Consider the following 532176-nt stretch of genomic DNA (forward strand, 5'->3'; position numbering starts at 1 on the left):
GGGGGAGAGATTGAGACCAGTGCAGGGTGAGAGATTGAGCCCAGTGCAGGGCGTGTGATTGAGACCAGTGCAGGGGGAGAGATTGAGCCCACTGTGGGGGGAGAGATTGAGACCAGTGCATGGGGAGAGATTGAGCACAGTGTGGGGGAGAGAGATTGAGCCCAGTGTGGGGGGAGCGATTGAGTCCATTTTGTGGAGAGATTGAGCACAGTGTGTGGGGAGAGAGATTGAGCCCAGTGTGGGGGAGAGAGATTGAGCCCAGTGTGGGGGGAGAGACTGAGTCCAGTGTCGGGGGAGGGAGAGATTGAGCCCTGTGTGGGTTGTGTGATTGAGACCAGTGCAGGGGGAGAGATTGAGCCCAGTGTGGGGGGAGAGATTGAGCCCAGTGCGTGGGGGAGAGATTGAGCCCAGTGTGGGGGGAGAGATTGAGTCCAGTGCAGGGGGAGAGATTGAGCCCAGTGCAGGGCGTGTGATTGAGACCAGTGCAGGGGGAGAGATTGAGACCAGTGCAGGGGGAGAGATTGAGCCCAGTGAAGGTCGTGTGATTGAGACCAGTGCAGGGGGAGAGATTGAGCCCACTGTGGGGGGAGAGATTGAGACCAGTGCATGGGGAGAGATTGAGCACAGTGTGGGGGAGAGAGATTGAGCCCAGTGTGGGGGGAGAGATTGAGACCAGTGCATGGGGAGAGATTAAGCCCAGTGTGGGGGGAGAGATTGAGACCAGTGCATGGGGAGAGATTGAGCACAGTGTGGGGGAGAGAGATTGAGCCCAGTGCAGGGGAAGAGATTGAGCCCAGTGCAGGGTGTGTGATTGAGACCAGTGCAGGGGGAGAGATTGAGCCCAATGTGGGGGGAGAGATTGAGCCCGTGCATTGGGAGAGATTGAGTCCATTTTGTGGAGAGATTGAGCACAGTGTGTGGGGGAGAGAGATTGAGCCCAGTGTGGGGTGAGAGACTGAGTCCAGTGTGGGGGGAGGAAGAGATTGAGCCCTGTGTGGGGGATAGAGATTGAGCCCAGTGCAGGGGGGAGAGGTTGAGCCCAGTGCATGGGGAGAGATTGAGCCCAGTGTGGGGGAGAGAGATTGAGCCCAGTGCACGGGGAGAGATTGAGCACAGTGTGGGGGAGAGAGATTGAGCCCAGTGCACGGGGAGAGATTGAGCCCAGTTTGGGGGAGAGATTGAGCTCAGAGCGTGGGGAGAGATTGAGCCCAGTGTGGGGAAATAGATTGAGTCCAGTGTCGGGAGAGAGACTGAGACCAGTGTGGGGAGAGAGATTGAGCCTAGTGCATGGGGAGAGATTGAGCCCAATGCAAGGGGAGAGATTGAGTCCAGTGTCGGGGGAGAGATTGAGCCCAGTACGGGGAGAGAGATTGAGCCTAGTGTGGGGAAAGAGATTGAGTCCAGTGTCGGGGGAGAGATTGCACCCAGTGTGGGGAAGAGATTGTGCCCAGTGTGGGGGAGAGATTGTGCCCAGTGTGGGGGAAAGATTGAGCCAAGTGCAGGGGGAGATATTGAGCCCAGTGTTGGGGGAGTGATTGAGACAATTTGAGGGAGCGATTGACCCCAGTGTGGGGGGAGAGATTGAGATCAGTGTCAGGGGAGAGATTGAGTACAGTTTGGACAGATATTGAGCCCAGTGTGGGGAGAGATTGAGCCCAGTGTGAGGGAGAGATTGTGCCCAATGTGGAGGAGAGATTGAGCACAGTGCAGGGGGACAGATTAAGCCCAGTGTTGGGGGGAGAGATTAAACCCAGTGTGGGGAGAGTTTGAGACCAGTGTAGGGGAGAGGTTGAGCCCAGCGTAGGGGGGTGAGATTGAGCCCAGTGTGGGGAGAGATTGAGCCCAGTGCAGGGGGAGAGATCAAGCCCAGTGTGGGGGGAGAGATTGAGCCCAGTGTGGGGGGTGAGATAGAGATTGAGCACAGTGCGGTGGGGGGGAGAGATTGACCCCAGTGTGGGGGGAGTGATTGATACCAGTGTCAGGGGAGAGATGGAGTCCAGTTTGGAGACACATTGAACCCAGTGTGGGGAGAGATTAAGCCCAATGTAGGGGGAGAGATTGAGCCCAGTGTTGGGGGAGAGATTGAGCCCAGTGCAGGGGGAGAGATTGAGCCCAGTGTTGGGGGAGAGATTGAGCCCAATGCAGGGGGTGAGATTGAGCCCAGTGCGGGGAGAGAGATTGAGCCTAGTGTGGGGAAAGAGATTGAGTCCAGTGTCGGGGGAGAGATTGCACCCAGTGTGGGGAAGAGATTGTGCCCAGTGTGGGGGAGAGATTGTGCCCAGTGTGGGGGAAAGATTGAGCCAAGTGCAGGGGGAGATATTGAGCCCAGTGTTGGGGGAGAGATTGAGCCAATTTGAGGGAGCGATTGACCCCAGTGTGGGGGGAGAGATTGAGATTAGTGTCAGGGGAGAGATTGAGTACAGTTTGGACAGATATTGAGCCCAGTGTGGGGAGAGATTGAGCCCAGTGTGAGGGAGAGATTGTGCCCAGTGTGGAGGAGAGATTGAGCCCAGTGTGGAGGAGAGATTGTGCCCAGTGTGGAGGAGAGATTGAGCACAGTGCAGGGGGACAGATTAAGCCCAGTGTTGGGGGGAGAGATTAAACCCAGTGTGGGGAGAGTTTGAGACCAGTGTAGGGGAGAGGTTGAGCCCAGCGTAGGGAGGTGAGATTGAGCCCAGTGTGGGGAGAGATTGAGCCCAGTGTGGGGGGTGAGATAGAGATTGAGCACAGTGCGGTGGGGGGGGGAGAGATTGACCCCAGTGTGGGGGGACTGATTGATACCAGTGTCAGGGGAGAGATGGAGTCCAGTTTGGAGACACATTGAACCCAGTGTGGGGAGAGATTAAGCCCAATGTAGGGGGAGAGATTGAGCCCAGTGTTGGGGGAGAGATTGAGCCCAGTGCAGGGGGAGAGATTGAGCCCAGTGTTGGGGGAGAGATTGAGCCCAGTGTGGGGGGAGAGATTCTGTCCAGTGTGGGAAAAGATTGAGCCCAGTGTTGGGTAGAGATTGTGCCCAGTGTGGGGGGAGATATTAAGCCCAGTGTGGGGGCGCAAATGAGCCCAGTGTGGGGAGAGAGATTTGATCCCAATGTCGGGGAGAGAGATTGAGCACAGTGTTGGGGGAAAGATTTAGCGTAGCGCAGGGGGAGAGATTGAGCCTAGTGTGGGGGTCAGATTGAGCCCAGTGTTGGGGGAGAGATTGAGTCCAGTGCAGGGGGAGAGATGGAGTCCAGTGTGGAGAGAGAATGAGCCCAGTGTGGGGGGAGAGATTCAGTCCAGTGTGGGAAGAGATTGAGTCCAGTGTGGGGTAGAGATTGTGCCCAGTGTGGGGGAGAGAATGAGCCCAGCGTCAGGGGAGAGATTGAGTCAAGTGCACGGGGAGAAATTGAGCCCAGTGCAGGGGGAATGATTGAGACCAGTGCTCGGGGAAAGATTGAGTCCAGTGCATGGGGACAGATTGTGCCCAGTGCACGGCGAGAGATTGAGCCCAGTGCAGGGGGGAGAGATTGAGCCAGTGCATGGGGAGAGATTGAGTCCATTTTGTGGAGAGATTGAGCACAGTGTGTGGGGAGAGAGATTGAGCCCAGTGTGGGGGGAGAGACTGAGTCCAGTGTGGGGGGAGGGAGAGATTGAGCCCTGTGTGGGATGTGATTGAGACCAGTGCAGGGGGAGAGATTGAGCCCAGTGTGGGGGGAGCGATTGAGCCCAGTGCACGGGGAGAGATTGAACCCAGTTTGGGGGATAGATTGAGCTCAGTGTGTGGGGGAGAGATTGAGCCCAGTGTGGGGATAGAGATTGAGTCCAGTGTCGGGGGAGAGATTGAGACCAGTGTGGGGAGAGAGATTGAGCCCAGTGCATGGGGAGAGATTGAGCCCAGTGCAGGGGGAGAGAATGAGTCCAGTGTCGGGGGAGAGATTAAACCCAGTGTGGGGGGGAGATTGTGCCCAGTGTGGAGGAGAGATTGAGCACAGTGCAGGGGGACAGATTAAGCCCAGTGTTGGGGGGAGAGATTAAACCCACTGTGGGGAGAGTTTGAGACCAGTGTAGGGGAGAGGTTGAGCCCAGCGTAGGGGGGTGAGATTGAGCCTGGTGTGAGGGAGAGATTGAGCCCAGTGTGGGGGAAAGATTGAGCCAAGTGCAGGGGGAGATATTGAGCCCAGCGTTGGGGGAGAGATTGAGCCAATTTGAGGGAGCGATTGACCCCAGTGTGGGGGGAGAGATTGAGATCAGTGTCAGGGGAGAGATTGAGTACAGTTTGGACCGATAGAACATAGAACATAGAACAGAGGAGAATACAGCGCAGTACAGGCCCTTCGGCCCTCGATGTTGCGCCGATCAAAGCCCACCTAACCTACACTAACCCACTATCCTCCATATACCTATCCAATGCCCGCTTAAATACCCATAAAGAGGGAGAGTCCACTACTGCTACTGGCAGGGCATTCCATGAACTTACGACTCGCTGAGTGAAGAACCTACCCCTAACATCAGTCCTATATCTACCCCCCCTTAATTTAAAGCTATGCCCCCTTGTAATAGCTGACTCCATACGTGGAAAAAGGTTCTCACTGTCAACCCTATCTAACCCCCTAATCATCTTGTACACCTCTATCAAGTCACCCCTAAACCTTCTTTTCTCCAATGAAAACAACCCCAAGTGCCTCAGCCTTTCCTCATAGGATCTTCCTACCATACCAGGCAACATCCTGGTAAACTTCCTCTGCACCCGTTCCAGTGCCTCCACATCCTTCCTATAGTATGGCGACCAAAACTGCACACAATATTCCAGATGCGGCCGCACCAGAGTCTTATACAACTGCAGCATGACCTCAGGACTCCGGAACTCAATTCCTCTACCAATAAAAGCCAGTACGCCATATGCCTTCTTCACTGCACTATTTACCTGGGTGGCAACTTTCAGAGATCTGTGTACATGGACACCAAGATCCCGCTGCTCTTCCACACTACCAAGTATCCGACCATTAGCCCAGTACCCCATCTTTTTATTACTCTTACCAAAGTGAATCACCTCACACTTAGCTACATTGAACTCCATTTGCCACCTTTCTGCCCAGCTCTGCAGCTTCTCTATATCCCGTTGTAACCTGCTATATCCTTCCTCACTGTCTACAACTCCTCCGACTTTTGTATCATCCGCAAACTTGCTCACCCAACCTTCTAACCCTTCCTTCAGGTCATTTATAAAAATGACAAACAGCAATGGTCCCAAAACAGATCCTTGCGGAACACCGCTAGTGACGGCACTCCAGGATGAACCTTTGCCATCAACTACTACCCTCTGTCTTCTTCCAGCCAGCCAATTCCTAATCCAAACCTCCAACTCACCCTCAATGCCATATCTCTGTATTTTCTGCAGTAGCCTACCATGGGGGACCTTATCAAAAGCCTTACTAAAATCCATATATACCACATCTACCACTTTCCCCTCATCTACCTCCTTAGTCACCTTCTCAAAGAATTCAATAAGGTTTGTGAGGCACGACCTGCCCTTCACAAAAACATGCTGACTATCCTTGATCACATTATTCTTATCCAGATGTGCATAAATCCTATCCCTTACAATTCTCTCTAAGATATTGAGCACAGTGTGGGGAGAGATTGAGCCCAGTGTGAGGGAGAGATTGTGCCCAGTGTGGAGGAGAGATTGAGCACAGTGCAGGGGGACAGATTAAGCCCAGTGTTGGGGAGAGTTTGAGACCAGTGTAGGGGAGAGGTTGACCCCAGCGTAGGGGGGTGAGATTGAGCCCGGTGTGAGGGAGAGATTGAGTAAGTGCAGGGGGAGAGATTGTGTCCAGTGTGGGGGGGGGGGGGGGGGGGGGAGAGATTGATACAAGTGTTGGGGGAGAGACTGAGTTCAGTTTGGAGAGAGATTGAGCCCAGTGTGGGGAGAGATTGAGCCCAGTGCAGGGGGAGAGATCAAGCCCAGTGTGGGGGGAGAGATTGACCCCAGTGTGGGGGGAGTGATTGATACCAGTGTCAGGGGAGAGATGGAGTCCAGTTTGGAGACACATTGAACCCAGTGTGGGGAGTGATTAAGCCCAATGTAGGGGGAGAGATTGAGCCCAGTGTTGGGGGAGAGATTGAGCCCAGTGCAGGGGGAGAGATTGAGCCCAGTGTTGGGGGAGAGATTGAGCCCAGTGCAGGGGGTGAGATTGAGCCCAGCGTGGGGGAGAGATTGAGCCCAGTGTGGGGGGAGAGATTGAGTCAAGTGTACGCAGAGCAATTGAGTCCAGTGCAAGGGGAATGATTGAGCCCAGTGCACGGCGAGAGATTGAGCCCAGTGCAGGGGGGAGAGATTGAGCCAGTGCATGGGGAGAGATTGAGTCCATTTTGTGGAGAGATTGAGCACAGTGTGGGGGAGAGAGATTGAGCCCAGTGTGGGGGAGAGAGATTGAGCCCGGTGTGGGGGGAGGGACTGAGTCCAGGGTGGGGGGAGGGAGAGATTGAGCCCTGTGTGGGGTGTGTGATTGAGACCAGTGCAGGGGGAGAGATTGAGCCCAGTGTGAGGAGAGATTGAGCCCAGTGCACGGGGAGAGATTGAGCCCAGTTTGGGGAAAGAGATTGAGTCCAGTGTCGTTGGAGAGACTGAGACCAGTGTGGGGAGAGAGATTGAGCCTAGTGCATGGGGAGAGATTGAGCCCAGTGCAAGGGAAGAGATTGAGTCCAGTGTCGGGGGAGAGATTGAGCCCAGTGCGGGGAGAGAGATTGAGCCTAGTGTGGGGAAAGAGATTGAGTCCAGGGTGGGGGGAGAGATTGCACCCAGTGTGGGGAAGAGATTGCGCCCAGTGTGGGGGAGAGATTGTGCCCAGTGTGGGGGAAAGATTGAGCCAAGTGCAGGGGGAGATATTGAGCCCAGTGTTGGGGGAGAGATTGAGCCAATTTGAGGGAGCGATTGACCCCAGTGTGGGGGGACAAATTGAGATCAGTGTCAGGGGAGAGATTGAGTACAGTTTGGACAGATATTGAGCCCAGTTTGGGGAGAGATTGAGCCCAGTGTGAGGGAGAGATTGTGCCCAGTGTGGAGGAGAGAATGAGCACAGTGCAGGGGGACAGAATAAGCACAGTGTTGGGGGGAGAGATTAAACCCAGTGTGGGGAGAGTTTGAGACCAGTGTAGGGGAGAGGTTGAGCCCAGCGTAGGGGGGTGAGATTGAGCCCAGTGTGGGGAGAGATTGAGCCCAGTGCAGGGGGAGAGATCAAGCCCAGTGTGGGGGGAGAGATTGAGCCCAGTGTGGGGGGTGAGATAGAGATTGAGCACAGTACGGTGGGGGGGTGAGATTGACCCCAGTGTGGGGGGAGTGATTGATACCAGTGTCAGGGGAGAGATGGAGTCCAGTTTGGAGACACATTGAACCCAGTGTGGGGAGAGATTAAGCCCAATGTAGGGGGAGAGATTGAGCCCAGTGCAGGGGGAGAGATTGAGCCCAGTGTTGGGGGAGAGATTGAGCCCAATGCAGGGGGTGAGATTGAGCCCAGTGCGGGGAGAGAGATTGAGCCTAGTGTGGGGAAAGAGATTGAGTCCAGTGTCGGGGGAGAGATTTCACCCAGTGTGGGGAAGAGATTGTGCCCAGTGTGGGGGAGAGATTGTGCCCAGTGTGGGGGAAAGATTGAGCCAAGTGCAGGGGGAGATATTGAGCCCAGTGTTGGGGGAGAGATTGAGTCCAGTGCGGGGAGAGAATGAGCCCAGTGTGGGGGGAGAGATTCTGTCCAGTGTGGGAAAAGATTGAGCTTAGTGTTGGGTAGAGATTGTGCCCAGTGTGGGGGGAGATATTAAGCCCAGTGTGGGGGCGCAAATGAGCCCAGTGTGGGGAGAGAGATTTGATCCCAATGTCGGGGAGAGAGATTGAGCACAGTGTTGGGGGAAAGATTTAGCGTAGCGCAGGGGGAGAGATTGAGCCTAGTGTGGGGGTCAGATTGAGCCCAGTGTTGGGGGAGGGATAGAGTCCAGTGCAGGGGGAGAGATTGAGTCCAGTGTGGAGAGAGAATGAGCCCAGTGTGGGGGGAGAGATTCAGTCCAGTATGGGAAGAGATTGAGCCCAGTGTGGGGTAGAGATTGTGCCCAGTGTGGGGGGAGATATTAAGCCCAGTGTGGGGGTGCAATTGAGCCCAGTGTGGGGAGAGCAATTGAGCACAGTGTTGGGGGAAAGATTTAGCGTAGCACAGGGGGAGAGATTGAGACCAGTGTGGGGGGAGAGATTGAGTCAAGTGCACGCAGAGAAATTGAGCCCAGTGCAGGGGGAATAATTGAGACCAGTGCTAGGGGAGAGATTGAGTCCAGTGTAGGGGAGAGATTGAGCCCAGTGTGCGGGGAGAGAATGAGTCAAGTGCACGGGGAGAAATTGAGCCCAGTGCAAGGGGAATGATTGAGACCAGTGCTCGGGGTAAGATTGAGTCCAGTGCATGGGGACAGATTGTGCCCAGTGCACGGCGAGAGATTGAGCCCAGTGCAGGGGGGAGAGATTGAGCCAGTGCATGGGGAGAGATTGAGCCAGTGCATGGGGAGAGATTGAGTCCATTTTGTGGAGAGATTGAGCACAGTGTGTGGGGAGAGAGATTGAGCCCAGTGTGGGGGAGAGAGATTGAGCCCAGTGTGGGGGGAGAGACTGAGTCCAGTGTGAGGGGAGGGAGAGATTGAGCCCTGTGTGGGGTGTGTGATTGAGACCAGTGCAGGGGGAGAGATTGAGCCCAGTGTGGGGGGAGCGATTGAGCCCAGTGCACGGGGAGAGATTGAGCCCAGTTTGGGGGAGAGATTGAGCTCAGTGTGTAGGGGAGAGATTGAGCCCAGTGTGGGGATAGAGATTGAGTCCAGTGTCGGGGGAGAGAGATTGAGCCCAGTGTGTGGGAGAGAGATTGAGCCCAGTGTGGGGGGATAGATTGAGACCAGTGCATGGGGAGAGATTGAGCCCAGTGCAGGGTGTGTGATTGAGCCCAGTGCAGGGGGAGAGATTGAGCCCAGTGTGGGGGGAGAGATTGAGACCAGTGCATGGGGAGAGATTGAGCACAGTGTGGGGGAGAGAGATTGAGCCCAGTGTGGGGAGAGAGATTGAGCCTAGTGTGGGGGAGAGATTGTGCCCAGTGTGGAGGAGAGATTGAGCACAGTGCAGGGGGACCGATTAAGCCCAGTGTTGGGGGGAGCGATTGAGCCCAGTGCTGGGGGAGAGATTGAGTCCAGTGTCGGGGGAGATATTGAGTCCAGTGTCGGGGGAGACATTGAGCCCAGTGTGGGGAAAGAGATTGAGCCCAGTGTGGGGAAAGAGATTGAGCCAAGTGCAGGGGGAGATATTGATCCCAGTGTTGGGGGAGAGATTGAGCCCAGTGTAAGGGAGCGATTGACCCCAGTGTGCGGGGAGAGATTGAGATCAGTGTCAGGGGAGAGATTGAGTACAGTTTGCACAGATATTGAGACCAGTGTGGAGAGAGATTGAGCACAGTGCAGGGGCACAGATTAAGCCCAGTGTTGGGGGGAGAGATTAAACCCAGTGTGGGGAGAGTTTGAGACCAGTGTAGGGGAGAGGTTGAGCCCAGCGTAGGGGGGTGAGATTGAGCCCGGTGTGAGGAAGAGATTGAGCCGAGTGCAGGGGGAGAGATTGAGTCCAGTGTGGGGAGAGATTAAGCCCAATGTGTGGAGAGATTGAGCCCAGTGTGGGGGAAATGATTGAGATCAGTGCTGGGGAGAGATTGAGCCCAGTGTTGGGGGCGAGATTGAGCCCAGTGTGGGGAGAGATTGAGCCCAGTGCTGGGGGAGAGATTGAGTCCAGTGTGGGGGCGAGATTGAGCCCAGTGTGGGGAGAGATTGAGCCCAGTGTGGGGGGAATGATTGAGATCAGTGCTGGGGAGAGATTGAGCCCAGTGTTGGGGGCGAGATTGAGCCCAGTGTGGGGAGAGATTGAGCCCAGTGCTGGGGGAGAGATTGAGTCCAGTGTGGGGGCGAGATTGAGCCCAGTGTGGGGAGAGATTGAGCTCAGTGCTGGGGGAGAGATTGAATCCAGTGTGGGGAGAGATTAAGCCCAATGTGGGGAGAGATTGAGCCCAGTGTGGGGGGAATGATTGAGATCAGTGCTGGGGAGAGATTGAGCCCAGTGTTGGGGGCGAGATTGAGCCCAGTGTGGGGAGAGATTGAGCCCAGTGCTGGGGGAGAGATTGAGTCCAGTGTGGGGGCGAGATTGAGCCCAGTGTGGGGAGAGATTGAGCCCAGTGCAGGGTGACAGATTGAGTCCAGTGTGGAGAGAGAATGATCCCAGTGTGGGGGGAGATATTGAGCCCAGTGTGGGGGGAGAGATTGAGTCCAGTGCACGGGGAGAGATTGAGCCCAGTGCAGGGGGAGAGATTGAGCCCAGTGTGGGGGGAGAGATTGAGACCAGTGCACGGGGATAGATTGAGCCCAGTGCACAGCGAGAGATTGAGCCCAGTGCAGGGGGGAGAGATTGAGCCAGTGCATGGGGAGAGATTGAGTCCATTTTGTGGAGAGATTGAGCACAGTGTGTGGGGAGAGAGATTGGGCCCAGTGTGGGGGGGAGAGATTGAGACCAGTGCACAGGGAGAGATTGAGGACAGTGTGGGGGAGAGAGATTGAGCCCAGTGCAGGGGGAGAGATTGAGCCCAGTGCAGGGGGAGAGATTGAGACCAGTGCATGGGGAGAGATTGAGCACAGTGTGGGGGAGAGAGATTGAGCCCAGTGCTCGGGGAGAGATTGAGTCCAGTTTGGGAGAGAGATTGAGCCCAGTGTGTGGGGGAGAGATTGAGTCCAATGTCGGGGGAGAGATTGAGACCAGTGTGGGGAGAGAGATTGAGCCCAGTGCATGGGGAGAGAATGAGTCCAGTGTGGGGAGAGATTAAGCCCAATGTGTGGAGAGATTGAGCCCAGTGTGGGGGGAATGATTGAGATCAGTGCTGGGGGAGAGATTGAGTCCAGTGTTGGGGGCGAGATTGAGCCCAGTGTGGGGAGAGATTGAGCCCAGTGCTGGGGGAGAGATTGAGTCCAGTGTGGGGGCGAGATTGAGCCCAGTGTGGGGAGAGATTGAGCCCAGTGCAGGGTGACAGATTGAGTCCAGTGTGGAGAGAGAATGATCCCAGTGTGGGGGGAGATATTGAGCCCAGTGTGAGGGGAGAGATTGAGTCCAGTGCACGGGGAGAGATTGAGCCCAGTGCAGGGTGTGTGATTGAGCCCAGTGCAGGGGGAGAGATTGAGTCCAGTGTGGGGGGAGAGATTGAGACCAGTGCACGGGGAGAGATTGAGCCCAGTGTGGGGAGAGATTGAGCCCAGTGCTGGGGGAGAGATTGAGTCCAGTGTGGGGGCGAGATTGAGTCCAGTGTGGGGAGAGATTGAGCCCAGTGCTGGGGGAGAGATTGAGTCCAGTGTGGGGGCGAGATTGAGCCCAGTGTGGGGAGAGATTGAGCCCAGTGCAGGGTGACAGATTGAGTCCAGTGTGGAGAGAGAATGATCCCAGTGTGGGGGGAGATATTGAGCCCAGTGTGAGGGGAGAGATTGAGTCCAGTGCACGGGGAGAGATTGAGCCCAGTGCAGGGTGTGTGATTGAGCCCAGTGCAGGGGGAGAGATTGAGCCCAGTGTGGGGCGAGAGATTGAGTCCAGTGCACGCAGAGAAATTGAGCCCAGTGCAGGGGGAATGATTGAGACCAGTGCTCGGGGAAAGATTGAGTCCAGTGCATGGGGACAGATTGTGCCCAGTGCACGGCGAGAGATTGACCCCAGTGCAGGGGGGAGAGATTGAGCCCAGTGCAGGGGGGAGAGATTGTGCCCAGTGTGGGGGGAGAGATTGAGCCCATTGCAGGGGGGAGAGATTGAGACCAGTGCAGGGGAGAGATTGCGCCCAGTGTGGGGGGAGAGATTGAGCCCATTGCAGGGGGGAGAGATTGAGCCCATTTTGTGGTGAGATTGAGCACAGTGTGTGGGGAGAGAGATTGAGCCCAGTGCAGCGGGGAGAGATTGAGACCAGTGCAGGGGAGAGATTGAGCCCAGTGTGGGAGGAGAGATTGAGCCCATTGCAGGGGGAGAGATTGAATCCATTTTGTGGAGAGATTGAGCACAGTGTGTGGGGAGAGAGATTGATCCCAGTGTGGGGGGAGAGATTGAGCCCAGTGTGGGGGGAGAGATTGAGACCAGTGCACGGGGAGAGATTGAGCCCAGTGCAGGGCGTGTGATTGAGCCCAGTGCAGGAGGGGAGATTGAGCCCAGTGTGGGGGGAGAGATTGAGACCAGTGCATGGGGAGATATTGAGCCCAGTGCAGGGGGAGAGATTGAGCCCAATTTGGGGGAGAGATTGAGCCCAGTGTTGGAAAGAGATTGAGTCTAGTGCAGGGGGAGATATTGAGTCCAGTGTCGGGGGAGAGATTGAGCCCAGTGTGGGGAGAGAGATTGAGCCTAGTGTGGGGGAGAGATTGTGCCCAATGCAGGGGGACAGATTAAGCCCAGTGTTGGGGGGAGAGATTAAACCCAGTGTGGGGGAGAGATTGAGCCCAGTGTGGGGAAAGAGATTGAGCCAAGTGCAGGGGGAGATATTGAGCCCAGCGTTGGGGGAGAGATTGAGCCCAGTGTGAGGGAGCGATTGACCCCAGTGTGGGGGGAGTTATTGACCCCAGTGCATGGGGAGAGATTGAGTACAGTTTGCACAGATATTGAGCCCAGTGTGGAGAGAGATTGAGCACAGTGCAGGAGGACAGATTAAGCCCAGTGTTGGGGGGAGAGATTAAACCCAGTGTGAGGAGAGTTTGAGACCAGTGTAGGGGAGAGGTTGAGCCCAGCGTAGGGGGGTGAGATTGAGCACGGTGTGAGGAAGAGATTGAGCCGAGTGCAGGGGGAGAGATTGAGTCCAGTGTGGGGGGGGGGAGAGATTGATACAAGTGTTGGGGGAGAGACTGAGTTCAGTTTGCAGAGAGATTGAGCCCAGTGTGGGGACAGATTAAGCCCAATGTGGGGAGAGATTGAGTCCAGTGTTGGGGGCGAGATTGAGCCCAGTGTGGGGAGAGACTGAGCCCAGTGCTGGGGGATAGATTGAGTCCAGTGTGGAGAGAGAATGAGCCCAGTGTGGGGGCGAGATTGAGCCCAGTGCAGGGTGACAGATTGAGCCCAGTGTAGGGGGAGAGATTGAGCCCAGTGTGGGGGGAGAGATTGAGTCCAGTGCACGGGGAGAGATTGAGTCCAGTGCAGGGTGTGTGATTGAGCCCAGTGCAGGGGGAGAGATTGAGCCCAGTGTGGGGGGAGAGATTGGGACCAGTGCACGGGGAGAGATTGAGCCCAATGCAGGGTGTGTGATTGAGCCCAGTGCAGGGGGAGAGATTGAGCACAGTGTGGGGGGAGACATTGAGACCAGTGCATGGGGAGAGATTGAACACAGTGTGGGGGAGAGAGATTGAGCCCAGTGCAGGGGGAGAGATTGAGCCCAGTTTGGGGGAGAGATTGAGCCCAGTGTGGGTAAAGAGATTGAGTCCAGTGTCGGGGGAGAGATTGAGCCCAGTGTGGGGAGAGAGATTGAGCACAGTGTAGGGGAGGGATTGTGCCCAGTGTGGAGGAGAGATTGAGCACAGTGCAGGGGTACAGATTAAGCCCAGTGTTGGGGGGAGAGATTAAACCCAGTGTGGGGGAGAGATTGAGCCCAGTGTGGGGAAAGAGATTGAGCCCAATGTGGGGGAGAGATTGAGCTAAGTGCATGGGGAGAGATTGCGCCCAGTGTGGGGAAGAGATTGTGCCCAGTGTGAGGAAAGATATTGCGCCCAGTGTGGGGAAGAGATTGTGCCCAGTGTGGGGGAGAGATTGTTCCCAGTGTGGGGAAAGAGATTGAGCCCAGTGTCGGGGGAGAGATTGCGCCCAGTGCAGGGGGAGATATTGAGCCCAGTGTTGGGGGAGAGATTGAGCCCAGTGTAGGGAAGAGATTGAGACCAGTGTGGGGAGAGAGATTGAGCCCAGTGCATGGGGAGAGATTGAGCCCAGTGCATGGGGAGAGAATGAGTCCAGTGTCGGGGGAGCGATTGCACCCAGTGTAGGGAAGAGATTTTGCCCAGTGTGGGGGAGAGATTGAGCCAAGTGCAGGGGGAGATATTGAGCCCAGTGTTGGGGAGAGATTGAGCCCAGTGTGAGGGAGCGATTGACCCCAGTGTGGGGGGAGAGATTGAGATAAGTGTCAGGGAGAGATTGAGTACAGTTTGCACAGATATTGAGACCAGTGTGGAGAGAGATTGAGCACAGTGCAGGAAGACAGATTAAGCCCAGTGTTGGGGGGAGAGATTAAACCCAGTGTGGGGAGAGTTTGAGACCAGTGTAGGGGAGAGGTTGAGCCCAGCGTAGGCGGGTGAGATTGAGCCCAGTGTGAGGAAGAGATTGAGCCGAGTGCAGGGGGAGAGATTGAGTCCAGTGTGGGGAGAGATTAAGCCCAATGTGTGGAGAGATTGAGCCCAGTGTGGGGGGAATGATTGAGATCAGTGCTGGGGGAGAGATTGAGTCCAGTGTTGGGAGCGAGATTGAGCCCAGTGTGGGGAGAGATTGAGCCCAGTGCTGGGGGAGAGATTGAGTCCAGTGTGGGGGCGAGATTGAGCCCAGTGTGGGGAGAGATTGAGCCCAGTGCAGGGTGACAGATTGAGTCCAGTGTGGAGAGAGAATGATCCCAGTGTGGGGGGAGATATTGAGCCCAGTGTGAGGGGAGAGATTGAGTCCAGTGCACGGGGAGAGATTGAGCCCAGTGCAGGGTGTGTGATTGAGCCCAGTGCAGGGGGAGAGATTGAGCACAGTGTGGGGGGAGACATTGAGACCAGTGCATGGGGAGAGATTGAACACAGTGTGGGGGAGAGAGATTGAGCCCAGTGCAGGGGGAGAGATTGAGCCCAGTTTGGGGGAGAGATTGAGCCCAGTGTGGGTAAAGAGATTGAGTCCAGTGTCGGGGGAGAGATTGAGCCCAGTGTGGGGAGAGAGATTGAGCACAGTGCAGGGGAGGGATTGTGCCCAGTGTGGAGGAGAGATTGAGCACAGTGCAGGGGTACAGATTAAGCCCAGTGTTGGGGGGAGAGATTAAACCCAGTGTGGGGGAGAGATTGAGCCCAGTGTGGGGAAAGAGATTGAGCCCAATGTGGGGGAGAGATTGAGCTAAGTGCATGGGGAGAGATTGCGCCCAGTGTGGGGAAGAGATTGTGCCCAGTGTGAGGAAAGATATTGCGCCCAGTGTGGGGAAGAGATTGTGCCCAGTGTGGGGGAGAGATTGTTCCCAGTGTGGGGAAAGAGATTGAGCCCAGTGTCGGGGGAGAGATTGCGCCCAGTGCAGGGGGAGATATTGAGCCCAGTGTTGGGGGAGAGATTGAGCCCAGTGTAGGGAAGAGATTGAGACCAGTGTGGGGAGAGAGATTGAGCCCAGTGCATGGGGAGAGATTGAGCCCAGTGCATGGGGAGAGAATGAGTCCAGTGTCGGGGGAGCGATTGCACCCAGTGTAGGGAAGAGATTTTGCCCAGTGTGGGGGAGAGATTGAGCCAAGTGCAGGGGGAGATATTGAGCCCAGTGTTGGGGAGAGATTGAGCCCAGTGTGAGGGAGCGATTGACCCCAGTGTGGGGGGAGAGATTGAGATAAGTGTCAGGGAGAGATTGAGTACAGTTTGCACAGATATTGAGACCAGTGTGGAGAGAGATTGAGCACAGTGCAGGAAGACAGATTAAGCCCAGTGTTGGGGGGAGAGATTAAACCCAGTGTGGGGAGAGTTTGAGACCAGTGTAGGGGAGAGGTTGAGCCCAGCGTAGGCGGGTGAGATTGAGCCCAGTGTGAGGAAGAGATTGAGCCGAGTGCAGGGGGAGAGATTGAGTCCAGTGTGGGGAGAGATTAAGCCCAATGTGTGGAGAGATTGAGCCCAGTGTGGGGGGAATGATTGAGATCAGTGCTGGGGGAGAGATTGAGTCCAGTGTTGGGAGCGAGATTGAGCCCAGTGTGGGGAGAGATTGAGCCCAGTGCTGGGGGAGAGATTGAGTCCAGTGTGGGGGCGAGATTGAGCCCAGTGTGGGGAGAGATTGAGCCCAGTGCAGGGTGACAGATTGAGTCCAGTGTGGAGAGAGAATGATCCCAGTGTGGGGGGAGATATTGAGCCCAGTGTGAGGGGAGAGATTGAGTCCAGTGCACGGGGAGAGATTGAGCCCAGTGCAGGGTGTGTGATTGAGCCCAGTGCAGGGGGAGAGATTGAGTCCAGTGTGGGGGGAGAGATTGAGACCAGTGCACGGGGAGAGATTGAGCCCAGTGTGGGGAGAGATTGAGCCCAGTGCTGGGGGAGAGATTGAGTCCAGTGTGGGGGCGAGATTGAGTCCAGTGTGTGGAGAGATTGAGCCCAGTGCTGGGGGAGAGATTGAGTCCAGTGTGGGGGCGAGATTGAGCCCAGTGTGGGGAGAGATTGAGCCCAGTGCAGGGTGACAGATTGAGTCCAGTGTGGAGAGAGAATGATCCCAGTGTGGGGGGAGATATTGAGCCCAGTGTGAGGGGAGAGATTGAGTCCAGTGCACGGGGAGAGATTGAGCCCAGTGCAGGATGTGTGATTGAGCCCAGTGCAGGGGGAGAGATTGAGCCCAGTGTGGGGCGAGAGATTGAGTCCAGTGCACGCAGAGAAATTGAGCCCAGTGCAGGGGGAATGATTGAGACCAGTGCTCGGGGAAAGATTGAGTCCAGTGCATGGGGACAGATTGTGCCCAGTGCACGGCGAGAGATTGACCCCAGTGCAGGGGGGAGAGATTGAGCCCAGTGCAGGGGGGAGAGATTGTGCCCAGTGTGGGGGGAGAGATTGAGCCCATTGCAGGGGGGAGAGATTGAGACCAGTGCAGGGGAGAGATTGCGCCCAGTGTGGGGGGAGAGATTGAGCCCATTGCAGGGGGGAGAGATTGAGCCCATTTTGTGGTGAGATTGAGCACAGTGTGTGGGGAGAGAGATTGAGCCCAGTGCAGCAGGGAGAGATTGAGACCAGTGCAGGGGAGAGATTGAGCCCAGTGTGGGAGGAGAGATTGAGCCCATTGCAGGGGGAGAGATTGAATCCATTTTGTGGAGAGATTGAGCACAGTGTGTGGGGAGAGAGATTGATCCCAGTGTGGGGGGAGAGATTGAGCCCAGTGTGGGGGGAGAGATTGAGACCAGTGCACGGGGAGAGATTGAGCCCAGTGCAGGGCGTGTGATTGAGCCCAGTGCAGGAGGGGAGATTGAGCCCAGTGTGGGGGGAGAGATTGAGACCAGTGCATGGGGAGATATTGAGCCCAGTGCAGGGGGAGAGATTGAGCCCAATTTGGGGGAGAGATTGAGCCCAGTGTTGGAAAGAGATTGAGTCTAGTGTCGGGGGAGAGATTGAGACCAGTGTGGGGAGAGAGGTGAGCCCAGTGCATGGGGAGAGATTGAGCCCAGTGCAGGGGGAGATATTGAGTCCAGTGTCGGGGGAGAGATTGAGCCCAGTGTGGGGAGAGAGATTGAGCCTAGTGTGGGGGAGAGATTGTGCCCAATGCAGGGGGACAGATTAAGCCCAGTGTTGGGGGGAGAGATTAAACCCAGTGTGGGGGAGAGATTGAGCCCAGTGTGGGGAAAGAGATTGAGCCAAGTGCAGGGGGAGATATTGAGCCCAGCGTTGGGGGAGAGATTGAGCCCAGTGTGAGGGAGCGATTGACCCCAGTGTGGGGGGAGTTATTGACCCCAGTGCATGGGGAGAGATTGAGTACAGTTTGCACAGATATTGAGCCCAGTGTGGAGAGAGATTGAGCACAGTGCAGGGGGACAGATTAAGCCCAGTGTTGGGGGGAGAGATTAAACCCAGTGTGAGGAGAGTTTGAGACCAGTGTAGGGGAGAGGTTGAGCCCAGCGTAGGGGGGTGAGATTGAGCACGGTGTGAGGAAGAGATTGAGCCGAGTGCAGGGGGAGAGATTGAGTCCAGTGTGGGGGGGGGGAGAGATTGATACAAGTGTTGGGGGAGAGACTGAGTTCAGTTTGCAGAGAGATTGAGCCCAGAGTGGGGACAGATTAAGCCCAATGTGGGGAGAGATTGAGCCCAGTGTGGGGGGAATAATTGAGATCAGTGTGGAGAGAGAATGAGCCCAGTGCTGGGGGAGAGATTGAGTCCAGTGTTGGGGGCGAGATTGAGCCCAGTGTGGGGAGAGACTGAGCCCAGTGCTGGGGGATAGATTGAGTCCAGTGTGGAGAGAGAATGAGCCCAGTGTGGGGGCGAGATTGAGCCCAGTGCAGGGTGACAGATTGAGCCCAGTGTAGGGGGAGAGATTGAGCCCAGTGTGGGGGGAGAGATTGAGTCCAGTGCAGGGTGTGTGATTGAGCCCAGTGCAGGGGGAGAGATTGAGCCCAGTGTGGGGGGAGTGATTGGGACCAGTGCACGGGGAGAGATTGAGCCCAATGCAGGGTGTGTGATTGAGCCCAGTGCAGGGGGAGAGATTGAGCACAGTGTGGGGGGAGACATTGAGACCAGTGCATGGGGAGAGATTGAACACAGTGTGGGGGAGAGAGATTGAGCCCAGTGCAGGGGGAGAGATTGAGCCCAGTTTGGGGGAGAGATTGAGCCCAGTGTGGGTAAAGAGATTGAGTCCAGTGTCGGGGGAGAGATTGAGCCCAGTGTGGGGAGAGAGATTGAGCACAGTGCAGGGGAGGGATTGTGCCCAGTGTGGAGGAGAGATTGAGCACAGTGCAGGGGTACAGATTAAGCCCAGTGTTGGGGGGAGAGATTAAACCCAGTGTGGGGGAGAGATTGAGCCCAGTGTGGGGAAAGAGATTGAGCCCAATGTGGGGGAGAGATTGAGCTAAGTGCATGGGGAGAGATTGCGCCCAGTGTGGGGAAGAGATTGTGCCCAGTGTGAGGAAAGATATTGCGCCCAGTGTGGGGAAGAGATTGTGCCCAGTGTGGGGGAGAGATTGTTCCCAGTGTGGGGAAAGAGATTGAGCCCAGTGTCGGGGGAGAGATTGCGCCCAGCGCAGGGGGAGATATTGAGCCCAGTGTTGGGGGAGAGATTGAGCCCAGTGTAGGGAAGAGATTGAGTCCAGTGTCGGGGGAGAGATTGCACCCAGTGTGGGGAAGAGATTTTGCCCAGTGTGGGGGAGAGATTGAGCCAAGTGCAGGGGGAGATATTGAGCCCAGTGTTGGGGGGAGAGATTGAGCCCAGTGTGAGGGAGCGATTGACCCCAGTGTGGGGGGAGAGATTGAGATCAGTGTCAGGGGAGAGATTGAGTACAGTTTGGACAGATATTGAGCCCAGTGTGGGGAGAGATTGAGCCCAGTGTGGGGAAGAGATTGAGTCCAGTGTCGGGGGAGAGATTGCACCCAGTGTAGGGAAGAGATTTTGCCCAGTGTGGGGGAGAGATTGAGCCAAGTGCAGGGGGAGATATTGAGCCCAGTGTTGGGGCAGAGATTGAGCCCAGTGTGAGGGAGCGATTTACCCCAGTGTGGGTGGAGAGATTGAGATCAGTGTCAGGGGAGAGATTGAGTACAGTTTGGACAGATATTGAGCCCAGTGTGGGGAGAGATTGAGCCCAGTGTGGGGAAGAGATTGAGTCCAGTGTCGGGGGAGAGATTGCACCCAGTGTAGGGAAGAGATTTTGCCCAGTGTGGGGGAGAGATTGATCCCAGTGTTGGGGGAGATATTGATCCCAGTGTTGGGGGAGAGATTGAGCCCAGTGTGAGGGAGCGATTGACCCCAGTGTGGGTGGAGAGATTGAGATAAGTGTCAGGGGAGAGATTGAGTACAGTTTGGACAGTTATTGAGCCCAGTGCATGGGGAGAGATTGAGCCCAGTCTGTGGGAGAGATTGTGCCCAGTGTGGAGGAGAGATTGAGCACAGTGCAGGGGGACAGATTAAGCCCAGTGTTGGGGGGAGAGATTAAACCCAGTGTGGGGAGAGTTTGAGACCAGTTTAGGGGAGAGGTTGAGCCCAGCGTAGGGGGGTGAGATTGAGCCCAGTGTGGGGAGAGATTGAGCCGAGTGCAGGGGGAGTGATTGAGTCCAGTGTGGGGGGGGGAGAGATTGATACAAGTGTTGGGGGAGAGACTGAGTTCAGTTTGGAGAGAGATTGAGCCCAGAGTGGGGAGAGATTAAGCCAAGTGCGGGGGAGGGATTGAGCCCAGTGTGGAGGAGAGAGATTGACCCCAGTGGTGGGGGGAGAGATTGAGTCCAGTGTGGGGGGAGGGAGAGATTGAGCCCTGTGTGGGGTGTGTGATTGAGTCCAGTGCAGGGGCAGAGATTAAGCCCAGTGTGGGGAGAGATTGAGTCCAGTGCAGGGGGTGAGATTGAGCCCAGTATGGGGAGAGATTGAGTCCAGTGCTGGGGGAGAGATTGAATCCAGTGTGGGGGCGAGATTGAGCCCAGTGTGGGGAGAGATTGAGCCCAGTGTGGGGGCAATGATTGAGACCAGTGCTGGGGGAGAGATTGAGCCCAGTGTGGGGAGAGATTGAGCCCAGTGTGGGGAGAGATTGAGCCCAGTGTGGGGGGAATGATTGAGATCAGTGCTGGGGGAGAGATTGAGTCCAGTGTAGGGGGAGAGATTGAGCCCAGTGTGGGGAGAGATTGAACCCAGTGTGGGGAGACAGATTGAGTCCAGTGTGGGGAGAGATTGAGTCCAGTGCAGGGGGTGAGATTGAGCCCAGTGTGAGGGAGAGATTGAGCCCAGTGTGGGGGGAATGATTGAGACCAGTGCTGGGGGAGAGAATGAATCCAGTGTGGGGGAGAGATTGAGCCCAGTGTGGGGAGAGATTGAGACCAGTGTGTGGAATGATTGAGACCAGTGTTGGGGGTGAGATTAAGCCCAGTGTCGGGGGAGAGATTGAGCCCAGTGTCGGGGGAGAGATTGAGCCTAGTGTGGGGAGAGATTGAACCTGGTATGAGGGAGAGATTGAGCCGAGTGCAGGGGGAGAGATTGAGTCCAGTGTGGGGGAGAGATTGACCCCAGTGTGGGGGGAGAGATTGATACAAGTGTTGGGGGAGAGATTGAGTTCAGTTTGGAGAGAGATTGAGCCCAGTGTGGGGAGAGATTAAGCCCAGTGTGGGGAGAGATTGAGTCCAGTGTGGGGAGAGATTGAGCCCAGTGTGGGGGGAGAGATTGAGTCCAGTGTGGGGAGAGATTGAGCCCAGTGTGGGGGGAGAGATTGAGTCCAGTGTGGGGAGAGATTGAGCCCAGTGTGGGGGGAGAGATTCAGTCCAGTGTGGGGAGAGATTTAGCCCAGTGTGCGGAGAGCGATTGAGCCCAGTGTGGGGAGCGATTGAACCCAGTGTGGGGAGAGAGATTAAGTCCAGTGTGGGGAGAGATTGAACCCAGTGTGGGGAGAGATTGAACCCAGTGTGGGGAGAGAGATTCAGTCCAGTGTGGGGAGAGATTGAACCCGGTGTGGGGAGAGAGATTCAGTCCAGTGAGGGGAGAGATTGAGCCCAGTGTGAGGGGAGAGATTCAGTCCAGTGTGGGGAGAGATTGAGCCCAGTGTGGGGAGAGATTGAACCCAGTGTAGGGGGAGAGACTGAGCCCATTGTGGGGTAGAGATTGTGCCCAGTGTCGGGGGAGATATTGAGCCCAGTGTGGGGGAAGCGATTGAGCCCAGTGCAGGGGGTGAGATGAGCCCAGCATCGGGGGAGAGATTGAGCCCAGTGTGGGGCGAGAGATTGAGCCCAGTGCAGGGGGAGAGATTAAGCCCAGTGCAGGGGGGAGAGATTGATTCCAGTGCACGGGGAGAGATTGAGCCCAGTGTGGGGGGAATGATTGAGTCCAGTGTGGGGGCAGAGATTGAGCCCAGTGTGGGATGATAGACTGAGCCCAGTGCAGGGGGAGAGATTGAGCCCAGTGTCGGGGGAGAGATTGAGTCCAGTGTGGGGGCAAGATTGAGCCCAGTGTGGGGGGAGAGGTTGGGCCCAGTGTGGGGGAGAGAATGAGCCCAGTGCACGGGGTGAGATTGAGCCCAGTATTGGGGGGAGAGATTGAGCGCAATGTGGGCGGTGCGATTGAGCCCAGCGTCGGGGGTGAGATTGAGCCCAGTGCACGGGGAGAGATTGAGCCCAGTGCAGGAGGAATCATTGAGCCCAGTGTGGGGAAGAGATTTTGCCCAGTGTGGGGGAGAGATTGAGCCAAGTGCAGGGGGAGATATTGAGCCCAGTGTTGGGGGGAGAGATTGAGCCCAGTGTGAGGGAGCGATTGACCCCAGTGTAGGGGGAGAGATTGAGATCAGTGTCAGGGGAGAGATTGAGTACAGTTTGGACAGATATTGAGCCCAGTGTGGGGAGAGATTGAGCCCAGTGTGGGGAAGAGATTGAGTCCAGTGTCGGGGGAGAGATTGCACCCAGTGTAGGGAAAAGATTTTGCCCAGTGTGGGAGAGAGATTGAGCCAAGTGCAGGGGGAGATATTGAGCCCAGTGTTGGGGCAGAGATTGAGCCCAGTGTGAGGGAGCGATTGACCCCAGTGTGGGGGGAGAGATTGAGATCAGTGTCAGGGGAGAGATTGAGTACAGTTTGGACAGATATTGAGCCCAGTGTGGGGAGAGATTGAGCCCAGTGTGGGGAAGAGATTGAGTCCAGTGTCGGGGGAGAGATTGCACCCAGTGTAGGGAAGAGATTTTGCCCAGTGTGGGGGAGAGATTGATCCCAGTGTTGGGGGAGATATTGATCCCAGTGTTGGGGGAGAGATTGAGCCCAGTGTGAGGGAGCGATTGACCCCAGTGTGGGGGGAGAGATTGAGATCAGTGTCAGGGGAGAGATTGAGTACAGTTTGGACAGATATTGAGCCCAGTGCATGGGGAGAGATTGAGCCCAGTCTGAGGGAGAGATTGTGCCCAGTGTGGAGGAGAGATTGAGCACAGTGCAGGGGGACAGATTAAGCCCAGTGTTGGGGGGAGAGATTAAACCCAGTGTGGGGAGAGTTTGAGACCAGTTTAGGGGAGAGGTTGAGCCCAGCGTAGGGGGGTGAGATTGAGCCCAGTGTGGGGAGAGATTGAGCCGAGTGCAGGGGGAGTGATTGAGTCCAGTGTGGGGGGGGGAGAGATTGATACAAGTGTTGGGGGAGAGACTGAGTTCAGTTTGGAGAGAGATTGAGCCCAGAGTGGGGAGAGATTAAGCCAAGTGCGGGGGAGGGATTGAGCCCAGTGTGGAGGAGAGAGATTGACCCCAGTGGGGGGTGGGAGAGATTGAGTCCAGTGTGGGGGGAGGGAGAGATTGAGCCCTGTGTGGGGTGTGTGATTGAGTCCAGTGCAGGGGCAGAGATTAAGCCCAGTGTGGGGAGAGATTGAGTCCAGTGCAGGGGGTGAGATTGAGCCCAGTATGGGGAGAGATTGAGTCCAGTGCTGGGGGAGAGATTGAATCCAGTGTGGGGGCGAGATTGAGCCCAGTGTGGGGAGAGATTGAGCCCAGTGTGGGGGCAATGATTGAGACCAGTGCTGGGGGAGAGATTGAGCCCAGTGTGGGGAGAGATTGAGCCCAGTGTGGGGAGAGATTGAGCCCAGTGTGGGGGGAATGATTGAGATCAGTGCTGGGGGAGAGATTGAGTCCAGTGTGGAGAGAGATTGAGCCCAGTCTGGGGGGAGAGATTGAGCCCAGTGCAGGGTGTGTGATTGAGCCCAGTGCAGGGGGAGATATTAAGCCCAGTGTTGGGGGCAAAATTAAGCCCAGAGTGTGGGGTAGAGATTGAGCCCAGTGTGGGGAAAGAGATTGAGTCCAGTGTGAGGGGAGAGATTGAGCCCAGTGTGGGGGAGAGAGATTGAGTCCAGTGTCGGGGGAGAGATTGAGCCCAGTGTGGGGGAGAGAGATTGAGTCCAGTGCATGGGGAGATATTGAGCCCAGTTTGGGGGAGATATCGAGCCCAGTTTGGGGGAGAGATTGAGCCCAGTGTGGGGGTAGAGATTGAGCCCAGTGCACGGGGAGAGATTGAGCCCAGTGTGGGGGAGAGAGATTGAGCCCAGTGCACGGGGAGAGATTGAGTCCAGTGTGGGGAGAGATTGAGCCCAGTGTGTGGGGTAGAGATTGAGCCCAGTGCACGGGGAGAGATTGAGCCCAGTGCGGGGAGAGATTGAGCCCAGTGCACGGGGAGAGATTGAGCCCAGTTTGGGGGAGAGATTGAGCTCAGTGTGTGGGGTAGAGATTGAGCCCAGTGTGGGGAAAGAGATTGAGTCCAGTGTCGGGGGAGAGATTGAGCCCAGTGTGGGGAAGAGATTGTGCCCAGTGTGGGGGAGAGATTGAGCCAAGTGCAGGGGGAGATATTGAGCCCAGTGTTGGGGGAGAGATTGAGCCCAGTGTGAGGGAGCTATTGACCCCAGTGTGGGGGGAGAGATTGAGATCAGTGTCGGGGAGAGACTGAGTACAGTTTGGACAGATATTGAGCCCAGTGTGGGGAGAGATTGAGCCCAGTGTGAGGGAGAGATTATGCCCAGTGTGGAGGAGAGATTGAGCATAGTGCAGGGGGACAGATTAAGCCCAGTGTTGGGGGGAGAGATTAAACCCAGTGTGGGGAGAGTTTGAGACCAGTATAGGGGAGAGGTTGAGCCCAGCGTAGGGGGGTGAGATTGAGCACGGGGTTCGGGAGAGATTGAACCGTGTGCAGGGGGAGAGATTGAGTCCAGTGTGGGGGGGGGTGGGGGGGGGGGGAAGAGAGATTGATACAAGTGTTGGGGGAGAGACTGAGTTCAGTTTGGAGAGAGATTGAGCCCAGTGTGGGGAGAGATTGAGTCCAGTGCAGGGGGAGAGATTGAGCCCAGTGTGGGGGGAGCGATTCAGTCCAGTGTAGGGGGAGAGATTGAGCCCAGTGTGGGGAGAGATTGAACCCAGTGTGGGGAGACAGATTGAGTCCAGTGTGGGGAGAGATTGAGTCCAGTGCAGGGGGTGAGATTGAGCCCAGTGTGAGGGAGAGATTGAGCCCAGTGTGGGGGGAATGATTGAGACCAGTGCTGGGGGAGAGAATGAATCCAGTGTGGGGGAGAGATTGAGCCCAGTGTGGGGAGAGATTGAGACCAGTGTGTGGAATGATTGAGACCAGTGTTGGGGGTGAGATTAAGCCCAGTGTCGGGGGAGAGATTGAGCCCAGTGTCGGGGGAGAGATTGAGCCTAGTGTGGGGAGAGATTGAACCTGGTATGAGGGAGAGATTGAGCCGAGTGCAGGGGGAGAGATTGAGTCCAGTGTGGGGGAGAGATTGACCCCAGTGTGGGGGGAGAGATTGATACAAGTGTTGGGGGAGAGATTGAGTTCAGTTTGGAGAGAGATTGAGCCCAGTGTGGGGAGAGATTAAGCCCAGTGTGGGGAGAGATTGAGTCCAGTGTGGGGAGAGATTGAGCCCAGTGTGGGGGGAGAGATTGAGTCCAGTGTGGGGAGAGATTGAGCCCAGTGTGGGGGAGAGATTGAGTCCAGTGTGGGGAGAGATTGAGCCCAGTGTGGGGGGAGAGATTGAGTCCAGTGTGGGGAGAGATTTAGCCCAGTGTGCGGAGAGCGATTGAGCCCAGTGTGGGGAGCGATTGAACCCAGTGTGGGGAGAGAGTTTAAGTCCAGTGTGGGGAGAGATTGAACCCAGTGTGGGGAGAGATTGAACCCAGTGTGGGGAGAGAGATTCAGTCCAGTGTGGGGAGAGATTGAACCCGGTGTGGGGTGAGAGATTCAGTCCAGTGAGGGGAGAGATTGAGCCCAGTGTGAGGGGAGAGATTCAGTCCAGTGTGGGGAGAGATTGAGCCCAGTGTGGGGAGAGATTGAACCCAGTGTAGGGGGAGAGACTGAGCCCATTGTGGGGTAGAGATTGTGCCCAGTGTCGGGGGAGATATTGAGCCCAGTGTGGGGGAAGCGATTGAGCCCAGTGCAGGGGGTGAGATGAGCCCAGCATCGGGGGAGAGATTGAGCCCAGTGTGGGGCGAGAGATTGAGCCCAGTGCAGGGGGAGAGATTAAGCCCAGTGCAGGGGGGAGAGATTGATTCCAGTGCACGGGGAGAGATTGAGCCCAGTGTGGGGGGAATGATTGAGTCCAGTGTGGGGGCAGAGATTGAGCCCAGTGTGGGATGATAGACTGAGCCCAGTGCAGGGGGAGAGATTGAGCCCAGTGTCGGGGGAGAGATTGAGTCCAGTGTGGGGGCAAGATTGAGCCCAGTGTGGGGGGAGAGGTTGGGCCCAGTGTGGGGGAGAGAATGAGCCCAGTGCACGGGGTGAGATTGAGCCCAGTATTGGGGGGAGAGATTGAGCCCAATGTGGGCGGTGCGATTGAGCCCAGCGTCGGGGGTGAGATTGAGCCCAGTGCACGGGGAGAGATTGAGCCCAGTGCAGGAGGAATCATTGAGACCAGTGTGGGGGAGAGATTGATCCCAGTGTTGGGGGAGAGATTGAGCCCAGTGTGGGGAAGAGATTTTGCCCAGTGTGGGGGAGAGATTGAGCCAAGTGCAGGGGGAGATATTGAGCCCAGTGTTGGGGGGAGAGATTGAGCCCAGTGTGAGGGAGCGATTGACCCCAGTGTAGGGGGAGAGATTGAGATCAGTGTCAGGGGAGAGATTGAGTACAGTTTGGACAGATATTGAGCCCAGTGTGGGGAGAGATTGAGCCCAGTGTGGGGAAGAGATTGAGTCCAGTGTCGGGGGAGAGATTGCACCCAGTGTAGGGAAAAGATTTTGCCCAGTGTGGGAGAGAGATTGAGCCAAGTGCAGGGGGAGATATTGAGCCCAGTGTTGGGGCAGAGATTGAGCCCAGTGTGAGGGAGCGATTGACCCCAGTGTGGGGGGAGAGATTGAGATCAGTGTCAGGGGAGAGATTGAGTACAGTTTGGACAGATATTGAGCCCAGTGTGGGGAGAGATTGAGCCCAGTGTGGGGAAGAGATTGAGTCCAGTGTCGGGGGAGAGATTGCACCCAGTGTAGGGAAGAGATTTTGCCCAGTGTGGGGGAGAGATTGATCCCAGTGTTGGGGGAGATATTGATCCCAGTGTTGGGGGAGAGATTGAGCCCAGTGTGAGGGAGCGATTGACCCCAGTGTGGGGGGAGAGATTGAGATCAGTGTCAGGGGAGAGATTGAGTACAGTTTGGACAGATATTGAGCCCAGTGCATGGGGAGAGATTGAGCCCAGTCTGAGGGAGAGATTGTGCCCAGTGTGGAGGAGAGATTGAGCACAGTGCAGGGGGACAGATTAAGCCCAGTGTTGGGGGGAGAGATTAAACCCAGTGTGGGGAGAGTTTGAGACCAGTTTAGGGGAGAGGTTGAGCCCAGCGTAGGGGGGTGAGATTGAGCCCAGTGTGGGGAGAGATTGAGCCGAGTGCAGGGGGAGTGATTGAGTCCAGTGTGGGGGGGGGGGAGAGATTGATACAAGTGTTGGGGGAGAGACTGAGTTCAGTTTGGAGAGAGATTGAGCCCAGAGTGGGGAGAGATTGAGCCCAGTGTGGGGAGAGATTGAACCCAGTGTAGGGGGAGAGACTGAGCCCATTGTGGGGTAGAGATTGTGCCCAGTGTCGGGGGAGATATTGAGCCCAGTGTGGGGGAAGCGATTGAGCCCAGTGCAGGGGGTGAGATGAGCCCAGCATCGGGGGAGAGATTGAGCCCAGTGTGGGGCGAGAGATTGAGCCCAGTGCAGGGGGAGAGATTAAGCCCAGTGCAGGGGGGAGAGATTGATTCCAGTGCACGGGGAGAGATTGAGCCCAGTGTGGGGGGAATGATTGAGTCCAGTGTGGGGGCAGAGATTGAGCCCAGTGTGGGATGATAGACTGAGCCCAGTGCAGGGGGAGAGATTGAGCCCAGTGTCGGGGGAGAGATTGAGTCCAGTGTGGGGGCAAGATTGAGCCCAGTGTGGGGGGAGAGGTTGGGCCCAGTGTGGGGGAGAGAATGAGCCCAGAGCACGGGGTGAGATTGAGCCCAGTATTGGGGGGAGAGATTGAGCGCAATGTGGGCGGTGCGATTGAGCCCAGCGTCGGGGGTGAGATTGAGCCCAGTGCACGGGGAGAGATTGAGCCCAGTGCAGGAGGAATCATTGAGACCAGTGTGGGGGAGAGATTGATCCCAGTGTTGGGGGAGAGATTGAGCCCAGTGTGGGGAAGAGATTTTGCCCAGTGTGGGGGAGAGATTGAGCCAAGTGCAGGGGGAGATATTGAGCCCAGTGTTGGGGGGAGAGATTGAGCCCAGTGTGAGGGAGCGATTGACTCCAGTGTAGGGGGAGAGATTGAGATCAGTGTCAGGGGAGAGATTGAGTACAGTTTGGACAGATATTGAGCCCAGTGTGGGGAGAGATTGAGCCCAGTGTGGGGAAGAGATTGAGTCCAGTGTCGGGGGAGAGATTGCACCCAGTGTAGGGAAAAGATTTTGCCCAGTGTGGGAGAGAGATTGAGCCAAGTGCAGGGGGAGATATTGAGCCCAGTGTTGGGGCAGAGATTGAGCCCAGTGTGAGGGAGCGATTGACCCCAGTGTTGGGGGAGAGATTGAGATCAGTGTCAGGGGAGAGATTGAGTACAGTTTGGACAGATATTGAGCCCAGTGTGGGGAGAGATTGAGCCCAGTGTGGGGAAGAGATTGAGTCCAGTGTCGGGGGAGAGATTGCACCCAGTGTAGGGAAGAGATTTTGCCCAGTGTGGGGGAGAGATTGATCCCAGTGTTGGGGGAGATATTGATCCCAGTGTTGGGGGAGAGATTGAGCCCAGTGTGAGGGAGCGATTGACCCCAGTGTGGGGGGAGAGATTGAGATCAGTGTCAGGGGAGAGATTGAGTACAGTTTGGACAGATATTGAGCCCAGTGCATGGGGAGAGATTGAGCCCAGTCTGAGGGAGAGATTGTGCCCAGTGTGGAGGAGAGATTGAGCACAGTGCAGGGGGACAGATTAAGCCCAGTGTTGGGGGGAGAGATTAAACCCAGTGTGGGGAGAGTTTGAGACCAGTTTAGGGGAGAGGTTGAGCCCAGCGTAGGGGGGTGAGATTGAGCCCAGTGTGGGGAGAGATTGAGCCGAGTGCAGGGGGAGTGATTGAGTCCAGTGTGGGGGGGGGAGAGATTGATACAAGTGTTGGGGGAGAGACTGAGTTCAGTTTGGAGAGAGATTGAGCCCAGAGTGGGGAGAGATTAAGCCAAGTGCGGGGGAGGGATTGAGCCCAGTGTGGAGGAGAGAGATTGACCCCAGTGGGGGGTGGGAGAGATTGAGTCCAGTGTGGGGGGAGGGAGAGATTGAGCCCTGTGTGGGGTGTGTGATTGAGTCCAGTGCAGGGGCAGAGATTAAGCCCAGTGTGGGGAGAGATTGAGTCCAGTGCAGGGGGTGAGATTGAGCCCAGTATGGGGAGAGATTGAGTCCAGTGCTGGGGGAGAGATTGAATCCAGTGTGGGGGCGAGATTGAGCCCAGTGTGGGGAGAGATTGAGCCCAGTGTGGGGGCAATGATTGAGACCAGTGCTGGGGGAGAGATTGAGCCCAGTGTGGGGAGAGATTGAGCCCAGTGTGGGGAGAGATTGAGCCCAGTGTGGGGGGAATGATTGAGATCAGTGCTGGGGGAGAGATTGAGTCCAGTGTGGAGAGAGATTGAGCCCAGTCTGGGGGGAGAGATTGAGCCCAGTGCAGGGTGTGTGATTGAGCCCAGTGCAGGGGGAGATATTAAGCCCAGTGTTGGGGGCAAAATTAAGCCCAGTGTGTGGGGTAGAGATTGAGCCCAGTGTGGGGAAAGAGATTGAGTCCAGTGTCAGGGGAGAGATTGAGCCCAGTGTGAGGGGAGAGATTCAGTCCAGTGTGGGGAGAGATTGAGCCCAGTGTGGGGAGAGATTGAACCCAGTGTAGGGGGAGAGACTGAGCCCATTGTGGGGTAGAGATTGTGCCCAGTGTCGGGGGAGATATTGAGCCCAGTGTGGGGGAAGCGATTGAGCCCAGTGTGGGGAGAGATTGAGACCAGTGTGTGGAATGATTGAGACCAGTGTTGGGGGTGAGATTAAGCCCAGTGTCGGGGGAGAGATTGAGCCCAGTGTCGGGGGAGAGATTGAGCCTAGTGTGGGGAGAGATTGAACCTGGTATGAGGGAGAGATTGAGCCGAGTGCAGGGGGAAAGATTGAGTCCAGTGTGGGGGAGAGATTGACCCCAGTGTGGGGGGAGAGATTGATACAAGTGTTGGGGGAGAGATTGAGTTCAGTTTGGAGAGAGATTGAGCCCAGTGTGGGGAGAGATTAAGCCCAGTGTGGGGAGAGATTGAGTCCAGTGTGGGGAGAGATTGAGCCCAGTGTGGGGGGAGAGATTGAGTCCAGTGTGGGGAGAGATTGAGCCCAGTGTGGGGGGAGAGATTGAGTCCAGTGTGGGGAGAGATTGAGCCCAGTGTGGGGGGAGAGATTCAGTCCAGTGTGGGGAGAGATTTAGCCCAGTGTGCGGAGAGCGATTGAGCCCAGTGTGGGGAGCGATTGAACCCAGTGTGGGGAGAGAGATTAAGTCCAGTGTGGGGAGAGATTGAACCCAGTGTGGGGAGAGATTGAACCCGGTGTGGGGAGAGAGATTCAGTCCAGTGTGGGGAGAGATTGAGCCCAGTGTGAGGGGAGAGATTCAGTCCAGTGTGGGGAGAGATTGAGCCCAGTGTGGGGAGAGATTGAACCCAGTGTAGGGGGAGAGACTGAGCCCATTGTGGGGTAGAGATTGTGCCCAGTGTCGGGGGAGATATTGAGCCCAGTGTGGGGGAAGCGATTGAGCCCAGTGCAGGGGGTGAGATGAGCCCAGCATCGGGGGAGAGATTGAGCCCAGTGTGGGGCGAGAGATTGAGCCCAGTGCAGGGGGAGAGATTAAGCCCAGTGCAGGGGGGAGAGATTGATTCCAGTGCACGGGGAGAGATTGAGCCCAGTGTGGGGGGAATGATTGAGTCCAGTGTGGGGGCAGAGATTGAGCCCAGTGTGGGATGATAGACTGAGCCCAGTGCAGGGGGAGAGATTGAGCCCAGTGTCGGGGGAGAGATTGAGTCCAGTGTGGGGGCAAGATTGAGCCCAGTGTGGGGGGAGAGGTTGGGCCCAGTGTGGGGGAGAGAATGAGCCCAGTGCACGGGGTGAGATTGAGCCCAGTATTGGGGGGAGAGATTGAGCCCAATGTGGGCGGTGCGATTGAGCCCAGCGTCGGGGGTAAGATTGAGCCCAGTGCACGGGGAGAGATTGAGCCCAGTGCAGGAGGAATCATTGAGACCAGTGTGGGGGAGAGATTGAGCTTAGTGTGTGGGGGAGAGAATGAGCCCAGAGTGGGGGGAGAGATTGAGCCCAGTGTGGGGGGAGAGATTGAGCCCAGTGTGGGGGGAGAGATTGAGCACAGTGCAGGGGGTGAGATTGAGCCCAGTGCAGGGGGAGAGATGGAGTCCAGTGCACGGGGAGAAATTGAGCCCAGTGCAGGAGGAATGATTGAGACAAGTGCTGGGGGAGAGATTGAGTCCAGTGTGGGGAGAGAGATTAAGCCCAGTGTGGGGAGAGAGATTAAGCCCAGTGTTGGGGGGAGAGATTGAGCCCAGTGTTGGGGGGAGAGATTGAGCCCAGTGTGTGGAGAGAGATTAAGCCCAGTGTGGGGAGAGAGATTAAGCCCAGTGTTGGGGGGAGAGATTGAGCCCAGTGTTGGGGGGAGAGATTGAGCCCAGTGCGGGGGGAGAGATTGAGCACAGTGCAGGGGGTGAGATTGAGCCCAGTGCGGGGGGTGAGATTGAGGCCTGTGTGGGGAGAGATTGAGCCCAGTGTGGGGAGAGATTGAGCCCAGAGCAGGAGGAATGACCCCGGTGCAGGGGGAGCGATTGAGTCCAGTGCACGGGGAGAGTTTGATCCGAGTGAGGAGGGAGAGATTGAGCCCAGTGCAGGGGGAGAGATTGAGCCCAGTGTGGGGAGAGATTGAGCCCAGTGCATGGGGAGAGATTGAGCCCAGTGTGGGGAGAGATTGAGCCCAGTGCATGGGGAATGATTGAGCACAGTGTGGGGGGCGAGATTAAGGCCAGTGTGGGGAGAGATTGAGCCCAGTGCATGGGGAATGATTGAGCACAGTGTGGGGGGAGAGATTGAGGCCAGTGCACGGGGAGAGATTGAACCCAGTGCTGGGGGAAAGATTGAGTCCAGTGCACCTGGAGAAATTGAGCCGAGTGCAGGGGGAGAGATTGAACCCAGTGTGTGGGGAGAGATTGACCCCAATGTGGGGGGAAGAGATTGAGTCTAGTGCAAGGGGAGAGATTGAGCCCAGTGTAGGGGGAGAGATTGCGTCCTCTGTGGGGCAAGATTGAGCACAGTGCAGGGAATGTGTTTGAGTCCAGTGTGGGGGGAGATTAGATTAGATTACTTACAGTGTGGAAACAGGCCCTTCGGCCCAACAAGTCCACACCACCCCGACGAAGCGCAACCCACCCATACCCCTACATTTACCTCTTACCTAACACTACGGGCAATTTAGCATGGCCAATTCACCTGACCTGCACATCTTTGGACTGTGGGAGGAAACCGGAGCACCTGGAGGAAACCCACGCAGACACGGGGAGAACGTGCAAACTCCACACAGTTAGTCGCCTGAGGCGGGAATTGAACCCGGATCTCTGGCACTGTGAGGCAGCAGTACTAACCACTGTGCCACCGTGCCGCCCAGTGTTGGGGGGAGAGATTGAGCCAATGTGGGGGGTGAGATTGAGCCCCGTGTAGGGGGAGAGATTGAGCCCAGTGTTGGGGGGAGAGATTGAGCCCTGTATTGGGGGGAGAGATTGAGCCCAGTGTGGGGGGAGAGATTGAGCCAATGTGGGGGGTGAGACTGAGCCCAGTGTAGGGGGAGAGATTGAGCCAAGTGTGGGGGGAGAGATTAAGCCCAGCGTCGGGGGAGAGATTGAGCACAGTGCAGGGGGAGAGATTGATTCCAGTGCATGGGAAGAGATTGTGCCCAGTGTTGGGGGAGAGATTGAGTCCAGTGCACGGGGAGAAATTGAGCCCAGTGTTGGGGGAGAGATTGAGTCCTGTGTGGGGTGAGATTGAGCACAGGGGAAATTGAGCCCAGAGCAGGAGGAATGCCCTTGGTGCAGGGGGAGCGATTGAGTCCAGTGCACGGGGAGAGTTTGATCTGAGTGAGGAGGGAGAGATTGAGCGCAGTGCATGGGGACAGATTGAGTCCAGTACAGGGGAGAGATTGAGCCAAGTGCAGGGGGAGAGATTGAGCCCAGTGTAGGAGGAGAGATTGAGTCCTGTGTGGGGTGAGATTGAGCACAGTGTGGGGAAGAGATTTTGCCCAGTGTGGGGGAGAGATTGAGCCAAGTGCAGGGGGAGATATTGAGCCCAGTGTTGGGGGGAGAGATTGAGCCCAGTGTGAGGGAGCGATTGACCCCAGTGTGGGGGGAGAGATTGAGATCAGTGTCAGGGGAGAGATTGAGTACAGTTTGGACAGATATTGAGCCCAGTGTGGGGAGAGATTGAGCCCAGTGTGGGGAAGAGATTGAGTCCAGTGTCGGGGGAGAGATTGCACCCAGTGTAGGGAAAAGATTTTGCCCAGTGTGGGAGAGAGATTGAGCCAAGTGCAGGGGGAGATATTGAGCCCAGTGTTGGGGCAGAGATTGAGCCCAGTGTGGGGGGAATGATTGAGACCAATGCTGGGGGAGAGAATGAATCCAGTGTGGGGGAGAGATTGAGCCCAGTGTGGGGAGAGATTGAGACCAGTGTGTGGAATGATTGAGACCAGTGTTGGGGGTGAGATTAAGCCCAGTGTCGGGGGAGAGATTGAGCCCAGTGTCGGGGGAGAGATTGAGCCTAGTGTGGGGAGAGATTGAACCTGGTATGAGGGAGAGATTGAGCCGAGTGCAGGGGGAGAGATTGAGTCCAGTGTGGGGGAGAGATTGACCCCAGTGTGGGGGGAGAGATTGATACAAGTGTTGGGGGAGAGATTGAGTTCAGTTTGGAGAGAGATTGAGCCCAGTGTGGGGAGAGATTAAGCCCAGTGTGGGGAGAGATTGAGTCCAGTGTGGGGAGAGATTGAGCCCAGTGTGGGGGGAGAGATTGAGTCCAGTGTGGGGAGAGATTGAGCCCAGTGTGGGGGGAGAGATTGAGTCCAGTGTGGGGAGAGATTGAGCCCAGTGTGGGGGGAGAGATTCAGTCCAGTGTGGGGAGAGATTTAGCCCAGTGTGCGGAGAGCGATTGAGCCCAGTGTGGGGAGCGATTGAACCCAGTGTGGGGAGAGAGATTAAGTCCAGTGTGGGGAGAGATTGAACCCAGTGTGGGGAGAGATTGAACCCGGTGTGGGGAGAGAGATTCAGTCCAGTGAGGGGAGAGATTGAGCCCAGTGTGAGGGGAGAGATTCAGTCCAGTGTGGGGAGAGATTGAGCCCAGTGTGGGGAGAGATTGAACCCAGTGTAGGGGGAGAGACTGAGCCCATTGTGGGGTAGAGATTGTGCCCAGTGTCGGGGGAGATATTGAGCCCAGTGTGGGGGAAGCGATTGAGCCCAGTGCAGGGGGTGAGATGAGCCCAGCATCGGGGGAGAGATTGAGCCCAGTGTGGGGCGAGAGATTGAGCCCAGTGCAGGGGGAGAGATTAAGCCCAGTGCAGGGGGGAGAGATTGATTCCAGTGCACGGGGAGAGATTGAGCCCAGTGTGGGGGGAATGATTGAGTCCAGTGTGGGGGCAGAGATTGAGCCCAGTGTGGGATGATAGACTGAGCCCAGTGCAGGGGGAGAGATTGAGCCCAGTGTCGGGGGAGAGATTGAGTCCAGTGTGGGGGCAAGATTGAGCCCAGTGTGGGGGGAGAGGTTGGGCCCAGTGTGGGGGAGAGAATGAGCCCAGTGCACGGGGTGAGATTGAGCCCAGTATTGGGGGGAGAGATTGAGCCCAATGTGGGCGGTGCGATTGAGCCCAGCGTCGGGGGTAAGATTGAGCCCAGTGCACGGGGAGAGATTGAGCCCAGTGCAGGAGGAATCATTGAGACCAGTGTGGGGGAGAGATTGAGCTTAGTGTGTGGGGGAGAGAATGAGCCCAGAGTGGGGGGAGAGATTGAGCCCAGTGTGGGGGGAGAGATTGAGCCCAGTGTGGGGGCAGAGATTGAGCCCAGTGTGGGGGGAGAGATTGAGCACAGTGCAGGGGGTGAGATTGAGCCCAGTGCAGGGGGAGAGATGGAGTCCAGTGCACGGGGAGAAATTGAGCCCAGTGCAGGAGGAATGATTGAGACAAGTGCTGGGGGAGAGATTGAGTCCAGTGTGGGGAGAGAGATTAAGCCCAGTGTGGGGAGAGAGATTAAGCCCAGTGTTGGGGGGAGAGATTGAGCCCAGTGTTGGGGGGAGAGATTGAGCCCAGTGTGGGGAGAGAGATTAAGCCCAGTGTGGGGAGAGAGATTAAGCCCAGTGTTGGGGGGAGAGATTGAGCCCAGTGTTGGGGGGAGAGATTGAGCCCAGTGCGGGGGGAGAGATTGAGCACAGTGCAGGGGGTGAGATTGAGCCCAGTGCAGGGGGAGAGATTGAGACCAGTGTTGGGGGGAGAGATTGAGCCCAATGCGGGGGGAGAGATTAAGCCCAATGTGGGGGGTGAGATTGAGCCCAGTGTGGGGGGAGAGATTGAGCCCAGTGTGGGGGGAGAGATTGAGCACAGTGCAGGGGGTGAGATTGAGCCCAGTGCAGGGGGAGAGATGGAGTCCAGTGCACGGGGAGAAATTGAGCCCAGTGCAGGAGGAATGATTGAGACAAGTGCTGGGGGAGAGATTGAGTCCAGTGTGGGAGGAGAGATTGAGCCCAGTGTTGGGGGGAGAGATTGAGACCAGTGTTGGGGGGAGAGATTGAGCCCAGTGCGGGGGGAGAGATTGAGCCCAATGTGGGGGGTGAGATTGAGCCCTGTGTGGGGGGAGAGATTGAGCCCAGTGCGGGGGGAGAGATTGAGCCCTGTGCGGGGGGAGAGATTGAGCCCAGTGCGGGGGGTGAGATTGAGGCCTGTGTGGGGAGAGATTGAGCCCAGTGTGGGGAGAGATTGAGCCCAGAGCAGGAGGAATGACCCCGGTGCAGGGGGAGCGATTGAGTCCAGTGCACGGGGAGAGTTTGATCCGAGTGAGGAGGGAGAGATTGAGCCCAGTGCAGGGGGAGAGATTGAGCCCAGTGTGGGGAGAGATTGAGCCCAGTGCATGGGGAGAGATTGAGCCCAGTGTGGGGAGAGATTGAGCCCAGTGTGGGGAGAGATTGAGCCCAGAGCAGGAGGAATGACCCCGGTGCAGGGGGAGCGATTGAGTCCAGTGCACGGGGAGAGTTTGATCCGAGTGAGGATGGAGAGATTGAGCCCAGTGCAGGGGGAGAGATTGAGCCCAGTGCATGGGGAGAGATTGAGCCCAGTGTGGGGAGAGATTGAGCCCAGTGCATGGGGAATGATTGAGCACAGTGTGGGGGGCGAGATTGAGGCCAGTGTGGGGAGAGATTGAGCCCAGTGCATGGGGAATGATTGAGCACAGTGTGGGGGGAGAGATTGAGGCCAGTGCACGGGGAGAGATTGAACCCAGTGCTGGGGGAAAGATTGAGTCCAGTGCACCTGGAGAAATTGAGCCGAGTGCAGGGGGAGAGATTGAACCCAGTGTGTGGGGAGAGATTGACCCCAATGTGGGGGGAAGAGATTGAGTCTAGTGCAAGGGGAGAGATTGAGCCCTCTGTGGGGCAAGATTGAGCACAGTGCAGGGAATGTGTTTGAGTCCAGTGTGGGGGGAGATTAGATTAGATTACTTACAGTGTGGAAACAGGCCCTTCGGCCCAACAAGTCCACACCACCCTGACGAAGCGCAACCCATCCATACCCCTACATTTACCTCTTACCTAACACTACGGGCAATTTAGCATGGCCAATTCACCTGACCTGCACATCTTTGGACTGTGGGAGGAAACCGGAGCACCTGGAGGAAACCCACGCAGACACGGGGAGAACGTGCAAACTCCACACAGTTAGTCGCCTGAGGCGGGAATTGAACCCGGATCTCTGGCACTGTGAGGCAGCAGTACTAACCACTGTGCCACCGTGCCGCCCAGTGTTGGGGGGAGAGATTGAGCCAATGTGGGGGGTGAGATTGAGCCCCGTGTAGGGGGAGAGATTGAGCCCAGTGTTGGGGGGAGAGATTGAGCCCAGTATTGGGGGGAGAGATTGAGCCCAGTGTGGGGGGAGAGATTGAGCCAATGTGGGGGGAGAGATTAAGCCCAGCGTCGGGGGAGAGATTGAGCACAGTGCAGGGGGAGAGATTGAGCACAGTGCAGGGGGCGAGATTGATTCCAGTGCATGGGGAGAGATTGTGCCCAGTGTTGGGGGAGAGATTGAGTCCAGTGCACGGGGAGAAATTGAGCCCAGTGTTGGGGGAGAGATTGAGTCCTGTGTGGGGTGAGATTGAGCACAGGGGAAATTGAGCCCAGAGCAGGAGGAATGCCCTTGGTGCAGGGGGAGCGATTGAGTCCAGTGCACGGGGAGAGTTTGATCTGAGTGAGGAGGGAGAGATTGAGCCCAGTGCATGGGGACAGATTGAGTCCAGTACAGGGGAGAGATTGAACCAAGTGCAGGGGGAGAGATTGAGCCCAGTGTAGGAGGAGAGATTGAGTCCTGTGTGGGGTGAGATTGAGCACAGTGTGGGGAAGAGATTTTGCCCAGTGTGGGGGAGAGATTGAGCCAAGTGCAGGGGGAGATATTGAGCCCAGTGTTGGGGGGAGAGATTGAGCCCAGTGTGAGGGAGCGATTGACCCCAGTGTGGGGGGAGAGATTGAGATCAGTGTCAGGGGAGAGATTGAGTACAGTTTGGACAGATATTGAGCCCAGTGTGGGGAGAGATTGAGCCCAGTGTGGGGAAGAGATTGAGTCCAGTGTCGGGGGAGAGATTGCACCCAGTGTAGGGAAAAGATTTTGCCCAGTGTGGGAGAGAGATTGAGCCAAGTGCAGGGGGAGATATTGAGCCCAGTGTTGGGGCAGAGATTGAGCCCAGTGTGAGGGAGCGATTGACCCCAGTGTGGGGGGAGAGATTGAGATCAGTGTCAGGGGAGAGATTGAGTACAGTTTGGACAGATATTGAGCCCAGTGTGGGGAGAGATTGAGCCCAGTGTGGGGAAGAGATTGAGTCCAGTGTCGGGGGAGAGATTGCACCCAGTGTAGGGAAGAGATTTTGCCCAGTGTGGGGGAGAGATTGATCCCAGTGTCAGGGGAGAGATTGCACCCAGTGTAGGGAAAAGATTTTGCCCAGTGTGGGGGAGAGATTGAGCCAAGTGCAGGGGGAGATATTGAGCCCAGTGTTGGGGCAGAGATTGAGCCCAGTGTGAGGGAGCGATTGACCCCAGTGTGGGGGGAGAGATTGCACCCAGTGTAGGGAAGAGATTTTGCCCAGTGTGGGGGAGAGATTGATCCCAGTGTGGGGAAGAGATTGAGTCCAGTGTCGGGGGAGAGATTGCACCCAGTGTAGGGAAGAGATTTTGCCCAGTGTGGGGGAGAGATTGATCCCAGTGTTGGGGGAGATATTGATCCCAGTGTTGGGGGATAGATTGAGCCCAGTGTGAGGGAGCGATTGACCCCAGTGTGGGGGGAGAGATTGAGATCAGTGTCAGGGGAGAGATTGAGTACAGTTTGGACAGATATTGAGCCCAGTGCATGGGGAGAGATTGAGCCCAGTCTGAGGGAGAGATTGTGCCCAGTGTGGAGGAGAGATTGAGCACAGTGCAGGGGGACAGATTAAGCCCAGTGTTGGGGGGAGAGATTAAACCCAGTGTGGGGAGAGTTTGAGACCAGTTTAGGGGAGAGGTTGAGCCCAGCGTAGGGGGGTGAGATTGAGCCCAGTGTGGGGAGAGAATGAGCCGAGTGCAGGGGGAGTGATTGAGTCCAGTGTGGGGGGGGGGAGAGATTGATACAAGTGTTGGGGGAGAGACTGAGTTCAGTTTGGAGAGAGATTGAGCCCAGAGTGGGGAGAGATTAAGCCAAGTGTGGGGGAGGGATTGAGCCCAGTGTGGAGGAGAGAGATTGACCCCAGTGGGGGGGGAGAGATTGAGTCCAGTGTGGGGGGAGGGAGAGACTGAGCCCTGTGTGGGGTGTGTGATTGAGTCCAGTGCAGGGGCAGAGATTAAGCCCAGTGTGGGGAGAGATTGAGTCCAGTGCAGGGGGTGAGATTGAGCCCAGTATGGGGGGAGCGATTCAGTCCAGTGTAGGGGGAGAGATTGAGCCCAGTGTGGGGAGAGATTGAACCCAGTGTGGGGAGACAGATTGAGTCCAGTGTGGGGAGAGATTGAGTCCAGTGTAGGGGGAGAGATTGAGCCCAGTGTGAGGGAGAGATTGAGCCCAGTGTGGGGGGAATGATTGAGACCAGTGCTGGGGGAGAGAATGAATCCAGTGTGGGGGAGAGATTGAGCCCAGTGTGGGGAGAGATTGAGACCAGTGTGTGGAATGATTGAGACCAGTGTTGGGGGTGAGATTAAGCCCAGTGTCGGGGGAGAGATTGAGCCCAGTGTCGGGGGAGAGATTGAGCCTAGTGTGGGGAGAGATTGAACCTGGTATGAGGGAGAGATTGAGCCGAGTGCAGGGGGAGAGATTGAGTCCAGTGTGGGGGAGAGATTGACCCCAGTGTGGGGGGAGAGATTGATACAAGTGTTGGGGGAGAGATTGAGTTCAGTTTGGAGAGAGATTGAGCCCAGTGTGGGGAGAGATTGAGCCCAGTGTCGGGGGAGAGATTGATACAAGTGTTGGGGGAGAGATTGAGTTCAGTTTGGAGAGAGATTGAGCCCAGTGTGGGGAGAGATTAAGCCCAGTGTGGGGAGAGATTGAGTCCAGTGTGGGGAGAGATTGAGCCCAGTGTGGGGGGAGAGATTGAGTCCAGTGTGGGGAGAGATTGAGCCCAGTGTGGGGGGAGAGATTGAGTCCAGTGTGGGGAGAGATTGAGCCCAGTGTGGGGGGAGAGATTCAGTCCAGTGTGGGGAGAGATTGAACCCAGTGTGCGGAGAGCGATTGAGCCCAGTGTGGGGAGCGATTGAACCCAGTGTGGGGAGAGAGATTGAACCCAGTGTGGGGAGAGATTGAACCCAGTGTGGGGAGAGATTGAACCCAGTGTGGGGAGAGAGATTCAGTCCAGTGAGGGGAGAGATTGAGCCCAGTGTGAGGGGAGAGATTCAGTCCAGTGTGGGGAGAGATTGAGCCCAGTGTGGGGAGAGATTGAACCCAGTGTAGGGGGAGAGACTGAGCCCATTGTGGGTAGAGATTGTGCCCAGTGTCGGGGGAGATATTGAGCCCAGTGTGGGGGAAGCGATTGAGCCCAGTGCAGGGGGTGAGATGAGCCCAGCATCGGGGGAGAGATTGAGCCCAGTGTGGGGCGAGAGATTGAGCCCAGTGCAGGGGGAGAGATTAAGCCCAGTGCAGGGGGGAGAGATTGATTCCAGTGCACGGGGAGAGATTGAGCCCAGTGTGGGGGGAATGATTGAGTCCAGTGTGGGGGCAGAGATTGAGCCCAGTGTGGGATGATAGACTGAGCCCAGTGCAGGGGGAGAGATTGAGCCCAGTGTCGGGGGAGAGATTGAGTCCAGTGTGGGGGCAAGATTGAGCCCAGTGTGGGGCGAGAGGTTGGGCCCAGTGTGGGGGAGAGAATGAGCCCAGTGCACGGGGTGAGATTGAGCCCAGTATTGGGGGGAGAGATTGAGCCCAATGTGGGCGGTGCTATTGAGCCCAGCGTCGGGGGTGAGATTGAGCCCAGTGCACGGGGAGAGATTGAGCCCAGTGCAGGAGGAATCATTGAGACCAGTGTGGGGGAGAGATTGAGCTTAGTGTGTGGGGGAGAGAATGAGCCCAGAGTGGGGGGAGAGATTGAGCCCAGTGTGGGGGGAGAGATTGAGCCCAGTGAGGGGGGAGAGATTGAGCCCAGTGTGGGGGGAGAGATTGAGCACAGTGCAGGGGGTGAGATTGAGCCCAGTGCAGGGGGAGAGATGGAGTCCAGTGCACGGGGAGAAATTGAGCCCAGTGCGGGAGGAATGATTGAGACAAGTGCTGGGGGAGAGATTGAGTCCAGTGTGGGGAGAGAGATTAAGCCCAGTGTGGGGAGAGAGATTAAGCCCAGTGTTGGGGGGAGAGATTGAGCCCAGTGTTGGGGGGAGAGATTGAGCCCAGTGTGGGGAGAGAGATTAAGCCCAGTGTGGGGAGAGAGATTAAGCCCAGTGTTGGGGGGAGAGATTGAGCCCAGTGTTGGGGGGAGAGATTGAGCCCAGTGCGGGGGGAGAGATTGAGCACAGTGCAGGGGGTGAGATTAAGCCCAGTGCAGGGGGAGAGATTGAGACCAGTGTTGGGGGGAGAGATTGAGCCCAGTGCGGGGGGAGAGATTGAGCCCAATGTGGGGGGTGAGATTGAGCCCAGTGTGGGGGGAGAGATTGAGCCCAGTGTGGGGGGAGAGATTGAGCACAGTGCAGGGGGTGAGATTGAGCCCAGTGCAGGGGGAGAGATGGAGTCCAGTGCACGGGGAGAAATTGAGCCCAGTGCAGGAGGAATGATTGAGACAAGTGCTGGGGGAGAGATTGAGTCCAGTGTGGGAGGAGAGATTGAGCCCAGTGTTGGGGGGAGAGATTGAGACCAGTGTTGGGGGGAGAGATTGAGCCCAATGTGGGGGGTGAGATTGAGCCCTGTGTGGGGGGAGAGATTGAGCCCAGTGCGGGGGGAGAGATTGAGCCCTGTTGGGGGGAGAGATTGAGCCCAGTGCGGGGGGTGAGATTGAGGCCTGTGTGGGGAGAGATTGAGCCCAGTGTGGGGAGAGATTGAGCCCAGAGCAGGAGGAATGACCCCGGTGCAGGTGGAGCGATTGAGTCCAGTGCACGGGGAGAGTTTGATCCGAGTGAGGAGGGAGAGATTGAGCCCAGTGCAGGGGGAGAGATTGAGCCCAGTGCATGGGGAATGATTGAGCACAGTGTGGGGGGCGAGATTGAGGCCAGTGTGGGGAGAGATTGAGCCCAGTGCATGGGGAATGATTGAGCACAGTGTGGGGGGAGAGATTGAGGCCAGTGCACGGGGAGAGATTGAACCCAGTGCTGGGGGAAAGATTGAGTCCAGTGCACCTGGAGAAATTGAGCCGAGTGCAGGGGGAGAGATTGAACCCAGTGTGTGGGGAGAGATTGACCCCAATGTGGGGGGAAGAGATTGAGTCTAGTGCAAGGGGTGAGATTGAGCCCAGTGTAGGGGGAGAGATTGCGTCCTCTGTGGGGCAAGATTGAGCACAGTGCAGGGAATGTACTGTGTGGGGGGAGATTAGATTAGATTACTTACAGTGTGGAAACAGGCCCTTCGGCCCAACAAGTCCACACCACCCCGACGAATCGCAACCCACCCATACCCCTACATTTACCTCTTACCTAACACTACGGCCAATTTAGCATGGCCAATTCACCTGACCTGCACATCTTTGGACTTTGGGAGGAAACCGGAGCACCCGGAGGAAACCCACGCAGACACGGGGAGAACGTGCAAACTCCACACAGTTAGTCGCCTGAGGCGGGAATTGAACCCGGATCTCTGGCACTGTGAGGCAGCAGTACTAACCACTGTGCCACCGTGCCGCCCAGTGTTGGGGGGAGAGATTGAGCCAATGTGGGGGGTGAGATTGAACCCCGTGTAGGGGGAGAGATTGAGCCCAGTGTTGGGGGGAGAGATTGAGCCCAGTATTGGGGGGAGAGATTGAGCCCAGTGTGGGGGGAGAGATTGAGCCAATGTGGGGGGTGAGACTGAGCCCAGTGTAGGGGGAGAGTTTGAGCCCAGTGTGGGGGGAGAGATTAAGCCCAGTGTCGGGGGAGAGATTGAGTCCAGTGCACGGGGAGAAATTGAGCCCAGTGTTGGGGGAGAGATTGAGTCCTGTGTGGGGTGAGATTGAGCACAGGGGAAATTGAGCCCAGAGCAGGAGGAATGCCCTTGGTGCAGGGGGAGCGATTGAGTCCAGTGCACGGGGAGAGTTTGATCTGAGTGAGGAGGGAGAGATTGAGCCCAGTGCATGGGGACAGATTGAGTCCAGTACAGGGGAGAGATTGAGCCAAGTGCAGGGGGAGAGATTGAGCCCAGTGTAGGAGGAGAGATTGAGTCCTGTGTGGGGTGAGATTGAGCACAGTGCAGGGAATGTGATTGAGACCAGTGCAGGGGGAGAGATTGAGTCCAGTGTTGGGGGGAGAGATTGAGCCCAGTGCGGGGGGAGAGATTGAGCCCAATGTGGGGGGTGAGATTGAGCCCAGTGTGGGGGGAGAGATTGAGCCCAGTGTGGGGGGAGAGATTGAGCACAGTGCAGGGGGTGAGATTGAGCCCAGTGCAGGGGGAGAGATGGAGTCCAGTGCACGGGGAGAAATTGAGCCCAGTGCAGGAGGAATGATTGAGACAAGTGCTGGGGGAGAGATTGAGTCCAGTGTGGGAGGAGAGATTGAGCCCAGTGTTGGGGGGAGAGATTGAGACCAGTGTTGGGGGGAGAGATTGAGCCCAATGTGGGGGGTGAGATTGAGCCCTGTGTGGGGGGAGAGATTGAGCCCAGTGCGGGGGGAGAGATTGAGCCCTGTTGGGGGGAGAGATTGAGCCCAGTGCGGGGGGTGAGATTGAGGCCTGTGTGGGGAGAGATTGAGCCCAGTGTGGGGAGAGATTGAGCCCAGAGCAGGAGGAATGACCCCGGTGCAGGTGGAGCGATTGAGTCCAGTGCACGGGGAGAGTTTGATCCGAGTGAGGAGGGAGAGATTGAGCCCAGTGCAGGGGGAGAGATTGAGCCCAGTGCATGGGGAATGATTGAGCACAGTGTGGGGGGCGAGATTGAGGCCAGTGTGGGGAGAGATTGAGCCCAGTGCATGGGGAATGATTGAGCACAGTGTGGGGGGAGAGATTGAGGCCAGTGCACGGGGAGAGATTGAACCCAGTGCTGGGGGAAAGATTGAGTCCAGTGCACCTGGAGAAATTGAGCCGAGTGCAGGGGGAGAGATTGAACCCAGTGTGTGGGGAGAGATTGACCCCAATGTGGGGGGAAGAGATTGAGTCTAGTGCAAGGGGTGAGATTGAGCCCAGTGTAGGGGGAGAGATTGCGTCCTCTGTGGGGCAAGATTGAGCACAGTGCAGGGAATGTACTGTGTGGGGGGAGATTAGATTAGATTACTTACAGTGTGGAAACAGGCCCTTCGGCCCAACAAGTCCACACCACCCCGACGAATCGCAACCCACCCATACCCCTACATTTACCTCTTACCTAACACTACGGCCAATTTAGCATGGCCAATTCACCTGACCTGCACATCTTTGGACTTTGGGAGGAAACCGGAGCACCCGGAGGAAACCCACGCAGACACGGGGAGAACGTGCAAACTCCACACAGTTAGTCGCCTGAGGCGGGAATTGAACCCGGATCTCTGGCACTGTGAGGCAGCAGTACTAACCACTGTGCCACCGTGCCGCCCAGTGTTGGGGGGAGAGATTGAGCCAATGTGGGGGGTGAGATTGAACCCCGTGTAGGGGGAGAGATTGAGCCCAGTGTTGGGGGGAGAGATTGAGCCCAGTATTGGGGGGAGAGATTGAGCCCAGTGTGGGGGGAGAGATTGAGCCAATGTGGGGGGTGAGACTGAGCCCAGTGTAGGGGGAGAGTTTGAGCCCAGTGTGGGGGGAGAGATTAAGCCCAGTGTCGGGGGAGAGATTGAGTCCAGTGCACGGGGAGAAATTGAGCCCAGTGTTGGGGGAGAGATTGAGTCCTGTGTGGGGTGAGATTGAGCACAGGGGAAATTGAGCCCAGAGCAGGAGGAATGCCCTTGGTGCAGGGGGAGCGATTGAGTCCAGTGCACGGGGAGAGTTTGATCTGAGTGAGGAGGGAGAGATTGAGCCCAGTGCATGGGGACAGATTGAGTCCAGTACAGGGGAGAGATTGAGCCAAGTGCAGGGGGAGAGATTGAGCCCAGTGTAGGAGGAGAGATTGAGTCCTGTGTGGGGTGAGATTGAGCACAGTGCAGGGAATGTGATTGAGACCAGTGCAGGGGGAGAGATTGAGTCCAGTGTCAGGGTAGAGAGTGAGCCAGTGCACGGGGAGAGATTGAACCCAGTGCTGGGGGAGAGATTGAGACCAGTGCTGTATGAGAGATTGAGTCCAGTGTGGGGAGAGAGATTGTGCCCAGTGTGGGGGGCGAGATTGAGCCCAGTGCACGTGGAGAGATTGAGCCCAGTGTGAGGGAGAGATTGAGCCCAGTGTGGGGGAGAGATTGATCCCAGTGTGGGGGAGAGATTGAGCCCAGTGTGGGGGAGAGATTGATCCCAGTGTGGGGGAGAGATTGATCCCAGTGTGGGGGAGAGATTGAGCCCAGTACACGGGGAGTGATTGAGCCCAATGTTGGGGAAAGATTGAGTCCTTTGTGGGGGGAGATTGAGCCCAGTGTGTGGGGAGAGATTGAGCCCAGTGTGTGGGGAGAGATTGAGCTCAGTGTGTGGGGAGAGATTTAGCCCAGTGTGGAGAGAGAGGTTGAGCCCAGTGCACGGGGAGGGATTGAGCCCAAGGTCGGGGGAGATACTGAGCCCAGTGTGGGGTCGCAATTGAGCCCAGTGTGGGGAGAGAGATTGAGCCCAGTGTGGGGGGAGAGATTGAGCCCAGTGTGGGGGGAGAGATTGAGCCCAGTGTCGGGGAGAGATTGAGCACAGTGTTGGGGGAGAATTTGGGCCCAGTGTTGGGAGGAGAAATTGAGCCCAGTGTCGGGGGGAGATTGAGCCCAGTGCGGGGAGATAGAGTCTAGTGTGGGGAGAGATCGAGACCATTTTGAGGGAATGATTCAACCCAGTGCAGGGAGGAGAGATCGAGCCCAGTTTGTACGGAGAGATCGAGCCCAGTGAGGAGGGAGAGATTGAGCCCAGTGTGGGGCGAGATGGAGCCCAGTGTGGGGGAAGAGATTGGCCCCAGTGTGGTGGGAGCGATTGAGCCCAGTGTGTGGGGAGAGATTGAGCCAAGTGTGGAGGGCGAGAATGAGCCCAGTGCATGGGGAGAGATTGACCCCAGTTCAGTGGGAGAGATTGAGTCCCGTGCACAGGGAGAGATTGGATCCCAGTGTGGGGGAGAGATTGAGCCCAGCAGGAGGGATTGAGCCCAGTGTGGGGGAGAGATTGAATCCAGTGTGGGGAGAGAAATTGAGCCCAGTGCACGGGTAGAGGTTGAGCCCAGTTCACTGGGAGAGATTGACCCCGGTCCAGGGGGAGAGATTGAGCCCAGTGTGGGGTGAGATATTGAGCCCAGTGTGTGGGGGAGAGAATGAACCCAGTGCACGGGGAGAGATTGACCCCGGTACATGGGGAGAGATTGATCCCAGTGAGGAGGGAGAGATTGAGCCCAGTGTGGGGGTAGAGTTTGAGCCCAGTATGGGGCTCAGATTGCGCCCAGTGCAGGGAGTGAGATTGAGCCCTGTGTGGGGGAGATAGATTGAGCCCAGTGTTTGGGGGGGAGATTGTGCCCAGTGTGTGAGGAGAGATTGAGACCAGTGAGTGGTGGAAGATTGAGCCCAGTGTGTGGGGAGAGAATGATCCCATATTGGGGTAGAGATTGAGCCCAGTGTGGGTGGAGAGATTGAGGTAAAAACAATGACTGCAGATGCTGGAAACCAGATTCTGGATTAGTGGTGCTGGAAGAGCACAGCAGTTCAGGCAGCATCCAAGGAGCAGGTAGAGAGATTGAGCCCCAGTGTTGGGGGAGAGATTGAGCGCCGTGTGAGGGGAGAGATTAAGTCCAGTGTTGGGGGAGAGATTGAGCGCCGTGTGTGGGGAGAGAATGATCCCAGTGTGTGGGGAGAGATTGAGCGCAGTGTGTGGGGAGAGATTGAGCCCAGTGTTTGGGGAGAGATTGAGCCCAGTTTGGGGAGGAAGATTGAGCCCAGTGTTGGGGGAGAGATTGAACCCAGTGTGGGTAGAGAGATTGAGCGCAGTGTGGGGGAGAGATTGAGCCCAGTGCTGGGGGAGGGATTGAGTCCTGTTTGAGGAGATTGATTGAGCCCAGGCTGGGGGAAGAGATTGAGCCCTGTGTGGAGAGAGATTGCAACCAGTGTGGGGAGAGATTGAGCCCAGGGTGAGGGAGAGAATGAACCCAGTGTTGGGGGTGAGATTGAGCCCAGCGTCGGGGAAGAGATTTAGCCCAGTGTATGGGGAGAGATTGAGCCCAGTGCAGAGGTAATGATTGTGACCAGTGCAGAGGGAGAGATTGAGTCCCGTGTGGGGGTGCAATTGAGCCCAGTGTGGGGAGAAAGATTGAGCCCAGTGTCGGGGAAAGAGATTAAGCCCAGTGTTGGGGGAGAGATTGAGCCCAGTTCAGGGGTGAGATTGAGCCCAGTCTGGGGGAGAGATTGAGCCCTGTGTCTGGGAGTGAGATTGAGCTCAGTGTGGGGGGTGAGATTGAGCCCAGTCTGGGGGAGAGTTTGAGCCCAGTATGGGGGTCAGATAGCGCCCAGTGCAGGGGGTAAGATTGAGCCCTGTGTGGGGGAGATAGATTGAGCCCAGTGTGGGGAGAGAGATTGAGCCCAGTGTGGGGGGTGAGATTGATCCCAGTGTGGGAGGAGTGATTGAGCCCCAGTGTTGGGGGAGAGATTGAGCCCAGTGTTGGGGGAGAGATTGAGCCTAGTGTTGGGGGAGAGATTGAGTCCAGTGTGGGGGGTGAGATTGCGCCCAGTGCAGGGGGTGAGATTGAGCCAATGTGGGGGAGAGATTGAGCGCAGTGCAGGGGGAGTGATTGAGCCCAGCACACTTGGAGAGATTGAGCCTAGTGCAGGGGTAATGATTGTGACCAGTGCAGAGGGAGGGATTGAGACCAGTGTGGGGGAGAGATTGAGCCATGTGCAGAGGAGAGAGATTGAGCCCAGTGTGGGGGAGAGATTAAGCCCAGTGTTTGGGGAGAGATTAAGCCCAGTGTGGGAGGAGAGATTGAGCACAGTGAGTGGTGAGAGATTGAACCCAGTGTGTGGGGAGAGAATGATCCCATTTTGGGGTAGAGATTGAGCCCAGTGTGGGTGGAGAGATTGAGACCAGTGTGAGGGAGGGATTGAGCCCAGTGGGTGGGGAGAGATTGAGCCCAGTGTGCGGGGAGAGATTGAGCCCAGTGTTGGGGGAGAGATGGAGTCCAGTGTGTGGGGAGAGGTTGAACGCAGTGTTGGGGGAGAGATGGAGTCCAGTGTGTGGGGAGAGATTGAGCCCAGTGTGGGGGGGGAGATTGAGCCCAGTGTTGGGGGAGAGATTGAGCCCAATGCAGAGGGTGAGATTGAGCCCAGTGCGGGGAGAGAGATTGAGCCTAGTGTGGGGAAAGAGATTGAGTCCAGTGTCGGGGGAGAGATTGAGCCCAATGTGGGGGAGGGATTGACCCAGTGTGTGGGGAGAGATTGAGTCCGGTGTGGGTGGTGAGATTGAGCCCAGTGTGAGAGAGAGATTGAGCCTGTGCACGGGGAGACATTGAGCCCAGTACAGGGGGAGCGATTGAGCCCAGTGCACGGGAAGAGATTGGGCCCAGTGTGGGTCGAGATGGAGCCCAGTGAGGGGAAGAGATTGGCCCCAGTGTGGTGGGAACGATAGAGCCCAGTGTGGGAGCTGAGATTGAGCCCAGTGTGTAGGGAGAGATTGAGCCCAGTGTTGGGGGAGAGATTGAGCCCAGTGTGGGGGGAGAGATTGAGTGCAGTGTGGGGGCTGAGATTGAGCCCAGTGTGTGGGGAGAGATTGAGCCCAGTGTTGGAGGAGAGATTGAGCCCAGTGTCGGGGGAGAGATTGAGCCCAGTGCACAGGAAAAGATTGAACCCAGTGTGATGGGAGTCATTGAGCCCAGTGCAGGGGGGAGAGATTGAGCCCAGTGGGGGTTGAAATTGAGCCCAGCGTCGGGGGAGAGATTGAATGCAGTGCTGGGGGAGAGATTCAGTCCAGTGTGGAGAGAGATTGAGCCCAGTGTTGGGAGGAGAGATTGAGCCCAGTGTGGGAGAGAGATTGAGCCCAGTGCACAGGAAGAGATTGAACCCAGTGTGATGGGAGTCATTGAGCCCAGTGCAGGGGGAGAGATTGAGCCCAGTGTGTGGGGAGAGATTGAGCCCAGTGTTGGGGGAGAGATTGAGCCCAGTGTGGGGGTAGAGATTGAGTGCAGTGTGGGGGCTGAGATTGAGCCCAGTGTGTGGGGAGAGATTGAGCCCAGTGTTGGGGGAGAGATTGAGCCCAGTGCACAGGAAGAGATTGAACCCAGTGTGATGGGAGTCATTGAGCCCAGTGCAGGGGGGAGAGATTGAGCCCAGTGGGGGTTGAAATTGAGCCCAGCGTCGGGGGAGAGATTGAGCCCAGAGCACAGGAAGAGATTGAACCCAGTGTGATGGGAGTCATTGAGTCCAGTGCAGGGGGAGAGATTGAGCCCAGTGGGGGGGAGAGATTGAGCCCAGCGTGGGGGAGAGATTGAGCCGAGTGTGGGGGAGAGATTGAGCCCAGTGTAGGGGGAGAAATTGAGCCCAGTGCACGGGGAGTGATTGAACCCAATGTTGGGGAAAGATTGAATCCTTTGTGGAGGGAGATTGAGCCGAGTGTGTGGGGAGAGAGATTGAGCCCAGTGTGGGAGGGAGAGATTGAGTCCAGTGTGTGGGGAGAGATTGAGCCCTGTGTCGGGGAGAGAGATTGAACCAAATGTGGGGAGAGATTGGACCCAGTGTGGGGGAGAGGTTGAGTGCAGTGTGGGGGGAGAGAATGATCCCATTTTGGGGTAGAGATTGAGCCCAGTGTGGGTGGATAGATTGAGCCCCAGTGTGAGGGGAGAGATTGAGCCCAGTGTTGGAGGAGAGATTGAGCCCAGCGTTGGGGGAGAGATTGAGCCCTGTGCACGGGAAGAGATTAACCCAGTGTGATGGGAGTCATTGAGCCCAGTGCAGGGGGGAGAGATTGAGCCCAGTGGGGGTTGAAATTGAGCCCAGCGTCGGGGGAGAGATTGAGTCCAGTGCAGGGGGAGAGATTCAGTCCAGCGTCGGGGGTGAGATGGAGCCCAGTGCAGGGGGAGAGATTGAGCCCTTTTTGGGGAGAGATTGAGCCCAGTGTGGGGGGAGAGATTGAGTCTAGTGTGGGGGGAGAGATTGTGCCCAGTGTGGGGAGAGATTGTGCCCAGTGTGGGGAGAGATTGTGCCCAGTGTGGGGAGAGGGATTGAGCCCAGTGTGGGAGGAGAGATTGAGCCCTGTGTGGGGGTAGAGATTGAGTCTAGTGTGGAGAGAGATTGAGCCCAGTTTGAGGGAATGATTGAATCCATTTCAGGGGGGAGAGATCAAGCCCAGTTTGGACGGAGAGATTGAGCCCAGTGCACGGGGGGAGAGTGAGCCCAGTGTGGGGGGAGAGATTGAGCCCAGCGTGGGGGGAGAGATTGGCCCCAGTGTGGTGGGAGTGATTGAGCCCAGTGTGTGGGACGAGAGATTGAGCCCAGTGTGGGGTGAGATTAAGATTAGTGCGGGGGGGGGGGACACAGATTGAGCCCAGTGTGGGGGTGAGTTTGCTCCCATTGTGGGGGAGAGATTGAGTCCATTGCAGGGGGAGACATTGAGCCCAATTTTGGGTGAGAAAGGTCGAGCTCAGTGCCAGAGAGAGAGAGAGAGAGAGAGAGAGAGAGAGATTAAGCCTGAGAGGGGCAGGGAAGTTTCCCTTTGAGGGGGAAGCCCAGCTCGGAGCGAATGCAGGCCCATGGGTGAAGAAGGGCTGTAATTTGGAACTTTGAACTTTATTTTTCACTTACTACTTTGTACTGTGAAGAACTGTAATGTTGATCTTTTAACTTATTTCTTTGCTTTTTTGACTTGTATCTAAGATTTCTTTCACTACCCCTGCATACCTGCACTTGAGTACATGTGACAATAAAACCTACTTCTAATCCTTCTAAGGCCCGGGACACTGTCTACTTTATTAACAGCTCACTCTCCCTTCTCGCCACCCTCAGTGATCTGAGCACATAGACACCCAGGTTCCTCTGGTCTTGCACCCACTTTACAATTGTACCCCTATATTGTATTTCAATGTTCTCCTGAACAAAATACGTCACTGCCTTGAACCTCAGCTGCCCCCTATCTGCCCACCCCACTGACTTGTCAATGTTGTCAGGAGGATTCTGCACTGGCCGCCTCACAGTTTACAATGCTTACTGATGTTTCTCAGTCTGCACTGTTAATATGTCATTCTCCACCATCATCCTGAACATTGTCACACAATTATCATTGGCCCCTAAATTTTCCCCCCCCCACTGACAATTAATGCCTTTGGCTCATGTCATTCCCAAGATCCAACAGTGCACCCTTTCATGTGGGACTGGACACATACTGTTGAAGGAAGTTCTCCTCAATAAAATCCGGGATTACTTGCACCTTACCAAATCAGTATTCCCATCGACGTTTGGGTCAGTGAATTCTCCCTTCATAACTGCTGCATAATTTTGGCACCTCTCTATAATTTCCCTTCAAATTTGTTCCTCTTCATCTTTTCCATCAATTGATAGTCTCTAGATTATACCTAGCAAAGTAATTGTGACCTTTTGGTTCCCTGCCTCTGGCTAAATTAGGCAAAAGTGCGGACTGCAGATGCTGGAAACCAGAGTTTAGATCAGAGTGGTGCTGGAAAAGCGCAGCAGGTCAGGCAGCATCCGAGGAGCAGGAAAATCGACGTTTCGGGCAAGGGTTTTTGCCTTATTCAAAACTCCGTTCCTTCCATTTCTATTTTATTTGAACGCCTTGTGGTCAGGAATATTTAACATCACAGTCTTGCCATTCTTTAATTACACCTAAAAAGGTAATATTGTGACACCCCACTGGGGTAGAACGCTGGAAATCAAGCCCAACCGATCTCAGGAGCATCACTAAAGCTAAAAGATTTTTGAAACGTATGCAGAATTTATTTAGACCCAGGTTTCTGTACTTAACATGAATGTCTGTTCATTTACTGCAGAGGCACAGCTCCTGAGCTGCTGGAGATCTGATCACTTCGCTTTGACTTGTTCACAGCTCCAAGGTGTTTAGCAACCTGAAAACCAATCACATCGCTGTTAGCAGGTACAAGAGCTTCATCATTAATAACTGGTCACTAGTCCACAGACCAAACAGCAAGTTGTTACCAGTCAAAGCTCCATCTATATGCAGCTTCCAACCATTGCTGCCACCAGTAGCTGTGTAAACACTACTCACAATGAGTGACAGGTTCCTTGCTTTCAAAACATGCTGCCATCCTCCAACAACCTTTCGTTCCTTCTCCCATTTCTGTCCACAATTAAAGTAGGGCAAAATCAAAGGACTTTTGTTTTTACAGTGATGAGCAGTCTTCTTGAACAACTTCAGTCACTTGGGTGGAGGGACTCCCACAGTTCTGTTAGGGAGGGAGTTCCGGGATTTTGACCCAGAGGCACTGAAGGAACAGTGATATGTTTCCAAATCAGGATGGCGAGTGGCTTGGAGAGGAACTTTCCATTTGTGGTGGTGTTTCTATGCATCCACTGCCTTGTCCTTCAAGGTGGAAGTGGTCCTGCTAGGTTTAGAAGGTGCAGGTCAGAGGCGACTGTGTGAATTGATGTATGTGTCAATGTTGAAAGGAATAAATGTTGAAGATGGTGTACCAGTCTGTGATGTTTTGCCCTGGTTGTTGTCAAGCTTCTTGAGTGTTGTTGGAGCAGCAGTCATCCATGCAAGTGGAGAGCATTCAATCATACTCCTGACTTGTACCTTGTGGACTGGCTTCGAGGAATGAAGATTTGAGTTACTTGGCTCCTAGTATCTGGCCTATACGGCAAGTCCAGTTCAAGTATTAGTTGCCGCTTATCTGTCCAAGCCTGAATATCCTTCAGGTCTTGCTGCATTTGAACATGGATTGCTTCAGTATTTGAGGAATTGCGAGTGATGCTGAACATTGTGCAATCATTTGCATGCCCACTTCTCGTGGATGGAAGGTCATTGATAAAGCAGCTGAAGATAGTTGGGCCTAGGACACTACTCTGAAGGGCTCCTGCTGTTCCACCCCAAATGACCGTGTTCCTGGGTGAGCTCAAACCACCAATCTTTCCGTTAACAGCCGAACACATTAACTGGTTGTACCACAGAGACTACTCACACGGGAAGATGCATTCACTAACCTTAACTGCTCATGAGGTCACACTTTCACACTTTCGCTTATTCTTTCACGAACATGGCTCATCGTCAAGTGTGTAGAGCCGCTTGAAAACCAGACCAGGTAAGGACAGCAGATTTCTTACCCTTGAGGCCATAAGTGAACCAAATGGGCTATTTTTAATGACACTCAATATAATGCTGATTATCCCTCAGGCTAGCTTTCAATTCCAGATTTTATTAATTGAATTTGAGTTACATTTAAAATTCCCCTCCAGGCCACTCACCATCCTGATATGGAAATATATCACTGTTCCTTCAGTGTATCTGGGTCAAAATCCTGGAACTGACCCAATTCCCCAGAGCGTTACGCTTAAGACTGGATTGAAAATTTTGTACAATCAAGGGATATGGGGATTGTTCAGGATCATCCAGATGAAACTCTTCATAAGTGACAGGGCATCATATCAATGCAAAAGGCCAGGCTAAAGCAACAGTGATGATCTTCAGCCAGAAATGCAGAGTTAATGATCCATTTCAACCCTCTGCAGAGACAATGTCCAACAATGTTAAGCATCATTTCTGACTCCTCAGATGCTAAAAAGCTCCATGTTCAAATGGAATGAGATCTGGGTGATATCCAGGTTTGGGCTGTTAAGATGATCATCTCACAGTGGCTCAGTGGTCAGCACTGCTGCCTCACAGCACCAGGGTCGCAGGTTCGATTGCAGCCTCGGGCGACCGTCTGTGTGGAGTTTGCACATTCTCCCCGTGTCTGAGTTGGGGGGTGCTCCGGTTTCCTCCCACAATCCAAAGATGTGCAGGTTAGGTGAATTGGCCAGGCTAAATTTCCCGTAGTGTTAGGTACATTAGTCAGAGGGAAATGGGTCTGGGTGGGTTACTCTTCGGAGGGTCGGTGTGGACTGGTTGGGCTGACGGGCCTGTTTCCACACTGTAGGGAATCTAATCTAATCTAATCTCCAATAAGAGGGAATCTAACAGCTGTCCTTTGACATTCAATGTCAGCACCTTGAGGCTTATGTTTGACCAGAAACCAAACTGGACTAGCCATGTAAGTACTATGACTACAAGACAAGTCAGAGGCTAGGAATCCTGTAGCAAGCAACTCACATCCTGACTCTTCAAATCCTGCCTGCCATTTACAAATCACGAGTCAGGAGTGTGAGGACATACTCCCCACCTGCAGTGCTAACAGCATTCAAGAAGCTTGACGCCATCTAGCAGCCAGCACCACACCCACAAACATCCACTCCCTCCACCACCAACAACCAGTAGCAGCAGTGTGTACTATTTACAAGATGCATGTGTACTATTTACAAGATGCATGGCAGAAATACATCAAGATTATTCATCTGGTAGGACAAGGGCAGCAGATACATGGGAACCTGTAGGTCCCTCTCCAAGACATTCACCAAGCTGCCTTGGAAGTAAATCATCGTTCCTTTAGTGGGTCAAATTCCTGGAACTTCCTCCCTATGGGCTTTTTGGTCTATCTATACCACATGGACAGCAGTGGTTCAAGAAAACGACTCACTGACACCTTCTCAATTGTGACCAAGGATGGGCAACAGATACTGGTTCACCCAGAGATGCCTACATCCAGTGGAAATGTTTAAACAAGCTCAAAATCAGCCATGATCATATGGAATGCCAGAATAGGCCCAAGGCAACAAGTTGATCCAATCTGAGTCCAATTTGTCATATACCGAGGATATAGTGAGCATAAGTATACCAGAAGCCACCAATAGAGGGAGATGACAACAATTTAATTAGACTCTAACAGCAGGGAGACATCTCGTCAGAAAACAGGCAGACAGGGAGCTGGACACAAGACAGAGAACATAGAACATAGAACATAGAAGAATACAGCGCAGTACAGGCCCTTTGGCCCTCGATGTTGCTCCGATCCAAGCCCACCTAACCTACACTAGCCCACTATCCTCCATATGCCTATCCAATACCTGTTTAAATGTCCATAAAGAGGGAGAGTCCACCACTGCTACTGGCAGGGCATTCCATGAACTCACGACTCGCTGAGTAAAGAATCTACCCCTAACATCTGTCCTATACCAACCTCCCCTTAATTTAAAGCTATGCCCCCTCGTAATAGCTGACTCCATTCATGGAAAAAGGTTCTCACGGTCATCTTGTACACCTCTATCAAGTCACCCCTAAACCTTCTTTTCTCCAATGAAAACAGCCCCAAGTGCCTCAAGCCTTTCCTCATACGATCTTCCTACCATACCAGGCAACATCCTGGTAAACCTCCTCTGTACCCGTTCCAGTGCCTCCACATCCTTCCTATAGTGTGGTGACCAAAACTGCACACAATACTCCAGATGCGGCCGCACCAGAGTCTTATACAACTGCAACATGACCTCAGGACTCCGGAACTCAATTCCTCTACCAATAAAAGCCAGTGCACCATATGCCTTCTTCACAGCACTATTTACCTGGGTGGCAACTTTCAGAGATCTGTGTACATGGACACCAAGATCCCTCTGCTCATCCACACTACCAAGTATCCGACCATTAGCCCAGTACCCCATCTTTTTGTTACTCTTACCAAAGTGAATCACCTCACACTTAGCTACATTGAACTCTATTTGCCACCTTTCTGCCCAGCTCTGCAGCTTATCTATATCCTGCTGTAACCTGACACATCCTTCCTCACTGTCAACAACTCCACCGACTTTCGTATCATCAGCAAACTTGCTCACCCAACCTTCTAGCCCCTCCTCCAGGTCATTTATAAAAATGACAAACAGCAATGGTCCCAAAACAGATCCTTGCTGAACACCGCTAGTAACTGCACTCCAAGATGAACCTTTACCATCAACTACTACCCTCTGTCTTCTTCCAGCCAGCCAATTCCTAATCCAAACCTCCAACTCACCCTCAATGCCATACCTCCGTATTTTTTGCAGTAGCCTACCATGGGGAACATAGAACATAGAACATAGAACATAGAAGAATACAGCGCAGTACAGGCCCTTCAGCCCTCGATGTTGCGCCGATCAAAGCCCACCTAACCTACACTAACCCACTATCCTCCATATACCTATCCAATGCCCGCTTAAATACCCATAAAGAGGGAGAGTCCACTACTGCTACTGGCAGGGCATTCCATGAACTTACGACTCGCTGAGTGAAGAACCTACCCCTAACATCAGTCCTATATCTACCCCCCCTTAATTTAAAGCTATGCCCCCTTGTAATAGCTGACTCCATACGTGGAAAAAGGTTCTCACTGTCAACCCTATCTAACCCCCTAATCATCTTGTACACCTCTATCAAATCACCCCTAAACCTTCTTTTCTCCAATGAAAACAACCCCAAGTGCCTCAGCCTTTCCTCATAGGATTTTCCTACCATACCAGGCAACATCCTGGTAAACTTCCTCTGCACTCGTTCCAGTGCCTCCACATCCTTCCTATAGTATGGCGACCAAAACTGCACACAATATTCCAGATGCGGCCGCACCAGAGTCTTATACAACTGCAGCATGACCTCAGGACTCCGGAACTCAATTCCTCTACCAATAAAAGCCAGTACGCCATATGCCTTCTTCACTGCACTATTTACCTGGGTGGCAACTTTCAGAGATCTGTGTACATGGACACCAAGATCCCTCTGCTCTTCCACACTACCAAGTAGTCTACCATTAGCACAGTAATCCATCTTTTTATTACTCTTACCAAAGTGAATCACTTCACACTTAGCTACATTGAACTCCATTTGCCACCTTTCTGCCCAGCTCTGCAGCTTCTCTATATCCCGCTGTAACCTGCCATATCCTTCCTCACTGTCTACAACTCCTCCGACTTTCGTATCATCCGCAAACTTGCTCACCCAACCTTCTAACCCTTCCTCCAGGTCATTTATAAAAATGACAAACAGCAATGGTCCCAAAACAGATCCTTGCGGAACACCGCTAGTGACGGCACTCCAAGATGAACCTTTGCCATCAACTACTACCCTCTGTCTTCTTCCAGAGAGCCAATTCCTAATCCAAACCTCCAACTCACCCTCAATGCCATATCTCTGTATTTTCTGCAGTAGCCTACCATGGGGGACCTTATCAAATGCCTTACTAAAATCCATATACACCACATCTACCGCTTTCCCCTCATCCACCTCCTTAGTCACTCTCTCGAAGAATTCAATAAGGTTTGTGAGGCACGATCTGCCCTTCACAAAACCATGCTGACTATCCCTGATCACATTATTCCTATCCAGATGTTCATAAATCCTATCCCTTACAATTCTCTCTAAGACTTTGCCCACAACAGAAGTGAGACTCACCGGCCTATAGTTACTAGGGTTATCCCTACTCCCCTTCTTGAACAAGGGAACCACATTTGCTAGCCTCCAGTCTTCTGGCACTATTCCTGTGGACAATGAGGACATAAAATTAAGGCCAATGGCTCTGCAATCTCCTCCCTTGCTTCCCAGAGAATCCTAGGATAAATGCCATCAGGCCCAGGGGACATCTATTTTCACCCTTTTCCAGAATTTCCAACACGTCTTCCCTACATACCTCAAAGCCTTCCATTCTAATTAATTGTGACTCAGTATTCACATCGGCAACAATGTCCTGTTCCTGAGTGAATACTGACGAAAAGTATTCATTCAGTATCTCCCCAATCTCTTCAGCCTCCACACGCAACTTCCCACTACTATCCTTGACTGGACCTATTCCTACCCTAGTCATTCTTTTATTCCTGACATACCTATAGAAAGCCTTAGGGTTTTCCCTAATCCTACCAACTAAGGACTTTTCATGTCCCCTCCTTGCTGCTCTTAGCTCTCTTTTCAGAACCTTCCTGGCTACCTTATAACTCTCAATTGCCCCAATTGAACCTTCACGCCTCATCTTTACATAGGCCATCCTCGTCCATTTAACAAGGGATTCCAACTCCTTATTAAACCATGGCTCCCTCACACGACCCTTTCCTTCCTGCCTGACAGGTACACACTTATCAAGGACACTCAATAGTTGCTCCTTGAACAAGCTCCACATATCAATTGTGCCCTTCCCTTGAAGCCTATTTTTCCAATCCACGCATCCTAAGTCATGCCTCACCGCATCATAATTTCCCTGCCCCCAGCTATAACTCTTGCCCTGCAGTGCACACTTATCCCTCTCCATCACTAGAATAAAAGTCACTGAATTGTGGGCACTGTCCCCAAAGTGCTCATCTGCCTCCAAGTCTAACACCTGGCCTGGTTCATTACCTAGAACCAAATCCAGTATGGCCTCACCTCTTGTTGGCCTGTCTACATATTGTGTCAGGAAACCCTCCTGCACACATTGGACAAACACCGACCCATCTAACAAACTTGAGCTATAGCTTTCCCAGTCAATATCTGGAAAGTTAAAGCCCCCATAACAACCACCCTATTACTTTCACTCTTCTCCTGAATCATCCTCGCAATCCTTTCTTCTACATCTCTAGGACTATTAGGAGGCCTGTAGAAAACTCCTAACAGGGTGACCTCACCTTTCCTATTTCTAACCTCAGCCCAAACTACCTCAGATGGTGAGTCTTCATCCATCGTCCTTTCCACAGCTGTAATACTATCTTTGACAAGCAATGCCACACCTCCCCCTCTTTTACCCCCACCTCTGACCTACTAAAACATTTAAACCCTGGAACCTGCAACAGCCAATCCTGTCCCTGTTCTACCTATGTCTCCGTAATAGCCACAACATCGAAATCCCAGGTACCAACCCACGCTGCAAGTTCACCTACCTTATTTCGTATACTTCTTGCATTGAAGTATTCACACTTCAAGCCACCTTCCTGTTTACAGGCACCCTCCTTCGAGATTGATGCCATGTTCCTAACCTCCCTACACTCCAGGTCCTGCACCCTAAAGCTACAGTCTAGGTTCCCATGCCCCTGCAGAGTTAGTTTAAACCCCCCCCAAGAGCACTAGCAAACCTCCCCCCAAGGATACTGGTGCCCCTCAGGTTCAGGTGTGGACCATCCTGTTTATAGAGGTCCCACCTTCCCCAGAAAGAACCCCAGTTATCCAAACACCGGAATCTCTCCCTCCTGCATCATCCCTGTAGCCATGCATTTAACTGCCTGCTTTTATAGGAAAATAAAACCTACCCAGGTAAGCTTACGCTACACCTGCTTCCGGGTCCCGGCTGCCCCTCTGGTCTTCGTCACTTCCCCCTTCTGCTCCCGCACTTTCTGTGAAGAGAAAATAAACACACAGCTTCCCACTACCGGTAAGTAATTTTAAAACAAACTGTCTTACCTTAGCTGTGATAAGCTCTGAATGGTCCTCCCACGGAAATCTTTGTTGCTTTAGGGGTGGTGCTGGCCTCGTGGTATTAAAACTGGACTATGAATCCACAGACCCAAGTAATGCCCGAGCAGCCTGAGTTCAAATCTTACCACGTCAGGTGGTGAAATTTGAATTCAATATCAAGTCTGGAATTAAGAGTCTAATGACGCCGGTGAATAGTTTGTTGGGAAAATCCATCTGGTTCACTAATGCCCTTCAGGGAAGGAAACTGCCTGCATGTGACTCCAGACCAGTGGCAATGTGGTTGACTCTTAATTACCCTTTGGGTAATAAATGCTGGCCTAGCCAGTGATGCCTCATCCTGTGAATAAAGTAAAATAAAAGATTCAAGAACTGACATCAAATGGGACAATAGTATTTAAATTGGAAAGTGCTGTGGAAAATTCAAGAAGATATTAATAAAATGTAGAGAATGGGTGCAGTGTATACTGCAAATAAGTTTTAAGATAGGTGTTTATAAAATCATGAAGAGCAAACGTCTTTTTCCCAGGATATGGGAGTCCAAAGCTAGAGGGCATAGATTTAAGGTGAGGGGGGGAAAAGATTTGCAAAGGAACTAAGGGGCAATCTTTTCACGGAGAGGGTGGTGTGTGTATGGAATGAGCTGCCAGAGGAAGTGGTGGAGGCTGGTATAATTACAACATTTAAAATGCATCTGGATGGGTATATGAATAGGAAGGGTTTAGAGGGGTAGAGCATAGAACATAGATCAGTACAACACAGTACAGGCCATTCAACCCTCGATGTTGTGCTGGCCTTTTATCCTACTCTAAGATCCGACTAACCTACATAGGAGGCTGAATAAGCTCGGACTTTTCTCTCTGGAGAGAAGGAGGAAGAGAGGAGACCTGATCGAGGTATCCAAGATAATGAGTGGAATAGATAGAGTCAATAGCCAGAGACTTTTCCCCAGGGCAGGATTGACTGGTACGAGGGGTTACAGTTTTAAGATATTAGGAGAAAGGCATAGAGGAGACATCAGAGGTAGGTTCTTTACTTAGAGAGTTGTGAATGCGTGGAATGCGTTGCCAGCGGTGGTGGCGGCAGCAGAGACATAATGGACATTTAGGCACCTACTGGACATGCACATGGAGAGCAGTGAGTTGAGGGGCGCTTAGGTAAAGTTATTTTATTTTATGTTAGGATTACCCCTCGGCACAACATCGTAGGCCAAAGGGTCTGTTCTGTGCTGTACTTTTCTATGTTCTATGTTTTATATTCTACATTGTATTATCCTCCATGTGCCTATCCAAGAGTCAGTTTAATGTCCCTAATGTATCTGATTCTCTTACCACTGCTGGCAGTGCATTCCATGCACCCACCACTCTCTGAGTAAAGAACCTATCTCTGACACCTTCCTCCAATCACCTTAAGATTATGCCCCCTCATGACAGACATTTCCACCCTGGGAAAACATCTCTGGCTATCCACTCGCTCAGCCTCTCAATATCTTGTACTATCAAGTCACCTCTCACCTTTCTTTCCTCAAATGAAAAAAGCCTTAGATCCCTCAACCTTTCTTATAAGACCTGCCCTCCAGTCCAGGCAACATCCTGGTAAATCTCCTCTGCACCCTCTATAAAGCTTCCCTATCCTTCCTATAATGAGGCGACCAGAACTGAACACAATATTCCAAGTGTGGTCTAACCAGGGCTTTAAGGAGCTGGAGCATAAGCTCTTAAAACTCAATTCTCTTGCTAATGAAAGCCAACCCACCATGCGCCTTCTTAACAACTGTATTAACTTGGGTGGCAACTTTGCAGGACTTATGGACATGGACCCCAAGATCCATCTATTCCTCCATACCATCAAGAATCCTGCCTTTAACCCTGCATTCTGCATTGAGATTCGACCTCCCAAGATGAATCACCTCATAATTTTCCAGGTTGAACTCCATCTGCCACTTCTTAGCCCAGTTCTGCATCCTGTCAATGTCCCACTGTAACCTACAACAGCCCTCCACACGATCCACCACTCAACCAACCCTTGTAGCATAGCAACTTACTAACCCATCCTTCCACTTCCTTGTCAAAGTAATTTTTAAAAATCACAACAACAGAGTTCCCAGAACAGATCCTTGTGGAACACCACTGGTCACCGAGCTCCAGGCTGAAAACACTTTCCATCTACCACCACCCTCTGTCTTCTATGGGCCAGCCAATTTTGTATCCAGGCAGTCAGATTTTCCTGTATCCCAAGCCTCCTTACTTTCTGAATGAGACTACGATGGGGAACTTTATCAAATGCCTTACTAAGATCCATATAAACCACATCCACATTTCTGTTGTGCATTTCCCTGTGAACATCTGTTCTCAATTTAGGTGCCCCAGTTCTTGCCTAATAGCATTGCAATGCCCCCTCCCCCAATTAAATACTTTCCCATACTGTCTGTTCCTGTCCCTCTCCATGGCTATAGTAAAGGTCAGGGAAGTTGTGATCACTATCACCGAAATGCTCTCCCCAAGAGATCTGACACCTGGCATGGTTCGTTGCCAAGCACCAAATCCAATATGGCCTCCCTTCTAGTTGGCCTATCTACATATTGCATCTGGAATCCTTTCTGCACACACCTGACAAAAACTGCCCCATCCAAAGAATAGAACTAAGTAGGATGCAATCAATATTAGGGAAATTAAAGTGACCTATGACGACAACCCTGTTACTTCTGCACCTTTCCAAAATTCCTCTCTGCTCTTCTGTGACCCTGTTATTCATCCATTTCCCTACGTATGTCACTGGTACTGATGTGCACCATGACTTCTGGCTGCTGACCCTCCCCTTTAAGAATCCTGAAGACTCAGTCCGAGACATCCCTGACCCTGGCACCAGGGAAGCAACATGCCATCTCGGAGTGATGTTCGTGACCAATGAATCTCCTGTCTGTTCCTCTAACCATTGAATCTCCTATCACAATTGCTCTTCTATTCTCCCCTCTTCCCTTTTGAGCTACAGAGACAGGCTCAGTGCCAGAAGCCTGGCCACTGTGGCTTTCCCCTGGTAGATCCCCTCCTCTCCAAAAGTCTCCAAAACATTATGCTTATTATTGAGGGGCACGGCCGTAGGGAATTGTCTGCCAATTCCCTTTCCCTTTTCTGAAAATTACCCAACTATCTTTATCCTGTAACCTAGGTGTGGCTGCCTTCCTATAACTCCTCTCTATCACCCTCTCGGCCTCCCGAATAATCCGAAGTTCATCCAGCTCCAGCTCCAGTTCCCTAATGTGGTCTGTGAGGAGCTGGAGTTGGGTGCACTTCTCCCAGCTGAAGTCAGCAGGGACACTAATGGTGCTCCTTACCTCCCACACCCTGCAAGAGGAGCATACAACTGCCCCAGCCTCCGTCCCCTCTGTTTGAAATTGCCAAGAGAGATTAAATAAATGAAGAAAAGACAAAAATAGCCTTCCCTTACCAACCCTCCACAACCTTTTTTTTATTAGACATAACACATGCAGTGTCTCGGGTTCAGCCACAGCCTGAATATATCAGTTCATGTGGCCAGCAATCCCTGAGTCCACCTCCAATCCTATTGACCCTTTGATTCACCTCGTCATGAGGTGAGTAATAAAGAGGAACAATTACCTTCCAGGCAGCCCCCTGTCCTCACTCTCACCACTCCCACTGCTGATGCAAATGGAGGCCATTGGTTCCACAAGGTAAGTAAGAGAGAACAAAACCAAAGAGCAAAGAACATTCCAGCACAGAAACAGGCCCTTCGGCCCTCCAAGCCTACACTGATCCAGATCCTCGATCTCTGGGAAAAAGCTTCTTGCTATCCACTCATGATTTTGTAGATCACAATCAGGGCTCCCCCTCAACCTCTGTCTTTCCGATGAAAACAATCCTATTCTACTCAACCTCTCCTCATAACTAGCACCCTCCATACCAGGCAACATCCTGGTGAACCTCCTCTGCATCCTCTCCAAAGCATCCACATCCTTTTGGTAATGTGGTGACTAGAACTGTACGCAGCATTCCAAATGTGGCCGAACCAAACTCTTATACACGTGTCACATGACCTGCCAACTCTTGTACTCAATACCCCGTCCAATGAAGGAAAGCATGCCATATGCCTTCTTGACCACTCTACTGACCTGCGTTGCCACCTTCAGGGAACAATGGACCCGAACACCCAGATCTCTGTACATCAATGTTCCCCAGGACCTTTTCATTTACTGTGTAATTCACTCTAGAATTGGATCTTCCAAAATGCATCACCTCACACTTGCCCAGATTGAACTCCATCTGCCATTTCACCACCCAACTCCCCAATCTACCTATATTCTGCTGTATTCTCTGATGGTCCCTTCACCAATTGCTACTCCACCATAGAATCATAGAGTCATAGAGATATACAGCATGGAAACAGACCTTTCGGTCCAACTTGTCCATGCTGATCCTTATGTAATCTAGTCCTATTTGTCAGCAGATGACCCATATCCCTTTAAACCCTTCCTATTCATGTACCCATCCAGATGCCTTTAAAATGCTGTAATTGTACCAGCCTCCACCTCTTCCTCTGAAAACCCATTCCATCCATGCACAACATCTGTGTGAAAAGGTTACACTTTAGGCCCCTTTTATATCTTCCCCTTCTCAAACCTATGATCTCTAGTTTTATACTCCCCTATCCTGGGAAAAGCCCCTGGCTATTAATTTTATCCATAGCCCTTATGATTTTATAAACATCTATAAGGTCACCCGCCAGCGTCTGACGTTCCAGGGAAAATAGCCCCAGCCTACATCCTGGGATATTTAGTTGCCGATCATGCTCTTCCCTCAACCAAGTCTCAGTAATAGCAATAACATCCTCCATCTCCTCCATGCCAAGGTGTCAGCGATAGTCCTCAGTGACGGTAATATGACAGTGTTCTTTGAGGTCAGGACTGGGATCAAGAAGGGATGTATCATTGCCCCATCATTTTGCCCATCTTCATTACCATCAGTAATGTGGATATTGTCTCCAGAATGGATGGAAAACTTTATAACATCAACTGATTAAAATCCAAGAATAAAACCAACACTGACCTTGCTTGTGGAACTTCGGTACGCGGTGACAATATCATCTATGGTTGCTTGGAAAAGAATCTTCAAGCCTCGCTTAATAGTTTTGCGGAATCATATTGAAGAATCAGTCTCAGCTTCAACCTCAAGAAGACCCAAATCCTTTCCCAACCCATCCCCAGTCAAGTACTGGTCCATCTCTCCATTGAGTCAAAAGGTAAATCCCCCCCAAACGTGGAAGATCTCCTCTACCTGGTAGCTACATCTCATCTAAGGCTGACATTTATGGGGAGATTCAACATCTCATCCAATCTGTGAGCTACCACCTTCCGTGTCTAAAGTTGAAAGTTTTCAATGATTGTGACATTCCTGCTGTTGCCAAGATCCTTGTGGATAAGGCAGTCAGCTTTCCTACTCTTCTATATCGCTCTGAAATTTGGACTACATGTCGACACCATCTCAAGACTCTGGAGAAGTGCCATCAATACTGTTTGAGATAGATTCTCTGCTGGGAGAACAGACATATTAACATCAGTGTCCTTGAAGGAGTCAATAGCACCAGCATCCAAGGTTATGCTCAACCAAAACCAACTCCACTGTGCTTCGGATGTCTGACTTTTGACTGCATAGTAAATCTTCTTCGGCCAACTCAAGGAACACACTTGACTAATAGGAGGACAATGGAAGCATTTCAAAACCTCCCTGAAGCCTTCCCTCAAGGAATTCAACATAAATGTATGGGAGACCCTCGGTCAGAAGAAATCATCTTGGCGGAAACCCCTGTATTAAGGGACACAAATCTTTGAGAACACCTGAAAAGGAACTGGAGAAAATTGCATGCATTTTCCCTCGGCTAAGGACCATTTCCACGTACAGAAACACCTGCCAAATGTATGGTCAGAGACATGGCTCTAGGATAGAGATGATCGGCTGCTCAAGAGCCCCCAGAACCCTTGACCCCAGTGACACAGAGTTTCTGAGTGGACAATCGAACTCATTCGTGAGTGATTGCTGCTGACAATGATTTCCTCCCTGAAAATGATCGCCTCCCGATGCCTCCTGCCCCACCTTTTTACAGCCCTCCTCCCGCGATCCATCCAGTCCCAACCATCGATGCCTCCCTGAACCTTCCCCGGCTCCACATTTCCCGATGGTGGGCTGAGGTTGTCAGCCAAGCCTACAACGAGCCATCCATCTTGTAAATGGCAGCCCTGTGGCCGGCAAATGGAGACTGAGAAACCAAAAACGGCCAAACTCTTCCCACACCCTTTGCTCTCTTCATGTAGAAAAAAATAATCCCACAAAACATTTCTCAGAACTTTCCTGTGCCATAGAAGCATAGAGTCATACAGCACGGAAGCAGACTTTTCGGTCCACCCAGTCCATGCTGACCGTTATCCCAATCTAAACTAGTCCCACCTGCCTGCTTTTGGCTCATATCCCTCCAAATCCTTCCTATCCATGTATCTATCCAAATGTTGTAATTGTACCTGCATTCACCACTTCCTCAGGAAGTTCTTCCCATATACGAGTTACCCTCTCTGTAAACATTTGGCTTCTTATGTCTTTTTAAAATCTCTCTCCCCTCACATTAAATGTGTGCTCCCAGTCTTGAAATCTCCTATTCTCTGGAAAATACAACTGCCAATAACTCTCTCTATACCTCTCATTATTTTATAAACCTCTATCAGGTCACCTCTCAACCTCCTATGCTCCTGTGAAAAAAGTCACAGCCTTTCTTTAGAACTCAAACCTTCCATTCCCAACAACGTCCTGGTAAATCTTTTCTGATCCCTCTCCAGCTTGATAATTTCTTTCCCATAACTGGGTGACCAGGAGTAGACACAGTACTCCGGAAGAGGCCTCACCAATGTCCTGTAAAACCCCAACATGATTCCCACCTCCTATACTCAAAGGACTGAGCAATGAAGACAAGTGTGCCAAACACCTTTTTAACCACCTTGTCCATATATGACGCAAACTTCAAAGAATTATGTTTTGTCAACCCCTAGGTACCTCTGTTCTACAACACTACCCAAGGCCCTACCATTAACTGTATAAACTCTACCCTTGTTTGTTGGACCGAAGTGCAATATTCTGCATTTCTCCAGATTGAATTCCATCTGCCATTTTTCAGTCCATTGACCCATTTGACCCTTTGTAAACTTAGAAAAGCTTCCTCGCTGTCTGCTATGCCACACATTTTGGTGTCGTCCACATACTTACTAACCATCCCTTGTAAGCTCTCATCCCAAATCATTTGTATAAATGACAAAAAAAAGAGGAAGGAATTAGGCAATTGGTCCATCGAATCTATTTGAAATCTGAGTTACATTTACTGCATCGTTACAGCTTTTGGGAGAGAATGTTCTGGTCACAATGTGATCTTGGGCAATGTCCTCTTAGGCAATATTTTTGAACTCTGTTAACTTATCAAACATGTTTCATAATATTTGCTTTGATTTCAGCTGAGTGTACAATGCTGGTTTCACTGTCAGTTCATCCATTCCAAAACTTTCAACATTAAAAGCAAACTTTCGCCTGAACTTTCCTAAAATCAGCACAGGGATTCAAAATGAAAGTCCCTTGTTTTGACAGTATTGATGAATTTTCTGGGCAAATTTGTTGTTCTCTTGCCTAATTCAGATTTCCTGAAAATTGGTTGCACAGTACCGGAACCATAGACGCTCGGAATGGGTTTTTAATCAGAGGATATCAAAATCATGTGCTTAGCAGGGCGAAACAGAAATGAAGAGAACAGAAATTTACTTGAAGGAATGATGCATGTGTTGTCACACAAAGCAAATTTCCAAATTATAACATGTGAAACATCATTCAAATTCTTAGAAATCAAGGTTAGCCTGAAGGACAGGAGTTGGCAGTGTGTTGGGAGAATGTCAAAAGGCCAATAAATCTGAAGACCAAGGCTAAATCTCTGGGGAGCTAGGTTCAAGTCCCAGTGTGGCAGCTGGTGGAATTTAAATTCCACTGATAAAATTCGGAGTTTAGTTTATCCCTAAGGACATTATCGGTCTACCTACAGGACATGGACAAGAACTCAGCAATCCCTTCTCAAGGGGCAAGAGTGAGGACGGCAGATGCTGAAAACCAGAGTTTAGATCAGAGTGGGGCTGGAAAAAGCACAGCAGGTCAGGCAGCATCTGAGGAGCAGGAAAATCGGCATTTCGGGCAAAAGCCCATCATCAGGAATGTAGGCAGGGAGCCTGCAGAGTGGAGAGATAAATGAGAAGGGGGGGGGGGGGGGGACTGGGGAGAAGGTGGCAAAGAGTACAATAGGTGAATGGGGGTGTGGATGGAGGTGATAGGTCAGAGGGGAGGGTTGGATAAGGTAGCGAAGAGTAAAATAAGTGAATGGTGGTGGGGATGGAGGCGATAGGTCAGAGGGGAGGGTGGGGGAAGGTAGCAAAGAGTACAGTAGGTGAATGGGGGTGGGGGTGGAGGTGATATGGCAGAGGGGAGGGTGGGGGAAGGTAGCGAAGAGTAAAATAAGTGAATGGGGGTGGGGATGGAGGTGATAGGTCAGAGGGGAGGGTGGGGGAAGGTAGCAAAGAGGACAGTAGGTGAATGGGGGTGGGGATGGAGGTGGTAAGTCAGAGGAGACTTTCATTTTGAATCCCTGTGCAGATTTCAGGATAGTTCAGACAAAAGTTTGCTTTTAATGTTGCTTCTCCCCAGTCCCCCCCCTCTCATTTATCTCTCCACCCTGCAGGCTCCCTGCCTCCATTCCTGATGAAGGGCTTTTACCCAAAACGTCGATTTTCCTGCTCCTCAGATGCTGCCTGACCTGTTGTGCTTTTCCAGCACCACTCTAATCTAATCCCTTCTGGAGTACAATTGGGGGAGGGCAATAAATGCTGGATGAGCTATTGATGCCCATGTTCTGTGGTTAAGCTTATTAAAATAAAACTATAGAACAGTGTCACTGATTTAGTCGGAGCCAATACCCCTGAATTGTCTTGAAATTAAAGGTGAACCTTCCTATCATTAAGGTGGCCAACCCAGTGGTAACATCAGAGTCATGGAGCCATAGAGCATGGATACAGACCTTTCGGTCCATCTCACCCATGCTGATCAAGTTTCCCAAACTAAACACGTTCCATTTGTCTCCATTTGGCCCATCTCTCTGATGTCCAAAACTATTCTTGGGGCTCTTTGAAAACATCAAGGAGAAAGTGAGGACTGCAGATGCTGGAGATCAGAGCTGAAAATGTGTTCCTGAAGAAGGGCTCATGCCCGAAACGTCGATTCTCCCGTTCCTCGGATGCTGCCCGACCTGCTGTGCTTTTCCAGCAACACATTTTCAGCTCTTTGAAAACACTTCCTTTCCTTGTTCGATGTGAAACAGCAAGTTTAAGGATCAAGAGTGGGTCAGGTGATGTCTGCTCCCGTTCTGATTGGCAGAGAAGGCACAAAGCACAACCATGGACAAGTCAGGTGACTGGTTTAGTGACCGAGGTAGGACATCGCCCTTCGGGATTGAGAGGCATAACCTTTGGTCCTCCCCTGGATGCTTACCACGATCGAGGACCACAATTCCACTCTTCAGGTCCAAGCCCCTCCAGGTCTTATATTCAAAACCTGTCACCTATTGCGAGGATTCTCAGTCGCAAATACTTATCCACTCATTGCCTTCTCTTTTTAAGGCAGAGGATCATTGCAAGGGGTAATGTTTTATTAATTTGCAATATGGTGGTGGTATGATGGCTCAGTGGTTAGCACTGCTGCCTCACAGCGTCAGGGACCCAGGTTCAATTCCAGCTTCGGGAGACTCTCTGTGTGGAGTTTGCACATTCTCCTCATGTCTGCGTGGGTTTCCTTCGGGTGCTCCAATTTCCTCTCACAGTCCAAAGATGTGCAGGTTCGGTGAATTGCCATGCTGAATTGTCTATGGTGTTCGGGGATATGTAGATTAGGTGCATTCATCAGGGGTAAATATGGGGTTGGAGAATGGGTCTCGGTGGGTTACTCTACAGAGGGTTGGTGTGGACTTGTTGGGCTGAAGGGCCTGTTTCCATACTGTAGGGAATCTGATTCTGATTGATTACAGTGTTGAAGGTACACAGGGGATGGGCATTGTTACTGGAATGACAAGACAATGGATTTTTTTTTGTGGCCCAGTGGTTGTGCCCCTCTGACCTAGGAGGCCCTGGTTCAAGTCCCAACTTTTCCAGAGTTGTGTCATAACATCTCTAAACAAGTTGATAAGAAAACAGGAAGGCTGAGTGTGTGCTTCATGGTCCTGATCTTTGGATATCTGGTGCAGAGGAATGGGGCAAGTTGAATGGCATCCTCATGTGTCTGCTCCTGATAGAGGCCCAGGCAGCGTGCAGTGAACGGTTGTTACGGTGGCTCAGTGGTTAGCACTGCTGCCTCACAGCGCTAGAGACCCAGGTTCAATTCCAGCCTTGGGTGACTGTGTGGAGTTTGTGTATTCTCCCCGTGCCTACGTGGGCTTCCTCCGGGTGCTCCGGTTTCCTCCTACAGTCCAAAGATGTGCAGGTCCACTGGATTGGGCTTGATGAATTGCCCATAGTGTTAGGTGCATTAGTCAGAGGGAAATGGGTTTGGGTGGGCTACTCTTTGAAGGTAATTTGTAAATCTAATTTACAAAGGGGGACATAGTTGCTGATGACCACACTTCCATAGCTGCATTGGTGCCCTGATATCCTTGGAGCAGTAGCAATGTAGTGTAGCTTCAGGTTTTTAGAGAGAGGTGGGCACCACAGGGGATTAGATTAGATTAGATTTCATTACAGTGTGGAAACAGGCCCTTCGGCCCAACAAGCCCACACCGACCCGCTGAAGCGTAACCCACCCATACCCCTTACCTAACACTACGGGCAATTTAGCATGGCCAATTCACCTGACCTGCACATTTTTGGATTGTGGGAGGAAACCGGAGCACCCGGAGGAAACCCACGCAGACACGGGGAGAACGTGCAAACTCCACACAGTCAGTCGCCTGAGTCGGGAATTGAACCCAGGTCTCTGGCGCTGTGAGGCAGCAGTGCTAACCACTGTGCCACCGTGCCGCCCACAGATGTGATGCTTTATTTTCCCCTCTGACTCTATTTTCAATTTAGCGGTCTCCCTACCTCGCCCTCACTTTTTAGTGATAATACATTGCCCCTGTTGGCTTTTGCAGATAACTTGATCAAATGGGAACACAAGTGGTTAGTAGTGGTGGATGACGGGGTCTCTATGGCTCAGTGGTAGTGTCTCAACCTCTAGATGAGGAGGCCTGGGTTCAAGGTGTGTAGGATGATTTCTGGTGAAATAAAAACCCTAAACAATCTCAGGTATTGGGAGCGTAATTAACTGACATATAAGAGGAACTAAGGGCCCTTGTGGCATATTGGTAAGATCCCTCTCTCTGGGCCAGCTGACCTGACTTCAAGACCCACCTTCTCTCGAACTGGTTTTGAAGGAGGTGAGAGGAAACTGATTGAAACTTACAGAATACTGACAGGCCTGGCTAGAGTGGATGTAAAGAAGATGTTTCCACCATTCAAGGAGACGAGGATGCAAGGGCACAGCCTCAGATTGAGGGGACCAACTTTTAGAACTGAGTCATAGAGTCATAGAGAGGTGCAGCATGGAAACTGACCCTTCGGTCCAATCCATCCATGCTGACCAGATATCCCAACCTAATCTAGTCCCATTTGCCAGCATTTGGCCCATATCCCTCTAAACTCTTCCTATAATATACCCACCAGATGCCTTTTAAATGGTGTAATTGTACCAGCCTCCACCACTTTCTCTGGCAGCTCATTCCATACCCGTACCACCCTCTGTGTGAAAAAGTTGCCCCTTAGGTCTCTTTTATATCTTTCCCCTCTCACCCTAAACCTATGCCCTCTAGTTCTGGACTCCGCCACCCCAGGGAAAATACCTTGTCCATTTGCCCTATCCGTGCCCCTCATGGATAGGATACAGAGGATGGGGAAGGAAACTGCAGGGAATGTGGACACACTTAAAATGTGGAGCTTATTCAAGGAACAGCTACTGCAAGCCCTTGCTATGTATAAACCTATCAGGTAGTGAGGCAATTGTCGAGTGAGGGAGCCATGGTTTGCTAAAGAAGTTGAAGCTCTGGTCAAGAGGAAGAAGGCGGCTTATGTGAGGATGAGGCATGAAGGCTCAGTTAGGGGGCTTGAGAGTTATAAGTTAGCCAGAAAAGTCTAAAGAAAGGGCTATGAAGAGCCAGGAGGAGACATATGAAGTTGTTGGCTGATAGGATCAAAGAAAATCCTGAGGCCTTCTATATGTATATCAGGAATAAAAGATTGACAAGAATAAGATTAGGGCCAATCAAAGATAGTAGTGGGAAGTTGTGCATGGAATCTGAGGACATAGGGGAATCACTTAATGAATACTTTTCATCGGTATTCACATTGGAAAAGGGCAATGTTAGTGAGAATACGGAGATACAGGCTATAAGGTTAGATAGGATTGAGGTTGACAAAGAGGAGGTTTTAGCAATTTTTGAAGATCTGGAAATAGATAAGATCCCTTGGCTGGATGGGATTTATCCTCGGATTCTCTGGGAAGCTAGGGAGGAGATTGGCTTTGATCCTTATGTTATCATTGTTGCCAGAAGACTGGGGGATAGTATATATTGTTCTCTTGTTTAAGAATGGGAGTCGGGACAACTCGACAAATTTATAGGCCAGTGAACCTTGCTTAAATTGTGAGTAAGGTATTGGTAAACGTAATAAGAGATAGGATTTATAATTTTGTCCAGTTGCAGCATGACATCATGGCTCTGGAACTCAATCCCTCTACCAATAAAATCTAATATGCTGTAATGCCTTCTTAATAGCACTATCCACCTGGGTGACAACTTTCAGGGATCTATGTACATGGACACCAAGATCCCTCTGCATATCCACAGTACCAAGAATCTTTCCATTGATCCATATTCTGCCTTCCTGTTATTCTTCCCAAAGTGCATAACCTCACATTTATCTGCACTGAACTCCATTTTCCACCTCCCAGCCCAATTCTGCAGATAATCCAAGTCCCCCTGCAACCTGTAACATTCTTCCACACTGTCCACCACTCCACTGACTTTAGTGTCATCTGCAAACTTACTAACCCATCCACCTATGCCTGCGTCCAAGTCATTTATAAAAATGACAAACAACAGTGGTCCCAAAACAGATCCTTGTGTCACACCACGAGTAACCAGACTCCAGGCTGAATATTGTCCATCAACCACCTCTCGCTGCCTTCTTTCAGAAAGCCAGGTTCTAATCCAAACTTTGAAATCACCCTCAATCCCATCCCTCGGCATTTTCTCCATCAACCTACCATGTGGAACCTTATCAAAGGCTTTAACTGAAGTCCATGTACACCACGTCAACTGCCCTACCCTCATCTAAATGCTTGGTCACCTTCTCAAAAATCAAAATAAAGGTTGTGAGTCATGACCTGCCCTTGAGGAAACCATGTTGTCTATCTGCAATCAAATTGTTGCTGGTTGAATGACTATAAATCCTATATCTTATAATACTTTCCAAAACGTTTCCTACAACAGACATAACATTGACCGTCAGTGTTAGTGCCTTGGTACAGTTCAGTGTGACTGTCAGTGTTGGTGCCCTGGTACAGTCCAGTGTGACTGTCAGTGTTGGTGCCTTGATCCAGTTCAGTGTGACTGTAAGTGTTGGTGTCTTGGTACAGTTCTGTGTTACAGTCAGTGTTGGTGTCATGATACAGTAAAGTGTGGCTGTCAGCGTTGGTGACTTGGTACAGTTCAGTGTGACTGTCAGTGTTGGTGCCTTGGTACAGTTCAGTGTGACTGTGACTGTTGGCCAGTTGGCATAGTTCAGTGTAACTGTCAGTGTTGGTGTCTTGATATAATTCAGTGTGACTGTCAGTGTTGGTGCCTTGACACAGTTCAGTGTGACTGTGACTGTTGGCCACTTGGTATAGTTCAGTGTGACTGTCAGTGTTGGTGTCTTGATACAGTTCAGTGTGACTGTCAGTGTTGGTGTCTTGGTACAGTTCAGTGTGACTGTCAGTGTTGGTGTCTTGATACAGTTCAGTGTGACTGTCAGTATTGGTGTCTTGGTACAGTTCAGTGTAACTGTGACTGTTGGCCACTTGGTATAGTTCAGTGTGACTGTCAGTGTTGGCGTCTTGATTCAGTTCAGTGTGACTGTCAGTGTTGGTGCATTGACACAGTTCAGTGTGACTGTCAGTGTTGGTGCATTGACACAGTTCAGTGTGACTGTCAATGTTGGTGCATTGACACAGTTCAGTGTGACGGTCAGTGTTGGTGCCTTGGTACAATTCAGATTGACTGTAAGTGTTGGTGCCTTGGTACAGTTCAGTGTGGTTATCAGTGTTGGCCATTAGGTACAGCTCAGTGTGACTGTCAGTGTTGGTGTCTGGATATGGTTCAGTGTGTCTGTCAGTGTTGGTGTCTTGGTACATTTCAGTATGGCTGTCAGTGTTGGTGTCTGGATATAGTTCAGTGTGACTGTCAGTGTTGGAGCCTTGACACAGTTCAGTGTGACTGTGTCTGTTGGACACTTGGTATAGTTCAGTGAGACTGTCAGTGTGGATGCCTTGGAACAGTTTAGTGTGACTGTGACTGTTGGCCACTTGGTATAGTTCAGTGTGACTGTCAGTGTTGGTGCCTTGATCCAGTTCAGTGTGACTGTCAGTGTGGATGCCTTGGAACAGTTTAGTGTGACTGTGACTGTTGGCCACTTGGTATAGTTCAGTGTGACTGTCAGTGTTGGTGCCTTGGTACAGTTCAGTGTGACTGTATGTGTTGGTGTCTTGGTTTAGTTCTGTGTTACAGTCAGTGTTGGTGTCATGATACAGTAAAGTGTGGCTGTCAGTGTTGGTGCATTGACACAGTTCAGTGTGACTGTCAGTGTTGGTGCCTTGGTACAATTCAGATTGACTGTAAGTGTTGGTGTTTTGGTACAGTTCAGTGTGACTGTCAGTGTTGGTGCCTTGGTACAATTCAGATTGACTGTAAGTGTTGGTGTTTTGGTACAGTTCAGTGTGACTGTCAGTGTTGGTGCCTTGGTACAATTCAGATTGACTGTAAGTGTTGGTGTTTTGGTACAGTTCAGTGTGATTATCAGTGTTGGCCATTAGGTACAGCTCAGTGTGACTGTCAGTGTTGGTGTCTGGATATGGTTCAGTGTGTCTGTCAGTGTTGGAGCCTTGACACAGTTCAGTGTGACTGTGTCTGTTGGACACTTGGTATAGTTCAGTGTGACTGTCAGTGTTGGTGCCTTGATCCAGTTCAGTGTGACTGTCAGTGTTGGTGCCTTGGTACAGTTCAGTGTGACTGTATGTGTTGGTGTCTTGGTTTAGTTCTGTGTTGCAGTTAGTGTTGGTGTCATGATACAGTAAAGTGTGGCTGTCAGTGTTGGTGCATTGACACAGTTCAGTGTGACTGCCAGTGTTGGTGCCTTGGTACAATTCAGATTGACTGTAAGTGTTGGTGTTTTGGTACAGTTCAGTGTGATTATCAGTGTTGGCCATTAGGTACAGCTCAGTGTGACTGTCAGTGTTGGTGTCTGGATATGGTTCAGTGTGTCTGTCAGTGTTGGTGTCTTGGTACATTTCAGTATGACTGTCAATGTTGGTGTCTGCATATAGTTCAGTGTGACTGTCAGTGTTGGTGTCTTGGTACAGTTCAATGTGACTGTCAGTGTTAGTGTCTTGGTATAGTTCAGTGTGACTGTCAGTGTCGATGCCTTGACACAGTTCAGTGTGACTGTGACTGTTGGCCACTTGGTATAGTTCAGTGTGACTGTGACTGTTGGCCACTTGGTACAGTTCAGTGTGACTGCCAGTGTTGGTGTCTTGGTACAGTTCAGTGTGACTGTCAGTGTTGGTGTCTTGGTACAGTTCAGTGTGACTGTCAGTGTTGGTGCCTTGACACAGTTCAGTATGACTGTTGGCCACTTGGTACAGTTCAGTGTGACTGTCAGTGTTGGTTCATGACACAGTTCAGTGTGACTGTCTGTGTTAGTGTCTTGGTACAGTTCAGTTTGACTGTCAGTGTTGGTGTCTTAATAATGTTCAGTGTGACTGTCTGTGTTAGTGTCTTGGTACAGTTCAGTTTGACTGTCAGTGTTGGTGCATTGACACAGTTCAGTGTGACTGTGTCTGTTGGCCACTTGTTATAGTTCAGTGTGACTGTCAGTGTGGATGCCTTGACACAGTTTAGTGTGACTGTGACTGTTGGCCACTTGGTACAGTTCAGTGTGACTTTATGTGTTGGTGTCTTGGTTTAGTTCTGTGTTACAGTCAGTGTTGGTGTCATGATACAGTAAAGTGTGGCTGTCAGTGTTGGTGCATTGACACAGTTCAGTGTGACTGTCAGTGTTGGTGCCTTGGTATAATTCAGATTGACTGTAAGTGTTGGTGTTTTGGTACAGTTCAGTGTGATTATCAGTGTTGGCTATTAGGTACAGCTCAGTGTGACTGTCAGTGTTGGTGTCCGGATATGGTTCAGTGTGTCTGTCAGTGTTGGTGTCTTGGTACATTTCAGTATGACTGTCAATGTTGGTGTCTGGATATAGTTCAGTGTGACTGTCAATGTTGGTGTCTGGATATAGTTCAGTGTGACTGTCAGTGTTGGTGTCTTGGTACAGTTCAGTGTGACTGTCAGTGTTGGTGTCTTGGTATAGTTCAGTGTGACTGTCAGTGTGGATGCCTTGACACAGTTTAGTGTGACTGTGACTTTTGGCCACTTGGTACAGTTCAGTGTGACTGTCAGTGTTGGTTCATGACACAGTTCAGTTTGACTGTCAGTGTTGGTGTCTTAATACAGTTCAGTTTGACTGTTAGTGTTGGTGCCTTGGTATAGTTCAGTGTGACTGTCAGTGTTGGTGTCTTGGTACAGTCCAGTGTGACTGTCAGTGTTGGTGTCTTGAAGCAGTTCAGTGTCACTGTCAGTGTTGGTGTCTTGGTAAATTTTAGTGTGACTGTCAGTGTTGGTGTATTGGTACAGTTCAGTGTGACTGTGACTGTTGGCCAGTTCGTATTGTTCAGTGTGACTGTCAGTGTTGGCGTCTTGATACAGTTCAGTGTGACTGTCAGTGTTGGTGCCTTGGTACAGTTCAGTGTGACTGTCAGTGTTGGTGTCTTGGTACTGTTCAGTGTGACTGTCAGTGTTGGCCATTTGGTACAGTTTAGTGTGACTGTCAGTGTTGGTGTCTGGATATTGTTCAATGTGTCTGTGACCGTTGGCCACTTGGTACAGTTCAGTGTGACTGTCAGTGTTGGTGTTTTGATATAGTTCAGTGTGACTGTCAGTGTTGGTGCCTCGGTATAGTTCAGTGTGACTGTCAGTGTTGGTGCCTTGGTACAGTTCAGTGTGACTGTCAGTGTTGGTGTTTTGATATAGTTCAGTGTGACTGTCAGTGTTGGTGTTTTGATATAGTTCAGTGTGACTGTCAGTGTTGGTGCCTCGGTATAGTTCAGTGTGACTGTCAGTGTTGGTGCCTTGGTACAGTTCAGTGTGACTGTCAGTGTTGGTGTTTTGATATAGTTCAGTGTGACTGTCAGTGTTGGTGCCTCGGTATAGTTCAGTGTGACTGTCAGTGTTGGTGCCTTGGTACAGTTCAGTGTGACTGTCAGTGTTGGTGTTTTGATATAGTTCAGTGTGACTGACAGTGTTGGTGCCTTGGTACAGTTCAGTGTGACTGTCAGTGTTGGCCATTTGGTACAGTTTAGTGTGACTGTCAGTGTTGGTGTCTGGATATTGTTCAATGTGTCTGTGACCGTTGGCCATTTGGTACAGTTCAGTGTGACTGTCAGTGTTGGTGTTTTGATATAGTTCAGTGTGACTGTCAGTGTTGGTGCCTCGGTATAGTTCAGTGTGACTGTCAGTGTTGGTGCCTTGGTACAGTTCAGTGTGACTGTCAGTGTTGGTGTCTTGGTACAGTTCAGTGTGACTGTCAGTGTTGGTGTCTTGGTACTGTTCAGTGTGACTGTCAGTGTTGGCCATTTGGTACAGTTCAGTGTGACTGTCAGTGTTGGTGTCTGGATATTGTTCAACGTGACTGTGACTGTTGGCCAGTTGGTACAGTTCAGTGTGACTGTCAGTGTTGGTGCTTTGATATAGTTCAGTGTGACTGTCAGTGTTGGTGTTTTGATATAGTTCAGTGTGACTGTCAGTGTTGGTGCTTTGATATAGTTCAGTGTGACTGTCAGTGTTGGTGTTTTGATATAGTTCAGTGTGACTGTCAGTGTTGGTGCCTTGGTACAGTTCAGTGTGACTGTCAGTGTTGGTGCCTTGGTACAGTTCAGTGTGACTGTCAGTGTTGGTGCCTTGGTACAGTTCAGTGTGACTGTCAGTGTTGGTGCTTTGATATAGTTCAGTGTGACTGTCAGTGTTGGTGCCTTGGTACAGTTCAGTGTGACTGTCAGTGTTGGTGTTTTGATATAGTTCAGTGTGACTGTCAGTGTTGGTGCTTTGATATAGTTCAGTGTGACTGTCAGTGTTGGTGTTTTGATATAGTTCAGTGTGACTGTCAGTGTTGGTGCCTTGGTACAGTTCAGTGTGACTGTCAGTGTTGGTGCCTTGGTACAGTTCAGTGTGACTGTCAGTGTTGGTGCCTTGGTACAGTTCAGTGTGACTGTCAGTGTTGGTGTTTTGATATAGTTCAGTGTGACTGTCAGTGTTGGTGCCTCGGTATAGTTCAGTGTGACTGTCAGTGTTGGTGCCTTGGTACAGTTCAGTGTGACTGTCAGTGTTGGTGTTTTGATATAGTTCAGTGTGACTGACAGTGTTGGTGCCTTGGTACAGTTCAGTGTGACTGTCAGTGTTGGCCATTTGGTACAGTTTAGTGTGACTGTCAGTGTTGGTGTCTGGATATTGTTCAATGTGTCTGTGACCGTTGGCCATTTGGTACAGTTCAGTGTGACTGTCAGTGTTGGTGTTTTGATATAGTTCAGTGTGACTGTCAGTGTTGGTGCCTCGGTATAGTTCAGTGTGACTGTCAGTGTTGGTGCCTTGGTACAGTTCAGTGTGACTGTCAGTGTTGGTGTCTTGGTACAGTTCAGTGTGACTGTCAGTGTTGGCCATTTGGTACAGTTCAGTGTGACTGTCAGTGTTGGTGTCTGGATATTGTTCAACGTGACTGTGACTGTTGGCCAGTTGGTACAGTTCAGTGTGACTGTCAGTGTTGGTGCTTTGATATAGTTCAGTGTGACTGTCAGTGTTGGTGTTTTGATATAGTTCAGTGTGACTGTCAGTGTTGGTGTTTTGATATAGTTCAGTGTGACTGTCAGTGTTGGTGCCTCGGTATAGTTCAGTGTGACTGTCAGTGTTGGTGCCTTGGTACAGTTCAGTGTGATTATCAGTGTTGGCCATTAGGTACAGCTCAGTGTGACTGTCAGTGTTGGTGTCTGGATATGGTTCAGTGTGTCTGTCAGTGTTGGAGCCTTGACACAGTTCAGTGTGACTGTGTCTGTTGGACACTTGGTATAGTTCAGTGTGACTGTCAGTGTTGGTGCTTTGATCCAGTTCAGTGTGACTGTCAGTGTTGGTGCCTTGGCACAGTTCAGTGTGACTGTATGTGTTGGTGTCTTGGTTTAGTTCTGTGTTGCAGTTAGTGTTGGTGTCATGATACAGTAAAGTGTGGCTGTCAGTGTTGGTGCATTGACACAGTTCAGTGTGACTGCCAGTGTTGGTGCCTTGGTACAATTCAGATTGACTGTAAGTGTTGGTGTTTTGGTACAGTTCAGTGTGATTATCAGTGTTGGCCATTAGGTACAGCTCAGTGTGACTGTCAGTGTTGGTGTCTGGATATGGTTCAGTGTGTCTGTCAGTGTTGGTGTCTTGGTACATTTCAGTATGACTGTCAATGTTGGTGTCTGCATATAGTTCAGTGTGACTGTCAGTGTTGGTGTCTTGGTACAGTTCAATGTGACTGTCAGTGTTAGTGTCTTGGTATAGTTCAGTGTGACTGTCAGTGTCGATGCCTTGACACAGTTCAGTGTGACTGTGACTGTTGGCCACTTGGTATAGTTCAGTGTGACTGTGACTGTTGGCCACTTGGTACAGTTCAGTGTGACTGCCAGTGTTGGTGTCTTGGTACAGTTCAGTGTGACTGTCAGTGTTGGTGTCTTGGTACAGTTCAGTGTGACTGTCAGTGTTGGTGCCTTGACACAGTTCAGTATGACTGTTGGCCACTTGGTACAGTTCAGTGTGACTGTCAGTGTTGGTTCATGACACAGTTCAGTGTGACTGTCTGTGTTAGTGTCTTGGTACAGTTCAGTTTGACTGTCAGTGTTGGTGTCTTAATAATGTTCAGTGTGACTGTCTGTGTTAGTGTCTTGGTACAGTTCAGTTTGACTGTCAGTGTTGGTGCATTGACACAGTTCAGTGTGACTGTGTCTGTTGGCCACTTGTTATAGTTCAGTGTGACTGTCAGTGTGGATGCCTTGACACAGTTTAGTGTGACTGTGACTGTTGGCCACTTGGTACAGTTCAGTGTGACTTTATGTGTTGGTGTCTTGGTTTAGTTCTGTGTTACAGTCAGTGTTGGTGTCATGATACAGTAAAGTGTGGCTGTCAGTGTTGGTGCATTGACACAGTTCAGTGTGACTGTCAGTGTTGGTGCCTTGGTATAATTCAGATTGACTGTAAGTGTTGGTGTTTTGGTACAGTTCAGTGTGATTATCAGTGTTGGCTATTAGGTACAGCTCAGTGTGACTGTCAGTGTTGGTGTCCGGATATGGTTCAGTGTGTCTGTCAGTGTTGGTGTCTTGGTACATTTCAGTATGACTGTCAATGTTGGTGTCTGGATATAGTTTAGTGTGACTGTCAGTGTTGGTTCATGACACAGTTCAGTTTGACTGTCAGTGTTGGTGTCTTAATACAGTTCAGTTTGACTGTTAGTGTTGGTGCCTTGGTATAGTTCAGTGTGACTGTCAGTGTTGGTGTCTTGGTACAGTCCAGTGTGACTGTCAGTGTTGGTGTCTTGAAGCAGTTCAGTGTCACTGTCAGTGTTGGTGTCTTGGTAAATTTTAGTGTGACTGTCAGTGTTGGTGTATTGGTACAGTTCAGTGTGACTGTGACTGTTGGCCAGTTCGTATTGTTCAGTGTGACTGTCAGTGTTGGCGTCTTGATACAGTTCAGTGTGACTGTCAGTGTTGGTGCCTTGGTACAGTTCAGTGTGACTGTCAGTGTTGGTGTCTTGGTACTGTTCAGTGTGACTGTCAGTGTTGGCCATTTGGTACAGTTTAGTGTGACTGTCAGTGTTGGTGTCTGGATATTGTTCAATGTGTCTGTGACCGTTGGCCACTTGGTACAGTTCAGTGTGACTGTCAGTGTTGGTGTTTTGATATAGTTCAGTGTGATGTCAGTGTTGGTGTTTTGATATAGTTCAGTGTGACTGTCAGTGTTGGTGTTTTGATATAGTTCAGTGTGACTGTCAGTGTTGGTGCCTCGGTATAGTTCAGTGTGACTGTCAGTGTTGGTGCCTTGGTACAGTTCAGTGTGACTGTCAGTGTTGGTGTTTTGATATAGTTCAGTGTGACTGACAGTGTTGGTGCCTTGGTACAGTTCAGTGTGACTGTCAGTGTTGGCCATTTGGTACAGTTTAGTGTGACTGTCAGTGTTGGTGTCTGGATATTGTTCAATGTGTCTGTGACCGTTGGCCATTTGGTACAGTTCAGTGTGACTGTCAGTGTTGGTGTTTTGATATAGTTCAGTGTGACTGTCAGTGTTGGTGCCTCGGTATAGTTCAGTGTGACTGTCAGTGTTGGTGCCTTGGTACAGTTCAGTGTGACTGTCAGTGTTGGTGTCTTGGTACAGTTCAGTGTGACTGTCAGTGTTGGTGTCTTGGTACTGTTCAGTGTGACTGTCAGTGTTGGCCATTTGGTACAGTTCAGTGTGACTGTCAGTGTTGGTGTCTGGATATTGTTCAACGTGACTGTGACTGTTGGCCAGTTGGTACAGTTCAGTGTGACTGTCAGTGTTGGTGCTTTGATATAGTTCAGTGTGACTGTCAGTGTTGGTGTTTTGATATAGTTCAGTGTGACTGTCAGTGTTGGTGTTTTGATATAGTTCAGTGTGACTGTCAGTGTTGGTGCCTTGGTACAGTTCAGTGTGACTGTCAGTGTTGGTGCCTTGGTACAGTTCAGTGTGACTGTCAGTGTTGGTGCCTTGGTACAGTTCAGTGTGACTGTCAGTGTTGGTGTTTTGATATAGTTCAGTGTGACTGTCACTGTTGGTGCCTCGGTATAGTTCAGTGTGACTGTCAGTGTTGGTGCCTTGGTACAGTTCAGTGTGACTGTCAGTGTTGGTGTTTTGATATAGTTCAGTGTGACTGACAGTGTTGGTGCCTTGGTACAGTTCAGTGTGACTGTCAGTGTTGGCCATTTGGTACAGTTTAGTGTGACTGTCAGTGTTGGTGTCTGGATATTGTTCAATGTGTCTGTGACCGTTGGCCATTTGGTACAGTTCAGTGTGACTGTCAGTGTTGGTGTTTTGATATAGTTCAGTGTGACTGTCAGTGTTGGTGCCTCGGTATAGTTCAGTGTGACTGTCAGTGTTGGTGCCTTGGTACAGTTCAGTGTGACTGTCAGTGTTGGTGTCTTGGTACAGTTCAGTGTGACTGTCAGTGTTGGTGTCTTGGTACTGTTCAGTGTGACTGTCAGTGTTGGTGTCTGGATATTGTTCAACGTGACTGTGACTGTTGGCCAGTTGGTACAGTTCAGTGTGACTGTCAGTGTTGGTGCTTTGATATAGTTCAGTGTGACTGTCAGTGTTGGTGTTTTGATATAGTTCAGTGTGACTGTCAGTGTTGGTGTTTTGATATAGTTCAGTGTGACTGTCAGTGTTGGTGCCTTGGTACAGTTCAGTGTGACTGTCAGTGTTGGTGCCTTGATACAGTTCAGTGTGACTGTCAGTGTTGGTGCCTTGGTACAGTTCAGTGTGACTGTCAGTGTTGGTGTTTTGATATAGTTCAGTGTGACTGTCAGTGTTGGCGTCTTGATATATTTCAGTGTGTCTGTCAGTGTTGGTGTCTTGGTACAGTTCAGTGTGACTCTCATAGTCACTGACTTGTTATGTTTAATATTAGTATCAGTGTTTTTTGCCTGTACACGTTTGCGTGGCTGACCGTGTTGGTGATTTGTTGCGGTTCAGTGTGACAGTGCTGTTCGTTTTCTCTGTCAATTGTCTCCACGTGGCTATGTTCTGTGTGTCCATCTTCATCCAAGTGGACTGCTCACACTGTATTACTCATTGCAATGCACATGACTGTACACTTACTTGAATTGTCATTTACACCATTTGATCATTAACGATGTAATCTTTTTATTTTTAATAATACATATTAATGCAACATTGCATAATTGCAGCCTGTAGTCTTCTGGGTGAAATCATTGTCAGTAGAAACATAGGGGAGCAGGTGTCAGGCATCTTGCCCACTGTACCTCCTGCACCATTCAATATGGCAGGGTCTGATCCTCTGTCACTGCCACTCTCCCACTCTCACCCCATCCTCTTAATATCACCAGTTTTCAGAAATTCAACTGTTTCTATCTCGAATATATTCCGTGACTTGGACTCCACAGTCTCCTGTGGGAGAGAAATCCACATAACCACCACCCTTTGAATTAAAATTTATCTGCCCGTCAGCCCAGAATGACACAGCCGATGTCCTGAGAGTGAGATTCTGTGTGCTGGACTCCATCCCACCCCCAACCCCAACCAGGGCAACTATCATCCCACATTCAGTCTGTCCAACTAGAATAGGTCACATTTGAATGAGATCTCCTCTCAATCCTCTAAACCCCAGTGAAGACCGGTCCATCGACCCAACCAGGACCCCATTTTTTCACAGACCATTGAAAGTATACCTTAGGCATTACATGTGATGGTTAGAGGCAGTTGTGACATTCTGTGAGTAAGTTCAAACTTCTTTGTAATCTCAAAAGGTAGTTAGCAGAACTCACTGCTCTCTCTGGAGAAAGCCACTCGCAGTGCTTTTACAGTGAGTGTGATCCTACTACCAAGTTGCTGTTGGCTTTCGAAGATTCATAGTGTTGATGTTGTCAAGTGGGCTGAGCAGCCAATTAGATCAAAGAATTCTCACAGACTGCAAAGCAGGAAATAACACAATCAGATTGTCGTTCACTTTTTAATTGCCAGCCAGAGAACGAAATAAGAATTGGGATTATGCGTGTACAAACGTGAAACAAAAATTATGTTTTGTTACTTTAAAAATCATGGTAGAGTTATCACAGAATGGTGGGAATGAGAATTCACACTTATAAAATTAATACTTCCGGGTTAGCGAGCTGGTTAGTAAGAAATTAATACTTTGTACATTATAAAATCTCAAGTTGCCCCCCCCTACCCATCTAGCAAGGGGCATGATAGTTAAAATGTTGTTTCTACAAGGTGAGAACAGCGTGCCAAGATCCAAAGGTTTTGTAATTTCAGCCAAAATGAGAAGACTGCAGCAGCCACTCCATGGAGATAAAAAAGATATCCCTGATAGCAACCCCCTGATTGCACAGGGGGCGACTGACCATCAGAGATTGTTGTTACTTTCAAACAATATTCACGATGATGACTGCTAAGATTTCGGTCCAAGGTGGATAAGCTAGTCTGAGGACAACTGAGATTTTGTGGAGTTGGTGCAACCTGAATTTGGTTCTGCAGGATCCATTAAAGCATGATCATTATTTCAGCAATGATGGGTTAGTGGTTGGGAGCACTGGCATGTCCTGGCGGGGGCAAGCCTGAGCGCAGAGCTTCTGGCTTATGGGTAGGGGCATTATCACTGACCTCTAGGGTGTTCTCCCTGTTTTGATTAGTAGATACATGTCTAATAATCAGTTTGAGCCAACTGAGGTATCTTGACACCTTTGTATAGATGCCATATTTCCCCTGCTGGGCGCATCCTTCTCCCCAGCTGACAATGCCAGTCAAGAACCAGGTGTTCTTGTGTTCTGTGACGTGGGGCCCACCACTGTCCCCTTGGCAAGCATCTTTGCTCTTGTTCTTGTAGCCAGCGCAGAACATGTTCGGAGACACCTGGTGCCTGCTAGACTCGACGCATTCTGTCCGATCAATATATGGCACCATGATGCGCTGGAGCTTGTCAGCTGACATCCCATGGTAAACAACGTGGCCCCAGCCACTGACCAAGGCGTTCGCTGAGTTCATCAGCACCTTGTTTGCAAAGTCTTTCTGGGGCAGGCAGATCGGCACAACGTTCTGGTTGAACTGCATAGGTTCCTTCAATTGCAGGACCGCAATATCGTTGTCGTAATTTCTGCGCTGGAAATGCGGGTGAGCAATGACTGCCTCAACCTCAAGCCGCTGTTCTGTGTGCTCGTCTTCCCTGACATTAAATTCGCCTGGGGAGGTTAACAAGAGATACCTGTCAACTGGTCAGTGCCTCAGTGTTGTGCAAATGTCCGGTGTTATTCATTCAACTGTTAAATGTGCAGCAAGTTACTGACAAGCAATGAAATGAAAGAGACTCCTGAACTCCATGTTACTCGTTGTTGCCTTGATTCTCTTTCACTGTTTAAAAACCTGTTTTCATCTCAGTCTTGAGTCGACATAATGACCCAGCTTCAACAAGCCTCTGTGGTGAAGAATTCCACAGGTTTGCTACTCTCTGAGAGAAGAAATTTTTCCTCATCTCTATTTTCAATGTTCTGAGATTATATTCTCTGGTCCTAGACTCTCCCACAAGGGGAAACAACTTTTCCGCATCTACCCTGCCATTTTCCTAAAGAGACTTATATGGGCGGCGCAGTGGCTCAGTGGTTAGCACTGCTGCCTCACAGCCCCAGGGAACCAGGTTCAATTCCTGCCTTGGGCAACTATCTGTGTGGAGTTTGCACATTCTCTCCGTGTGTGCATGGGTTTCTTCTCACAGTCACAAAGATGTGCAGGTTAGGTGAATTGGCCATGACTAAATTGCCTACAGTGTTAGGTGAAGGGGTAAATGTAAGGGAATGGGTCTGGGTGGGTTGCTCTTCGGAGGGTCGGTGTGGACTTGTTGGGCCGAAGGGCCTGTTTCCACACTGTAAGCAATCTAATCTAAAGGTTGCCTCCCATTCTTGTAAGCTCCCATGAGTATAGGCCTAAACTCTCATAACAGAGGACCCTCCATGCCTGGTATCAGTACAATGAACCATTTCTGGACTCCCACCAATGCCAGTATATGCTTACTTTTAATATAATGATTTGACCTTATGTGTTTCATGGAGGCAAAGCAGTCAACACAGCTTTGTGAGGGGCAGGTCATGCCTCACAAACCTTATCGAGTTCTCTGAGGATGTGACTAGAAAAGTTGATGAGGGTCGAGCTGTGGATGTGGTGTATATGGACTTCAGCAAGGCATTTGATAAGGTTCCCCATGGTAGGCTCATTCAGAAGGTCAGGAGGAATGGGATACAGGGGAACATAGCTGTCTGGATACAGAACTGGCTGGCCAACAGAAGGCAGCGAGTGGTAGTAGAAGGAAAATATTCTGCCTGGAAGTCTGTGGTGAGTGGTGTTCCACAGGGCTTTGTCCTTGGGCCTCTACTGTTTGTAATTTTTATGAATGACTTGGATGAGGGGATTGAAGGATGGGTCAGCAAGTTTGCAGACGACACAATGGTTGGAGGTGTCGTTGACAGTATAGAGGGCTGTTGTAGGCTGCAGCGGGATATTGACAGGATGCAGAGATGGGCTGAGAGGTGGCAGATGGAGTTCAACCTGGATAAATGTGAGGTGATGCAACTTGGAAGGTCGAATTTGAAAGCTGAGTACAGGATTAAGGATAGAATTCTTGGCAGTGTGGAGGAACAGAGGGATCTTGGTGTGCAGGTACATAGATCCCTTAAAATGGCCACCCACGTGGACAGGGTTGTTAAGAAAACATATGGTGTTTTGGCTTTCATTAACAGGGGTATTGAGTTTAAGAGTCATGAGATCTTGTTGCAGCTCTATAAAACCTTGGTTAGACTGCACTTGGAATACTACGTCCAGTTCTGGTCGTCCTATTATAGGAAAGATGTGGATGCTTTGGAGAGGGTTCAGAGGAGGTTTACCAGGATGCTGCCTGGACTGGAGGGCTTATCTTATGAAGAGAGGTTGACTGAGCTCGGACTTTTTTCATTGGAGAAAAGGAGGAGGAGAGGGGACCTAATTGAGATATACAAGATAATGAGAGGCATAGATAGAGTCGATAGCCAGAGACTATTTCCCAGGGCAGAAAGGACTAACACGAGGGGTCAGAGTTTTAAGCTGGTTGGAGGAAAGTATAGAGGGGATGTCAGAGACGGGTTATTTACACAGAGAGTTGTGAGAGCATGGAATGCGTTGCCAGCAGCAGTGGTGGAAGCAAGGTCACTGGGGACATTTAAGAGACTACTGGACATGCATATGGTCACAGTATTTTGAGGGTACATTAATGAGGATCAGTGGTCGGCACAAAATCGTGGGCTGAAGGGCCTGTTCTGTGCTGTACTGTTCTATGTTCTATGTTCTAAAATTACAAGTGATCTGAAGGGGACATCAGAGCAGATGACCAAAAAAACTTAGCCAAAAGTAATATATTTAGTGGAGAATCTTAAAGGAGGGAGAGGTGGAGAGATTCAGTGAGGAAGATCCAGAGCAGAGGACTGACATGTTAAGGGCACTGCCTCTAAAAGCTATGATGAAAAATGCAGAAATAGAAAATAACTTCAATATTCAAGGTTTGTAGCATTGACGGGCATTGGTGAGAATGAAGGGGATTGGAGTGAAACCATAGACAGATTTCAACAGGTTGAATCCTTAAAAAGAGCTGTTAATCCAATCTGGGGTTAATGGCCCACGCAATCTGCTCCCACAAGGAGGTTAAACAGTTCATCAACTTCACCAACACGTTCCACCTCAACCTTAAGTGCACTTGGACCACCTCGGACACCTCTCTCCCCTTCCTGGACCTCTCCATCTCCATCAACAGTGACCGACTCAACACTGACACCTTCTACAAACCCACCAACTCCCACAGCTACCTGGACTACACCTCTTCACACCCTGCCTCCTGTAAAAAGGCTATCCCTTATTCCCAATTCCTCCGCCTCCTCCACATCTGCTTCCAGGAGGACGAAGTCCACCATAAAACATCTCAGATGGCCTCCTTCTTCAAAGACTGCAATTTCCCCTGCCACGTGGTTGATGATGCCCTCCAGAACATCTCTTCCACTTCCCACACCTCTGTCCTCAATCCCCACACCTCCAACTGCAACAAGAACAGAACCCCTCACCTCCACCCCACCAACATCCACATATAACGCATCATCCTCTGCCACTTCCACCACCTCCAAACGGGCCCCACCACCAAGGATATATTCCCCCCCACACCCCTATCAGCGTTCCGGAGAGACTATTCCTTCTGTGACTCCCTTGTCAGGTCTTCCCCTCCCCTCCCCCACCAACAAACCACCCTCCCGTCCTGGCACCTTTCCCTGCCACCGCAGAAATTGCAAAACCTACGCCCACACCTCCTCCCTCACCTCCATCCAAGGACCCAAAGGAGCCTTCCACATCCATCAAAGTTTCACCTGCACTTCCACCCATGTCATTTACTGTATCCGTTACTCCCGATGCGGTCTCCTCTACATTGGGGAGATAGGATGCCTACTTGCAGAGCGCTTCAGAGAACATCTCCGGGACACCCGCAACTCCACCAATTCCGCCAAGGACATGCAGGTCCTGGGTCTCCTCCATCGCCACCCCGTCACCACCCGACGCCTGGAGGAAGAATACCTCATCTTCTACCTCGGGACCCTCCAACCACACAGCATCAATGTGGATTTCACCGGTTTCCTCATTTCCCCTCCCTCCACCTTATCCCACTTCCAACCTTCCAGGTCAGCACCATCCTCATGACCTATCCCACCCGTCCATCTTCCTTCCCATCTATCCGCTCCACTCTCCTCTCCAACTTATCACCATTACCCCCACCTCCATTCACCTATCCCACCCTCAGCTACCTTCCCCCCTACACCTCCCATTTATCTCACCACATCCACCCCCCCCCATCCCTCCCCCACATACAACCCCGACCTCACAAGCCTCATTCCTGATGAAGGGCTTTTGGCCGAAACATCGATCCCCCTGCTTCTTGGATGCTGCCTGACCTGCTGTGCTTTTCCAGCACCACACTCTTGACTCCAATCTCCAGCATTTTGCTGTCCTCACTTTCACATAGCCCTTTATTACTGATCATGTGCTCAACAGCTTTTTACTGACCTGTCTGAGTACTGTTTATTAGAGGTTATTACTGACCTTGTGAGTAGCAGTTGTTTTGAAGTTTATTACTGACCTGTGTGAGTAGAAGTTACTGTACAATGCGGATAGCAGCTGAAAATGTGTTGCTGGAAAAGCGCAGCAGGTCAGGCAGCATCCAAGGCGCAGGAGAATCGACGTTTCGGACATGAACCGAAGAAGGCTTCCTGAAGAAGGGCTCATGCCCGGAACGTCGATTCTCCTGCTCCTTGGATGCTGCCTGACCTGCTGCGCTTTTCCAGCAACACATTTTCAGCTCTGATCTCCAGCATCTGCAGTCCTCACTTTCTCCAATGCGGATAGCAGTTTATTACAGCTTATTACTGACTTGTGTGGTCAGCGGATTATTATAGTTTATTTATGAATGTGCGATCAGCTGTTTATTATAGTCCATGACTGACCAGTGAGGGTAGCAGTTATTGTACAGTTTATTACAGATCTGTGTGGTTAGCAGTTTATTATAGTTATAACTGACCTGTCTGGGTAGCAGTTTGTTTCCGATCTGAGTGGGCAGCAGTTATTGTACTGTTTATTACTGACCTGCGTGGATAGCAGTCATTGTACTGTTCATTACTGATCTGAGTGGGTAGCAGATATTGTAATGTTTATTACTGACCTGCGTGAGTAGCAGTTATAGTACTGTTTATTACTGACCTGTGTGGGTCACAGATATTGTACTGTTTATTACTGACCTGAGTGGGTAGCAGTTTATTACTGTTCTGTCTGGGTAGCAGGTATTGTACTGTTTATTACTGACCTAAGTGAGTAGCAATTTATTACAGTTTATTACTGTTCTGTCTGGGTAGCAGGTATTGTAATGTTTATTACTGACCTGTGTGGGTCACAGATATTGTACTGTTTATTACTGACCTGTATGGGTAGCAGTTTATTACTGACCTGCGTGGGTAGCTGTTGTTGTACTGTTTAGACCATAAGACCATAAGACATAGGAGTGGAAGTAAGGCCATTCGGCCCATCGAGTCCACTCTGCCAATCAATCATGGCTGCTGGGCACTTCAACTCCACTTACCTGCATTCTCCCCGTAGCCCTTATTCCCCGAGACAACAAGAATCTATCAATCTCGGCCTTGAAGACATTAGCGTCCCGGCCTCCACTGCACTCTGCGGCAATGAATTCTACAGGCCCACCACTCTCTGGCTGAAGAAATGTCTCTGCATTTCTGTTCTGAATTTACCTCCTCTAATTCTAAGGCTGTGCCAACAGGTCCTAGTCTCCTCACCTAACGGAAACAATTTCTTAACGTCCACCCTTTCCAAGCCATGTATTATCTTGTACGTCTCTATTAAGTCTCCCCTTAATCTTCTAAACTCCAATGAATACAATCCCAGGATCCTCAGCCGTTCCTCATATGTTAGACCAACCATTCCAGGGATCATCCGTGTGAATCTCCGCTGGACACGCTCCAGTGCCAGTATGTCCTTCCTGAGGTGTGGGGACCAAAACTGGACACAGTACTCCAAATGGGGCCTAACCAGAGCTTTATAAACTCTCAGTAGCACAACGGTGCTTTTATATTCCAACCCTCTTGAGATAATTGACAACATTGCATTCGCTTTCTTAATCACAGACTCAACCTGCATATTGACCTTTAGAGAATCTTCGACTAGCACTCCCAGATCCCTTTGTACTTCGGCTTTACGAATTTTCTCACCGTTTAGAAAGTAGTGTATGCTTTTATTCTTTTTGCCAAAGTGCAAGACCTCGCATTTGTTCACGTTGAATTTCATCAGCCATTTCCTGGACCACACTCCCAAACTGTCTAGATCCTTCTGCAGCCTCCCCACTTCCTCAGTACTACCTGCCTGTCCACCTAACTTCGTATCATCTGCAAACTTCGCTAGAATGCCCCCAGTCCCTTCATCCAGATCATTAATATATAATGTGAACAGCTGTGGCCCCAACACTGAACCCTGCGGGACACCGCTCGTCACCGGCTGCCATTCTGAAAAAGAACCTTTTATCCCAACTCTCTGCCTTCTGTCAGACAGCCAATCCTCAATCCATCCCAGTAGCTCACCTCGAACACCATGGGCCCTCACCTTGCTCAGCAGCCTCCCGTGTGGCACCTTGTCAAAGGCCTTTTGGAAGTCTAGATAGACCACATTCACTGGGTTTCCCTGGTCTAACCTACTTGTCACCTCTTCAAAGAATGCCAACAGGTTTGTCAGGCATGACCTCCCCTTAGTAAATCCATGTTGACTTGTTCTAATCAGACTCTGCTCTTCTAAGAATTTAGAAATCTCATCCTTAATGATGGATTCTAGAATTTTACCAACAACCGAGGTTAGGCTAATTGGCCTATAATTTTCCATCGTTTGTCTTGATCCTTTCTTGAACAATGGGGTTACAACCGCAATCTTCCAATCATCCGGGACTTTCCGTGACTCCAGTGACTCTTGAAAGATCTCAACCAATGCCTCTGCTATTTCCTCTGCCACTGCTCTCAGAACTCTAGGGTGTATCCCATCGGGGCCAGGAGATTTATCAATTTTAAGACTTTTTAGCTTTTCTAGCACTATTTCTTTTGTAATGACAACCATACTCAACTCAGCCCCCTGACTCCCTTTAATTGTTGGGATATTACTCCTGTCTTCCACTGTGAAAACTGACGCAAAGTACTTGTTAAGTTCTCCTGCTATTTCCTTATCTCCCATCACTAGGCTTCCTGCATCAGTTTGAAGTGGCCCAATGTCTACTTTTGCCTGTCGTTTGTTTCTAATGTATTGAAAGAAACTTTTACTATCATTTCTAATATTACTGGCTAGCCTACCTTCATATTTGATCCTCTCCTTCCTTATTACTCTCTTTGTTATCCTCTGTTTGTTTTTGTTGCCTTCCTAATCTTCTGATTTCCCACTGCTCTTGGCCACTTTATAGGATCTCTCTTTTTCTTTAATACATTTCCTGACTTCCTTTGTCAGCCATGGCTGTCTAATCCCTCCCCAGATAATCTTTCTTTTCTTGGCGATGAATCTCTGTACAGTGTCCTTAATTATACCCACAAACCCTTGCCATTTTTGCTCTACTGTCTTCCCCGCAAGCCTCTGCTTCCAGTCTATTTTTGTCAGTTCCTCTCTCATGCTCTCATAAATACCTTTATTTAACTGTAACACCATTACATCCGATTTTGCCTTCTCTCTTTCAAACTCCAGACTGAACTCTACCATATTATGATCGCTGCTTCCTAAGGGTTCCCTTACTTTAAGATCTTTTATAAAGTCTGGTTCATTGCAAAGCACTAGGTCCAGAAGAGCCAGCTCCCTTGTGGGGTCCATGACAAGCTGTTCCAAAAAGCCATCCTGTAAACATTCCATGAATTCCCTTTCTTTGGATCCACTGGCAACATTATTTACCCAGTCCACCTGCATATTGAAGTCTCCCATAATCACCATGACCTTGCCTTTCTGACATGCCTTCTCTATTTCCCGGTACATGTTGCATCCCTGGTCCTGACCACTGTTCGGAGGTCTGTACATAACTCCAATTATGGTTTTTTTGCCTTTGTGGTTCCTCAATTCCACCCACACAGACTCCAGATCATCTGACGCTATGTCATTCAGTGCCATAGATTTAATATTGTTCTTAACTAACAAGGCAACCCCACCCCCTCTGCTGACCTCCCTGTCTTTTCGATAAGTTGAAAATCCTTGGAGGTTTAACTGCCAGTCCTGACCCCCCTGTAACCAAGTCTCTGTGATGCCTACCACATCATAATCATTCACTATGATCTGTGCCATTAGTTCATCTGCTTTGTTATGAATGCTATGAGCATTCAGGTAAAGTGCCTTAACTTTCTTATCATTAGAGATATTGGAAGTCATATGATGTCCTAAGTTATCCTTGCTTTTTTCTGCATTCTCAGTCTGCCTCAATTTTAAATCCGCCTGGACACATGCTATCCTGCTGCTTGTCTTTCCATTTAACGCCATACTCCCTGTTGCTTTCACTTTCCCTTCCCCCCAACTCAGAAGTTTAAAGTCCTACTGACCACCCTATTTATCCTCTTCGCTAGAACATTGGTACCTGATCGGTTCAGGTGGAGACCGTCCCAACGGTACAGATCCCCCCCAGTTCCAAAACTGATGCCAATGCCCCATGAAGTGGAATCCCTCTTTCCCACACCAATCCCTTAGCCACGTGTTTACTTGCCTAATTTTCTTGTCCCCATGCCAATTGGCACGTGGCTCGGGCAGTAATCCAGAGATTATGACCCTTGAGGACCTGTGCTTCAATTTCCTTCCTAGTGCTTTGTAATGCCCAAACAGGTCCTCCACCCTAGTCTTGCCTATGTGTTAGTACCAACGTGGACCACAACAACTGGATCCTCCCCCTCCCGCTCCAATATCCTTTCAAGCCGGTCGGAGATGTCCCGCACCCTGGCACCGGGCAGGCAACACACCATGCGAGACTCCCAATCTGGCTTGCAAAGGATACTATCTGTCCCCCTAATTATAGAATCTCCCATAACCACTACTTGTCTTTTTGCTCCCCCCTCTTGAATGGCCTTCTGCACCATGGTGTCTTGGTCAGCTGGCTCATCCTGTCCAGAGCCCTTTTCCTCATCCGAACAGGGAGCAAGAATCTCGTACCTGTTGGACAAGGTCAAGGGCTGAGGCTCCTGCACTCCTGAACTCAGGTTCCCCCTATCTGCCTCACTTACAGTCACACACTGATGAGCCTGATCACTAGCTGAATGTGAATTGCTTAATCTCCCAGGTGTGACTGCCTCCTGAAACAAAACGTCCAGGTAACTCTCCCCCTCCCGGATGTGCCGCAGTGTTTGAAGCTCAGAGTCCAGATCATCAACTCTGATCCGGAGTTCTTCCAGCAACCAACACTTGCTGCAGATGTGGTCACTGCCATTCACAATGGGATCAGCCAGCTCCCACATCATACAGCTACAGCACATCAACTGCCCAGCCATCTCCGCTTAGTTAATTAATTACTTAGTTACTTTATACAAGTTTGAGTTAGAATACTTTCTGATACCTCTCGGCTACAGTCTTTCCCTAAAGAACTAATATATATACACACACAAAAACAAAGTAAATTTCTAACCAGTCAAAAAAAAATTTACTTTGTTTTTGTTTATTACTGACCTGTCTGGGGACCGGTTTATTACAGGGCATTACTGACCTGTGTGGGGAGCAGCTATTGCACTGTTTATTACTGACCTGTGTGGGAAGCAGTTTATTAGTGACCTGCAAGGGTAGCAGTTATTGTACTGTTTATTACTGACCTGCCTGGATGGCAATTATTGTAGTGTTTATTACGGACCTGTGTGGGTAGCAGTTATTGTGCTGTTTATTGCTGACCTGAGTGGGGAGAGGTTATTGTGCTGTTTATTACTGACCTGTGTAGGTAGCAGTTATTGTGCTGTTTATTACTGACCTGTGTGGGGAGCAGTTATTGTACTGTTTATTTCTGACCTGAGTGGGTAGCAGTTTATTACTGATCTGCGTGGGTAGCAGTTATTGCACTGTTTAGTACTGTCGTTCGTGGGTAGCAGTTATTGTATTGCTTATTACTGACCTGAGTGGGTAGCAGTTTTTGCACTGTTTATTACTGACCTGAGTGGATAGTAGTTATTGCACTGTTTATTACTGACCTGTGTGGGTACTAGTTATTGTACTGTTTATTACTGATCTGAGTGGGTAGCAGTTATTGTACTGTTTATTACTGATCTGAGCGGGTAGCAGTTATTAGACTGTTTATTACTGACCTGAGTGGGTAGCAGTTATTGTACCTGTTTATCACTGAACTGTCTGAGTAGAAGTTTGTTACTGACCTGCGTGGGGAGCAGTTATAGTACATGATTATTACTGACCTGCGTGTGTAGCAGTTATTGTGCTGTTTATTACTGATCTGAGTGGGTAACAGTGTTTGTATTGTTCATTACTGACCTGCGTGGGTAGCAGTTATTGTACTGTTTATTACTGACCTGAGTGGGAAGCAGTTATTGTACTGTTTATTACTGACCTGTGTGGGTAGCAGTTATTGTACTGTTTATTACTGACCTGCGTAGGTAGAAGCTATTGTACTGTTTATTACTGACCTGTGTGGGGAGCAGTTATTGTACTGTTTATTACTGATCTGAGTGGGTAGCTGTTATTGTACTTTTTATTACTGACCTGCGTGGGTAGCACTTATTGTACAGTTTATTACTGACCTGAGTGGGTAGCAGTTATTGTACCTGCTTATTACTGAACTGTCTGGGTAGCAGTTTGTTACTGACCTGCATGGGAAGCAGTTATGATACAGTTTATTACTGATCTGCCTGCATAGCAGTCTTTGTATTGTTCATTGCTGACCAGCATGGGTAGCAGTTATTGTACTGTTTAATACTGACATGTGTGGGTAGCAGTTATTGTACTGTTTATTAGTGACCTGAGTGGGTAGCAGTTATTGTACTGTTTATTACTGACCTGCGTGGGTAGAAGTTATTGTTCTGTTTCAAACTGACCTTCGTAGGTAGCTGTTTATTACTGAACTGCGGGGTAGCAGTTATTGTATTGTTTATTACTGACCTGTGTGGGTAGCAGTTATTGTACTGCCTATTACTGACCTGTGTGGGTAGCAGTTATTGTAATGTTTATTACTGATCTGAGTGTGTAGCAGTTTATTACTGACTTGCTTGGGTAGCAGTTAATGTACTGTTTATTACTGACCTTACTGGTTAGCAGTTTATTACAGACGTGTGTGGGTTGCACATATTGTACTGTTTATTACTGACCTGAGTGGGTAGCAGTTATTGTATTGTTTATTCCTGATCTGAGTGGGGAACTGTTATTGTACAGTTTATTACTGACCGGAGTGGGTAGCAGTTATTGGACTGTTTATTACTGACCTGCATGGGTAGCAGTTTATTACTGACCTGTGTGGGTGGCAGTCATTGTACTGTTTATTACTGACCTGCGTGGGTAGCAGTTATTGCACTACTTAGTACTATCGTTCGTGGGTAACAGTTTTTGCACTGTTTATTACTGATCTGAGTGGGTAGTAGTTATTGTATTGTTTAACACTAATCTGAGTGGATAGCTGTTATTGCACTGTTTATTACTGACCTGTGTGGGTAGCAGTTATTGTACTGTTTATTACTGACCTGAGTGGGTGGCAGTTATTGTACTGTTTATTACTGACCTGAGTGGGTAGCAGTTATTGTACCTGCTTATTACTGAACTGTCTGGGTAGCAGTTTGTCACTGACCTGCATGGGAAGCAATTATGGTACAGTTTATTACTGATCTGCCTGGGTAGCAGTCTTTGTATTGTTCATTGCTGACCAGCGTGGGTAGCAGTTATTGTACTGTTTAATACTGACCTGTGTGGGTAGCAGTTATTGCACTGTTTAATACTGACCTGTGTGGGTAGCAGTTATTGTACTGTTTATTAGTGACCTGAGTGGATAGCAGTTATTGTACTGTTTATTACTGACCTGCGTGGGTAGAAGTTATTGTTCTGTTTCAAACTGACCTTCGTGGGTAGCTGTTTATTACTGACCTGCGGGGTAGCAGTTATTGTATTGTTTATTACTGACCTGTGTGGGTAGCAGTTATTGTACTGCCTATTACTGACCTGTGTGGGTAGCAGTTATTGTAATGTTTATTACTGATCTGAGTGTGTAGCAGTTTATTACTGACTTGCTTGGGTAGCAGTTAATGTACTGTTTATTACTGACCTTACTGGTTAGCAGTTTATTACAGACCTGTGTGGGTTGCACTTATTGTACTGTTTATTACTGACCTGAGTGGGTAGCAGTTATTGTATTGTTTATTACTGATCTGATTGGGTAGCAGTTATTGTACTGTTTATTACTGACATGCGTGGGCAGCAGTTATTGTACTGTTTATTCCTGACCTGTGTGGGTCACAGTTATTGTATTGTTTATTACTGATCTGAGTGGGTAGCAGTTATTGTACTATTTAGTACTGACCTGTGTGGGTAGCAGTTTTTGCACTGTTTATTACTGACCAGAGTGGATAGTAGTTATTGCACTGTTTATTACTGACCTGTGTGGGTAGTAGTTATTGTACTGTTTATTCCTGACCTGTGTGGGTTGCAGTTATTGTATTGTTTATTACTGATCTGAGTGGGTAGCAGTTATTGTACTATTTATTACTGAGCTGGGAGGGTAGAAGTTTATTATAGTTTATTTTTGACGTGCGTGGGTAGCAGTTATTGTGCTGTTTATTACTGACCTGTGTGAGTAGCAGTTTATTACTAACCTCTGTAGGGAGCAGTTAGTGTACTGCTTATCAGTAATCTGAATGGGTAGCAGTTTATTATAGATTATTTTTGATGTGCGTGGGTAGCAGCTATTGCACTGTTTATTACTGACCTGTGTGGGTAGCAGTGTATTACTGATCTGTCTGGGTAGCAGTTATTGTACTGTTTATTACTGACATGAGTGAGCAGCAATTTATTATAGTTTATTACTGACCTGTGTGGGTGGCAATTATTGTATTGTTTATTACTGACTTGAGTGGGTAGCAGTTTATTACAGTTTATTTTTGACGTGCGTGGGTAGCAGTTATTGCACTGTTTATTACTGATCTGCGTGGGTAGCAGTTTATTACTAACCTGTGTGGGTAGCAGTTATTGTACTGCTTATTACTGACCTGAGTGGGTGGCAGTTTATTACACCTTATTTTTGACGTGTGTGGGTAGCAGTTATTGCACTGTTTATTAATGACCTTACTGGGTAGCAGGTTATTACTGACCTGAGTAGGTAGCAGTTATTGTACTGTTTACTACTGACCTGCGTGGGTAGCAGTTATTGTGCTGTTTATTATTGACCTGTGTGGGTAGCAGTTATTGTACCGTTTATGACTGACCTGTGTGGGTAGCAGTTATTGTACTGTTTATTACTGACCTGTGTGGGTAGCAGTTATTGCACTGTTTAGTACTGTCGTTTGTGGATAGCAGTTATTGTATTGTTTATTACTGACCTGAGTGGGTAGCAGTTTTTGCACTGTTTATTACTGATCTGCATGTGTAGTAGTTATTGTACTGTCCATTCATGACCTGAGTGGGTAGCTGTTATTGTACTGTTTATTCCTGACCCATGTGGGTAGCAGTTATTGTACTGTTTATTACTGCTCTGAGTTGCTAGCAGTTATTGTACTGTTTATTACTGACCTGTGAGGGTAGCAGTTACTGTACTGCTTACCACTGATCTGATTGGGTAGCACTGATTGTACTGTTTATTACTGACCTCTGTGGTTAGCAGTTATTGTCCTGTTTATTACTGATTTGAGTGGGTAGCAGTTATTGTACTGTTTATTTCTGATCTGAGTGGGTAGCAGTGTTTAGACTGTTTATTACTGACCTGAGTGGGTAGCAGTTCTTGCATCTGTTCATCACTGAACTATCTGAGTAGCAATTTGTTACTGACCTGCGTGGGGAGCAGTTATAGTACATGTTTATTACTGACCTGCGTGCGTAGCAGTTATTGTGCTGTTTATTACTGATCTGAGTGGGTAAAAGTGTTTGTATTGTTCATTACTGACCTGCGCGGGTAGCAGTTATTGTACTGTTTATTACTGACCTGCGTGGGTAGCAGACTTTGTGCTGTTTATTACTGACCTGTGTGGGTAGCAGTTATTGTACTGTTTATTACTGACCTGCGTGGGTAGCAGACTTTGTGCTGTTTATTACTGACCTGAGTGGGTAGCAGTTCTTGTACTGTTTATTACTGACCTGCGTAGGTAGAAGCTATTGTACTGTTTATTACTGACCTGTGTGGGGAGCAGTTATTGTACTGTTTATTACTGATCTGAGTGGGTAGCTGTTATTGTACTTTTTATTACTGACCTGCGTGGGTAGCTCTTATTGTACTGTTTATTACTGACCTGAGTGGGTGGCAGTTATTGTACTGTTTATTACTGGCCTGATTGGTTATCACTTATTGTACTGTTTATTACTGACCTGAGTGGGTAGCAGTTATTGTACCTGCTTATTACTGAACTGTCTGGGAAGCAGTTTGTTACTGACCTGCATGGGAAGCAGTTATGGTACAGTTTATTACTGATCTGCCTGCATAGCAGTCTTTGTATTGTTCATTGCTGTCCAGCGTGGGTAGCAGTTATTGTACTGTTTAATACTGACCTGTGTGGGTAGCAGTTATTGTACTGTTTATTACTGACCTGCGTGGGTAGAAGTTATTGTTCTGTTTCAAACTGACCTTCGTAGGTAGCTGTTTATTACTGACCTGCGGGGTAGCAGTTATTGTATTGTTTATTACTGACCTGTGTGGGTAGCAGTTATTGTACTGCCTATTACTGACCTGTGTGGGTAGCAGTTATTGTAATGTTTATTACTGATCTGAGTGTGTAGCAGTTTATTACTGACTTGCTTGGGTAGCAGTTAATGTACTGTTTATTACTGACCTTACTGGTTAGCAGTTTATTACAGACCTGTGTGGGTTGCACTTATTGTACTGTTTATTACTGACCTGAGTGGGTAACAGTTATTGTATTGTTTATTACTGATCTGAGTGGGGAGCAGTTATTGGACTGTTTATTACTGACCTGCGTGGGTAGCAGTTTATTACTGACCTGTGTGGGTGGCAGTCATTGTACTGTTTAATTCTGACCTGCATGGGTAGCAGTTATTGCACTATTTAGTATGTGTCGTTCGTGGGTAACAGTTTTTGCACTGTTTATTACTGATCTGAGTGGGTAGTAGTTACTGTATTGTTTAACACTAATCTGAGTGGATAGCTGTTATTGCACTGTTTATTACTGACCTGTGTGGGTAGCAGTTATTGTACTGTTTATTCCTGCTCTATGTTGCGAGCAGTTATTGTACAGTTTATTACTGATCTGAGTGGGTATCTGTTATTGTACTGTTTATTACTGACCTGCGTGGTTAGCACTTATTGTACTGTTTATTACTGACCTGAGTGGGTGGCAGTTATTGTACTGTTTATTACTGACCTGCATAGGTAGAAGTTATTGTACTGTTTATTACTGACCTGTCTGGGGAGCAGTTATTGTACTGTTTATTACTGACCGGAGTGGGTAGCAGTTATTGTACCTGCTTATTACTGAACTGGCTGGGTAGCAGTTTGTTACTGACCTGCATGGGAAGCAGTTATGGTACAGTTTATTACTGATCTGCCTGCATAGCAGTCTTTGTATTGTTCATTGCGGACCAGCATGGGTAGCAGTTATTGTACTGTTTAATACTGACCTGTGTGGGTAGCAGTTATTGTACTGTTTATTAGTGACCTGAGTGGGTAGAAGTTATTGTTCTGTTTCAAACTGAACTTTGTGGGTAGCTGTTTATTACTGACGTGCGGGGTAGCAATTATTGTATTGTTTATTACTGACCTGTGTGGGTAGCAGTTATTGTACTGCCTATTACTGACCTGTGTGTGTAGCAGTTATTGTAATGTTTATTACTGATCTGAGTGTGTAGCAGTTTATTACTGACTTGCTTGGGTAGCAGTTAATGTACTGTTTATTACTGACCTTACTGGTTAGCAGTTTATTACAGACCTGTGTGGGTTTCACTTATTGTACTGTTTATTACTGACCTGAGTGGGTAGCAGTTATTGTCTTGTTTCTTACTGATCTGAGTGGGTAGCAGTTATTGTACTGTTTATTACTGACCGGAGTGGAAAGCAGTTATTGGACTGTTTATTACTGACCTGCGTGGGTAGCAGTTTATTACTGACCTGTGTGGGTGGCAGTCATTGTACTGTTTAATACTGACCTGCGTGGGTAGCAGTTATTGCACTATTTAGTACTGTCGTTCGTGGGTAACAGTTTTTGCACTGTTTATTACTGATCTGAGTGGGTATTAGTTATTGTATTGTTTAACACTAATCTGAGTGGATAGCTGTTATTGCACTGTTTATTACTGACCTGTGTGGTTAGCAGTTATTGTACTGTTTATTCCTGCTCTATGTTGCGAGCAGTTATTGTACAGTTTATTACTGATCTGAGTGGGTATATGTTATTGTACTGTTTATTACTGACCTGCATGGGTAGCACTTATTGTACTGTTTATTACTGACCTGAGTGGGTGGCAGTTATTGTACTGTTTATTACTGACCTGCATAGGTAGAAGTTATTGTACTGTTTATTACTGACCTGTCTGGGGAGCAGTTTTTGCACTGTTTATTACTGACCAGAGTGGATAGTAGTTATTGCACTGCTTATTACTGACCTGTGTGGGTAGTAGTTATTGTACTGTTTATTCCTGACCTGTGTGGGTCGCAGTTATTGTATTGTTTATTACTGATATGAGTGGGTAGCAGTTATTGTACTATTCATTACTGAGCTGGGTGGGTAGCAGTTTATTCCAGTTTATTTTTGACGTGCATGGCTAGCAGTTATTGCACTGTTTATTACTGACCTGCGTGGGTAGCAGTTTATTACTAACCGGTGTGGGTAGCAGTTATTGTACTGCTTATTACTGACCTGAGTGGGTAGCGGTTTATTACAGTTTATTTTTGATGTGCGTGGGCAGCAGTTATTGCACTGTTTATTACTGATCTTACTGGGTAGCAGGTTATTACTGACCTGAGTAGGTAGCAGTTATTGTACTGTTTACTACTGACCTGTGTGGGTAGCAGTTATTGTACTGTGTATTACTGACCTGCGTGGGTAGCAGATATTGCACTGTTTAGTACTGTCGTTCGTGGTTAGCAGTTATTGTATTCTTTATTACTGACCTGAGTGGGTAGCAGTTTTTGCACTGTTTATTACTGAACTGAGTGGGTAGCTGTTATTGTACTGTTTATTACTGACCTGTGTGGGTAGCAGTTATTGTACTGTTTATTACTGACCTGCGTGGGTCGCAGTTATTGTGCTGTTTATTACTGACCTGTGTGGGTAGCAGTTATTAGACTGTTTATTTCTGACCTGAGTGGGTAGCAGTTATTGTACCTGTTTATCACTGAACTGTCTGAGTAGCAGTTTGTTACTGACCTGCGAGGGGAGCAGTTATAGTACATTTTTATTACTGACCTGCGTGCGTAGCAGTTATTGTGCTGTTTATTACTGATCTGCGTGTGTAGCAGACTTTGTGCTGTTTATTACTGACCTGAGTGGGACGCAGTTATTGTACTGTTTATTTCTGACCTGCGTAGGTAGAAGCTATTGTACTGTTTATTACTGACCTGTGTGGTGAGCAGTTATTGTGCTGTTTATTACTGACCGGAGTGGGTAGCAGTTATTGGACTGTTTATTACTGACCTGCATGGGTAGCAGTTTATTACTGACCTGTGTGGGTAGCAGTCATTGTACTGTTTATTTCTGACCTGAGTGGGAAGCAGTTATTGTACTGTTTATTTCTGACCTGAGTGGGCAGCTGTCATTGTACTGTTTATTACTGACCTGAGTGGGAAGAAGTTATTGTACTGTTTATTTCTGATATGAGTGGGTAGCAGTTATTGTACTGTTTATTACTGACCTGCGTAGGTAGAAGCTATTGTACTATTTAGTACTGTCGTTCGTGGGTAACAGTTTTTGCACTGTTTATTACTGATCTGAGTGGGTAGTAGTTATTGTATTGTTTAACACCGATCTGAGTGGGTAGCTGTTATCGCACTGTTTATTACTGACCTGTGTGGTTAGCAGTTATTGTACTGTTTATTCCTGCTCTATGTTGCTAGCAGTTATTGTACTGTTTATTACTGATCTGAGTGGGTAGCTGTTATTGTACTGTTTATTACTGACCTGCGTGGGTAGCACCTATTGTACTGTTTATTACTGACCTGAGTGGGTGGCAGTTATTGTACTGTTTATTACTGACCTGAGTGGGTAGCAGTTATTGTACCTGCTTATTACTGAACTGTCTGGGTAGCGGTTTGTTACTGACCTGCATGCGAAGAAGTTATGATACAGTTTATTACTGATCTGCCTGGGTAGCAGTCTTTGTATTGTTCATTGCTGACCAGCATGGGTAGCAGTTATTGTACAGTTTAATACTGACCTGTGTGGGTAGCAGTTATTGTACTGTTTATTAGTGACCTGACGGGGTAGCAGTTATTGTACTGTTTATTACTGACCTGAGTGGGTGGCAGGTATTGTACTGTTTATTACTGACCTGAGTGGGTAGCAGTTATTGTACCTGCTTATTACTGAACTGTCTGGGTAGCGGTTTGTTACTGACCTGCATGCGAAGCAGTTATGGTACAGTTTATTACTGATCTGCCTGGGTAGCAGTCTTTGTATTGTTCATTGCTGACCAGCATGGGTAGCAGTTATTGTACAGTTTAATACTGACCTGTGTGGGTAGCAGTTATTGTACTGTTTATTAGTGACCTGAGTGGGTAGCAGTTATTGTACTGTTTATTACTGACCTGCATGGGTAGAAGTTATTGTTTTGTTTCAAACTGAACTTCGTGGGTAGCTGTTTAGTACTGACCTGCGGGGTAGCAGTTATTGTATTGTTTATTACTGACCTGTGTGGGTAGCAGTTATTGTACTGCCTATTACTGACCTGTGTGGGTAGCAGTTATTGTAATGTTTATTACTGATCTGAGTGTGTAGCAGTTTATTACTGACTTGCTTGGGTAGCAGATAATGTACTGTTTATTACTGACCTTACTGGTTAGCAGTTTATTACAGACCTGTGTGGGTAGCAATTTATTACTAACCTGTGTCTGTAGCAGTTATTGTACTGCTTATTACTGACCTGAGTGGGTAGCAGTTTATTACAGTTTATTTTTGACGTGTGTGGGTAGCAGTTATTGCACTGTTTATTACTGACCTTACTGGGTAGCAGGTTATTACTGACCTGAGTAGGTAACAGTTATTGTACTGTTCACTACTGACCTGCGTGGGTAGCAGTTATTGTGCTGTTTATTACTGACCTGTGTGGGTAGCAGTTATTAGACTGTTTATTTCTGACCTGAGTGGGTAGCAGTTATTGTACCTGTTTATCACTGAACTGTCTGAGTAGCAGTTTGTTACTGACCTGCGAGGGGAGCAGTTATAGTACATTTTTATTACTGACCTGCGTGCGTAGCAGTTATTGTGCTGTTTATTACTGATCTGCGTGGGTAGCAGACTTTGTGCTGTTTATTACTGACCTGAGTGGGAAGCAGTTATTGTACTGTTTATTTCTGACCTGCGTAGGTAGAAGCTATTGTACTGTTTATTACTGACCTGTGTGGGGAGCAGTTATTGTGCTGTTTATTACTGACCGGAGTGGGTAGCAGTTATTGGACTGTTTATTACTGACCTGCATGGGTAGCAGTTTATTACTGACCTGTGTGGGTAGCAGTCATTGTACTGTTTATTTCTGACCTGAGTGGGAAGCAGTTATTGTACTGTTTATTTCTGACCTGAGTGGGCAGCTGTCATTGTCCTGTTTATTACTGACCTGCGTAGGTAGAAGCTATTGTACTATTTAGTACTGTCGCTCGTGGGTAACAGTTTTTGCACTGTTTATTCCTGATCTGAGTGGGTAGTAGTTATTGTATTGTTTAACACTGATCTGAGTGGGTAGCTGTTATTGCACTGTTTATTACTGACCTGTGTGGTTAGCAGTTATTGTACTGTTTATTCCTGCTCTATGTTGCTAGCAGTTATTGTACTGTTTATTACTGATCTGAGTGGGTAGCTGTTATTGTATTGTTTCTTACTGACCTGCGTGGGTAGCAGTTCTTGTACTGTTTATTACTGACCTGAGTGGGTGGCAGTTATTGTACTTTTTATTCCTGCTCTATGTTGCTAGCAGTTATTGTACTGTTTATTACTGATCTGAGTGGGTAGCTGTTATTGTACTGTTTATTACTGACCTGCGTGGGTAGCACCTATTGTACTGTTTATTACTGACCTGAGTGGGTGGCAGTTATTGTACTGTTTATTACTGACCTGAGTGGGTGGCAGTTATTGTACTGTTTATTACTGACCTGAGTGGCTAGTAGTTATTGTATTGTTTAAAACTGATCTGAGTGGGTAGCTGTTATTGCACTGTTTATTACTGACCTGTGTGGTTAGCAGTTATTGTACTGTTTATTCCTGCTCTATGTTGCTAGCAGTTATTGTACTGTTTATTACTGATCTGAGTGGGTAGCTGTTATTGTACTGTTTATTACTGACCTGCGTGGGTAGCACCTATTGTACTGTTTATTACTGACCTGAGTGGGTGGCAGTTATTGTACTGTTTATTACTGACCTGAGTGGGTGGCAGTTATTGTACTGTTTATTACTGACCTGAGTGGGTAGCAGTTATTGTACCTGCTTATTACTGAACTGTCTGGGTAGCGGTTATTACTGACCTGGGTGGGTGGCAGTTATTGTACTGTTTTTTACTGACCTGAGTGGGTAGCAGTTATTGTACCTGCTTATTACTGAACTGTCTGGGTAGCGGTTTGTTACTGACCTGCATGCGAAGCAGTTATGGTACAGTTTATTACTGATCTGCCTGGGTAGCAGTCTTTGTATTGTTCATTGCTGACCAGCATGGGTAGCAGTTATTGTATTGTTTAACACTGATCTGAGTGGGTAGCTGTTATTGCACTGTTTATTACTGACCTGCGTGCGTTGCAGTTTATTACTAACTGGTGTGGGAAGAAGTTATTGTACTGCTTATTACTGACCTGAGTGGGTAGCAGTTTATTACAGTTTATTTTTGACTTGCGTGGGTAGCAGTTATTGCACTGTTTATTACAGACCTGCGTAGGTAGCAATTTATTACTAACCTGAGTAGGTAGCAGTTATTGTACTGTTTACTGCTGACCTGCGTGGGGAGCAGTTATTGTACGGTTTATTACTGACCTGTGTGGGTAGCAGTTTATTACAGTTTATTTTTGACGTGCGTGGGTAGCAGTTATTGCACTGTTTATTACTGACCTTACTGGGTAGCAGGTTATTACTGACCTGAGTAGGTAGCAGTTATTGTACTGTTTACTACTGACCTGCGTGGGTAGCAGTTATTGTGCTGTTTATTACTGACCTGTGTGGGTAGCAGTTATTAGACTGTTTATTTCTGATCTGAGTGGGTAGCAGTTATTGTACCTGTTTATCACTGAACTGTCTGAGTAGCAGTTTGTTACTGACCTGCGAGGGGAGCAGTTATAGTACATTTTTATTACTGACCTGCGTGCGTAGCAGTTATTGTGCTGTTTATTACTGATCTGCGTGGGTAGCAGACTTTGTGCTGTTTATTACTGACCTGAGTGGGAAGCAGTTATTGTACTGTTTATTTCTGACCTGCGTAGGTAGAAGCTATTGTACTGTTTATTACTGACCTGTGTGGGGAGCAGTTATTGTGCTGTTTATTACTGACCGGAGTGGGTAGCAGTTATTGGACTGTTTATTACTGACCTGCATGGGTAGCAGTTTATTACTGACCTGTGTGGGTAGCAGTCATTGTACTGTTTATTTCTGACCTGAGTGGGAAGCAGTTATTGTACTGTTTATTTCTGACCTGAGTGGGCAGCTGTCATTGTCCTGTTTATTACTGACCTGCGTAGGTAGAAGCTATTGTACTATTTAGTACTGTCGCTCGTGGGTAACAGTTTTTGCACTGTTTATTCCTGATCTGAGTGGGTAGTAGTTATTGTATTGTTTAACACTGATCTGAGTGGGTAGCTGTTATTGCACTGTTTATTACTGACCTGTGTGGTTAGCAGTTATTGTACTGTTTATTCCTGCTCTATGTTGCTAGCAGTTATTGTACTGTTTATTACTGATCTGAGTGGGTAGCTGTTATTGTACGGTTTATTACTGACCTGTGTGGGTAGCAGTTATTAGACTGTTTATTTCTGACCTGAGTGGGTAGCAGTTATTGTACCTGTTTATCACTGAACTGTCTGAGTAGCAGTTTGTTACTGACCTGCGAGGGGAGCAGTTATAGTACATGTTTATTACTGACCTGCGAGCATAGCAGTTATTGTGCTGTTTATTACTGATCTGCGTGGGTAGCAGACTTTGTGCTGTTTATTACTGACCTGAGTGGGAAGCAGTTAATTTACTGTTTATTTCTGACCTGCGTGGGTAGCAGTTATTGTACTGTTTATTACTGACCTGCGTGGGAAGCAGACATTGTGCTGTTTATTACTGACCTGAGTGGGAAGCAGTTATTGTACTGTTTATTTCTGACCTGAGTGGGTAGCAGTTATTGTACTGTTTATTACTGACCGGCGTAGGTAGAAGCTATTGTACTTTTTATTACTGACCTGTGTGGGGAGGAGTTATTGTAATGTTCATTACTGTCCTGCGGGGTAGCAGACTTTGTGCTGTTTATTCCTGACCTGTGTGGGTAGCAGTCATTGTACTGTTTATTACTGACCTGCGTGGGTAGCAGTTATTGCACCTGTTTATTACTGATCTGCCTGGGTAGCAGACTTTGTGCTGTTCATTACTGACCTGAGTGGGAAGCAGTTAATGTACTGTTTATTACTGATCTGCGTAGGTAGAAGCTATTGTACTGTTTATTACTGCCCTGTGTGGGGAGCAGTTATTGTACTGTTTATTACTGACCGGAGTGGATAGCAGTTATTGGACTGTTTATTACTGACCTGCATGGGTAGCAGTTTATTGCTGACCTGAGTGGGTAGCAGTTATTGTACCTGCTTATTACTGAACTGTCTGGGTAGCAGTTTGTTACTGACCTGCACGGGAAGCAGTTATGGTACAGTTTATTACTGATCTGCCTGCATAGCAGTCTTTGTATTGTTCATTGCTGACCAGCATGGGTAGCAGTTATTGTACAGTTTAATACTGACCTGTGTGGGTAGCAGTTATTGTATTGTTTATTACTGATCTGAGTGGGTAGCAGTTATTGTACTGTTTATTCCTGACCGGTGTGGGTCGCAGTTATTGTATTGTTTATTACTGACTTGAGTGGGTAGCAGTTATTGTACTGTTTATTACTGATCTGAGTGGGTAGCAGTTATTGTACTGTTTATTACTGACCTGTGTGGGTCGCAGTTATTGTATTGTTTATTACTGATCTGAGTGGGTAGCAGTTATTGTACTACTCATTACTGAGCTGGGTGGGTAGCAGTTTATTATAGTTTATTTTTGACGTGCGTGGGTAGCAGTGGGTTGCAGGGGACATACGAAGATAGGTGGAGTTGTGGACAGTGAGGAGGGCTGTTGTCGGCTGCAGAGGGACTTAGATATGATGCAGAGCTGGGCTGAGGAGTGGCAGATGGAGTTCAACCCTGCCAAGTGTGAGGTTGTCCATTTTGGAAGAACAAATAAGAATGCGGAATACAGGGTTAATGGTAGGGTTGTTAGTCAGGTGGAGGAACAGAGGGATCTTGGGGTCTATGTACATAGATCTTTGAAGGTTGCCACTCAGGTGGATAGAGTTTGTAAGAAGGCCTATGGAGTATTATCGTTCATTAGCAGAGGGATTGAATTCAAGAGTCGTGAAGTGATGTTGCAGCTGTACAGGACTTTGGTTAGGCCACAGTTGGAGTACTGTGTGCAGTTCTGGTCGCCTCACTTTAGGAAAGATGTGGAAGCTTTGGAGAGGGTGCAGAGAAGATTTACCAGGATGTTGCCTGGAATGGAGAGTAGGTCGTACGAGGATAGGTTGAGAGTTCTCGGCCTTTTCTCGTTGGAACGGCGAAGGATGAGGGGTGACTTGATAGAGGTTTATAAGATGATCAGAGGAATAGATAGAGTAGACAGTCAGAAACTTTTTCCCCGGGTACAACAGAGTGTTACAAGGGGACATAAATTTAAGGTGAAGGGTGGAAGGTATAGGGGAGATGTCAGGGGTGGGTTCTTTACCCAGAGAGTGGTGGGGGCATGGAATGCGCTGCCCGTGGGAGTGGTAGAGTCAGAATCATTGGCGACCTTTAAGCGGCATTTGGATAGGTACATGGATGGGTGCTTAAGCTAGGATAGAAGTTCGGCACAACATTGTGGGCCGAAGGGCCTGTTCTGTGCTGTATTGTTCTATGTTCTATGTTTATTACTGACCTGTGTGGGTAGCTGTTATTGTACTGTTTATTACTGACCTGTGTGGGTAGCAGTTATTGCACTGTTTAGTACTGTCGTTCGTGGGTAGCAGTTATTGTATTGTTTATTACTGACCTGAGTGGGTAGCAGTTTTTGCACTGATTATTACTAACTTGAGTGGATAGTAGTTATTGCATTGTTTATTACTGACCTGTGTGGGTAGTAGTTATTGTACTGTTTATTACTGAACTGAGTGGGTAGCTGTTATTGTACTGTTTATTATGACCTGCGTGGTTAGCAGACTTTGTGCTGTTTATTACTGACTTGAGTGGGAAGCAGTTATTGTACTGTTTATTACTGACCTGAGTGGGTAGCAGTTCTTGTACTGTTTCTTACTGACCTGCATAGGTAGAAGTTATTGTACTGTTTATTACTGACCTGTGTGTGGAGCAGTTATTGTACTGTTTATTACTGACCTGATTGGGTAGCAGTTATTGTACTGTTTATTCCTGACCTGTATGGGTAGCAGTTTATTACTGACCTGTGTGGGTAGCAGTCATTGTACTGTTTATTACTGACCTGCGTGGGTAGCAGTTATTGCACTATTTAGTACTGTCGTTTGTGGGTAACAGTTTTTGCACTGTTTATTACTGATCTGAGTGGGTAGCAGTTATTGTATTGTTTAACACTGATCTGAGTGGGTAGCTGTTATTGCACTGTTTATTACTGACCTGCGTGGGTTGCAGTTTATTACTAACTGGTGTGGGTAGAAGTTATTGTACTGCTTATTACCGACCTGAGTGGGTAGCAGTTTATTACAGTTTATTTTTGACTTGCGTGGGTAGCAGTTATTGCACTGTTTATTACAGACCTGCGTGGGTAGCAATTTATTACTAACCTGTGTGGGTAGCAGTTATTGTACTGCTTATTACTGACCCAAGTGGGTAGCAGTTTATTACAGTTTATTTTTGACGTGCGTGGGTAGCAGTTATTGCACTGTTTATTACTGACCTTACTGGGTAGCAGGTTATTACTGACCTGAGTAGGTAGCAGTTATTGTACTGTTTACTGCTGACCTGCGTGGGTAGCAGTTATTGTACGGTTTATTACTGACCTGTGTGGGTAGCAGTTTATTACAGTTTATTTTTGACGTGCGTGGGTAGCAGGTATTGCACTGTTTATTACTGACCTTACTGGGTAGCAGGTTATTACTGACCTGAGTAGGTAACAGTTATTGTACTGTTTACTACTGACCTGCGTGGGTAGCAGTTATTGTACGGTTTATTACTGACCTGTGTGGGTAGCAGTTATTAGACTGTTTATTTCTGACCTGAGTGGGTAGCAGTTATTGTACCTGTTTATCACTGAACTGTCTGAGTAGCAGTTTGTTACTGACCTGCGAGGGGAGCAGTTATAGTACATGTTTATTACTGACCTGCGAGCATAGCAGTTATTGTGCTGTTTATTACTGATCTGCGTGGGTAGCAGACTTTGTGCTGTTTATTACTGACCTGAGTGGGAAGCAGTTAATTTACTGTTTATTTCTGACCTGCGTGGGTCGCAGTTATTGTACTGTTTATTACTGACCTGCGTGGGAAGCAGACATTGTGCTGTTTATTACTGACCTGAGTGGGAAGCAGTTATTGTACTGTTTATTTCTGACCTGAGTGGGTAGCAGTTATTGTACTGTTTATTACTGACCGGCGTAGGTAGAAGCTATTGTACTTTTTATTACTGACCTGTGTGGGGAGGAGTTATTGTAATGTTCATTACTGTCCTGCGGGGTAGCAGACTTTGTGCTGTTTATTCCTGACCTGTGTGGGTAGCAGTCATTGTACTGTTTATTACTGACCTGCGTGGGTAGCAGTTATTGCACCTGTTTATTACTGATCTGCCTGGGTAGCAGACTTTGTGCTGTTCATTACTGACCTGAGTGGGAAGCAGTTAATGTACTGTTTATTACTGATCTGCGTAGGTAGAAGCTATTGTACTGTTTATTACTGCCCTGTGTGGGGAGCAGTTATTGTACTGTTTATTACTGACCGGAGTGGATAGCAGTTATTGGACTGTTTATTACTGACCTGCATGGGTAGCAGTTTATTGCTGACCTGAGTGGGTAGCAGTTATTGTACCTGCTTATTACTGAACTGTCTGGGTAGCAGTTTGTTACTGACCTGCACGGGAAGCAGTTATGGTACAGTTTATTACTGATCTGCCTGCATAGCAGTCTTTGTATTGTTCATTGCTGACCAGCATGGGTAGCAGTTATTGTACAGTTTAATACTGACCTGTGTGGGTAGCAGTTATTGTACTGTTTATTAGTGACCTGAGTGGGTAGCAGTTATTGTACTGTTTATTACTGACCTGCGTGGGTAGAAGTTATTGTTCTGTTTCAAACTGACCTTCGTGGGTAGCTGTTTATTACTGAGATGCGGGGTAGCAGTTATTGTATTGTTTATTACTGACCTGTGTGGGTAGCAGTTATTGTAATGTTTATTACTGATCTGAGTGTGTAGCAGTTTATTACTGACTTGCTTGGGTAGCAGTTAATGTACTGTTTATTACTGACCTTACTGGTTAGCAGTTTATTACAGACCTGTGTGGGTTGCACTTATTGTACTGTTTATTACTGACCTGAGTTGGTAGCAGTTATTGTATTGTTTATTCCTGACCTGTGTGGGTCGCAGTTATTGTATTGTTTATTACTGATCTGAGTGGGTAGCAGTTATTGTACTATTTATTACTGAGCTGGGTGGGTAGCAGTTTATTATAGTATATTTTTGACGTGCGTGGGTAGCAGTTATTGTGCTGTTTATTACTGACCTGTGTCGGTAGCAGTTTATTACTAACCTGTGTAGGGAGCAGTTAGTGTACTGCTTGTCAGTAATCTGAATGGGTAGCAGTTTATTATAGATTATTTTTGACGTGCGTGGGTAGCAGCTATTGCACTGTTTATTACTGACCTGTGTGGGTAGCAGTGTATAACTGATCTGTCTGGGTAGCAGTTATTGTACTGTTTATTACTGACATGAGTGAGCAGCAATTTATTACAGTTTATTACTGACCTGCGTGGGTAGCAATTTTTGTATTGTTTATTACTGACCTGAGTGGTTAGCAGTTTATTACACATTATTTTTGATGTGTGTGGGTAGCAGTTATTGCACTGTTTATTACTAACCGGTGTGGGTAGCAGTTATTGTACTGCTTATTACTGACCTGAGTGGGTAGCGGTTTATTACAGTTTATTTTTGATGTGCGTGGGTAGCAGTTATTGCACTGTTTATTACTGACCTGCGTGGGTAGCAATTTATTACTAACCTGTGTGGGTAGCAGTTATTGTACTGCTTATTACTGACCTGAGTGGGTAGCAGTTTATTACAGTTTATTTTTGACGTGCATGGGTAGCAGTTATTGCACTGTTTATTACTGACCTTATTGGGTAGCAGGTTATTACTGACCTGAGTAGGTAGCAGTTATTGTACTGTTTACTACTGACCTGCGTGGGTAGGAGTTATTGTACCGTTTATTACTGACCTGTGTGGGTAGCAGTTATTGTACTGTTTATTACTGACCTGCGTGGTTAGTAGATTTTCTGCTGTTTATTACTGGCTTGAGTGGGAAGCAGTTATTGTACTGTTTATTACTGACCAGTCTGGGTAGCAGTTCTTGTACTGTTTATTACTGACCGGAGTGGGTAGCAGTTTATTACTGACCTGTGTGGGTAGCAGTCATTGTACTGTGTATTACTGACCTGCGTGGGTAGCAGTTATTGCACTATTTAGTACTGTCGTTCGTGGGTAACAGTTTTTGCACTGTTTATTACTGATCTGAGTGGGTAGTAGTTATTGTATTGTTTAACACTGATCTGAGTGGGTAGCTGTTATTGCACTGTTTATTACTGACCTGTGTGGGTCGCAGTTATTGTACTGTTTATTCCTGCTCTATGTTGCTAGCAGTTATTGTACTGTTTATTCCTGATCTGAGTGGGAAGCAGTTATTGTACTGTTTATTACTGACCTGAGTGGGTAGCAGTTCTTGGACTGTTTATTACTGACCTGCATATGTAGAAGTTATTGTACTGTTTATTACTGACCTGTCTGGGGAGCAGTTATTGTACTGTTTATTACTGACCTGCGTGGGTAGCAGTTATTGCACTATTTAGTACTGTCGTTCGTGGGTAACAGTTTTTGCATTGTTTATTACTGATCTGAGTGGGTAGTAGATATTGTATTGGTTAACACTGATCTGAGTGGGTAGCTGTTATTGCACTGTTTATTACTGATCTGACTGGGTAGCTGTTATTGTACTGTTTATTACTGACCTGCACGGGTAGCACTTATTGTACTGTTTATTACTGACCTGAGTGGGTGGCAGTTATTGTACCGTTTATGACTGACCTGAGTGGGTAGCAGTTATTGTACCTGCTTATTACTGAACTGTCTGGGTAGCAGTTTGTTACTGACCTGCATGCGAAGCAGTTATGATACAGTTTATTACAGATCTGCCTGGGTAGCAGTCTTTGTATTGTTCATTGCTGACCAGCGTGGGTAGCAGTTATTGTACTGTTTAATACTGACCTGTGTGGGTAGCAGTTATTGTACTGTTTATTAGTGACCTGAGTGGGTAGCAGTTATTGTACTGTTTATTACTGACCTGCGTAGGTAGAAGCTATTGTACTTTTTATTACTGACCTGTGTGGGGAGCAGTTATTGTAATGTTCATTACTTGTCCTGCGGGGTAGCAGACTTTGTGCTGTTTATTCCTGACCTGAGTGGGAAGCAGTTAATGTACTGTTTATTACTGACCGGAGTGGGTAGCAGTTCTTGGACTGTTTATTACTGACCTGCATGGGTAGCAGTTTATTACTGACCTGTGTGGGTAGCAGTCATTGTACTGTTTATTACTGACCTGCGTGGGTAGCAGTTATTGCACCTGTTTATTACTGATCTGCCTGGGTAGCCGACTTTGTGCTGTTCATTACTGACCTGAGTGGGAAGCTGTTAATGTACTGTTTATTACTGATCTGCGTAGGTAGATGCTATTGTACTGTTTATTACTGCCCTGTGTGGGGAGCAGTTATTGTACTGTTTATTACTGACCGGAGTGGGTAGCAGTTATTGGACTGTTTATTACTGACCTGCATGGGTAGCAGTTTATTGCTGACCTGAGTGGGTAGCAGTTATTGTACCTGCTTATTACTGAACTGTCTGGGTAGCAGTTTGTTACTGACCTGCACGGGAAGCAGTTATGGTACAGTTTATTACTGATCTGCCTGCATAGCAGTCTTTGTATTGTTCATTGCTGACCAGCATGGGTAGCAGTTATTGTACAGTTTAATACTGACCTGTGTGGGTAGCAGTTATTGTACTGTTTATTAGTGACCTGAGTGGGTAGAAGTTATTGTTCTGTTTCAAACTGACCTTCGTGGGTAGCTGTTTATTACTGAGATGCGCGGTAGCAGTTATTGTATTGTTTATTACTGACCTGTGTGGGTAGCTGTTATTGTACTGCCTATTACTGACCTGTGTGTGTAGCAGTTATTGTAATGTTTATTACTGATCTGAGTGTGTAGCAGTTTATTACTGACTTGCTTGGGTAGCAGTTAATGTACTGTTTATTACTGACCTTACTGGTTAGCAGTTTATTACAGACCTGTGTGGGTTGCACTTATTGTACTGTTTATTACTGACCTGAGTGGGTAGCAGTTATTGTATTGTTTATTACTGATCTGAGTGGGTCGCAGTTATTGTACTGTTTCTTACTGAGATGCGTGGGCAGCAGTTATTGTACTGTTTATTCCTGACCTGTGTGGGTCGCAGTTATTGTATTGTTTATTACTGATCTGAGTGGGTAGCAGTTATTGTACTATTTATTACTGAGCTGGGTGGGTAGCAGTTTATTATAGTATATTTTTGACGTGCGTGGGTAGCAGTTATTGTGCTGTTTATTACTGACCTGTGTCGGTAGCAGTTTATTACTAACCTGTGTAGGGAGCAGTTAGTGTACTGCTTGTCAGTAATCTGAATGGGTAGCAGTTTATTATAGATTATTTTTGACGTGCGTGGGTAGCAGCTATTGCACTGTTTATTACTGACCTGTGTGGGTAGCAGTGTATAACTGATCTGTCTGGGTAGCAGTTATTGTACTGTTTATTACTGACATGAGTGAGCAGCAATTTATTACAGTTTATTACTGACCTGCGTGGGTAGCAATTTTTGTATTGTTTATTACTGACCTGAGTGGTTAGCAGTTTATTACACATTATTTTTGATGTGTGTGGGTAGCAGTTATTGCACTGTTTATTACTGACCTGTGTGGGTAGCAGTTTATTACTAACCGGTGTGGGTAGCAGTTATTGTACTGCTTATTACTGACCTGAGTGGGTAGCGGTTTATTACAGTTTATTTTTGATGTGCGTGGGTAGCAGTTATTGCACTGTTTATTACTGACCTGCGTGGGTAGCAATTTATTACTAACCTGTGTGGGTAGCAGTTATTGTACTGCTTATTTCTGACCTGAGTGGGTAGCAGTTTATTACAGTTTATTTTTGACGTGCGTGGGTAGCAGTTATTGCACTGTTTATTACTGACCTTATTGGGTAGCAGGTTATTACTGACCTGAGTAGGTAGCAGTTATTGTACTGTTTACTACTGACCTGCGTGGGTAGGAGTTATTGTACCGTTTATTACTGACCTGTGTGGGTAGCAGTTATTGTACTGTTTATTACTGACCTGCGTGGTTAGTAGATTTTCTGCTGTTTATTACTGACTTGAGTGGGAAGCAGTTATTGTACTGTTTATTACTGACCTGTGTGGGTAGCAGTCATTGTACTGTGTATTACTGACCTGCGTGGGTAGCAGTTATTGCACTATTTAGTACTGTCGTTCGTGGGTAACAGTTTTTGCACTGTTTATTACTGATCTGAGTGGGTAGTAGTTATTGTATTGTTTAACACTGATCTGAGTGGGTAGCTGTTATTGCACTGTTTATTACTGACCTGTGTGGGTCGCAGTTATTGTACTGTTTATTCCTGCTCTATGTTGCTAGCAGTTATTGTACTGTTTATTCCTGATCTGAGTGGGAAGCAGTTATTGTACTGTTTATTACTGACCTGAGTGGGTAGCAGTTCTTGTACTGTTTATTACTGACCTGCATATGTAGAAGTTATTGTACTGTTTATTACTGACCTGTCTGGGGAGCAGTTATTGTACTGTTTATTACTGACCTGCGTGGGTAGCAGTTATTGCACTATTTAGTACTGTCGTTCGTGGGTAACAGTTTTTGCATTGTTTATTACTGATCTGAGTGGGTAGTAGATATTGTATTGGTTAACACTGATCTGAGTGGGTAGCTGTTATTGTACTGTTTATTACTGACCTGCACGGGTAGCACTTATTGTACTGTTTATTACTGACCTGAGTGGGTGGCAGTTATTGTACCGTTTATGACTGACCTGAGTGGGTAGCAGTTATTGTACCTGCTTATTACTGAACTGTCTGGGTAGCAGTTTGTTACTGACCTGCATGCGAAGCAGTTATGATACAGTTTATTACAGATCTGCCTGGGTAGCAGTCTTTGTATTGTTCATTGCTGACCAGCGTGGGTAGCAGTTATTGTACTGTTTAATACTGGCCTGTGTGGGTAGCAGTTATTGTACTGTTTATTAGTGACCTGAGTGGGTAGCAGTTATTGTACTGTTTATTACTGACCTGCGTGGGGAGCAGTTATTGTACTGTTTATTACTGACCTGTGTGGTTAGCAGTTATTGTACAGTTTATTACTGATCTGAGTGGGTAGCTGTTATTGTACTGTTTCTTGCTGACCTGCGTAGGTAGAAGTTATTATACTGTTTATTACTGACCGGAGTGGGTAGCAGTTATTGGACTGTTTATTACTGACCTGCACAGGTAGCAGTTTATTTCTGACCTGCATGGGTAGCAGGTATTGCACTATTTAGTACTGTCGTTCGTGGGTAACTCTTTATTACTGATCTGAGTGGGTAGTAGTTATTGTACTGTTTTTTCCTGCTCTAAGTTGCTAGCAGTTATTGTTCTGTTTATTACTGCTCTGAGTTGCTAGCAGTTATTGTACTGTTTATTACTGACCTGTGTGGGTGCCAGTTATTGTACAGTTTATTACTGGTCTGAGTGGGTAGCAGACTTTTTGCTGTTTATTACTGATCTGAGTGGGTAGCTGTTATTGTACTGTTTATTTCTGATCTGAGTGGGTAGCAGTTATTGTACTGTTTATTACTGACCTCAGTGGGAAGCAGTTATTGTACTGTTTATTACTGACCTGTGTGGTTAGCAGTTATTGTGCTGTTTATTACTGATCTGAGTGGGTAGCAGTTATTGTCCTGTTTATTTCTGATCTGAGTGGGTCGCAGTTATTGTACCTGTTTATCACTGAACTGTCTGAGTAGCAGTTTGTTACTGACCTGTGAGGGTAGCAGTTATTGTACTGTTTATTACTGACCTCAGTGGGAAGCAGTTATTGTGCTGTTTATTACTGACCTGTGTGGTTAGCAGTTATTGTACAGTTTATTACTGGTCTGAGTGGGTAGCAGTTATTGTACTGTTTATTTCTGATCTGAGTGGGTAGCAGTTATTGTACCTGTTTATCACTGAACTGTCTGAGTAGCAGTTTGTTACTGATCTGTGAGGGTAGCAGTTATTGTACTGTTTATTACTGACCTCAGTGGGAAGCAGTTATTGTGCTGTTTATTACTGACCTGTGTGGTTAGCAGTTATTGTACAGTTTATTACTGGTCTGAGTGGGTAGCAGTTATTGTACTGTTTATTTCTGATCTGAGTGGGTAGCAGTTATTAGACTGTTAATAACTGACCTGAGTGGGTAGCAGTTATTGTACCTGTTTATCACTGAACTGTCTGAGTAGCAGTTTGTTACTGACCTGTGTGGGTAGCAATTATTGTACTGTTTAATACTGACTTGTGTGGGTAGCAGTTATTGCACTGTTTAGTACTGTCGTTCGTGGGTAGCAGTTATTGTATTGTTTATTACTGAACTGAGTGGGTAGCAGTTTTTGCACTGTTTATTACTGACCTGAGTGGATAGTAGTTATTGCACTGTTTACTACTGACCTGTGTGGGTAGTAGTTATTGTACTGTTTATTACTGAGCTGTGTGGGTAGCAGTTATTGTTCTGTTTATTACTGCTCTGAGTTGCTAGCAGTTATTGTACTGTTTATTACTGACCTGTGTGGTTAGCAGTTATTGTGCTGTTTATTACTGATCTGAGTGGGTAGCAGTCATTGTACTGTTTATTACTGACCTGTGTGGTTAGCAGTTATTGTACAGTTTATTACTGATCTGAGTGGGTAGCAGTTATTGTACTGTTTATTTCTGATCTGAGTGGGTGACAGTTATTATACTGTTTCTTGCTGACCTGCGTAGGTAGAAGTTATTATACTGTTTATTACTGACCGGAGTGGGTAGCAGTTATTGGACTGTTTATTACTGACCTGCACAGGTAGCAGTTTATTTCTGACCTGCATGGGTAGCAGGTATTGCACTATTTAGTACTGTCGTTCGTGGGTAACTGTTTATTACTGATCTGAGTGGGTAGTAGTTATTGTACTGTTTTTTCCTGCTCTAAGTTGCTAGCAGTTATTGTACTGTTTATTACTGATCTGAGAGGGTAGCTGTTATTATACTGTTTATTACTGACCTGCGTGGGTAGCACTTTTTGTACTCTTCATTACTGTCCTGTGTGGGTGGCAGTTATTGTACTGTTTATTCCTACTCTATGTTGCTAGCAGTTATTGTACTTTTTATTACTGATCTGAGTGGGTAGCTGTTATTGTACTGTTTATTACTGACCTGCGTGGGTAGCACTTATTGTACTGTTTATTACTGACCTGAGTGGGTGGCAGTTATTGTACCTGCTTATTACTGAACTGTCTGGGTAGCAGTTTGTTACTGACCTGCATGGGAAGCAGTTATGGTACAGTTTATTAATGATCTGCCTAGGTAGCAGTCTTTGTATTGTTCATTACTGACTAGCATGGGTAGCAGTTATTGTACTGTTTAATACTGACCTGTGTGGGTAGCAGTTATTGTACTGTTTATTAGTGACCTGAGTGGGTAGCAGTTATTGTACTGTTTATTACTGACCTGCGTGGGTAGAAGTTATTGTTCTGTTTCAAACTGACCTTCGTGGGTAGCTGTTTATTACTGACCTGCGGGGTAGCAGTTATTGTATTGTTTATTACTGACCTGTGTGGGTAGCAGTTATTGTACTGCCTATTACTGACCTGTGTGGGTAGCAGTTATTGTAATGTTTATTACTGATCTGAGTGTGTAGCAGTTTATTACTGACTTGCTTGGGTAGCAGTTAATGTACTGTTTATTACTGACCTTACTGGTTAGCAGTTTATTACAGACCTGTGTGGGTTGCACTTATTGTACTGTTTATTACTGACCTGAGTGGGTAGCAGTTATTGTATTGTTTATTACTGATCTGAGTGGGTAGCAGTTATTGTACTGTTTCTTACTGAGATGCGTTGGCAGCAGTTATTATACTGTTTATTCCTGACCTGTGTAGGTCGCAGTTATTGTATTGTTTATTACTGATCTGAGTGGGTAGCAGTTATTGTACTATTTATTACTGAGCTGGGTGGGTAGCAGTTTATTATAGTTTATTTTTGACGTGCGTGGGTAGCAGTTATCGTGCTGTTTATTACTGACCTGTGTGGGTAGCAGTTTATTCCTGGACTGTCTGGGTATCAGTTATTGTACTGTTTATTACTGACCTGAGAGGGTAGCAGTTTATTACTAACCTGTGTAGGGAGCAGTTAGTGTACTGCTTATCAGTAATCTGAATTGGTAGCAGTTTATTATAGATTATTTTTGATGTGCGTGGGTAGTAGCTATTGCACTGTTTATTACTGACCTGTGTGGGTAGCAGTGTATTACTGATCTGTCTGGGTAGCAGTTATTGTACTGTTTATTACTGACATGAGTGAGCAGCAATTTATTACAGTTTATTACTGACCTGCGTGGGTAGCAATTATTGTATTGTTTATTACTGACCTGAGTGATTAGCAGTTTATTACACTTTATTTTTGATGTGCGTGGGTAGCAGTGATTGCACTGTTTATTACTGACCTGCGTGGGTAGCAGTTTATTATTAACCGGTGTGGGTAGCAGTTATTGTACTGCTTATTACTGACCTGAGTGGGTAGCGGTTTATTACAGTTTATTTTTGATGTGCGTGGGTAGCAGGTATTGCACTGTTTATTACTGACCTGCGTGGGTAGCAACTTATTACTAAACTGTGTGGGTAGCAGTTATTGTACTGCTTATTAATGACCTGAGTGGGTAGCAGTTTATTACAGTTTATTTTTGACGTGCGTGGGTAGCAGTTATTGCACTGTTTATTACTGACCTTTCTGGGTAGCAGGTTATTACTGACCTGAGTCGGTAGCAGTTATTGTACTGTTTACTACTGACCTGCGTGGGTAGCAGTTATTGTATCGTTTACTACTGACCTGTGTGGTTAGCAGTTATTGTACTGTTTAATACTGACCTGTGTGGGTAGCAGTTATTGCACTGTTTAGTACTGTCGTTCGTGGGTAGCAGTTATTGTATTGTTTATTACTGAACTGAGTGGGTAGCAGTTTTTGCACTGTTTATCACTGACCTGAGTGGATAGTAGTTATTGCACTGTTTATTACTGACCTGTGTGGGTAGTAGTTATTGTATTGTTTATTACAGAACTGAGTGGGTAGCTGTTATTGTACTGTTTATTACTGACCTGAGTGGGTGGCAGTTATTGTACTGTTTATTACTGACCTGTGTGGTTAGCAGTTATTGTACCTGTTTAATACTGACCTGTGTGGGTAGCAGTTATTGCACTGTTTAGTACTGTCGTTCGTGGGTAGCAGTTATTGTATTGTTTATTACTGAACTGAGTGGGTAGCAGTTTTTGCACTGTTTATTACTGACCTGAGTGGATAGTAGTTATTACACTGTTTATTACTGACCTGTGTGGGTAGTAGTTATTGTACTGTTTATTACTGAACTGAGTGGGTAGCTGTTATTGTACTGTTTATTACTGACCTGTGTGGGTAGCAGTTATTGTTCTGTTTATTACTGCTCTGAGTTGCTAGCAGTTATTGTACTGTTTATTACTGACCTGTGTGGTTAGCAGTTATTGTACTGTTTATTTCTGATCTGAGTGGGTAGCAGTTATTGTACCTGTTTATCACTGAACTGTCTGAGTAGCAGTTTGTTACTGACCTGTGAGGGTAGCAGTTATTGTATTGTTTATTACTGATCTCAGTGGGAAGCAGTTATTGTACTGTTTATTACTGACCTGAGTGGGTGGCAGTTATTGTACTGTTTATTACTGACCGGAGTGGGTAGCAGTTAGTGGACTGTTTATTACTGACCTGCATGGGTAGCAGTTTATTACTGACCTGTGTGGGTAGCAGTCATTGTACTCTTTATTACTGACCTGCGTGGGTAGCAGTTATTGCACTATTTAGTACTGTCGTTCGTGGGTAACAGTTCTTGCACGGTTTATTACTGATCTGAGTGGGTAGCTGTTATTGTGCTGTTTATTACTGACCTGCGTGGGTAGCACTTATTGTACTGTTTATTACTGATCTGAGTGAGTAGCTGTTATTGTGCTGTTTATTACTGACCTGAGTGGGTAGCACTTATTGTACTGTTTATTACTGACCTGAGTGGGTAGCACTTATTGTACTGTTTATTACTGACCTGAGTGGGTGGCAGTTATTGTACCTGCTTATTACTGAACTGTCTGGGTTGCAGTTTGTTACTGACCTGCATGGGAAGCAGTTATGGTACAGTTTATTACTGAAGTGCCTGCATAGCAGTCTTTGTATTGTTCATTGCTGACCAGCATGGGTAGCAGTTATTGTACTGTTTAATACTGACCTGTGTGGGTAGCAGTTATTGTACTGTTTATTAGTGACCTGAGTGGGTAGCAGTTATTGGAGTGTTTATTACTGACCTGCGTGGGTAGAAGTTATTGTTCTGTTTCAAACTGACCTTCTTGGGTAGCTGTTTATTACTGACCTGCGGGGTAGCAGTTATTGTATTGTTTATTACTGACCTGTGTGGGTAGCAGTTATTGTAATGTTTATTACTGATCTGAGTGTGTAGCAGTTATTATACTGCTTATTACTGACATGTGTGGGCTGCAATCATTGTACTGTTTAGTACTGACCTGAGTGGGTAGCAGTTATTGTATTGTTTATTTCTGATCTGAGTGGGTAGCAGTTATTGTACTGTTTATTGCTGACATGTGTGGGCAGCAGTTATTGTACTGTTTATTCCTAACCTGTGTGTGTCGCAGTTATTGTATTGTGTATTTCTGATCTGAGTGGGTAGCAGTTATTGTACTGTTTATTTCTGACCTGTGTGGGTAGCAGTTGTTCTACTGTTTATTACTGACCTGAGTGGGTAGCAGTTTATTCCTGACCCGTGTGGGTCGCAGTTATTGTATTGTTTATTACTGATCTGAGTGGGTAGCAGTTTATTACACTTTATTTTAGACGTGCGTCGGTAGCAATTATTGTCCTGTTTATTCCTGATCTGTGTGGGTAGCAGTGTATTACTGACCTGTCTGGGTAGCAGTTATTGTACTGTTTATTACTGACATGAGTGAGCAGCAATTTATTACAGTTTATTACTGACCTGTGTGGGTAGCAGTTTTTGCACTGTTTATTACTGACCTGCGTGGGTAGCAGTTTATTACTAACCGGTGTGGGTAGAAGTTATTGTACTGCTTATTACTGACCTGAGTGGGTAGCAGTTTATTACAGTTTATTTTTGACGTGCGTGGGTAGCAGTTAATGTGCTGTTTATTACTGACCTGTGTGGGTAGCAGTGTATTACTGATCTGTCTGGGTAGCTGTTTATTACTGACCTGCGGGGTAGCAGTTATTGTATTGTTTATTACTGACCTGTGTGGGTAGCAGTTATTGTAATGTTTATTACTGATCTGAGTGTGTAGCAGCCTATTACTGACCTGCTTTGGTAGCAGTTAATGTACTGTTTATTACTGACCATACTGGTTAGCAGTTTATTATAGACCTGTGTGGGTTGCACTTATTGTCCTGTTTATTACTGATCTGAGTGGGTAGCAGTTATTGTACTGTTTATTACTGACCTGAGTGGTTTGCAGACTTTGTGCTGTTTGTTCCTGACCTCAGTGGGAAACAGTTATTGTACTGTTTATTACTGACCTGCGTGGGTGGCAGTTATTGCACTATTTTGTACTGTCATTCGTGGGTAACTGTTTTTGCACTGTTTATTACTGATCTGAGTGGGTAGTAGTTTTTTTACTGTTTAATTCTGCTCTATGTTGCTAGCAGTTATTGTACTGTTTATTACTGATCTGAGTGGGTAGCTGTTATTGTACTGTTTATTACTGAACTTACTGGTTAGCAGTTTATTACAGACCTGTTTGGGTTGCACTTATTGTACTGTTTATTACAGTCCTGAGTGGGTAGAAGTTATTGTTCTGTTTCAAACTGACCTTCGTGGGTAGCTGTTTATTACTGACCTGCGGATAGCAGTTATTGTATTGTTTATTACTGACCTGTGTGGGTAGCAGTTATTGTATTGCCTATTACTGACCTTTGTGGGTAGCAGTTATTGTAATGTTTATTACTGATCTGAGTGTGTAGCAGTTTATTACTAACCTGCTTGGGTAGCAGTTAATGTACTGTTTATTACTGACCTGAGTGGGTAGCAGTTATTGTACTATGTATTACTGAGCTGGGTGGGTAGCAGTTTCTTATCGTTTATTTTTGACTTGCGTGGGTAGCAGTTATTGTCCTGTTTATTACTGACCTGTGTGGGTAGCAGATTATTCCTAAACTGTCTGGGTAGCAGTTATTGTACTGTTTATTACTGACCCGTGTGGGTTGCAGTTTATTCCCGGACTGTCTGGGTAGCAGTTATTGTACTGTTTATTACTGACCTGAGAGGGTAGCAGTTTATTACTAACCTGTGTAGGGAGCAGTTGGTGTACTGCTTATCAGTTATCTGAATGGGTAGCAGTTTATTATAGATTATTTTTGACGTGCGTGGGTAGCAGTTAATGTGCTGTTTATTACTGACCTGTGTGGGTAGCAGTGTATTACTGATCTGTCTGAGTAGCAGTTATTGTACTGTTTATTACTGACATGAGTGAGCAGCAATTTATTACAGTTTATTACTGACCTGCGTGGGTAGCAGTTATTGCACTGTTTATTACTGACCTGCATGTGTAGCAGTTAATACTAACCTGTGTGGGTAGCCGTTATTCTACTGCTTATTACTGACCTGAGTGGGTAGCAGTGTATTACAGTTTATTTTTGACGTGCGTGGTTAGCAGTTATTGCACTGTGTATTACTGACCTTACTGGGTAGCAGGTTATTACTGACCTGAGTAGTTAGCAGTTATTGTACTGTTTACGACTGACCTTTGTGGATAGCAGTTATTGTACTGTTTAATACTGACCTGAGTGTGTAGCAGTTATTGTACAGTTTATTACTGACTTGCCTGGGCAGCAGTTATTGTACTGTTTATTACTGACATGAGTGAGCAGCAATTTATTACAGTTTATTACTGACCTGCGTGGGTAGCAGTTATTGCACTGTTTATTACTGACCTGCATGGGTAGCAGTTAATACTAACCTGTGTGGGTAGCAGTTATTCTACTGCTTATTACTGACCTGAGTGGGTAGCAGTGTATTACAGTTTATTTTTGACGTGCGTGATTAGCAGTTATTGCACTGTGTAGTACTGACCTTACTGGGTAGCAGGTTATTACTGACCTGAGTAGTTAGCAGTTATTGTACTGTTTATTAGTGACCTGAGTAGGTAGCAGTTATTATACTGCTTATTACTGACATGTGTGGGCTGCAATCATTGTACTGTTTAGTACTGACCTGAGTGGGTAGCAGTTATTGTATTGTTTATTTCTGATCTGAGTGGGTAGCAGTTATTGTACTGTTTATTTCTGACCTGTGTGGGTAGCAGTTATTGTACTGTTTATTGCTGACATGCGTGGGCAGCAGTTATTGTACTGTTTATTCCTGACCTGTGTGGGTCGCAGTTATTGTATTGTTTATTACTGATCTGAGTGGGTAGCAGTTATTATACTGCTTATTACTGACATGTGTGGGCTGCAATCATTGTACTGTTTAGTACTGACCTGAGTGGGTAGCAGTTATTGTATTGTTTATTTCTGATCTGAGTGGGTAGCAGTTATTGTACTGTTTATTTCTGACCTGTGTGGGTAGCAGTTATTGTACTGTTTATTGCTGACATGCGTGGGTAGCAGTTGTTGTACTGTTTATTACTGACCTGAGTGGGTAGCAGTTTATTCCTGACCCGTGTGGGTCGCAGTTATTGTATTGTTTATTACTGATCTGAGTGGGTAGCAGTTTATTACACTTTATTTTAGACGTGCGTCGGTAGCAATTATTGTCCTGTTTATTCCTGATCTGTGTGGGTAGCAGTGTATTACTGACCTGTCTGGGTAGCAGTTATTGTACTGTTTATTACTGACATGAGTGAGCAGCAATTTATTACAGTTTATTACTGACCTGTGTGGGTAGCAGTTTTTGCACTGTTTATTACTGACCTGCGTGGGTAGCAGTTTATTACTAACCGGTGTGGGTAGAAGTTATTGTACTGCTTATTACTGACCTGAGTGGGTAGCAATTTATTACAGTTTATTACAGACCTGCGTGGGTAGCAGTTTATTACTAACCTGTGTGGGTAGCAGTTATTGTACTGCTTATTACTGACCTGAGTGGGTAGCAGTTTATTACTGACCTGAGTAGGTAGCAGTTATTGTACTGTTTACTACTGACCTGCGTGGGTACCGGTTATTATGCTGTTTGTTACTGACCTTACTGGGTAGCAGGTTATTACTGACCTGAGTAGTTAGCAGTTATTGTACTGTTTACTACTGACCTGCGTGGGTAGCAGTTATTGTGCTGTTTATTACTGACCTGTGTGGGTAGCAGTTATTGCACTGTTTATTACTGACCTGTGTGGGTAGCAGTTATTGCACTGTTTAGTACTGACCTGAGTGGATAGTCGTTATTGCACTGTTCATTATTGACCTGTGTGGGTAGTAGTTATTGTACTGTTTATTACTGAACTGAGTGGGTAGCTGTTATTGTACTGTTTATTACTGAGCTGTGTGGGTAGCAGTTATTGTACTGTTTATTACTGCTCTGAGTTGCTAGCAGTTATTGTACTGTTTATTACTGACCTGTGTGGTTAGCAGTTATTAGACTGTTTATTACTGCTCTGAGTTGCTAGCAGTTATTGTACTGTTTATTACTGACCTGTGAGGGTAGCAGTTATTGTACTGTTTATTTCTGATCTGAGTGGGTAGCAGTTATTGTACTGTTTATTACTGACCTGTGTGGTTAGCAGTTATTGTACTGTTTATTACTGCTCTGAGTTGCTAGCAGTTATTGTACTGTTTATTACTGATCTGAGTGGGTAGCAGTTATTGTACTGTTTATTACTGATCTGAGTGGGTAGCAGTTATTGTACTGTTTATTTCTGATCTGAGTGGGTAGCAGTTATTGTACTGTTTATTACTGACCTGTGCGGTTAGCAGTTATTGTGCTGTTTATTACTGCTCTGAGTTGCTAGCAGTTATTGTCCTGGTTATTACTGACCTGCGTGGGTAGCAGTTATTGTACTGTTCTTGCTGACCTGCGTGGTTAGCAGTTATTGTGCTTTGTATTACTGACCTGTGTGGGGAGCAGTAATGGTACTGTTTATTACTGACCTGCGTGGGTACCAGTTTATTTCTGATCTGTCTGGGTCGCAGTTATTTTGCTGTTTACTACTGACCTGTGTGGGTAGCAGTTATTGTGATTTTTATTACTGACCTGAGTGGGTAGCAGTTATTGTACTGTTTATTACTAACCTGAGTTTGTACCGGTTTGTTACGGACCTGTGTGGGTAGCTGTCAATGTACCTGTTTATTACTGACCTGCGTGGGTAGCAATTATTGTGCTGTTTATTACTGACCTCAGTGGGTAGCAGTTTATTACTGACCTGTGTGGGTAGCAGTTATTGTACTGTTTATTACTGGCATGTGTGGGTAGCAGTTATTGTACTGTTTATTACTGTCCTGCGTGGGTAGCAGTTATTGTGCTGTTTATTACTGACCTATGTGGGGAGCAATCATTGTACTGTTTATTACTGACCTGAGTGGGTAGCAGTTATTGTACTGTTTATTGTAGACCTGAGTGAGCAGCAAATTATTACAGTTTATTACTGACGTGCATGGGTAGCAGTCATTGTACCATTTATTACTGATCTGTGATGGTCGCAGTTTATTACTGATCTGCGTGGGTAGCAGTTATTTTGTTGGTTAATACTGACCTGAGTGGGTAGCAGTTATTGTAGTTTTCATTTCTGACTTGAGTGGGTTGCAGTTATTGTACTGATTATTACTGACCTGAGTAGGTAGCAGTTATTGTACTGTTTATTGCTGACCTGCGTGGATAGCAGTTATTGTGCTGTTTATTACTGGCATGTGTGGGTAGCAGTTATTGTACTGTTTATTACTGACCTGTGTGGGTAACAGTTATTGTGCTGTTTATTACAGACCTGAGTGGGTAGCAGTTATTGTGATGTTTATTACTGACCTGAGTGGGTAGCAGTTATTGTACTGTTTATTACTAACCTGAGTCATTGTACTTTTTATAACTGACCTGAGTGTGTAGCAGTGTATTATGGACCTGTGTGGGTAGCGGTTAATGTACCTGTTTATTACTGACCTGCGTGGGTAGCAGTTATTGTGCTGTTTATTACTGACCTCACTGGGTAGCAGTTTATTACTGACCTGCGTGGGTCGCAGTTATTGTACTGTTTATTACTGACCTGCGTGGGTAGCAGTTATTGTGCTGTTTATTACTGACCTGTGTGGCGAGCAATCATTGTACTGTTTATTACTGACCTGAGTGGGTAGCAGTTATTGTACTGTTTATTACTGACCTGCGTGGGTAGCAGTTATTGTGCTGTTTATTACTGACCTGTGTGGCGAGCAATCATTGTGCTGTTTATTACTGACCTGAGTGGGTAGCAGTTATTGTACTGTTCATTATAGACCTGAGTGAGCTGCAATTTATTACAGTTTGTTACTGACGTGCGTGGGTAGCAGTTATTGTACCATTTATTACTGATCTGTGATGGTCGCAGTTTAATATTGACCTGCGTGGGTAGCAGTTATTTTGCTGGTTATTACTGACCTGAGTGGGTAGCAGTTATTGTACTGTTATTACTGACCTGAGTGGGTTGCAGTTATTGTGCTGTTTATTACTGACCTGAGTGGGTAGCAGTTATTGTACTGATTATTACAGACCTGAGTGAGTAGTAGTCATTGTACTGTTTATTACTGACCGTTCAAGTTGCAATTATTGTGCTGTGTATTACTGACCTTACTGGGTAGCAGTTTATTACTGACCTGCGTGGGTAACAGTTATTGTGCTGTTTATTACAGACCTGAGTGGGTAGCAGTTAATGTACTGCTTATTACTGAACTGAGTGGGTAGCAGTTATTGTGATGTTTATTACTGACCTGAGTGGGTAGCAGTTATTGTACTGTTTATTACTAACCTGAGTCATTGTACTTTTTATAACTGACCTGAGTGTGTAGCAGTGTATTATGGACCTGTGTGGATAGCTGTTAATGTACCTGTTTATTACTGACCTGCGCGGGTAGCAGTTATTGTGCTTTTTATTACTGACCTCACTGGGTAGCAGTTTATTACTGACCTGCGTGGGTAGCAGTTATTGTACTGTTTATTACTGGCATGTGTGTGTAGCAGTTATTGTACTGTTTATTACTGACCTGCGTGGGTAGCAGTTATTGTGCTGTTTATTACTGACCTGTGTGGCGAGCAATCATTGTACTGTTTATTACTGACCTGTGTGGGTAGCAGTTATTGTACTGTTTATTACTGACCTGCGTGGGTAGCAGTTATTGTGCTGTTTATTACTGACCTGTGTGGCGAGCAATCATTGTGCTGTTTATTACTGACCTGAGTGGGTAGCAGTTATTGTACTGTTTATTATCGACCTGAGTGAGCAGCAATTTATTACAGTTTGTTACTGACGTGCGTGGGTAGCAGTTATTGTACCATTTATTACTGATCTGTGATGGTCGCAGTTTAATATTGACCTGCGTGGGTAGCAGTTATTTTGCTGGTTATTACTGACCTGAGTGGGTAGCAGTTATTGTCCTGTTTATTACTGACCTGAGTGGGTAGCAGTTATTGTACTGATTATTACAGACCTGAGTGGGTAGTAGTTATTTTACTGTTTATTACTGACCTGCACGGATAGCAGTTATTGTGCTGTTTAATACTTGACCTGTGTGGGTAGCAGTTATTGTACTGTTTATTACTGACCTGAGTGAGTAGCAGTCATTGTACTGTTTATTACTGACCGTTCAAGGTTGCAATTATTGTGGTGTGTATTACTGACCTTACTGGGTAGCAGTTTATTACTGACCTGCGTGGGTAGCAGTTATTGCACTGTTTATTACTGACTTGTGTGTGTTTAGCAGTTTATTTCTGACCTGTCTGGGTCGCAGTTGTTGTATTGTTTAGTACTGACTTGTGTGGTTAGCAGTTATTGTACTATTTATTACTGACCTGCGTGGGCAGCAGTTATTGTAATCTTTATTACTGACCTGTGTGGGTAGCAGTGTATTAGTGACCTGCGTTGGTTGCATTTATTGTACGGTTTATTACTGATCTGTGTGGGTAACAGTTTATTCCTGATCTTTGTGCGTAGCAGTTATTGAACTGCTTATTACTGACCTGTGTGGGTAGCAGATTTGTACTGTTTATTCCTGACCTTCGTCGGAAGCAGTAATTGTACTGCTTATTACTTACCTGTGTGGGTACCAGTTATTGTACTGTTTAATACTGACCTGAGTGGGTAGCAGTTATTATACTGTTTATTACTGACCGGAGTGGGTAGCAGTTTATTACTGACCTGTGTGCGTAGCAGTTATTGTACTGTGTATTACTGACCTGAGTGGGTAGCAGTTTATTACTGACCTGCGCGGGTAGCAGTTTATTATTGACCTGCATGGGTAGCAGTTATTGTATGGTTTAGTACTGACCTGTGTGGGTAGCAGTTATTGTACTGTTTATTACTAATCTGCGTGGGTAGCAGTTATTATACTGTTTATTACTGACCTGAGTGGGTAGCAGTTTATTACTGACCTGTGTGGGTAGTAGTTATTGTACGATTTATTACTGACCTGAGTGCGTTGCAGTTTATTACAGTTTATTTTTGACGTGCGTGGGTAGCCGTTATTGCACTGTTTATTACTGACCTGTGTGGGTAGCAGTTATTGTACTGTTTAATACTGACCTGAGTGTGTAGCAGTTATTGTACAGTTTATTACTGACTTGCCTGGGCAGCAGTTATTGTACTGTTTATTACTGACCTGTCTGCATAGCAGTTTATTACTGACATGCATGGATAGCAGTTATTGTACTGTTTATTACTGACCTGAGTGGGTAGCAGTTTATTACTGACCTTTGTGGGTAGCAGTTGTTGTACGATTTATTACTGACCTGAGTGCGTCGCCGTTTCTTACAGTTTATTTTTGACGTGCATGGGTAGCCGTTATTGCACTGTTTATTACTGACATGTGTGGGTAGCAGTTTATTGCTGACCTGTCTGGGTAGCAGATATTGTACTGTTTATTACTGACCTGAGTGAGTAGCAGTTATTGTACTGTTTATTACTGACCTGTGACAGTACCAGTTTATTACTGACCTTCATGGGAAGCAGTTATTGTACTGTGTATTACTGACCTGTGTGGGTAGCAATATATAACTGATCTGAGTGTGTAGCAGTTATTATACTGTTTATTACTGACCTGTCTGGGTAGCAGTTATTGTGCTGTTTATTATTGATCACAGTGGGTAGCAGTCATTGTATTGTTTATTACTGACCTATCTGGGTAGCAGTTATTGTACTGTTTATTACTGTCCTTACCGGTTAGCGGTTTTTTACGGACCTTTGTGGGTAGCAGTTATTGTGCTGTTTATTACTGATCTGTGTGGGTAGCAGTTATTGTACGGTTTAGTACTGACCTGAGTGGGTTGCAGTTATTGTACTGTTTATTACTGACCTGAGTGGGTAGCAGTCATTGTACTGTTTATTACTGACCTGTGTGGGTAGCAGTTATTGTACAGTTTAGTACTGACCTGAGTGGGTTGCAGTTATTGTACTGATTAGTACTGACCTGTGAGGGGAGCAATCATTGTACTGTTTATTACTGACCTGAGTGGGTAGCAGTAATTGTACTGTTTAGTGTAGCAATTTATTACAGTTTATTACTGATGTGTGTGGATAGCACTTATTGTACCATTTATTACTGACCTGTGATGGTCGCAGTTTATTACTGACCTGTGTGGGTAGCTGTTATTTTGCTGGTTATTACTGACCCGAGTGGGTAGCAGTTATTGTACTGTTTATTACTGACCTGAGTGGGTTGCAGTTATTGTACTGTTTATTACTGACCTGCATGGGTAGCAGTTATCGTGCTGTTTATTACTGACCTGTGTGGGTAGCAGTTATTGTACTGTTTATTACTGACCTGCGTGGGTAACATTTATTGTGCTGTTCATTACTGACCATTCTAGGTAGCAGTTATTGTACTGTTTATTACTCACCTGTCTGGGTAGCAGTATTTTACTGACAGCTGTGGGTAGCAGTTGTTGTACTGTTTATTACTGACCTGAGTGGGTAGCAGAGTATTCCTGACCTGTGTGGGTCGCAGTTATTGTATTGTTTATTACTGATCTGAGTGGGTAGCAGTTATTGTACTGTTTATTACTGAGCTGAGTGGGTAGCAGTGTATTACAGTTTATTTTTGACTTGCGTGGGTAGCAGTTATTGAACTGTTTATTACTGACCTGTGTGGGTAGCAGTGTATTACTGACCTGTCTGGGTAGCAGTTATTTTGCTGGTTATTACTGACCTGAGTGGATAGCAGTTATTGTACTGTTTATTACTGACCTGCGTGGGGAGCAGTTATTGTGCTGTTTATTACTGGCCTGAGAGTGTAGCAGTTTATTACTGACCTGTGTGGGTAGCAGTTATTGTATTGCTTAATACTGACCTGAGTAGTTAGCAGTTTATTACAGTTTATGTTTGACATGCGTGGGTAGTTTTTATTGCACTGTTTATTACTGACCTGCGTGGGTAGCAGTTTATTACTAACCTGTGTGGGTAGCAGGTATTGTACTGCTTATTACTGACCTGAGTGGGTAGCAGTTTATTACAGTTTATTTTTGACGTACCTGGGTAGCAGTTATTGCACTGTTTATTACTGACGTTACTGGGTAGCAAGTTATTACTCACCTGAGTAGGTAGCAGTTATTGTACTCCTTATTACTGACCTGTGTGGGTAGCAGTTATTGTACTGTTTATTACTGACCTGCGTGGTTAGCAGTTATTGTGCAGTGCCTTAGTGACCTGTGTGGGGAGCAGTTATGGTACTGTTTATTACTGACCTGAGTGGGTAGCAGTTTATTACTGAACTGTCTGGGTCGCAGTTATTTTGCTGTTTACTACATGACCTGTGTGGGTAGCAGTTATTGTGCTGTTTCTTACTGACCTGTGTGGGTAGCAGTTATTGTACTGTTTATTACTAACCTGAGTCATTGTACTTTTTATCACTGGCCTGAGAGTGTAGCAGTTTATTACTGACCTGTGTGGGTAGCAGTTATTGTATTGCTTAATACTGACCTGAGTAGTTAGCAGTTTATTACAGTTTATGTTTGACATGCGTGGGTAGTTTTTATTGCACTGTTTATTACTGACCTGCGTGGGTAGCAGTTTATTACTAACCTGTGTGGGTAGCCCGTATTGTACTGCTTATTACTGACCTGAGTGGGTAGCAGTTTATTACGGTTTATTTTTGACGTACGTGGGTAGCAGTTATTGCACTGTTTATTACTGACGTTACTGGGTAGCAAGTTATTACTCACCTGAGTAGGTAGCAGTTATTGTACTCCTTATTACTGACCTGTGTGGGTAGCAGTTATTGTACTGTTTATTACTGACCTGCGTGGTTAGCAGTTATTGTGCAGTGCATTAGTGACCTGTGTGGGGAGCAGTTATGGTACTGTTTATTACTGACCTGAGTGGGTAGCAGTTTATTACTGAACTGTCTGGGTCGCAGTTATTTTGCTGTTTACTACATGACCTGTGTGGGTAGCAGTTATTGTGCTGTTTCTTACTGACCTGTGTGGGTAGCAGTTATTGTACTGTTTATTACTAACCTGAGTCATTGTACTTTTTATTACTGACCTGAGTGTGTAGCAGTTTATTACGGACCTGTGTGGGTAGCTGTTAAAGCGTGTTTGTTACTGACCTGCGTGCGTAGCAGTTATTGTGCTGTTTATTACTGACCTCACTGGGTAGCAGTTTATTACTGACCTGCGTGGGTAGCAGTTATTGTGCTGTTTATTACTGGCATGTGTGGGTAGCAGTTATTGTACTGTTTATTACTGACCTGCGTGGGTAGCAGTTATTGTGCTGTTTATTACTGGCATGTGTGGGTAGCAGTTATTGTACTGTTTATTACTGACCTGCGTGGGTAGCAGTTATTGTGCTGTTTATTACGGGCCTGTGTGGGTAGCTGTTAATGTACCTGTTTATTACTGACCTGCGTGGGTAGCAGTTATTGTGCTGTTTATTACTGACCTCACTGGGTAGCAGTTTATTAATTCCTGCGTGGGTAGCAGTTATTGTACTGTTTATTACTGACCTGCGTGGGTAGCAGTTATCGTGCTGTTTATTACTGGCATGTGTGGGTAGCAGTTATTGTACAGTTTATTACTGACCTGCGTGGGTAGCAGTTATTGTGCTGTTTATTACTGGCATGTGTGGGTAGCAGTTATTGTACTGTTTATTACTGACCTGAGTGGGTAGCAGTTATTGTACTGTTTATTATAGACCTGAGAGAGCAGCAATTTATTACAGTTTATTACTGACGTGCGTTGGTAGCATTTATTGTACCATTTATTACTGATCTGTGTTGGTCGCAGTTTATTATTGACCTGTGTGGGTAACAGTTATTGTGCTGTTTATTACTGACCTGAGTGGGTAGCAGTTATTGTACTGTTTATTACTGACCTGAGTGGGTAGCAGTTATTGTACTGTTTATTACTGACCTGCACCGGTAGCAGTTATTGTACTGTTTATTACTGACCTGAGTGAGTAGCAGTCATTGTACTGTTTATTACTAACCGTTCAAAGTTGCAATTATTGTGCTGTGTATTACTGACCTTACTGGGTAGCAGTTTATTACTGACCTGCGTGGGTAGCAGTTATTGCACTGTTTATTACTGACCTGTGTGTGGTTAGCAGTTTATTTCTGACCTGTCTGTGTCGCAGTTATTGTAATGTTTAGTACTGACTTGTGTGGTTAGCAGTTATTGTACTATTTATTACTGGCTTGCGTGGGCAGCAGTTATTGTACTTTTTATTACTGGCCCGTGTGTGTAGCAGTTTATTAGTGACCTGCGTGGGTAGCAGTTTTTGTACGGTTTATCACTGATATGTGTGGCTAACATTTATTCCTGATCTGTGTGTGTAGCAGTTATTGTACTGTTTAATACTGACCTGAGTGGGTAGCAGTGTATTACTGACCTGTGTGGGTAGCAGTTTAGTACTGACCTGTGTGGGAAGCAGTTTATTATTGACCTGCATGGGTAGCAGTTATTGTACGGTTTAGTACTGACCTGTGTGGGTAGCAGTTATTGTACTGTTTATTACTAATCTGCGTGGGTAGCAGTTATTGTACTGTTTATTACTAATCTGCGTGGGTAGCAGTTATTGTACTGTTTATTACTGACCTGAGTGAGTAGGAGTTTATTACTTACCTTTGTGGGTAGCAATTATTGTACGATTTATTACTGACCTGAGTGCGTCGCAGTTTCTTACAGTTTATTTTTGACGTGCGTGGGTAGCAGTTTATTGCTGACCTGTCTGGGTAGCAGATATTGTACTGTTTATTACTGACCTGAGTGAGTAGCAGTTATTGTACTGTTTATTACTGACATGTGACAGTAGCAGTTTATTACTGACCTTCATGGGAAGCAGTTATTGTACTGTGTATTACTGACCTGTGTGGGAAGCAATTTATTACTGATCTGAGTGGGTAGCAGTTATTATACTGTTCATTACTGACCTGTCTGGGTAGCAGTTATTGTGCTGTTTATTATTGTTCAGAGTTGGTAGCAGTCATTGTACTGTTTATTACTGACCTATCTGGGTAGCAGTTATTGTACTGTTTATTACTGTCCTTACCGGTTATGGGTTTATTACGGACCTTTGTGGGTAGCAGTTATTGTGCTGTTTATTACTGACCTGAGTGGGTAGCAGTCATTGTACTGTTTATTACTGACCTGAGTGTGTAGCAGTTTATTACGGACCTGTGTTGGTAGCTGTTAATGTACCTGCTTATTACTGACCTACGTGGGTAGCAGTTATTGTGCTGTTTATTACTGACCTCACTGGATATCAGTTTATTACTGACCTGCGTGCGTAGCAGTTATTGTACTGTTTATTACTGACCTGAGTTGGTAGCAGTTATTGCACTGTTTATTACTGACCTGTGTGTGTAGCAGTTTATTTCTGACCTGTGTGGGTGGCAGTTATTGTATTTTTTATTACTGATCTGAGTGGGTAGCAGTTATTGTACTGTTTATTACTGAGCTGAGTGGGTCGCAGTTTATTACAGTTTATTTTTGACGTGCGTGGGTAGCAGTTATTGCACTGTTTATTACTGACCTGAGTGGGTAGCAGTTTTTGCACTGCTTATTACTGACCTGAGTGGATAGTAGTTATTGCACTGTTTATTACTGACCTGTGTGGGTAGTAGTTATTGTACTGTTTATTCCTGACCTGCATGGGTAGCAGTTATTGTGCTGTTTATTACTGACCTGTGTGGGTAGCAGTTATTGTACTGTTTATTACTGACCTGCGTGGTTAGCAGTTATTGTGCTGTGTATTAGTGACCTGTGTGGAGAGCAGTTATGGTACTGTTTATTACTGACCTGAGTGGGTAGCAGTTATTGTGCTGTTTATTACTGGCATGTGTGGGTAGCAGTTATTGTACTGTTTATTACTGACCTACGTGGGTAACAGTTATTGTGCTGTTTATTACAGACCTGAGTGGGTAACAGTTAATGTACTGCTTATTACTGAACTGAGTGGGTAGCAGTTATTGTGATGTTTATTACTGACCTGAGTGGGTAGCAGTTATTGTACTGTTTATTACTAACCTGAGTCATTGTACTTTTTATAACTGACCTGAGTGTGTAGCAGTGTATTATGGACCTGTGTGGGTAGCGGTTAATGTACCTGTTTATTACTGACCTGCGTGGGTAGCAGTTATTGTGCTGTTTATTACTGACCTCACTGGGTAGCAGTTTATTACTGACCTGCGTGGGTCGCAGTTATTGTACTGTTTATTACTGACCTGCGTGGGTAGCAGTTATTGTGCTGTTTATTACTGACCTGTGTGGCGAGCAATCATTGTACTGTTTATTACTGACCTGAGTGGGTAGCAGTTATTGTACTGTTTATTACTGACCTGCGTGGGTAGCAGTTATTGTGCTGTTTATTACTGACCTGTGTGGCGAGCAATCATTGTGCTGTTTATTACTGACCTGAGTGGGTAGCAGTTATTGTACTGTTTATTATAGACCTGAGTGAGCAGCAATTTATTACAGTTTGTTACTGACGTGCGTGGGTAGCAGTTATTGTACCATTTATTACTGATCTGTGATGGTCGCAGTTTAATATTGACCTGCGTGGGTAGCAGTTATTTTGCTGGTTATTACTGACCTGAGTGGGTAGCAGTTATTGTACTGTTATTACTGACCTGAGTGGGTTGCAGTTATTGTGCTGTTTATTACTGACCTGAGTGGGTAGCAGTTATTGTACTGATTATTACAGACCTGAGTGAGTAGTAGTCATTGTACTGTTTATTACTGACCGTTCAAGTTGCAATTATTGTGCTGTGTATTACTGACCTTACTGGGTAGCAGTTTATTACTGACCTGCGTGGGTAACAGTTATTGTGCTGTTTATTACAGACCTGAGTGGGTAGCAGTTAATGTACTGCTTATTACTGAACTGAGTGGGTAGCAGTTATTGTGATGTTTATTACTGACCTGAGTGGGTAGCAGTTATTGTACTGTTTATTACAAACCTGAGTCATTGTACTTTTTATAACTGACCTGAGTGTGTAGCAGTGTATTATGGACCTGTGTGGATAGCTGTTAATGTACCTGTTTATTACTGACCTGCGCGGGTAGCAGTTATTGTGCTGTTTATTACTGACCTCACTGGGTAGCAGTTTATTACTGACCTGCGTGGGTAGCAGTTATTGTACTGTTTATTACTGGCATGTGTGTGTAGCAGTTATTGTACTGTTTATTACTGACCTGTGTGGGTAGCAGTTATTGTGCTGTTTATTACTGACCTGTGTGGCGAGCAATCATTGTACTGTTTATTACTGACCTGAGTGGGTAGCAGTTATTGTACTGTTTATTAGTGACCTGCGTGGGTAGCAGTTATTGTGCTGTTTATTACTGACCTGTGTGGCGAGCAATCATTGTGCTGTTTATTACTGACCTGAGTGGGTAGCAGTTATTGTACTGTTTATTATAGACCTGAGTGAGCAGCAATTTATTACAGTTTGTTACTGACGTGCGTGGGTAGCAGTTATTGTACCATTTATTACTGATCTGTGATGGTCGCAGTTTAATATTGACCTGCGTGGGTAGCAGTTATTTTACTGGTTATTACTGACCTGAGTGGGTAGCAGTTATTGTACTGTTTATTACTGACCTGAGTGGGTAGCAGTTATTGTGCTGTTTAATACTTGACCTGTGTGGGTAGCAGTTATTGTACTGTTTATTACTGACCTGAGTGAGTAGCAGTCATTGTACTGTTTATTACTGACCGTTCAAGGTTGCAATTATTGTGGTGTGTATTACTGACCTTACTGGGTAGCAGTTTGTTACTGACCTGCGTGGGTAGCAGTTATTGCACTGTTTATTACTGACCTGTGTGTGTTTTGCAGTTTATTTCTGACCTGTCTGGGTCGCAGTTGTTGTATTGTTTAGTACTGACTTGTGTGGTTAGCAGTTATTGTACTATTTATTACTGACCTGCGTGGGCAGCAGTTATTGTAATCTTTATTACTGACCTGTGTGGGTAGCAGTGTATTAGTGACCTGCGTTGGTTGCATTTATTGTACGGTTTATTACTGATCTGTGTGGGTAACAGTTTATTCCTGATCTTTGTGCGTAGCAGTTATTGAACTGCTTATTACTGACCTGTGTGGGTAGCAGATTTGTACTGTTTATTCCTGACCTTCGTCGGAAGCAGTAATTGTACTGCTTATTACTTACCTGTGTGGGTACCAGTTATTGTACTGTTTAATACTGACCTGAGTGGGTAGCAGTTATTATACTGTTTATTACTGACCGGAGTGGGTAGCAGTTTATTACTGACCTGTGTGCGTAGCAGTTATTGTACTGTGTATTACTGACCTGAGTGGGTAGCAGTTTATTACTGATCTGTGTGGGAAGCAGTTTATTATTGACCTGCATGGGTAGCAGTTATTGTATGGTTTAGTACTGACCTGTGTGGGTAGCAGTTATTGTACTGTTTATTACTAATCTGCGTGGGTAGCAGTTATTATACTGTTTATTACTGACCTGAGTGGGTAGCAGTTTATTACTGACCTGTGTGGGTAGTAGTTATTGTACGATTTATTACTGACCTGAGTGCGTTGCAGTTTATTACAGTTTATTTTTGACGTGCGTGTGTAGCCGTTATTGCACTGTTTATTACTGACCTGTGTGGGTAGCAGTTATTGTACTGTTTAATACTGACCTGAGTGTGTAGCAGTTATTGTACAGTTTATTACTGACTTGCCTGGGCAGCAGTTATTGTACTGTTTATTACTGACCTGTCTGCATAGCAGTTTATTACTGACATGCATGGATAGCAGTTATTGTACTGTTTATTACTGACCTGAGTGGGTAGCAGTTTATTACTGACCTTTGTGGGTAGCAGTTGTTGTACGATTTATTACTGACCTGAGTGCGTCGCCGTTTCTTACAGTTTATTTTTGACGTGCGTGGGTAGCCGTTATTGCACTGTTTATTACTGACATGTGTGGGTAGCAGTTTATTGCTGACCTGTCTGGGTAGCAGATATTGTACTGTTTATTACTGACCTGAGTGAGTAGCAGTTATTGTACTGTTTATTACTGACCTGTGACAGTACCAGTTTATTACTGACCTTCATGGGAAGCAGTTATTGTACTGTGTATTACTGACCTGTGTGGGTAGCAATATATAACTGATCTGAGTGTGTAGCAGTTATTATACTGTTTATTACTGACCTGTCTGGGTAGCAGTTATTGTGCTGTTTATTATTGATCACAGTTGGTAGCAGTCATTGTATTGTTTATTACTGACCTATCTGGGTAGCAGTTATTGTACTGTTTATTACTGTCCTTACCGGTTAGCGGTTTTTTACGGACCTTTGTGGGTAGCAGTTATTGTGCTGTTTATTACTGATCTGTGTGGGTAGCAGTTATTGTACGGTTTAGTACTGACCTGAGTGGGTTGCAGTTATTGTACTGTTTATTACTGACCTGAGTGGGTAGCAGTCATTGTACTGTTTATTACTGACCTGTGTGGGTAGCAGTTATTGTACAGTTTAGTACTGACCTGAGTGGGTAGCAGTCATTGTACTGTTTATTACTGACCTGAGTGTGTAGCAGTTTATTACGGACCTGTGTGGGTAGCTGTTAATGTACCTGCTTATTACTGACCTGCGTGGGTAGCAGTTATTGTGCTGTTTATTACTGACCTCACTGGATATCAGTTTATTACTGACCTGCGTGCGTAGCAGTTATTGTACTGTTTATTACTGACCTGAGTTGGTAGCAGTTATTGCACTGTTTATTACTGACCTGTGTGTGTAGCAGTTTATTTCTGACCTGTGTGGGTGGCAGTTATTGTATTTTTTATTACTGATCTGAGTGGGTAGCAGTTATTGTACTGTTTATTACTGAGCTGAGTGGGTCGCAGTTTATTACACTTTATTTTTGACGTGCGTGGGTAGCAGTTATTGCACTGTTTATTACTGACCTTACTGGGTAGCAGGTTATTACTGACCTGAGTAGGTAGCAGTTATTGTACTGTTTATTACTGACCTGCATGGGTAGCAGTTATTGTGCTGTTTATTACTGACCTGTGTGGAGAGCAGTTATTGTACTGTTTATTACTGACCTGCGTGGTTAGCAGTTATTGTGCTGTGTATTAGTGACCTGTGTGGAGAGCAGTTATGGTACTGTTTATTACTGACCTGAGTGGGTAGCAGTTTATTATTGATCTATCTGGGTCGCAGTTATTTTGCTGTTTACTACTTGACCTGTGTGGGTAGCAGTTATTGCACTGTTTATTACTGACCTGTGTGTGTAGCAGTTATTGTGCTGTTTATTACTGAACTGAGTAGGTAGCAGCTATTGTACTGTTTATTACTGACCTGAGTGGGGAGCAGTTATTGTGCTGCTTATTACTGAACTGTGTGAGTAGCAGTTATTGTACTGTTTATTACTAACCTGAGTCATTGTACTTTTTATTACTGACCTGAGTGTGTAGCCGTTTATTACGGACCTGTGTGGGTAGCTGTTAACGTACTTGTTTATTACTGACCTGCGTGGGTAGTAGTTATTGTGGTCTTTATTACTGGCATGTGTGGGTAGCAGTTATTGTACTGTTTATTACTGACCTGCGTGGGTAGCAGTTATTGTGCTGTTTATTACGGACCTGTGTGGGTAGCTGTTAATGTACCTGTTTATTACTGACCTGCGTGGGAAGCAGTTATTGTGCTGTTTATTACTGACCTCACTGGGTAGCAGTTTATTACTGACCTGCGTGGGTAGCAGTTATTGTACTGTTTATTACTGACCTGCGTGGGTAGCAGTTAGTGTGCTGTTTATTACTGGCATGTGTGGGTAGCAGTTATTGTGCTGTTTATTACTGACCTCACTGGGTAGCAGTTATTGTACTGATTATTACTGACCTGAGTGGGTAGCAGTTATTGTACTGTTTATTACTGATCTGCATGGGTAGCAGTTATTGTGCTGTTTATTACTGACCTGTGTGGGTAGCAGTTATTGTACTGTTTATTACTGACCTGCGCGGGTAACAGTTATTGTGCTGTTTATTACTGACCTGAGTGGGTAGCAGTTAGTGTACTGTTTATTACTGACCTGCGTGGGTAGCAGTTATTGTACTGTTTATTACTAACCTGCATGGGTAGCAGTTATTGTGCTGTTTATTACTGACCTGTGTGGGTAGCAGTTATTGTACTGTTTATTACTGACCTGCGCGGGTAACAGTTATTGTGCTGTTTATTACTGACCTGAGTGGGTAGCAGTAAGTGTACTGTTTATTACTGACCTGTGTGGGTAGCAGTTATTGTACTGTTTATTACTGACCTGCGCGGGTAACAGTTATTGTGCTGTTTATTACTGACCTGAGTGGGTAGCAGATATTCTGCTGTTTATTACTGACCTGCGTGGGTAGCAGTCATTGCACTGTTTATTACTGACCTGTGTGTGTGTCGCAGTTAATTTCTGACCTGTCTGGGTCGCAGTTATTGTACTGTTTAGTACTGACTTGTGTGGTTAGTAGTTATTGTACTATTTATTACTGACCTGCGTGGGCAGCAGTTATTGTAATTTTTAATCCTGACCTGTGTGGGTTGCAGTTTATTAGTGACCAGCTTGGGTAGCAGTTATTGTACGGTTTATTACTGATCTGTGTGGGTAACAGTTTATTCCTGTTCTTTGTGCGTAGCAGTTATTGAACTGCTTATTACTGACCTGTGTGGGTAGCAGATTGGTACTGTTTATTCCTGACCTTCGTCGGAAGCAGTAATTGTACTGCTTATTACTGACCTGTGTGGGTAGCAGTTATTAAACTGTTTATTACTGACCTGTGTGGGAAGCAGTTTATTATTGACCTGCATGGGTAGCAGTTATTGTACGGTTTAGTACTGACCTGTGTGGGTAGCAGTTATTGTACTGTTTATTACTAATCAGCATGGGTAGCAGTTATTGTACTGTTTCGTACTGACCTGTCTGCGTAGCAATTTATTACTGACATGCATGGATAGTAGTTATTGTGCTGTTTATTACTGTCCTTACTGGTTAGCGGTTTATTACGGACCTTTGTGGGTAGCAGTTGTTGTGCTGTTTATTATTGACCTGAGTGTGTAGCAGTTTATTACAGACCTGTGTGGGCAGCTGTTAATGTACCTGTTCATTACTGACCTGCGTTGCTAACAGTTATTTTGCTGTTTATTATTGAACTGCGTTGGTAGCAGTTATTGTACGGTTTATTACTGACCTGAGTGGGTAGCAGTTATTGCACTGTTTATTACTGACCTGTGTGTGTATCAGTTTATTTCTGACCTGTCTGCGTCGCAGTTATTGTACTGTTTAGTACTGACTTGTGTGGGTAGCAGTTATTGTACTGTTTATTACTGACATGCGTGGGCAGCAGTTATTGTACTGTTTATTACTGACCGTTCTAGGTAGCAATTATTGTACTGTGTATTACTGACCTTACTGGTTTGCAGTTTATTACTGACCTGCGTGGGTAGCAGTTATTGTGCTGTTTATTACTGACATGTGTGGGTAGCAGTTATTTTACTGTTTATTACTGACCTGAGTGTGTAGCAGTTTATTACAGACGTGTGTGGGTATCTGCTAATGCACCTGTTTATTACTGACCTGCGTGGGTAGCAGTTATTGTGCTGTTTATTACTGACCTGTGTGGGTAGCAGTTATTGTACTGTTTATTAGTGACCTGTGTGGGTAGCAGTTATTGTGCTGTTTTTAACTGACCTGTGCGGGGAGCAATCATTGTACTGTTTATTACTGACCTGAGTGGGTAGCAGTTATTGTACTGTTTTTTATAGACCTGAGTGAGCAGCAATTTATTACAGTTTATTAATGACGTGCGTCTGTAGCAGTTATTATACCATTTATTACTGACCTGTGATGGTCGCAGTTTATTACTGACCTGCGTGGATAGCAGTTATTTTGCAGCTTATTACTGATCTGAATGGGTAGCAGTTATTGTACTGTTTATTACTGACCTGAGTGGGTTGCAGTTATTGTACAGTTTATTACTTACCTGCGTGGGTAGCCGATATTGTACTGTTTATTACTGACCTGTGTGGGTAGCAGTTATTGTACTGTTTATTACTGACCTGCGTGGGTAACAGTTATTTTGCTGTTTGTTACTGACCTGAGTGGGTAGCAGATATTCTGCTGTTTATTACTGACCTGTGTGGGTAGCAGTTATTGTACTGTTTATTACTGACCTGCGTGGGTAACAGTTATTTTGCTGTTTATTACTGACCTGCGCGGGTAGGAGTTATTGTGCTGTTTATTAGTGACATGTGTGGGTAGCAGTTATTGCACTGTTTATTCCTGACCTGCGTGGGTAACAGTTATTGTGCTGTTTATTACTGACCTGAGTGGGTAGCAGTTATTGTACTGTTTATTACTGACATGAGTGAGTAGCAGTCATTGTACTGTTTATTACTGACCGTTCTAGGTAGCAATTATTGTACTGTATATTACTGACCTTACTGGTTAGCAGTTTATTACTGACCTGCGTGGGTAGCAGTTATTGTGCTGTTTATTACTGACATGTGTGGGTAGCAGTTATTTTACTGTTTATTACTGACCTGAGTGTGTAGCAGTTTATTACCGACGTGTGTGGGTAGCTGTTAATGTACCTGTTTATTACTGACCTGCGTGGGTAGCAGTTATTGTGCTGTTTATTACTGACCTCACTGGGTAGCAGTTTATTACTAACCTGCGTGGGTAGCAGTTATTGTACCATTTATTACTGACCTGTGATGGTCGCCGTTTATTACTGATCTGCGTGGGTAGCAGTTTTTTTGCTGGTTATTACTGACCTGAGTGGGTAGCAGTTATTGTACTGTTTATTACTGACCTGCGCGGGTAGCAGTTATTGTGCTGTTTATTACTGACCTGCGTGGGTAGCAGTTATTGTACTGTTTATTATAGACCTTAGTGAGCAGCAATTTATTACAGTTTATTACTGAGGTGCGTGGGTAGCAGTTATTGTACCATTTATTACTGACCTGTGATGGTCACAGTTTATTACTGACCTGCGTGGGTAGCAGTTTTCTTGCTGGTTATTACTGACCTGAGTGGGTAGCAGATATTCTGCTCTTTAATACTGACCTGTGTGGGTAGCAGTTATTGTACTGTTTATTACTGACCTGCATGGGTAACAGTTATTTTGCTGTTTATTACTGACCTGAGTGGGTAGCAGATATTCTGCTGTTTATTACTGACCTGTGTGGGTAGCAGTTATTGTACTGTTTAATACTGACCTGAGTGTGTAGCAGTTATTGTACAGTTTATTACTGACTTGCCTGGGCAGCAATTATTGTACTGTTTATTACTGACCTGAGTGGGTAGCAGTTTATTACTGACCTTTGTGGGTAGCAGTTGTTGTACGATTTATTACTGACCTGAGTGCGTCGCCGTTTCTTACAGTTTATTTTTGACGTGCGTGGGTAGCCGTTATTGCACTGTTTATTACTGACATGTGTGGGTAGCAGTTTATTGCTGACCTGTCTGGGTAGCAGATATTGTACTGTTTATTACTGACCTGAGTGAGTAGCAGTTATTGTACTGTTTATTACTGACCTGTGACAGTACCAGTTTATTACTGACCTTCATGGGAAGCAGTTATTGTACTGTGTATTACTGACCTGTGTGGGTAGCAATATATAACTGATCTGAGTGTGTAGCAGTTATTATACTGTTTATTACTGACCTGTCTGGGTAGCAGTTATTGTGCTGTTTATTATTGATCACAGTTGGTAGCAGTCATTGTATTGTTTATTACTGACCTATCTGGGTAGCAGTTATTGTACTGTTTATTACTGTCCTTACCGGTTAGCGGTTTTTTACGGACCTTTGTGGGTAGCAGTTATTGTGCTGTTTATTACTGATCTGTGTGGGTAGCAGTTATTGTACGGTTTAGTACTGACCTGAGTGGGTTGCAGTTATTGTACTGTTTATTACTGACCTGAGTGGGTAGCAGTCATTGTACTGTTTATTACTGACCTGTGTGGGTAGCAGTTATTGTACAGTTTAGTACTGACCTGAGTGGGTAGCAGTCATTGTACTGTTTATTACTGACCTGAGTGTGTAGCAGTTTATTACGGACCTGTGTGGGTAGCTGTTAATGTACCTGCTTATTACTGACCTGCGTGGGTAGCAGTTATTGTGCTGTTTATTACTGACCTCACTGGATATCAGTTTATTACTGACCTGCGTGCGTAGCAGTTATTGTACTGTTTATTACTGACCTGAGTTGGTAGCAGTTATTGCACTGTTTATTACTGACCTGTGTGTGTAGCAGTTTATTTCTGACCTGTGTGGGTGGCAGTTATTGTATTTTTTATTACTGATCTGAGTGGGTAGCAGTTATTGTACTGTTTATTACTGAGCTGAGTGGGTCGCAGTTTATTACACTTTATTTTTGACGTGCGTGGGTAGCAGTTATTGCACTGTTTATTACTGACCTTACTGGGTAGCAGGTTATTACTGACCTGAGTAGGTAGCAGTTATTGTACTGTTTATTACTGACCTGCATGGGTAGCAGTTATTGTGCTGTTTATTACTGACCTGTGTGGAGAGCAGTTATTGTACTGTTTATTACTGACCTGCGTGGTTAGCAGTTATTGTGCTGTGTATTAGTGACCTGTGTGGAGAGCAGTTATGGTACTGTTTATTACTGACCTGAGTGGGTAGCAGTTTATTATTGATCTATCTGGGTCGCAGTTATTTTGCTGTTTACTACTTGACCTGTGTGGGTAGCAGTTATTGCACTGTTTATTACTGACCTGTGTGTGTAGCAGTTATTGTGCTGTTTATTACTGAACTGAGTAGGTAGCAGCTATTGTACTGTTTATTACTGACCTGAGTGGGGAGCAGTTATTGTGCTGCTTATTACTGAACTGTGTGAGTAGCAGTTATTGTACTGTTTATTACTAACCTGAGTCATTGTACTTTTTATTACTGACCTGAGTGTGTAGCCGTTTATTACGGACCTGTGTGGGTAGCTGTTAACGTACTTGTTTATTACTGACCTGCGTGGGTAGTAGTTATTGTGGTCTTTATTACTGGCATGTGTGGGTAGCAGTTATTGTACTGTTTATTACTGACCTGCGTGGGTAGCAGTTATTGTGCTGTTTATTACGGACCTGTGTGGGTAGCTGTTAATGTACCTGTTTATTACTGACCTGCGTGGGAAGCAGTTATTGTGCTGTTTATTACTGACCTCACTGGGTAGCAGTTTATTACTGACCTGCGTGGGTAGCAGTTATTGTACTGTTTATTACTGACCTGCGTGGGTAGCAGTTAGTGTGCAGTTTATTACTGGCATGTGTGGGTAGCAGTTATTGTACTGATTATTACTGACTTGAGTGGGTAGCAGTTATTGTACTGTTTATTACTGATCTGCATGGGTAGCAGTTATTGTGCTGTTTATTACTGACCTGTGTGGGTAGCAGTTATTGTACTGTTTATTACTGACCTGCGCGGGTAACAGTTATTGTGCTGTTTATTACTGACCTGAGTGGGTAGCAGTTAGTGTACTGTTTATTACTGACCTGCGTGGGTAGCAGTTATTGTACTGTTTATTACTAACCTGCATGGGTAGCAGTTATTGTGCTGTTTATTACTGACCTGTGTGGGTAGCAGTTATTGTACTGTTTATTACTGACCTGCGCGGGTAACAGTTATTGTGCTGTTTATTACTGACCTGAGTGGGTAGCAGTAAGTGTACTGTTTATTACTGACCTGTGTGGGTAGCAGTTATTGTACTGTTTATTACTGACCTGCGCGGGTAACAGTTATTGTGCTGTTTATTACTGACCTGAGTGGGTAGCAGATATTCTGCTGTTTATTACTGACCTGCGTGGGTAGCAGTCATTGCACTGTTTATTACTGACCTGTGTGTGTGTCGCAGTTAATTTCTGACCTGTCTGGGTCGCAGTTATTGTACTGTTTAGTACTGACTTGTGTGGTTAGTAGTTATTGTACTATTTATTACTGACCTGCGTGGGCAGCAGTTATTGTAATTTTTAATCCTGACCTGTGTGGGTTGCAGTTTATTAGTGACCAGCTTGGTTAGCAGTTATTGTACGGTTTATTACTGATCTGTGTGGGTAACAGTTCATTCCTGTTCTTTGTGCGTAGCAGTTATTGAACTGCTTATTACTGACCTGTGTGGGTAGCAGATTGGTACTGTTTATTCCTGACCTTCGTCGGAAGCAGTAATTGTACTGCTTATTACTGACCTGTGTGGGTAGCAGTTATTAAACTGTTTATTACTGACCTGTGTGGGAAGCAGTTTATTATTGACCTGCATGGGTAGCAGTTATTGTACGGTTTAGTACTGACCTGTGTGGGTAGCAGTTATTGTACTGTTTATTACTAATCAGCATGGGTAGCAGTTATTGTACTGTTTCGTACTGACCTGTCTGCGTAGCAATTTATTACTGACATGCATGGATAGTAGTTATTGTGCTGTTTATTACTGTCCTTACTGGTTAGCGGTTTATTACGGACCTTTGTGGGTAGCAGTTGTTGTGCTGTTTATTACTGACCTGAGTGTGTAGCAGTTTATTACAGACCTGTGTGGGCAGCTGTTAATGTACCTGTTCATTACTGACCTGCGTTGCTAACAGTTATTTTGCTGTTTATTAATGAACTGCGTTGGTAGCAGTTATTGTACTGTTTATTACTGACCTGAGTGGGTAGCAGTTATTGCACTGTTTATTACTGACCTGTGTGTGTATCAGTTTATTTCTGACCTGTCTGCGTCGCAGTTATTGTACTGTTTAGTACTGACTTGTGTGGGTAGCAGTTATTGTACTGTTTATTACTGACATGCGTGGGCAGCAGTTATTGTACTGTTTATTACTGACCGTTCTAGGTAGCAATTATTGTACTGTGTATTACTGACCTTACTGGTTTGCAGTTTATTACTGACCTGCGTGGGTAGCAGTTATTGTGCTGTTTATTACTGACATGTGTGGGTAGCAGTTATTTTACTGTTTATTACTGACCTGAGTGTGTAGCAGTTTATTACAGACCTGTGTGGGCAGCTGTTAATGTACCTGTTCATTACTGACCTGCGTTGCTAACAGTTATTTTGCTGTTTATTAATGAACTGCGTTGGTAGCAGTTATTGTACTGTTTATTACTGACCTGAGTGGGTAGCAGTTATTGCACTGTTTATTACTGACCTGTGTGTGTATCAGTTTATTTCTGACCTGTCTGGGTCGCAGTTATTGTACTGTTTAGTACTGACTTGTGTGGGTAGCAGTTATTGTACTGTTTATTACTGACATGCGTGGGCAGCAGTTATTGTACTGTTTTTTTACTGACCGTTCTAGGTAGCAATTATTGTACTGTGTATTACTGACCTTACTGGTTTGCAGTTTATTACTGACCTGCGTGGGTAGCAGTTATTGTGCTGTTTATTACTGACATGTGTGGGTAGCAGTTATTTTACTGTTTATTACTGACCTGAGTGTGTAGCAGTTTATTACAGACGTGTGTGGGTAGCTGTTAATGTACCTGTTTATTACTAACCTGCATGGGTAGCAGTTATTGTGCTGTTTATTACTGACCTCACTGGGTAGCAGTTTATTACTAACCTGCGTGGGTAGCAGTTATTGTGCTGTTTATTACTGACCTGTGTGGCGAGCAATCATTGTACTGTTTATTACTGACCTGAGTGGGTAGCAGTTATTGTACTGTTTATTACTGACCTGCGTGGGTAGCAGTTATTGTACTGTTTATTACTGACCTGAGTGAGCAGCAGTCATTGTACTGTTTATTACTGGCCGTTCTAGGTAGCAATTATTGTACTGTGTATTACTGACCTTACTGGTTAGCAGTTTATTACTGACCTGCGTGGGTAGCAGTTATTGTGCTGTTTATTACTGACATGTGTGGGTAGCAGTTATTTTACTGTTTATTACTGACCTGAGTGTGTAGCAGTTTATTACAGACATGTGTGGGTAGCTGTTTATGTACCTGTTTATTACTGACCTGCGTGGGTAGCAGTTATTGTGCTGTTTATTACTGACCTCACTGGGTAGCAGTTTATTACTAACCTGCGTGGGTAGCAGTTATTGTACCATTTATTACTGACCTGTGATGGTCGCAGTTTATTACTGATCTGCGTGGGTAGCAGTTTTTGGTGGTTATTACTGACCTAAGTGAGTAGCAGTCATTGTACTGTTTATTACTGACCATTCTAGGTAGCAATTATTGTACTGTGTATTACTGACCTTACTGGTTAGCAGTTTATTACTGACCTGCGTGGGTAGCAGTCATTGCACTGTTTAGTACTGACCTGCGTGGGTCGCAGATATTGTACTGTTTATTACTGACCTGCGCGGGTCGCAGTTATTGTGCTGTTTATTACTGACATGTGTGGGTAGCAGTCATTGCACTGTTTAGTACTGACCTGCGTGGGTAGCAGTTATTTTACTGTTTATTACTGACCTGAGTGTGTAGCAGTTTATTACAGACGTGTGTGGGTATCTGCTAATGCACCTGTTTATTACTGACCTGCGTGGGTAGCAGTTATTGTGCTGTTTATTACTGACCTGTGTGGGTAGCAGTTATTGTACTGTTTATTAGTGACCTGTGTGGGTAGCAGTTATTGTGCTGTTTTTAACTGACCTGTGCGGGGAGCAATCATTGTACTGTTTATTACTGACCTGAGTGGGTAGCAGTTATTGTACTGTTTTTTATAGACCTGAGTGAGCAGTAATTTATTGCAGTTTATTACTGACGTGCGTCTGTAGCAGTTATTATACCATTTATTACTGACCTGTGATGGTCGCAGTTTATTACTGACCTGCGTGGATAGCAGTTATTTTGCTGCTTATTACTGATCTGAATGGGTAGCAGTTATTGTACTGTTTATTACTGACCTGAGTGGGTTGCAGTTATTGTACTGTTTATTACTTACCTGCGTGGGTAGCCGATATTGTACTGTTTATTACTGACCTGTGTGGGTAGCAGTTATTGTAATGTTTATTACTGACCTGCGTGGGTAACAGTTATTTTGCTGTTTATTACTGACCGGAGTGGGTAGCAGATATTCTGCTGTTTATTACTGACCTGTGTGGGTAGCAGTTATTGTACTGTTTATTACTGACCTGCGTGGGTAACAGTTATTTTGCTGTTTATTACTGACCTGCGCGGGTAGGAGTTATTGTGCTGTTTATTAGTGACATGTGTGGGTAGCAGTTATTGTACTGTTTATTACTGACCTGAGTGAGTAGCAGTCATTGTACTGTTTATTACTGACCGTTCTAGGTAGCAATTATTGTACTGTATATTACTGACCTTACTGGTTAGCAGTTTATTACTGACCTGCGTGGGTAGCAGTTATTGTGCTGTTTATTACTGACATGTGTGGGTAGCAGTTATTTTACTGTTTATTACTGACCTGAGTGGGTAGCAGTTTATTACAGACGTGTGTGGGTAGCTGTTAATGTACCTGTTTATTACTGACCTGCGTGGGTAGCAGTTATTGTGCTGTTTATTACTGACCTCACTGGGTAGCAGTTTATTACTAACCTGCGTGGGTAGCAGTTATTGTACCATTTATTACTGACCTGTGATGGTCGCCGTTTATTACTGATCTGCGTGGGTAGCAGTTTTTTTGCTGGTTATTACTGACCTGAGTGGGTAGCAGTTATTGTACTGTTTATTACTGACCTGCGCGGGTAGCAGTTATTGTGCTGTTTATTACTGACCTGCGTGGGTAGCAGTTATTGTACTGTTTATTACTGACCTGCGTGGGTAGCAGTTATTGTACTGTTTATTACTAACCTGCATGGGTAGCAGTTATTGTGCTGTTTATTACTGACCTGTGTGGGTAGCAGTTATTGTACTGTTTATTACTGACCTGCGCGGGTAACAGTTATTGTGCTGTTTATTACTGACCTGAGTGGGTAGCAGTAAGTGTACTGTTTATTACTGACCTGTGTGTGTAGCAGTTATTGTACTGTTTATTACTGACCTGCGCGGGTAACAGTTATTGTGCTGTTTATTACTGACCTGAGTGGGTAGCAGATATTCTGCTGTTTATTACTGACCTGCGTGTGTAGCAGTCATTGCACTGTTTATTACTGACCTGTGTGTGTGTCGCAGTTAATTTCTGACCTGTCTGGGTCGCAGTTATTGTACTGTTTAGTACTGACTTGTGTGGTTAGTAGTTATTGTACTATTTATTACTGACCTGCATGGGCAGCAGTTATTGTAATTTTTAATCCTGACCTGTGTGGGTTGCAGTTTATTAGTGACCAGCTTGGGTAGCAGTTATTGTACGGTTTATTACTGATCTGTGTGGGTAACAGTTTATTCCTGTTCTTTGTGCGTAGCAGTTATTGAACTGCTTATTACTGACCTGTGTGGGTAGCAGATTGGTACTGTTTATTCCTGACCTTCGTCGGAAGCAGTAATTGTACTGCTTATTACTGACCTGTGTGGGTAGCAGTTATTAAACTGTTTATTACTGACCTGTGTGGGAAGCAGTTTATTATTGACCTGCATGGGTAGCAGTTATTGTACGGTTTAGTACTGACCTGTGTGGGTAGCAGTTATTGTACTGTTTATTACTAATCAGCATGGGTAGCAGTTATTGTACTGTTTCGTACTGACCTGTCTGCGTAGCAATTTATTACTGACATGCATGGATAGTAGTTATTGTGCTGTTTATTACTGTCCTTACTGGTTAGCGGTTTATTACGGACCTTTGTGGGTAGCAGTTGTTGTGCTGTTTATTACTGACCTGAGTGTGTAGCAGTTTATTACAGACCTGTGTGGGCAGCTGTTAATGTACCTGTTCATTACTGACCTGCGTTGCTAACAGTTATTTTGCTGTTTATTAATGAACTGCGTTGGTAGCAGTTATTGTACTGTTTATTACTGACCTGAGTGGGTAGCAGTTATTGCACTGTTTATTACTGACCTGTGTGTGTATCAGTTTATTTCTGACCTGTCTGCGTCGCAGTTATTGTACTGTTTAGTACTGACTTGTGTGGGTAGCAGTTATTGTACTGTTTATTACTGACATGCGTGGGCAGCAGTTATTGTACTGTTTATTACTGACCGTTCTAGGTAGCAATTATTGTACTGTGTATTACTGACCTTACTGGTTTGCAGTTTATTACTGACCTGCGTGGGTAGCAGTTATTGTGCTGTTTATTACTGACATGTGTGGGTAGCAGTTATTTTACTGTTTATTACTGACCTGAGTGTGTAGCAGTTTATTACAGACCTGTGTGGGCAGCTGTTAATGTACCTGTTCATTACTGACCTGCGTTGCTAACAGTTATTTTGCTGTTTATTAATGAACTGCGTTGGTAGCAGTTATTGTACTGTTTATTACTGACCTGAGTGGGTAGCAGTTATTGCACTGTTTATTACTGACCTGTGTGTGTATCAGTTTATTTCTGACCTGTCTGGGTCGCAGTTATTGTACTGTTTAGTACTGACTTGTGTGGGTAGCAGTTATTGTACTGTTTATTACTGACATGCGTGGGCAGCAGTTATTGTACTGTTTATTACTGACCGTTCTAGGTAGCAATTATTGTACTGTGTATTACTGACCTTACTGGTTTGCAGTTTATTACTGACCTGCGTGGGTAGCAGTTATTGTGCTGTTTATTACTGACATGTGTGGGTAGCAGTTATTTTACTGTTTATTACTGACCTGAGTGTGTAGCAGTTTATTACAGACGTGTGTGGGTAGCTGTTAATGTACCTGTTTATTACTAACCTGCATGGGTAGCAGTTATTGTGCTGTTTATTACTGACCTCACTGGGTAGCAGTTTATTACTAACCTACGTGGGTAGCAGTTATTGTGCTGTTTATTACTGACCTGTGTGGCGAGCAATCATTGTACTGTTTATTACTGACCTGAGTGGGTAGCAGTTATTGTACTGTTTATTACTGACCTGCGTGGGTAGCAGTTATTGTACTGTTTATTACTGACCTGAGTGAGTAGCAGTCATTGTACTGTTTATTACTGGCCGTTCTAGGTAGCAATTATTGTACTGTGTATTACTGACCTTACTGGTTAGCAGTTTATTACTGACCTGCGTGGGTAGCAGTTATTGTGCTGTTTATTACTGACATGTGTGGGTAGCAGTTATTTTACTGTTTATTACTGACCTGAGTGGGTAGCAGTTTATTACAGACGTGTGTGGGTAGCTGTTAATGTACCTGTTTATTACTAACCTGCATGGGTAGCAGTTATTGTGCTGTTTATTACTGACCTCACTGGGTAGCAGTTTATTACTAACCTGCGTGGGTAGCAGTTATTGTGCTGTTTATTACTGACCTGTGTGGCGAGCAATCATTGTACTGTTTATTACTGACCTGAGTGGGTAGCAGTTATTGTACTGTTTATTACTGACCTGCGTGGGTAGCAGTTATTGTACTGTTTATTACTGACCTGAGTGAGTAGCAGTCATTGTACTGTTTATTACTGGCCGTTCTAGGTAGCAATTATTGTACTGTGTATTACTGACCTTACTGGTTAGCAGTTTATTACTGACCTGCGTGGGTAGCAGTTATTGTGCTGTTTATTACTGACATGTGTGGGTAGCAGTTATTTTACTGTTTATTACTGACCTGAGTGTGTAGCAGTTTATTACAGACATGTGTGGGTAGCTGTTTATGTACCTGTTTATTACTGACCTGCGTGGGTAGCAGTTATTGTGCTGTTTATTACTGACCTCACTGGGTAGCAGTTTATTACTAACCTGCGTGGGTAGCAGTTATTGTACCATTTATTACTGACCTGTGATGGTCGCAGTTTATTACTGATCTGCGTGGGTAGCAGTTTTTGGTGGTTATTACTGACCTAAGTGAGTAGCAGTCATTGTACTGTTTATTACTGACCATTCTAGGTAGCAATTATTGTACTGTGTATTACTGATCTTACTGGTTAGCAGTTTATTACTGACCTGCGTGGGTAGCAGTCATTGCACTGTTTAGTACTGACCTGCGTGGGTCGCAGATATTGTACTGTTTATTACTGACCTGCGCGGGTCGCAGTTATTGTGCTGTTTATTACTGACATGTGTGGGTAGCAGTCATTGCACTGTTTAGTACTGACCTGCGTGGGTAGCAGTTATTTTACTGTTTATTACTGACCTGAGTGTGTAGCAGTTTATAACAGACGTGTGTGGGTAGCTGTTAATGTACCTGTTTATTACTGACCTGCGTGGGTAGCAGTTATTGTGCTGTTTATTACTGACCTCACTGGGTAGCAGTTTATTACTAACCTGCGTGGGTAGCAGTTATTGTACAGTTTATTACTGACTTGCGTGGGTAGCAGTTATTGTGCTGTTTATTACTGACCTGTGTGGGGAGCAGTTATTGTACTGTTTATTAGTGACCTGCGTGGGTAGCAGTTATTGTGCTGTTTTTAACTGACCTGTGCGGGGAGCAATCATTGTACTGTTTATTACTGACCTGAGTGGGTAGCAGTTATTGTACTGTTTTTTATAGACCTGAGTGAGCAGCAATTTATTACAGTTTATTACTGACGTGCGTCTGTAGCAGTTATTATACCATTTATTTCTGACCTGTGATGGTCGCAGTTTATTACTGACCTGCGTGGATAGCAGTTATTTTGCTGCTTATTACTGATCTGAATGGGTAGCAGTTATTGTACTGTTTATTACTTACCTGCGTGGGTAGGTGTTATTGTGCTGTTTATTACTGACATGTGTGGGTCGCAGTTATTGCACTGTTTATTACTGACCTGCGTGGGTAACAGTTATTGTGCTGTTTATTACTGGCCTGAGTGGGTAGCAGTTATTGTACTGTTTATTACTGACCTTAGTGAGTAGCCGTCATTGTACTGTTTATTACTGACCGTTCTAGGTAGCAATTATTGTACTGTGTATTACTGACCTTACTGGGTAGCAGTTTATTACTGACCTGCGTGGGTAGCAGTCATTGCACTGTTTAGTACTGACCTGCGTGGGTAGCAGATATTGTACTGTTTATTACTGACCAGCGCGGGTCGCAGTTATTGTGCTGTTTATTACTGACATGTGTGGGTAGCAGTTATTTTACTGTTTATTACTGACCTGAGTGGGTAGCAGTTTATTACAGACGTGTGTGGGTAGCTGTTAATGTACCTTTTTATTACTGACCTGCGTGGGTAGCAGTTATTGTGCTGTTTATTACTGACCTCACTGGGTAGCAGTTTATTACTAACCTGCGTGGGTAGCAGTTATTGTACGGTTTATTACTGACTTGCGTGGGTAGCATTTATTGTGCGGTTTATTAGTGACCTGCGTGGGTAGCCGTTATTGTGCTGTTTTTAACTGACCTGTGTGGGGAGCAATCATTGTACTGTTTATTACTGACCTGAGTGGGTAGCAGTTATCGTACTGTTTATTATAGACCTGAGTGAGCAGCAATTTAATCCAGTTTATTACTGACGTGCGTGGGTAGCATTTATTGTACCATTTATTACTGATCTGTGATGGTCGCAGTTTTTTATTGACCTGCGTGGGTAGCAGTTATTTTGCTGGTTATTACTGACCTGAGTGGGTAGCAGTTATTGTACTGTTTATTACTGACCTGAGTGGGTTGCAGTTATTGTACTGATTATTACTGACCTGAGTGGGTAGCAGTTATTGTACTGTTTATTACTGACCTGCATGGGTAGCAGTTATTGTGCTGTTTATTACTGACCTGTGTGGGTAGCAGTTATTGTACTGTTTATTACTGACCTGCGCGGGTAACAGGTATTGTGCTGTTTATTACTGACCTGAGTGGGTAGCAGTCATTGTACTGTTTATTACTGACCTGAGTGTGTAGCAGTTTATTACGGACCTGTGTGGGTAGCTGTTAATGTACCTGCTTATTACTGACCTGCGTGGGTAGCAGTTATTGTGCTGTTTATTACTGACCTCACTGGATATCAGTTTATTACTGACCTGCGTGCGTAGCAGTTATTGTACTGTTTATTACTGACCTGAGTTGGTAGCAGTTATTGCACTGTTTATTACTGACCTGTGTGTGTAGCAGTTTATTTCTGACCTGTGTGGGTGGCAGTTATTGTATTTTTTATTACTGATCTGAGTGGGTAGCAGTTATTGTACTGTTTATTACTGAGCTGAGTGGGTCGCAGTTTATTACACTTTATTTTTGACGTGCGTGGGTAGCAGTTATTGCACTGTTTATTACTGACCTTACTGGGTAGCAGGTTATTACTGACCTGAGTAGGTAGCAGTTATTGTACTGTTTATTACTGACCTGCATGGGTAGCAGTTATTGTGCTGTTTATTACTGACCTGTGTGGAGAGCAGTTATTGTACTGTTTATTACTGACCTGCGTGGTTAGCAGTTATTGTGCTGTGTATTAGTGACCTGTGTGGAGAGCAGTTATGGTACTGTTTATTACTGACCTGAGTGGGTAGCAGTTTATTATTGATCTATCTGGGTCGCAGTTATTTTGCTGTTTACTACTTGACCTGTGTGGGTAGCAGTTATTGCACTGTTTATTACTGACCTGTGTGTGTAGCAGTTATTGTGCTGTTTATTACTGAACTGAGTAGGTAGCAGCTATTGTACTGTTTATTACTGACCTGAGTGGGGAGCAGTTATTGTGCTGCTTATTACTGAACTGTGTGAGTAGCAGTTATTGTACTGTTTATTACTAACCTGAGTCATTGTACTTTTTATTACTGACCTGAGTGTGTAGCCGTTTATTACGGACCTGTGTGGGTAGCTGTTAACGTACTTGTTTATTACTGACCTGCGTGGGTAGTAGTTATTGTGGTCTTTATTACTGGCATGTGTGGGTAGCAGTTATTGTACTGTTTATTACTGACCTGCGTGGGTAGCAGTTATTGTGCTGTTTATTACGGACCTGTGTGGGTAGCTGTTAATGTACCTGTTTATTACTGACCTGCGTGGGAAGCAGTTATTGTGCTGTTTATTACTGACCTCACTGGGTAGCAGTTTATTACTGACCTGCGTGGGTAGCAGTTATTGTACTGTTTATTACTGACCTGCGTGGGTAGCAGTTAGTGTGCAGTTTATTACTGGCATGTGTGGGTAGCAGTTATTGTACTGATTATTACTGACTTGAGTGGGTAGCAGTTATTGTACTGTTTATTACTGATCTGCATGGGTAGCAGTTATTGTGCTGTTTATTACTGACCTGTGTGGGTAGCAGTTATTGTACTGTTTATTACTGACCTGCGCGGGTAACAGTTATTGTGCTGTTTATTACTGACCTGAGTGGGTAGCAGTTAGTGTACTGTTTATTACTGACCTGCGTGGGTAGCAGTTATTGTACTGTTTATTACTAACCTGCATGGGTAGCAGTTATTGTGCTGTTTATTACTGACCTGTGTGGGTAGCAGTTATTGTACTGTTTATTACTGACCTGCGCGGGTAACAGTTATTGTGCTGTTTATTACTGACCTGAGTGGGTAGCAGTAAGTGTACTGTTTATTACTGACCTGTGTGGGTAGCAGTTATTGTACTGTTTATTACTGACCTGCGCGGGTAACAGTTATTGTGCTGTTTATTACTGACCTGAGTGGGTAGCAGATATTCTGCTGTTTATTACTGACCTGCGTGGGTAGCAGTCATTGCACTGTTTATTACTGACCTGTGTGTGTGTCGCAGTTAATTTCTGACCTGTCTGGGTCGCAGTTATTGTACTGTTTAGTACTGACTTGTGTGGTTAGTAGTTATTGTACTATTTATTACTGACCTGCGTGGGCAGCAGTTATTGTAATTTTTAATCCTGACCTGTGTGGGTTGCAGTTTATTAGTGACCAGCTTGGTTAGCAGTTATTGTACGGTTTATTACTGATCTGTGTGGGTAACAGTTTATTCCTGTTCTTTGTGCGTAGCAGTTATTGAACTGCTTATTACTGACCTGTGTGGGTAGCAGATTGGTACTGTTTATTCCTGACCTTCGTCGGAAGCAGTAATTGTACTGCTTATTACTGACCTGTGTGGGTAGCAGTTATTAAACTGTTTATTACTGACCTGTGTGGGAAGCAGTTTATTATTGACCTGCATGGGTAGCAGTTATTGTACGGTTTAGTACTGACCTGTGTGGGTAGCAGTTATTGTACTGTTTATTACTAATCAGCATGGGTAGCAGTTATTGTACTGTTTCGTACTGACCTGTCTGCGTAGCAATTTATTACTGACATGCATGGATAGTAGTTATTGTGCTGTTTATTACTGTCCTTACTGGTTAGCGGTTTATTACGGACCTTTGTGGGTAGCAGTTGTTGTGCTGTTTATTACTGACCTGAGTGTGTAGCAGTTTATTACAGACCTGTGTGGGCAGCTGTTAATGTACCTGTTCATTACTGACCTGCGTTGCTAACAGTTATTTTGCTGTTTATTAATGAACTGCGTTGGTAGCAGTTATTGTACTGTTTATTACTGACCTGAGTGGGTAGCAGTTATTGCACTGTTTATTACTGACCTGTGTGTGTATCAGTTTATTTCTGACCTGTCTGCGTCGCAGTTATTGTACTGTTTAGTACTGACTTGTGTGGGTAGCAGTTATTGTACTGTTTATTACTGACATGCGTGGGCAGCAGTTATTGTACTGTTTATTACTGACCGTTCTAGGTAGCAATTATTGTACTGTGTATTACTGACCTTACTGGTTTGCAGTTTATTACTGACCTGCGTGGGTAGCAGTTATTGTGCTGTTTATTACTGACATGTGTGGGTAGCAGTTATTTTACTGTTTATTACTGACCTGAGTGTGTAGCAGTTTATTACAGACCTGTGTGGGCAGCTGTTAATGTACCTGTTCATTACTGACCTGCGTTGCTAACAGTTATTTTGCTGTTTATTAATGAACTGCGTTGGTAGCAGTTATTGTACTGTTTATTACTGACCTGAGTGGGTAGCAGTTATTGCACTGTTTATTACTGACCTGTGTGTGTATCAGTTTATTTCTGACCTGTCTGGGTCGCAGTTATTGTACTGTTTAGTACTGACTTGTGTGGGTAGCAGTTATTGTACTGTTTATTACTGACATGCGTGGGCAGCAGTTATTGTACTGTTTTTTTACTGACCGTTCTAGGTAGCAATTATTGTACTGTGTATTACTGACCTTACTGGTTTGCAGTTTATTACTGACCTGCGTGGGTAGCAGTTATTGTGCTGTTTATTACTGACATGTGTGGGTAGCAGTTATTTTACTGTTTATTACTGACCTGAGTGTGTAGCAGTTTATTACAGACGTGTGTGGGTAGCTGTTAATGTACCTGTTTATTACTAACCTGCATGGGTAGCAGTTATTGTGCTGTTTATTACTGACCTCACTGGGTAGCAGTTTATTACTAACCTGCGTGGGTAGCAGTTATTGTGCTGTTTATTACTGACCTGTGTGGCGAGCAATCATTGTACTGTTTATTACTGACCTGAGTGGGTAGCAGTTATTGTACTGTTTATTACTGACCTGCGTGGGTAGCAGTTATTGTACTGTTTATTACTGACCTGAGTGAGCAGCAGTCATTGTACTGTTTATTACTGGCCGTTCTAGGTAGCAATTATTGTACTGTGTATTACTGACCTTACTGGTTAGCAGTTTATTACTGACCTGCGTGGGTAGCAGTTATTGTGCTGTTTATTACTGACATGTGTGGGTAGCAGTTATTTTACTGTTTATTACTGACCTGAGTGTGTAGCAGTTTATTACAGACATGTGTGGGTAGCTGTTTATGTACCTGTTTATTACTGACCTGCGTGGGTAGCAGTTATTGTGCTGTTTATTACTGACCTCACTGGGTAGCAGTTTATTACTAACCTGCGTGGGTAGCAGTTATTGTACCATTTATTACTGACCTGTGATGGTCGCAGTTTATTACTGATCTGCGTGGGTAGCGGTTTTTGGTGGTTATTACTGACCTAAGTGAGTAGCAGTCATTGTACTGTTTATTACTGACCATTCTAGGTAGCAATTATTGTACTGTGTATTACTGACCTTACTGGTTAGCAGTTTATTACTGACCTGCGTGGGTAGCAGTCATTGCACTGTTTAGTACTGACCTGCGTGGGTCGCAGATATTGTACTGTTTATTACTGACCTGCGCGGGTCGCAGTTATTGTGCTGTTTATTACTGACATGTGTGGGTAGCAGTCATTGCACTGTTTAGTACTGACCTGCGTGGGTAGCAGTTATTTTACTGTTTATTACTGACCTGAGTGTGTAGCAGTTTATTACAGACGTGTGTGGGTATCTGCTAATGCACCTGTTTATTACTGACCTGCGTGGGTAGCAGTTATTGTGCTGTTTATTACTGACCTGTGTGGGTAGCAGTTATTGTACTGTTTATTAGTGACCTGTGTGGGTAGCAGTTATTGTGCTGTTTTTAACTGACCTGTGCGGGGAGCAATCATTGTACTGTTTATTACTGACCTGAGTGGGTAGCAGTTATTGTACTGTTTTTTATAGACCTGAGTGAGCAGTAATTTATTGCAGTTTATTACTGACGTGCGTCTGTAGCAGTTATTATACCATTTATTACTGACCTGTGATGGTCGCAGTTTATTACTGACCTGCGTGGATAGCAGTTATTTTGCTGCTTATTACTGATCTGAATGGGTAGCAGTTATTGTACTGTTTATTACTGACCTGAGTGGGTTGCAGTTATTGTACTGTTTATTACTTACCTGCGTGGGTAGCCGATATTGTACTGTTTATTACTGACCTGTGTGGGTAGCAGTTATTGTAATGTTTATTACTGACCTGCGTGGGTAACAGTTATTTTGCTGTTTATTACTGACCGGAGTGGGTAGCAGATATTCTGCTGTTTATTACTGACCTGTGTGGGTAGCAGTTATTGTACTGTTTATTACTGACCTGCGTGGGTAACAGTTATTTTGCTGTTTATTACTGACCTGCGCGGGTAGGAGTTATTGTGCTGTTTATTAGTGACATGTGTGGGTAGCAGTTATTGTACTGTTTATTACTGACCTGAGTGAGTAGCAGTCATTGTACTGTTTATTACTGACCGTTCTAGGTAGCAATTATTGTACTGTATATTACTGACCTTACTGGTTAGCAGTTTATTACTGACCTGCGTGGGTAGCAGTTATTGTGCTGTTTATTACTGACATGTGTGGGTAGCAGTTATTTTACTGTTTATTACTGACCTGAGTGGGTAGCAGTTTATTACAGACGTGTGTGGGTAGCTGTTAATGTACCTGTTTATTACTGACCTGCGTGGGTAGCAGTTATTGTGCTGTTTATTACTGACCTCACTGGGTAGCAGTTTATTACTAACCTGCGTGGGTAGCAGTTATTGTACCATTTATTACTGACCTGTGATGGTCGCCGTTTATTACTGATCTGCGTGGGTAGCAGTTTTTTTGCTGGTTATTACTGACCTGAGTGGGTAGCAGTTATTGTACTGTTTATTACTGACCTGCGCGGGTAGCAGTTATTGTGCTGTTTATTACTGACCTGCGTGGGTAGCAGTTATTGTACTGTTTATTACTGACCTGCGTGGGTAGCAGTTATTGTACTGTTTATTACTAACCTGCATGGGTAGCAGTTATTGTGCTGTTTATTACTGACCTGTGTGGGTAGCAGTTATTGTACTGTTTATTACTGACCTGCGCGGGTAACAGTTATTGTGCTGTTTATTACTGACCTGAGTGGGTAGCAGTAAGTGTACTGTTTATTACTGACCTGTGTGTGTAGCAGTTATTGTACTGTTTATTACTGACCTGCGCGGGTAACAGTTATTGTGCTGTTTATTACTGACCTGAGTGGGTAGCAGATATTCTGCTGTTTATTACTGACCTGCGTGTGTAGCAGTCATTGCACTGTTTATTACTGACCTGTGTGTGTGTCGCAGTTAATTTCTGACCTGTCTGGGTCGCAGTTATTGTACTGTTTAGTACTGACTTGTGTGGTTAGTAGTTATTGTACTATTTATTACTGACCTGCATGGGCAGCAGTTATTGTAATTTTTAATCCTGACCTGTGTGGGTTGCAGTTTATTAGTGACCAGCTTGGGTAGCAGTTATTGTACGGTTTATTACTGATCTGTGTGGGTAACAGTTTATTCCTGTTCTTTGTGCGTAGCAGTTATTGAACTGCTTATTACTGACCTGTGTGGGTAGCAGATTGGTACTGTTTATTCCTGACCTTCGTCGGAAGCAGTAATTGTACTGCTTATTACTGACCTGTGTGGGTAGCAGTTATTAAACTGTTTATTACTGACCTGTGTGGGAAGCAGTTTATTATTGACCTGCATGGGTAGCAGTTATTGTACGGTTTAGTACTGACCTGTGTGGGTAGCAGTTATTGTACTGTTTATTACTAATCAGCATGGGTAGCAGTTATTGTACTGTTTCGTACTGACCTGTCTGCGTAGCAATTTATTACTGACATGCATGGATAGTAGTTATTGTGCTGTTTATTACTGTCCTTACTGGTTAGCGGTTTATTACGGACCTTTGTGGGTAGCAGTTGTTGTGCTGTTTATTACTGACCTGAGTGTGTAGCAGTTTATTACAGACCTGTGTGGGCAGCTGTTAATGTACCTGTTCATTACTGACCTGCGTTGCTAACAGTTATTTTGCTGTTTATTAATGAACTGCGTTGGTAGCAGTTATTGTCCTGTTTATTACTGACCTGAGTGGGTAGCAGTTATTGCACTGTTTATTACTGACCTGTGTGTGTATCAGTTTATTTCTGACCTGTCTGCGTCGCAGTTATTGTACTGTTTAGTACTGACTTGTGTGGGTAGCAGTTATTGTACTGTTTATTACTGACATGCGTGGGCAGCAGTTATTGTACTGTTTATTACTGACCGTTCTAGGTAGCAATTATTGTACTGTGTATTACTGACCTTACTGGTTTGCAGTTTATTACTGACCTGCGTGGGTAGCAGTTATTGTGCTGTTTATTACTGACATGTGTGGGTAGCAGTTATTTTACTGTTTATTACTGACCTGAGTGTGTAGCAGTTTATTACAGACCTGTGTGGGCAGCTGTTAATGTACCTGTTCATTACTGACCTGCGTTGCTAACAGTTATTTTGCTGTTTATTAATGAACTGCGTTGGTAGCAGTTATTGTACTGTTTATTACTGACCTGAGTGGGTAGCAGTTATTGCACTGTTTATTACTGACCTGTGTGTGTATCAGTTTATTTCTGACCTGTCTGGGTCGCAGTTATTGTACTGTTTAGTACTGACTTGTGTGGGTAGCAGTTATTGTACTGTTTATTACTGACATGCGTGGGCAGCAGTTATTGTACTGCTTATTACTGACCGTTCTAGGTAGCAATTATTGTACTGTGTATTACTGACCTTACTGGTTTGCAGTTTATTACTGACCTGCGTGGGTAGCAGTTATTGTGCTGTTTATTACTGACATGTGTGGGTAGCAGTTATTTTACTGTTTATTACTGACCTGAGTGTGTAGCAGTTTATTACAGACGTGTGTGGGTAGCTGTTAATGTACCTGTTTATTACTAACCTGCATGGGTAGCAGTTATTGTGCTGTTTATTACTGACCTCACTGGGTAGCAGTTTATTACTAACCTACGTGGGTAGCAGTTATTGTGCTGTTTATTACTGACCTGTGTGGCGAGCAATCATTGTACTGTTTATTACTGACCTGAGTGGGTAGCAGTTATTGTACTGTTTATTACTGACCTGCGTGGGTAGCAGTTATTGTACTGTTTATTACTGACCTGAGTGAGTAGCAGTCATTGTACTGTTTATTACTGGCCGTTCTAGGTAGCAATTATTGTACTGTGTATTACTGACCTTACTGGTTAGCAGTTTATTACTGACCTGCGTGGGTAGCAGTTATTGTGCTGTTTATTACTGACATGTGTGGGTAGCAGTTATTTTACTGTTTATTACTGACCTGAGTGTGTAGCAGTTTATTACAGACGTGTGTGGGTAGCTGTTAATGTACCTGTTTATTACTAACCTGCATGGGTAGCAGTTATTGTGCTGTTTATTACTGACCTCACTGGGTAGCAGTTTATTACTAACCTGCGTGGGTAGCAGTTATTGTGCTGTTTATTACTGACCTGCGTGGCGAGCAATCATTGTACTGTTTATTACTGACCTGAGTGGGTAGCAGTTATTGTACTGTTTATTACTGACCTGCGTGGGTAGCAGTTATTGTACTGTTTATTACTGACCTGAGTGAGTAGCAGTCATTGTACTGTTTATTACTGGCCGTTCTAGGTAGCAATTATTGTACTGTGTATTACTGACCTTACTGGTTAGCAGTTTATTACTGACCTGCGTGGGTAGCAGTTATTGTGCTGTTTATTACTGACATGTGTGGGTAGCAGTTATTTTACTGTTTATTACTGACCTGAGTGTGTAGCAGTTTATTACAGACATGTGTGGGTAGCTGTTTATGTACCTGTTTATTACTGACCTGCGTGGGTAGCAGTTATTGTGCTGTTTATTACTGACCTCACTGGGTAGCAGTTTATTACTAACCTGCGTGGGTAGCAGTTATTGTACCATTTATTACTGACCTGTGATGGTCGCAGTTTATTACTGATCTGCGTGGGTAGCAGTTTTTGGTGGTTATTACTGACCTAAGTGAGTAGCAGTCATTGTACTGTTTATTACTGACCATTCTAGGTAGCAATTATTGTACTGTGTATTACTGACCTTACTGGTTAGCAGTTTATTACTGACCTGCGTGGGTAGCAGTCATTGCACTGTTTAGTACTGACCTGCGTGGGTCGCAGATATTGTACTGTTTATTACTGACCTGCGCGGGTCGCAGTTATTGTGCTGTTTATTACTGACATGTGTGGGTAGCAGTCATTGCACTGTTTAGTACTGACCTGCGTGGGTAGCAGTTATTTTACTGTTTATTACTGACCTGAGTGTGTAGCAGTTTATAACAGACGTGTGTGGGTAGCTGTTAATGTACCTGTTTATTACTGACCTGCGTGGGTAGCAGTTATTGTGCTGTTTATTACTGACCTCACTGGGTAGCAGTTTATTACTAACCTGCGTGGGTAGCAGTTATTGTACAGTTTATTACTGACTTGCGTGGGTAGCAGTTATTGTGCTGTTTATTACTGACCTGTGTGGGGAGCAGTTATTGTACTGTTTATTAGTGACCTGCGTGGGTAGCAGTTATTGTGCTGTTTTTAACTGACCTGTGCGGGGAGCAATCATTGTACTGTTTATTACTGACCTGAGTGGGTAGCAGTTATTGTACTGTTTTTTATAGACCTGAGTGAGCAGCAATTTATTACAGTTTATTACTGACGTGCGTCTGTAGCAGTTATTATACCATTTATTTCTGACCTGTGATGGTCGCAGTTTATTACTGACCTGCGTGGATAGCAGTTATTTTGCTGCTTATTACTGATCTGAATGGGTAGCAGTTATTGTACTGTTTATTACTTACCTGCGTGGGTAGGTGTTATTGTGCTGTTTATTACTGACATGTGTGGGTCGCAGTTATTGCACTGTTTATTACTGACCTGCGTGGGTAACAGTTATTGTGCTGTTTATTACTGGCCTGAGTGGGTAGCAGTTATTGTAATGTTTATTACTGACCTTAGTGAGTAGCCGTCATTGTACTGTTTATTACTGACCGTTCTAGGTAGCAATTATTGTACTGTGTATTACTGACCTTACTGGGTAGCAGTTTATTACTGACCTGCGTGGGTAGCAGTCATTGCACTGTTTAGTACTGACCTGCGTGGGTAGCAGATATTGTACTGTTTATTACTGACCAGCGCGGGTCGCAGTTATTGTGCTGTTTATTACTGACATGTGTGGGTAGCAGTTATTTTACTGTTTATTACTGACCTGAGTGGGTAGCAGTTTATTACAGACGTGTGTGGGTAGCTGTTAATGTACCTTTTTATTACTGACCTGCGTGGGTAGCAGTTATTGTGCTGTTTATTACTGACCTCACTGGGTAGCAGTTTATTACTAACCTGCGTGGGTAGCAGTTATTGTACGGTTTATTACTGACTTGCGTGGGTAGCATTTATTGTGCGGTTTATTAGTGACCTGCGTGGGTAGCCGTTATTGTACTGTTTTTAACTGACCTGTGTGGGGAGCAATCATTGTACTGTTTATTACTGACCTGAGTGGGTAGCAGTTATCGTACTGTTTATTATAGACCTGAGTGAGCAGCAATTTAATCCAGTTTATTACTGACGTGCGTGGGTAGCATTTATTGTACCATTTATTACTGATCTGTGATGGTCGCAGTTTTTTATTGACCTGCGTGGGTAGCAGTTATTTTGCTGGTTATTACTGACCTGAGTGGGTAGCAGTTATTGTACTGTTTATTACTGACCTGAGTGGGTTGCAGTTATTGTACTGATTATTACTGACCTTAGTGAGTAGCCGTCATTGTACTGTTTATTACTGACCGTTCTAGGTAGCAATTATTGTACTGTGTATTACTGACCTTACTGGGTAGCAGTTTATTACTGACCTGCGTGGGTAGCAGTCATTGCACTGTTTAGTACTGACCTGCGTGGGTAGCAGATATTGTACTGTTTATTACTGACCTGCGCGGGTCGCAGTTATTGTGCTGTTTATTACTGACATGTGTGGGTAGCAGTTATTTTACTGTTTATTACTGACCTGAGTGGGTAGCAGTTTATTACAGACGTGTGTGGGTAGCTGTTAATGTACCTTTTTATTACTGACCTGCGTGGGTAGCAGTTATTGTGCTGTTTATTACTGACCTCACTGGGTAGCAGTTTATTACTAACCTGCGTGGGTAGCAGTTATTGTACGGTTTATTACTGACTTGCGTGGGTAGCATTTATTGTGCGGTTTATTAGTGACCTGCGTGGGTAGCCGTTATTGTGCTGTTTTTAACTGACCTGTGTGGGGAGCAATCATTGTACTGTTTATTACTGACCTGAGTGGGTAGCAGTTATCGTACTGTTTATTATAGACCTGAGTGAGCAGCAATTTAATCCAGTTTATTACTGACGTGCGTGGGTAGCATTTATTGTACCATTTATTACTGATCTGTGATGGTCGCAGTTTTTTATTGACCTGCGTGGGTAGCAGTTATTTTGCTGGTTATTACTGACCTGAGTGGGTAGCAGTTATTGTACTGTTTATTACTGACCTGAGTGGGTTGCAGTTATTGTACTGATTATTACTGACCTGAGTGGGTAGCAGTTATTGTACTGTTTATTACTGACCTGCATGGGTAGCAGTTATTGTGCTGTTTATTACTGACCTGTGTGGGTAGCAGTTATTGTACTGTTTATTACTGACCTGCGCGGGTAACAGTTATTGTGCTGTTTATTACTGACCTGAGTGGGTAGCAGTTAGTGTACTGTTTATTACTGACCTGCGTGGGTAGCAGTTATTTTGCTGCTTTTTCCTGATCTGAATGGGTAGCAGTTATTGTACTGTTTATTACTGACCTGAGTGGGTTGCAGTTATTGTACTGTTTATTACTTACCTGCGTGGGTAGCCGATATTGTACTGTTTATTACTGACCTGTGTGGGTAGCAGTTATTGTACTGTTTATTACTGACCTGCGTGGGTAACAGTTATTTTGCTGTTTATTACTGACCTGTGTGGGTAGCAGTTATTGTACTGTTTATTACTGACCTGCGTGGGTAACAGTTATTTTGCTGTTTATTACTGACCTGCGCGGGTAGGAGTTATTGTGCTGTTTATTACTGACATGTGTGGGTAGCAGTTATTGCACTGTGTATTACTGACCTGCGTGGGTAACAGTTATTGTGCTGTTTATTACTGACCTGAGTGGGTAGCAGTTATTGTACTGTTTATTACTGACCTGAGTGAGTAGCAGTCATTGTACTGTCTATTACTGACCGTTCTAGGTAGCAATTATTGTACTGTGTATTACTGACCTTACTGGTTAGCAGTTTATTACTGACCTGCGTGGGGATCAGTTATTGTGCTGTTTATTACTGACATGTGTGGGTAGCAGTTATTTTACTGTTTATTACTGACCTGAGTGTGTAGCAGTTTATTACAGACGTGTGTGGGTAGCTGTTAATGTACCTGTTTATTACTGACCTGCGTGGGAACCAGTTATTGTGCTGTTTATTACTGACCTCACTGGGTATCAGTTTATTACTGACCTGCGTGGGTAGCAGTTATTGTACTGTTTATTACTGACATGCGTGGGTAGCAGTTAGTGTGCTGTTTATTACTGGCATGTGTGGGTAGCAGTTATTGTACTGTTTATTACTGACTTGAGTGGGTAGCAGTGATTGTACTGTTTATTATAGACCTGAGTGAGCAGCAATTTAATCCAGTTTATTACTGACGTGCGTGGGTAGCATTTATTGTACCATTTATTACTGATCTGTGATGGTCGCAGTTTTTTATTGACCTGCGTGGGTAGCAGTTATTTTGCTGGTTATTACTGACCTGAGTGGGTAGCAGTTATTGTACTGTTTATTACTGACCTGTGTGCATAGCAGTTATTGTACTGTGTATTACTGACCTCAGTGGGTAGCAGTTTATTACTAACCTGTCTGGGTAGCAGTTTATTACTGACCTGTGTGGGAAGCAGTTTATTATTGACCTGCATGGGTAGCAGTTATTGTACGGTTTAGTACTGACCTGTGTGGGTAGCAGTTATTGTACTGTTTATTACTAATCAGCATGGGAAGCAGTTATTGTACTGTTTCGTACTGACCTGTCTGCGTAGCAGTTTATTACTGACATGCATGGATAGCAGTTATTGTGCTGTTTATTACTGTCCTTACTGGTTAGCGGTTTATTACGGACCTTTGTGGGTAGCAGTTATTGTACTGTTTATTACTGACCTGAGTGTGTAGCAGTTTATTACAGACCTGTGTGGGCAGCTGTTAATGTACCTGTTCATTACTGACCTGCGTGGGTAACAGTTATTTTGCTGTTTATTAATGAACTGCATTGGTAGCAGTTATTGTACTGTTTATTACTGACCTGAGTGGGTAGCAGTTATTGCACTGTTTATTACTGACCTGTGTGTGTATCAGTTTATTTCTGACCTGTCTGGGTCGCAGTTATTGTACTGTTTAGTACTGACTTGTGTGGGTAGCAGTTATTGTACTGTTTATTACTGACATGCGTGGGCACCAGTTATTGTACTGTTTATTACTGACCTGAGTGGGTAGCAGTTATTGTACTGTTTATTACTGACCTGTGACTGTAGCAGTTTATTACTGACCTGCAAGGGAAGCAGTTATAGTACTGTTTAGTATTGACCTGTGTGGGTAGCAGTTATTGCACTGTTATTTTGCTGGTTATTACTGACCTGCTTGGGTAGCAGTTATTGTACTGTTTAGTACTGACCTGTCTGGGTAGCAATTTATTACTCACCTGCGTGGGGAGCAGTTATTGTACTGTGTAATACTGACCTGTCTGGGTACCTGTTTATTACAGTGCATTACTGACCTGTGTGGGTCGCAGCTATTGCACTGTTCATTACTGATCTGAGTGGGTAGCAGTTATTGTACTGTTTATTACTGACCTGTCTGTGTAGCAGTTATCGTATTGTTTATTACTGTCCTTACTGGTTCGCGGTTTATTACGGACCTTTGTGGGTAACAGTTATTGTGCTGTTTATTATGGATCTGAGTGTTTAGCAGTTATTTTACTGTTTATTACTGACCTGAGTGTGTAGCAGTTTATTACAGACGTGTGTGGGTAGCTGTTAATGTACCTGTTTATTACTGACCTGCGTGGGTAGCAGTTATTGTGCTGTTTATTACTGACCTTACTGGGTAGCAGTTTATTACTGACCTGCGTGGGTAGCAGTCATTGCACTGTTTAGTACTGACCTGTGTGGGTAGCAGATATTGTACTGTTTATTACTGACCTGCGCGGGTCGCAGTTATTGTGCTGTTTATTACTGACATGTGTGGGTAGCAGTTATTTTACTGTTTATTACTGACCTGAGTGGGTAGCAGTTTATTACAGACGTGTGTGGGTAGCTGTTAATGTACCTGTTTATTACTGACCTGCGTGGGTAGCAGTTATTGTGCTGTTTATTACTGACCTCACTGGGTAGCAGTTTATTACTAACCTGCGTGGGTAGCAGTTATTGTACGGTTTATTACTGACTTGCGTGGGTAGCATTTATTGTGCGGTTTATTAGTGACCTGCGTGGGTAGCAGTTATTGTGCTGTTTTTAACTGACCTGTGTGGGGAGCAATCATTGTACTGTTTATTACTGACCTGAGTGGGTAGCAGTTATTGTACTGTTTATTATAGACCTGAGTGAGCAGCAATTTAATCCAGTTTATTACTGACGTGCGTGGGTAGCATTTATTGTACCATTTATTACTGATCTGTGATGGTCGCAGTTTTTTATTGACCTGCGTGGGTAGCAGTTATTTTGCTGGTTATTACTGACCTGAGTGGGTAGCAGTTATTGTACTGTTTATTACTGACCTGAGTGGGTTGCAGTTATTGTACTGATTATTACTGACCTGAGTGGGTAGCAGTTATTGTACTGTTTATTACTGACCTGCATGGGTAGCAGTTATTGTGCTGTTTATTACTGACCTGTGTGGGTAGCAGTTATTGTACTGTTTATTACTGACCTGCGCGGGTAACAGTTATTGTGCTGTTTATTACTGACCTGAGTGGGTAGCAGTTAGTGTACTGTTTATTACTGACCTGCGTGGGTAGCAGTTATTTTGCTGCTTTTTCCTGATCTGAATGGGTAGCAGTTATTGTACTGTTTATTACTGACCTGAGTGGGTTGCAGTTATTGTACTGATTATTACTGACCTGTGTGAGTAGCAGTTATTGTACTGTTTATTACTGACCTGCGTGGGTAACAGTTATTTTGCTGTTTATTACTGACCTGAGTGGGTAGCAGATATTCTGCTGTTTATTACTGACCTGTGTGGGTAGCAGTTATTGTACTGTTTATTACTGACCTGCGTGGGTAACAGTTATTTTGCTGTTTATTACTGACCTGCGTGGGTAGGAGTTATTGTGCTGTTTATTACTGACATGTGTGGGTAGCAGTTATTGCACTGTGTATTACTGACCTGCGTGGGTAACAGTTATTGTGCTGTTTATTACTGACCTGAGTGGGTAGCAGTTATTGTACTGTTTATTACTGACCTGAGTGAGTAGCAGTCATTGTACTGTTTATTACTGACCGTTCTAGGTAGCAATTATTGTACTGTGTATTACTGACCTTACTGGTTAGCAGTTTATTACTGACCTGCGTGGGGATCAGTTATTGTGCTGTTTATTACTGACATGTGTGGGTAGCAGTTATTTTACTGTTTATTACTGACCTGAGTGTGTAGCAGTTTATTACAGACGTGTGTGGGTAGCTGTTAATGTACCTGTTTATTACTGACCTGCGTGGGAACCAGTTATTGTGCTGTTTATTACTGACCTCACTGGGTATCAGTTTATTACTGACTTGCGTGGGTAGCATTTATTGTGCGGTTTATTAGTGACCTGCGTGGGTAGCAGTTATCGTACTGTTTATTATAGACCTGAGTGAGCAGCAATTTAATCCAGTTTATTACTGACGTGCGTGGGTAGCATTTATTGTACCATTTATTACTGATCTGTGATGGCCGCAGTTTTTTATTGACCTGCGTGGGTAGCAGTTATTTTGCTGGTTATTACTGACCTGAGTGGGTAGCAGTTATTGTACTGTTTATTACTGACCTGAGTGGGTTGCAGTTATTGTACTGATTATTACTGACCTGAGTGGGTAGCAGTTATTGTACTGTTTATTACTGACCTGCATGGGTAGCAGTTATTGTGCTGTTTATTACTGACCTGTGTGGGTAGCAGTTATTGTACTGTTTATTACTGACCTGCGCGGGTAACAGTTATTGTGCTGTTTATTACTGACCTGAGTGGGTAGCAGTTAGTGTACTGTTTATTACTGACCTGCGTGGGTAGCAGTTATTTTGCTGCTTTTTCCTGATCTGAATGGGTAGCAGTTATTGTACTGTTTATTACTGACCTGAGTGGGTTGCAGTTATTGTACTGTTTATTACTTACCTGCGTGGGTAGCCGATATTGTACTGTTTATTACTGACCTGTGTGGGTAGCAGTTATTGTACTGTTTATTACTGACCTGCGTGGGTAACAGTTATTTTGCTGTTTATTACTGACCTGAGTGGGTAGCAGATATTCTGCTGTTTATTACTGACCTGTGTGGGTAGCAGTTATTGTACTGTTTATTACTGACCTGCGTGGGTAACAGTTATTTTGCTGTTTATTACTGACCTGCGCGGGTAGGAGTTATTGTGCTGTTTATTACTGACATGTGTGGGTAGCAGTTATTGCACTGTGTATTACTGACCTGCGTGGGTAACAGTTATTGTGCTGTTTATTACTGACCTGAGTGGGTAGCAGTTATTGTACTGTTTATTACTGACCTGAGTGAGTAGCAGTCATTGTACTGTCTATTACTGACCGTTCTAGGTAGCAATTATTGTACTGTGTATTACTGACCTTACTGGTTAGCAGTTTATTACTGACCTGCGTGGGGATCAGTTATTGTGCTGTTTATTACTGACATGTGTGGGTAGCAGTTATTTTACTGTTTATTACTGACCTGAGTGTGTAGCAGTTTATTACAGACGTGTGTGGGTAGCTGTTAATGTACCTGTTTATTACTGACCTGCGTGGGAACCAGTTATTGTGCTGTTTATTACTGACCTCACTGGGTATCAGTTTATTACTGACCTGCGTGGGTAGCAGTTATTGTACTGTTTATTACTGACATGCGTGGGTAGCAGTTAGTGTGCTGTTTATTACTGGCATGTGTGGGTAGCAGTTATTGTACTGTTTATTACTGACTTGAGTGGGTAGCAGTGATTGTACTGTTTATTATAGACCTGAGTGAGCAGCAATTTAATCCAGTTTATTACTGACGTGCGTGGGTAGCATTTATTGTACCATTTATTACTGATCTGTGATGGTCGCAGTTTTTTATTGACCTGCGTGGGTAGCAGTTATTTTGCTGGTTATTACTGACCTGAGTGGGTAGCAGTTATTGTACTGTTTATTACTGACCTGTGTGCATAGCAGTTATTGTACTGTGTATTACTGACCTCAGTGGGTAGCAGTTTATTACTAACCTGTCTGGGTAGCAGTTTATTACTGACCTGTGTGGGAAGCAGTTTATTATTGACCTGCATGGGTCGCAGTTATTGTACGGTTTAGTACTGACCTGTGTGGGTAGCAGTTATTGTACTGTTTATTACTAATCAGCATGGGAAGCAGTTATTGTACTGTTTCGTACTGACCTGTCTGCGTAGCAGTTTATTACTGACATGCATGGATAGCAGTTATTGTGCTGTTTATTACTGTCCTTACTGGTTAGCGGTTTATTACGGACCTTTGTGGGTAGCAGTTATTGTACTGTTTATTACTGACCTGAGTGTGTAGCAGTTTATTACAGACCTGTGTGGGCAGCTGTTAATGTACCTGTTCATTACTGACCTGCGTGGGTAACAGTTATTTTGCTGTTTATTAATGAACTGCATTGGTAGCAGTTATTGTACTGTTTATTACTGACCTGAGTGGGTAGCAGTTATTGCACTGTTTATTACTGACCTGTGTGTGTATCAGTTTATTTCTGACCTGTCTGGGTCGCAGTTATTGTACTGTTTAGTACTGACTTGTGTGGGTAGCAGTTATTGTACTGTTTATTACTGACATGCGTGGGCACCAGTTATTGTACTGTTTATTACTGACCTGAGTGGGTAGCAGTTATTGTACTGTTTATTACTGACCTGTGACTGTAGCAGTTTATTACTGACCTGCAAGGGAAGCAGTTATAGTACTGTTTAGTATTGACCTGTGTGGGTAGCAGTTATTGCACTGTTATTTTGCTGGTTATTACTGACCTGCTTGGGTAGCAGTTATTGTACTGTTTAGTACTGACCTGTCTGGGTAGCAATTTATTACTCACCTGCGTGGGGAGCAGTTATTGTACTGTGTAATACTGACCTGTCTGGGTACCTGTTTATTACAGTGCATTACTGACCTGTGTGGGTCGCAGCTATTGCACTGTTCATTACTGATCTGAGTGGGTAGCAGTTATTGTACTGTTTATTACTGACCTGTCTGTGTAGCAGTTATCGTATTGTTTATTACTGTCCTTACTGGTTCGCGGTTTATTACGGACCTTTGTGGGTAACAGTTATTGTGCTGTTTATTATGGATCTGAGTGTTTAGCAGTTATTTTACTGTTTATTACTGACCTGAGTGTGTAGCAGTTTATTACAGACGTGTGTGGGTAGCTGTTAATGTACCTGTTTATTACTGACCTGCGTGGGTAGCAGTTATTGTGCTGTTTATTACTGACCTTACTGGGTAGCAGTTTATTACTGACCTGCGTGGGTAGCAGTCATTGCACTGTTTAGTACTGACCTGTGTGGGTAGCAGATATTGTACTGTTTATTACTGACCTGCGCGGGTCGCAGTTATTGTGCTGTTTATTACTGACATGTGTGGGTAGCAGTTATTTTACTGTTTATTACTGACCTGAGTGGGTAGCAGTTTATTACAGACGTGTGTGGGTAGCTGTTAATGTACCTGTTTATTACTGACCTGCGTGGGTAGCAGTTATTGTGCTGTTTATTACTGACCTCACTGGGTAGCAGTTTATTACTAACCTGCGTGGGTAGCAGTTATTGTACGGTTTATTACTGACTTGCGTGGGTAGCATTTATTGTGCGGTTTATTAGTGACCTGCGTGGGTAGCAGTTATTGTGCTGTTTTTAACTGACCTGTGTGGGGAGCAATCATTGTACTGTTTATTACTGACCTGAGTGGGTAGCAGTTATTGTACTGTTTATTATAGACCTGAGTGAGCAGCAATTTAATCCAGTTTATTACTGACGTGCGTGGGTAGCATTTATTGTACCATTTATTACTGATCTGTGATGGTCGCAGTTTTTTATTGACCTGCGTGGGTAGCAGTTATTTTGCTGGTTATTACTGACCTGAGTGGGTAGCAGTTATTGTACTGTTTATTACTGACCTGAGTGGGTTGCAGTTATTGTACTGATTATTACTGACCTGAGTGGGTAGCAGTTATTGTACTGTTTATTACTGACCTGCATGGGTAGCAGTTATTGTGCTGTTTATTACTGACCTGTGTGGGTAGCAGTTATTGTACTGTTTATTACTGACCTGCGCGGGTAACAGTTATTGTGCTGTTTATTACTGACCTGAGTGGGTAGCAGTTAGTGTACTGTTTATTACTGACCTGCGTGGGTAGCAGTTATTTTGCTGCTTTTTCCTGATCTGAATGGGTAGCAGTTATTGTACTGTTTATTACTGACCTGAGTGGGTTGCAGTTATTGTACTGTTTATTACTTACCTGCGTGGGTAGCCGATATTGTACTGTTTATTACTGACCTGTGTGAGTAGCAGTTATTGTACTGTTTATTACTGACCTGCGTGGGTAACAGTTATTTTGCTGTTTATTACTGACCTGAGTGGGTAGCAGATATTCTGCTGTTTATTACTGACCTGTGTGGGTAGCAGTTATTGTACTGTTTATTACTGACCTGCGTGGGTAACAGTTATTTTGCTGTTTATTACTGACCTGCGTGGGTAGGAGTTATTGTGCTGTTTATTACTGACATGTGTGGGTAGCAGTTATTGCACTGTGTATTACTGACCTGCGTGGGTAACAGTTATTGTGCTGTTTATTACTGACCTGAGTGGGTAGCAGTTATTGTACTGTTTATTACTGACCTGAGTGAGTAGCAGTCATTGTACTGTTTATTACTGACCGTTCTAGGTAGCAATTATTGTACTGTGTATTACTGACCTTACTGGTTAGCAGTTTATTACTGACCTGCGTGGGGATCAGTTATTGTGCTGTTTATTACTGACATGTGTGGGTAGCAGTTATTTTACTGTTTATTACTGACCTGAGTGTGTAGCAGTTTATTACAGACGTGTGTGGGTAGCTGTTAATGTACCTGTTTATTACTGACCTGCGTGGGAACCAGTTATTGTGCTGTTTATTACTGACCTCACTGGGTATCAGTTTATTACTGACTTGCGTGGGTAGCATTTATTGTGCGGTTTATTAGTGACCTGCGTGGGTAGCAGTTATTGTGCTGTTTTTAACTGACCTGTGTGGGGAGCAATCATTGTACTGTTTATTACTGACCTGAGTGGGTAGCAGTTATTGTACTGTTTATTATAGACCTGAGTGAGCAGCAATTTAATCCAGTTTATTACTGACGTGCGTGGGTAGCATTTATTGTACCATTTATTACTGATCTGTGATGGTCGCAGTTTTTTATTGACCTGCGTGGGTAGCAGTTATTTTGCTGGTTATTACTGACCTGAGTGGGTAGCAGTTATTGTACTGATTATTACTGACCTGAGTGGGTAGCAGTTATTGTACTGTTTATTACTGACCTGCATGGGTAGCAGTTATTGTGCTGTTTATTACTGACCTGTGTGGGTAGCAGTTATTTTACTGTTTATTACTGACCTGAGTGTGTAGCAGTTTATTACAGACGTGTGTGGGTAGCTGTTAATGTACCTGTTTATTACTGACCTGCGTGGGTAGCAGTTATTGTGCTGTTTATTACTGACCTCACTGGGTAGCAGTTTATTACTAACCTGCGTGGGTAGCAGTTATTGTACCATTTATTACTGACCTGTGATGGTCGCAGTTTATTACTGATCTGCATGGGTAGCAGTTTTTTTGCTGGTTATTACTGACCAAAGTGAGTAGCAGTCATTGTACTGTTTATTACTGACCATTCTAGTTAGCAATTATTGTACTGCGTATTACTGACCTTACTGGTTTGCAGTTTATTGCTGACCTGCGTGGGTAGCAGTCATTGCACTGTTTAGTACTGACCTGCGTGGGTCGCAGATATTGTACTGTTTATTACTGAACTGCACGGGTCGCAGTTATTGTGCTGTTTATTACTGATATGTGTGGGTAGCAGTCATTGCACTGTTTAGTACTGACCTGCGTGGGTAGCAGTTATTGTACTGTTTATTACTGACCTGCATGGGTAACAGTTATTTTGCTGTTTATTACTGACCTGCGCGGGTAGCAGTTATTGTACTGTTTATTACTGACCTGCGTGGGTAACAGTTATTTTGCTGTTTATTACTGACCTGAGTGGGTAGCAGTTCTTGTACTATTTATTACTGATCTGTGTGGGTAGCAGTTATTTTGCTGTTAATTACTGACCTGTGTGGGTAGCAGTTATTGTACTGTTTATTACTGACCTGCGTGGGTAACAGTTATTTTGCTGTTTATTACTGACCTGAGTGGGTAGCAGTTTTTGTACTATTTATTACTGACCTGTGTGGGTAGCAGTTATTGTACTGTTTATTACTAATCTGCGTGGGCAGCAGTTATTGTACTGTTTCGTACTGACCTGTCTGCGTAGCAGTTTATTCCTGACATGTGTGGGTAGCAATTATTGTACTTTTTATTAGTGACCTGAGTGGGTAGCAGTTTATTAATGAACTGCGTGGGTAGCAGTTATTGCACTGTTTATTACTGACCTGTGTGTGTATCAGTTTATTTCTGACCTGTCTGGGTCGCAGTTATTGTACTGTTTAGTACTGACTTGTGTGGGTAGCAGTTATTGTACTGTTTATTACTGACATGCGTGGGCAGCAGTTATTGTACTGTTTATTACTGACCTGTGACTGTAGCAGTTTATTACTGACCTGCAAGGGAAGCAGTTATAGTACTGTTTAGTATTGACCTGTGTGGGTAGCAGTTATTGCACTGTTATTTTGCTGGTTATTACTGACCTGCTTGGGTAGCAGTTATTGTACTGTTTAGTACTGACCTGTCTGGGTAGCAATTTATAACTGACCTGCGTGGGGAGCAGTTATTGTACTGTGTAATACTGACCTGTCTGGGTACCTGTTTATTACAGTGCATTACTGACCTGTGTGGGTAGCAGCTATTGCACTGTTCATTACTGATCTGAGTGGGTAGCAGCTATTGCACTGCTTATTGCTGATCTAAGTGGGTAGCAGTCATTGTACTGTTTATTACTGACCTGTCTGTGTAGCAGTTATTGTATTGTTTATTACTGTCCTTACTGGTTCGCGGTTTATTACGGACCTTTGTGGGTAACAGTTATTGTGCTGCTTATTACGGATCTGAGTGTTTAGCAGTTATTTTACTGTTTATTACTGACCTGAGTGTGTAGCAGTTTATAACAGACGTGTGTGGGTAGCTGTTAATGTACCTGTTTATTACTGACCTGCGTGGGTAGCAGTTATTGTGCTGTTTATTACTGACCTCACTGGGGAGCAGTTTATTACTAACCTGCGTGGGTAGCAGTTATTGTACAGTTTATTACTGACTTGCGAGGGTAGCAGTTATTGTGCTGTTTATTACTGACCTGTGTGGGTAGCAGTTATTGTACTGTTTATTAGTGACCTGCGTGGGTAGCAGTTATTGTGGTGTTTTTAACTGACCTGTGTGGGGAGCAATCATTGTACTGTTTATTACTGGCTTGAGTGGGTAGCAGTTATTGTACTGTTTATTATAGACCTGAGTGAGCAGCAATTTATTACAGTTTATTACTGACATGCGTCTGTAGCAGGTATTGTACCATTTTTTACTGACCTATGATGGTCGCAGTTTATTACTGACCTGCGTGGCTAGCAGTTATTTTGCTGCTTATTACTGATCTGAATGGGTAGCAGTTATTGTACTGTTTATTACTGACCTGCGTGGGTAGCTGATATTGTACTGTGTATTACTGACCTGCGCGGGTAGGTGTTATTGTGCTGTTTATTACTGACATGTGTGGGTCGCAGTTATTGCACTGTTTATTACTGACCTGCGTGGGTAACAGTTATTGTGCTGTTTATTACTGACCTGAGTGGGTCGCAGTTATTGTACTGTTTATTACTGACCTGAGTGAGTAGCCGTCATTGTACTGTTTATTACTGACCGTTCTAGGTAGCAATTATTGTACTGTGTATTACTGACCTTACTGGGTAGCAGTTTATTACTGACCTGCGTGGGTAGCAGTCATTGCACTGTTTAGTACTGACCTGCGTGGGTAGCAGATATTGTACTGTTTATTACTGACCTGCGCGGGTCGCAGTTATTGTGCTGTTTATTACTGACATGTGTGGGTAGCAGTTATTTTACTGTTTATTACTGACCTGAGTGGGTAGCAGTTTATTACAGACGTGTGTGGGTAGCTGTTAATGTACCTGTTTATTACTGACCTGCGTGGGTAGCAGTTATTGTGCTGTTTATTACTGACCTCACTGGGTAGCAGTTTATTACTAACCTGCGTGGGTAGCAGTTATTGTACGGTTTATTACTGACTTGCGTGGGTAGCATTTATTGTGCGGTTTATTAGTGACCTGCGTGGGTAGCAGTTATTGTGCTGTTTTAACTGACCTGTGTGGGGAGCAATCATTGTACTGTTTATTACTGACCTGAGTGGGTAGCAGTTATTGTACTGTTTATAATAGACCTGAGTGAGCAGCAATTTATTACAGTTTATTACTGACGTGCATCTGTAGCAGTTATTGTACCATTTATTACTGACCTGTGATGGTCGCAGTTTATTACTGACCTGCGTGGGTAGCAGTTATTTTGCTGCTTATTACTGATCTGAATGGGTAGCAGTTATTGTACCATTTATTACTGATCTGTGACGGGAGCAGTTTATTACTGACCTGCAAGAGAAGCAGTTATTGTACATTTTAGTATTGACCTGTGTGGGTAGCAGTTATTGCACTGTTTATTACTGATCTGCGTGGGTAGCAGTTATTGTACTGTTTAGTGCTGACCTGTCTGGGTAGCAATTTATTACTGACCTGCATGGGGAGCAGTTATTATACTGTTTAGTACTGACCTGTCTGGGTAGCAATTTATTACTGACCTGCGTGGGGAGCAGTTATTATAATGTGTATTACTGACCTGTCTGGGTACCAGTTTATTACATTGCATTACTGACCTGTGTGGGTAGCAGCCACTGCACTGTTTATTACAGATCTGAGTGGGTAGCAGCTATTGCACTGTTTATTGCTGATCTGAGTGGGTAGCAGTCATTGTACTGTTTATTACTGACCTGTCTGGGTAGCAGTTATTGTATTGTTTATTACTGACCTGTGTGGGGAGCAATCATTGTACTGTTTATTACTGACCTGAGTGGGTAGCAGTTATTGTACTGTTTATGATTGACCTGAGTGAGCAGCAATTTATTACAGTTTATTATTGATGTGCGTGGGTATCAGTTATTGTACCATTTATTACTGACCTGTGATGGTCGCAGTTTATTACTGACCTGCGTGTGTACCAGTTATTTTGCTGGTTATTACTGACCTGAGTGGGTAGCAGTTATTGTACTGTTTATTACTGACCTGAGTGGGTTGCAGTTATTGTACTGTTTATTACTGACCTGAGTGGGTAGAAGTTATTGTACTGATTATTACTGACCTGAGTGGGTAGCAGTTATTGTACTGTTTATTACTGACCTGCACGGGTAACAGTTATTGTGCTGTTTATTACTGACCTGAGTGGGTTGCAGTTATTGTACTGTTTATTACTGACCTGTGTGTGTAGCAGTTTATTACAGACCTGTGTGGGTAGCTGTTAATGTACCTGTTTATTACTGACCTGCGTGGGTAGCAGTTATTGAGCTGTTTATTACTGACCTCACTGGGTAGCAGTTTATTTCTGACCGGCATGGGTAGCAGTTATTGTACGGTTTAGTACTGACCTGAGTGGGTTGCAGTTATTGTACTGATTATTACTGACCTGCATGGGTAGCAGATAATGTGCTGTTTATTACTGAGCTGAGTGGGTAGCAGTTATTGTACTGATTATTACTGACCTGTGTGGGGAGCAATCATTGTACTGTTTATTATAGACCTGAGTGAGCAGCAATTTATTACAGTTTATTACTGACGTGCGTGGGTAGCAGTTATTGTACCATTTATTACTGACCTGTGATGGACGCAGTTTATTACTGACCTGCATGGGTAGCAGTTATTTTGCTGGTTATTACTGGCCTGAGTGGGTAGCAGTTATTGTACTGTTTATTACTGACCTGAGTGGATTGCAATCATTGTACTGTTTAATATTGACCTGAGTGGGTAGCAGTTATTGTACTGTTTATTATATACCTGAGTGAGCAGCAATTTATTACAGTTTTGTTACGGACGTGCATGGGTAGCAGTTATTGTACCATTGATTACTGACCTGTGATGGTGCAGTTTGTTACTGACCTACGTAGGTAGCAGTAATTTTGATAGTTATTACTGACCTGAGTGGGTAGCAGTTATTGTACTGTTTATTACTGACCTGAGTGGGTTGCAGTTGTTGTACTGTTTATTACTGACATGAGTGGGTAGCAGTTATTGTACTGTTTATTATAGACCTGAGTGAGCAGCAATTTATTACAGTTTATTACTGACCTGCGTGGGTAGCAGTTATTTTGCTGGTTATTACTGACCTGAGTGGGTAGCAGATATTGTGCTGTTTATTACTGACCTAAGTGGGTAGCAGTTATTGTACTGCTTATTACTGACCTGAGTGGGTAGCAGTTATTGTACTGTTTATTATAGACCCGAGTGAGCAGCAATTTATTACAGTTTATTACTGACCTGCGTGGGTAGCAGTTATTTTGCTGGTTATTACTGACCTGAGTGGGTAGCAGATATTGTGCTGTTTATTACTGACCTAAGTGGGTAGCAGTTATTGTCCTGCTTATTACTGACCTGAGTGGGTAGCAGTTATTGTACTGTTTATTATAGACCCGAGTGAGCAGCAATTTATTACAGTTTATTACTGACCTGCGTGGGTAGCAGTTATTTTGCTGGTTATTACTGACCTGAGTGGGTAGCAGATATTGTGCTGTTTATTACTGACCTAAGCGGGTAGCAGTTATTGTACTAATTATTACTGACCTGAGTGGGAAGCAGTTATTGTACTGTTTATTACTGACCTGAGTGGGTAGCAGTTATTGCACTGTTTATTCCTGACCTGTGTGTGTAGCAGTTTATTTCTGACCTGTCTGGGTCGCAGTTATTGTCCTGTTTAGTACTGACTTGTGTGGTTAGCAGTTATTGTACTGTTTATTAGTGACATGCGTGGGCAGCAGTTATTGTACTATTAATTACTGACCTGAGTGAGTAGCCGTCATTGTACTGTTTATTACTGACCGTTCTAGGTAGCAATTATTGTACTGTGTATTACTGACCTTACTGGGTAGCAGTTTATTACTGACCTGCGTGGGTAGCAGTCATTGCACTGTTTAGTACTGACCTGCGTGGGTAGCAGATATTGTACTGTTTATTACTGACCTGCGCGGGTCGCAGTTATTGTGCTGTTTATTACTGACATGTGTGGGTAGCAGTTATTTTACTGTTTATTACTGACCTGAGTGGGTAGCAGTTTATTACAGACGTGTGTGGGTAGCTGTTAATGTACCTGTTTATTACTGACCTGCGTGGGTAGCAGTTATTGTGCTGTTTATTACTGACCTCACTGGGTAGCAGTTTATTACTAACCTGCGTGGGTAGCAGTTATTGTACGGTTTATTACTGACTTGCGTGGGTAGCATTTATTGTGCGGTTTATTAGTGACCTGCGTGGGTAGCAGTTATTGTGCTGTTTTAACTGACCTGTGTGGGGAGCAATCATTGTACTGTTTATTACTGACCTGAGTGGGTAGCAGTTATTGTACTGTTTATAATAGACCTGAGTGAGCAGCAATTTATTACAGTTTATTACTGACGTGCATCTGTAGCAGTTATTGTACCATTTATTACTGACCTGTGATGGTCGCAGTTTATTACTGACCTGCGTGGGTAGCAGTTATTTTGCTGCTTATTACTGATCTGAATGGGTAGCAGTTATTGTACCATTTATTACTGATCTGTGACGGTAGCAGTTTATTACTGACCTGCAAGAGAAGCAGTTATTGTACATTTTAGTATTGACCTGTGTGGGTAGCAGTTATTGCACTGTTTATTACTGATCTGCGTGGGTAGCAGTTATTGTACTGTTTAGTGCTGACCTGTCTGGGTAGCAATTTATTACTGACCTGCATGGGGAGCAGTTATTATACTGTTTAGTACTGACCTGTCTGGGTAGCAATTTATTACTGACCTGCGTGGGGAGCAGTTATTATAATGTGTATTACTGACCTGTCTGGGTACCAGTTTATTACATTGCATTACTGACCTGTGTGGGTAGCAGCCACTGCACTGTTTATTACAGATCTGAGTGGGTAGCAGCTATTGCACTGTTTATTGCTGATCTGAGTGGGTAGCAGTCATTGTACTGTTTATTACTGACCTGTCTGGGTAGCAGTTATTGTATTGTTTATTACTGACCTGTGTGGGGAGCAATCATTGTACTGTTTATTACTGACCTGAGTGGGTAGCAGTTATTGTACTGTTTATGATTGACCTGAGTGAGCAGCAATTTATTACAGTTTATTATTGATGTGCGTGGGTATCAGTTATTGTACCATTTATTACTGACCTGTGATGGTCGCAGTTTATTACTGACCTGCGTGTGTACCAGTTATTTTGCTGGTTATTACTGACCTGAGTGGGTAGCAGTTATTGTACTGTTTATTACTGACCTGAGTGGGTTGCAGTTATTGTACTGTTTATTACTGACCTGAGTGGGTAGAAGTTATTGTACTGATTATTACTGACCTGAGTGGGTAGCAGTTATTGTACTGTTTATTACTGACCTGCACGGGTAACAGTTATTGTGCTGTTTATTACTGACCTGAGTGGGTTGCAGTTATTGTACTGTTTATTACTGACCTGTGTGTGTAGCAGTTTATTACAGACCTGTGTGGGTAGCTGTTAATGTACCTGTTTATTACTGACCTGCGTGGGTAGCAGTTATTGAGCTGTTTATTACTGACCTCACTGGGTAGCAGTTTATTTCTGACCGGCATGGGTAGCAGTTATTGTACGGTTTAGTACTGACCTGAGTGGGTTGCAGTTATTGTACTGATTATTACTGACCTGCATGGGTAGCAGATAATGTGCTGTTTATTACTGAGCTGAGTGGGTAGCAGTTATTGTACTGATTATTACTGACCTGTGTGGGGAGCAATCATTGTACTGTTTATTATAGACCTGAGTGAGCAGCAATTTATTACAGTTTATTACTGACGTGCGTGGGTAGCAGTTATTGTACCATTTATTACTGACCTGTGATGGACGCAGTTTATTACTGACCTGCATGGGTAGCAGTTATTTTGCTGGTTATTACTGGCCTGAGTGGGTAGCAGTTATTGTACTGTTTATTACTGACCTGAGTGGATTGCAATCATTGTACTGTTTAATATTGACCTGAGTGGGTAGCAGTTATTGTACTGTTTATTATATACCTGAGTGAGCAGCAATTTATTACAGTTTTGTTACGGACGTGCATGGGTAGCAGTTATTGTACCATTGATTACTGACCTGTGATGGTGCAGTTTGTTACTGACCTACGTAGGTAGCAGTAATTTTGATAGTTATTACTGACCTGAGTGGGTAGCAGTTATTGTACTGTTTATTACTGACCTGAGTGGGTTGCAGTTGTTGTACTGTTTATTACTGACATGAGTGGGTAGCAGTTATTGTACTGTTTATTATAGACCCGAGTGAGCAGCAATTTATTACAGTTTATTACTGACCTGCGTGGGTAGCAGTTATTTTGCTGGTTATTACTGACCTGAGTGGGTAGCAGATATTGTGCTGTTTATTACTGACCTAAGTGGGTAGCAGTTATTGTACTGCTTATTACTGACCTGAGTGGGTAGCAGTTATTGTACTGTTTATTATAGACCCGAGTGAGCAGCAATTTATTACAGTTTATTACTGACCTGCGTGGGTAGCAGTTATTTTGCTGGTTATTACTGACCTGAGTGGGTAGCAGATATTGTGCTGTTTATTACTGACCTAAGTGGGTAGCAGTTATTGTACTGCTTATTACTGACCTGAGTGGGTAGCAGTTATTGTACTGTTTATTATAGACCCGAGTGAGCAGCAATTTATTACAGTTTATTACTGACCTGCGTGGGTAGCAGTTATTTTGCTGGTTATTACTGACCTGAGTGGGTAGCAGATATTGTGCTGTTTATTACTGACCTAAGCGGGTAGCAGTTATTGTACTAATTATTACTGACCTGAGTGGGAAGCAGTTATTGTACTGTTTATTACTGACCTGAGTGGGTAGCAGTTATTGCACTGTTTATTCCTGACCTGTGTGTGTAGCAGTTTATTTCTGACCTGTCTGGGTCGCAGTTATTGTCCTGTTTAGTACTGACTTGTGTGGTTAGCAGTTATTGTACTGTTTATTAGTGACATGCGTGGGCAGCAGTTATTGTACTATTAATTACTGACCTGAGTGAGTAGCCGTCATTGTACTGTTTATTACTGACCGTTCTAGGTAGCAATTATTGTACTGTGTATTACTGACCTTACTGGGTAGCAGTTTATTACTGACCTGCGTGGGTAGCAGTCATTGCACTGTTTAGTACTGACCTGCGTGGGTAGCAGATATTGTACTGTTTATTACTGACCTGCGCGGGTCACAGTTATTGTGCTGTTTATTACTGACCTGTGTGGGTAGCAGTTATTGTACTATTTAGTACTGACCTATCTGGGTAGCAATTTATTACTGATCTGCGCGGGTAGCAGTTATTGTACTGTGTATTACTGACTTGTCTGGGTACCAGTTTATTACAGTGCATTACTGACCTGTGTGGGTAGCAGATATTGTGCTGTTTATTACTGACCTAAGCGGGTAGCAGTTATTGTACTAATTATTACTGACCTGAGTGGGAAGCAGTTATTTTGCTGGTTATTACTGACCTGAGTGGGTAGCAGATATTGTGCTGTTTATTACTGACCTAAGCGGGTAGCAGTTATTGTACTAATTATTACTGACCTGAGTGGGAAGCAGTTATTGTACTGTTTATTACTGACCTGAGTGGGTAGCAGTTATTGCACTGTTTATTCCTGACCTGTGTGTGTAGCAGTTTATTTCTGACCTGTCTGGGTCGCAGTTATTGTCCAGTTTAGTACTGACTTGTGTGGTTAGCAGTTATTGTACTGTTTATTAGTGACATGCGTGGGCAGCAGTTATTGTACTATTAATTACTGACCTGAGTGGGTAGCAGTTATTGTACTGTTTATTACTGACCTGTGACGGTAGCAGTTTATTACTGATCTGCAAGGGAAGCAGTTATTGTACTGTTTTGTACTGACCTGTGTGGGCAGCAGTTATTGCACTGTTTATTACTGATCTGCCTGGGTAGCAGTTATTGTACTGTTTAGTACTGACCTGTCTGGGTAGCAATTTATTACTGACCTGAGTGGGGAGCAGTTATTGTACTGTGTATTACTGACCTGTCTGGGTACCAGTTTATTACATTGCATTACAGACCTGTGTGGGTAGCAGCTATTGCACTGTTCATTACTGATCTGAGTGGGTAGCAGCTATTGCACTGTTTATTGCTGATCTGAGTGGGTAGCAGTCATTGTACTGTTTATTACTGACCTGTCTGTGTAGCAGTTATTGTATTGTTTATTACTGTCCTTACTGGTTCGCGGTTTGTTACGGACCTTTGTGGGTAGCATTTATTGTGCTGTTTATTACGGATCTGAGTGTTTAGCAGTTATTTTACTGTTTATTACTAACCTGAGGGAGTAGCACTCATTGTACTATTTATTACTGACCTGAGTGTGTAGCAGTTTATTACAAACCTGTGTGGGTAGCTGTTAATTTACATGTTTATTACTGACCTGCGTGGGTAACAGTTATTGTGCTGTTTATTACTGACCTCACTGGGTAGCAGTTTAATACTGACCTGTGTGGGCAGCAGTTATTGTGCAGTTTATTACTGACCTGCATGGGTAGCAGTTATTGTGCTGTTTATTACTGACCTGTGTGGGTAGCAGTTATTGTACTGTTTATTAGTGACCTGTGTGGGTAGCAGTTATTGTGCTGTTTATTAGTGACCTGTGTGGGTAGCAGTTATTGTGCTGTTTTTAACTGACCTGTGTGGGGAGCAATCATTGTACTGTTTATTACTGACCTGAATGGGTAGCAGTTAGTGTACTGTTTATTATAGACCTGAGTGAGCAGCAATTTATTACAGTTTATTACTGACGTACGTGGGTAGCAGTTATTTTGCTGCTTATTACTGACCTGAGTGGGTAGCAGTTATTGTACTGTTTATTACTTACCTGAGTGGGTTGCAGTTATTGTACTGTTTATTACTGACCTACGTGGGTAGCAGATATTGTACTGTTTATTACTGTCCTGCGCGGGTAGCAGTTATTGTTCTGTTTATTACTGACCTGTGTGGGTAGCAGTTATTGTACTGTTTATAACTGACCTGCGTGGGTAACAGTTATTGTGCTGTTTATTACTGACCTGAGTGGGTAGCAGTTATTGTACTGTTTATTACTGACCTGAGTGAGTAGCAGTCATTGTACTGTTTATTACTGACCGTTCTAGGTAGCAATTATTGTACTGTGTATTACTGACCTTACTGGTTAGCAGTTTATTACTGACCTGCGTGGGTAGCAGTTATTGTGCTGTTTAGGACTGACTTATGTGGTTAGCAGTTATTGTACTGTTTATTACTGACCTGCGTGGGCAGCAGTCATTGTACTTTTTATTACTGACCTTACTGGTTAGCAGTTTATTACTGACCTGCGTGGGTAGCAGTTATTGTACGGTTCATTACTGATCTGTGTGAGTAACAGTTTATTCCTGATCTTTGTGCGTAGCAGTTATTGTACTGCTTATTACTGACCTGTGTGGATAGCAGTTATTGTACTGTTTAATACTGACCTGAGTGGGTAGCAGTTTATTGCTGATCTGTCTGGGTAGCAGATATTGTACTGTTTATTACTGACCTGAGTGAGTAGCAGTTATTGTACTGTTCATTACTGACCTGTGACAGTAGCAGTTTATTACTGACCTGCACAGGAAGTAGTTATTGTACTGTGTATTACTGACCTGTGTGGGTAGCTATTTATTACTGATCTGAGTGGGTAGCAGTTATTATACTGTTTATTACTAACCTCTGTGGGTAGCAGATATTGTAAAGTTTATTACTGACCTGAGTGGGTAGCAGTTATTGTACTGTTTATTACTGACATGCGTGGGCAGCAGTTATTGTACTGTTTATTACTGACATGCGTGGGCAGCAGTTATTGCACTGTTTATTACTGACCTGTGTGGGTAGCAGTTATTGTACTATTTAGTACTGACCTATCTGGGTAGCAATTTATTACTGATCTGCGCGGGTAGCAGTTATTGTACTGTGTATTACTGACTTGTCTGGGTACCAGTTTATTACAGTGCATTACTGACCTGTGTGGGTAGCAACTATTGCACTGTATATTACTGATCTGAGTGGGTAGCAGCTATTGTACTGTTTATTACTGTCCTTACTGGTTAGCGGTTTATTACGGACATTTGTGGGTAGCAGTTATTGTGCTGTTTATTACTGACCTGAGTGGGTAGCAGTCATTGTACTGTTTATTACTGACCTGAGTGTGTAGCAGTTTATTACGGACCTGTGTGGGTAGCTGTTCTTGTACCTGTTTATTACTGACCTGCGTGGGTAGCAGTTATTGTACTGTTTATTACTGACCTGTGTGGGTAGCAGTTATTGCACTGTTTATTACTGACCTGTGTGGGTAGCAGTTATTGTACTGTTTAATACTGACATGCCTGGGCAGCAGTTATTGTACTTTTATTACTGACCTGTCTGCGTAGCAGTTTATTACTAACATGCATGGATAGCAGTTATTGTACTGTTTATTACTGACCTGTGTGCGTAGCAGGTATTGTACGATTTATTACTGACCTGTGTGCGTCGCAGTTTATTACAGTTTATTTTTGACGTGCGTGGGTAGCCGTTATTGCACTGTTTATTACTGACTTGTGTGGGTAGCCGTTATTGCACTGTTTATTACTGACCTGCATGGGTAGCAGTTATTGTACGTTTTAGTACTGATCTGTGTGGGTAGCAGTTATTGTACTGTTTCGTGCTGACCTGTCTGCGTAGCCGTTTATTACTGACATGCATGGATAGCAGTTATTGTACAGTTTATTACTGACCTGAGTGGGTAGCAGTTTATTACTGACCTATGTGGGTAGCAGTTATTGTATGATTTATTTCTGACCTGAGTGCGTCGCAGTTTATTACAGTTTATTTTTGACGTGCGTGGGTAGCCGTTATTGCACTGTTTATTACTGACCTGTGTGGGTAGCAGTTTATTGCTGACCTGTCTGGGTAGCAGTTATTGTACTGTGTATTACGGACCTGTGTGGGTAGCAAGTTATAACTGACCTGAGTGGGTAGCAGTTATTATCCTGTTTATTACTGACCTGTCTGGGTAGCAGTCATTGTGCGGTTTATTACTGATCTGAGTTGGTAGCAGTTATTGTACTGTTTATTACTGACATGCGTGGGCAGCATTTACTGTTTCTTACTGACCTGAGTGGGTAGCAGTTATTGTACTGTTTATTACTAACCTGTGACGGTAGCAGTTTATTACTGACCTGCATGGGAAGCAGTTATTGTACTGTGTATTACTGCCCTGTGAGTGTAGCAGTTTATTTGTGACCTGCATGGGAAGCAGTTATTGTACTGTTTAGTATTGACCTGTGTGGGTAGCAGTTCTTGCACAGTTTATTACTGATCTGCGCGGGTAGCAGTTATTGTGCTGTTTATTACTGACCTGTGTGGGGAGCAGTTATTGTACTGTTTATTACTGACCTGAGTGGGTAGCAATTATTGTACTGTTTATTACTGACCTTACTGGGTAGCAGTTTATTACTGACCTGCGTGGGTAGCAGTTATTGTACTGTTTAGTACTGACCTGAGTGGTTAGCAGTTATTGTACTGTTTTTTACTGACCTGTGTGGGTAGCAGTTTATTTCTGATTTTTCTGTGCCGCAGTTATTGTACTGTTTAGTCCTGACTTGTGTGGGTAGCAGTTATTGTACTAGTTAATACTGACATGCGCAGACTGCAGTTATTGTACTGTTTAATACTGACCTGAATGGGTAGCATTTATTGTACAGTTTATTACTGACTTGCCTGGGCAGCAGTTATTTTACTGTTTACTACTGACCTGTCTGCGTAGCAGTTTATTACTGACATGCATGGGTAGCAGTTATTATACTGTGTATTACGGACCTGTGTGGGTAGCAATTTATTACTGACCTGAGTGGGTAGCAGTTATTATCCTGTTTATTACTGACCTGTGTGGGTAGCAGTTATTGTACTGTTCATTACTGACCTATCTGGGCAGCATTTATTGTACTGTTTCTTACTGACCTGTGTGGGTAGCAGTTCTTGCGCTGTTTTTACTGACCTGTGTGGGGAGCAGTTATTGTACTGTTTATTACTGACCTGCGTGGGTAACAGTTATTGTGCTGTTTATTACTGACCTGAATGGGTAGCAGTTATTCTGCTGTTTATTACTGACCTGAGTGGGTAGCAGTTATTGTACTGTTTATTACTGACCTGCGTGTGTAGCAGTTTATTTCTGATTTTTATGCGTCGCAGTTATTGTACCGTTTAGTCCTGACTTGTGTGGGTAGCAGTTATTGCACGAGTTAATACTGACCTGCGCGGACAGCAGTTATTGTACTGTTTATTACTGATCTGAATGGGTAGCATTTATTGTACAGTTTATTACTGACTTTCCAGGGCAGCAGTTATTGTACTGTTTGTTACTGACCTGTCTGCGTAGCAGTTTATTACTGACATGCATGGGTAGCAGTTATTGTACTGTGTATTACGGACCTCTGTGGGTAGCAATTTATTACTGACCTGAGTGGATAGCTGTTATTATCCTGTTTATTACTGACCTGTGTGGGTATCAGTTATTGTAAAGTTTATAACTGATCTGAGTTAGTAGCAGTCATTATGCTGTTTATTACTGACCTGTCTGGGTAGCAGTTATTGTGCTGTTTCTTACTGATCTGAGTTGGTAGCAGTCATTGTACTGTTTATTACTGACCTGCACGGGTAGCAGTTATTGTACTGTTTATTACTGACCTGTCTGGGTAGCAGTTTTTACTGACATGCATGGGTAGCAGTTATTGTACTTATTATTACTGACCTGAGTGGGTAGCAGCTATTATCCCGTTTATTGCTGATCTGCGTGGGTAGCAGTTATTGTGCAATTTATTCCTGACCTGTATGGGGAGCAGTTATTGTACTGTTTATTACTGACCTGAGTGGGTAGCAGTTTATTACTGACCTGTGTGGGTAGCAGTCATTGTACTGTTCATTACTGACCTGAATAGGTAGCATTTATTGCACTGTTTATTACTAACCGGTGTGGTTAGCAGATTATTACTGATCTGTCTGGGTCGCAGCTATTGTACTGTTTATTACTGATGTGTGACGGTAGCAATTTATTACTGACCTGAGTGTGTAGCAGTCATTGAACTGTTTATTACTGTAGCAGTTATTTATAACTGTAGCAGTTATTATACTCTTTATTACTGACCTGCACAGGTAGCAGTTATTGTACTGCTTATTACTGACCTGAGCGGGTACCAGTTATTGTAATGTTTATTACTGACCTGAGTGTGTAGCAGCTTATTACTGACCTGCATGGGTAGCAGTTAATGTGCTGTTTATTACTGACCTTACTGGTTAGCAGTTTATTACGGACCTGTGTGGGTTGCAGTTATTGTACTGTTTAATTCTGATCTGAGTGGGTAGCAGTTATTGTGCTGTTTATTACTGACTTGTGTGGGTAGCAGTTACTGTACTGTTTATTAATGACTTGCGTGGGCAGCAGTTATTGTACTGTTTATTACTGACCTGTCTGGGTAGCAGTTTATTACTGACATGCATGGGTAGCAGTCATTGTACTGTTTATTACTGACCTGAGTGGGTAGCAGTTTATTACAGTTTATTTTTGACATGCGTGGGTAGCAGTTATTGCACTGTTTATTACTGACCTGAGTGAGTAGCAATTTATTACAGTTTATTAATGACGTGCGTGTGTAGCGGTAATTGTACTGTTTATTACTGACCTGTGACAGTAGCCATTTATTACTGACCTGCATGGGAAGGAGTTATTGTACTGTTTATTACTGACCTGTGTGGGCAGCCGTTATTGTACTGTTTATTACTGATCTGCGTGGGTAGCAGTTATTGTACTGTTTCGTACTGACCTGTTTGGGTAGCAATTTATTACTGACCTTCGTGGATAGCAGTTATTGTACTGTTTAGTATTGACCTGTCTGGGTACAAGTTTATTACAGTGCATTACTCACCTGTGTGGGTAGCAGCTATTGCACTGTTTATTACTGTCCTGCCTGGGTAGCAATTATTGTACTGTTTATTACTGACCTGTGTGGGTAGCAGTTATTGTTCTGTTTATTACTGACCTGTGTGGGTAGCAGTTATTGTACTGTTTATTACTGATCTGCGTGGGTAGCAGTTATTGTGCTGTTTATTACTGACCTGTGTGGGTAGCAGTTATTGTACTGTTTATTACTGACCTGAGTGGGTAGCAGTTATTGTACTGTTTTTTACTGACCTGCGTGGGTAGCAGTCATTGTACTGTTTAGGAATGATCGGTCTCGGTCGCAATTATTGTACTGTGTATTACTGACCTTACTGGGTAGCAGTTTATTACTGACCTGTCTGGGTAGCTGTTATTGTACTGTGTATTACTGACCTGTGTGGGTAGCAGTTCTTGTATTTTTATTACTAACCTGCATGGGCAGTAGTTATTGTACTGTTTATTACTGACCTGTGTCGGTGGCAGTTTATTAGTGACCTGCATGGGTAGCAGTTATTGTACTGTTTATTACTGACCTGCCTGGGTAGCATTTATTGCACTGTTTATTACTGACCGGTGTGGGTAACAGTTTATAACTGATCTGTCTTGGTAGCAGTTATTGTACTGTTTATTACTAACCTGCCTGGGTAGCAGTTATTGCACTGTTTATTACTGACCGGTGTGGGTAACAGTTTATAACTGATCTGTGTGGGTAGCAGTTATTGTACTGTTTATTACTGTCATGCCTGGGTAGCAGTTATTGTACTGTTTATTACTAACCTGTGTGGGTAGCATTTATTGTACTGTTTATTACTGACCTGCGTGTGTACCAGTTATTGCACTGTTTATTACTGACCTGTGTGGGTAGCAGTTATTGTACAGTTTATTACTGACCTGTCTGGGTAGCGGTTTATTACTGACATGCATGGTTAGCAGTTATTGCACTGTTCATTACTGACCTGAGTGGGTGGCAGTTTATTACTGACCTGTGTGGGTAGCAGTTATTGTACTGTTTATTACTGACCTGTGTGGGTAGCAGTTATTCTACTAGTTATTAATGACCTTACTGGGTAGCAATTTATTACAATTGATGACTGATCTGTGCGGGTAGCTGTTATTGTATTGTTTAGTACTGACCTGTTGTGGTAGCAGTTTATTTCAGTTTATTTTTGACGTGCGTGGGTAGCAGTTATTGCACTGTTTATTACTGACCTGTTGTGGTAGCAGTTTATTACTGACTTGTCTGGGTAACAGTTATTGTACTGTTTATTACTGACCTGAGTGAGTAGCAATTTATTACAGTTTATTACATTTCGGAATGGCAGGCAGTGACCAGTGGGGTACCGCAGGGATCCGTGCTGGGACCGCAGCTTTTTACAATATATGTAAATGATATAGAAGATGGTATCAGCAATAACATTAGCAAATTTGCTGATGACACAAAGCTAGGTGGTAGGGTGAAATGTGATGAGGATGTTAGGGGATTACAGGGTGACCTGGACAAGTTAGGTGAGTGGGCAGATGCATGGCAGATGCAGTTTAATGTGGATAAATGTCTGGTTATCCACTTTGGTGGCAAGAACAGGAAGGCAGATTACAACCTCAATGGCATCAAATTAGGTAAAGGGGCTGTTCAGAGAGATCTGGGTGTTCTTGTCCACCAGTCAATGAAGGCAAGCATGCAGGTACAGCAGGGCGTGAAGAAGGCTAATAGCATGCTGGCCTTCATAACAAGAGGGATTGAGTATAGAAGCAAAGAGGTGCTTCTGCAGCTGTACAGGGCCCAGGTGAGACCACACCTGGAGTACTGTGTACAGTTCTGGTCTCCAAATTTGAGGAAAGACATTCTGGCTATTGAGAGAGTGCAGCGTAGATTCACGAGGTCAATTCCTGGAATGGCAGGATTGCCTTACACGGAAAGACTGAAGCGACTGGGCTTGTATACCCTTGAGTTTAGAAGACTGAGAGGGGATCTGATTGAAACGTATAGGATTATGAAAGGACTGGACACTCTGGCAGGAGGGAACATATTTCCGTTGATGGGGGAATGCCGAACCAGAGGACACAACTTAAAAATACGGGGTAGACCATTTAGGACAGAGATGAGGAGAAACTACTTCACCCAGAGAGTGGTGGCTGTGTGGAATGCTCTGCCCCAGAGGGCAGTGGAGGCCCAGTCTCTGGATTCATTTAAGAAAGAATTGGATAGAGCTCTTAAAGATAGTGGAGTCAAGGGGTATGGAGATAAGGCTGGAACAGGATACTGATTGGGAATGATCAGCCATGATCATATTGAATGGCGGTGCAGGCTCTAAGGGCTGAATGGCCTACTCCTGCATCTATTGTTTATTGTCTATTGTCTATTGTCTATTGTCTACTGATGTGTGTGGGTAGCAGTTATTGTACTGTTTATTACTGACCTGTGTGGGTAGCAGTTATTGTACTCTTTATTACTGACCTGAGTTTTTAGCAGGTATTGTAATGTTTATTACTAATCTGTATGGGTAGCAGTTTATTGCTGACATGCGTGGGTAGCAGTTTTTGCACTGTTTATTACTGACCTGAGTGGGTAATAGTTTATTATAGTTTTTTACTGACTGTGTGAGTAGCAGTTATTGTACTGTTTAGTACTGACGTGTGTGAGTAGCAGTTATTGTACTAGTTATTAATGACCTGTGTGGGTAGCAGTTATTGTACTGTTTATTACTGACCTGTGTGGGTAGCAGTTATTGTACTCTTTATTACTGACCTGAGTTTTTAGCAGGTATTGTAATGTTTATTACTAATCTATATGGGTAGCAGTTTATTGCTGACATGCGTGGGTAGCAGTTTTTGCACTGTTTATTACTGACCTGAGTGGGTAATAGTTTATTATAGTTTTTTACTGACTGTGTGAGTAGCAGTTATTGTACTGTTTAGTACTGACGTGTGTGAGTAGCAGTTATTGTACTAGTTATTAATGACCTGTGTGGGTAGCAGTTATTGTACTGTTTGTTACTGACCTGTGTGGGTAGCAGATTTGTACTGTTTATTACTGACCTTTGTGGGAAGCAGTTATTGTACTGTTTATTACTTACCTGAGTGTGTAGCAGTTTATTACAGTTTATTTTTGACGTGCGGGGGTAGCAGTTATTGTACTGTTTATAACTGACCTGAGTGGGTAGCAGTATATTAAAGTTTATTTTTGACGTGCGTGGGTAGCAGTCATTGTACTGTTTATTACTGAACTGCATGTGTAGCAGTTATTGTACTGTGAATTACTGACCTGTGTGGGTAGCAGTTATTGTACTATTTATTACTGAACTGCGTGGGCAGTAGTTATTGTACTGTTTATTACTGACCTCTGTGGGTAGCAGTCATTGTACTGTTTATTACTGACCTGCGTCTGTACCAGTTATTGTACTGTTTATTACTAATCTGTGTGGGTAGCAGTTATTGTCCTGTTTATTACTGACCTGTGTGGGTAACTGTTTATTACTGATCTGTGTGCGTAGCAGTTATTGTACTGTTTTTTATTGATCTGTGTGGGAGCAGATTTGTACTGTTTATTACTGACCTTTGTGGGAAGCAGTTATTGTAATGTTTATTACTGACCTGTGTGGGTTACAGTTTATTGCTGAACCGTGTAGGTAGCATTTATGGTACTGTTTATTGCTAACCTGCAAGGGTAGCAGTTATTGTACTGTTTATTACTGACCTGAGTGGGTAGCAGTTTGTTGCTAACTGGTGTGGAGAGCGGTTATCGTACTGTTTATTACTGACCAGTGTGGGTAACAGTTTATTACTGATCTGTGTGTGTATCAGTTATTGTGCTGTTTATTGTTGACCTGTGTGAGTAGCAGATTTGTACTGTTTATTACTGACCTTCATGGGAAGCAGTTATTGTACTGTTTTTTACTGACCAGAGTGGGTATCAGTTATTGTACGGTTGATTACTGACCTGAGTGTGCAGTTGTTTATTAAAGTTTATTACTAACCCTGCATGTGTAGCGGTTATTGTACTGATTATTACTGACATGCGTCGGTAGTAGTCATTGTAATGTTTATTACGGACCTGTGTGGGTAGCAGTTTATTACTGACCTGTGTGGGTAACAGTTTTTGCACTGTTTATTACTGACCTGAGTGGGTAATAGTTTATTATAGTTTTTTACTGAACTAAGTGGTTAGCAGTTATTGTACTGTTTAATACTGACTTGCATGTGTAGCAGTTATTGTACTGTTTATTACTGACCTGAGTGGGTAGCAGGTTATTACAGTATATTTTTGATGTGCGTGGGTAGCAGTTATTGCACAGTTTATTACTGACCTGTTGTGGTAGCAGTTTATTACTGACTTGTCTGGGTAACAGTTATTGTACTGTTTATTACTGACCTGAGTGAGTAGCAATTTATTACAGTTTATTACTGATGTGTGTGGGTAGCAGTTATTGTACTGTTTATTACTGACATGAGTGAGTAGCAATTTAATACAGTTTATTACTGATGTGTGTGGGTAGCAGTTATTGTACTGTTTATTACTGACCTGAGTGAGTAGCAATTTATTACAGTTTATGACTGACGTGTTTGGGTAGCAGTTATTGTACTGTTTATTACTGACCTGTGTGGGTAGCAGGTATTGTACTGTTTATAACTGACCTGAGTGAGTAGTAATTTATTGTACTGTTTAATACTGACCTGAGTGAGTAGTAATTTATTGTACTGTTTAATACTGACCTGAGTGAGTAGCAATTTATTAGAGTTTATTACAGATTGGTCTAGGTAGCAATTATTGTACTGTTTATTACTGACCTTACTGGGTAGCAGTTTATTACTGACCTGCGTGAGTAGCAAATATTGTACAGTTTATTACTGACCTGAGTGGGTAGCAGTTTATTACAGTTTATTTTTGACTTGCGTGGGTAGCAGTTATTGTACTGTTTATTACTGACCTGTGTGGGTAGCAGTTATTGTACTACTTATTAATGGCCTTACTGGGTAGCAGTTTGTTAAAATTGATTACTGACTTGAGTGGGTAGCAGTTATTGTACTATTTATTACTGACCTGAGTTGGTAGCAGTTTATTACACTTTATTTTTGATGTGCGTGGGTCGCAGTTATTGCACTGTTTATTACTGACCTGAGTGAGTAGCAATTTATTACAGTTTATTACTGACGTGTGTGGTTAGCAGTTATTGTACTGTGTATTACTGACCTGTGTGGGGAGCAGTTATTGTACTCTTTATTACTGACCTGAGTGGGTAGCAGTTATTGTACTGTTTATTACTGACATGAGTTTGTAGCAGTTATTGTATTGTTTATTACTGACCTGTGTGTATACCAGTCATTGTACTGTTTATTACTGACCTGTGTGGGTAGCAGTTATTGTACTGTTTTTTACTGTCCTGTGTGGGTAGCAGATTTGTACTGTTGATTACTGACCTTCGTGGGAAGCAGTTATTGTAATATTTATGACTGACCTGTGTGGGTTACAGTTTATTGCTGATACGTGTGGTAGCATTTATGGTACTGTTTATTACTGACCTGCATGGGTAGCAGTTATTGTACTGTTTATTACTGACCTGAGTGGGTAGCAGGTTATTACAGTATATTTTTGACGTGTGTGGGTAGCAGTTATTGTACTGTTTATTACTGACCTGAGTGGGTAGCAGTTTATTACTCCTGCATCTATTGTCTATTGTCTATTGTCTATTGTCTATTGTCTATTACAGTTTATTTTTGACACACGTGGGTAGCAGTTATTGTACTGTTTATTACTGACCTGTGACGGTAGCAGTTTATTACTGAACTGCATGTGTAGCAGTTATTGTACTGTGTATTACTGACCTGTGTAGGTAGCAGTAATTGTATTATTTATTAATGACCTGCGTGGACAGTAGTTATTGTACTGTTTATTACTGACCTGTGTAGGTAGCAGTCATTGTACTGTTTATTACTGACCTGCGTGTGTACCAGTTATTGTACTTTGTATTACTGACCTGTGTGGGTAGCAGTTATTGTCCTGTTTATTACTGACCTGTGTGGGTAACAGTTTATTACTGATCTGTGTGCGTAGCAGTTATTGTAATGTTTTCTATTGATCTGTGTGGGTTGCAGATTTGTACTGTTTATTACTGATCTTTGTGGAAAGCAGTTATTGTAATATTTATTACTGACCTGAGTGGGTTACAGTTTATTGCTGACCCGTGTGGGTAGCATTTATGGTACTCTTTATTACTGACCTGCGTGTGTACCAGTTATCGTACTGTTTATTACTGACCTGTGTGGGTAGCAGTCATTGTACGGTATATTACTGACCTGCGTGTGTACCAGTTATTGTACTGTTTATTACTGACTGTGTGGGTAACAGTTTATTACTGATCTGTGTGCGTAGCAGTTATTGTGCTGTTTTCTATTGACCTGTGTGGGTAGCAGATTTGTACTGTTTATTACTGACCTTCGTGGGAAGCAGTTATTGTACTGTTTTTTCCTGACCTGAGTGGGTAGCAGCTTATTGCTAACCGGTGTGGGGAGCGGTTATCGTACTGTTTATTACTGACCAGCGTGGGTAACAGTTTAATACTGATCTGTGTGCTTAACAGTTATTGTACTATTTATTACTGACCTGTGTGGGTAGCAGATTTGTACTGTTTATTACTGACCTGAGTGGATAGCAGCTTATTACAGTTTATTTTTTAACATGCTGGGTAGCAGTTATTGTACTGTTTATTACTGACCTGAGTGGGTAGCAGTTTATTACAGTTTATTTTTGACGTGCGTGGGTAGCAATTATTGTACTGTTTATTACTGACCTGCGTGTGTACCAGTTATTGTACTCTTTATTACTGACCTGTGTGAGGAGCAGTTATTGTCCTGTTTATTACTGACCTGTGTGGGTAACAATTTATTACTGATCTGTGTGCGTAGCAGTTATTGTACTGTTTTCTATTGACCTGTGTGGGTAGCAGATTTGCACTGTTTATTACTGACTTTGTGGGAAGCAGTTATTGTAATGTTTATTACTGCCCTGTGTGGGTAGCAGTTATTGTCCTGTTTATTAATGACCTGCGTGTGTACCTGTTATTGTACTGTTTATTACTGACCTGTGTGGGTAGCAGTTATTGTCCTGTTTATTACTGACCTGTGTGGGTAACAGTTTATTACTGATCGTGTGCGTAGCAGTTATTGTTCTGTTTTCTATTGACCTGTGTGGGTAGCATATTTGTACTGTTTATTACTGACCTTCGTGAGAAGCAGTTATTGTAATGTTTATTACTGACCTGTGTGGGTTACAGTTTATTGCTGATCCGTGTGAGTAGCATTTATGGTACTGTTTATTACTGACCTGCGTGTGTACCAGATATTGTACTGTTTATTACTGACCTGCGTGTGTACCGGTTATTGTACTGTTTATTACTGACCTGTGTGGGTAGCAGTCATTGTACTGTTTATTATTAACCTGCGTGTGTACCAGTTAATGTACTGTTTATTACTGACCTGTGTGGGTAGCAGTTATTGTACTGTTTATTACTGACCTGTGTGGGTAACAGTTTATTACTGATCTGTGTGCGTAGCAGTTATTGTACTGGTTTCTGTTGACCTGTGTGGGTAGCAGATATGTACTGTTTATTACTAACCTTCGTGGGAAGCAGTTATTGTACTGTTTATTCCTGACCTGAGTGGGTAGCAGTTTCTTGCTAACCAGTGTGGGGAGCAGTTATCATACTCTTTATTACTGACCAGTGTGGGTAACAGTTTATTACTGATCTGTGTGCGTAACAGTTATTGTACTGTTTATTACTGCCCTGTGTGGGTAGCAGATTTGTACTCTTTATTACTGACCTTCGTGGGAAGCAGTTATTGTACTGTTTATTCCTGACCTGAGTGGGTAGCAGTTTCTTGCTAACCGGTGTGGGGAGCGGTTATCATACTCTTTATTACTGACCAGTGTGGGTAACAGTTTATTACTGATCTGTGTGCGTAACAGTTATTGTACTGTTTATTACTGCCCTGTGTGGGTAGCAGATTTGTACTCTTTATTACTGACCTTCGTGGGAAGCAGTTATTGTACTGTTTATTACTGACCGGTATGGGTAGCAGTTTATTACTGACCTGTCTGGGTAGCAGTTATTGTACTGTTTATTACTGACCTGAGTGAGTAGCAAATTATTAGTTTATTACTGACATGTGTGGGTAGCAGTTATTGTACTGTTTATTACTGACCTGTCTGGGTAGCAGTTATTGTACTGTTTATTACTGACCTGAATGAGTAACAATTTATTACAGTTTATTACTGACGTGTGTGGGTAGCAGTTATTGTACTGTTTATTACTGACCTGTGTGGGCAGTAGTTATTGTACTGTTTATTACTGACCTGTGTGAGGACCAGTTATTGTACTGTTTATTACTGTCATTCATGGGTAGCAGTTATTGTACTGTTTATTACTGACCTGAGTGAGTAGCAATTTATTACAGTTTACATTTGACGTGCGTGGGTAGTAGTTATTTTACTGTTTATTACTGACCTGCATGGGCAGTAGTTATTGTACTGTTTATTACTGACCTGTGATGGTAGCAGTTTATTACTGAACTGCATGTGTAGCAGTTATTGTACTGTGTATTACTGACCTGTGTGGGTAGCAGTTATTGTACTATTTAATACTGACCTGCGTGGGCAGTAGTTATTGCACTGTTTATTACTGACCTGTGTGGGTAGCAGTTTATTAGTGACCTGCATGGGTAGCAGTTATTGTACTGTTTATTACTGACCTGCCTGGGTAGGAGTTATTTTAACTTTTATTACTGACCTGTGTGGGTAACAGTTTATTACTGATCTTTGTGGGTAGCAGTCATTGTACTGTTTATTACTCACATGCCTGGGTCGCAGTCATTGTACTGTTTATTACTCACATGCCTGGGTCGCAGTTATTGTACTGTTTATTACTGACCTGAGTGGGTTGCAGTTTATTACTGATGTTGGCACAGTGGGCTGCACTGCTGCCTCAAAGCGCCAGAGACCCGGGTTCAATTTCCCCCTCAATTCTCGAGCAACTGTCTGTGTGGAGTTTGCACATTCTCCCCGTGTCTGCGTGGGTTTCCTCCGGGTGCTCCGGTTTCCTCCCACAGTCCAAAGATGTGCAGGTCAGGTGAAGTGGCCATGCTAAATTGCCCGTAGTGTTAGGTAAGGGGTAGATGTAGGGGTATGGGTGGGTTGCGCTTCGGCGGGGCGGTGTGGACTTGTTGGGCCGAAGGGCCTGTTTCCACACTATATGTAATCGAATTTAATTACTGACCTGTGTGGGTAGCAGGCATTTCACTGTTTATTACTTACCTGTGTGGGTAGCAGTTATTGTACTGTTTATTACTGACCTGAGTGGGTAGCAGTTTATTACTGACCTGTGTGGGTAGCAGTTATTGTACTGTTTATTGCTGACCGGATTGAGTAGCAGATTATTACTGACCTGCGTGGGTAGCAGTTATTGTACTGTACATTACTGACCTGCGTGGGTAGCAGTTTATTACAGTTTATTACTGAATGAGTGGGTAGCAGTTATTTTAAAGTTTATTACTGATCTGAGTGGGTAGCAGTCATTGTACTGTTTATTACTGACGTGCGTGGGTAGCAGTTATTGTAATATTATTACTGACCTGAGTGGGTAGCAGCTTATTACTGACCTGCATGGGTAGCAGTTTTTGCACTGTTTATTACTGACCTGACTGGGTAGCAGTTTATTACAGTTTATTACTGAATGAGTGGGTAGCAGTTATTGTAAAGTTTATTACTGATTTGAGTTGGTTGCAGTTATTGTAATGTTTATTACTGACCTGAATGGGTAGCAGTTTATTACTGACCTGCGTGGGTAGCAGTTACTGGTCTGTTTACTTCTGACCTGAGTGGGTAGCAGTTTATTGCTAACCGGTGTGGGTAGCAGTTATTGGACTGTTTATTACTGACCTGTGTGGGTAACAGTTTATTACTGATCTGTGTGCGTAGCATTTATTGAACTGTTTAGTACTGACCTGTGTGGGTAGCAGTTATTGTACTGTTTATTACTGACCTGAGTGGGTTGCAGTTATTTTACAGTTTATTACTATCCTGCATGATAGCAGTTATTGTCTTCTTTATTACTGACCTGAGTGGGTAGCAGTTATTGTACTCTTTATTACCGACCAGAGTGGGTAGCAGTTTATTACTGACCTGTTTGGGTAGCAGTTTATTAGTGACCTGCATCCGTAGCAGTTATTGTACTGTTTATTACTGACCTGTGTGTGTTGCAGTTATTGTATTGTTTATTACTGACCTGTGTGGGTAGTAGGAATTTTACTGTTTTTTACTGACTTGAGTGGGTAGCAGTTACTCTACAGTTTATTACTGACCTGAGTGGGTAACAGTTTATTACTGACCTGTGTGGGTAGCAGTTATTGTACTGAGTATTACTGACCGGTCTGGGTAGCAGTTTATTACTGACCTGCGCGGGTAACAGTTATTGCACTGTTTAGTACTGTCATTTGTGGGTGGCAGTTATTGTACTGTTTATTACTGACCTTACTGGGTAGCAGTTTATTTCTGACCTGCGTGAGTAGCAGTTATTGTACTGTTTATTACTGACCTGAGTGCGTTGCAGTTTATTACAGTTTATTTTTGACGTGCCTGGGTAGCAGATATTGTACTGTGTATTACTGACCTGTGTGGGTAGCATTTATTGTACTATTTATTACTGACCTGCGTGGGGACCAGTTATTGTACTGTTTATTACTGTCATTCATGGGTAGCAGTTATTGTACTGTTTATTACTGACCTGAGTGGGTAGCAGTTTATTACAGTTTACATTTGACGTGCGTGGGTAGCAGTTATTTTACTGTTTATTACTGACCTGCCTTGGTAAGGGGTAGATGTAGGGGTATGGGTGGGTTGCGCTTCGGCGGGGCGGTGTGGACTTGTTGGGCCGAAGGGCCTGTTTCCACACTGTAAGTAATCGAATTTAATTACTGATCTGTGTGGGAAGCAGTGGTTGTACTGTTTATTACTGACCTGTGTGGGTAGCAGTTATTGTAATATTATTACTGACCTGAGTGGGTAGCAGTTTATTACTGACCTGCATGTGTAGCAGTTTTTGCACTTTCATTTACTGACCTGACTGGGTAGCAGTTTATTACAGTTTATTACTTAATGAGTGGGTAGCAGTTATTGTAAAGTTTATTACTGATTTGAGTTGGTTGAAGTTATTGTAATGTTTATTACTGACCTGAATGGGTAGCAGTTTATTACTGACCTGCGTGGGTAGCAGTTATTGTACTGTTTATTACTGACCTGTGTGGGTAACAGTTTATTACTGATCTGTGTGCGTAGCAGTTATTGAACTGTTTAGTACTGACCTGTGTGGGTAGCAGATTTGTACCGTTTATCACTGACTTGTGTGGGTCGCAGTTATTGTACTGTTTATTACTGACCTGAGTGCGTTGCAGTTATTTTATGGTTTATTACTAACCTGCGTGATAGCAGTTATTGTCTTCTTTATTACTGACCTGAGTGGGTAGCAGTTATTGTACTCTTTATTACTGACCAGAGTGGGTAGCAGTTTATTACTGACCTGTGTGGGTAGCAGTTTATTAGTGACCTGCATGGGTAGCAGTTATCGTACTGTTTATTACTGACCTGTGTGTGTTGCAGTTATTGTATTGTTTATTACTGACCTGGTGGGTAGTAGGAATTTTACTGTTTTTTACTGACCTGAGTGGGTAGCAGTTACTCTACAGTTTATTACTGACCTGAGTGGGTAACAGTTTATTACTGACCTGTGTGGGTAGCAGTTATTGTACTGATTATTACTGACCGGTCTGGGTAGCAGTTTATTACTGACCTGCGCGGGTAACAGTTATTGCACTGTTTAGTACTGTCATTTGTGGGTGGCAGTTATTGTACTGTTTATTACTGACCTTACTGGGTAGCAGTTTATTTCTGACCTGCGTGAGTAGCAGTTATTGTACTGTTTATTACTGACCTGAGTGCGTTGCAGTTTATTACAGTTTATTTTTGACGTGCCTGGGTAGCAGATATTGTACTGTGTATTACTGACCTGTGTGGGTAGCATTTATTGTACTATTTATTACTGACCTGCGTGGGCAGTAGTTATTGTACTGTTTATTACTGACCTGTGTGGGGACCAGTTATTGTACTGTTTATTACTGTCATTCATGGGTAGCAGTTATTGTACTGTTTATTACTGACCTGCGTGGGTAGCAGTTATTGTACTGTTTATTACTGTCCTTACCGGTTAGCGGTTTATTACGGACCTTTGTGGGTAGCAGTTATTGTGCTGTTTATTACTGACCTGAGTGGGTAGCAGTCATTGTACTGTTTATTACTGACCTGAGTGGGTAGCAGTTTATTACAGTTTACATTTGACGTGCGTGGGTAGCAGTTATTTTACTGTTTATTACTGACCTGCATGGGCTGTAGTTATTGTACTGTTTATTACTGACCTGCCTAGGTAAGGGGTAGATGTAGGGGTATGGGTGGGTTGCACTTCGGCGGGGCGGTGTGGACCTGTTGGGCCGAAGGGCCTGTTTCCCCACTATAAGCAATCGAATTTACTTACTGATCTGTGTGGGTAGCAGTGATTGTACTGTTTATTACTGACCTGTGTGGGTAACAGTTATTGTACTGTTTATTACTGACCTGTGTGGGTAGCAGTTATTGTACTGTTTATTACTGACTTGCATGGGTAACAGTTATTGTAATATTATTACTGACCTGAGTGGGTAGCAGTTTATTACTGACCTGCATGGGTAGCAGTTTTTGCACTGTTATTTACTGACCTGACTGGGTAGCAGTTTATTACAGTTTATTACTGAATTAGTGGGTAGCAGTTATTGTAAAGTTTATTACTGATTTGAGTGGGTAGCAGTTATTACTGACATGCATGGGTAGCAGTTATTGTACTGTTTATTACTGACGTGAGTGGGTAGCAGTTTATTACTGATCTGTGTGGCTAGCAGTTATTGTACAGTTATTGTACACGCAGGATCAGTTAATTCCTAAAAGGAAGAAAGATCCCAGGAGGAGACATTGGCGGCCGTGGCTGACGAGGGAAGTAAAGAAACATATAAAGTTAAAAGAGAAAAAGTATAACTTAGCGAAGATAAGTGGGAAAACGGAGGACTGGGAAGCTTTTAAAGAACAACAGAGGAATAGTAAGAAGGAAATACGCAGAGAAAAAATGAGGTACGAAGATAAACTGGCCAAGAATATAAAGGAGGATAGTAAAAGCTTTTTTAGGTATGTCCAAGGCAAAAAAATGGTTAGGACAAAAATTGGGCCCTTGAAGACAGAAACAGGGGAATATATTAGTGGGAACAAAGAAATGGCAGAGGAATTAAATGGGTACTTCAGATCTGTGTTCACTGGGGAAGACGCAAGCAATCTCCCTGAGGTAACAGTGGCTGAAGGACCTGAACTTAAGGGAATTTCTATTTGCCAGGATTTGGTGTTGGAGAGACTGTTAGGTCTGAAGGTTGATAAGTCTCCGGGACCTGATGGCCTGCATCCCAGGGTACTGAAGGAGGTGGCTCGGGAAATCGTGGATGCGCTGGTGATTATTTTCCAGAGTTCAATAGAATCGGGGTCGGTTCCTGAGGATTGGAGGGCGGCTAATGTTGTGCCACTTTTTAAGAAGGGTGGGCAGGAGAAAGCAGGAAATTACAGACCAGTTAGTCTGACCTCAGTGGTGGGAAAGATGCTGGAGTCTATTATAAAGGATGAAATTGCGGCACATCTGGATAATAGTATCAGGATAGGACAGAGTCAGCATGGATTTATGAAGGGGAAATCATGCTTGACTAATCTTCTTGAATTTTTTGAGGATGTAACTCGGAAGATGGACGAGGGAGATCCAGTGGATGTAGTGTACCTGGACTTTCAGAAAGCTTTTGATAAAGTCCCACACAAGAGGTTAGTGAGTAAAATTAGGGCGCACGGTATTGGGGGCAAAGTACTAGATTGGATAGAGAATTGGTTGGCTAATAGGAAACAAAGGGTAGTTATTAACGGCTCCATTTCGGAATGGCAGGCAGTGACCAGTGGGGTACCACAGGAATCTGTGCTGGGACCGCAGCTTTTTACAATATATGTAAATGATATAGAAGATGGTATCAGCAATAACATTAGCAAATTTGCTGATGATACAAAGCTGGGTGGTAGGGTGAAATGTGATGAGGATGTTAGGAGATTACAGGGTGACCTGGACAAGTTAGGTGAGTGGGCAGATGCATGGCAGATTCAGTTTAATGTGGATAAATGTCTGGTTATCCACTTTGGTGGCAAGAACAGGAAGGCAGATTACTACCTCAATGGGATCAAATTAGGTAAAGGGGCTGTTCAGAGAGATCTGGGTGTTCTTGTCCACCAGTCAATGAATGCAAGCATGCAGGTACAGCAGGTCGTGAAGAAGGTTAATAGCATGCTGGCCTTCATAACAAGAGGAATTGAGTATAGAAGCAAAGAGGTGCTTCTGCAGCTGTACAGGGCCCAGGTGAGACCACACCTGGAGTACTGTGTACAGTTCTGGTCTCCAAATTTGAGGAAAGACATTCTGGCTATTGAGGGAGTGCAGCGTAGGTTCACGAGGTCAATTCCTGAAATGGCGGGATTACCTTACGCTGAAAGACTGAAGCGACTGGGCTTGTATACCCTTGAGTTTAGAAGACTGAGAGGGGATCTGATTGAAACGTATAGGATTATGAAAGGACTGGACACTCTGGCAGGAGGGAACATATTTCCGTTGATGGGGGAGTGCCGAACCAGAGGACACAACTTAAAAATACGGGGTAGACCATTTAGGACAGAGATGAGGAGAAACTACTTCACCCAGAGAGTGGTGGCTGTGTGGAATGCTCTGCCCCAGAGGGCAGTGGAGGCCCAGTCTCTGGATTCATTTAAGAAAGAATTGGATAGAGCTCTTAAAGATAGCGGAGTCAAGGGTTATGGAGATAAGGCTGGAACAGGATACTGATTGGGAATGATCAGCCATGATCATATTGAATGGCGGTGCAGGCTCTAAGGGCTGAATGGCCTACTCCTGCATCTATTGTCTATTGTCTATTGTCTATTGTTTATTACTGACCTGTGTGGGTAGCAGTTTATTACTGACATGTGTGGGTAGTAGTTATTTTACTGTTTATTACTGACCTGTGTGGGTTGCAATTATTGAACTGCTTTTTACTGACCTGAGTGGGTATCAGTTATTGTACTGTTTATTACTGACATGAGTGTGCAGCTGTTTATTACAGTTTATTACTAACCTGCATGGGTAGTTGTTATTGTACTGTTTATTACTGACATGTTTGGGTAGCTGTTATTTTACTGTTTATTACTGACCTGAGTGGGTTGGAATTATTGTCCTGTTTTTTACTGACCTGAGTGGGTTTCAGTTATTGTACAGTTTATTACTGGCCTGAGTGTGCAGCTGTTTATTACAGTTTATTATAAACCTGCATGTGTAGCAGGTATTGTACTGTTTATTACCGACGTGCGTTGGTAGCAGTTATTGTACTGTTTATTGTTGACCTGTGTGGGTAGCAGTTCATTGCTAACGTGTGTGGGTAGCAGTTATTGTACTGTTTATTACTGACCTGAGTGGGTAATAGTTTATTATAGTTTTTTTACTGACCAGAGTGGGTAGCAGTTATTGCACTGTTTAGTACTGTCGTTCGTGTGTAGCAGTTATTGTACTGTTTATTACTGACCTGAGTGGGTAGCAGTTTATTACTGACCTGTATGTGTAGCAGATTTGTACTGTTTATTCCTGTTCTGAGTTGGTAGCAGTCGTTGTACAGTTCATTACTGACCTGGGTGGATAGCAGTTATTGCACTGTTTAGTACTGTCGTTCATGGGAAGCAGTGATTGTACTGTTTATTACTGACCTTCATGGGAAGCGGTTATTTGACTGTTTATTACTGATCTGAGTGGGTAGCAGTTATTGTACTGTTTATTACTGACCTGAGTGTGTAGCAGTGATTGTACTCTTTATTACTGATCTGAGTGGGCAGAAGTTATTGTACTGTTTATTACTGACCTGAGTGGTTAGCAGTTATTGTACTATTTATTACTGACCTGAGTTTGCAGTTGTTTATTACAGATTATTACTGACCTGTGTGGGTCGCAGTTATGGTACTGTTTATTACTGACCTGTGTGGGTAGCAGTTATGATACTGTTTATAACTGACCGGTGTGGGTCGCAGATATTGCACTGTGTATTACTGCTCTCAGTGGGTAGCAGTTATTGTACTGTTTATTACTGACCTGAGTGGGAAGCAGTTATTGTACTGTTTATTACTGACCTGCGTGGGTTGCAGTTTTTGCACTGTTTATTACTGACCTGAGTGGGTAATAGTTTATTATAGTTTTTTACTGACCAGAGTGGGTAGCAGTTATTGTACTGTTTATTACTGATCTGAGTGGGTAACAGTTATTTTACTGTTTAGTACTGACCTGTGTGGGTAGCAGTTTTGTACTGTTTATTGTTTATTCAGAATTCCTGAAGAAGGGCTTATGCCCGAAACATCGATTCTCCTGTTCCTTGGATGCTGCCTGACCTGCTGCGCTTTTCCAGCAACACATTTTCAGCTCTGATCTTCAGCATCTGCAGTCCTCACTTTCTCCTTGTACTGTTTATTACTGACCTGTCTGGGTAGCAGTAATTGTACTATTTAATACTGACCTGAGTGGGTAGCAGTTATTGTACTGTTTATTACTGACCTGAGTGGGTGGCAATTCATTACTGACCTGCGTGGGTAGCAATTATTGTAAAGTTTATTACTGATGTGTGTGGGTAGCAGTCATTATGCTGTTTATTACTGACCTGTATGGATAGCAGTTATTGTACTGTTTATTACTGACCTTACTGGTTCGCGGTTTATTACGGACCTGTGTGTGTTGCAGTTTTTGTACTATTTATTACTGACCAGAGTGGGTAGCAGTTATTGTACAGTTTATTACTGATCTGCGTGGGTAGCAGTTATTGTAATGTTTATTACTGACCTGAGTGGGTACCAGTGATTGTACTGTTTATTACTGATCTGAGTGGGTACCAGTTATTGTACTGTTTATTACTGACCTGAGTTTGTAGTTGTTTATTACAGTTTATTACTGACCTGTGTGGTTACCAGTTATGGTACTGTTTATTACTGACCTGTGTGGGTAGCACTTATGGTACTGTTTATTACTGACCGGTGTGGGTTGCAGATATTGTACTGTGTATTACTGCTCTCAGTGGGTGGCAGTTATTGTACTGTTTATTACTGACCTGAGTGGGTAGCAGTGAATGTACTGTTTATTACTGACCTGAGTGTGCAGCTATTTATTACAGTTTATTGCTGACCTGCGTGGGTAGCAGTCATTGTACTGTCTATTACTAACCTGCATGGGTAGTTGTTATTGTACTGTTTATTACTGACGTGCATCGGTAGAAGTTCATTGCTAACCTGTGTGTGTGTAATAGTTTATGACAGTTTATTACTGATCTGAGTGGGCAGCATTTTAGTACTGACCTGCATAGGTAGCATTTATTGTCCTGTTTATTCCTGTTCTGAGTTGGTAGCACTCATTGTAGGTTCATTACTGACCTGGGTGGATAGCAGTTATTGCACTGTTTATTACTGACCTGTCTGGGTAGCAGGTTATTACTGACCTGCATGGATAGCAGTTATTGCACTGTTTAGTACTGTCGTTCGTGGGTAGCAGTTATTGTACTGTTTATTACTAACCTGCGTGGGTAGCAGTTCATTGCTAACCTGTGTGGGTAATAGTTTATTACAGTTTATTCCTGATCTGAGTGGGCAGCAGTTTATTACTGTCCTGCATGGGTAGCAGTTATTGTACTGTTTATTCCTGTTCTGAGTTGGTAGCAGTCATTGTAGGTTCATTACTGACCTGGGTGGATAGCAGTTATTCCACTGTTTATTACTGACCTGTCTGGGTAGCAGGTTATTACTGACCTGCGTGGATAGCATTTATTTCACTGTTTTGTACTGTCGTTCGTGGGTAGCACTTATTGTACAGTTTATTACTGACCTGTCTGGGTAGCAGTTATTGTACAGTTTATTACTGACCTGTATGGGTAGCAGTCATTGTACTGTTTATTACTAACCTGCATGGGTAGTTGTTATTGTACTGTTTATTACTGATGTGCGTCGGTAGCAGTTATTGTACAGTTTATTACTCACCCGCGTGGGTAGCAGTTCATTGCTAACCTGTGTGGGTAATAGTTTATTACAGTTTATTACTGACCTGAGTGGGTAGCAGTCATTGTAATGTTTATTACTGACCAGTGTGGGTAGCAGTTTGTTACTCACCTCAGTGGGTAATAGTTTATTACTGACCTGAGTGGGTTCCAGTTATTGTACTGTGTACTACTGATCTAAGTGGGTAGCAGTTATTGTACTGTTTATTACTGACCTGAGTGGGTAGCAGTTATTGTACTGTTTATTACTGACCTGAGTTTGCAACTGTTTCTCACAGTTTATTACTCTCCTGTGTGGGTAGAAGTTATGGTACTGTTTATTACTGCTCAGAGTGAGTAGCAGTGAATGTACTGTATATTACTGACTTTCGTGGGAAGCAGTTATTGTTCTGTTTATTGCTGACATGTGTGGGTAGTAGTTATTGTACTATTTATTACTGACCTGAGTTTGCAGCTGTTTATTACAGTTTATTACTCTCCTTTGTGGGTAGCAGTTACGGTACTGTTTATTACTGACCGGTGTGGGTCGCAGATATTGTACTGTTTATTACTGCTCTGAGTGGATAGCAGTGAATGTACTGTTTATTATTGACTTTCGTGTGAAGCAGTTATTGTGCTGTTTATTACTGACATGTGTGGGTAGCAGTCAATGTACTGTTTATTACTAACCTGTGTGGGTTGCAATTATTGAACTGATTTTTACTAACCTGAGTGGGTATGAGTTATTATACTGTTTAGTACTGACCTGAGTGTGCAGCTGTTTATTACAGTTTATTGCTGACCTGCGTGGGTAGCAGTCATTGTACTGTTTATTACTAACCTGCATGGGTCGTTGTTATTGTACTGTTTATTACTGACGTGCATCGGTAGCATTTATTGTACTGTTTATTACTAACCTGCGTGGGTAGCAGTTCATTGCTAACCTGTGTGGGTAATAGTTTATGACAGTTTAGTACTGATCTGAGTGGGCAGCAGTTTATTACTGACCTGCATGGGTAGCAGTTATTGTCCTGTTTATTCCTGTTCTGAGAGGGTAGCATTCATTGTAGGTTCATTACTGACCTGGGTGGATAGCAGTTATTGCACTGTTTATTACTGACCTGTCTGGGTAGCAGGTTATTACTGACCTGTGTGGATAGCAGTTATTGCACTGTTTGGTACTTTCGTTCGTGGGCAGCAGTTATTGTACTGTTTATTACTAACCTGCGTGGGTAGCAGTTCATTGCTAACCTGTGTGGGTAATAGTTTATTACAGTTTATTACTGATCTAAGTGGGCAGCAGTTTATTACTGTCCTGCATGGGTAGCAGTTATTGTACTGTTTATTCCTGTTCTGAGTTGGTAGCAGTCATTGTAGGTTCATTACTGACCTGGGTGGATAGCAGTTATTCCACTGTTTATTACTGACCTGTCTAGGTAGCAGGTTATTACTGACCTGCGTGGATAGCAGTTATTTCACTGTTTAGTACTGTCGTTTGTGGGTAGCAGTTATTGTACAGTTTATTACTGACCTGTCTGGGTAGCAGTTATTGTACAGTTTATTACTGACCTGCGTGGGTAGCAGTCATTGTACTGTTTATTACTAACCTGCATGGGTAGTTGTTATTGTACTGTTTATTACTGACGTGCGTCGGTAGCAGTTATTGTACAGTTTATTACTAACCCGCGTGGGTAGCAGTTCATTGCTAACCTGTGTGGGTAATAGTTTATTACAGTTTATTACTGACCTGAGTGGGTAGCAGTCATTGTAATGTTTATTATTGACCAGTGTGGGTAGCAGTTTATTACTCACCTGAGTGGGTAATAGTTTATTACAGTTTATTACTGACCTGAGTGGGTTCCAGTTATTGTACTGTGTACTACTGATCTAAGTAGGTAGCAGTTATTGTACTGTTTATTACTGACCTGAGTGGGTAGCAGTGATTGTACTGTTTATTACTGTTCTGAGTGGGTAGCAGTTATTGTACTGTTTATTACTGACTGGTGTGGGTCGCAGATATTGTACTGTTTATTACTGCTCTGAGTGAGTAGCAGTGAATGTACTGTTTATTACTGACTTTCGTGGGAAGCAGTTATTGTTCTGTTTATTACTGACATGTGTGAGTAGCAGTTATTGTACTATTTATTACTGACCTGAGTTTGCGGCTGTTTATTACAGTTTATTACTCTCCTGTGTGGGTAGCAGTTATGGAACTGTTTATTACTGACCTGTATGGGTAGCAGTTATGGTACTGTTTATTACTGACCGGTGTGGGTCGCAGATATTGTACTGTTTATTACTGCTCTGAGTGGGTAGCAGTCAATGTACTGTTTATTACTGACTTTCGTGGGAAGCAGTTATTGTTCTGTTTATTACTGACATGTGTGGGTAGCAGTTATTGTACTGTTTATTACTGACCTGTGTGGGTTGCATTTATTGAACTGTTTTTTTACTGACCTGAGTGGGTATCAGTTATTATACTGTTTATTACTGACCTGAGTGTGCAGCTGTTTTCTACAGTTTATTACTAACCTGCATGGGTAGCTGGTATTGTACTGTTTATTACTAACCTGCGTGGGTAGCAGTTCATTGCTAACCTGTGTGGGTAATAGCTTATGACAGTTTATTACTGATCTGAGTGGGCAGCAGTTTATTACTGACCTGCATGGATAGCAGTTATTGTACTGTTTATTCCTGTTCTGAGAGGGTAGCACTCATTGTAGGTTCATTACTGACCTGGGTGGATAGCAGTTATTGCACTGTTTATTACTGACCTGTCTGGGTAGCAGGTTATTACTGACCTGCGTGGATAGCAGTTATTTCACTGTTTAGTACCGTCGTTCGTGGGTAGCAGTTATTGTACTGTTTATTACTGACCTGCGTGGGTAGCAGTTTTTGCACTGTTTATTACTGACCTGAGTGGGTAATAGTTTATTATAGTTTTTTACTGCCCTGAGTGGGTAGCAGTTATTGTACAGTTTAGTATAGACCTGTGTGAGTAGCAGTTTTGTACTGTTTATTACTGAAAATGTATTGTTGGAAAAGCGCAGCAGGTCAGGCAGCATCCAAGGAACAGGAGAATCGATGTTTTGGGCATAAGCCCTTCTTCAAGAATCCTGAAGAAGGGCTCATGCCCGAAACATCGATTCTCCTGTTCCTTGGATGCTGCCTGACCTGCTGCGCTTTTCCAGCAACACATTTTCAGCTCTGATCTCCAGCATCTGCAGTCCTCACTTTCTCCTTGTACTGTTTATTACTGACCTGTCTGGGTAGCAGTTATTGTACTCTTTATTACTGACCTGAGTGGGTAGTAGTTTATTACAGTTTATTACTGACCTGAGTAGGTAGCAGTTAATGTACAGTTCATTACTGACCTGCGTGGGTAGCAGTTATTGTAAAGTTTATTACTGATGTGTGTGGGTAGCAGTCATGATACTGTTTATTACTGACCTGTCTGGGTCGCAGTTATTGTACTGTTTATTACTGACCTTACTGGTTAGCGGTTTATTACGGTCCTGTGTGTGTTACAGTTTTTGTACTGTTTATTACTGATCTGCGTGGGTAGCAGTTATTGTACTGTTTTTTTCTGACCTGTGTTGGTTACAGTTTATTGCTGATCCATGTGGGTAGCATTTACAGTACTGTTTATTGCTAACCTGCATGGGTAGCAGTTATTGTACTGTTTACTACTGCCCTGAGTATTTAGCATTTTATTACTGACCTGTGTGCGTGGCAGATTTGTACAGTTTATTACTGACCTTCAAGGGAAGCAGTTATTGTACTATTTATTACTGACATGTGTGGGTAGCAGTTATTGTACTGTTTATTACTGACCTGAGTGGGTAGCAGTGAATGTACTGTTTATTACTGACCTAAGTGGGTAGCAGTTATTGTACTGTTTATTACTGACCTGAGTGGGTAGCAGTGATTGTACTGTTTATTACTGCTCTGAATGGGTAGCAGTTATTGTACTGTTTATTACTGACTAGAGTTTGCAGCTGTTTATTACAGTTTATTACTCTCCTGTGTGGGTAGCAGTTATGGTACTGTTTATTACTGACCTGTATGGGTAGCAGTTATGGTACTGTTTATTACTGACTGGTGTGGGTCGCAGATATTGTGCTGTTTATTACTGATCTGAGCAGTGAATGTACTGTTTATTACTGACCTGTGTGGGTCGCAGATATTGTACTGTTTATTACTGCTCTGAGTGGGTAGCAGTCAATGTACTGTTTATTACTGACTTTCGTGGGAAGCAGTTATTGTTCTATTTATTACTGACATGTGTGGGTACCAGTTATTGTACTGTTTATTACTAACCTGTATGGGTAGCAGTTATGGTACTGTTTATTACTGACCGGTGTGGGTCGCAGATAGTGTACTGTTTATTACAGCTCTGAGTGGGTAACAGTCAATGTACTGTTTATTACTGACCTGAGTGGCTATCAGTTATTATACTGTTTATTACTGACCTGAGTGTGCAGCTGTTTATTACAGTTTATTACTGATCTGCGTGGGTAGTTGTTATTGTACTGTTTATTACTGACGTGCATCGGTAGCAGTTGTAGTACTGTTTATTACTAACCTGCTTGGGTAGCAGTTCATTGCTAACCTGTGTGGGTAATAGTTTATTGCAGTTTATTACTAACCTGAGTGGGTAGCAGTTATTGTAATGTTTATTACTGACCAGTGTGGGTAGCAGTGTATTACTGACCTTAGTGGGTAGCAGTTTTTGCACAGTTTATTACTGACCTGAGTGGTAATTGTTTATTATAGTTTTTCACAGCTCTGAGTGGGTAGCAGTTATTGTACTGTTTATTGCTGAAAATGTGTTGCTGGAAAAGTGCAGCAGGTCAGGCAGCATCCAAGGAACAGGAGAATCGATGTTTCGGGCATAAGCCCATCTTCAGGAATCCTGAAGAAGGGCTTATGCCCAAAACTTCGATTCTCCTGTTCCTTGGATGCTGCCTGACCTGCTGCACTTTTCCAACAACACATTTTCAGCTCTGATCTTCAGCATCTGCAGTCCTCAATTTCTCCTTGTACTGTTTATTACTGACCTGTCTGGGTAGCAGTTATTGTACTCTTTATTACTGACCAGAGTGGGTAGTAGTTTATTACTGACCAGTGTGGGTAGTAGTTTATTAGTGACCTGCATGGGTAGCAGTTATTGTACTGTTTATTACTGACCTGTGTGGGTTGCAGTTATTGTACTGTTTATTACTGACCTGTGTGGGTAGCAGGTATTTTACTGTTTTTTCTGAGCTGAGTGGGTAGCAGTTATTGCACTGTTTATTACTGACCTGAGTGGGTAGCAGTGTATTACTGACCTGTGTGGATAGCAGTTATTGTACTGATTATTACTGACCGGTCTGGGTATCAGTTTATTACTGACCTGCGTGGGTAGCAGTTATTGTACTGTTTATTACTGACCTGAGTGTGCAGCTGTTTATTACCGTTTATTACTGACCTGCGTGGGTAGCGGTCATTGTACTGTTTATTACTAACCTGCATGGGTAGTTGTTATTGTACTGTTTATTACTGACGTGCATCCGTAGCAGTTATAGTACTGTTTATTACTAACCTGCTTGGGTAGTAGTTCATTGATAACCTGTGTGGGTAATAGTTTATTGCAGTCTATTACTGACCTGAGTGGTAATAGTTTATTGTAGTTTTTCTCTGCTGTGAGTGGATAGCAGTTATTGTACTGTTTATTACTGATCTGAGTGGGTAGCAGTTATTGTACTGTTTATTACTGACCTGTGTGGGTAACAGTTATTGTACTGTTTATTGCTGATCTGAGTGGGTAGCAGTTTTGTACTGTTTATTGCTGAAAATGTGTTGCTGGAAAAACGCAGCAGGTCAGGCAGCATCCAAGGAACAGGAGAATCGATGTTTTGGGCATAAGGATCCCTCTGTTCTTCAGTTATTACTGACCTGCGTGGATAGCAGTTATTGCACTGTTTAGTACTGTCGTTCGTGGGTAGCAGTTATTGCACTGTTTATTACTGACCTGCGTGGGTAGCTGTTATTTAACTGTTCATTACTAACCTGAGTGGGTATCAGTTATTGCATTGTTTATAACTGACCTGTGTGTGTACCAGTTATTGTACTATTTATTACTGACCTGAGTGAGTAGCAGTTATTGTACTGTTTATTACTGACCTGTGACGTTAGCAGTTTATTACTGAACTGCATGTGTAGCAGTTATTGTACTGTGTATTACTAACCTGTGTGGGTAGCAGTTATTGGACTATTTATTACTGACCTGAGTGGGTAGCAGTTATTGTACTGTTTATTACTGACCTACCTGAGTAGCAGTTATTGTACTGTTTATTACTGACATGTGTGGGTAACAGTTTATTACTGATCTGAGTGGGTAGCAGTTATTGTACTGTTTATTACTGACATGCCTGGTAGCAGTTATTGTACTGTATATTACTGACCTGCGTGGGTAGCAGTCATTGTACAGTTTATTCCTGACCTGCGTATGTACTAGTTATTGTACTTTTTATTACTGACCTGTGTGGGTTGCAGTTATTGTACTGTTTATTACTGACCTGTCTGGGTAGCAGTTTATTACTGACATGCATGGGTAGCAGTTATTGTACTGTGTATTACTGACCTGAGTGGGTAGCAGTTTCTTACTGACCTGTGTGGGTAGCAGGTATTGTACTGTGTATTACTGACCTGTGTGGGCAGCAGTTATTGTACTATTTATTACTGACATGAGTGAGTAGCAATTTATTACAGTTTATTGTTGACCTGCGTGGGTAGCAGTTATTGTACTGTTTATTACTGACCTGTGTGGGTAGCAGTTATTGTACTGTTTATTACTGACATGAGTGAGTAGCAATTTATTAGTTTATTGTTGACCTGCGTGGGTAGCAGTTATTGTACTGTTTATTACTGACCTGTCGGGGTAGCAGGTATTTTACTGTTTTTTACTGACCTGAGTGGGTAGCAGTTATCGTACTGTTTGTTACTGAACTGAGTGGGTAGCAGTGTATTACTGACCTGTGTGGGTAGCAGTTATTGTACTGATTATTACTGACCGGTCTGGGTATCAGTTTATTACTGACCTGCGTGGGTAGCAGTTATTGCACTGTTTAGTACTGTCGTTCGTGGGTCGCAGTTAATGTAATGTTTATTACTGACCTGAGTGGGTAGCTGTTTATTTCTGACCTGCATGGTTAGCAGTTTTTGCACAGTTTATTACTGACCTAAGTGGGTAGTAGTTTATTACAGTTTATTACTGACCTGAGTGGGTAACATTTAATGTTCTGTTTGCTAATGACCTGAGTGGGTGACAGTTTATTACAGTTTATTACAGTGGGTCGCAGTTAGTGTAAAGTTAGTGTAAAGTTTATTACTGATGTGCGTGGGTAGCAGTCATTATACAGTTTATTACTGACCTGTCTGGGTAGCAGTTATTGTACTGTTTATTACTGACCTCTGTGGGTAGCAGTTATTGTACTGTTTATTACTGACCTTACTGGTCAGTGGTTTATTACAGACCTGTGTGTGTTGCAGTTTTTGTACTGTTTATTTCTGACCTGAGTGGGTAGTAGTTTATTACAGTTTATTACTGACCTGAGTGGGTAACATTTAATGTTCTGTTTGTTAATGACCTGAGTGGGTGGCAGTTTATTGCAGTTTATTACTGACCTGAGTGGGTTGCAGTTATTGTAAAGTTTATTGCTGATGTGCGTGGGTAGCAGTCATTATACTGTTTATTACTGACCTGTCTGGGTAGCAGTTATTGTACTGTTTATTACTGACCTCTGTGGGTAGCAGTTATTGTACTGTTTATTACTGCCATGCATGGGTAGCAGTTATTGTACTGTTTATTACTGACCTGAGTGGGTAGTAGTTTATTACAGTTTATTACTGACCTGCGTGGGCAGCAGTTATTGTAATGTTTATTACTGACCTGAGTGGGTAGCAGTTTATTACAGTTTATTTTTGATGTGCGTGGATAGCAGTTATTTTACTGTTTATTACTGACCAATGACGGTAGCAGTTTATTACTGAACTGCATGTGTAGCAGTTATTGTACTATGTATTATTGAACAGTGTGGGTAGCAGTTATTGTACTATTTATTACTGACCTGCATGGGCAGGAGTTATTGTACTATTATTACTGACCGCCTGGGTAGCAGTTATTGTACTGTTTATTACTGATTTGCGTGGGTAGCAGTCATGGTACTGTTTATGACAGACCTGCGTATGTACGAGTTATTGTACTGTTTATTACTGACCTGTGTGGGTAGCAGTTATTGTACTGTTTATTACTGACCTGAGTGCATCGCAGTTTATTACTGACCTGTGTGGGTCGCAGTTATTGTACTAGTTATTAATGACCTTACTGGGTAGCAGTTTATTACAATTGATTACTGACCTGAGTGGGTAGAAGTCATTGTACTGTTTATTACTGACCTGAATGGGTAGCAGTTTATTTTTGATGTGCGTGGGTAGCAGTTATTGCACTGTTTATTACAGACCTGTGGGGGTAGCAGTTTATTACTAACCTGTGTGGGTGGCAGTTATTGTACTGTTTATTACTGATCTGTGTGGGGAGCAGTTATTGTACTGTTTATTACTGACCTGAGTGGGTAGCTGTTTTTCTACTGTTTATTACTAACCTGAGTGGGTAACAGTTATTGTATTGTTTATTACTGACCTGTGTGTGTACCAGTTATTCTACTATTTATTACTGACCTGTGTGGGTAGCAGTTATTGTATTATTTATTACTGACCTGAATGGGTAGCAGTTATTGTACTGTTTATTACTGACCTGTGTGGCTAGCAGTTATTGTACTGTTTATTACTGACCTGTGTGGCTAGCAGTTATTGTACTATTTATTACTGACCTGCGTATGTACTAGTTATTGTACTTTTTATTACTGACCTGTCTGGGTAGCAGTTTATTACTGACATGCATGGGTAGCAGTTACTGTACTGTGTATTACTGACCTCAGTGGGTAGCAGTTATTATACTGTTTATTACTGACATGCCTGGGTAGCAGTTTATTACAATTGATTACTGTCCTGAGTGGGTAGCAGTTATTGTACTGTTTATTACTGACCTGAGTGGGTAGCAGTTTATTACAGTTTGTTTTTGATGTGCGTGGGTAGCAGTTATTGCACTTTTTATTGCTGACCTGTGTGGGCAGCAGTTATTGTACTATTTATTACTGACATGAGTGAGTAGCAATTTATTACAGTTTATTGCTGACCTGCGTGGGTAGCAGTTATTGTACTGTTTATTGCTGACCTCTCTGGGTAGCAGTTATTGTACTGTTTATTACTGACCTGAGTGAGTAGCAATATATTACAGTTTTTTACTGACATGTGTGGGTAGCAGTTATTGTACTGTTTATTACTGACCTGAGTGGGGACCAGTTAGTGTACTGTTTATTACTGACCTGAGTGGGTAGCAGTTATTGTACTGTTTATTACTGACCTATGTGGGTAGCAGTCTTGGAATGTTTATTACAGATTGGTCTAGGTTTCAATTATTGTACTGTTTATTACTGACCTTACTGGGTCACAGTTTATTACTGACCTGCGTGGGCAGCAGTTATTGTAATGTTTATTACTGACCTGAGTGGGTAGCAGTTTATTACAGTTTATTTTTGACGTGCATGGGTAGCAGTTATTGTACTGTGTATTACTGACCTGTGTGGGCAGCACTTATTGTACTATTTATTACTGACCTGTGTGGGCGGTAGTTATTTTACTGTTTATTACTGACCTGTGCGGATAGCAGTTTATTAGTGACCTGCATGGGTTGCAGTTATTGTACTGTTTATGACTGACCTGTGACCGTAGCAGTTTATTACTGAACTGCATGTGTAGCAGTTGTTGTACTGTGTATTACTGACCTGTGTGGGTAGCAGTTATTGTACTATTTATTACTGACCTGCGTGGGCAGTAGTTATTGTACCTTTTATTACTGACCTGTGTGGGTAACAGTTTATTACTGATCTGTGTGGGTAGCAGTCATTGTACTGTTTATTACTGACCTGCGTGTGTACCAGTAATTGTACTGTTTATTACTGACCTGTGTGTGTAGCAGTTATTGTACTGTTTATTACTGACCTGAGTGGGTAGCAGTTTATTACTGACCTGTGTGGGTAGCAGTTATTGTACTGATTATTACTGACATGCGTGGGTAGCAGTTTATTACAGTTTATTACTGAATGAGTGGGTAGCAGTTATTTTAAAGTTTATTACTGATCTGAGTGGGTAGCAGCCATTGTACTGACCTGTGTGGGGAGCAGTTATTGTGCTGTTTATTACTGACCTGAGTGGGTAGCTGTTATTTTGCTGTTTATTACTGACCTGTGTGTGTAGCAGTCATTGTACTGTTTATTACAGATCGGTCTAGGTACCAATTATTATACTGTTTATTACTGACCTTACTGGGTAGCAGTCTATTACTGACCTGCGTGAGTAGACGTTATTGTGCTGTTTATTACTCACCTGTGTGGGGAGCAGTTATTGTGCTGTTTATTACTGACCTGAGTGGGTAGATGTTATTGTACTGTTTATTACTGACCTGTGTGGGTAGCAGTCATTGTACTGTTTATTACAGATCGGTCTAGGTACCAATTATTATACTGTTTATTACTGACCTTACTGGGTAGCAGTTTATTACTGACCTGCGTGAGTAGAAGTTATTGCACTGTTTATTACTGACCTGTGTGGGTAGCAGTCATTGTACTGTTTATTACAGATCGGTCTAGGTACCAATTATTATACTGTTTATTACTGACCTTACAGGGTAACAGTTTATTACTGACCTGCGTGAGTAGAAGTTATTGTACTGTTTATTACTGACCTGTGTGGGTAGCAGTCATTGTACTATTTATTACAGATCGATCTAGGTACCAATTATTATACTGTTTATTACTGACCTTACAGGGTAACAGTTTATTACTGACCTGTGTGGGTAGCAGTTATTATACTGATTATTACTGACATGCGTGGGTAGCAGTTTATTACAGTTTATTACTGAATGAGTGGGTAGCAGTTATTTTAAAGTTTATTACTGATCTGAGTGGGTAGCAGCCATTGTACTGACCTGTGTGGGGAGCAGATATTGTGCTGTTTATTACTGACCTGAGTGGGTAGCTGTTATTGTACTGTTTATTACTGACCTGTGTGTGTAGCAGTCATTGTACTGTTTATTACAGATCGGTCTAGGTACCAATTATTATACTGTTTATTACTGACCTTACTGGGTAGCAGTCTATTACTGACCTGCTTGAGTAGACGTTATTGTGCTGTTTATTACTGACCTGTGTGGGGAGCAGTTATTGTGCTGTTTATTACTGACCTGAGTGGGTAGATATTATTGTACTGTTTATTACTGACCTGTGTGGGTAGCAGTCATTGTACTGTTTATTACAGATCGGTCTTGGTACCAATTATTATACTGTTTATTACTGACCTTACTGGGTAGCAGTTTATTACTGACCTGCGTGAGTAGAAGTTATTGTACTGTTTATTACTGACCTGAGTGGGTAGCAGTTTATTACAGTTTTTTTTTCTTGTGCATGGGTAGCAGTTATTGCACTGTTTATTACTGACCTGTGTGGATAGCAGTTTATTAGTGACCTGCATGGGTTGCAGTTATTGTACTGTTTATGACTGACCTGTGACCGTAGCAGTTTATTACTGAACTGCGTGAGTAGACGTTATTGTGCTGTTTATTACTGACCTGTGTGGGGAGCAGTTATTGTGCTGTTTATTACTGACCTGAGTGGGTCGATGTTATTGTACTGTTTATTACTGACCTGTGTGGGTAGCAGTCATTGTACTGTTTATTACAGATCGGTCTAGGTACCAATTATTATACTGTTTATTACTGACCTTACTGGGTAGCAGTTTATTACTGACCTGCGTGAGTAGAAGTTATTGCACTGTTTATTACTGACCTGTGTGGGTAGCAGTCATTGTACTGTTTATTACAGATCGGTCTAGGTACCAATTATTATACTGTTTATTACTGACCTTACAGGGTAACAGTTTATTACTGACCTGCGTGAGTAGAAGTTATTGTACTGTTTATTACTGACCTGTGTGGGTATCAGTCATTGTACTATTTATTACAGATCGGTCTAGGTACCAATTATTATACTGTTTATTACTGACCTTACAGGGTAACAGTTTATTACTGACCTGTGTGGGTAGCAGTTATTATACTGATTATTACTGACATGCGTGGGTAGCAGTTTATTACAGTTTATTACTGAATGAGTGGGTAGCAGTTATTTTAAAGTTTATTACTGATCTGAGTGGGTAGCAGCCATTGTACTGACCTGTGTGGGGAGCAGTTATTGTGCTGTTTATTACTGACCTGAGTGGGTAGCTGTTATTGTACTGTTTATTACTGACCTGTGTGTGTAGCAGTCATTGTACTGTTTATTACAGATCGGTCTAGGTACCAATTATTATACTGTTTATTACTGACCTTACTGGGTAGCAGTCTATTACTGACCTGCTTGAGTAGACGTTATTGTGCTGTTTATTACTGACCTGTGTGGGGAGCAGTTATTGTGCTGTTTATTACTGACCTGAGTGGGTAGATATTATTGTACTGTTTATTACTGACCTGTGTGGGTAGCAGTCATTGTACTGTTTATTACAGATCGGTCTTGGTACCAATTATTATACTGTTTATTACTGACCTTACTGGGTAGCAGTTTATTACTGACCTGCGTGAGTAGAAGTTATTGTACTGTTTATTACTGACCTGAGTGGGTAGCAGTTTATTACAGTTTATTTTTCTTGTGCATGGGTAGCAGTTATTGCACTGTTTATTACTGACCTGTGTGGGTAGCAGTTTATTACTGACCTGTCTGTGTAGCAGTTTTTGTACTGTTTATTACTGACCTCAGTGAGTAGCAATTTATTACAGTTTATTATTGACGTGTGTGGGTAGCAGTTATTGTACTCTTTATTACTGACCTGTCTGGGCAGCAGTGTATTACTGACATGCATGGGTAGCAGTTATTGTACTGTTTATTACTGACCTGAGTGGTTAGCAGTTATTGTACCAGTTATTGATGACCTTACTGGGTAGCAGTTTATTACAATTGATTACTGACCTGTGTGAGTAGCAGTTATTGCACTGTTTATTACTGACCTGTGTGGGTCGCAGTTTATTACAGTTTATTGCTGACATTTGTGGGTAGCAGTTATTGTACTGTTTATTACTGACCTGTGTGGGGAGCAGTTATTGTACTCTTTATTACTCACCTGAGTGGGTAGCAGTTATTGTACTGTTTATTACTGACCTGTGTGGGTAGCAGTTTATTACTGACCTGTCTGGGTGGCAGTTATTGAACTGTTTAGTACTGACCTGTGTGGGTCGCCGTTTATTACAGTTTATTGCTGACGTTTGTGGGTAGCAGTTATTGTACTATTTATTACTGACCTGTGTGGGGAGCAGTTATTGTACTCTTTATTACTGACCTGAGTGGGTAGCAGTTATTGTCCTGTTTATTACTGACCTGTGTGGGTAGCAGTCACTGTACTGTTTGTTACAGATTGGTCTCGGTATCAATTATTGTACTGTTTATTACTGACCTTACTGGGTAGCAGTTTATTACTGACCTCCGTGAGAAGCAGTTATTGTACTGTTTAATACTGACCTGAGTGGGTAGCAGTTATTGTACTATTTAGTACTGATTTGAGTGGGGAGCAGTTATTGTGCTGTTTATTACTGACCTGAGTGGGTCGCAGTTATTGTACTATTTAGTACTGATTTGAGTGGGTCGCAGTTATTGTACTGTTTATTACTGATCTGTGTGGGTAGCAGTTATTGCACTGTTTATTACTGATGTGAGTGGGTAGCAGTTATTGTACTGTTTATTACTGATCTGAGTGTGTCACAGTTTTGTACTGTTTATTACTGACCTGCGTGGGTAGCAGTTATTGCACTGTTTATTACTGACCTGTCTGGGTAGCAGGTTATCACTGACCTGCGTGGATAGCAGTAATTGCACTGTTTAGTACTGTCGTTCGTGGGTAACAGTTGTTGTACTGTTTATTACTGACCTGCGTGGGTAGCAGTTTTTGCACTGTTTATTACTGACCTGAGTGGGTAATAGTTTATTATAGTTTTTCCTGACCTGAGTGGGTAGCAGTTATTGCACTGTTTATTACTGATCTGAGTGGGTAGCAGTTATTGTACTGTTTAGGAATCCTGAAGAAGGGCTTATGCCCGAAACATAGATTCTCCTGTTCCTTGGATGCTGCCTGACCTGCTGCGCTTTTCCAGCAACACATTTTCAGCTCTGATCTTCAGCATCTGCAGTTCTCACTTTCTCCTTGTACTGTTTATTACTGACCTGTGTGGGGAGCAGTTATTGTACTCTTTATTACTGACCTGCGTGGGTAGTAGTTATTGTTCTGTTTATTACTGACCTGTGTGGGTAGCAGTTATTGCACTGTTTATTACTGACCTGTCTGGGGAGCAGTTATTGTACTGTTTATTATTGTCCTGAGTGGGTAGCAGTTATTGCACTCTTTATGACTGACCTGTGTGTGTAGCAGTTTATTACTGACGTGCGTGTATAGTAGTTATTGCACTGTATATTACTGTCATTCATGGGTAGCTGTTATTGGACTGTTTATTACTGAACTGAGTGGGTAGCAGTTATTGTAATGTTTATTACTGACCTGTGTGGGTAGCAGTTTATTGCTGATCCGTGTGGGTAGCAGTTACGGTACTGTTTATTACTCATCTGAGTGGGTAGCAGTTATTGTATGGTTTATTACTGACCGGCGTCGCTAGCAGTTATTCTACTGTTTATTACTGACCTGAGAGGGTAGCAGTTTATTACACTTTATTACTAATCTGAGTGGGTAGCAGTTATTTCACTGTTTATTACTGTCCTGCATGGGTAGCTGTTATTGAACTGTTTATTACTGACCTGTCTGGGTAGCAGTTTATTGCTAACCAGTGTGTGTAAGAGTTATTGTACTGTTTATTACTGAACTGTGTGGGTAACAGTTTATTCCTGCTCTGTGTGGGTAGCAGTTATTGTACTGTTTATTCCCTTCCATCGTGGGTAGCAGTTATTTTACTGTTTTTTACTGACCTGTGTGGGTAGCAGTTATTTTACTGTTTATTACTGACCTGAGTGGGTAGCAGTTATTTTACTGTTTATTACTGCCCTGTGTGGGGAGCATTAGTGTACATTTTATGACTGATCTGAGTTGGTAGCAGTTATTGTACAGTTTATTACTGACCTGTGTGGGTAGCAGTTATTGTACTGTTTTTTACTGACCTGAGTGGGTAGCAGTTATTGTACTGTTTATTACTGACCTGAGTGTACAGCTGTTTATTACAGTTCATTACTAATCTGCATGGGTAGCTGTTATTGTACTGTTTATTACTGACCTGCGTCGGTATCAGTTATTGTACTGTTTCTTGCTGACCTGCATTGGTAGCAGTTCATTGCTAACCTGTGTGGGTAGCAGTTATTGTAATGTTTATTACTGACCTGTGTGGGTAGCAGTTTTTGCACTGTTTATTTCTGACCTGAGTGGGGAATAGTTTATTATAGTTTTTTTACTGACCTGAGTGGGCAGCAATTATTGTACTGGATTAGTGGTGCTGGAAGAGCACAGCAGTTCAGGCAGCATCCAACGAGCAGCGAAATCAACATTTCGGGCAAAAGCCCTTCATTTACCAGCAATTATTGTACTGTTTAGTACTGACCGGTGTGGGTAGCAGTTATTGTACTGTTTATCACTGATCTGAGTGGGTAGCAGTTATTGTACTGTTTATTACTGACCTGTGTGGGTAACAGTTATTGTACTGTTTATTGCTGATCTGAGTGGGTAGCAGTTTTGTACTGTTTATTGCTGAAAATGTGTTGCTGGAAAAGCGCAGCAGGTCAGGCAGCATTCAAGGAACAGGAGAATCGATGTTTTGGGCATAAGCCCTTCTTCAGGATTCCTTGGATGCTGCCTGACCTGCTGCACTTTTCCAGCAACACATTTTCAGCTCTGATCCTCAGCATCTGCAGTCCTCACTTTCTCCTTGTACTGTTTATTACTGACCTGTGTGGGGAGCAGTTATTGCACTGTTTATTACTGAACTGCGTGGGTAGCAGTTATTGTTCTGCTTGTTACTGACCTGTGTGGGTAGCAGCTATTGTACTGTTTTTCCTGACCTGTGTGCGTAGCAGTTTATGACTGACCTGTGTGGGCCACAGTTATTGTACTGTTTATTACTGATAAGAGTGTGCAGCAGTTTATTATTGACCTGCATGGGTGGCAGTTATTGTACTGTTTATTCCTGTTCTGAGTGTATAGCAGTCATTGTACTGTTCATTACGGAGCTGTGTGGATAGCAGTTATTGCACTGTTTATTACTGACCTGTCTGGGTAGCAGTTTCTTACTGACCTGCGTGGATAGCAGTTATTGCACAGTTTAGTACTGTCTTTTGTGGGTAGCAGTTATTGTACTGTTTATTACTGACCTGAGTAGGTAGCAGTTTATTCCAGTTTATTACTGACCTGAGTGGGTAGCAGATTTTGTACTATTTAGTACTGATTTGAGTGGGGAGCAATTATTGTACGGTTTATTACTGACCTGAGTGGGTAGCAGTTATTATACTGTTTATTACTGACGTGCGTGGGAAGCAGATATTGCACTGTTTATTACTGACCTGAGTGGGTAGCAGTTATTGCACTGTTTATCATTGTCATTCATGGGTAGCAGTTATTGTACTGTTTATTACTGACCTGTGTGCTTAGCAGTTATTGCACTGTTTATTACTGATCTGAGTGGGTAGCAGTTATTGTACTGTTTATTACTGATTTGAGTGGGTAGCAGTTATTGCGCTGTTCATTACTGATCTGAGTGGGTAGCAGTTTTGTACTGTTTATTGCTGAAAATGTGTTGCTGGAAAAGCGCAGCAGACTCTTTCTGATTTGAGTGGGTAGCAGTTATTATACTGTTTATTACTGACGTGTGTGGGTAGCAGTTATTGCACTGTTTATTACTGTCATTTGTGGGTAGCAGATATTGTAATGTCTATTACTGACCTGAGTGTATAGCAGTTTATTACTGACCTGTGTGGGTAGCAGTTATTGTACTGTTTATTACTGACCTGTGTGGGTAGCAGTTTATTAGTGACCTGCATGGGTAGCAGTTATTGTACTGTTTATTACTGACCTAAATGGGTTGCAGTTATTGTACTGCTTATTACAGACCTGAGTGTGTAGCAATTTATTACTGACCTGCTTGGGTAGCAGTTAATGTATCTGTTTATTACTGACCTTACTGGTTCACAATTTATTACGGATCTGTGTGGGTTGCAGTTATTGTACTGTTTATTACTGACCTGAGAGAGTAGCAGTTATTGTCCTGTTTATTACTGACCTGTGTGGGTAGCAGTTATTGTACTGTATATTACTGATCTGAGTGGGTAGCAGTTATTGTACTGTTTATTACTGACCTGTATGGTAGCAATTATTTTACTGTTTATTACTGATCTGAGTGGGTAACAGTAATTGTCCTGTTTATTACTGACCTGACAGGGTACCTGTTATTGTACTATTTATTACTGACCTGTGTGGGTAGCAGTTATTGTCCTGTATATTACTGATCTGTGTGGGTAGAAGTTATTGTACTGTTTATTACTGACATGTGTTGTTTAGCAGTTATTGCACTGTTTATTACTGTCACTCGTGGGTAGCAGTTATTGTACTGTTTATTACGGACTTGTGTGGGTAGCAGTTATGTTACTGTTTATTACTGATCTGTGGGGGTAGCAGTTTATTCCAGTTTATTACTGACCTGATTGGGTAGCAGTTATTGTACTATTTAGTACTGATTTGAGTGGGGAGCAATTATTGTACTGTTGATTACTCACCTGTGTGGGTAGCAGTTATTGTACTGTTTATTACTGAGCTGTGTGGGTAGAAGTTATTGCACTGTTTATTACTGTCATTCGTGGGCAGCAGTTTTTGTACTGTTTATTACTGACCTGAGTGGGTAGCAGTTTATTCCAGTTTATTACTGACCTGAGTGGGTAGCAGTTATTGTACTATTTAGTACTGATTTGAGTGGGGAGCAATTATTGTACTGTTGATTACTCACCTGTGTGGGTAGCAGTTATTGTACTGTTTATTACTGAGCTGTGTGGGTAGACGTTATTGCACTGTTTATTACTGTCATTCGTGGGCAGCAGTTTTTGTACTGTTTATTACTGACCTGAGTGGGTAGCAGTTTATTCCAGTTTATTACTGATCTGAGTGGGTAGGAGTAATTGTCCTGTTTATTACTGACCTGAGAGGGTACCTGTTATTGTACTGTTTATTACTGACCTGAGTGGGTAGCAGTATATTACAATTTATTACTGACATGAGTGGGTCGCAGTTTATTGCAGTTTATTTCTGACCGGAGTGGGTAGCAGTTATTTTACTGTTTATTACTGCCCTTTATGGGGAGCATTAGTGTACTTTTTATGACTGATCTGAGTGGGTAGCAGTTATTGTACTGTTTATTACTGACCTGCGTGGGTAGCAGTTATTGTACTGTTTATTACTGATCTGAGTGGGTAGCAGTTGTTGTACTGTTTATTACTGATCTGAGTGGGTAGCAGTTATTGTACTGTTTATTACTGACCTGTGTGGGTAGCAGTTATTTTACTGTTTATTACGGACCTGTGTGGGTCGCAGATTTGTACTGTTTATTACTGACCTTCGTGGGAAGCAGTTATTGTACTGTTGATTACTGACATGTGTGGGTAGCAGTTTTGTACTGTTGATTACTGATCTGAGTGGGTCGCAATTATTGTACTGTTTTTTACTGACCTGAGAGGGTAACAGTTATTTTACTGTTTATTACTGACCTGAGTGTGCAGCTGTTTATTATAGTTTATTACTAACCTGCATGGGTAGCTGTTATTGTACTGTTGATTACTGACGTGCGTCGGTAGCAGTTAATGTACTGCTTATTACTTTCCTGAGTCGGTCGCAATTATTGTACTGTTTTTTACTGACCTGAGTGAGTTTCAGTTATTGTACTGTTTATTACTGACCTGAGTGTGCAGCTGTTTATTACAGTTTATTACTAACCTGCATGGGTAGCTGTTATTGTACTGCTTATGACTGACATGCGTCGGTAGCAATTATTGCACTGTTTATTGCTGACCTGCGTGGGTAGCAGTTCATTGCTAACCTGTGTGGGTAGCAGTTATTGTAATGTTTATTACTGACCTGCGTGGGTAGCAGTTTTTGCACAGTTTATTACTGACCTGAGTGGGTATTAGTTTATTATAGCTATTTACTGACCTGTCTGGGTAGCAGGTTATTACTGACCTGCGTGGATAGCAGTTATTGCACTGTTTAGTACTGTCGTTCGTGGGTAGCATATATTGTACTGTTTATTACTGACCTGAGTGGGTAGCAGTTTATTTCAGTTTACTACTGACCTGAGTGGGTAGCAGTTTTTGTACTATTTAGTACTGATTTGAGTGGAGAGCAGTTATTGTACAGTTTATTTCTGTCCTGAGTGGGTAGCAGTTTATTATAATTGATTTCTTACCTGAATGAGTAGCAGTTATTGCACTGTTTATTACTGACGTGCATGGGTAGCAGTTATTGCACTGTTTATTACTGATCTGAGTGGGTAGCAGTTATTGCACTGTTTATTACTGACGTGCGTGGGTAGCAGTTATTGCACTGTTTATTACTGATCTGAGTGGGTAGCAGTTGTTGTACTGTTTATTACTGATCTGAGTGGGTAGCAGTTATTGTACTGTTTATTACTGACCTGTGTGGATAGCAGTTATTTTACTGTTTATTACTGATCTGAGTGGGTAGCAGTAATTGTCCTGTTTATTACTGACCTGAGAGGGTACCTGTTATTGTACTGTTTATTACTGACCCGTGTGGGTAGCAGTTATTGTCCTGTATATTCATGTTCTGAGTGGGTAGAAGTTATTGTACTGTTTATTACTGACATGTGTTGTTTAGCAGTTATTGCACTGTTTATTACTGTCGCCCGTGGGTAGCAGTTACTGTACTGTTTATTACGGACTTGTGTGTGTAGCAGTTATTTTACTGTTTATTGCTGAGCTGAGTGGGTAGCAGGTATTGTCCTGTTTATTACTGACCTGAGAGGGTAGCCGTTATTGTATTGTTTATTACTCACCTGTGTGGGTAGCAGTTATTGTAGTGTTTATTACTGATCTGTGTGGGTAGCAGTTGATTCCAGTTTATTACTGACCTGAGTGGGTAGCAGTTATTGTACTATTTAGTACTGATTTGAGTGGGGAGCAATTATTGTACTGTTGATTACTCACCTGTGTGGGTAGCAGTTATTGTACTGTTTATTACTGAGTTGTGTGGGTAGAAGTTATTGTACTGTTTATTACTGAAATGTGTTGTTTAGCAGTTATTGCACTGTTTATTACTGTCGTTCGTGGGCAGCAGTTTTTGTACTGTTTATTACTGACCTGAGTGGGTAGCAGTTTATTCCAGTTTATTACTGACCTAAGTGGGTAGCAGTTATTTTACTATTTAGTACTGATTTGAATGGGGAGCAATTATTGTCCTGTTTATTACTGACCTGAGTGGGTAGCAGTATATTACAATTTATTACTGACCTGAGTGGGTCGCAGTTTATTGCAGTTTATTTCTGACCTGAGTGGGTAGCGGTTATTGTAAAGTTTATTACTGATGTGAGTGGGTAGCAGTTATTGTAGTTTATTACTGATCTGAGTGGGTAGCAGTGATTGTACTGTTTATTACTGTTCTGAGTGGGTAGCAATTATTGCACTGTTTATTACTGACCTGTGTGGGTAGCAGTTATTGTACTATTTATTACTAACCTTTGTGGGTAGCAGTTATTGTACTGTTTATTACTGATCTGAATGGGAAGCAGTTATTGTACTCTTTATTACTGACCTGTTTGGGCAGCAGTTATTGTACTGTTTATTACTGACCTGTCTGGGTAGCAGTTTATTACTGACATGCTTGGGTAGCAGTTATTCTGCTGTTTATTACTGACCTGTCTGGGTACCAGTTTATTACAGTGCGTTACTGACCTGTGTGGGTAGCTGTTTATTAGTGACCTGCATGGGTAGCAGTTATTGTACTGTGTATGACTAACCTTTGTGGGTAGCAGTTATTGTACTTTTTATTACTGACCTTACTGGTTAGCGGTTTATTACGGACCTATGTGGGTTGTAGTTATTGTACTGTTTATTACTGATCTGAGTGGGAAGCAGTTATTGTACTATTTAATACTGACATGCGTAGGTAGCACTTATTGTACTGTTTATTACTGACCTGTGTGGGTAGCAAATATTGTACTGTTTATTGATGACCTGCGTAGGTAGCAGTTATTGTGCTTTTTATTACTGGCCTGCGTGGGTTACAGTTTATTGCGGATCCGTGTGGGTAGCATTTACGGTACTGTTTATTGCTAACCTGCATGGGTAGTAATTATTGTACCGTTTATTACTGACCTGTGTGGGTTGCAGATTTGTACTGTTTATTACTGACCTTCATGGGAAGCAGTTATTGTACTGTTGATTACTGACATGTGTGGGTAGCAGTTTTGTACTGTTGATTACTGATCTGAGTGGGTCGCAATTATTGTACTGTTTTTTACTGACCTGAGAGGGTAACAGTTATTTTACTGTTTATTACTGACCTGAGTGTGCAGCTGTTTATTACAGTTTATTACTAACCTGCATGGGTAGCTGTTATTGTACTGTTTATTACTGACATGCGTAGGTAGCAGTTTATTCCAGTTTACTACTGACCTGAGTGGGTAGCAGTTATTGTACTATTTAGTACTGATTTGAGTGGAGAGCAGTTATTGTACAGTTTATTACTGACCTGAGTGGGTAGCAGTTTATTACAATTGATTTCTTACCTGAATGAGTAGCAGTTATTGCACTGTTTATTACTGACGTGCGTGGGTAGCAGTTATTGCACTGTTTATTACTGATCTGAGTGGGTAGCAGTTATTGCACTGTTTATTACTGACGTGCGTGGGTAGCAGTTATTGCACTGTTTATTACTGATCTGAGTGGGTAGCAGTTATTGCACTGTTTATTACTGTCATTCATGTGTAGCAGTTATTGTACTGTTTATTACTGACCTGAGTGGGTAGCAGTTGTTATAATGTTTATTACTGACCTGAGTGGGTAGCAGTTATTGCACTGTTTATTACTGATCTGAGTGGGTAGCAGTTATTGCACTGTTTATTACTGACCTGAGTGGGTAGCAGTTGTTGTAATGTTTATTACTGACCTGATTAGGTAGCAGTTTATTACACTTTATTACTGACCTGAGTGGGTAGCAGTTATTTCTCTGTTTATTACTTTCCTGCATGGGTAGCAGTTATTGGACTGTTTATTACTGACCTGAGTGGGTCACAATTATTGTACTGTTTATTACTGACCTGTCTGGGTAGCAGTTTATTGCTAACCAGTGTGTGTAGCAGTTATTGTAATGTTTATTACTGAGCTGTGTGGGTAACAGTTTATGACTGATCTGTGTGGGTAGCTGTTATTGTACCGTTTAATACTGACCTCCGTGGGTAGCAGTTATTGTACTGCTTATTACTGACCTGTGTGAGTAGCAGTTATTGTACTGCGTATTACTGAACTGCATGGGTAACAGTTATTGTACTGTTCATTACTGACCTGTGTGGATAGCAGTTATTGTACTGTTTCTAATTGACCTGTCTGGGTAGCAGTGTGTTACTGACCTTCGTGGGTATAAGTTATTGTACTGTGTATTACTGATCTGAGTGGGTTGCAATCATTGTACTGCCTATTACCGATCTGCGAGGGTAGCAGTTATTGTACTGTTTATTACTGACCTGCGTGGGTAGCAGTTATTGCACTGTTTAGTACGGATGTTCCTGGTAATCAGTTATTGCAACATTTATTACTGACCTGCATGGGTAGCAGTTTTTGCACTGTTTATTACTGACCTGAGAAGGTAGCTGTTTATTACAGTTCATTACTGACCTGAGTGTGTCGCAGTTATTGCTAAGTTTATTACTGATCTGAGTGGGGAGCAGTCATTGTGCTGTACATTACTGACATAGAACATAGAACAATACAGCACAGAACAGGCCCTTCGGCCCACGATGTTGTGCCGAACTTCTATCCTAGATTAAGCACCCATCCATGTACCTATCCAAATGCCGCTTAAAGGTCGCCAATGAATCTGACTCTACCACTCCCACGGGCAGCGCATTCCATGCCCCCACCACTCTCTGGGTGAAGAACCCACCCCTGACATCTCCCCTATACCTTCCACCCTTCACCTTAAATTTATGTCCCCTTGTAACACTCTGTTGTACCCGTGGAAAAAGTTTCTGACTGTCTACTCTATCTATTCCTCTGATCATCTTATAAACCTCTATCAAGTCACCCCTCATCCTTCGCCGTTCCAACGAGAAAAGGCCGAGAACTCTCAACCTATCCTCGTATGACCTACTCTCCATTCCAGGCAACATCCTGGTAAATCTTCTCTGCACCCTCTCCAAAGCTTCCACATCTTTCCTAAAGTGAGGCGACCAGAACTGCACACAGTACTCCAAATGTGGCCTAACCAAAGTCCTGTACAGCTGCAACATCACCTCACGACTCTTGAATTCAATCCCTCTGCTAATGAACTGACCTGACTGGGTAGCAATCATTTTACTGTTTATTACTGATCTGAGTGGGTAGCACTTATTGTACTGTTTATTACTGACCTGTGTGGGTAGCAAATATTGTACTGTTTATTAATGACCTGCGTAGGTAGCAGTCATTGTACTTTTTATTACTGACCTGCGTGGGTTACAGTTTATTGCGGATCCGTGTGGGTAGCATTTACGGTACTGTTTATTGCTAACCTGCATGGGTAGTAATTATTGTACCATTTATTACTGACCTGTGTGGGTCGCAGATTTGTACTGTTTATTACTGACCTTCGTGGGAAGCAGTTATTGTACTGTTGATTACTGACATGTGTGGGTAGCAGTTTTGTACTGTTGATTACTGATCTGAGTGGGTCGCAATTATTGTACTGTTTTTTACTGACCTGAGAGGGTAACAGTTACTTTACTGTTTATTACTGACCTGAGTGTGCAGCTGTTTATTATAGTTTATTACTAACCTGCATGGGTAGCTGTTATTGTACTGTTGATTACTGACGTACGACGGTAGCAGTTAATGTACTGCTTATTACTGACCTGAGTGGGTCGCAATTATTGTACTGTTTTTTACTGACCTGAGTGAGTTTCAGTTATTGTACTGTTTATTACTGACCTGAGTGTGCAGCTGTTTATTACAGTTTATTACTAACCTGCATGGGTAGCTGTTATTGTACTGTTTATTACTGACATGCGTCGGTAGCAGTTATTGCACTGTTTATTGCTGACCTGCGTGGGTAGCAGTTCATTGCTAACTTGTGTGGGTAGCAGTTATTGTAATGTTTATTACTGACCTGTGTGGGTAGCAGTTTATTACTGACCTGCGTGAGTAGCAGTTTTTGCACAGTTTATTACTGACCTGAGTAGGTATTAGTTTATTATAGCTATTTACTGACCTGACTGGGTAGCAGGTTATTACTGACCCGCGTGGATAGCAGTTATTGCACTGTTTAGTACTGTCGTTCATGGGTAGCAGTTATTGCACTGTTTATTACTGACCTGAGTGGGTAGCAGTTTATTCCAGTTTACTACTGACCTGAGTGGGTCGCAGTTTTTGTACTATTTAGTACTAATTTGAGTGGGGAGCAGTTATTGTACAGTTTATTACTGACCTGAGTGGGTAGCAGTTTATTACAATTGACTTCTTACCTGAATGAGTAGCAGTTATTGACATGTTTATTACTGACGTGCGTTGGCAGCAGTTATTGCACTGTTTATTACTGATCTGAGTGGGTTGCAGTTATTGCACTGTTAATTACTGATCTGAGTGGGTAGCAGTTATTGCACTGTTTATTACTTACCTGAGTGGGTAGCAGTTGTTGTAATGTTTATTACTGACCTGAGTGGGTAGCAGTTATTTCTCTGTTTATTACTTTCCTGCATGGGTAGCAGTTATTGGACTGTTTATTACTGACCTGAGTGGGTCACAATTATTGTACTGTTTATTACTGACCTGTCTGGGTAGCAGTTTATTGCTAACCAGTGTGTGTAGCAGTTATTGTACTGTTTATTACTGAGCTGTGTGGGTAACAGTTTATGACTGATCTGTGTGGGTAGCAGTTATTGTACCGTTTAATACTGACCTCCGTGGGTAGCAGTTATTGTACTGCTTATTACTGACCTGTGTGGGTAGCAGTTATTGTACTGCGTATTACTGAACTGCATGGGTAACAGTTATTGTACTGTTCATTACTGACCTGTGTGAGTAGCAGTTATTGTACTGTTTCTAATTGACCTGTCTGGGTAGCAGTGTGTTACTGACCTTCGTGGGTATAAGTTATTGTACTGTGTATTACTGATCTGAGTGGGTTGCAATCATTGTACTGTTTATTACCGATCTGCGTGAGTAGCAGTTATTGCACTGTTTAGTACTGATGTTCCTGGTAATCAGTTATTGCAACGTTTATTACTGACCTGCGTGGGTAGCAGTTTTTGCACTGTTTATTACTGACCTGAGAAGGTAGCTGTTTATTACAGTTCATTACTGACCTGATTGTGTCGCAGTTATTGCTAAGTTTATTACTGATCTGAGTGGGGAGCAGTCATTGTGCTGTACATTACTGACCTGTCTGGGTCGCAGTTATTGTATTGTTTATTACTGACCTTCGTGGGTACCAGTTGTTGTACTGTTTATTACTGACCTGCGTGGGTAGCAGTCATTGTGCTGTTTATTACTGACCTGCATGGGTAGCTGTAATTGTACTCTTTATTACTGACCTTCGTGGGTAGCAGTTATTGTGCTGCTTATTACTGACCTGTGTGGATAGCAGTTATTGTACAGTTTATTACTGACCTTTGTGGGTAGCAGTTTTTTACTGTCCTGCGTGTGTACAAGTTATTATACTGTTTTTACTGACCTGTGAGGGTAGCAGTATTTGTACAGTTCATTACTCCCATCTGGATGGCAGTTTATTGCAGTTTATTACTTACCTGAGTGAGTAGCAGTTGTTGTACTGTTTATTACTGACATTTTTGGGTAGCAGTCATTGTACTGTTTATTACTGACCTGTGTGGGTTGCTGTTATTGTCGTGTTTGTTCCTGACCTGTGCCGGTTGCTGTTATTGTACTGTTTATTACTGAGTTGAGTGGGTAGCAGTTATTGTACTGTTCATTACTGACCTGTGTGGGTAGTAGTCATTGTACTGTTTATTACTGACCTGTATGGGTAGCATTTATTGTACTGTTTATTACTGACCTGTATGGGTAGCAGTTATTGTATTGTTTACTACTGACCTGTGTGGGTTGCTGTTATTGTCTTGTTTATTACTGACCTGTGCCGGTTGCTGTTATTGTACTGTTTATTACTGAGTTGTGTGGGTAGCAGTTATTGTACTGTTCATTACTGACCTGTGTGGGTAGCAGATATTGTACTGTTTATTACTGACCTGTGTGGGTAGTAGTCATTGTACTGTTTATTACTGGCCTGTATGGGTAGCATTTATTGTACTGTTTATTACTGCTCTGATTTGGTAGCTGTTTATGTACTCTTTAGTCCTGATCTGAGTGGGTCGCAGTTATTGTCCTGTTTATTACTGATCTGAGTGGGTTGCAGTTATTGTACTGTTTATTACTGACCTTCGTGAATAGCAGTTATTGTACTGTTTATTAGTGACCTGCGTGGGTAGCAGTTATTGTCCTGTTTATACGAACCTTTGTGGGTAGCAGTTAGTGTACTGTTTATTACTGACCAGTCTGTGTATCAGTTTATTACTGACTTATGTGGGCAGCAGTTATTGTACTGTTTATGACTAACATGTGTGGGAAGCAGTTATTGTACTGTTTATTGCTGACCTGACTGGGTAGCAGTTATTGTACTGTTTATTACTGACCTCTGTGGGTAGTAGATGTTGTACTGTTTATTACTGACCTATGTGAGTTGTTGTTATTGTTTTATTTATTACTGACCTGTGTGGGTAGCAGTCAATGTACTGTTTAGTACTGATCTGTATGGGTAGCATTTATTGTACTGTTTATTACTGACATGTGTGGGTCGCAGTTATTGTACTGTTTGTTACTGACCTGCGTAGGTAGCAGTTATTGTCCTGTTTATTTCGGACCTGCCTGGGTAGCAGTTATTGTACTGTTTATTACTGACCAGCTTGGGTCGCAGTTATTCTACTGTTTATTACTTTCACTCGTGGGTAGTAGTCATTGTACTGTTTATTACTGACCTATGAGGATTGCAGTTATTGTACTGTTTATTACTGACCTGTGTGGGTAGCAGTCACTGTACTGTTTCTTACTGACCTTTGTGGGTAGCACTTATTGTACTGTTTATTACTGACTTGTGTTGGTAGCAGTTATTATACTGTTTATTACTGACTTGTGTGGGTAGCTGTCATTGTACTTTTTATTACTGACCTGTGTGGGTAGCAGTTATCATACTGTTTATTACTTACCTGTGTGTGTAGCAGTTATTGTACTGTTTATTACTGACATGTGTGGGTCGCAGTTAGTCTACTGTTTATTACTGACCTGCGTGGGTAGCAGTTTTTGTACTGTTTATTACTGACACTCGTGGGTACCAGTCATTGTACTGTTTATTACTGACCTGCATGGGTCACAGTTATTCTACTCTTTATTACTTACCTGTGTGGGTAGCAGTTATTGTACTGTTTATTACTGACCTGCGTGGCTAGCGGTTATTGTACAGTTTATTACTGACCTGTGTGGGTAGCAGTCAATGTACTGTTTATTACTGACACTCTTGGTAGCTGTTATTGTACTGTTTATTACTGACTTGTGTGGGTAGCAGTTATTGTACTGTCTATTTCTGATCTGAGTTGGTAGCAGTCATTGTACTGTTTATTACTAATCTGTCTGGGTAGCAGTTTATTACTGACCTGCGTGAGTAGCAGTTATTGTACTGTTTATTACTGACCTGTATGGGTAGCAGTTATTGTATTGTGTACTACTGACCTGTGTGGGTTGCTGTTATTGTCCTGTTTATTACTGACCTGTGCCGGTTGCTTTTATTGTACTGTTTATTACTGAGTTGTGTGGGTAGCAGTTATTGTACTGTTTATTACTGACCTGTGTGAGTAGTAGTCATTGTACTGTTTATTACTGACCTGTGTGGGTAGTAGTCATTGTACTGTCTATTACTGACCTGTATGGGTAGCATTTATTGTACTGTTTATTACTGCTCTGATTTGGTAGCTGTTTATGTACTCTTTATTCCTGATCTGAGTGGGTCGCAGTTATTGTCCTGTTTATTACTGATCTGAGTGGGTAGCAGTTATTGTCCTGTTTATTGCTGACCTTTGTGGGTTGCAGTTATTGTTCTGTTTATTACTGACCTTTGTGGGTTGCAGTTATTGTTCTGTTTATTACTGACCTGTGTGGGTAGCAGTTTATTACTGACCTGCAGGAATAGCAGTTATTGTACAGTTTATTACTGACCTGTCAGGATAGCAGGTTATAACTGACTTGTGTGGGCAGCAGTTATTGTACATTTTATTACTGACCTGCGTTTGTAGCAGTCATTGTACTGTTTATTACTGACCTGCGTGGGTAGCTGTTATTGTACTGATTAATACTGACCTGTGTGGGTCGCAGTTATTGTACTGTTTATTACTGGTCTTTGTGGGTAGCAGCGTTTTACTGTCCTGCATGGGTAGCTGTTATAGTACTGTTTATTCCTGACCTGTGTGTGTAGCAGTTATTGTACTGTTTATTACTGACCTGCGTGGGTAGCAGTTATTGTTCTGTTTATTACTGACCTGCGTGGGTAGCAGTTATTGTTCTGTTTATTACTGACACTCGTGGGTAACAGTCACTGTACTGTTTATTACTGACCTGCATGGGTCTCAGTTATTCTACTGTTTATTACTGACTTGCGTGGGTAGCAATTATTCTACTGTTTATTACTGACCTGTGTGGGTAGCAGTCATTATACTGTTTATTACTGACCTGTGTTGGTTGCAGTTATTGTACTGTCTATTACTGACCCTGTATCGGTAGCAGTTATTGTACTGTTTATTACTGACTTGTGTAGGTAGCAGTTATTGTACTGTTTATTACTGACCTGCGCGGGTAGCATTCATTGTACCATTTATTAATAACCTGTGTGTGTAGCAGTTATTGTTCTGTTTAATACTGACCTGTGTGGGTCGCACTTATTGTACTGTTTATTACTGTCACTCGTGGGTAGCCGTTATTGTGCTGTTTATTACTGACCTGTGTGGGTTGCAGTTATTGTACTGTCTATTACTGATCTGAGTTGGTAGCAGTCATTGTACTGTTTATTACTAACCTGTCTGGGTAGAAGTTTATTACTGGCGTGCGTGCGTAGCAGTTATTGTACTGTTTATTACTGACCTGTCTGGGTTGCTGTTATTGTACTGTTTATTACTGAGTTGTGTGGGTAGCAGTTATTGTACTGTTCATTACTGCCCTGTGTGGGTAGCAGATATTGTACTATTTATTACTGACCTGTGTGGGTAGCAGTTATTGTTCTGTTTAATACTGACCTGTGTGGGTCGCACTTATTGTACTGTTTATTACTGACACTCGTGGGTAGCCGTTATTGTGCTGTTTATTACTGACCTGTGTGGGTTGCAGTTATTGTACTGTCTATTACTGATCTGAGTTGGTAGCAGTCATTGTACTGTTTATTACTAACCTGTCTGGGTAGAAGTTTATTACTGGCGTGCGTGCGTAGCAGTTATTGTACTGTTTATTACTGACCTGACTGGGTTGCTGTTATTGTACTGTTTATTACTGAGTTGTGTGGGTAGCAGTTATTGTACTGTTCATTACTGACCTGTGTGGGTAGCAGATATTGTACTATTTATTACTGACCTGTGTGGGTAGCAGTTATTGTACTGTTTATTACTGACCTTCGTGGGTAGCAGTTAGTGTACTGTTTATTACTGACCTTCGTGGGTAGTAGTCATTGTACTGTTTATACGGGGCTTGGGAGTAGCAGTTATTGTACTGTTTATTACTTTCCTGCATGGGTAGCAGTTATTGTACTGTTTATTACTGACCTGTGTGGGTAGCAGTTATTGCATTGTTTATTACTGACCTTCGTGGGTAGTAGTCATTGTACTGTTTATACGGGGCTTGGGAGTAGCAGTTATTGTACTGTTTATTACTTTCCTGCGTGGGTAGCAGTTATTGTACTGTTTATTACTGACCTGTGTGGGTAGCAGTTATTGTACTGTTTATTACTGACCTGAGTGGGTAGCAGTTATTGTACTGTTTATTACTGACCTGTGTGGGTAGCAGTTATTGTACTGTTTATTACTGACCTGTGTGGGTAACAGTTATTGCAGTCTTCATTACTGCAGTATGGAGTGCAGTTTCTTAACGTGTGTGTTGCAGTTATTGTACTGTTTATTACTGTCCAGCGTGCGTAGCAGTTATTGTACTGTTTATTACTGACCTGTCTGGGTTGCTGTTATTGTACTGTTTATTACTGAGTTGTGTGGGTAGCAGTTATTGTACTGTTCATTACTGACCTTTGTGGGTAGCAGATATTGTACTATTTATTACTGACCTGTGTGGGTAGCAGTTATTGTACTGTTTATTACTGACCTTTGTGGGTAGCAGTTAGTGTACTGTTTATTACTGACCTTCGTGGGTAGTAGTCATTGTACTGTTTATACGGGGCTTGGGAGTAGCAGTTATTGTACTGTTTATTACTTTCCTGCATGGGTAGCAGTTATTGTACTGTTTATTACTGACCTGTGTGGGTAGCAGTTATTGCATTGTTTATTACTGACCTTCGTGGGTAGTAGTCATTGTGCTGTTTATACGGGGCTTGGGAGTAGCAGTTATTGTACTGTTTATTACTTTCCTGCGTGGGTAGCAGTTATTGTACTGTTTATTACTGACCTGTGTGGGTAGCAGTTATTGTACTGTTTATTACTGACCTGAGTGGGTAGCAGTTATTGTACTGTTTATTACTGACCTGTGTGGGTAGCAGTTATTGTCCTGTTTATTACTGACCTGTGTGGGTAACAGTTATTGCAGTCTTCATTACTGCAGTATGGAGTGCAGTTTCTTAACGTGTGTGTTGCAGTTATTGTACTGTTTATTACTGTCCAGCGTGGGTAGCAGTCATTGTGCTGTTTATTGCTGACCTGCATGGGTAGCTGTTATTATACTGTTTATTACAGCCCTGTGAGGGTAGCAGTTATTGTACAGTTCATTACTACTGTCTGGGTTGCAGTTTATTGCAGTTTATTACTGACACGAGTGAGTATCAGTTATTGTACTGTTTATTACTGACCTGCTTGGGTAGCAGTTTATTAGTGACCTGAGTGGGTAGCAGTTATTGTACTGTTAACTACTGACCTGTGTGGGTTGCAGTTATTGTACTGTTCATTACTGCTGTATGGAGTGCAGTTTATTACTGTGTGGGTTGCAGTTATTGTACTGTTTATTACTGAACTGTGTGGGCAGTAGTCATTGTACTGTTTATTACTCACCTGCATGGGTAGCAGTTATTGCACAGTTTATTACTGACCTTGGTGGGTAGTAGTCATTGTATTGTTTATTACTGACCTGTGTGGGTTGCAGTTATTGTACTGTTTATTACTGACCGGTGTGGGAAGTAGTCATTGCACGGTTTATTACTGACCTGTGTGAGTAGCAGTTTATTACAGATCTGAGTGGCAAGCAGTCATTGTACTGTTTATTACTGACCTTCGTGGGTAGTAGTCATTGTACTGTTTATACGGGGCTTGGGAGTAGCAGTTATTGTACTGTTTATTACTTTCCTGCATGGGTAGCAGTTATTGTACTGTTTATTACTGACCTGTGTGGGTAGCAGTTATTGCATTGTTTATTACTGACCTTCATGGGTAGTAGTCATTGTACTGTTTATACGGGGCTTGGGAGTAGCAGTTATTGTACTGTTTATTACTTTCCTGCGTGGGTAGCAGTTATTGTACTGTTTATTACTGACCTGTGTGGGTAGCAGTTATTGTACTGTTTATTACTGACCTGAGTGGGTAGCAGTTATTGTACTGTTTATTACTGACCTGTGTGGGTAGCAGTTATTGTACTGTTTATTACTGACCTGTGTGGGTAACAGTTATTGCAGTCTTCATTACTGCAGTATGGAGTGCAGTTTCTTAACGTGTGTGTTGCAGTTATTGTACTGTTTATTACTGTCCAGCGTGCGTAGCAGTTATTGTACTGTTTATTACTGACCTGTCTGGGTTGCTGTTATTGTACTGTTTATTACTGAGTTGTGTGGGTAGCAGTTATTGTACTGTTCATTACTGACCTGTGTGGGTAGCAGATATTGTACTATTTATTACTGACCTGTGTGGGTAGCAGTTATTGTACTGTTTATTACTGACCTTCGTGGGTAGCAGTTAGTGTACTGTTTATTACTGACCTTCGTGGGTAGTAGTCATTGTACTGTTTATACGGGGCTTGGGAGTAGCAGTTATTGTACTGTTTATTACTTTCCTGCATGGGTAGCAGTTATTGTACTGTTTATTACTGACCTGTGTGGGTAGCAGTTATTGCATTGTTTATTACTGACCTTCGTGGGTAGTAGTCATTGTACTGTTTATACGGGGCTTGGGAGTAGCAGTTATTGTACTGTTTATTACTTTCCTGCGTGGGTAGCAGTTATTGTACTGTTTATTACTGACCTGTGTGGGTAGCAGTTATTGTACTGTTTATTACTGACCTGAGTGGGTAGCAGTTATTGTACTGTTTATTACTGACCTGTGTGGGTAGCAGTTATTGTCCTGTTTATTACTGACCTGTGTGGGTAACAGTTATTGCAGTCTTCATTACTGCAGTATGGAGTGCAGTTTCTTAACGTGTGTGTTGCAGTTATTGTACTGTTTATTACTGTCCAGCGTGGGTAGCAGTCATTGTGCTGTTTATTGCTGACCTGCATGGGTAGCTGTTATTATACTGTTTATTACAGCCCTGTGAGGGTAGCAGTTATTGTACAGTTCATTACTACTGTCTGGGTTGCAGTTTATTGCAGTTTATTACTGACACGAGTGAGTATCAGTTATTGTACTGTTTATTACTGACCTGCTTGGGTAGCAGTTTATTAGTGACCTGAGTGGGTAGCAGTTATTGTACTGTTTATTACAGACCTGCTTGGGTAGCAGTTATTGTACTGTTAACTACTGACCTGTGTGGGTTGCAGTTATTGTACTGTTCATTACTGCTGTATGGAGTGCAGTTTATTACTGTGTGGGTTGCAGTTATTGTACTGTTTATTACTGAACTGTGTGGGCAGTAGTCATTGTACTGTTTATTACTCACCTGCATGGGTAGCAGTTATTGCACAGTTTATTACTGACCTTGGTGGGTAGTAGTCATTGTATTGTTTATTACTGACCTGTGTGGGTTGCAGTTATTGTATTGTTTATTACTGACCGGTGTGGGAAGTAGTCATTGCACGGTTTATTACTGACCTGTGTGAGTAGCAGTTTATTACAGATCTGAGTGGCAAGCAGTCATTGTACTGTTTATTACTGAACTGTGTGGGTAGCAGTTATTGTACTGTTTATTACTGACCTGCGTGTGTAGCAGCTATTGTACTGTTTATTACTGACCCATGTGTGTAGCAGTCATTGTCCTGTTTATTACTGACCTGCGTGGGTCGCAGTTATTGTACTGTCTATTACTGACCTGTGTGTGTAGCAGTCATTGTACTGTTTATTACTGACCTGTGTGGGTAGCAGTTATTGTACTGTTTATTACTGACCTGCGTGTGTAGCAGCTATTGTACTGTTTATTACTGACCCATGTGTGTAGCAGTCATTGTCCTGTTTATTACTGACCTGCGTGGGTCGCAGTTATTGTACTGTCTATTACTGACCTGTGTGTGTAGCAGTCATTGTACTGTTTATTACTGACCTGTGTGGGTAGCAGTTATTGTACTGTTTATTACTGACCTGCGTGTGTAGCAGCTATTGTACTGTTTATTACTGACCCATGTGTGTAGCAGTCATTGTCCTGTTTATTACTGACCTGCGTGGGTCGCAGTTATTGTACTGTCTATTACTGAACTGTCTGGGTAGCAGTTATTGTACAAGTCATTACTCCTGTCTGGGTAGCAGTTTATTGCAGTTTATTACTGACCTGAGTGTGACGCAGTTATTGTACTGTTTATTACTGACCTGCGTGGGTAGCAGCTATTGTTCTGTTTATTACTGACCTGTGTGGGTAGCAGTTATTGTACTCTTCATTACTGCTGTATGGAGTGCAGTTTATTACTGACCTGTGTGGGTTGCAGTTACTGTACTGTTTATTACTGACTTGTCTGGGCAGCAATTTATTGCAGTTTATTACTGATCTGTGTGAGTAACAGTTTATTACTGACCTGTGTGGGTAGCAATTATTGTACTGTTTATTAATGACCTGTGTGGGTAGCAGTTAATTAGAGTTTATTTCTGACCTGTGTGGGTAGCAGTTTATTGCAATTTATCACTGACCTGTGTGGTTAGTCATTTTGTACAGTATATTGACTTGTGTGACCAGTTTATTATAGTTTATTACTGATCCATGTGGGCAGTAGTTTATTATTAATCTGTGTGGTCAGCCATTTACTATAGTTTATCACTGACCAGTGTGGGCAGCTGCTTATTACAGTGCATATCTGATCTATGTGGTTAGCAGATTATTACAGTTTATTGTTGGTCTGTGAGGGCAACAGTTCATTTCAGTTTATTCCTAAATGGTTGCCAGTTTAGTGCTGTACTGTGTGTCCTACCAGGCAACATCCTAGTAAATCTTGTATGAACTCTTTCCAAAGTTTCCACATCCTTCCTATAATGCAGTGTCCAGAACTGAATGTAAATCTCCAGATGCGGCCTTACCAGTGTCTTTTGCAGATGCAGCATGACATCGTAGTTCCAAAACTCATTCCCTCCAGTAACAAAAGCTAACACACTGTATGCTTTCTTAACAACCCTATCAACCTGGGTGGCAACATTCAGGGATCTATGCACATGGACATTGAGATCTCTCTGTTCATCACTCTGCATTCCAGTTGCTCCTTCCAAAGTGAATCACCTCACACTTTTCTGCATTAAATTCCATTTGCCACTACTCAGCCCAGCACTACAGTTTATCTAAGTCTCTCTCTAACCTATAACATCCTTCATCATTATCCACAACTCTACTGACCTCAGTCTCATCTGTAAATTTACTAACCCATCCTTCTACACCCTCATTTAGTCATTTATATAAATGGCAAACCAACAGTGGACCCCAAAACAGATCCTTGCAGTACCCCACTGGTAACTGAACTCCAGAATGAATATTTCCCATCAACCACCACTCTGTATTCTTTCAGATAGCCTATTTCTGACCCAAATTGCTAAATGCCATGTCTCCGTATTTTGTGCAATAGCCTACCATGGGGAACCTTATGTTACTGAAATCCATATACACCACATCAACCACTTTACCCTCATTCTCCTGTTTGGTTATGTTCTCAAAGAACTCAATAAGGTTTGTGAGGCACAACCTACCCTCACAAAACCATGTTGACTATCCCTAACCAACTGATTTCTTTCCAGATGATTATAAATCTTATCTCTTATAACCCTCTCCAATACTTTACCCACAACTGAAGTAAGTCTCACTGGTCTATAATTTCCAGAGTTGTCTCTACTCCCCTTCTTGAACAAGGGGACAACATTTGCTATCCTCCAGTCTTCTGGTACTATTCCTGTAGACAATGATGACATAAAGATCAAAGCCAAAGGCTCAGCAATCTCCTCGCTGGCTTCTGAGACAATCTGAGGATAAATCCCAGCCGGCCCAGGGGACTTATCTATCCAGAATTGCTAACACCTCCTCCCTCTGCACTTCAATCCCATCCAGTCTAGTAGCCTGTATCTCAGTATTCTCCTTGACCACATTGTCTTTTTCAAGTGTGAATACTGACAAAAAGTATTCATTTTGCAATTCCCCTATCACCTCTGACTCCACGCACAACGTCCCACTACTGTCCTTGATTGGCCCTAATCTTATTGCGATCTTTCTTTTATTCCTGATATACCAATAGAAAGCTTTAGGGTTTTCTTTGATCCTATCTGGCATTGACTTTCATATCCCCTCTTGGCTCTTCTTAGCTCTCTCTTTAGGTCTTTCCTGGCTAACTTGTAACTCTCAAGTGCCCTAACTGAACCTTCATGTCTCATCCGAACATAAATCTTCTTCTTCCTCTTGACAAGAGATTCAACTTCTTTAGTAAACCACGGCTCCCTCGCTCGACCACTTCCTCCCTGCCTGAGAGAGACATACTTATCAAGGACATGCAGTAACTGTTCCTTGAATAAGCTCCACATTTCAATTGTGCCCATCCCCCGCAGTTTCCTTCCCCATCCTCTGCAACCTAAATCTTGCCTGATCACATTATAATTACCTTTCCCCCAGTTAAAATCTTGCCCTGTGGTATATACCTATCCCTTTCCATCACTAAAGCAAACATAACTGAATTGTGGTCACTATCACCAACGTGCTCACCTGCCTCCAAATCTAACACCTGACCAGGTTCATTCTCCAGTACCGAATCCAATATGGCATCTCCCCTTGTTGGCCTGTCTACACTCTGTGTCAGGAAACCTTCCTGCACACATTGGACAAAAACTGACCCATCTAAAGTACTTGAACTATAGAATTCCCAGTCAATATTGGGGAAGCTAAAGTCCCCCATAACAACTACCCTGCCACTCTCATCCAGAATCAACTTTGCTATCCTTTCCTCTACATCTCTGGAACTATACGGAAGCCTATGGAAAATTCCCAACAGGGTGCCCTCTCCTTTCCTGTTTCTAATCTTAGCTGATACTACCACAGTAGACAAGTCCTCAGACGTCCTTTCTGCCACCATAATACCTCCTCGACTAACAATACCACACCTCCCGCTCTTTTATCATCTTCTCTGTTCTTACTGAAACATCTAAATCCTAGAACCTGCAACAACCATTCCTGTCCCTGCTATATCCATGTCTCCAAAATGGCCACAACATCGAAATCCCAGGTACCAACCCATGCTACAAGTTCACCCGCCTTATTCTGGATACTCCTGGCATTGTAGTAGACAGACTTCAAACTAAATTCTTGCTTGCCAGTGCCCTCTTGCAACCTTGAAACCTTATTTCTGACCTCACTACTCTCAACCTCCCATATACTTGAACTATAATTTCAGTTCCCATCTCTCTGCTGAATTTGTTTAAACCCACCTGGAGAGCATTAGCAAATTTCCCCTCCAGGAAATTGGCACCCCTCTGGTGAAGGTGAAGACCATCCTGTTTGTACCGCAGAAAGAGCCCCATTTATCCAGGAAACCAAATCCTCCCTCCTGTACCATCCCTGTAGCCATGTGTTGAACTCCTCTCTCTCTCTATTCCTCACCTCACTAGCATGTGGCACAGGTAACAAACCAGAGACAACAACTCTGTTTGTTCTAGCTCCAAGCATCCACCCGAGCTCCCTGAATGTCTGCCTTAAATCCCCATCTCTCTTCCTACCTATGACATTGGTGCCTACATGGATCAAGACTTGGGGCTGCTACCCTCCACCTCAAGGATCCTAAAAACATGATCAGAGACAGCATGAACCCTGGCACCTGGGAGGTAACGCACCAACCGTGAGTCTCTCTCATTCCCACAGAACCTCCTCTCTGTCCTCCTAACTATGGAGTCCACAATGACGAATGCTCTGCTTCTCAATGCACTTCTCTTATGAGCAACAGAGACAGACTCTGTACCAGAGACCTGTGCCCCCTTGCTTAACCTGGTAAGATCCCCCACCAACAGTATCCAAAACGGTATACTTGTTGTTGAGGGGAACGGCCACAAGGGATCCCTGTACTGCCTGCAAGTTCCCTTTCCGTCCCCTGACTGTAACCCATCTGCCTTCTTCTTGTACCTGAGGTGTGACTACCTCCCTATAACTCATCTCAATAACCCCCTGCGCCTCCTGAATGATCCAAAGTTCATCCAGCTCTAGCTCCAGTTCCTTAACACGGTTTCCGAGGAGCTGGAGTTGGGTGCACTTCCCACAGATGCAGTTAGCAGGGACACTAGTGGTGACCCTTACCTCTTTCTGGATTAGTGGTGTTGGAAGAGCACAGCAGTTCAGGCAGCAGCCAAGGAGCTTCGAAATCGACATTTCGGGCAAAAGCCCTTCATCAGGAATAAAGGCAGTGAGCCTGAAGCGTGGAGAGATAAGCTAGAGGAGGGTGGGGGTGGGGAGAGAGTAGCATAGAGTACAATGGGTGAGTGGGGGAGGAGATGAAGGTGATAGGTCAAGGAGGAGAGGGTGGAGTGGATAGGTGGAAAAGGAGATAGGCAGGTAGGACAAGTCCGGACAAGTCATGGGGACAGTCCTGAGCTGGAAGTTTGGAACTAGGGTGAGGTGGGGGAAGGGGAAATGAGGAAACTGTTGAAGTCCATATTGATGCCCTGGGGTTGAAGTGTTCCAAGGCGGAAGATGAGGCGTTCTTCCTCCAGGTGTCTGGTGGTGAGGGAGCAGCAGTGAAGGAGGCCCTCCATGTCCTCGGCAGAGTGGGAGGGGGAGTTGAAATGTTGGGCCACGGGTCGGTGTGGTTGATTGGTGCGGGTGTCCCGGAGATGTTCCCTAAAGCGCTCTGCTAGGAGGCGCCCAGTCTCCCCAGTGTAAAGGAGACCGCATCGGGAGCAACAGATACAATAAATAATATGAGTGGATGTGCAGGTAAAACTTTGATGGATGTGGAAGGCTCCATTAGGGCCTTGGGTGGAGGTGAGGGAGGAGGTGTGGGCGCAGGTTTTACAGTTCCTGCGGTGGCAGGGGAAAGTGCCAGGATGGGAGGGTGGGTTGTAGGGGGGCGTGGACCTGACCAGGTAGTCACGGAGGGAATGGTCTTTGTGGAAGGCGGAAAGGGGTGGGGAGGGAAATATATTCCTGGTGGTGGGGTCTGTTTGGAGGTGGCGGAAATGTCGGCAGATGATTTGGTTTATGCGAAGGTTGGTAGGGTGGAAGGTGAGCACCAGGGGCGTTCTGTCCTTGTTACGGTTGGAGGGGTGGGGTCTGATGGCGGAGGTGCAGGATGTAGACGAGATGCGTTGGAGGGTATCTTTAACCACGTGGGAAGGGAAATTGCGGTCTCTAAAGAAGGAGGCCATCTGGTGTGTCCTATGGTGGAACTGGTCCTCCTGGGAGCAGATATGGCGGAGGAGGAGGAATTGGGAATACGGGATGGCATTTTTGCAAGAGGCAGGGTGGGAAGAGGTGTAATCCAGGTAGCTGTGGGAGTCGGTGGGTTTGTAAAAAATGTCGGTGTCAAGTCTGCCCTCCAATGCATCTCGTCTACATCCTGCACCTCCGCCCTCAGACCACACCCCTCTAACCGTAACAAGGACAGAACGCCCCTGGTGCTCACCTTCCACCCTACCAACCTTCGCATAAACCAAATCATCCGCCGACATTTCCGCCACCTCCAAACAGACCCCACCACTAGGAATATATTTCCCTCCCCACCCCTTTCCGCCTTCCACAAAGACCATTCCCTCCGTGACTACCTGGTCAGGTCCACGCCCACCTACAACCCACCCTCCCATCCTGGCACTTTCCCCTGCCACCGCAGGAACTGTAAAACCTGCGTCCACACCTCCTCCCTCACCTCCACCCAAGGCCCTAAAGGAGTCTTCCACATCCATCAAAGTTTTACCTGCACATCCACTAATATCATTTATTGTATCTGTTGTTCCCAATGCAGTCTCCTGTACATTGGGGAGACTGGATGTCTCCTAGCAGAGCGCTTTAGGGAACATCTCCGGGACACTCGCACCAATCAACCACACCGCCCCATGGCCCAACATTTCATCTCCCCCTCCCACTCTGCCAAGGACATGGAGGTCCTGGGCCTCCTTCACTGCCGCTCCCTCACCACCAGACACCTGGAGGAAGAACGCCTCATCTTCCGCCTCAGAACACTTCAACCCCAGGGCATCAATGTGGACTTCAACAGCTTCCTCATTTCCCCTTTCCCCACCTCATCCTAGTTCCAAACTTCCAGCTCAGCACTGTCCCCATGACTTGTCCGGACTTGTCCTACCTGCCTATCTCCTTTTCCACCTATCCACTCCACCCTCTCCTCCCTGGCCTATCACCTTCATCCCCTACCCCACTCACCCATTGTACTCTATGCTACTCTCTCCCCACCCCCACCCTCCTCTAGCTTATCTCTCCATGCTTCAGGCTCACTGCCTTTATTCCTGATGAAGAGCTTTTGCCCGAAACATTGAGTTCGCTGCTCCGTGGATGCTGCCTGAACTGCTGTGCTCTTCCACACCACTAATCCAGAATCTGGTTCCCAGCATCTGCAGTCATTGTTTTTACCTCATTGATTGTGACCCTTACCTCCGACATTCTGCAGAAAGGAACATTCAACTGCCTGAACGTCTAAACTCCTAACAAGACGACTGAAAAACTAAAAAGCAACTAGTCATCTTCCCAATCCGGCACACAGAATCTTTTCTTTTTGGCTAGAGGAGGAGGATGGGTGGGAGATACTACCCGAGGAGTGTTTCAGGTAAAGCAACCACCCCAATATAAAGCCTCACTTACCCAGCAGTCCCATGTCCACTCCTGCTCAGTCTGTTCCACTTATACATGAGGTAAACCTTTATATCTTATAAAATTTACCTTCCCATCAGGTGACTGGTCGTTGCTGTCGCTCCTCCCACTCCAACTTCCGCTGATAAAAAGTGAAGAATGCTGATCCCTTTAAGTAAGCTTTTGTATCTTTTAAAATTTACCGTCTCGACTGAAACTTTAACAATGCTCCGATAATTCCAGAACTGTACACAATACTCTAATTGGGACCAACAATTTATACAATTCCAGCACAACATCACTGTGCTTGAACTCTTCAACTTTATGCCTGAGTTAATTAAGGCACATATGATAATGATAAATAACAATATGCTTTTTTAACCACTTCATCCAACTGATACCTTAGGAGACCACTAGATGTGTACACCAAGATCTCTCTGTTCCTTTGTGTTCCCCAGAGTCCTACCATTCATTATGCATCCTCTTGCCATGTTTTGAACTGCCCAAGTGCATCGCCACCCATTTAACCCGATCGAATTCCATTTGCCGCTGATCAGTCCATCGGTCCAGTGTCTATATTTTCTTGTAATTTAAGGTTATCGTCTTCACTATTTACCACCCCATTGATTTTATAATGGCAAACTTACTGACTAACATTCCTACATTCAAGTGTAAATCATTTATGTAAACCACAAACAACTAGAGCCCCAACACTGACCCCTGTGGGACCCCATTGCACACAGAACTGTAGTTGGAGAAACTCCCCTCAGCCATCACCCTCTGATTCCTGTCACTCAGCCAATTGCAGATCCAATTTGCCAAATATTCCTTGGACTCCTTATCTCTGCTGTCACTCTCCCATATATGACCTTACCAAGAGCTTTGCTGAAGTCCAAGTGTTGTCCTCAGCTACACATCTGGCCACCACGTTGAAACATTCAACGGAGGTGGTCCGATATGACCTCCCCTTAACAAAGCCATGCTGATTGTTCTTGATTAATCACTGCCTCTCTGAACGTAGATTAAGTCTGGCCCTCAGAACTGCCCCAATAGCCTCTTGATTAATCTCTGCCTCTCTGAACGTAGATTACGTCTGGCCCTCAGAACTGCCCCAATAGCTTCTCCATCACTAAAGTTAGACAGACTAAAGTTAGCCTGTTCCCTGGTTTATCCCTTGCTACCATACTGAATAGTATAACATGAGCATTGCCACTTCAGGTGAAATATACCCTACTGGAGGCAAAATGTGAATGAATTCTCGGACAGAAGAATACATAGTCTAAATATTTTGCAAACCACAGACTCTTAGATTGGAGAATTACTTCACTGTTTCTTGGTAAAATTGAGTTTATTTAAATTGGAAATCAAAGAGGAAGTTTAGGAAAGGATAGTTACCAACAACAGCAGTGATGGTTGCTGTTTCGTTCAGACAATGAGCTGCCGTCACCACCAAAGTCTCAGTCAGAATTGTACCTCCACAAAACCCTTTGCCATTTTCATCGACTAAAAGAACCTGTTGGATAATTCAATAGAGCTTCAGGATAATCATTAATTGGTCCCATCAAACATTTAAAGTAAAAACCATTAAACTGAACACAGGCAGCTTAAAAAAGTGTCAAGACCCTGAAACCGAATCAGGGAGTTCTACAAACAATGTGTTCTGCAATTGGAACCACATGGACTTGCAGATAGCCACCACTGGCATTGCTCATGGATAGAGAACTTATTGTGTCCCAAAGGATTGTGCGGACGAAAGAAAAACACCAGCCAGCCAATCCTCTGTGGCAGTGCTCAATGTCAGAAATTAGTCTCCTTCACATGATATTACTCAGGGATATAATCCGTCTGAATCTGACAGCATTGCTTGTGGACAGTAAAATTCGATAATCCCTGGTGTTGGTATTCAATAGCAAACTATTGGGAGGGAAGGCTGTGATGGGACTGGGTGTATTAAGGTACAGAGCTGAAAACGTGTTGCTGGAAAAGCGCAGCAGGTCAGGCAGCATCCAAGGAGCAGGAGAATCGACCTTTCGGGCATGAGCCCTTCTTCAGGAATCTTCCTGATGAAGGGCTCATGCCCGAAACGTCGATTCTCCTGCTCCTTGGATGCTGCCTGACCTGCTGCGCTTTTCCAGCAACACATTTTCAGCTCTGATCCTCCAGCATCTGCAGTCCTCACTTTCTCCTCGAAGTGTATTAAGGTACAGGCAGGATAACTAACACTTGAACCAAATGCGATCCGGGCAATGACTATAATGCTTTCTGTACTATGTTAATATCTAAGCAAACGAATTCTTTGATATTTCTGCCACCTCTCTGTAGTGTGCTTTTTAAAGATTTGGGCGCGGGCTATGGACTTCACTGGCTGGGCCAGCATTAATTACCCAGACCTAGTTGCCCATTCAGAAGGTGGAGGTGAGCTGCCTTCTTGAACTGCTACAGTCCACTTGCTCTGGGTTGAATCACAGTGCTGAAAGGCTGGGGGGAGTTCTACGATTTTGACCCAGCAATAGTGAAGGAACAGTGACATATTTCCAAGTCAGGATGGTGAGTGGCTTAGAGGGAAACTGGCAGGCAGTGGTCTTCTGCCTTCTTCCTTCTAGACAGAAGTGGTCATGTTTGGAAGGTGGTGTCTGAGGATCTTTACACCCTAAATATTACACCTTTGTCCAGAAAAGGTTGTCAAGATAATTCTAGCAACTACAGCCCATTTAGGCCAACGTTCAGTGTGGGAAGCATATTAAAATAATAATGTGGGATAAAATTAATAATTAAATGGACAACTGTGGGAAAACTGATGTGTGCACGGAGGGAAAATCATATTGAACTAACTTGCTGGAGCTTTTTGAATGAGGTAACAGAGAAGGTTCATGAGGGCAATGCGATTGATATGATGCACATGGATAAAGTAGATAGAACATAGAACAGTACAGCACAGTACAGGCCCTTCAGCCCTCAATGTTGTGCTGACGTTTTATCCTACTCGAGGATCAACCTAACTTACATACCCTTCATTGTACTATCTTCCTTGTGCCTATCCAAGAGTTGCTTAAATGTCCCTAATGTCTCTGCCTCTGCTACCACTGCTGGCAGTGCATTCCACACACCCACCACTCTCTGCGTAAGGAACCTACCTCTGACATCTCCTAACCCTTCCTCCAATCACCTTAAAATTATACCCCCTCATGATAGCCATTTCTGCCCTGGGGAAATGTCTCTGGCTATCTACTCTATCTGTTCCTCTCATCATCTTGTACACATCTATCAAGTCACCTCTTACCCTTCTTCGCTCCAATGAGAAAATTCTTAGCTCCCTCAACATTTCTTCATAAGACATGCCCTCCGGTCCAGGCAGCATCCTGGTAAATCTCCTCTGCACCCTCTCTAAAGCTTCCACATCCTTCTGATATTGAGGTGACCAGAACTGAACACAATATTCCAAGTGTGGTATAACCAGGGCTCTATAGGACTGCAGCATAATGTCCTGGCTCTTAAACTCAATCCCCCTGCTAATGAAAGCCAACACCCCATACACCTTCTTAACAACCCTATCAACTTGGGTGGCAACTTTTGAGGGATCATGGATGTGGACCCCAAGATCCCTCCATACCTCCACACTGCCAAGAATCCTGCCTTTAACCCTGTATTCTGCATTCAAATTTGACCTTCCAAAATTAATCACTTCACACTTTTCCAGGATGAACTTCATCTGCCACTTCTCAGCCCAGCTCTGTACCCTGTCAACGTCCCATTGCAACCTACAACAACCCTCCACGCTATTCACCATTCCACCAACCATTGTGTCATCGGCAAACTTACTAACCCACCCTTCCACTTCCTCATCCAAGTCATTTATTAAAATCACAAACAGCAGAGGTCCCAGAATTGATCCCAATGGAACACCACTGGTCACCGACCTCCAGGTTGAATACTTTCCATCTACCACCATCCTCTGTCATCTATGGGCCAGTCAATTCTGTATCCAGACAGCCAAATTTCCCTGTATCCCATACCTCCTTACTTTTTGAATGAGCCTACCATGGGGAGCATAAGCAAATGCCTTGCTAAAATCCATGTAGCTGCATGCACTGTTCTACCTTCATCAATGTGTTTTTTCACATCCTCAAAGAATTTAATAAGGTTTGTGAGGCATGACCTGTTCCCTCAAAGCCATGCTGACTATCTCGAATCAAACTATGATTTTCCAAGTAATCGTACATCCTGCCTCTCAGAATCCTCTCTAATACTTTGCCCACCACAGACGTAAGACTGAATGGTTTATAATTCCCAGGATTATCCCAATTCCCTTTCTTGAACAAGGGAATAATATTTGCCACCATCCAATCATCTGGTACCACTTCAGTGGACAGTGAGGGTGCAAAGATCATTGCCAAAGTTGCAGCAATCTCTTCCCTTGCTTCTTGTATAAGTCTTTGATATATCCCATCTGGCCCAGGGCATTTATCCATCTTTATGATTTTCAAACTTTTCAGCACATCCTCCTTTTGAACATCAACCTGGTCGAGAATATCAGACTGTTTCACGCTGTGCTCACAAACATCAAGGTCCCTCTCAATAGTGAATACTGAAACTAAGTATGCATTAAAGACCTCCCCTACTTCCTCTGACTCCATGCACAAGTTACCCCACTATCTCTGATTGGCCCTACCCTCACTCTGGTTATCATCTTGTTCCTCACGTACGTGTAGAATGCCTTATGGTTTTCCTTAATCCTACCTGCCCAGGCTTTTTCATGCCTCCTTCTAGCTCTCCTAAGTCCATTCTTCAGTTCCTTCCTGGCTACATGTAATCCTCTGGAGCCCTTTTGATCCTTGCTTCCTCAACCTTAAGTAAGCCTTCTCCTTCCTCTTAACTTGGTGTTCCACACCCCTTGTCACCCAAGGTTCCTTCACCCTACCATCCCTTCCTTGCCTCAGTTGGACAAACCTACCCAGCACTCACAGCAAGTGCTTCCTAACAACCTCCACATTTCTGTTCCGCATTTCCCTGAGAACATCTGTGCCCAATTTAGGTGCCTCAGTTCCTGCTTAATAACATTGTATGCCCCCTCCCCCAATTAAATATTTTCCCATACTGTCTGCTCCTATCCCTCTCCATGACTATAGTAAAGGTCAGGGAGTTGTGATCACTATCACTGAAATGGTGTCCCATCGAGAGATCTGACACCTGACCTGGTTCGCTGCCAAGCACCAAATCCAATATGGCCTCCCTCTAGTGGGCCTATCTGCACATTGAGTCAGGACATGCCTGACAAAATCTGCTCCATTCAATCTATTTGCACTGAGGAGGTTCCAATCAATATTAGGGAAATTGAAGTCACCTGTGACAACAACCCTGTTACCTCTGCACCTTTCCAAAGTCTGCCTCCCAATCTGCTTCTCTGTGCACTGCTGCTATTGGGGGGCCTGTAGAAAACTCCCAATAAAGTGACTGCTCGTTTCCTGTTTCTGACTTCCACCAATACTGACTCTGTAGATAAACCCTCCTCGATAATCTCCCTTTATACAGCTGTGATACCATCCCTGATTAGCAATGCCACTCCCCCACCTCTTTTACTCTCCCCATCCCGATTCTTTTTGAAGCATCTGAACGCTGGCACATCCCACCACCATTCCTGCCCCTATGATATCCAAGTCTCCGTAATGGCCACAACAGTGTAGCTCCAAGTACTGATCCGTGCTCTGAGTTTGTCACCCTTATTCCTGACACTACTTGCATTACAATAGACACACTCATGTGTTAAAATAGATATTAGCCTTTTGCACAAAGTTATAACTCATTTAATAATTGTTCAGTAGAAATTGGAGATAAAATTAGCCGAGTGACAAGAAACCCAGAGTGATAGTGACTGTGTTTTAGTACAGAGTAAGATTTTTAATGGATTTCTCCAGAGATCAACGATGGCAGCTTTGCTTTTCTATATATTAAACAACGTAGAACTTAGTGTATGGGACATAATTTCTAAGTTTGAATATGATACAATACTTGGAAGAATTGTGAACTGTGAGGCGCATAGTGTAAAATTTCAAGAGGATATAGACAGTCAGATGGAATAGGAGAAAATGAGGACTGCAGATGCTGGAGAGTCAGAGTCAAAAGGTGTGGCACTGAAAAAGCACAGCAGGTCAGGCAGCATCTGAAGAGCAGGAGAGTCGATGTTTCAGGCATACGTCCTTCATCAGGAATGAGGTGGGGGAAGAGGGCTGAGAGATAAAATGGGGTTGGGTGGGGCTGGGGGAAAGGTAGTTGAGAAGGCAATAGGTGGGTGCGGGTGGGGGTGATTGTGATAGGCCGGTTGGGAGGGTAGAGCAGATAGGTAGGAAGGAAGATAGGAGGGTGGGACAGGTCAAGAGGGCGGTGACAAGTTGGATGAGGTGGGGCCTAGGAAGATTTGGCAACTGGTGAAATTGGAGGGTCCCGTGGCAGAGATGAGGCATTCTTCCTCCAGGTGGTGGGTGGCTTTGATTTGACGGTGGAGGAGGCCTAGGACTTGCGTGTCCTTTGTGGAGTGGGGGAGTTGAAGTGGTTGGCAACATGGCGGTGGGGTTGTTTAGTACGTGTATCACAGAAATGTTGCCTGAACTGCTCCGTAAATTAGCATTCTGTCTCCCTCATGTAGAGGAGACCACATCAATAACAATGGACACTACAGATGGGTGACTGGGTGCGCAGGGCAATCTCTCCTAGATTTAAAATGATCCTTTTGGATTTTAGTGGGAGGTGAGGTGGTAAGTGTGGGCGCAGGTTTTACACCTTGTGCAGCAGCAAGGGAAGGTGTTGGGTGGGTTAGTGGGAGGCATTGAGCTAATGAGGGAGTCACGGAGGGAATGGTCTCTGCGGAATATAAATGGGGTGTGGAGGGAAATATATCTCTGCTAGTGGGGTCTGATTGTAGGTGGTGGAGGATAATGCACTGCATCCAGATATTCATGGGGTGGAAGGTAAGGACCAGGCAGTTTCTATCCTTGTTGCGGTTGGCGGCGTGGGGTTGAAGGGCAGAGGTGTGGGAAGTGGAGGAGATGCGCTGGAGGGCATTGTTGATCATGTGGGAAGGGAAATTGTGGTCCTTGAAATTGGAGGCCATCTGGGATGTCCTGGAGTGGAATTACTCCTTCTGGGAACAGAAATGGCAGAGGTGAGGAATTGGGTCACGTTTTTACAGGAGGGGGAATGGGAGGAGGTGTAGTTCAGGTAGTTGTGGGAGTTGGTGGGTTTGTAATAGATGTCCGTAACTGAGTCAGTCGCCAGAAATGGAGAGGTCCAGGAAGGGAGGGAGATTTTGAAGATGGTCCATGGTGAACTTGAGGTCAGGGTGGAAGGTGTTGGTGAATTTTATGAACTATTCAACCTCCTGATGGGAGTATGAGGTGGCACCGTACAGTCATCAATGTAGCGGAGGAAAAGGTGGGGATAGTGCTGGTGTAACTGCGAAAGAGAGACTGTTCCACGTACCTGACAAAGAGGCCGACTTAGCTGGGGCCCATGTAGGTGCCCATGTCCACCCCCTCTGGTCCGAAAGAAATGGGAGGATTCGAAGGAGAAGTTGTTGAAAGTGAAGACCCGTTCTGCCAATCGAATGAGTGTGTCGGTGGAGGGGGACTGATCGGGTTGGCGGGAGAGGAAGGAATGGAGGGCTTTTAGGCGTTGGCCATGGGGGATGGATGTTTACAGGGACTGGATGTTTGGATGAGGTGTTGGGGTCTGGGAACTTGGCAGTGACGGAGGAGGTGGAGGGTGTGGGTGGTGTCTGGAACGTACGTAGGGAGTTCATAAACCGAGAGGGACAGGACGGAGTCACGATATGCGATGGGTTCGGTGGGGCAGAGGGCAGACAGAGACAATCAGTCAACTGGGGCAGTCAGGTTTGTGGGTTTTGGGTTAGAGGTAGAACTGGGCGATGCAGAGTTGGGGAACTATGAGGTTGGGGGCTGTGGGTGGGAGGTCCGCTGAGGTGATGAGGTGTGGTGATGAGGCTGATGGAATAGGCTGACAAGTGGCAAATACAATTTCATGTAGAGAAGGTAGAAATGATAGGATACAATACAAAAGAAAGATACACTTCTGAAGAGAGTGCAAGAGCAGAGGGAGCTGGGGTATACCTGCATCGATCATTCAAGATGACAGGATAGGTTGAGGTAGCAGTTAACAAAGCATATATTGTTCAAGGCTTTGTTAATAGGGCACGAACAAGGAGATTATGATGAACTTGTACGAAACACCAAGTTGACCACTGGTGGAATATTGCGTACAGTTATGGGCACTGCACTTCAGTGAAGATGTGAAGACATTAGAGAGGGAGCACAAGAGAAGCTCATGAGAATGATTCCAGGGATGAGGAATTTCAAATAGGAAGAGAGATTGGAGAAGTTGGTGCTGTTTTTCTCGGGAAAGAGAGGGCTGCAAGGATATTTGACCGAGGTGCTCTGAATACTGAGGGGTCTAGGCAGAATAGATAGGGAATAGAGCATCAGTGAAATGATTGAGAATGGAAAGGGGCACAGAAGCCATATTGGCACCAATGACATAGATAGGAGGAGGGCTGAGGATGTTAGGCAGGCTTTCAGGGAGCTAGGTTGGAAGCTCAGAGTTAGAACGAACAGAGTTGTTGTCTCTGGTTTGTTACCTGTGCCACGTGATAGAGAGTCGAGGAATAGGGAGAGAGAACAGTTAAATGCGTGGCTACAGGGATGGTGCAGGAGGGAGGGATTCCGGTATTTGGATAACTGGGGTTCTTTCTGGGGAAGGTGGGACCTCTATAAACAGGATGGTCCACACCTGAACCTGAGGGGCACCAGTATCCTTGGGGGGAGGTTTGCTAGTGCTCTTGGGGGGGTTTAAACTAACTCTGCAGGGGCATGGGAACCTAGACTCTTGCTTTAGGGTGCAGGACCTGGAGTGTAGGGAGGTTAGGAACATGGCATCAATCTCAAAGGAAATGTAAACAGGAATGTGGCTTGAAGTGTGAATACTTCAATGCAAGAAGTATACGAAATAAGGTAGGTGAACTTGCAGCGTGGGTTGGTACCTGGGACTTCGATGTTGTAGCTATTACGGAGACATGGGTAGAGCAGGAACAGGATTGGCTGTAGTAGGTTCCAGGGTTTAAATGTTTTAGTAGGGTCAGAAGTGGGGGTAAAAGAGGGGGAGGTGTGGCATTGCTTGTCAAAGATAGCATTACAGCAGTGGAAAGGACGATGGATGAAGACTCGCCATCTGAGGTAGTTTGGGCTAAGGTTAGGAATAGGAAAGGTGAGATCACCCTGTTAGGAGTCTTTTACAGGCCTCCTAATAGTCCTAGAGACGTAGAAGAAAGGATTGCGAGGATGATTCAGGAGAAGAGTGAAAGTAATAGAGTGGTTGTTATGGGGGCCTTTAACTTTCCTGATATTGATTGGGAAAGCTATAGCTCAAGTTCGTTAGATGGGTCGGTGTTTGTCCAATGTGTGCAGGAGGGTTTCCTGACACAATATGTAGACAGGCCAACAAGAGGTGAGGCCATACTGGATTTGGTTCTGGGTAACGAACCAGGCCAGGTGTTAAACTTGGAGGTAGGTGAGCACTTCGGGGGCAGTGACCACAACTCGGTGACTTTTACTCTAGTGATGGAGAGGGATAAGTGTGCACTGCAGGGCAAGAGTTATAGCTGGGGGCAGGGAAATTATGATGCGGTGAGGCATGACTTAGGATGCGTGGATTGGAAAATTAGGCTTCAAGGGAAGGACGCAATTGATATGTGGAGCTTGTTCAAGGAGCAACTATTGAGTGTCCTTGATAAGTGTGTACCTGTCAGGCAGGGAGGAAAGGGTCGTGTGAGGGAGCCATGGTTTAATAAGGAATTGGAATCCCTTGTTAAAGGGAAGAGAGCGGCCTATGTAAAGATGAGGCGTGAAGGTTCAATTGGGGCGATTGAGAGTTATAAGGTAGCCAGGAAGGATCTAAAGAGAGAGCTAAGAGCAGCAAGGAGGGGACATGAAAGGTCCTTAGTTGGTAGGATTAGGGAAAACCCAAAGGCTTTCTATAGGTATGTCAGGAATAAAAGAATGACTAGGGTAGGAATAGGTCCAGTCAAGGATAGTAGTGGGAAGTTGCGTGTGGAGGCTGAAGAGATTGGGGAGACACTGAATGAATACTTTTCGTCAGTATTCACTCAGGAACAGGACATTGTTGCCGATGTGAATACTGAGTCACAATTAAGTAGAATGGATGGCTTTGAGGTATGTAGGGACGAGGTGTTGGAAATTCTGGAAAGGGTGAAAATAGATAAGTCCCCTGGGCCTGATGGCATTTATCCTAGGATTCTCTGGGAAGCAAGGGAGGAGATTGCAGAGCCATTGGCCTTGATTTTTATGTCCTCGTTGTCTACAGGAATAGTGCCAGAAGACTGGAGGCCAGCAAATGTGGTTCCCTTGTTCAAGAAGGGGAGTAGGGATAACCCTAGTAACTATAGGCCGGTGAGTCTCACTTCTGTTGTGGGCAAAGTCTTAGAGAGAATTGTAAGGGATAGGATTTATGAACATCTGGATAGGAATAATGTGATCAAGGATAGTCAGCATGGTTTTGTGAAGGGCAGGTTGTGCCTCACAAACCTTATTGAATTTTTCGAGAAGGTGACTAAGGAGGTGGACGAGGGGAAAGCGGTAGATGTGGTGTATATGGATTTTAGTAAGGCGTTTGATAAGGTTCGCCATGGTGGGCTACTGCAAAAAATACGGAGGTATGGCATTGAGGGTGAGTTGGAGGTTTGGATTAGGAATTGGCTGGCTGGAAGAAGACAGAGGGTAGTAGTTGATGGTAAAGGTTCATCTTGGAGTGCCGTTACTAGCAGTGTTCCGCAAGGATCTGTTTTGGGACCATTGCTGTTTGTCATTTTTATAAATGACCTGGAGGAGGGGTTAGAAGGTTGGGTGAGCAAGTTTGCGGATGATACAAAAGTCGGAGGAGTTGTTGACAGTGAGGAAGGATGTGGCAGGTTACAGCTGGATATAGACAAGCTGCAGAGCTGGGCAGAAAGGTGGCAAATGGAGTTCAATGTAGGTAAGTGTGAAGTGATTCACTTTGGTAAGAGTAATAAAAAGATGGGGTACTGGGCTAATGGTTGGATACTTGGTAGTGTGGATGAGCAGAGGGATCTTGGTGTCCATGTACACAGATCTTTGAAAGTTGCCACCCAGGTAAATAGTGCGGTGAGAAGGCATATGGCGTACTGGCTTTTATTGGTAGAGGAATTGAGTTCCGGAGTCCTGAGGTCATGTTGCAGTTGGATAAGACTCTGGTGCGGCCACATCTAGAGTATTGTGTGCAGTTTTGGTCGCCATACTATGGGAAGGATGTGGAGGCACTGGAACGGGTGCAGAGGAGGTTTACCAGGATGTTGTCTGGTATGGTAGGAAGATCATATGAGGAAAGGCTGAGGCACTTGGGGTTGTTTTCATTGGAGAAAAGAAGGTTTAGGGGTGACTTGATAGAGGTGTACAAGATGATTAGGGGTTTAGATAGGGTTGACCGTGAGAACCTTTTTCCACGTATGGAGTCAGCTATTACGAGGGGGCATAGCTTTAAATTAAGGGGTGGTAGGTATAGGACAGATGTTAGGGGTAGATTCTTTACTCAGCGAGTCGTGAGTTCATGGAATGCCCTGCCAGTAGCAGTGGTGGACTCTCCCTCTTTATGGGCATTTAAGCGGGCATTGGATAGGCATATGGAGGATAGTGGGCTAGTGTAGGTTAGGTAGGCGCAACATCGAGGGCCAAAGGGCCTGTACTGTGCTGTATTCTTCTATGTTCTATGTTCTATGTTCTAAGCAAGGGAATTGGGCTAAAGAAGTAAAAGTGATACGAGGAAAAACTTTCCACACAATGAGTGGAGTGTGTTGCAAAAGAGGGCGGAGAACTAGATACAACCAAGTTATTCAGAAAGGGAAAATGTACAGGACGACAGGGTCAAGGTTAGAGAGATGCTCATTTAGAAAGCGATAAAAGCTGTGCCAACTTTTGAGTTGTTATAACTTTGTGATTCTATCCAGGACATTACAAACCAGCCAGTTTAACATCAGAGGTAGGAAAATAATGGAATCATTGCTCATGGAGCAAATTGAAAAACATCTTGAAACAAGAAAAATAATGAGTCGTGGAATAGTTAGCTTCAATTTCAGAAATGAGGAATGTTGCTCGAACAGCCATGGAATTTTTGAGGAAGTAAACAGAGAGTAGACAATGACAATGTCATTTATCTGGATTTTCAAAAGGTCTTTTTACACAGTGCCTCATAGTAGACCAAGTCAGAGAATGGAGCAGAGTAGATTGGCAGCTGGCTTCAAGACAGAAAACAGCGTCCGAGTAAAGGTAAGTTATTCAGAATCACAGACAGTTGGATGAGAGGTTCCATGAGGATCAGTAATGAGGCCACTGCTGCTTACAACTTCCATTAACAAGATAACAGTTTCTAAATTTGTTGGTGACACCAAATGGAGTCTTGTTGGATGGGAAATAAGCGATACTGAGGAGCATTCTACAGAACATTACTAAACTTACGCCATGGTCAAATGGTCCAAGGGAGTGTTGCTGAACAAAGAGACCTTGGGGTGCAGGTTCATAGCTCCTTGAAAGTGAAGTCGCAGGTAGATAGGATAGTGAAGAAGACGTTTGGTATGCTTTCCTTTATTGGTCAGAGTATTCAGTACAGGAATTGGGAGGTCATGTTGTGGCTGTACAGGACATTGGTTTGGCCACTTTTAGAATATTGCATGCAATTCTGGTCTCCTTCCTATCGGAAAGATGTTGTGAAGCTTGAAAAGGTTCAGATAAAGATTCACAAGGATGTTGCCAGGGTTGGAGGATTTGAGCTATAGGGAGAGGTTGAATAGGCTGGAGCTGTTTTCCCTGGAGTGTCGGAGACTGAGGGGTGACCTTATAGAGCTTTATAAAGTCATGAGGGGCATGGATAGGATAAATAGACAAAGTCTTTTCCCTGGGGTTGGGGAGCCCAGAACTAGAGGGAATAGGTTTAGGGTGAGAGGGGAAGGATATAAAAGAGACCTGAGGGGCAACTATTTCATTCGGAGGATGGTGCATGTTTGGAATGAGCTGCGAGATGAACTATTGGAGGCTGGTACAATTGCAACATTTAAAGTCTGGATGGGTATATGAATAGGAAGGGGTTTGGAGAGATATGGGCCAGGTGCTGGCAGATGACACTAGATTGGGTTGGGATATCTGGTCGGCATGGACGGGTTGGACCGAAGGGTCTGTTTCCATGCTGTACATCTCTATGACTAAATGAAGATTATCACACATAAATACTGAGGAAATACATTTTGTATGAGGAATTGATAGATCACTTGTTACTTGGAAGGTGTAAGGTAAGGTAGAGGAGTAGAAGAAACCTGGATAGAAAATGCATGACTCACTTAAGATTGTCCATGGGCTAAAAAAAAAGCCTTTAAGGAACAAACCAGGTCAACCGAATTGAGAAGTGAGGAAGTTATGCTAAATCTATACTGAACCCTGGTTTGACCACATTTAAATGTCCAGTCCTCATCACCATCTTATCAGAAGGATAGAGAGGCACTGGAGAGGGTGCAAAGAGGATTTAGAAGGATGATCCTGGAAACATATATAGTTGTGTATAAGAAATGTATGAACAAACTGGGTCTTTTCTCTCCAAAAGGGAAAACTTGGGAGTGACCTAATTGAGGTCTTTAAAATTCAGAAAGCCTTTGGCAGAATTAATGCAGAGGGAATGCTTTCTCTAATGAACTAACTGTTTTCCACACAAAATAGTTACCAATAAATCCAATCAGGAATTCCAGGCATTTCTTTGATCAGGGCCTGGTGAGATTACACTCTGACAGGCAGTGAATGGAGCTGATGCATTGAAGAGGCATCGAGACTGACATATGAGGGTCAAGGGAATTACAATGATCGATTCAGATGTGGAAAGATGAGGGCAGGCTCAACTGGAGCACAAACAATGGGAAGGGATGGTTTGGTTGAATGATTCTGTGTAATCTTAATGTGATTTTGTACATTCCTGGAGGAAGCGAGGACGGCAGATGCTGGAGAGTCAGAATTAAAAAGTGTGGCGCTGGAAAAACACAGCAGGTCAGGCAGCATCCAAGGAGCAGGAGAGTCAATGTTTCGGGCAGAAACCCTTCATCAGGAAAGGTGGGGGAAGGGGGCTGAGAGCTAAATAGGGGGGGGGGGGTGGGGTGGAGAAAGGTAGGTGGGATGGATGGCAATAGGTGGATGCAGGTGATGGTGATGGGTCGGTTGGGAGGGTGGAGCTAGTAGGTGGGAAGGAAGATGGACAGATAGGTCAGGTCAAGAGGACAGTGCCAAGTTGGAGGGTTGGATCTGGGATGAGATAGAGGGGATGTGAGGTTTTGAAACCGGTGAAGTCAATGTTGATATATAATCCTGGTTCAGCAATGGAATTGAACACAATACACATGGCATAACTTATGGGCAGGGGTTAGGTTAGCTCAGTGGGTTGTACAGCTGATTTGCACTGTGGAGTGATGCCAATAGTGGTGGTTCAATTCCAGTACCAGTTGCAGTTACAATGAAGGTCCCACTTTCTCAACCCTCAGGTTAAACCACCACTAGTCATCTCTCTTTGCCTCATGAGGGAGTGGGACACTGACTAGTTTACCTTTTCTGCTTGTGAACAACCAAACTCGCTGAATGCCGTTGTTCAGGACGGAAAATGAGCTTTTTCTCTTCACATATTTTTTACCTTCCATCTGTAAGTCAATGGTCTCTTCCATGGCGGTCATCTTTGTTGTACACTGCTTGGTAGGGATCAGGAGCCATATTTGTTATAGAGAAAGACAGTGGACTCAGAACAGTTTTACTCAGATAGCTGGGCTTTTCATTTCTGCTCACAGCCATCAGCGACTACCTCCCAGGTGTCAGTGCACCTGGCCTCCATCTTCCTGTCTCACACAGAAATCTAGGAAGTTGTAACCCAGTGACTGACAGTGTAAAGGAACCCAGGTGAAGAATGGCCATTTGTGAAAGTAAGTTCTGTTCTGCACTTACGATGCACTTTCTACGAGCATTGGAAAAAGCACCCTTAATGGGGATTGGATGCGAAGCAGTTTGGATGGGGACCTAATGTGAAAATGAGACTGAGCCAGGTGGAAGGAGCATATTTCTATGTTGGAGAATTGTTGGAAAGCCAACCTGAATGGGTCAAATGATAACGTAATGAGAAACGTACTGGAGCACTAACGTCTATGAAGCTTGAAGGTTAAAATGAAGGCATTACCTGCCATGGGCATTGTCCCAAGGGACATTCTTGTCCACCCACAATCCTTACAATTTGGTCAGCGGGGTTATCGTTGTGGGATGGCTCAGTAGGTTGGTCACTGGTGCTGTTTGATACAGTGCTGTCTGTCGGCGCAGTGCTGTTAACTAACACAGAGTCACCATCGAAATCTGATCTTCGGACTCTGTTCTTTATGACGGTCCCACAAGGATAAGGAACTGTTAAGAAGAAATAAACACAGTGTATACATGTGTCTGAAAGTTGCTTCAACCACTAGTGATTTGAATGGCTTTCTTTTTTGCAAAGGAAGCCAATAGCTCAGAAGCAATCCCTGTCCTTCTGCTGGGCAATCAGATCACCATATTCCCAAACATACAATCAATGACATACTGTCAATACAGCAATAATCACCAAATGGTGATTGTGCCATTGGGTAGTAGACATTGTATTATCCTATGATTCAGTCAAAGAAACAGTCCATTTGGCCCATCCAGGCTAGAATGGGCCATTGAGTCCCATGCCCCTGCTTTTTTTCCCATAGTCCTGCATTGCTTGTTGCATTGGTTCAATCCCCTTTGGAAACTTGGTGTTGAATTTGATTGTGCAGCTGTTTTCAGACTTGGCATTCCATTGACTCTGCTATTTGAGGACCATGGGCCTTGCTGTTGAGGCCAATATTTATTGCCCATCCCTAATAGCCCTATAACTTGATGAATGGGGAAAACCTTCTGAATACCTCCTGAGTTTTTCTCTTATCTGTGTCTTCTGGTTACTAACTCTCCACACCCCACACCGCTCCCCCAATGTTACCACTTTCTCTCAATCAACTCCATGGGATTTTGAACGCCTCTATTCAATTTTCCCTTCTCTGTACTACAATCCAACATTCTCTGCTGACTTCGATTTGGGGCAGCACAGTGGCTCAGTGGTTAGCACTGCTGCCTCACAGAACCAGGGACCCGAGTTCGATTCCAGCTGTGAGCGACTGTGCAGAGTTTGCACATTCTCCCCGTGTCTGTGTGGGTTTCCTCCCTCAATCCAAAAATGTGCAGGTTAGGTGAATTGGCCATGGGAAATTGCCTGTAGTGTTCAGAGATGTGTAGGCGAGGTGCATTAGTCAGTGGTAAATGTAGGATAATGGGGGAGGGAATGGGTCTGGGCGGGATATTTTTCGGAGGGTCGGTGTGGACTTGTTGGGCCAAAGGGCCTGTTTCCATACTGTAGGGATTCTAATTGTATTTCTATTGGGTTTCTATTTCTAAACTGAATTCCCCTTTTGAATCTGGACAAGAGTTGATATAAATGTGGTTTCACATACCAGATCCCTAAAGATGACAGCATAAAGCTGTTAAGAAAGCATTCATGATTCTTGGTATTATAAATAAAGGCACGGGTTGGATTTTCCCAACTGGTGAAAGCTTTTCTGGAAGTTCAGGAACAATGATGTTGGTGGAAAATTGGACCAAGATGTCTCGGGTTGCTTTCCCAACATTTGCTGCCTTCAGAGTATGTTTCTGGTGACAGAACAGATCTCGGGAGGGGCAAATCAATTCTTGAGTTGTGGTTCTTAGTGTTAAACAGCATGAACCTAATAGCATTGAATATATGAGTAGGGCCATCTTATTGCGGCTATACAAGACATTGGTAAGACCACATTTGAAGTACTGCATGAAGTGATGGTTGCCCTACTATAGAAAAGATATCGTTATCCGAGAAAGAGTGCATTAAAAAACTTACTTGGATGCGACCTGGACTGGACGGTTTGATTTATAAGGAGAGGCTGGACAAACTGAGACTTCTTTCCCTGGAGCATAGGAGACTGAGGGATGACCTCACAGAGGTCTATAAACTCTGTGGATAAGATAGATACCCAAAGGCATTTCCCCATGGTAGGGGGGGGGTCTAAAACTAGAGGGTATAGGTTTGAGGTGACAGGGGAGAGATACAAAAGGCTCCAGAGGGGCATTGTTTCTACACAGAGGGTGGTGAGTGTCTGGAATGAGCTGTCAGAGGTAGTAGTAGAAGTGAGTACAATTTTGTCATCTAAGGAACAAGTGGACAAGGACAAGGATGGAATAATTATGGAGAAATATAGACCAAATACTGTCAAATGGGACTAACTGAATAGTGAAACCTGGGCCAAAGTGACTGTTTCCATGCTGTAAATCTCAATTATTCAATAGTCATGTAATCTTAAATTGGGCCTGATGCCTGAGATGAAACAACTATGTTTTCGACATCGTGCATTTACAGTTTAAGTAGATTGATCCCATCTTCTGCCTGTGTGTGGGCATTATTCCCTACATGGTATTAACATCTGGGCTAATGCCAATAAGAAGGACAGGTGATAGAGAGTCCACTCAGAATATCCTATATGTAAATATTATTGTGCACTGTAATGCAATCTTACAGAAGGTGCACAGAGCCCCCACAGCAGGCTGATATGGGAGGCAACCTTGCTCTGGGAGGTTAGAATGCCATAACATGGTTTTGCACATCTGTGTAGGAAGAGCCAGGAACAGCACACCCTCTGCTATATGCATCCACCTGGAGGTGCCTTGCCCTGAAGACTGATCTCCTAATAGTGCTTTGTATGCAACGTTCACCATTAGGTGCTGGCCTCTATCTTATGTCTGCCCCCTTGCTTTCTCCACACAGTAATCTTGAGCTGCTGGAATCCATGTGCTGTAGGTAGCCCCACAATGCTGTTCAGGAGGGAGTTTTGGGATTTTGACCCAGCGACAGTGAAGGAACAGTGAAAATACATACCCTGGGACAGCGCTGTGGTTCAACAGTTAGCATTGTTGCCTCACAGCACCAGAGAGCTGGATTCAATTCCACTCTTGGGCAACCATCTGTGTGGAGCTTGCGTATTTGTCTCTTGGCTACATAAGTTTCCTCCGGGTGCTCTAGTATCCTCCAAAGATATGCAGGGAGGGGCTGAATGGTCTGCTTCCACACTGTAGGGATTCTATAAATATTATCTCCATTCCTGATGAAGGGCTTTTGCCTGAAACGTCAATTTTCCTGCATCTCAGATGCTGCTGACCTGCTGTGCTGTTCCAGCACCACACTAACCTAGACTCTTTGATCATGACTGAGGGAAGGGATAATTAAGTTGTTTACGGTCAGTACACATCACAACCAAGTAAGATGGTGAGAGGACTAAAGTGTGTCGAACTGAACAAGAGTGCGTTGCTCATGCTGTTTTGTTAATAGAGGAAACCCACACAGATAGTCACCCAAGTCTGGAATCGAACTTGGGTCCCTGGTGCTGTGAGGCAGCAGTGCTAACCACTGAAACTTAGGAGAACACACCTCACGCAACGTTACATTTTTACCTTGCGGAATACAGGATTTCTTGTTTGCATGAAGTACAAAGTCATTGGCGCAGGAGCACCTGGCTTGTTCCCTTTGGACCTTACAGAAATGCTGGCAACCTCCATTGTCTAGGTTACAGAGCTGTGGAACATCTGAAAGTAGCAAGAAGGAGACATGAAGCACACATACAAAGCTGTGGGGGAGCATAAGAGAGCTCATTAATCCAATAAAGGTACAAATCACACAACACCAGGTTATAGTCCAATAGTACAAGCTGTTCCTTCATCAGGTAGCTAGGCAACCCTCCAAAAGCTTGTACTTCCAAATAAACCAATTAGACTCTAGCCTGGTGTTGTGTGATTTTTAACTTTGTCCACCCCAGTCCAACACCAGGTCCTCCACATCATAATCCAATAAAGATCAGACCCCTCAACCTCCATTATCCTCTGAGCTCTCAATTGACAGCCTGCCAGATCACCTTAATCCATCCATTCCTGCTCTGCTCATTGGTAATGGATATAACATTCTGAGTGAGCAAGCCAGAAATCCAGTTTATCATCCTGGGTCACGGACAAAAACAGAAATCACTAGAGAATCTCAGCAGGTCTGGCAGCATCCGTGAAGAGACAAACAGAGTTAAAAACCCAATGTGTGTTCTTCAAAACGTTCTGAAGTAGGTGAAACGTTCAGCCCCTTTTCCTCTTGCAGACAGTCATCCAGCTCCTGGCACTGTGAGGCAGTAGTGCTAACCACTGAGCCACCTTGCCATCGATTGTCGTAAAGCCCCAATCTGGTTCACTAATGCCCTTCAGGGAGGTAAATCTGCCATCTTTATCCTATCTGGCCTACATGGGATTTCAGACCTAATGCAATACGGTTGACTCTTAACTGCTCTCCTAATTTGTTGAGCAAGCCACTCTGTTCTAGGGCAGTTAGGGATGGGTGACAAAATACCAGTGATGCCTTTATCACATGGAAGAATAAAGAAAACTAAACCCAGCCTGTTAAAATGGCAGACCTATCCTGATACCTTGATATACAAAGATAGACCCTGCTTGTTAGATAGACCTTGGACTCCTGCTTTTTGTGCAGTACAGGCAATCAAAATTCAGAAGGTGACTTCCATGATGGTTTTCTAGTCCATGGGTAACCCAGAGTGGTTTGAAGAGCTCAGTTAGTTGGTTTCCATTGGCCAGGCAGAGTTAAAAGTGTGAGACCTTCACCTCTAGGCCAAACCTATCAAGTAATTTAGATTAGATTCCCTACAGTAGGGAAACAGGCCCTTCAGCCCAACAAGTCCACATTGACACTCCAAAGAGTAACCCACCCAGATCCATTTCCCTACTCTGTATTTACCCCAACTAATGCAACCAACACTGGACAATTTGGTATAGCCAATCCACCTGATCAAGGTCCAGGAGAAGCTGACAACCTAACATTTAAACAGTGTTTTACATGAGGTTAGGAATGACGTCTTCCTTCCCACGCAGGCTTTTCCCCTCTCACCTACATACCTCCAGTGTCCAGTCCCTGACTGCACTCTTGTCCAGGGAGTGCCACCCTGTACCATTGACCTCACATGAACATGTCACTCTGCTGGTTGTAGCCAGTAAATGCCCCTCTCTGGGATCTTACCAATCTCGCAGTTGCTGCCATGGTAACCCTTTGGACATTGGCAATCATACCGGTTAACGTTATCACGACAGATGCCCCCATTCCTGCAAGGGTTGGACTCACACTGATCGCCGTCTGCGAAAGGGGAAGAGAATGGCATCCATCGTAAAACTCTTGTCATTCCCTTCCCCCCCCCCCCCCCCCCCCCACATTCCCCCCAATCCCCAATTCCAACCCTTCCCCCACCCATTTCTGAGATTCTCTCCAGGTCCAGTGTACTTAAAATCATTCTCCAATAAAACAGCATGGAGGAACTTCAAATATTCAATGCTACAAATAGTAAAGACATTTTCTGCAGAACAGTGGGCCGAGTGTTTGCAGCTAGTGGCCTCAAAATTGCATCAAGATTGTCGTCTCAATGTTAATTCTGTTTCTCTTAGTGAATGGAATGGCCTTAAGGAGTGTAGTGCAACAGAGGGAGCTTAGAGTTCAGGTGCACGGTTCTCTAAAAGTGGAGTCACGGGTAGACAGGGCAGTGAAGGAGGCTTTTGGCCCAATGGCCTTCATCAGTCAGGGCACTGAGTATGGAAGGTGGGAAGTTATGTTGCCATTGTATAGGACGCTGGTGAGGCCGCACTTGGATTACCGTGTTCACTTTTGGTTTCCTTGCTATAGGAAGGATGTTATTGAACCAGAAAGAGAGCAGAAGAAGTTTACAAGGAAGCTGCCAGGACTCAAGATTCTGAGCTAAGGGAGTTGGAGACAGAGGGGGCTCTTGTAGAAGCGTATAAGATTACGAGAGGTACGGATACGGTTAATGCACTCGGTCTTTTTCCCAGGGTTGGGGAATCGAGGAATTGGGGAGAGGTTAGAGGGGAAAGAGTAAAAGGGAACCTGAGGGGCAACTTTTTTATACAGAGGGTGGTACACATATGGAAGGAGCTGCCAGCGGAAGTGATTGAGGCAGGTACATTAACAACATTTAAAAGGCATTAGGACAAATACAAGGATAGGAATGGATTAGAAGGATATGGGCCAAGTGCAGGGAAATGGGGTTAGGGTGGATGGACATTTTGGTCGGCATGGACCAGTTTGGGCCAAAGGGCCTTTTTCCGTGCTGTAGGACTCTATGACTCTATAACAAATGCTACCAGTTGTGCTGAGTTGCTCCACAGTACTTGCTGTGTGTGTTTCAGATCTCCAGACCCTGTGGCTTCTGTTTTTGTGCTGAGTAGAACAATTGCTGATTCCACGGGTCATTGATGTGTGAGTCTGTGGCCCTGTCTAATCTCACATCCAGCCAAGAGGGGCCTATTGGAAAGTGGCGGATGCAGAGCTACATTGTTTGCTGCTCAGTGGGTCGAAAATTGTAGGCATTGCAGTGACACCGGGTCGAACAACCTGCTCCCAACAAGGCCCACTGGTGAAACAGGAATTCTCAGAGTGTCCTGCAAATCCCTTTGAAAATACAGCCTGTCGTGTCCACAGTGCAGACACATTGACTGAAGATGTTCTGCGGTCAGAGAGATAGTGGAGAGAAAGAGAAAGAGTTACAGAGAAAGGGAAACGGAATAGAGGGAAGCAGAAAGATCGTGTATGGAGAGAGAAAGAGGGAGTGGAGAGAAGGAGAAAGAGAGAGGGAGACAGAGTCTACTTTGCAGAAGACGAAATGCTGGAGGTCATGGAAATCAGAAAAGTGGATAAATCCCCGGCACCTGATAAGTGTATCCCAGGAGGTGGTGGGAAGTTAGGGAAGAAATTACGGGGCCCCTTGCAGAAGTATTTGTATCTTATATAACCATGGGTGAGGGGCTGGAGAACTAAACAGTGGCTAACGTTGTGCCTATATATAAGAAAGGAAGTAAAGAGAAGCCTGGGAACTGTAGACCTGTGAGTCTGAATTCAGTGTTGGGTAGGTTAGAGGGGATTCTGAAAGATAGAGAAAACATGCATTTGGAGAAGCAAGGACTAATAAACAAAAGTCAGCATGGTTTTGTGCAAGGGAAATCATGTCTCACACCTTGAGTGAGTTTTCGGAGGACGTAACCAAAGAGACTGATGACAGTAGAATGTTGTCTACATGGACTTTAGTAAAGCCTTTGATGAGGTTCTGCACCGTAGACTAATTAATAAAGCCCAACCACATGGGATTCAGGGTAAGCTTGCCAATTGAACACAAAATTGGCTTAACAGCAGGAGACAGAGAATGGTGATGGAGGGTTTTTTTTCAGACTGGAGGCCTGTGACCAGCAGTATTCCACAGGGTTCAGTACTGGATCCACTTTAGTTTATATAAAACATTTATATAAATGATTTAGATGAGAATATAGAAAGCACCGTGAGTATATTTGTAGATGACACCAAAATTAATGGCAAAGTGGACAGTGAAGAAGGCTATCGAAGATTGCGCCGAGGTCTTGATCAATTGGCTGAGAAGTGGTAGGTGGAGTTTAGAATGTATAGAATCCCTACAGTGTGGAAATAGGCCCTTTGGCCTAATAGGTCCACACTGACCCTCTGAAGAATATCCCACCCATTCTCCACTACTCTATCTTTATCCTTGACTAATGCACCAAACCGACACATCCCTGAACACTATGGGCAATTTGGCGTGGCCAATTCCCATAATCTGCACATCTTTGGATTGTGGGAGGAAACCAGAGCACCCGGAGGAAACCCACACAGACATGGGAGAAGGTGAAAACTCCACACAGACAGTTGTCCAAGTCTGGAATTGAACCTGGGTCCCTGGCGCTGTAAAGCTGCAGTGCTAACCTCTGAGCCACCATGCCGCCCCTAATTTAGATAAATGCAAGATTTTGCATTTTGGTGAAAAGAACAAGGGCTGGACTTGTACAATTAATGGTAAGGCCTTGGGTAGTGTTTTTGAACAGGGGTTCAGGTCCACAATACTTGGTTGGTTAAGAGGGCATTTAGTATTTAGCCTTCATTGGTCAGACCTAGGAGTTGGGATGTTATGTTGAGGTTGTACAGGACATTGATGAGACCTCTTCAGCGTGCAGTTCTGGTCACAAAGCTAAAGGAAGGATACTATTAAATCAGAGAAGGTTAAGATAAAACCTACCAGATGTAGTCGGGATTGGAAGGTTAGGTTATAAAGATAGACAGGATAGGCTGGGATGTTTTTCATTGGAGGGTAGGAGGTTGAGGGGTGGCCTTACAGCGATGTATAAAATCATGAGGGGTAGAGATAAGGGGCATTTTCCAGAAGGTGGTGATTTCAAAACTAAGGGGCATATTTTTAATATGAGAGGAAAAAGATTTAAAAAGGGATGCGCACGGTTTTTATATAGAGAGTGGTCCATGTGGAATGAACTGCCAGAAGAAGTGGTGGATGGATACTGTTACAACATTTAAAAGACTTTGTACACATATGTGTATAGGAAAGGTTTGGAGGGATATGTGCCAAACACAGGCGGGAGGGACTAGTTTGGTTTGGGAACATGGTCTGCATGGACTGGTTGGACCAAAGGGTCTGTGTCCATGCTGTATGACTCTATGACTCTTCTGGTGGAGAGAAAGAAAGAGAGTGAGTGAACAGAAAGAGGGAGAAATTGGAAAGGAGCAGAGAGAGACAAATAAGAGTGGAGAGAGGTTGAGAGGGATCCCAGAGAGTAGAAGAGGCTTGAGCATGATATTACAAAAGGCCTTTCTGTACTTACATCATCTCTGATACTTCAATGATTGAGGGCTCCTCAGTCCTAGATCTGATGCCTTTTCTTAAGAGCCAATCCTGCAGTCCCATCACCATGTTGGAAAGTTTGGAGATCACAGCACTGTGATTGCTAACCTTTCCCCATACTCCCTTACTCTGATAGGTAGTTCCCTCACTGCACAGGTTCACTCAGACCATTCCTCTTGGGGCTAAACAATAACTCAAACTGAGGGATTCGACCTGAAGAAATATATGATTAAGTTATTACTCACCTACATACTTATTCCAATATTCATCCTGAAACAAGAAGATGAAAGCATGTCAGTATATACACTGTTATAGAATATTGAGTAAAGACAGAGAGGGACATTGTAAGCAGAGTCAGATAGGCAGCTCACTGCCATTATTGTCACAAACTAATGTCCCACCAGTATTGTCCTTCCTGAGGACTGCACAGTTTAATTCACGTGAGCTGGAGGACAATCCATTAGTTAAACATTGCAAAGAAAAAAGACATGTAGTCTGGCAGTGATCAGGACTGAATGGCAAGCAAACCAGCCTTTAGGAAGGGAGCAGCGGTTTCTGCAGCGTGGGACAAGGGTTTTGATTGGTGGGGTGTTGCAACAGGAACTATTAACTGCTAACATTGAAACCGTCCAGCCGGCTCTCGTCCGAACACTCACCATGGAGTTACAGCAGAGATTATTTGTCTCCATGACCCCTGCCTCATTGAAGAGCAACAGAAAATTTCCATAAACTGTACCTTTTCAAAGTACAGGGCCGTATGTGTGAAGATATGCAGCTTCCAGCATGTGCAAATGAATCCCACTGTGACGCTAACTGATAATCTTCAGTTGGTTCCCAACATAACTCTTGAATTAGGTGCGAGGGTTCAGGATTATTTGGTAAATGCTGTCCACCCCTAATATTGAAATCTTGTTTTTAGGGGAAAGGTAAAACCACAAGTAGTCAGTGAGATTAGATGACGTTAATAGTAGCATTGAGATTAGATTCCCTACAGTATGGAAACAGGCCGTTCAGCTCAACAAGTCCACACCGACCCTCCGAAGAGTAACCCACCCAGCCCCATTTCCCTCTGACTAATGCACCTAACACTATCTTAGTACAGCCAATTCGCCGTAACTGTGGGATGAAACTAGAGCACCCAGAGGAAACCCATGTAGACACAGGGAGAAACTACACACTCCACATAGGCAGTCACCTGAGGCTGGAATTGAACCTGGGATCCTGGTGCTATGAGGCAGCAGCACTCACCACTGAGCCACTGTGCCACCCAAGATGCTGGGATTGGACATTGGATGTGAAGAGTAAGAAAGCAGTAAAGCCATGGAGCTGGTGAATGTACACAAGAATATTGACGCTAGCACCAAAGGATCACATAAAGGTACATTCTGTAAAGGTAGGTGAGGGATTGGAGATAGTTGGAAAATGATCGATAAGGAAAGGCTGGGAATTTTTTCACTGTGGTGTAGGAGGTTGAGAGTGACCTTATAGAGGTTTTGAAAATCATGAGGGACATAGATAAGATGAATAGAAAGCGTGTTTTGCCTAGGGTGGCGGCTTTTAAGGCTGGCAAGCATATTTTTAAGGTGAGAGGCCTACGATTTAAATAGACACAAGGGCCAATGTTTTTACACAGAGAGTGCTTTGTGTGTGGCATGATCTTCCAGAAGAAATGGTGGATGTGAGAACAATTACAAAGTTCAAAAGACTTTTGGCTAAGTACATGAGTAAGAAATGTTTGGAGGGATATGGGCTAAGCGCAGGCAGGTGGGAGTAATTTAGTTTGGGATTATTTTCGACATGGACTGGTTGGTCCAAAAGGTCTGTTTCTGTGCTGTATGACTCTATGACTCATGAATTTTGAGGTTGGTGGTCAATGGGAAAGACTAGTCAGAAGTGGGAGTGGGATGGGAGTGAGCAGTGAGATCCATGGTTAGTAGAAGAGAAATTGACCTGGAATGGATTGGTGTGAAACAGGGGGGAGATTTTTAAGAGCTGGGCGATAAATTCTCCTTTATCAGCTCTCTGCCTGAAGGCAGGGTCACCCTTAAATGAGCGGCAATCATCACCATGGTTGGAGCAAAGAGGCTGGACCTGAATACATCCCAACCCAAGGGATTGGAACCCTGAGCTATCAACACCAATCTGATCCACATTGACCTACCATGGAATACAAGTCATTGTGGCAATGTTTACCTGCAAGTTACAGCTGGGAGCCATGGTAACTGATGACAGTCTCTCAATTACCCAAGTGACCACGAATCTCTCCTACTCTCACTGCCGTGTGTTGGGAGGATTTACTCAAAGGGCCTCTTCTGTACTGTATAAATGTGTGTTTTCCCCACCTTCCAACCAACCATCCCTCTGATCATATTGTTGATTCTCAACCTGTTTGCCACATTACACTTCCCTTGGCCCTCAGGGATAGGAATCAAACCCAGAGCTTCAGGCTCACAGTCACCTACCGCTCCTGAAGACCTCCTTATGGGAGATGCAACACGGGCAGGTGTTTCTCTGTGAAGGATGCATGTTTGAGGAAGTTGCAGTTTGCACCCTTGTCTGGTGTAACCTATTAGTTCAGGGCACCAAGGACATTATGTGGCATAGTTTCACCCTCACCATACACCCCTTGTCAAAAACTACAGCTGTGATGCTTCCCAGCGGTTGCACTCCCAATAAAATACCCTCTTTGCTAAATGTGGAGGTGCTGGTGTTGGACTGGGGTGGACAAAGTTAAAAATCACATAACACCAGGTTATAGCCCAACAGGTTTAATTGGAAGCACTAGCTTTCGGAGCGCTGCTCCTTCATCAGGTAGTTGTCATCAGGCACCCAATAAAGGAGCAGTGCTCTGAAAGCTAGTGCTTCCAAATAAACCTGTTGGACTATAACCTGGTGTTGCCTGATTTTTAACTCTTTGCTAAAGCCGGCGGTGCCCTAGGATGAAATGAAATGAATTTCCAGGCAGGATTGCAATTGACCTGGTCATGTACCAGACACACAGAGGCAGACTCTCTGATGGGAGTATCTCTGATGGAGGAATGGACCTGGAACTGGTGGGAGTTGAGGGAGTGGTAGGAGATCCGAGAGGTTCAATGATATGTCGTGGGGAAGGGTGGTTGGAAGGTGGGGAAAACATACAATTATAGAGTACACAAGAGACCCGTTAGCCCTTGAGTATGTACTGACTAAACCGCACTAGGCCCCGCTCTCCACACTATACCCAGAACCTTGAATGCTCTGACACTTCAAATGCTCATCCAAGTACTTTTTAAAAGGTCATGAGGTGTCCTGCCGCAAGGCAGTGCTTTCCAGAATCCTGCCACCCAATGGGTAAATAAAACTTTTCCTCAAATTCCCTCTAAACCTTGCTACAATTCTACAAGGCCTTGGTAAGACCATACCTAGAGTATTGCATGCAGTTTTGGTCTCCTTACCTGAGAGAGGATGTTCTGGTGATAGAGGGTGTGCAACAAAGATTAATCAAATTGACTCCTGGGATGGCAGGACTGACATATGAATGAAGATTGGATTCATTGAAATTTAGAAGAATGAAAGAGGATTTCATAAAAATCTAAAAAGTTCCAACTGTAACTGGACAGGGTACATACAGGACAGATGTTCCCGATGACCAGGGAGTCCAGAGCCAGGAGTCACAATTTAAGGACACAGAAGAGACCATTGAGGACTGGGATGAGGAGAATTGTCTTCACCTAGACTGTGATAAGCTTGTGGAATTTTCTTCCACAGTAACCAGTTGAAGCGAAAACATTGAATATTTTCAAGAAGGAGTTAGATATAGTTCTTAGGGCCAAAGGGATCAAAGTATATAGGGAGTAACAGGGAACAGGATATGGAGTTGTTAGATCAGCCACGATCATATTGAATCACAGAGCAGGCTTGAGGGGCTGAATGGCCTACTCCAGTTCCTTTATTTCATGTTTCCATGGTTGTCACCACTTCCACCATCTTTGAAGGCAGTGAGTTCTAAGTCATTTCCACTTGCCATGTTGAAAAGCTTCTTCCTCACATCCCCCTGCATCTCTTACTCAAATAATCTTTTAAAAATATATTGTTTGTGGGATGTTAGAGTCACTGCTAAGGACAGCATTTGTTCACCCATCCCAAATTGCCCAGAGGGCAGTCTGGAGTCACATTTAATTCACACTGATCATACGGTAATAATTAACTTTTTAACTTTGTTTTTTTATTTCTTTCTACTTTGTTATTAAGTTTTTGTACCTAGATACTTGTACCTAAAATGGCAGTGTGTGTGGCAACATTGAAGACTTTTCATTGTACTCATGTATTTTTATACTTGAGTGCATACATCAGCAAAGTCTAAATGTAAAAGAAATATAAACAAAATGGCAGAGTTCCTTCCCTAAAGGACATTAGTGAGCCAGATTTTTTTTACTGTTAGTGCTGACATGGTCACTATTAGGGCAGCTTTTAATTCCTAATTTGGATTGAATTCAAATGTCATTATGCCATGACGAGATTCGAATGCTGTCCAGAATGTAAACCTGGTGTTCTGAATTACGAGTCCAGTGATGTTAACCACTATATCACCACATCTCCTTACCCTGGGAAGGTGATGATTGGCTTTTTGCCAAATGTTGTTTTTGATGTAACTGCATTGATTGCTTAGGTCTCCACACTCAGGACAAATCCAGCCAGGGTTCACTGAGAGGCCACCGCACTGACGTGGGGCTACAGGAGTCACAAGTAGGCCAGGCTGTTGGGGGACTTCAGGTCTCCATTCCCTCAAGCTCCCAGCCCATTGGATTTCCATAAGAATCTGACAGTTTGGTTGTCAATCCACTGGAGCCAGATTTTTATTTCCTATTGGACTTCCATTTGGCAAACTCGCCTAGAATTTCAGGACTCCACATTGCTGATCCTGTGTCACAGCGGCACCCTATCCTATTTACCAGAAAAAGCATAGCATGCATGAGAACTGAGAGCTATGCAGGAAATGCCTCAGCGTGCTCATGGTATGAATGAGATTAACACAGAGATATCTTTATTTGGAGTCTCTCTGGTGATCGTATGGAGTACCAACAATGATGTTCTTGGCATATACCAACATAAAAGGAATTGACTGGAAATTTGAATGACTGGATTGGCTAATACACCTCAAATCAGTGAGTTCAGGGAAAGGAAGAGAAATGTATGAATTAGGAGCAAGAGTAGGCCATTTGGCCCATCCAGCCTGTTCCACCTTTCAATGTAATCGTGGCTGATCCTCAATCACAAAGCTATAGCCTTTCTCTCTTCTCATACCCTTGACACCTTTAGCTCCTAGAAATCCATCTCTTTCATAAACCCATTCAGTGACTTGTTCTCCATCTCTCATGATAGAGAAATCAGCAGGTTTCGACTGAAGAGATATTTCCTCATCACTAGGGTGTTGTCCTGCTCAGACATGGAACAGCTAAGAGCAGCAATCAAAGATGGAAGCCAGAGATAATGTTGCTTACAGTTCGCCGGTCATCTTCAAAGATTTCTCTCACTTCTTCTTTCGAGCACCTTTCTTCAATGCATTCCCTCTCCACGTTACCTTCTTTAATTTCCTCCAGAAAACTGTTTGCTCGCCTCTGTCGTGCTAGGAGGTTATTGGCCTTTTCATGAGTCACAAACACTGGGAAGAAGCAAAGTGATAAACAAAGCAATTAGCAGCTGCCTTTCCACTCAGTTTGTCGGGAAGTTACAGGGTAGGCTTGTCGTGAGGGGGAGGGGGAGGTCAATGGGAAAGACATAACTGCACCTATCCCAGACACCTCTGGCAGGGTGGCTCAGTGGGTAGCACTGCTGCCTCACAGTGGCAAGGACCCGGGTTCAATACCAGCCTGTGGAGTAAGTGGCGTTTGCACATACTCCCTGTGTCTGCGGGTTCTTCGGGGTTCCTCCCACAATCCAAAGATGTGCAGGTCAGATAGACTGACCATGTTAAATTGCCCATAGTGCTCAGGGATGTGTAGGTTAGGTGCATTAGTCAGGGATAATTGTAGGGGAATGAGTCTGGGCGGGTTACTCTTCGGAGGGTTGGTGTGGACTTGTTGGTCTGAAGAGTCTGATTCCACAATGTAGGGATTCTGTGATATCTTTAGAATAAGGGCCTATCCCTGACTTCCATAGAATCAGGATTTATCCATGTCACCTATAGAATCGGGGCCTGTTCGTGACACCTATCTCTGAAACCTAAATAATCAGGACCAATTGCTAAAACCTACAGAATCAGGATTAGATTAGATTCCTTACAGTGTGGAAAAAGGCCCTTCAGCCCAACCAGTCCACACCGCCCCTCCACTCTCCTCTGACTAATGCACCTAACAATTATGGACAATTTAGCATGGCCAATTCACCTGCCCCGCACATCTTTGGAATGCCAATGCTGAAAACGTCAATTCTCCTGCTCCTCTGACTCTGCCTGACCAGCTGTGCTTTTCCAGCACCACATTTTTGATCTCCAACATCTGCAATCCTCACTTTCTTCTATATAATTTTGAGCCTGTTTCTCATCTTTTGAATGAGTGACGTATCCCTAATCTATAGAATCGCCAGCCTCTCCTCAACCTATAAACTCATCATCATTGAGACTGTGTAGTGCTAGAAAAGCACAGCAGGTCAGGCAGCATCCGAGGAGCAGGAAAATCGACATTTCGAGCAGGAGCCCTTCATCAGGATGAAGCTGGGAGCTTCTGAGGTGGAGAGATAAATGGGGGGGGTGGGGGGAGGAGCGGGGATAAGGTAGCTGAGAGTGCAATAGGTGGATGTAGGTGGGGATGAAGGTGATAGGTCAGAGGGGAGGGTGGAGCAGATAGGTGGGAAGGGTGATAGGCAGGTAGGACAAGTCATGGGGGCAGTGTTGAGCTGGAAGGTTGGAACTGGGGTAAGATGGGGGAAGGGGAAATGAGGAAACTGGTGAAATCCACATTGATGCCCTGGGGTTGAAGTGTTCCGAGGTGGAAGATGAGGCGTTCTTCCTCCAGGCGTCTGGTGGTGAGGGAGCAATGGTGGAGGAGGCCCAGGACCTCCATGTCCTCGGCAGAGTGGAAGAGGGAGTTGAAATGTTGGGCCACAGGGTGGTGGGGTTGATTGGTGAGGGTGTCCCTGGGATGTTCCCTAAAGCACTCTGCGAGAAGGCGTCCAGTCTCCCTAATATAGAGGAGACCGCATCGGGAGCAACAGATACAACCGGTGGCAGGGGAAGGTGCCAGGAGGGGAGTGTGGGTTGTTAGGGGACGTGAACCTGACAAGGTAGTTGCGGAGGGAATGGTCTTTGCAGAAAGTGGATAGGGGTGGGGAGGGAAATATACCCCTGGTGTTGGGGTCCATTTGTAGGTGGTGGAAATGTCAGCGGATGATGCGGTTGATGCGGAGTTTGGTGGGGTGGAAGTTGAGGACCAAGAGGGTGTTCTGTCCTTGTTGCAGTTGGTGTGGTGGGGTTCGAGAGCAGAGGTGCAGGACATGGATGAGATGCGTTGGAGGGCATCTTCAACCTGGGAAGGGAAATTTCGGTCTTTAAAGAAGGAAGCCATCTAGTGTGTTTTGTGGTGGAACTGGTCCTCCTGGGAGTGATGTAGTAAAAGCAGAGGAATTGGGAATATGGGATGGCATTTTTGTAGGAGGCAGGGTGGGAGGAGGTGTAATCCAGGTAGCTGTGGGAGTTGATGGCCTTGTGAAAAATGTCAGTGTTGAGTCAGTCATCGTTGATGGAGATGGAGAGGTCTAGGAAGGGGAGGGAGGTGTCAGAGATGGTCCAGGTGAATTTAAGATCGGGGTGGAATGTGTTGGTGAAGTTGATGAACTGTTCGACCTCCTCGTGGGAGCACGAGGTGGCGCCAATGCAGTCATCAATGTAGCGGAGGAAGAGGTGGGGAGTGGTGCCGGTGTAACTATGGAAGATGGACTGTTCTACGTAGCCGACAAAGAGACAGGCATAGCTGGGGCCCAAGAGGGTGCCCATGGCTACCTCTTTGGTCTGGAGGAAGTGGGAGGATTCAAAGAAGAAATTGTTAAGGGTGAGGACCAGTTCAGCCAAATGAATAAGAGTGTCGGTGGAAGGGTACTGTTGGGGACGTCGGGAGAGGAACAAACGGAGGACTTGGAGGTCCCAGTATAAAATCATCAGCTCATCCCAACCTATATTTGACTTATAGGATCATTGACCTATTCCTGACCTATAGAGTTATAGAATACTTTATAGGTTTGCTCTATAGAATCCTTCTCCTATGTCTGCAATGTAGAAACATCAGAAGGCAATGAGGCTATAAGATATAGGAGCAGATATTAGACTGTTCAGCCTATTGAGGTCCGCTCCGGCATTCAATCATGGCTGATAAGTTTCTCAACCCCATTCTCCTGCTTTCTCCCCGTAACCCTTGATCCCCTTGACAATCAAGAACTTATCTATCTCAGTCTGAAATATACTCAATGATCCGACCTCCACAGCCTTCTGTAGCAATGAATTCCATAGATTCCCCATTCTCTGGCTGAAGAAGTTCCTCCTTATTTCCATTCTAACTGGTCTTCCCTTTACTCTAAGGCTGTGTCCTCAGGTCCCTCTTACCAATGGAAACATCTTCCCAACATCCACTGTTCAGGCTGTTCAATCTTGTGAAAGTTTCAATTAGATTCCCCCCTTATAAACTCCAATGCATGTAGATCTCAAACGTTCCACATATGTTAAGCCTTTCATTCCTGGGATCATTCTTGTGAACCCCCTCCAAGGCCAGCACATCCTTCCTGAAGTGTGAGGCCCCAAATTGTCCACAATTTTCCAAATCTGGTACATCCCTGCTTTCATATTCTAGTCATTTCAAAATAAGTGTCAACATGGTTTTTTGCCTTCCCAACTATCAACTCAACCTGAAAATTTACCTTAAGAGAATTCTGGAATAGGACTCCCAAGTCCCTTTGTAATTTGGATTTCTGATTTTTTTCCCCATTTAGATAATAGTCTACGTCTCTATTCTTCCTACTAAAGTGAATGACCTCACACTTTCCCACATCGTACTCCATCTGCCACTTCTTTGTCCAATCTCCTAACCTCTCCAAATCCTTCTGCAGCCCTCCTGCTGCTTCACCTACCTTTGTATCATCTGCTAACCTAGCCAGAATGCCCTCAGTTCCTTCACCTCAATTGTTAATGTATAAAGTGAAAGGTTGTGGTCCCAACACTGAGCCTTGCGGAACACCACTTGTCACCAGCTGCCATCCTGAGAAGGACCCTTTTATCCCCACTCTCTGCTTCCTGCCAGGCAGCCAGGCTTCTATCCATGCTAGTACCTTGTCTCTGACACCATGGGCCCTTATCATACTCAGCAGCCTCTTCTGCGGCACCTTGTCAAAGGCCTTTTGGAAGCCTAGGTAGATAACATCCATTGGCTCTCCTTGGTCTAACCTGCTTGCTACCTCCACAAAGAATTCTAATGGATTTGTCAGGCAATGATCTCACCTTGATGAAGCCATGCTGACTTTGCCCTATTTTACTGCACACTTCCAAATATTCAGAAATTTCATCCTTCACAATGAACTCCAAAATTTTATTAAGGAGCAAGATCAGGCTAACTGGCCTATAATTTCTTGTCCTTTGCTTTACTTTGATTAGGAATAGCCAACATGGCTTTCTGCATGGGAGACCACGCCTCACAAATTTGTTAGAGTTCTTTGATGAATTGACCAGGAAGGTTGACAGGGACAGGGTGGTAGATGTAGTCGATATGGATTTCAGTAAGGCCTTTGATAAGGTTCCACATGGTAGGCTGCTCTGGAAGGTTAGATCACATGGAATTCAGGATGAGCTGGCAAATTGGATAAATTGATGGTGGGAAGCAGAGGGTAATAGTGGAAAGATGTTTGTTGGACTGGAGTCCTGTGACTAGTGGCGTGTCTCAGGGATCGATGCTGGGCTCGTTGCTGTTTGTTCTCAATATCAATGATTCAGATGAGAACATACACAAGACATGATTAGTAAATTTGAAGATGACACCAAAAATAGGCAATATAGTGGACAGTGAGGAAGGTTATCATAAATTGCAGCAGGACCTTGATCAGCTGGGGAAGTAGGCTAAGAAATGGCAAATGGAGTTTAATGTAAGTAAGTGTGAGGTCTTGCGTTTTGCAAAGTCAAATCAAGGTAGGAGTTTCATGGTGAATGGTAGGACCTTAAGGAGTGCAGTGGAACAGAGGAAACTTGGACAGCAGAGAGACAGACCATTTGGCACAAGACCTTATAGAGGTTTACAAAATCATGAGGGGCATGGATAGGATAAATAGACAAAGTCTTTTCCCTTGGGGTGGGCCAGTCCAGAACTAGAAGGCATAGGTTTAGGGTGAGAGGGGAAAGATATAAAAGAGACCTCAGAGGCAACTTTTTCTCTCAGAGGGTGGTCTGTGTATGGAATGAGTTGTCAGAGGAAGTGGTGGAGGCTGGTACAATTGCAACATTTAATAGGCATTTGGATGGGTATATGAATAGAAAGGGTTTGGAAGGATATGGGCCGGGTGCTGGCAGGTGGGACTAGATTGGGTTGGGATATCTGGTCGGCATGGACGGGTTGGACCGAAGGGTCTGTTTCCATGCTGTACATCTCTATGACTCTATGGTCCATGTCGACCAAACTGTCCATCCACACTAACCCCATTTCCCTGCACTTGGCCCATATCCCTCTAATCCTTTCCTATCCGTGTATATGTCCAAATGCCTTTGAATGTTGTTAATGTACCCGCCTCAACCACTTCCGCTGCCAGCTCATTCCGTATGTGTACCACCCTCTGTGTACGCACATTGCCCCTCAAATTCCCTTTTATTCTTTCCCTGCTAACCCTAAACTGATGCCCTCTAGTCTTCGATTCCCCAACCCTGCAAAAAAGACTAAGTTCATTCACCCTATCCATGTCTTTCATGACCTTATACACCTCTATAATGTACACTCCCCCACCCCCAGTGTCCTACGCTCGAAAGAAAAAGTCCTAGCTTGTCTAAACTCTCCCGATAACTCAAACCCGTTGCGTCCAGGGAACCTCCTTGTACATTTTCTCTACACTCTTTCCAGTTTAATAACATCCTTCCTATAGCAAGGTGACCAAAACTGAACACAATACTCCGATGTCCTATATAACTGCAACATAACTTCCCAACTTCTATACTCAATGCCCTGACTGATGAAGGCCAGTGTACCAAAAGCCTTCTTCCCTGCCCTGTCGACCTGTGACTCCACTTTCAGAGAACCATGCACTTCAACTCCCAGGTCCCTCTGTTCCACTGCACTCCTTAAGGCCCTACCATTCACCATGAAATTCCTACCTTAATTTGACTTTCCAAAATGCAAGACCTCACACCTATCTATATTAAACTCCATTTGTCATTTCTCAGCCCACTTCCCCAGCTGATCAATGTCCTGCTGCAATTTCTGAGAACCTTCCTCACTGTCCCCAAGACCACCTATTTAATGTCATCAGCAAACTTACTAAACATGGCTTGCACATTCTCATCCAAATAATTGATATTGATAACAAACAACAATTGGCCCAGCAACGATCACTGAGACACTCCACTGATCACAGGCCTCCAGTCTGACAAGCATCCTTCCACTATTACCCTCTGCCTCCCACCATCAAGCCAATTGTGTATCCATTTTGCCAGCTCCCCCTGTATTCCATGTGATTTAACCTTCCAGAACAGCCAATCATGTGGAACCTTATCAAAAGCCTTACTGAAATCCATATACACTACATCTACCACCCTGCCCTCATCAAACTTCCTGGTCATTTCAACAAAGAGCTGTAACAAATTTCTGAGGCATGATCTCCCATGCACAAAGCCATGCTGACTACTCCTAATCAAACCTTGTCTTTCCAAATGCATACACATCTTATCCCTCACAATCCTCTCGAGCAACTTAACCAGCACAGATATTAAGCTTCCTGTTCTACAGTTCCCAGGCTTTTTTTGCAGCCCTTCTTGAATAAGGGCACAACTTCTGGCACCTCTTCCATGGCTAATGATGATGCAAAAATATCAACCAGGGCCCCCACAATTTCTTCTGTCGCCTCTTCCAGTGTTTTTGGATATACCTGGCCAGGACTGGGAGATTTATCCACCTTCATACTTTCAAATACATCCAAAATCTCCTATACTGTGATATGGACTGTCCCCAAAATATCGCCATTAACTTCCCCAAGTTCCCAAGTGTTCATATCTTTCTCCATGGTGTAGACAGAGGAGAAATATTCATTGAGAACCTCGCCCATCCCCTGTGGTTCTATGCATACATGTTCGCTTGGTCCTTGAGGGGCCCTATTCTCTCTCTCTAGTTATTCTTTTTCCTTTGATATACTCAAAGTACATCTTTGGATTCACTCTAATCTTCTCAGCCAAGGGTATCTCATGCCCCCTTCTCACCTTCCTGATTTCCTCCTTCAGTAAACTCCTGAATTCCCTTATACCTCCAGGGATTCCCTTGATCCCAGCTGCCTGTACCTGAGCCATGCCCCCTCCTTTTCTCTGGTCACAGCCTCAATATCCCATCATTCAGGGTTCCCTATTCCTGCCAACCTCACCCTTCACCCTCACAGGAACATATAGACCTTGAACTCTAGCTATCTCACTTTTATAGGCCTCCCACTTGCCAGAGCTCCCTTTGCCTGCAAACCAACTACTCCAACCAAGCCATGCAAGCTCCTGTCCAATTCCACCAAATTCCACCCTGGCCCAGTTTAGAACTTGAAGCTGTGGACCAATTTTGTCCCTCTCCAGAGCCATTTGAAAATTAATCGAACTATGGTTGCTGATCCCAAAGTGCATCGCCCTGTGTCACCTCTGTCACCTGTCCTGCCCTAATTCCCAAGAGATCGAGTTTTGTTCCTCGGCGAAGGTGAGGACTGCAGATGCTGGAGATCAGAATAGGAAAAGCACAGCAGGTCAGGTAGCATCCAAGGAGCAGGAAAATCAATGTTTCGGGCAATAGCCCTTCATCAGGAAGTTTTGTCCCTTCCCATTTAGGGCCCTCTACATACTGCTTGAGGAAACGTTCCTGAACGCACTTAACAAATTCCACCCCATCTCAGCCCTTACTGTTCTGGCAGTCCCAGTCTATGTTTGGAAAATGAAAATCCCCCACTATGACAACCATAGTGCTCCTGCAAGTTTCCTCAGTCTCCCTGCATGTTTGTTCCTCCAATTCCCATTGACCATTTGGGGGCCTATAGTACAACCCCAATAACATCACCACCCCCTTCTTATTTCTCAGCTCCACCCACAAAGCCTCACTGGATGATTGTTCAATTATTTAATCTCTGACTACTGCTGCGATATTCACCCTAATCAAAAATGCAACTCCCCCTCCTCCCCTTACACTACCTCTGTTCCACCTAAAGCACCTGCACTCTGGTACATTATGCTGTGAGTCCCGTCCCTCCCTTAGCCATGTTTCTGTAATGGCTATAAAATCACAGTCCCATGTACCTATCCACGCCCTGAGTTCATCAGTCTTACCTGTCAGTCCTCTTGCACCGAAATAGAAGGAATTTAATCCAACAGGCATTCATTAGTCCCTGTTGTGTTCCAGCCTGACCTGCTTCTTCAACTTACTATTTCTGATTACTGTATCTCCTTCCAAGCTCACACTTGCCTCCCCATATTGAGGATCCCACATCCCCCCTGCCAATCTAGTTTAAACCCTCCCTTGCAGCACTAGCAAACCTGACTGCCAAGATATTGGTCCCCCTCCAGTCCAGGTGCAACCCGTCCCTCTTGAACGGGTCACCTCTGCCCCAGAAAAAGATTCCAACGATCTATAAATCTGAATCCCTGCCCCTTGCACCAACTCTTGAACCATGCATGATTCTGCCATATCTTCCTGTGCTTACCCTCACTCACACGTGGCACTGGCAGTAATCCAGAGATTATCACCAACGAGGACCTGGTTTTTAATTTGTTTCCTAGTTCTCTATGAACACTGTGCAAGACCTCCTCCCCATTTCTACCTATGTCATTTGTACCAAAGTGCACAATGACTTCTGACTCTTTGCCCGCCCCCTTGAGAACATTCTGCAGCCACTCTGAGACATCCTGGACCCTGGCACCCAAGAGGCAACACACCATCCTGGATTCCCCTTTGCAGCCACAGAATCTCCTGTTCCATAACTACAGTCTCCTGTCACTGAGGTCCTGTTTACCTTTGCCCTTTCCCGCTGTGCCCCAGAGTCAGCTGTAGCGCCACTGAGCTGACTACTGCTGCTTTCCCCGAATGGTCATTCCCCCCACCAACTGTATCCAAAATGGTATACATGGGGAATGGCCACAGGGGATTCCTGCACTCTCTGCCTACTCCCTTTACCTTTCCTGGTGGTCATCCAGGCTACTCTCTGCCTGCACCTTAGGTGTGACCACCTCACTAGGACACTTACCTATGAAGTGCTCAGTATCTCAGATGGTCTTGGATGAATTGGTACACACAGCCCCTGAACATGATGAAAGGACTGGGGGACACAGAGTGCTTATAAAAATGGACTGCGATCAATAACCGCGACTGAAACGAGCTAATGATTGCAACTCTGGTGTTCAACAGCTGGGATCAGAGAGACCAGCATGTCCCAAGCACAGACTTTGGACAGAACCAAACCCTGGGAGACAGTTGGTGGGTGCATCCCTGAATACTTTGGTTTCAAAGATTAACCATCACACCATCTGGCTGAGATGGGAGGCCGGGGAATGACTCTCCCTCGAGGTCATAAACTTTGAATCTTTCCACCGTCGGTGGGGAGAGCTTGCAAAATTGAGAATCTTCATCCGCGTACTGGTCGACAGAGAGACGGTACCTGGAGCTTGAGCGGCTGTGGGGTGAAGCAACAGGAAAAGGGATGTAGCCCAGAGCAGTCTTGCCATGCTTCGCTGGTTGCCTGCTGACTCCTCCTGCGTCTGAGTTTCAGTGAACAACCCGAGTGAACCAAGGCTCAAAGATCAATAACTAGGGCTGCAAACATAAACCGCTCGATACCCCATCGACCCTTGATCTCTGGCATCTGGAGTGACTCGCAATCAGCAGGTCGTAGCTCCCTAGCTCCATTCAAAGTGCGAGCACAGGGACTATACAACACTCACGGCTCAAACAAAACCCCCTTCTCCAACTCCCACCAACAATAGGACGCCGCTCACTGTTTCAGGGCTGAGGATATTTCTATCGTTTTTTTTTAAACCGGTGGAACCCAATATCCCTACATAGCACCCACCTCTTTAGGGGGTGTCAATGGACCAGTGGTACTATCATAACAAGTGGAAATCATTAGTGAAATGAGAGGAAGGATTGTTCACACTACAATCAAGCTGCTTTACTCAGCAATAACCTGCTCACTGACACCCAGTTTGGGTTCCGCCAGGGCCACTCATGTCCTGATGTCATTTCAGCTCGGGTTCAAACATTGACAAAACAGCTGAATTCCTGAGGTGAGGTGAGAGTGACAGCCCTTGACCTTGAAGGCCACACTTGGCAACAAGAAGCCCGAGCAAAACTGGAATCAGTGGAATCAGGCAACAAACTCTCCATTGGTTGGAGTGATACTTGACATACAGGTAGATGGTGGGAGACAGTGACGTCTGCAGATGCTGGAGATCAGAGTTGAGAGTGTGTTGCTGGAAAAGCACAGCAGGTCAGGCAGCATCCGAGGAGCAGGAAAATCGACGTTTCGGGCCGGAGCCCTTCATCAGGAATGAGCGCATTCCTGATGAAGGGCTCCGGCCTGAAACGTCGATTCTCCTGCTCCTCGGATGCTGCCTGACCTGCTGTGCTTTTCCAACAACACGCTCTCAGTATAGGTAGATGGTTGTGGTCATTGGAGACCAGTCATCTCAGCTCCAGGACATCTCTGAGAGAGTTCCTCAGGGTAGTGTCCTGGGCCCAATCACCATCAGCTGCAACATCTTGGGTGTTACCATATCAACACAGTGGCTACAAGAGCAGCTCAAAGGCTAGGAATCCTGCAGCAAGTAACTTGTCTCTCAATTCCCCAAAGTCTATCCACCATCTACAAGGCACAAGTCAGGAGTTTGATGGAATACTCCCCATTTGCCTGGATGAGTGCAGCTCCTACAACATTCAAGAAACTTGACACCATCCAAGGCAAAGCAGCCCATTTCATTGGCACCATATCCACAAAAGTTCACTTCCTTCACCACCAATGCTCCGTAGCAGCAGTGTGTCTCTACAAGGTGCACTGCAGAAATTCACCACAGATCCTCAGGCAACACCTTATAAACCCACAGCCACTTCAATTCGAAGGATAAGGGCAGCAGATACATGGGAGCGCTACCACCTCCAAGTCAATCACTATCCTGACATGGAAATACATTGTCATTCCTTCACAATGTCACTGGGTCAAAATCCTGAAATTCCCCCCCTAAAAGGATGATTACACCAGTGTTATCTAAACCTCTCCCCAAATGTGGCCCTGTCTCAAGTTGACCCCAGCTGAAAACTGTCATCACCCCTTGGTGAGCAGTGGTGGGGAACAGAAGGGAAGACCTATCAGAGCAGGGAGTACAGGTTGACTGTTTGATCATTACTGCCTCCAAGCTCACGATCCTGCTTGGAAATGTAAGGAGACAGCTCCCCACCTCTTTCTCCAGGGCAGTTAGAGATGGACAATAAGTAAACAAAAACAGATTCAGTATCTTTATTGTGGGAAGAGGTTCTAAAACCATTCATCCAAGAATGTGAGTGTCACTGGCTAGGCCAGCATTTATTGCCAATCCCTAATTGCCTAGAGGGTAGCTAAGAGTCAACTGCATTGATGTGAGTCTAGAGTCATATTGAGGCCAAACTAGGTAAGGGTGGCAGTTTCCTTCCTTAAAGGGCATTAGTGACCTAGATGGGTTTTTCCTGACAATGCTTTCATCATTATACTCTTCCAGATTATTACTGAATGCAAATTCCACCATTTGCTTTAGCAGGATTTGAACCCAGGTCTCCAGAATATTACCTGGGTCTCATGATTGTGCACTGGGAGCTCTTGGTGCTGAGTTGTAACGAGGATCTGCCTGGAACCACAGGAGCTGGGTCTGAGAGCAAAGCGAGTCTGATGTCTTTCCCTGGGGACATACTTTTGGTTACATGCAGATCTAAAGGGTATACCTAGCCTCAATCATAAGAGGAGTTTTGTTGGGATTGGTTCATTCAATGGGTATTCCGTTGCTTAGTTGGCTGTATGGCTGATTTGCAATGCAGAGAGATGTCAACAGCATGGGTTTAATTCCTATTACCACTGTGATTAGCATTAAGGACTCTCCTTCTCAACCTCTCCCCTCACCTAAGGCATGGAGTGAGCCTCACGTTAAACCAACAACAGTAGCCTCTCTCTAATGAGAGAACAGCCTCATAGTCTGTTAAGATCATGGTGACTTGATTGAATGGGTGCTGAGGTGGCACCGACAGCACTATGGCTTTGGTTGGTGACCATCAATCTCTTGGATTAAGGACCCCCTTACCTCCTTCACCAACCTCACACCATGTGTTCCCTCACCCTGTCACAACTTCCTGCACCAGTCCACTCGCTCCCTTGTCCCCACTTCATTCCTCAGCCCCTCACCCACCTCACACCCCCGGTTCCTTCACCACTATCATGTGAAAGGCCACATCACCAACTGGCATCCAGGGAAGTTGGAATCATCAACCCCAGATCGATTCAGGATTCAACAATTTGGGACTTAGATCAAAGGGATAAGCAAACCTGGAAAACAATGAAGCAGGAGAAAGTGAGGACTGCAGATGCTGGAGATCAGAGCTGAGAATGTGTTGCTGGAAAAGCTGCCTGACCTGCTGTGCTTTTCCATCAACACATTCTCAGCAAACAATGAAGCAGCCCAGGTAGTGGAGAAACCAAGTTGGGGGGAGGGGGGGATGTGGGTGATATGGATTGGGTGGGGGATTCCAATCTGACAGCATTAAATGCAGGATCGTTTTCACTGACACAGTTGTAGGCCGACATGGAGAGTGATGGGAGAGGGTGTCACCTACAACACAGCTCGCACTGATGTTAAACATGGGATCTTAGGTCATTTGGTCCTTCAAGACTGCTCCACCATTCAATAAAATCGTGACCAATCTGCTTGTGGTCTCACCGTTCATGTCTGTCTCCTATAATCCTCCACTTCCACGTTACCAAATATCCATCTATGTCAGCCAAAACATTCGGTCGCAGCTGCTTCCTGTTATAATCAGGGTGGTTATTTTCAAATCAACGTTGTGATGTTTTTACACTACTCTGGAGCACTGGGAATTGAGTTCAGACCTCCTGACCCAGAGGTACATCCTACCACTGCACCAAATAATCTCTCTAGTAAATTGCAATTGAAATTGGACCTTCAGATCTTCAGAGTAATGCTGTCCCAATTGAGCTATGCACAGTTCTCTCTGTACTTATGGCAACTAACAACAGCTAAATGGCCACATTCAAGCCGACTTCTTCATTCCCTATAGAATAGTAGAGTCATCCTAAATTAATCCAGTCCCATTTGCCAGCACTTGGTCCATATTCCTCTGAACCCTTCCTATTCATATACCCACCCAGGTGCCTTTTACATATTGTAATTGTACCAGCCTCCACCATATCCTCTGGCAGCTCATTCCATACATGTACCACCCTCTGCATGAAACAGTTGCCCCTTAGATCCCATTTAAATCTTTCCCCTCTCACCCTAAACCTATGCCCTCTACTTCTGGACTCCCCTGTTCAAATTTCACAGTCTGACCCCGTGAGATTCAAACCAATGTCCCCAGAACCTTTTCCTGTAGTTATCAATTGCGAATCCAATGACATTACCAGAACACATTGCCTCCCCTTGGTAATCAGGGGAGTGTCCTAGGCCATATCAGCCACTGTATGAATGACCTACACTCCAACATAAGGTCAGAAATAGGGATGTTCACTGATGACTGGACAATGTTCAGCACCATTTGCAACTCCTCAGGCACTGAAGCAGTCCATATTCAAATGGACAATATCTGGACAAGTGGCAAGTTACATTTGTGTCACACAAGTGCCAGCATTTGACCATCTGCAACAAGCAAGAACCTTGACATTGCCATTACTGAATCCCCCTTTATCACCATCCCAGGGGTTAACATTGATTGGAAACTGAACTGGACTCACCATATAAACACAGTGGCTAAAAGAACAGGTCAGATGCAAGGAATACTGCATCAATTAACTCATCCCCTGACTCCCAAAGTCCGGCAAAAAGGCACAAGTCAGGAGTGTGATGGAACACTCCCCACTTGCCTGGATGGGTGCAGCTCCAACAACATTCAACAAGCTTGACACCATCCAGGTCGAAACAGCCCATTTCATTGGCGCCACGTCCACAAACATCCACTCCCTCTGGCACCAAAACTTCAGTAGCAGCAGTGTGTACTATCTTCAAGATGCACTGCAGAAATTCACTAAGGATCCTCAGACAGCACCTTCCAAATCCACAACCACCTCCATCTAGAAGGTCAAGGGCAGCAGATACGAGGGAACACCACCCCCTGCAACTTCCCCTACAGCCACACACTGACTTGGAAAAACATCACTGTTCCCTCAGTGTTGCTGGGTCAAATCCTGGAATGCCCGAGTGAGTTGCATTGTGAGTCCACCTACAACACGTGGACTGCAGCGGTTCAAGAAGGCAGCTCACCACCATCTTCGCAAGGGGCAACTAGGCATGGGCAGTAAATGCTGGCTCAGACAGTGATTTTTAAGGAGAAAGAAGAGAATTCTGGACAGCATTAAAGAAAACAAGTTCCCCTCATCTCTACCCCTAAGTTCTTGTTCCGAAGTTTGTAAATCAGTTTCTCTATCTTTTAGTCCCAGCACTGTGACTGTGAGGCGCCTCCTGGAGGACAAGTGCTCCACTCTGCCCTGGGCCCCAGGAGCTGCCTGCTCCTGGCAAATTGCACCTGGGGATGCCCTTGACCTGCTGACCCCTGAACCCCTGACCTCTGCAAAACCAACAATTAGTCAACAAGAGCAGAGGAAACAGTAAACAGATGTAAAGGTCAGTGATCGGTTGTGATAAGCACAGAGAGCCTGCACTCATCGATGTGCAGGGAGCTGACAGGCGACTTGAGCTACACCCACATCAAATGGTGCCAAATCAACTCAAAGGACTTCCTTTCAATCCTCCAGTCAATGGCACAGGCCCCGTGAGGGACAACAACCATTTATTCAAGGGAATCTCACTCTTTTGGCACACACATAGCCTAGTTGAGGAAACAGTATGACACTATGTAATTTAATACAGGTTAAGACTAAAGACAACGATATGTATTTAATGATTTAGGGTCATGGAGTCATGGAATACGCAGCACGGAAACAGACCCTATGGTCCAAGTCGTCAATGCCGGCCAAATCTCTGAATTAATCACGTCTCATTTGCCAGATTTGATCCATATGCCTCGAAACTCTTCACCCGTGATGAGGAGGTACTGGTGTTGGACTCGGATGGACCAAGGGCAAAATCACAGAACACCAGGTTATAGACCAAATAGTTTACAAGTTACCTGATGAAGGAGCAGCGCTCTGAAAGCTTGTACTTCCAAATAAACCCGTTGGACTATAACCCAGTGTTGTGTGGTTTTTAACTTTATTCATAAATCCATCCAGTTGCCTCTTAAAAGTCAGAAATGTACTCACCTCCACCACCTCCCCCGGCAGCTCATTCCATACGCACACTGCTCTCTGCATAAACAGTTGCCCCTTAGATCGGTTTTATATTTTTCTCCTCTCACCCTAAACCTATGCCCTCTAGTTTTTGACACCCGACCCCAGGGAAATGACTTTGGCTATTTACCCTATCCATTCCCTTCATGATTTTATCAACCTCTTGTAAAATGTAAAAGACATACTGAATAGGAAGGGTTTGGAGGGATATGGGCTGGGTGCTGGTGGGTGGGACTAGATTGGGTTGGGATATCTGGTTGGCATGGGCAGGTTGGACCGAAGGGTCTGTTTCTGTGCTATCTTCCATGTTCTTTTCCACAGTAAAAACTGACGCAAAATACTCGTTTAGCATCTCCCCTGTCTCCTGCGACTACACACAAAGGCGCCTTGCTGTTCTTTGAGGCGCATTGCTGCTATTCTCTTCCTAATTAACCTTTTGTCCTTAATGTAATTGTAAAAACCCTTTGGATTCTCCTTAACCCTATTTGCCAAAGATATGTCATGTCCCCTTTTTGCCCTCCTGATTTCCCTCTTAAGTATAGTCCTACTTTCTTTATACTCTTCTAAAGATTCACTCGATCTATCCTGTCTATACCTTACATATGCTTCTTTCTTTTTCTTAACCAAACCCTCAATTTCTGTAGTTATCCAGCATTCCCTATACCTACCAGCCTTCCCTTTCACCCTGACAGGAATATACATTTTCTGTATTCTCGTTATCTCATTTCTGAAGGCTTCCCATTTTCCAGCCGTCCCTTTACCTGCGAATATCTGCTCCCAAGTTTGAAAATTCTTGTCTCATACCATCAAAATTGGCCTTTCTCCAATTTAGAACTTCAACATTTAGATCTGGTCTATCCTTTTCCATCACTATTTTAAAATGAATAGAGTTATGGTCGCTGGCCCCAAAGTGCTCCCCCACTGACACCTCAGTCACCTGCCCTGCCTTATTTCCCAAGAGTAGGTCAAGTTTTGCACCTTCTCTAGTCGATACATCCACGTACTGAATCAGAAAATTGTCTTGTACACACTTAACAAATTCCTCTCCATCTAAACCTTTAACACTATGGCAGTCCCAGTCTATGTCTGGAAGCATAACTGAAAGCTAGTGTGCTTTCAATTAAACCTGTTGGACTATAACCTGGTGTTGTGTGATTTTTAACTTTGTACACCCCAGTCCAACACCGGCATCTCCAAATCATACTATAGCCACCTTATTGTTCTTACAGATAACTGAGGTCTCCTTACAAATTTGTTTCTCAATTTTCCTCTGACTATTGGGGGGTCTATCATACAATCCCAATAAGGTGATCATCCCTTTCTTTTTTCTCAGTTCAACCCACATAACTTCACTGGGTGTATTTCCGGGAATATCCTCCCTCAGCACAGCTGTAATGCTATCCCTTATCAAAAATGCCACTCCCCCTCGTTTCTTGCCTCCCTTTCTATCCTTCCTGTAGCATTTGTATCCTGGAACATTAAGCTGCCAATCCTGCCCATCCCTGAGCCATGTTTCTGTAATTGCTATGATATCCCAGTCCCATGTTCTTAACCATGCCCTGAGTTCATCTGCCTTCCCTGTTAGGCCCCTTGCATTGAAATAAATGCAGTTTAATTTATCAGTACTACCTTGTTCTCTGCTTTGTCCCTACCTGCCCTGACTGTTTGACTCACCTTTGTTCTCAACTTTACCAGTAGAATGTAGGAAAATAGATGGTGACATGTTGAAAAATGTCTATATTATAGAGAAGGAATTCCTGGATGTTTTGAAATGCAAAAAGATGGATAAATCCCTAGGTGTACACTAGAACTCTGTGGGAAGCTAGGGAAGTGATTGCTGGGCCTCTTGCTGAGATATTTATTTCATTGATAGTCACAGGTGAGGTGCTGGAAAACTGGAGGTTGGCAAACATGGTGCCACTGTTTAAGAAGGGCAGTAAAGACAAGCCAGGGAACTATAGACCAGTAAGCCTGACCTCGGCGGTGGGCAAGTTGTTGGAGGGAATCCTGAGGGTCAAGATGTACATGTATTTGGAAAGGCAAGGACTGATTAGGGATAGTCAACGTGGCTTTGTGTGTGAGAAATCAAGTCTAGCAAACTTGATTGAGTTTTTTGAAGAAGTAACAAAGGGGGTTAATGAGGGCAGAGTGGTAAACGTGATTCATATGGACTTCAGAATGACATTTGACAAGGTTCCGCATGGGAGACTGGTGAGCAAGGTTAGACCTCATGGAATACAGGGAGAACTAGCCATTTGGATACAGAACTGGCTCAAAGATAGAAGACAGAGAGTGGTGCTGGAGGGTTGTTTTTCAGACTGAAGGCCTGTGACCAGTGGAGTGCCACAAGGATCAGTGCTGGGCCCTCTACTTTTTGTCATTTATATAAATGATTTGGATGTGAGCATAAGAGGTACAGTTAGTAAGTTTGCAGATGACACCAAAATTGGAGGTACGGTGGACAGTGAAGAGGGTTACCTCAGATTACAACAGGATCTTAATCAGATAGGCCAATGGGCTGAGGAGTGGCAGATGGAGTTTAATTTAGGTAAATGCGAGATGCTGCATTTTGGGAAAGCAAATCTTAGCAGGACTTATACACTTAATAGTAAGGTCCTAGGGAGTGTTGCTGAACAAAGAGATCTTGGAGTGCAGGTTCATAGCTCCTTGAAAGTGGAATCACAGGTAGATAGGATAGTGAAGAAGGCATTTGATATGCTTTCCTTTATTGGTCAGAGTATTGAGTACAGGAGTTGGGAGGTTATGTTGCAGCTGTACAGGACATTGATTAGGCCACTGTTGGAATATTGCGTGTAATTCTGGTCTCCTTTCTATCGGAAAGATGTTGTGAAACTTGAAAGGGTTTTCAGAAAAGATTTACAAGGATGGTGCCAGGGTTGGAGGATTTGAACTATAGGGAGAGGCTGAACAGGCTGGGGCTGTTTTCCCTGGAGCGTCGGAGGTTGAGGGGTGACCTTATAGAGGTTTGCAAAATTATGAGGGACATGGATAGGATAAATAGACAAAGTCTCTTCCCTGGGGTCGGGGAGTCCAGAACTAGAGGGCATAGGTTTAGGGTGAGGGGGGGAAGATATAAAAGAGACCTAAGGGGCAACCTTTTCACACAGAGGGTAGTACGTGTGTGGAATGAGCTGCCAGAGGAAGTGGCGGAGGCTGGTACAATTACAACATTTAAGAGGCATTTGGATGGGTGTATGAATAGGAAGGGTTTAGAGGGATATGGGCCGGGTGCTGGCAAGTGGGACTAGATTGGGTTAGGATATCTAGTCGGCATGGACGAGTTGGACCAATGGGTCTGTACGTCGCTATGACTCTATAATTTGCCCGTCACTGAGGTCAGGCTCACTGGTCTATAGTTCACTGGCTTTTCCTTACCACCTTTCATAAATAGTGGCACCATATTGGCCAACCTCTGGTCGTCCAGCACCTCACCTGCGACTATCGATAATATAAATATTTTAGCAAGGGACCCAGCAATCAATTCCCCAACAGAGTTCTAGGATACACCTGACCAGGTCCTAGGGATTTATCCACCTTTATGCCCCTCCTCTATAATATGGACACTTTTCAAGGTGTCCCTATGTATTTTCCCATGTTCTCTATCTTCAATGTCCCTCTCCACAATAAGCACTAATGCAAAATATTTGTTTAGTATCTTCCCCATCTCCTGCTGTTCCACACATAAGTGGTCTTGCTGATCTTTCAAAGACCCTATTTTCTCACTAGTTAACCTTCACTCCTTAATGTATATGTAGAATCCCTTTGGATTTGCCTTAATCCTACTTGCCAAAGCTATCTCATGTCCTCTTCTTGCATTCCTGAATTCCTTCATAAGTATACTCCTATAGCCTTTATGGGGATCAGTTTAGCTCAGTTGGCTGGATTGCTGGTTTACAGGCCAGTGCGATACTAACTGTGTGGGTTCAATGCCTCTCACTGGTTTGTGGTTCCCACGAAAGACTCTCCTTCTCAACTTCTTCCCTCACCTGAGGTCCAGTTGCCTTCAAGTTAGATCGCCACCAGTTACTTCTCTATAATGTGAGAGGAACCCCTGTGGTCTGGCAAGATTATGGCAACACAACAAGTGCTTTTATACTCTTCGAAGGATTCCCTTGATCTCTGCTGTCTAAACCTCATAGAGTCATAGAGATGTACAGCATGGAAACAGACCCTTTGGTCCAACCCATCCACGTCGACCAGATATCCCAACCCAATCTAGTCCCACCTGCCAGCATCTGTCCCATATCCCTCCAAACCCTACCTATTCATATACCCATCCAAATGCCTCTTAAATGTTGCAATTGCACCAGCCTCTACCACTTCCTCTGGCAGCTCATTCCATACACGTACCACCCTCTGTGTGAAAAAGTTGCCCCTTAGGTCTCTTTTATATCTTTCCCCTCTCACCCTAAACCTATGCCCTCTAGTTCTGGACTTCCCGATATCAGGGAAAAGACTTTGTCTATTTATCCTATCCATGCCTCTCACAATTTTACAAACCTCTATAAGGTCACCCCTCAACCTCTGACGCTCCAGGGAAAACAGCCCCAGCCTGTTCAGCCTCTCCCTGTTCAGACCCTCCAAACCTGGTAACATCCTTGTAAATCTTTGCTGAACCCTTTCAAATTTCACAACATCTTTCCGGTAGGAAGGAGACCAGAAATGCACGCAATATTCCAACAGTGGCCTAACCTATGTCCTGTACAGCCGCAACATGACCTCCCAACTCCTGTACTCAATACTCTGACCAATAAAGGATAGCGTACCAAATGCCTTCTTCATTATCCTATCAACCGATATACTCCTTATTATTTTTAACCAAAACCTCAATTTCTCCAGTCACCCGGCATTCCCTACACCGATCAATCTTGCCCTTCACCCCAACATGAACATACTATCTCTGGACTCTCGTTATCTCATTTTTGAAGGCTTCCCATTTTCGAGCCATCTTTTTGCCTGTGAACATCTGCCCCCAATCAACTTTTGAAAGCTCTTGCCTAATACAGTCAAAAGTTGACCTTCCTCCAATTTAGAATTTTAACTTTTAGATATGGTCCATCCTTTTCATTGCTATTTTAAGCTGATAGAATTATGGTCACCAAGCTTTAGTATCGTTTTTATATGAGTGAAAGATTAACCCCTAAACTCGACCATCTAACATGAGTTGATCTTATCCACATATCTCTCTGCATGTGTTTGTAACATTCCGATGGTCAGATTTCAGACTTTCCTGTATTTTTCTCCCTACTCTCCTTAACTCCGCCCTCAGTGTGTATTTCGGCCCGAGAGGAACAGCTCTGTGACATCATCGTATCATCCAGAGTCCTACAGACATCAAGCAACCTCCACTGCATTGTCATGTGCCTGAAAGGATGTGGGGCTAAGGGATGGAGGGATGTACAAGATAGAATTTGCTGTTCTCTTCAGAAGGTTACGCGTTCAGGACTGACGCTGAAACCACTGTGTATATGAATAGATAATATTTCTGACATTTCTGCAGTTTTAGAAACTGGTTGCCTATCCCTAGATACCTTTGAACTATGTGGCTTACTCAGCCATTTCAGAGTGCAGTTAAGAGTCAACTGCTTCGGGTCTGGAGTTACATATAGGCTAGATCAGGTAAGGACAGTTCAGATTCCCTCATGGACATTAGTGAACCACGTGGGGTTTGACAACAATTGATGATTAGTTTCCGATTCCAAATTAACTCATAAAATTTAAACGCATGCCATGGTAGGATTTAAACCCATGTTCCTCAGAGTGTTAGACTTGGGTCTTTGGATTGTCGAGAGGGTAGTGCTGGAAAGATACAGCAAGTTAGGCGGCCTCCAAGGAGCAGGAGAATTGACATTTTGGGCATAAGGACTTATGCCTGAAACGTCGATTTTCCTGCTCCTCAGATGCTGCCTGACCTGCTGTGCTTTTCCAGCACCACTCGACTCTGATCCCCAGCGTCTGCAGTCCTCACTTTCTCCTCTTTGGGTGGTTAGCCGTAAACGTACCACCATGCTACCATCTTCCTGCCACTCAGCCATTGCTACAGGTAACAGCAGCCTGTCAAGTCAGGACTAAGATTTGAAAACATCTTTCCACAAGGATCACCAGCAATCCCAGATTGTCCAGTGTGAAGTGAGCAGAGAGGATCTTCAGGCCTTAATTAGGAGTGAAAGAAAATGCAGGTGGACTTGGGGAGAGAGTAGGGAAGAAAGTCTAAGCGTTGATTGGCTGAAAGACCAATGATATCTGTATGAGCCCTGTCGTGATTGTAGGCAGGCCTCAAGCAGATCAAGGGAGCAAGTCTTTGCACAGGAGGTCATGGCTCGGAAAGTCAAGGGCAATCCCTGGACTGCTATCAATCAACCATTTGGGGCAGTCCTGCTCAGGACTCCCACATAAAGGGAGTGGTACCAAATACTGGGCAGTCAACCACCCGCCATGCCTTGTTCTGCCTACCAGTGTGCTGGTTTGCCCCGGAATGAGAGAGAGGCAAGCATTGCTGGAGGTGAAAGTGGGTTACTATTAGTGTAGTTGGGGAGGTATCCCAGCTGAGTGAGTAGGCAGTGTAGAGAGCACGCATGGCCAGCAGTGCTGGAAAGGTGAACAGCAAGTGAAGGTGATGTCAGGTAACAGTGAGACTGGTAGAGCATGAGCCTTGAATGGGAGATAGGTACAGTAACAGCGTGAGTGTGAGGTAGCAGATAGAAGATGGTGGCACTGACACTGGGGGAGTGGGGGAGATTATTGACCATCTGCCTATAGTGACAGACGGACAAACTGCTCCAACCCAGTGGACATGCTTGGGGCAGGCTGACATGGTCTGGCCTGCAATGCCGGTCTTGAGGGATGTGCAAGTCCTGCCTGTGTATCAGACCTTCCAGCTTTCTGCCCACACAGCAGGGCACTTTGCAACCCTCTGTCTGCCATGTCCATGGGCAGATGTCACGAACCGTACAGAGCAGCAGCTCCATGTTGACACAGCATGCCCGGGTACAGAAACGACTTCTAAAGATGGCACCAGGGACTGCCGTCAATTAGCAGTTAATGTCAACTCACTCTGGGTATGGCAAAATGAGGTGGTAGTCAGATATGAGTCTCACTGCGAGGGCTCACAATGGCACTAATGCACATGTTTGGTGAGATACTGTGAGAAAATCCACTCAACCTTGCGGTGAAAATCTTTCCATAGAACTTTCTGTGGAATCCAAAGCCTTTGAGGTTATTTCAGACAGAGATAGCTAGGTTCTTGATTGGTGAGAGGGTCAAAGTTACAGGGAGAAAGCAGGAGAATGGGGTTGAGAAACATGTTAGCCATGATTGAATGGCAGCGCAGATCGATGGGCTGAATGGCCTCATTCTGCTCCTGTACCTTATGGTCTTATGGTTATAGAGTAACACTGAGCCAAAACGCTGTAAGACCGAGCCCAATAGATACATATTACCCTAGACCTGGGCAGGTACAATCCCTAGTATGAAAACACAAGTCAACAGTTTGGGCTAACAGCTTTTTGTAAGTTTTTGATCTGTATCAATATCTGGCAGAGAACAGTCATTTCATAGAGTCATATAGCGTGGAAGTAGACCATTTGGACCATCACATCCATGAAGAACTTCCCAGCCAGATCCACCCAGCCCACCTCATCTCTGTCACCCTGCATTTCCCATGACCAACCCACATCCTTGCACATCCCTGGACAATTTAAGATGGCCAATCCCCCTAACCTGGACTGTGGGAGGAAACTGGAGCAGACATGTGGAGAACATGCAAACTCCACACAGGGGCAGTCATCTGTGGGTGGAATCGAACCTGGATCCCTGGAGCTTTGAGACAGCAATGCTCACCACTGAGCCACCATCTGCAGGAGAACCACCTGACCATCACTAAGGAGACATATTGAAACAAAACCGGGTGATAGGCACACCTGCAGGACTAAGGACTGCTGCACTGAACCAGATTGCTAAAACCTGTAGTACTCTAGCAGCAGAACAGGGAAGTCTTCATTCACTCCTCCCCTTATGCAGCAACCTCCAACTATTCAACTCCAGGAGCCATCACACCTGCCAAATTTGACTTCCATGCTGGGGGAGAAAGATCACATGGGAAAAGATTAGGAAGCATCAGCATGAATTTCTAAAGGGAAAATTAAATTGCTGGAGATTTTTGGAAGAGGTAGAGAATAGATGACAGATAATAGGTGCAGGATTAGGCCATTCGGCCCTTCGAGCCAGCACAACCATTCATTATGATCATGGCTGATCATCCACAATCAGTATCCTGTTCCTGCCTTATCCCCATAACCCTTGATTCCACTATCTTTAAGAGCTCTATCCAACTCTTTCTTGAAAGTATACAAAGACTTGGCCTCCACTGCCTTCTGGGGCAGAGCACTCCATACACCCACCACTCTCTGGGTGAAGAAGTTTCTCCTCAACTCTGTTCTAAGTGGCCTACCCCTTATTTTTAAACTGCGGCCTCTGGTTCGGGACTCACCCATCAGCGGAAACATGCTTCCTGCCTCCAGAGTGTCCAATCCTTTAATAATCTTATACGTCTCAATCAGGAACTCTCTCAGCCTTCTAAACTCAAGCGTATACAAGCCCAGTCACTCCAATCTTTCAATATATGATAGTCCTGCCATTCTGGAAATTGACCTCTTGAAATTACACTGCACTCCCTCAATAGCCAGAATGTCCTTCCTCAAATTTGGAGACCAAAACTGCACACAATACTCCAGATGTGAGGGTCTCATCAGGGCCCTGTACAGCTGCAGAAGGACCTCTATGCTTCTATACTCAATTCCTCTTGTTATGAAGGCCAGCATGCTATTAGCATTCTTCACTGCCTGCTGTACCTACATGCTTGCCTTCATTGACTGGTGTACAACAACACCTAGATCTCATTGTACTGCCCCTTTACCTAACTTCACTCCATTTAGCTAGTAAACTGCCTTCCTGTTCTTGCCACCAAAGTGGATAACCACACATTTATCCACATTAAACTGCATCCGTCCACTCATCTAGCCTGTCCAGGTCACCTTGTATTCTCCTAACATCCTCATCACATTTCACCCTGCCACCCAGCTTTATGTCATCAGCAAATTTGCTAATATTACTTTTAATGCCTTCATCTATATCATTAATATATATTGTAAACAGCTGCAATCCCAGCACTGAACTCCACTTGTACCCCACTATGGTACCCCACTGGTCACCGCCTGCTATTCCGAAAGCGACCCCTTTATCAATACTCTTTGCTTCCTGAGTGTCAGCCAATTTTCAATCCAAGTCAGGAACAGAAAGACTCGATGAGGGCAATACTGTTGATGAGGTATGCATTGGCTTTCTGAGGGTCTTCAATGTAGTGCCACACAACAGATTTGTGAGGAAAATTAATGGGCCATGGTATAAATGGGTCAGTAGCAACATCAACACAAAACCTGCTGAGTAACATGAGACAGAGAGGAATAATCAATGGATAGTTTTCAGGTTGGAGGAAGGCTTGTAATGGCATTCTCCAGGGATCAGCATTAGGACTTTTGCTTTTCCCGATATATATTGATGGACTTTGGCATTCCAGGGACAATTTCAAAGTTTATGGATCACACTAAATTAGGAAGCATTGTAAGCAGTGAGGAAGGCCATGTGGACATTGACAGGCTAGTGGAATGGGAAGATTGGTGGCAGATGAGACTCAATGTGGTGAAGTGTTGCATTTTGTTTGGAAGAACATTGAAAGAAAATAAAAAATAGAGGAGTACAATTCTAAAGGGGGTGTAAGAGCAGAGAGACCTGGGTGTCTATGTGCGCAGATCATCGAAAGTGGCAGAAGAGCTGTTAATAAAGCACGACGTGGAGGTGCTGGCGTTGGACTGGGGTGGACAAAGTTAAAAATCGCATAACACCAGGTAATAGTCCAACAGGTTTATTTGGAAGCACTAGCTTTCAGAGCACTGCTCCTTCATGAGGAAGCTTATGCTGCTGCTCCAAAGATATCAGATGAAGGAGCAGCTCTCCAAAAGCTAGTACTTCCAAGTAAACCTGTTGGTTCATAAAGCACACAGTGTCCTCGGCTTTATTAACAGGGGCGTCGAGTACAGAAGCAAGGAGGTGATGTTGAACCTGTACAAAACGCTTGTTAGATCCCAGCTGGAGTATAATATACATTTCTGGGTTCCCCATTACAGGAAAGGTGTGAATGCTTTGGACAGAGAATGGAAATGATTTACAAGAATGGTTCCAGAGATGAGGATAGATTGAAAAAGATGGGGCTGTTCCCCTAGGAGAGAAGAAAGGTTAGGAGGAGATTTAATAGAGGTTTTCAAATCCATAAATGGGCTGGATAGAGCAGGCAGGTGGAAAAGCAGTGCCTGTTTTAAAAGCGATACTGAGAGCGGCATGGATTTAAAGCAAGGCTGCTGTGGGAAGACTCTTTTTTCACTGCGAGTATGGAATACACTGACTAGAAATCTGGTGGAGGCAAGCTTGATTGAAGCAATCAAGGGGAGCATTAGAAGGATATTTGGATAGAAATGGAGTGTAGGGCGCTGAAAAATATTGGCACGAGGTAATAGAACCAAGCATGATGGGAAAAATGGCCTCCCTCTGTGCAGGAAGAGTATGGAGCGGGGTATGGCTGTGATCTTCTCAAACCGTTTCCTTCAAGTGACCTATTGTGAGAGAAACCGAACTTTCCCCAGTTTTTTGGGAAGGCTATAATCCCTCGATGTGCTTCCCATTTCAAATCACCATTTGTGTATATTTTCCATTTCAGCAGGAATTTCGAATTGAAATCTGTGAAGAGTAGCGTGGAAAATCTGCACGATTCATCAGGGCTTCAATCAGAAGTTAGTGGGGCCAGAGAATTGCAACAGTTTGTGATTTTAATTTTCATCAGTGAAACATTACAATCCCTGTCACATTTGTCTCAAAATCTGCAGAAGATAGTTTATGAAGTGGTTACCATTCATCTCATCGATGCAGTCCGGTTCTCCAGCACAGGGGGACTTGTTGTTGGTCTGCCCTGATTTATATACTGCCGGATCCATTCAATGAATTTGTAGACTTTTGTGTAAACTCCATATTTCCCCTTGCTGGCGCACCCTTTTTCTCCCCAGCTTACGATCCCAGTTAAAAACCAGCTGCCCTTGTATTGTGCGGCCAACGGCCCCCCGCTATCCCCTCGACACGAGTCCATCTTTGCGTCCCTGTATCCTGCGCAGAACATGTTCTGAGTGATTTCTCTCTCGGTCGTCAGGCGGCACTCAGAGGTCCGGACAAGCGGGATCCGGAGTTTCTGAAGTGTCTGCGCAATGATCCCTGCATCGAATAGCCTTCCCCAGCCGGTCACTGTGGGGAACCGGATTTGGTTTAACTCCCGTAAAACAAAATCCCGTTCCGCCAAACAGATGGGGACTGCAAAATCGTTCAGTTCAACCGGAGCACTGAGTTCGAGCAGTGCAATGTCACTATCGACGGTTTCTGCGTTGTAATTCTCATGTAGGATCATCCGGGATATGTTCCTCACTTGTTCAGTGCCTTCTTCAATCTCGAGCATATGTTCACCTTCAGACAGAGAAAAATTGTTTTATTTCACCTCCCTGTTTCCATTACAACTTGCAGAAATGGAACATAACCCTCAAAAGACATAGTCATAGAGGAATAGAGTTATACAGCACAGAAATAGACCCTACAACCAGTCCATGCCAGACATAATCCCAAACTAAACTAGTCCCATCTGCCTGCACTAACATTTCTTAACCATGTACTTATCCAAATGTCTTTTAAATGCCGCAAGTGTATCCATCACTTCCTCTGGAAATTCATCCCACACATGACCCTCCCTGTGTTAAAACGTTGCCCTCCTCCTTGTCCTTCGTAAATATTTCTCCTCTCACCATAGAGATGTGCCCTCCACTTCAACCCGTCGCCGACCAAACTTCACATGCATCCCCATTTAACTGCGGTCGTATTTAAGAAAACCCAAGCAGTTTTCCGAGACTTTTATTCAGGAAAGGAAATGTGGAAGTGAAACAAAAAAAAAAATTGCTGGAGAGACTCAGCAGCTCCGGCAGCATCTACAGAGAGGGAAACAGAGTTGATGTTTCGAGTCCCAGCGTTTCGAGTCTTCAGAACAAACGTCTGAACTCATCGGTTCGACAGAACAGTCAGGGGCAGAATCCACTTGAGTGTCATTTCATCTGGACCAATCTAACCACATTCCAAAAGCATCACCCTGAACCACTCTGATCCCAAATGAAGTATTCGAAAACCACTCTCTTCCTGAATTCACCATCTCAAATCACTCATGCTGAGAATGCTATCCCACTCTCATCCCTGACACACCTGGACACTTTGAACATCCATCTTGAATATTCCATCCCAAAACATTCTGATCAAAAGCACATCATCCCAAACCACTTTCATCCTAAATACACCATTCCAAACCAACCTTATCCTGAATATACAATTCATACATACTAAATACTCACCCCAAAAACAGTCTGATCCCAAAATGCACCATCCCGAACTCCTGTGATCCAAAGCATACCATTCCTAATCACTCTGATTCCAAATCATTCCAAGTCGTACTCCATCCCAAACTATTTTGTTCCTAAATACACCATTCTGAACCTCTCTCATCCCAAATACTGAACCACTCTGATTTTGACTATACCATTCCGAACCATTCTGATTCAACATACACCATCCCAAACCACTTTCATCTCAAACACGCCATCCCAAATCACTCTGATTATGAATGAATCATCCTAATTTATCTGATCCAAAATTCCACCACCCAAAACCACTCTGCTACACCAACACGAACCATTCTCATCCCTAATACGCAATCCTGAAACATTTTGATCCCAATAACAAGGTCCCGAACCACTCTGATCTGAAGTGCACCCTCAGTAACCAACTGAAACCTGATAGGAGAATTCCAGACGAAACAAGCTCCACTTGAACAATGTACCTGCGATGACTTGAAACCCTTCCCGTTTTTTATTTTGCAGACAGTGAGCTGCAGTGACAACCCATTGGGGATTGAGCAACACGCCACCACAGAGTACCTCCTCGTAGTACATCAGCAGCATCTGTTCATAAAATAGAGAGCAGAGTCAAGAGAATCCTTCATTAACTAAGAGGCAAAAGCAGAAAGAAACTAACAAGCTAATAGTAACAGTGTAGTTGAGAGTGAGAGCGAGAGTAACAGGGTAGTTGTTATGGGGATGTTTAACTTTCCAAATATTGGCTGAAATGTTAAAGTTTAAGTACTTTAGGTGAGTCAGTTTTTGTCCAATGTGTGCAGGAGGGTTTCCTGACACAGTATGTAGACAGGCAACAACAGGCAAGACCACATTAGATTTGGTATTGGGTAATGAATCCAGCCAGGTACCCAGATTTGGAGATAGGTGAGCATTTGGTGATAGTGATCACAATTCGGTTATGTTTACTTTAGTGATGGAAAGGGATAGGTATATAATGCAGGGCAAGATTTTAACTGGGGGAAAGGTAATTATAAAGTGATCAGGCAAGATTTAGGTTGCAGAGGATGGGGAAGGAAACTGCGGGGGATGGGCACAATTGAAATGTGGAGCTTATTCAAGGAACAGTTACTGCATGTCTTTGATAAGTATGTACCTGTCAGGCAGGGAGGAAGTGGTCGAGCGAGGGAGCCGTGGTTTACTAAAGATGCTGAATCTCTTGTCAAGAGGAAGAAGGTGGCTTATGTTAGGATGAGATATGAAGCTCAGTTAGGGGGATTGAGAGTTACAAGTTAGCCAGGAAAGACCTAAAGAGAGAGCTAAGAAGAGTCAGGAGGGGACATGAAAAATCATTGGCAGATAGGATCAAGGTAAACCCTAAAGCTTTCTATAGGTATATAAGGGATAAAAGAATGACTGGAGTAAGATTAGGGCCAATCAAAAATAGTTGTGGCATGGTGTGTGTGGAGTCAGAGGAGATAAGAAGTGCTAAATGAATATTTTTTGTCAGCATTCGCACTGGAAAAAGACAATGTGGTCAAGGAGAATACTGAGAAACAGGTTACTAGATAAGACAGGACTGAGGTTCACAAGGAGGAGGTGTTAGCAATTCTGGAAAGTGTGAAAATAGATACGCCCCCTGGGCCGGCTGGGATTTATCCTCGGATTCTCTGGGAAGCCAGGGAGGAGATTGCAGAGCCTTCCGCTTTGATCTTTATAGAACATAGAACATAGAACAATACAGCACAGAACAGACCCTTCGGCCCACGATGTTGTGCCGCACTTCTATCCTAGATTAAGCACCCATCCATGTACCTATCCAAATGCCACTTAAAGGTCGCCAATGAATCTGACTCTACCACTCCCTCGGGCAGCGCATTCCATGCCCCCACCACTCTCTGGGTAAAGAACCCACCCCTGACATCTCCCCTATACCTTCCACCCTTCACCTTAAATTTATGTCCCCTTGTAACACTCTGTTGTACCCGGGGAAAAAGTTTCTGACTGTCTACTCTATCTATTCCTCTAATCATCTTATAAACCTCTATCAAGTCACCCCTCATCCTTCGCCGTTCCAACGAGAAAAGGCCGAGAACTCTCAACCTATCCTCGTACGACCTACTCTCCATTCAAGGCAACATCCTGGTAAATCTTCTCTGCACCCTCTCCAAAGCTTCCACATCTTTCCTAAAGTGAGGCGACCAGAACTGCACACAGTACTCCAAATGTGGCCTAACCAAAGTCCTGTACAGCTGCAACATCACCTCACGACTCTTGAATTCAATCCCTCTGCTAATGAACGATAATACTCCATAGGCCTTCTTACAAACTCTATCCACCTGAGTAGCAACCTTCAAAGATCTATGTACATAGACCCCAAGATCCCTCTGTTCCTCCACCTGACCAAGAACCCTACCATTAACCCTGTATTCCGCATTCTTATTTGTTCTTCCAAAATGGACAACCTCACACTTGGCAGGGTTGAACTCCATCTGCCACTCCTCAGCCCAGCTCTGCATCATATCTAAGTCCCTCTGCAGCCGACAACAGCCCTCCTCACTGTCCACAACTCCACCTATCTTTGTATCATCTGCAAATTTACTGACCCACCCTTCGACTCCCTCCTCTAAGTCATTAATAAAAATTACAAACAGCAGAGGACCCAGAACTGATCCCTGCGGAACTCCACTTGTAACTGGACTCCATGCTGAATATTTACCATCTACCACCACTCTCTGACTTCGACCGGTTAGCCAGTTTTCTATCCAATTGGCCAAATTTCCCTCTATCCCATGCCTCCTGACTTTCCGCATAAGCCTACCATGGGGAACCTTATCAAATGCCTTACTAAAATCCATGTACACTACATCCACTGCTCTACCCTCATCCACATGCTTGGTCACCTCCTCGAAGAATTCAATAAGACTTGTAAGGCAAGACCTACCCTTCACAAATCCGTGCTGGCTGTCCCTAATCAAGCAGTGTCTTTCCAGATACTCGTAAACCCTATCCCTCAGTACCCTTTCCATTACTTTGCCTACCACAGAAGTAAGACTAACTGGCCTGTAATTCCCGGGGTTATCCCTATTCCCTTTTTTGAACAGGGGCACAACATTCGCTACTCTCCAGTCCCCTGGTACCACCCCAGTTGCCAGTGAAGACGAGAAGATCATTGCCAACGGTACTGCAATTTCCTCTCTTGCTTCCCACATAATCCTAGGATATATCCCGTCAGGCCCGGGGGACTTGTCTATCCTCAAGTTGTTCAAAATGTCCAACACATCTTCCTTCCTAACAGGTATCTCTCCCAGCTTATCAGTCCGTTTCACACTCTCCTCTTCAACAATACGGTCCCTCTCGTTCGTAAATACTGAAGAGAAGTACTTGTTCAAGACCTCTCCTATCTCTTCCGACTCAATACACAGTCTCCCACCACTGTCCTTGATCGGACCTACCCTCGTTCTCGTCATTCTCAGGTTTCTCACATACGCATAGAATGCCTTGGGGTTATCCTTGATCCTATCCGCCAAGGATTTTTCATGCCCTCTCTTAGCTCTCCTAATCCCTTTCTTCAGGTCCCTTCTGGCTATCCTGTATCCCTCCACTGCTCTGTCTGAACCTTGTTTCCTCAACCTTATGTAAGCCTCCTTCTTCCTCTTTACTAGACATTCAACCTCCCTCGTCAACCAAGGCTCCCTCACACGACCATTTCTTTCCTGCCTGATCGGTACATACATATCAAGGACACGTCGTATCTGCTCCTTGAAAAAGTCCCACATTTCCACCACATCCTTCCCTGACAGCCTATGCTCCCAACGTATGCTCCTCAAATCCTGTCTTACAGCATCGTAATTTCCCTTCCCCCAATTGTAAAAACTTCCTTGTTGTGCGCACCTATCTCTCTCCATAACCAAGGTGAAAGTCACAGAATTGTGGTCGCCATCACCAAAATGTTCACCCACTAACAAGCCCACCACTTGTCCCGGTTCGTTACCGAGTACCAAATCCAATATGGCCTCCCCTCTGGTTGGACAATCTACATACTGCGTTAGAAAAGCTTCCTGGACACACTGCACAAACACCGCCCCATCCAATCTACTTGATCTAAAGAGCTTCCAATCAATATTTGGGAAGTTGAAGTCGCCCATGACTACGACCCTGTGGCTTCTGCACCTTTCCAAAATCTGTTTCCCAATCTGTTTCTCCACATCTCTGCTGCTATTGGGGGGCCTATAATAAACACCCAACAAGGTGACTGCACCTTTCCTATTTCTGACTTCAGCCCATACTACCTCCAGAGGCAGATCCCCCTCAAACTTCCTTTCTGCAGCCGTTATACCATTTCTAATTAGCAATGCCACCCCCCCTCCTTTTTTACCACCCTCCCTAATCTTACTGAAACATCTGTAACCAGGAACCTCCAACAGCCATTCCTGTCCCTCATCTATCCATGTTTCCGTGATGGCCACAACATCGTAGTCCCAGGTACCGATCCACGCCTTAAGTTCACCCACCTTATTTTTGATACTCCTTGCATTGAAGTATACGCACTTGAGCCCATCTCTGTGTCCGCAAGTAGTCCCTGTCAGTGCTACCTTCTCCACAGCCTCCCTACAGTCTTGGACATCCTGACACACAGCTAGCTTACTTGCTGGACTACAAGCCCGGATCCCATCCCCCTGCCAAATTAGTTTAAACCCCCCCGAAGAGAGCTAGCAAACCTACCCCCCAGGATATTGGTGCCCTTTATGTCGTCATTGTCTACAGGAATAGTACCAGAAGACTGGAGGATAGCAAATGTTGTCCCCCTGTTCAAGGAGGGGAGTAGAGACAGCCCTGGTAATTATAGACCAGTGAGCCTTACTTCAGTTGTAGGTAAAGTGTTGGAAAAGGTTATACGAGATAGGATTTAGAATCATCTGGAACAGAATAATTTGATTAGGGATAGTCAATACAGTTTTGTGAAGGGTAGGTTGTGCCTCACAAATCTTATTGGATTCTTTGAGAAGGTGACCAAATAAGTGGATGAGGGTAAAGTGATTGATGTGGTGTATATAGACTTCAGTTTGATAAAGTTCCCTAGGGTAGGTTATTGCACAAAATACAGAAGCATGGGATTGAAGGTGATTTAGTGATTTGGGTCAGAAATTGACTAGCTGAAAGAAGACAGAGGGTGGTGGTTGGTGGGAAATGATCATCCTGGAGTTCAGTTACTAGTGGGATACCACAGGGATCTGTTTTGGGTCCACTGCTGTTTGTCATTTTTGTAAATGACCTGGATGAGGCGGCACGGTGGCACAGTGGCACAGTGGTTAGCACTGCTGCCTCACAGCGCCAGAGATCTGGGTTCAATTCCCGCTTCAGGCGACTCTCTGTGTGGAGTTTGCACGTTCTCCCCGTGTCTGCGTGGGTTTCCTCCGGGTGCTCCGGTTTCCTCCCACACTCCAAAGATGTGCAGGTCAGGTGAACTGGCCATGCTAAATTGCCCGTAGTGTTAGGTAAGGGGTAGATGTAGGGGTATGGGTGGGTTGCGCTTCGACGGGTGCGGTGTGGACTTGTTGGGCCGAAGGGCCTGTTTGCACACTGTAAGTAATCTAATCTAATCTACTCTAAAGAAGGATGGGTTAGTACATTTACGATGACTCTAAGGTTAGTAGAGTTGTGGATAGTGCCGAAAGCTGTTGCAGGTTACAGAGGGACATAGCTAAGCTGCAGAATTGGGCTGAGAGGGGGCAAATGGAGTTTAATGTGGAAAAGTGTGAGGTGATTCACTTTGGAAGGAGCAACAGGAATAAAGAGTACTGGGCTAATGGGAAGATTCTTGGCAATGCAAATGAGTTGGGAGTTCTCGGTGTCCAGGTACATAGATCCCTGAAAGTTGTCACCTAGGATGATAGGATTGTTAAGAAGGCATTATATTAGTAGAGGGATGGTGTTTTGGAGCCATGAGGTCATGCTGCAGCTGTACAAAACTCTGGTGCAGCCACACTTGGAGTATTGCATACAGTTCTGGTCACCACATTATAGGAAGGATGTGGAAGTTTTGGAGAGGGTTCAGAGGGGATTTACTAGGATGTTGCCTGGTATGGAGGGAAATTCTTACAAGAAAAGGCCGAGGGACTTGAGGCTGTTTTTGTTAGAGAGAAGAAGGTTGAGAGGTGACTTAATTAAGACATATACGATAAGCGGACAGTTGGATAGGGTGGATAGTGAGAGCCTTTTTCCTAGGATAGTGATGGTCAGCACGAGGGAACGTAGCTTCAAATTGAGGGGTGATAGATACAGGACAGTTGTCAGAGGTAGTTTCTTTACTCAGAGCGTAGTAGCTGCATGGAATGCACTGCCTGCAACAGTAGTAGACTCGCCAACTTTAAGAGCATTTAAATGGTCATTGGATAGGTATAAAAATGGAATAGTGAAGGATTGATAAGCTTCAGATTGGTTCCACAGGTCGGTGCAACATTGAGGGCCGACAGGTCTGTGCTGTGCTGTTATGTTCCATGTTCCATGTTCTCTGTTAATGTGCTGTTTCATTTGCAATGGTGAATGTCCATTGTATTCTGATGGTTAAATGAGTGGTGGTAGAGGGAAGCATTCCATAAATGCCTTTTGAAAATCCACGCTCCTAATGCCTACTGTTACCTCTTTATCCACCATGAATGTTAAGATGTCCAAACACTAAGGGATAGTTAAACAGGATTTTCCTTTCACAAAGCCATGTGGGATATGCCTGATCACGTTGTGATTTTCTGATTTTCTCCAGCTCAAACCTCCAAAACAGGTTCTCTATTCCAAACTCTCTCTCCACCCAGCCTCAGGATGGAAGGGCTTTTGCCCGAGACGTCGGTTTTCCTGCTGCTTGGATGCTGCCTGTCCTGCTGTGCTTTTCCAGCACCACTCTAATCTCGAATCTTTTTTCCCTCCAGGCAGACTGTGAAAATCAAGAAAATTCCAGTCTTGGCTGAGTCCCATCAGGGAGAATGTGCTAGGAAAGAGGGAATTTTCATTGCGTGATGGGCTTGGGGGAGCATAGAAGATATTGTTTGCGCCAGGGAAGAATCCAGAGGCATCCATTGCCCTGGGCACTGAGGCAGATTGATGAAAAGTCCCACCTTGGTGCTGTTGGACCTTGTTCCAGTGAGAATAGCCCTCCTACACTCACCCCTCATCATCCCAAATAAACCCCCATTGCCCCTCATGCCTCTTCACCCACCCTCCATGTTTCCCATGCCAAAAGGTTGGCACCTTCACTCAGATTCTCGTCCATGCCCATCTGCTAATCATACACTTCATAAGAGCAATGGACCTTATAGTGATGGTGGAATGTGTCAAAGAAGTTTTAAACATGCTATACATTGGACACATGGTGATTGAAAAAAAACTTTTCTGTTGCAATAAATATGTCAATTACTAACCCCCCAAAGTTACAGTGGGTTGAAACTGCAGTCACTGAAAGAACTGCAGATGCTGGAAATCTCTTATGTAAATAGACATTGTGAGCTTGATAACTAAAACAGAAATTGCTGGAAAAGCTCAGCGTAGAATCCCCACAGTGTGGAAACAGGCCATTTGGCCCATCAAGTCCACACCGATCCTCCAAAGAGCATCCCACTTTATCCCTGCAACCCTTCAGTTCCTATGGTTAATCCACCTAGCCTACACACTATGGGCAATTTAGCATGGCCAATCCACCTCACCTGCACTTCTCTGGATGCTATAGGCAATTCAGCATTGCCAATGCACCCAACCTGCACATCTTTGGACTACGAGAAGAAACTCGAGCACCAAGAGGAAAACCATACAAATATGAGGAGAATGTGCAAACTCCAAACAGCCTGTGGGTGGATTCAGACTCAGGCCTTTGGCACTGTGAGGCAGCAGTGCTAACCATTGATCCACTGTAAGGGAGACAGTGCAGACATATATGTGTTTTTGGCAATCTATTCAGAGATGCCATTCTGCACCTTTCGAGAAGGAATGACTTGAACCTGGTTCTCCTGTTGAGATAGGGACACTTATCACTGCACCACCTATGTTTCAGGTCCACTGGCCTCAGAGCACACCAGGGTCACTGGACCCGAAACATTAACTCTGATTTCTCCTCACAGATGTTGCCAGTTTTCTTTCAGCAATTTCTGTTTTTGTTTCTGATTTCCAGCATCTGCAGTTCTTTCAGGTTTTTCTCAGTCGCAATGATCGCCCCCAGCTCACGCTGTCAATCAAGCAGCAATTCGGGCGTTTGACAAGAATCAGGTTTTCTGGGCTCTCAGATTCTGGTTTCTGTGATCATGGATCATGATCATAGAGTCACAGAGATGTACAACACAGAAACAGACCCTTCAGTTCAACTCGTTCATGCCAACCAGATATCCTAATCCAGTCTAGTCTCATTTGCCAGCATTTGGCCCATTTCCCTCTCAACTCTTTCTATTCAAATACTCATCCAGATGCCTTTTAAATGTTGCAATTGTACCAGTCACCATCACTTTCTTTGGCAGTTCATTCCATACACACACCACCCTCTGCAATAAACTGTTGTCCCTTAGATTCCTTTTATATCTTTCCCCTCTCACCTTCAACCGATGCCCTCCAGTTCTGGGCTCCGCTACCCTGGGGAAAAGACCTTGACTATTCACCCAATCCATTTCCCTCTATAGATTTTATAAACCTCTGTAAGGTCACCCCAATGTTCCAGGGAAAACAGCCCCAGCCTATTCAACCTTTCCCTATAGCTCAAACCCTCCAGCCCTGGCAATGTTCTTGTAAATCTTTTCTGAACCCTTTTGAGTTTCTCATCGTCTTTCCGATAGCATTGAGACCAGAACTGAATGCAATGTTCCATAAATGGCCGAACCAATGTCCTGTACAGCCCAATTTCCACACTTAATATTTTCTGTTGTATCATTTTGGTCTGGAATCACGATACACTTTGCAGCACTCATTCTTGCATACCTGCCATGGATATTCTCCTTTCAAAGCATCTGAGCCACCCACAATTCTCCCTAACCCTGCAAAGTCGCCGGATGGGCTCGGGCGCTTCATCAGAACTGGCACTTTTCCACACGGATAGGGCACTTTTAAAAGGAAAGAAATCGGTTAGTTTTCGCTCAGATTAACTTTCCGTCAATGTCCTTCCACAAACTTGTTGACTGTCTTCAGTGAGCTCCCAGCTATTCCCTGAAATGGTGTTGACCTGACAGAGGTTTCGAATGCCAGTGTCGAGTCATCTATCTTCACAAAGTGGGGCTGAAGAAAAAACTGAACAAGATCCAGAATTAACTTTCGATTTATCAGGCATGGAGAGAGAGGATATAACTCATAGAATAGTTCTCTGAGGGATCTGATAACATAAAGTTGCAGAGATCCTGTTATCACTGAAATACAGAATTCCTATTGTGGGTGAGTTTCAGGATGTCTGTTATTAGGGCACTACAGGATCCCTTTTGTCGAGAAATTATAAGATTCCTATTGTCACTGAGATACAGGTTACTGTTGACAGTGAGATACAAGATTCTTGTTGTGAATGAAATACAGGAATCTTGCTGTCACTGAGATACAGGATTCCTGTTGTCAGTGAGTTACAGAACTCCCCCATGCCCAAGTGCAGAATTCCCGTTATCACTGAACCACTCATACACACGGAAACAGACTCTTTGGTCCAACTCACCCATGCTGACCAGATATCCCAACATGACTTATTCTAATTTGCTACCACTTATCCCTCTAACCCCTTCCTATTCATGTACCCAAGCAGATGCCTTTTAAATGTTATAATTGTACCCACTTTGAGAAAGTACAGGATTCCTATTGTCCCTGAGACACAGAATTCCTTTTGTCACTGAGGTACAGCATTCCTATTGGAGATAGGTTATGGGATTTCTGTTATCAGTGACTTATGGGTTCCTGCAATCAGTGAGTTACAGGTCTCCTATTATTGGTGATTCTCAGGAACCAGACTGGGTCTTTGCAGAGTAGGGAGAGGAACATCCCTCAACGATACTCAATTATACCTCTCCAAAAACCCAGGGTCTGACTCCTCCTGTCTGCCGCATCGAACCCGACCCTACTGCTGGACCAAATGTCCCTTCCCTCTTCCCCAGACCATGCCCCTGCTGGCCCTGACCTGACTGCTGAAGCCCCCTCCCACAACTCCACCGCTGGATCCAAACATCCTTTCCTGGTCCATGCTGCTGTAAGTCCATTCCGAGTTCCAATATCACTCCTGAAACCCCCAGATCTGAGTCTCCCACCCACCCCCACCCCACTCTTGCCACTTTGCACACAAGCACTCTCCCCAGCTGGGACCCTCCTTCACGGTACCTCCTTCCCAGTTGGCACCATCTCCCACCAGCCCACTGTGTATTTGGCACTCTCCTCATCCAACACCCTGTTTACTTTGTACTGCCCCTGCTTCCTATCTGGTATCCTGCTCAATGCTACACAAGTCCTATCAGAACAGAAGAGCGACTCCATACTTCACAGAGTCATAGAATTATAGAGACGTACAGCACGGAAACAGACTCTTCGACGACTTATCCATGCCAGTCAAATATCCTAAACTAATCTAGTCCTCATTTGCCAGCACCTGGCCCATATCTCTCTAAACCCTTCCTATTCATATCCCCATCTAGATGCCACTTCCTCTGGCTGCTCATTCCATACACGTACCACCCTCTGCGTGAAAAGTTGCCCCTTAGGTGTCTTTTATATCTTTCCCCTCTCACCCTAAAATGACGCCCTCTAGTTCTGGACTCACCAACCTCAGGGAAAAAGTGGAATCTCCTCTCAAAAATGCAGAGTTCATTTTGTTTGTGAAAGAGAAGTGTAGGAGTGTCCATCTACATGGGATTAGCATTCCCTGGAACATTTTGTTACCAGTGAATGACACTGATAGAATGTACTACAGTGTGGAAGGAGGCCAGTCAGCCCATTGTGTCCACACCAATCCCCTGAAGAACATCCCACCCAATCTCTGGGACCCTGCATTTCCCATGGCTAACCCACCTGGTGTGTATATCCCAGAACACTATGGGCAACTGAGCATGGCCAATCTACCTAACCTGCATATCTTTGGACTGTGGGAAAACCTGGAGTACTCAGAGGAAGCCCACGCAGACACTGGGAGAATGTGCAAACTCTACACAGTTGGTCACCCAAGGCTGGAATTGAACCCAGGTCCCTAGTACTGTGAGCCACTGTGCTGCCCCACTTTTTAATTGGGCCTAGGGTGGCACGGTGGCTCAGTGGTGAGCACTGCTGCCTTACAGCACCAGGGTCCAGGTTCAATTCCAGCCTCGGGTGACTGTCTATGTGGAGTTTGCACATTCTCCCCGTGTCTGCGTGGGTTTCCTCCGGGTGCTCTGGTTTCCTCCCACAGTCCAAAGATGTGAAGGTCAGGTGAATTGGCCATGCTAAATTGCCCATAATGTTAGGTGCATTAGTCAGAGGGAAACGGGTCTGGGTGGGTTACTCTTCAGAGGGTCAGTGTGGACTGGTTGGGCCAAAGGGCCTGTTTCCACACTGCAGGTAATCTAATCTAATGATTTGTTGGAGACAGTCTCAAGTGCTGGATGCTTAGTTATCTATAACCATTTCTTTCACCGTAGAGTTGGCCGGCTGTTAAGGAAAGTAAACAAGGACAAACCTTCAGGAATACAGGACAATCCATCTTCTCCAAGTCTGTAGCCCTCTGTACAGCTGCATTGACGAGATGAATTGACCACATTTGTGCAGAACTGTTCGCAGTTTCCATTCTCAAAATGGCACTCAATTCTGGTGGTTTTCTCTAAAAGCAAGTGAGTTTAATCATTACTCAATAAATATATACACTAAAAGAATGACAACTGTGGATTTCTGAAGGGAAGTTGTGTTTAATTGACATTTTGTAATTTCTTTGAAGAGATAACAGGAAGGCTCGATGGGGATGACACTGTTGATGTGGTGTACGCGGACTTACAGAAGGTGTTTGATACAATGTCACACACAGACCTGTGAGGAAAGTTTCTGGGCCATGGCATAAAAGGTTCAGTAAATGTGGATACAAAACTGGCTGAGTGACAAGAGACAGAGAGTAAGAGTCAGTTGTTATGGACCCGGCCAGACCACCCGCGCCCCCTCCAAATATTTTAAGAAGGTCGCCCAGACCCTAGTTTTACTTTTATTAAAGGCGGAAGTAGTGTGGACATTCCACAAGCGATGCAGCCAGTCAAACCACTCACTTTAAGCAAAGCAGAATTTATTTAAACACTACACTTGAAACACCAGCTAAAGAAAACAGAATTTAGAATATGGGAGAAAGTGAGGACTGCAGATGCTGGAGATCAGAGTCAAAACGTGAAGTGCTGGAAAAGCACAGGTAACCAGGCAGCACCAGAGGAGCAGGAGAGTTGGCTTATGCTCGAAACGTCGAGTTTCCTGCTCCTCGGTTGCTGCCAGCCTGGCTGCACTTTTCCAACACCACAGAATTTAGAATATCTTAACTATTTGAAAACCTAACTGACTCAAAATTTGCAACTTAATGAAACTGTGTCAATTCTCACAACATCCCATTAACACACCCCTTGGCAAAAGGTAAATTGAAACACAGTTTCTTCCAGGCAGGAGAGGTTACAGAGAGAAAGTTCAGGCAAGAAACTTCTGTTGAAGCATGGAACCTCTTTTTATTGCAGATGCTTCTCTTGGTCTTCAGCAGTTTTCGACTATCTGTTAAAACTAAACCTAACTAGAAAAAAACCTGAACTAGGAGAACTGACCATTCCCCTTTCATTGTACAACTTTAAAAAAAAATTGTAAAGCCCTCCTCTGATTGTTGACTTTGGCAGTTTCTGTCAGCCATTTTGGCACCACTGCCTTTACAACCCCTCTTGAAAAAAACACAAGGACAATGTAATCTTGTGAAAAGGGTGGCACCATCATCATCCAATGGACGAAGGTTTATACTGGCATTCCCCAGGGGCCAGTATTGGGTCTTCTGTTTTTCATGATATACATTAATGATCTTGGACTTGGTGTGCAGGGGACAATTTCAAGGATGTTACCAGGGTTGGAGGATTTGAGCTATAGGCAGAGGCTGAATAGACAGGGGTTACTTTCCCTAGAGCGTTGAAGACTGAGGAGCTTTATGAAATCATGAGGGGCATGGATAGGGTAAATAGACAAGGTCTTTTCCCTGGTTTGGGAGAGTCCAGAACATGAGGGCATAGGTTTAGGATGAAAAGGGAATGATATAAAAGGGACCGAAGGGGCAATCTTTTCACGCAGAAGGTGGTGCGTGTGTGGAATGGGCTGCCAGAGGAAGTGATGGAGGCTGGTACAATTACAGCATTAAAAGATATCTGGATGGATATATGACTAGGAAGAGTTTGGAGGGATATGGGCCAAGTTCTGGCAAATGGGACTGGATTAGGTTAGGATATCTAGTTGACGTGGCTGAGTTCGACCAAAGGGTCTGTTTCTGTGCTGCACATTCTCTACACATCTCTGACTTTAATTTTTTTCCTTAAAAAATGTACTCAAGTATCCATACCTGCTTCCAAAGTCAATACACCGCAGGTAACGGAAACCATGGAAAATAATTCTGTGGAAATGGGGGTTGCCCTGTAAATGTGATAATAAAGCTAATTCAATGCTTGTGGTTTGCTCCACCCAATGGAATTCAAAATGGTCGGCAGGCCTTTCCCACTTCTTGATGGGGACGTTGCATTTGTTGAGGAGTTGCCTGCAGCATCTTTGTTGCATTTACTCTGCCGTCTCAGTGATCATTGCAGAGCTCGGAAGAGAGCATTTTTTTTAGGGAGCAGGGGACGATGTGACCTGCACTATTCCAGCTGCTCATGTCTGACCAGTGCCTCAATACTGGCCTAGCCTGGGAGAGAACACTCACATCAGTCCATCTGCCTTGTCAGTGAATTTGTGGGATTTTGCAAAGGCTGGTGATAACTCCCTTGAGATTTCATAGATTTGTAGGATGCCTGTAGTGCGGAAGCAGGCCATTTGACTCACTGAGTTCACAACAACCCTCTGAAGAGCATCCCTCTTAGCCCCACTTCCCTAGCCTATCCCTGGATTTTCCCATGGTTAATCTACCTAGCCTACACATCCCTGGACACTATATGGGCAAATTTCCATGGCCAATCCACCTATCTGTGGACTGTGGGAGGGAACCGGAGCAGCCTGTGGAAACCCACGCAGACATGGGGAGAATGTGCAAACTCAACACTGACAATCGTCCAAGGGTGGAATCGAACCCGGATCCCTGCTGCTGTGATGCAGCAGTGCTAACCACTGAGCCACCGTGCTGCCTCCAAAGCTGCCCAGTGGCAAGGGCAAGCTGGTAGGGAGTTCCTTGTTTTCTGGTTAGTCTGAGCCCCATTCTCTCGTAAGCCTCCGGAAAGTGCATCGATGATGGTCTGTAGCTGGACCCTTGGATGTTCATACAAAGAGGCAGCACTATGTACTGCAGCTCAATGATCGAGTTTGGGGTGGTCTTGGTACTGGCCTGAAGATGTTGAAGGTTGGAGAATTTCACACTCCTGCTGTTTATTAGCTCCATTCCAGCTGAGACCGCCACGGAGATGGGGTGGAGTGCAGCAGCAAGGAAGATGGAGAAAGCTGGCGGTGAGGTAACGCAGTCTGCCTTTACCCTGGTTTGCTCGTCTTGGGTCCGCGATGGGTCCACTGCTGAGAGTCGCAGCTTGCATGCGATAGTGAAGCAGGCGGAGTATAGGATTTCTGTGGGAAGCTGAGTTTGAGGAGGATATTTCACAATATCCAGAGAATGTGAAGAGATGATGTTTAGATTACCCTTGTTGGAGATGGTCATAGCCTGGTATTTGTCTGGTGCTAATGATACTTGCCACTTGCCAACCCAAACCTGAATATCATCCCCTTTCACCACATAATCCCATTATACCACTGGCAATCAAAGTCTGGTCAATCTCTACCGTAAATATACTGAAAGACTGAGTTTCGAAACAACGAATTCCAAAGAGTTTGAATAAACACTGCCTCCTCCTCTTGGTTTCTAAGTGACATCTCCCTAATTTTTAAATTGCACCTCTGGTTCTACACTCCCCAATCGGGGAAATATCTTTCCTGCATCTACTCTGCCTATTTCTTGGAGGCTTCAATGAATTCACCTCTTATTTTTCAAAACTTGAAAGAATACAGGCCCAGTTCACCCAATCTGTCTTCATAGGGCAGTCTTGCCATTCAAGGAACAGCCTTCATTGCACTCCCTCTATGGCAATAGTCTCTTTCCTGATATAAGGAGATGCAAAGCAGCACACAATATACTCTAGGAGTGGTATGCAGTAACTGATTTGAAAGCATCCAATATACAGGGATATGTTCCAGAGTTTATAGGATTCCCAATACACTGATTATCTCGATAAACATTTCATTCAAATCTCTATGGTGTGGATTGTTCAGGTCTCAGCGAATTAACTTATAGTGCACGGATGCAATGAATCATTCCAGAAGGAGGCCATTCTTCCCATTGTGCCTATTCTGGTTCCCTTACCTAGTACCAATCTCCTGTATTTTTGCCTGCAATCCATGGCTATCCAACTTCCCTCTTGATTGTTTGCTTTTGTACTCTATTCGATGCCTTGGAGATGGAAGGATTGATGGGAGAACTAGGGGCTAATGAATGGATAAATAAAGGGAAGGTGTGTGGATAGAGTTTGGGATATCCATCCATCCATCCGCAGAGAGCAACCTGATGGATGAATGAAGGAGAAGAAAAAACAAAGATAGACTGATGGATTCAGGATGAATGCAGAGGTGTGAAAAGTGATGAAAGATCAGATGCCATGACTTTATGAAAAGTTGACGAGAAAGAAAGAGAAAAGTACCAATGGAGGAATGGAAAGATCAATGTATGGTTGATAGATGGCAGAATATATGGATTTGTCTCTCATTTCTTAACTTTTAAAGCCATCTGACCAGGGGTCCTCCTCATCTTGAGATGTTGAGCTCCAGTGGAGGGACAGGTCGTGATGAGGAAGCTGGAGGCTACAGAAGGACATGAGCTGAAAAGTGTGGCACCAGAAAAGCACAGCAGGTCAGGCAGTATCCGAAAAGCAGCAGAGTCAATGTTTTGGCATTAAGCCATTCATCATTGTCTCCTCGTTACAGAAGGATATGGACAGGCTAGGAGAATGACAAGGAATGGCAGGTCAAATACAATGTGGGAAAGTGTGACGTTATGCACTTTGGTGGGAAGAGTTGGTGCATAGACTATTTTCTAAATGGTGAAAGGTTTTGGAAAACTGAAGCACAGAGGGACTTAGGAGTCTTAGATCAGGATTCCGTTAAGGTTAACATGCTGGTTCAGTTGCCAATTAGGGAGGCAAATGTAATGCTAGCATTCATTTCAAGAGGACTAGAGGTATACTGTTGAGTATGTGTATTTGCTGTGTCAGGCTATAGTCAGATCACATTTGCAATATTAAAATACCTAAGGAAGATGTACTGGTCTTGGAAGGGAGTCTGAAGAGGTTTACAAGAATGATCCCAGGGATGAAAGGTTTGTCATATGAGGAGTGGTTAAGGACTCTGGATGTGTACTCAATGGAGTTTAGAAGGATGAGGGGGGATCTAATTGAAAATTACAGAATACTGAGAGGCCTGGACAGAGTGGATGTGGTGACATTTTTTCCACTAGTAGGAGAGACTCGTCTCCCACGGCATGAATTTGGAATGAAGAGATGATCCTTTAGAACTGAGATGAGGAGGAACTTCTTCAGACAGAGGGTGGAATCTGTGGAACTCATTGTTGCACAGGGCTGTGGAGGCCAAGTCATTGAGTGTATTTAAGACAGAGATAGATAGTTCTTGATTAGAAAGGGGATTAAGGGTTATGGGGAGAAGGCTGGAGAACAGGGTTGAGAAACATATCAGCCATGATCGAATGGTGCAGTAGGGCCTAATGGGCCAAATGGCCTAATTCTGCTTCTGTACCAAATAATCTTATGGACACAGTTCATACTGGAGGAAGAACGAGGTGAATTTGATTTGATGGAGTGTTATAGACAATCATTGGAAGCTTATGAAGGAAAGAAACAACTCGGACTTCTATTCAGAATTGAACTTCAAGAACACATTCCTGCTGAACTGTATCAGTGACTACCATGTCGACTCTTACCTATTTCACAGTTCCAGCCTTCAAACTTCTTCGGGCACCTGCACAGGTAACGTTGAAACAAATCCTGACAGGTTCCACCATTTTGGCAGGGATTTGACACGCACTGATTCTCGTCTGTGTGTGAAAAATGTTCAGGCAAATAACCAAATTATCAATTCATCAAAATGCTCGACTATGAGTTGAAAGTGAGAGTGAAAGCGTACTTGTTCCTATTTTCCTTCAACTATTTCTCTGCTCTGTGGTAACCCAAATCAGTCTCCAATGAGGTTACCTGGGGCTTCTGTCTGCTCTAGTATTTTCCATTAAGGTCCTGTTTTCTCTTTTATTCCTGTTGCTTTACTTACATGTTCTGCTTCTACTCCAATCAGTTTTTCTATCTTGGACCTGATTGGTTACTGTTGACAGTTGCCCAGTTCTGTGCCCGAGAGTGCTCTGACCTCCCTCACAACGGCCTGCACTGTTCTGCCCACCTTCTGTCTCTGTCCTTGCCTCAAAGGGGGTGAATCAGTTCCTTCCCCTTCTCACCGCACTCCTGCTGATACCTACTCTCAGCAATTTGCACTGTGGCATATCCCCATGTTTCCCTCCTGTTCCACAATGACTCTCCAGTTTTTATCGATGCAACATAGAAATCATCTATGTGGGTACGTCACAGGAAACTGTTCTGCCCCAAGACTGCAGGGGAAACAGAGTTGTAAACTCAGCCCATTCCATCACGTGCAACAGCTTTCCTTCCATTGACTCAGTCTACACTTCCCATTACCTCGGGAAAGCAGCCAACATAATCAAAGACCCCTCCCACCCCAGTTATACTCTCTTCCACCCTCTTCCATCAGGCAGAAGACACAAAAGTTTGAAAACACGTACCAACAGATTTAAGAACAGCTTCTTCCCTTATGAATGGCTCTCTTGAATGTGAGAGTTGATCTTTCTCTGCACCTTCTCTGTAGCTGTGACACTATGTTCTGTATTCTATACTAGTGCCCTGCTGCACACATTTAAGGTACAATTTGTCTGGCTAGTATGCAAAACAATATTTTTCACTGTATCTCAGTTCATGTGACAATAATAAATCAAATCAGATGGGAATGGAGCTTTCAGTGCATGCTGGCAATTTGTCTCCATGGGTGTTGTTCCCCATCTCAGCCAGCAGCCGCTAACTTACTAAAGACCTGTAAGGCACAGTCGCTTCATAGGACACCGATCATAAAAGTGAGGCAAGGCAGAACTATCTGTTTATCAATCTGAGAGAAGGACTGGAGACGTACCACTGTAGATCTTCCAGAATTCATTCTGGAAAAAGAAGGAAAAAAGAATGAAATCATTTCATGAATCAGTTTGAAACAGTGTCATATGGAGCACAAATATGATGAACAGTAGAGACTATAAGTGTCCCGATAGTAAAGATGTAGTCAGAGATGTCACATTAGTGGAGAATAGTGAACACTGTTTATGGACCAGACCAAGCTCCCTCAAAATATATTCAGAAGATAGCCTAACCTTTTCTTATTTTAAAGGTGTTGCATTCCAGATGCAATTTGATTGATCAAACTACTCGGTGTTAAACAAAATGCTCGTTTTTTTTTACAGTACCGTTAAAATACAGGCAAAATAAAAAGAAAAGAACATTGGCTTAACTGTAATTCCATTGAAATTAGACTTTAGGAAATACTCAAATTCCTTGCCGGTAAACGATGCCCCCCTATCTGTGAGCAACACTTCCGGGAGCCCACGTTTTCCAAAGACGTCCCCATGTTTGATGAATGAACTCTATGCACATCCGGCCACTTTGAATGGGCATCCACAATGACTAAAAGTGCTGAGACCAAGGAATTAGCATCGTTGATGTGTAACTTAATCCAAGGTTTACCCTGCCATTCTCACAAACGCGGGTGGTACATTTTGTCCATGTTGGCACTCTGGGCACTGTAAGTGGGCTTTCCAGGGTATGCACTCTTCTGGATACCGGCCTCTGAGTTCTCTTACTGAATGTGGGACTAGTGGGACTCTTTTGCTGTCTCAAGTCTGCGTACTGGCAGCAACTACGTTTACTTGATGGGATCCTGGAAAATATTTTAACTGTTTGAGCAAGATTTGGCTTTGTTTTTGGGTTTTGATATGGGCTGACCTAGAATCTCCCTGTTCAGGATATGTCCCTGCGTGACACTGCAATTGTAGCTAATGCAGCTATGTCTGCATTCACTCCTGGCCACCAGGAGTGTCTTGCCAACATCTTCAATTTGGAAACCCATGGATGACCCTGATGGAGGTCAGCCAGTATCTAGTGGTGACCTTTGCTTGGGACAATCACTTTTGCTCTCCGTAATAAAATGCTGTCCTCTCTTGTGATCTGGTCTCTCCGGGTATGGAAAGGTTTCCAGTCTGGTTGCAAATGCCCATTTGTTTCCCCCGTCACCACCAGCTATTTTAGTTTTGTCAGGTCTGGATCTTTCTGCATCCAAAGCCTGATATTGTCAGCTGTGACTGGAAGGGAGTCCAGAAAATTTGAAACCATTGTGGACTCTTTCAGTGGTGGTGCCACGGGTGGCTCAATACACCCGCATTTGCTACTTTACCTCCCAGATGTTGTTCCAAATTGTCACTATGTGTACAAAGTAGTAGAGCACACAGCTTAATTTGACCTGAAGCTACGGGTGACACTGCCTTGTCCTCTTTATGTAGACCTAGCAAAATTTATGGTCCATTATTATTATAAAGTTACATCTGCCAAAGTTTTAGTGGAAATTCCTGACTCTTCTGCTCCTTGGATGCTGCCTGACCTGCTGTGCTTTTCCACTCTCGACTCTCATCTCCAGTCCTCACTTTCTCCCATTTGTCTAGATGATGCACTGAGTGGAATCCCACTGAGCCCAGTTGGGATTCAGTTGTTAAGGTGCTTTTGTATGGGCCTATCACTGATCCCACATACCAACCGGTCTATCAGCATCTCATTAAACCAAAGTCAGGTCCCTCTGTTAGTTGTCTGAACCCAGTCAAAAATCCCAATTCAGTTTCCCCTGGTTCTTGCATTGCTGAGTTAAACTGATAGCCTCTCAGAATTGGAGGAGGTTTGGGGTTATAATATTCCATAAGTAAATCTGTCAACTCTTGAAAGGTTTTGGTATCTAGTGCCTCAGGGAAGGTTTGGCTCCTAATAACCGAAAAAGCTGCGGGTCCACACACTGTCAGGACAATTACTTGTTGCATTTCATCTGCCCCAATGTCATTTGCCCCAAAACATTAAGCTTTCTTTCCACATACAGGGCCTAGTCTTCGGAAGGGTCGACACGTCAAGCTTCCCAAATAACAACAAGATGCCAGATATGCTTACCCCAATGCAAAGATGATTGTTGTGAGCGAACGTCTTCAGGAGCATGTATTTCTCTCGTCTGAAATAACTCCACAGTAGCCAGTACCCTGTCACCAAGTCACCCTTTATTGACATGTGGTGAGTCCTGATCCAGCTCCCACAGAGCCAGCTGTCAAAGTGATGCTCCTGTTTATATCTGTCAGCCAGGACTCCCTGATTGGACAGATTAACAGCCCAATGAGGGAATTCATAATCTATGAGGTCCACCTGGCTGCCATCTGGAGTATCATCAGCCTGTTCCATTTTTCAGCAGATGATGAAAAATCTACCCTCCCCTACCATATCTACCCTAGGCCGACATTTATCTAGATCACATATTAATAACAGGGAAGACCACTAAAGAGTGGTTAGAAGATTTGGACATAGTTGTTAGACAGTTCTCCAAGGCGTGAGAAATGTGGGTAGCCACTCAAAGTGGTTGGACATGCATAGAGTGAATGTGTCAAACACGGGGCTCTCGATCAAAAACCTGCGAGCATCCTCCACAATACACAGGCTCCCAGAAGTGTTGGTCACAGAGAATGGGCCATCATTTACCAACAGGGAATAAAAGCACTCTCTAAAGCTGAAAGGCATTCTGCTTATAAGGTCAGCTCCAAACCATCCATCATCCAATGATCTGGTGGAAATAACGATCCAAACTTTGAAGGTTGCCATAAAGATGCAGCCCACAGCTTCACTCGATACCAAATTGTCCCAGTTCCTGTTTAATTATCAGACCATGCATTGTGCAACTGCAGGGATAGCTCTAGCAGAGTTGTTAATGGGAAGAAGACTCTACACCAGGCTAAACCTGATCTTCCTGGACAAAGGGTGGAGGGGAGTGTGAAATGGCAACAGGAACACCAAAGACTCCTCTCAGTGAAAGAGACAGTTTACTTTAGGGACAAAGTTTGGTGCTGAAACCATGGAAATAGCCATGCATGGGTGAGAGGCCTGGTTGGCAGGAGGTCAGGGCCCATGATGTACAGCATTCAGGTAGGCCTGATGGTTGTGGACCACATGAAAACTGCAAACCCAAAAACAGGGCAAGAGCAAAACATGCTCAGACTCTCTGACCAGCCAGAAATGGTGTTGGAACCCAGGGGTTCTCCCCCACCATCTAACATCGTACCAACTTTGGAGTCTGAGATGGACTCTGTGTATGTCACAGCCTCAACACCTTTACTGCCTGAAGAAGAGGATGACTTTCTTCTGAGATGCTTTAGATGGAAGAGGTGAACTACGGTGTGGTACACGCTGCCCATATCCGATTCTAAGTTGGAGGAACCGGACCCGGTGCGAAAGTGCCCCAGGACAGGCTACAAGATAAAGAACGGGCCTACATCCAGGGACTTAGAGGGAGAGCAACGTACCGATTAGAACAGGGTCAGCCAGGGGGATTCCATAAAATAGGAGTTCCTGGGTCTAATCAGGGAGCCCTGGCTTATCAGAGATAAACAGGAGTGTCAGAGGTTCTATTCACTCTGAGAGCTGGCTCTGAGGGAGCTGGATCAATGTCAAGGACTCTCCCTGTGTAAATAAAGAGTGACATGGTGACAGGATACCAGCCTCTGTGGAGTTAGTTCAGTTATAGATAAATTAAAACAGACTACTGATGGGATTGCTACAGAGAACTAAATGCAGATTACAGATTTTCCTATAAAAATGGAATAAGGTGCATATTACCGTCTGAGTTGTTCGACTGTTATAGTACAATAAGGTGTAATTTGTAGACTCGACAATTAAAGTGGATTAAGATGTAGATTACAGGCTGGAATTATAGTGTGGCTGGAGTTAGAATACAGATTAGGAATAAATGGAGTTACAAAATGAATTTTTAAAGTGGACTAAAGACAGATTATAGATTGGACTGTTACAGTAGAATAATTACTGACTGGATTGTTTAACTGGATTTGGTTAAGTAACAGGCTGGAGTGTTCAAGTGAAATACACACAATTGACAGACTGGATTGTTAATAGTGGAATTTTGACATTTTATAGATTGCTAGAGTGATATAAAATATGGGTTACAGACTGGACAGTTAGCACAAAGTAAGGATAGATTGCAAACTGGACTGTTACAATGAAATATAGACAGTTTATTGACTCGAATGTTTGTGTAATAGACTGCAATAGTGGAATAAATTACAGATTACTGACTAGACGACAGTGTTATCTGGGACCCAATCACAGATTGACTTCTCTGGAATAACCAGAGGAAGTGGTCAGATCCAGTGGAACAACAATGAGATTTTATAGGAGAAGAATTGAGACATACTGTTCGTTCACCATCTTCAAACACCTCCCTCAGTTCTTCATATGAGCAGACCTCCTCATGACACTCCCGTTCAATGGAGCCCCTTTTCAGCTCTTCCAGTCCTGCATTCGCCCGTCTCTCTCTGTGCAGCACGCCATTGGCTTCAGACCCCTGCAGGAAAACTGCATGAGACAGATTCAAGTGATACATTGGCAGAAAATCAAATTGAAAAGCGCGGGTGTGTTGCACTGGAGCACTTTGAGCACTGCAGCAAAAACAGTATTGGTCATCATGTTGTGTGGCACGGTCACCGTGTTAAATGGGACAGACTTCAAACAGATCTAGCAACTCAAGACTGGGCATCCATGAGGCGCTGTGGACCACCAACACTGACAGAATTGAACTCCAGCACAATCTGCAACCTCATCGCCTGGCATACCCCCTTCTCCTGCCTGGGAAACAGCTCTGATTCAATGAACAGTACAGGAGAGCATGCCAGAAGCAGCACAAGGCAAAACTGAAAATGACGTGTCAGCCTGGTTAAGCCACCAACCAGGGCTACTTGCGTGCCAACAGGAGAAGCGGTAAGTGATAGACAAGTCTAAACAATTCCATAATCAACAGATGAGATCTGAGCTCTGCAGTCTTCCTATGTCCAGTCATGAATGGATGATTAAACAGCTCATTGGAGAAGAAGACTCCACAAATATCCCCATCCTCAATGGTGGAAGAGCCCAGAACACCAGTGCAAAAGGTAAGACTGAGGCATTCACAACAGGATGTTATATAGGACAACAGTGAGGCCGCTTTTGGAGTATTGTGTCCATTTCTGATCGGCCTGCTCTAAGAAGGATATTACTAAATTGGAAAGGATGATTTACAAGGATGTTCCTGGGACTGGATGGTTCGAGTAATAGGAAGAGGCTGGGAAGCTGAGACTCTTTTCCTTTGGAGCGTAGGAGGCTAAGGGCTGGCCTTATGGAGCTTTATAAGATCATGAGGGGCACAGATAAGGTAAATAGCAAAGTTCTTTTCCCCAGGATGGGTAATTCAAAACTGGGGGACATATGTTTAAGGTGAGAGGAGAAAGATTTAAAAGGGACCTGAGGGGCAACTTTTTCCCCCAGAGGGTGGTTCATATGTGGAATGAACTGCCAGAGGAAGTGGGAGATGCAGATTTGGTTACAACATTTAACGACATTTGGACAGGTGTATGGATAGGAAAGGTTTCAAGGGATATGGACTAAACACAGGCAAATGGGGCTAGTTCAGTTAGGGAAACCTGGCATGGACGAGTTGGACTGAAGGGACTGTTTCCATTCTGTAATCCTCTATGATTCCATAAGGGCTGAGTGGATTATCCATCTCGGCCTCCTCCAGTGGTCTCAGCGTCACAGATACCAGTCTTCAGCCAATTCAATTCACTCTACCTGGTATTAAGAAAAGGCTGAAAGCACTGAGTATTGCAAAGGATGTAGGGTTAAAGACTTGTGGTCCTAAATAGCTGATCCCTTCACTAAGCTGTTCCAAATGCAGGGGCAGAGTAGATTACACAGATCGAGAGGAGAGAGGTCATGGAGGGATTTGAAAATTGGGGAGAATTTTCACATCAAGATGCGACTGGACCAAGAGCCAGTGTCAACCAGTGATCATACAGAAGACATGGGAACAGTACTTCCTGTGAATTCAGACATGGGAAGAACTTTAGGTGTCCTTTCCACCTCCACCTTGTCAAGACCTTGTCAGAATCTCATCAACTTCAGTCATCAGGGGGCAAACACTCTGCTGGTTAGACTCATGCCTGGCACAAAGAAAGATGGTTGTGGTTGTGGAGGTTCAGGCATCTCAGCTCCAGGGCATCTCTGCAGGAGTCCCTCAGGGTAGTGTCCTAGGCCCAACAATCTTCAGCTGCTTCATCAATGACCTTCCCTCTGTCATAAGGTCAGAAGTGGGGATTTTCGCCAATGATTACACAATGTTCAACACCATTCACGACTCCTCAGATATTGAAGCAGTCCGTGCTCAAATGCAACAAGATCTGGAGAATATCCAGGCTTGAGCCAACAAGTGGCAAGTAACATTCACACCACACAAATGCCGGACAATGACCATCACCAATAAGAGACACTCGAACCACTGCCCCTTGACATTCAACAGTATTACCATCACTGAATCTCCCCACTGTCAACATCCTTGGGATTACCATTGACCAGAAACTCAACTGGACTCCCCACATAAACACGGTGGCTACAACAGCAGGTTAGAGATTAGAGGTAATGCGGTCAGTAACTCACCTCCTGACACTCTAAAGTCTATGAGGCACAAGTCTGGAGTGTAATGGAGTCCCCACTTGCCTGACTGGGTGCAGCTCCATCATTCAAGAAGCTTGACATCATCCAGAATACCATCTGCTTGATTGACACCGCATCTACAAACATTCAATCCCTCCACCACTGGCACTTGGTAGCAGCAGTGTGTACAACCTACAAGGTGCCCTGCAGAAATTCATTAAAGATCCTTAGACAGCACCTTCCAAACCCACAACAACTTCCATCGAGAAGGACAAGGGCAGCAGGTACTTGGGAACACCACCACCTGCAAGTTTCCCCTCTAAGTCACTCACCACCCGGACTTGGAAGTATACTGCAGTTGCTTTACAGTCGTTACATCAAAATCCTGGAATTCCCTCCCTCCTGGCATTGTGGGTCAACCCACTGCAAGTGGACTGCAGCGGTTCAAGAAGGCAGCTCACCACCACCTTCTCAAGGGCAAATAGGGATGGGCTATCAATGCTGGTCAGCCAATGATGCCCGAGTCCCACAAATGAATTTTTAAAAATCATGCTGAGTTCCTCTGATTTCCAGTGAAAACATGCACAGCCTGTCCACAGGAAAGCCAGTCATTCCAGGTACCAATTGAGAAGGTAACAAAAGTCACCATCCTCCCACTTTGTCATTAGAGAGAGAGAGAGATGGCTGGTGGTATTTTAACGTGATGGTCGTAGTTGAGAAGGTAGGACCTTCATGTTGACCTCAGCCAGTTTGAGATTTGAACCCAGCCTGTGGTGTCGTTTTGCACCAACCCCAAACCAAATGACCACCATCGTTCTGGAAGATATCCTCTGAACTTTCAATTTACACTCATCCTCAAAGAAAGAAAACTGCACACAGTACATGAGATGTGATCTCACCAAGATACTGTAAAAACAAAGAAATAATATCCTTGCCCTTATGTTAAATGCCTCTCACACTGAGGTGAACACAGTAAGTATGCAATGAACACAGAACCAATCTGTCCATCTCTGTAGTTAATGCTTCTGTTTTGTTAATTCAGCCTTCAAAAGCTGAATACTCACTCATACCTTCACTGTTGAATTACTAAATATTGGATATGTAATTGGCTGATTGGATTGAGACACATTTGCTTTCTGAATTTCTAAAGGGGTGCCGAAGACCATCAGCAGGTGTGAATTCCCCAGCAGGGTTCCTTTCAAAGGCTTGGTTTTAAAATGGTACCGAATACCAGGCAACACGCACCTCTAATCGAGCTGGCCTGCCCAGATTTAACCATGCACCTGACCTCTCAGCTGGACCACCTACGAACAGCCAAGTTTCTGGTACTTAAGATTGGCTCTAATGCAATGAGGGGTACGTCGGCTTCCAAGAGACCAATTGTGTTAGGGGATTCTGTAGTCAGAGGTACAGACAGACGTTTCTGTGGCCAGCAGAGGACAAGCAGAATGGTGTGTTCTTTCCCTGGTGCCAGGATCAAGGATGTCTCAGAGAGGGTGCAGAATGTTCTCACAGGGGAGAGGGGCTAGCAGGAGGTCATTGTCCACATTGGAACCAATGACATAGGAAGGGAAAAGGTTGAGATTTTGAAGGGAGATTACAGACAGTTAGGCAGAAATTTAAAAAGGAGGTCCTCAAGAGTAGTAATATCTGGATTACTCACATGCTACGAGCCAGTAAGGGCAGGAATAGAAGGATAGAGCAGATGAATGCATGGCTGAGGAGCTGGTGTATGGGAGAAGGATTCACATTTTTGGAGCATTGGAATCTCTTTTGGGGTAGAAGTCACCAGTACAAGAAGGTTGGATTGCACCTAAATTGGAAGGGGACTAATATACTGGCAGGGAAATTTGCTAGAACTGCTTGGGAGGATTTAAACTAGTAAGATGGGGGTGTGGGACCCAGGGAGATAGTGAGGAAAGAGATCGATCTGAGATGGGTACAGCTGAGAACAGAAATGAGTCAAAGAGTCAGGGCAGGCAGGGACAAGGTAGGACTAATAAATTAAACTGCATTTATTTCAATGCAAGGGGCCTAACAGGGAAGGCAGATGAACTCAGGCATGGTTTGGAACATGGGACTGGGATATCATAGCAATTATGGAAACATGGCTCAGGGATGGGCAGGATTGGCAGCTTAATGTTCCAGGATACAAATGCTACAGGAAGGATAGAAACAGAGGCAAGAGAGGGGAGGGAGTGGCATTTTTGATAAGGGATAGCATTACAGCTGTGCTGAGGGAGGATATTCCCAGAAGTACATCCAGGGAAGTTATTTGGGTGGAACTGAGAAATAAGAAAGGAATGATCACCTTATTGGGATTGTATTATAGACCCCCCAATAGCCAGAGGGAAATTGAGAAACAAACTTGTAAGGAGATCTCAGCTATCTGTAAGAATAATAGGGTAGTCTTGGTCAGGGATTTTAACTTTCCAAACATCGACTTGGATGCCATAGTGTTAAGGGTTTAGTTGGAAAGGAATTTCTTAAGTGTGTACAAGACAATTTTCTGATTCAGTATGTGAATGCATCTACTAGAGAAGGTGCAAAACCTGACCTACTCTTGGGAAATAAGACAGGGCAGGTGACTGAGGTGTCAGTGGGGGAGCACTTTGGGGCCAGTGACCATAATTCTATTCATTGTAAATTCGTGATGGAAAAGGATAGACCAGATCTAAAAGTTGAAGTTCTAAAGAAGAAAGGCCAATTTTGATGGTATTAGGCAAGAACTTTCAAAAGCTGATTGGGGACAGATATTCGCAGGTAAAGGGATGGCTGGAAAATGGGAGGCCTTCAGGAATGAGATAACAAGAATCCAGAGAAAGTATATTCCTGTCAGGGTGAAAGGGAAGGCTGGTAGGGAAAGGGAATGCAGGATGACCTAAGAAATTGAGGGTTTGGTTAAGAAAAAGAAGGAAGCATATATAAGGTATAGACAGGATAGATCAAGTGAATCCTTAGAGTATAAAGAAAGTAGGAGTGTACTTAAGAGGGAAATCAGGAGGGCAAAACGGGGATATGAGATAGCTTTGGCAAATAGAATTAAGGAGAATCCAAAGGGGTTTTACAAATATATTAAGGACAAAAGGGTAACTAAGGAGAGAATAGGGCCCCTCAAAGATCAGCAAGGCGGCCTTTGTGTGGAGCCACTGAAAATGGGGGAGATACTAAATGAATATTTTGCATCAGTATTTACTGTGGAAAAGGATATGGAAGATATAGACTGTAGGGAAATAGATGGTGACATCTTGCAAAATGTCCAGATTACACAGGAGGAAGTGCTGGATGTCTTGAATCGGTTAAAAGTGGATAAATCCCCAGGACCTGATCAGGTGTACCCGAGAACTCTGTGGGAAGCTAGAGAAGTGATTGCTGAGCCTCTTGCTGAGATATTTGTATCATCGATAGTCATAGGTGAGTGCCGGAAGCCTGGAGATTGGCAAACGTGGTGCCACTGTTTAAGAAGGGCAATAAAGACAAGCCAGGGAACTATAGACTGGTGAGCCTGACCTCGGTGGTGGGCAAGTTGTTGGAGGGAATCCTGAGGGACAGGATGTACATGTATTTGGAAAGGCAAGGACTGATTCGGGATAGTCAACATGGCTTTGTGTGTGGGAAATCATGTCTCACAAACTTGATTGAGTTTTTTGAAGAAGTAACAAAGAAGATTGATGACGGCAGAGTAGATGTGATCTATATGGACTTCAGTAAGGCGTTCAACAAGGTCCCCTATGGGAGATTGATTAGCAAGATTAGATCTCATGGAATACAGGGAGAACTAGCCATATGGATACAGAACTGGCTCAAAGATAGAAGACAGAGGATGGTGGTGGAGGGTTGTTTTTCAGACTGGAGGCCTGTGACCAATGGAGTGCCACAAGGATCGGTGCTGGGTCCTCTACTTTTTGTCATTTACATAACTTATTTGGATGCGAGCAGAAGAGGTACAGTTAGTAAGTTTGCAGATGACACCAAAATTGGAGATGTACTGAACAGCGAAGAGGGTTACTTCAGATTACAACAGGATCTAGACCAGATGGGCCAATGGGCTGAGAAGTGGCAGATGGAGTTTAATTCAGATAAATGCGAGGTGCTGCATTTTGGGAAGGCAAATCTGAGCAGGACTTTTACACTTAGTGGTAAGGTCCTCTGGAGTGTTGCTGAACAAAGAGATCTTGGAGTGCAGGTTCATAGCTCCTTGAAAGTGGAATCACAGGTAGATAGGATAGTGAAGAAGGCATTTGATATGCTTTCCTTTATTGGTCAGAGTATTGAGTACAGGAGTTGGGAGGTCATGTTATGGCTGTACAGGACATTGGTTAGGCCACTGTTGGAATATTGCGAGCAATTCTGGTCTCCATCCTATCGGAAAGATGTCGTGAAACTTGAAAGGGTTCAGAAAAGATCTACAAGGATGTTGCAAGATTTGGAAGATCTGAGCTACAGGGAGAGGCTGAACAGGCTGGGGTTGTTTTCCATGGCGTGTCGGAGGCTGAGGGGTGACCTTATAGAGGTTTGCAAAATTATGAGGGGCATGGATAGGATAAATAGACAAAGTCTTTTCCCTGGGGTCGGGAGTCCAGAACGAGAGGGCATAGGTTTAGGGTGAGAGGGGAAAGATATAAAAGAAAGCTAAGGGGAAACATTTTCACGCAGAGGGTGGTATGTGTATGGAATGAGCTGCCAGAGGATGTGGTGGAGGCTGGTACAATTGCAACATTTAAGAGGCATTTGGATGGGTATATGAATAGGAAGGGTTTGGAGGGATATGGGCCGGGTGCTGTCAGGTGGGACTGGATTGTCTTGGGGTATCTGGTCAGCATGGACGGTTTAGACCGAAGGGTCTGTTTCCATGCTGTACATCTCTATGACTCTATGACCTTGGTGAGGCTTGACTGCATCCTGCATAATAGATGGTGCTCAGAACTGCAAACAATTGTCCAATGTTTGTTTCATATGGTTTACATTTAGGCTTGCCCTCTGGAATTGGAAGGATCGTTATTCTTGGCTTGTGTCTTCATCAGGTTATCATTGAAGGCTAGAATCATAAAATCCCTACAGTGGCCCAACAAGTTCACACTGACCCTCTGAAGAGTGACCCACCCAGCCCCATTCCCCTACCCTACTACTCTACATTTATCCCTGACTAATGCACATAACCTACATAACCATGAACACTATGGGCAATTTAACATGGCCAATCCACCCTAACCTGCACATTTCCATACTGTAGGTAATCTAATCTAATCTAAAACATCTTTGGACTGTAGGAGGAAAGTGGAGCAAACCTCCACAGCCATGGGGAGAATGTACAAACTCCACACAGACAGTCAACCGAGGCTGGAATCAAACCCAGGTCCCTGGCGCTGTGAGACAGCAGTGCTAACCACTGAGCCACTGTGCCACTCTCAACAAAATTTCCCAGTTACTGCAGTGGGATTTGAACTCCTGTGTCTAGATCCGGTTTGTTTGTATAAAGCCATGGGAGTGTATCTTTCAGACAGTTGGCAATGGTTAGAAGTGTTCTGCAAACTTCCAACAAGCTGAAACACAAGCTGTCATAACAGCGGGTACTTTCAGTTGATGACTAACCTGATTTACAGAGAGTGGGCAGTTATTTCAATGGACAAATTAGTCCATGTACTTCAAGTGTTTTTGTGGGCTTTTGGATTGAACAGTTACCAGTTAAGTGCTTTTCAGCTCTGTGTGTGGGCCAAGAAAAATGCAAGAAGTTATCTCCACTACTTCCATCTTCACAGATTAAAGCAACTCCCAATCAACTATGGTGACCTTCCCAACGACTCACAACCTCTTCAGTTTCCCAATGCATAAATTCTTCAAACACGTCAAGGTCCCCCCCGATTTGTGATTTTGCCCACACCTTGATGATCTTTTCTGTGTTGCAGGCCCCTCACTCCCTAGTTGCGACCTTGCAGACATTTTCACAATTATGCAGTTAATAGCTCGTGCCTAAAATGCGAGCTAATGGCCAGATTGAGTCTCTCCAGTATCTTGGAGGACATGCAATGCCTGAAGAATATTTCACGTTGCTAAGTAGGTTCCTGGAATGGTCTGATTTAGGTGCAGTGGTGGGTTTCGACTGCAGTTAATTCTGGAGCACGAGTCTTCAGTGCTGCAGCCAGAGTGTAGGTTTTGTTGCATCCAGTTCTGTTTCACATGGAATGGCTTCTGTATTGAAAACTCCACACCAACATTCAAGTAATCCCTGTGGTATAGTTTTCCCTTCCTTGAAGTCTATTCTCCCCATTTTGTTATTGGAATTATTATTAACTGCCTGAAATTTATGTCCCCCAACTCTTCCTTCATCCACAGTCTTAGAGTCATAGTACAGAAGACCATTCGATCCATCAAGCTTGTGTCAGCATTTTGACATCTCTGCATCCCTATTGCTTCTCCACAGACCTATATATTTTTTACCCAATCTTCTTTTGGAAGCTAATATTGAACCTGCAACTGCCATTTTAAACAGCACCAACATGCCAGATGATGAGAGCATGTTGTGTATCTTTTATTTGCTTATACTGTTTCTTGTTTCCCGCTATTTGCCGACACTTCTGTCAGTGGTAATGATTTCCCTATGTGCACTCTGTCAAAGGGTCCTGGGGAGTGCTGCTGAATAAAGAGACCTTGGAGTGCAGGTTCATAGCTCCTGGGAAGTGAAGTCGCAAGTAGATAAGATAGTGAAGAAGGCATTTGGTATGCTAGCCTTTATTGGTCAGTGCATTGAGTATAGGAGGTCATGTCGTGGCTGTTCAGGACATTAGTTTGGCCACTTTTAAAATACTGCATTCAATTCTGGTCTCCCTGCTAGAGGAAAGATGTTGTTAAACTTGAAAGGGTTCAGAAAAGATTTACAAGGATGTTGCCATAGCTGGAGGGTGTGAGCTATAGGGAGAGGCCGAATGGGTTGGGGCTGTTTTTCCTGAAGTGTCAGAGGCTGAGGCATGACCTTACTGAAGTTTATAAAATCATGAGGGGCATGGACAGGGTGAATAGCTGGAGAGACATGTAAGATAACCTGGGAACTGGTGAGATCCACCCCGAGCAGATGCCTGGTCAACACCAACAGCCTGCAGAATTTAATAAGATCAAGTTCATCTTTCTTGGAGCTTGAAGGGTCCTTTATTCAAGCAGCAGAGAATCCACACCATCGTATCAGGATCCTTGGTTTAATTAACAGAAAAAAACAGATTATTTAAAAGAAAAGAAATTCGGTCTCATTTTTAGGTAGCAATAGGAAGGGTGCGAATACTGCAGAGAAGGTACAGAGGATATTAGATTGAATGGTTCTGACAACGGAGGACCTCAGTTATATGGAGCTCGGAGGTAGGGAGAAGATTTGATAGAATTGTTAAAAAAAATCATGAAACTATTTATAGAGGCATAGAATCAAAGAGCTGTATAGCATGGAAACTGACCTTTTGGGCCAACTTGTCCATGCTGACCGGATATCCTAAATTATCTAGTCCTATTTGTCAGCAGACGGCCCATATCCCTTTAAACCCTTTCCTTTCATGTACCCATCCAGATGCCTTTAAAATGCTGTAATTGTACCAGCCTCCACCTCTTCCTCTGAAAACCCATCCCATCCATGCACAGCCCTCTGTGTGAAAAGGTTACACCTTAGGTCCCTTTTATATCTTTCCCTTCTCAAACCTATGATCTCTAGACTCCCCCACCCCAGGGAAAAGACCTTGTCTATTTACCCTATCCATGCCCCTCATGATTTTATAAACCTCTATAAGGTCATCCCCCTACCTCTGACGCTCCGGGGGAAAACAGCCCCAGCCTGTTCAGCCTCTCCCAGCTCAAACGCTCCAACCCTGGCAATATCCTTGTAAATCTTTTCTGAACCCTTTCAAGTTTAACAACGTCTTTCCAATAGCAGGGAGACCAGAACTGAATGTAATATTACAAAGGTGGCTGAACCAATGTCCTGTACAACTGCAACATGACCTCCCAACCCCAAAACTCAGGGCAATGATCAATAAAGGCAAGTGTACCAAACGTCCTCTTCACTATCCCCTCTACGCGCAACTCCACTTTCAAGGAATTATAACCCTTATTCCCTTAGTTCAGCAACATTACCATTAAGTGTATAAGTCCTGTCCTGGTTTGCCCTTCCAAAATTTAGCACCTCACATTTATCTAGATCAAACTCCATTTGCCACTCCTCAGCCCATCGGCCCATCTGATCAAGGTTCTGTTGTACTCTGAAATAACCTTCTTCGCTGTCCACTATGCCACAATTTTGATGTCAACTGCTAACTTACTTACTATACCTCCTATATTCACATCCAGATCATTTATTTAAATGGCAAAAAGCAGTGGACCCATCACTGATATTTACGGCATACCACTGGTCCCAGGCCTCAAGTCTCACCACCACTCTCTGTCTCCTACCTTCAAACCAATTTTGCATCCGTGTGGCTAGTTCTCCTCATATTTCATGTGATCTAACCTTACTAACCAGTCTACCATGAGGAAACTTGTCGAATGCCTTACTGAGGTCCATGTAGATCACATCCACTACTCTGCCCTCATCAATCCTCTTCATTGCTTCTTCAAAAAACTCAATCAAGTTGTTGAGACACAGTTTCCCATGCGCAAAGCCATGTTCACTGTCCCAAATGAGTCCTTGCATTTCCAAATACATGTAAATCCAATCCCTCAGACGTGAAACAACATTTAGTTGCTGTTGCAATGTAGAAGGGAGGTGAGTAAGGGGAAGAATCCATGTCAGAAGGACTCTGAAGGGACTGCCTGGGGAATTAAATTTTCTGCTGGGTAATTCTTTGCCATCTAGGACCCTCTGAAATTCTTCTTATAAATTAAAATAATTCAGAAGGCTCTGATCAAATTAGATAAATAACTACTCAGGAAAAGTTAGATTTGTTAAACATACCATCTAACTCCTGAAGAAGTGTTCAGCGATCCCTCCCACCATGTTCGTAAGGTATGGTTTCTGTCTATACCTCATGCAGACCCTGAGCTAACAAGCCGCTCTCTATCTCTGTATGCCCTCGATCCAACATGAACACCCAGTTTTCCCCTTGCTCACTTCTGACACACTGCTCCACTCCAGGCCTCATCTGCACCCATCCACCTCCCCCACCCCCCCAACACCTGCTGTACCCCACGCACAGAACTCTAGCACTCCACCCCCTGACCCTCTACCCACTTGTCACCCAATGGACACCACATGGCAATGGAGTAGGTTGTCCACTGTGTCCATTTCTTTTCCTTTCTCTCTCCCATTTCGCATTTTTATTTCTTTTTCCTTTTACCTCCCATCCTCAGGCGGCATCACTGATGTCTGGGGTGAAAGCCAGTGCAGACCCCCGGCCTCCACGTGGACTCGAGCTCACGGCTTCAGCGCGGACTTGGACTCCTGGCATTCCTGATCTCAAGGTGAAGTCTGGGTTGGAACAGCTGTTATTCTGAATTCTTATTTCTCTAATTTGATAATTTATTTCTGTACTTTATATTGCTAACCTTTTCCCTTAAGAATTTGTACTTAACAATCTGAACCCAAGTGGTTTGGTACCTAAGATGGCGCCATAATAGGTGACTTGTAAACCGTTCACTGTACTCATATGCATGCATGTGACAATAAAGCTAATTCACATTCGAATTCCCCACCTCTCTGGCACCCAACTGTACTCCCATCACCCTAACATCACACTCACCTAATGCACTTCCTGTTTGCTGGTGATCTTCTCTCAAAGCCTGTCGGTCTCTCTTTGCTTAAACAAATGAAGGGTTAAAGTGGCACTGAGCAAGAGGTTACCACTCCTCCAGCCCACTTCATCACTGAATCAGTTTATTTGGCTTCTCTCTACACAGTGCTGTCTGAGATCCTGAAGATCCCTGGCATTTTTTCATTCCTTCACCACATTGTCTGCTTTCTACTCCTTGCGTATCCGCACTGCCACTGACCCTTCAATTACAGGGGCTTTTATCTTCTTCAATCCACCCTGTTGGAGCTTGGCTGTTCTCCAGGGAACAACCTTTCACGTTATTACACTTTGCTGTTTTCCCATACGTGACCATTTGGAGACCAGGACTGCAGGAGGAAGCAGCCTCTCTGCATTGACCCCACCCAACACGTCCTCAACTTTGAAAGTAAGCTCTCTTCCAATCTGCTCACTTGTCCCGAACAGGGGCACCCTTGAATACATGAAACAGCTCCTGTCGAGAAACTACCAGTGTCCTTTCAGAATGAACAAAATCAGTGTAAAAGAGAAAGGAGCCGCGACTCTTGTAATGATTCGTGCTTTCTGGGTGAGAATGGTTGGTGACAGTAATCTGCCGATCCCTGAGTTTTGAACGAGTTACCTACCTGCAGAGTGGGTGACCCAGAACATCTGAAGCATGAAGGAAACGAGCACAGTGATGCGAAAAAGAGCCATGATTGGATTGACAGACGCTGTTTTGCTGAGGATTTGACCACAAAATAAACAGAAATCAAACGGTCAAAGTACAGAGGGGAGGCTTTGTACAAGAGCACATTGATCTGATAGTGTACTTCACCCTAACAAAGACTGACAATTACATAAGTGCTGTTATCTTATTCTAACAGAATGGTCCGGTGGTTAGCTTATGCTGATACCACACCACCCCCCAAACTCACCAACAAATGCAAGGGACTCAGGGGCTTGGAGGTGGGGGGGGGGGGGGAGGTGGGCATGGGTTCAGTGATTAGCATTGCTGCCTCATAGCACCAGGGACACAGCTTTCATTCCACCCTTGGGCAACTGTCTGCGAGGAGCTTTCACATTGCTCCCATGTCTGCATGGGTTACCTCTGAGTGGTCCAGTTTCTTACCACAAACCAAAGATGTGCAGGCGAGGTAGATTGGACATAGTACATCCTGCATAGTGTCGAGAGATAGGTGAGGGGGAATAGCCACGGTGAGCGTGGAGTTATAGGGAGGGTGGTTCTGGGAGGGATGCTCTTCAAAGGGTTGCTCCAGTCCTGATGGGCTGAATGCCTTTCTTCTACAACATAGGGATTCTATCGATATTCTCAGGAACTTAGAAAGGTTATCTCATTGACACGTTCAGGATTATGGTTAAAGGCAAAATTGCTTGGGTTGCTGAGAGATTATTTTCCCCTGTTTGGGGGAATCTCAAATATATTTCAGACTATGGCGAGGAGGAATTTCTCATCTGAAAGGATTGTGAATCTTTGGAAGTGCCAAATGCTTCATTGTTGAACATATTTCACGCTGGGACTTTTGTCCTTTCAAGAAATCAAGGTTGATGGGGAGCAGGTTGGAAAGTGGAGATGAAGCCCATGATCATGTTGAATGACAAAGCAGGCTTGATGGGCCGAATGGTTTACTTCTGTTCAGTTTCTGTTGTGATATTGCGGCTAGCGATGATCCAACAAGGAGGTTCCTTTAAGAGAGCGATGTGATGACGCTAACGTGACAACGTGTCAGCTGATACTGTCGTGTGAAGAAATCAGCGCTATTTTGAATAACTCGCGTTACACTCTGTAATCCATCAAGACAGTCAGTTAGTCAAACCAGCTTGTGCTCAGACCACACCAATAATTCCAAAAACCAGCATTTCTGTCTACTTGGTAAAAGCAAAAAGAAAGATCAAAGACTCTATTCCAAGTTTTTTGGAACCAGAAATAGATTTCGATCATTAGTGTTTGGTTGGCAGCAATTCACCTTCTCTGACAAGAGGTCCATGAGGTAGTGTTGTAGAACAGATCAATCTGGGGATACCTAATTCTTTGAAGTTTGCATCACATGTAAACTAGGTAGTTAAGAAGGCACTGAGCACTCTTACCTTCATTGCTCAGACCTTGGAGTACAGGAGTTGGGACATCATTTTGAGGTTGAGGATGTTAGCAAAGCCTCTTCTGAAGGACTATGTGCAGTTCTGATTGCCCCGCTATAGGGGAGGGTTCAGAAAGGATTTACCAGGATATTGCCCTGAATGCAGGGTTTGAGATATAAAAATAGACTGGGACTTTTTTTTTCACTGAAGAGTGGGAGGTTGAGGGGTGATCTTATTGAGATTTATAAATCATGAGACAGCACAGAAAAGGTGATGATAAAGGTATTTCCCCAAGGGTGGGGCATTCAAAGCTGGGGGTACGTTTTCAATGTGAGACGGAAAAGATTCAAGAAAAGACAAGAGAGGCAACTTTTTTATACTAACTGTGGTTTGATGTTTTGTCATGATGTTATAGATGTGTATTGCACCTTTAAGAGAGAGTAAAAGCTGGCACAGACATAACAAGTATAGAGCCGAGGAGCAGGAGATCAACATTTCGAGCAAAAGCCCTTCGTCAGGAGCCTGATGAAGGGCTTTTGCCCGAAATGTCAATTTTCCTGCTTCTCGGATGCTGCCTGACTTGCTGTGCTTTTCCAGCACCACACTAATTTAAACTCTGGTTTCCAGCATCTGCAGTCCTCACTTTTGTCTATAATAAGCATAGGTGTGCTAAAAATTTAAAATTGTAACATTTGGCTGTGAAACAAATAGCTGGAGATGAGTTGCCATGGTACACAACAAATTCAAATTTTAAATTATGCCCCAAGAAAACAAAATCCAATTGAATTTGAATTTTACTGTTTTGATGACATCAACCCAATGAGATGGTCCGATGTTTTGGGGTATATAAATCAGGTAATTTGAACAGTCAGCCAGAGTAGCAGAGAGCACCATATGGTCTGCAGAATTGCCCTGTGGAAGGTAGGTTTTCATGTCAAATTTGTCAAGCAGAAGACCGAAGAAAAGACCCAGAAAAATCTCCAGAGGAAAATACAAAGGGGAGACCAAAGGCTGACTGGTTTTTAAATTTGATTTTTAAATTAAACTTAATTGGGTTTTATCAGATCAATGTATTGTTGTAGAGTGGGGGATAGATATACCAATCAGACAAAGGAGGCTTACAATGTTGCTAGTTGTTGGTTAAAGTTCTCTTGTCTTTTCTTGGAGTTAAAGAATACATTGTTATTTTTTTCTTTAAATAGTGGCATTTGGTAGTCCTTTGCCAATTGTACTTTAACAGATTATGAGGTGAGGTGAGTTTTTCTGTGTGCCTGGTTTAAATTAGCAGAAGGGTTTACCTCGTGTGGTAACAGCTTGGAATGAAATGACAGAGGCATTGGTGGTTGCATGTATCATTACAATATTTAAAAGACATTTGGATAAGTTAACAACAAGGAAAGGTTTGGAGGGATGTGAGTCAAATGCAGGTAGGTGGGACTAGTTGAGTTTGGGGTTATGGTCTGCATGGACTGGTTAGTCCGTAGGATCTGTTTCTGTGCTGTATAACTCTATGAGACTTCATCACATTTTATCTTTTATTTCCTGGAAGCTTGAGTAATAGTGATTCGTCCCTTTTGTACTTTATTTTTTTTTAAAATGGCCGCTGCAGAAACTATTTTTGTGTGCTGTGTTTGTCTGCGTGTGGAATTAGGGGATCTAGTTTTAATTTCAGATTATAGTTTCAATATTAAACAACATTTGCCATTTTCTTTACTAATAAATTTTGTTTTATAACGTATGCTTTATTTTGAGTTCATTAAAGAAATCAGGCCAGGTTCCTTTTGTTCTGGATGGTTGAACGAAAATGATGCTATTAGTCATTGTGGTTTTTGAATCAATGCATTTGCACTGACACTGCGACTGGTGGATTGGTGAATTTTGGTTATCAGTGCACTCCTTGTACCACAGCCGTAACACCCACCAAAATGAATTGGTCCACATTTCCCTGTACTGAGTTGCATCAGATCCTTGTCTGCCCATTACATTGGTCTGTCTATGTCACTTTGAAGTTCGACCCCAGACTTCTCTTGGTGCACAATGCTTTCAAGCTTCACATCAGCCACAGATGTAAAAGTGTGAGGTATAGAGAGTGAAACATTGGGACCGAGAGGGGAGAAAGAGAAAGAAAGTGAAAAGAGACTTTTTCTGATGATTTCTCTCTTCCTTATTTCTTTATTTTTCTCCCCATTTTAATTGCTCAATCCCTATCTCTTTCTCTATTTTATCACTGAATCCCTGCATAGAATCCCCACAGTGTGGAAACAGGCCCTTTGGCCCAACAAGTCCACACTGACCCTACAAGGAGTGGGAGCAGCGGCCGAGGAAAAGCGAACCCGGGAGACTACAGCTAAGGTAAGACAGTTTGTTTCAAAATTACTTACCTGTAGCGGGCAGCGGAAGTGAGGTTGGAGCGCATAGCTGGGCGGGAAGGTAAGTGATTAGTATTTGAGTGGGTGTGTTCTAGACCCCAGGTCCTACTTTCATAGGGCCTCCTCTAACCTAACTTTAAAGTCCACAGGTAAGTGACTCAGTGTTATTGACTCAGTGTTCTTGTTTTTGGAGACAAAGTGTACAGTCATGGCAGCGCAGGCGGTGGAATGTTCCTCCTGCAGGATGTTTGAGGTAGGGGTGACCACCGATACTCCTGCCGACTTCGTCTGCAGGAAATGCAGTCAGATCCTGATCCTCACCGAACGAGTTAGGGAACTGGAACTGGAGCTGGATGAGCTGAGGATTATTCGAGAGGCTGAGAGGGTGATCGATAGAAGCTACAGGGACATAGTTACACCGGAGAACAGAGGTAGCTGGGTAACAGTTAGAGGTGGGAAGGGGAAGAAGCAGGCAGTGCAGGGTTCCCTTGTGGTCGTTCCCCTAAAAAATAAGTATACAGCTTTGGAAACTGTTGGGGGGGACAGCCTTGCAGGTGTAAGCTGCAGTGAAGGGGTCTGTGGCTCTGAGACTCAGAAGGAAAAGGGGGAGAGGAGGAGAGCGCTAGTTATAGGGGACTCTCTAGTTAGAGGGACGGACAGGCGATTCTGTGGACATGGGCGAGACTCTAGGATGGTTTGTTGCCTCCCGGGTGCTAGGGTCCGAGACGTCTCGGACCGTGTCTTCAGAATCCTTAAGGGGGAGGGTGTGCAGCCAGAAGTCGTGGTACACATTGGCACCAACGACATAGGTAGGAAGAGGGGTGGGGAGGTCAATCAAGAGCTCAAGGAGTTAGGCTGGAAGCTAAAAGCTAGGACAGACAGAGTCGTCATCTCTGGGTTGTTGCCGGTGCCACGTGACAGTGAGGCAAAGAATAGGGAGAGAGTGCAGTTCAACACGTGGCTGCAAGGATGGTGTAGGAGGGAGGGCTTCAGATATTTGGACAATTGGACTGCATTCTGGGGAAGGTGGGACCTGTATAAACAGGACGGGTTGCACCTGAACCAGAAGGGCACCAATATCCTGGGGGGTAGGTTTGCTAGCACTCTTCGGGGGGGTTTAAACTAATTTGGCAGGGGGATGGGATCCGGACTTGTAGTCCAGCAAGTAAGCTAGCTGTGTGTCAGGATGCCCAAGACTGTAGGGAGGCTGTGGAGAAGGTAGCACTGACAGGGAGTACTTGCGGACACAGAGGTGGGCTCAAGTGCGTATACTTCAATGCAAGGAGTATCAGAAATAAGGTGGGTGAACTTAAGGCGTGGATCGGTACCTGGGACTACGATGTTGTGGCCATCACGGAAACATGGATAGATGAGGGACAGGAATGGCTGTTGGCGGTTCCTGGTTACAGATGTTTCAGTAAGATTAGGGAGGGTGATAAAAAAGGAGGGGGGGTGGCATTGCTAATTAGAAATGGTATAACGGCTGCAGAAAGGAAGTTTGAGGGGGATCTGCCTCTGGAGGTAGTATGGGCTGAAGTCAGAAATAGGAAAGGTGCAGTCACCTTGTTGGGTGTTTATTATAGGCCCCCCAATAGCAGCAGAGATGTGGAGAAACAGATTGGGACACAGATTTTGGAAAGGTGCAGAAGCCACAGGGTCGTCGTCATGGGCGACTTCAACTTCCCAAATATTGATTGGAAGCTCTTTAGATCAAGTAGATTGGATGGGGCGGTGTTTGTGCAGTGTGTCCAGGAAGCTTTTCTAACGCAGTATGTAGAGTGTCCAACCAGAGGGGAGGCCATATTGGATTTGGTACTCGGTAATGAACCGGGACAAGTGGTGGGCTTGTTAGTGGGTGAACATTTTGGTGATGGTGACCACAATTCTGTGACTTTCACCTTGGTTATGGAGAGAGATAGGTGCGCACAACAAGGAAGATTTTACAATTGGGGGAAGGGAAATTACGATGCTGTAAGACAGGATTTGAGGAGCATACGTTGGGAGCATAGGCTGTCAGGGAAGGATGTGGTGGAAATGTGGAACTTTTTCAAGGAGCAGATACGACGTGTCCTTGATATGTATGTACCTATCAGGCAGGAAAGAAATGGTCGTGTGAGGGAGCCTTGGTTGATGAGGGAGGTTGAATGTCTAGTAAAGAGGAAGAAGGAGGCTTACATAAGGTTGAGGAAACAGGGTTCAGACAGAGCAGTGGAGGGATACAGGATAGCCAGAAGGGACCTGAAGAAAGGGATTAGGAGAGCTAAGAGAGGGCATGAAAAATCCTTGGCGGATAGGATCAAGGATAACCCCAAGGCATTCTATGTGTATGTGAGAAACCTGAGAATGACGAGAACGAGGGTAGGTCCGATCAAGGACAGTAGTGGGAGACTGTGTATTGAGTCGGAAGAGATAGGAGAGGTCTTGAACAAGTACTTCTCTTCAGTATTTACGAACGAGAGGGACCGTATTGTTGAAGAGGAGAGTGTGAAACGGACTGATAAGCTAGAAGAGATACCTGTTAGGAAGGAAGACGTGTTGGACATTTTGAACAACTTGAGGATAGACAAGTCCCCCGGGCCTGACGGGATATATCCTAGGATTATGTGGGAAGCAAGAGAGGAAATTGCAGTACCGTTGGCAATGATCTTCTCGTCTTCACTGGCAACGGGGGTGGTACCAGGGGACTGGAGAGTAGCGAATGTTGTGCCCCTGTTCAAAAAAGGGAATAGGGATAACCCCGGGAATTACAGGCCAGTTAGTCTTACTTCTGTGGTAGTCAAAGTAATGGAAAGGGTACTGAGGGATAGGATTTACGAATATCTGGAAAGACACTGCTTGATTAGGGACAGCCAGCACAGATTTGTGAAGGGTAGGTCTTGCCTTACAAGTCTTATTGAATTCTTCGAGGAGGTGACCAAGCATGTGGATGAGGGTAGAGCAGTGGATGTAGTGTACATGGATTTTAGTAAGGCATTTGATAAGGTTCCCCATGGTAGGCTTATGCGGAAAGTCAGGAGGCATGGGATAGAGGGAAATTTGGCCAATTGGATAGAAAACTGGCTAACCGGTCGAAGGCAGAGAGTGGTGGTAGATGGTAAATATTCAGCCTGGAGCCCAGTTACAAGTGGTGTTCCGCAGGGTTCAGTTCTGGGTCCTCTGCTGTTTGTAATTTTTATTAATGACTTAGATGAGGGAGTCGAAGGGTGGGTCAGTAAATTTGCAGATGATACGAAGATAGGTGGAGTTGTGGACAGTGAGGAGGGCTGTTGTCGGCTGCAGAGGGACTTAGATATGATGCAGAGCTGGGCTGAGGAGTGGCAGATGGAGTTCAACTCTGCCAAGTGTGAGGTTGTCCATTTTGGAAGAACAAATAAGAATGCGGAATACAGGGTTAATGGTAGGGTTCTTAGTCAGGTGGAGGAAAAGAGGGATCTTGGGGTCTATGTACATAGATCTTTGAAGGTTGCCACTCAGGTGGATAGAGTTTATAAGAAGGCCTATGGAGTATTATCGTTCATTAGCAGAGGGATTGAATTCAAGAGTCGTGAAGTGATGTTGCAGCTGTACAGGACTTTGGTTAGGCCACAGTTGGAGTACTGTGTGCAGTTCTGGTCGCCTCACTTTAGGAAAGATGTGGAAGCTTTGGAGAGGGTGCAGAGAAGATTTACCAGGATGTTGCCTGGAATGGAGAGTAGGTCATACGAGGATAGGTTGAGAGTTCTCGGCCTTTTCTCCTTGGAACGGCGAAGGATGAGGGGTGACCTGATAGAGGTTTATAAGATGATCAGAGGAATAGACAGTCAGAAACTTTTTCCCTGGGTACAACAGAGTGTTACAAGGGGACATAAATTTAAGGTGAAGGGTGGAAGGTATAGGGGAGATGTCAGGGGTGGGTTCTTTACCCAGAGAGTGGTGGGGGCATGGAGTGCGCTGCCCGTGGGAGTGGTAGAGTCAGAGTCATTGGCGACCTTTAAGCGGCATTTGGATAGTTACATGGATGGGTGCTTAATCTAGGTTAGAAGTTCGGCACAACATTGTGGGCCGAAGGGCCTGTTCTGTGCTGTATTGTTCTATGTTCTATGTTCTATGTTCTGAGGAGTATCCCACCCAAATCCATTCTCCATTAATCTCTCTGTACCAATCACTTCCTTTGATTTTCAGATTGAGAGAGGGAGACAATGACAGGGTGACCCAACAAGAGATGCCAACCTGAACATATAAACTTGCACTGTACCTACGTTTAAGCCACACTGCTCTATCCAATATGTATTTGTGACCTGGACTTGGGTTCACAAGGGGTAATTTCACAGAGGTAAGGAGTGAAGAGATTAGCCACATTTTTCAGTAATGTTTAAGAAGTCTGGTGAATCCGAGAGACACATAGTAGATTTATCGAAATGCTGACAAGTGGGAGTGGTGCATCTTGGAAGGAGAACTGTACAAATACACATGTGCAGGAACAAAGGAACTTGGGAGCTTAACTCATACTTCAATTATCCAGGAGGAGAGCTCGGATCACCATCTCACTTTCTCTTTCTTTCACTCCCTCTTGTTCCCTCTCTCGATCTATATCCTGATTTCACTCTTGAGTGTTTTCCTGATTATGTAACACCCCTGAAATATATCAGTCTCACTGTTTGAAGACAGCAACAGATCACATGATTAGATTCCCTACAGTATGGAAACAGGCCCTTTGGCCTAACAAGTCCACACCAACCCTCTGAAGAGTAACCCAGCCAAACTCATTCCCCTACCCTATATTTACCCCTGACTAATGCACCTAACGCTATGGTCAATTTAACATGGCCAATTCACCTGGCCTGCACATCTTTTTGGATTGTGGGAGGAAACCCACACAGACATGGGGAGAATGTGCAAACTCCACACAGACAAGGTTACCTGAGGTGGCAATCAAACCCAGGTCCCTGGCACTGTGAGGTAACAGTGCTAACCACTGAGCCACTGTGCCGCCCCACATGGTATTTTTATATCTAACATGTTCAATTTCGGAACTATTAGTGTCATTCAGTTTCTTTTTTCTGAAAAGTTGTCTTGAATTAGCCTGGGGAATTCTGAACCCTCAAGAGAGTAGAGGCTGGGTCCATTGGAGTTACTCAAGGCTGAGTTAGACAGGCTTGTGGTAGAGAATGGAGTCATGACTTGAGGATACAGTGCATTTTAATGATTTCAAACAGAATTCAACACGGAACCATAGGAAATGATAAGAGCATTTTATTTAATGCAGCAAATTATGAAACTATCTGCTGATGTGTCACTTGGTCATATGGGAGAATACATCAGTTCTCGAATGGTCAACATTTAATAGCTACTGGGACAATGGAATAGGACATTGTGAAGATAGTTAGGTGAGATCGCAAGGTTATATATTGTAGCATCCTTCGTCTTGAACATCCATGATGAAAGGTTTGTCCACTTTGATGGAATTTCCAGTCGACAGAGCTGGTCACGCTGGAGAATTCTAAATGCTGTCATCTATCTTCATCATCAGTGGCTTTGCAATGCATACTTCTTGAAATAAGAAAACACGTATAAATCAGTCTTGGTAAGAACCGTACTGGTAGTATAATTCTCTCAGCATTCTAACTCTGGAAGCATGCTGTTTCCAAAGTTTCAGCAGATACATGGGAATGTGAATAATTACTTTGCCTCAGTACTTCCAGTTGTGAAAGAAGAATAACATGCTGGGAACCATGAGGAAATCAATAGTGGATTGGGGAAAGGAACTGAAGGAAATTAACATAAGTAAAACACCAGAAATGAGGAAATCAACAGAATTAAAGAGTGACAAATCCCTCAGTTTCCATTTGCGGATGTTAAAGGAAGTAAGGGAGCACATTGTGCCCTTGCAAAATCTTTCAGAGTTCCCTAGATGCAGGAGTCACCCTTGACATTGGGAAATTGCATGTTATTCTGCTTTTTAAGGTGGGCAAAAGAGGAAAACCGGGAATTACAAGCCAGTTAGCCTAACGTCTGTGGTGGGGGAATTGTTGGCGTCCATAATCAAGGATGGGGTAACTGAAAACCTTGAAAATTTTCAATAAATCAGGGGAACGCAACATGGATTCATGCCTGACAAAACACACTGAACATTTTGAAGGGACAGGGGAATGTCTAAGGATCTTGTTTATATGGACATCCAGAATGTATTTTGTACAGTCCACACAAGGAGACTGCTAAGGTAGAAGCCCATGGGATTGACGGCAAATTATTGACATGATTGGTGCTATAGTGAACAGTGAAGAAGGTTATCTCACAGTACAATAGGACCTTGATCAGATGAGCCAAAAGTGGCAGCTGAAGTTTAATTTAGATAAGTGTGAGGTTTTGCACTTTGAAAAGGCAAATCAGGGCAGGGCTTATATACTTGGTGATTAAGTCCTGGGGAGTGTTGCCAACAAAGAGACCTTGGGGTACAGGTTCACAGTTCCTTGACGGTGAAGTCACAGGTAGACAAAGTAGTAAAGAAGGTGTTTGGTATGCTTGCTTTTACTGGTCAGTGCACTGAGTATAAGAATTGGGAGCTATGTTCAGAGTGTGCAATACATTGGTTAGGCCACTTTTGGAATACTGCATTCAATCCTGGTTTCCCTGCTATAGAAAGGATATTGGTAAACTTGAATGGGTGCAGAAAAGATTGACAAGGATGTTGCTGCAGGGTTTGGCTATTGGGAGAGACTGAATGGGCTACTTTCCCTGGAGTGTCAGAGGCTGAGTGGGTGACCTTAGAAATGTTTATAAAATCATGAGGAGCATGGATAGGGTGAATAGACAAGGTCTTTTTCACAGGGTATTGGAGTCCAAAACTAGACAGCATAGTTTTAAGGTGACAGGGGAAAGATTTAAAAGGCACCCAAGGGGCAACTTTTACACGCAGAGGGTGGTGCGTGTATGAAATAGGCTGCCAGAGTAAAGTGGTGGAGGCTGGTACAATTACAACATTTAAAAGGCATCTGGATGGATATACGAATCGGAAGGGCTTAGAGGGATATGGGTCAAGTGCTGGCAAATGGGACTAAATTAGGTTGGGATATCTGGTCGGCATGGATGAGTTGGACTGAAGGGTCTGTTTCCGTGCTGTACATCTCTATGACACTCATCATGACAAAACACCCGAAGGTATATATATGAGTGTGCTTATATGAAATTTGTTGTTGCATGTAGTTTCAAAGTTCTTCAGTGATTGCCAATTTAATCACCTAATCTACTCCTTAACTCGATCCAATCCATTCTAATCTCAATGAATCTACTCCAACTATCTATTGCAATCTATTTCAACCTAATCTGCATTTATCTACTCTGCTCTCATATCATTTGCTCTCCTCTGAATTACTCCTGCATTATATACAGTATATTCTAATGCAATCTGATTCACTGTCATCCTAATCATTACGAACTTTAGTAATCTAAATTAATTCTTAAGGGACTCCATTCTGCTCTGCTTTAATCTCTTTTAATGGAGAACGCTCAAGGAATTCCACATGTAATATCGCTGTTGCATTCTCTGCACTCCATGGTCTGTGTGTGGAATGAACTTCCAGGAAACATGATGGATGTGGGTCCCAGTACAACGTTGAAAAGACTTTTGGGTAAGTGCATGAATTTGGGGGCAGGAAAGGTTTGGAGGGATATAGGCCAAATGCAAGCAAATGGCACTAGTTAAGTTTGGGAACATGGTTGACGTGGATTAATTGGGCCAAAGGACCTGTTTCCATGCTGTATGACTCTATGACTACATTTAGTGGTTGTGCATTCCATACCCTAACTATTCGCTGTGTGAGAAAGTATTTTCTCATGTCACCCTTGCATCATTTGCACATCATTTCAAGTCTATGCCCTCTTGTTCATTTTTTAAAATTTTCCAAGTATTACAGCTTCTCCCCATTTTCTGTATTCAGCCCACTCATGATTTTGAAACCCTCTATAAATTTCCTCCCGGCCTCCTCATTCCCAAGGAAAATAGTCCCAACCTCTTCAATCTATCATCATCACTGAAGTTTCTCATCCATGGAACCATTCTTGCAAATAATTTATCTTCTCTCTCCAATGTATCGCACAGTTTTCCCATTATGTGGCACCCACAACCGTATACAATATTTCAGCTGAGAGTCACAAATTCAACATCACACTCATTCACATGGCGTAGGTATCACTGACCTTGCATTTACTGCCCATTCTGATATACTCAGAGGGCAGTTCAGAGTCAAGAGCATCACTGTGAGTCAAATGTAGGCCAGAGAGGGCAAGGACAGCAGTTTCCTTAGTGAACTAAACTGTTTTTTCCCAACATTAGACACTTAGTCCCAGATATTTATTGAAGTCAAGTTCCACCATCTTCCACAGTATGATTCAAATCCAGGTCTCCAGAATAGAACATAGAACATAGAACATAGAACATAGAACAATACAGCACAGAACAGGCCCTTCGGCCCACGATGTTGTGCCGAACTTCTATCCTAGATTAAGCACCCATCCATGTACCTATCCAAATGCCGCTTAAAGGTCGCCAATGAATCTGACTCTACCACTCCCACGGGCAGCGCATTCCATGCCCCCACCACTCTCTGGGTGAAGAACCCACCCCTGACATCTCCCCTATACCTTCCACCCTTCACCTTAAATTTATGTCCCCTTGTAACACTCTGTTGTACCCGGGGAAAAAGTTTCTGACTGTCTACTCTATCTATTCCTCTGATCATCTTATAAACCTCTATCAAGTCACCCCTCATCCTTCGCCGTTCCAACGAGAAAAGGCCGAGAACTCTCAACCTATCCTCGTACGACCTACTCTCCATTCCAGGCAACATCCTGGTAAATCTTCTCTGCACCCTCTCCAAAGCTTCCACATCTTTCCTAAAGTGAGGCGACCAGAACTGCACACAGTACTCCAAATGTGGCCTAACCAAAGTCCTGTACAGCTGCAACATCACCTCATGACTCTTGAATTCAATCCCTCTGCTAATGAACGATAATACTCCATAGGCCTTCTTACAAACTCTATCCACCTGAGTGGCAACCTTCAAAGATCTATGTACATAGACCCCAAGATCCCTCTGTTCCTCCACCTGACCAAGAACCCTACCATTAACCCTGTATTCCGCATTCTTATTTGTTCTTCCAAAATGGACAACTTCACACTTGGCAGGGTTGAACTCCATCTGCCACTCGTCAGCCCAGCTCTGCATCATATCTAAGTCCCTCTGCAGCCGACAACAGCCCTCCTCACTGTCCACAACTCCACCTATCTTTGTATCATCTGCAAATTTACTGACCCACCCTTCGACTCCCTCATCTAAGTCATTAATAAAAATTACAAACAGCAGAGGACCCAGAACTGATCCCTGCGGAACTCCACTTGTAACTGGACTCCATGCTGAATATTTACCATCTACTACCACTCTCTGACTTCGACCGGTTAGCCAGTTTTCTATCCAATTGGCCAAATTTCCCTCTATCCCATGCCTCCTGACTTTCCGCATAAGCCTACCATGGGGAACCTTATTAACTGGGTCTCTGGATGAATAGTCAAAGCAGGTCAGGCCACATCCGAGGAGCAGGACAGTTGACATAAGCCCTTCAAACGCCACACTTTTTTGACTCTGATCTCCAACATCACTTTCTATCTGTATTAATAGTCTCATGCTAATGTCACGAGGCCATCACCTCCCTGTCCTTGTCCCTCGATTAACCTATTAATAAAGCCGATGACACTGTATACTTTATTAACTTCTCTCTCCACTTGGCCTGCCACCCTCAATGATCTGTACACATGGACAGCCATGTCGCTCTGCTCCTGAACCCCCTTTAGAATTGTACTCCCTAATCCAAACAGTATTCTAATGTTTTCCGGAACAATGTGCATCACCTCACACGCCTCTGCATTGAACCTCATTATTTTAAATTCATTTGTGAGACGGGGCCATTGCTGGCTGGCCAGAATTCATTGCCCTTCCTTAGTTGCCCTTGAGAAGGTGGTGGTGAGCTGCTTTCTTGAATCACTGCAGTCCACCTGCTGTGGGTTGACCCAGTGACAGTGGAGGACTGGAGGTACATTTCCAAGTCAGGATGGTGACTTGCAGGGGGTCGTATCCCATGTATCTGCTGCCCTTGTCCTTCTGGATGGAAGTGGTCATGGGTTTGGAAGGTGCTGTCTCAGGATCTCGGGTGAATGTCTGCAGTGCATCTTGTAGATACTGCATACTGCTGCTACTAAGTGTCAGTGGTGAAGGGAGTGGATACTTGTGGATGTGGTGCCAGTCAAGAAGCAGGCTATTTTTATCCTGGATGGTATCAAGCTCCTTGAATGTTGTTGGAGCTGCACCCATCCAGGCAAGTGGGGAGTATTCCATCACACTCCTGACTTGTGCCTTGTAGACGTTAGACAGGCTTTGGGGAGTCAGGAGGTGAGTTATTCGCCGCAGTATTCCTAGCCACTGACCAGCTCTTGTAGCCAGTGTTTACGTGTTGAGTTTCAGGTCAATGATAACCCCCAGGATTCAGTGATGGCAACACCATTGAATGTCAAGGGGTGGTGGTTAGTTTGTCTGTTACAGGAAATGGTCATAGCATGGCATTTGTGTCATGCGAATGTTAATTGCCATTTGTAAGCCCAAGCCTGGATATTATCCAGATCTTGTTGCATTTGAATATGGACGGCTTCAGTATCTGAAGAGTCGCTCGTTTTGCTGAATATTCTGCAATCATCTGCAAATATCCCCACTTCTGATCTTATGATGAAAGGAAGATCATGAAGCAGCTGAAGATGGTTGGATCGAGGACACTACCCTGCAGATATGTCCTGAAGCTGAGATGACTGACCTCAACAACCACAGCTATTTTCCTGTGTACCAGGTGTGAGTCCAAACACTGGAGAGTTTGCCCCTGATACCCATTTATCCTGGTTTTGCCAGGGCACCTTGATGCCACATTCGGTTGAATGCAGTCTTGATGTCAAGAGCTTTAACACTTACCTTCCCTCTGGAATTCAGCTCTTTTGTCCATGTTTGAACCAAGGCTGTAATGAGGTCAGGAGCTGAGTGGCCCAAGCAGAAGGCAAACTGGGTGTCATTGAGCGGGCTATTGCTGAGCAGGAGCTGCTTGAAAGCATTGTTGGTGACACCTTCCATCACTTTACTGATGATTAAGAATAGATGGATGGGGTGGTAATAGGATGATTGGATTTTTCCTGTTTATTTGTGTATAGGACATACCTGGATAATTTTCCACATTATCATAAAGATGGTAAGTGTACTGGAATAGCTTGGCTAGGGGAGTGGCAAGTGCTGGAGCACAAGTCTTTAGTTCTATTGCCGGGATGTTGTTAGGGCCCATTGCCTTTGCCGTATCCAGTGTCTCCAACTATTCCTTGATATAAAACATAGAACAGTACGGCACAGTGCAGGCCCTTCGGCCCACGATGTTGTGCCAAGCATTTATCTTAATCTAAGACCAACCTAATCAACACACCCCTCAATTTACTGCCATCCATGTGCTTGTCCAGCAGTTGCTTAAATGTCCCTAATGTCTCTGACTCTACTACCACCGCTGGCAGTGCATTCCACACACCCACCACACTCTGTGTAAAGGACCTACCTCTGACACATCCCCTAAACCTTCTTCCAATCACCTTAAAATGATGACCCCTCATGACAGCCATTTCTGCCCTGGGGAAAAGTCTCTGGCTAGCTACTCTATTTATGCCTCTCATTCCCTTGTACACCTCTAACAAGTCACCTCTCTTCCTCCTTCTCTCCAGTGTGAAAAGCCCTGGCTCACTCAACCTCTCTTCATAAGACAAGCCCTCCAATCCAAGCAGCATCCTGATAAATCTCCTCTGCTTCATTCCTGATTAATGGCTTATGCCTGAAACGTTGATTCTCCTGCTCCTCGGATGTTGCCTGACTTCTTGTGCTTTTCCAGCACCACACTCTTGACTCAAATCTTCTCTGCACCCTCTCTAAAGCTTCCACATTCTTCCTAGAGGCAACCAGAACTGGACACAATATTCCAAGTGTGGTCTAACCACAGTTTTATAGAGCTGCAGCAAAACCTCACGGCTCTTAACCCCCTTGTTAATGAAAGCCGAAACACCACACACCTTCTTAACAACCACATCAACTTGGGTGGCAACTTTGAGGGATCTGTGTTCCTCCACACTGCCAAGAATCCTGTCTTTAACCTCGTATTCAGCATTCACATTTGTCCTTCCAAAATGAATCACTTCGCATTTATCCAGATTGAACTCCATCTGCCATTTCGCAGCCCAACTCTGCATCTTGTCAATGTCTTGTTGCAGCCTACAATAGCTCCCAACCCTATCTACAACACTGCTGACCTTAGAGCCATCGGCAAACTTACTAACCCACCCTTCCACTTCCTCATCCAGGTCATATATAAAAACTACAAAGAGCAGAGGCCCAAGAAAAGATCCTTGTGGGACACCACTGGTCGCCCACCTCCAGGCAGAATACTTTCCATCCACTACCACTCGCTGTCTTCTTTCGGTGAGCTAATTCTGTATGCAGACATCCACATTTCCCTGTATTCCATACCTCCTAACTTTCTGAATGAGCCTACCATGGGGAACCTTATTAAATGCCTTAATGAAATCCACATACACCACATCCTTTGTCAACTTGTCTCATCACATCCTCAAATAACTCAATAAGGCTTGTGAGGCATGACCTGCCCCTCACAAAACCTTGCTCGCTGACTGACTGACTATCTTTAATCATCTATGTTTTTTCCAAATAGTCATAAATCATATCTCTCAGAATCCTTTCCAGCAACTTGCTTACCACTGACCTAAGACTGACTGGTCTGTAATTCCCAGTAATTTCCCTATTCCCTTTCTTGAACAGAGGAATAACATTCACCTCCCTCCAATCAGCTGGTACTACTCCCGTGGAGAGTGAAAATGCAAAGATCATTGCCAGAGGTGCAGTAATCTTATTCCTCATTTCCCGTTGTAACATTGGATATGTCTGGTCTGGCCCTGGGGACTTAACTATCTTGATGCTTCACAGAATTCCCAGCTAATCCACATCCTTAATATCAATCTGTTCAAGCTTATTAACCTGGTCCATGATGTTCTCAATATCAACAAGGTCCCTTTCTCTGGTGAATACTGAAGCAATAAACTCACTTAGGGTCTCCCCTACCCCTTCAGATTCCAGGCACAAGTTCTCTCCACTATCCCTGATCAGCCCTACCCTCTCTCTGATCAATGTCTTATTCCTCACGGAAGTGTAGAACGCCTTTGGGTTTTCCCTAATCCTTCCCGCCAAGACTTTTTTGTGCCCTCTCCAAGCTCTCCTCAGTCCATTTTTGAGTTCTTTCCTAGCAACCCTGTAATCCTCTAATGCTGCGCCATATCCTTGCTTCCTTAACCTTAAGTAAGCTTCCTTCTTCCTGTTGGCGAGACGCTCCTCTACTCTTGTCATCCAAGGATCCTTCACCTTACCATTCCTTGTCTGTCTCAGTGGGACAAAGTTATCCAACACTCGCAACAAGTGCTCCTTAAACAGCTTTCACATTTCTGTTGTGCCTTTCCCATAGAACAATTGCTCCCAATTTATTCTCCACAGCTCCTGTCTAATAGCAGTATAATCTCCCCTCCCCCAATTAAATACCTTCCCATACTGTCTGCTCCTATCCCTCTCCATGGCTATGGTAAAGGCAGTATCATTTGGAGTGAATCGAATTAGCTGAAGAACATACAACATAGAACATTACAGCACAGTACAGGCCCCTCGGCCCTCAATGTTGAGCCGACCTGTGGAAATAATCTGATGCCCACCTAACCTACACCATTATTATCCATATGTCAAATGCCCATTTAAATGCCCTTAAAGTTGGGGTGTCCACTACTCTTGCAGGCAGGCCATTCTATGCCCCCACTATTCTCTGAGTAAAGAAGCTACCCCTAATATCTATCCTATATCTATCACTGCTCAATTTAAAGCTACGTCCCCTCGTGTTAGCCATCACCATCCAAGGAAAAAGGTCTCTGTATCCACCCTATTTCACCCTCTGATTATCTTATACGTCACGATTAAGTCACCTCTCAACTTTCTTCTCTCCAACGAAAACAGCCTCAGTTCCCTCAGCCTTTCCTCTTAAGACCTTTCTTTCACACCAGGCAACATCCTAGTAAGTGTCCTCGGAACCCTTCCTATAGCTTCCACATCCTTCCTATAATGCGGTGACCAGAACTGCACGTAATACTCCAAGTGCGGCCGCACCAGTGTCTTGTACAGCTGAAGAATGACCTTGTGGCTCTGAAACTCAGTCCCTCTACCAATAAAAGCTAACACACTGTATGCCTTCTTAACAGCCCCATCAACCTGGGTGGCAACTTTCAGGGATTTATGCACATGGATACAGAGATCTCTCTGTTCATCTACACTGTCCAAGCATTTTACCATTAGTCCAGTACTCTGCATTCCTGTTACTTCTTCCAAAGTGAACTACCTCACACCACCAAGGACTGGTATATGTAATGTTGGGGATCACTGGAGGGGGCCGAGATGGATCACTCGCATGGCACCTCTGGCTAAAACGCTGTCTGCCACCTATCCATCCATTACACCAACTTGTCAATGTCCTTTTGGAGTTCTACACTGTTCTCCTCACAGCTTACAATGCTTCCAAATTTAGAGTCACTTGCAAACTTTGAAATTGTCCCCTTGCACACCGAGATCTATATCATTAATATGTTCAATATAGCATCAATATTCACTGGAGACCTGGGTTGTAGATCTGCCACACCATTATGAGATGTGAATCTCTTTGTGCTGAGGTGATAGCATAGAGGCTTGAAGTTGGTTGAAATTTGCTGCACACACACATGACAGTCGTTAATTTGAGTTATTCACTAAATTATGACAGCTGGATTTAGAAGCTGATAAAATACATATATCTCTAGATTGCTTACCGCCTTCTTTTGATATTCTGAATGCATTAATTTCCCAGGACCGGGGAGGGTCAATGTCGGATGTTAATCTGCAGGAATAGAAATAGAATGCTCTTTCCTCATCTCACCTTTCCAAAAGGGTATTTCAGTCAAATGTTCCACAATTTGTTTCCTCACAATTACCTTAGGCATACCTTCCCACTCAACTGTGAGAAGATTAATTGGGACCCAAATTATGAGAATGCAGCTTTAAGAATTCTGAGTTTCAACCCCCTGAGAGGGTCATTTAAAGTTATCTTCGTTGGACAAATCATTGCGGGACCGAACAGAATTGCTTCCCATTTGCTTTAAACCCAAAACTGCACCAAATTCGTTCTCCAATCGCAAGTCTGGGTTCCAGTGGAGTCTGTTGCGCACCCTTTCGATCTGCCAGAGAATGTTTGGGCAGCACAGTGGCTCGGTGGTTAGTAATGCTGCCTCACGGCACCAGGGACCTGGGTTTGATTCCAGCCTCAGGTGACTGTCTGTGTGGATACTACACATTCTCCCCGTGACTGCGTGGGTGTCTCCCTGTGGTCCAACTGTGGATGTGCAGGCTAGGGTGGATTGGACACGGGAAATGCGGAGTTACAGAGATGGGATGGGCCTGGGTGGGATGCTTTTCAGAGGTTCGCGCTGACTCGATGGCCTGCTTCCATACTGCAGAGATGACTCCCCAAGTAATGGAAAGTGGCCTTCCTACTTTGTGACGAGTTAAAGTCCTCATCAAGTGGTGGCAAGTTTTAAACATAAAACTGAATATTTTGCTGGGTCTATTCTTGATTTATAAGCAAAAGAAGGAGGTTTGAAGATCTCTGTCACACAAGCTTAATCAGTACAAGAAAGGTCTTCAGGTTGTGCTACTTGCTTTGCGTCTCTCTGAAGGCAAATGATCTTTTCCTTTCTATGTCTTGCACCATGTTCTGTGAAGCATTTGTAATCACAGGACCATTCTTGTCATTATGCGTTGGGTCAGAGTTAGAGGAGGACACGTCAGAGATCTTAAAGGACAGGCTAGATACAGAGAAGGTATCTATGCTGGTGTGTGAAAGCAGAACTGCTGGACATGATAGTCATTAACAAATCACAGTACGGTGGCTCAGTGTTTAGCACTGCTGCCTCACAGCGTCAGGGATGTGGGTTCGATTCCTACCTCAGGTGGGGAGTTTGCACATTCTCCCCACGTCTGCGTGGGTTTCCTCCGGGTGCTCTGGTTTCCTCCCATAGTCTAAAAAGGTGAATTGGCCATGCTAAATTGCCAATAGTGTTAGGTGCATTTGGGGGAAATATAGGGTAGGGGGGAATGGGTCTGGGTGGGCTACTCTTCGGAGGGTCAGTGTGGACTTGCTGGGCCAAACGGCCTGTTTCCATACTATCGGGCATCTAATCCAAATTGAAAAGGCAATCCAGCGGAGAAGTCTTGGCCTGAACAGTGGCTGAAATGTTGTGCAAACACGCTAAAATAAATAGACACAATAGGAGGAGGTGGGTAAACTCCCCTTGATCTGGATAAACATACCAGGAAAGTCAAAATTGTTTCTCTATCCTTGCTTGAGATAGCAAGACTAGAATTCATTGCCCCTCTCAAACTTGCTGTGGATCTGGAGTCACATGTAGACCAGACCAGGTAAGGATGGCAATTTCCTTCCTTTAAGGATATTAGTAAACCAGGTGGATCCTGAGAGCAACTGATGATAGCTCTATCGTCTCAATGACCTTTGAAATTCTAGATTTTATAAACTAAACTTGAATTTCACTAGCTCCTGTGGTGGAATTTAAACCCATGTTACCAGAGCATTCATCTGAGTTTTGAACCTAGTGATATTCCTCCTACACTGAGCTGAAAATGTGTTGCTGGAAAAGCTCAGCAGGTCAGGTAGCATCCAAACAACAGGAGAATCGACGTTTCGGGCATGAGCCCTTCTTCAGGAATGAGGAGAGTGTGCCAAGCAGGCTAAGATAAAAGGTAGGGAGGAGGGGCTTGGAGGAGGGGCGTTGGAAATACGATAGGTGGAAGGAGGTTAAGGTGAGGGTGATAGGCCGGAGTGGGGGGTGGGGGCAGAGAGGTCAGGAAGAAGATTGCAGGTCAAGAAGGTGGTACTCAGTTCGAGGGTTGGGACTGAGATAGGGTGGAGGGAGGGGAAATGAGGAAACTGGAGAAATCGGAGTTCAGCCCTTGTGGTTGGAGGATTCCTAGGCAGAAGTTGAGGCACTCTTCCTCCAGCCGTTGTGTTGCTATGGTCTGGTGATGGAGGAGTCCAAGGACCTGCATGTCCTTGGTGGAGTGGGAGGGGGAGTTGAAGTGTTGAGCCACGGGGTGGTTAGGTTGGTTGGTCCGGGTGTCCCAGAGGTGTTCTCTGAAACGTTCCACAAGTAGGCGGCCTGTCTCCCCAATATAGAGGAGGCCACATCAGGTGCAGCAGATGCAGTAAATATTCCTCCTACACTACTGCCCGCCCCCATCAGCGTGGAAGATAGCTCCAGCATCCTCCCTGTAACTTATTCCATTGTCAAAGGGACTTTGGTCTGTTTTCAACCAAATACCTCTTCATATTCATGACTGTCCCTGACTAATAGTGAGCAGCCTCACTCTGCAATACCTGTACGTTTTCTGTCCAGAGGTATTCTCTATCTGCCACATCCAAGTGTGCTCATATGCAGGATGTACAATCTGATGTGTTTCAGAGATCCCGATATCTGCACACAGGGAGAGAATATAATAAAATCACAGAGGTCTACAGCACATTAAAAGGCCCACCAGCTGAACGAGTCTGTCTGGCTCAAAAACGAGCATCTAACTATTCAAATCCAATTTGTACTTAGGCTAAAAAACCAATTCTTCGTGTGGCCTGAAATGTAAAAGAAAGGCTTGTGAAATCTCTGGGCTTTCAGTTCAAAACATGTTGCCTAATGGGTTCTCATTAAATCTGCAAAGGTGCATTTATTTAGCACCATTATGTGCTTTACGCCAATAGTGACAGCTGGCGCATTAAAAACAATAATAGAATTATCAAAATATTGATGGACTCTCCTGTTTCAGCGGATGAGTGTTCAGTGTGGAGATCACATCCTCAGCTGAATTGGTGTTAGCTCAAAGCTGACGTCAAGCCAAATGCTGATATGTAGATTTGAGTGCAGCTATTACATTTCAAAACAGTGTTAGAGAGACAGGTGAAATCACTGGCTTACAGGCCTGCTCTCTTGTCCTCTCATGACCTCTGTCTGTGGTGGTTCGAGCTTGAATTTGGACCTGTCCAGCGTTTATTTTTCAGAAGTACACTGTGTGGGGTTTATACCACTGTGACGCATTTGGATTAGCATTGCTTGGTTTATAAGAAGATCACAGTTTGGAACTTTCATTATGGTTTCAATTAAAGTTGCACGTGACCACTGCTGAAGCCTGCCTGGGAGTTAAACTGGGTGATTTGTTTTGAAATTAAAAAGCATTGTGTTATCGTACAGAGTTGGAGAAAGTAAGGACAGCAGATCAGGTTCAAGAGTGTGAGTCGAGAGAGATCCCTGAAAGTTGCCACCCAGGTTGATAGGGTTGTTAAGAAGGCGTACGGCCTTTATTGGTAGAGGGATTCAGTTTCGGAGTCATGGAGGTCATGCTGCAGCTGTACAAAACTCTGGTGCGGCCGCACTTGGAGTATTGCGTACAGTTCTGGTCACCGTATTATAGGAAGGATGTGGAAGCTTTGGAAAGGGTTCAGAGGGGATTTACTAGGATGTTGCCTGATACAGAGGGAAGGTCTTACAAGGAAAGGCTGAGGGACTTGAGGCTGTTTTCGTTGGAGAGAAGGTGGTTGAGAGGTGACTTAGTCGAGACATATAAGAGAATCAGAGGGTTATATAGGGTGGACAGTGAGAACCTTTTTTCCTCAGATAGTGATGGCTAGCACGAGGGGACAAAGGGTCAGTTAGACTCAAAACGTCAGCTCTTTTCTCTCCTTACAGATGCTGCCAGACCTGCTGAGATTTTCCAGCATTTTCTCTTTTGGTTTCAGATATCAGAGGTAGTTTCTGTACTCAGAGTAGTAGGAGCATGGAACACTTTGGCTGCAACAGTAGTAGACTCGCCAATTTTAAGGGCATTTAAATGGTCATTGGATGGGCGTATGGTAGATAGGCTTCAGATTGGTTCCACAGGCCAGCACAACATTGAGGGTCGAAGGGTCCGTACTGTTCCATGTTCCATGTTCTATGTTGTAACAGTGGTAATTAGAGAAAATGCTGCCTCTATCGTTCATCCTGGGAAATGTGGATGGGAGATCGGTTTGAAAGTTTGGTTTGTAAGCAGGAGTTAAACATGTCTAGAGGGTTTACCTATCTGAAACTAGTGGGAGAATTCCCAAGCTGGACAACACTATTGGGGAATGGGGAAGCCAAAATGCACAGAGGCAGCTCCAAACAAATAGACATGTTATAATGATCAGATAAATTACTTTGATGATGTTCATTAGGGGGCAAAATTGACCATGACATTGAGAGAAATCCATGTTTCTTTTTAAGGATAGCACCATGGCATCTTTTACATTGACCAGAGAGGCCAAACAGGGCCTGGCTTTAATATCCCATTCAAAGGATAACACTTCTGACAGTGCAGCATTCCCTCAGTACGCTACTGAAGTGTCATCTTTTGTGCTGAAGTCCTGGAGTGGGACATTGTGACTCCAACTGAGCTGTCATCTCTGGGTCTCACCCTCCCTCAGGGCATTGTGGGTCCACCTACAGCACGTGGCTGCAGCGGTTCAAGAAGGCAGCTCATCTTCCCACCTTCTCAAGGGGGCAACTAGGGCCAGGCCATAACGCTGGCCTTTCATCCACAAACAAATAAAGAAACAAATTACTACACGCAGAGTAATATTTAAATGACCTATTAACATCCGTTACGTCAAAATAAACAGGAAGTAATTAGTCTAAGTTAAGTCCAATCACAGTGCAGCCTTCAAAGTAAAGTTATATAAAGTGGGCATTTTCAAGGCTTGTCAGATCCTTGTCATGTTTACATTATTATTTTAAAATGTCTCAAAGTTTAAAAATGTGCCTCAATAATGGGCTAAGATGCTCTACAAACAGATTTTTAAACCTTTTGTAAGGTAGCTAGGTGGCTTTTAGAATTTTGTCAGGAGATGTGGCCTTACTGGCGAGGTCAGAATTTATTGCTGTCCCTGGATGCCCTGGGGAAGACTGTCATGAGCTGTTTTCTTGATCCGCTGCAGTTCTTGTGGTGTAGGGATACCCACAGTGCTGTCAGGGGAGAAGATTCAGCATTCTGGCACAGTGACAATGAATTTGGAAAGATATATTTCCAAGCCAGCAAAGGTTTAGAATGGACAAAGAAATGCATTCCTGCCTCAACAGGGACCTTGGGTTCATGTCAAACTACAGGTGACCACCATTGCATTATACACACACAGACACTCCTACACACACATACACACACAAACACATGCACACAGGCACCCCTATACATATACAGACACGCATGCAGACACGCACACTCCTACAGACACACACACTCCCAAACCCACATATGCACCCTCTCATAGACCGACTCCTTTACACTCACACACACCCACACATATACACTTTCTCTCACAGACACTCACAACCCCCACCCCAGGCACGTACACGCGCATACACACACGCACTCCTATATAAACACAGACACACATATACCCAGACATGCACACAGACGCTCACACACACTCCTACAGACACACACACTCCCAAACTCACATATGCACCCTCTCACAGACTTAGACCCCTTTACACTCACGCACACACATATACACTCTCTCGCACAATCATAACCTCCCACCCCAGACACACGCACACACACACACACATACACACACATATACATATACGTTTGTGGGGTGAATTTCGACTTCAGAGTTACATTGTACTTTGCTCAAAAACTGTATGAATCCATGTAAGACTCTGTTAACTCATTTTTTAGATTAGAATCCGTTTAAACATTATGGCACAGACAACAGAACACAGGGGGCTAACACCTTCAACACATTATCTGGGCTGATACAAATTGTTACAGTTAACCTGAGAATGTAACTTTTAAAAAAAAGTTTTGTGATTTACAAATGAAAGAAGTGAAACTATCGCGGTCATTCTAACAGATGAGAGACCTAACAATCAAGGCTTTTTTCAATGTATAATTTCAGTTACATCACACTGAAAACTTTTGCTATAAATTCTGTGTCTTACAATTGTGTATTCCACAACCACCTGATGAAGGAGCAGCGCTCCGAAAGCTAATGCTTCCAATTAAACCTGTTGGACTATAACCTGGTGTTGTGTGATTTTTTTAACTTTGCTTCATCAGAGAAACACTAATCCCAGGTACGTGTTTGCTGTCAATCTGCAGCAACCTGGATTCCAGATTTGTCAAATTCAATGTGTGGGAACTTTGTAGGCCTTTTTACTTTTGGTGAGGTGATCTTTATAAAGTTACAGATTCAAAGTTTGGTAGAAGATTTGTAGCTCGGGTGCTCGTTGTTGTGGTTCTGTTCGCCGAGCTGGGAATTTGTCTTGCAAACGTTTTGTCCCCTGTCTAGGTGACATCCTCAGTGCTTGGGAGCCTCCTGTGAAGCGCTTCTGTGCTGTTTTCTCCGGTATTTATAGTGGCCTGTCTCTGCCGCTTCCGGTTGTCAGTTCGAGCTGTCCACTGCAGTGGCCGGTATATTGGGTCCACAATCAACAAACACATCGACCTGGACCCAATATACCAGCCACTGCAGTGGACAGCTCGAACTGACAACCGGAAGCGGCAGAGACAGGCCACTATAAATACCGGAGAAAACAGCACAGAAGCGCTTCACAGGAGGCTCCCAAGCACTGAGGATGTCACCTAGACAGGGGACAAAATGTTTGCAAGACAAATTCCCAGCTTGGTGAACAGAACCACAACAAAGTTACAGATTAGTTTACATATTTCCCTTCATCATCCATCAATTAACATCGAAAAGATAAGGCCCATGCCCTGAATTGAAGCCTAATTCTAAATAGGAGGCACTCATATGAAAGATTCTTACCTGCTCTAGGATGCACTAACGGCTCTCTATTCCACGGAACGTTCGTTATTTCTGAAATATAGCAGATTATTTGAGACAATTACTTTCTTCCACATTTTGGCTTTGAGAATCAGCTCTGCATGGGGTCTGTCACCGAGTTGGGGTGTGATCTAACAACCCATTATTGGGCCTGTCCCATTCTGTGTCTGTTCAAGGAGAGTTCTAACCACTATTCTGCAGCAGAGACATTCTACTGTAGTCTCTGGTTGTGATGGAACAGGATTGTAAAATTCACTGAAGCATCATGTAGGAGCAAATTATTGCAGATGCTGGAATCTGTACTGAAAACAACAAAAATTGGAGATCAGAGCAGGTTGGACAGCATCCATGGAGAGAGAGCAAGCTAACATTTTGAGTTGTGATGACGTGTCATGCTGGACTTTGAAAAGTTAACTCTGTTTTCTCTCTCCATTAATGCTGCCAGATCAGCTGACTTTTCCCATCATTTTCTGTTTTTGTTTCACATCTTCACCATCCACAGTTCTTTGTTTTATTCACTGATGTGACATTGGCAACTCTGGCTATGCTAGGTCTTATAGCTTTCGTGACTGGGATAGGTTTGCACAAGATAGGGACGTTGGAGGATTTGGTGCAAAGACTGGTGCAGATCAGCAGGATCTAAATGAACGACTGAGATGATTCAAATGACAAAATGGCAGCCTCCTGTTCTTAATTTTGTGAGGTTCTTAAGGGAGTTAGACTGGCATACCACTCTACCAGAGACATATGGCACGGAAACAGACCCTTCGGTCCAACCAGTCCATGCCAACCATCTTCCTAAAGTAAACTAGTCCCACCTGCCTGCGCTTGGCCCATATCCCTCCAAATATTCTTATTCATGAACTTATCCAAATGTCTTTTAAATGCTGCAACTGTATCTGTATCCATCACTTCCTCTGGTAGTTCATTCTACACACAAATCGCTCTCTGTATAAAATAAATGGTTGCCTTTCATGTCTTTTTAAACCTTGCTCCTCTCATGTTAAAAACACCCACTTGACTTGAAATCCCCCACCCTAGGGAAAGGACACCTGCTATTCACTTTATCTATGACCCTCATGATTTTATAAACCTTTTTAAGGTCACCCCTTAACCTCCTATGCTCCAGTGAAAGAAATCCCTGCCTATTCAGCCTCTCCGAATAACTTCACTTCTGGCAACATCCTGGTGAATCTTTTCTGAGCCCTCTCCATTTTAATAACATGGTGACCAGAACTGGACCCAGTGCTCCAGAAGGGACCTGCACATCCTCTACGTGAGATGACAGGAGCCCTTGAGGACGAGTACTGCACTTTTAGAGGGTGGCAATGTTGGTTTAAAATGGCTGCTCAGAAAGTGGACTCGTTTACTCGTAAATCAGTTATTCAAAAAGATGCACTACCGCTCAGTTCAATTGACTCCATTAGATCAGAGATGAGGCGAAGTCCAGCATCTTCGAAGACCTTGACAGAGTTTTGTCCTCCACCATATGATGTGCCAAAGTCATAAAAGTCCTTGTGGTAAAATGCCTACTCAGGGAGAGAAAACGTAGAAGTTAACTTCTTGGCAAAGCAGTTGCTTATCCTGAATCGTTACTGTATGGTTCAGGGGAATGGGATTTGGGATTGAATTTGCTAGGATGTGGCATAATTGAAAGCTGGACAACAGGCCTAACTGTACAAAGAGTGGTTATTTAATAAGGTGTGATTTGGAAATGGAGAAACGCTAGACAGTCGGTGAGGTCACTCTGAGCAAAATAAAAGCAAATTACTGCGGATGCTGGAATCTGAAACCAAAAGAGAAAATGCTGGAAAATCTCAGCAGGTCTCTCTTTCTCTCGCTCCCCACTCTCTCATCACCTTTTTCCTCTCCTCTTCCCCCTTTGCTACCCTTCTCCCCTGTTTTCCATTTTGCCTCTGCTTCGCCCATCCCCCCCATATTTTGTCACACAGCACTGGCTTCAGCCTTGGTCATTCACAGCTCCTAATCTCCCTATAATCTCTCTATGTACTGTCATTATCGTCTCTTTATTGCTACCTTTGCTTCTGGAGCCATGACTCACCTTCTCTCAGCCTCGTATAAATACCTCCCAATTTCTCCCCTTTTTTTAGCTTTGACAAAGGGTCAGTTAGCCTTGAAACGTCAGCTCTTTTCTCTCCTTACAGTTGCTGCCAGACCTGCTGAGATTTTCCAGCATTTTCTCTCTTGAGGTCTCTCTGAGCTCCTTGGTTGAGATGAGGTGTGACTCCAAAAGGAGTTCATATCTCAGTCTGTATCATTCCTGGGATGGACAGCTGAGTGGTGCATTTTTCTAGCTTTGGTTGTTATCTGTATGGTACCAAACAAAGAAAAACAATTTGGGAGCCTAATAGCGGATTTCAGAGGGAACGATCCACTAGGTCAATGGTTAGCACTGCTGCCTCACAGTGCCAGGGACCCAAGTTCGATTCCACCTCCGGTGCCTGTCTGCCTGTGTGGAGTTTGCACATTGTCCCCATGTCTGTGTGGGTTTCCTCTGGGTGCTCCGGTTTCCTCCCACAGTCCAAAGATGTGCAGGTTAGGTGGATTCGCCACAGGGAATGTGGTTGAGGGGGAATAGATCTGACTAGGATGCTCTTTGGAAGGTTGGTATTGACTTGATGGACGGATGGTCCCTCCACACTGTAGCGTTTCTAGGAACTGTACCACAGAAAGGGGCTGTTGAAACCCGAGGATGCTGTCTCAGTTTGGACCCACTGAGCAACAATGTTGCAAGAGCCATGCTTGAGCTGGGCTCCACAATTATGAAGGGCTTAAAGAGAGCTGGAAGGTTCATCTTGCTGGACGTTGGTATACTTTGGCACGTTCTGGGCCATGCTGGGGCCTCTGCTGCTGCAAAATTATGGGAGTAGATGCACCTTTAAAATTCAACTTGGGATTGAGTAGGAGAGGTCAGGAATCAAGCTTTAGTTTATCAACGGATAGAGTTGGGGCAGAAGAAAGCAATACTAGTGTGGGGAGTGAAGATCAGGATGCAGAAACCCACCTTATCAAGACGACAAACATAACATTAAAAAAGCAAGGCTCTTTATGTCTGTGCATTATTCACAACAAATTAATGGAAATAAAGGCGCACACTGAAATAAATAAATATGATCCTAAATATGCTAATGGGTGACATGGTTTCGGTCTTAAATCCTGAGATGCTGAAGACATACAAGAAGAATATTCCTAATCAGCCTGTTAGTGGTGACTTTAACTCAGGAGATCAGGATATCAAATCAGTTTGGGTTGAGATGAGGAATAATAGGGGGAAGAAATCACTGGTGGAAGTGATCGCTTGAAGCAATAACATTGGTACGTGGAAGAAGTGTACAAGATGAAATGGTGACTTTAATCTCCATGCAAACATGCAAACGTGCAATGTGATTGGTCAATAATTTCAGAGTAAAAACACTTTCAAGGACCAGCAACCGTAGTATGACTGAATTTTACATCCAGGCTAAAAGGGAGGAGAGTGGATCAAACATGATAAGCTCCAATAAAAGACAACTGCTTAGGCATAAAAGTGGAGAGGTAGCTGAGGTGAACTGCAATGTTAGACTAGGAGATAGATCAGGAGCCAAACCCTAACTACCCGACGCCTGGAGGAGGAATGCCTCATACTCCACCTTGAGACCTTGCAACCACACAGGATAAATGTGGATTTCAACAGCTTCCTCAGTTCCCCCTCCCCCCACATTATCTCAGTCCTAAGCCTCCAACTCGGCACCGTCCTCCTGATCTGTCCATCACCTTTCCCATCAATCCACTCCACCCTCCTCTCCGCCCTATCACCTTCTTGCTCACCTTCATCTACCTATTGCATTCTCAGCTAGCTTCTCCCCAAACCCACACCCCCCCTCCCATTGATCTCTCAGCCCCGCCCCCCCCCCGGTCCACAAACCTCATTCCTGATGAAGGGTTTATGCCCCAAACGTCGATTCTCCTGCTCCTCGGATGCTGCCTGACCCGCTGTGCTTTTCCTGCACCGCATTCTCGACTAGGAGATAGATCAATTGAGCAGCAATGGCAAACATTCAAATCCTGCCTGGCAAAGAGACCAGGCCACAAGGAGTATGCCTGCTGAGATGCCCGTTCAAGCAAAGGCACAGCATTGTGTGGTAAGTGGTGAGGATGTTCGATCTATGCAAGCAAGTATATGCCAAAGGACATTTTTAACATAGATGATGCGAGTATGTTTTGTCTGGTTGCTCTTTGATTTTTAAGGGTGAAAAGGTGGAAAGAAGAGCAGGAACATGAATGGCACTAAAAAGCTGCAGCCACTTCTGATAGGAACTCCAAGAAGCCAAGCTGCTATGCCAACTCCAAGAAACCTCCCACGCAGGAAAAGGCTAAGACAACTGCTCACACATAACATCCAATGTTTTTGAGTCGTGGATCAGGGAAGTGGACAAAATGCATTAACTGAAGAATGAGGAAGGTTGTAATTACAGACAGCTGTCTTGTGCACCCCAACACAACTTGGAGTATTGGGTACACTTCTGGTCACAGCATTATAAGAAGGATGTGGAAGCTTTGGAAAGGGTGCAGAGGAGATTTACTAGGATGTTGCCTGGTATGGAGGGAAGGTCTTATGAAGAAAGGCTGAGGGACTTGAAGCTGTTTTCATTGGAGAGAAGAAGGTTGAGAGGTGACCTAATAGAGACATATAAGATAATCAGAGGGTTAGATAGGGTGGACAGGGAGAGCCTTTTTCCACGTATGGTGACGGCTAGCACGAGGGGGTATAGCTTTAAATTGAGGGGTGATAGATATCGGACAGATGTCAGAGGTAGTTTCTTTACTCAGAGAGTAGTAAGGGTATGGAATGCTTTGCCTGCAATGGTAGTAGATTCGCCAACTTTAAGTACATTTAAGTCGTCATTGGACAATCATATGGACGTACATGGAATAGTGTAGGTTAGATGGGCTTCAGATTGGCATGACAGGTCGGCGTAACACTGAGAGCTGAAGGGCCTGTACTGAGCTGGGATGTTCTATGTTCTATGGGACACAACTGGCTTCAAGACTGTCAACTTGAACGTTATTTTTCCCCCAATGTGACACCAATGGAGCAGGAAAGATCAGGAACTTAAAAGCCACTGACAGGAACCCATCTCTCAGGCTATTGAGGCCACTGATGAGAAGCAGGAGTAGAACCCAACTGTTCTTGACATGCCTTGCAGGGTGGCTTGATCACTCCCCAGTTGACCATCACTAAATACTACCAAAAAGACCAATAGATGAGTGAGCAGCATCCACAAGTTCTGGTCTTCTTGACAGCTGAGTATGCTGTGCACCCAGATAGGCTTCAAGTGGTCCTGGCAAACACATTGCAACTTAATGGCACTCAAGTCATGGATTGGAAACTGGGACCAACTCCAGTGCAGTGGTTATGTACCTGTCAAATCTCACCCTCTGCTCCACTCTGCAGCAACACATTAATAAGTAACTTAGACCACTGTCCTAATGTCAGAAACACTGCCGCCAAGTTGTACACAATCAGCTCTCACATATAGCAATACAATGGCGGCCAAGTAGTCTATTCCCATAGCATTGGTTGAGGGATATGTATAGGCCAGGACATTTCTGATGAGATAGCCTATCACTTCAAGCTTCATAAAATGCACCAGTGTCTCTAACCCCCTTCATGATTGATTCTAACACCTTTCCCATGACACATGCCAAGCTAACTGGCCCATAGTTCTGTTTCCCATTTCTGTCCCTCTCCTACATTCCAGTCTGATGGATCCTATCTGGAATCTATCCAAGTTTAGAAAATTAACATTAATGCAACCACCAACTTATTTGCCACCTCTTTGAAGACCATGAAATTCACCACTTTCTTTGTGGTTATAACATCATTATTTTCCCCTCTCCTTTCCCCTCCTGATTGACTGGCATTACGGGAATGTTTTTGCATCCCCTGTACAGAAGCAAAATGTTTGTTCATCAGATCTACCAGTTGCCTTTTGTTTGCAATAAACTCCCCACTCTCATCATCTCAAAGATGGTTTTCATTGTGGAATCCAGCCCTCATCTACGTGAAGCATCCAGAACCCAGTTATTACATATTTATACGTTAAGGATCTCCAACAATTGATAAGCAGCTCAGCAGACAGCATTGAAGGTACTTCATCAATTACTCACCTTCCAAAGGGTCTTTATATCTTTATTGGGATTATTGAGCTGTGCGTCCACTGCATGGACAAACACATCAGACACACGGTCAGAAAGAACTGACAGCAGCAATTCTTGTTGCTCATTGTTTGTGTACAGGGCAGGTTGTATCTGAAACTGTGAAAGACAATCAAAATTTCAGCTTCAACAAACTGCACATCCTTTTGCTTAATTCATTCTGGTCTCCCTGCCTTCGGAAAGATGTTGTGAAACTTGAAAGGGTTCAGAAAAGATTTACAAGGATGTTGCCAGGGTTGGAGGATTTGACCTGTGGGGAGAGGCTGAACAGGCTGGGGCTGTTTTCCCTGGAGCGTCGGAGGCTGAGGGGTGGCCTTGTAGAGGTTTACAAAATTATGAGGGGCATGGATTGTGTGAACAGCCAAGACCTCTTTCCAAAGGTAAGGGAGTCCAAAACCAGAGGACATGGGTTTAAGGTGAGAGGGGAAAGATTTAACATAGACTGAAGGGGCAACTTTATCACATAGAGGGTGTTGTGTGTATCGAATAAGCTGCTAGAGGAGGTGGTGGAGGTGGGTACAATAACAACATTTAAAAGGCATCTGGATGGGAATATGAATAGGAAGGGTTTAAAGGTATATGGGTCAAATGCTGGCAAATGGGACTAGATTAATTTTTGATATCTAGTCAGTGTGAATACATTGGACTGAAGGGTCTGTTTCCATGCTGTACATCTCTATGACTCTGTGACATTCAAAGGATGTGGGCATCACTGGTTGGGCCAGTATTTATTGCCCATCCCTAATTACCCAGAGGTTAGTTCAGAGTCAATACACATTGCGGTTGATCTGGGAACACATGTAGGCCAGACCAGGTAAGGATGGCAGATTTCCTTCTCTGAAGGACATTAGATGGATTTTTCCCTGATGGTCACCATTCAGCTCTTAATTCCAGATTTTTATTCAATTCAAATTCCTCTGTTTGTTATGGTGGGATTTGAAACCAGGTCCCCAGAATACAATTTGGATCTCTGGAATACTTATCTAGTGGATAACGCCACCAGGCCAGTGCCTTCCTAAATCCGCACTTACACTGAATTGTACGATTCAAAGTCACATTGGTTACAATGATGTTACCCTCTACTGAACTCAGGTGGGTGGTAATGAATGGTGGGGTGGTGGGCAATGAGGGCAAAGGGGAGAGGGCAAATCCGATATTGCATTTATTTCAATGCAAGGGGCCTAACAGGGAAGGCAGATGAACCCAGGGCATGGTTAGGAACATGGGACTGGGATATCATAGCAATTACAGAAACATGGCTCAGGGATGGGCAGGACTGGCAGCTTAATGTTCCAGGATACAAATGCTACAGGAAGGATAGAAAGGGAGGCAAGAGAGGAGGGGTGGGGTGGGGTGGCATTTTTGATAAGGGATAGCATTACAAATGTGCTGAGGGAGGATATTCCCGGAAATACATCCAGGGAAGTTATTTGGGTTGAACTGAGAAATAAGAAAGGGATGATTACCTTAATGGGATTGTATTATAGACCCCCCAATAATCAGAGGGAAATTGAAAAACAAACTTGTAAGGAGATCTCAGCTCTGTGTAAGAATAATAGGGTGGTTATGGTAGGGGATTTTAAATTTCCAAACATAGACTAGGACTGACATAATGTTAAGGGTTTAGATGGAGAGGAATTTCAGTGTGTACAAGACAATTTTCTGATTCAGTATGTGAGTGCACCTACTAGAGAAGGTGGGAAATAAGACAGGGCAGGTGACTGAGATGTTAGTGGGGGAGCAGCAACCATAATTCTATTCATTTTAAAATAGTGATGGAAAAGGATAGACCAGATCTAAAAGTTGAAGTTCTAATTTGGAGAAAGGCCAATTTTGACGGTATTAGGCCAGAACTTTTGAAAGTTGACTGGGGGCAGATATTCGCAGGTAAAGGGATGGCTGGAAAATGGGAAGCCTTCAGAAATGAGATAACAAGAATCCAGAGACATTATATTCCTGTCAGGGTGAAAGGGAAGGCTGGTAGGTGTAGGGAATGTTGGATGACTAAAGAAATTGAGGGTTTGGTTAAGAAAAAGAAGGAAGCAGATGTTAGGTACAGACAGGATAGATCAAGTGAATCTTTAGAAAAGTATAAAGGCAGTAGGAGTATACTTAAGAGGGAAATCAGGAGGGCAAAAAGGGGAGATGAGATAGCTTTGGCAAATACAATTAAGGAGAATCTAAAGGGTTTTTACAAATATATTAAGGACAAAAGCGTAACTAGGGAGAAAATAAGGCCCCTCAAAGATCAGCAAGGCGGCCTTTGTGTGGAGTCACAGAAAATGGGGGAGATACTAAATGAGTATTTTGCATCAGTATTTACTGTGGAAAAGGATATGGAAGATATAGACTGAAGGGAAATAGATGGTAACACCTTGCAAAATGTCCAGATTACAGAGGAGGAAGTGCTGGATGTCTTGGAACGCATAAAGGTGGATAAATCCCAAGGACCTGATCAAGTGTACTCTAGAAAGATGTTGTGAAACTTGAAAGGATTCAGAAAAGATTTACCAGGGTTGGAGGATTTGAGCTATAGGGAGAGGCTGAACAGACTGGGGCTGTTTCCCTGGAACATCAGAGACTGAGGAGTGACCTTATAGAGGGACATGGATAGGATAAATAGACAAAGTCTTTTCCCTGGGGTAGGGGAGTCCAGAACTAGAGGGTATAAGTTTAAGGTGAGAGGAGAAAGATATAAAAGAGACCTAAGGGGCAATGCTTTCATCCAGAGGGTGGTACGTGTGTGGAATGAGCTGCCAGAGGAAGTGGCGGAGGCTGGTACAATTGCAACATTTTCGAGGCATTTGGATGGGTATATGAATAGGAAGGGTTTGGAAGGATATGGGCTGGGTGCTGGCAGGTGGGACTAGATTGGGTTGGGATATCTGGTCGGCATGGACGGGTTGGACTGAAGGGTCTGTTTCCGTGCTGTACATCTCTATTACTCTATGACCCGGTCCCAGTTTGTTTCTTGATGGGGCCAGTCTGTTCACAACTTGTCAGGATTAGTATTAATTAAAAGAAACCAGTGTTTCTGTAACGGCCTGCCACAACTCGACCGGACCCCTTTGGAGTCACTGGTGTAGTTTCAAAGTTCAAAGTCAAGTGGCAGTGACAGCCAGTCTGTGCATAGCAACTCCCACCAAAATACGGTCATGTACAGGGAATCAGTTTTGAAGATTAGATGTTAAATTCTGGCCGGTTCATGGAGAAACTTGACCTAACCTTCCTCCAAGTGATACTGTTGAATCTTCAAAGGGTTTGGGGGTAGTCAGACAGGACCTCACTTCAACATCTCCTGGAAAGACACAAACCTCAGGAAATCGGGGTAATTTTAACCTAACCCAACGGACAGGAATTGGGCGGACTGTGAAATCTGTACCTCAGCTGATACAAGTCGCCATTGATCAAAGCAAGAGCTGTAGTTTCCCCCATCTTTGAGCATTTGTTGGCTATAGGCGGAGATTATGGAGTCCTACAGCTCCCAACAACCACCAGAGATGCAAAAAAAAGGCAATACACACCTTTGAACTGCAAGGGTCCTCCACCTCCACACGCACAGAGTCTGAGATGATGCTTTTGTCATGATAAGTACTTGCAAAATAATAGGCCACAATGCGGAAATAAGGCACCATTTCGTCTGTGATCGTTACTGGAAATGAAGTGTTGGCAGACTTCCTGATTCTTTCAAAAAGCAGCACCTTGCCTTTATTGAGCACCTGGAATAGTCAATATTATGATGGTAAAAACTAAATGACTTTTGGAAATGGAAACAAATAACAAAGCTTGTCACATCATCGCTTCAGAAAGACCATAACTTATAAGAAAGGGATGTTTTTTAATTGAGTTCATTGAACATCAGTGTACCTTGTCTGTATAAACGAGCTTTTGGCCTACACTCACCAATCACTTCAGCCATTTACAGCTAACAGAAAGAACAATGTATTTGGATCATTTCCAAATGTTTCAACACTGAAGGAAATTCCTTCCAGTCAAACCACATCTCCAACAAATGCGCGTTTTGGCTGTCAATAACTGAGGAATGCATCAGTTCATTGACACTTTTATTGGATTAGAACAGCATGTAAACAGGTCCTTCAGCCCAACAAGTCCATATTGACCCTCTGAAGAGTAACACACCCAGACCCATTTCCCTCTGACTAACACACCTAACACTACGGGCAATTTGGCATGGCCAATTCACCTGACCTGCACATCTTTGGACTGTGAGAGGAAACCTGAGCACTCGCAGGAAATCCACGCAGACACTGGGAGAAGGTGCAAACTTCACACAGACAGTCACCCCTAGGCTGGAATCGGACCTGAGACCCTGGTGCTGTGAGGCAGCAGTGCTAACCACTGAGCCACTGTGTCACTACTGCTTCTGCATGGTGGCTCAGTGGTTAGCACTGCTGCCTCACAGCACCCAGAGTATCGGGTTCGATTCCAGCCTCAGACGATTATCTGTGTGGAGTTTGCACATTCTCCCCGTGTCTGTGTGGGTTTCCTCCGGGTGCTCTGGTTTCCTCTCACATTCCAAAGATGTGCAGGTTAGGTGAATTGGCTATGCTAAATTGCCCATAGCGTTAGGTGCAGGGTAAATGTAGGGGAATGGGTCTGGGTGGGTTGCGCTTCGGCGGGTCGGTGTGGACTTGTTGGGCCAAAGGACCTGTTTCCACGCTGTAAGTAATCTAATCTAATGTGGGGTCAGGTGAATTGACCGTGCTAAATTACCCACAGTGTTAGGTGCATTAGTCAGAGGGAAATGGGACTGGGTGAGTTACTCTTCGGATGGTCGGTGTGGACTTGTTGGGCTGAAGGGCCTGTTCCCACACTGTAGGGAATCTAATCTAATCTTTTTTGGATGTGAACTAAAAACGGAAGAAGTTACGGCTTTAAACCCAGGAAACTGTGGAAGAAGTTATCTGCAGTTTTAAAATTGAGACCCTGGGACACATTAAGAGTTCCGTGACTACCTGGTCAGGTCAACGCCCCACCCCACCCCCCACAACCCACCCTCCCGTCCTGGCACCCTCCCCTGCCATCACAGGAATTGCAAAACCTGCGCCCACACCTCCTCCCTCACCTCCATCCAAGGCCCCAAAGGAGCCTTCCACATCCATCAAAGTTTTACCTGCACATCCACCAATATCATTTATTGTATCCGTTGCTCCCGATGTGGTCTCCTCTACATTGGGGAGACTGGACGCCTCCTAGCAGAGCGCTTTTGGGAATATCTCTGGGACACCTGCACCAATCAACCACACCGCCCTGTGGCCCAACATTTCAACTCCCCCTCCCACTCTGCCGAGGACATAGAGGTCCTGGGCCTCCTTCACTGCTGCTCCCTCACCATCCGATGCCTGGAGGAAGAACGCCTCATCTTCCCCTCGGAACACTTCAACCCCAGGGCATCAATGTGGACTTCAACAGTTTCTTCATTTCCCCTTCCCCCACCCCAGTTCCAAACTTCCAGCTCAGCACCATCCCCATGACTTGTCCTACCTGCCTATCTTCTTTTCCATCTATCCACTCCACCCTCCTCCCTGACCTATCACTTTCATCCCCACCCCCACTCACCTATTGTACTCTATGCTTCTTTCTCCGCACCTCCACCCTCCTTTCATTTATCCCTCCACCCTGCAGGCACTCTGCCTGATGAAGGGCTTTTGCGCGAAATGTCGATTTTCCTGCTCCTCGGATGCTGCCTGAACTGCTGTGCTTTTCCAGCACCACTCTACTCCATAATGGTGCATCAGCTGCCTTGGCTCATTAGTAAAATATCGGAAAGAGTTGAAAGAAAGTTGAAAGAAAGCAGTTCATCATCTGTGATCTGGATAGGTAGGGGAATGGGTCTGGGTGGGATGGTCTTCAGAGGTTTAGTAAGAACTCAATGGGCTGATTGGCCTACTTCCACACTGTAGGGATTCTATGCCTTTGAACAGATGGGTTTTTTTTAATGATGTAAGAGTTATTTCACACACCCTACATATCAAACATGACGAGATGTTCATCTGTCCAGCTCATGTTTATCCTTCAGAGTATTGTAATCCGGAAATTAGAATTTTATAGCTCACATTTGCACCAGCCTTAACTACACTCTGGATCATTGCAGTATTAATCATTTTCAATCTTTCATTACAACATCACACCTCATTTAGTCTCAAGTTATCATATTAGCAAGCGGCAGTATTGTTTAACGTGAGCAGAATGCTTTCTCTTATATAGTCACAGTCTCACAGTATCTTTGGGAATCAACATCAAAGCAGTACATAGAAGTCACAAAGACATGGCTGTTTGATGTGGTAGCTCCATGGAAGATATTGTGCACAACGCTTATTCCTTAAATAAAACAACACAGCAATCTGCTTATTTCAGATGTGTCTCTGCCCACTGCAGATGCCCATTTGCAGTTATTGAATCAATTGTAATACTTCAGCTCCACTTGTTTGCATTAAACTCACAGCACTAGGGTGCTGGGTGTTGGGGGAAAAGGGAAGATATAAAACTGTGCGAGTTTTTCATCCTCAAGTTTGGTTCCTATCGACCTGGGCGGCATGGTGGCTCAATGGTTAGTATGGCTGCCTCACAACACCAGGGACCCAGGTTCGATTCCGCCCTTGGGTAACTGCTTTGTGTGGAGTTTGCACATTCTTCCTGTGTCTGTGTGGGTTTCCTCTGGGAGCTCTGGTTTCGTCCCACAGTTCAAAGGTGTGCAGGTCAAGTTGATCGCCCACGGTGTCCAGAGATGTGCAGGCTTAGGTAGGTTAGCCATGGGAAATGCAGGGTCACAGGGAAAGGATTGAGGGGTGGGTCTGGATGAGATGCTCTTCCAAGGGTTGGTGTGGACTCAGTGGCTGAACGCACTGTAGGGATGCTGGGATTCCACATAGCTCAGATGGCTTGATAGTTCAAGTGCAGAACATAAAAACATTGGCAATGCAGTTTCAGACCATGTACCAGTTGTTGTGGATTATGGAAGTCTATCTCCTTCACCTTGCCCATTCACATTTGCAGACAGATTCATTGAAATTAAGTTTACTTCTGAAGAAGTGTCATATGATTCAAAACATTAACTTTGTTCCTCTCTCCACAGGTATTGCTAAGTCTCTTGAATTTCTCCAACACTTTTATTTCTGATCTGCAGATTTATGCTGTTATTTTATATAATCTTCACTTTTTTTTTCTGTTTCACGCTGAATGTGTGATTTGCATGTACAGAGTAAAGTGAGAACACACAATGGATAATTCTTCCTGAAACAACTCCATTCATGAACTTGCTTGAACTGATAATTTTGTGAGGAGCAGGAGCCTTGCAATACTTGTCATGAAAACTATCTGACTACTCCAGGCTCCTGGTGCCACAACAGTTCCCATCATGCCATGGGGAAGCAATTGCCTTTTTCTAATTGACGGAGATGTCCACTGTTCCTTCAGCTGTGCAGGACATCAGTGTTTGTGAAAGAAAAGCTACATTTCATCAAAACTTTTTATCTTGCAATCATCAGGACAAATTGCAAGAAATGCCAGTGAAAAGGAGAAACAAGGATAGAAAATTTATTAGTATTCTTGCGAATTGTCCTGATGTGTGCAGAATTAAAAGATCCGATACTCTTTTTGATAAATCGCATTGTATTTTTCTCAGCAATATCCTTTGTCTTTTGTTGTTGGCCAGGAGATGCTTCGACTCAAAAACAGCAGCTTGTGAACTGAAGTTACCCGAGCCCCGGCCACCTGCTTGAACTGGTCAGCTCAGAGGAATGACATAAGATGTAAATCCTTACTTGTTGGAAGAAGTAATGAGGTAATCCTAACGGTGGCCTTCGGGCTGCGTCTGATAAGCCAAAACTAAGGAGGAAAAGACACCACCGTTTGGGAAGATAAGGACAATGAAGGATTTTGGGTGTGGCGGCAGTGAAAACGTTGGAGATCAACCTTTGTGAAGTTGAGGACCCCTTGCTTGGAAGCATGGAGATTGCGTCAAGGACTTGGGAGAGATTGCCTGGCCAGTGTGAGCACCCAGTCTCTGATATCAGCCTTGATTTTCATTGACTATTCAAGGAATATCAGAGAAACCTTATGGGCATGGGCACAGATTTTAGTCTTGTACGTATTACATGCCTGCTTTTAACTAAACAGTGTGAATTGTATGTCTGTTTTAACTAAACTAATAAAATCAGAGATTAACTGATGCAGACTTGACTCTTTCCCCCTTTGTGATAAGCCAATAACTGTTGTCGAGAGTAGTAACCAGGTAACATCTGGGGACTAGGGGTCATGACCTCAGTGAAAGAATGGACAGTACCAGTGAAATAGTCACCACAACACCTTCTGGTGGCCAGGAAGTGTGCGATGCAGCAGCACCAAGTGACAATGCAGATCAGTCAAGGTTTAAATCTGAACGCAGGGCGCTGCAGCAACTTACCATATAGTAAAAATAATTGACACTGCTGATGTCTACTTGACTGAAAGGGGTTAATGTCACATTTATAATGTCTCCAGGGTATAGCAGAGCATTGGTCACACCGATATGCAGGTACATCTGCTTGCTGTCTTGGCATTTGATTGCTATTTCTTCGCTCACATCGTTCCCAACGGCTTTATCTCCAGCAGAGACCTGGAGCGGCAAATTGACAGGGAAAACAAAGATCGCACGGACATTCGGACAAGCAAGAAGCAAAAAAATTGTTCTGTTTCGTTTCCACTCCCCACGCAGTTTTCTCATTCCCCATGCAATCCCCACACCCCCCCTCCAGTTAACTTCAATTATACTTAACCCTGTTAACTCATCAGAACTATTTGATACTTGCATTTATGCAGAGTCTATACCAGAACTAAATATCCCAAGGCATTTTACAGTAGCGTTATCATGCAAAATAGTCATTTGTCCAGACAACACCAGATTTGGGGAAATGTGCCAGTGCTAATTGGGAGGTTTTAAACTAGTAAGGTGTTGGGGGGATGGGAGCAGTGTTGGATGAGGGCAAAGCAATAGTGAGGAAAGTCTGAGGTCCTGAGGAGTGTTGCTGAACAAAGAGACCTTGGAGTGCAGGTTCATAGCTCCTTTAAAGTGGAGTCACAGGTAGATAGGATAGTGAAGGTGGCATTTGGTATGCTTTCCTTTATTGGTCAGAGTATTGAGTACAGGAGTTGGGAGGTCATGTTGCGGCTGTACAGTACATTGGTTAGGCCACTGTTAGAATATTGCAAGCAATTCTGGTCTCCTTCTAGAAAGATATCGTGAAACTTGAAAGGGTTCAGAAAAGATTGACAAGGATGTTGCCAGGGTTGGAGGATTTGAGCTACAGGGAGAGGCTGAACAGGCTGGGGCCATTTTCCCTGGAGCATTGGAGGCTGAGGGGTGACTTTATAGAGGTTTATAAATCATGAGGGGCATGGATAGGGTAAATAGACAATTTTTTTTTCCCTGAGGTGGGCGAGTCCAGAACTAGAGGGCATAGGTTTAGGGTGAGAGAGACATGAAAGAGAGCTAAGGGGCAACTTTTTCATGCGGAGGGTGGTATGTGTGTGGAATGAGCTGCCAGAGGATGTGATGGAGGCTGGTACAATTGCAGCATTTAAAAGGCATTTGGATGGGTATATGAATAGGAAGGGTTTGGAGGGATATGGGCTGGGTGCTGGCAGGTGGGACTAGATTGGGTTGAGATATCTGGTCGGCATGGATGGGTTGGACCGAAGGGTCTGTTTCCTTGTTGTACATCTCTCTGACTCTACGGTATATTAGATGAGGATAGCAAGTTAAATAGTTAAGACAGACAAGAGCTTGGCAGAGAACAAGGTAAGACTGATAAATTAAACTGCATTTACTTCAATGTAACAGGCCTGACAGGTAAGGCAGATGAACTAGGGCATGGTTGGAAACATGGGACTGGGGTATCATAGGTATTACAGAAACGTAGCTCAGGGATGGATAGGACTGGCAGCTTAATTTTCTCAGTGAAGGTGCTACAGGAAGGGCACAAAGGAAGGGAAGAGAGGAGGCGGGGTGGTGTTTTTGATTAGGGATAACATTACAGCTTTACTTAGGGTAGATATTCCTGAGAATATGTCCAGTGAAGTTATTTGGGTGGAACTGAGAAATAAGAAAGGGATGATCACCTTGTTGGGATTGTATTCTAGGCCCCTCAATAGCATGAAATTGAGGAGCAAATATGTAAGATCTCAGAGAATAATAAGGAATAATAAAATTGTAAAGGTAGGGGATTTTAACCATTCAACGTGAACAGTCATAATGGCTTGGATGGAAAGGAACTTGTTAAGTATGTACAAGAAAATTCTCTTATTGTATATGGGGTTGTACCCACAAAACTTGACCTTCCCGTGGGAAATAAGACAGGGTAAGTGACTGAGCAAGTGGAGGGAAAATGGAGGAGTACTTTGGGGCCATTGATTATAATTCTATTGGTTTGAAAATAGTGATGGAAAATGATAGATCTGATCTAAAAGTTAAAACTCTAAATTGGAGTAAGGTCAATTTTGACAGTGTTAGGTAAATATTTTTCGACAGTCTCGTTGGGAGTTTAGAACAGTGGGGATGGAGATTGGGGCAGTTGAATGTTCCTCCTGCAGAATGTGGGAGGTAAGGGTTCCCACCAGTGTCCCTGCTGACTACATCTGTGGGAAGTGCACCCAACTTCAGCTCCTCGAAAACCACGTTAGGGAACTGGAGCTGGAGCTGGATGAACTTCGGATCATTCAGGAGGCGGAGAGGGTTATTGAGAGGAGTTACAGGGAGGGAGTCACACTTCAGGTACAAGAAGAATGCAGATGGGTTACAGTCAGGGGACGGAAAGGGAACTGGCAGGCAGTGCAGGGATCCCCTGTGGCCGTTCCCCTCAACAACAAGTATACCGTTTTGGATACTGTTGGGAGGGAGCGACTTACCAGGGGTAAGCCATAGGTTACAGGTCTCTGGCACAGAGTCTGTCCATGTTGCTCAGAAGGGAAGGGGGAAGAGGACCAGAGCTTTAGTCATTGGAGACTCCATAATTAGGGGGACAGGTAGGAGGTTCTTTGGGAATGAGAGAGACTCATGGTTGGTGCATTGCCTCCCAGGTACCAGGGTTCATGATGTCTCTGATCATGTTTTTGGAATCCTTAAGGGGGAGGGGGAGCAATCCCAAGTCGTGGTCCACATAGGCACCAACGATATAGGTAAGAAATGGCATGGTGATGTAAGGCAGAAATTCAGGGAGCTAGGGTGGAAGCTTAGAGCTCGAACAAACAGAATTGTTATCTCTGGTTTGTTGCCCGTGCTACATGCTAGTGAGGCAAGGAATAGGGAGAGAGGATTTGAACACGTGGCTACAGGAGCGGTGCAGGAGGGAAGGTTTCGGATACCTGGATAATTGGGACTCATTCTGGGGTGGGGGGGACCTCTACAAAGGGTTGCCTATATCCAGTGGGGGGGGGGGGGGTGGGGGGGGGGGGTTGGGGGGAAGAAATTTGCTAATGTTCTTTGGGAGAGTTTAAACTAATTCAGCAGGGGGATGGGAACCGAAATTGTAGTTCCAAGTATCCAGGAGATACAGAGTAGTGAGGTCAGAAGTATTGTTTCAAAGTCACAACAGTTCACCGGCAACCAAGAAGGTGGCTTGAAGTGTGTCCACTTCAATGTCAGCAGCAGTAAAGTTGGTACCTGGGGCTTCAATGTTGCAGCCATTCCTGGGTAGACCAGGGACAGAAATGATTGTGGGTTCCAGGATTTAGATGCTTCAGTAAGAACAGAGAAGATGGTAAAAGAGGGGGAGGTGTGGCATTGTTAGTCAAGGACAGTATTATGGTGACAGAAAAGACATTTGAAGACACATCTACTGAGGGTTTTCGAAAGGCCTCCGAATAGTTCCAGAGATGTACAGGACAGGATAGCTACAGCTGGGGAAAGGCAATTATGGGTGGCAGGGTGGCTCAGTGGTTAGCACTGCTGCCTGACAGCACCAGGGGCCTGGGTTCAATTCTGTGTGAAGTTTGCACATTCTTCCCATGCTTGCATGGGTTTCCTCCGGGTGCTCTGGTTTCCTCCCACAGTCCAATAATGTGCAAAGCCAGGTGAATTGGCCGTGCTAAATTGCCCATATCATTAGGTGCATTATTCAGAGGGAAATGGGTTGGAGTGGGTTACTCTGTGGAGGATCAGTGTGGACTTGTTGGGCCAAAGGGCCTATTTCCTCACTGTAGGGAATCTAATTAAGATGCAATTAGGCAAGATTCCGGATGCTTGGGATGCGGAAGGAAACTACAGGGGATGGGCACATTTGAAATGTGGAGTTGATTCAAAGAACAGCTACTGTGTGTCCTTGATAAGTATGTCCCTGTCAGGCAGGAAGGAAGTGATCGAGTGAGGGAGCTGAGGTTTACTAAAGAAGTCGAATCTTTTGTCAAGAGGAAGAAGGCGGCTTATGTTAGGATGAGACATGAAGGCTCAGTTAGGGCACTTGAGAGTTACAAGTTAGCCAGGAAAGACTTAAAGAGAGAGCTAAGAAGAGCCTGGAAGAGACATGAGATAGGTAGGATCAAGGAAAACCCTAAAGCATTCTTTAGGGATATCAGGAATAAAAGAATGACTACAGTAAGATTAGGGCCAATCAAGGAAAGTAGTGGGAAGTTGTGTGTGGAGTCAGAGGAGATGGGGGAAGAGCTAAATAAATTTTTTTTATCAGTATTCACATTGGGAAAAGGCAATGTTGTCAAAAATACTGAGATGCAGGCTACTATACCAAATAGGATTGAGGTTCACAAGGAAGTGGGTAATTCTGAAAAGTGTGAAAATAGATTAGTCCTCTGAGCTGGATGGGATTTATCCCAGGATTCTCTGGAAAGCCAGGGAGGAGATTACAGAGCCTTTGGCTTTGATCTTTATGTCATCATTGTGTACAGGAATAGTGCCAGAAGACTGGAGGATAGCAAATGTTCATGCTGGAGTTCAGTTACTAGTGATATACCGCAAGAATCTGTTTTGGATCCATGGCTGTCAGTCATTTTTACAAATGACCTAGATGAGGTCGTAGAAGGATGTGTTAGTAAATTTGCGGATGACACGAAGGCCGGTACAGTTGTGGATAGTGATGTAGGATGCTGTAAGTTCCAAAGAGACATAGATAAGCTGCAGAGCTGGGCTGAAAAATGGCAAATGGAGTTAATGTGGAAAAGTGTGAGGTGGTTCACTTCGGAAGGAGCAACAGGAATAAAGAGTACTGGGCTAATGGTAAGATTCTTGGCAGTGTAGATGAGTAGAGAGATCTCAGTGTCCATGTGTATAGATCCCTGAAAGTTGCCATCCAGGTTGTTAAGAAGGTGTACGGTATGTTAGCACTTATTAGAAGAGGATTGATTTTCGGAACCATGAGGTCATGCTGCAGCTGTACAAAACTCTGGTGCAGCCGCACTTGGAGTATTGTGTACAGTTCTGGTCACCGCATTATAGGGAGGATGTGGAAGCTTTGGAAAGGGTTCAGAGGAGATTTACTCGGACGTTGCTTCGTAGGGAGGGAAGGTCTTATGAGGAAAGGCTGAGGGACTTGAGGCTGTTTTCATTAGAGAGAAGAACGTTGAGAGGCGACTTAATTGAGACCTATAAGATAATCAGAGGGTTAGATAGGGTGGATAGGGAGAGCCTTTTTCCTCAGATGGTGTTGGCTAGCCTGAGGGGACATAGCTTTAAATTGAGGGGTGATAGAAATAGGACAGATGTCAGGGGTAGTTTCTTTACTCAGACAGTAGTAGGGGTGTGGACTGCCCTGCCTGCAACAGTGGTAGACTCGCTAACTTTAAGGGCATTTCAATGGGCATTTGATAAACATATGGACGAGAATGGAATAGTATAGGTTAGATTGGTTCCACAGATCAGAGCAACATTGAGGGCCGAAGGACCTATACTGTTCAGTTCTATATTCTAACTTTCAAAAGTTGATTGGGGGTGGCTATCTGCAGATAAAGGGATGGATGGAAAGTGGGAGGCCTTCAAAAATAATTCCAGGGACGATATGTTTCTGTTAAGGTGATGGTCAAGGCCGGTAGCTGTAGGAAATGCTGGATGACTTGAGACATTGAAAAGAAATAGCGCCTCAGTGGTTAGCACTGCTGCCTCACAGCACCAGGAACCTGTGTTCGAATCCAGCTTCAGGCGACAGTCTGTGTGGAGTTTGCACATTCTCCCCGTGTCTGTGTGGGTTTCCTCCGGGTGCTCTGGTTTCCTCCCGCAATCCAAAGATATGCAGGTCAGGTGAATTGGCCATGCTGAATTGCCCTAGTGTTCAGGGATGTGTAGGTTAGGTACGTTAAGGGTAAATGTTGAGTAATAGGGTAGGGTTACTTTTCAGAGAGTCAGCATGGACTTGTTGGGTCAAATGGCCTGTTTCCACACTGTAGGGATTCTGTGTGTCAGACCTATGTATCTGGGATCGAGTGAATCCTTACGAGGAGCATAAAGGTAGCAGGAGTATATTCAAGTGGGAAAACAGGAGGGCAAAGGGGACATGAGAGCTTTGGCAAATAGAGTTAAGGAGAATCCAAAGAGCTGAAAGTATATTAAGGGCAAAAGAGTAAATCGGAGGAGAATAGGGCCCCTTAACAAATAAAATGGCCATCTATGAATGGAGCCGCAGCAGATGGGTTGATCTTAAATGTATATTTTGTGTCGATTATGGAGAATGATATGAAAACTAGGAATCATGAAAAATAAATAGCGATATCTTGAAAAATGTCAACATTACAGGAGAGGACATATTAAAACACATAAAGGTAGGTATATCCCAGAGACCTGATCAGCTGCATCCCAGAACTTTTTCTACTGTGTGTCCTTGATAAGTATGTACCTGTCAGGCAGGGAGGAAGTGGTCAAGCGAGGGAGCCGTGGTATACCAAGGAAGTTGAATCTTTTGTCGAGAGGAAGAAGGAGGCTTATGTTGGGATGAGATGTGAAGGCTCAGTTAGGGCGCTTGAGAGTTACAAGTTAGCCAGAAAAGACCTAAAGAGAGAGCTAAGAAGAGTCAGCAGGGGACATGAGATGTCATTGGCAGGTAGGATCAAGGAAAACCCTAAGGCTTTCTATAGGCATATCAGGAATAAAAGAATGACTAGAGTAAGATTAGGGCCAATCAAGGACAGCAGTAGGAAGTTGTGCGTGGAGTCAGAGGAGATAGGGGAAGCGTGAAATGAATACTTTTCATTAGTATTCACATTGGAAACAGATAATGTTATTGAGGAGAATACAGAGATACAGGCCACTATACTAGACCAAATGGGATTGAGGCTCACAAGGAGAAGGTGGTAGCAATTCTGGAAAGTGTGAAAATAGATAAGTCCCCTGGGCCAGATGGGATTTATCCTAGGATTCTCTGGGAAGCCAGGGAGGAGATTGCAGAGCCTTCGGCTTTGATCTTCATGTTGTCATTGTCTACCAGAAAAGTACCAGAAGACTGGAGAATAACAAATGTTATTTCCTCTGTTCAAGAAGGCAACCCTGGTAATTATAGACCAGTGAGCCTTACTTCAGTTATGGGTAAAGTGTTGGAAAAGGTTACAAGAGATAGGATTTAGAATCATCTAAAAGGAAATAAGTTGATTAGGGATAGTCAACCCGGTTTTGTGAAGCATAGGTTATGGATCAGAAACCTCATTGAGTTCATTGAGAAGGTCATTTTTACAAATGTCCTGGATGAGGATATAGAAGGATGAGTGTGTAAATTTGCACTAAGGTCGGTGGAGTTGTGGATAGTGCTGAAGGATGTTGTCAGTTATAAGTTGCACAGCTGGTCTGAGAGGTGGCAAATGGAGTTTAATGTGGAAAAGTGTGAGGTGGTTCACTTTGGAAGAAGCAACAGGAATTAAGAGTACTGGTCTAATGGTAAGGTTCTTGGTAGTGTAGATCAGCAGGGAGATCTCAATGTCTATGTACATAGATCCCTGAAAGTTGCCACCCAGGTTGATAGGGTTGTTAAAAAGGCATAGAGTGTATTGGCTTTTACGGGTAGGGGGATTGAGTTTCAGATCCATGAGGTCATGCTGCAGCTGTACAAAACTCTGGTGCGGCCGCATTTGGAGTATTGTGTACAGTTCTGGTCACCGCATTATAGGAAGGATGTGGAAGCTTTGGAAACAGATAAGAGGAGATTTACTCAGATGTTGCCTGGTATGAAGGGAAGGTCTTACGAGGAAAGGCTGAGGGACTTGAGGCTGTTTTTATTAGAAAGAAGAAGGTTGAGAGGTGACTTAATTGAGACATATCAGATAATCAGAGGATTAGATAGGGTGGACAGAGAGAGCCTTTTTCCTCAGATGATGACGGCTAGCACGAGGGGGCATAGCTTTAAATTGAGAGGTGATAGATATAGGACCGATGTCAGAGGTAGTTTCCTTACTTGGCCATGCAATGCCCCATCTGCAACAGTAGTATACTCACTAACTTTAAGGGCATTTACATGGTCAGTGGATAAACATGTAGATGAAAATGGAGTAGTGTAGTTTAGATGGGCTTAAGATTGGTTTCACAGGTTGGTGAAACATCAAGGGGCCGAAGGGCCTGTTCTGTACTGTCATGTTGTATGTTCTAATGGAAATTATCAAATAGAGGAGAGCAGATATCTTGGAGGATTATGGAGATGGATAAGATTACAGAAACATGCAGGACAGGGGTTGTGCAGGGATTTGAAAAACCATGGAAGAATTGTCAATCTATTGCTCGTCCAGGACAGGGGACAATAAAATGTTTCTTGAGAATATATCCTCACACTGATGTATATATCTTTTGCATTTTCAGGAACATTGAAGGAGAGACTCAGTTCACCAATCCTGTCAGTTAATCCTTCCTGAGTGGCTTCGAGGGCCTTCCCCGCTGAGATGATTATTTTAATTTTGATTGGCGTCTCAGGGACCGGGGAGCCATCCAGATGGGACACCAATGCCTGTGGAACAACATTGGCTTTGTTATCCATCAATGTGCTACAGTATTCTTCCTTCCAATTAAAATCATTTCTTCTTGTGTCAAGTCAAATCTATTCTGTGTTAAACTGGTGACCCTTTGCTGCTGCATATTTAAACTATGTTTACCTCTCAGGTGAATATGGAAGACTTCATGGTCCTCCTTTGAATAATATGGGCAGGTTAGGGAGGATTGGTCATGCTAAATTGCCCATAATGTCCAGGGACGTGCAGGTTAAGGTGGATTGGTCATACTAAATTGTCCACAGTGTTCAGGGATGTGTGGGTTAGGGTGGAATGGTCATGCTAAATTGCCCATAATGTCCAGGAATGTGCAGGTTAGGGTGGAGTGGTCATGTTAAATTGCCCATAATGTCCAGGGACGTGCAGGTTAGGGTGGATTGGTCATGCTAAATTACTCATCGTGTCCAGGGACATGCTAGTTAGGGTGGATTAGCAATGCTAAATTGCCCATAGAGTTCAGGGATGTGTAAATTAGGGCAGATTGGCCGTGCTAAATTGCCCATAGTGTCCAGGGATGTGTAGGTTAGGTGGATGAGCCATGCAAAATGCAGAGCTACAGGGATAGAGTGGGTCTGGGTGGGAGGAGGGTTGGCATGGACGTCTTTGGCTGAATGGCTTGCTTCCACACTGTAGGGATTCTAAAATTTGATGATTCTAATAGTAGGTTAGCTGTTCCAGTGCTGTTGTCAATATCTCTCAATATCCCTCAGGTACCAGTCTTGAATAAGAATACCTGCTTTTTGTCATGTTGCTGTCTGCAGGATCTGGCAGTGTGTACACAGGGATCCTGTTCCCTACCTTCCGACAGTAACCGCCCTTCATGAGTACTTAATAATTTCGGGAATGTCAAATAAGTGCCAGTGATGGTGACCATAAAACTAACATCAATTGTTGTAAAAACACATGTAATTCACTTTAGGGAGGGAAATCTGCCGTCGTTACCTGAATCTGGCCCACACAAGACTCCAGATGCATGGTAATGGTATTGGCACTACCTTCTGAAATGGTTTACTCAGCAAGTTACCTCGGTCCAAGAATGAACAGGGATGGGTAACAAATGTTGGCGTTTACAGCAATACCCAAGTCCCATGAAAGATTAAAGGGAGAAAGTACATCTTTGACTAAAAAGCACCTTGAGATACCCTTGGGTCATGAAAAGTAAAAAATAAACATCACACTTTTTAAAATTCTTGTAATAGTGCTAGTTATAGCCTTTCACATATACCGGAATAAACCCTATAGTATGGAATCATGCCTTGTTTTTTAGATTAGATTCCCTACAGTATGGAAGCAGGCCCTTCAGCCCAACAAGTCCACACTGACCCTCCGAAGAGTAACTCACCCAGACCCATTCCCCTACCCTATATTTATCCTTGACTAATGCACATAACATTATGGACAGTTTAGCATGGCCAATTCACCTCACCTGCACATCTTTGGATTGTGGGAGGAAACTGGAGCACCTGGAGGAAACCCACACAGATATGGGGACTCCGCACAGTCACCTGAGGCAGGAATCGAACCCAGGTCCCTGGCGCTGTGAGGCAGCAGTGCTAACCACTGAGCTGCATCAAGTACACATCGACCCTGCAAAAACCATCCCGCCACCCTATCCCTGCATTTCCCATGGCAAACCAACTTGGCTTGCACAACCCTGGATACTATAGACAATGTAGAACGGCCAATCCACCAAACCTGCACATCTTTGCACAGTAGGAGGAAACTGGAGCACCTGGAGGAAACCCACACTGACGCGGAGAGAATGTACAAACTCCACGCAGACTCCAAGGGTGGAATCAAATCCCTGGTGCTGTGAAGTAATCGAGCTAACCATGCCTCCCTTATAGTTCACCTTCCCAATGTGCTGCCTTAACAATGTATCGCAGTTGGCAAAGAGGTCAGCTTTTTGGATTTCCTTAACTGTTACAAAGCTTGGGTTGGAGAAGCTCCCAGCGAGCCAGTAAAGCAATTGCCAGACTGATTTTCCTTTTTGCTCAGAAATGTTTTCAACAATCTGAGCTTCACTTTCCCATGAAAGGAGTGACCTTCAATGGTGACTCAGCGGGAAATTGAGAGGGTACAGCCAGGACTGGGAGTCTTCCAGCACATGTGACACTTGAGAAAGCATCCTGAATGCTCCTGGTAATTCAGTTGCTAATCAGCTCGGAGGGGAATGATAAAGGGAGATCTTTCTGACTGAGGCAGCCCAGAAGTGTATGAAACACTCAGGACATTGCTTGGCCCTGGCTAAACCAAAAGGCATGCGATTGCCATGAATTACAAAGCTAAGCTGTTGGTGGTTACAGATAGATATTGGTTTGGAACAAGGGATCAGTTGCCTGGTGAGGACATCTATTGTGGCTTTGAAACCTTTCTTTGAACTTTGCGATTACGGAGAGTTTCGAGACAGACAGATTTGTGTGATGTTGATAAAATGAGGGCACCTGCGGTACGTTAATGGTATTGCTAATAGGTAACATTTGACACAGGACTGAGGAATGTAAGAGCACTCTCAGGTGGTTATTTTTTATGTTCATGTGTATTTACCAGAAAAGTACTTTGTGCGAGTTCGGGCCCCATATCTCAGGAAGGATGGAATGACCCTGGAGTGTGTTCCGAGCAGGTTCTCGAGAATGGTCCCAGGAATGAAAAGCTTAACATATGAGGTATGTTTGAGAAGTCTAGGTCTGTACTCAATGGAGTTTAGAAGGATGAAGGGGGATCTAATTGAAACTTACGGAATACTGAATGGCCTGGACAGAGTGGATGTTCGGAAGATGTTTGCATTGGTAACTAGGACCCGAGGGTGCAGCCTTGGAGTAAAGGGAAGGAGATAAGGAGAAACTTCTTCAGCCAGAGAGTGGTGAATCGATGGAATTCATTGCTGCAGAAGGCTGTGGATGCCAGGTCACTGAGTAAATTAAAAAGGGAGATAGATAGGTTCTTGATTGTCAAGGGAGTCAAGGGTTAAGGGGAGAAAGTGGGAGAATGTGGTTGAAAAACTTATCAGCCATGATTGAATGGCTGTGAAGATTCAATGGGTTGAATGGTCTAATTTCTGCTCCTATGGCTTATGGTCTTATGGTCTTAAAAAACTGGCCCAGGGGCTTTTCTTTGCAAATTCTGCCCTGTGTCTTGTGTTAAATTCAGGTGATTGATATTTTAACTCATAGTTCCTCCTGCCATCCCACAGACTAATTTCCAAACTAGATGCACTTAAAGGACATTAAAAAGAAACAAAGTGAAGCCTTGCTCCTAAGTGTGGGTGTTGCTGATTTGGTTGGCTGGCACAACAGCTGCCTTACAGCACAAGGGACCCTTGGCTGACTGTGGGGAGTTTTCATGTTCTCTCTGTGTCTGTGTGGGTTTCCTTCAGGTGTTCTGGTATCCTCCCACAGTCCAAACATACGCAGGTTAGTGGATTGGCCATGCTATGTTGCTCATAGTGTCCAGGGATGTGCGGGTTACCCATAGGAAATGCAGGATTACGGGTTTGGGTCTTCAGAGCACTCAATGGGCTGAATGGCCTGCTTCCACACTATAAGGCTTCTATGATTTAATTGCCAGAAATAGCTCTGGCACTTCTTTCACCAGCACAACTCTGTTTATCTCTTCCTCACTCTTTCTAGCCATCTATATCAGTCTCTCCTTCATGCAGAGATATGCCAGTAATAGATGCGACTATTAATGAGAACGTAAATATGGTAGCATTATTTGTTGCACCATGCATCTGACATTAAGGAAGCCGCAGAACTAAATTTCAAGGTGGCGATGTCACCTCTCTGATGTCATGACCAATGTCGCATTAAGTAGCCTCTGCCTCCCTCCTCCCTCGGTGGTTTCCTTGTGAGTTTGTACTTACCAGAATTTGGTAAGAGGCTCCAGGTATAAAGTACCGTCTTGTTTTTGTTAGATTGATTTTATATTTTAGAACATCTCCTGCGTCACTCTTCTTTTCTTCCATGTCATCTGCATGGCAGGGCACAAAAAGGTTTACATTGGTGGATTAACTAAAACAGAGAATGAGTTACCACTGGCATTTTCCCAGAATTCCCTCACACAGTGTGCGGTCACAAAGTATGTGTGCGACCTGTCTTGAAAAGACAAGACAAAGATGGAAAACCTATTTAAACGTTAACGTCGAGCTGGGATGCGGAATACTCAAAAACCTAAGGCAGCAGTTAGCCAGTGAAAAAGCCAATCGAATGCTGGGATTTGCTTCTAGAGAGATTGAATTAGGTTGTAGGAGAGGTCAGGTTAAACCCGCAACCAAACCAGGCAGGACCGGTCTCCGTATTGTTGATAGGTCATTCAAACACTGCAGAGAGTGTAGAGGAGATTTGCAAAGACAAAACCACAAACATGTTGCTAAATACACGAGACAACAATTGACAAGAATGTTTCTCTTGGGGAAAGTAAAGCTGAGGGACCTACAAATTTTGAACTGAATAGAACGTTTCAGCTTGTGAGAAAGAGCATTGTTAGAATCACAGAATCGCTAAAGTGTGGAAGCAGGTCTTTTGGCCCCATTGAGTCCAAACCAACCCTCTAAAGAGCATCCTACCCAGCCCCACCTCCCCAAACCCGCTCCCTCTAATCCTGCATTTTCCAAGGCTAATCCACCTACTCTGCACTACAGGTGCTCTGCTTTCCTCCCACAATCCAAAAATGTGTACAGGTTAGGTGGATCAGTCATGGGAAATACGGGGAATGGGTGGGTCTGAGTGGGATGCTCTTCGGAGGGTTGGTATGGACACAATGGGCAGAATGGCCTGCTTCCTCGCTTAGGAATTCCATGAATCCTGCATCTACCCCGTTGATCCCTGTAAGAGCATTTTGTGTGTTTGATTAAGTTCACTTGTCAGTCTTCTAAGCTCCTGGGAACATTTAATCTTCCCTCACACAGTGTTAAAACATTAATCCATTTAATTCAGAAACTGTGGAGTGAATGACTTTAACATAACACTTTGATTGAGGTATCAAAGTTAAAAGATATCATTCAAGTCATCGTCAAGAAGCAAGTGAGCATAGTGTCGAGTAAAAATGGGGTGGGTGATGTCGTAACCAGGGACAGAGCCTCATGAATTCAACACAAAGAGCTCCAGAAAGATGTGATGGGATTGGACTTGTCTTTGTGACTCAGCTAGGTGTTCTACAAATAAAAAAAAATTAATAACAGTCGACTGACTGAGCTACAGAGAAAAGGACAAAAGTCTTCAGATAGAAGAATGGGATGCACACAGACCAGAGCAGTCAGTGTCTTTGACTGCACATAGTGTTAAGGTTGGGAAAGACTTCGTCTCAAAGGAAAATTGGAGATAAAGATACATCAAGCTGCTAAGAACTTACTCTGGACTGTAAGCGATTTATTCTTGAAATATTGGTTTAATTGTATGTCAAGGTAGATTTGTAGTTTGTTTTAAAATGCAAGGTGGAAATGTAAAGTTCCAACTATCCTTAGGTGACCATATAGCCAACATGCCTTGTTAAGTGAGATGTTAAATAGTTACTTTCATGTAGGTCAGTTAGAATTGAGAATAGAGTTAGCTTCACTGTCACATGTACTCACATGAGTACGGTGAACAGATTATAGGTCACCACTTATGGCGCCATCTTAGGTAACAAGATGAATCTTGGGGAAAAAAAGTTAGAAGATAAAGAAATAAAAAGGCCAGCATTATCAACATTTAAAAGTACAAAATCATAGTAATAAACTAGAAAAATAGTTACTGCATGTGAGAGAATGACTATCTTTAGCCTATATTTGATCATGCTATAATTGAGTATGGCTGAAACGAAGACATTTTGTTTGTCATCAGGACAATTTGTAAGAATACCAATGAAGCATTATGTCCGCTTTGGCAAGGAATTCTAATTGGTAGAGCGGCTACCATGGAAAATACAACATCTACAAATAATGTAAGACAAGACTTTGACAAAATGTGCCTTTTTCCAGCAATATTCAACATCTGTACAACCAAACAGCTATTAATGTTGTAATCATTGATATGCAGGATCCATTGTTATGACAGACTTTCTTCTGCACTTATTAAGAGTCATCAAAGACACAAAAAGCGAACAAGAATATCTTAGAGTCCTTAAGCTAGGTTTCCATGTGCTGATGTTGGTTAAGTGGGTTTATTTTACTACAATAAACTTGTCAATATTATTTAATCTGAGATGATTTTGCCAGTTAGAAAACATCTAAGCAGTTAACTGCAGCTAAGCACACTAAATTCCTTTCATCACAACATGTAGGTTAAACATGGTTCCATTAACCACTCAGCAAGGCAATTGAAACAACCCTTTGTATTTCTGATTTTCATTCTTCAGGTATGAAGGGGCTTTATGTCACCATCTGACTAACCACGGTATAGAACCTGTCAGGGATTAGCTTCACCACATGAATTCACCACAAGGCCAAGGTAATCTTGCTTAAAGATTTTGGTAATAATGATAGGAGGAGCATTTGGAAAAACAAAGCAACAAGCAGGGATATCATTTCTTAGTTGTCAGACTTTGGATCGACAGTGAAATCTTTTTGGGCTGGGGATCTATTTTGTCATAGATCCACACCAAATGTTGAATCAAGATGACAACTTTAACAAAAAATCAACTCACAGCAGAATGTGGTTTCATGCAGCTTAGATCCAGTCCAGGTATGCAATGTAGGCAAGTTGTGAATGAGAACTCACCGTGCTCCTTGATTTGAAAGATTTTGTGACCTACGTAGGCAGAATATAATGCAGAAGGTCCCTGTATCTCAAAGTCTCCAATCCTAAAATTAAACATATGTAATTTGATTGCCTGTAATTCAAAAATAAATAATTCAAATACTTTTCACAATCTAATATTCCTGCTTGCAAGTTTGAGATTCTTTGATGAAGAAGGTAGTGTTGGAGTGGTGATGTTACTGGGTTAATAATCTGGAGAACCAGGCTAATGTTCTGGGAGCATAGGTTCAAATCCCACCATGGCAGATGGTGAAATTTGATTTCAATAAAGTTTTGATATCAAAGCCATACTAATGGTGATTAGCAGTCCCACATTCAGCTCCTCACCTTATTACAGCCTTGGTTTGAGCATTGACAAAAGAGTTCAATTTCTAAGGTGAGATGGGAGTGACAGCTCTTGACACCAAGGCCACGTTTGACTGAGTGTGGCATCAAGGAGCCCTAGAAAAACCGCAATCAATGGGCATTGGGGGCAAACTCTCCACTGGATGGAGACATACCTGGCATATAGGAAGATGGCTGCGGTTGTTGGAGGTGAGCCATCTCAGCTCCAGAACATCTCTTCAGGAGTTCCTCACAGTAGTGTCCTAGGCCCAACAATCTTCAGTTGCTTCATCAATGACCTTACCCCATGTCCCCCACCCCCCACCCTGCTCCCTTTAAGATCAGAAGTGGGGATGTTTGCTAATGATTACACAACGTTCGGAACCAATTGCAACTCCGCAAATACTGAAGCAATCCATGTTCATATGCAACAAGATCTGCACAATATCCGGGCTTGGGCTGACAAGTGCCAAGTAACATTCGTGTGACACAATGCCAGGAAAGCTAACCATTGCTACTTGATATTCAATGGTGTTACCATCACTGAATCCCCCACTATCAATATCCTAGGGGTTACCATTGACCGGAAATTGAACTGGACTCACCGTAAAAATGCAATGGCTACAAGAGCTAGTCAGAGGTTAGGACTACAGTGGCAAGTGTTATGGACCAGGCCAAAGCATTTCAAGAAAGCAATCCGGACCCTAATTTTGCTGGTTGTTTTAAGCAGGTGTGAGGTGGATATTCCAGGAGTAATGCAGCTGGCTCTACCACTTTGCTTTAAACGAAACAACATTTATTTGCAAGATTACCAAATGAAATACAAACAAAAGAGAACAGAATATAGAATAACTTAAGCTAACCGAAAAACCCAAGAGATTACCCCAAGCTTTATCTCAATAGATTATCCCAACTATGTTTATTAGATTCCCTACAGTGTGGAAACAGGCCCTTCAGCCCAACCAGTCCACACCGACCCTCCAAAGAGTAACCCACCCAGATCCATTTCCCTCAGGCTAACGTACCTGACCTATGGGCAATTTGGCATGACCAATTCACCTGACCTGCACATCTTTGGACTGTGGGAGGAAACCAGAGCACCCGGAGGAAACCCACGCAGAGGATGTGCAAACTCCACACAGACAGTCGCCCGAGGCTGGAATGGAACCTGGTGTTGTGAGGCAGCAGTGCTAACCATTGAGCTACTGTGCCGCTGTTCCAAATTCCTGCAACAGTCCCCATAAACACCCCTTGGCAAAAAAAAGGTAAATTTAAACACAGGGTCTTACAGGAGAGATGTCAGAGAGAGGGAGATGTCAGAGAGATTCAGCATGGGACACATTCTTTGACCAGCAACCTCAAGACTGACCAACTGCTTGCTCTGAACAGCCAGATTGCTAAAACCCAATCAGAGAAAAATTGAGCTGGGAGGACTGCCTGCTCCCCTTGCATTGTACAAGTGTTTTTTTTAACTTGAAAGCCTTTTTGTCTGAGGTAGTATCTGTTAGCTACAATCAAATTGGCCCTAAAAGCCAGACCTCCCAGAGTCTCTGCATTAATCACCCCTCTGAAAAAATCCAAGGGCAACAAAATCTTGTTAAAGGAGTTGCATTGTCACACAAGGAACTCTTCCTCTGAACTCCCCAAAGCCTGTCCACCATCTCCAAGGCACAAGTCAGGATTGTAATGGAATACTCCCCACTTGCTTGGATGGATACAGCTCCAACAACATTTAAGAAGCGTGATTCTGTCCAGGACATAGCAGCCTACTTGATTGGCACCACCTCAGCAAACATCCATTCCCATCAAAGCTCAGTTGCAGTACGTTGTACGCAGTACAATAAGATGTACTGCAGAAATCCACCTTAGACAGCACCTTCCAAACACAAGACTACTTCCATCCAGAAGGATAAGGGCAGCAGATACATGGGAACACCATCACCTGCAAGTTCCCTTCCATGCCACTCACCATCCTGACTGGGAAATATATCGCTGTTCCATTACTGTTGCTGGGTCAAAACCCTGGAATTCCCTCTATACTTGCATTGTGGGTCAACCCACAGCACGTGGTCTGCAGCAATTCAAGAAGGCAGCTCACCACCACTTTCTCAAGGGCAAATAGGGATGGGCTATCAATGTTGGCCAGCCAGTGACACCCACATCCCACAATTGAATACAAAATACCTCTGCATCTTTTACTTAAAGTGAAGCTTGCATCCAGTCATAATCTATCCCATTTAGTCAAATTAGATAACATACAGTGTGGAAACAGTCCCTTCAGCCCAACAAGTCCACACCGATCCGCAACCCACCCAGACCCATTCCCCTACACCTAACACTACAGGGAATTTAGCATGGCTAATTCACCTAACCTGCACATCTTTGGACTGTGGGAGGAAACCCAAGCAAACACAGGGAGAATGTGCAAACTCCACACAGACAGTTGCCTGAGGTGGGAATTGAACCTGGGTCTCTGGTGCTGTGAGGCAGCAGTGCTAACCACTCTGCCACCATGCTGCCCATTGTGTGCTCCTCAATCGGTCTTGCTCTAAGGGGAACCGCCCTGGGTTCACCAATCTAACCTTGTCACTAAATTCACTCTGGGGAGTGACCTTACAGAGCTTTATAAAATCATGAAGGCCATGGATAAAGTCAATAGTTAAGGTCTTTTTCTGGGTCGGGGAGTCCAAAAACAGAAGGCATAGATTTAAGCTGAGAGGGGAAAGACTTCAAAGGAATCTAAGGGGCAACTTTTTCACGCAGAGGGTGGTGTGTGTATGGAATGAGCTGCCAGAGGAAGTGGTGGAGGTTGGTACAATTGCAACATTTAAAAGGCATCTGGCTGGGTACAAGAAGGGATGTGAGATGGATATAAGAAAGGTTGAGAGGGATGTGGGCAAAATGCTGGCAAATGGGACTAGCTCATTTTAGGGATATCTGATTGTCATGAACAGATTGGACCAAAGGGCCTATTGTTGTGCTGCATAAGTTGACGACTCTATGACTTTGGAACCCATTCAGGTAAATCCATCCCAAATCGCCCTCCCCAACTCCCCTCACAAGCACCCCATCCCCATGTGCCCAGCCTCGAGGACCCTGCTAACCCCTCTTAAGGTGTGGTGATCAGAACCAAACGAAATACACTAGACTGGGTCTAATCAGAGCTTTACAAAGGTGCAGTGTAACTCCCCTGCTCTTGTAGTCAACAGCTCTACTTCTGAACCCACAATCACATAAACTTTGCCAACCATTCCCTCAATGTGTCCTGCTCCATATATATATATATATCCATGGCCTTCATGATTTTATAAAGCTCTGTAAGGTCACTCCCCAGAGTGAATTTAGTGACAAGGTTAGATTGGTGAACCCAGGGCGGTTCCCCTTAGAGCAAGACCGATTGAGGAGCACACAAAATATATATTTTTAATATATATATATATATATACGCAATGTACCTGCACAACCTATGGAACTGTTGTTCCGCCCAAATGGTCTCTCTCTATCCTTCCTGCCTCACACGTCTCTGCAGTAAATTTGATTTACCACTTGCCTGTTCATTTTGCAGTCAATTGGACATCAATCTTGTTGCCTGTCACACCTCCAAGTTTGGTATCCTCTGTGCATTTTGAAAATCCAAGCCATTTCTATGGATCAAATAAAGCAGTGGGCCCAGCACTAACTCCTGGCGAACATCACTCTCTATCCTCCTTCAGTCTAAGAAATAACTGACCTGCTTTTTTTTTGACAATTCTTTTGTCCAATCGATAATGGCAATCTATAGGTCTCCATCTTAACAAAAAAGCCTCTTGTGTATTGTTCTGAACACCTTAATAGCCAGGTTAACACATCTGATTAACAGCAAAGTATATGACTCCAGGAAAGCTAAACTCAACATGCTGACTTCTTAATGACATGTGTGCTGGCTTTTGTAGAAATTCCCAAACTCACACTCCTTTGCTCCGTAACTCCTATTGTAGAAACATAGAAAATAGGAGCAGGAGTAGGCCATTCAGCCCTTTGAGCCTGCTCCACCATTCAACATGATCATGGTTGATCATCCAACTCAATTGCCTGTTCCCTGCTTCTCCCCCCATCCTTCAATCCCTCTCTTTGAGTGCAGGAGTTGGGACGCCATGTCGAGGTTGTCTGGGATGTTGGTAAGACTTCTTCTGGATTCCTATATCCAGCTCTGGTCTCCTGGTTATAGGAAGGATACTAGTAAACTGGAGAGGGTTCAGAAATGATTGACCTGCATGTTACCAGGAATGGAGGGTTTGAGTTATAAAGATAGACTGGAACTTTTGTCATTGGAGCATAGGAGGTTGAGGGGTGACCTTATCGAGGTTTATAAAATTGTGAGGGCATAGATAAGGTGAACAGCAAGGATCTTTTCCCGAGTGTGGGGGAGTTCAAAACTAGGTAGCATATTTTTAAAGTGAGAGGAGTTTTAAAGAGAACATGAAGGGTGACGCTTTTACACAGAGAGTGGTTCATGTGTAGAATGAACTGCCAGAGGAAGTGGTGGATGCAGGTACAGTTATAACATTTAAAAGGCATTTAGAACATAGAACATAGAAACGTACAGCACAGTACAGGCCCTTCGGCCCACGTTGTTGTGCCAAGGATTAATCCTGCACCCCTCAATTCACTGCTATCCATGTGCATGTCCAGCAGTTGCTTAAATGTCCCGAATGACTCTGCTTCCACCATCACCGCTGGCAATGCATTCCATGTATTCACAACTCTCTGCATAAAGAATCTTCCTCTGACGTCTCCTCTATACCTTCCTCCTAATATCTTAAAACAATGACCCCTCATGGCAGTCAATCCCACCCTGGGGAAAAGACTCTGGCAATCAACCCTATCCATGCCTCCCATTACCTTGTATACCTCAATCAGGTCACCTCTCTTCCTCCTTCTCTCCAGACAGTCCAAGCTTAGTCAACCTCTCTTTGTAAGACACGCCCTGCAGCCCAGGCAACATCCTGGTAAGTCTCCTTTGCACCCTCTCCAAAGGACTGCCATAGTGTTAAAGGTTTAGATGGAGAGGAATTTGTTAAGTGCATACAAGACAATTTTCTGATTCAGTACGTGGATGTACCTATGAGAGAAGGTGCAAAACTTGACCTACTCTTGGGAAATAAGGCAGGGCAGGTGACTGAGGTGTCAGTGGGGGAGCACTTTGGGGCCAGCGACCATAATTCTATTCATTTTAAAATCGTGATGGAAAAGGATAGATCAGATCTAAAAGTTCTAAATTGGAGAAAGGCCAATTTTGATGGTGTTAGGCAGAACTTTGGAAAGCTGATTGGAGGCAGATGTTCGCAGGTAAAGGGATGGCTGGAAAATGGGAAGCCTTCAGAAATGAGATAACAAGAATCCAGAAAAGGTATATTCCTGTCAGGGTGAAAGGGAAGGCTAGTAGGAAAAGGGAATGCAGGATGACCTAAGAAATTGAGGGTTTGGTTAAGAAAAAGAAAGAAGCGTATGTTAGGTATAGACAGGATAAATCGAGTGAATCCTTAGAAGAGTATAAAGAAAGTAGGAGTATACTTAAGAGGGAAATCAGGAGGGCAAAACGGGGACATGAGATAGCTTTGGCAAATAGAATTAAGGAGAATCCAAAGGGTTTTTACAAATACATTAAGGACAAAAGGGTAACTAGGGAGAGACTAGGGCCCCTCAAAGATCAGCTAGGAGAAAGTGAGGACTGCAGATGCTGGAGATCAGAGCTGAAAATGTGTTGCTGGAAAAGCGCAGCAGGTCAGGCAGCATCCAAGGAGCAGGAGAATCAACGTTTCGGGCATCAGCCCTTCTTCAGGGAGGGCTTCAGGAAGAGCAGCAACATGTTTTCAGTCCCTCAAAGATCAGCAAGGCGGACTTTGTGTGGAGCCACAGAAAATGGGGGAGATTACTAAATGAGTATTTTGCATTAGTATTTACTGTGGAAAAGGATGTGGAAGATATAGACTGTAGGGGTATAGATGGTGACATCTTGCAAAATGTCTAGATTACAGAGGAGGAAGTGCTGGATGTCTTGAAACGGGTAAAGGTAGATAAATCCCCAGGACCTGATCAGGTGTACCCTAGAACTCTGTGGGACGCTAGAGAAGTGATTGCTGGACCTCTTGCTGTGATATTTGTATCATCAATAGTCACAGGTGAGGTGCTGGAAGACTGGAGGATGGCATACGTGGTGCCACTGTTTAAGAAGGGTGGTAAAGACAAGCCAGGGAACTATAGACCAGTGAGCCTGATGTTGGTTGGTGGACAAGTTGTTGGAGGGAATCCTGAGGGACAGGATGTACATGTATTTGGAAAGGCAAGGACTGATTCGGGATATTCAACATAGCTTTGTGCGTGGGAAATCATGTCTCATAAACTTGATTGAGTTTTTTGAAGAAGTTATAAAGATGATTGATGAGGGCAGAGCATTAGATGTGATCTATATGGACTTCAGTAAGGAGTTCGACAAGGTTCCCCCATGGGAGACTGATTAGCAAGGTTAGATCTCATGGAATACAAGGAGAACTAGTCATTTGGATACAGAACTGGCTCGAAGGTAGAAGACAGAGGGTGTTGGTGGAGAGTTACTTTCCAGACTGGAGGCCCATGACCAGTGGAGTGCCACAAGGATCGGTGCTGGGCTCTCTACCTTTTGTCAGTTACGTAAATGAGTTGGATGTGAGCATAAGAGGTACAGTTAGTATATTTGCAGATGACACCAAAATTGGAGGTGTAGTGGACAGCGAAGAGGGTTACCTCAGATTACAACAGGATCTTGACCAGATGGTCCAATGGGCTGAAAAGTGGCAGATGGAGTTTAATTCAGATAAATACGAGGTGCTGCAAATCTTAGCAGGACTTATACACTTAATGGTAAGGTCTTTGGGAGTGTCACTGAACAAAGAGACCTTGGAGTGCAGGTTCATAGCTCCTTGAAAGTGGAGTCACAGGTAGATAGGATAGTGAAGAAGGCGTTTCGTATGCTATCCTTTATTGGTCAGAGTATTGAGTACAGGAGTTGGGAGGTCATGTTGCGGCTGTACAGGACGTTGGTTAGGCCATTGTTGGAATATTGCGTACAATTCTGGTCTCCATCCTATCGGAAAGATGTTGTGAAACTTGAAAGGATTCAGAAGAGAGAGGCCGAACAGGCTGGGGCTGTTTTCTCTGGAGCGACGGAGGCCGAGGAGTGACCTTATAGAGGTTTACAAAATTATGAGGGGCATGGATAGGGTAAATAGGCAAAATCTTTTCCCTGGGGTCGGGGAGTCCAGAACTAGAGAGCATAGGTTTAGTGTGAGAGGCGAAAGATATAAAAGCGACCAAAGGGGCAATGCTTTCATCCAGAGGGTGGTACGTGTGTGGAATGAGCTGCCAGAGGAAGTGGCGGAGGCTGGTACAATTGCAACATTTCAAAGGCATTAGGATGGGTATATGATTAGGAAGAGTTTGGAGGGATATGGGCCGGGTGCTGGCAGGTGGGACTAGATTGGGTTGGGATATGTGGTCGGCATGGACGGGTTGGACCGAAGGGTCTGTTCCCATACTGTACATCTCTATGACTCTATATTTCCTATAATAGAGTGACCAGAACTAGACACAACATTCCAAGTGTGTTCTCACAAGGGTTTTGTAGAGCTGCAGCAAAACTTCGTGGCTCTTAAACTTGATCGCCCTGTTAATGAAAGCCAAAACACCATATGCTTTCTTAACAACCCTATCCACTTGGGTGGTAACTTTGAGGGATATTGAACACCAAGATCCCTCTGTTCCTCTGCACTGCCAAGAATCCTGTTTTTAATCCTGTATTCAGCATTCTTGTTCGACCTTCCAAATGCATCACTTTCATTTGTCCAGGTTGAACTCCATCTGCCATTTCTCAGCCCCGCTCTGCATCCTATCTATGTTGTGCTGCTGCCTGCAATAGCCCTCAATATGATCAACGGCACCTCCAATCTTTGTGTCATTGGCAAACTTACTAACCTACTGCTCAAATCTCCTCATTTATAAAAACTACAAAGAGCAGAGGTCTAAGTACAGAGTCCTGCAGAACACCACTCACCACTGACCTCCAGGCAGCATACTTTCCATCTACAACCATTGTCTGCCTTCTGTCAGCCATCCAATTCTGAATCCAGATTTCCCTGTATCACATACCTCCCTGTCTTTATGAATGAACATACCATGGGAAACCTTATCAAATGCCTTGCTGAAGTCCATGTACACCACGTCCACCGTCGTCGATCTGTCTCGTCACCTCCTCAAAGAACTCAATTAGATTTGTGAGGCATGACCTGCCCCTCACAAAGCCATAGGTAAAAACAATGACTGCCGATGCTGGAAACCAGATTCTGGATTAGTGGTGCTGGAAGAGCACAGCAGTTCAGGCAGCATCCGAGGGGCAGTAAAATTGACATTTCGGGCAAAAGCCCTTCATCAGGAATAAAGGCAGAGAGCCTGAAGTGTGGAGAGATAAGCTAGAGGAGGGCGGGGGTGGGGAGAAAGTAGCATAGAGTACAATAGGTGAGTGGGGGAGAGGATGAAGGTGATAGGTCGGGGGTGGGGGAGGGTGGAGTAGATAGGTGGAAAAGAAGATAGGAAGCAAATGTGGCTGTGGTAGCAAGTTTGTTTCAGGACACGGTTGAAGAGCTTCAGGGCAGAGGAAATGACCTGGGAGTTGCAGTGGGAGAGGGACTCCCTGAGATTCTTGTCGAGAGAGGAGGAAAACTTCTTCAAGGCAGGCATCCTTGCAAGGGTTCTCCCCACCCCCACCCTCCTCTAGCTTATCTCTCCACACTTCAGGCTCTCTGCCTTTATTCCTGATGAAGGGCTTTTGCCCGAAACGTCGGTTTTACTGCTCCTCAGATGCTGCCTGAACTGCTGTGCTCTTCCAGCACCACTAATCCAGAACCTCACAAAGCCATGCTGACTGCCTTTAATCACACTGTTTGGATAAGAACATGAATGGGAAAGAGTTTGAGGGGTATGGGCCAAACGTAGGTAAGTGTGACTAGTTTGGTTTGGGAACGTGGCCGATGTAGCCTAGTTGGACCGAAGTGTTTGTATCCATGCTGTATGACTTATACCTCCTTCTTTAAAACACTCATTGCTTTGGTCTCAACCACTTTCTGTGAGGTGAGAACTGCACAGGCTCAGCTCTCTCTGCATGAATACATTTATCTTCATCTCCAACCTCAATGGCCTACCCTGCATCCTTAGACTATGACCACAGGTCATAGATTTGTCAAATCAGACAGTATGGAAGAGACTTTTAGCACATGATGTCTGTACCAGATATATTAAACCTACGCCAGCCCCATTCTAAGCCCATTGTCTTGAATGTTATGATTTTCCAAGCTTTCATCCAAGTATTTTTCAAAGGTTGTGAGGTATCCTCCCAGACAGTGTATTCCAGACCTCCACCGCCCGCTAGGTGCAATTTGTTTTTCTCAAATCCACTTCTGCCTTTCAGCTTACAATTTTACCCAACTGTAACTGACCCCTTAACTGAGGGGAACAACTGTTTTCTATCTGCCCTGTCCATGCCCCTCATAATCTTATGGCACACCTCCTCAACATTCTCTGCTCCAAGGAAAGTAACTTGAGCTTATCCAGCTCCATCCCAGGCAACATGCTGGTGAATCACCCTTTCCAGTACAATCACATCCATCTTATAGGCACGGGAGGCACGGTGGCTCAGTGGTTAGCACTGCTGCCTCAGAGCGCCAGGGCCCTGGGTTCGATCCCTGCTTTGGGTGACTGTCTGTGTGGAGTTTGCACATTCTCCCAACGTCTGCGTGGGTTTCCTCCGGGTGCTCCGGTTTCCTCCCACAGTCCAAAGATCGAGTGGATTGGTCATGCTAAATTGCCCCATAATGTGCAGGTTAGGTGGATTAGCCATGGGAAATACAGAATCTGGGTAGAATGCTCTTGGGAGGGTTGGTTGGCCTGCATCCATACTGCAGGGATTCTGTACTACGATGACCAGAATTGCACACAGCACTTCACATCACTGTGGCCTAACCAAGGTCCTACCAAGCTTTAACATCACCTCCCTGCTCTTGCAAATGTCCCATATGCCTTCTTAACTACCCTATTGACCTGTTTCCCGACCATTGGCCATCAGGAACACGTTTGTTGCATTTCCCCTGTCTAGTCCAGTTAGAATTTTATACAAGATCTGCCCTCACTCTTCTCAACACAGTCCTGAACGTTATAGTCTGTCTCCATACATGAATCCTGCCATCTGAGGACTCATGTGTGTCACTCTCTGTAGTAAACAGTAGACTGCATGTGCTTGATTACTGAGCTATGTGTGATGATGTGGAAGTATTTATGAGACAACTCACAGTGAGGGCGGGAGTTGCACTTCTCCCCTGCAGACTGCCGTCGAGCCATGCTTACGACTCCTGACCTTTGCAACAATGGCGGTGGATTGCTAGAATTCAATAGGACAAATTCTTCATCAGTTATTGTCAGGAACTTCATGTTGGCAACAAACATCCATCAGTATCAAAGGAATCATCTCAATGTGTATTGCCCAGGAGGCAAAAAGGGAGCAAACAATACCCGAAAGATGTGCACTTATATCACATGCCTCATGATCCCAAAGAGCTTCACAGTCAATGAAGTCCTTGTCGAAGTGCAGTCCCTGTCGCGATGTAAAATTCTTGCACAGCAAATGGACGCTGAAAGCAATGCAAAAACAGCCAAACCCCCCTGGTCAGCCATAATGCTTGGTGTATTCCTACAGCCAGGATAGGCTTTCTTGTGACTAAGCACGCCTATTCGTTTTCAGCCAGGATCCTGGGTAAAGCACAAACCGTCCATTGAGTGGTCCCATTTATAGCACTAGCTACTGAGTCCACTTGAGTGTGTAAAGTTCTCGAGTCTGGCAATGCGTGTGGGTGAATGGATGAATGAGGGAGTGAGTCAGTGGAAGAATGGACTAGTGAGTGATTCAGTGGGTGAGTCAGTGGGTTAGTGAGACAATGGGGGGGGGGTAGGGCACTGGATTAGTGAGTTAATGAGTAATTGACTGGATAAGTAATGGGTAAGTGTGGGGGGGGGGTCATGAGTCAGTGACAGGGTGAGTGACTCAGTGAGTGAGGGAGTGGGTTAGTTGTGGGGTGAGTGATCAAGTGAATGGGAGAGTAAGTGACCCAGTCAGTTAGGGGTGGAGTGGGTTAGTGAGTGAATGAGGGAATGATTGAATCACTGGGTGATTGGGACGGGGGGCAATCAGGTGGGGAAGCTGCATTGCAATGAGGGCTGGTGGGAGGGTTTGTAGATTGTAGGATGGTCATGAATTGGATTGGGTGTAGGCTGGTTGATTCAGGGGACAGGTGGGCAGTTCAAGGGGTAATTGGGTAGTCAGGAATTGGTTAGGCAAGTAGTTGGGTGGTCAGGTGATCTTTCCTGTGTGGTAGTCAGGTGGTCATGCGTATGTGTGTGAATGTGTATGTTTGAGTGTATGTGTGTGTTTGTGTGTAAGTGTATATGGGCATGCATGTGCGCATGTGTATGTGTGTGTGTGTTTGTATGTGTATGTTAAAAATCTGGAATTAAGAGTCTAATAATGACCCTGAATCCATTGTTGACCGTCAGGGAAAAACCCACCTGGTTCACTAATGTCCTTTAGGGAAGGAAACTGCCTTCCTTATCTGGTCTGGGCTACATGTGACTCCAGACCCCCAGCAATGTGGTTGACTCTGGGCAATTAGGGATGGGCAATAAATGCTGCCAAGTCAGAGACATCCTCAACCCATGAATGAATTTTAAAATGTGTACGTGTGTGAATGTGTGCGTGTTCATGTGTGTGCGCATATTTGTCCAGGTGTGTGTTTTTGTGTTTGTGTCTGCATGGTTATATGTATGTTGCATGTGCATATGGGTCCATGTTTGTGTGTGTGTATTTTTGGCGTGTGAGTGTGTGTGTGTTTTCGTATGGGCGAGTGTGTGAGTTCATGTCTGTGTATGTGACAAGTGGAGAGTAGTGAATAAATCATATAGAATCCCCGGCTTTATTAGAAAAAAACATAGAGGAGACGATGTTGAACTTGTCCAAGACTAGTTAGGCACAACTGGAATATTTTTGTATGTTTCTCGGTGCCCCGTTATAGAAAAGTTGTGAATATATTGGAGAGAGAGTGCAGAAGTGATTTACAAGAATTATTCCAGGGATGAAAAACTTCTGTGACGAGGATAGTATGGGACTGTTCTCCTTGGAGAGAAGAAGGCTGAGAGGAAGATCTGAACATCATGAATGGGCTGAATAGAGTAGATGGGGGAAACTGTTTCCATTTGTTAAAGGACCGAGAAGCAGAGGACACAAAGTCATTTACAGAAGGAGTAAACGTGTTGTGAAGTTTCACACATTGAGCCGTTGGGGCAGTGTGGTCGAGGTACGTTCAACTGAGGCATTCACAAGGCCATTTGAAAATTGCTTCGATTTAAAGAATGGTCAGCGTTAATGGAGAAAAGACAGGAGAATGGTACAAAGTCAAAATGCGTTGCAGAACCAGGACAATATGTTGGGTCAAATATGTTTCTGTGAAAAGCGTCCAGGTATGCACTGTTAATGGAAGTGAGGACATGAATCCTGACAGTAAGCTGTGATGTAGCTCTCACCTTGATGTAGACTACACCAGGAGGTTGGATCAAGAGCAGCACAGAGCAGAGTGTCTGTCACCATTGTTATAAAAACAAACATTGCTTAAAAGAAACCTCAGGGCCTGGCCTCAGCTTAGCTGAAGGACAGAGAAACCCGCACCAAAACACAAAAGCCAAAGGGAGTGCTAACAGGACACAGTAAGCAAATAAAATGGCTGCCTAGATGAGGTGTGAATGCCAGCTATCCAAATGGGAGGAAGTGAGGTCTGCAGATGCTGGAGATCAGAGTCAAAAAGTGTGCTGCTGGAAAAGCGCAGCTGGTCAGGCAGCATCTGAGGTGCAGGAGAATCGACGCTTCAGGCATAAGCCCTTCATCAGGAATGAGCTTTTCAAACATTCCTGATGAAGAGCTCAGGCTTGAAACGTTGACTCTCCTGCTCCTCGGTTGCTGCCTGACAAGCTGTGCTTTTCCAGCAGCACACAGCCATCCAAATGTAACATTCAAGGATGAAGAAAGAAATGAAACCAGATCAGTGTAAATAAAAGAAATGTGCTGGAGACAGAGGTCATGTTGAGCTCAGTGTTGAGTCTAGTAGATTGAAACGAGTCGGACGATGAGGTGCTACTCCTGGAGCTCACCGAGTTTCGCCAGCAGAGTAGGGCACACCGAGGACAGTGAGGGCAGAGTGAGAATAGGGTGGGGAATTCAAATGGCAAGTGACAGGACGCTCAGGGTCATGTCCTCCAAAGTGGCCAGCCCATTTGGGGAGCACGGTGGTTAGCACTGCTGCCTCACAGAGCCATGGACCAGGCTTTGATTCCACCCTTGGGTGACTGTCTCTGTGGGGTTTGCGTGTACTCCACGTTCACCCATATGCTCCAATTTCCTCCCACAGTCCAGAGATGTTCAGGTTATGTCGATTGGCCAGGCTCAACTGCCCATAGCATCCAAGGATGTATAGGTTGGGTGAGTTGGTCATGGGAAATGCTGGGTTGCAGGGATTGGGTGGATCTGGGTGGGATGCTCTTCAGAGGGTCAGTGTGGAATCGATGGGCCGAATGGCCTGCTTCCAGACTAGGGATGCTATGATCTGTGCTTGGTCACCTCGATGTAGAGGAGACCACTTTGAGTGGAACAAACGCCGTGTACGAAACCAAAAAGAATTCAAAAACATCCCTGCACCACTTCAAAGGAATCTTTCTCTGAATGGAATTGCTACCTGAATCTTTCAAGTGACCAACACACAACAGGCCACACAGTGCACTCTGAAACAAGTGACAGACTATCAATGAGGGATCTGTGCTGAAACAAGACAATCACTTACCCGGATTTCCACATCAACATCGCAATTTGAGAGCTTCATCTCGTGATCAAGGGAAAAGGTTTGAAATCGTACTGAAAGCAGATTTAGCAAGAAAATGCATCAAACATCTTTCAACTAACAAATCCCAACATTTCATTCAATATGTTCTGTGGAATCGGCATATTGTAATTCAGTAAAAACACCCGCACATCCACCAATATCATTTATTGTATCCGTTGCTCCCGATGTGGTCTCCTCTACATTTTAGAGTCTGGAAGCCTCCTAGCAGAGCACTTTAAGGAACATCTCCGGGACGCCCGCACCAATCAACCACACCGCCCTGTGGCCCAACATTTCAACTCCCCCTCCCACTCTGCCAAGGACATGGAGGTCCTGGGCCTCCTTCACCACCACTCCCTCACCACCAGAAGCCTGGAGGAAGAACGCCTCATCTTCCCCTCGGAACACTTCAACCCCAGGGCATCAATGTGGATTTCACCAGTTTCCTCATTTCCCCTTCCCCCACCTCACCCCAATTCCAACCTTCCAGCTCAGCACCGTCCCCATGACTTGTCCGACCTGCCTATCTTCCTTTCCACCTATCCACTCCACACTCCTCTCTGACCTATCACTTCCATCCCCACCCCCATTTACCTATTGTATTCTTTGCTACCTTCCCCCACCCTCCTTCCTGACCTATCACCTCCATCCCCACCCCCATTCACCTATTGTACTCTATGCTACTTTCTCCCCACCCCCACCCTGCTCTCATTTATCTCTCCACCCTGCAGGCACTCTGCCTGTATTCCTGATGAAGGGCTTTTGCCTGAAACGGCGATTTTCCTGCTCCTCGGACGCTGCCTGAACTGCTGTGCTTTTCCAGCACCACTCTTATTGTAATTCGGTTTATTCAAAGCGCTAAAGGACACAGCAGCAGCGGAATAAGAGAGAACACCCAATATATGATTCAGAGATAGTGAGAGCTGCAGATGTTGGAGAGTCGGGGTGGATAAAATGTGGATCTGGAGGAAACACAGCAGGTCAGGCAGCATCAGGAGGGGGGGGGGGGCGCTGTCGGTGGGAGGGTCTAGGGGAGGGGAATTGGTGGCTGAATCAGACGAGAGAAGTGACAAGGTCCACCCCAATGTCAAGACCATCTCAGAGCTGCAGCTGTTATTGTTTTAGAATGGGCATGAAGGCCAGCAGCACGGCACGATCCCAAGTTTTACCTGTGTCATTGGGTCTGTAGGTGGGCTTGTCGGTTTCAATAAAAATGAAATATGGTTGCGGAAGAAGCTGGAGGTGAACCATTCTCCGTTTTGGAAGCAGACTGGGGATTTCCACAGCCAGTGTAATATACCGCTTCTTGTTGGGTAACTTGCATCGTGTGGCGTTCTCTGGGAGAATCTGAGACAGTGAATTACACCATGAGTTATACAGGCTATAACATCCAACACAACATCAAAAGACTTCCTGAGAGAGTAGTCAGATGGCGGATACCATAGCTGGGTGGAACATGATGCTTACACTCAATATATGACCATTGGGAGTGAGGTGGATACTGCTTTAGCTTGTCTTCTTCAGATTTTAACACAATCTCAGGCCAGGCTTCCTACTTTGAAATGATGTTGGTTGATGAGATTGTCCAGGCTGGTAACAATGTAGGGACGTTCACTCCAGCCTCCGAGCAGAGTATGAGCACATGGCCACTGAGGTCACCATTAACCTCAGAGGCTCAGCTACATCCTCACTAAACCCCCTCTCGACAGCAACCTGGCACACTGGACAACACGGTCCGATCCGAAAGTGGCTTTATAGGTAACCCTGGATCAGTGGGACAGGGATCCACCAATAAGAAAAGGTTTCTCCTCTTGGGACCTGGGTTTTGGCTAACGGTGTTCTGACTCTTCCAAGGGTTAGGAGGAGATCAGGTCGGGTGGGTGGTAGGGTCGAAGAGTCGAGAATGCGGTGCTGGAAAAGCACAGCCAGTCAGGCAGCATCCAAGGAGCAGGAGAGTCGACATTTCTGGCATAAGCCCTTCATCAGGAGAGGAGGAAAACTTCTTCAAAGTAGGCATCCTTGGAAGGGGCTTTGCAGTCGGGTTGAAATCAACCAGGAGAAAGTGAGGACTGCAGATGCTGGAGATCAGAGTTGAGAGTGGGATGCTGGAAAAGCACAGCAGGTCAGGCAGCATCCAAGGAGGAGGAGGAGAATCAACGTTCTGGGCATTCCTGATGAAGGGCTTATGCCCAAAACATCGATTCTCCTGCTCCTCAGATGCTACCTGACCGGCTGTGCTTTTCCAGCACCACACTCTTCGACTCTGATCTCCAGCATCTGCCGTCCTCATTTTCTCTTCAGTGCTGGTCAGAGTTTTGGGAGGAGACTAGGATGGGTGGATGGTAGGGTTTTGGGTGGAGATCGAGACGTTAGGGGAGAAGGATGTACTCACGATACTCTGGGTGTCATGGTTTAGGGCTGCCTCATCAATTCCATACTTTCTGATGCAAACATCGGTGTTGGAATTCAAGAGGGACTGTTCCTGCAGTTTCCCAGTGAAACCCCAAAGTAAGCCCAGCGACATGGTCACTTCTTCAGGGCTGCAGAAATCACCACACAAAATGCCAATCAGGGCCTTGGGTACCAATGAAATGGAGTGATCCAAGTGACAGTGGGACATTTGGAAGAGAGTATGTTGTGTGTGCTGGTCCAGCTAATGTTCTGGGATAGAGAACTGTCACCGGGTCTCCTTTCCACAATCTGTCTAAGGCTGTATTTGGTGAAGTGAACCACTAGTGAGTCTTAACAAAAAGAGGCAAGATGAAGGTTAGTGCATGATAGCAATAGGTGCAAGTTGCATTGTCTAGTTCAACATGATAACAGTTCAAAATCACACAGCACCAGGTTATAGTCCAACAGGTTTATTTGGAAGCACTAGCTTTTGGAGCGCTGCTCCTTCATCAGGTAGCTGTAAGGGAGCACAGCGCTGAAAGCTTGTACTTCCAAATAAACCTGTTGGACTATACCCTGGTGCTGTGTGATTTTGAACTTTGTCCAACCCAGTCCAACACTGGCACCTCCACATCATGATAACAGACCATCAGGAGCCATTGAAGACATATCTGTCACCATCGGCACTTCGGGCAACACACCTCATTTTCCTACCAAGTCTTTGTGAGATTGAGTGGAGCTTAATGTAGTCTCCATTCATTCTTTCCGTTACCTCATACAAGACATCACATGAGAAAAGTGAATGTCATAGATTGCCAAATGCTTCTCCATACACACTCTCCTCCCCACCTTCTCACCCTCACTAGCCCCACAGAACAGGCATATGCCCTCAGGGAGATGCTGCAATTGGATACTTTTCATCTCTTTTCTATTGTTTGCACTAACTCTGTTTCTGTCCTCCAACTTTCTTTGTCTCTGTTGCATCTCTTCCAATTATGTTATCTTCCACAACAAATCTTCTCATGTCCTCCCATCTCCTCAACCAAGGACTTGTCCCAACCCCCTGACCACCAGTTATAGTTGATGAAGTCAACTCAAACTAAACCCTCTCACACTAAACCTATACCTTCTAGTTCTGGACTCCCCACCTCAGGGAAAAGACTTTGCCTATTTATCCTATCTATGCCCCTCATAATTTTGTAAACCTCTATAAGGTCACCCCTCAGCCTCCAACACTCCAGGGAAAACAGCCCCAGCCTGTTCAGCCTCTCCCTGTAGCTCAAATCCTCCAACCCTGGCAAAATCCATGTAACTCTTTTCTGAACCCTTTCAAGTTTCACCACATCTTTCCAATAGGAAAGAGACCAGAACTGCATGCAATATTCCAACAGTGGCCTAACCAATGATCTGTACAGCCACAACATGACCTCCCAACTCCTGTACTCAATACTCTGACCAATAAAGGAAAGCATACCAAATGCCTTCTTCACTATCCTATCTACCTGCGACTCCACTTTCAAAGAGCTATGAACCTGCACTCCAAGGTCTCTTTGTGCAGCAACACTCCCTAGGTCCTTACCATTACGTGTATAAGTCCTGCTAAGATTTGCTTTCCCAAAATGCAGTACCTCGCATTTATATGAATTAAACTCCATGTGCCACTTCACAGCCCATTGGCTCATCCAGTTTTGGTCACCCCTCTATCGCAAGGATGTTATTAAATTAGAAAAATGCACAGAAAAGATTCACAAGGAGGGTTTGAGCTATAAGGAGAGGTGAGAGAGACTGGGACATTTTTCCCTGGAACTTCAGAAACTGAGGAGTAATCTTATGGAGGTTTATAAAATCATGAGGGGCTTGGATAAAGTGAACAGCTTCGGATAAGGGAGTTCAAAACTACAGGCTATAGGTTTAAAGTGAGAGGGGAAGGTTCAGAGGGCACCTGAGGGGCCACTCTTTCAAGCAGAGGGTGGAACATGTATGGAATGAACTTAGAACAGAAGGACATAACAACTAGGAGCAGGAACTGGCTGTCTGGCCCTTTGAGCCTGCTCCACCATTCACTAAGATCATGATTGATATTTTCATGGACTCAGATCCACTTACCCCCCCGCTCACCATACCCCTTAATCTCTCTACTGTTCAAACAATTGTCTATCTTAGTTTTAAAAACAGATACTGAGGAAGCCTTAACCACTTCACTACTTAGGGACAAAAATACTGAAGCTGCTGGGATCCAAGGTAGACAGGCAGAAGCTGGGACAACATAATCAGGCAGGCAGCACCAGGAGGGTGGAACAACACAGCAAGGCCGGCAGGACCAGGAGGGTGGAACAACACAGTGAGGCAGGTAGGACCAGGAGGGTGGAACAACACAGCAAGGCAGGCAGGACCAGGAGGGTGGAACAACACAGTGAGGCAGGTAGGACCAGGAGGGTGGAACAACACAGCAAGGCAGGCAGCACCAGGAGGGTGGAACAACACAGTGAGGCAGGTAGGACCAGGAGGGTGGAACAACACAGTGAGGCAGGTAGGACCAGGAGGGTGGAACAACACAGTGAGGCAGGGAGGACCAGGCGGGTGGAACAACACAGTGAGGCAGGGAGGACCAGGAGGGTGGAACAACACAGTAAGGCAGACAGCACCAGGAGGGTGGAACAACACAGTGAGGCAGGCAGGACCAGGAGGGTGGAGAAGTCGACGTTCCAGATTGGGGTACACCTGAAACATTGACATCTCCACCTCCTGGTGCTCCCTGGCTTGTGGTGTTGTTCCAGCCTCCTGTTTGTCCATCTCAACGATCTCACTGGGCAGGGAATTCCATAGATTACCCACCCTCTGGGTGAAGAAGGTCCATCTCAATTCAGTCCTAAATCTGCTCCCTCTCATCTTGAGTCTCTGCCCTCTTGTCCTAGTTTCACCCACCAGTGGAAACATCCTCTCTACTTCTATCTTATTTATTCTGTTCATAATTTAATATTTTTCGTTAACATAGCCCCTCATTCTTCTGACTTCCAATGAATATAATCCTAATCGACTCAGTCCCTCCTATTAAGACAACCCTCTCAACTCTGGAACCAACCTGGTGAACCTCCTGTGCACCTCCCTCTGGTGCCAGTACACTCTTTCTCAAGTAAGGAGACCAAAACTGCACACAATACTCCAGGTGTGGCCTCACCAGCACCTTGTACAGCTGCAATATAACCTCTCTGCTTTTAAACTCTATCCCTTCAGCCATGAAGGACAAAATTCCCATTTGTCTTCCTAATTACTTGTTGTACCTACAGACCAACCCTGTGTGATTCATGCACAAGTACACCCAGGTCCCTCTGCATAGCAGCATGCTGTAACCTTTTACCAGTCAAGTAAGAATCCTTTTACTGTTATTTCTACTTAAATGGATAACTTCACATCTATTAACATTGTATTCCATCTGCCAGGCCTTTGCCAACTCTGTCAAACTATCTGTGTCCCTCTGCAAAGTTTCACAGTCCTCTGCACACTTTGCTCTGCCACTCATCGTAGTGTCATCTACAAACTTTTACACACTACACATGGCCCCCAACTCCAAATCATCTATATAAATTGTGAATGATTGCGGTCCTAATATTGATCCCTGAGGCACACCACTGGCCATCGATTGCCAACCAGAATAGCACTCATTTATCCCCATTCTTTGCTTTCTGTTGGTTAACCAATCCTCTATCCATTCTAATATATTACCCATAACGCCATGCATCTTTATCTTATGCAGCAGCCTTTTGTGCGGCACCTTGTCAAATGCCTTTTGGAAATCTTGATAAAGCACATCTACTGGGTCCCCTTTGTCCACTGTGCTTGTAATGCCTTCCGAGAATTCAAAAAGATTAGTTAAGCATGACCTGCCCTTCATGAACTCATGCTGTGTCTGCCCAATGGGACAATTTCTATCAAGATGCCTTGCTATTTCTTCCTTGATAATAGACTCAAATATTATTCCCACTACTGAGGCTAAGCTAACTGCTCTACAATTTCCCATGTTTTTCCACCTCCCTTTTTAAAGAGTGGTGTCACATTTGTTGTTTTCCAATCTGCTGGAACTGCCCCAGAGTCTAGTGAATCTTGGAAATATACCACAAGTGTATTTGCTATTTCTCCTGCCATCTCTTTTAGTACCCTGGGATGCATTCCATCAGGGTCAAGAGACTTGTCCACCTCTAGCTCCATTAGCTTGCCCAACGCTATCTCTTTCATGATAATGATTGTTTCCAGGTCCTCACCTACCTTTGCCTCTTTGTCAAATACTGGTACGTTATTAGTGTCCTCCGCTGTGAAGACTGACACAAAATACTTATTCAATGCCTCGGCCATTTCTTCATACCCTATTACTAAATCCCCCTGATCATCTTCTTAAAGACCAATGTTTACTTTATCCACCCTCTTTTGTTATACATGTTTAGAAACTTTTGCTATCTGACTTGATATCCTGAGTGAGCTTTTTCTCATGTTCTACCTTACTTTTCTTTATAGCTGTTTTTGTGGCTTTCTGTTAGCCTTTAAAGTTTTCCCAGTTTTCTAGTTTCCTGATGTTCTTGGCTGCTTGTATGCCTTCTCTTTCAATTTGGTAGCCTCTTTATAGCCTTAGACACCCTTGGCAGATTACCCCTATTCCTACAGACCTTCCTTTTCACTGGGATATACTCTTGCTGAGCACGTTGAAAAATTGCTTTGAAAGTCCTTCACTGTTCATCAACTGCCCCACCATAAAGTCTGTGCTTTCAGTCTATTTTAGACAAGTCCTCCCCCACCCTATTAGAGTCTTCATTGCTTAAGCACAGGACCTTAGTATTGGATTTTATCTTTACCCTTTCCATCTGTATTCTAAATTCAACCATACTGGATCACTCCTTCCAAGAGGACCTGAACTATGACATCATTAATTATTCCTGTCTCATTACACAGGACCTGATCTAGGATAGCTTGCTCCCTCATCAGTTCAATTACAGATTGTTCTAGGAAACTATCACAGATGCACTCAACAAACTCATCCTTAAGGCTACCCTGACTGACCTGGTTTGACCAATCGACACGTAGATTAAAATCTCCCATGATAATAGAGGTACAGCCTTATTATTCTTACAGATCGCTGAGATCTTCCTACATTTTTTTCTCCTTAGTTTCCCACTGACTACTGGGGACCTATAGTAAATCTAATCAAGATGATCATCCCCTTCTTGTTTCTCAGTTCCAACCATAGCTCTACTGGACAATTCCCCAGGAATGTCGTCTCTAAGTACAGCACTGATGTTTTCCTGAATCAAAAACACCATTCCCCCAAATCTCTTGCCTTTCTTTCTAACCTTTCTACATCAACTGTATCCCAAGACATTGAGCTGCCAATAAGTACATCTTCAAATCTGAAAAAGAGCCATTAATCCCACCTCTCTGTCTTCTGTGTGTTAGCCAAACCTCAATCCATGCTAACATGTTGCCCCTAATACTACATATAATCCTTTTTTGTACAATAATCTTTTATGTTGTATCTTATCGAATGTCTTCCAGAAATCTAAATATACTATATCTACCAGTCCCCATTTTTCAACTCTGCTTATAATATCCTGAAGGAACCCAAGCAAATTTGTCAATTTGATGGCTCTTTCACACAACTACGTTGACCCTGTTTGATTGTGTTACACTTTCCTGAACATCCTACAATTTTTCCCCTTGTAATAGACTCTAGTATTTCCCACTGGTAAATGTTAGTCTAACTGGCCCAAAGATTCCTGTTTTTGATCTCCTTCACATTTTGAACTGGAGCAGCACATCTGTCGCTTTTCAATCTGCTGGAACCTAGTGAGTTCTGGAATATTTAGATCAATGCTTCCATTATCCCTGTACCCACTTTCATTAAAAACCTTAGATTCTGGCTGTCAGATCCGAGTGACCTGTTTGCCTTTAGTCCCATTAGTTTTCAAAACATATTGTCATGATTGGGACAGTCACAAGATCTTTGGAATTAATGCTTTGCTTATCTTTAGGATGTTTACAGTGAAGACTGATACAAAATATTGGTTTAAATTCTTTGTTCTCCATTGTCAATGTCCTAGTTGCATTCTTCAAAAATCCCAAATTTACTTTAGCTACTCTCTTCCTTTTTATATGTACATAAAAGCTCTTGCTGTTTGTTTTGAACTTTCTTGCCAATTTACTTTATCATCCATTTTCCCCCTTTTTTGTCATTTACTGTTGGTTTCTAAAAGAATTCCCACCATTCGAGCCTACCATTAGTTTTCATCGCTTTTTATGCCTTTGTTTTCCATTGGTTACTCTCCTTGATTGCTCTTCTTAACCATGGGTGGTTTATCCTTTCACTGAGTCCCTCTTCTTGATGGGAATAAATGTTTTCTGAGAATAATGAAATATCTGTTTGCATGATTGCAACTGTTCATCAACTGACCTTTCCCTCGTTGCATTTTTCCAGCCTAATTTAAGCTAAAGACACAAGGTTGAGACCCAAGTTGCTATCCCTCAAATTGAATTTGCAATTTTACTATGTGGTGATCACTACTTCCTAGAAGATTCTTAGCAATGAGATATCTTCTCTTCCACGTGCTCCTCCCCACTTTTCCAGGGACATATAACCAATCAGTTTTTCACCTCTTTTCAGATCTGAAGAAGAGTCTTATAAAATTTGAAACTTCAACTCTGCTTTTCTTTCTTCACCAGACCTGTTGAGCTCCTCTAACATTACATGTGAAAAGGGTGGGAATTGGACTGCATCCTCTGCAGGGACAGAGCATTCAAGCAGTTTTACTGTAGACGCCCTGAGAGAGTAAGATGCACCAAGCAGGACATGTTACAGTGCAGTTGCTATCAAACAGAAGCTATTTCCTTTCTAGAATTTGCAAAGCCTCCACCATCCCTGCCTCAGGTACTCTTTGGGATTATTAAGAATATCATAAAAAGTACACAATGTGGAACTGGTGAATAGTCAAGTCATTTAAATCACCCTGTCTTTATATTTTGGAATGAAAAGTTTGTCCTGTGGTTGAAGAATGTGTAGTTTGCTATTATAATTGGTTATCCTTATGGGTTTAGTGCTACTTGACTGCTTCCACAGTCTGTTATTATCACAGTGGGGGGTTCATAGGTTGATTGCCAAGTCCAAGTTGCTTCAACCAGGTCGGTTATCTTTGATTGGTGCTATCAATACCAAATCTTGTCTTCACGAGGATTAATTATTTGAAAAAATTTAAATGTTGTCAGTGGAAGTTTACATTTTAAAAACGGTGTGGTGATTAGTACCTTATTTTAGTTCATGTTAGCCTGGCTCCTGTAGTCTACTTATGGTGGATACTGGATGAGTTGGCATTGATGGTGACTGGCAGGGAGCCATGAGCTGGCACTATGCTAATATCTGGGCTATGAAGGGTTGTGAAGGGTGGATGGAGAGGCACAGATGGCAATGGAGTGCATGAGATTGTACAGGGATAATTGGCGAGGCATGAGGTGGTGTGACTTGGTATGAATAGGGCATGGAGACAGTGTAGGATGTGAGGGAGCATAAGAGGTGAAGGTTAGAAGGCTGCTTCTTCATTATCTCCATTGGAGTAGCGTTCTGGAGTGACAAGGCACACACTTGGACCACTTTGGCACCCCATGGGCCTTGTGGGCTCCCTCTGCACTGCTTCCGAGGCTGGTGACTACAGCATTGGCCATTGCCCACACCTCTCTCCCACCTCCACGACAAAGTTCTGAAGATTACAGGTAGCACAGTGACTCAGTGTTTAGCACTGCTGCCTCACAGCGCCAGGGTGCAAAGTTCGATTTCAGCCTCGGGCGACTGACTGTGTGGAGTTTGCACGTTCTCCCCGTGTCTGCGTGGGTTTCCTCCGGGTGCTCCAATTTCCTCCCACAGTCCAAAGATGTCCATAGCATGAGCTGCATTAGTCAGAGGGAAATGGGTCTGGGTGGGTTACTCTTTGGAGGGTCAGTGTGGACTGGTTGGGCTGAAGGGCCTGTTTCCACACTGTAGGGAATCTAATCTAATCATTCAGGGCTTTGCAGCGTGGGAGCTTTTCCTGAATCCTGACTGAAAATGTGGCCCATATCAGAAAGGAGACAGAAATCCTTAACAAGACGTTAGGCCTCAAGAGGAATTGTGTGGATATTGAAAGGAATGAACATCTCGCGGAGGGTGCGCAATACTGGATATTGAAAGGCATAAAAATCTCGCAGAGGGTTCAGGGGAGATATAGTGGAATGGTACCAGGGAAGAGTGAATTCAGCCGTGTATGGGGATGAGAGGAGATCCCAGAAAACGTTGCTTAAAATCTGAAGGGTTTAATCAAGGAGATGTGAATGCTACAACCTGCTTTTAGTGGTAGAAAGGTTAATGACCAGGGTCACCGATTTGAGGGAACCAGCAAAGAAGTTGAGGTGAAATGAAATTTTAAAACTGGTAACACAGCGAGTTGCTGTGATCTGGGGGGCACTGTCTGGACTGACAATAGTGATATATGTGGGTGGCACGGTGGCACAGTGGTTAGCACTGCTGCCTCACAGCGCCAGAGACCCGGGTTCAATTCCCGCCTCAGGCGACTGACTGTGTGGAGTTTGCACGTTCTCCCCGTGTCTGCGTGGGTTTCCTCCGGGTGCTCCGGTTTCCTCCCACAGTCCAAAGATGTGCAGGTCAGGTGAATTGGCCATGCTAAATTGCCCGTAGTGTTAGGGTAGGGGTAGGGGTAGGGGTAGATGTCGATGTAGGTTACGTTTCGGCGGGGCGGTGTGGACCTGTTGGGCTGAAGGGCCTGTTTCCACGCTGTAAGTAATCTAATCTAATATTCAATAGTATTCTTCAAGCACAAATTGGATCAAAAGGGGAAATAATTGCTGAGATCGAAGCTAGAGGGAACAGGATAGATCATACAGAGAGCCATGAAAGGCATGATGGCCTGAACAGCTCCTCCTGGATTACTGTCATTCCGTGATTCGAGATGAGGGGGAAGGATAATTCAGGGAAATATGTGAGCTGAGGGGAATCCAAGCACAAGGCTTTGCTAAGAGTTAATGAGATATTATAAAGAATTAGGATGAGCTAGGTAATTCTAAGTGGTCCTCATGGATGAACCAATACCAGTTACCTGGACAAATAAGACTTCAGCAAAGTTGTTTGTGTGATTCAGTTTGACCAAGTGCCTCTCGGAGCACACCAGCATGTTCTTATGGTTCAGTAAGTAAACGATGGCATTAACATTCTCACGAGCCTCAAACACTTGGATGGTGACCGTTTCCTTCACACCAATACGAACAATCCTTGGGGCGGTGATCAAGTAGCTGGCAAAACACAGATGGGGAACAATAGTGAGTCAATCAGTCACCCTTCCAACCTCACCCAATATGGTTTACAATCGAGGACACAGTCTGGGTTTATCGACACTTGAGTTTCAAAGATTGAGACACTCAAAGGATTTGACCAGTTGGTTAGATTTATTTGTCCTTCAGCACGAGGGCATCCTCTTCCTACACATGCTCTATTGGGATCTCAGTATCAGAGCATCAGTTGGAGGCATTTAAATAAGCAAGTTGCTTTGATACAGACCAATAATAAAGTTCAAGTCATCCATTTTATAGGTCTGTGCAGTCCATAAACAATTGCAAGTTCTTCCATTGGAACATAGGAGACATATAGATGAGAAGCAGGAGTTGGCCATTTGGCCCTCTGAGACTGAACCATCATGTTACATAATGAATACACATCTGCCTCAATGTTATTTTCCTCCACTACCTTCTAATGTTTCATGCCTAGAAAGCTATAGATCCCTGCATTGAATATGTTCAATGACTGAGCTTCTGGAGCAGGGAATTCCAAAGATTCACCACCCTCTGACTGAAGGAATTCGTCCTCATTTCTGTCCTAAGGGACATTGAAGAAAAAGTTGGGGCTTGTTCAATAATCAAGTTGGCTTGATCAATTTGTCACCCATTCTTTCAGTCTGTGCAGTCTAGAAACATTTGCAAGTTCTTGTATTGGAACATAGGACAGAACATGTGAATTAGGAGCAGGAGTCAGTTATTAGATTAGATTACTTACAGTGTGAAAACAGGCCCTTCGGCCCAACAAGTCCACACCAACCCACCGAAGCGCAACCCACCCATACCCCTACATCTACCCCTTACCTAACACTACGGGCAATTTAGCATGGCCAGTTCACCTGACCTGCACATCTTTGGACTGTGGGAGGAAACCGGAGCACCCGGAGGGAACCCACGCAGACACGGGGAGAATGTGCAAACTCCATACAGTCAGTCGCCTGAGGCAGGAATTGAACCCAGGTCTCTGGTGCTGTGAGGCAGCAGTGCTAACCACTGTGCCACCATGCCACCTGTAAATTTGCCCCAATCTCCCAGCTTTGCTGCCACACATTGCCCCTCAGTGAGCTAGCCAAGGGGAAACCCTCAGCGACACGACAATTAGAGATCTTTGGAAAGAACGGATATGATAGGAGCCAAGATTCTGCTGTTCAGGGCTCCCGACAGCTACAATACATTTCTGAAAGATGACAGAGTGGAAACAGGAGAGGGAGAAACAGACCCTGCCCCCACCCCCCCCCCGGCCCCCCCCCCCCGGCCCCCACCCCCCCCCCCCCCCCCCGCCCCCGGCCATGCCCTCGATGGAGTTCTGTTCGACCTGTTCAGGCATATTATAACATGCAGTGTGGGACATGCAGGATTCAAACCCAAGCCCTTCTGGCCCAGAGTTAGGGACATTGCCACTGGAGCAAAAGAGCATCTGAGTCTGGTTGTGTCCCAAGAAAACACCCAAACAATTCTCACTCGATCTTGTGTATTAAGAGGCCTGTCAGAACAAAGAGTGAGGGAGAGGGAAGGTTTGACAAAGTAGGTACCCAACAGTCACTTTTGCACTGTTACAGCACAGTTGGGTGGCACGGGTAGCTCAATGGTCAGCACTGCTGCCTCACGGCACCAGGGACCCGGGTTCAATTCCAGCCTCGGGCCACTGTCTGTCCGGAGTTTACACGTTCTCCCAGTGTCTGCGTGGGTTTTCTCCTGTTGCCTCCCACAGTCCAAAAATATGCAGGTCAGGTAAATTGGCCATGTTAAATTTCCCATAGTGAACAGGGATGTGTAGGTTAGGCCAGGGGGATATGTTGGGGAATGGGTCTGGGTGGGTTACTCTTCAGAGGGTTGGAGTGGACTTGTTGGGCCGAATGGCCTGTTTCTACCCTGTAGAGATTCTATTCTTTGATACCTTAATTCTTTGTGCACGTGATTTTCTAATTGTTTTCTTCAATAAAGCAGTTGCATTAATTTGTGAAACTATTGTCCTGGGCCTGCCTTTATGGTTTATAAAACCCTAGCTGGAGGACAATAAGCAAACAAGCAAGAGTTAACTCCTCTCAGCCTCTTTCATATTTGCCCACAAGGTCATGTTGGGTTGAAGGTTCACGTAGAGAGATCTGAAGGAATGGGAGGAAAATTATTGCGGGAAAAGACCAATTTTTTTTCACTCACTGCTTTGATGTGTTTTTTTAAAATGATTTGAAGTGTTTGGCCACGTATGGGCATTGTGTGTACACTTGTTTTTTTTATTAACAAATGTTTACATATGAAAGCAAGCCCTGAACGTGTGTCTCCATATCACCTGCATCGGGAGGAATTGAGACTGAGCTCTTGGCATTGTAAGGCAGCAGTGCCAACCACTGAGCTACTGCGCCCGGTAAAAATGGCAGCTTCCTTCCCTTAAGGACCTGAGTGAACCAAATGGGTTTTCCCTGCCAATTGACAATGGATTCATGGATTAGACTGTTCATTCAAGATTTTGATTGAATTCGAGGGTGGCTCAGTGGCTTGCACTGCTACCTCAGAGCACCGGGAACCCAGGTTTGATTCTAGCTTCAGCAAATGTCTGTGTGGAGTTTACATGTTCTCCCTATAACTGTGTGGCTTTCCTCCCACAGCCCAAAGACGTGCAGGTTAGGTGGATAGGCCGTGTTATAGTGTCCAGGGATTTGCAGGCTAGGTCGTTGGGTCATGAGAAATGCAGGATTACAGGATTAGGGATATTCCCTTCAGAGGTTTGGTGTGGGCTGAGTGGCCTGTCTCCACACTGCAGGGATTCTTTGAGTACTGAAGTGGGTTGGGAGGTGCATAAAGGAAAAATTGTTTTTTTTTTCATTGAATCCTTTGCCCAGCATTGAGTTTCTCATTTCTCTCAAATCTCTTTGAAAGAGTGTAACACTTTAAGAACAGTTTGGTTTCTGAACCAAGGGTCTTAAAATCAAAAAGAAAATTCCAGAAAATCGGAATGTAGGCCTCAAGAAAGTCTTAGTGACCGAGCTCAAGGAGGAAAAAGCAGGACCCCATGATGTCACGAGCAGCGAGGTCTGCAGATGATATTTCAATGCCCCTCCCAAAAGTGGGAGGGAGGGGGGGTTATGTGCGCTGAGTCAGCACTCCAAATTGTTTTGATAGCCCTTCCAGGCTGCAATTCCACATTGTCATGGGGATGTCCCTCTGCAGTTTTGAACCTATGGCCCTTTCCAGTTTTAGTTTCTGGGTTTAATGGTGCACCATTTGAGGCCTAATCCTTGGGGAATTCAGTGGCAAGACGGTTTTTAATTCTCTCATAGGCAGAGGCAAGGACTTGAGGCTTTGGTTCTTTTCGAAGATACCCACATATCCTCCTTCTATCGCCACCATCTACCGCCACCCCCAACCCCTTGCCCCAGTCTGGGGCACTTGGCAGCTCCTTCCCACCCCTAACTAGATTTGAAAGCCCACCCACCATCCTCAATTGGTCAGCAAGCCTGGCCTCCAATTGGTCAAGTGGGGAGCCAATCAGGTTACTGTCCCCAACATGGTTCATGTCCAGGACCCCTGCTTGACCCAACATCAGGAATGGGAAATTCTGCTCATCCTCTTATAAATCCATCCTTCAGGGTAGCAGAGTTTAAATAAAATCTGGTCAAGATTCTCTGAGGAACCTACCCACTGGCAAAATAGTTGCTGTCTGTTCCCTTCATACCTCATTGTGTGCAGTGTTGAACTGAGAAAGGGAGAGAGAGAATTAGGCTGCTACCAAAGCTGGCAAGGATGAGGAGAGATTGGGTTGATTTGGCCCGTGTTCTCTAATGTTTGGAAAGGATGAGAGGGAATCTGATTGAACTGTGTGAAACTCTAACAGGGCTGGACAGACACAATAAAATGAGAATGTTTCCCCTGGTTAGGGAGTCTCCAATCAGCGGCCACGGTCTCACGTTGCAGGTTAGACCACTTAGGACTGAGATGTGGAAACACTTCTTCACTCAGAGGGGAGTGAACCTGTGGAATTCTCTCCCACAGGAGGCTGTGGGGGCCAAGCCACTGATTGCATTCAAGACAGAAACAGATTTTTCTAAGCTGAAGGCACGGTGAGGAATAGGAAGGCAGCAGGTAGATATCATTGAGGTAGAGAATTGTCCATGAATGGTACACAACAGGTTAATGGGCTGGAGGCCTATCCTCATCCTACTTTCTAAGGTTGCTATGTTTAACTATGGGTTGCTGAAGCATTGCTACAGTGGGAGCAATAAATGTCTCTTGGAAGAATATTTTGGGGTAATTGCTTCTGAGTCCCATCCCCTTCTGACCCTTGATGGATGTGGATCTGTGCATTTGGGTGAATGACATAAACTCTGGAGTGGATTCATAGGTTGACATGGGCCCCAAGCAGCAACTGATTTGCCTCCTGAGGGGCAGGGAGGTGCCAAGTAACTCCCCTACATGCATCTGCAAGGGAACCACCCAGGACAGTGACCCAGCGCTCCAGGAGGAGCCCAGCATTGGGTAGCAAAGTGTGAAAATAAAAGCATTACTTACGAAGGTGCCTGTTCACTAACTGACATGCACCAGGAGGCACAAAGCAGGAACACCAACAGCTCCATCGCACAAAACGAGTCAAAACAACAGCAAGCCAAAACTGCCTGGGTCCAGCAACTGACCAGACCTTGCAAACTTTTCAGGTCAATATTGACCCCAGGTTACTCATTTACCAATCAATGTTGAAACCTTCCCACAGCATTTTCAACTCCTCCACTCTCCGAAGGCCTCTGGCACAATCTGATCTCAATCGGAGAGTCTGCAACATATGAGGATTCGGGTCACATTCCACTAGACAGTGTTTTCTGGGGTAGCCATTTCTCCGGCTCTGGACCGTGTGACAGCAGTCGTGTGTTGGGTCAATCCACTACCCGAATGAGGGCTGTTTCCGATGGATACTGGCTTTCAGTATTTAACGCACACAATAGACAGCACTGAGACTGAATTTCAGACAGCTCATAAAAGACCCAACCATTCCATGACCCAGCTCATACATAACCTTCTCCCCAAAACATACCTTCTTCATTAGATTTACAAAATTGAATGACCTAATCATTCAGAGTTGGCTTCGCATACAGTATAATCCATTTCTTCCAATTCTACATACAACTCGGTGCATTTACAAATACGGTTAATATTTCCAAGATATTGACATGTTGAACATACGCAACACCCCCTCAGTGTACTCTGGCTAAATCCACATTTCAGCACAGTAGCAGTTGCCCCGAACATTACTACATGCCTCCATGCATAGTCTCTGCCTTTGGAATATGCAATGCTAACTTGGAGAAAAGTCCTCTTGCTGCAAGACCAACCATTTTCAGATGGTCCTCCAGGTGGTTTACTCAGTGTACATCCCTGGGAGCAGCTCATAAAATCACAGAGAGCTGCATCCGTGACTGAACTATCTCAGAGTAAACCACGATTCTGTCAACGCTGCAAATTTCTCAAGAAAAGGTTCACAGCTTCAGCGAGAAGTGTCCCATTTCATTCAATTTGGGAAAACCGAACATCAGAAATTCTCCACCAGGTGGCAGAATTGAGAGCTGACTGCTTCACGTTCAACTATTCTAGGGGGTGGATTGGTGTTGGGGAGACATTGTGGTGCTGTCGAGTGGGACCAGCTGAGATGCTTTCAAGGTGCTGTATAGATGTGAGATGTTGCTCTTCCCGTCAGTAATTAGGCCCAAATCCTTGAGGATTCGGGCTGCTGCCTGGAAACAATCTGTCTTAGAAATACAGGACACAACCTGAACAGAATATCGATGTAAATGTCACACCTATATATGGGGACTGGCCAACAGAATTATGTAAATTAGATCAAGCAAACAAATATTTGGTTGGTAAAAATTTATGCGAGGCTGGAATTTGAATTGAATGGTTTTACTGTCCTGACAAGTAAATAGACTAATTTTCTTGGACCGAGTAACATTAATCCCTGGGATACTGACATACCACCCCAGGAGATGTCACGTGCACCAATCACTAAAATACTGATTTACAACTTATAAGTTATTAATTAATCTTTCAGTACAAAAGTTACAATTCACAGCTACAGCTACAGGAAAGTTTTTCTCAGGTTTGAACTGTTTTTTGTCACTGCAGAGAACAGGCAGTTTCTGCTGAGGAGAACCACAGCCCACACCACTGTGTCTTTCTCTCTCCCTGTGTCTGTAACTTGTTTCCAGTTGTAACCTGCTCAGTTCATGAGAACAAATCTGCTTGAGGTCTTTGCAATGCCTCTGCCCTTGAGCATCTATACATTTCAGAAATCCAGTAGCCGCAAGGAATTGAGCTCACAATCAGTATCAAATTCTTTGCTGTGAAATTATGCAGTCATCCTGGTAAATTCCTACCTTTTCATTAAACAGTTCTATCTCCTTGGCGTTCACAGCTTTAAAGACATTAAAAAAATGTTCCTATTATTCGCAAACGTCCACTCCCGCCATCACCGATGCTCAGTAGCAGCAATGTATTCTATCTGTAAGGTACACTGCAGAAAATCACCAAACCCAAGACCAATTCCAGAAGGGCAGGGCATCAGATACAGAGATTTCTACCAACTGCAAGTTCTCCTCCAATCCGTCCTGAATTGGGACTAAAAAAAATCCAAAGAATTATGGATGCTGGAAATCAGAAACAAGGAACAGAAAAATTCAGGAGGTCTGTGGGGGTTCTGAAGGAGAATCACACAGGACTCGAAACATTAACTCTAAATCTCTGTCTCTCCACAGACGCTGTCAGACTCGCTGAGTTTCTCCAGGATTCTCTGTGTGGGTTCTTTTATCACTTATTCCCTTTTCCAAATTCAGATTTATTAGTACAGTCATATACCGATTAATACTCTCCCTCTTCCCTTGAGCTCTGATGTTGAACAATTGTCCATGAGGAAAATGAACATTGGAGTCACCGTGCACTTTCAAACACCGAAAAATTGCTGCAGAAGCTTAGCAGGCCGAGCAGCGCTCTGTGCAGAGAAAGCAGCATCAAGATTTTGGGCCCAGTGCTCTTTCGTCAGTGATCAAGGAGTTTGAGTTCAGTCACTCTGCTGTAAATGAGTGAAACATTGAGCTGGATCAAGCATTAAAACCTCTGGAAAAGTTGTTACATTTCACATCCCGTCAATATTTTACTCAGGGATTAACAATATTTCTGCATTTGGAGTCAAAAGAGTGTGAGCCAGGAAGGTAGATTTGGTTATTACTTACCTCATGAATCAGTGGGGCGTAGGCTGAACAGGACTGGAAGCAGACACGGGGACTGCTGGGTAAGTGAACTAATATACTCAAGCAGTGGGTAAACCTGAAACTCTATTCATGTAGCATCTCCAACCTGTCCTCCTCCTTGTTCCAAAAAAAAGACTCTGTGTGGAGGGTTGCTAAGAGGGTTGTTTTCTTTTTAATCGGTCTTGGCAATTTCAAACAGAGGGGGACGGAGGCTGGGGCAGTTGTATGCTCCTCTTGCGGGGTGTGGGAGGTAAGGAGCACCATTAGTGTCCCTGCTGACTTCAGCTGGGAGAAGTGCACCCAACTCCAGCTCCTCACAGACCACGTTAGGGAACTGGAGCTGGAGCTGGATGAACTTCAGATTATTCGGGAGGCCGAGAGGGTGATAGAGAGGAGTTATAGGAAGGCAGCCACACCTAGGTTACAGGATAAAGATAGTTGGGTAATTGTCAGAAGAGGGAAGCATATAATCTAAATGTTTTGAGAAGTTACAGAGCTCTGAGATCAGAGGATCTAGATGTGCTAGTGCGTGAAGGATCATATGCAGGTCCAGGAAGTAATCAGGAAAAGCTCATATATTGAATTTGATCTTTCTCTGCACCTTCTCTTTAGCTCTAGTCTTTGTCCGCACCTTCTCTACATCCTCTTCTATTACCTTGAAAAACTTATGTAACATATGATTTGTCTGACGAACACACAATGCAACACATTTCACTGCATTTCAGTATGTGTGACAATAATAAATCAAATCAAATCAAGTGAAAAACATTATGGTTTACTGTGAGAGGAATTGGAAACAAGAGTGGGGAGATTATGCTTCAGTTCAACAATCATCTGGAGTACAGTGAACAGTATTGGTCACCGCATGTACAGGAAGATGTTAATATGTTGGAGGCCGTTCAGAGACGGTTTTACTAGACCTGGAATGAACAGACTACCATCTGAGGAAAGGCTAGACAAACTAAGCCTTTATCCTGTGGGATTTAGGAGGATCAGAAATAACTTAATTGAAGCAAATAAGACTTGAACTGCATTGAGTTGAATTTATTGTCACATGTACCGAGACACAGTGAAAAACTTTTCTTGTGAGCAATACAGGCAGATCACAGAGTTAAGTAGCATAGATAATAGATAATAGGTAAACAGTGGCAAAAACAAAAACACAGGTACAGGCAAATGTTAAGAGTTTGTGTGTCCATTCAGTTTTCTAACAACCGTAGAATAGAACTTGATTCCAAACCGGCTGGTGTGTGTTCAGGCTGCTGTACCTTCTCCCCGATCCTGAAGGGGCTTGACCAGGTTGATGTTGAAAGGATAATTTGCTTTGTTGGAGAATCTAGAAGTAGGGGGGTCAATGTTTATAATTAAGGCAGCACCCATTTCAAAAGGAGATGAGGAAATATGTTTCCTCCCTGGGCTGTGAATCTTTGGAGTTCCCTTCCTCAAAACACAGTGGATTCAGAATCCCCATCAATGAGAATGACAGTGGACTCCAGCATAAGAGAGGGCCACACTAGTTGTCTCAGTGAAACTTCCTTCTAGGTTACTGGAGAGTGATCTGTTTTAGCGGCTGATCGCAGGATTCAGGCAAATGTGATTATTCATAAAAAGAAAACGCTGGTTCACAAAGACACATTGAGTGTAGTGATATATAGAAGGCCACATTGCAGTAACCATCCTGAGTAGCCCCAGCTAAAGTACCTTGTCTAATCCATTCTGAATTTTCAAATCATATACTACAGAAGGAGGCGATTCGGAAATAAAAACAGAAAACTGCCGATGCTAAAGATCTAACCATAAAGAGAAACAGTTGGGAAAACTCAGCAAGTCTGGCAGCATCTGTGGACGGAAAGCAGAGTTAACCATGTGTGTCCAGCAACTGGTCTTCATGCCTCTAAGGAAGTATTGCCCAGGCAGACACACACCACTTTTTTGTCTGTCACCATGCAAACTTTTCACGAGAGGTCCTCTTCCAAGTCCCACTGAAATGTTACAACTGAGTCTGATCCCCCCACTATTCCTTCATTAATCTCCACAAATTTGTGTGCTTTACCTACCCATCCGTCATGGAAAAGTGAGCTTCAGCTCCTCACTAATCATGTTCGGGAACTGGAGCTGGAGCTGGGTGAAACTTGGAGCATCCGGGAAGGCTGAGGGGCTGATAGAGAGGAGTTTAAGGGGAGGTACAGGATAAAGGTAGCTGGGTGACCATCAGGAGAGGGAAAGGGAATTGGCAGTCTGTGGAGGGACCCCCTGTGGCTGTTCCTCTCAATAATAAGTAAACCGCTTTGGATACTGTTGGGGGGGAATGGGGCTGGGTAAAAACAATGACTGCAGATGCTGGAAACCACAGTCTAGATTAGAGTGGTGCTGGAAAAGCACAGCAGGTCAGGCAGCATCTGAGGAGCAGGATAATCGAAGTTTCGGGCAAAAGCCCTTTATCAGGAATACAGGTAGAGTGCCTGAAGGGTGGACAGATAAATGAGAGGAGGGTGGGGGTGGGGATAAAGTAGCATAGAGTACAATAGATGAGTGGGGGAGGGGATGAAGGTGATAAGTCGGGGGCGGGGGGGAGGGTGGAGTGGATAAGTAGAAAAGAAGATAGGCAGGTAGGACAAGTCTGGACAAGTCATGGGGACAGTTACTGAGCTGGAAGTTTAGAACTAGGGTGAGGTGGGGGAAGGGGAAATGAGGAAACTGTTGAAGTCCACATTGATGCCCTGGGGTCGAAGTGTTCCGAGGCGGAAGATGAGGCGTTCTTCCTCCAGGCGTTGCATGGTGAGGGAGCGGCAGTGAAGGAGGCCCAGGACCTCCATGTCCTCGGCAGAGTGGGAGGGGGAGTTGAAATGTTGGGCCACAGGGCGGTGTGGTTGATTGGTGTGGGTGTCCCGGAAATGTTCCCTAAAGCGCTCTGCTAGGAGGCGTCCAGTCTCCCCAATGTAGAGGAGTCCGCATCGGGAGCAACGGATACAATAAATGATATTAGTGGATGTGCAAGTAAAACTTTGATGAATGTGGAAGGCTCCTTTAGGGTCTTGGATAGAGGTGAGGGAGGAGGTGTTGGCGCAGGTTTTGCAATTCCTGCAGTGGCAGGGGAAGGTGCCAGGATGGGAGGGTGGGTTGTAGGGGGGCGTGGACCTGACCAGGTAGTCATGGAGGGAACGGTCTTTGCGGAAGGCGGAAAGGGGTGGGGAGTGAAATATATCCCTGGTGGTGGGGTCTTTTTGGAGGTGGCGGAAATGTCGGCGGATGATTTGGTTTATGCGAAGGTTGGTAGGGTGGAAGGTGAGCACCAGGGGCGTTCTATCCTTGTTACGGTTGGAGGGGTGGGGTCTGAGGTCGGAGGTGTGGGATGTAGACGAGATGCGTTGGAGGGCATCTTTAACCACGTGGGAAGGGAAATTGCGATCTCTAAAGAAGGAGGCCATCTGGTGTGTTCTGTGGTGGAACTGGTCCTCCTGGGAGCAGATCTGGCGGAGGCGGCGGAATTGGGAATACAGGATGGCATTTTTGCAGGAGGTAGGGTGGGAAGAGGTGTAATCCAGGTAGCTGTGGGAGTCGGTGGGTTTGTAAAAAATGTCGATGTCAAGTCAGTTGTCATTAATGGAGATGGAGAGGTCCAGGAAGGGGAGGGAGGTGTCAGAGATGGTCCAGGTAAATTTAAGGTCAGGGTGGAATGTGTTGGTGAAGTTGATGAATCAGGGCAAGCAACAGGGGCCAGGTCTCTGGCGCTGAGCCTGGCTTGTGACTCAGAAGAGAAAGGGGGAGAATAGGAGAGCGACAGTGATAGGGGATTCAATGGTTAGAGGAACAGACAGGAAATTCTGTGGGCACGAGTGAGACTCCCGGATGGTGTGTAACTTCCTGGCTGTCAGGGTCAGGGATGTCTTGGATAGATTTTTAAGGGGGAGGGTGAGCAGCCAGAAGAGCACAGCAGTTCAGGCAGCATCCAAGGAGCTTCGAAATCGACGTTTCGGGCAACAGCCCTTCATCAGGAATAAAGGCAGTGAGCCTGGAGCGTGGAGAGATAGGCTAGAGGAGGGTGGGAGAGGGGAGAAAGTAGCAAAGAGTACAATGGGTGAGTGGGGGAGGGCATGAAGGTGATAGGTCAGGGAGGAGAGGGTGGAGTGGATAGGTGGAAAAGGAGATAGGCAGGTAGGACAAGTCCGGACAAGTCATGGGGACAGTTACTGAGCTGGAAGTTTGGAACTAGGGTGAGGTGGGGGAAGGGGAAATGAGGAAAATATTGAAATCCACATTGATGCCCTGGGGTTGAAGTGTTCCGAGGCAGAAGATGAGGCATTCTTCCTCCAGACGTCTGGTGGTGAGGGAGCGGCGGTGAAGGAGGCCCAGGACCTCCATGTCCTCGACAGACTGGGAGGGGGAGTTGAAATGTTGGGCCACGGGGCGGTGTGGTTGATTGGTGCGGGTGTCCTGGAGATATTCCCTAAAGCGCTCTGCTAGGAGGCACCCAATCTCCCCAATGTAGAGGAGACCGCATCGGGAGCAACGGATACAATAAATGATATTAGTGGATGTGCAGGTCAAACTTTGATGGATGTGGAATGCTCCTTTAGGGCCTTGGATAGAGGTGAGGGAGGAGGTGTGGGCGCAAGTTTTACAGTTCCTGCGGTGGCAGGGGAAAGTGCCAGGATGGGAGGGTGGGTTGTAGGGGGGTGTGGGCCTGACCAGGTAGTCACGGAGGGAACGGTCTTTGCGGAAGGCGGAAAGGGGTGGGGAGGATGTGGACGAGATGCTTTGGAGGGAATCTTTAACCACGTGGGAAGGGAAATTGCGGTCTCTAAAGAAGGAGGCCATCTGGTGTGTTCTGTGGTGGAACTGGTCCTCCTGGGAGCAGATCTGGCGGAGGCGAAGGAATTGGGTATTCGTCACACCCCGCACCTCCGCCCTCAGACCCCACCACTCCAACCATAACAAGGACAGAACGCCCCTGGTGCTCACCTTCCACCCTACCAACCTTCGCATAAACCAAATCATCCGCCGACATTTCCACCGCCTCCAAACAGACCCCACCACCAGGAATATATTTCCCTCCCCACCCCTTTCCACCTTCCGCAATGCTGCCTGAACTGCTGTGCTCTTCCAGCACCACTAATCCAGAATCTGGTTTCCAGCATCTGCAGTCATTGTTTTTACCACCCTGAGCAGCCAGAAGTCTGGTACTAGGTAGGAGAAGGGATGAGGACCTGAAAACTGAATATAGGGAGTTAGGTTGGAAGCTGAAAGGCAGGAGAAGCAGAGTAGTAATCCTAGGATTGCTACCAGTGCCACGGGCTAGTGAGGCTAGGAACAGAGAGCAGCTGAACACATGGCTGTAGAGCTGGTGTAGGAGGGAGGACTCAGATATGTGGATCATTGGGATATCTTCTAGGGAAGGTGGGACCTGTACAAGGATGGGTTGCACCTGAACTGGAGAGGCACCAATATCCAGACCAGGAGGTTTAAACTAGATTGGCAGGGGGTGGGAAGTGGAGCTATGGATCAGAGATTGGGGTGGCTGGTAAACAGGCAGATACAGTGTGCAGAGAGTCTGTGAGAAAGAACAGGCAGTTGATAGGACAAAGTTGTAGTCAGTGTGTTGGGTTGAAGTGCATCTATTTTAACACAAGAAGTGTCAGGAATAAGGATGGTCACCTTCAAGCATGGATCAGTACTTGGAACTATGACATTGTGTCCATTATGTGGTCTTGGATATCACTAGGGCAGGAATAGTTGTTGGATGTTCTGGGGTTTAGATGTTTCAAAAGGGATAGGTGGGGAGGTAAAAGAGGTGGGGGAGTGGGATTCCTAATCAGGGAAAGTATCACAGCTGCAGAAAGGGTGGTTGTCGAGGAGGGTTTGTCTACAGAGTCAGTATTGGTGGCAGTCAGAAACAGGAAAGAAACAGTCACTTTATTGGGAGTTTTCTATAGATCCCCCCAGTGGCAACAGAGTCACGGAGGAGCAGATTGGGAGGCAGATTTTGGAAAGGTGCAGAAGTAACAGGGTTATTGTCATGGATGACTGTAACTTCCCTAATATTGACTGGAACCTCCTCAGTGCAAATAGTCTGGATGGAGCAGGCTTTGTCAGATGTGTCCAGGAAGGATTCCTGATGCAATATGTAGATAGGCTGACTAGAGAGGAGGCCATATTGGATTTGGTGCTTGGCAACGAACCAGGTCAGGTGTCAGATCTCTTGATGGGAGACCATTTCAATGATAGTGATCAAACTCTCTGACCTTTACTATAGTCATGGAGAGGGGTAGGAGCAGATGGTATGGGAAGGTATTAAATTGGGAGAGGGGGAATTACAATGCTATTAGGCAGGAACTGAGGCACCTAAATTGGGAACAGATGTTCTCAGGGAAATGCATGTCGGAAATGTGAAGGTTGTTTAAGGAGCACTTACTGCAAGTGCTGGATAGGTTTGTCCGACTGAGGCAAGGAAGGGATGGTAGGGTGAAGGAACCTTGGGTGACAAGGGGTGTGGAACATCGAGTCAAGAGGAAGAAGGAGGCTTACTTAAGGTTGAGGAAGCAAGGATCAAACAGGGCTTCAGAGCGTTACAAGGTAGCCAGGAAGGAACTGAAGAATGGACTTAGGAGAGCTAGAAGGGGGCATGAAAAAGCCTGGGCAGGAAGGATTAAGGAAAATCCTAAGGCATTCTACATTTCTGTGAGGAACAAGAGGATGGCCAGAGTGAGGGTAGGGCCAATCAGGGAGAGTGGAGGGATCACGTGCCTGGAGTCAGAGGAGGTGGGAGAGGTCCTTAATGAATACTTTGCTTCAGTGTTCACTAGTGAAAGGGATCTTGACATTTGTGAGGACAGCATAAAACCGACTGATATGCTCGAACAGGTTAAGAAAGAGGATGTGCTGAAAATTTGAAAAACACAAGGCAAGATAAGTCCCCTGGGCCTGATGGGATATACCCAAGGTTACTATGGGAAGCTGGGGAAGAGCTTGCTGTACCTTTGGCGATGATCTTTGCATCCTCACTGTCCACTGTCAGGCTCAATTTGCTTCCTAACTCTGTGATGATGTAATGTTCAGCAGATACATTGTGACACTGAAAAGGAAGAGACAGAGAGAGCTGGGGACGTTCAGCAAGAGTTCCCAGGACTGGTGGATGAAGTAAACGATTGCAGAAATATTTGCATCATCTATAACTACAGGTGAGGTGCCTGATGCCTGGAGTGTGAAGTAGACAGGCAGGAGGCTGGAAGAACACAGCAAGCCAGGCAGCATCAGGAGGTGGAAAAGTCGATGTTTCAGGTGTAACCCTTCTTCAGGACTGGGGGTGGGTGTGGGGGAGCTGCAGATAAAGAGGGAGGTGTGGGCAGGGTGGTGAAGTGGGGATAGGTGAAGACAGGCACAGGGTACAACCTGGTTGGTCAATGGGACAAATGAATCCGGTTGGTGGCAGGGAGCAGTGGAAGGGAGAGGGGGTGGGGGTGGGAAGGGAGTCGGGGGGGGGGTGGGAATGGAGGTTATTTGAAATTGGAGAACTCAATGTTGAGTCCTCCAGGCTGGAGGGTGCCCAGGCGGAAGATAAGGTGTTGTTCCTCTTGAAGGAGCTGTGGTTTGTTTTGGCAATGGAGAAGGCCAAGGATGGTCATGTCAGAAAGGGAGTGGTTAGGGAACTGAAATGGGCAGTGAGTGGGAGGTCCGGTCAGCCCGGCTGAAATGCTCAGTTCCCTACATTTACACTTGGTCTCCCTGATGCAGAAAAGACCACATTGGGAGCACCTGATCCAGTAAACTCGGTTGGAGGAGACGCAGGTGAACCTCTGTCTCACCTGGAGGGATTGTTTGGGCCCTGGATGGAGGTGGGTGGTAGGGGTGGTGTACTGGCAGGTTTTGTATCTTTTCTGGTTACAGGGGAAGGTACCTGGGGGTGTGGTGACGAGAGTGGCATGAATAAGCACCGTTGGAGGGAACGGTCCTTGCAGAAGACAGAGAGGAGTGAGGAAGGGGAAGATGTTCTTGGTGGTGAGGTCTATTTGGAGTTGAAGAAGTGTTTGAGGATGATGCGTTGGATGAGGAGACTGGTGGGGTGGTAGGTAATGAAGGTAAGTGATTCCTGATGAAGGGATTTGCCCGAAACGTTGATTTTCCTGCTCCTTGGATATGCTACCTGATCTGCTGCACTTTTCCAGCACCACACTCTTGACTCTAATCTCCAGCATCTGCAGTCCTCACTTTCGCCTGGGTGGTAGGTGAGGACAAGGGGGGGGCTCTGTCTTTGTTGCACTGGGGGGGATCCTGAAGAAGGGTTACATCTGAAATGTTGACTTCTGCACCTCCTGAAGCTTCCTGGCTTGCTTCCTGCCTGTCTACTTTGGACTCCAGCATCTGCAGGTTTTTTTGTCTCTAATGAATGTGGCAAATATTGTGCCATTGTTAAAAAAGGATTGCAAGGAGAAACTGGGGAACTATACACCTATTAAGTCTGACTCCCACTGTGTGTAAATTGACAGAGGTAATTCTAAAAGATAGGATTTACAGACATTAGAGAGGCAAACATTGATTAGGGACAGTCAGGTGGTTTTGTGTGAGGAAAATCATGTCTCAAACTTGATCGTGGTTTTTGACGAAGTTTACCAAAAAAGATTGATGAGGGCAGAGCTGTAGATGTTGTTTACTTGGACTTTAGTAAAGCTTTTGACAAGGTTCTGCATGGTAGGTGAATTAGAGCTGGGTCACATGGGACTCACAGTGAACTTGCCAGTTGGACACAAAATTGGCTTAACGGCAGGATTTGGAGATGCCGGTGTTGGACTGGGATGCACAAAGTTAAAAATCACACAACACCAGGTTATAGTCCAACAGGTTTAATTGGAAGCACTAGCTTTCGGAGCGCTGCTCCTTCATCAGGTGGTTGTGGAATACACAATTGTAAGGCACAGAATTTATAGCAAAAGGTTACAGTGTGATGTAACTGAAATTATACATTGAAAAATACCTTTATGGTTTGTTAAGTCTCACATCTGTTAGAATGACCATGATAGTTTCACTTCTTTCATATGTAAATCACAAAACTTTTTTTAAAGAGTTACATTCGCAGGTTAACTGTAACAATTGGTGTCAGCCCAGATAATGTGTTGAAGGTGTTAGTTCCCTGTGTTCTGTTGTCTGTGCCATAATGTTTAAACGGATTCTAATCTAAAAAGTGAGTTAACAGGGTCTTACATGGATTCATGCAGTTTTTCAGCAAAGTACAAAGTAACTCTGCAAGTACAAATTCACCGCACAAACGTATGTGTGTGCGCGGAGACAGAGAATGGTGGTGGAGGGTCAGTTTTCCGACTGGAGGCCTGTGACCAGCAGTGTTTGGTAGGGATTGGTGCTGGGTCCACTTTAGTTTGTCATTTATATAAATTATTTGGATGAGAACACAGAAGGCATGTTGAGTAAATTTGCAGATGATATCAAAATTGATGGTGTAGGAGACAGTGAGGATGGTTTTCTGCGATTACAAAGGGAGCTGCATCAAATGGGTCAGTCAGTTAAAAGATGGCAAATATAGTTCAATTTGCATAAATGCGAGGTAATGTATTTTGGTAATACAACAAGGGCAGGGCTCACACAATTAATGGTAGGGCCTTGGAAAGGGTTGTAGAACAGAGGGACCTCAGGGTTCAATTACATAATTCTTTGAAGTTTGTGCTACATGTAGACAGGATGATTAAAAAGCTGTTTAGCACACTTACCTTCATTGCTCAGTCCTTTGAGTATAGGAGGTGGGAATCATGTTGAGGTTGTACAGGACACTGGTGAGGCCTCTCCTGGAGTACTAGAGTTCGGGTTGCCTTCTTATAGGAAAGATATTATTAAGACAGAAGAGATTTGCCAGGATGTTGCTGGGTTTAGAAGGTTTGAGGTGTGGAGTGCAGGAGAATGATACATTTATAAAATCATGAGGGGTATAGATAGCTTTAATGATAGATATCTTTTCCCTAGGATGGGGACTTCTAGACTGGGAGGTGCGTTTTCAAGGAGAGTGGAGAGAGATTTGGAAAAGACATGAGGGGGAATTTTTTTTTTACGGAGCGTCGTTCCTGTGTGGAATGAACTTCCTGAGGGAACAGTGGATGCAAGAACAGTTACAACGTCGAAAAGGCATTAAGATCAGTACATGACTAGGAAAGATTTGGAGGGATATGGGCCGGGAGTAGGCAAGTGAGACTAGTTTAGTTTGGAATTATGTTCGATATGGACTGGTTGCTACTGTGACAAAAACAGCAAGTGTTTCAGGGTTTGGCTAAGACCATCCCGGGTGGGACTTAGACCCATGATCCCTGGCTTAGGAGGCCAGTGCTTTATCCATTGAGTCACTGGGGTGTTGCTTGTGATTGAACTCACTTTCCATTTGCTTAGTGCTACTCTTGCCATGCCCTCCTGTATTCATTGAACCAGGGGTGAGCTCCCTACTTGATGCTCGTAAGTATTGAGAGAGCAGTAATATCCTACTATCAAGGCTTACTCATTTGCAATTACCCACGGGAGGTATTCTGGGCACCATACTAGGTAAAAAAAAGGACTGCAGATGCTGGAAACCAGAGTGTAGATTAGAGTGGTGTTGGAAAAGCACAGCAGGTCAGGCCGCATCCGAGAAGCAGGAGAATCGATGTTTTGGGCACAAGCCCTTCACTGCTGTGTCAATTCCCACTCTTCCACAGGTGTTAGGAGCCAAAAACTGCAAGCCAAAAATGTCAAGCAAAACACGAACATTTAAAACTGCCCTGCAAATAGATTTGGAGCATTTCATAATGCTAATAATGGATACAGGGTTGTAGTGGAAGATCAGCCAGAATATCACTGAATGGTACAGCATGCTCAAGGGGCCGAGTGGTCTCCTATTGCTTATGATGGCAGACCTCATGGGATCAGCTAAGTGCTGAAAAACACTGCAATATCTGGATGGAAGCTTTGTCTTTCTTATTGTCTTTGACACTGGTGTGGCCCTTTAATCTCTCCTTACTCTGACCTGAGTTCCCACTTGCCTCAAGAAGACCACTATTCATCTCCAATCTTGAAGAACAAGGACTCTGCTCCCTTCTCTGCAACTGGATCTTCAACTTCCTGACCCGCACACCACAGACAGTAAGGATAGGCAATAACACCTCCTCGGCAGTCATTCTCAACACCGGTCCCATAATGACCTCGAGCACGAGAGATTGTGGGTTCAAATCCTATCTGAGGTTTGGTTTGTCATGTGGGGAAAGCTTTCGATAATTCTATCGGTCTGAGAAATTAGTTCTCCTGTGATGCCAAGTTATAATTATACTTTGCCATTAACCAATCTCTCTGTAGTATCTTCCAAGTTGTTTGTCGAATCGATTGTCAATATACGCGAGTAACTATGATCAGTCCCTTCCACTTTTGGTCTTTGTTTCGACTAACATTCTGTTCTACATACATTGACTTCCAAGATGGCAGCAGCAGAGTCAACAGTGTTTGGTTCCTGAAAGCAGGGCTTACCCATTTGCGACTACGAATGGAAAGCTTTCTGGGCTCCACATTGTCCATTACTGGGTCAATTCCTACTCTCCCACAGGTTTCAGGAGCTAAAAATACCAAGCTAAAGATGTCAATGAAAGCATGAACTTTTAAAACTGCCCTGGGGCATTCATCTTGCAACCAGTTTCCATAATGGTACAGAACACAAGCAAGTGACTGGATTGACCATGTAACATGGTGTCAGAAGTAGAGCTGAGAGTGTGTGTTGAAAAGCTGGAACAAGAGGGACACACAGGAATATTCAGAGCTGAGGAATGACTCGTGAGATGGAAAATATCTGGTGAAGTTAAATGTGGCTGAAAGAGTGTACTCTCGGTCAGTGTGAGAAGTGGCAGGCACCCAAGTTACTCAGAGATATCATGCTGTAATTTTACTTTGTCATTGACCAAAATCTCCTCTTCTGAGTTGTTTGTCAGTATAGACAGTATGGAGCAACTGTGATCATTCCCTGCTGCTCTTGGTCCTTGTTTACACCAACATTTCTGTTCCATAGCATGGGGCCCAACTGTGCTACATTTTGAACTGAACCTCATGGTGGAGCCCTCAGCTCACCAATCCAAGTCTGCGTCCTTTCCGAGTACAGTTTGGGGGAGGTGACAGCCTCTTGTTGGACAATTAATCTGGTGTCCCAGGTCATGTTCTGGGTGATTGGAGATCAAATCTGGCACATGATGACGTTTGAATTCAATAAAAATCTTGAATGAAGAGTCTAATAAATTAATCTATTTTCAACTGTGGGGAAAAGCCCACCTGGTTCACCAATGTCGTTTTGGAGAGGAAACCTACATCTCCACCTGGCACGGTGACTCTGTGGTTATCGCTGCTGCCTCACAGCGCCAGGGACCTGGGTTTGATTCCATCCTTGGGTGACTGCCTGTGTGGATCTTGCAAGTTCACCCCCTGTCTGCGTGTGTTTCCTCCCATCATCCAAAGATGTGCAGGTTAGGTGGATTGGTCTTGATAAATTGCCCATAGTGTCCAGGGATGTGCAGGCTAGGTGTATTAGTCATAAGAAATGCAGAGTTATGGGGATAGGGTATGGGGCGTGAGTCAGGAATGGAAGCTCTCTGTGGGGCCAGGTGTAACTTGATGGGCCAAATGTCCTACTCCCACCCTGTAGGGATGCTATAGTCTACTTGCATCATGAGTCCCACAGCAATGATTCGTCCCTACCCTCAGGGTAAGTTGGGTTGTGTAGTAAATGCTGGACGAGACAGTGATGTCCTCATCCCATGAGTTAATACAATAAAGTCAGTTCTCAGTCAATATGGCTCTTACAGCTTGTATAAACAGGTTCCCTTGCGTGTGCGAATTTGCTAAATGTCCCCCAGTCCCAGCATGGTTACTGCAGCGTGAATTTGGTTTCTCCCACTCCCCTGTTCCCCATGTGGATTCTCCAGCACAGATCTGGCCTGCTCTCTATGGGCTTCCCTCGGCACTTCCTGCCCTGAGTTCTCCTTCAGATTCTTGACTAAACCCCCATTGCTTTATCTTTCTCGGTGTGGACGGGGTCACGCTCACACTCCATTTCCAAATAATGCCTCAGGATTAACGTCTGGTTCAGTCATGTTCCATTCTCACTCTAACGCAGTCTGTCTGCTGCACTAGCACCCGACAACATTCCTGAATAAGAATAAATGAAAAAATGAGTCTGAAATGATTTCTGAAGTGAATTAAAAACTCGCTGCCTCATTCTAATCTCAGCTGGAACTTGATGGGGATTTACATGTTAACTCAATGTCATACCGAAACTGCCTCCTAATTCTGTGATGACGCAATGTTGAACAGAAGCGTTGTGACATTGGAAAGGAAGAGACAGTGAGAATTGAGACACTCAACAGGAAATTCCAAGATTGGTTGCTGAAGTAAAAGATAACTTTACTGTGACAAAAATAGCAAGAGTTTTATGACAAACCCCAGCTTATCCCAGAAAGGAGTTGAACGCACAATTCCTGGCTGAGGAGGGTAGTGCATTACCCATAAGGCCACTGGGAGCACTGCTATGAAGGTCTAGGTGTGTACTGTACCTTTAAGAGAGACGAGAAGCTGGCACGGACTTAGGGTGTGCTGAAAGATTTAAAAATGTAACATTAGGTTGACACAAATACCTGGTACTATGTTCCCATGGTACAAAAGAGCTATTGAATTTGGTACTGGCCTTCCAACATTTTAATGTGTATGTCACAAACAGTGAGTCAGGGATGGTTGTGTACACGGATCACAATCCTCTTACATTCTGTGGAATAGTTTGAAGACAACAGTATGAGACTATTTTGTTGGAGTCTTGTGTTACAGACTTTGAATTTACAAATTGTACATGTTGCGGGTTGTAAGAATGTAGTCACTGCGTTATCACGGATTTAACTGAGAAAGTATAGATGAGGTCTGTATCTATTTAATGTTTTATATATATGTGGGTAGAAGTTAACATGAACTTAGATTAAAGCCAAATGGTTAAGGAATAGAAAAAAAAGCCATCTTTTCATTATGATGGTTCATTTTTCCTGAAGGAGGGAGGTGTTATAAAGTTGTAGGTGTGTATTGTACCTTTAAGAGAGACTGGAAGCTAGCTTGGACCTAGAGAGGCACAGGGTGTGCTGAAAGATTTAAAAATGTAACATTGAGTTGACACAAATACCTGGCACTGTGTTCCCATGGTACAAAAACCAATTCAAATTCCGCCAATCAGTTTAAATTATGCCCCAGATACCAAAATCCAATCGAGTTTGAATTTTAATGTTTTGATGACATTAAACCAATGAAATGATCTGATGTTTTGTGGTATAAAATCAGACATTTTGAACAGTTAGTGGCTGAATAGCTCTCTGAAAGGTACCTGTCTATAAGAAATTTGTGCAGCAGAAGACTAAAGACAAGACGACACAGGAAAATACACAGGAAGATCTACAGAGGAAGATCTACAGAGGAAAATCTACACAGGAGAATCGACATCGCTAGATGTTTTTTGAAACGTGAATCTTCATTGTTTTTTTTAATCAGACCAGTATAGTAGGGTGGGAGGTAAAAGATAGGCTTAAGAGAAAAGAGTTGTATATAGTTGTTGTCAATGTTCTCTGTTGGACTTAAAGAATACAATTGTTAATTTTTTCTTTAATAGTAATTTTTGGGATAGCTGTTTGCCACTCAAAATCTAATGAGGTGAGCTTCTCTGTGTCAGGTTTAAATTAACAAAGGGGTTTACCCCGTGTCGTAACACCACATGAGGAGACAATCACTTTAATGTCTTTCATTCAGTGGCCACGTCTGAAATTGGTATATTTTTGGCAAATATGCAAATTCATTTAGTGCAATTTTTTGAGGGGTGGGGGGGGGGGAGGTGTGGCAATGTTCCTTCCTGAGACTTTGAAATAAAATGCATCTCTCTGAGCATAGTTTGCATAAACCCCTCTATACACAACCTCCTGTTTCTGGAACCTTCCCTTTACGAACATTAAAGCCACTTCTGTTCCACTGGCAAGATTATTTTGGAGACTGCTAAACTGCACTGCTGCTGTTCCAGGTAATTTTCTCTCCAAATGGCCTGCATATATGTCTGAGAGAGATCTGAAAACTCTTCCACTTTCTCAATGGTTTTGTCTTTCTGAAAGATATTGATTCTATTTCTGATCCACAGGACACCTTATTGCTGGGTAACCGTCCCTTTCCCCTTTTTTTAATCCTTGTTTCTAAAGCATGAACTAGTCACCTTTCATTTTAAAAGCAGCAATGAAAAATGGAACTGAAACAATGTCACCCTACTTAACACAAAAATAGAAATCAAACTCAATATTTATGTTGCGTTTTGTTCAGTTTAGAACACTAAGTTTTCACATAATAATGACATATCACGAGCCATAATCACAGCTAATAACATTGTGCAACAGGCGAGCAGTCCTGATCTGTCACTCCACCAAATGGCATCTCATTTTTCCGTGTCTCGGTCGCTGCTCTTGCCATGCTCTCCTGCACCCTTCATTGAATCAGGAGTGATCTCCCATTTTGATGCTAATAAATATTGAGAGTGCAGGTGAACTTGGAGTGTGAAGCAATGTTGACAGCACTACAACAGTGTTGTAGTGGAAGGTCAGCCATCATATCACTGAGTGGGGCAGCATGCTCCAGGGGCCGAATGGTCTATTTCTGCTGCTAGAAGTGTTGAGTTGGGACTTGTCTGGTTTGAATCACGTCGTTGGTGGTGAAAGGAAATACATCTCACGCTCACATTTGTTCCCAAGGATTTTCACTGTACAATATGGAGCCAGCCCAAACACAGCAGCAAGTCTCGCTGCTCTTCTCGACAATGATTGAGGCAGGAAATGTTTCCATGGTGAAACAGGTCTTCTCACTAGCTTTCTAACAATGGGGAGAAATGGCAGTCGCACCAGTGAGACACATCCTCCACTTTAAATATCCACTCCAGATATCCTAACCTAATCTAGTCCCATTTGCCAGTACTTGATCCATATCCCTCTAAACCCTTCCCATTCACATACCCATCCAGATGCTTTCAAGTGTTGTAATTGCACCAATCTCAACTACTTCCTCTGGCAGCTCGTTCCATACATGCACCGTCCTTTGCATGAAAAAGTTGCCCCTTAGGTCCCTTTCGAATTTTTCCCCTCTTAACCTAAACCTGTCCCCTTGAGTTCTGGATTCCTCCATCCCAGGGAAAAGGGTGGGTTAGTAAATTTGCTGACGACACTAAGGTCGGTGGAGTTGTGGATAGTGACGAAGGATGTTGTAGGTTGCAGAGAGACATAGATAAGCAGCAGAGCTGGGCTGAGAGGTGGCAAATGGAGTTTAATGCAGACAAGTGTGAGGTGATTCACTTTGGTCAGAGTAACCGGAATGCAAAGTACTGGGCTAATGGCAAGATTCTTGTTAGTGTCGATGAGCAGAGAGATCTCGGTGTCCAGGTACACAGATCCTTGAAAGTTGCCACCCAGTTTGACAGGGTTGTTAAGAAGGCAGACAGTGTTTTAGCTTTTATTAATAGAGGGATCGAGTTCCGGAACCATGTGGTTATGCTACAGCTATACAAAACTCTGGTCTGGCCACACTTGGAGTACTGTGTACAGTTCTGGTCACCGCATTATAAGGAGGATGGGGAAGCTTTGGAAAGAGTTCAGAGGAGATTTACTAGGATGTTGCCTGGTATAGAGGGAAGGTCTTACGAGGAAAGGCTGAGGGACTTGAGGCTGTTTTTGTTAGAGAGAAGAAGGTGACTTAATAGAGACATATAAGATAATCAGAGGGTTAGATAGGGTGGACAGGGAGAGCCCTTTCCCAAGAATGGTGACGGCGAGCACGAGGGGGCATAGCTTTAAATTGAGGAGTGATAGATATAGGACAGATGTCAGAGGTAGTTTCTTTACTCAGAGAGTAGTAAGGGTATGGAATGCTTTGCCTGCAACGGTAGTAGATTTGCCAACTTTAAGTGCATTTAAGTCATCATTGGACAAGCATATGGACGTACATGGAATAGTGTAGGTTGGATGGGCTTCAGATTGGTATGACAGGTCGGCGCAACATCGAGGGCCGAAGGACCTGTACTGTGCTGGGATGTTCTATGTTCTATTTATCCTATCCATGTCCCTCATTATTTCATAAACCTCTAGAAGGTCACTCCTCAGTGTCCAATGCTCCAGGGAAAACAGCCCCAATCAATCAGCCTCTCCCTATAGCTCAAATTCTCCAACCTTGGCAACAGCCTTGTAAATCTTGTCAACCACATTGCTGTGGGTCAAAAGTCACATGTAGGCCAGACTATGCAAGGATGGCAGTTTCCTTCCCTAAAGGCCATTGTGGGTTTTGTAGACAATTAGCAATGATTTCACAGTTATCCTAATTACAGATATTTATTGAATGAGAATTCTGTGGGAAGCACTAAATTTGTCAATGCTCCACCAGTGGGACTGGGTTCAACCACAGTCCTGTGTGCGCCACACTTCAAAGTCACACTTCCTGATGAAGGGCTTTTGCTTCCCTGATGCTGCCTGACCTGCTGTGCTTTTGCAGTACCACACTCTTGACACATTTCAAAGTCAGTCCAGCTGCTTCCAGAAACAATCGGCTCTGTCTGCTCCATCCACGACAGAGGCAATATCAAAACAAATAGTGTCCCTGTCCTGGAAGTGTTTGATGGGACAGTGTAGAGGAAACGTTAATCTATATCTTACCCTGTGCTATCCCTGTCGCGCATTGTTTAACAGTAAAACTGTTATGTTGGCAGTGGATACATTCAAGTCATAGCAAGCTCCTGTGTGCAGATCTAAGTTTCATATTTCCTACAATCGTTCCACACACGCTAAACTTAATAGACCTGTGTTTTTGTTTTTGCCGCTGTTTACCTATTATTTACTATCTATGTTACTTAACTCTGTGATCTGCCTGTATTGCTCGCAAGACAAAGCTTTTCACTGTGTCTCAGTACACATGACAATAAATTCAATTCAATTCAACTACAGGAGCTTTACTCTGTATCTAACTTCATGCTGTAGTTGTCCTGAATGTGTTTGATTGGGGACAGTGTAAAGGAAAATTAACTCTGTACTAATGCTGCCCTAGATGTGTTCGATGGGGACAGTGTAGGGGTAGCTTTACTCTGTATCTAGCCCTGTGCTGTCCCTGGATGGGAGCACTTGATGGAATCAATTTCAAGGGACTTTTACTTTCAGTTTAAAACTGTAGAGAAAGTTTTGTCTGTTTCTAACCCCGTGCTGTCCCTGTCCAGGGGATATTTGAAGGGGGCAGCTTTACTCTATATCTAACCCTGTGCTGTCCCTGTCCTGGGAGTGTTTGATGGGGAAGGTATTGCAGAGGCTTTATTTTGTGTCTAACCGAGAGATATTCCTGTTCTGGATGTGTTTGATGGAGACAGTGTAAAGGTAGCTTTACTGTCAGTTTCAAAGAGTAGAGGAAGATTACTCTATTCTTAACCTACACCTGGGAGTGGTTCCCATTCTCTGAGGGTGGGATGTTGTTAAAGTCACTCGAGGAATTCCAGTGTGAGGAATTCCTGGAGGTTCACGCCATTCTCCAGGAAGCGTTCCACAAAGCCGGGCTTGTCGCTGACGAGAGCTGCGAACATGTCTTGGCGGACGTGGTGTACAGAGCAACAAATGGGTTACTGGATAGAGTAAAGAACAGTGAATGCACCTTTAATGGAGGACTCCTTCTCACAGTGGTTAGCACTGCTGCCTCACAGCGCCAGAGACCCGGGTTCAATTCCCGCCTCAGGCGACTGACTGTGTGGAGTTTGCATGTTCTCCCCGTGTCTGCGTGGGTTTCCTCCGGGTGCTCCGGTTTCCTCCCACAGTCCAAAGATGTGCAGGTCAGGTGAATTGGCCATGCTAAATTGCCCGTAGTGTTAGGTAAGGGTTAAATGTAGGGGTATGGGTGGGTTGCGCTTCGGCGGGTCGGTGTGGACTTGTTGGGCCTGTTTCCACACTGTAAGTAATCTAATTGAAAAATCTAATTGAAACCTGCTCCAGTTCTGCAATCTACTCTGCAACTGGGCACGTTATCATTGAGTTGTTGTGGTACCGATGGATAGCATTACTACACTGGCTATATTGCCTACTGCCACTTTCCTGCCATTTCCCCAAACCCCTGCATGACATTTCTCTCAAAACAGATGCTGCCAAATCATTCTTTTTCTTTTTAAGAGAGGAATCCTTAACTCTCAGAATATTCTTTGCTGACTAACCAATACTCAACATTGAAGACAGGTTTTAATGGCGATATCAGTCAGTATGGCTGTACAGTGTGGGGCTGACAAACCAGGGGTTATAGACACTATCCCTCCAGTATAAGGTGGGGCGCAGAAAACTACACTGGGGACACAGTCAGCGGGATAGTATGGGGCTAATAATCCTGGAGTGGGAAAAATTCTCAGCAGGATAGTGTGGGGTTAATAATCCCAGAGTGGGGGACACTCTCAGCGGGATAGTGTGGGGCTAATAATCCCAGAGTGAGGGACATTCTCTGTGGGATAGTGTGGGGATGATAACCCCAGAGTGGAGGATATGCTCAACGGGATAGTGTGGGACTGATAATCCTGGAGTGAGGGACACTCTCAGTGGGATAGTGTGGGGTTGATAATCCCAGAGTGAGGGATACTCTCAGCGGGATAGTGTGGGGATGATAATCCTGGAGTGAGGGATACTCTCAGCGGGATAGTGTGGGGTTGATAATCCCAGAGTGAGGGACACTCAGTGGGATACAGTGGGACTGATAATCTCAGAGTGAGGGACTCTCTCAGCGGGGTAGTGTGGGACTGATAATCCCGGAGTGAGAGAGACTCTCAGTGGGATAGTGTGGGACTGATAATCCCGAGTTGAGGAACATTCTCAGTGGGATAGTGTGGGACTGATAATCCCGGAGTGAGAGAGACTCTGAAACCCTTGATTTGAGTCCCATGAGTAACTTATTGCCGGGGATCTGTTATCCTATGTAAAGCACCAAGAAAAATTCCTTTTGATTCCAGTAGGCAACTGATTTCTGGGGATCTGTTACTCTCTATATAAACCACCCCGAACTCCTTGATTAATTTCCAGTCTGTAGCTCGCTCCTGGCTACCTGTTGCTCTGCATTTTAACCAGCCCGAACCACTCAATGAGGTTCCAGTCTGTAATACATTCTCATGTATCTGTACTTCTCTGTATAAAGCACACCATACGCCTCAATTAGGTTCTGTCTTTAACTCACTCCTCGCTATCTGCCAGCTGTACATAAACCACTTCAAATCCTCAACCAGGTTCCAATCTGTAACTCATTCCCATGTCTCTGTTTTTCTCTCTATAAACCATCCCAACAACTTTGATTAGATTCCAGTCTGTAACTCACTCCCAGGGATATCTCATGTATATAAGCCACCCCAACCCTCAATTAGATTTGAGTCTGTAACTCACTGCTGGATATCTGTTTTTTTCTCTATTTAAACCACCCTGACCCCTTCAATTAGTTTCCAGTGTGTAACTCACTCCCAGGGGTCTGTCATGTGTATATAAACTGCTGCAAGTCCTGGATTAGATTTGAGTCTGTAACTCATTCCTGAACATCTGTTATTCTATATATAAACCAGCCCGATCCGCTCGATTACGTTCCAGTATGTAACTCACTTCCGAGTATCTATTATTCTATATACAAACCACACCGAAACCCTCGAATTGATTCCAGTCTGTAACTGAGTGCCGGGGATCTGTTATTCCGTATCCAACCCGCGATTGAATTCCAGTCCTGGGGTCTGTTATTCTATATTCACACCAGCTCGAACACCTCTATCTTAGATTCCAGTCAGTAACTCAATACCGGGAATCTGTTGTTCTGTATATAGACCGCCACAAACCATCAATTAGATTCCAGTCTGTGACCTATTCTCAGGTATCTGTTATTCTATGTATAAACCATTCCGAAACTCTCAATTAGATCTCAGTCTCTATCTCACTCCCAGCTATCAGTTACTCTTTTGATAAGGCACCCGGCAAACCTTGATCCCAATCCAGTCTGTAACTCAATGCTGGGGACCTGTTGTTCTATACATAAACCACCAAGAAATCCTCGATTAGATTCCTGTAGGCAACTGACTTCCAGAGATCTGTTACTCTCTATACAACTGACCGCAAACCCCTTGATTAGATTCCAGTCTGTACATCGCTCACGGGTATGTGTTATTTTGCATGTTAACCACACTGACCCTCTCAATCAGGATCCAGTCTGTGACTCACTCCTGGGTATCCCTTATCCTTTACAGCGTGCACCCTTGATCAGGTTCTAGTCTGTCACTCAATCCTGGCGATCTATTATTCTATATATAAACAAACAAACTCTCGATTAGATTCCTGTAGGCAACAGATTTCAGGGGATTGGTTATTCTTTATATAAAGCACCCCAAACCCCTCGATAGGTTCCAGTCTGTAACTCACTCCCATGCATCTGTTATTCTCCGCATATAGCACACGGAACCGCTCAAAGAGCGAAGAACATTACAGCACAGGAACAGGCACTTTGGCCCTCCAAACCTGCTGCCTATTTTCTAAGATCCTCTATCTAACCTTGGTGCCTATTTTCCAAGGGTCTGTATCGCTATGCTCCCTGCCCATTCGTGTATCTGTCTAGATAGATCTTAAATGACGCTGTTGTGCCCACCTCTACCACCTCCGCTGGCAACACATTCCAGGCACCCACCACCCTCTGTGTAAAGAACTTTCCATACAGATCTCCCTTAAACTTTTCCCTTCTCACTTTGAACTTGTGACGCCTAGTAATCGAGTCCCCCATTCTGGGAAAAAGCTTCTTGCTATCAAACCTGTCTACATCCCTCATGATTTTGTAGGCCTCAATCAGGTCCCCCCTCAACCTCCTTCTTTCCAATGAAAATAATCCTAATCTACTCAACCTCTCTTCATAGCTAGCACCCTCCATACCAGGCAACATCCTGGTGAACCTCCTCTGCACCCTCTCCAAAGCATCCACATCCTTTTGGTAATGTGGTGACCAGAACTGTACACAGTATTCCAAATGTGGCCGAACCAAAGTCTTATTCAACGATAACATGACCTGCCAACTCTTGTACTCAATACCATCTGATGAAGGAAAGCATGCCATGTGCCTTCTTGACCACTCTACTGACCTTAATTGCCATTTTCAGGGAACAATGGACCTGAATACTGGGTTTCTGTTATTGTGTAGATAACCTACCCGAAACCCCTCATTTAGTTTCCAGTCTCTTACTCAATCCTGGCTTCTGTTATACTATATGTAAACCACCCCGAAATGTTCGATTCGATTACAATCTGTACCTCACTTGTGGGCATCTGTCATTCTGTATATAAACCATCCCGAACTCTCAATTAGATTCCAGTCTGTAAATCCCTCCCTGGTATCTGTTATTGTACATATAAACTACCCAAACACCTCAATTAGTTTCCAGTCAGTAACTCACTCCCGGGTAACTGTTATTCTGTACATAAACTGTCCCGAACTGCTCAATTAGTTTCCAGTCTGTTACTCTGTCACAGGTTTCTGTTATTCTGCATACTAAATACCCCAACCCCCTCATTTAAACTCCAGTCAGTAACTCACTCCCGTGCATCAGATATTCTTTATATAAACCAACCCAACCCCCTCGATTATATTCCAGCCTGTAACTACCGCACGGGTATCCGTTATTTGATACATAAACCACCCCAAAACCATTAATTTGATTCCATCCTGTTACTCACTACCCGTGTATCTGTTACTCTCTCTATGAAGCACCCCAAACCCCTTGATTTGATTACAGTCCGTAACTCACTCTGGGGTATCTGCTATTCAGTTTATAAACCATCCTGAATCGCTTTATTACATTCCAGTCTGTAACTCACACCCAGGAATCTGTTATTCAATATATAAACCACCACAAAACACTCACTAAGATTCCAGTTTGCAACTCACTGCTGACATCTGTTATTCTGTATATAATCCACACCAAAACCCTTGAATAGATTCCGGTCTGTACCTCACTCCTGGATATCTGTTATTTTATATATGTATATAATATATATATAAATCATGCTGAATGATTTGATTACATTCCAATCTGTTAAATACTCCTGGGGGTCTGTTAGTCTATTTGTAAACCACTCAGAAACCCTCATTTTCACGCCAGTCTGTTAGTCACTCCTGGGTAGCTGTTATTCGATATATAAAGCACCGTGAACCCCTCAATTATATTCTAGTATGTAACTGACTACCAGGTATCTGTTAATCTGTAGATAAACTAACCAAACCCCTCAACTAGATTCCTGTCTGTAACTCCCTCCCGGGTATCTGTTATTCTGTATATAAAACACCCTGAACCTCTTGATTAAATTCCTGTCTGTAACTCACTCCTGGGTATCTGTTACTCTATATATCAATCACCCAGAATCCATGGATTAGGTTCCAGTCTGTAAGTCCTTCCCATGTATCTGTTATTGTGTATATATACCACCCTGAGCCCCTCGATTAGATTCCAGTCTGTAACTTCCTCCCGGGTATTTGTTATTCTGTATATAAACCACCGCAAATCCTCGACTAGGTTCCAGTGTATAACTCACTCCTGGTGATTTGTTATTCCATAGATAAACCACCCAGTACCCCTCTATTAGATTCCAGTCTGGAACTCATTCCTGGGTTTCTATTATTCTAAACATGAACCACTCCAAAACCCTTGATTGGATTCTAGAGTATCTCACTCCCGAGTTTCTGTTATTCTTTACAGAAACAACCCTGATCCCTCAACTTGATTCCACTCTTGGGTATCTATTATTCTATATATAAAGCACCAGAAAACTCTCAATTAAATTCCATTCTGTACCTCACACTAGGCTTTCTGTCATTCTGTATATAAACCTCACCGAAGTCCTCAATCACGTTCCACTCCAGGGTATCTGTTATTCTGTAAATTAACTATCCGAAACCCCTGATTATTTTCCAATCTGTAACCCACCCCTGGGTATCTGTTATTCTCAATATAAATCACCTTGAACCCTCGATTACATTCCAGTTTGTAACTCACTCCAGGCAATCTGTTATTCTGTATATACATCACTCCAAAACACTCGATTAGATTCCAGTCTGTAATTCTTTCCCGGTTATCTGTTATTCTGTATATAAACCACTGTGAACCCTTTCTTAGATTCCAGTCTATAACTCTCTCCTGGAAATCTGTCATGCTATGTGTAAACCATCCCAAACCCTCAATAAGATTCCATTCTGTAACTCACTCCTGTGTATCTGTTATTCGATACATAAACCAGTCTGTAACACAGTCCTGGGTATCTGGTCTTCTATATATAAACCACCCTGAACCTCAATTAAATTGCTGTCTGTAACTCATTCCCGGTGATTTGTTATTCTATATTTAAGTCACCCTAAACACCTTAATTAGATTGCAGTCTGTAATTCCCTTCCAGGTATCTGTTGTTCTGTACATAAACCACCCCAAAACCCTTGATTAGTTTTCAGTCTGTATCTCCCACCCTGGTATCTATTATTCTGTATATTAAACACCCTGAACCCCTTGATTAAATCCCACTCAGTAACTCACTCCCTTGTATCTGTTATTCATTATATAAACCACCCCGAAACCCTTGATTAGATTCCAGTCTCTAACCCATTCCCGGGTATCTGTTATTCGATATATAAACCACACCAAACACCTCAAATAGATCCCAGTCTGTAACTCCCTTCTAGGCATCTGTTGATCTATATATAAGCTTCTCCTAGCCCCTCTAATAAATTCCTGTCTGTAACTCACTCCTGGGGATCTATTATTCTATATATACACCACCCTGAACCCTTTGATTAGATTCCAGTCTGCAACTCAGTCCTGGGTATCTGTTGTATTGTACTTAATCTACTTCAATACCCTCAAGTAGATTCCTGTCTGTAACTCACTCCTGGAGATCGATTATTCTATATATGAACCTTGTGGAACACCTCGATTAGATTCCAGTCCCCAATATATCACCATGAACCCTCGATTAGATTTCAGTCCATAACTCCAATCCAGGTATCTGTTATTCTATACGTCAACCGCCCTGAACCCCTGGATTAGATTCCAGTCTGTAACTCACTTCCAGGAATCTGTTATTCCATCTATAAACCACTTTGAGCCTCTCAATTAGATTCCTGACTGTACCTTCCTCCTGGGTATCTATTATTCTACATATAACCAACCCCGAACACCTTGATTTGGTTCTGGTCTGTAACTCTGTCCTGGGTATTTGTTGTTCTGTATATAAAGAACCCCAGACCCCTCGATTAGATTCCAGGGAGCGTGAACCTAACAAGGGAGTCATGGAGGGAATGATCTTGCTTTGCAAATTGCACAGTCTTCGATCGTAAGACCCTCTCAGGGATTTGTTCTTCCATACATAAACCGCCCTGAACCCATGGATTAGATTCCTGTCTGTAACTCACTCCCAGGTATGCGTTATTCTCAAATCCCATTCCCTGTGCGACTCCCTTGTTAGATTTCATACAGCACAGAAACAGACCCTTCGGTGCATCCTGTCCCCTCTCACCCTAAACCTATGCCCTCTAGATATCCCAACCCAATCTAGTCCCACCGGCCAGCACCCGGCACATATCCCTCCAAACCCTTCATATTCATATACCCATCCAAATACTTCTTAAATGTTGCAATTGTACCAGCCTCCACCACTTCCTCTGGCAGCTCATTCCATACACGTACCACCCTCTGTGTGAAAATGTTGCCCCTTAGGTCTCTTTTATATCTTTCCCCTCTCACCCTAAACCTATGCCCTCTAGTTCTGGACTCCCCCCACCCCAGGGAAAAGACTTTGTCTATTTATCCTATCCATGTCCCTCATGATTTTATAAACCTCTATAAGGTCACCCCTCAGCCTCTGATGCTCCAGAGAAAACAGCCCCAGCCTGTTCAGCCTCTCCCAATAGTTCAAATCCTTCAACCCTGGCAACATCCTTGTAAATCTTTTCTGAACCCTTTCAAGTTTCACAACATTTTTCCGATAAGAAGGAAACTAGAACTGCATGCAATATTCCAACAGTGGCTGTACAGCCGCAACATGACCTCCCATCTCCTGTACTCAATACTCTGACCAATAAAGGAAAGCATACCAAACGCTTTCCTCACTATCCTATCTACCTGCGACTCCACTTTCAAGGAGCTATGAACCTGGATTTCAAGGTCTCTTTGTTCAGCAACACTGCCGAGGACCTTACCATATAGTGTATAAGTTCTACTAAGATTTGCTTTCCCAAAATGCAGCACCTCGCATTTATCGGAATTAAACTCCATCTGCCACTTCTCAGCCCATTGGCCCATCTGGTCAAGATCCTGTTGTAATCTGAGGTAACCTTCGCTGTCCACTACACCTCCAATTTTGGTGTCATCGGCAAACTTACTAACTATACCTCTCATGCTCACATTCTGAATACTTGTTATTCTAGATATAAACCACCCTGGACCCCTCAATTAGATTTCAGTCTGCAACTCACTCCCAGGGATCTATAAACAACACAAAACACTTGACTAGATTCCAGTCTGTAACTCACTGCTGGTTATTTTATCTGTAAGCCTTTAGCTCTCCCTCTATAGGATACACGTTGTTAAACTTGAAAGGGTGCAAAACAGATTTATAAGCATGTAGCCAGTGGTGGAGAGTTTGAGCTATAGGGAAAGGCTGAATAGGATGGGGCTATTTTCCCTGGAGTGTCAGAGGTTGAGGGGTGACCTTACAGAGGTTTATAAAATCATAAGGGGTATGGATAGGGTGACTAGCCAAAGTCTTTTTTTTCTGAGATTGGGGTGTCCAATACTCAAGAGCATAGCTTTTAAGATTGTGGGTCAAAATTGTGGAAATCCCTCCCTAAGGGCATTTTAGGGCAACCCACAGCAGGTGGTTTGCAGTGGTTCAAGAAGGCAGCTTATCAAGGGCAACTAGGGACGGGTAATAAACGCTCACCATCCACATCCAAGAAGAGAGTAAATGAAAGGGTGAGAGGGGAAAGATATAAAAGGGACCTAAGAGAAATCTTTTCTATGCAGAGGGTGGTACATGTATGGGATGAGCTGACAGAGGAAGTAGTGGAGGGTAATACAATTATAACATTTAAAAGGTGCGGGTGGATAGGAGGGGTTTATAAAGATTTAGGCCAAATGCTGGCAAATGGGACTGGATTAATTGAGGATATCTGATCGATATGCAGGAGTAGGCCCAAAGTGTCTGTTTCCATGGTGTCCAGCTCTATGACAGTTACCCTTGCACATTTACAGTGCAGAAACTGCCATGTTACAATTGATAAAGTTCACTCACGTATTGACAGAGCATAGATTGGTAACTGCACTCACACATTCATGTTGCCAAAACTGGCAGTTACAGATTTATAACTATCCTCTCCGATTCATATACATAAGCTGACAGGACAGATCGGTACGTGGATTGACACATTCACATATCGGAGACTAATGGTGAGAATTTGATAACTATATTTACAGATCCACACAGCAGAAACGGACAGGTACAGATTGATTACTACACTCTCACAAGCAGCCAGCTGGAACAGCAATCAATAAATTCATAGATCCACATACCTGCTTGAATCGGGTAGTTAGAGACACAAAGATGCTGGAATCTAAAGTAGACAGGCAGGAGGCTGGAAGAACACAGCAAGCCAGGCAGCATCAGGAGGGGGAGAAGTCAACATTTTGGATTTAAACCTCCTTCAGAATTGGAGGGGTGGGGTGAGGGGAGCTGCAGGTAGAGTGGGGGGGGTGGGGGAGGGTTTCGGGCGGAAAGACGGGCAGGGTGGTGACACAGGGAGAGGGTTACAGCTTGGTTAGTCGATGGGAGGAATAAATTCAGTTGGTGGCTGGAAGGAAGGGTCGGTCAGTGGAATGGACAGAAGGAGGAGGGGGCTGGGAAGGGAGCCGGGGGATGGGAAGAGAGGCTGTTTGAAATCGGAGAACTCAATGTTGAGTCGTCCGGGCTGTAGGCTGCCCGGGCGGAAGATGAGGTGCTGTTCCTCCAACTTGTGGGCTGGTTCACTACGGCAATGGAGGAGGATGGTAATGTCAGAGAGGGAATAGGAAGGGGAATTGAAATGGGAAGTGACTGAAAGGTACAAATTGACAAAATAAATACTTTGTTGTTGAGTGGACTAAAAAGGAAGCCAAATATTGACATGAAAAGATACAGAAAGTATCCTCTATTCAAACATCGATGGGTACAGATTGATTTAATAAACTATCATATCGTGGACAATAGATATAATTTAATGGAAGTTATCCAAATTGCATCGACACAGAATGACAGATACAAAAAGACATGCCCTTGACATGTCCTGACCCGAAGGCCATAAAGTCTCGTTCATGTCATGCAGCAGAGCTTTGAGCCAAAATTTCTCAAAGTCATCTCTTCAATTTAAGGTGACACTCCTGCACTGTGAAAGACAGTGATAAAGGATGAGCAGCACACTATCTGAATGAATCGCATGCTTTTTTTGTCAGCCCGGTGTTGATGAAAACCAGCATTCTTCACTCTTGCATGCTAATTGAGCGACTGACTAATACAGAAGCATGCCCACACTTTGCGAATGTGTGAAAACGGATGCCCAGTCCACGAATCACAGCTCATGGAAAGTATCAGATCATGACATGCAGACACAGAAACGAGAAGACAACAGAGAGCGAGTGCAGTCTTACTGCTCTTAAAAAATACACTGCTTCAGGCTAACTTCATCCTTCAATTTTATATTTTTAATCAAGACACAGATCACAATAAAATATATAGTCAAAAAAGCACCCACTCTACTCACTATTGTAGATTTACACTCGCTGATATTTTCTGGCAATTTCTGTTCTTGTTTCTGATTTCCAACATCCGCAGTTCTTTTGGCTTTCACTCAGATAGAGAGATGTTTAATTAGGAATGGAGTCAAGGGTTATGGGAGCCAAAAGGCAGGAAAGCAGAGTTAAGGATGATCAGATCAGCCACAATCATTGCGGAACACTTGGAAGTGCATGGTAAATAGGACTGAATCAGCGTGACTTCGTCAACAGGAGAACATGCCCGACAAATCTGTTAGAACTCAGAGGAGGTAATGAGCAAGTTAGACAAAGGAAAGCCAGTGGACATGATCTATTTGGATTTCCGCACAGGAGGCTGCGGAATAAGGTAATAGCCAATGGTGTTCGAGGCAATGTACTAGCATGGACAGAGCATTAGCTGACTGGCAGAAGGCAGAGATAGAGCTGAAAATGTGTTGCTGGAAAAGCGCAGCAGGTCAGGCAGCATCCAAGGAGCAGGAGAATCGACGTTTCGGGCATGAGCCCTTCTTCAGGATTCCTGAAGAAAGGCTCATGCCCGAAACGTCGATTCTCCTGCTCCTTGGATGCTGCCTGACCTGCTGCGCTTTTCCAGCAACACATTTTCAGCTCTGATCTCCAGCATCTGCAGTCCTCACTTTCTCCTTGATAGCAAAAAAAGGGGTCTTTTTCAGCTCGGCAACCAGCGACTATAGTGGAATTCCACAGGGGTCAGTATTGGAATGACATCCATTCACATGATTGATCTGAATGAAGGAACTGTGGCCAAATTTGCAGGTGACACAAAGATAGATCGAGGGACAGGTAATGTTGAGGAAGTGGGGAGGCTGTAGAAGGACTTGGACAGGTTAGGAGAGTGGATTAAGAAATGGAAGATGGAATACAATGTAGGAAACAATGAGGTTTTTCAGGGTCAATACTCCAAGGCATCTATTTTCTAACTGGGAAAGGCTTTGGAAATCTGAAACACAAAAGTAGCTGGGAGTCCTGGTTTGGGATTCTCTTCAGGTTAAAATGTCAGTTCAGTGGCAGTTAGGAAGGCAAGTGCAATGTTAGTGTTCATTCCAAGAGAGCTAGAATACAGGAGCAGAGATGTACTGCTTTACCTGTATAAGGCTTTGGTCAGATTGCATTCAGAATATTGTGACCAATGTTTGGACCCCATAACTAAAGAAGAATGTGCTGGCATTTGAGAAGGTCCAAAGGAGGTTGACAAGAATGATCCCGGGGATGAAGGGCATGTACTATGAGGAGCTGGTGAGGACTCTGGGTCTAGTTGATGGAGGTTAGAAAGATAAGGGGGGGGGGGGTGTGGGAGCATCTGATTGAAACTTACAGAAAAAATAAGAGACCTGGATAGAGTGGGCATAGAGAAGATTTTTCCCCTATTGGGCGAGATTAGGATCTGAGGGCACAACCTCAGAGTGATGGGATGAGCCTTCGGAACTTTAGATGAGGAGGAATGTCTTCGTCCAGATGGTGGTGAATCTGTGGAACTGATTGCTGCAGAAGCTTGTTGAGGCCAAGCCATTGAGTGTCTTTAAGACAGAGTGAGACAGGCTCTTGATTGGTAAGGAGGCCAAGGGTTATGAGGAGAAGGCAGGAGAGTGGGGTTGAGAAACATATCAGCCATGATCAAATGGTGGAGCAGACTTTATGGGCTGAATAGCCCAATGCTACTCCTACATCTTATGGTCTCATCTCAATAAATAGCAGATGTAACTTGATGGGCTGAATGGGCTAATTCCATTCCTACTTCTTAAGGCCTAACACAATACCAAGGCCTGATGTTTGCACATAAAGAGAACATTGGTTTGCCAGACCAAAGGGTCTCATGAGAGAGATGACTGATAGTGATTTAATCTGAGGGTCACTATCCTGCAGAGGTTGAGAAGGTAAGTCTTTCATGGTAATCTCAGCTGGTGTGGGAATTGAACCCACGCTATTGGTTTCATTCTGTATTGCAAGAAGAGAGTCACTGAGCCCCTTCAATGTGGAGGGAGGCCATTCAGCCATTGAGATGCTTCGACTGTTCAAAGAGATTTCACTCAGAGCCAGTCCTCCACCTATCCCCACATCTGCCATGGTTAATCCCCCTAGTCTCTGCACTGCAGGGCAATTTAGCATGGCCAACCCACTTAAATTGCACAGCTTCAATCTGTGGGAGGACACTGGACCATCCAACAGGAACTCACAGGGAGAACGTGTATACAGTGCCTGAGGCTGGAATTGAACCCAGGTTGCTGGCACTTTGAGGCATCAGTGCTAACCACTGAGCCACCGCATGCTTTGGTATTCCCCATGAGGCTCCTAAGTCTTGTTATTTTGATTAGTCATCTTGGTTGATGGTCCTTGCAGATTCTCTATTTCACAGTCTTCTGGTATAAACTGGAAAAAAAAAGATAGGTGAAAGTGAGGATTGTAGATACTGGAGATTAGAGTTGACAGTATGGTGCTGGGAAAGCACAGCGGGTCAGGCAGCATCCAAGGAGAGGGATCTGAGGATGCTGCCTGACTTGCTGTGCTTTTCCAGCACCTCACTCTCGACCAGAAAACAATAATACAAGGTAAATAATGCTTTATTGCCCTTTCGTAATGACTTGTCCTAAAATGGTGCACAAGTACAGACAAGTATGACATGATATGATATGACGAGTAGGAACAAGTCTGACATGATACATGATATGTTGCATACAATCACAGATTCTGTTGCAGCAAGCTCGTCACATCCGTTCACTTCAACTAGTCAGGAAGGCAAGCAGGAAAGGAATCGTGGTGGGGGAATTTGTGATGCCATGTGGTATTCTCCCTGGAAAATGCTTTCTTTCCCTGTTCTTTTTGGGATTGGTGAGTACATGCCTCCACTCCTTGTGACTGTAATTCCTCGAAGATTCATCTCTGGATAATGAATTATAATGCGTCGTTTATGTTAAATTGAGGAACTGCATCAACAAAGTGCAGCTTGCTACAATTTTCTTTTCAGGAACACAATCGATTGCATTCAAGCTAGCGAGGAAACTAAAATGTGCAAGTAATCATTTTTGGTGTGAAAGGCAATGTATTTCACAGCTTCTAATGAAAAACCATCTATTTATATTCTTGAAATTAGAAAGTAAGATGTTGATGCAACAATTTGCATAGAGCAGAAATGTTTTCCTTTTTGATTGATTTGTGAGGAATGGGTGTGGCTAGCTTATTGGAGCTTATTGCCTCCTGGTGCAAATGTTACTTGCCACTTGTCAGTCCAAGCCTGGATATTGTGCAGATTTTGTTGCATTCGAACACGGACTGCTATCTCTCTGAGGAATGGTGAATGATACTGAACATTGTGCAGTCATTAGTGAACATCCCCAGCAGACCTGGAGGGATGGTCACACTGTTGAAGTAGCTGGAGCTGTTTGGGCTGAGGAAGTCCTGCAGAGGTGTCCTGGAACTGAGGTGACTGACCTCTTACAACCATAACCATCTTCCCATGTTCCAAGTATGACTCCAACTAATGGAGATTCTCCACCCCCACGCCCCCCGATAACTATTGATTCCAGTTTTCCCAGGGCTCCTCGATGTGGCACTCAGTCAAATGTGGCTTTACTGTTAAGGGCTGTCACTGTCACTTCCCCTCTGGAGTTCAGCTCTTTTGTCTGTGTTTGAACGAAGGCTGTAATGAGATTAGGAACTGAATGGCCCTGACAGAGCCCAAACTGGGCGTCCCTGAGTAAAACTTGCTGAGCAGGTGCTACTGGATAGTGCTATTGATGGCACATCCCATCACTTTATTCATGATTGAGAGTAGACTGATGATGGGGTGGTAAACAGGTTTTTTTTAAGATTAGATTTTTTTTTAGATTACTTACAGTGTGGAAACAGGCCCTTCGGCCCAACAAGTCCACACCGCCCCGCCGAAGCGTAACCCACCCATACATCTACATCGACATCTACCCCTTACCTAACACTACAGGCAATTTAGCATGGCCAATTCACCTGACCTGCACATCTTTGGACTGTGGGAGGAAACCGGAGCACCCGGAGGAAACCCACGCAGACACGGGGAGAACGTGCAAACTCCACACAGTCAGTCGCCTGAGGCGGGAATTGAACCCGGGTCTCTGGCGCGGTGAGGCAGCAGTGCTAACCACTGTGCCACCGTGCCGCCCACGATTGGTTTTGTCCAGCTTTGGATGTACTGGACATAACTGGGCAATTTTCCACATTAGGAGGAATTGAGGATTGGAAGTGAGCTGGAGATCAGAGTCGAGAGTGTGGTGCTGGAAAAGCACAGCAAGTCAGACAGCATTGAAGGAGCAGGAGAATTGATGTTTCGGGCATAAGCTCAACAGGAATTCTCCTGCTCCTGGGATGTTCCCTGACCTGCCCCAGTTTTCCACATTGTCAGGTGTAATTCAGTGAATTACATATCAAGGGGCAGTTGTTAGATTGTCTCTTACTGGAAGTGGTCATTGCCTGGCATTAGTGTGATGCAAATCTTACTCGCCACTTCACAGCCCCAGCCTGGATATTGTCCCCATTTTGCTGTATTTGCACACAGACTGCTTCCGTATCTGAGGAGTGCTGAACATTGTGCAATCATTGGCAAACATCCCACTTCTGATAGGTCACATTGATATATGCACAAATATTGAGCATTGCCACATGAGAAAGAAAAAATAAGGGATCACATATGTATCTATCCCTCTCAGTGACAAGTAGGAGAGGTCAGACTCAATATTGGGCAGCTGGGAGGGTATAGGTGAGGATAGGACATCTGCAGTGGGCAGATTGGAAATCTGTAGATCTAGAAGTAAAATTGACACCTCTCACTTATTTTTTTCAGTGCTGGTAACATTAGAGTACAATAGATTCTAAGAAAGGGAAAAAAATGCCAAGTTGAAGCAGTTGGAAAGATTGCAGATGTGCTGAGTGTGGGGGTGGGGTGGTGGGGGGTGGAGTCTTAATGACTCAGGGAAATTGGATACTGCTATGAGACTAAGGGGAGGTGCAGTCGATCAGATATCAGTAGATCAGTCAACTGTGCTGACAGATAACAGGTATCACTGCTAAAGTTAAAAATCACACAACATCAGATTATAGTCCAACAGGTTTAATTGGAAGCACACTAGCTTTTGGAGCACTGCGCCTTCATCGGGTGATAATGTCGCTCCGAAAGCTAGTGTGCTTCCAATTAAACCTGTTGGACTATAACCTGGTGTTGTGAGATTTTTAACTTTGCCCACCCCAGAACAACATTGGCATCTCAAAATTATGACTGCTGAAGTTTGCACAATTGTTGCTGTGTCCAAATTACCACAAGCTACCTTTCATTCAGCTGCTTATCAGGAAATCTCACAGACAACCAAATACTGAAGCAATGATTTACATGTTATTGTATGCACCAACCCAAATGAGGCCCCTCAAGGAAGCAAGTTACGTCTTGTGGCCTGGCTGCAGTTCCAACCAACAGCATCTGTCTCTGGGTGTGTTCAATCCTTGTGCAGTGTGGGTCTTTGGCATTCTGCTACCAGAGAATCCCGGCGTTTATTATTAGATTACTTACAGCGTGGAAACAGGCCCTTCAGCCCAACAAGTCCACACCGCCCCGCCAAAGCATAACCCATCCATTTACCCTTTCACCTAACACTACGGGCAATTTAACATGGCTAATCCACCTGACCTGCACATTTTTGGACTGTGGGAGGAAACCGGAGCACCTGGAGGAAACCCATACAGACACGGGGAGAATGTGCAAACTCCGCACAGAGTGCCACCTGAGGGGGGGAATTGAACCCGGGTCTCTAGTACTGTGAGGCAGCAGTGCTAACCACTGTGCCACCATGCCGCCCAACTCTTACAGGATTGTTGTGCACTGTTAACCTTGTCTGTGGCACAACAACTGCGTACAATTCTGGTCATCCTGCTTTAGGAAGGATGCTGTTCAACTGGAAAGGGTGCAGGAAAGGTTTGCAAGATCGTTGACGGGACTGGAGGGTTTGAGTTAGGAGAGGCTGAACCAGCTGAGGCTTTTTTCCCATGTGCATTGGAGGTTGAAGTTTAAAAAACCATGAGGGGCAGAGATAAGATAAATAGCAAAGGCCTTTTCACCAGGATAGGGGAGTCCAAAATTAGAGCACATAGGTTTAAGGTGAGAGGGGTAAGATTTAAAAGGGAGCATTTTTTTTCACACGGAGAGTTGCATGTGTATGGAATGAGCTACCAGAGGAAGTGATAGAGGCAGCATAGTTACAACATTTAAAAGACATTCGGACAGGGATGGATAGGAAAGGTTTAAAGAGGTATAGGCCAAATGCAGGCAAATGGTACTGGTCAGCATGGACAAGTTGGACCAAATAGCCTGTTTTCATGCTCTATGGTCTTAATGCAAAGGGGCATAGATTTGAAGTAATGTGTAAGTAAAGTGAGGGTGAAGTCAGCAAAAACCATTGTCACCCAGTGAGTAGTTAGGGCATGGAAAGCACTGCTTGGAAATGTGGTGGAGGCGCGTTCTTTGGCTTCAGAGAGGGGCATTGGATGATTAGTTGGATAGAAACAGGGTGTGCAGGGATATGGGCTGGGGTTGAGGGGGACAATACAGCAGGTTGGCACCAGGAGATAGTGTTACAGTATAGAATGAGCTTATTCATCCTATCACTGCATCTGTGATTCTGTGATTTGCTGGCACATCACTCACATTATCTATGCCTCTTGTGATTTTATAAATCTTTATAAGGTCACCCCTCAGACTACCTAGCCTCTCCCTGTACCTGAAACCTTCCAATCTCAGCAACATCCTTTTAAATCTAGTCCTTCCTATAGCACAACATCCACAATGATACAGCCATACTTTGTGTACTGCGTACAAATGTCTCCAGTACCCAATGCTGTAACCCGTGGAGCATGTAAATAGTGCCAGACGACTGGAGGTCATCAAATATTGTTCCTTTGTTGAAGAAGGGAACGAGATACAACCATGGTAATTATACATGAGTGAGCCTTACTTCGGTTGTGGGTAAAGTGTTTGAAAGGGTTATAAGAGATAGGATTTATAGTCATCTAAAGTTGAATAAGTTGATTAGGGATAGTCAACACGATTTTGTGAAGGGGAGGTCATGCCTCACAAACCTTATTGAGTTCTTTGAGAAGGTGATGAAACAGGTAGATGAGGGTAAAGCAGTTGATGTGGTGTATATGGATTTCAGTAAAGCGTTTGATAAGGTTCCCCATGGAAGGCTATTGCACAAAATAATGAGGCATGGGATTGAGGGTGATTTCGTGGTTTGGATCAGAAATTGGCGAGCTGAAAAAAGGCAGAGGGTGGTGTTCAGTTACTAGTGGGGTACTGCAGGGATCTGATTTGGGTCAACTGCTGTTTGTCATTTTTATAAATGACCTGGATGAGGGCATAGAAGGATGGGTTAGTAAATTTGCCGATGACACTAAAGTCAGTAGAGTTGTGGATAGTGATGAAGGATTTTGTAGGTTATAGAGAGACATAGATGAGCTGCAGAGCTGGGCTAAGAGGTGGCAAATGGAGTTTAATGCGGAAAATTGTGATGTGATTCACTTTGGAAGGAATAACAGGAATACAGAGTACTGGGCTAATAGTAAGATTCTTGGCAGTGTAGATGAGCAGAGAAATATTGGTGTCCAGGTACATCAATCCTTGAAAGTTGCCACCCAAGTTGATAGGATTGTTAAGAAGGCATACGGTGTGTTAGCTTCTATTAGTAGAGGGATTGAGTTTCATAGCCACGAGGTCATGCTGCAGCTGTACAAAACTCTGGAGTAGCCACATTTGGAGTATTGTGTACAGTTCTGGTCGTCGCATTATAGGGAGGATGTGGAAGCTTTGGAAAGGGTTAAGAGGAGGATTTACTAGGGTGTTGCCTGGTATGGAGGGAAGGCCTTATGAGGAAAGGCTGAGGGACTTGAGGCTGTTTTTGAGAGAGAGAAGAATGTTGAGAGGTGACTTAATGAGCCATATAAGATAATCAGAGGGTTAGATAGGGTGGACAGTGAGAGCCTTTTTCCTCGGATGGTGATGGCTAGCACAAGGGGACATAGCTTTAAATTGGGGGTGATAGATATAGGACAGATGTCAGAGGTAGTTTCTTCACTGAGAGAGTAGGAAGGGGCACTGCAATGGCAATTAGCTCACCAATTTTAAAGGCATTTAAATGGTCATTGGATAATCATACAGATGATAATGGAATAGTGTAGATCAGATGGGCTTCGGATTGATTCCACAGTTCAGCGCAACATCGAGGGCCGAAGGGCCTGTACTGCTCTGTAATGTTCTACGTAAACAGCTCCTTCACTACCTTGTTTACCTGTGATGCCATTTCTATAGAACTACGTATCTGAACCACTCAGTCTCTCTGTTCAACAACACTCCCCAGGGCCCTACCATTAACTGTATTAGTCCTTCTCTGGTTTGTCTTCCCAAAATGCTACACCTCACACTCATTTAAATTAAACGCCATCTGCCACTCCTTGGCCCACTGGCCCAGCTGATCGAGATCCCATTGTTCTCTTAGATAAGATAAAACATAGAAACATTGACAATAGGTGCAGGAGTAGGCCATTTGGCCCTTCGAGCCTGTATCACCATTCAGTACGCTCATGGCTGATTATGCAATCTCAGTATCCTATTCCCGCCCTCCCCCAATATCCCCTTGATCCCTTTAGCTGCAAGGGTCACAACCAGCTCCCCTTTGAATATATCTAATGAACTGGCCCCAGCAGCTTCCTGTGGGAGAGAATCCCACAGGTTCACAACTCTGAGTGAAGAATTTCTTCCTTTTCTCAGTCCTGAATGGTTTTGCCCTTATTCTTAGACTGTGACTCCTTATTCTGGAATTCCCCAACATCAGAGACATTCATCCAGCATCTAGCCTGTCCAGTCCCATCAGGATCTTGTATGTTTCTTTGAGATCCCTCCCATTCTTTTGAACTCCAGCAAATACAAACCCAATCTATCTAGTCTTTCCTCATATGTCAATCCTGCCATCCCAGAATCAATCTGGTGAACCTTCCCTGAACTCTCTCAATAGCAGGAATGTCCTTCCTCAGACCAAGAGATCAAATTGCAAATAATATTCAAGGCGCGGCCTCACCAAGGTCCCGTGTAACTGCCACAAGGCAACCTTACTCCGATACGCAAATCCTCAAATCCTCTCGCTATGAAGGTCAGCATGCCATCTCTATGCCAACCTTCAGCAACTGTTCCACCATGTCACCCAGGTCTCATCAGCTTTTTCTAAACTGCCACCATTCAGATCACAATCTGCCTTCCTGTTTTTGTGACCAAAATGGATAACCTCACATTTATCCACATTATATTGCAGTTGCCCACTCAGCCAGTCTGTCCAAGTCACCCTGCAGCCTGTTAGCATCCTCCTCACAGCGCACACTGCCACCCAGCTTAGTGTCATCTGCACATTTGGAGATATTGCATTCAATTCCTTCTTCCAAATTAATAGATATTTTGAACAGCTGAGGTCCCAGCACTGAACCCTGCACCACCCTACCCATCTCGTGCCTGCCACTCTGAAAAGGACCTGTTTATCCTGACTCTCTGCCTGCTGTCTGTCAAGCAGCTGTCGGTCGATGTCTATACATACCCTCCAATACCACGAGCTTTAATCTGTCATGTGGAACCTTGTCAAAAGCCTTTGCAACATCTACTGATTCACCATTGTCCACTCTACTGATCATATCCTCAAAACATTGCAGCAGACTTCCTTTAGTGAATCTATGCTGACTAGGTCCAATTCTGTCACTGCTTTCCAAATGCTCAGTTATTAAATCCTTAATGGTTCACTCAGTATTTTCCCCACCACCAATATCAGGCTAATCTGCCCATAATTTGCCATTTTCTCTCTCCTTTCTTTTTTAAGTGTTACATTAGCTCCCCTCCAGTCTATTGGAACTCTTCCAGAGTATACAGAATGCTGGAAAATGATCACCAGTGCATCCAATATTTATAGGGACTTAAGTAGTCTGGGATGCAGGGCATCATGCCGGGGGAGGGGGGGGGAGGTGGGGGGGATTTATTGGGTTTTAATCCCATTAAATTTCCAAATATGCTCTCTTACTCAATGTGGGAGCTCAGGGACATGTCTGATGCCCATGGCTCCTTCACGTGCAGGAAGTGTGTCCAGTTGTAGCTCTTGTTAGACCACATGACAGCTCTGGAGCTGTGGATGGACTCACTTTGAAGCACCCGTGATGCTGCAGGAGCTGTGGATAGCACGTTTAGTGAATTGGAAGGGCTGTCGTCATAGGGAATTCAATTGTAAGGGGAGTAGATAGGCGTTTCTATGGTTGTAAACAATATCCCCAAATGGTACGTTGCCTCCCAGGTGCATGAGTCAGGGATGTCTCGGATTGACTGCAGAAAATTCTCAAGGGGGAGGGTGAACAGCCAATTGCTGTGGTGCATGTAGGCACCAATGATATAGGTAAAAAATGGGAGGAGATCCTATAAGGTGAACTTAGAGAGTTAGGAAATAAATTAAAAGGTAGGACCTCAGGGGTAGCAATCTCAGATTGCGATCAGTGCCACATGCTAGTCAGAGTAGGAATGATAGAATAATCAGGATTAATGTGTGACTTGAGAGACGGTGCAGGAGGGAGGGGTGCAGATTTTTTGGGACATTAGGACCGGTTCTGGGGATGTGGGACTAGTACAAATTGGACAGTCCACACTGGGGCTGGACTGTAACCAATGTCCTTGGGGGTGCTTTTGCTAACGCTGTTGGGCAGGGTTTAAACTAATGTGGCAGGGGGATGGGAACCAAATGAGGTGGTTAATGGACAGTAAGGAGTGAGTAACTAAAGCCTGTAAGGAACAAGGTGATGAAGTCAGCGTGACTAAGGGGAAGAGGAGGGAGGGAGCAGATGATGAACATAAAGGGACAGGTGGTCTGAGGTGCATTTGTTTTAATGTAAGAAGTGTACTAAATAAGGCAGATGAACTTAGGGCTTGGATTAGTACCTGGGAGTGTGATGTTATTGTTATTATTGAGACTTGGTTGAGGGAAGGGCATGATTGGCAACTAAATATCCCAGGATATAGATGCTTCAGTTGGGATAGAGAGGGAGGTAAAAGGGGTGAAATAGTTGCATTACTGGTCAGAGGGGATATCACAGCTGTGCTGAAGGAGGGCACTATGGAGGACTGGAGTAGTGAGGCAATATGGGTAGAGCTCAGAAATAGGAAGGGGGCGGTAACAATGTTGGGGCTGTACTACAGGCCTCCCAACAGCAAGCGTGAGATAGACGTACAAGTATGTAAACAGATTATGGAAAGATGTCGGAACAACACGGTGGTGGTGATAGGAGATTTTAATTTTCCCAACATTGACTGGGATTCACTTAGTGTTCGAGGTTTAGATAAAGCAGAATTTGTAAGGACTATCCAGGAGGGTTTTCTAGAGCAGTATGTAAATAGTCCAACTCGGGAAGGGACCATACTGCATCTGGTGTTGGAGAATGAGCACGGCCAGGTGGTTGAAGTTTCAATAAGGGATCAATATTCCCAAAGTTTTAGAATACTCATGGACAAAGATGAGAGTGGCCCTAAAGAAAGAGTGCTAAATTGGGGGAAGGCCACCTATACTAAAATTTGGCAGGAGCTGGGGAATGTAGATTGGGAGCAGCTGTTTGAAGGGAAATCCACATTCGATATGTGGGAGGCTTTTAAAGAAAGGTTGATCAGAGTGCAGGAGAAATATGTTCCTATGAAAATGAGGGATAGAAAAGGCAAGATTAGGGAATCATGGATGACAGTGAAATTGTGAGACTAGCTAAGAGGAAAAAGGAAGATTACATAAGGTCTGGGTGACTGAAGACAGATAAAGCTTTGGAAGAATATTGGGGATGTGGGACCAATCTGAAACAAGGAATTAAGAGGGCTTAATAGGGTGATGAAATATCTTTAGCAAACAGGGTTAAGGAAAATTCCAAAGCCTTTTATTCATATATAAGCAGCAAGAGGGTAACTAGAGAACGGGTTGGCCCGCTCAAGGATAAAGGAGGAAAGTTATGTGTGGAGTCAGAGAAAATGGGTGAGATTCTTAATAAATACTTTGCATCGGTATTCACCGAGGAGAGGAACATGGCTGATGTTGAAGTTAGGGATAGATCTTTGATTACTCAAGGTAAAATTGGCATGAGGGAGGAAGTGTTGGGTATTGTAAAAGGCATTAGGGTGGACAAGTCTCCAGGTCTGGATGAGATCTATCCCAGGTTACTGAGGGAAGTGAGAAAAGAAATAGTTGGGGCTTTAACAGATATATTTACAGCATCCTTGAATACTGAGGAGGTCCCAGAGGACTGGAGAATTGCTAATGTTGTCCCCTTATTTAAGAAGGGTAGCAGGAAAAATCCAGGAAATTATAGACCTGTGAGCCTGATGTCAGTGGTAGGAAGGCTAATGGAGAAGATCCTAAAGGCTAGGATACATACCCATTTGGAAGAAAATGGGCTAATCAGTAATGGGCAGCATGGTTTTGTGCAGGGAAGTCATGTCTTACGAACCCAATAGAATTCTTTGAAGAGGTGACAAAGTTAATTGATGACGAAAGGGCGGTAGATGTCATATACATAGACTTTAGTAAGGCATTTGATAAGGTTCCCCATGGTAGGCTGATGGAGAAGGTGAAGTCACAGGCAGTCCAGGGTATACTAGCTAGATGGATAGAGAACTGGCTGGGCAACAGGAGACAGAGAGGAGTAGTGGAAGGGAGCTTCTTAAAATGGAGACCTGTGACCAGTGGTGTCCCACAGGGATCTGTGCTGGGACCCCTGTTGTTTGTGATATACAGAAATGATCTGGAGGAAGGTATAGGTGGTCTGGTTAGCAAGTTTGCAGATGACACTAAGATTGGTGGAGTAGCAGACAGTGAAGGGGACTGTCTGAGAATGCAGCAGAATATTGATAGATTGGAGAGTTGGGCAGAGAAATGGCAGATGGAGTTCAATCCGGACAAATGCAAAGTGATGTATTTTGGAAGATGCAATTCAAGAGCAATTTATACTGTAAATGGAAAAGTCCTGGGGAAAATTGATGTACAGGGAGATCTGGGTGTTCAGGTCCATTATTCTCTGAAGGTGGCAACGCAGGTCAGTAGAGTGATCAAAAAGACACATAGCCTTTCCTTTATTGGACAGGGTATTGAGTACAAGAGTTGGCAGGTCATGTTACAGGTGTATAAGACTTTGGTTCGGCCACATTTGGAATACTGTGTACAGTTCTGGTCATCACATTACCAAAAGGATGTGGATGCTTTGGAGAGGGTGCAGAGGAGGTTCACCAGGATGTTGCCTGGTATGGAGGGTGCTAGTTATGAAGGGAGGTTGAGTAGATTAGGATAATTTTCATTAGAAAGATGAAAGTTGAGGGGGGACCTGATTGAGGTGTAGACAGGGTGGATAGCAAGAAGCTTTTTCCAGAGTGGGGGACATAATTACAAAGGGTCATGAGTTCAAAGTAAGAGGGGATATGTTTAGGGTAGATATATGTAGAAAGTTTTTCACGCAGATGGTGGGGTGGGTGCCTGGAATGTATGACAGTGAAGGTGGGGGGGCGAGGGGGCGCACAGGAATGATTGCATCCTTTAAGATGTATCTTGACAGATATATGAATGGGCAGGGAGCAAAGGGATATCGATCCTTAGAGAATATGCAGTAGGTTTAGATAGAGGATGTGGATCGGCACAGGGTTGGAGAGCTGAAGGGCCTGTTCATGTGCTACAATGTTCTTTGAAACCGGAGCAAACTCACGCAGACACAGGGAGAATGTGCAAACTCCACACAGATAGTCACCCAAAGCTGGAACTAAACCCAGGTCCCTGGTGCTGTGAGGCAGCAGTGCTAACCAGTGAGCAACTGCACTCTCCTGGCCTTTCCCTTAGTTCCCTGACTAATCAAGAATCTCTCTGTCGCAGTCTTAAACTCTGTTCCCCTACACAATGCGGCAAGGAGTTTCAAAGACTTACCATCCTCTGAGAGAAGAAATTCCTCCTCATCTCAATCTTCAATTGGCATCCCTTTATTCTGAGACTATACCCTCCGGTCCCAGACTCTCCCATGAGCTGGAAACATCCTCTCAGCATTGACCCGGTCAGGCTTTTATATGTTTCAGTGAGATTACCTCTCATTCTTCTAAATTCCATTGAGAAGAATCCCAACCTGTTAAGCCTTTGCTCATAAGGTAATCTCTCTGCCCTGCGGACTGTGCTAATAAGAAGCCTGCAGATTTCTGCATTTTCCAGGTAGTACAATGGCTCATTACATCAGCAAACAATGTGAAAATAATCAAGCTAACTCTTACAGTCAGCCATTGAGCATTGCTGATTAATTTAGCTTTGATATAACTCTCTCATCGTCACTTTATACAGAATAGTACACTAGTCTCACACATACACTGTCTGTCTCTCACACACTCCCTCACACACATACAGACTCCTCTCTCTCTTACAAAACTGACACACTATCTCACACTTGCATGTGTATCCTTTCTCTTCTGCTGTTACTTTTTTCTCTCTCACAGACACACACTCTCTCTCTCTCTCTCATTTGCACTCTGACACAGACGCACTCTGTCTCTCACACAGTTTGTCACACACGCTCATAGATATTTACAGTAAAACCCTCATAGCCACTGATTTGGTTTCAGTTATCCGTGGTTTACCGTGGTCCAAAAATATTACATGGAACATTCCAGAAATAATTCCAGGGGGCTGCTGGGGAGGTAGGTTTCCTATTTAAATGATAGGGTTCACCATGATCTGTGGCTTCGGGCATCTTGGAACATATCACTCTCAGATACGGGGGGAGGGGGCACCTGAACACACATGTTCTCTCTTTCTCTCTCTCACACACTCTCTCACATAAAACTTTCTCAGACATACACACACTGTCACTCTCTCTCACACACACGCGGTGAAACATTGAAACATAGAAAATAGCTGTAGGAGTAGGTCATTTGACCCTTCAAGCCTGCATCACCATTCAGTCCAATCATGGCTGATCATGCGATCTCAGTATCTCATTCCTATAGCAATACACTGACTCCTCCTTCTCTTACAAAATAGACTCTCTATCTCACAGACATGTGCACATTCTTTCTCATGCTCTCTTAACACTGTCTTTCTCACACTCTCTCTAATAGATACACACACATGTGCCCTTTCACATCAGAGGGACTTAGATATGATGCAGAGCTGGGCTGAGGAGTGGCAGATGGAGTTCAACCCTGCCAAGTGTGAGGTTGTCCATTTTGGAAGAACAAATAAGAATGCGGAATACAGGGTTAATGGTAGGGTTCTTAGTCAGGTGGAGGAACAGAGGGATCTTGGGGTCTATGTACATAGATCTTTGAAGGTTGCCACTCAGGTGGATAGAGTTTGTAAGAAGGCCGATGGAGTATTATCGTTCATTAGCAGAGGGATTGAATTCAAGAGTCGTGAAGTGATGTTGCAGCTGTACAGGACTTTGGTTAGGCCACAGTTGGAGTACTGTGTGCAGTTCTGGTCGCCTCACTTTAGGAAAGATGTGGAAGCTTTGGAGAGGGTGCAGAGAAGATTTACCAGGATGTTGCCTGGAATGGAGAGTAGGTCATACGAGGATAGGTTGAGAGTTCTCGGCCTTTTCTCGTTGGAACGGCGAAGGATGAGGGGTGACTTGATAGAGGTTTATAAGATGATCAGAGGAATAGATAGAGTAGACAGTCAGAAACTTTTTCCCCGGGTACAACAGAGTGTTACAAGGGGACATAAATTTAAGGTGAAGGGTGGAAGGTATAGGGGAGATATCAGGGGTGGGTTCTTTACCCAGAGAGTGGTGGGGGCATGGAATGCGCTGCCCGTGGGAGTGGTAGAGTCAGAATCATTGGCGACCTTTAAGCGGCATTTGGATAGGTACATGGTTGGTGCTTAATCTAGGTTAGAAGTTCGGCACAACATCGTGGGCCGAAGGGCCTGTTCTGTGCTGTATTGTTCTATGTTCTATGTTCTATATTCTATATACACACTCTGTCTCTCACATCTCTCTCCCACATATTCTCTTGCACACTCTCTCTTGCCCATTCTCTCATACACTTTCTCAGACACATATACAAACACACACTCTCTCACACACACAGATTCGTCTCAAAAAACAGACGCAGTCTCTCTCTATTTCACACATGCATGTGCACACTCTCTCATGCTGTCTTACTCTATCTTTCTCCTCTCACATACTCTCTTACACACAAACTGTCTCCCAATCTCTCTCCCTCACACACACACACACACTCACCATCTCTCTCCCTCCCACACACCCGTTCACTCACACATACACACACTCTCTCACACACACACATGTTCTCTCACTATCTCTCATTCGCACACAAACACATACATACTGTCTGTCTGTCTCATGATCTCATACACACTATCAGTATCTCTCTCATACACACATACCTACACGTGCGTACTTTCTGTCTCATACTCTCACATTGACACACACTCTCTCTCACTTACTCTCACACACTCTCTCCCACACATAATAACACACACACACAGTCTCTCTTTCTTGTATACACTTAGCTAGATTTAGAATGAGCACACAACAGACTCTAGCCCTACCTGTTATTCTTTAATTATTATTTCTTTTTTCTCCTCCCTAGTCCATCTTCGTGGTCTCATCGGACAGGAAGATGTGTGTAAGTATGCATCTATGAAATGTTGTTCATATTAATGTTCATATTGTAACCCTCATATAATTAGTTATCAGAAACATTTCTTTGGCCAAATTGAACAAATTCCTGGAAACTGCATGCCAACAACTGTTATACATTAGTTCAGAGTGATTTGCTTATCTCAAGTGAGCCTTGCTTATTTTTTGTTGCAGTGTTGATTGGGTTCTACTCTCGTTTTAATGAGTGCGTACACTGTTACAAAACAGAGAAAGACAGTTGAATCAAATCAGCCTTCCTACCTCTGTATTGCAAGACAGCAAAATTAAAACCTTCAAAGACCTATAAAATTGTCCTCAATGACTCCTAACCAGGCAAATCCCAGACTCTGCAAATAATCAACTCTAGACAGTGTTTACATAGCTTAAACAGAAGACTCAGCGAATTATTAATAATATAGTAGCTGAAGCACAGCAAAAGTTAAAGTACAAAATAATCTAATTGATGTCTATGATTTAAACTGAATTACCATTATATAATAGGCAGACAGACAAACTGGAGTGTCAGAGGTTGAGAGGCGACTTTATGGAAGTTTATAAAATAATGAGGTGTATAGATAAAGTCTTCTGCCGAAGATGAGGGATTTCAAATGTAAAGGGCATATCCTTAAAGCAAGAGCAGAAAGATTCAAAAAAGACATGAGGGGCAATTTTTTTTACACAGAGGGTGGTTTGCTTGTGGAATGAACTTTCTGAGGAAGTGGTGAATGTGGGTACAATAACAATGTTTAAAAGACATTTGGATAAGTATATGAATAAGAAAGGTTTGGAGGGATATGGGCCAGGCTGGTGGGACTATTTTAGTGTGGGATTATGTTTGGCATGGACTGGTTAGACCGAAGGGTCTGTTTCCATGCTTTATGACTCCATAAAACTATAAGGAAACACTATCTCCAAGTCTATTTTGTCAATCCCCTTTCATATGTACCTTAATTAGATCTTATTCTTCTAAACTCCAGACAGTCGAAGTCCAAACTGCTCAATCTCTCCTTACATCAAGCTTTTATCTGTGGAATCAATCTAGTGAACTTTCTCTGAGCTGCCTCCGATGCAGCTATATCCCTCCTCAAGTAAGGAGACCAAACATCTTTGACTTCCCAACTTATGTTCTCATCTGCATGCATGCCTACATGGATTTATCTGGAGGCGATAAAGGCAATGGGCATGCTGGCAATACAAATTTTGCCTTTTGTCTTCAGGGTCATGAAAAGTGATGATTTAATTGACAAATAATTGATTTAATCTCCAGAATCAACTTGTGTTCTTCCTCTGAACTACCTTCAATACAGCTACATCCTTCCTCAGGTAAAGGGGACCACAACTGCTCTCAGTAGTCCAGATGTGGTCTCAGCAGCACCTTGTACAGCTGCAGTAAGACATCCCTACTTTTATGCTCCAATCCCATTGAAATAAGAGTCAACATTCATAGTGCCATAGGTCTAACCAGTCCATGCTGACCAGGTATCATAAACTGAATATTTTCCTGCACTTGGCCCACATCCCTGAAATACCTTTCTGTTCATGTACCTGCCTGATTGTCTTTTAAAAATTGTAATTGTTCCTGCCTCTACCACTTCCTCTGGCAGCTCGTTCCATATTTGCACCACCTTCTGAGAAGTTTTTCCCTCAAGTCCCCTTGAAATATTTCCCCTCTCACCTGAAATCTATGCTCTCTAGTTTTGGACTCCCCTACACTAGGGAAAGGGCAATTCACCTTATTTATGCCCCTCATGATCTTATAAGCCTCCATAAGGTCACCCCTCAGCCTTTAACATTCCAGGGAAAGGAATCCCAGCCTATCCGGGCTCTCCTTATAACTCAGACTTGCAGTTCAGCAATATTCTTGTACACTTTTTTTTCTGTACACTTTATAGTTTAACAACATCTTTCCCAAAGTAGGGTTACCAGAATTGCACGCAGTAGTCTAAAAGTGGCCTCACCAATGTCTTGTACAACCGTAGCATGATGTCTTAACTTCTGTACTCAGTAGTCTGACCAGTTAAGCCAACTTTGCCAAATGCCTTTCTTTAGCCCTTCCTGCTACATGGATGGCACAGTGGCTGAGCAGTTAGCACTGCAGTTCATAACATCAAGAACCTGGGTTCAATTCCCACCTCAGGCAACTGTCTGTGTGGAGTTTGCACATTCTCCCCGTGTCAGCGTGGGTTTCCTCCGAGTGCTCCGGTTTCCTCCCACAGTCCAAAAATGTACAGGTTAGGTGAATTGACCCATGGTGTTAGGTGCATTAGTCAGGGGTAAACATAGGGGTGGGGGAATGAGTCTGGGTGGATTGCTCTTCAGAGGGTCAATGTAGACTTGTTGGGCTGAAGGGCTAGTTTCCATACTGTAGGGAATCTAATCTAAGGCATAGATTGCTTCCCCTGTGTGCTGCTGTCTGTGTTTCTGCCCAAGTCCCTCCCTCCCCCAAGTCCCGTTGTGTAGCTGCTTCCTGCACTGTTTCTCCATTTAAATAGCCTTCTGATCTTTTGCTCTTAAATGGACTGCTTCACATTTTCCCTCATTAGAATTTGCTAACTTTTACATTGAAGGTCATCGTTAACATCTTAATTCCTGGCTATCTTTGAATTCAAATCCCGGTATCTGCCATGGTCAGATTCCAGCCTGTGTCCTGGAAAGTTACATGGGTCTCTGGGGTTACTTTTCAAAAGGTCTGAATGTCCCTGTGTATAATCGTTGTTGTGAATTACTGTGCCATTTCCGGACATCTCTTTCTATTGCAGACAGACCCTCGCCACCAACTATTCATAAATTCCCAGCACCACAGTCCAGTTCAGATGGTCAAGTTATTGCCATTACTTGCAAAGGTGATATTCACTCCAGTGAGGGCACTTATTACCTGTACAACAGTCAGCATCAAAATTACACACAGTTCCTTCACCTAACTAGAGACGAGAAGACGGCGACATTTACAATCAAGTTGGGAATTCACTCCTTTGGAAATTACAGCTGCAATTATAAAACAAAGATTTTCGGAAATTGGGTGTATTCCCCATTTAGTAAACATGTTTCCATTACTCAGGAAGATGAGTGGCGATACAAAGCAGAACAAGGTGAGATGTTTTTCCACTGTAATACCTGACCTTTCTGTCGATGAATAAATTACAGATTTAAAAACGGATTTATAGTTAAGAATATTCCCACATTATTCTTACAGAAGAGGCCTTGTGTCCCATCAGGCCTGAACTGTCAAAAGTAAATCCATACTAGTCCCACTTGCCAACATTAGGGTCATAGCCTTGGATGTCATGACATTCCCATGAATGTTCTGTCAGCAAGGACTTCCTTCATTCATGGGACATGAGCATCTCTGGCTGGGTCGGTGATAGTGCCCGTCTCTATTAGCCCCCTGAGGAGACAGTTGTGAGCTACTTTGTTGTATTGCTGCAGTCAGTCCATGTGCCATCCAGTTTCCTTCCTTTTCAGTCCCCCTTTGGGACAGATAAAGTTTCCAATATAAAACACAAAACAGCAGGATGCTGAAGATCTGAAACAGAAGTGACAGATGTAGTTTAATTCAGATGAATGCTACATTATGGGAAAGCAAATCTTATCAGGACTAATACACTTAATGGTAAGGTCCTAGAGAGGGTTGCAGAACAAAAAGACCTTGGAGTGAAGGTTCATAGCTCCTTGAAAGTGGAGTTGCAGGTAAATAGGATAGCAAAGAAGGCATTTGGTATGCTTTCCTTTATTGGTCAGAGTATTGAGTACAGGAGTTGGGAGGTCATGTTGCAGCTGTACAGGTCATTGGTTAGGCCACTGTTGGAATATTGCGTGCAGAACTAGAGGGCATAGGTTTAGGGTGAGAGGGGAAAGATATAAAAGAGACCTAAGGGGCAATTTTTTCACACAGAGGGTGGTACGTGTATGGAATGAGCTGCCAGAGGAAGTGGTGGAGGCTGGTACAATTGCAACATTTAAGAGGTATTTGGATGGGTATAGGAATAGGAAGGGTTTGGAGGGATATGGGCCAGGTGCTGGCAGGTGGGACTAGATTGGGTTGGGATATCTGGTGGACATGGACAGGTTGGACCGAAGGGTCTGTTTCCGTGCTGTACATCTCTATGACTCTAAATAAAAGTACTGGAGAAACTCAGCAGTTCTGGCAGGGTCTGTGGAGACAGAGGAAAACAGAGTTAATATTATACATTATAACTACAGGAAGTGCTGGAGAAACTCAGCAGGTCTGGCAACATCTGTGGAGAGAGACAATGTAGTGATTGGAACAAAGGTCTGGTGGATCTCATTGACTGTGAGATCCTTGATTGGGATTGTTAAGCTGGGCCAATCAGGGAGCCCTGGCTGACACAGACAGGAGATTCAGAGTCTCGTCATTCTAGGGACTGGCTCTGAGCTAGCTGGTCAGAGCCTATGCATTGTACATTTGTGAATAAACAGTGAGTTGGTGACAGGATACCAGACTCTGTGCAGTTATATCAGCATCAAGAGAAACAGTCGACTCCTGAAGAAAATTCGCTCACAGCCGTCGTCTTTGAGTTACGCTAAGTATTTCTGGGAAGTTTGATTTGGGAAGTTTGATTTGTTCGATCCTGCTGTCAAAGCCACAGTCCAATACGTGCTAAGAATGCAAAATTTACTTTCCAGGCAAATGACATTGGGGCAGATGAAAAGAAATGAGTAATCCTTCTGACTGCTTGCAGACCTGCAGCAATTTCAGTTATCATCAGGAGCCCGTCTTTCACTGAGGTACCAGATACTAACACCTTTCAAGAATTGATGGCCTCCAAAATGGAGATGCTATCAGTTTTATTTGGCTATTTGAGAATAGGATTAATCCTTTTTGGGATTTTTGACAAGGTTAAGACAACTGGCAGAGGCCTGTGATTTTGGGTTCACCCTGAATGGGACGCTGAGAGGCGGTTTGGTATTTGGGATTAATGATGTAACCATGCAAAAATGCCGACTAGCTGAAGCCCAACTGGACTTCAAATGGCACTGCAACTGGCTTTGTCAGTGGAAAATGTGGGAGGTGAAGAATGTGAGCTACAGGGTACCCCAATGGAGGTTGACACTCATCTATCTAACTGAGCTTGGGGAGCACAACTTTAGGCAATTGCAGAGCCTAACAGAGGGCATACCTTGAGTAGAGGGGCCTCAACCAGCCAACAACAAAACCCAAATGTTCTTCTGGCTCTAAGCTAACAGGCCCCTGCCTGCTGCGCTTTTCCAGCACCACACTTCTCAACATTGTAGTTGCCGCCAATATTCAGACTCGAGACAGCGAAACAGTTGTTCGAGGTCTGACTTCAGTGGGAGAATCCATTTCTGGAAAGTCCATCGACATGTGGTTGGGAATAATTAAATTGCCTAGCAACATCAAAATCAGAGCCGATTAAAATTAATGTTTTGGGTTCAGTGACCCTCAGAATGAATCACTATACCCGAAACTTAAGCTCTGATTTCTCTCCACAGAGACTGCCAGACCTGCTGAGCTTTTCCAGCATTTTCTATTTTTGTTTCTCATTTCCAGAATCTGTATTTTGGTTTCCAATTAAAATTAGTGGCTAGTTAAATGGTTACCTAGTTCTCATGCAGGTCATCGCTGGTGCCCCTGTAGCTGTGGTTGTGGAACCAATCTTTAACAAGATTAGTTCTGAACTCCAACCTTTACATGTCACCTGATGAAGGAGCGTCACTCCGAAAGCTAGTGTGCTTCCAGTTAAACCTGTTGGACTCTAACCTGGTGTTGTGTGATTTTTAACTTTGTACACCCCAGTCCAACACTGGCATCTCCAAATCATCCCTGGGAATCATTACAGATGAAGAGTAAGCCTTTGGTTCTAGTCACCCATGAGAACTAGTTGGTGCAAATACTGATTGTAGTAAGAGGTTCAGGCACAAGCTTGATTGGACAGAATTGGTTGAGAAAGATACAACTTCTTTGACTCAAAATGACCTGAGTGAAGTTCTCATTAAATAGCCAGAAAGGTTTGTAACAGTATACAAGATTGCCATTTGGGATATCATCAGCCAGTGTCTTTTTCCAATGGGTGATGGAGAACATTTTACAAGGTCTACCCCAGGGTGCCTTTGATCTGAATGACATGATAATAACCAGGAAAACCAATAAAGAGCACTTGGAGAAATTAGACATAGTGCTTAAATGTTTCTGCCAGGCAGGCGTACACATTAAAATGGTAAAAAGTGTGATTCAGGTACCCCGACTTGAGAAGACTTTTAAATTTTTCTTTTAAAACACTTGTACAATGAAAGGAGTGTGATCAGTTCTCCAATTTCAGGGTTTGGATTGGTTTGGTTTTAGCAAACAGACTGTTTGCGGCTGCTGTTCAAGTTTTTTAAACTGCTAGAGACCCCGAGAACATCTCCCTGCCGATTCTCTCCCTCTCTGACATCGTTCCTGTAAGAACCTGTGTTTGAGTTTACGTTATTTTGCCAAGCCGGTGTTTATGAGGATGTTTCAAGTATTTGGAACAGCATCACGAAGTAGCGATAGAGTCGACTGGGTTTTCAGACAGGTTAAGTTATTCTAAATTCATGGCTCTTTTACTCGTGTTTCATTCGGTAGTCTGTAAATAAATCCTGTTTTGTTTAAAACTGAGCAGTTAAGCCAGCTGCATCTCACCTGGAATATCCACTCTACACCTGCCTAGAACAACTAGAAAAGTGAAGGTATGGGCTGCTTTCTTGACCTGTTTTGAGGGGATCTGACCTGGTCCACACCAACTGGTCATTGTGGATACCCAATAAAAGTGGTTAAGCATGCATACAGTTCATTCAGCAAACACAGGGGGTGACAATTGAAGATTGTGCACCAGGTTTAATCTGATACTCCCAGACCTGGGGTGGAGGGAGGGGGGTGTGAAGCAGTAGCAGGAACGCCAGGTCTGCCACATGCCTCCTTCTAAACGAGAGAGACAATTTACTTCAGGGGATGAAGTTTCATGTCAAAAACCACAGAAGTTGTCCTGTACGGGTACGAAGCAAGGTCAACACAAGATCAGGTCCTGTGACATACCAAGTTCAGGTGTCACGATGTGGAGGAACTGGTGTTGGACTGGGGTGGACAAAGTTAAAATCACACAACATCGGGTTATCGTCCAACAGGTTTATTTGGAGGCGCTAGCTTTAGGGACTAGCCTCTACTCGGCACATTGGCGAGACCAAGCAGAGGCTACGGCAACGGATGAATTGACACCACACAACAATCACCAGACAGGAGGGTTCCCTCGCAGTCGGGGAACACTTCAGCAGTCCGGGACATTCGGGTGACCATCCTCCAAAGTGGTCTATGGGACAGGCAGCAACGCAAAGTGGCCGAGCAGAGAGGCTGATAGTCAAGTTCAGTACCCATGGAGTTGGCCTCAACCAGGACCTTGGGTTCATGTCACACTACAGGTGATCCCACGGCATTATACACACACACACGCGCACTTCTACAGACCCACACACTCTCACGGGTCCCGATACCCAGCATGAGCAAAACCAATGTAGTGTACAAAATCCCATGCTGCCTGGGACTCACCTCGGGCCCCTCCCAGGACATCCACGACTGCCGCTGTTGTTAGAGGCCCACCTCCACTGCTGCTGCCTGGGACTACATTTTGGGGCTGCCTGGGACTTGCCCTGGGGACCCTCCCCAACAGGTCTGCCCCCACCGCTACGACCAAGGGCCTACCTGGGATTCGCCCGAGGCCTGCCTCCCCAGGACCTCTGCTGCTGCTGCTGCCAGAGGCCCACCTCCACTGCTGCTGCCTGTGGCCTACCAACATCCAGCAGCAGAGTATGGCGAGCCTGAAGGTCGCAGGGTCCAGCCGCACCTACGCCGGGGTAGCCACTGCCTTAGGCTCGGCTGTCCCAACCCCGGCCGCAACCACAACCCCCTTCAGTCACCTAACTAAATGCTTGGGGGTCAAGGCCTATCCCCACCCCAATGTGACCATCGGGGCCTGCAACAAGGCCATGGCTCGTGTGGTCGGCCCACAGGCCATCGTCGCTGCGGCCCAGATGTACAGGAAGGCCGTCTTTTTCCTGAAGACCGAGCAGGCGGTCCACCTGGCAGTGGAGAGGGGGCTCACTGTGGGCAGGACACATCTGCCCATCGACCCTTTGGAGGTTACAGCCCAGAGGGTCGTGATCTCCAACGTCCTGCCCTTCATTGCCAGTGAGCTCCTTCTTCCCCACCTCAACACCTTGGGGGAGATCTGGTCAGGTGTCCAACTGCTCCTGCTCGGTCTTAAGAACCCCGCCCTCCAACACATATACTCCTTCCGATGCCAGGTGTTCATTTGCCTAGCCCGGGAAGAGGTCACCAAGGGCTCTTTTACCCTCCTCCACGAGGGCGTGGCCAACCGCGTCTTCTGGACGGCGTGTAGTGCCACCTGTGCCAGGAAGTGGAGCACATTAGAAAAAACTGCCCCAGCCAGAAGGCTGCCCAGCCCCTACCAATGGCTGAGGATGGTGCCGCCGCACCCACTCCCCCTCCCCCGAAGACAACACCACAAGCCCCGGCACTGGGGGCCAAGCTGGAGGCTTCCAATGCCTCAGTCTCTGGTGGGGAGGGGGGTGAGCGTCCGACCGGCCAGAAGGCGCTCAGGAAGACGCAACACGTCAGGCCTGCCCACGAGGAGACCACCCTATCCCCTTCCCCGACACCTAGCCCACGACCTGCCCCACCCTAGCATGACAATGCCCCTGCAGCCATGCCAGTATCACCCCGCCACGAGAACCCTGACCCTCAAACCCGTACCTGACCCTAGCCCTGCTGAACCCACTGACTCCACACCCATCCCCCGCCCCGTTACAGAAACCCCTGGGGCTTCAATGCCTGCCCCTGGCGCCACAACACCTGGCCCAGGGGCGCCTGAGCCTGAGCCTGAGCCTGAGCCTGAGCCTGAGCCTGAGCCTGAGCCTGAGCCCCGCCCCGCCCCGCCCAGCCCAGCCCCACCCTGCCCCACCCTGCCCCACCCTGGCACTGACCTAGGGGGAGCCACCACTGTCTCACCTCCTGCAGTGACTGTGTCTCTGGGTCCCTGAGAGAGAACTGGGCCCCTACCCCTTCCCCCCAACCCCACCATCACCTGATAAACCAGGGGTGGGGTAGGAAGTGACAGGGATGACCCGCCCCACCCTGGCCACACCCCCTTCCTTCCTCCAGCCAATCATATTCTGGGAAAGGATTGGGGGGGGGGGGCGGTAGGGGGGGTGGTCCACAGGCCCCATGACCACCAAGGCAGGTGGGGAGGGGAAGGCCCATAAAATCCCCCCTATCTCTCTGGGGAAGAGCTGCTGGTCCTTGGAGGGGAGAGATATCCTAGCAGTGCGCTGGTGGCATTGTCCCTCTCCAGGGATTGAGCCTATGGTGTCTCTTGCCTGTCCTGCACCGTGGCCTGACCTGTCTGAACCCCCCCCGCGCCCCCACCCCCCCCACCCCGGATCTATAGCAGGACCTTCTGCTGCCACAGCTCCTCTGGCCCCAGGGAGGACTTTAATAACCACACAGGCTGTGGTGCGGGTGACAACGGAGAACCCTCTGCTGGGTTGTTGAGCGGTGGAGGGGAGGAAGGTGTTATCCTTGCTCCTCCCTCCCAGGCTGTTTTTCTGGGGGCCTTGGCCCTTTCCCCGAGGAGCCAGGTGTCCCGGTGTCGGGAGAGGAACGGGGCCCCGAGCCTCTGCTGCCTGACGACCCGAACTCGGGTCGTTCCAGGAAGGGGTGTGCTGAGGAAGGTACCGCTGGTGACCCTGGGGGTGGAGTCGCTGGGCGTTTGAGGCCAGTTGGTGGTGCCGGACCAGCCTCCGTTCTCTTGGTGGGGGAGGGGTTGGCGACTGAGGGCGACCTCCTGGAGGAGGGTTCGGGATCGGTGGCGGACACTGGGGATGACGTGGAGTCTGCAGTGACATTTTTGAGTCCCAGGTGCCCCCCACCGAACTCCCCCCATCCCCCTCGAGCTGGAGCTCCTTCAAAAGAGTTTACTGGTCGGCCCACGCTGCTCACCATGTGCCTGGGCTCGACGTAAACAAGTGAAAGCAAGTCAGGAAATTTCTGGGGGCACTCCTGGTGAGGGCGAGGGACTTCTGTGCCCCTCCCTCGTCCTCCCAGTAAACATGTGTATGTGTATGTATATATAGGTTTTTTAACTGTACTGGTGGTGGTTGCACAACGCTTCCGACATGGAGACAACTATAGCCAGCCTCAACATCAATGGCAGCAGGGAGTCACAGCGCAGATTCCAGACCCTCTTGGTCCTTCGGGACGGGAGGTATGCGGTGTGTTTCCTGCAAGAAACCTACACTACCCCAGGAGACGAAGCCACCTGGCTCCTGGAGTGGCGAGGGGGGGTCTACATGAGTCACCTCACCCGCAGATCTGGCGGGATGGCTATCTTGTTGGCCCCGCAATTTCAGCTGGAGATCTTGGGGGTCAGGGAGCCTGTGCCAGGCCGTTTGCTTCACCTGACGGTTCGGCTGGGGGGCGTGGTGCTTCACTTGGTGAACGTCTACGCTCCCCTGGCCGGGCCGAGGCAAGCGAGCTTCTTCGGAGAAGTGTCCACTCATCTCGCTTCCATCGACGAGAACCAGTGCGTCGTCCTCGGGGGAGATTTTAACTGCGTTCTCGAGGGCAGGGACCACGGCGGTACCCGCACTGGCTGGGCGTCGGGGAAGAGGTTGGGGGACTTGGTCAAGTTCTTCGACCTGGTGGACGTCTGGCGGAATCTCCATCTTGACCCCATCGCCTTCACCTTAGTGAGGCCTGGGGTTGGAGCATCCAGAATCGACCGCCTGTATGTTTCGCAGGCGTACGCCTCCTGTTTTCCTCCTCGGTGGTGCGCCCTGGCGACGTATTTTTTTCCACCAGGTGTGTAACCTCAACTACGACACGCAGCTCCTGTTCGTCGACCGTGGCGGTTTGGAGGTCACCCTCAAGGTGCTGCCTGTCTTTTACCAGGACCTGATCACTGTCTGGAACATGGTCGAATCGCGTCGCGCCTACCCTCCGGCTGGAGTAGCGGCTGTCATCAGGGAGCCGTTGCTCAGGAATCCGCACCTCCGTACTCGTGGGTTCGAGTGGCTGTTGGAGGGGAGGGCCGTGGTGGCGAGGGCGATCAGGGTCGGGGACGTGCTGGGTGCCGGGGGCCTGGGCTGGACGCTGCCGCAGGACATAGCGAGCAGGGCAGCGGTAGACGTCCGGTACGTGGCCACCGCCATCCGACGCCTTAAAACGGCGGTGCTAGGACCCGACGTAGTGCACCGGTTGGAGGACGCTCAGGTGTGCGGTGGGATCCCGTCCGTGCTCACCCCGGCCCAGACGGAATTTCACATTGGCCCCAAGGTCCCGTACTTCCCGCGGGAGCCTGTGCCCCACAACCTGAGCCGCCTCCGGAATTTTCATTTTGTCCCTTTTTAAGGATGTAAAAAAGCGGGCCCTGTATCGACTGCTGCTGCACACCGTCCACCTCTTCTCCCTCACCCACCTTCCGGACACACCTTGGCGTGCCCATTTTCCACCGGGCAGTGGGGATCCCCAGTGGAGGGCTCTCTACGTGGGAGTCCTCCCCCTTTCTCTTGGGGATCTGGGGTGGAGGGTGCTGCACGCAGTGGTCCCCTGCAACCGCAGATTGTGGTGGTTCACAGACTCTCAGCCCAACTGCTTGTTCTGTGGCGCTGTGGAGTCTGTGGGCCATGTATATATTGGGTGTGGGTGTTTGCACTCCCTTTTTTGATTTTCTTAAAAACCTCCTCCTCTGCTTTTGGTTGCACTTCAGTCCTAATCTTCAGGCACCCGGTATGGAGGAGGGAGGGCAAGTCTGAAGGCCTCCTCGTGGGTCTGCTCCTGGGCCTGGCCAAACAGGTCCAGGCAGCGGGCCATGGAGGGGGTTGTTAGGGCCAACTGCCTGCCCCTCTTCCGCGGTTACGTTAGAGCCCAGGTGTCCTTGGAGAAGGAGCACGCGGTGTCCACCAACACCCTGGAGTTGTTCAGGGAGAGGTGGGCACCGCAGGGAGTGGAGTGCATTATTTCCCCCTCCAACTCTATTTTGTTTTAGTCCCTGCCCTCCCCTTCACTGTTTGATCACGCAGCATTGCCCTTTGATGTGAAGGGCACTGCTTGTCACTGGCCACTCGGGTGTTTCCTTTCTTCCTGGTGGTGGAAATTGAATAAAGATTCGTACACCTTGTGGGGAGGAAATAAAATAAGCAGGAGATTAGTGTTAGGGGTTCTATTCACTGAGAGCTGGCTCTGAGGGAGCTGGATCAGTGTCTGGGACTCTACACATGATAATAAAAGTGGACTTAGTAAGAAGAAAAAATAAGCAGGAGATTCATCAGCGTGAGTGAAGGACTCTGTTCTTTTTCTCCTCCAAAAAAGACAAGAAAAAGATAAAAAACCAAGCAGGTGATTCAGAGTCTCCTCATTTCTCTGTGCAATTATTTCAGAGAAACAGAGGTAACATTACAGGTTATAAGCACAAAGTGCTGGAGAAACTCAGCAGGTCTGACAGTGTCTGAGGAGAAAGTGAAAGGAAAAAGGTTTAACACCACAGGATATAAACACAGAGAATGCTGGAGAAACTCTGCAGGTCTGGCTGCATCTGTGGAGGGAGAACACAAGAATTGTCAATTATGTCCGACAGACCTGCTGAGTTTCTCCAACACTTTCTCTGCTTTGCTTTCTCTCCACAAGTTGCCGGATCTACTGGGTTTCTCTAGCTAGTTTTGTTCTTTGTGTGTTTCGGACAAAACATTTACCAGACATTCTGTGTGCTATTACCAGTGAATGATTAGATGTGAGTGGGATGGAACACTTCTAGACTTGAATTTGGAGTATAGCCTGAGAATTAAGGTCGGATTGTTCAGGACAGATGTTAGGAAGCACTTCTACACACAGAAGATGGTCGAGGTTTGGAGCTCTTATCCACAAATGGCAGTGGATCAGTGGTAAATTTTAAATCTGGGAGAGCCAAAGTTTTGTAACTGAGGTATTAAGGGGCTAAGGCAGGTATATGGAGCCAAGCCATAGATCAGCCACGATCCTATTGAATGGTGGGACATGTTCGAGAGAGGTTCCATGGCCTACTCCCATTCCTGTGTGGTCGTTAGGTCACAAAATATCATCAGTGCTATTGCATTCAAGGGAACATAGCGCCAAATGTTTGTTCTAAATAATCAATGGAAGATGCTGCTCAGAGTTTAATTTTATAGTGAGAATGAGCAAGTCCCTTTGTGGCGGATAATTTCTGACAACTTTTTTTTTGGAACTTCTCACTGTACAGATGCTCAAAGGAACTTATGCTGGCATGTTGATGTGATAAGTGGTGTTTTGCTTATCGTTTTACTCATCGTGACGCTAACATTTTTCTTCATTGTCAACAAAGGTAAGTGAAGCTTGTGCAAGGCCTTGCAAATTTGGGAGGGGGGACGGCCTAGTTAATCCAGAGGTCCAGATAATGTTCTGAGCACCCGAGTTCAAATCCCACCACGGTAAATGGTAGAATTTGAAATCCGTACAAATCTGGAATTAGAGTCTGAGGACTGCAAATCCACTGCCGATTACCAGAAAGATACATTTGGTTCACTAATGTCATTCAGGGAAGGATACTGCCATCCTTGCATGTCTGGCCTACGTGTGACTCCAAACCCACAGCATGTGGTTGACTATTAACTGACCTCTGTGCAATAAATGTTGGCCTGGCCAGCTATGCCCCCACCAAATGAATGAAGGAATAAAACAAAATCATGTAAGACCTAATATGGACAGAAAGCTCACATGAACATAGCAGCCACAGGGATCTGCAGCACAGAAAAGAGGCCATTCAGCCCGTCAAGACTGTGCTGATCGGAAACCAACCACACTTCTAACCCCATTTACCCAACTACTTGGCCCGAGAGCCTGGGCACGGCAAGTGCATATCAGTGTGATGAGGGTTTCTGCCTGTTCAACCACTACAGGCTGTGTCCCAGATCCACCACCACTCTATGGACGAATTTCCTTTTCCTCCCATGCCCTCACAACCTCGTGCCCCCTTATGTTAAATCAACCCATTTCCCCGCCGCCCACCTCCCCCAACCCCATCCCCATCATTGATCTCGCCATTGAGGATACTTGCCTTTATTTGCTGAGGCTAGAGTTTTCGAGCAAGTACACTATGTTGGGGCTCAATAACATGTTGGTCAGGCCTTGTATAGCAAGAGCATAGTGTGCAGACCTGGATTTTACATTCTAGAAGGGATGTGATAGGACTGGAAGAAGGTGCAGAGGGAGCGTTACTAGGATGTTGCCTTGGGGCTGGAGAATTTCAGTGATAGAGAAAGACTGGGTAGACTGTGATCGTTTTCCGTAGAGCAGGGAAGATTGGGAAAAGGAAAAAATAGAGATGTCTAAAGCAATTGGGGTGGCATAGATAGCCCAGACACTCTTGATAAGGTCCAACATGGTTGGATCACATGGAATCCAGGGTGAGCTAGCAAATTGGATACACAGTCTGCTTGATGGTAGGAAGCAGAGGGTAATAGTGGAAGGATGCTTGTTAGACTGGAGGCCTGTGACTAGTGGAGTGCCTTAGGCATTGGTGCTAGGCTCATTGCTGTTCATTATCCATATCAATGATTGGATGAAAAGGTATAAGGAATGATTACTCAGTTTAAAGATGACGCTAAAATAGGCAGTATTGTGGACAGTGAGGAAGGTCATCAGAAATTGCAGCAGGACCTTGATCAGCTGGGGAAGTGGGCTGAGAAATGGCAAATGGAGTTTATTATAGATAGGTGTGAGGTCTTGCATTTTGGAAAGTCAAATCAAGGTTGGAGTTTCTTGGTGAATGGTAGGCCCTTAAGGAGTGCAGTGGAACAAAGGGACCTTGAAGTTCAGGTTTGTGGTTCTCTGAAAGTGGAGGCGGCTTTTGGCACACTGGCCTTCATCAGTCAGGGCACTGAGTATAGACGTTGTGAAGTTGTGCTGCAGTTCTACAGGACGTTGCTGAAGCTGCAGTTGGGGATTGTGTGCAGTTGTGATCACCTTGTTAGAGAAAGGATCTTATTAAACTGGAAAAATTGCAGAAGACATTTGCAAGGACATTACCAGGACTCAATAATCTGAGTTATAGGGAGAGGTTGGACAAGCTAGGATTGTTTTTCTCTAGAGCATAGGGGACTGAGGGGGTCCTCATAGAGGTTTATAAGATCATGAGAGGCATGGATAGGGTGAATGAACTTGGTCTTTTTCCCAGGGTTGGGGAATTGAGGACTAGACGGCATCAGTTTAAGGGTAGTGGGCAAAGAATAAAATGGAACCTGAGGGGCAACATTTTTACAGAGGGTGGTACGCATATGGAATGAGCAGCCAGTGGAAGTGGTTGAGGTGGGTACATTAACAATATTTTAAAGACATTTGGACAAATGTATGGATAGGAAAGGATTAGCAGGATATGTGGCTAGTGCAGGGAAATGATGTTAGCATGGACGAACATTTTGGTCAGCGTGGACCAGGTTGGGCCGAAGAGCCTGTCTCCGTGCTGTAGGACTCTCTGACTCTATGGTATGGTTTACGAAACTATCTTTTCTCTTCAGCAGCGCAAAGCAAAAGACATACTATCAAGAGGTAGGAAAATTACTTCATTTGTTAACTGGGATACTCAAATTGTGGAAAGTATATAGTGCTAAAATAAATCACTTCAATACACTTTCTTACATTTGTGTACAATTCATAAGCTTCAACTTTGGTCAATCTTCACAGCAAGATTGTATCTTTGTCTATTTTTACAGAAAAAGCATCACAGCCGATGGAGTTCAATCTTTTGATCAACAAGATGCAACATGTAAGTGTCATTTTGATATTTGAGAATGGTTTTAAGGAAGGGGACAAGGAAAACTGTTATGTATTCATGTAAAATACAGAAAGTGCTTGGGAAACTCAGCAGCTCTGGCAGCATCCATAGAGAGAATGCAAGAACGAAAGTTATCATAGCAGGTTATAAGCGCAACCTGCTGGAGAAATTCAGCAGATTTGGCAGCATCTGTGGGGAGAACTCTGGAAAAAAAAGGGTCCCTGAACTCAAAATGTTAACTCTGTTTTTCTCTCCACAAATGCTGCCAGACCTGCTGAGCTTCTGTTTTTGTGTGTTTCAGTTCTCCAGCATCTGCAGATCTTTTGGTTTTGTCCTTGCATCTATTCACTTGCTCAAACAATAATTGAGGAAAGTATTTGGTGACCTTTACAAACATGTGTTCCCATTTGAAAGTTGAATGGCTCACTGTGTTTCAGCCAGAGCATAGTTACTGAAGTAAAATGATTCAAGCCATGATTGTGCAATTTTATGCCAATGTATTTTCTGGGTTTAATTGGACAGGAATAGTGACAGTCATATGCAGTTATATTTGTTAGTCTATGAATAGCGTCTCCAAAATTCAAATGAAATCCTGCAATGGATGGATGCATGGATCCATGCAATGGATCCAATACAGTTTCACTTGTATCCCCCCAAGCGTAATGCTGCGGTTATAAATGTGAGGGATGCACATGGGCAGATCAAATAAGGCAAGTCCACCAGTCTCTTAAGCGATCAGGACAAGTGGATAAAGTGGTTAAGAAGGCTTATGGGGATACTTACCTTTATTAGCCATGAGCTTAAGAGCAGGAAGGTGATAGTGGAACCATATAAACATTAGTTAGGCCACACAGCAAGAATATTGCATGCACTTCTGGAATCTATGTCCTAGGGGTGATGTGATGGCACTAGGAGAGGATGCAGAGGGAGATTTACCAGGATGTTGCCTTGGGACTGGAGAGTTTTTTTTTGGTAAGGGAGATTGGACAGTTGTTTCCCTTAGAGCAGAGGAGTTTGAGAGAGGGGCAAGACATAATTGAGAGACTGTATATAAAACAATGTGGGGCACAGACAGGGTAAGTGGGAAGAAACTTTAATCCCTCCAAGAGTAAAGTGACCAGGGTGAGCGCATGGATTGATAAGGGACAGAAGGTTGAGGGGATGTGAGGAAACATTTCTTTTCACTCAGGATGTTGGAGAATCTGGACTCACTGCCTGTAAGGTGGGAGAGACATAAACCCTTGTCATATTGAAGAAGGGTTCAGATGTGCACTTGTGACACTGAGGCGAGAGACCAAGTGCTGGCTAAATGGGATGAGAGAATTGTGAGGATGGTTCTTTTTAACCAGCATGGACTCAATGGGTCAAAGGGCTTTTGTCGAAGGTGTTGTGGGCCTCTCCAACTGCAAAACTCTAACGTATCTGCAAAACTATCACCAGTATGAAAACAGCAGCTGCTCTGCCGTTGATTTTCTGAAGGGGTTGGGAAAATTGTACGTGCTTTGTGGAGCCTTCAATACAAGTGTGGAATTTGTCAGGATTTAAATAAGGCCATGCTCAGACCAACTGATTTCTAATCATTGGAAAAAAGTCAAGTCTTTTTTTTTTTGAAAGGTCATGATGATAATATAAATCAAATCGCTATCCTTTTATTTCTTTCTAATATCTTGCACAAGTTGCTGTGGATCACACTGAAATCATGGTGGACTCTCAACTGCCCTCTGGGTAATTAGCGATGGTCAATAAGTGTCCAATTTTTATTCTGATTGCGAGGAGTATGATTTGCTAAGCAGTCAAAATGTTGCCCTGTCCCTGAACAAAGATGAAAGTGCCTTTTGGTGTGACACCAGAACTGTTTTGTTTTTGGTTTTTTTTTTACAGATGTAAATGTCACTTTCCAACCAGAATGAATGGTAAGTTTAGTTTTTGCAAAACTAAGCAAAGTTGAACTGGCTTGCCTCCAAAGAGATAGAGAATGCACATTTTAAAGAAAGGCGAAGAAAAGATATGAAAAGAACAAAGAAACAGGGAGATGAGGAGAGAGAAAGAGGGGAGGGAGATGGTGAGAGAGGCAGTGAGACCGGAAAAGGGAGTGAGAATGAGAGGGATGCAGAAAGGGAGGAAGGAGAGAGGGAAGAAGAACAACAGAAACAGGGAGAGGGAGACAGGCAGTGAAAGAGGGAAACAGACAGTCGGGCTGGTGGAGGGGAAGACAAGAGGAAGATGGGGAGAGATATGGGGCAAGGAGGCAGGAAGAGAGACAGAGGGAGGGCAACGGTAACAAGGAGACAGATGAAAGAGGGAGATGGAAGTGCACAGGAGATTAAGCTGGGGGAGAGACACCGCGGGGGATGAGGTCAACAGGGAAGGGGAGAGAGACTGAGAAAGAGACAGGCAGGGAGATGGACAGCAATAGAGAGCAACAAAGAAAGACAAGGAGGGAGGGAGTGAAAGTGGGAGAAGAAAGGAGACAGGGAGGGGGGAGACAAAGAGTCGGAAGGTAGGGATAGAGACTGGGAGATGGGGAGAGAGAGAGACAGGAAGAGAGACCAGAAGAAAGAGACACAAAGGGCTAAACAAAGATCGAGATATTGCTCAGATTAGGTAAGGTAAAGTCACCATCATTCTGTTCTGTCTCACTAGAAAGATGTGGAGGGGCCAGTGTTGGACTGGGGTGGACAAAGTTTAAAAATCGCACAACACCAGGTTATAGTCCAACAGGTTTATTTGGAAACACGAGCTTTTGGAGTGAGAAAGGGAGCTGAGTATAACCTGGGAGTCACAAATCAAAATGAACCTAGTGGGATCCTTGTGGTGATTACAGCCGGCACAGGAGTTGAAGCTGTGCTGATGGTGTCACTCTGCATTGCAGACCAACTGGTTGAGCCAGCTGAGCTCATTGGCATGGGTGAGTTGGGGCTGCATGCTGAAATATCATGGATGGTAACAACAGGGCCCTGGCACAGTGGGGGACAGGGCTGGGTCTTAAATATACCTGGATTGGAAATGAGATAGGGAGAGATGGGGGAAAAGGTGGTAGTGAAATAGTTCCATGTAGTAGTGGAGAAAGAGGTTGTGATAAATATATCAAGAACAAAATCGATTTGACTGAAGCTATGGGCAATGTGAACTTAAGTATGTGAAATGTCATTTCTTGTGTTTTTCCGCAACTGGAGGGAGTGATTTAGATGAGCACATTTGCACAATTTAACAAGGACAGATGTAATTAATATGGGTGACATTAATTATCCAAGTGTAGATTGGGAACATAGTAGTATAAAGGGTGCTGAGGGGCAAAAGATCCTGAACCAAGCTTGGGAGAGCTTTGACCAGCAAAATATGTACAGACCACCAAATACTAGACTTGGTTCTTTGCAAATGATGGGGATGGAGGTGGAAAGCAGATTGTCATTGTCAATATGATTAACATCATCCAGGGACAAAGCAGTTGCCACTCTATTGGCACCACATCCATTCCCTTCCTCACCAATGCTCAGTAGATGCAGTGCATATCACCTGCAAGACACACTGCAGAAGTTCACCCAATTCGCTCAGACAGCAACTTCCAAACCTATGACAACTTCCATCTAGACCAAATAACAAAGCACAAAGTTACAGCACAAGAACAGGCCCTTCGGCCCTCCAAGCCTGCACAGATCCAGATCCTCTATCTAAATCTGCCTATTTTCTAAGGGTCTGTATCCCTTTGTTCCCTGCCCACTCATGTACCTGTCTAGATACATCTTAAACGACACTCGTGCCTGCCCCTACACCTCCACTGGAAATGCTTTCCAAACACCCACCACCCTCTGGATAAAGAACTTTCCATGCATATCTCCCCTAAACTTTACCCCTCTCACCTTGAACTCATGCTCCTAGTAATTGAGCTTCCCCTGCCCCCCAGGAAAAGCTTTTTGCTATCTACCCTGTCGAAATCTCTCATTATTTTGTAGCCCTCATTCAGGTACCCCCTCAACCTCTGTCTTTCTAATGAAAACAATCCTATTCTACTCAACCTCTCCATAGCTAGCGCACTCCATACCAGGCAACATCCTGGTGAACCTCCTCTGCATCCTCTCCAAAGCATCCACATCCTTTTGGTAATGTGGCGACCAGAATTATATGCAATATTCCAAATGTAGCTGAACCAAAGTCTTGTACAACTGTAACATGACCTGCCAACTCTTGTACTCAATATCCCGTTGATCCCGTATGCCTTCACAACCACTCTACTGACCTGCGTTGCCACCTTCAGGGAACAATGGACCTGAACACCCAGGTCTCTATACATCAATTCTCCCCAGGACTTTCCATTTTCAGCATAGTTCACTCTTGAATTGGATCTTCCAAAATGCATCACCTCACATTTGTCCAGATTGAACTCCATCTGCCATTTCTCTGCCTAACTCTCCAATCTATCAATATTCTGCTGCATTCTCTGACAGTCCCCTTCACTATCTGCGACTCCACCAATCTTAGTGTCATCTGCAAACTTGCTAATCAGATCACCTATACCTTCTTCCAGATCATTTATGTATATCACAATCAACATGGGTCCCAGCACAGACACTGGGAGAATGCACAAACTCCATGCAGACAGACCCCTGAAGTTGGAATCAAACCCAGGTCCCTGGTGTTGAGGGAGCAGTGATAACCACTGAGCCACTTGAACACTAGCTTCAAAGGTTAGCTCAGATGGGTGGGCAGCTAGTTTGCAATTCAGTGATGCATAGGTTCAATGCCTGAGGTTGCAATGAAAGACCTTCCTTCACAAACGCTCCTTGTGCCTGCGTTGTGACCCTGAGATTAAGCCACCTACTAGTTGTCTCATGAAAATGAGTGAGCACTCCTGTGGGGCCATGTGTATTTTTGTGTGCTATCCCTTAGTGAGCTCTTTCAAATTTGAGAGTAAATGATATTTGTTGCCTACTTGGCTCATGCATTGTCCAACTTCTTTCAGCAGTGCTGTCGAGTGCCAGTTGCCAGTGGAAAAACACTATTCACCTGAGGATGACTGACCAAATATGGATTAAAAGAAAATAACATGTGAAATTCAGGCCACACAAGTATCATTACCAATAAGGAAGAATCTAACCATTGTCCCTTGATAGTCAATGGTGTCACCATCACTGAATCTCCCTCACTATGAAGGTTGCCATTGATGAGAAAAGCAACTGGACTCTCCCCATGAACAGTGGCTACAAAAGCAGGTCAGAGGCATGGAATACTGCAGCAAGTAACTCACCTTGTGACTCCCAAAGCCTGCCCACCATCTACAAGGCACAAGTCATGAGCATGATGGAATACTCCCCACTTGCCTGCATGGGTGCAGCTCCAACAACACTCAAGAAGCTTGACTGCATCCAAGACGAAGCATTCTGCTTGATTGGCACCACACCCACAAACATCAACACCATCCACAACCAATATTCAGTCGCAGCATCTACAAAATGCAGAAACGCAGATGCAGAAATTCACCAAAGATCCTCAGCCATCAGCTTCCAAACCTGCAATCGGTTCCATCTCAAAGGACAAGGGCAGCAGATTCATGGGAATACCAATACCCTCAAGTTCTCCTCTGAGTCACCATTCTAACTTGGCAATATATTGGCCATTCCTTCAGTGTTGCTGGGTCAAAATCCTGGAATTCCCTCCCACAGGGCATTGTGGGTCTATCCACAGCACATGGACTACAACAGTTCAAGATGGCAGCTGACACCACCTCCAGTGGCAATTAAGGCAAAGCACTAAATGCTGGGCCCAGCCAGCCAAACTCTCGTCCGGTATATGCATAAAAGAAAAAACAGGCTATCCAGCTCCTCAAGCCTATTCCTCCATTCAATGTGATCCTGATTGATGTATGGCCTAACTTCACATACCTGTATATGGCCCATATCCCTTAATATCTTTGCTTAACAAAAAAAGTGTCAATCTCTGATTTAAATGTAACAAATCATCCAGCATCCACTGCCACCTTTGCAAGAGTTCCAAGCCTCGACAACAATTTATGGGTAGAAATGCTTCCTGATATATTTCTGAAATGAGTTCAAAAAGTGTGGTGCTGGAAAAGCACAGCAGGTCAGGCAGCATCTGAGGAGCAGCAGAGTCAACATATTTTGAGCATAAGCTCAGCATCTGGAATCAGAACACCACCCCATGGCCGAACACTTCAACTACCACCCCCCACCACCCCCACCCCGGCTGCCCACTCCACCAACGACATGCAGGTCCTGGGCCTCCTCCATTGCCAAACCCTTACCACCCATTTCCTGGAGGAAGAAAGCCTTCTCTTCCACCTCAGGACCCTCCAACCCCAGGGCATCAATATGGATTTCACCAGTTTCCTCATTTCCTGTGCCCTTACCCTATCCCAGATTCAACCTTCCAACTCAGCACTGCCTTCATGACCTGTCCCACTTGTCCATCTTCCATCCCACCTATCTGCTCCACACTCCTCTCTGACCTATCACCTTTACCCCCCACCTCCATCCACCTATCACACTCTCAGCTACCTTCCCCCTCCCATTAATCTCACCAACCCCTCAGCACACAGCCTGAAACATCAATTCTCCTGCTCCTCAGATGCTGCCTGACCTGCTGTGCTTTTCCAGCAACATACTCTTGACTCTAATCTTCAGTCCTCGCTTTCTCCTAATTCTAGAATTCCCCAAACATTGGAAATAGCTTATCTTTATTTACCTTGTCTTTTCTTGGTAATATCTTGAAGACTTTGATCAGGTCACCCCTTCACTTTCCAAATTCTCAAAGAGAAGAAAAAAAAACAAAGCCGTCCACAAAAGGAAGCAAGAAGCCAATTAAATTGGAAATACCAAAAATGACCTGGATAAGGAGCTGAGACCTTCACATTCATGACAAACTGAGTGTGAATTTTTGTGGAGGTGACTGGAGAATTTTTCAGAGGATTGTGGTAATACTTATGGCTCCTCTCTTCGGAAGCACATTACTTTGACACACTTCATATGGTCATAATTTAGGGAATTTAGGAATTGAACCTGAATGCATAGTACACACTGTAATGAAGTATGTGGATCTGTTAAAAGGGCTTATTATTTGTTTTGGACAAGTCATTTTTCTTTCAATAAAGATATTCATTTTGCTAATAATGTGAATTCTTGTAGCGCAGTTTTGTTTTTAGTTAAAACAGGGCTTAAGGATTTCCACTTTTACAATTTACTTCAGGCTTGTTGATGTTAAAAGGAAAAAAACCTCAAGAGTCAAAATTTAGGCAATCTTTTGCTGTTATGTGTGCTTTACCTCAGCTCGCTGATGTATGAAATCAAGGTTGCAGGATTGAGACAGTTACTTGCTTCGAGCTGTCTTCTGATAAACAAAGATGTGACGCATTTGCTCATGAGCATGTTAATCACTCGTAACTTAATAGAGCAACTCAGGCAGGAAGTTGAGATGGGATGTGGGGAATCTGGAATTCCTGGGAGGGTGAGAGGCAGGAACCCTTATCCCATTGCATTGAAATGAGAAATGTGCAATGCCAAGGCTGGAGACCAAGAGTTGGGAAAATGGGATTGGAATGTTTAGAGGGTTGTCTTTGAGCATGGATATGGTGTCTCTCTGGCCATAGGATTTTTCCCCCCTTTGAAGAAATCCAGTTTTACAAAATATTGTTTGTAGTTACTCAATACCACAGCTGTTTGGGGGAAAAATTAGAGAGGGTTGCAAGTTTCTTTTGGGGGGATGTTCTGAGAATCATGACTGCAAGCTGAATATATAAAGTATAAATAATTCAAACATGTTTTGTTTTTGTACTGCAAAAGGTTGCGATCTGCAATGCATAAATATAAAATCCAATTGTAGATTTCAATAGGAAATGAGCAAGTTACTGAAGAGAATAATCATGTGGAGATATCTGCAATTGCTGTTGGGAATGAGATGAGCTGACCTACTGCTACAGACAACTGAAAAATCATACATCATTTCTGCCTTAACTATTCTACAATTCTATAAGGGATATTATCATTTTCACATTCGTAAAATTGTTTTCCCTGTTCGGTTGTCCTGTCTGGTTAACCGATGTCCTTCAGAGAAGGAAATCCTCCATCCTCCATCCTTGCCTGGTCTGTCCGACACGTGACTACAGACCCTGCAGCAATGTGGTTGGCTCTTAACTGCCCTCTGGGCAATTAGGGGTGGGCAATAAATGCTGGCCTCGCCAGTGACGCACACATTTCTTGAATTGTTTTTTTTTTTGAAAATTAGTTTGTCAAGGGTGCATTTAAGGTTGATTCAGTTTCCTTATCTCTCCAGCCTTCAATTCCACACACACCCCATTCCACACTGAAAAGATAACTCCAGTGCAACATGTACTGTTTCAAATAATGTACAAATATACCTTTGCCGCATTAATAGACAGAATCGCAATCTCATACGACCATAAGAAATAGGAACACAAATAGGCCATTCAGCTGCTCACATTCAGCTGTGGGCAGCACGGTGGCACAGTGGTTAGCACTGCTGCCTCACAGCGCCAGAGACCCGGGTTCAATTCCCGCCTCAGGCGACTGACTGTGTGGAGTTTGCACATTCTCCCCGTGTCTGTGTGGGTTTCCTCCGGGTGCTCCGGTTTCCTCCCACAGTCCAAAGATGTGCAGGTCAGGTGAATTGGCCATGCTAAATTGCCCCTAGTATTAGGTATGGGGTAGATGTAGGGGTATGGGTGGGTTGCAGGGCGGTGTGGACTTGTTGGGCCGAAGGGCCTGTTTCTACACTGTAAGTAATCTAATTAACTTTCCTTATGACCTTTGATTCCCCAACTGGTCAAGAATCTATCAGTTGCAGCCTTAAATAGACACAAGGACTCTGCCTCCATAGTTCTCTGTGGCAAGGAGTTCCAAAACTCCAACCCTCTGTGTGAAGAAATTCCTCTTCATCTCAGTGTTCAGTTGGCACCCCTTTATTCTAAGACTGTGCCCTCTGGTCCTAGACTCTCCCATGAGGGGGAAACATCCTCTCAGCATTGACCCTGTCAAGCCCCTGTATCTTTCAATGAGATCACCTCTCATTCTTCTAAACTCCAGTGAGTAAAGTCCCAAATTGAGTGGTGCTGGAAAAGCACAGCAGGTCAGGCAGCATCTGAGGAGCAGGAAAATCGATGTTTCGGGCAAAAGCCCTTCATCAGGAATCAGGCTGAAGCAAACAGAATAGGGCTGTGCCTCAGGACAGTGAGGGCAAGGAAGGTAGTGATTGGAATGACGTCAGCCTGCTGGACCTCACTGAATATGACTTCCCAGATTGGACCAGGTTAACAGCCCCAATCATGGAGGCCTGATGTGTCAAGAGATCTGCTCACTAGGAAAGGCGAGGTTGAGTGTGATGTGCTGTGCAGTCTAAGTTGTTGAATTGCTTCCCGCAGCATATTACACGCAAGGAACTCAGCAATACCCAAGCCCTGAATGAAACAGAGCAGGCTGTCCTCCAGCTTAAGGACAAGGTTGCAGGTGTAAATGGGGCATTGAAGTGTGGAGCCACTGAGCTCCCAGTGTAGCTGCATGCCCTTGTCTGCCTTATCTGGAAGGAGGAGAGGATCCCTGGACAGCTCCCAGATGCCAAAGTCAGGAATATTTTCACAGAAGTGAGCATGTCAGACTCTGGTAACTATAGCCAAATATCACTGATGTCAAACATTAGAAAACTCATCGCCAAGGTCTTTTTCAACTCTCTCCTCCCTGACTCCTCCCGGAATCTCAGTGTGGCGTTTGGCCACAGAGGGGCAAGATTTTCACTGCTGTATATCACTCTCTTGGACCTTACAAAGGCCTTTGATTCAATCAATCGGGAAGCATTTGTGGAGCATTCTTCTCCATTTTACTTGCACCATGAAGTTTGTCATCCTCATTCACCTGGTCCACAACCACATGTAAGTTATCATAGTGACAAATGGCTTCAACACTGACCCATTCCCCCTCTGAACCGGTGTCGAGTGGGGCTCTGTCACCACCTCAACACTTCTGAATCTACATCGCTGCAGGACCTCACAACTGACAAGCTGTCTAATTTTGAGCCAAGGTGGCTTTTATTTTAGTCCAGCAATGTTGCTGTCCCAGAAGCTCTTGATGGGGGTCAGTGTGAGGGACAAGTTATTTTTAGTTGAAATGAGCTGGTTACTTCCTCTGAATTTTCAACCGTTGTTGTTCCTTCCCCAGGAGTGTCCAATAGCCACAGACCAGAGAGAATCTATTTATTTAGTTGAAGAGAACAATGCTGGAGATCTCAGCAGGTCAGTCACCATCCATGGGAGAGAGAGAGAGCAAGCTAAGATTTCGAGTGGCGATAGCTCCACTCACGGGGTGGCTCGGTGGTTAGCACTGCTGCCTCACAGCACCGGAGATCTGGGTTCAAATCCTGCCTGTCCGCGTGGAGTTTGCACATTCTCCTTGTGTCTGCGTGGGTTTCCTCCAGGTGCTCTGGCTTCCTCCCACAGTCCATAGATATGCAGGTCAGGTGAATTGGCCATGCTAAATTGTCCACAGTGTTAGGTGCATTAGTCAGGGGTAAATATAGGGTGGGGGAATGGGTCTAGACAGTGTGGACTTGTTGGGCCAAAGGGCCAGTTTATACACTGTAGAGAATCTAATCATTGCTGTCCATTTACCACTTGATTTGTTTGAGTTTATTTTTACTTTGGCCCCCTATGACCCATGCCCATGAGTGGTTGGTGGGGACAGCATCCAGGGACAGCCAGTTTTTGATTGTTTATTTCTTTCTGTCTTTCCCCAGAGTAACAGTGTCTTTTTGGTTTAACAAAGTGAAAGCGCTTTAGTTTCGGTTTTTAAAGAGCAGAGTGTTTGTCCCGGTGCTGTACCTGTTCTGGGAGTGTCTGATGGAGGCAGTGTCAGGGGATCTTGGCTTTTTTCTACTTACACCTTTTAAAGGGTGGAGGGTTGTTTCTCAGGCTGGAGGCCTGTGACGAATACAGAAAGTGGTGCTGGGTCCAATGCCGTTTGTCATTTACGTAAAGGATTTGGATGAGAATATAGAAAACCTGGTTTGTCAGGAGTGGCAGATGGAGTTTAATTTTGATAAATGCAAAGTGGTGCATATTGGTAAGAGGAATAGGGCAAGAGTTACACAGTTAATGGTCGGGCCTGTGGAGTGTTGTTGAACAGAGAGTCTGAGGGTTGGACAGGTTCTCCACAGTGCGGAAGCAGGCCTCTCGGTAAAACAGGTCCACACCACCAGTGCCATTTGCCTTCCGTGCAAAAGTAGAGGCACAAATCATGAGACTGGAAAGTGAAGCAATCATTGTTGTGGTTGTATTCGCCGAGCTGGGAATTTGTGTTGCAGACGTTTCGTCCCCTGTCTAGGTGACATCCTCAGTGCTTGGGAGCCTCCTGTGAAGCGCTTCTGTGATCTTTCTTCCGGCATTTATAGTGGTTTGTACCTGCCGCTTCTGGTTGTCAGTTCCAGCTGTCCGTTGCAGTGGCTGGTATATTGGGTCCAGGTCGATGTGCTTATTGATTGAATCTGTGGATGAGTGCCATGCCTCTAGATATTCCCTGGCTGTTCTCTGTTTGGCTTGTCCTATAATAATAGTGTTGTCCCAGTCGAACTCATGTTGCTTGTCATCTTCATGTGTGGCTACTAAGGCTAGCTGGTCGTGTCGTTTCATGGCTAGTTGGTGTTCATGGATGCGGATCGTTAGCTGTCTTCCTGTTTGTCCTATGTAGTGTTTTGTGCAGTCCTTGCATGGGATTTTGTACACTACATTGGTTTTGCTCATGCTGGGTATTGGGTCCATCGTTCTGGTGAGTTGTTGTCTGAGAGTGGCTGTTGGTTTGTGTGCTGTTATGAGTCCTAGTGGTTGCAGTAGTCTGGCTGCCAGTTCAGAAATGTTTTTGATGTATGGTAGTATGGCTAGTCCTTTGGGTTGTGGCATGTCCTCGTTCCGCTGTCTTTCCCTTAGGCATCTGTTGATGAAATTGCGTGGGTATCCGTTTTTGGTGAATACATTGTATAGGTGTTCCTCTTCCTCTTTTTGTAGTTCTGGTGTGCTGCAGTGTGTTGTGGCCCTTTTGAACAGTGTCTTGATGCAACTTCGTTTGTGTGTGTTGGGGTGGTTGCTTTCGTAGTTTAGGACTTGGTCTGTGTGTGTGGCTTTCCTGTATACCTTTGTGGTGAAATCTCCATAACAGCACACAAACCAACAGCCACTCTCAGACAACAACTCACCAGGACGAAGGACCCAATACCCAGCATGAGCAAAACCAATGTAGTGTACAAAATCCCATGCAAGGACTGCACAAAACACTACATAGGACAAACAGGAAGACAGCTAACGGTCCGCATCCATGAACACCAACTAGCCACGAAACGACATGACCAGCTATTCTTAGTAGCCACACACGCAGATGACAAGCAAATGAGTTCGACTGGGACAATACTACTATTATAGGACAAGCCAAACAAAGAACAGCCAGGGAATTCCTAGAGGCATGGCACTCATCCACAGATTCAATCAATAAGCACATCGACCTGGACCTAATATACCGACCACTGCAACGGACAGCTGGAACTGACAACTGGAAGTGGCAGATTCAAACCACTACAAATGGCGGAGGAGACATCACAGAAGCGCTTCACAGGAGGCTCCCAAGCACTGAGGATGTCACCTAGACACGGGACGAAACGTCTGCAACACAAATTCCCAGCTCGGCGAATACAACCACAACAACGAGCACCCGAGCTACAAATCTCCTCCCAAACTTTGAAGCAATCATCAACCACTATAGTTTGCCCTTTGAGCAGCACTGGTCATACCTGTGATGGGTCAATTCGCTTTTGTGGAGATTATAAAGAAACAGTGAACCAATGTTTGAAGCTAGATAAATAACTGATCCATTGCATCAAGGACTTGTACGCAAAACTGCAGGGGACTGTTCATCATGAAGTTGGATATAAGCCATGCAAATGTGGCATTGTGATTCGATGAGGATTCCTGTAAATATGCTACATTTAATACCCATAAGGGGTGGAACCAATACGCATGACTGCCTTTCTGTTGGGTTATAATCAGCCGGTGAAATGTTCCAGTGAACGACAGAGAACATTCTACAAGGTCTACCCCAAGTCATTATTTATCTGAATGATATGCTAATAACTGGGAAGATCAATAAAAAGCATTTAATGTTCATCTAAGACCTTCGGAAAGAAAAACATGTGTGTTCCATGGCACCGCAAGTGACCCCCTTGATCTACTGCATCAACAAGACCAGGTTACACACATTCGAAGATGAAGTGTGGGCAACCCAGGGTTCCTCGGCTCCCATGTTTGTATCGGAGCCTCGGCCTTTCCTTGGGTTGGCGAATTATTACAGAAAATTGTATAATGACCTGGCGTCCATCTTGGCAGCTTCGATTTGCTCTTCAGAGAGGATCAGCCTTGCAATAGTCACATCGCCAAGAAGTAGCCTTTCAGGAAGTGAAAAGGCAGCTATCGTCATTGATGATGGTGGCACTGAATAATCCCCAGTGAGATGTCATGCTGACATGTGTAGTCCTTCCGGTCATTTCTGACAATAATGGACTGTGGATATGAAAAAGGTCCTGTTCTGGTGAAGCAAAAACAGCTGACGGTGTTGGAAATAAAAGGGTCATCGCAACCAGGATTGAATCCTTCCTGGACCTGGTGAGACCAGATGACCATTGAGAACAGCATACTAATGGGGGGGCAACAGGCATGTTTAATCCAAGCAAAGGTCACTGTCAGATACTGGCCACGCTCCACCAGCGTCATCCTGTGATTTCCAAAATGGCGATGTTGACACCAAGGTGGCCAGGTTCGGACGCCGACACAGCTGTGCTGGTGGGGCAGTACCCAGAGTGCCAACATGGGCAAACATTCCTGCCAGCAGTGCACCATACTCATTGGACTGGCCAGGTAAAGCCTGGACTCAGTTAAATGTCGACTGTGCCAGTCCTTTTGTGGGATCCATGCTTTTTATTCTTGTGCGTGCTCACTCAAAGTGTATAAAGTTCATTTGACAAATGTGGGGACAATGCTTTAAAAGTTGTGAGCGTCTGGACATTTTTGTCACAGATAACGGGTATTCATTTACCAGCAGGGAGCTTTGCTAAAGTCGAATGGCAATCAGCATGTACTGACAGCTGCATCCATTGTCCAATAGTCTGGTGGAAAGAACAGTCCAAACATGGAAGAGAGGTTTCAAGACCCAGCCTACAACTTCACTGGATAACAAACTGTTTCTGTTTGATTATAGAAGCAGCGCTCACCCAACTGCAGGGACAGCTCTCACAGAGTTACCAGTGTGAAGATTCCACACCAGGTTAAATCTGATCTTCTCGGATCTGTGAGAAGGGTGAAACGGCATCAGGAATGCCGATGCCAGCCACAAAACCCCTCTTAGAGCAAGAGGCAGTTTACTTCATGGGACAAAATGTGCTGTTGAAACCGTGGGAATGGCCCAGCTGGAGATGCTGGAGATTAGAGTCAAGATTAGAGTGGTGCTGGAAAAGCAAAGTAGGTCAGGCAGCATCCGAGGAGCAGGAAAGTCAATGTTTCAGGCAAAAGCCCTTCATCAGGAATGGTCAAAATGAGGACAGGTCTCATGGTGTACAATGTTTGGGTCCTTTATAGAAATGAATACGTTGTGCCTCACAAACCTTATTGAGTTCTTTGAGAAGGTGACCAAACAGTGGATGAAGGTAAAGCCATTGATGTAGTGTATATGGACTTCAGTAAGGTGTTTGATAAGGTTCCCCATGGTAGACTATTACAGACAATACAGAGGCATGGGATTGAGAGTGATTTACTGGTTTGGATCAGAAATTGGCGAGCTGAAAGAAGACAGAGGGTGGTGGTTGATGGGAAATGTTCATCCTGGAGTTCAGTTACTAGTGGTGTACCTCAAGGAAGTGTTTTGGGTCCACTGCTGTTTGTCATTTTTATAAATGACCTGGATGAGGGTGTGGAAGGATGGGTTAATAAATTTGCAGATGACACTAAGGTCAGTGGATTTGTGGATAGTACCGACAAATGTTGCAGGTTATAGAAGGACATAGATAAGCTGCAGAGCTGGGCTGAGAGATGGCAAATGGAGTTTAATGCGGCAAAGAGTAAGGTGATTCACTTTGGAAGGAGCAACAGGAATAAAGAGTACTGGGCTAATGGTAAGATGCTTGGTATTGTAGATGAGCAGAGAGAACTCAATGTCCATGTACATAGATTCCCTGAATGTTGCCACCCAGGTTGATAGGGTTGTTAAGAAGGCATACAGTGTGTTAGCTTTTGTTGGTAGAGGGATTAAATTTCGTAGCCATGAGGTTATGCTACAGCTGTACAAAATTCTGGTGCAGCCGCACTTGGAGTATTGCATACGGTTCTGGTCGCCGTATTCTAGGAAGGATGCAGAAGCTTTGGAAAGGGTTCAGAGGAGATTTACTAGGATGTTGCCTGGTATGGAAGGAAGGTCTTATGAGGAAAGGCTGAGGGACTCGAGGCTGTTTTCGTTAGAGGAGAAAAGGTTAAGAGGTGACTTAATTGAGACATATAAGATAATCAGAGGATGAGATAAGTTGGACTGTGAGAGCCTTTTTCCTCAGATGGTGATGGCTAGCATGAGGGGACATAGCTTTAAATTGATGGGTGATAGAAATAGGACATATGTTAGAGGTAGCTTCTTTACTCAGAGGATTGTAGGGGCGTGGAACGCACTGTCTGCAACAGTAGTAGACTCCTGAACTTTAAGGGAATTTAAATGGTCATTGGATAGTCATATGGATGAGAATGGAGTAGTGCAGGTTAGATGCGCTTCACATTGGTTCCACAGGTTGGCGCAACATCGAGGGCCAAAGGGTCTGTACTGTGCTGTAATTTTCTATGTTCTATGTTAAAGTGTAGGCTATCTCCTTACCATGCTTTGTTGGGGGTTTCCTGATCTGGTCCATGATTCATCTCAAATGTGTTCACCAAGGTATCTCCCGAGGAATTCTTTGTTCTGCTCACGTTTTTCACAAGATGAGCTCACTTTCCAGAAACTTCTCTGGCACTCAGCCAATGAATTGACCAAAACTTGATCACAATGTCTGATTCCAGCCAATGGAGTTTTATAGGTAAACTACTCCCAAATGTTTACACAAAGATTCCATGTGATGCAGTATGTCTGGAGACAACTATAACATTTCCCTTATTTGGTCAACACAGGACGCTTCAGGTCACAGCTGACAGAATAGATCACAATGTGTCACCAAGGTTCCCAGCATGCCCAATCTTAACCATTCTGCTCATGGCTTCCTGAACAAACACTGAACAGAAAATTAACTGGGGAGCCATTTAGGCATTGCCACTGTAACAAAAATATTACAAAAAACTGCGGATGTTGGAAATCCAAAACAAAAACAGAAATTGCTGGAAACAACTCAGCAAGTTTGGCAGCATCTTTGGAACTTGCCTTATTCCAGTCCTTCTTGGGCCCCAATCCACAACTCTTTTTTCGGTACACCACTCGGTGCTGCTTCCCTCTATCATCTGGAATTGGAAACGTTTATGGATGTTGCTTCCAACTTTGGCCCTGCTCTTACCTTATTTGGAAAATCAGATCACAACTCTGTGTCCCTCCTCCCAGCTTTCAAGTAGGTGTTGAAACATGAGGAACCAGTACGGAAAATAATGCTGGTCTGAGGCAGTGGAAATCTTCTCCAGGACTGCTTGGAATCAGTGGACTGGTCCAAATTCAAGAGTCAGTGGCCAACCTGGATGAGTATGCCACAACAAAATGGATTTCGTTAGAAAATGTGCAGAGGAATACATGCTAAAGAAGTCAGTCTGTAAGTTCCCCAACCAGAAACTATAGATGAATCAGGAAATCCATTGCCGACTAAAGACCAGGTGTGTGGAGTTTGAGTTTGATGATTCTGACCTTTACAGAAGACTTCTGGAAGGCCATTAGAGATGCCAAGAGGCAACACTGGACTAAGCTAGAGACCCAAACTAACCACACGGACACCTATCATTTGTGACAAGGCCTACATGACATATCAGGCTTCAAAGTGAAGCAGAACAGAATAGCGGACAAAACTGCATCCCTCCCTGATGCACTCAATGCATCACATGCTCAGTTCAAACAGAAGGTCAGCAAATCGGTGTCACCTGTCCAGACAGCTTCAGATGCATTTGTTCCCTCAGTCACTGCTGCAAACATCAGTTCAGCCTTTCTGAGAGTTAACCCACAGAAAGTGACTGGCCCAGTTGGAGTGCCCAGTTGTGCACTCAGATGCTGTGCTGACCAGCTGATAACTTCAATGTCTCTTTACCACAATCTAAAACCCCTACCTGCTTCACCAAGACCAATATCATCACTGTACCGAAAGAAATCTCATGTGCCTCAATGACTACCATCTGGTGGCTCTGACCTCTGTCATTATGAAATGCTTCGAGAGGTTAATCATGGTTCATATCAATTCTAGCCTCCCAGCCTGTCCCCTAGCAATTTTCCTATTGTTTATGGCCGACACCGTGTCCCTATCCCTATACTCATCCCTCGAACATCTGGAATAAGGATACCTACATTATGTTTCTACTTACTGACTGTAGCTTCACCTTCAACATTATAATTCCAACTAAACTAATCTCCAAACTCTGAGACCTCGGTCTCTGCTCCACTCTCTGCAATTGGATCCTCAGCTTCCTGACCCACAGAGAGCAATCACTGAAGACAGGCAACAGCATCACCTGATGAAGGAGCGACACTCCGAAAGCTAGTGCTTCCAATTAAACCTGTTGGACTACAACCTGGTGTTGTGTGATTTTTAACTATGTCCGTGTATTAACAGTCTGGTGATGATCCCGTTATGGTACAGAAAGGTCAGGTAGCCCATATACAAATGAATGCTTTTCTTTTTAAATAAAGGCACAGCAAGCTTTGGAAGAGACAAACAGAATCGTGGATTGTGTTACAAGCTTGATTGGAATATCAAATTTTGAAATTTGTTGTGGGATGCTGGTGAGGCCATACCCAATGACTATGTTGACTTTGTCCCTCATTTAACAAGAGATCAACTTACATCAAAAACCATTCCTAGAAGATTTATTTGGCTGGTTCCAGGGCTGAAAGGGTGCGCCTTACGATCAAAGATTATGCACGATGTGGAGGTGCTGGTGTTGGACTGGGGTGGACAAAGTCAGAAGTCACATGACACCAGGTGATAGTCCAATAGGTTCATTTGAGATCACAAGCTTTCAGAGTGCTGCTCGTTCCTCAGGTGAATTGTTGATATCTCCAACTGTTTGGAAAGAAAAGATTATGTCGATTGGGCCTATTCACTACGCGGCTAAGATGTGTGAGAAATGATCTTATCAGGTGCGTGACAGGTGAATTAAAAAATGATGCTTTGTTGTTAAGACATCTGGAGCTGAAGAGCAAGAATAGGATAGACTCAGACAATAGGATCATAGTTACAATGAGGATGAGGAAGAATTTCTATTAATGTGGTCGTGGGAAGGAGTAGGTCTGCTGGTCTTTGGAATTGTTAACTTCAGAAATCAGTGAGAGCTGTGTTACTGATAGCATGCAGCATTGTGATTGTCAGAAAATAGTTTTCACACCATAAGACATAGGAACAGATGCAGTCCATTCGGCCCCTCAAGCTTGCTCACTGTTCAATAGAATTATGGCTGGTCCCACGCTCCTCGTGTCCATTTTTCTGCCCTTTACCTTCATTCCCCAACTGACCAAGAATCTATCGATCTCAACCTTGAAGGTGCACAAGAACTCTGTGAAAATGTGTTCCAAAGACTCACAATCATCTGAGAGAAGGAATTCCTCCTCACCTCAGTCTTCATTGGAACCCCTTTATTCTGAGACCTTGCCCTCACGTCCTAGACTCTCCCATGAGGAGAAAATATCCTCTCAGCATTGAACCTGTCAAACCTCTATATGCTTCAGTGAGATCATTTCTAATTCTTCTAAACTCCAGTGAAAGCTAAACTGTTTCGCCTTTCCTCATAAGACATCCCAGAGAACCTTCTCTGAACTGCCTCCAATGAAGCGATAGCTTTCTTTAAATAAGGAGAACAGTAAGGGGCTCACAGTCCTTGATAAGTGGCCAAAGTGGGTACTGCAAATGCTAGAGATCAGTCAAGATTAGAGTGGTGCTGGAAAAGCACAGCAGGTCAGGCAGCATCCGAGGAGCAGGAAATTCCTGATAAAGGGCTTTTGCCTGAAATGTCAATTTTCCTGCTCTTCGGATGCTGCCTGACCTGCTGTGCTTTTCCAGCACCACTCTAATCTTGACTCTCCCCGCACCTTGCACAGTTGTAGCAAGACTTCCCGAATCTTGTACTCCAATCCCCTTGAAATAAGGGTCAACATTCCATTAGCTTTCCTGATGACCTCATTACAAGAGGGATAAATGTTATGGAGTGAGTCTGTAGTAGTACAGTTGGTTTCAAACCTCAATCAGAATGAAAGGTGGGGAAAGTTCAAGGGCCCAAATTCACTGTGTCTGCTTCTTTTCTTTACAAGTGATATGAGTTAGTCAACATGTACTGCACATCAATTCAGAATATATTATTGCTTAGTGGTGTTGTGGACATCCTTTCCCCACACTTGTTCTCCAAACACAACGCTAGTTATTTATTTTGAACAATATCAGGACATAAACCATGTCCAAGGGTAGTTTTGGAAAGCCAACAGAATAATGTTGAAATTCACATCTGCAAACAGATTGAACAAAGTAATATTGACAATGACATCTGGACAATGTGAACATCACAGAGAGTCTTGTACTATTAAAAGAGGATCAAATGGTGCCAATCTAGAATATCAAATTGTGCCAATCTCTGAGGCATCTCAGGGAGGAGAAAGTGAGGACTGCTGGAGATCAGAGTCGAGAGGGTGGTGCTGGAAAAGCACAGCAGATCAGGCACGAGAATCGACGTTTCAGGCATAGGCCCTTCCTGATGAAACCTTCCCACTCTCGACTCTGAGGCATCTCAGCCTCTGGGGGCATTTTTGGGGGTCGGTCTGGTGCATGAAATGGCAGAAAATTATTTTGCCAAAAGCAGCTTTCAAAAATATGAGGTGTTCTGAGTAATGCTAGTTGCACCTACCCCTCCTGACCCAGTCTCATTGAATGTAGTGAGACAAGACTAACTTACGTAAGCAATATTGCTCAACTCGAATGGGGAACTAACTGTACAGCTTGTGTAACTGTTTGGCTGTGGAAGGCCACAGCATCCTAAGCAATTCTCTTTGTTTTTATTTTTCTGCAAATATTGATGTAAATTATTCATATCAAACTGAGCTGTTGCTCCAAAGTCGTACCGTGCTTGCTACCCACAGATCAGTTGGCAGGACAGCAGTGAGATGCCAACAAAGTGGGTTCAATTCCTGCATTGACTGAGGTTACCGTGAAGGACTCTTCTTTGCAAATTTTCCCCTTGCCTGAGGCCTGGTCACCCTCACATTAAATGACCAGCCAGTCGTCTCTCTCTGTCTCGAATGAGAGAGCAACTCTTTATGGTCCACTGGGACTATGATGGCTTCCCTTTTTACCATTGAAATCGAAAAGGGGAAACAAGCAGGAATCTTGCACAATGTCTGCGCCATTTGAAGTCTGCATCATCCACAGTGTCAATGGGAGATCAGGCAGTGGAAGCAGTGAGCTGTCAGCTATCCTTTCGCATAAATTGCACATTATTGCATTGAATTGTGCCGTGAAATAAATTGACACTGAGTGCAGAGGAGCCTAAAATTCTCATCATATTCCCTGGCTAAGTGGCACTCCTCAGTGTCATTTCATGCTGTTGATGTTCAGCTCCCTCTCTCCATGCCTTCCTCACCATCACCCCCTGTTTCGAACATCCAACTCCCTCACTCATACCGAGTACTCACCATCATCACCTCGTGTCCAGCTCCCTCACTCACTGACTGCCTTCACCATCACCCTCTATTGTGGAGATCCAGCTCCCTCACTCACTGCTCCCTCCCACCCCCCAACACGATCACCCCATGTAGTGGAGGTCCATATTGATTGTCCAACTCCTTCACTCACTGACCTCCCTCATCATCGCCATCTGGATCCAGTTAGACTGCTGATCTATCTTGCTCACTGCCTGCCCTCACCATTGTGCCCAACTTCCTCACTCAGTGCCCTCCTCACCATTACCCCGTAATATGGGGGACTGCCCAATTCTTTCACTGACTACCCTCCCTCACCATCGCCCCCTGTTCTGGAGGACAGTTTCTTTGCTCAGTACAAACTACCCTTTCTGATAAACTGTGCAGTAAACGTATTTTCAAATGTTTAGTAAACTGAGGTTCAGTTGGGTAAGAGACCAAAATTAGTTTGCTTCTGAAATTTGCATCACTTGTGTAAGGACAATATTAAAACGTAAAATAAACTTTTGTTTGTGGACAGGTTGTGATTTTGGGAAATAGGGGAACTGAGTGACTGAACTGAGCCTGGAAACTATTAATCCTCATACTGTGTGGATCCCCAGAGTGAGAAATATGTGCTCACTTTGTATTTTGTGAGAGTCTACATGATGCTTCAATCTCGGTTCTGATACTTTAGCAAACCTCTCTCTCTCACACACACACACACATTGAGAGAGAGAGATTGTGAAAGTTCATTGAGGGATGTGGAATGGTATGTATAACATTCTCACTCCCCATGTCCATCTCACTTAATCAGTATCTGCTCCTTTCTGTCTCTCACTATCCCTGTCTCCAATTGTCTGCTTTTTGTTCTGCTTCTCACCTCCTTTGCATCTCGTGCTTTCTCACTCTGTCTGTCTATGTCGACAAAAGGATATAGATAGATAGATCAATTGACAGACAGACAGATTGATACAGTGGCAATAAAAGGTATATTTCTGTTTTTTTTTAGGAAAGGTTGACAAAGAGGTAAGGAGAAGTCTGCTCAGAGCCAAGAAGTAAACAGCTTGTGAGACCTTGGGTTTTTTTAAAGTTGGAATAATAGAAGAGCTAGAATAGGTGGAGTGAAGCTACCACAAAAGCAGGATTTTTACTTTTAGCTTTTTGCAGTTCCTGGGATCTTAAATTTGACGTGGAAGCTTTTATTCCTCTCTCTGTTATGGCTAAAAGCTGGGGGTTCTCTTCCTGCTGCTAGTATTACATGTGAGACAATCTGTTTCACTGAATTTGCCTTTGCCAAGGGCATGTGTAGGGGATGTTACTGTATTGGAACAGTTAATTGGTAATAGTTAATTAGTCTGAAGAATTACAGTTAAGCCAAGTCTTTGTTTTTAATTTTGCCTGTATTTTAACTGTAGTACAGAATAAGGAGTGTTTTAGTTAAAGTCAAGTAGTTTGACTGATTGAATTGCATCTGGAACACAATGACTTACACTTACCTTTAAAATAAGAGAAAGTTAGGATTTAAGTTACCTTCTTAATTTATTTTAAGAGGGTTTGCTCTGGCCCATAATAATATATCAATAGGTAGATAGATAGATAGATGGATGGATGGATGGATGAATGGATGGACGGACGGACGGACGGACGGACGGACGGACGGACGGACGGACGGACAGACAGACAGACAGATAGATAGGTAGATAGATGGATGGATGGAAGGATGGATGGATGGATGGATGGACGGACGGACGGACGGATGGACGGACGAACAGATAGATAAATAAATAGATAGATAGATGGATGGGTAGATAGATAGATAGATAGATAGATAGATAGATAGATAGATAGATAGATAGATAGATAGATAGATAGATAGATATAAATAGCTTTAACCAGACTTTTTAATAAATTACAAAAATGTCAAAAATGCTAGAAATCCAGAACAAAATCTGAAATTGCTGGAAAAACTCAGCAGGTCAGGTAACATCTGTGGATACATAACAAAGTTAACATTTCAGGTTCCCTTCTTCTGACCCCGATGACCCTAGTGTGTTGGGATCACGATAAGGACATTAGGAAGTGCTGTTCAGGGCGTAAAAATTGTTGAACATGAGATTGACTCCAGAAGGCTGTAGAATTTCCAGGCAAAAAATAGCTGTTGTTCTTCTGATTTGTGCTGAGGTTCACCGCATCATGCAATAAAACCTTGTGTCAGAAATATTGGTCAGGGAAGCATGGTGGTCTACGAATATCTGAGGCAATCAGATTTTGTTCCGAGGCGACCGCCGACATTTTTCACATGGACCTCTCCATCTCCATTAATGACGACTGACTTGACACCGACATTTTTTACAAACCTACCAACTCCCACAGCTACCTGGATTACACCTCTTCCTACCCTACCTCCTGCAAAAATGCCATCCCTTATTCCCAATTCCTCTGCCTCCGCCATACCTGCTCCCAGGAGGACCAGTTCCACCACAGAACACACCAGATGGCCTCCTTCTTTAGAGACTGCAATTTCCCTTCCCACATGGTTAAAGATGCCCTCCAATGCATCTCGTCCACATCCCGCACCTCCGCCCTCAGACCCCACTCCTCCAACCGTAACAAGGAGAAAACCCCCCGGTGCTCACCTTCCACCCTACCAACCTTCACATAAACCAAATCATCTGCCGACATTTCCGCCACCTCCAAACAGACACCACCACCAGGGATATATTTCCCTCCCCACCCCTTTCCGATCTTCCGCAAAGACTGTTCCCTCCGTGACTACCTGGTCAGGTCCACGCCCACCTACAACCCACCCTCCCATCCTGGCACCCTCCCTTGCCACCGCAGGAATTGCAAAACCTGTACCCACACCTCCTCCCTCACCTCCATCCAAGGCCCTAAAGGAGCTTTCCACTTCCATCAAAGTCTTACCTGTACATCCACCAATATCATTTATTGTATCCGTTGCTCCCGATGCGGTCTCCTCTACGTTGGAGAGACTGGAAGTCTCCTAGCAGAGCGCTTTAGGGAACATATCTGGGGCACCTGCACCAATCAACCACACCGGCCTGTGGCCCAACATTTCAACTCCCCCTCCCACTCTGCCGAGGACATGCAGGTCCTGGGCCTCCTCCACCGCTGCTTCCTCACCATCCAACGTCTGGAGGAAGAACACCTCATCTTCCACCTCGGAACACTTCAATGTAGACTTCAACAGTTTCCTCATTTCCCCTTGCCCCACCTCACCCCAGTTCCAAACATTCAGCTCAGCACCGTCCCCATGACCTGTCCTACCGGCCTATCTTCTTTTCCACCTATCTGCTCCACCCTCCTCTCTGACCTTTCACCTTCATCCCACCCCCATCCCCCCATTGTACTCTTTGCTACCTTCCCCCACCCTCCTCCCTGACCTATCACCTCCATCCCACCCCAATTCACCTATTGTACTCTATGCTACTTTCTCCCCACCCCCACCCTCCTCTCATTTATCTCCCCACCCTGCAGGCACTCTGCCTGTATTCCTGATGAAGGGCTTTTGCCCGAAACGTCAATTTTCTTGCTCCTCGGATGCTGCCTGAACTGCTGTGCTTTTCCAGCACCACTAATCTAGAACAGATCTATCCCCTAACCCTATGTCAGTACTTGATTTTTTGCACAAACTATTCCTTTAGTGCACTATATCTTCCTTGGTAGCATGCTTCAAATCATTACCAATCGCTCTGACTAAAACATTAGCTCCTCACAGCCCTCTGACTTTGCACGGTCTTAGTCCAAACTTTTTGTGTGTTCCCAAAACTTTGTACCAAAGAGTAACAATAAAAACATGAATTTCTACACCCTCCCTAAGCCTTCCATGAACTATTACATGAGGATCTTTGCTCGCCTCAAATTCCTTTTTCTTTGGGAGATGGATTCTTATTCACCAAGAAGAGGTTTTTATTATTTATTGCCTTCATCTTGACTTGCCCTGTTGAAGTGGTGGGGGTGAGCTGCTTTCTTGATCCACTGCAGTCCATGTGCTATAAGTAGATCTACAATGACCTTAAGGAGAGAATTTCAAGATTTTGACCCAGCAGGAGCGACTGATAAATTTCCAAGTCAGGATTGTCAGTGGTTTGGAGGGGAATGTGTAGGGGATGGTGTTCCCAAAGATCTGCTGTCCTTGTCCTTCTAGGTGGAAGGGGCATGGGCCTGGTAAGTGCTGTCTGAGGACCTTCAATGAATTTCTCCAATGGATCTTGTAAATGCTACTGAAGCACTGGTGCTGGAGGGAGTGGATGTTTGTGGATGTGGTGCCAATCAAGCAGGGGCTGAATAGTGTCAAGCTTCACAGTTGTTGTTGGAGCTGCATTCATCTAGCCAAGTGAGGAGTATTCTATCACACTTGTCTCTGGCTGATGGTGAAAGGAGGAAGTTAGGAGGTAAGTTACTCACTGCAGGATTCCAACTTCTGACCTGCTCTTGTAACTGCTGTATTCATATGGCAAGTCCACTTCAGTTTGTGGTCATTGGTAATCCCTATAATGTTGATGGTAGGGGATTCAGTGATTGGAAGACCATGAAATGTCAATGGGAAATGGTTAGGTTTCTCTCAATGGTAAATCCAAGGATATTAATAGTAAGGTGATTTGGTGATGTGACACTATTGAATGTCAAGAGGTGATGGTTAGAGTCACTCTCAATGAAAATCCCAGGATGTTGACAGTGGTAGGATTTGGTGATGGTAATACTATTGAAAGTCAAATAATGATGGCTACATTCTCTCTCAATGTTAACCCTCAGGGTATTGATAGTGGCAGATTCAGTGATGGTAATACCATTGAATGGTTAGATGTTGTGGCTAGATGGTCTCTCAATGATAACCCTCAGGATGTTGATATTGGGGGATTCAGTGATGGTAATGTCATTGAATGCCAAGGGGGTGATCTCTTATTGGAGATGATGATTGCCTGGTATTTGTGTAGCACCACTGTAACTTGCCACTTGTCAGCCCAAGCCTGAATATTATCCATGTCTTGTTGGATTTGAGCATGAACATTTTCAGACTCTGAGGAGAAATTAGTAAAATCCCTTGCAGTCCTTAAAAAGGCTAATGCACCATCACTCTTAACAACAATTTGTCATGTCACCTCAGGTGTGATACCTTACAATATTCTCCAAAAAACAAAATGGAAACAAAACATTACCTGAACAAATAACTGACATGGCTCATTAAATCTAATATTCAGTTGTGCTTGCCCAATGAATTTGGTTGACACTGGGATAAATTCGACTCAATGCCTATATAAAACAATATTGTCTAAGTAGAAGAGGATGACTGTGCTGGCCCAAAATGAGCATTGCCTGGAGCGGGTTAACATACAAGCGACATTCATGTCAAGGAGGGCCCATCTATCATTGCAGTCAGCCCCCCAGGTGTTGCTATAATATGTTTCAACTCTCCCCAGTCAGGGACCACCTCTATTCCTCAATCACGCAGCAATCAGACCTGAAGGCAATGAGCAGATAGAAGATAATGGATTATCCTCCAGGGAAGCACTTACTTATTTAGGGGCAACGCAAAGTAAAGAGCATTGATTGATCCTTTGTTTCAAGACATTCATCAAAGACATAAAAATTGGTTTCGCTCCTTTAAACAGGCATTTCAATCCCAGCTGCCAGCACATGGTCTGTATCCAGCTATTCCCTACCTGTTTATGTGTCCATCTAAATGCCTCTTAAACTTTGTTGTTGTAAGGTTGGAATTGTTTTCCTTAGAGCATTGGAGATTGAGAAAGGGGACTTGATTGAGATGTATAACATGATGAGAGGCATAGATAGGGTAGACAGGAAGAAACATTTCTCCTTGACTGGGAGGGTCAATGGCTGGAAGTTGGGTGGGTGTGGGGAGAGTGGCATAGAAGGTAAGGAGCAGGAAATTTAAAGGGGATATGAGGAAATATATTTTCACCCAGACAGTGTTGGGGAATCTAGAACTCACTGCCTGAAAGGGTAGGAGAGGCACAAACCTTCATATTGGATGGAACCATCAACACATTCTCTCTCAATGGTAACCTCCAGGATGTCAATAGTCATGGGGATTCAGAGATAGTGACATCATTGAATGTTAATGGGGTGATGGTTAGATTCTCTCTCAACTGTTACCCCTAGGAAGTTGCCAGTGCAGGATTACGTGAAAGTAATGCTGTTGAATGTCAAGAGACAAGGTTTAGAATCTTTCTCAGTGGTAAGTCCCAGGATGTGGATAGTGGGAAATTCTGTAATCATAACAAAATTGAGTGTCCAATTGAGTGATTCTTTCTCAATTGTAACCTCAGAATGTTGCAATGGGTGGGGGGGTGGAGAGGTGAATTAGGGATGGTTGTGCCATTGAATGTCAATGGATGACGGTTAGATTCTCTCTCAGTGGTACCCTTAGAATATTAATAATACAGGGTAATAATATAGTAATGGGGGTTGGGAAGGAATTCAGCGATGATAATACCATTGAATGTCATAGGAGCATGGTTACATCTGCACTTGCGATGCCAAGGCAAGCAAGGCTATGAGACCATATGCTGGGAAAGTGGGATTACAGAACAGTAAGGTAGTTGCTTTTGATTGGCACAGACACTAAAGGCCAAAGGGCCATTTTCTGTGCTTTGGACATCTATGAGTCTATGAAAGGTGGAAATGCGTTTGATAGAAAACCAGAAAAATACACAAATATTAAAAGAACTTATACAGAATGGGCCACAACTGAAATGTGATAGTTTTATGAGCAGCTTTTGCTTAAAATTGAGTCATCCTAATCAACAAATAGGCAGAAGTGGGAAACTGCCAAATGCAGTATGTAATCAGCTCACCCTACCACCTCCCACCGTCCCCCGTCCCCCCCCCACCCCACCCCCCAGCCCAGGTGTTGTATAATATAGTTCAACTCTTCCCAAACAGGGACTATCTCCATCCCTCAATCACGCAGCAATCGGATCCAATCAGCTTCTTGGGAAATCCTTATAATTGAACAATATGCAGTGTGGTATAATAGACAGTGAGAAAGGTTATCTCAGAGTACAAAAGGATCTTGATCAACTGAGCCAGAAATGGCAGATGGAGTTTAATTTAGATAAATGTGAGGTGTTGCAGTTTGGTATGAGAATCCAAGATAGGATTTGCACAATTAATAGTGGGGCCCCAGGGAGTGTTGTCGAACAGAGGGACCTGGGAGTGCAGGTACAATGTTACTTGAAAGTGAGGTCACAGGTAGATAAGGTGGTGAAAAAGGCATTTGTCACACTTACCTTCATCAGTCACAGCATTGAGTACTGGAATTAGGGTGTCATGTTGTTGCTGATTAGGACTTTGGTGAGGCTACTTTTGCAGTACTGCCTATAATTCTGATCACCCTGCTATGGGAAGGATGTTATTAAACTGGGAAGAGTGCAGACTGATTTACAATTATGTTACTGAGACTGGAGGGATGAATTATAAGAAGGGGCTGAATAGACTGGGATTTTTTTTTCCCCGGGAGTAGGATGACCTTATAGGGGCTTCAAAAATCAAGGGGATAGAGTGCATAGCCAAGGTCTTTTCCCCAGGGTGGGGAGTCTCAAACTAGAGGGCTTGGGTTTAAAGTGATAGAGGAAAGAATTAAAAAGGACCCCAAGGGGTAACTTTTTCACAGAGGGTGGTGAAGCTGGAACAAGCTGCCAGAAGAAGTTGCAGTGGCAGATACAATTACAGTGTTTAAAAGACATTTGGACAGGTGCATGAGAGGGAAGGTTTAGAGGGATATGGGCCAAACACAGGCAAACTGACTAGTTAAGTTCCAGAAACCTGGTCAGCACAGACAAGTTGGGTCAAAGGGCCTGTTTCCATGCAGTATGACTCCACGTCACAAACACAGCCTATATGCTTGTCTTTCATAGTTTTGTTGCATGGGTTAACACTGATCTTTCACTGCATCTCCTCATTGACCTAATTTTATGGAGTTGATGCCACTGAGTATTGGTCAGCCTGCAAATCTATACAAATCCATTTTTGTCACTTGACCCCTCCATCGTGATTCTGTGCAGAATGAGGCTGTTCAAGCCATCTCACCTACACTGGCTGTCCAAATGATGACATTGGTAACAGACCAGGTGAAGAGAGGGTCCACCCGACCTGAACAAGTGACGGGTGCAGTCTTGCTCAGACTTCAGTCATGTTCCCTCAATGTGTTGCCGGGGCACTGGAACAAGTTGGATTCTGTCCCTGCACAGTTCACGTTATCCAACTTGAAAGAATAGGACACAGGACCAACATTTATTTGGTTTATTTGATTTGATTTATTGTCACATGTACCTAAGACAGTGAAAAGCATTGTTGGCAGGCAGCACAGGCAGATCATAGTAAGCAAGGACATACAGATCATAGGGGTTAAACATTGAGAGAGAGTGAGACATGCAGTTTATATAGCACAGAACATGTGCTAGGCAAGATCAACATTAACAAGATCAGCATTATTTGAAGTTAGAGAGTCCATTCATCAGTCTAATAATGCAGGGAAGAAAGTGATCTTGAACTACTGCTGTGTTCAAGCTTTCGTATCATCTGCCTGATGGACAAGGTTGTAGGAGAGTATTACCAGGGTGGGAGGGGTATTTGATGACGTTGGCAGGCTTTCCACGGCAGCGAGATGCATATATAGAGTCCATAGATGGGAGGTTGCTTCCGTGATGGCCTGGGCTGTAGTTTCTTACGGTCCTGGACAGAGCAGTTGCTGTATCAGGCCATTATGCACTTGGACAGTATGCTTCCTATGGTACGTCTGTCGACGTTACAGTGAGGGTCCTTGTGGACATGCCAAATTTCCTGAGCCCACCTGAAGAAGATGAGGCGCCTTCTTGACTGTCGCTTCGACATGGCAAGTCCAGGATAGTTTGTCCATTATTGTCACTTCAAGGAACTTGACGGTCTCCAGCCTCTCGACCTCCACTCAGTTGATGTAGATGGGGGCGTGTTCTCCTTTATTTCGGAAGGCAATGATCAAAATGAGCATTGACAGGTGCCGTTAATGCCACTCGGCAGCCTATTTGCTTGTTAGTAACATTGACTTCAGTCATGTCGCCATTATAATGGCAGATCAACCTCCATGTCTTGTCATAATCCAATTCCAGTCTCCCAGAGCAGGAGTTTGACCTGTCCATCAGCTTCATTCAGATTGATTCTGAATCTTATACTTATCACTTAGCCATGAGTACAAGTAGCCCTTGTTAAGAACAATGGAATGTATATGTCAATACAGGACATGTACTAACAGTATTTCAACCACCTAATAGCCTTTTCATTGTAATTTAATGTTAAAATCTAATGACAGAGCACTTAATTATGGAAAGATATCACTTCATTGGAAGCAGTCCAGTGAAAATTCACTGGGAAAAATCCCTTGGATAAAGGGATTGTCTTATGAGCAAAGAGTAAACAAGTTGGATTTCTACTCAGTGGAGTTTAGAAGAATAAGTGGTGATCTCATTGAAATGCATTGGGGCTGGACAGGGTCAATGTTGAGTTAGATTCTTGATCAGTCAGGGAATCAGAAGTTATGGAGTAAGGGCAGCCATGATAGCAAAGAAGGCGTTTGGTACGCTTTCCTTTATTGGTCAGAGTATTGAGTAGAGGAGTTGGGAGGTCATGTTGCCCCTGTACAGGACATTGCTTGGGCCTCTTTTGGAATATAGCGTGCAATTCTGGTCTCCTTTCTATTGGAAGGATTTTATGAAACTTGAAAGAGTTCAGAAAAGATTTACAAGGATGTTGCCAGGGTTGGAGGATTTGAGCTATAAGCAGAGGTTGAAAAAGCTGAGGCTGTTTTCCCTGGAGCGTCGGAGGCTGAGGGGTGACCTTACAGAGGTTTATAAAATAATGAGGGGCATGGATAGGGTAAATAGGCAAAGTCTTTTCCCTGGGGTATGGAAGTCCAGAACTAGAGGGCATAGGTATAGGGTGAGAGGGGAAAGATATAAAAGGAATTAAGGGCAACTTTTTCACACTTGTATGAAATAGGCGCCAGAGGAAGTGGTGGAGGCTGGTACAATTGCAACATTTAAAAGGCATCTGGATGGGTATATGAATAGGAAGATTTTAGAGGGATATGGGCTGGGTGCTGGAAGGTGGGACTAGATTGGGTTGGGATATCTGATCGGCATGGACGGGTTGGACTGAAGGGTCTGTTTCCGAGCTGTACGTCTCTATGACTCTCTGACTATATGATCCAATTGAATGGGGGGAGCAGGCTCAAGAGGCTGAATGGCCTTCTGCTGTCCCTATTTCTTATAGAACTCTTATAAAATACACAGAAAACATTGGAGAAGCTCAACAGGCTTGGCAGTGTCTGTGACGAAGGCAAGAGAGTGAGAGAGAGAGACTTAGTGTTTCAATATGTCACTTGAGAAATTCTGATGTTTTGAAGAAGGGTCACCAGAGTCAAAACATAAACTCTGCTTTCTCTCTGTCAACACATGGACGGGTTGGACGGGTACATCTCTATGACTCTATGACATATGCGGCCAGACCTGCTGAGTTTCTCCAGCACTTCCCGTGTTTGCTACAGACTCTGTCAAGCCCCTTAATGATCTGACATTCCTCATATTCACTTTCCCTGCAACCCTTGATTCCTGATTGATCAAGAGTCTATCTATCTCAACCTTAAATAAACACAATGACTCTCCCACCCCACACACTACTCTCATGGCAAGGAGTTCCAAAGAGTGAAGAACTTCCTCCTCATTTCAGTTTTCAGGCTGGGGCTATTTTCCCTGGAGCGTTGGAGGCTGAGGGGTGACCTTATAGAGGTTTACAAAATTATGAGGGGCATGAATAGGATAAATAGACAAAGTCCTTTTCCTGGGGTGGGGGAGTTCAGAACTAAAGGGCATAGGTTTAGGGTGAGAGGGGAAAGATATAAAAGAGACCTAAGGGGCAATGTTTTCACACAGAGGGTGGTATATGTACAGAATGAGCTGCCAGAGGAAGTGGTGGAGGATGGTACAATTGCAACATTTAAAAGGCATTTGGATGGGTATATGAATAGGAAGGGTTTAGAGGGATATGGACTGGGTGTGGGCAGGTGGGACTAGATTTGGTTGGGATATCTGGTTGGCATGGACGGGTTGGACCAAAGGGTCTGTTTCTATGCTGTGCATCTCTATGACTCTATAACTGTGCCATCTGGACCTAGACTCTGTCTTCCCCGGTATGTTTCAATGAGATCATCTCTCATTCTTCTAAATCCCAGTGAATAAAGTCCTAACCTGTTCAGCCTTTGCTTATAAGACAATCCTTCCATACAGGGGATCATCCTCGACAACCTTCTCTCAACTGCCTCTGATGAAATACCTTGCATTAAATAAGGGGACCAAAGCTGTTCACAGTGCCCCAGATGTGGTTTCCCCAACACCTTGTACATTTTCAGTAAGACATCCCTATCTGATACTCCAACCCCCTTGAAATAAGTGCCAACATTCCAACAGCCCTTCCAGATTACCTGCTGCCCTGTGTTTTATGCACAAGACCCCCTCAGCCTCTTTGAGTCACGGATGCCCTCTGTATGTATCAAGTCGTTGATGTCTCTTGAATTCATTCACTAATTCTGACCATTCTCACCTTCACTCTCCTACCTTTTCTCACCCCGTAACCCTCAATTCCACTCTCTTATAAAAAAATCAGTACTTAAAGACCCAGGCTAGACAGCCTTCTGTGGTAAAGAATCACTCCCTTTGGAGAGAAGAAATTCCTCCTCATCTCCCTCCTCAATGGGTGATGTTCCTTATGCTGAGGTGATGCCCCTTTGTCAAATTATTGTTGCATCTGCACAATGAAATATAAAGGCTTCGTTGTGATTATAATGGAAAATGCTAATAACATATTACTTCACTTCCCAATACCAACATAGAATCATACACTACTGTGTTTGTGCCACCAAAAATATGCTAAGAATGCCGCAGGGACAGTATTGTGTGCAGTGCTGGAATGCACGTTATTACAGGAATGTGATAGCACTGGAGAGGGTGCAGAGGGAGGTTTACCAGGATGTTGCCTTGGGGCTGGAGAGTTCAGTGATGGGGAGAGATTAGACAGACTGGGATTGTTTTCCCTTAGATCAGAGGAGATTGAGAGGGGAACAAGACTGAGATGTATAAAATGATGAGGAGCATGGATAGGGTAGACAGGGAGAAACTTTTCCCCACTGATGGAGGGATCAGTGACCAAAGGGGGCATAAATTGAAGATAATTATAATGAATATTACTGTCAGAGTTAATGTTGGCAGGGAATAATGAATCTGAATTGATTTTGTCATGTCTCTACTTGCCTCTTTATGGAACCAATGTTTGACAATAGGCAAGAAGCAAATCTTATTCATTTGCAGGAACTGCAATGCATTAGAGAACAGAATGTCCTAAACTAATATTTTTAGAAAAAGCAACAGAGAGATACAGGAACTTGAAACCTATGTTATGCAACGACAGGAACAGTCTGTTGAAATATTAAAAAGCAGCTGGTTTCCCAACGGTTTCGAAAATTACGTGATGAGTCTTATACTCACAGATATGTGACATTTGTAGTGACAAACTGTTCAAGTGACGTCTTAATATAGTGAACAATATTGTATTTGCATTACAATGTGCAGTATAATACTCTGTTCAGTTTATTTTTTTTCATATCCCTGATTCATTTGTTCACTTTAGTTTCCTCTATTTTATACTGTTACTTTGAGACGCAGATAGACAGGTAACCTAAAGAAATGGTCAAAACTATTCTGCAAACTATTCGACCCAGTTTATTTGAAATGGATACGGATTGACTAAATGAACAGGCAAAACTGTGGCAGATGGAGTTCGATACAAATAAATTGAGGTTATCCATCTTGGACTGAAAAAGAGTAGATCAGGTACTTTCTAGATGGTATGAAGATGGTATGAAGTGAAGGCTAGTGGATGCCCATTGAAACTTGGGTATTCAGGTGCACAGAACTTCAAAACTCCACAACCATGTGCAGATTGACAGCTGATTGAATTCTGGCCTTTATATCAGAAGAACAGGAGAACACGGACAAAGGGTTATGCTGTAGTCATACAAAATCCCGGTTAGACCTCACTTGGAGCAGTTCTGGACACCAAACCTTAGGAAGGAGACTGGCCTTCGAGGGGGTACAACATAGGTTTACAAGAGTTATAGTGGGCTTTAAGGGTTATGTTGTGAGGAAAAGCTACACAAATTAGGCAAGTTTTCTCTTGTGTTTAGAAGTATTAGGGGAAATCTAATTGAAGTCTTCAAAATATTAACAGTTAAAGATAAAGTCTTTCCACTGTTTGGGAATTCTAGTACTAGGGAGGGCATTATCTGAGAATTAGGGCCAGACCATTTAGGAGAGATGTTAGGAAACACTTCTACACACAAAGGGTGGTAAAGATTAGATTACTTACAGTGTGGAAACAGGCCCTTCGGCCCAACAAGTCCTCCGAAGCACAACCCACCCAGACCCATTCCCCTACATTTACCCCTTCACCTAACACTATGGGCAATTTAACATGGCCAATCCACCTGACCTGCACATTTTTGGACTGTGGGAGGAAACCGGAGCACCCAGAGGAAACCCACACAGACATGGGGGGAATGTGCAAACTCCACACAGTCAGTCGCCTGAGGTGGGAATTGAACTCGGGTCTCTGACGCTGTGAGGCAGCAGTGCTAACCACTGTGCCACCATGCCGCCCACTACCACCGTGCCGCCCACAAGGTTTGGAACTCTTTTCCACAAATGGCAGTGAATGCTGGATTTTAAATCTGAGAAAGATAAACTTTTGAGCAAGGTTATCACAGATTGAGAGCCAAAGGCAAGTATATGGACTGAGGCCACAGACCAGCCATTGAATGGTGGAATAGGCTTGCGGAGCTGAATGGCCTATTCCTGTCTCTATGCTATCTTCCTATGAATTGTTGTATTATTTTACACAAAGTCCTTCACCTGTTCTGCCTGCACAATTGGAACAGAATCTTCATGCTGAAAATCAGGTCCAATTGCGTCCTTATAATTCTGCCCTCTTTGGTATAAGGAGAAAGTGAGGACTGCAGATGCTGGAGATCAGAGTCGAGAGTTTGGCACTCAAAAAGCACAGTAGGTCAAGCAGCATCCGAGGAACAGGAGAATTGACGTTTCGGGCATAAGCCCTTTATCAGGAATGTGGAGGTTGGGGAAGGTGTTGAGAGATAAATAAAAGGTGGGGGTGGGGCTGGGCAAAGGTAGCTGGGAAGATGATAAGTAGATGGAGGTGGGGGAATGATAGTGATAGGTTGGAGGAGAAGATGGAGCAGATAGATGGGAAGGAAAATGGACAGTTGGGATAAGAGGGCGGTGCCAAGTTGTAGGGTTGAATCTGAGAATGAGGTGAGGGGAGGGGAAGGGAGATGAGGAAACTGGTGAAATCAACATTGATGCTGTTGGAGGGTCCTGAGGCAGAAGATGAAGTGTTCTTCCTCCAGGCATTAGGTGGATTGGATTTGGCAAAGGAGGAGGCCCAGGACTTGCATGTCCTTGGCAGAGCAAGAGGGAGCATTGAAGTGGTCGGCCATAGGGCAGTAGGGTTGTTTGGTGCATGTGTCCAGGAGATGTTCCCTGAAACATTCCATGAGTTGGCGTTCTGTCTCCCCAGTGTAGAGGAGCAACAGACACCATAGATGAGATGTTTGGATGTACAGGAAAATCTCTGCCAGATGTGGAAGGATCCTTTGGGGCCTTGGATGGAGGTGAGGGGGGAGGTGTGAGCACAGATTTTACACTTCTTGTGGTGACAGGGGAAGATGCTGGGAGAGAAGGGTGAGTTGGTGGGGGGGGGGGGGGGGGGGGGGGGGGTGCATGGACCTAACAAGGGAGGTGCAGAGGGAATGGTCTCTTCAGAATGCCGATAAGGGTGGGGAGGGAAATATGTCTGGGGTGGTGGGGTCTGATTGTAGTTGGTGGAAACGGCGGAGGACAACTCTTTGGGATCCATCATGAACACATCATTAATGAATCAAAGGCCAAATTTGGGAACTGTCTATTGAAGCTGCTTATCCCCTTTACAATGTTCTTTTTAAGTAACATCGTTGAGGAGAAAGATAAAGTACATGAGAACAAGTATGGGTATTTTGCACTCCAGCTTAGCAGTCTGCAAGTTCATGCATGTACTTCCTCTTCAACTATTCAGGATCCCACATTCTAGGAGGGAGAGGGTGCGCAAAGAGATTTATCAGGCTGCTGCCTTGACGCTGAAGAGTTTCAGTGATCATAGATTCATAGAGTCAGAGTTGTAGAGTCATAGAGTTATACAGCACAGAAACAGGCCCTTCGGTCCAACTCATCCACGCTGACCATACATCCCATCTGACCTATTCCATTTGCCAGCACTTGGCCCATGTTCCTTCCAGACCATTCCTATTCACGTACCATCCAAATGTCTTTTAAATGTTGTAATTGTACGCACTTCTGCCACTTCCTCTGGTAGCTCCTTCCATACACGCACCAGGCTCTGCATGAAAATGTTACCCCTCAGGTCCCTTTTAAACCTTTCCCATCTAACCTTAAACCTATACCCTCTAGTTTTAGACTCCCCTGCACTGGGACAAAGACCTTGGCTATTCACATTATCTACAACCCCGTGATTTTATAAACCTCCATAAGGTCACTTCTCAGCCTCCTACGCTCCAGTGAAAATTGTTCCAGCCTATTCAGCCACTCACTATAGCTTAAATCCTCCAATCCTGGCAACATCCTTGCAAATTTCCCTGAACAGTTTCAAGTTTAACAACATCTTTCCTGTAACAGGGAGACCAGAATGAATGCAGTATTCTAAAATTGGCCTCACCAAGGGAGAGAGATTGGACAGATCTGGGATTATATTCCTAAAAGCAGAGGAAATTGAGAGGGAAAGAATGAAAACTGCTTCTAATACTCCAAATGTGGTTTGACCAGAGCCTTTTACAACATCAGGAGTACATCTCTGTTCTTGTATTCTAGCCCTCTTGAAATAAAAGCTAATCTTATATTTGCTGTCCTAACTGCCAACTAAACCTGCATCAAACTCAAAAAGTGTGGTGCTGAAAACTCAGAATTGATCAGGCAGCATCCAAAGAGCAGGGGAGTTGACGCTTCGAGCATAAGCTCTTCATTGAGGTGGGGGGTGGGTGTTGTATGCTCTTCATTGGTGGTGGTGTGGGTGGCGTGCCCGGGGCTGGGGGCTGAGAGAGTGAACCTGCATGTTAACCTTAAGAGAATCCTGAGCTCAAGGACTTTGAAATCCCTTGGTGTTTCAGGTTTTCAATGTCTTTCCCCATTTAGAAAATAGTCAATGTCTCTGTTCTTCTCTCATTGCATTCCATCTGTCACTTCTTTGCCCTGTCTCCTACCCTGTATTGTCAATTAAGGTAAAATAAGGTTTGATTCAGCCAGGAAAATGTTAATAAAAGGGGGATGTCATTTTGATATAAAAGGCAGGAGGTTAGAGAGGGTTTCAGAAATGTTTCACCCAGAGAGTGGTGGGGGTCTGCAATGCACTGCCTGGGATAGTACTTGAAGCAGGAAGCCTTGCTTTAATGAGTACTTGGATAAGCACTTCAAATGAACAAAGAACAAAGAACAAAGAAAATTATAGCACTGTAACAGGCCCTTCGGCCCTCTAAGTCTGTGCCAATCCAGATCTTCAATCCAAACCTGCTCCTATTTTCTACTTCTCTGCTCCCTGCCCATTCGTGTATCTGTCTGGATACATCTTAAATGACGCTATCGTTCCCATCCCTACCACCTCTGCTGGCAACACATTCCAGGTACCCACCGCCCTCTATGTGAAGAACTTTCCATGCATAACCCCCTTAAACTTTTCCCCTCTCACCTTGAACTCAAGACGCTTAGTAATTGAGTCCCCCACTCTGGGAAAAAGCTTCTTGCTATCCACCCTGTCTATACCTCTCACGATTTTGTAGACCTCAATCAGGTCCCCCCTCAACCTCCATCTTTCTAATGAAAATAATCCTAGCTTACTCAACGTCTCTTCATAGATAGCGCCCTCCATACCAGGCAACATCCTGGTGAACATCCTTTGCACCCTCTCCAAAGCATCCACATCCTTTTGGTAATGTGGTGACCAGAACTGTATGCAGCATTCCAAATGTGGCTGAACCAAAGTCTAATACAACTGTCACATGACCTGCCAACTCTTGTACTCAATACCCTGTCCAATGAAGGAAAGCACGCCGTATGCCTTCCTGACCACTCTATTGACCTGCGTTGCCACCTTCAGGGAACAATGGACCTGAACACCCATATCTCTCTGTACATCAACTTTTCCCAGGACTTTTCCATCTACTGTATAGTTCGCTCTTCA

General features: G+C 45.1%; 4 protein-coding genes across 10 annotated transcripts; 1 reads left to right on the plus strand and 3 right to left on the minus strand.

The window, feature by feature from the left end:
• Positions 1 to 82603: 82603 nt before the first annotated feature.
• On the minus strand, positions 82604 to 289802 carry LOC140486090 (coagulation factor X-like). Its single transcript, XM_072584742.1, has 8 exons — positions 289668 to 289802; positions 280322 to 280482; positions 275087 to 275111; positions 271160 to 271273; positions 269545 to 269676; positions 266204 to 266421; positions 252311 to 252428; positions 82604 to 84608 (listed from the first exon to the last, which is right to left on the minus strand). The coding sequence occupies exons 1-8, from the start codon at positions 289732 to 289734 to the stop codon at positions 83947 to 83949; spliced, it is 1497 nt and encodes a 498-aa protein (XP_072440843.1). The 5' UTR covers positions 289735 to 289802; the 3' UTR covers positions 82604 to 83946.
• A 16654-nt stretch (positions 289803 to 306456) lies between these two features.
• Positions 306457 to 343573, minus strand: LOC140486091 (coagulation factor VII-like). The gene is made up of 8 exons (XM_072584743.1): positions 343457 to 343573; positions 330824 to 330984; positions 326462 to 326486; positions 325194 to 325307; positions 319692 to 319832; positions 317000 to 317121; positions 308536 to 308656; positions 306457 to 307124 (listed from the first exon to the last, which is right to left on the minus strand). Exons 1-8 carry the CDS (start codon positions 343524 to 343526, stop codon positions 306526 to 306528), a joined length of 1353 nt encoding a protein of 450 aa, XP_072440844.1. The 5' UTR covers positions 343527 to 343573; the 3' UTR covers positions 306457 to 306525.
• An 8921-nt stretch (positions 343574 to 352494) lies between these two features.
• LOC140486092 (A.superbus venom factor 1-like) lies at positions 352495 to 429900 on the minus strand. 3 transcript variants are annotated; one of them, XM_072584745.1, is made up of 16 exons: positions 429795 to 429900; positions 425057 to 425249; positions 414713 to 414890; positions 413505 to 413575; positions 409917 to 410005; positions 399199 to 399281; positions 396366 to 396472; positions 392290 to 392463; positions 383967 to 384158; positions 379066 to 379260; positions 375494 to 375640; positions 370725 to 370851; positions 369305 to 369355; positions 364850 to 364946; positions 362232 to 362299; positions 352495 to 352804 (listed from the first exon to the last, which is right to left on the minus strand). In XM_072584745.1, exons 1-16 carry the CDS (start codon positions 429857 to 429859, stop codon positions 352758 to 352760), a joined length of 1884 nt encoding a protein of 627 aa, XP_072440846.1. In that variant the 5' UTR covers positions 429860 to 429900; the 3' UTR covers positions 352495 to 352757. The 3 variants fall into 3 exon arrangements, with proteins under 3 accessions (XP_072440846.1, XP_072440845.1, XP_072440847.1); XM_072584744.1 differs by having other exon boundaries at positions 352495 to 352807; XM_072584746.1 differs by lacking the exons at positions 362232 to 362299; positions 364850 to 364946 and having other exon boundaries at positions 352495 to 352807.
• A 34226-nt stretch (positions 429901 to 464126) lies between these two features.
• On the plus strand, positions 464127 to 501032 carry LOC140486093 (uncharacterized). 5 transcript variants are annotated; one of them, XM_072584749.1, is made up of 8 exons: positions 464127 to 464231; positions 478048 to 478083; positions 480857 to 481186; positions 491384 to 491485; positions 493677 to 493707; positions 493872 to 493924; positions 495815 to 495846; positions 498894 to 501032. In XM_072584749.1, exons 1-7 carry the CDS (start codon positions 464180 to 464182, stop codon positions 495841 to 495843), a joined length of 633 nt encoding a protein of 210 aa, XP_072440850.1. In that variant the 5' UTR covers positions 464127 to 464179; the 3' UTR covers positions 495844 to 495846; positions 498894 to 501032. The 5 variants fall into 5 exon arrangements, with proteins under 5 accessions (XP_072440850.1, XP_072440851.1, XP_072440852.1 ...); XM_072584750.1 differs by having other exon boundaries at positions 498897 to 501032; XM_072584751.1 differs by having other exon boundaries at positions 493680 to 493707.
• The last annotated feature ends 31144 nt before the right edge of the window (positions 501033 to 532176 follow it).

The sequence above is a fragment of the Chiloscyllium punctatum genome, chromosome 15 (genome assembly GCF_047496795.1).
Source record: "Chiloscyllium punctatum isolate Juve2018m chromosome 15, sChiPun1.3, whole genome shotgun sequence".
NCBI lineage: Eukaryota > Metazoa > Chordata > Chondrichthyes > Orectolobiformes > Hemiscylliidae > Chiloscyllium > Chiloscyllium punctatum.

Coding starts and splice junctions, on each gene's coding strand:
- LOC140486090 (XM_072584742.1), bottom strand. CDS start 289,734: ATGGCAAGACTGCTCTGGGCTACATCCCTTTTCCTGTTGCTTCACCCC. Junction 280,483..289,667: donor CACAGCCGCTCAAGCTCCAG/GTACCGTCTCTC, acceptor GCTTCTTCCCAG/TGTTTGTGACTCATGAAAAG. Junction 271,274..275,086: donor ATATTGGAATAAGTATGTAG/GTGAGTAATAAC, acceptor CCCCTTTCGCAG/ACGGCGATCAGTGTGAGTCC.
- LOC140486091 (XM_072584743.1), bottom strand. CDS start 343,526: ATGGCTCTTTTTCGCATCACTGTGCTCGTTTCCTTCATGCTTCAGATG. Junction 319,833..325,193: donor AGGCTGGAACTGTGAAATAG/GTAAGAGTCGAC, acceptor ACTTGCTTTTAG/AGAAAACCACCAGAATTGAG. Junction 307,125..308,535: donor AGGGTTTCAAGTCATCGCAG/GTACATTGTTCA, acceptor CTCTGTCTGAAG/GTGAACATATGCTCGAGATT.
- LOC140486092 (XM_072584744.1), bottom strand. CDS start 429,859: ATGGAGCTGTTGGTGTTCCTGCTTTGTGCCTCCTGGTGCATGTCAGTT. Junction 410,006..413,504: donor ATGTTGATGTGGAAATCCGG/GTAAGTGATTGT, acceptor ATTGAATTCTAG/CAATCCACCGCCATTGTTGC. Junction 369,356..370,724: donor GGAGTCAATTGAACTGAGCG/GTAGTGCATCTT, acceptor GCTATATTTCAG/AAATAACGAACGTTCCGTGG.
- LOC140486093 (XM_072584747.1), top strand. CDS start 464,180: ATGTGGTATTCTCCCTGGAAAATGCTTTCTTTCCCTGTTCTTTTTGGG. Junction 491,486..493,676: donor TTTCTTCATTGTCAACAAAG/GTAAGTGAAGCT, acceptor TTTTCTCTTCAG/CAGCGCAAAGCAAAAGACAT. Junction 493,708..493,871: donor AAAAGACATACTATCAAGAG/GTAGGAAAATTA, acceptor CTATTTTTACAG/AAAAAGCATCACAGCCGATG.